This window comes from Muntiacus reevesi, chromosome 14 (genome assembly GCF_963930625.1).
Source record: "Muntiacus reevesi chromosome 14, mMunRee1.1, whole genome shotgun sequence".
Lineage (NCBI taxonomy): Eukaryota > Metazoa > Chordata > Mammalia > Artiodactyla > Cervidae > Muntiacus > Muntiacus reevesi.
In genome coordinates, this window is record NC_089262.1 from 42,479,841 (window position 1) to 43,056,556 (window position 576,716).

The 576,716-nt window shown below is 38.9% G+C and overlaps 4 protein-coding genes, 1 long non-coding RNA gene and 3 other non-coding genes across 8 annotated transcripts; 5 read left to right on the plus strand and 3 right to left on the minus strand.

Moving 5' to 3' along the window:
* Window positions 1–2,940: 2,940 nt before the first annotated feature.
* On the minus strand, window positions 2,941–194,878 carry LOC136146752 (uncharacterized). Its single transcript, XR_010659041.1, has 7 exons — window positions 194,352–194,878; window positions 193,593–193,637; window positions 144,479–144,674; window positions 34,180–34,278; window positions 26,461–26,526; window positions 4,053–6,373; window positions 2,941–3,831 (listed from the first exon to the last, which is right to left on the minus strand). It is a non-coding gene; the product is annotated as an uncharacterized lncRNA (long non-coding RNA).
* On the plus strand, window positions 181,932–343,757 carry ITGA1 (integrin subunit alpha 1). The gene is made up of 29 exons (XM_065905797.1): window positions 181,932–182,647; window positions 243,757–243,868; window positions 254,041–254,153; window positions 256,591–256,679; window positions 256,800–256,911; window positions 257,828–257,955; window positions 272,000–272,148; window positions 276,468–276,618; window positions 283,361–283,526; window positions 286,960–287,033; window positions 287,986–288,130; window positions 294,548–294,690; window positions 297,858–298,001; window positions 299,129–299,386; window positions 301,878–302,008; window positions 311,588–311,754; window positions 313,115–313,251; window positions 315,102–315,212; window positions 317,260–317,469; window positions 319,373–319,453; window positions 319,890–319,966; window positions 322,964–323,053; window positions 324,900–325,002; window positions 326,639–326,752; window positions 326,926–327,030; window positions 327,193–327,297; window positions 328,721–328,813; window positions 331,165–331,281; window positions 337,280–343,757. The coding sequence occupies exons 1-29, from the start codon at window positions 182,587–182,589 to the stop codon at window positions 337,322–337,324; spliced, it is 3,531 nt and encodes a 1,176-aa protein (XP_065761869.1). The 5' UTR covers window positions 181,932–182,586; the 3' UTR covers window positions 337,325–343,757.
* On the plus strand, window positions 194,894–196,967 carry PELO (pelota mRNA surveillance and ribosome rescue factor). The gene is made up of 2 exons (XM_065905798.1): window positions 194,894–196,042; window positions 196,339–196,967. The coding sequence occupies exons 1-2, from the start codon at window positions 195,317–195,319 to the stop codon at window positions 196,771–196,773; spliced, it is 1,161 nt and encodes a 386-aa protein (XP_065761870.1). The 5' UTR covers window positions 194,894–195,316; the 3' UTR covers window positions 196,774–196,967.
* Window positions 304,130–304,236, plus strand: LOC136146767 (U6 spliceosomal RNA). Its single transcript, XR_010659055.1, has one exon. It is a non-coding gene; the product is annotated as a U6 spliceosomal RNA (small nuclear RNA).
* An 18,785-nt stretch (window positions 343,758–362,542) lies between the features above and the next one.
* Window positions 362,543–467,414, plus strand: ITGA2 (integrin subunit alpha 2). The gene is made up of 30 exons (XM_065905628.1): window positions 362,543–362,624; window positions 392,657–392,777; window positions 408,824–408,933; window positions 411,934–412,025; window positions 415,294–415,408; window positions 415,569–415,696; window positions 418,500–418,648; window positions 423,171–423,321; window positions 423,608–423,773; window positions 425,865–425,941; window positions 428,920–429,058; window positions 429,909–430,054; window positions 431,520–431,663; window positions 433,463–433,666; window positions 434,382–434,518; window positions 436,071–436,210; window positions 440,972–441,123; window positions 443,421–443,531; window positions 444,106–444,188; window positions 446,343–446,484; window positions 447,584–447,676; window positions 448,442–448,518; window positions 448,605–448,688; window positions 452,047–452,149; window positions 453,666–453,776; window positions 454,697–454,801; window positions 456,991–457,104; window positions 460,135–460,224; window positions 463,094–463,210; window positions 463,644–467,414. Exons 1-30 carry the CDS (start codon window positions 362,567–362,569, stop codon window positions 463,722–463,724), a joined length of 3,540 nt encoding a protein of 1,179 aa, XP_065761700.1. The 5' UTR covers window positions 362,543–362,566; the 3' UTR covers window positions 463,725–467,414.
* Window positions 368,581–368,653, plus strand: TRNAC-ACA (transfer RNA cysteine (anticodon ACA)). The gene has a single exon. It is a non-coding gene; the product is annotated as a tRNA-Cys (tRNA).
* TRNAS-GGA (transfer RNA serine (anticodon GGA)) lies at window positions 424,567–424,638 on the minus strand. Its single transcript has one exon. It is a non-coding gene; the product is annotated as a tRNA-Ser (tRNA).
* A 6,270-nt stretch (window positions 467,415–473,684) lies between the features above and the next one.
* MOCS2 (molybdenum cofactor synthesis 2) lies at window positions 473,685–481,844 on the minus strand. The gene is made up of 6 exons (XM_065905591.1): window positions 481,723–481,844; window positions 480,387–480,531; window positions 477,952–478,079; window positions 477,198–477,348; window positions 475,737–475,860; window positions 473,685–473,887 (listed from the first exon to the last, which is right to left on the minus strand). The coding sequence occupies exons 2-6, from the start codon at window positions 480,482–480,484 to the stop codon at window positions 473,819–473,821; spliced, it is 570 nt and encodes a 189-aa protein (XP_065761663.1). The 5' UTR covers window positions 480,485–480,531; window positions 481,723–481,844; the 3' UTR covers window positions 473,685–473,818.
* Between the last annotated feature and the right edge of the window lie 94,872 nt (window positions 481,845–576,716).

A 576,716-nucleotide genomic window follows, 5' to 3' on the forward strand; every position in this document is an offset into this window, starting at 1 on the left:
AGAGTCAGACACGACTGAAGCGACTTATCACGCATGCACACATGCTCTGAAGACTTACATGGCTTTCTGTCTGCCAGGGTAGGCCAGTAGTAAGTCTTGCATATTCAGGCAGCACAATTCTCACTTTGGGGACCAAAAATATGGCTCTACAAAAAAAAAAAATACTATCCATTTCTTCTCCCTTGACAGGCATTTCTCAACAACCTGCAGTTAAACAAGGTCACAAGACTAGGTCAAGGCAATAAGTTGTGGGTGGAAGTGACGTGAATTCCAGGCTAAAACACAGAAGACCAGAGTCAAGGCCATCAACTGACTTTTCTGACGCATCAACTAGGGAGGCAATGTATTCAGGGTGGTCCACTACACTTGCAATTATTGGGAAAGGGGGTAGTGGGAGACAGAGAGAGGAGCCCTCAGCATGAGTGAAGAGATTCTCAGAACAGTCACCTGGTTGGATAGTAGACTTCACATGAATAAGAAATCACCTTCCACCATGTTAAGAAATTTAGATTTGGGAGCTTTCCTAAGACTGCAGCACAATCTAGCCCCTAAATATATAGTAGCCTGCTGTATAAAATGATCTGTATGACTGATTTTAATAAATAAGTTTCATTAAGGACTGGGTGAAGGCTATCAAGTCCATTTCCAGTTATGTGAAGTTTATTTAGTCAAACTATGCCACCATTAAAATATTAGTAACTTGACTCCATTAAGATTCTAAAACATAAATTCAAAAACTGGATTTTAGAAAGTTTCAAATATACATTTAATTTTCTTTAATGTATCATCAAAGCTTTTAATGATATTTTATGCCAACATTTAACAGAGGAGTAAATGATCAGTATTTTGAACTTTCTAAGTCATCTCTTACGTGGGAAATATTTTCTGCATAGAGAAGAGAATGCACAATCAGGGTGACATTTGTCACATTGAATAGCATTTTAGGTCTTTTATCTCCCAAGTTAGGACTCGGACTTGTTTGGAATCAGTGGCAAAGTGAAAGCAGAACATCAGCCTGTAACTGTGCGCACAAGGTTTCCGAACCCTCGAGCCTCACCCCAGTGTGTGGGATACCCTCCATTTCTCTCCAGGCTCCCTCGAGGGCTCAAAGGGTCAGATTCACCGCAAGGTGAGAGTCCAAGCCCAGGGTGAGCGAGGTGACCCCTAGCCACCAGCTACTTTACTATCAATCCCAGCTGGCTCAGCAGTAAAGAATCCACTTGCCAATGCACGAGACACAAGAGGTGTGGGTTCGATCCCTGGGGCCGGAAGATCCCCTGGAGGCGGAAATGGCAACCCACTCCAGGATTCTTGCCTGGGAATCTCATGGACAGAGGAGCCTCATGGGCTACAGTCCATGGGGTTGCAAAGAGTTGGACACTACTGAACGACTGAGTGTGCGTGCGTACACACACATATATATACACACACACACACACACACGTTTCCTTAAGGGGCTTAACCGTCACTCTGTTCAAAGGTTTCAGAACTTATAAAAGCCTGGGCAGCAAAAAGTAGCCAATTTTCCACTATAATATTGTAATAGGGCTTGTGAGATACTAAGCTGTGCTCACATGTATTTATGAGTCTCATGGGACATAATTTCCAGTGTGGCAACTTTTCTAGTGTGACGTTCTTAGCCTTACAGAGCTATAACATATGAGTTTTGATGTTTAGAAGTGGTCTTTTCCTCACCCATCACAGTAATGGCCTTATATTTTTGTTTCTTTCCATTTTAAATGAAAGCAGGTAGAATATATGTTGCATTTCTGAAAGTTTTAACACTGCTTAAGAAAAGTGATGAATAATGAAGTTCTATTATCTTCACAATAAGTTACATGTTCTAAGATGCTGTGAAAGTTTATATGTTGTGTAACTTCCTTTCTTTGTTCTAAAGTAATCCATTCTGAATTTTCATTAAAATATAAGAATGTCTTTATGAATTGACTGAATAAAATATACCTATCTAAATATCTGCATTTGTGTTCATGGAGTTTTATTATTGAAATACAAATTATTATATACTTAAAGCTTATAAACAATAGGCATTATTATATAATTAAAGCTTTTAAACAATTAATATAGATGATCATATCTATATTTCCCTGATAAATATGAGGAAAATAGGTATTTCTGGAATTAATTGCAGCTCATCTTAAAACAAAGGTGAAATATAACACCACTTAGGAAAATTTATCTTTCTCCAATAATTGGTATAATCTGCATGAATAAAGAAAGCACTGTGATGTTATAAAATTTTGTCTGATAGTCTATTAAGTATGTATGGTTTATAGTCACAGAAATGTTTGCAAGATGAAACAAGAAAACAAAAAAGCATGTAAGAAATAATGATGTCATTATCAGAAGCTATAGCTTTCAGTTATAAGATGAATAAACTCTGGGATCTAATACACAAAAAGACCCCAATGCTGGGAATGACTGAAGGCAGGAGGAGACGGGGACAACAGAGGGTGAGATGGCTGGACTGCATCACCAGCTCAGTGGACATGAGTTTGAGTAAACTCCGGGAATTTTTGATGGATAGGGATGCCTGGCATGCTGCAGTCTATGGGGTCGCAAAGAGTCGGACACAACTGAGCAACTGAACTGAAAATGATGGTGAATATAGTTAATAATATTGTATTATACACGTGAAATTTGCTGAGAATGAATCTTAAGTATTTTTACCGCACATACATACACAAATAGTAACTATGTGAGGTGATGAATGTGTTAGCTAGCTTATGGTAATTATTTCATGGTGCATGCATATATTAAATTATCACATTGTACACTTTAAAAAAAATCCCATTGTATAATTTAAATATATATGCTGTTTATTCATCAGAAATACCTCAACAAAGCTGAAAAACTATAATACAATAAAAGAAGCTATACATAATAAATATTCATACAGGTTCACGTGTATTTTGAAAAAGCAAATCCAACATATTAAGGAAAATATCAGTTATTTACCCTGATTTGATAATTACTAGAATAAAAATAAAAACATAGTAACTTTTGTCTAACTTTAACCAACATTGCCTTCATTCTAATATACTTTTGTAAGACTATATTAAACAAAAACAAAACTAGTAATCCTAAATATCAGCATTTTATTTAGGTAACAGTGCAAGTCTAAGGAATAGGAAGGTGGGTTTTTTGTCAAAGCTTTTATTTCATAAACTTTTCCAAAATGCTCACCTATATAGATCAGGCTACTTGACTGGACAGTCTCTATACAAGCTTTGTAAAAGAGTTTACTAAAAGTAAGTATATTTGAATAAATATATACAGTGACTGTGCTTACACAATCAAGGATACTGAAAGCAGGACTGAAAGGAAGTGATCTGTGGCTCATAGAAATTACAGAAATAATTAGCACTTAATGAGTTCCCAAACACTAGGCAAAGCACACTATACAAATCATCTCATTTAATCCTTATCCTGATAATAAGATACTATTAATCATATTTTTCAGCTGATATTTACAAAGCATGATACATTTTTATTAACATCTGTTATTTATTTCTCAAAATCATACAACGGAGCAGGTTCAACCACTTCATAAGGGATGAGAGAGCGATTTAGACAGGTTTATTTACCCCCAACGGCTGCTCTCTGAAAGGACATTGCTCCAACATTTCATGTTGTTATTGACAACAAAGGAAAGACGAGCTGAAAACCTGAAATCCTGGTGACCAAACAGGTCCCTGTACTTGCTCATCATATTTTAATTTAGTGGTAATTCAATTTCTGGTTCTAAGTCCCATGAGTGTGTGCTAAGTCGCTTCAGTCGTGTCCGACTCTTTGTGACCCTATGGACTGTAGCTCACGAGGCTCCTCTGTCCATGGGATTTTCCAAGCAAGAATACTGGAGTGGTTTGCCATGCCCTCCTCCAGAGATCTTCCTGGCCCAGGGATAGAACCCACATCTTTTACGTCTCCTGCACTGGCAGGCAGGGTTTTTTTACCACTAGTGTCACCTGGGAAAAGTGAAAGGTGAAAGTCACTCAGTTGTGTCCAACTCTTTGCTACCCCATGGACTATACAGTCCACGGAATTCTCCAGGCCATTCTGCTCTGGAGTGGGTAGCCTTTCCCTTCTCCGGGGATCTTCCCAACCCAAGGATCAAACCCAGGTCTTCCACATTGCAGGTGGATTCTTTACCAGCTGAACCACAAGGGAAGCCCCAAAATACTGGAGTGGGTAGCCTATCCCTTCTCCAGTGGATTTTCCCGACCCAGGAATCAAACCAGGGCCTCCTGCATTGCAGGTGGGTTCTTTACCAACTGAGCTGTCAGGGAAGCCAGCTGGGAAGCCCCTTCTAATTCCTACAAGATTTAGGTTTTATTTTATTTTTTGACTCTGAAGACTATATGATAATATTTAAAATATCAGTAGTAAATGTGTGGAAAATACAACCTTCATTCTCTGATTCTAATGATCTCCAGGGAAAGACTAATAACAGGCTGAGCAGCCTGGGGATCAAGGGCCTGGGCTCCACCTTCAGAATCCCAGTCTTCCTACTTTCTCTTTGTGATCTGGAAGTAACTCCAGTTTTCTTACTGAGCTTCACTTTTAACAGTATCTATTTCATGGGACTCCTGTAAGGAATAAAGGGATTAACCCACTCAAAGAACTTGGAATGATGCTTAAAACAAGTGGGCTGTCAATAATTCTTTGTGAACACCGTCCAAGTAGGTGGACATATTAATACATGTGCCCAGAGTTTGTCCTCAAAACAATATTAGTAGGAAAGATTGACTCACAAAACAAGTTTTTTTTTAATGAGATAAACTTTAACTGTTTCAAACGAACCATGAAGAAAGTAAAAAGATAATACATTGACTGGGGGAAAGTATTTCAAAGTATATATCTGACCAACGATTTATATTTGGAATATATGAAGAACCCTTGCAATTCTATAAGAAGAAGACAAACTCAAGATAAATACTCAAGACAAGTAACTCAAAAAATGAGCTAATGATATAAAAAACCATCTTACCAAGATTGCCTAATAACATTAAAATCATGTTTAACAACACTAGTCATTAGGGAAATGCATATTTAAAACACAATGAAAGATCACTTCACACCCACTAGGATGATTATTCTGAAAAGACAAACGATAGCAAATGTGGAGCATACAACAAAACCTAAAATCCTCCTGCCTTGCTTGTGGGAATGTAAAATGATACATCACTGTGCAAAACAGTTTGACACTTTCTTACAAAGTTGAATACAAATTTACCATACAAATCAACACATCCACTCCTAGGTATCCATTCAGAGATTTTATGTGGATATTCATAGCATCATTTTTACAACAGCCATAAAGTGAAGTCAAATGTCCATCACCTGGTGAATTTATAAACAAAATGTGGTATATTTATAAAATAGGTCATAGTAGAACAATACAACAGAACAGATTACTGGTACATGCTATAGAATGAGTGAACATACAAAAAAGTGCTAAGTGGATGATCTTTAGTCCTGTTTATTTCAGTCATTCAGGCCTGTTCAGTCCTTTAGTCCTGTTTGACTATTTGTGACCCCATGTACTATAACATGCCATGCTCCTCTGTCCTCCACTATCTCCTGGAGTTTGCTCAAATTCATGTCCATTGAGTCAGTGATGTTATCTAACCATCTCATCCTCTGCCATCCCCTTCTCCTTTAGCCTTCAATCTTTCCCAGCATCAGGGTCTTTTCCAACGAGTCAGCTCTTTGCATCAGGTGGGCAAAGTAATGGAGCTTCAGTTTCAGCATCAGTCTTTCCAATGAATATTCAGGGTTGATTCCCTTTAGGATTGACTGGCTTGATCTCCCTGCAGTCCAAGGGAAAAGAGTCTCAAGAGTCTTCTCCAGCACCACAGTTCAAAAGCATCAATTCTTCAGGGCTCAGCCATCTTTATGGTTCAACTCTTACATCTGTGGATGAATACTAGAAAAACCATAGCTTTGACTACATGGACCTTTGTTGGCAAAATGATGTTTCTGCTTTTTAATATGGTGTCTAGCTTTATCATAGCTTTCCTTCCAAGGAGCAAGCATCTTTTAATTTCTGGCTGCAGTCACCATCCACAGTGATTTTGGAGTCCAAGAAAATAAGATCTATCACTGCTTCCACTTTTCCCCATTTATTTGCCATGAAGTGATGGGACCAGATGCAATGATCTTAGTTTTTTAAATGTTGTTTCAATCCAGCTTTTTCACTCTCTTTTGCCCTCATCAAGAGACTTTTTATTTCCTCTTCACTTTCTGTCATCAGAGTGGTATCGTCTGCATATGTGAGGTTGTTGATATTTCTCTGAGCAATCTCTGACTCCAGCTTGTGATTCATCCAATCTGGCATTTCACATGATGTACTCTGCAAAACAGTTCATATCATATGGTTTCATGTATATGAAAGGCAAGGTGGTAAATATCAAATCTATGGGGAAAGAAAGAGATCAATCTAGGCTCAGGGTTGAGGGCAGAAATTAACAGACGAGACAAAGGAACTTATGGGGTGACAGAAAGGTTCTAACCTGGGTGGTGGTAATAGTTGTACAACTCTAAAATCTACTAAGATCATCGAACTATATACTTACAATGGATGAGTATTACAGAATGCAAAAAAAAAAAAAAAAAAAAAACACTGTAAGAAATGTGGTAAGTGCAAAGCGCCATGAAGATCTTATGAAAGCACTGAGGCATATCCCCTCACTGTATCTGGCTCCTGCATGAGATGCTGCTTGAAGTGACTCTTCAGGAGGGGACAAAAATCAGCAGCTCAGTAGGAAGAAGGAAATCTAGGCAAGGAGGCTGTATGAACAATGACACAAGGATAAGAAATGGACACCAAGAGGAGACTGCAGGAATGGCCAAGACAATGTGTGCAACATTGCCTGTTAGGACTTTGCACCAGCTTGTTAGGTAGGAGGGATGAAGAGGAGTTATTTTTCTCTCTTTTATACTTGATTTTGAAAGTAGATATTCTAATAATGGGACCAAAAAAGAGAGAGAGAGAGACTGCTTTGAGCTAGCCCCACATTAGAAAGTTTACTATTACCCAGCTGAGGTACTGAGGACTCATGGGCATGCTGTTTGTAGACATGACACTTGTAGAATTCTAACTACAAATTATTAAAGAGCCAAGGCCCTATTCTTCGCATTTATGACCATTTTCTGTGTTGCAAGAATAACCCAATCAAAATGGCCTTATTTACATACTAAAGAGTGAGAAATGATTATCAATTCATTGACATTATAGGAATTTTGCTTATTTTTTTCATAGGAGTTTGGAATCTCTCAAGGAATACATTCATGATCTTACAAATAATATTTTCTTGGTGCATTGTTGTTGTTGCTTAGTCGCTAAGTCGTGTCCGACTCTTTGTGACCCCTTGGACTGTAGCTGGCCAGGATCCTTTGTCCAAAGATTTTCCAGACAAGAATACTGGAGTGAGTTGACACTTCCCTCTCCAGGGGATCTCCGAACCCAAGTCTTCTGCATTATCAGGCAGATTCTTTACCACGGCGCAGCCAGGGAAGCCCCTTCTTGCTGCATATGTTACTTGAAATAACAATTCAAAATTATTTTGAGATAAGCCAAGAAGAATAATTCAAAATTATTTCAAGATATGCCAACTCTCAAACAGACCTAGAGTATATTTTCCAAGGACCTAAGTTGCCCTGCAATGTTTTTATCTTTATCATTTCACCAAAAATCTCATGAGAACTAGGAGACCACCAAGAATTTTTGAAAATATTTGTTTTTACTTTATTTGCTGTTTGTCTAGTTCACTAGAATATATCTGTCAAAGAAATATAGTCCACTCAACGCAATGGATTTTTATTAGAAACATGTTTAAATTAGAATATGTAGGAAATATCCTGCCTGCTCTTTTAATAAATGTAAGCATGTTAGAAAGGCATAAGTCAACTGAAAAATTTATTTCAATAATACAATAAATAAATCTCAGGCATCTTCTCTGTGTCAATTCTCAAACCTCAGATTAGTTTCCAGTATGGTAAATTGGGTTTCCCAGATGGTGCTAGTGGTAAAGAACCTGCCTGGCAATACAGGAGACCTGGTTTTGATCCCTGGGTCAGGAAGATCCCCTGAAGAGGGGCATGGCAACCCACTCCAGTATTCTTGCATGGAGAATCTCATGGACAGAGGAGCCTGGCAGGCTACAGTCCATGGGGTCACAAAAAGTTGTACACGACTAAGCGAATGAGCATGCATGATAAATTAAAAAGATCTGTAAGACACAGTCAGTCTATTTCCCTACTGGACTTTGGATATAGTAAAGAGAGTCATGGAATTGTAGACTGACATTACACTATGGCAAAATACAACAAGACAGCACTTTAGACGTGGACTTTAGGATATCATGGATTGTTGTTACCGATTTATCAAAACTGTATCTGACTCTTGTGATCCTATCCACTGCAGCCCTCCAGGCTCCTCTGTCCATGGGATTTTCCAGGCAAGAATACACGAGTGGGTTGCCATTTCCTTCTCCAGAGGATCTTCCTGACCCAGGGATTGAACCCAGGTCTCCTTGACAGGCAGATTCTTCACCACTGAACCACCTGGGAAACCCATATCACGGATTACAGAAGGACTAATTTTGCCTGTAGTAGGTCAGAGAAGGCATCCAGGGACAGATGCTACTTGCATTAGGGCTTGAGTATTTAAGTCCCTGGGGGTGGGGAATAAAAACAAACACACATGCCTGGCATGTTTGGCAGAAAAAATCAGGCTCGACAAGTAACAGAGGCATCCTTTCCCTAAAACTCCTTTTGAAGACACCACTTGCTGGAGCAGACTCTGCCAGCCCCAGCCTTCCCCTCGGCACTCAGCACGCACTCAGCTTCTTGGTGCACCCACTGCACTTGAGCGTGAAGACTTCCTCTCGGCTCAGGAGCACAGTAGGCCTGCAAGCAGAACAGTCTGGAACGCTGAGTCTAAGCCCAGCACGCATGTGTGCTCAGTCACTCAGTCGTGTCTGAGTCTGCAACCCCATCAACTGTACGCCCACCAGACTCCACTGTCCATGGGATTTCCCAGGCAAAAATACTGGAGTAGATTGCCATTTCCTACTCCAGGGATCTTCCTGGCCCAGAGATCAAACCCATACCTCCTGTGTCTCAATAGCCCTCAACCCTGAGCTGCATTCCACTTGGGCTCCAGAGATCGCTGAGGGACAGAGGTTGGGTTACCCATAGCACCTGCCCATTAATCGTTCTATTGACTCCATCTTCCTGTCCAACTTCCCCACCCCACCACCAGCACTTCCTTTCATCCCCACCTATGAGTTACCTGTCACTATGTAAAAACTACCCTAAAACACAGCAGCTTTAAATGACACATTTTATTTCACTCACAATTTTGTAAATCAAGAATTCAAGCAGAACCTACTGGGTGATTCTTCTGTTTGTACTGAGTCCAGCTAGCAGTACAGTCAATTGGTAGATCGCCTGCCTTATAAGGGTACAGGGCTGTTCTACTTTCCCAATGATTTGCCAAGAATGGCTAAAAAGCTGGACTCAGATGGGACAGGCAACCAATGGCCTCTCTGGCCTGATGGTCTCAGGACAGTCTGGCTTCTTAGCTGTCACTGTAGGGGCCTGCAGAGGGAGTGCTCTGAAAGCTGGCTACTGGAAACTGTCCTTCTCCTCAGGCCCAGAAACCACAGCTACATCTGCAGTACTGACTTGACACAGAAAACGCCCCGACAAAGAAAACATGATAGACCCCACCTGGGAATGACAGGATCAGCAAAGATGTGAGATCAGCCTCGAGAGAAACTGACGAAAACAGAGGTTTCAGATGAAGCACTGTCATGAAGCCCCACACCTCAGGGGTCACGATTCACATAATAGTCATGCACTAGCTTATCTGAAAGTATGTGGGCAGGCATGGAGACAGAAATGCCAGACCTTCCTGAGGAGTCCAGCTCAGCGATCTTGCTCCTGGATAATCCCACCCAAGCCTGGAGACGTGCATGCACACCTGTTTCCTAGTACACCCAGGTGCACACCTGTGCTTCCCCAACCATGGGCAGGCCAGACCCTGGGGTCACTTTCCCACCAGCCTATTGGGGGCTCTGAGAAACTCAATTCCCACTCCTACCTCAAGTCTAAAGCTGACACTGTCAACTCATTTGGGGGAAGCCCTTTGGTTCTGCTTCTGACTGTTGTTGATGTGGGTGACTTGGGGTGCATGCAAGTGGGCAGTATGCAGGCACAGGCATTCACAGCTCATCCAGAGCTTAGCTGGGCATGGTTGTTGAGGACAGGTAATAATATTTTAACTTAATTTTTCTTCTTTTCTTTTTCTCTAATTCTTGTATTTTACATAAACAAAGAGCGACTTCCCACAACAGGACCTAATGGCTAGCAGAGACTGTCACGTTGCATTATTTTAGGGGTATTGCATATACATAACCTGAGCAAAACCTGTCAGTAGTTTCACACTGGATTCCTGAAGACCTAGGAATTCTGTATTCTGTTTCCAAGTATTTGCTAAATAAGTGATCTTTAAGGAAATAAGCCTATGTGACTTAACTTCTCCCAACTGACATATTGCAATAATAATCCTCCTACACTCTACTTCACAGGATGTGGACACATTAAATGATAGCAAGAGACAAAGAAGTGATGTGAAAACCAGAATAAGCCAAGATGTTGGTTAAATGTCTCAGTTCCTTGAGAGGAAAGATTGTGACTATGCCTGGCTCATTCTAAACATATCATAATTATTGAAATGAATAAAAACATTATCATTAGTTCTGCAAAAATTTAATAGTAATTTGCAAGTTATACAGAAAAGATGCTTTGTTCCCGCAGAACATGAACCAGCAGATAATTAGAACCAGTCAATAATAATCCTCTAGCAAGAAGTGTTACCAATTGTTCCAAACTCACAAGTTCAAGGAAATGGCCACAACTGCAACTTTGAAAAATACAAAGAATCCTGGCCTAGTGCATTTCAAAGAAAAAATTTGGTTGCATTGGAAACAGAAAATAGTGAGGAGACAGAATTTTCCTACTAACCAAATGGATTATTTTTTAGGTCTTAGGAAATATTGTAACCAGCTACCATAAAAGCCTCCGGCTGAGATGTTTAAAGGGGAGCAGTTGCAGCCTTCAGCCAGGCAGTCTGGGGGAGGGGTGAGTGGCTGTGCAAAAGACTAGGTAGTCATGTGGTCCAACTGTAAAATAGAAAAATTGCATGTAATTATTTTACAAGCAGAGTGCGATGATGTGAAAGGAAGAACTAATGATGGTGCTCTCAGCTTGTTAGAGGCTTTTCCTTCTGGGGAGCTCAAGGTTACAAGAAGTACTGCTCACTGGAATTTTTTTTCTTCCTTTTCCCTGGATACATAATGTTACAGTAAACCCTGCATGGAGGGGGTTAATGCTGCAAGGATATTTTTAAATAATTTCTGTGACCAAAGCCGGAGATACAAGCCTGGCAATAATTCTCCCTGACTTCAAGCATCCTGTATTGATTGATTAATTATTCCACCAATGAACTAACAGGTATTGACCTTATCTGGTTGAGTAGCATTTAGCCAAAAGTCAGTAATCTCCATCGATCACTTAATGGAACATCAAAGCTCAGCATTCTGACAGGTTTATGTCATTCAGCAAAAATCTGTCTATGTTTTGCTGATACCTTGACCTTTTGTATCAAGCAGTCTTTACAGAAAACGAAAAGCAATGAGAAAATTAAATCTTGGAAATAATGCTTTGTTATGTAAAAGGAAGTTCTTCTTGGAGTGTTACAAAGGTTTTGCTAAGATCCCATTGAGGGGTTTCTTTGCAAATTGAAAAGCAGTTTTCTGCATGCTTGCAATTCATGATATTCTGCTGAAGCATGAAATTATCAAAACAATGAACCCTGGGCTAATTAACATTGCAGCAGAGCTTCACAGAGGTAACACTGAACAAATTGGATTCTCTAGTCAGGGGTTCATATAAAGAGGACTTGGACCAGTGATTCAGAATGGGCAGGACTAGCTGCTATTTGTCTCTGGCTATCCTAAATTCCCAAATCCTGACTCAAATATTCAGACAAATCCACTGATCCAATCAAATACCTATCTACCTCAAAAACTGGAAGAGTTTTTCACAATACAAGGCTCAGTTGATACTACCTAAGCCCACAATATACAATGATAATTATATTCTTTGATATCAGATTTATAGACAGTGAATATGAAAAATCCAAGTAGATTCTTACTGTCTCTCTCCTCCTCATTAAGGAATTGGTGATGAAACCCTTAACAAATATGGCTCAGGATGGTCTCCAACCAGAGTCATCCCCCAGAATCTTCTTTTGTGGTTCCAATACTACTGTTGTCCCATGAGGTCTGGATGCATAAGGATGCTCACTTCTTCCTTGAGAACTCTTATTTTTACATTTTAATTATTTCTCATGCACTCAGCTTAAGAACAGTTATTGAGGATTAAGGCTTGCCTCCTAGAAAGTTTCTGCCACCTTCCATCACATGAAGATGGTGGTTCTACCCAGTAAGTGCTGTATCACAGGGAAGTATTTTCTCTCTCTGCATCTCTGCTCCAGAAGGCTGCTTCTGGTTTGGAGGATGCACCTTCTAATATGCTATAGTGCTAAGTGGCAGGCCTATTCAGTGTAAAGCTCTAAGTGTGAAGCAGCTACGTCTGCCTGGAGTGATAGTCGCTCGGTCATGTCAGACTCTTTGCGACCCCATGGACTGCAGCCCACCAGGCTCCTCTGTTCATGGAATTCTCCAGGCAAGAATACTGGAATGGGTTGCCATTTCCTTCTCCAGATTTCTGCTTCAAACCTTACTTAAAATGCTTCTGACAATTACCAAGCACCATTTCAATTCATCACCTGCAGTGCATATGTCTTATCTCTCCATTTGAAGATAAGTCATGGGCTGTGTCTCACATACATTTGATAAGCTTTTACATTCCATGTCACTCTAAAATCTGAGTCTATGTCTACGACTTGTTTATTAATTAAAACTAAAATTTCTCTTTACTGATAATGCTTTCCAGTAAATGTTGAATATTTTCCACAACTAACCTAATAATTGCCTCGAATAAAAATGGCAAACAGATTTCAGGCCCGATTCTAATTCTTCTATGTTAATTAATTATTTCTGCAGTTGTTATGGTTCAGTCACTAAGTCTTATCTGACTCTTTGTGACCCCATGGACTGCAGCACACCAGGCTTCCTTATTCTTCACTGTCTGCCAGAGTTTGCTCAAATTCATATCCTTTGAGTCAGTGATACTATCTAATGATCTCATCTTCTGCCACCCCTTATCCTTTTGGCTTCAATCTTTCCCAGCATCAGTGTCTTTTCCAATGAGTCGGCTCATCCCATCAGGTAGCCAAAGTATTGGAGCTTCAGCTTCAGTAAGTCCTTACAATGAAAATTCAGGGATGATTTCCTTTAGGATTGACTGGTTTGATCTCCTTACAGAATAAGGGACTCTCAAGAGTCTTCTACAGCACCACATTTCAAAGGCATCAATTCTTTGGCACTCCGCTTTCTTTATGGTCCAACTCTCACATCTATACATGACTACTGAAAAACCGTGTCTTTGACTATACAGTCCTTTATTGGCAAAGTAATGTCTCTGCTTTTGAATACGCTGTCTAGGTTTGTCATAGTTATTCTTATAGGGAGCAAGCAAGCATCTTTTAACTTCATGGCTGCAGTCAACATCTGCATGATTTTTGGAACCCAAGAAAAGAAAATCTGTCACAGTTTCCACTTTTGCCACATCTATTTGTCATGAAGTTATGGGACCAGATGCAATGATCTTAGTTTTGTGAATGTTGAGTTTCAAGCCAGATTTTTCACTCTCCTCTTTCACCTTCATCAAGAGGCTCTGTAGTTCCTCTTCCCTCTTTGGTATTAGAATGGTATCATCTACATATCTGAGGTAGTTGATATTTCTACCAGAAATCTTGATTCCAGCTTGTAAGTCATCCAGTCCAGCATTTCACATGATGTACTCTGCATAGAAGTTAAATAAGCAGGGTGACAATATACAGCCTTGTCGTACTTCCTTCCCAATTTTGAACTAGTTAGTTGTTCCATGTAAGGTTTTACCTGTTGCTTCTTGACCGGCATACAGATCTCACAGGAGGCAGGTAAGGTGGTCTGGTATTCCCATCTCTTTAGGAATTTTCCTGTTTGTTGTGATCCACACAGTCAAAGGCTTTAGCATAGACTGTGGAGCAGAAGTAGATGTCTTTCTGGAATTCCCTTGATTTCTCAATTATTTCTGTGGCACTGGTTAAGTCATACGCCACCTGCAAAATACAGGTGTTAACCTAGGAGAAACTTAAGGTCCATTCTATCACTTACATTCTACTATACTTTACTGAGTATCAATAAGCTATTTCAGAATATGCCAATAGGAAAACTCACATAAAAAAAAAATATGCTGCAGCAGTTTTTCCTCTAAGTTAATATAAAATCAGAAAAGACATGAAATAGGAAAACTACACTAAACTTCAATAACTACATAGGGTGACTGATTAGCAGATAAAGTGAAAGTCACTCAGTGGTGTCCGACTCTTTGTGACCCCATGGACTACACAGTCCACGTAATTCTTCCAGCCAGAATACTGGAGTGGGCAGCTGTTCCCTTCTCTAGGGGTCCTTCCCAACCCAGGGATTGAACTGAGGTCTTCCACACTGCAAGCAAATTCTTTACCAACTGGGCCACCAGTAGATAAAGTTCAATGCTTTTGAACTGCAAGTTGGTTTCATTAAGAATCTGACCTAACAGGTACAGCTCATGTGGTGTCACAATCACACACATATACCAAAAAAAAAAAAAAAAAAAAAAGCTGCAAAACATTTAAGATCTCTGATGAAGGAAGGAGAACTCAGACTTTCACCTGGGTCTTCTGTGCTCTTGTGGTTCAATAAATAATGATGACACTTGGAGAATTATTGGAGAATTATCTTAAATGAATCGTTTTTATCTCAGAGTCATTTTCTCTTTAACTATGGAGTGATTAAATTAAATCAAGGTGGCTAGAAAAAACATACATCTTTTGTTATGATTTTATAGAATGTATGATGTATTTTGTCTAAAAATAATCCTTACTTTTGGTCACAATATACTTATTAACAGACTGTTGACTGACATATTAGTCACTTGTTTGGATTTTCTGCTCATTTTGTATAAACAGTAGAATTTTGTCTCCTTATATATTGTGCTCCATGATATAAACTAGTCAATTGAATTTACATTAATGCTTATCTATCTTCATAATATGCAAAAGGACCAATATACTAAGTAGAAGATACATCATCTTCCTGGAGAAATAAAAATGAGATTTATTTTTCCAAAAGCCCTAATTTTTGGATTTCATAATTTGAAGAAGGATACACATATCCTGCTACAACAAGTTAACAGAATAAACAGCCATACAATTGGACAGGACTTGTTACAGGCAACTTGGGAAACACGTTTATAAAACATTGGCGAGTATAACTAAATTAGGTAAACTCATACCAACTGTTAAATTTCTAGAAGTCCAAGTCATTGAAAAGAATGAGGAATGAGGAATCTAAATATATGGAGTACAATGATCAAAATACAGATCTCGACTAGCGTAAGAGACATTCCTCTACTGCAATTTAAGGTTCCCAGATGTTTTGGCCTCAGGACACTTTGTTACCCTGAATAAATACTGAGGCCCACAAACAGCTTCAGTTTATGTGGATGCTACCAATTGATACTTACCACATGAAAAATTAAGTTATTTTTAAATGAAAATAACAAATGTTTTACACATAAAAAATAAGATTTTTAAGAAAAACAGCTGCACTTTTCAAAAAATTAATGGAAAGAATAACATTATTTTACTTTTTTTTTCAAATTTAGCACTTCTTAAATGAAGGCAGCTACACTCTTACATCTGCACTCATATGTAATCTGTTGTAATATGTTATTTTGTGTGAAATAATAAAGAAAATCAAAGCTCAAACAGATCTGTAGTTGAAAAGAAAAGAATATTTTAATAATTGCTTCATATAATTGTGGAAAATTTTTGCTACTACAGAGAAAAATCACTAAATGGTAGTTTCCTGAGATGAGCTGCAATGCAGAATCCATAACCATACCTAGGAATTTTTGCACCCTAATTCATTAAAGTTCCTTATTCTATCTTTTGTATGGAAATTTTTGTTATGCATGGCATTGTGTATGGGATTTTTCACCCATAACAGATTTTCAATAGATCTTCTTTTTTAGAAGAGTTTTAAGTTCTCAGAAGAATTGAGTAAAAAGTATAGAAAGTCCCTCTATATCTCTTGCTCCTACATATGCATACAATCCCCCACCATCAACATTCTGAACCAGAATGGTACATTTGTGACAATCGATGAACCTACATTTACATGTCAGTATCACCCCAAATCCATTGTTTACATTACAATTCATTCTCAGTGTTGCACATTGTATGGATTTTGACAAGTGTGTAATGACATGTATCTACTATTATAATATCATATATAAAAGTTTTACTGTCCTAAAATTTCTCTGTGCTTCACCTTTTTATCCATCCCTCCCTCCAACTCCAGACAAACACTGATTTTTTGCTGTCTCCTTAGATTTATCTTTTCCAGAATGTCATATAGGTGGAATTACATAGTATGTAGCCTTTCGGATGGCTTCTTAAATTTAATATTATGCATGTAAGGTTCCTCCATGTCATTTTATGGCTGGATAGGTCACTTCTTTTTAGTGATGAATAACAGTCTATCATCTAGATATACACAGTTTATCCATTCTCCTACTGAAAGGCATCTTGATTGCTTTCATATTTTGGCAACTGAATAAAGCTTATATACACATCCATGTGCAGGTATTTGTGTGGATATAAGTTTTCAACTCCTTTGGATAAATACTAAAAAGTATGAGTACTGGATCATAAGGTAAGAGTATGTTTAGTTTTATAAAAATCTTCCAAGCCTTTTCCAAACTGGCAGCACATTTTGCATTTCCACAGCAGTGAAAGAATGTTCCTATTGCTCCCTATCCTCATCAGTATCTGGTCCTGTCAGTATTTTGGATTTTCATCATTTTCATCATTCTAATAGGCTTTCCTGTTGGCTCAGACAGTAAAGAATCTGCCTGCAATTCAGGAGACCTGTATTCGATCCCTGGGTTGGGAAGATCCCTTGGAGAAGGGAATGGCAACCCACTCCAGTATTCTTGCCTGGAGAATTCCATGGACAGAGAAGCCTGGTGGACTATAGTCCATGGGGTCGCAGAGTCAGACACAACTGAGTAACTAACACTTTCACTTCACTTTCAATAGGTGTGTAGTAGTATCTCATTGTTTAAATTTGCAATTCCCTAATGACATATGATTTTGAGCATCTTTTTATATGCTCAGATTTTATCACTGGCTACATATCTGGAGATTCCCTTGTGGCTCAGATGGTAAAGAATCTGTATGCAATGCAGAAGACCAGGGTTCAATCCCTGGGTTGGGAAGATCCTCTGGAGAAAGATATTTCAACCCAGTCTAGTATTCTTGCCTGGAGAACTCCATGGACAGAGGAGCCTGTTGGGCTATAGTCCATGGGATTACAAAGAGTCAGACATGAATGAGTACACACATAAACACACACACACACACACATACACACATACTTTCAGCTGTTTTCCTTTAACAGGATCATTTCATTCACTTTTCAGAGAATATGTCTCAAATACCATAATCTGAATAACTATAAGTTTGTCATCAATTCTTTAAAGAAAGAATGGTGCTTTGTGGGGGAAAGGCATCTAATCATGCTCCTTTCTATTTTCAAATAACTGTACAAATCTTCTTTGAGACGGCCATCATACTTTCATATCACCACAAATAATGCCCACTTCTCATTTTATTGCACAGAATATTAAGAAGACATATACTCAGAGGTACATGTCAATAAAATTAACTTTATGCTTCATCATTTATAAATTGAAATGGCTTTTTTAAAACTGTGAGTGCATGACAGTGAACAATACCTGGATAATAATAGTATAGTTTCACCTAAGTGGTTTGAGGGACTGAGGGACTATCGCTTTTACCCACCCTCAATTGTGTACCTTGCCAGAGTGAAAGGCAAAAAATGTCTTAGCATTATTACATAAACAGTTTTGAACTCTGAACTCCTTTGGAAAGTCTTAAGGATCTCCAGGGTTTCTTGAAGCAGCCATTAAAATCTGTGGCTGCTGTTTAGTTTTACCTACCAGTTACATAAGTATGTGATAAAAGTCAAAGTCACTCAGTCATGTCAAACTCTTTGTGACCCCATGGACTATATGGAATTCTCCAGGCCAGAATACTGGAGTGGGTAGCCTCTCCCTTCTCCAGGGGATCTTCCCAAGCCAGGGATCGAGCCCAGATCTCCCTCATTGCAGGTAGATTCCTTACCAGCTAAGCCAAAGGGTAGGAAGCAGTTACATAAATCTTGGTGAATTGCCGAAACTTATACACCCTCATTCTAGACAAAGGTACACATGCAAAAAACTTTACATGTGGTTTCAGAGATTCATAGACAATCAAGAGGTCACTTCTGGATAACTAAAGCATAGTTAATGAATGCTACTTAAGAACCACAGGCTTTATTATTTGCCTATATAGAATTTTCTACCACAAAATTCTGAGAAGCCTTAAAGTTCATGTCTATTTTCAAATAAAACAATCTACTGTCCTGAAACCATGTTTGCTACAGAAACCATGTCATAAATAATTAACAATAGAGTCACTTACATAATACTGATGTTTCTACAACAAAGGTTTAGAAATGGGATTGATTTCTCAAAATCCCTGGATCTGTCCCTCTAATTTCTTCCCTATTAAGGAAACTAAAATAAATTATCTATAACAATTGCTTAAATTTTGATGTACTTGACCTTAAATGAACTGGTTAGATGCTTATTTTCTGATTATTTCAGTTTTGTTCTGTTTTCCCCACCATACTCACAGACAAGGCACATAAATAAAGGTTTTCTATATATAAGCCTTTTGTTGCCAATGAACTCAGGAGAGTATCCCATGAAATAGCCAGCCCCAGGTCAGTTTCAAAGGCATTCACAGTAAAGTAGCCATGCTGATGCTATATCTCTGGACCAGTGACACAGTGGACCATTACTGGTATCTGCAATTTTTAAAAACTATCAGACTGGTACTATTTTACTCATACAAATAGTCACACACACACACACTCATGTCTCAATAGAAGCATTTTCTGGGAAAAGGGAAAGTAGCCTTTTAGTACCTCATTGCCCATAAACTGGGCTTTATGTACAGAAGGATACTTTATACAAATAATAAACCTAACATAAAACAGTTACTTCTGGCAGTTAATTTACCTTTATAGTTTATAGAGGTGTCTTCTTCATAATGGTACCTTCTGATTCTACTTTCCCCAAGTTCAGTAATCAGTGTAGATTACTGCTGGTTTCCATAGAAACAAGACAACTAACAGTTTTTAAATCTTCATTCATGGACTAGTTTTACAAAAAATGTAGTTTGGAATGATTGCTTACTAAAGACATCATGAGTGAAACAGATGACAAAAATTTTAACCCTTTGAATGATGTTTAAAGTTTGTGTGTAGCTTCTGCTAATAATAGACCCACATGTTTAAACACAATGATCTACAGATCAAACACTAAGGGGATTAAGTGACCCTCCTCTAAAGGGATTTTGAATGAATTATATAATATGGAAGCAGCTGTTGAGCAGTTGTGAAACCTGAGTTGTTAGTACATACTGGCTATGATCTGTTAGGAGCTTATTATTTTTAATGTTAAGGAATATCCAGATTTTCCTTTAAAAAAAATTGACACTTAGGAAAACTTTCTATACCCCTCCGAAAGGTAAGGAGAAAAAAAGCTAGTAAGGTTAATATTGTTAATTACAAGGCTTTAGAATGCATTCATGCTCTTAAGTAGTGATGTCAATGGTTGGTCCTTAACAAGTAATTGCCTATCATGCTGTCTTAGAACTTTCTGTAACTATAATATAAATTTAACGTGTGGGACTTTTTTAGTAGTTACTTTCTTTATGCATGCTATGGTTGTGCATGGATAATGCATTTGTAATCCATGATAGTACTTATCAATTAATTTGGCAATTAAATACAATCTCTAAAAGCAACACAAATCAGAGCCCCATCAATTAGTGTAGCTCATTAAAGCTGGGATCTTTTTTTCAGCTCTGTAACTCCCCTCAAACTATTTGTCAGGTCCTAATTTTGTTTTGTTAGCATTGTTGAGATTATAGCCATAATGTAAGATTTTCTTATCATCTCTTTCATTAATACAACACAGCAGTAGGGCACTAGTCTCAAATTCTCCAAGCAACCACGGGATAAAGTATTATCTGGTCTTAAGATGCACGAGCAAGGTGAGAATGCTAGTCTTCTGAGTCTTGGAATTCCATATACATTTCAACTTGAGTTAACAACAAAGCTTCATATTCCTCCTCTTAAGCACAGTGCCACCTCGCCCATTTCTGAATCAGATCTGCTGGGGTTAACATGGCAGCACCTCACAATTCATCATGAGCTTCCCAGGTGTGTCAGTGGTAAAGAAACCTGCCTGCCAATGCAAGAGACGCAGGAGACATGGGTTTGATCCCTGGGTTGGGAAAATGTCTTGCAGGAAGAAATGGCAATTCACTCCAGTATTCTTGTCTGGAGAATCCCATGAACATGTAGCCTGGTGGGCTAAGTCCACAGAGTTGTAGAGTCGGACACGACTAGCAACTGAGCATGCATGCTCACTTTGTTCCAGGATATAATTTACAGTCATCATCAAGGGTACTTTATCTGTGACACTAAAGTTAATCCAAACCTCACTTACCCCCAGAGCAGATTATGCTTCCATTTGTAGGTTTGGCCTTAAGTAGAGTGTTTGCACGATGACTGTCATGTGCCTCGATGGGGTTACTTGTCCCACATTGTTAATGTCAGGAGTTTGCCGTTACTGGAGCTCACTGTTATCTAGCATTTCAAAGGCAAATTAAAAAAAAAAAAAAAAAAACCCCAGCAGGGCCCAGCTGAAATATTTTCTTTCAATACAGCCAAGCTGCAGGCAAAAAACACAATAGTAAACATACAGTGGAACAAAGTAAAAGGCCTTTGTAACAGATCTTTGTCATGCCGCTGTGTGTATTTCATAACATCAGCTACTGTTTTTCTCAACTGACATCATATAGGTCTCAGTTAATGAAAAGAGACATGGAGCATATTGCATCAAATAGATGCTGGACAGGAAACAGAAAATGGATCATGTGTCCAGGCCCCCTAGCTGAAGCAGTCAAACATCTGAATAGCGAAAGGACTAATGTGTTTTAGCTGTCCTCCCTTCCAGCCATAAACTCAAGAGCAACGTTGAAAGTATTTTCTTTTCTAGGTTGCTCACCAATCCCCTACCCACCCCACCCCACTGTGAAAGCCAGTCAGCAAGGATCAAAAACATTTCCTTTTAAATGAATCATGGCAATCCAATAAAGATGCAACACGCAGATTATGTTCAAATCAATGACAGAACCATAGCCAGGATCAGCAGGCCTCAAGGAACAAAAATTGCTCACGGTCAGGGGGTGTCTGTCCGATAACGAGCTGTGGGGCTGAACACAGAGCGCACGCTATGCTCTGGGCAAAATCCCTTGAGCTTCTACTGCGCTGGCTTCTTTAAGCAGAGCTGGGCTGTTGGAGTATTGTCCTCTTTCGTGCCTCCCCAGACAGGTCGTGATGGCTTAGCTTAGCTTTGCAAATGGGGCCTTCAGTGATAGTTACAGCCAGCCGGGAAACAGGCGAACAACTGTAATGCTAATATCTAGAAATAAAAGTTCACGTAAACAGGGGACAGGATGGATTTAAGAGAGTCCATGGCTATGCATGATTATTCAAGAACCCCAAAAAAACAAATACAGAGAAGATTCTTAAGACTTCAGTGAACTTGCCAACAACTGCCTGTCAACATCTTTTTAATTGCTGCTCATTGTAAATATTTGAGGGGGAAGGAAATATTTTTCTATTTGAAAAGCAAAGGGAATAAGCACATATAGCTATGTGTCTATTACACTCTTTCCTTTTTTCAAAATACTTTACAGCATTAATCGACTTGCAGACCTCTCAGTTTCCTTATCCCTCTCTTCCCCACAATTGCTGTAGAATGTGAGGAATCGTGTGCCAGTTGCTCAGTCGAATCCGACTCTGCGACTCCGTGGACTTCACTCTGCCAGACTCCTCTGTCCATGGGATTTCCCAGGCAAGAATACTGGAGTGGGTTGCCATTTCCTAATCCAGAGGGATCTTCCTGACCCAGGGTTTAAACTTCCTGCATCTCTGTGTCTCCTGCCTTGGCAGACAGATTCTTTACCACTGCACCACCCGGGAAGCCTCTGGTACTCACTAGTGCTCTTTGCATGTAATACTGAAAGTACATTTTCAAATTGGCATGAGAAAAGCATGATGACAAGGTTCAGGAGGCTAAGATACTAATGCAAAGAGAAAAAGATAATCAAAGGTCAATAAGCAAAAGCACAGAATATATTTCAGAGATGCAGGTTTTCATTTTAAAGTAACACCAATGAGGTGTAAGACTTCAGACAAGACATTCACCCTCCCAGAGCATTAGTTTCTTCATCAGCCACACCTTTTCAGCTCTAAATTTTCATTTTCAGATCTGAGAGTGTGCTTCCAATGAAGAGAAAAGCAACCCAGAGTCTTCCACATTTAATCAAAAAGAAAGTTTACAGCCCAGTCGCTTTCAAGAGCATTCCATGTGCTACATAAAAGATTTGACAAATGTTGATCTACGATGGACTATTTTTCTTCTTTCATATTAAAGAAACTTATTTAATATGAGTCACCTTATTTAATCCATTACCTGCTAATAGCCTCCTCTAGGATTAGTCCAAGGTCTAAACTAATAACTAATAACCATCTGCTCATCAGAAAACTATCTATTTCTGAGGATGCTCCTACTTCTGCTAAATTCAACAGCCCATTGTAGTTCACATATATTCCCAGGGTTTACTGAACTCTGAAAGCAGCCAGAGCATATGGCAGTTATCCTCTCTGGGAGGAGAGAATCAATTTATTCCAAATAGAAAGAACTTATCAGATCTAGACAGATTTCTAAAACACCTGTAAGATAATTTGGAATTACAGCAGTAATAAAATAGCAAACAAATTTCCCCTCTCCTGAAAATGATAAATTACTGTATTTCATTGAGCAGACCTTTCTTTATCTGATTTGTTTTAAAAATGATAAATATGTCTCCATAAATCCAGGCAATCCAGGAGTCACATCTACCTAATTGAATCAGAGCTTATATGATTCAAAGAGATAAGAACACATTAAACAAATGAGGATATTCCACATTGCAAAAGTGAATATAAAATTCACCTTTAAAGAAAATACAGGGTGAAACATAAATACTCAGAACAGATGAAGTGTTAAAGCTGAAGTATAATTAGTGGGAACTGCCTTCATTTATGAACAAAACCCTGCTTGAAATCTCAATTTTACTTTTGCAAATATTCTGACCAGTTTTATTATGATTTCCTTGTACATTTATTGTTGATTATCCGGTTTCTTGCAGTTTATAATGAAATCTTTTGTCAGTAAAATTTCCTTTCTGTTCATGACCTTAGTGTTTCCATTATCAACGATGAAATGTTCTGTGGTTTTGATTTCCATCTTTTCAGGAAAAAAATCCTCTTTCCGATACACATTTCTTTTGCAATTCTTGCGGTCAGCATTTAGCTTGCTTCCTGTCTCATTTTGCTCTTCTCTTGGGCGCTGCCCTCTTCCACCTTCTGGCTGCCCTCTAATTGAGACCTCTGCTACATTTCCTCTTAACTCTTTGTTATTATTTTTTATTTTTTACTTTCCCTTGAATTCTTCTCAAAGTAAGATTCTAGCTCCTTCTCTGATAACTTCTGGGCAAATGTGTGGCTTTGGAACTCTGTTTCAAGTCACAGAGAGACTTTCCTCCACACGGCAGGAGGAAATCTGAAAACTCATAGTGACTTAAAGGAAGAGTTTGGTCTCCCTAAGCAAGTAAAAAATGAGTTTCCCGTTGATTTTTATGAACAATGACACTAATGCCATTTGGAATCAGGAATCCTTGATGAAGTCTCTCAAGATAGAAAAAAGAAAATCTGTCTTTGACATAAGAATGGTAGGTAATTGTTCCATGTCATGACAGGAGAAGTTTCAAAACAAAACCAAATTATTTCTGTTCAGATGGCTTAAGTGAATACTACATATAATCAGTGAATTCTTTTCAGTTTATAAACATATGCATATATCTCTTTAATGAAAGTAAGAGAAAGAAAAAAAAAATAATTGGGTGAAGAAATGTCTGTCTGAATGAACTAAGGCATATGGAATATTGGAAAGGGGAGTTAGCTAGAGAAGGCTTTTGAAAATATAAACAAGATCACAAAACTCCCCGGGTCAAGATCTCCAAGGTTTCCTATCATATTTAAAATAAAATATAAACTTCCTGTTATGATCTACAAGACCCTACATTATCTGGTCTTGGCCTCTAACCTTATATACTTCACTACTTTCTCCACCCTGTAACCCAAATTCTGCCCCTCAGTGATTTACTGGAGCTTCAAATGCATTCTGTCAATTTGTTGAGCAAAACAAGCTCATTTCCTTTTCCATATAGTAGCATTGCTTTTTCCTCTTTCTGGACTACTCTACCTCCACATCTACTCAAGTGTCACTCTATCACTTCTCCTGGTATATGGCCTCCCCAGAGTCACCTTCTCCAATTCTTCTGTTTAAAAAGACCACTTTTCCTTTCCATTATCCCCTAGAATCTTTATGCTGTATTTTTTTTTCCAAAACACTATAGAAAATAGTACCTAGCACAAAATAATTGAAAATAATTTATTAAATAAATGAATGGAACTGCTAAGTTTAAGAGTAAAATGATAGAATATACGAAGATTACTTAGTACAGTGGCCATTACATAACAAGTGTTCAAAACTTATCTTCTATGATTATAACTTGTTATTTCTTCCTTTTCCCACCAGATTATCAAGTTCCTCAGAGCATTGACCATGTCGTTTTGTTTGTTTGTTTGCTTTCAGCTCTATTCTCAGGACCTAAGACAGCTCCTGGCTCATAAGAACTGACCAATGAATTTTCTTCTTTGAATGCATGGAAGAAAGAATACTATGTGCTAGAATATAATATGCTGGAATATAATATAATATCCTTGAAACATAGTTACTAGTCAATCCAAGAGTAATACTCCCAACTCAATAGCTTAAAGTGTCAAATTAAGCAAACACTTAAATTCCTTTTGTTCAGCTGTATTTATTGAGAATCTACTATATACAAAACTTGAGGCTAAATGCAGCAAAGATAAACAGCAATGGATGCTGTCCCCACAAAGCTCAAGATAAGATTAAGAGCAGCTTACTTGGTGTGAAAATGAGGGCATTCACATTTAATCTTATGGTTTAAATAAGACATATCTACAGTTTTTTTTAATTTCTTGATGAGTTAGTATCACATAGCAAGGAAAATATACTCATGCCATTTTCTCTAAGCTATTGTCTCTAAGAGGGCAACACTTTCATTAAAATCTTCTAAATAATTAAGCTTAATAACAAATTTCCAGATTGTAAAAAAATTGAAAAACAAAATATTTTCACTAAAAACATCTAAAGATATAATTCACAATGTAAGAGACACAAATATATGAAAAATAATGGTGATTTTTAGGGCATCAGAGTGAAATCTTTATACATATATTATAACCTACTTAAAGCTAGAGAGAAGAATTTTAAAACATTTTTGTACATTTTTAGAAACTTGCCACATTAGTTTGTAACACAAAAATGAATCCTAGTTTTCAAAATGTATGTGCTCTGAATCCTGATTTTGAAGCAAGCTACAGCTGCAAAATTATTTCAGAGCATGCAAAAATTTTTCCTTCAGCTACAGTGAAAACAAACAATTTTGCCTTAAACTCATCAATCTTTTCTAAATGTGCAAAAACTTGAGGAAGCCTTTTCACAATAATTATCAACTCTGAAAACAAGAATTGTTTTCTCATAAAATCAAGATAAATTAACTTTTTAAACTGCTTTTATTGAATATGCCTCCCAGATAATTACTACAATAATTTCTTTTCAACTAGTTCTCTTTGAATTACCATATTAAATTATGTTCACTTGATAAATATGATATAAATTTTAAATGTATTCACTGGACCAAAATTGAAAAGCTTCTTTAATTAGCTTGGAATTGTTATTTTTCTGTGGATGAGCAGCTAACTTGCAGCACTCCACTCCTTATAGTTTAGAAATGAATTCAACTCATTAATATAAATAGCTCTCTTATTTTTTAAAAAAGGAGAATTTCATGCTTTTGTTTCTATACAGTTCACTTACCTTATGGATGACTCTTGCATCTGATATTATGCTCCTTAATCAAATTCCACTGAAAAGTTCATTAAACTAAAAAGAGAAAAAATATCATTATTCTAGTGTGATCAGGCCCATGTTTCATGCTATCTTTAAAGTATAAAAGTTTGATTCCTTTATCATATTGATCATGACAGTGAAAGAAGCAGAATGCAGGTCACCAGGGCAGCTCAGATGGGGAAGGACTGCCATGTCCTGCCAGGTTCATTCTCAAAGAGAATATCACTTGTTAAAATATACTTGAAATAGATCATTTCTTTTTATTATCTGAACTTTACCAAGAATTCACTGTACTAAAATAAAGAGGAAAGTATCTTGAGGGGAATAATTCATTGTATATGTAAATTCAGTATAGTTGGTTTACAATGTTGTCTTAATTTCTGCTGTATAGTAAAGTGATTCAGTTATATATATTTTTTTCCATTATGGTTTATCACAGGATATCGAAATAGTTCCCTGTGCTATACAGTAGGATCTTGTTGTTTATCAGTTCTCTATATAATAGTTTGCATCTGGATTCATTTTTTGAAATAGAAATAAGACAACTCCTCCAGACTCACTTAAGGAACCAATATGCATATGAATAATAATTAAAGATTTACAAATATGTCATGTGACTGAACTAATTGGAATGTCCTAAATGAGAGAACTATCTTCCAATCTGATATGGCTGATATGTTCAAATACAGGCTAGCCCCTGACGGTGGACCAACCACATCATCATCCTGCAATTTCTCTTTAACAATGGTGCTTCTGGCCTCATAAGTGACACAGAAGAGAAAGAACTTGAGTATAAACGCTGTACACATTAGCATATATTTTATGACTTATTTGGAGATTCATATTGTCAGAGTACTAACACACTTCATTTAATGTTATGTTTTAATGAGATAACTGCATTTTTAATTATGACTGTTTCTCAAAAAAACTTTAATTGAATGCCACAAAAAATTAAAAGAAAATGAAATTACAATGATTCAAATCTCAGAATTCTATCTATAGAAAATATTTCAACAATGAAGTGTATCCAGTATGTTAAGTAAGTATGATGTGGATCTGCGATCAAAATGCATCAATAATTCTCTCTCGTGCATCTCTTTAAACTTTTCTCACTGGAAAATTTGCTCTTCATCTGTCCCTGTAAGAAAACTTATGAAGATCTGTGAATCTTCTACTCACTCTCAGAAAACAGACAATTCTAGAGTTACCATAGATTGCAAATAGCTTCATAGGTTTTTCATTCCCCTACAATTAAAAAAAAAAAAAAATCTAATCTCAGTTTAAACCTTCTCCTGAGATCTGAAACCTGGATGAAAAGAATGCCTGGTTTTCTTCTCTCATCTTCCTGCTCACTATCTACCCATACCTCTAACTGGACTTGCATGCTACCTAGGATGATAGTGAAAGTCGCTCAGTTGTGTCCAACTCTTTATGACCCCATGGACTATACAGTTCATGGAATTCTCCAGGCCAAAATACTGGAGTGGGTAGCCTTTCCCTTCTCCAAGGGATCTTCCCAACCCAGGGATGGAACCCAGGTCTTCTGCATTGAAGGTGGATTCTTTTTTTTTTAATATTTTAAATTTTAATTTATTTATTTTAATTGGAGGCTAATTACTTTACAATATTGTGGTGGTTTTTGCCATACATTGACATGAATTAGTCACGGGTGTACATGTGTTCCCTATCCTGACCCTCTCTCCCACCTCCCTCCCCATCCCATCCTTCAGGGTCATCCCAGTGCACCAGCCCTGAGCACCCTCTCTCATGCATCGAACCTGGACTGGCGATCTGTTTCACATATGGTAATATACATGTTTCAATGCTATTCTCTCAAATCATCCCACCCTCGTGCAGACAGGTTCTTTACCAGCTGAGCCACAAAGGAAGCCCAAGAATACTGGAGTGGTTAGGCTATCCCTTCTCCAACGAATATTCCCAACCCAGGAATCGAACCAGGGTCTCCTGCATTGCAAACAGATTCTTAACCAACTGAGCTATGAGGGAAGAATGGTAGGACAATTTGGAGGGATAAGTCTAGAACAGATTGGGGCTTGATAAGTTCTTCCTTTCTGGTTCTGAAGTTGTTACATCTGAGTGCATTTAAGGGGGAGTTCTTGAGGTTCCTTGGGGTTTCCTCTCTGCATTTCCTTGAACTAAGATAGATACTTTTTCAGTTCCTGGGCATTTGATAAATCCAGTCTCTTTATACCGAGGCTTCCTTGCAATTTGCAGACTTCACAGAAGAGAACTGAAGTTAATCCCTTTCCGACTGTCTCTGTAGTGTGGGCCACAACTACTGGGGAAATACTCATGCATCCTTTGACTCAATAAAGTCTTGGACTGTTCTCAACACTATACCATTGACTGTCCTGGTTGTTAAGGTAGCCAAGTCAAACTTTCCCTTGTTTGGGGGTTTCTCAAGAAGATAGCATCCTCTCTGCCTCCCAGTGTTCCCCAGAGGCCTCTGAAAGCAGTGGGAGTTAGTGTAACTCCACCCTATCCTTTTTCCCAAGCATGGTTCAAGAGCTTCATAAGAGCATGACTACTCTGGCCAAGATTCTCCCTTTTCACAGAATCCTCTCGCTCTCTTTTAAAAGTTTTCTGACCTTGTAAAACATCTAAGAGTTATAGGACAGAATCCCTCTCCTTTTCCATTGCAAACTTTTGCATATTTGGGCCAGCAGTGCGTGAGGGGTAAGTCTTGTCTCATAATGTTTTGGTACCCATCACACCTCAAATGAAACTAAAGCTAGTCTGTACTGTGAGTAATGGTAATAGCTCAGTTACTCCATGTACTCAGTTCAGTTCAATCGCACAGTCGTGTCCAACTCTTTGCGACCCCATGGACTACAGCACACCAGGCTTCCCTGTCCATCACCAACTCCCAGAGCTTGCACAAACTCATGTCCATCAAGTTGGTGATGCCATCCAACCGTCTTACCCTCTGTCATCCCCTTCTCCTCCTGACTTCAATCTTTGCCAGCATTAGGGTCTTTTCCAGTGAGTCAGTTTTTTGCATCAGGTGGTCAAAGTATTGGAGCTTCAGCTTTAGCATCAGTCCTTCCAATGAATACTCTGGACTGATTTCCTTTAGGATTGACTGGTTGGATCTCCATGAAGTCCAAGGGACTCTCAAGAGCCTTCTCCAACACCACAGTTCAAAAGCATCAGTTCTTCAGCGCTCAGCTTTCTTTCCAACTGAACTATCAAGGAAGCCCGACTCCAAGTAGGGCAAATGGAAAAAATAAGCAAGAAAATAAAGAACTTTGATATCTCTATATAAATTGTTTTCACTCTTGAGCTTTCATGCTACCTTAGCTCTTCAACATGAAGTCTCCATTGTATTAACATTTCTGTACAGTCCATATAACATTGAATCAATTTTTTAGCTCTTTCCTTCTTGATTTGCATCAGAAAGGATATTAAGCTTTCTGACATCTAAGCTTTGGGGCTGACACTGAGGTTATCTATTTTCAATTATGTATCAAGTGACAGAAACAATGCTGTGCTGTGAATTAAACAGCTTTGATTATCCATTATTATGAATTCAACCTGAAATATAGACATAACCAGGCACGACAGAGGTGAAATCCAACAGAGGTCCTGCAAAGAACGGGATTTAGTTTAAATAGCTATGTTTTAAACTCTCCTTTCATTCTATTCAGCAAGTAGTCATCATTATAATCAAGAATCAAAATGTACTAATACCAGGGACTATAAGAAAATAAATGGAGATGTCATCAACAATATTTATTACAGTCTGTAATTTTTTATTTAATTTTTTATTTCCTGCCTAGATCATCAAAATATATAAGCAAAGAGGGCAGACACTTTGTCCTTCTTATTCATCATGTATTTCCAAGTAGGTAGAAGAATAATGTCTAGCATAGTGCAAGCATTTGGTAAATATTTGATTGAAATGGGTTGAAGAATGAATGAATTAATAAAAAATAATTTTTGAGTGAATACTGAGGTTAATTTTAGAATAAAGATTTAATTATTTATGTTTTCCAGTTAATGATTAGCTCTAAATCTAGACACTAACTTTTTTTACTATAACCATAGAACTTTAATTTTTAATTCATTCCTAGAGCTCAAAAAATACATTTTACTGTGAATAAAAGAGGAAAGAGAAGTTAAAGGTGATTAAAGCAAATACTTCTTTCACATTAGCTGGAAAACAACATCTGGAGAACAATGTCAGAGGTCAGGCATGGGGTAACTGTATCAGCTTCCTATGTGCATGCTAAGTTGCTTCAGTTGTATCCGATTCTTTGTGATCCTATGGACTGCAGCCCACCAGGCTCCTCTCTCCAGGGGATTATCCAGGCAAGAATACTGGAGTGGGTTGTCGTTTCCTCCTCCAGGGGATCTTCCCAACCCAGGGATGGAACCCATCTCTTTTTTTGTATTTCCTGTATTAGCAGGCAGATTCTTTGGTACTAACGCCACCTGGGAAGCCCTTATTAGTTTCCTAGGGCTATACTCGGAGAAGGCAATGGCATCCCACTCCAGTACTCTTGCCTGGAAAACCCCATGGACGGAGAAGTCTGGTAGGCTGCGGTCCATGGGGTCGCTAAGAGTCGGACACGACTGAGTGACTTCACTTTCACTTTTCACTTTCATGCATTGGAAAAGGAAATGGCAACCCACTCCAGTGTTCTTGCCTGGAGAATCCCAGAGACGGGGGAGCCTGGTGGGCTGCCGTCTGTGGGGTCACACAGAGTCAGACACGACTGAAGTGACTTAGCAGCAGCAGGGCTATATTACAAACCATGTGGCTTAAAACAACAGATATTTATTCTCTCCCACTTCTGGAGACTAGAAATCCAAAATCAAGATGTTGGCAGGGTTAGCTCCCCCTGGAGGCTCTGAATCTGTTCCATGCCCTCTCCTCGGCTCTAGTGTGGAAGTAGCTCTTGGTGTTACTTGACTTGAAAGCTAGTGTCAGTCATTCAGTCATGTCTGACTCTTTGTGATCCAATGGACTGTAGCCCACCAGGCTTCTCTGTCCAAAGCATTCTCCAGGCAAAAATACTGGAGAGGATTGCCATTCCCTCCTCCAGGGTATCTTCCCAACCTAGAGATTGAACCCGGGTTTCCTGCATTGTAGACAGATTCTTTATCATCTGAGCCACTAGGGAAGCTAATTTAATCCCTGCCTCTGTCTTCACATGTCTTTCTTTTCTCTCTGTCTCAGATTCCTTTCCTTTCTCTCAAAAGAATATCAGTCTTTGGATTTAGAGCCCATCTTAAATCCACGATCATCTGTCTTGAGATCCTTAATTTAATCACATCTGCTAAAGCCTTATTTCCAAATAAGGTCATGATCACAGGTTCCTGGGATTTAAGAATATCTCTCTCAAGGAGACACAATTCAGTCCTCTACAGAAACTTTCAGGTATTGGCCGATAGAAGCCGATACTAAACCTGCTCAGAACTATAAATCCAGCTGTGCTGTGTGTGCGTTGCCCAGCTGTGTCTAACTCTTTGTGACCCTACGGACTGTAGCCCCCATGGCTCTTCTATCCTTGGGATTTCCCAAGCAAGAATACCGGAGTGGGTTGCCATTTCCTTTTCCAGGGGCTCCTCCTGCCCCGGGGATGGAATCCAGGTCTCCTACATCTCCTGCATTCGCAGGAGGGATTTTTTTACCACTGCACCACCTGGAGTGCTACATTAAAATAACCTCCATAACTCCAGTTAATTTCACCTTATTTCTCAGACTTGGTCTTTGAATCAAGTGCTCTGATTTCTCCATATGTGGATTCAGGTGCATTCCCAACCCCAGACTAATCTAGGAAAGATCTGGTCCTTCCTGTGAACTTCTGCCACACTGAGATGATGACCACCTGCCTTTTCAGCCCCCAAGTGTCGATTCCTGCTCTCTGGGCATTGTGCCACATCCTGTCTACATCACGGCAAAGGCCTGAACACTGAGCTTTGTGGTTTTATTCCTACTCACCACTCCAGTCTGTGGTTCAACATGAAGGACACATTTCCTATGAGTAGGCAAAACCCATCCGCCCTGTGTTGTCAGGAAAAATCATGATGTCTTGTGTATTCAAATGCCCTTAAAGCAACACACTGCCCTGATGTTTCTTCCTCATTGAGCTGAGAAGTTGCCTGAAATTCAACATTAAGGTGTTTGAACCTCAATGTCTTCTTACAGAATATGTCTGCTAATAGAGAGAGAACTGGATTTACAGTTCTAAGGAACCAACAGAGGAATCAGAGACAAACCAAACCTGGGAACTAACTAGTGGGCTTCAGAGGAGGATCTGTATTTCTCTAATGTTTTCCTATAGCTGGTGTACCTTCAGTCCAGCCATTCTCACCAGCAACTTTTAATGCCTTTCCCCCAGTCATCAGATATCTCATATGGTGAGCATGGAAGAGGGACAACGTCAGTTTTCCCAAAGTGCAATTAGTATAACTTTACTTCATGTATAGCACTGCAAGCCCTATAGAAACTTTAGAATGATAAATTTATCTAACACATGTTTTTTGAGGTTTGCGAAGAATAGCCTAACAGATGTGAAATTCAACTGGATGTGGATAGACACTATGTCCTGGTTAATGTACCAACCTGGGCGAGGAGTTTGGTCACTCTGTCCCAAGTAAGCTACTATTCTGTTTTGTGAGTTCATATTATTGGAAATTCAGCCTCCTCCATCAATATAAACCAGCAAAGAGATTATATAACTCTGAACTCTAAAAGGCATAGCTATAAGTGTGAGACAGGGTTCAGTACAAAAGAAAGATTCACTACAGAAAGAAAAGAGAATGAAGTAGGAATTTGCTGACTCTCTGCAGTAGCAATAATTAACTACAACTCCCTGTATGCTGACACCTGCTGCTGGATGGCACATTCTGCCACCAAATGGAAACTAGAACCTTGTATTTATTAAAGTGAAACCTGAGATCCCGAAGGCTGGAAGCCTCTCAGATCTTAAAAATTAATAATTCCAAACCAAATTCCAGCTGTTCTTGAAAAATTGGGACTCCCCAGTACAGAGTGTGCATTTTCACAAGGCATGAAACAACCAGAGGTGAATGTAGTGGCCCGCATTAGACAGGGCACGTGATTTCTAGTTTGCCACAGTCCTCACCACTCTCTCTTACCTTCTTGAGGCTGTGGCTGAAAATATGTTGCTATGCCTATGCTATTTTTCCCACACAAGGCCTGTTTCAGACATTTACAATACAAACTTGTCCCACAGAAATTTGAAAATTGCAACTGTGGTGTATCATGCCCAGGGCCGCTCTAAGTGATGGTATATCTTTATTGGTTGTCAAGTATTTTCTGTGTAAGGATGGATCCTTTAGAACCTAGACTTCTAGAGGGAAGATGGACCTTGGTTGTAATCCTCTGCTCACAGCCCTAGATACTGAAAGTGAACTTTCATTCAGCAAACACTTGTCCCACCTATGGAGCAATTCCTAGGTGCCAGGAACTATGTGGCTCCAGAATTTGTGTGTCAACAAAATTCCCTCCATGAAGACTTTGACAGTGCTCTGGAAATAACAGTGTGGGACTGAGTAACAGTAGGGACTTAGGCTTACTTCCTCATACATCTTCCTCTTTAACCTGAGCCTCTATACATCTTATGCTCAAGACTTCCTCAAGAGGAGAAAGGCCTTTAAAGCACTTTGGAAGTACACTTTGAAGCATATATTTACCTTTGTCTCAATTTGAGGTCAGATCTCTTCCGTGCCGTAGATGACCAAGTCCATGTCCCTTGGGTAGACTGAGTAACAGGCCACTCAGGCTTCTGCAGACTTTGAAAAATCAGACAGGATGGATCAGTTTACAGTGCAATACTTCAAGCTGACCAGGGATAAAGTTTTTCCTCTGAAACACAAATCAAATCAATTTTTAGATGTTCCTTAGCTAAATCTTGCTATAGCAGGCTTTTCATATTCCTTCAGCTCCCTTAGTTGCTTTTGATAACTTTTGCATGCCCGTGCAGAAGAAAAACACCATAATCATGACTCAAAATGAAGCCCCGTTCTACACCCACAGGAGGGGAGAGAGAGTAATGGGAAGGGGTATTAACTAATACACAACATGTTGGGATAATGGATACCATATAATCAGTTTTTCAAGAATTTACCAAGCTGTTATCCAAGGAATGATGTCCCCCTTCCCCTGTGTGAATATTAACAGCCACTTAAAGTGGTGTACATACTGTGTAATTCTCAAAAAATGACATTTTTGAGATGGGAGCAATAGTTAGAACCATAAGAATTTACACAGACCAATTGTATGATGAAGCAAGACAGTTGTCTAAATGTACTATCCTAATGATTTTATAGCTTGTTCAACCAATGGAGAGAATATTAGCTTCATAACCTGATAGAAGCACTGGTCAAAAATCTGAGAGTTTCCAAACAACAGAAATGGTCTCTGACTTCATCAGTATTCCTTTGACCTTTGCTGGGAAATCTACATGATTCATCACAATCTAGAGAGTTTCCATTAGAATCAGCCTTTACCTTGAGACCTCAGACTCTTGGAATGTATCTGATTTTCTCTCCTATTTATTCCAATTAAACTTTGCTGATAAGTGAGATTATAAAGAGGATCTCAATTTGCTAACATAATCAAAATTTCATCTTAGTCTACATATTCCTAACTCAGATATCAACTATTTACAGCAGTCTTTTATTGGTCAAGCTATCACTGTGTTAATCTTAATTATTCCATGTGTCAAACTCCAAATACAAAATACATATTTAGCCTAGGACTTATTAAAAAAAAACAAGCAGTAAACAAATATCAAACTCTAATGCATGTGCAGAAGTGCTTAAGGGTAAAGTCTGAAACCTACTTTTAAGAACATAAAAAAAAATAAAATGGATTGATGGATGCCTAGAGGAATGATGGATGTATGTATGATAAAGCAGATATAGCAAAAAATGAATTGCAGAATCTAGGTAATAAGAATATGCAATGTACAATTCTTTCAATGCTAAAAAGTTATCATAGCAAAATGTAAAAGGAAAGATTCACTTGAGGGTGATATTAAAATATTTAACAACTAGAGTAATGTGGGCCCTGACCAACCAAAACAAATGCTGACAGTTTAAACTGGCAAGGATAGGCCAGTTATCTGCATTGAATAATCCCTGCTATTTGTTCTGAAATCTACGAACTCTGGGGAATGCAAGAGGTATATTTATAAGATACTAGACCGTGATCTCCAAAAACTGACACTTCTATGGAGGATAAAGATTTATACAATAGCATGGTCAAAATAAAATTTACACGACATGAGTTTATTAGTCAAGGTTCTGGAGAGAAACAGAACCAACAGGATATATACAGATATATTTATAAGAGGAGATTTTATTTTTTACAGGAATTGGTTCACATGATTATGGAGGCTGTGAAATTCCATTATCTGTTGTCTGCAAGCAAGAGAACCAGGAAAGCTATTAGGCTGGTGCAAATGTAATTACAGTTTCGGATCATGAATTTTAAATCATTGTAACTAGACTCAAACACATCTTTATTAATCAACATAGGAACCATTACAATCAACACATTTTTGCCAGTGAGAAATAACTTTGTTTACTCCTGTAGCATAAAAAGTCTGTGCTTCGGTTTCGACAAACTCTTGGAAAGCATTCCCTGCTCCTTCTGGTTGTGGAAGCATTTTCCCTGCAAAAAGTTGTTCAGATGCTTGAAGAAGAGGTAGTTGGTTGGCAAGAGGTCAGGTGAATATGGTGGATGAGTCAAAACTTCATAGCCCTATTTGTTCAACTTTTGAACTCTTGGTTGTACGACATTCAGCTGAGTATTATGTGGAGAAGAACTGGGCCTTTCTGTTGACTAGTGCCAGCTGTAGGTGCTGCAGTTGTCAGTGCATCTCATCAATTTTGCTGAGCATACGTCTCAGATACAATGGTTTTCCTGGGATTCAGAAAGCTGGATAGTAGATCAGATGGGCAACAGACCGCCAAAGAGTGACCATGACCATTTTTTGGTGCACGTTTGTCTTTAGGAAGTGCTTTGAAGATTCGTCTAGGTCCAAATACTGAGCTGGTCATTGCTGGTTGTCCTATTGAATCCACCTTTCATTGCACATCACAATCCAATTGTGAAATGGTTTGTTGTTGTTGTGTAGAGTAAGAGAAGATGACGCTTCAAAACAATGATTTTTTTTTTCAGCCAGCACATGAGGTACCCACTTATCAAGCTTTTCTACCTTTCCAATTTGCTTCAAATGCTGAATGATTGTAGAATGGTTGACATTGACTTCTTTAGGGATTTCTCACATAATTGTAAGAGGATCAGCTTCAATGACCCTCTCAATTGGTCACTGTCAACTTCCGATGGCCAGCCACTGCACTCCTCATCTTCAAGGCTCTTGTCTCCTTTGCAAAACTTCTTTAACCACCACTGCTCTGTGTGTTAACTAGCAGTTATTGGGCCAAATGTGTTGTTGATGTTGCAAATTGTCTTTGCTGCTTTATGACCCATTTTGAACTCAAATAAGAAAATATTTGAACCTCAAACATCAACAACCTCAGATATGCAGATGATACCACTCTAACAGCAGAAAGTGAAGAAGAACTAAAGAGCCTCTTGAGGGTGAAAGAGGAGAGTGAAAAAGCTGGCTTAAAACTCAACATTCAAAAAAATAAGATCATGGCATCTGGTCCCATCACTTCATGGCAAACAGATGGGGAAAAGTAGAAACAGTGACAGACTTTATTTTCTTGGGTTCCAAAATCACTGCAGACAGTGACTGTCGCCATGAAATCAAGACACTTGCTAGTTCCTTGGAAGGAAAGGTATGGTAAACCTAGACAGTTTATTAAAAAGCAGAGACATCACTTTCTCAACAAGGGTCCATATAGGCAAAGCTATGGTTTTTCTAGCAGTCATGGAAAAACTTTCCAGAATTGATGCTTTTGAATCATTGTTCTTTGAGAAGGCTCTGGAGAGTCCCTCAGACAGCAAGGATATCAAACCAGTCAATCCTAAAGGATCAACCCTGAATGTTCACCTGAAGGACTAATTCTAAAGCTGAAACTACAATACTTTGACCACCCGATTTGAAGAGCCGACTAGTTGGAAAAGACCCTGATGCTGGGAACATTGAAGGCAGAGGAGAAGGGGATGACAGAGGATGAGATGTTGGATGGTATCACTGAATCAATCAATGGGGACATGAGTTTGAGCAAACTCAGGGAGATAGTAAAGGACAGGGAAGTCTGGCATGCTACAGTCCATGGGATCACAAGGAATCAGACATGACTTAGTGACTGAAAAACAAGAAAATCACTTGTATTGCTTTTTGTCTAACATCATTTCTGTAATCTAAAATAAATATAAAATAAACAGCAAGCAATACATCATTAGCAAAAAAACATAAAGTGAGAAATGTGCATAAAATGAAGCATTGCAGGCAGATTCTTTACCATCTGAACCACCAGGGAAGCCTGATGTATACATAAACACATTTATTTAAGAATGTATTCCAATAGTAAATGCCAAAGTTAAACAACGCAAAACCACAATTACTTTTGCACTAATTTAATAGTAGCATAATTCATTCCAAGTCCAAAAGTCTGAGAACCGAGAAACTGACAGTGTTAAGTCTGATTTGAGTCCAAAAGACAAGACCTGCTGTTGCAGCTGCTGCTAAGTTGCGTCAGTCGTGTCTGACTCTATGCAACCCCATAGACGGCAACCTACCAGGCTCCTCCGTCCTTGGGATTTTCCAGGCAAGAGTACTGCAGTGGGTTGCCATTGCCTTCTCCAAAGACAAGAACTAGGAGTACTTATGTCCAAGAACAGGAAAAGATGAATATTCCAGTTCAGGTAAAGACAGCAAATTCATCCTTCCTCCACCTTTCTGTTCTATTCAGACCCTCAAATGAATTAGATGATGCCCACCTGTACTGGTAAGGGTACATCTTCATTACTCAGTCTATGTATTCCATTGCTAATCCCTTCCAGAGACATCCTCACAGCCACACCCAGAAATATTTTATCCACTATATGGGCAACTCTTAAACCAGCCAGGTTGACATATATAATTAACCATCATCATGAGAAAATGAAATTCTTTTTTAAAAAAATTAATTTGTCTTTCTTTCTGATCTCCTAATTATTGGTATAGAATAAAACAACTTTCATCCAATTAGTTTAACAGTTCCTTCAGGATGGTAAAGCTCTTTCTTAGAAACATAATATTCCATCCCAGACTTCTTGGTCTTCTACCCATCTCTCTGGCTCCTCTTCAAAATTACATTTGAATGTGTGTGCCAGGAGGAGGAGGTGTGTGTTTCCCATCACCTCACAGTGGAGAGTCTCTCTCTGGGCACTGCCCTCTGGCCCTGTGGTCTCCAAAACAATGCTGTCATGTTATTGCTGCCTGCTTTATTAGCATTTACAACTGAATTCAACAACTATTAGCAGCTCAGAATCTCCACTCTGTTTAAGGCTCCAAAGAGTTCCCTGTGCCAGTGAGCCCCTTCAGCTGCTCCTCAAACCTTGCAACGGAGCCTGCAGTGACTACTTGGTTTCACCTATGCACAAAGGGAAGTTCAACTTCAAGGCTTCCTCTCACTTCAGCAAATGACACTGGCAAGTTGCCTTTACAAAGAGATAACATACTGGCACCCAGGTAGGAATAACATCCTGTGAGGAGATCCTTTAGAGGCCCACCCTTTCTCAGAATGTGTCCCCTTCTGCAGGAGACTGAGGAGCAGGAAGAGCGGGGAGGCCGGGTATTGGAGCCATATGCTTTATTACCTGCTTCAGTCTTTTTTTTTTTTCTCCCAACAATGAGGGTGTATTAGTTTCCTATCACTTCTGTAACAATTTACCACAAATATAGTGGCTTTAAAAACATCCATTAATCATTTCACAGTTCTACAGATGAGAAGTCTAGGCAAAGTATGGCTCAGTGCAGGCTTCTGCTTAGAGTCTCACAAGGACTAAATACAGGTATCACCATACTGTGTTCTGTTCTAGAGTCTTTAGGGAAAAAACACCTTTCAAGCTCTTTCAGGTCACTGGCTAAATGCAGTTCCTTGTTGTTGTAGGACTGAGGTCTTGACTGGCCTTCAGCAGGTTCTTTCTTTCAGCTGCAGCCACTGGCTGCATTCCTTCTCATGGGTTTCAGCAGCCCCAGAGGGAGAGTTGCTCTCGCACTTCAAATCTCTTCCTCTTCTGCTGCATCTCTCTGCCCTCCTCTTTTGCTTCTAGCCACGGAAAGCTCTCTGCTTTTATGGGTCCATGTGATAAAACTGAACCCACCTGGACAATCCTGGATAATCTCATGATTTAAGGTCTATAACATATTCACATTTCCAGGGATTAGTGCTTGAACATCTTTGGAAGGGTGGGAGGGTATTACGCCTAGTGTTCTGGGGGATTATTAGTGATTTCTTCTTCCTGGATGAACCTCTGTTAGGTAAAACACGTTCTTCTAATTACTTAGCCTATTCTTCATATATGACATGAAAGCCAAAAAAAAAAAAAAAAAAAACAGTTGCCTCAACAGCATTGACCTAATGTACATATAGCAAAAGTAAGGCTCATAGAATTTAATTGTCTTGTTCTCATACTCTTGAATATTCAGTGTCAGGGATGAGTCATACAAATATACAGTTTTTTTTTTTTTCACGTTCTCCTTCTTTTGGTGTGTGGAGTCATTTTTTCAGTTCTGATGACATCCTGGAGACAGCCTCTAGGAGCTAATGATGCCTATTTTTAACACTGTGGTACAAGATCATCAATCCAGTTAAGCAACACAGGCCTCTGGCAGTCACTGGCCTCTTAAGTTCCCACTTTACCTGTGGTGCTGAGGTATTTGGGGAACTGGACGATCTCTATGATGAACATAAACATCAAAAAATAAAGAGAAGTAAGAGAAGTCATTTTAACCAAGGCAGGAAAGATTGTCACAAACCCAACTACTTCCTTCCCAAGTTTCATCTTACTTTAATAGAGAGGCAGGTTATCCACAAGAGGTTGAATTTTAGAGTATGAGTGCTGGTTTACATGATATATTTCCTAACCTATTTTATAATATTAGAGGAGTCAGGAAATATACAGAAAAATGTGACCAATTTAGACAACACAGCAAAACATGCCATTTGGCCTCATTTATCATAATAGGAATTTAAAAGGATACTCATGAGCCACTTAGAACCTACGAGTTCATTTAGCAGAACAAGTGGTTTTGCATAAGATTCACCCTTAAATCATTCAGTGCCTGTGGCATCATGAAAAACAAATACATGGGGGAAAACACTCTAAGACTCATAACAATTAACTTCTCAGAAAAACAATTCCACCCCCGCTTGAAGGGCTGAGTCAAGAGGAGCACCCTTATTCTAAGTTCCAATCCCTCTGCAATCCTTATGTGCATTTCTCCCCTGGCTCTGTGACGGGGAACGGAACCCCTTTGGCCACCGTTATCCTCCTGGGTCACAGTCTCCAGCGACAGTGCGTTAACCAACTCTTGTCACTCTGTCCGGCAGAAGAGAGAAGCTGCCCACAGCCAATTCTGAACACTGAACAAGAACACTGAACCCAGAAAAAGAGTAAAAGGAGAGGACTGGGTTTGTGCAGTGGGCAGGTCTATACATTCGGACACATTTAAGCCAGCTCTAACCTCCTCTTCATGGGCATCGAGCCCATTCCATGGAAGAAATCAGCAGAAAAGGAGTCATGCCACCCGCACCTGCCCCTCACAGTAGACATCGGAACTACAGACTGGGATCTCTTAATGGTTTATAAATCATTGCTCTGCTGTGAACACGGGAGACTGAGACCTATAGTGAAGAGACTGTTCTGAACACCAAGGGTAGCCAGCAGAATGTCTCCTAAGAGGAAGAGACTCTACTAATGGAATCTCTCAAAACCAATAAAGGCAATGCCAACATCCTACTTCAGGATCCAGGTACAGAAGATATTGATGGTACACGTGAATTCCCGCTGGACCACATCATCATAGCTACCATAACATCATTTTTTCTGACCACTGTTGCAACTCTTGTCACAATACATCAAAATTATTCATTTAAATAATAATTGTAATAATTTAAACTCTATGGTTTTCCAGTAGCCATGTATGGATGTGATAGTTGGACCATAAAGAAAACTGAGTGCCGAAGAATTGATGCTTTTGAACTGTGGTGTTGGAGAAGACTCTTGAGAATCCCTTGGACTGCAAGGAGATCAACGAGTCAGTCCTAAAGGAAATCAGTCCTGAATATTCATTGGAAGGACTGATGCTGAAGCTGAAGCTCCAATACTTTGGCCACCTGATATGAAGAACTGACTCATTGGAAAAGACCCTGATGCTGGGAAAGATTGAAGGCAGGAGGAGAAGGGGATGACAGAGGATGAGATGGTTGGATGGCATCATTAGCTCAATGGACATGAGTTTGAGCAAGCTTCAGGAGTTGGTGATGGACAGGGAAGCCTGGAGTGCTGCTGCCCATGGGGTCGCAAAGAGTTGGACACGACTGAGTGACTGAACTGAATTGAAACTCTACCTATGTATCTCAGTTGATCCATACAGTATCCTGAAGAAGTAAACACCATAACTGTCCTCTGTTAGGTGAGGAAACTAGGCAGTAGTGAAGTTAAGTCATTTCTTCAGATCACACAGCATCTGCGAACCCAGGTCTGCCCCCAGAGCCCAGCCCTCAACTTCCATGCTCAGAATACCTACAGTGGCCTGCCTTTCCTGCCAAGGCAGCAAGCTCCCTGATGGCATAAGACTCCTTACTACACGTCTGCATCTTCAATGACTAACATATAATAACTACTTAGAAATGATAAACAAATATCACATGAATAGTCTCACATCGGATCCAACACATTCCACTGATCCTTTTGACTACAACATACTCTCTTTAGGGTCATGGACAAAGACTCATGCATAGGAAAAACAGATTGAGGAGCTGGTAAGTGGAATCTGGTCAAATGACCAGTAACATTCCTTGAATTGGCTATATTACTGGTTACATGCCCTTAGAGGCAGGCTGACAAACTCATTTGGCAAAGTTTCCTTGACTCATTATTATTTTATTATATATTACATACATTTTATTATATATAACACACATATGAATTATTAATCAATCTATAATTTATTTACATTTAGATTGAACCAGGTGTGTGTGTGTATATGCATATATGTCTATAATGTATATAATTATATATATAATATAACCAGGTGTATATATGTGTATGTGTGTGTACTCTCTCTCCATATATATAAAATGTATATATATATATTATATATAATGTATATACATATATATAATGTCCTATAAAGTCATTGTCTAACAAGTATTACTGTTCTTTTTGTTAGCCAATTGAGAAATGAATTTTTGGGAAATAATTTCAAATACAGAAGCACACACAGGAAAAGAACACATCCTCTACATTTTCTATGTTTTCCTCCCAGAGGTAGTAACTATAAACAACTGACTGCCAATCTTGCTTTGCATATTTATACAGATTTCTTCCAAATAAACTGTTGCACTGAAACTAATTAAGCCCCATAACAAAGTAAGGAAGAGGATGGAACTGTAACACTGTGGCTCAGCAAAGGCTGCTTATAGACAGATGGGGCTCATACGCCCACCCTCTACTCCCACCTATTCTGAGGGATTCCTCATTTCTCATAGACTTCGGGACCTTCAAACTTCATGTAAATCTCTATTAGGAAATTAGAAGCAGATTTGTTTGCCGCTGCTAAGTCGCTTCAGTCGTGTCCGACTCTGTGCGACCCCATAGACTGCAGTCCACCAGGCTCCCCCGTCCCTGGGATTCTCCAGGCAAGAACACTGGAGTGGGTTGCCATTTCCTTTTCCAATGCATGAAAGTGAAAAGGGAAAGTGAAGTCGCTCAGTCGTGTCCGACTCTTCACGACCCCATGGACTGCAGCCTACCAGGCTCCCCCGTCCACGGGATTTTCCAGGCAAGAGTACTGGAGTGGAGTGCCATTGTTTGCTAATAAGCTCAAAATTGGTGCATCTTTCATACTGCTCAGTTGTTGAGCAGTGAAAGTGACAGTAATTTTAACTGAGTGAGTTCACACTTTCAGATTTCAAACCAAACCTTAAAGCCTGGTCTTGCTTAGGATTACATGATACTTGTTGATTTTTATCTGAAGTAAAGCTTAAATGTCTATCTATTCTTCTTAATACTTGAGAAATATTCTCAAGTATGACTATTCCATAATCAGCTATTTACATTTTGATGAAGGAGATTTAGGCTCCCCCAGTTGTTTGCTACTAGGAAAATATATATTAGTATATATCACTACTCTGATACATTTTCTATAAAAGTAGTAGGACTCACTGATGCAAAATGTGTATTAAAATATCTTAAAAAGGTAACTGTTATGGACTACATGGTTGCATCCCCACAAAATTCATCTGCAGAAACACCTCAGTTGAGACAGTGTATTAGTAAGTAGTGGCTTTAGAGATAATTAGGTTTAGATGGAGTTGGAAGAGTGTATTCCCCACAAAGGAATTCATGTCCTTACAAGAAGAGAAATGGGTTTCCCAGGTGGCTCAGTGGTAAAGAAGCCATCTGCAATGTAGGAGACATGGGTTTGATCCCTGGCTTGGGAAGATCTCCTGGAGTAGGGAATGGCAACCCACTCTAGTATTCTTGCCAGGGAAATCCCATGGACAGAGGAGCCTTGTGGACTGTAGCTTATGAGTCATAAAAGAGTCAGGCACAACTTACGGCCTAAACAACAACAACAAAGAAGAGAAATAGACTAGAGCTCTCATGGTCTCTCTGCCACATGAGGATACAGCAAGAAGGATCATTTGCAAACCCAGAAGAGAGTTTCTACAAGGAAAAGAACAGACTGGCACCTGGATCTTGGCCTTCCCAGCCTCTAGAACCATGAGAAATAAATTTCTGTTGCTTAAGTCACCCAGTCAATGACATTTTTGTTTTAGTAGCCCAAACCAAGATAGAAATCCCATCTGAAAAATACAGTTGCTGATACTATCTTAAAATATTTACTTGTTTTTGAATCATTTTTCTAAGCATGTATTTTTTACTGTGTATACTGTTTTGCATGACACTTATTCTATCATTATCTCTATCTATTATTTATTAAAAACATGATTTGTATGATTGCCTACTGCATCACATTGGAGAAGGGAATGGCAACCCACTCCAGTATTCTTGCCTGGAGAAGTCTGTGGAGAGAGGAGCCTGGTGGGCTGCTGTCCATGGGGTCGCACAGAGTCGGACACAACTGAAGTGACTTAGCATGCATGCATACTGCATCACATGTATGTAGTAAAATTCATTTACCTTTTCTTCTATTTGGCCATTTACACTGCTTTCAATTTTCAGTTATAAACAGTAGTCAAATGAATATTATAGTTAAATCATCCTATACTTTATAGATAGAGACTATGAACCACAGGAAGGCTAAGAAGTTTGCTAAACAGAACAAATAATAATAATATATGGAATAGAAAAAAAGAGGAAAGAATGATAACTGCTGTTTCACACTATTAACCTCTCTCTGCCTCAATTATTTTACTACTTTACAACAGGATTATTAGGATCAAATCAAAAAATGTCAAAAGTACTTTGGAAAAGAATATTAGCATGGAGTACTTAAAATGTCCAGATGTAACAGGGAATAACAAATCTGACTTCATATTAGATCTGCTTCTTTTAACCTCTACTGCTTCTTCTACAAGTTAACCACTAAAGGAGCGTTGCCTATAGCTTCAAGTACACAAGGTGGCTGGTCTCCAACCCCCGTGCCTGAGTGTAAAACTAATATACCTTTGTTCAGCTAAGAGGAAACATCCTGACCCAGTCCACCTGTGAATGGCTGCAGGAAAGGAGAAATTAACAATTCCCTCCCAGAAACTGGCTGAAATCAGGAGATAGTTCCAGCAACTTACAGCCTTTTCACTTTACCTCTCATCTTCCCTTTTCTTTGTTCTATTAAAAAAAAAAAAAAAAAAAAAAAACTAGCATTCAGACCCCAGGAAGGTGATTTCCTTAGGAATTAGTCTGCCATCTTGTTGGACTCCTGGCTTTTTGAATGTCATTATTCCTTGTCCCAACACCTCATCTCCCAATTTATTGGCCTGCCATGTGGCAAGCAGGATGAGCTTGGATTCAGTGACACAGACATTACATTAAAAACGAAGGTGAAAAACAGTCAAATATAATATAACTATTACTTAACCAATTTTCATGTCTTGGGAGTTTGCCTGAAGTGACAAAAATGTGTTACTGTATAAAAATAAACACTCTTGCATTGGATAATTAGAAAGTTAACTGCCCTCTTACATAATTTTATTTGTATTCTTCTGTATCATTTGAATTATATGTATTTATTGTTGGCTGTGCTGGGTCTTCATTGCTGCACACAGGCTTTCTCTACTCTATTTCTCTATTTCTGCACTCTTCATTGCAGTGCACAGGCTTCTCATTGCAGTGACTTCTCTTGTTTTGGATGACAGGCTCCAGGTGCTCAGGCTTCAGTAATTGCAGCACACAGGCTCAGGAGTTGGGGCTCACAGGCCCTAGAATATCTGTGCTTCAGAAGTTGTGGCATGTGGGCTTACTTTCTCCAAGGCATGTAGAATCCTCCAGAAGCAGGTGTCAAACCTGTGTCCCCTGTACTGGCAGGCAAACTCTTATCCACTGCATCACCAAGGAAGTTCAAAATTGACTGTTCTTACTCTTATTTATAAGAGTGCAAATAGTAACAAATTTTCTCTCTTGGGCTCCAAAATCACTGTGCATAGTGACTGCAGCCATGAAATCAGAAGACAATTACTTCTTGGCAGGAAAACAATGACAAACCTAGACAGTGTGTTGAAAAGCAGAGACATTACTCTGCCAACTAAGGTTCGTATAGTCAAGGTTATGGTCCTGTGGTCATGTATGGTTGTGAGAGTTGAACCATAAAGAAGGAAGCTGTGGTACAAATACACAATGGAATATTACCCAACCATAAAAAGGAATGCATTTGAGTCAGTTCTGATGAGGCGGATGAACTTACAACCTATTATACAGAGTGAAGTGAGTCAGAAAGAGAAAGATAAATATTGTATTCTAATGCACATATATGGAATCTAGGAAAATGGTTCTGAAGAATTTATTTACAGGGCAGCAATGGAGAAACAGACAGAGAGAATAGACTTATGGCATGGGAAGAGGGGAGAAGAGGGTGAGATGTATGGGAAGAGTAACATGGAAACTTATATTACCATATGTAAAATAGTTTTACTTTTTAGAGTGGAATTCATATTTCTGTAATTGTGAATAACCTCTGTGGTTTTTAAATCTTTTTGAATCATTCACAAAAGGTAAGTCAAAAGATGCACATGATTTTGGTGGCTTGGGTTCTCCTATTTAGCCAACAGGAATTTGCTGTCTGGCTCAGGAAACTCAAACAGGGGTTCTGTATCAACCTAGAAGGGTGGGGTGGGAAGGGAGATGGGAGGGAGGTTCAAAAGGGAGGGGATATATGTATACCAATGGCTGATTCATGTTGAGGTTTGACAGAAACAGCAAAATTCTATAAAGCAATTATCCTTCAATTAAAAAAAAAAACCACTTTTTAAACAAATAAATAAATTTTTAAAAAAGAAGGCAGAATGCCAAAGAATTGATGCCTTCAAACAGTGATGCTGGACAAGACTCCTGAAAGTACCTTGGACATCAAGGAGATCAAACCAGTCAACCTCAAGGGAGATAAACCCTGAATAGTCACTGGAAGGACTGACGCTAGAGCGTAAGCTCCAGTATTTTGGTCATCTGATGCAAAAAGATGACTCATTGGAAAAGTCCCTGATGCTGGGAAAGACTGAGGGCAGCAGGAGAAGAGGGTGACAGAGGACAGGATGGTTGGACGACATCACCAACTCAACGGACATGAGTTTGAGCAAGCTCTGGGAGATGGTGAGAGACGGGAGGCCAGGCAGGCTGCAGTCCAAAGGGTGGCAAACGGTCAGACACGACTGGGTGACTGATCGACAACAACTCACTAGCAACCCCTACCGTAGCAATTCCTTTTATTAATACGTTTGAGTTGATTCTCTAGGGAGAAAAATGTGTGCTAGAGCTCTTACCTGAGTTGTTAGCAGTTTAGATTTTAGAGAGGAATTCATATTTGTGTAATTGTGAATGACCCCTACAATTTTTAAACCTTTTTGAATAATTCATAAAAGGTAAGTCGAAGGATGCATATGATTTTGGTGGCTTGTGTTCTCCTCTTTAGGTTCAATAAGTTGCTGAACCTCATGAAAACATGTTTCTTGTAAACAAAAAAGAAAATGTGACAGAATTAATATAGAGTAATATTTCTTAACTACTAATACTAGGTAGTAATACTAGGTAATCCTCATGGACTGCTACCCTTGGGCCCTATTGTTTGGTAAATTAAAATAAACGGAACAAAAGGGAAGAAAAAAAATAATATAAATAGAAAAATGAGACTGAACCACGAGGAAGACTAAAGAGGTAGACATGAATGAATCTTAGACATGAAACAACTTCTGGATCTTATGTGCTATCATGATATCATTATACCTTAACCCTTCACTGGCTTCCTTCTTCTAAAACATGTACAGCAGGTATTGTAAGATTATTGTTGCTGTTATTGCCTGATATCTAATCACTCTCAACTCAGTTTTGGTTTGGAATACCAACTATTTCCTAATGCCAAAAAATTATAGCAAGTAACATTTATTGTAGGAAGGGTTACATGTTACCAATGTTTTTCAGTAAGGATATCAAAAAAAATGTAATTATATCTCTTCAACTAGTACGTCATGATTCATAGAAGATCTCACAGGTAAACAATCAATATCTCAGCCCCACCTACCGTGCCATGAAAGATATCTTTTCTCAATTCTAAGGGAATTTAGCAAGAAAATGACTCTGTTTACAAGTCATTACAACTCCTACACATTCTTCAAAATGGTGTGTGAGTCAGTTCTCCTTCTGAGGTTGAACACTCCACCAACCATAACTTGATTCGAACTCAATTTCTCCCCCATCCCAACCACATTCTTCTAATCAAACAAAAAATCATAAGAAATCAAAATATTGCTGATCCCTTTGGAAGTCCTGATTTATCAAGTGGATTTTCCAAGGTATGGAAATTCCCACTTAAACTAGCTTAAAACTGGAAAATGAAATAATTGTTCCAAATTAAAGCTCTAAAGGAAGTTCTGAATCCAGGAGAGGCTTGATCCAGTAGTTCCAAGGAGGTCACAAAAGTTCAGCTCTCTGCACCTTTGTTCTGCTATCAGCAGTACCCACTTCATCCCTGAACACTCCAAAGATGCCCAGCGGTTTCTCTGGGCTCTAGTCTGGTGAAGCCAAGTTTCCAGAGTTCCAAACTGAGCATTGTTAAAAAACATCATGGGAGGACATAACACATTTGTGTTCCAGAAACATCACTAAACATTTCCCTGTATCTCATGAACCCTGACTGGGTCATGGTGAACCTTAGAACTGGCCAGAAGAATGAGATTTGTTGATTGAGCTTAGCCGCTTAGGACTCAAGGCTGTAATTTGGAGTGGTATGAACACTAGTAAAATATGTGACTGTTATTAGGAAATAGTTGGTATTCCAAACCAAAACTCAGCTATTCTTACACAAGAGGGTGATTAGATATCAGGCAATAGCAGCAACAATAATCCTATAAGAGCTGCCGTACATTATGTTTTAGAAGAGGGAAGCCAGTGAAGGGTTAAGGTATGATGATATCATGATTGCACATAAGATCCAGAAGTTGTTCTAAAGTTTATAATCTAGAACAGATCAAGAAAGAGTCATACTACATCATATATCAACAAATACAATCTTACCACTTTCACTCATCTGGGTTGCATGTTGCTCAGTCACTGAGTCATATCTGACTCTTTGTGACCGAATGGACTGCAGCCCATAGGCTCCTTTATCCATAGGATTTTCCAGGCAAGAATACTGGAATGGGTCACCATTTCCTCCTCCAGGGGATCTTCCCAACCCAAGAATCAAACCCAAGTCTCTTTCATCTCCTGCGTTGGCAGGCAAATTCTTTTACCACTGTGCTACCAGGAAAACCCAATCTGGGTTGCACATCAGTTCAGTGCAGTCTTTCAGTATTATCTGACTCTTTGAGACCCCATGGACTGCAGCATACCAGGCTTCCCTGTCTGTCATCAACTCCTGGAGCCTACTCAAACTCATGTCCATCGAGTTGGTGATGCCATCCAACCATCTCATCCTCTGTCGTCCCCTTCTCCTCCTGCCTTCAATCTTTCCCAGCATCAGGGTCTTTTCCAATGAGTCAGTTCTTCATATCAGGTGGCCAAAGTATTGGAGCTTCAGCTTCAGCATCAGTCCTTCCAATGAATATTCAGGATTGATTTCCTTTAGGATTGACTGGTTTGATCTCCTTGTTGTCCAAATAACCCTTAAGAATCTTCTCCAACACGACTGTTCAAAAGCATCAATTCTTCAGCGCTCAGGTTTCTTTATGGTTCAACTCTCACATCCATACATGACCACTGGAAAAACCATAGCTTTGACTAGATGGACATTTGTCATCAAAGTAATGTCTCTGCTTTTTAATATGCTATCTAGGTTGGGCACAGCTTTTCTTCCAAGGAGCAAGTGTCTTTTAATTTCATGGCTTGCAGTCAGCATCTGCAGTGACTTTGGAGCCCAAAAAAATAAAGTCTGTCACTGTTTCCATTGTTTCCCCATCTATTTGCCATGAAGTGATAGGACTGGATGTCATCATCTTCGTTTTATGAATGCTGAGTTTTAAGTCAGTTTTTTCACTCTCATCTTTCATTTTCATCAAGAGGTTCTATAGTTCCTCTTCATTTTCTGCCATAAGGGTGGTGTCATCTGCATATCTGAGGTTATTGCTATTTCTCCTGACAATCTTGATTCCAGCTTGTTCTTCTTCCGGCCCGGCATTTCACAAGATGTACTCTGCACATAAGTTAAATAAATTGGGTAATAATATATAGCCTTGACATACTCCTTTCCCAATTTTTAACCCATTAGATCTGATAGACAGAGTGCCTTAAGACTTACAGAGGAGGTTTGTAACATTGTATAGGAGGCGGTGATCAAAACCATCCCCAAGAAAAAGAAATCCAAAAAGGCAAAAGGGTTGTCTGAAAAGGCCTTACAAATAGCTGAGAAAAGAGGAGCAGTGAAAGGCAAAGGAGAAAAGGAAAGATATATCCATCTGAATGCAGAGTTTCAAAAAATAGCAAGGAGAGATAATAAAGCCTTCCTAAGTGATCACCACAAAGAAATAGAGGAAAACAATAGAATGTGAAAGACTAGAGATCTCTTCAAGAAAATTAGAAATACCAAGGGAACATTTCACTCAAAGACAGGCACAATTATAGACAGAAATGGTATGGACCTAACAGAAGCAGGATATTATGAAGAGGTGGCAAGAATACATAGAAGAACTATACAAAAAAAGATCTTAATGACCCAGATAATCACGATGCTGTGATCACTCACCTAGAGCCAGACATCCTGGAGTGTGCAGTCAAGTGAGTCTTGGGAAGTATTACGAACAAAGCTAGTGGAGGTGATAGAATTCCAGGTAAGCTATTTCAGATCCTAAAAGATGATGCTGTGAATATGCCAGCAAATTTGGAAAACTCAGCAGTGACCACAGGACTGGAAAAGGTCAGTTTTCATTCCAATCCCAAAGAAAGGCAATGCCAAAGAATGTTCAAACTACCACACAATTGCACTCATCTCACACTCTAGCAAAGTAATGCTCAAAATTCTCCAAGCCAGGCTTCAACAGTATGTGAACTGAGAATTTCTAGATGTTTAAGCTGAATTTAGAAAAGGCAGAGGAACCAGAAATCAAATTTCCAACATCCACTGGATCATAGAAAAGGCAAAAAAAAAAAAAATCCAGGAAAACATCTATTTCTGCTTCATTGACTATGCAAAAGCCTTTGACTGTGTGGATCACAACATACTGTGGGAAATTCTTTTTTTTTTTCCCATTTTTATTATTTCTTTCTTTATTTTTTTTCATTTATTTTTGTTAGTTGGAGGCTAACTACTTTACAGTGTTGTAGTGGGTTTTGTCATACATTGACATGAATCAGCCATGGATTTACATGTATTCCCCATCCCGATCCCTCCTCCCATGTCCCTCTCTACCCGCTCCCTCTGGGTCTTCCCAGTGCACTTGTCTCATGCATCCAACCTGGGCTGGTGATCTGTTTCACCCTAGATAATATACATGTTTCGATGCTGTTCTCTCGAAACATCTGTGGGAAATTCTTAAAGAGATGGGGATAGCAGACCACCTTACTTTCTCCTGAGCAATCTGTATGCAGATCAAGATGCAACAGTTAGAACCAGACATGGAACAACACACTGATTAAAAATTGGATTGCATACACCCATAAAATATGTGTAATGTCATTTTCTTCATCATTACTGAAGTTAATCAGTTTTGAAAGTTATAAAAATTGGAAGAAAGATATGCTCTTCAGAAAACATTTCAAATATACACTAGTAATAATGGCAAACTTCCTAAAAACCAGATAGTGATCTGATAGAGACATGCTTAGTCCTTTGAAACATGAGAGGAAAAAAATTCAGACCCACTCTACATGAAATATGAATTTATTTTAGGAGGCAGATTTCACTGCTACTTTGAGAGAGCTTTTATTGTCTATTATGTCAGCTCTCCCACCTCAATAACAATCTTTGTCACTGCACAAACACTCAAAATATGAAAAATCATAGACCTCAAAATGTTTAGAAATATGTAGTTTATTGGCAGTGCACTAGAAGAAAACATATTTAATAAGATCAGAAAATCCAACAAAAGTAGTAATTCTCTGAATCAGAAAGTGGCAACGTTTTCTCTGCAGGTAGTGAGAGAGAAATTGTCATCACACCAAACAACCCTAAGGTTCAGATATCCCCAGGAACTGAGTTACAACAATTCCAACCTATTACACTGCTGTTTCCTTCCTATCTTAGAAACTGGCCATCTAACCCGAGGGCCTGAAGGGTTCATACTACAAGTGGACAGCTCTCATTTAGGCTGCTGCCTCAGGGCACATTCACACAAGAAATTGTGGAGTAAAAAGTATGTGATATTGACTCCAAAAGACATTTTAACTCATTTAATTGTTTAATAGACAATTACTGAGCATATTTTTATGCCAAGTATTATGATTTGCAGTAGAAATATAAACCATGAACAATAAAGTTTGGTGAAGGACAGTGACAAGAGTACTGTATGATATACAGTTTAGGTTTGTCATTGGGAATTGAGACAGGAGCTAGGTTTACGGGATCAGAGAGCAAGAGAAGTTAATCTATTTTGGCCAGGTCTAGTGGCTCAGATGGTAAAGAATCTACCTGCAATGCAGGAGACTCAGGTTCAATCCCTGGGTTGGGAAGATCCCTTGGAGGAGAAACTGGCTATCCACTCCAGTATTCTTGCCTGGAGAGTTCCATGGACAGAGGAGCCTGGCAGGCTACAGACCATGGATTCCCAAGAGTTGGACATGACTGAGAGACTTTCACTTTCTTTCAGGATCAAAGGAAAGAATGGATACAAAGAATGGAGGGGGCTGGAAAAACACATTTTGATGAGCACGAACTTAAACTGAGTACTTAAAGCAAGTGTATTCAAGAGTCTTTCTGGTGAGGGGAAGGAGGAGGGATAAATTAGGAGTTTGAGATTAACAAATACACACTACTATAAATAAAACAGATAATCAACAAGGACCAATTATATAGCACAGGGAACCTACTCAGTATTCTGTCTATATGGGAAAAGAATCAGAAAAAGAATTGCTATATGTAACCATATAACTGATTCACTTTGCTCTACACCAGAAACTGACACAACATTGTAAACCAACTAAACTCCAAAGTAAAATAAAAATTAAATTTAAAAAATGTTTGTAACTAACTAATGAAAACAGTTATTTCCTAGAAGAGCACTTCCAAACTTTTATGCAAATGATTGGAAACTATTAAGAACTATGGACATCCCAGGTGGGCTAGTGGTAAAGAACCCCCCTGCCAGTGCAGGAACATAAAAGACTCTGGTTTGATCCCTGGGTCAGGAAGAGCCCCTGGAGAAGGACATGGCAACTGACTCCTGAACTCCTGCCTGATGAATCCCATGGACAGAGGCGCCTGGTGGGCTACAATCCATAGAATCACAGAGTCGGACACAACTGAAGTGACTTAACATGCATGCACACACACGTGAAGTACTATATTGAGGTCAATCATTTGTCCGAGTTTGCCTGAGGCAGCACTGATACATACCTGCTATTATAATAGTATTTATTAATGGTATTCTCTTTCATCCTCAAAAGCATCATGGTTTGGGTGATAACCTATATAGTTCCCTTATTTTAAACTATCAGCCGGACTTGTGTCACTCCAAGATTTAAGTAAATTTCCCTAGAAGTCTCTTCCTTCCCTTACATTGCCCTGGCCTTTGGAAGCCCAATCGCTCCCTGAGATTTTGACAGATTCCCAGGGTCTTACATTAACCCAGACTTCTGGGCTCCCATGACCCTGCACTCTCCCTCTGGGCTGCCCTCATGGCCCCAGGCAGAAAACTCATCCCTTCACATTCCACAAAAACTAGACTCCCACAATTAGTGCTGAAATTCTTTTTTAGTGACGACAAGTTGAAAACGGAGTAGAGGTGTGCAGCGCTCATCACCCAGAAAACTAATTTTATCTGTAAAGTGCATATCTGTCTTCTCATGGCAATGGGCCAGCGTTTCCTCCTTATCTCTTTCCCCGGGTCACGTCTAGGCTCACATCTTTCCAAATCCTCTCTCTCTGCATTTTCCTTTCTCCACCTTTCTCTCCCTTTCCTTACCTTTTCCCTATTTCCAAAAGTCAAGGTAACCATTTTTCCTTTTATCTGCTATACATTCAACATGATGTCTTAAGGATCTGCTAACATTTTGTTCTAACCCCCCATGAGGGGACAGAGGCAGTTCTCTCTCTAAATATAACTCTAGTGCCAGGAAAAGCAGAATTGGGAGTATGGGGGAAAGGAATGGAGAATTAGAAGTAACATGTCTTGGCAAAGACTGGGACAAGAAAGAACACAGAAATCCAGATAAATACACAGGTGCTTATTCTTATAGGCACTTAAAAAAATTATCTGAAATATCCACCTAAAATTCTCTTGCTCTTGATTTTCCTTTTATGAAAATGTATTATTCTTTGGGAAAAATCCATGACTTCTTGTCAAAATACAAACAATAAGATAAACTACATAGAAGGGAGATATAGAGGAAGGATAAAATGTTTAGTTACTACATTTTCTTTTAAAAATGCATTTCACATGTGCTGGGGACAAGCAAATTTGACTCCATGCTTCCTAGAAATAAAAGCAAAAACTGAAAGAAAGCCAGTGAAAAGATTCTTGGTATCTATAAGAACTTTTTTTTCAAAATAAAAAGCCCTTAGAAACAGATGATTTTTTTTTTTTATTATTAAGACCTGAGAAGAACTTCTTTCATGAGTTTCCTTTCTTAGCAGTGTCTCTTAAGAACTTTAAATAAGTTTCCTTTGCATGGATGCTGCTTCTGGCAAGTTAATAGCTTATGCCCAATGTAATTGATTAAAAACATTTTTAGAAGCTAAAACCACATGGCAAAATTTTTTAACATTCTGATGGCTTAAAACACATTTTTTTGAACCATCTACATACAGCACTTGAGAGTCTGCCTAGCTTTCAGTCAATCCTCCTTGATCATAATTTCTCAAAACCAAGATTCTTGATAGGAATTGAACTAAATTTTCAAAATGGTACTCTTTGGCTAGAACATATGGAGTCAATACTGTGTGCTGCTGATTAAAGGCAAATTCATATTCTTTGACAATCAGCTGATCAGGTTCCCTACAGCAACTGAATAGCTTAAGTAAGACTTGTTGCTGAATAGATGGCTACCCCGTCCACATATGGGGTGGGTCAAGAAATCTCTCTTGGCAGAGGAAAAGAATTCCTTAGGACATAGTTCTGGGCCTGCCACAACCCTCTGACAAATATGCCATGAACACTCAAAAGAGTTCTACGCCATAGAGCATGGGCTTGATACAGCACCAAGAGAAGTTTTACTTTGAGCAATGTGACTCTCTATTGCACTCCAGTTCTAGTTTGCAAAATGCACTATATGATATTTGATCTGCTAAATATAATTTGATGGTCTCAAGCTATTGAATATTGGGTGGCATTTCCTGAAAACAGCAATTTGGCTTTGGAATTAGATTATCTTGAACCATTCTCTGTAACAGTCATTAGCTAACAGAACTTGCTTGAAGCCAGTCATTACTTAGGACAGAAGAATAAGTTCTAAATTTCTCATAATGCCATGAAAGAAAACAAGATGTTTTTCCATAAGCTGAACAATCCCTTGAAGAAATGGGAGAGCCATGCTTGAAACAAAGAGAAGGAGTAGCCTAATCCCACTTAAGACAGTGCAAGGTGTGGCTGGGGAAGCCCAGAACCATACCTGGAGCCCAGGACCTTGATTCTGGTTGGAGTTATCCTTTACATGGCATGCTGCAAGTCCATCACTTACCTTCTTTGGGTCTTTTCCTGTCTTTTATAATAAGGAAAGGGGAAGGCCCAGAACAGATCAGTGGTTCCTAAGTATTTTAAGATATAGAACTTCTTCAAATAATGTGTGTTACTTCATTGTGTACTGTAAGTGACTGCATTGTTGACCTGAAACAAATAGCCAGATATCTCTCTGGCAAAGATGGGTTTACTTGGAAATGGAAGAAAATTGTAATTTGAGATCTGCAATCATGGCAAGCCACCAGTAAGTTCCTGCATAGCAAGGGAAGAAGAATGCTTTTATGGAGGGGAAAAGAAGGTTGGGAGGGCTAGAGTAAGCAGAGTTCATGACTTTCCATTGGCTGAGATCTTGACAGCAAAGGAGAGGAGTCTTTCTTCTTCCTGTTGGGTTCTGGTACCACTGAAGGGCCTAAAAGTGTCTCCTTCTGGACCACCTACACTATTTAACTGAGGTGTCTGTTTATTAGATGTTATTGCAACATCAATATGCCTTCATCAGAGTGCTAAAGCAATTTTTCTTCTCCAAAATTAATCCATCTTCCAATTTAGAATGACTCATATGTATAATAAACCTTCATTTAAAGAGAGCAATGAGGAAATATCAATAAAAAATACAATATTCTCACCTTTATATACAACACTCTGACAAAAGGATATTGTTTTCTTCTCCATAAACTCTATGGAATTTTATGGATTTGAGGAAAGCTACCAAAACGGAGTTTATCAGTTCTCAGTTGGGGAAAATGCCAACCCAGATTTCCTTCATTGGTATATTCCTATTTTAATGAAGACCATTTTCTTTAATTTTGTCTATGAATAAACTTAATTGTAAAACATCTGCAATGTTTTATTTTCATAGAGATCAATTTATATAAATAGCGTTCACAGAAAACAGAAGTTGAGCTCGTCTTTCACCAAAGTGGACATTTGCTAAAGGAAATCAACCCTGAATATTCACTGGAAGGACTAATGCTGAAGTTAAAGCTTCAATACTTTGGCCACCTGATGCAAAGAGCCAACTCATTGGAAAAGACCCTGATGCTGGGAAAGACTGAGGGCAGGAGGAGAAGGGGGTGACAGAGGATGAGATGGTTGAATGGCATCACTGACTCAATGGACATGAGTTTGAGCAAGCTCCAGGAGATGGTGAAGGACAGGGAAGCCAGGCATGCTGCAGTCCATGGGGTCACAAAGAATTGGACACGACTGAGCTACTGAACAAAATGCTGTGCATGCACGTGGCTTTTACATATTTCATTGGCAAGTGATTCCCTCTGAACCAAAGTGGAGCCTTCAAATGCAGAGGAATCCACCATAGATGAAAAGTCTATTTAAATAATGCAGCAATGAACATATGAGTTCCAATTCTTCTTAGTGAGACCAGGCACTCCTGTGTAATCCTCCTTAAACAAAGTATTCATATGTCCAATATTCCAATATACACAATGACAGGAAAACACAATTTCCCCCACTCAATGATCATTTATAGATTCTAAATAGCTTTAGTTTTTTAAGTAGAGTTCCTTTTTCACAATGCTTTGATTTATTTTCCTCTAGTTAGTTTTCAATTCATTAGAAAAAGATGATTATTTAAAAAGCCAATCCAAGTCTTAGATTTGATCATATACAATTCAAATTTGGCTGGCCCAGTCTTTCACCAGCCAAATTTTAAACTATAATTTGTCACTTTTATCCTCACAGATAAATATGGAGACCGAAGTAGCTAAGGCAAAACATCCAATTCCTTCAGCAATGTAATTAGAAAAGAAAAAGAAAAAACTTAACTATAAAGGTAAATACTCCCATCTTGTGGCTGCTGTTGAAATAACATGTTTTAAATGAGGATTGGTTGGTGCAAAAAATTTAATTCAAGAAATCATCACAAACTTCACTGTTATTTGTTGATCCTTCCTAAGTGCCAGGCACCATAGAAAGTATTCTGTGTATACCATCGTATTTAATGCTTACAGCAACTCATGTAACTGTAAATGTGCCATTTACATTTTGCAGTGTCATGTCATTCTATAATATGAAAATCACTCTGTGCTACTATAATTTCACAATTTTATTTAATTGATTGAGGACAGATGAAATCCTAGCTGGACTAATAGTCATTGATTGGTCATTTATTCTAACAGAGCTTGGACTTCTTGGTTCCCAGTCTGGTGCGAAAATATCCCATTCCCTCTTATAGTATATTATTCTCAGTCATATGTTAATGACTCATATTCCAGTCATACAGACCTCGAATTTAAAACTATAGTTATTATGACTGTCAAATGTTTTTTAAATAAAAATAAACAGTATTAAGTTCTTTCTTTCTTTCTTTCTTTTTTTTTTTGGCAATTGAATATACCATTACAATTGATCTCTTACAGGAAAGGGGATTTTACTTCTAATGACCTAACACTGGCTCAGGTCAGAATACTAATTTGGATTGGTCAAAGGCCATTGAAAAACTTCCTGAAGAAATAATAAGTACAATTAGTCTTCAGATGACAGAAGTTCATAAGAGATATAACATGAAATTTCATGTCTAGAAATATATATTAACAAACCAATTTTTATTAAAAAAAAAAAAAAAGAAAAAGAATTCTCTACTCTCCATGCCATGCAGCCTATTTTACTGTATCATTTAATTCCAGAAAAACCAATGAGAGACAAAGACAGAGAGAAACAGAGACCAAGTTTTAGAGAGAGAGATATTCATTACAGTCACATCTCTTTTGAAAAGAAAGTTACGTTTTCTGGAACAGCTCTTTAGTGAATATTTGTTAGGTTTACTCCAAAGACTTCCTGGAAGATGCAGGAGACAGAAAACACATCATTACTGTAAGAAGTTGTCCATCTCAGAGTCTCTAGTTGTTGGTTTCTGGTTTGGAAGCCTCTGCAATTAGATCATGGCAGTGAGCTAAGCCTAAATAAAGATTTCCATTTTTAAAAGTTTGCTTAAGCTTGAAAAAGATAAGATTGGCCAGATAAAAACTATCTATCTTAATCATTGTTTGTTTTTTTTTTCCCAGCCTGTTGACAATGTGTAAATTCTATTTTATGCCAGGAGTGTGAAACAATCGTTACCTTACCCCCTGGTCCCACCCTTCACTCTTTCAGGATACATTATCAGATCTACCCAAACTGAAGAGAATTTCCTTAAGCTTTTATAGGCAAAAAGAATGGAGTCTTCTGGTCTATTTTTATATTAGTTTTGGGAATACATACTTTTCCTTGTTTTAACTAATTTGAATAAGGCAAAATAAACATTTAAGTTAGTTAAGAAACTAGTAGGACTATATGTTTTACTAAAAAAAGAGCAAGATTATACTAATGACAAACGTTAAGTCGTAGGCTATAAGATTTGGTTTTTGACTAAGATTAGCATTAAAAAGTATACCTAAGTAAAATTTTTAAAATTATTTTTAAAAATTAATCTAAACTAAGATCATAGCATCTGGTCCCATCACTTCATGGCATATAGATGAGGAAACAGTGGAAACAGTGACAGACTTTATTTTAGGGAGCTCCAAAGTCACTGCAGATGGTGATTCCAGCCATGAAATTAAAAGGCGCTTGCTCCTTGGAAGAAAAATTATGACCAACCTAGACATTATAATAAAAAGCAGAGACGTTATTTTGCCAACAAAGGTCCATCTAGTGAAAGCTATGGTTTATCCAGTAGTCACGTATGGATGTGAAAGTTGGACAATAAAGAAAGCTGAGTGCCGAAGAATCGATGCTTTTGAACTGCAGTGTTGGAGAAGACTCTTGACAGTCCCTTGGACTGCAAGGAGATCCAACCAGTCCATCCTAAAGGAAATTAGTCCTGAATATTCATTGGAAGGACTGATGTTGAAGCTGAAACTCCAATACTTTGGCCACCTGATGCGAAGAACTGACTCGTTGGGAAAGACCCTAATACTAGGAAAGATTGAAGGCAGGAGAAGGGAACAACAGAGGATGAGATGGCTGAATGGCATCACCAACTCAATGAACATGAGTTTGAGTAAACTCTGGAAGTTGGTGATGGACAAAGAGGTCTGGCGTGCTACAGTCCATGGGGTCACAAAGGTCGGACATGACTGAGCAACTGAACTGACTGACTGACTGAAACATAGTTTAATCTTTTTATATTAAAAACACTTTTTTTTTTTCATTTTTGGCCTCACCTCATGGCATGCAGGATCTTAGTTTCCTAACCAGGGATTGAACCTGGGCCCTAGCAGTTAAAATAGTCCTAATCACTGGACTGCCAAGGAATTCCCTAAGAACACTTTAAATATCACAGCAGAGTTTCTAGCTCAGCAAAACACGGTTCCATTCTCCAAATATATGGAACACTATATACCATACCAAAATAAATAATCGTCTTCATAACTTTAAAATAAGCCCAATTTTTAAAGTGAGGTTTCACTCTTGCATATTCCAAATGTGTGAGTGAATCGCCAATGATTCACACAATATGTAAGTCGTTTTAACCCCATGTCATACCCATGTTATAACTCCCTAAATTGCCATTTTATGACTTCTGAAATAAGTTCTATCCAGAGACTAGCACTGCAAGTTGAAAGCTTCCCTTAGAAATTGTGTGTATGCTGCCCCTCTTGGTCAATAAGCAGAAGATCACCAGTGCTATATGTATCAATCAGCTGCCTACTGGAGGGAGGAGCATATCAATAAGAAAGTACAGAAGGTATAATAGCCTTCACAGCCTGAAGAAGCCCCTGAGGTCATATCTTCAACATGTGTATGCACGACTTAGCACTTGAGCTACTGTTAAAATTGAGATGCCAAGCTGGGATCTGTACAATACCAAATTAGTGCACCACTGCTTTTTTCTACTGTCAAAATTCCATGAGGCTTTCTTTCTCCTGAATTATGTCATTAACTCCTTCCACTAAGGACAGCAATGGAACAAAATGGAAACAAGCAGACAGTATCAAATCCAGAAGTACCCACTTAGAAAAAGTTCTCTAAAAGAACAGGTTGCCTATAGGACAGTTTGAAAACAATATGCAGAGTAATCAGGATTAGACTTGGAAAGGGTAGATTCATTCATTAAACCTGTGGATTCTTGCTCACCTCAGGAGAGACACGGAATTCTCCTAAATTCTCAACTGCCCCTACAGTTTAGAAGAATGACATTAGCGAAGATATAATAGCTCTCTTATGCAACCCTCAGGGCCCTTCCACTGAAAAAAAGAACCTTTCTCCCAGTGGAAGTAGAAACTCTACACATTCAGTCTCTGTAATCCTGACAGTGCTTGGGGCAAGCTAGAGGCAAAGAGAAAAGAGATATCACAGCACTTATAGGACAAGAATGGTCTAGATAAAATATGTGGCCACACGAAAGATCTGATTTGAGGACACCCAAGTGTCCTCAGAAGTATCATCCTCTCTCTTTGAAGACAATGAATTGCCAGCATTCTAGATCCGGTCCTTTCATTTTAAAACCAGAACTTTTGACTCTCAGAGCTCTTAGTCAAAGGCAATCATCCTTGTGAAGGTAAAACTCCTCTGCAGTTAACACAAGTGAGTATTAGCGGACCCTGCCAAAAGCAGTTGAAGCTGAAAAGATAGTTAGTTGATGGCTACGTACCAGCAGAGAGAGAACAAATGAAGAAAGCATGAGTTTTATAAAAATATACTTTGTCTAGCATCTAGTTTTTCCCAAGACTGATACTCTACTCAAAATATCTGCTTTTGGTAGCTCCTCTAGGAGTAAATAGCTATGATTTGTGCCTCTCAAAATAAATACAAAGGCTGTGGAAAATATTTCACATTCTTTCTAATTCAAAGACACAAGATATACTTTGCATTTAGAAAATCTATATTCTGATTTTTATCACTGAGATTTCTACTAGCCCAGTTCTCAAGAATATCACATAGCTGAGATGTTTTATTTTAAATGGGAACTGCATCAAAAATCAAAGAAGTTTCTGATAAGTCTGGATCTCCTTGTTCCTAAATAACACTTCTTGCTTCCATTTTATCAATATATTTCTTAAATATTCATCTTTTCACTCATCAGTAAACCTTTATTCTCTAAGATTAGGTCACAAGACTTTTTTTTTGTCTGCATTCTGATTAACTTGTCTGTCTTCTACAAATGTAGGAAGAGATCATTTGTAGAAGGAATATTAAATATGGAGAAATGCAAATGAAAGGAGGAACTAAGACATCACTGGAAGTTCCCATCTCCAAGGCTCAAGTCTTCTAGATTTGCCCCAGTTTCCAGTGACAACATAGTGCCACTATTCTTAAAGCCTTTCCTTCTAGGAAAAACCTGACATGTACTGAGCAAGTTTCAAGGACATAATCCACCAGATCTATTCAGGGCCCCAGAGTGAGAACAACCAATGGTTTAGCAAGTAATTTTAGTGTAAAGAAGAACTGCTGTCATCTGATCAGAGTATAAATTTCTTCTGTGATTAGTACCTTTGCATCAAATTACCTTTAATATCTTACTATTCTCTTTGGGGAGGAGGTGTCATTGAACATGTTTCTCACTTCTCATAAAGCTCCTAAATGTGGTTTTAACATATCAACTTCCTTCATCTAATCCAAGTTAGGAAAAAAATATGCATAGATAGATAAATAGATAGATTCATATATCTCAAAATTCCTGAAATTCAATTAATATTTCTTTCTTTTCCAATTTAGGTTAAAATATTTCCACTCTGTTTCAGACTGAGCCAGTTTCTTGCTGTGCCTTTTGATGGCAAATAAATCCTGGACTATATTCTACAGGTTAAGAATGAAGGCCAGAAATGAGTGTTGTTGTTGTTTGGTTGTTAGTCATGTCCCACTCTTTTGAGAACCTATAGACTATAGCCTTGGAGAAGGCAATGGCACCCCACTCCAGTATTCTTGCCTGGAAAATCCCATGGATGGAGGAACCTGGTAGGCTGCGGTCCATGGAGTCGCTAAGAGTCGGACACGACTGACGCGACTTAGCAGCAGCAGCAGCAGACTGTAGCCTGCAGGCTCCTCTGTCCATGGGATTTCCCAGGCAAGAATACTGGAGGGGGTTGCCATTTCCTTCTCCAGGGAATCTTCTCCACTCAGGGATCTAACTTGGGTCTTCAGCATTGGCAGGTGGATTTTTTACCACTGAGCCACCAGAGAAGCCCAAGTACGAGTGTACCATATTGCGTTAAACTTACAGAACTTTTTAAGTAGGAGGCTGTTCAGATTAAGGGAAAACACTGGACACTTCAAAGTTTAAAGTGTTATGTTGATTCTTCCGAAAGATACACCAGAAAACAAGAAACAGATATTGAACATTACACTGAGTTGATAAACATTTCTTCAAATAATGTAAAAAGTATTTATCAAATTAATTTCAGCCTAGCTGTGAGATATTAAATGTGTGATGTTTTCAATTGTGTGTTCCTAGTTACAAAAGCACCCTCCTACCTTTGGTGTTCACTTTTGTTTACATTTGGCAAATGGTGTCTTCCTGCTTTTAGGAAAGGAAGGCTTAAAGGGGCTTATGACCACCTACACATCAAATAGTTGCTACAGACATCTTCCTTCTTAAATACAAGTTAGATATGTATGTAATAATTATAAAGTTGAACTAAAATGGTCAGAACAAAGTACAGGAGACCAGTTCAATCAACTCTTATCTATTTGAAAGCTCTCTTGAAGTATTCATGAAATCAGAACTATAACTGAATTCCCACTTCCTTCACATAAAACCGTCTTGGCTATAAAAACTTGGCTTACCTCCAGGAGAGGATATTTAGTGGACCAACCCCAGAAACATACAGTGAACAAGTCCAGAACTTCATTCTCAAGGATTCTTGAAAGCCGAGAGCATAGAAATGAGACTTCCTAAAACTTTTACCATTATTTTAATTGCTAAAAATGTATACACAGATCCGTATAAACATTTAAATTATAATTATATGTATATATGTATAAGTATTTATATGGGAGAAATTTCTTATAAAGCTTGATAACAATTAACTCTATGCCTAAAATACATTAAAACTTTTCATCTTTGGAACTTCCCTGGCAGTCCAGAGGTTAAGATTTTGCCTTCTAACGCAGGGGGTGAGAGTTCAATTACTGGTGGGGGAGCTAAGATCTCATATTCCTCATAGCCAGAAACCAAAAAACATAAAAACAGAAGCAATATTGTAACAAATTCACTAAAGATTTTTTAAATGGTCTACACATAAAAAACAAACTTATAAAAAAAAGAAAACCTTTCGTCTTTAACCCTTTAATCTCTGTCCTCAGTTCAATACACTTTTTAAACATCTCAAGCTTATGTGTGGTTTCTGCAGTAAAAATCTAAGACCTAGCACTTCACTTAGGTCTGCTTGACTTTTCATAGACAAGTGTCCTATAAAAAGGAAAAGCAATGATACTAGACACTATTAAGAACCAATAAACCAACTAAGTCTAAGGAAGAAGACTGCCACCAGATTGTCACCTTCTCTCCAGACAGTAAGACTGCTATCGTTCAGACCTTGCACGAAGATGCATTTAAAACTTAAACCAGGAAATTATGTCTAAGGAAATTGTAAACATTTCCATTCATCCCAACAGAAAAGCAGAGATCTTAGAAAATCTGAATAAGTGAAAAAATCAAATGAGTTCAAGAAGCTTTGAGCACAGTGAGAGAGAAATTAATTCCAGGAAGGTCAACAGCAATATCTAAAATCTCTCTACTCTCAATCAAACAATTTATCCTACATCAATGTAATGACTCTCATACCTACAGTCATTTGGATTCAGCCTTAGGATGAAAAAACTACCATGCTTTCAAAAAGGTGTTTTTCTCATTAATCTCATAGGAGAATATCAAACACAGCAATCTAAAATGGACCAGTTCCAATCCATCTGGAGCAATCAGACTGAGAAAGATTTCCATTCATATAGTAAAATCAGAACTGAAAGCTGTATCAAAAAATACAGTGATCTCATGGGAGGAAGGAAACCTCCCTCCTCTACACCCCTCTCTTCCACCCACTACCTCACCCCATGACTTCACATAATCCCCAAATCTGGGAAACATTAGTAGAGCTGCTCTAGCTGATCCCCACCACTGTCCCTGGCCAGGTGAAGGTGGTCCCCGCAGTAGCAAATGTCAAGGTTTACTGTAAAGTGGAACGTTCATTTCAGTCACAGAGATGCTCTATAGGAAATAAAGAGGCATTGAGAGAGAACAGCATAAATGCTTTACAAGCACAGAACAATATCCTGGGTGAGGAAGTGATAAATAATAAGGCATTCTGACCACACCTGCTACTCGTTAAGAGACAGAAGCCTCTTAGACACCATTAATACTTTCAGCATCTGCCAGAGGAAATAGAGGGCTTTATAAAGGACAAGATGTTTTTAAAAGGTGGTGTTAGGACTGAGCAGATGTGCGTCTATTCGCTGATTACACTACAGTGGGATTTAGTGAATAAAGGTTTAATAATTAAAGCTGAGGCATAAACAACATAGATCAAACACAACTTATCTAAGGAAGTGAAGAGATTCAATTCAACTCAGAAAGACTTGGTTCCAGTACCGATTCTTCAGTTAACATTGTAATTAAAATTTCTTAGCTAGGGGGACATCCTTCAGAATTTCTATAAAATAAGACTTTTTAGAGATAATTTCCAGGTTTGGGGATTAAGAAGGAAAGAAGAATATAAGCAGAAACTAGGAAGTCCAAAAGGGAGGGTATATATATATATATATATATATATATATATATATATATATATATATGTATATGTATGTATAAAGGCTTACAGGTGGCTCAGGCAGTAAATAATCCGTCTTCAATGCAGAACACCCAGATTCAATCCTTGAGTTGGGAAGAGGCCCTGGAGAAGTAAATGGCAACCCACTCCAGTATTCTTACCTGGAAAATCCCATGGACAGAGGAACCGGGTGGGCTACAGTCAATGGGGTCGCAAGAGTCGGACATGATTTAGCGACTAAACCACCGCCACCACATGTGTGTGGCTGACTCACTTTGCTGTACAGTAGAAATGAACACAAAACTGTAAAGCAACTATACTCTAATAAAAATAAATTTAAAAAAAGAATATAAGCAGAAGCCAGTCCTCCCTTCACAAGATGAGAAGCAAGCTGCCTAAGGCTCCATCTTAGGGCCATCTTAGTGACCTAAAGGGGCCTCTGGCACTTTGACAAGGCTCACTAGCCGAGGATGCTGGTAGCGGCACCATCGGAGGGAGGTTGAAGGTGGGATGGTAGTGGGGGGATGAAGGTAGCTGCGTGCAGCCAAGCCCTTGCGTCTTCTCAGCCCAAGCATGGGAGCAACCCCAGGAACAGACTCACAGTGCTTGGGGATGGGGGTAAGGCAACCAGCAGAACCACACCTCTGGAAACACCTAAAACTATACTTTTGTCTCTTCCCACCCTCTCTTCCTGGACCCAAAATAAAGCAAGCTATACTGACAAATCTCCACAAGGCTGGAGTCCTTCCATTCTTTGAGGTCTGTATCCAGAGAGTCCGCCTCTAACCTGGGCTTGAGTGTGGAAAGGAAAAGGAAATTTAGTAGACCTGCAGCAAATTAATTTCTCTATTAGAAAAGCATTTGTTTTCAGTCCTCAGAACTTGAGTTTCTAGGAGGTAATTAGGATTTTTAATTCTTTAGCACCACTAAGGGATAATTTCAACCATGATGCTAAGTAGCTCTCCAGCCCTGAGTCCATTTCTAGAAGCTTCGCAATATGACACTTGCTTCCAGAGTCTGCCTAGGCATTGAGGGAAAGTGATTTGATAACTATTGAAATTTTGATTAAGATCAAGTGTTCTCTCAGGGGACTGAGCCCTTAGCCCTTTCTCAGCAATCTGATTTTTTTTTTCTATCTCAATAGATAAACTTGAAGTCTAACTTTTGAATATAGCTTTTGCTATTTCAAGTTGCAACCACAAGATAGCAGAATAACTTAATTTGAGCTCCACTCGGTAAAGTAATGGATTCTAAAACTGATAAGAGCAACTCAGGAAATGCAAGAAACATGATTATGATGTGGTACAGGATGATAGAAAATTAAGTTAAATAAATGTAAATTTAAAAAATAATTTTAAGAATTTAATGCATAAATACATTTAATAATCATAAGGGAATATTATAGAGAAGTTTACAAGTTGCATAACACACTGAGTACTGACTAATATAATGATGACCATTTATATTAAAACTTCACTTTCAAGTCATTTACAGATTAAAATGATACATATGAATATATGTAAATCTGTGTGTTTCTAAATGATTTCTAGCCTTTATTATTTTGAATGTGTCTCCATAAAATTCATAGATCAATTATAGAAGGAACATAAAAAGGAAAAGAATATCACATTAGTTTTTTTATGAACTACTGCAGTAATAAAATATTCTCTGAAAATATTTAAATAGACTAAAATCCTTCATCTTAATAGTCATGGATGATTCTCTGCAGACCTAAACTATAAACATGTCTCAACAATCCTCACCAGTCCCTGGAGATTTCACAAAGATTCCTTCCCATCTCTCCCCAGAGCAGAGCCTGAGAAAACAGATGGGTCTTCCTCTGTGGCCCTGAGGCCAGCAGTCCCAGCCTCTGGGAATGGTCAAGGGAAAGAATTTCAGCGCCAATGGTACTTCTCAAAAAAAAAAAAAACATTCTACTTCCTTTTCCCCAGAATTTAAAGTGAGACTGTAATTCATCCATCACTGGGTATGTTGTCTCTCAACAAATTGCTAGATGTCACACCAGATTCAGTATAAAAAAAGAAAAGAAGATAAACAGATATGGGAAAATAATCAAACCACTTACAGGATACATTTGTTAGCAGAAAAAGTCAAATACTTCAAAAGATATATCAGTGCTATACACTTTAATTATGGAAAGAAGTAAAATAAGTATAAATCAAGAAACCTGAAAAGCCTTGAACAAGAAACTACTAAACTTTTAAGTATGCTTTAAACTTTTAAGTATGCTTGTAAGAATGAATAGGGGGCACACTGGGGGTACAAATATAAAAAAATACACAACTGGAGGGAAATGATGCAACATATTTTCTCAGTCTAAGTCTAAAGTATTTTTGAGGATGAGTAAATATCAACATTAAAATTTAAAAGAACATAGGAACTTAGGAAATTACAGCTGGAAAGACTGTACCCATCTTAATTTTAATTTCTGTCGCTGAAGACTCGATTTCCTAAAATTAAAACAAGAAGAGTTTGGGGCTACACAACATCTACACAATAGAATTACAGTCAGGAGTAAGATGCCAAAAGATCTTATTCTGTTTTTGTTAAACATGTTCCAAAATTATCATTATTTTTTAATACATTATTCCTCAGATATACACTGACACAGATTGTCCTCAATTTTCAACTCATAATTTAAAAAGATTAGCATTTATTTTGGCTAGTCTAATAAATATTACAGTAGCTATCTTCCTTCAAAACTCTCCCTTCCTGACACTTCCCTGTGATCCAAATGTTGAGGATCCCCCTTCCAATGAACCAGATGAGGGCTTGATCCTTGGTCAGGAAACTAAGATCCCACATGCCCTGGGGCAACCAGGCTCACAGGCAACTACTGAGTTCTCCACTCTAAAGTCTATGCGCCACAACGAGAGAGAGAGCCCTTGGAAAGCAACTAACAGCCAATGCAGTTAAATAAATAAATAAATGTTAAAAACAAACAAACAAACAAAAACCCTACTTATCCTTTCCTTTCCTATTTAGTCTAGATCAGAAGAGATGAAATTAGTTTCCTTAAACATGAATCTTTTTCTTCACAACACAGAAAAAATATGACAAATCACTGAAAAGATATTAGGGTTATTTGTCATTGCATCCTATCCCAAAGCAGAGTTTGGAAAAACGTTTATACTCTCACCTAAAAGCTGATAACTTCAAATTACATCTCCGTATCACACGGTTCTCCAGACACCCATACTTCTGTGTTTAGCTGCCTCATGGACACTTCAGCCTGGATGGTCTGGAAACCCCATAAGTTCAGCAAGTCCAAAACTTTAAGGAATGAATGAGTTCATACCCTTGCTTGCCAAAAGATTTCCTTGGTAGAATACATTCTCTTCATTAATTCCATTACCCTCCATCCACCAATCATTTATTGGATCCTTTATCCTCATCCTCTCTGCCATGACCTTAATTTAGGGCTTTATCTCTCTTGCCTGCAATATCACAACAACTTCTTGGACCACCTTGCTGCTTCTAATACTGAATCCTTCCATTCTCCTCCCAGAGAGAAATTTCTGAAAAGCAAATCTAAAAATGTTATTTCCCCTAGCTAAAACTTCTAATGGCCACCTTCCAGGAGAAAGTTGAAAGTTCTCAGGATAACATACAAGATTCTTCTTGTATGCTAGAAGTTAAAGCTTAAATTTCTACATCTTCCCTTTCTACTCCTCTAACTGCTTTATGTATTTATTACCTTGTGTTCTAGACACTCAGAAACGCTTGTAATTTTCCAATAAATGTCATGCCATTTCATACCTCTAGGTCAATGCTCAAAGTTTTCATGCTCCTTGGGTACTCTGCCATCTTCACACTTTTGGGTAAATTCTTCCTTCAAGGACTTTAACATCTAGATCTCTAAAGATACCCTGGTGTGCTAAAATTTCCTTAAGTCACCCATTCAGATTTGATTACTCTTTCCTTTGTGGCAGACTGTACCTAGAACATATTAACATAAATTTAATGCTATATGCATAACACTTTGTTTTAAAATAATTTTTAGAATGTCTTTCTTCCTATACTTTGAAATACTTATAACAGAGAAGTATGTCCTTTTTCACCTTGTATTCACAAAGATTAAAGAGTGTCTGGTATGAAAGAAGTAAAAAAGAAATCAAATTTTTAAAAAGTTAAGAACTGAATTAAAATTATATAAATTCCATGATTTAGAAGTCCTCATATCATTTTAGGTATCGTGAGGATTACAGATGCAAATAAAACAATATTCTACACTTAAGGAGCTAATGGAAGTTGCAAGATGTGCATGTAAATAAAAATACAGCAAGACAGAAAACAATATTACTATGAGATATGAAGAAAGAAGAGATGCTTTTTCTAACCAAAAAGACTAGAAAGCTTCCATGGGGAAGAGGAAATAGATGTGAAAATTGAGAGAGTAATGGAGCCAAAATCCAGAATGAAATTCATGAGATTTAATTGAACTAAATCAGAAGCCCTCAAAGTTTTACAAACATGAAAATGAATGTTCAGAGCAAGACTTCAAAATGATTAATTTGATAGCAGTAGAGAGGATAAATTGAATCAATGAAGACTGGATGCAGAGAGGCCATTTAGAGAATTATTATAATATTCCAGGGAAATCATTCTGAGAGCCTTTAGAGTTGAATCTCAGAAATGAAACTGCTGCTAGGAAAGAGGTAGGAATAAACTTGGGATGTTTGCAAGACAGAATCAATGAAACTTAGCAAATGATTTCACACAGGGTCAAATAAAAATGATACCTACGAAGAATTAGAAGTTTTAAATCTGAAGGATTTGAATAAAAACAGGGAATATGTTACAAACAAATCTGAAAAGGAAGATTACTCCTGTTTTTGTCACATACTTGGAGACAGTGATACATCCAAGTAGCAATGCTCAGTACAAAACCTGAAAATTGTCTAAAACAATCTAAGAAGGATTGTGACTGAAAGGAAAAATTTTGGTCATTCATCTTATGAAATTATTGAAAGACATGAGAATGAGTGTTAATGCCAAGGGTAAAATGTAGGAAAAGAAGAGGCTTGAGAAACAAACTTGGGAACAACCCACATATAGGAAACTGAAGGATGGAAAGAACCTCCAAAGAGAATAGAAAACAAGAAATAATCATGAGATCATGATCCCTGCAATTGAGGAAAAGCAAAGTGTAAGTAGAAGAAGTTATTGACAAAGTCTAATGACATTGAAGAATTGAAGATGTGCTGTCCAAGAAGGTAGCCACTAGCTACATGTGCCTATTTAAATTTAAATAAAATTTAAAATGTAGTTCCTCAGTTGTACATTTCAAATGGCTTAACACCACATGAGGCAAATGACTTTCATAAGAAAATAGTGCAGATACAGAATTAAGTAATCTATCATGACAGAAAGTTCTTTTAGACAGTGTTGGATTGAGGGACATAAAGAGTAGAAGAAAAGTAAATAAATAAAAGTGGCCTTTTAGGCATTTAAAGACATTGGTATTACAATTATACCAGAGCTAATTCCTCCTTATTCCATTTATTAAATTAATCTCTATACCTAGTTGCTAGCACTGACCCCCTAGAGCTATCTTTTAAGTGATTAAATGGTGAGATATGATATTTAACCACAACTCCTGGACCACTGTTAGTCCTCAATAAAGGGAAAAATAGCAGTAGCACCAATAGTACAATGCAGAGGGATGGAAGTCAGGCTGCTGAAGATTAAGAAGAAAATATTTGGTCAATATGTGGATGCAGCAGGTCTGGACCAGAGCTTCAGGAGACAAAAAATCAGGAGAGCAGATTATGCAAGTAACAGTTTAGAGAGAAGTTCTTTTAAAATAAGTGCCCTAGAGGACACATGAGCATAAGGGGATGACAGAATACATGAAGAAGGAACAGACAGAAACAAAGTTGAAAGAATATGTTGTTTCAATATACATTTGCTAATGGTTTAGAGGATGATTGTGTTTCCTATCAAGGAAAATATTACATATCTGTGCAGAGATGGGCTCAAGGAATTTGTTTTTTCATGATAGTATTTTCACTTTTTTTTTCAGTTTCATCCATATAGAGCCGGACTTTTCTTTTTTTAATTAATTCATTTTTTAATTGAAGGATAATTGCTTTACAGAATTTTTTTTTATTTCTGCCAAACATCAACATGAATCAGCTATAGATATACATATGTCCCCTCCCTCTTGAACGTCCCTCCCATATCCCTCCCCATCCCACCCCTCCAGTTAGTCACAGATCTCCTGTTTGAGGTCCCTGAGTCATATAGCAAATTCCCATTGGCTGTCTATTTTATATATGGCAAGGTAAGTTTCCATGTTACTCTCTCCATACATCTCCTCTCTCCTTCCTACCCTCCTTCCCCCAGGTCCATAGGTCTGTTCTCTATGTCTGCATCTCCATTGCTGGCCTGAAATAATTTCATCAGTACCATCTTTCTAGGTTCCATATATATGTGTTTGCACATGATATTTATCTTTCTCCTTCCGACTTACTTCTCTCTGTACAATAGGCTCTAGGTTCATCTACCTCATTAGAACTGACTCAAATGTGTTCCTTTTTAAGGCTGAGTAATATTCCATTGTAAATATATACCACAGCTTCTTTATCCATTCATGTGTCGATGGACATCTAGGTTGCTTCCATGTTCTAGCTATTGAAAACAGTGCTGCAAAGAACACTGGGGTACATGTTTCTTTTTCAATTTTGGTTTCCTCGGGGTATATGCCTAGGAGTAGGACTGCTGGGTCATACAGTGGTTTTATTCCTAGTTTTTCAAGGAATCTCCATACTGTCTTCCATAGTGGCTGTATCAAATTACATTCCCACCAGCAGTACAAGAGGGTTTCCTTTTCTCCACACCCCCTCCAGCATTTATTATTTGTAGACTTTTTGATAATGGTCATTCTGACTGGTATGAGGTGATATCTCATTGTAGATTTGATTTGCATTTCTCTAATAAGGCGGCTCAGGGAATTTTATTGGGGAAGTACAAGAGAAAATCAAAATAGAATAGGAGCAAGAGGTGTTTTCCATTGCCACTGAAATGATCTATTATTAGGTCAGGGGTTGGTTTTATTTCTAAAATCCAGGCCTGACTTCATTGGTAGTTACTACCTAGAATCCTAGGTTGAAGAAGTTTCTGAGCCTGTGTTTTAATTCATTGGGAAAGCATACATGAATGAAGAGCATGTCCACAGGGACACAAAAGTCAACTCTACATGTGATCCTGGTTCCCATGGTTTCAGGAGATTATATGGTCACAGAAAGAACCACCTTGGGCTTTTCTTCCCAGAAGGTCTCCTGCTTCTGGGTCACATGGACTAGAAGGGCTTAGATTCAGCTCCTGGAGAACTGTGCTCTAGTGTTCTACATCCATGTAATTGCAATCCATGTTCCATTCCTTCCTTCACCAAACACAGGATAAATTCTCCAGCTCCCTCATTCCACACACTTTCTGTGCTCCAGGACTTCCCTATAACCTCAATGCAAAATTCATCCTCACTTGCTCACCAGGATCCCCTGAGGCACCACTGACCCCCACGCCTGGTGAATGTTGACATTCTTTCCACATACCATTCACAGCCACTTGAACCTTGAAAGGCAGAGAGCAGTTACTTGAACTGGGTAAGGACACAGGTCATGAAAAATGAAGGCTGGGATTCAAGAAAACAAAAAGTGGTGATACTGAGAACTTAACCTATGTCCTTTTTTGTTTTGTTTTGTTTCCATGCAGGATTGAAGGTGATGAGCACTGAACTGACAGGAGGAAATGCATCACTAAACACGATGACACAAACTGGTAACCTAGACGGAAACAGTTTAAAGATTCTTTGTTAACAGGCCCCAAACACTATTCAGTCTCATCTGAACTTTTGGTATTTACCAATCATCACTGTGGTTGACATTGACAGTAAAATGATGAACAAGAAGTCACTCCTGACTTCAAGGCAATAAAGGGCTTGCACATAGTAGGCACACAATGATTTCTGTTGCTTTTAAGTGAGTTGAGAAAGGAAATGAGGTTTCTATTTGACTATTTGCAAGGTTATTAATTTCAGTCATTATGTGCTCTTTTACATATACTGGCCCTTAAAATTTCCTAGAATAACAGTGATCATGCTCATCATTAAACATGTCAGAATAGCTTAGAGATGTATAAATAAGTAAATGTTAGTCACTCAGTTGCATCCGACTCTTTACAACCCATGGACTATATATACCCTGTCAGGCTCCTCTGCCCATGGAATTCTCCAGGCAAGAATACTGAGATGGGTTGTCATTTCCTTCTTCAGGAAATCTTCCCAACCCAGGGATCGAACCCAGGTCTCCTCCACTGCAGGAAGTTTCCTGCATTGTAGGCAGATTCTTTCCCAACTGAGCCACCAGGGAAGCCCTTAGAGATGTAATCAACTAGATAAATGAATGAAATTTTCAGATTCCCTTCATAATTTTTAATCATAGTCCAATACCATCCATACTTGAAAAAAATGGAGAATATTGTTCCCATTCTAACTTTCAATCAATTAAAATCCCAGAATGGCTGTTTTTGTCTTATCCCTTCTCACCCTCCCCAACAAAAACACCTAATTTTGGAAGAGAGGCAAATTCCTGGGTTAGATCAAGTTTTGCCAAAAATAGTAGCCAGACATTACCACATGTTTAGTTGTTCTGCTTTAATATATTTTTCTTCCTTAAATTGAATCATTTATGACAGGTTTATGGAGAACTCAGAGAAAAATGGAAGAATCACTTTGAATAATCATGTTCAGTGGTGGGGTAGTAGGGAATAAAATAACTGTAATGAAGCCATTTCCCCCTTTACCTGAAGTATGACTAATCCTTAAGGTTTTATTCTCCATGATCAAATGACTTTGAAAAGTTAAAGAATTGGGGAAGTGAGACAAGGAGTGTTTAAGGTTAAACAGAGACCTCTCAGAAGTTTGTTGAGCCACACCAAAAATAGAAAGCAAAGTGAAACCGAAAGAAGACTTCTCTTAGAGTTTCAGTGCCATTATACAGGAGCTCTGTGGGTACTGGAGCCCAAAAGAGCCTTTCATTTTTCTCTAAGGAAAAATGTTTCTGTGTAGATACAAGAGTTCTGTAAATCAGCCAAGCCTTCCAAAATCAGTGCCTCAACTCTCTCTCTGTTTATATACACTAAGCATATGCTTCCTGTGACCACTTCAAAAGAAATATAACTTTCTTAAATATTATTTAAGTGCAGCTCTATGGCTGTGAAAGAGAGAAAGTATAAGTGACTTTGAATCTTTTACTACACGGGTGGAGAAAGAAGGGAGGAGTGATTGAAATGTTACACTGACCAGTCTAGGAAACGGGTAATAACTTGTGATTAAATGCAGATGTTAACCTGAAAAATTCAGTTAATCACAGATATTAAACATGCCTGGAAACTATAAAAAAGCAGAGAGTAAACCAATGAATAACCTCTCACTGAAGTAGTATACTGACACAATTCACACTGGAAAAAAAATAATGGACTAAATTTAAATTACTTCAACTTTTCCATCTTATATAAATGTTTATGTACAAATGAACAGACCATTACATGGACTAGTAACCAGGGAACACTGGCAAATTGAATAAATCAAAATCAGAGTAAAAGAGCCTTGAATGACAGGTGTGTAAGTAGCACTTGGAAAGGAACAAGCTGAAAAATATTCCATCTGAGCAAGTATAAACCACACTAGAAATATTAAAAATAGATTTTAAAATTCAGAATGCCTGTTGTATCTAAAGATTGTGCAATAATTTAGAGAGCAGATCATAATTTTCCATAAGTGGTGCTTGGAGATCACAACTACGCATTTCAAAGCTAATGCTCCCCAGCCTCGCACTTGGCTTGGCACTTAATTGGCACTCCATAAATGTTGGTTCTGATTTATTGTTAGTAATGCTCCTCAAAATAAAATACCTGATGTTATAGTAATAAGAGGATTTCAAATAGAATTCAAATAGGTAAGTCTAATTGCTGCTATAATATATATATTCATACATTTGACCAGTAGTCACCACTCTTTCCCATGTCCAGTAACCAGTCTAACATTGTTGAAAAGCACCTATATTTCACTTTGAGCTACAATGAGTCTCTCGTTCATCATTTTGAGCTGCTGACTTATCACTTTCAGCAGCTGGTTCTTCAAAGCTCAGTTGTAAATGCAGTCAGGAGTTGGGGGATAGAGGAGGAGAACCACAGGTTACAGGCTGGCTTTTTTGGAAACAAAACTGTTTCTTACCATATTTTCTTTCCAAAGAAGCTTCCAAGATACATTCTCACAAAATGTGGAGATATGCCATATCCATTCATCAAATAAACATAGTCCTGAGAGCAGCAGTCCTTGTCAAATCACATTAGGAAGATTGGAGGAGAATTCCAAAGTTGTGAATGCAGACAAGTGAAATAAAAGAGTTTGGTGTTAAGGAAACCACTGAGACTAAAAACTGTGATTCCTAGTGCCATTGATCCAACCCCTTATATGTCTTTCTCCACCAGATTAAATAATTTTGCAGTGTTTTGGATCTATAGGGAGAGTTTCCTTGAAAGACAAAGGAAATTTTTGATGAAATCAGTTAAAAAAAATTCAAACTGAACGTGCAATACTGTAGGGGAAACAAAGGAAGGAGCCCAATTAAAAGGTCTGTAAAATGGAATAAAATGACAGAGTGGAGGAATGAGTCTTGAGGTCAGAGTCATGGCTATGCACGTTAAAGTGGGTCAACTCTTGACATGAGAAGTATTCAGCATGAACAACTAGTCTATAGTTCCTGTAGAAGTAAGGGAGACACAGAGGATATGAGACTTGAGGAGATATCTCAAATCTCACAGTTCTAAACAGTGATTAAGAAAGAAAATTCTAATGAATGAGACTCGTAGAGTTTCCATCAAATGCCATTTCTTGCCTTTTCTAGCATATGCAAAATCCCATATGTTTGTAAAGTTAGCAATGTTATCATTGTATTTCTACACATTGGTTTTCTTTATCACAGCAAAAATGCTCTACAAAAAAAAATGGAAAACAAATTCCAGCTCATTTCTTGTGATGAAAAGCGAAAATATGAAATAACAAAGAGCAGAATCATTATCACAACTGGAACCATACTATAATTTTTGAAGCTTTAGTTTCTCATTTCATGACACATGCCCACAAACATGGAAATACAAGTAAATTTCTTCAGTTAGAGAAAAGCTATTTTGACATTGTCCTTTCTTTTTATTCTCCCAAGTACACCACTGAGATAAAAACGGAATTAAAACTATTTCCCATGATCCAGTTTAAGTTTAACATATAGTTGAATATATCCAGGGATGAAACAGTGAGAGCATTTAGGGATAGAGTTCACGATCTCTTAAGGATTTAAAGAAATTCTATCTCTTATCAATTGTGGTTTAGCTACATAGCTTTGTTTGAAGACCTCCAGTCCAACTGTGAGGTAAGTCACTTGGTTTATCACAGGCCTTTTCAAATGGAACATTTCTGCTGGTTCATCAATACTGTGGCTCTATCATAAAATAGTTAGCCATGTTCTTTCACTTTCTGAAACCTTGAGGGGTTTCAATACTTATTTTTAAGCTGGAGATTTCTTTACCGAAAAACAATGACTTTAAAAAAAGAAAAGAAAAAACCGTAGTCTACTCACATGTATCATGACAAAAAATAAGAAGATCCCAATGAAGCAGCTTGCAAATATAAGCCAACAGAAATTATAAACTCAGAAACTCTTAGTAAACCATAAATACTCCTCATTCAGGAAAATACATTTCATTAAATCGAAGAAAAATTTCATTGCAAGTTAACTCCAGTGCCTACAAGAGTGCTTGGTTCATAATAGCTGTTTGATAAAGATTTGCTGACTGACAAAATGAATTAATGAACGATTGAAAAATAATGCATATAACATTTAATTTGCTGTACTCAAAACATGTGGGGATATGAGGTGCTAGGTGATTATTTGTGATCTTGTCCTAATTACTTAATAGAAGAAACAAGGTGAAACTCATAATACTCAATCATGTTTCTATATATATGCCTTCTCGAAAAACTTTTTCTTTGAAATAATTATAGGCCATATGCAATTGTAAGGGGGCTTCCCAGGTGGTGCTAGTGGTAAAGAACCCATCTGCCAATGCAGGAGACATACGAGACATAGGATCAATGGCTGGATCAGGAAGATCTCCTGAAGAAGAGCATGGCAACCCACTCTAATAGTCTTGCCTGGGAAATCCCATGGACAGAGGAGCCTGGCAGGCTGCAGTCCATGGATCACAGAGCTGTACATAACTGAAACAACTTAGCAGTCATGCATGCGCATGCAGTTTTAAGAAAAAATACAGAGATTCTGTGGACTTTTACCTAGTGTCCTCCAAAGGTAACTATAGCTACACTAGAGCTGTAGTTGTATAACTAGAGCACAATATCACACCCAGGAAAAGTTACAGTGATATACTCCTCAATCTTATAAACAAATGCACTTGTAAAATATTCACAGATTTGGATATATATGTGTATTTAGTTCTATGCAATTTGATAATATATATAGATTCATATGATCCAATTAGATGTCTCTTATTATTTTTAATTTTACTTCAAGGATTTTCTTCCAGAGAGTAGGTGAAGAGGGCTTAAGAGGAAGAGAAATGACTGATATCAGGGAAGCCAGAACAGAATCTGGGTATGCAAGTAAACATATTCAATAAAACACAAAGCCTTTTACAGTATTATAAATTGAAAAAGGTACAAACAAAAAGAAGATGAGATCTGCTGGACTTACATAATAAATTAGTAAAGGACACTTGAAGGAACCAGGTAAATGGCAGAATGCAATAGCATAATCCTAAAGGAAATTCTAAAGGGTCTTCCCTGTAGCTCATACAGTAAGGAATCTGCCTGCAATGGAGGAGACCAGGCTTCAGTCCCTGGGTCAGAAGGATCTTCTGGAGAAGAGAATGGCAATCCACTCCAATATCCGTGCCTGGAGAATCCCATGGACAGAGGAGCCTGGCGGGCCACAGTCCATGGGGTCAAAGAGTCGGACACGACCAAGAGACTAACACTACTACTACCACTAAAGGAAATCAACCCTGAATATTCATTGGAAGGACTGACGCTGAAGCTCCAATATTTTGGCCACCTGATGTGAGAAGTCAACTCATTCCAAAAGATCTTGATGCTGAGAAGGATTGAGGGCAGGAGGAGAGGGGGCAACAGAGGATAGGATGGTTGGATAGCATCACCGACTCAATGGACATGAGTTTGAGTAAACTCTGGGAGATAGTGGAGGACAGGGAAGCCTGGAGTGTTGCAGTCCATGGGGTCACAAAGAGTCGGACACAACTCAGCAACTGAACGACAACAAGAAGCACTGGAAATCTGCTTACATGAAAAAGGTAGAGCAGATAGGAACAAAACACAGGTGTTGGTCAACATGGGGAAATGTCCAATGAAAGAAAGCTGTGTATTTTTTTCTGTAATACATACATGTAAATTTTAAGTTCTATTTTCCAAGATTATCATCTTCCTTTCACCTAATGGTTCCTACTAATTTCACACCACATTCATTAGTAAAGATCTGGTTAGCAAAACCATTGGATAAATAGTTAAGCATAGCATTTTAGAAACAATGCAAGAGATGAGTTATGTTTTTAAGATTTTTTTTTTTTTTCACACCCACACATCCACAGCTTGGAACAACATCTACTATTTCAGGTAGAAAAATAAACACATTATGTCAATGTCCTATTGACAAGTCTTGCTAATATTTCTTTCCTTTATTTTGACATGCTTGAGAGATAATAAGACAACTGCTATCACCCATAAAAAGGGTGCAAGAACTGGAAAAGTGGTGTATTTACAGAAAAGCACTCTAAAATATACTTGCTTCTCATACTAAGTTTGAAACTAAATAGTACTGAAACCTCTTGAAATCTCAGCAAAAATAAACATTTGTCCTTTTCATTTACATTTTTCTTCTTCATGAAGTTACAGATCTATTTCTAAAGACCTGCTTATATTGTTAATCACTTCAATTAAAGCTCTGAAACCATGCCATTGCTTAGAGTTTTTGCAATGTTCAGGCATTGTAACTTCCTTCTTTAATATTGCTTGCTTGCTGTATAAGAACTTCTGATATCCTTTCCAGGAAATCTACTGAATTTCTGCCTACCTATCATTCTCCATGGTAACTGATGTAAAGAATTTATTAACATTTTATCCGTTTCTTCATTCTTTTCTTTGACTAATATCTTTCCCTTTTTAAATAGCTCTGTCACATCTGTACTTCTGATCTCCAACCATATTTATAATTAACTATTCACATTCCTGAGGGATTAGGCATACAAATTCTTTGGACTCTAGTAAACAGTACTCTCTTTATATTTCTAACTGGGTTATGAATAAAGAATTCTTACAAAAATAAGATTTGGCCCTGGATTTAGAAGAAACTAAGATAGACAAAAGTCATTTCAAGAGTGGTCCCCCCAGAAAACAGCATATTGGTGTCTTCTTGATAATTTTGACTCTCCTGATTCTACACACAAAGGAGTCCCACCTATGCATGCATAATATCATATATAAAACCTATGCATGTTAACAGTTTTCAACAGAAAGGAAAAATGGTGGAAAACTGGCACTAAAAGATGCCATTCAGATAATACAGGAAAATTCAAAGTGAATCACAAACAATTTATTTTACAAGCACATGGGACAAGTAACTAATCTTAGGATTCAAGACAATTGAACATAGGATAAAATGACTTATGGCATAATTATTTCAGTACATTAAACACTAAAATAGTGTGATTGAACATAGGAGGAAGTGACAAAGTTTTATACATCCTTTCCCTCCTTTTATTCAACCCATGAAACAAGATTAGAGAAAAACTTGAAATGCCACCCACTAGCCTGGAAAGGTAGTATGAATGTTTGTTGGAACTCAGAGCAGTAAAGAGGGGGAAAGATTTTAATAAATGGATATCAGGGGCTTCCCTGGTGGCACAGTGGATGAGAATCCACAGGCCAGTGTGGGAGACCCAACGCCCACCCCTGGTCCGGGAAGGTGCCACGTGCCTTGGAGCAGCTGAGTCCGTGCACCACAACTACTGGGCCCGCACTCTGGAGCCTGGGAGCTGCAAGGACTGAAGCGCACACACCTGGAGCCTGTGTCTGCAAAGAGAGAAGCCACTGCAATGAGAATCCCACACGCTGCAATGAAGAGCAGCTCGCCGCAAACAGAGAAAGCCTGCACAGACAGACAATGAACACCCAGCACAGTCAGAAATAAGTATTAAATAATTTTTAAATATTTGAAAAATTAAGAGTAAAAGATATCAGGATCTCAGTCTTATTCTTTATGTGTTTTAATCTAATTTACACTAAAAAGAAAATTTACTATGAAAACTCATCCAAAATCAGGGGAACTCATGGGAATCTAATGTAGGTAAGTTTAAATCTATCCCTTAGAAATGCTTCCACAGACCCAAGTACAGTGCCCATGGAATCAGCTGGAGCTGAGGATGTGGCTGACTGTTACATGACTGCATTCTAGGAAAATGTGGGAGAGCATCAGTAGGCTGGGCAAGAGGGAACTTTTGCACCCAAAGGACAGAAAGTCATTTTTGAAAATCAGAAAGAAGCTTCAAATAAGTAAGTTTAAAATATTTTGCAAAATAAAGGAACAGTAACAATATTTTCTCCATAGAAGAGTGAAAAAAGGCTATTTGAAAATGACTAAAATGGAATATTTGGCAAGAGAAATACAGAGACTGTAGAAGGAGATGGATTTGAACTGTGCAATTCACTTATATGGGGGTTTTTTCAATGATATATGCAGTTGGTTGGATGTGCTATGGACGCAGAACCCTGGATACAGAGGAACTGGGGATAAAGTGGGTTGATTATAAGCTATAATGTGAATTTTCAACTGCTTCAAGGGTCATCCCCCCAGCTCCCAATTTGTTTAAGTGTCAACTGTTTATTTTGTGTGTCAGGACTCCCCAAGACCACTCTTAGGTTTGATGTTTCACTTGGAGAACTCATAGAACTCAGAAAAGCTGCTATATTCCTAGTTACAGGTTTTTTTTTAATTGCAAAAGGATACAGATTAAAATCAGTAAGGCACCAAGGGTGAAGTCCAGGATACACCAGACTCAAGCCTACAGATGTCCTCTTCCAGGACAGTCCCACAGATTCACTTAATTATACCAACAGTGATGTGTGAGGACATACCTGAAGCTCCCCTGAGCCTCGTCTTCAGGATTTTTCTTGGGTATCAATTATGTAGGCAACTGCAGGACTTAGCTTCTCAGACTCCAGTTTCACAGAAGAACAGAGGGAAAAAAAAAATGACTGAGAATATGATTTACCAAAAATTATATTCATTAGCATAAACTATTAGTTGAATTGGTGCTATGTGGCCCAAGACCACAAAAGTGCTCTTATCAGAAAGAATATTCCAAGATTCAAAGAGTTCAACTTCCAGGAGCTGTCCAAGAGCCAGTTCTGAAGTCAGGCCTTTCTTGGGAATGTGAAGGGTTTGAGCAATTCACACCTGAAGAGTTAACCTAAACACACTTATAAAATTGAAACAAAAAAATATCATTGAGTGAGTGGAGCACAAGAATAGACACAAGGAAAACAGAAGTGAAAAAAATTTAAAGACTGATCGAAGGACATTTCTCAGAATTCAATACATATAGAGACATAAAGGATGGAATGGGATGGTACAGGGGCCCAGCAGGCAGAGTTAATGAAGGAGGAAACAGAATTAGAGAAAGGTGCTCATTGTCCAGAGAGATGTAGAAGAATGATTCCCAATTTGAAGACGTTCACCAAGTCATGCGCAGGATAAGAAAAACAAGTACATACCCAGACCTATCAAAATGAAAAAGCAAAACATCAAATAATTTTTAATTTACCAAAGAAGTTCATTATCACAGAAAACAAGATAATTAGATAACATATTTTGCATTAGTGGGTGTCAGCTAAGGATAGAATTTTAGTGAAGCAGCTATTTTCCCTCAATGTATATTGTTCTATTATGCTGGCATTCATTGTTGGTAGCTTTTAAGAATTTTCCAGTCTGAAAAATATATTTATCCAGTCATGGTTCAGTTTCCTCATTTATGAAATTGATTAAAAATTATAATGCTTACTTTGTAAAATAAAATCCAGACATTTTCAAATATACATGGATGAAGAATTTATGATTTGTTAAAAAAAAAAAAAAACATACTTAAACAAGTGATTCAACAAGAAATAAGTTGAAACCAGAAAAAAAGAATGGGAGAAATAAAGACATGCTAAAGCTTGTTGGTACATATAAATAAGTATGGGCCATAAAATATGTTCATGATGAAATGGAGAGGCAATATTTTTTAAAAGTTGGGCGAGGGCAGGATATGGGAGAATGGCATTGAAACATGTAAATTATCATATGTGAAACGAATCGCCAGTCCAGATTTGATGCATGATACAGTATGCTCGGGGCTGGTGCACTGGGATGACCCAGAGGGATGGGATGGGGAGGGAGGTGGGAGGGGGCTTCAGGATGGGGAACACATGTACACCCATGAAGGATTCAAGTCAATGTATGGCAAAACCAATACAATATTGTCAAGTAAAATAAATAAATAAATAAATTTTTTTTAATGTTGGAATTAAAATACCAGACAACAATAACATGAGATAAATCAGAGTTAAATTTTTCTAAGAACCTTGTATTATATAGGTATTCTATAGGAGAGAGGCATAAAGATACTGAACAACAATGGACATCTTTCAGCTACATATGCAAGTTAAAATTTAAGATAAACCATCATTTTAAAAGTTGAGTAAAATAAGTACTCTCTCAGAAGACAAAAGAAAGAAATCTTGTCAAAATGGAAAAGCAACAAAGGAGTAAAGTTGGGGAGGTGGTGGGGGGAGTGGGAAAGGGAGAAGCAATCACTATACAACTGCATACTTCTATAATTATCCCTAAAATACAAATCAAGTTATAATAACTATCCAAATATGGCAATAATTACAAAAAATATGAATGCATTAAATCTTCCCTAAAAGGCAGAATATCATAATTGAGTACAAGTAAAATCCAGTTATATTCTGTTAAAAGTAAGTTCACACATCCCAGTTTGCTCAGAACCATCATGGATTTCACCTAGCTGTCCTAGCTTAATTATTAATAGCATCCTTCCCTTGTGACTCAGCTAGTAAAGAATCCACCTGCAATGCAGGAGACCTGGGTTCGAACCCTGGGTTGGGAAGATCCCTTGGAGAAGGGAAAGGCTACCCACTCCAGTATTCTGGCCTAGAGAATTCCAAGGACTATATAATCCATAGGGTTGCAAGGAGTCGGACACAACTGAGCGACTTTCACTTTCACTTTCACATACTCTCAAAAGGTTCTGGTTTGAATAATAAATAACACACTAAAAGTAACACTATACAAGTAAACTGAAAACAAATGGATGAAAATATAGACTGAACAAATATTTACCAAAAGAATCTTGGTATAGAAATATGAATAACAAATAAAAGGGAATTTAAGATAAAAATCATCAATAATGATAGCGTGGCATCTCATAAAACTAAAAGGAATAATCCACCAAGGAGATTGTGTGTGTGTGTGTGTGTGTGTGTGTGTGTGTACATGCGCACACATACTCAGTTGTGAGTTGCCATTTCCTACTCCACTAAGGAAATTAATCAATCATTAATTGGTAAGCCTTCCACAACATCGTCCTAAAATATATAAAGAAAAACAGTGACATAAATACCCATGTAACACTAGACCAAAAAGTCTGCTCTCCCCAATTTTACTACCTTGAGGCTGTCTCTTTCAAGTTCCACTTGTCTGTGCTAAGAGCTGAAGAAATCAGTACACTGACATTCCTGTAATCTATTCATGGTTGAGATGTTCTATTAGACAAGTCCTGAAGAATTAGTATTGCATTGTTAATGCACCTTGCCCAATATGTAATACATCCTCCTAAAAACTGGATTGAAGAGAAAACCACAATAATGTGAAATATTTAAACTGAATAACAATAGAAATAATGTTTTGAGACTTCAATGATGGAACTAATGTAGTAACTTGAATGTTATTTCCTAGAATGCCTTTCTTGAAAAAGTAAAATTTTAAATAAACGAATTATACATAAAATAGATAAGAAAAAGAAAATAAAGAAAGAAGCCAATAATAAAGATGAGAATAGAAACTAACAGTATTAAAAAACAGTCAAGCAAAAAGAAAAGGTAATGATTACAAAACAAAATCTAGTCTTTGAAATAATAATAGATTACAAAAACATGTAAAAGACTAATCCAGAAGTGGGACATACAGACATATACACATATATTCACATGCATGCATTTTTTCATATGTACTAAGGGGTGTGTGTGTGTGTGTGTGTGTGTGTGTGTGTGTGCATTAAGGATATTTACCTTTTATAAGGTGAAGGTTTGAAAAACTGTAGTAGAGTGGTAGGATTAATTAATACACATAAGTTTGAAAAAATAGACTAAATCTGTAAATATTCTGAGTAAATCTTCATAACATAAGAGAACGGAAAGAGCAAATTGCAGGATGTTACCTCCAGGATGCTATTAGTTAAATAAGTATAAAAATCACATGAAGCTCTCATGTATGGATGTGAGAGTTGGACTATAAAGAAAGCTGAGCACCAAAGAATTGATGCTTTTGAACTGTGGTGTTGGAGAAGACTCTTGAGAGTCCCTTGGACTGCAAGGAGATCCAATCAGTCAATTCTAAAGGATATCAGTCCTGAATATTCATTGGAAGGACTGATGCTGAAGTTGAAACTCCAATACTTTGGCCACCTGATGCAAAGAATTGACTCATTGGAAAAGACCCTGATGTTGGGAAAGATTGAAGGCAGGAGGAGAAGGCGACAACAGAGGATGAGATGGTTGGATGGTATCACCGACTTGATGGACATGAGTTTGAGCAAGCTCTGGGTGTTGGTGATGGACAAGGAAGCCTGGGGAGCTGCAGTCCATGGGGTCACAAAGAGTCAGACATGACTGAGCAACTGAACTGAACTGATATATGTTATAAAAGTATAACCATATATTTTGACTACACATCTAATTTATAATAATACTTTCCCATAGAGAAAGAAGATAAGAGAGAAGAAAAGAGGATTTCAGAGAGAAAAAAACTTATTTGTAATGTTCTGTAACTTTTGTTTTAAAAATCTGAAGCAACTATGAAAATTTTGGGGGTTTTTTTGTTATGACTGATGGCTCAGTTTGTAAAATATGAATATCCCTCCCTAGATTCAAATGTTTCTTCATCAGTTCTTCTGGCCCAAGAGTTATCATCAGAAATTTAGGATTGAGATATATTCTGAGGTCAATTTGGTGATCTAGAGTATTTCCAGTGCTCCCTACACTAACTTTATGGGTTGTCATGAATCTCCTAAAACAGTGGTTCTTAATCCTATTATATCCAATATTCCACCATCTTCTAAACAAATAATTGTATAATATCTATCCTAAAATAAAATAAATAGTATAGTATGACTTCATCCAGTTTTGAAAAATCAATGTATACCTAACTATAAACTGAAGAAGAAATAAAAATAACTTATTTAAAATCAAACAATATATATTTAAATATGCAAATGTCCAGATACTATTACATTTGAGATTATAATGAAATATTCAGTTACTTAAACCTATAAAGTTATCAAGTAGATGGACACAAAAGCAGACCAATATATGTATTTTACATAATACAGCCTAACACCATAAACACTGCAATTTTCTAAGATAATTAGCATCTCTTGATAACAAAGTATTAGACAACCTTCCCTCAACTTATATAGCACTAGCAACAGAAGACTTGATAAAATAAGGACTTCTTGGTCTCACCCCTGAGTTTTTGGCTCAATAGGTCTGGAGTGGGATACAAAAATCTGAATTTAAAACAATTTCTCAGATGATGATGATGGAGGTTGAACTTTTAGAACAATAACTTAGAAAATTTTAAACACTCTTTTCACATACATGAGTGCTTTATAGAACATCTGAAGACCTGTGTAACCACTTTTAGTTTGGCATGACTGCCCCATTATCGCAGGAGTCATAGAATCCCTGGTGGAATCCACTAAAGGTCAAGGTAGTTCACCTTCTTGCCTGGTAACTCAGTTCTAAGCACAAGTGTTTTAAGAGTAGGGCTAAGGTATCAATCTTTTACTTTACAACCTGAGTTAGAAACCGGCACTTCCATTGTACTGTTATTCATGGAGTCAAAGACACTCCTCAGAATCAAAAGAAGAAGATATAGACCCCATCTCACGATGAAAATAGCAAAACATAAATAGTAGACATCCTTAATTTATCATAATATACTTTTTTATTACAAAATTTACATTTCTCCCACATCCAAAATCAATTCCTACTTCTCTCAAAACTCTCACCCCTCAAGACCTAAAGATTTTTTTTTTCCTAAGGTCTAAAGATTTTGTCATCTCCTGCAAGTCCAGGCGCAGATAAGTTTCTCAAGTGCCGTTCTCTGTGAATATCTGCCCCTCAGACATCCCCATACCCTGTTGGGACAGAGATGACTTCAGAGGATACTGCCATTCAAGCAGAAGTGAACGGGAGCACACAGCAGTCCTTGGTGTGTAGAAATTCTGAAATCCAATGGGCACTTGTTGCTACTGAATTGTGCCCTCCCCCCACTCCCCATTCATAGGTTGAAGATCTAGCCCTTAATGCAATGGAATTTGGAGATGGGGCCTTTGGGAGATATCCCAGCTATAAGGCCAGAGCTCTCATGATGGGATTCAATATTATTGAAATTTTCTCTTTCTCTCTTTGTGTGTCATGTGAAATCACAACAATGGCCCTCTGTCAGTCAAAAAGCAGCCTCTCACCAGGAGCTGAATCTGCCCATACTTTGGACTTGACCCTGAAGTCTGAGAAAGTTCTGTTGATTAAGCCACTCAATTTATGATATTCTGTTATGGAAGCTCAAGGAGAGTGAGACACCATTCCTTGACTGGAGTCCAGCCCTGCTTCCAGGTAAAGACTGTCTGCAGCTCTTGGTCCACTTTTTGGGCTCTTTATTCCAGTTACCCTTCCTTTTCCATAAAAAATAACATATGTTTGCAGTCAGGTAACCTATGTTTCCAGCTAGGTTTGGGGTCTAAAGACCTCTGTCCATTTTGCATTGTTCTGTTTCCTCAAGTTGATGGTATTTCTTTTAAAACATTATAGGTTTCCATAACTGAAAAAGACACATATACCTCAATGCTCATCATAGGACTATTTACAATAGCTAGGACATGGAAGCAACCTAGGTGTCCATTGAAAGATGAATGGATAAAGAAGTTGTGATACATAAGGTGGCCCTAGGGATAAAGAATCTGCCTGCCAATGTGGGAGATGCAGGTTCAACCCCTGGACTAGATACCTATGGACACCTTATCTTCAACAAAGGAGACAAGAATATACAATGGATAAAAAGACAACCTCTTTAACAAGTGGTGCTGGGAAAACTGGTCAACCACTTGTAAAAGAAAGAAACTAGAACACTTTCTAACACCATACACAAAAATAAACTCAAAATGGATTAAAGATCTAAATGTACGACCAGAAATTATAAAACTCCTAGAGGAGAACATAGGCAAAACACTCTCCGACATAAATCACAGCAGGATCCTCTATGACCCACCTCCCAGAATATTGGAAATAAAAGCAAAAATAAACAAATGGGACCTAATTATACTTAAAAGCTTTTGCACAACAAAGGAAACTATAAGCAAGGTGAAAAGACAGACCTCAGATTGGGAGAAAGTAATAGCAAACGAAGCAACAAACAAAGGATTAATCTCAAAAATATACAAGCAACTCCTGAAGCTCAATTCCAGAAAAATAAATGACCCAATCAAAAAATGGGCCAAAGAACTAAACAGACATTTCTCCAAAGAAGACATACAGATGGCTAGCAAACACATGAAAAGATGCTCAACATCACTCATTATCAGAGAAATGCAAATCAAAACCACAATGAGGTACCACTACATGCCAGTCAGAATGGCTGCTATCCAACAGTCTACAAGCAATAAATTCTGGAGAGGATGTGGAAAAAAGGGAACCCTCTTAACTGTTGGTGGGAATGCAAACTAGTATAGCCGCTATGGAGAACAGTGTGGAAATTCCTTAAAAAACTGGAAATAGAACTGCCATATGACCCAGCAATCCCACTCCTGGGCATACACACAGAGAAAACCAGATCTGAAACAGACACGTGTACCCCAATGTTCATCACAGCACTGTTAGGACTGGAAACCAGGACACAGAAACAACCTAGATGCCCATTAGCAGACAAATGGATAAGGAAGCTGTGGTACATATACACAATGGAATATTACTCAGCCATTAAAAAGAATACATTTGAATCAGTTCTAATGAGATGGATGAAACTGGAGCCCATTATACAGAGTGAAGTAAGCCAGAAAGAAAAACACCAATACAGTATACTAACGGATATATATATGGAATTTTAAAAGATGGTAACGATAACCCTATATGCAGGACAGAAAAAGAGACACAGATGTATAGAACAGACTTTTGGACTCTGTGGTAGAAGGCGAGGGTGGGATGATCTGAGAGAATAGCATTGAAACATGTATATTATCAAGTGTGAAACAGATCACCAGCCCAGATTGGATACATGAGACAAGCGCTCAGGGCTGGTGCACTGGGAAGACCCAGAGGGATGGGATGGGGGGGGAGGTGGAGGGGGGATCAGGATGGGGAACACATGCAAATCCATGGCTGATTCATGTCAATGTATGGCTAAAACCACTACAATACTGTAAAGTAATTAACCTCCAACTAATAAAAATAAATGAAAAAAAAAAAAAAAAGATTCCCCTGAAGGAGGAAATGGCAACACACTCCAGTATTCTTGTCTGCAAAATTCCATGGACAGAGGAGCCTGGTGGGATACCATGGGACCTCAGAGAGCTGGACCCAACCAAGAAACTAAGCACAGCACATATGATGGAATATTACTCAGCCATAGAAAGGAACACATTTCAGTCAGTTTTAATGAGGTGAATGAACCTATTAAACAGAGTGAAGTAAGTCAGAAAGAGAAAAACAAATATCAGATATGAACACATATATGCAATCTAGGAAGATGATACTGATGAACCTTTTTGCAGGGCAGTAATGTGTCAGACTTTATTTTTGGGGGCTCCAAAATCACTGCAGATGGTGACTGCAGCCATGAAATTAAAAGACGCTTACTCCTTGGAAGGAAAGTTATGACCAACCTAGACAGCATATTAAAAAGCAGAGACATTACTTTGCCAACAAAGGTCTGTCTAGTCAATGATATGGTTTTTCCAGTGGTCATGTATGGATGTGAGAGTTCGACTGTGAAGAAAGCTGATTGCTGAAAAATTAATGCTTTTGAACTGTGGTGTTGGAGAAGACTCTTGAGAGTCCCTTGGACTGCAAGGAGATCCAACCAGTCCATCCTAAAGGAGATCAGTCCTGGGTATTCATTGGAAGGACTGATGCTGAAGCTGAAACTCCAATACTTTGGCCACCTCATGCGAAGAGTTGACTCTCTGGAAAAGACCCTGATGCTGGGAGGGGTTGGAGGCAGGAGGAGAAGGGGACGACAGAGGATGAGATGACTAGACGGCATCGCCAGCTTGATGGACGTGAGTTTGAGTAAACTCCGGGAGTTGGTGATAGACAGGGAGGCCTGGCGTGCTGCGATTCATGGGGTCGCAAAGAGTCAGACACGACTGAGCAACTGAGCTGAACGGAACTGAATGGGGATGCAGACATACAGAACAGACTTGTAGATACAGTAGGGGAGGGGGAGGCGAGATGACCTGAAAAAGTAACAATGAAACATATCCATTACCGTATAAAATAGATAGCCAATGGGAATTTGCTATATGACACAGGGAGCTCAAACCCAGTGCTCTGTTACAGCCTAGAGGGTAGGATGGGGTGGGAAGTGGGAGGGAGGTTCAAGAGAGAGGGGACATATGTATGAGTGATTCATGTTGATGTATGGCAGAAACCAACACAATATTGGAAAGCAATTATCAGTTTATAATCAACTCCATTAAACAAAAGTCACACCCACATTTCTTTCTAAGACTAGTCATTTTTACTTATTTCTATGAAAGCACTGTGGGGAAATGCACTTAATATCCTTAAACTTATTGTCATCTAGTTGAAGAGATATAAGAAGCCACCTACACCCTGATTTAGTCCTTGCCTTGAAGGAATTTCTTTGACTTTTGCTTAAAGGAACTGGAATGAAAAATATCCCCTTAACTCAGCAAATCCTGAATTCTTCATATTTTCTCTAAATTTTGCTTAAAACTTACACACTTCTATGTAGCTTAGCCCATCTCTCTTTCCTATTTTGGCATAAACAGCTAAAGTACTCAAGTTGGTGTTTTTCAGATTCCACTTAAAAACTTTATCTGATACACCCGTTTATTTGATATGTTTTCTATTTTCCACATGAATGCAGGTAACAGCTTCACTTCCTGCCCCTACATAACAGAATCTTTAGCATCTACTAACATTCTTTTTCATTTCTTTCAGACTACCCCTTCAACAGTCTTCTAAAGGCCCTTCCAGCTTTAACTAATTGCTTCCTTGAGGCCCATGCAGCTTCTCGAGGCATGTGAATGAGGCAGGTACTATTTCCCCCACATCTTGCATGACGCCTTAGCAAGGAGAGCTAGAATGCCGAGCTCATCTGGGCACCTCTTCTTCTTATATTCTGTGTCTTCCCACCTAGTCTCTCATGAAGTTGAGGCAGACTTCTTGTATGTTGGATGAGGGCTTCACATTCTGTGAAATTTGTTGAGAAAACTTGCATTTTTCAACTTAACTTCAGGAGAACTGCTATTCCCAAGAACCTGTGTTCTAATGTTCAGTTTCAGTGAAGGAGCCGTTTTCTCTGGGGAAGTGACCACGTTCACAAACAGTTTCTTGATCATGCTAGGAACACCTCAGTGGGCTAGGACTTTACAAGACTACCAAGTGCTCTTTTTCTCGGGATTAACTTCAACTGTTCTTGAGGTGTTGCAAGGAAATCAACAAGGGCCTCTATTTTGGCCCAAAAAATGGATTTCTGGCTTGTCTCCAGGGAATTCCCAAAGTGAGTTTCCTATTTTAAACTGGGGAGTCTAGACTTACAAATATTTTAGATTTCTTCTGGAAGAGACAGGAACAGGCTCCTCTGGGCTCCACGTGGGCTGGTCAGCTACAAACTTCTTTATACAGACTACATTTAAATATCCTTACCACTGTGCTCAGCTGGAGCTGCCTGGGCAGTGTTAGGATAGAAGAAAATAAATAAATGACTCAGGATTCATACAAAAAGGTGCCAAGGACTAAACCTGTGGAGCCAAGCTAATGCTGTGGCCCAGGGCTGGAGATAAGAGGCCAGCTCGACCTGTGCGTGCAAAACATCTGCAGAGGAAGGACTCTGTGGTTTTCTCTCTGTCCAGTCTTTCAAACCTGCTACTAAAACACAGACTTTCTAAACTATATAAAGCATGACCACAGACATTTGTATAAAGCCAGAATCTTCAGAACTGGAGGCTCTCCTTAATGTAGTAACCTTTATAAATTGCCTGTGACTAAACCCTTCCTTCCTTAGCAATAGGCTGGAAGGATTTTCTAAGCCTCTTGCCTTTATGTGAGTTCAGTTCAGTAGCTCAGTCGTGTCCAACTCTTTGCGACCCCATGAACCACAGCACGCCAGGCCTCCCTATCCATCACCAACTCCCAGAATCTACCCAAACCCATGTCCATTGAGTCAGTGATGCCATCTAACCATCTCATCCTCTGTCGTCCCCTTCTCCTCCTGCCCTCAATCTTTCCCAGCATCAGGGTCTTTTCCAATGAGTCAGCTCTTTGCACCAGGTGGCCAAATATTGGAGTTTCAGCTTCAGCAGCAATCCTTCCAATGAACACCCAGGACTGATTTCCTTTAGGAAGGACTGGTTGGATCTCCTTGCAGTCCAAGGGACTCTCAAGAGTCTTCTCCAACACCATAGTTCAAAAGCATCAATTTTTCAGCACTCAACTTTCTTCACAGTTGAACCGTCACATCCACACATGACCACTGGAAAAACCATAGCCTTGACTAGACAGACCTTTGTTGGCTAAGTAATGTCTCTGCTTTTCAATATGCTCTCTAGGTTGGTCATAACTTTCATTTCAAGGGGTAAGCATCTTTTAATTTCATGGCTGCAATCACCATCTGCAGTAATTTTGGAGTCCAGAAAAATAAAGTCTGACACTGTTTCCCCATCTGTTTGCCATGAAGTGATGGGATTGGATGCCATGATCTTAGTTTTCTGAATGTTGAGCTTTAAGCCAACTTTTTCACTCTCCTCTTTCACTTTCATCAAGAGACTCTTTAGTTCTTCTTCACTTTCTGCCATAAGGGTTGTGTCATCTGCATATCTGAGGTTATTGATATTTCTCCCTGCAATCTTGATTCCAGCTTGTGCTTCCTCCAGCCCAGCATTTCTCATGATGTGCTCTGCATATAAGTTAAATAAGCAGGGTGACAATATACAGCCTTGATGTACTCCTTTTCCTAGTTGGAACCAGTCTGTTGTTCCATGTCCGGTTCTAACTGTTGCTTCCTGACCTGCATACAGGTTTCTCAAGAGGCAGGTCAGGTGGTCTGGTATTCCCATCTCTCTCAGAATTTTCCACAGTTTATTGTGATCCATACAGTCAAAGGCTTTGGCATAGTCAATAAAACAGAAATAGATGTTTTTCTGGAACTCTCTTGCTTTTTCGAAGATCCAGCGGATGTTGGCAATTTGACATGATTTATGTGAGTAAGTTCTTTCAATTTGGGGTTTGCACCTCTCCTATGTTTAGAATTTCTTCACTCTATTATTTCCAGTGAGTCATGAGTAAATACTGAGGTCAGCTTCAGGGGCTCAGGTCATGAAGTTAAATGCTGTTGACTTCACAATTTCCACCATATGTCAGTGAACAGTAAGCACTAAATACATGTTTCTGAGTTGCTTATCCATCTAGGATTTTATGCTGCTTTGTAGATTGATTTCTCCTTTTTGAAACTTACTAACTTCACACTGGGCCCCTGGTTAATATATTTCAAACCAGTTCAAACATATGTAGCCTCCCTGTATTCCTGATTTAGGAAAATGAGACACACAGCAATAACCCAAAGTATTAACATGTTGTCCATTTGTGTCAGAGCTTTTTTTACATCTACAAGAATTCAGCTGAATCACTCATGTGGTCTACAAAAACAAACACAGGAAAACTGCTGCTGATTTTAAAGTCGTTAGAGATGGAGAGAAGTTTCTTTTTTCTTTCAACAATGAAAAAACCATTGGTTTCCTTTCATAAATGCTTAATCATCTTCCAAGCAATTCCAAGCATGAGTTTATCACTGATGAATACAAACTACAATGGCTAATTTTATTAGATTTGTTTGGGTCTTATAAACTAGTCAGTAGATTCATCACATGAAAAGTGGAATGTTAACTTATTTCCACTTTTGGGGGGTAAAAGATCACATGAATTTTTTAAGCCAAACCCCAATGAGGCATTTTCCAGAAAGTCACAAACTATAATTGCAATTTTATAACACATGGGAATTTTATCTGTGCCAATTGGAACTTGGAAAGAAACAGTATAGAATTACTTGTCTCTGTGCAGTTCACACTACAATGCTCCTCAAAGACCAAGCCGATGTGCAGTGTGTGTTGTACAGTAACATCTACAGTGAGAACGGGGGAAGAAAAGCTGAGCTGGTCAAATGCAATGTCCTCTTTCGTGAGGTCAGCCAATAGGAATTGTAACAGCTAATATCCTAGACAGTGGGAATGCAGTAAAGGATTTTTTCCCTTCTTTCCCAAGAGAAAAAGTAAATACCAAGGCAGTCATTTTGAAATCCAGAAAAGTCACAGCTGGAAACCCAAAATAAACCATCTTCAACTCTGTTTCTATCATTTGATCTATTATCTTCTTAGAGTCCAGCTAAAGTAGGGATGTTAACTTTAAAGGAGTTTCATCCTAATTTCTATTAGAGGATCTCAATTAGAGGGAACTTGCTATTTGGATTAAGGTTTCTGTACAACTTTAAAGTTTAATACTACTTACCACTATTTAATATAAATGACTCCTATCCTTTTATGTTCTCTGTCAGCAACCTGCCTTTCATCATCTTCTTCATCAAGTCAGATAACCCTTTATGAATCTAACCTTCAGGATGCTTTCCTGAATCACAGATATCACTCCCTTACACATCTTTACATATGTGTCAGTTTCCATCCTTCTGGCTTTAAAAGGTTCCATGCCAACTCTCATCCTCTTGCCTGATGAAGTGAGGATGGGATGTAGGATTCTTTAAAATCATTGCACAACCTACTTGTCTCCACGAGCTGCATCTACTTCCCTTGTTGCCTTATTTCTACTTGGAAGCAAAAAGACAGCAAAACAAAACAAAAATGAGGGGCCAAAGGATGGATATGTCCAGCCTTTCGTATTACTACTGGCTTCAGAATAACTGATTGTGCATTTTATCCATATAGATCTTGGCCATATACTGTGTCCAGTCAGCCTGACCTCAGTGTGAAATAGAGAAACAAAAGAGCAAATGGCATAACCAAACCTTGTCCATTGTTCATCTCACACCTGTTCCCAGCAACATCTGAAAATCTTCTCTAGCATATTCTGTAAATTCTGCTAGGTTAACATTTGTTTAAAATCTTCCTCTTCTAAAGTATGGATGAATGCTTATAAACTCATTTTAATAGAATATTCTCCCCCTAATAATTTGTACACAATTATATGGCACATTCCATGTAACATGACATTGTACTAATATCTCAAACACATTTGAGCCTCAGCAGATCCCTATGTGGCAGATATGATTATATCCTCATATTACAGTACAGAAGGGGAAACTGAGAGACACACAGGCTAAGTAAATTCCCCGAGCTTATAAAAGCAGTCAACAGCAAGCAGGCCATGTGTTTGAACTCAGAAAGTCTTGATATCATGCTCTTAACTACCGTGTGCTGCCTATATGGCCGCCAGAGGTCAGCTTCCCTGAAGGAATCAAGATTGGCCGAGGTGTGGTGTTGTGCCAAGGGCAGCAGGGAAGCGTCCTGGGGATCCCCAAGAGGTTTACAGCAGGGGGCTTCTACACAACAGAACACTGGCGACAGAAGTGAGACCTCAAATACTCTTTGACTCAGAAATTTCCTGAAGCACAGTTCTTCTGAGACCTGTTGAAAGAAACATAAAACATTTCCGGGGGGAAAAAAAGGATTTAAAGGCATTACAGGATACCCAGAGTTTAGAGGACTACAGCTGTACATGTATACTATTTCTCTCCTGCTCAAGTTAATTCCCCAAACATTTATAAAGTATCTATGATTCTTAAGACCCTAGACTAACAGAACAATGCAAAGATGAATTCTGTTTGTTGGCTGGAATGAACGGACCTAACCCTATCTCAGCTTGTAAAGTAATGGTTCTTGAACTTGTCCACATATTAAAATCAGTTGGGGAGCTCCAATTAAAAATCCAATAGGGAAAATTCCCAAGACTCCAGACCAGTAAATTCAGAATCTCTAGGGTGGGACAAAAAGCATGAAGATTTTTTTAAAGCTCTTCAGTTATTCCAGTGTGAAGCCAAGGCGGACAATACCGAGGAACCCCTGCTTTAGGGCATCTTCTAGAGCCTACCTGCCCTTAGACAAAGGATCTCTCTTGTCATTGCATTTTCTTAAAAGAGTGATAAAAGGTTATAGTTTCCTAATCGCATTTTCTTTAACCTATTTAGTGCCTTTATCTGGAGCACTTATTTGCTTCAAATTCAACAGTGGCATCAGGCGGAGTGGTATGCTGTAGGGGTGGCCACCGCTTCTTGCTTTTCCATTTTGGACTATGGAAGATTCTGTGGGCAGTTAGATGGGAGGCAACGCAATATCATGAAAAAGGTCTGAGCTCTAAAGAGCCTGGCTTACATCTCAGTTCTATTCTGTTATGACCTTGAGTGAGTCGCTTAGCTCTTAAGCCTTGGTTTCCCTTGTAAAACAGTGACAGTAACATCTGCTTGTGAAAACTAAACCAAATAACTAATGTAAAGTGCCTGCTATAAAGTATGTGCTCAATGAACAGCATCTTCTCCTCTGCTACAATTATCTTCCTAATTAAAATAAACTCTGTCCTTTTTGAATGCCTTTTTTGCTAGATTCTTTCAGAGCTTCCATGCTGGATGATGAAGCCAAGGGGCTATCCTCTCCTATCCAGACACTTCCTTTAGCAGCAGTTTCCCACACTAGCCTGCTGAAGTCACATCTTGGCTTCGTCCTAACAGTTTTCAATTCTTCAGATTCTTTGTCTCTTTCATTTTTTTTTTTTTCCATATCCTCAGACTTCCACTTTAAAAGTAGTCTTTGCTCTCAAGATCTTCCCATATAGTTCCTTCCTGTTAGCTTTCTCCTCCCTGTGATGAATCCCATTTTACCCTCTCCCCATGCTTTTAGATACATAAAATAGACACTAAAACTCTTTTTATTCCAGCTTTTTACCTTGGCTTTTACTTTTAAGATTAAAGCTATAAACCCAATGAATATTTCTTGTGGTACATTTCTCAGCCTTCATTTGCTGAGGTAGATGTAAAAACCAGCAAAAAAGCTGTAATAAAATAAACTCGATAAAGATTATCAGACAGATTATAGTACGAGACCCAAGTTTATGGCTTTTTGATGAGTCAAATGTTCTAGAAGAAAATTTGCAAGTTCTCTTTTTTATCTCACCTTCTTTTAATCTCTTTTCTCAGTGCTGTTTAGCATTATCCTTTGCAACTCACCTCTACCAATTTCCTTTTTAAATCCATGATGAGCACTTTTTATTCCCTATTGTAAGTACCTTGCTTTCACTTTTATCAATTGTGAAATGGATGGGAAAGCCATGATCTATTGATACTGTTTGCCTGTTGGATATCTCTGAATATCACAACCCTGGTTCCATTTTATGCTCCAAATCTGCTTTTTTCTCATTTCTTGTCTTTCCCACAAGTCTAGTCTAAAGATAGATGGCTCTGTTCTATGCCTGCTTTCAGTACATAGAGCAGAGTCTTCTGCGGAAAATCTGGCTTAATCTGATGCCTTCCTCTTTCCACCAACCCACCCACTGACTAAGGAGATGCCAAACATGGATGTGTGAAGTGCCATGAGTGACAGACAGCTATGAGCTCATATTGACTATTTTAAAGAAAGCAACATCATCAGCCTTCCTAATGCTAGTTGGCTCATGAATCTTCTCATTTCTAATCTAACCATTGTTTCCTACTTTCTGAGCTTTTTAATGTAATTTGCCAACTTCCTCTGACCACATATATATGTCTGTACCTTTTAGCTACTGTTGTTTCTGCTAAATTACCTTTTCATCAGGGCTATGGGGAAATATCTTCAATTCTGTTTGTCATAAATAAAATCTTGAAGGGTTTTATTTGGAAATAATCATCTTTAAAGAATCTTTAACGTCTTATTTATCCATACTCTCACTTAATAACTCAATATCTTCTGAATTTTGCCCGATGCTTTATGAACTTTTCCTCTTCCTTTGGAGATTATATATGACCTAAACACAGACTCTCTTCAAGGTAATGTCTATGGCTCACCGATAGCTGTGAGTCTTTCAAATAGATACCATCTGTCAATATTTTTTAAGCTATTACAGACTATAAATCCTTAAGCTTTTAAAGACTTCAAAATCCAGAGATTAACTTACCCAAGGTTACTTGTTGTCTCCAAAAGACTTTTTTAAATGCACAGTTCCTAAAATACCTAAGACTAAATACATTCTCTATATCTATATGACAACAAAATTGTGGGTTACAGAGAAGAACAATAAAAGGTCGCTGAATAAAAAATGTCAAAATATTCAAGGAAAAAATTCCAGTTGGGGGATTATAGCATCAAGTAATTGAATGTAGAAAAAATGTCACCTTCTTAATTTATCCTGAATACTGTATTATCAGCACAGAGCATATATATAATAGAATCTACAAAAATAAGTAGTAACTTGTTGAATTTAGACAATGATATCTTAGCCTAAATGGGTGTTAGACAAGAAGGCCATAGTCTAATCAGTTAATCTATGGTATTAATATAAACATAGAGTCATAGAATTGCTTACAAGTAATATTTTTTCAAAAAATACATTTCAAATCATCAAACTCAGTCACTAAAAAACTTAAATAAATGAAACAAGAGAGCCCTTTCTCCTAAAGAAATTTTAGGAGATTAAAAAAAAAAAATAGTTTCTAGCTTGAAAAATGTAGTCCCAATTTATAATCCCACTCTAGAGCCCACACCAATCTCCCCATCCCACAAAGCCTTGTTTGAAAATTTCTTATCTAGGTCAATATGGTTATCTATAATTGAGGACACTAAGACTGAGACAGACTAAATATCTTACCAAAGAACACAGACCTCATTAGCAACACAGCATAAACAAGAACTGAAGGCTCCCAATGTTACATTTCAAGGAAACAAGCAGAGAAGGCCCATCATGTCCACATATGTCCTGTGTTTTCTATACTCTTGCATTTATATTGTTGATTTCATCATTAACAAATGGGTTATACAACAGCTTATAACAAGAACTCTGATTTTCACATGGTATGTGAGAACCTGTGACTGCAGCTATGACAACAAGAAGAATTATATAAATACTTGCTATGGTACCATTCAGCTGTGTTTAAATTTAGGCAAGCTTTAATGAGTTTAAGAAATATTTTCATATATGTTCTATACCAATCACTGACCCACAGTTATGACTCAGCCAGGGACATAAATCAGCCAACAAATAAACGAAGTTCTACAAACTGGATTTTTCTTGGGAGTGAGATGTTAACACAAAGGCTCGGGAAGAATTAATTGACAAATCATGTTTATAAAAGACTATGAAAACTTTTATATATTATTTATTCCTAATGATTAAAAGTAATCTAACTAATGAGGCCCACTGAATTCAGAACATAGAATTCTTAGAATTAATATGCATTTTCTCAGTCAGCCTGAGCCATAATAAAACACCATAACAGGGTAGTTTAAACAACAGAAATGTGTTTTCTTACAGTTCTAGAGGCTTATTATTGTTCAGTCACTCAGGCATGTGTGACTCTTTATGACCCCATGCTCTGCAGCATGCCAGGCTTCCCTGTTCATCACCATCTCCCAGAGCTTGCTCAAACTCATGTCCATTAAGTCAGTGATGCCACCCAACCATCTCGTCCACTGTCATTCCCTTCTCCTCCCGCCTTCTATCTTTCCCAGAATCAGGGTCATTTTGAATGAGTTGGCTCTTCACATCAGGTGGCCAAAATATTGGAGCTTCAGCATCAGTTCTTCCAATGAATACTCAGGGTTGCTTTTCTTTAGGATTGATTGGCTTGATCTTCTTGCAGTCCAAGGGACTCTCAAGAGTCTTCTCCAACAACACAGTTCAAAATCATCAGTTCTTCGGCACTCAGCCTTCCTTATGGCCCAACTCTCACATCCATAGATGACTACTGGAAAAACCATAGCTTTGACTATAAGAACCTTTGTTGGCAAAGTAATGTCTCAGCTTTTTAATATGCTATCTAGGTTTGTAATAGCTTTTCTTCCAAGGAGCAAGCATCTTTTAATTTCATGGCTGCAGTGACCATCAGCAGTGATTTTGAGCCCAGGAAAATAAAGTCTCACTGTTTCCATTGTTTCCCCAACTATTTGCCATGAAGTGATGGGACTGGATGCCATGATCTTAGTTTCTTGAATGTTGAGTTTTAAGCCAACTATTTCACTTTCCTCTTTCACTTTCATAAAGAGGCTCTTCAGTTCCTCTTTACTTTCTGCCATAAAGGTGATGTCATCTGCATATCTGAGGTTATTGATATTTCTCCCAGCAATCTTGACTCCAGTTTGTGCTTCATCCAGCCCAGCATTTCTCATGATGTACTCTGTATAAGTTAAATAGACAGGGTGACAATACATAGCCTTGCTGCTGCTGCTGCTGTTGCCGCTGCTAAGTCATGTCAGTCATGTCCAACTCTGTGCAACCCCATAGACGGCAGCGAACCAGGTTCCTCTGTCCCTGGGATTCTCCAGGCAAGAATACTGGAGTGGGTTGCCATTTCCTTCTCCAATGCATGAAAGTGAAAAGTGAAAGTGAGGTCACTCAGTCGTGTCCAACTTTTCTCGACCCCATGGACTGTAACCCACCAGGCTCCTCCATCCACGGGATTCTCCAGGCAAGAGTACTGCAGTGGGTTGCCATTGCCTTCTCCATATAGCCTTATCATACTCCTTTCCCATCTGGAAGCAGTCTGTTGTTCCACATCCAGTTCTAACTGTTGCTTCTTAACCTGCATACAGGTTTCTCAGGAGACCGGTAAGGTGGTCTGTTATTCCTATTTCTTTAAGAACTTTCCACAGTTTGTTGTGATCCACACAGTCGAAGGCTTTAGTGTAATCAATGAAGCAAATGTTTTTCTGGAATTCTTTTGCTTTATCTATGATCCATCAGATGTTAGCAATTTGATCTCTGGTTCCTCTGCCGTTTGTAAATCCAGCTTTTACATGTGGGCGTTCTTAGTTCATATACCGTTGAAGCCTAGCTTGGAGGATTTTGAGCATGACCTTGCTAGCACGTGAAATGAATGCAATTGTGTGGTAGTTTGAACATTCTTTGACATTGCCCTTCTTTGAGATTGAAATTAAAACTGACCTTTTCCAGTCTTGTGGCCACTCCTAAGTTTTCCAAATTTGCTGGAATATTGAGTGAGGCACTTTAACATCATCATCTTTTAGGATCTGAAGTAACTCATCTGGGATTCCATCACCTCCACTAGCTTTGTTCTAGAGGCTGGAGCCTGGAGATCGAAAATCAGTATGCAAGCATAGCTGGGTTTAGGTGAAAATGTTCTTCCTGATTTTGCAGACACTGCTTTTCCACTGTGTCCTCACATGGCTGAGAGAAAACTCTCTGGTGTCTCTTCTTAAAAAGGTGCTCCACTCTTATGACCTCATTTATCCTTAATTCCTTTCACAAAGGAATCACCTCCAAATACAATCACATTGTGTATTGTGGCCTCAACATATAAAGTTGCTGCTGCTGCTAAGTCACTTCAGTCGTGTCCAACTCTGTGTGACCCCATAGACGGCAGCCCACCAGGCTCCCCCATCCCTGGGATTCTCTAGGCAAGAATACTGGAGTGGGTTGCCATTTCCTTCTCCAATGCATTAAAGTGAAAAATGAAAGTGAAGTCGCTCAGTCAAGTCCAACTCTTAGCGACCCCATGGACTGCAGCCTACCAGGCTCCTCTGTCCATGGGATTTTCCAGGCAAGAGTACTGGATTGGGGTGCCATTGCCTTCTCCCATATAAGGTTGAGGGAGACAAAATTCAGCTTATAGTATACGTGTAATTCTTATTTAAAATAAAACTTAGAATACACACCATAACATTGGCCTTTGATATTTATAGCATATAAAATATTTTCTGTATTGCACAATTATATTGAAATCTATATTGCCTCTAGGTTTAGACTACGTATAATACAAAGGGAAAACCACTTTTCAAACATCATGTGGTAATAAAATATTTAGTACATATAAATTTTCCAGATAAGTAAAAATAACCATTATAAGCAATGAATCCTTTATTTTACAATAATTTCATGGAAACATTTGCAACATGTTCACAGGTCTCCCTCTTTAGACAGCATATTTTAAAAACAATTCAGAAATCTTCTCTTGACCATGCAAGGTCATCAGTTAGAGGATCAAGTTTAATACTCTAACAGTGAAGAATACAAGATGTGAAAAAATGTTTCCCTCTACCATGAGACCCCAGATTTAACATCTCCATACATGAAAATAAAACAAAGCCAGATAATCTCAAACATCTAAGGAAACAGACCTTCTATTCGACTGTTTTACACTTCTATTTATTGGATAAACTGGCATATTAAATTGCAAGACTTCTTTTTGCCTTTAATTCTGAATTAATATAGGATGGCCTAACGGCCTAAAATTTTATCCCTGGGTAAATATCAACTCTGTAACTTTTACATTTGTTGTTACAAGTCTCTTATTTATGTGTGCGTGCATGTGTGTGTGTGTTTGTCTTAAGAATCAGAGTTATTAAAAATCCAGTGATATGTGAAGACTCATTGTTTGAAAGAAATCAAGTTACATTTAATTTAAATATCCTATGGTTCAGGCTTTTCACTAAATGTAGTTATAAACATAAATTTGGATTAATTTAGTATTAAAGAAATGAGTGGGAAATATTATACTGGCATGATGACTGCTCCTGAAATATAATCATGTAACTATTTCTCAGCTCCATTGGGAGTAGCCTAAGTACTATTTTTAATGTATGTACTTCCTTTTCTCATACACTCTCCACATTTAAATAATTTAAACTAAATAAAAACAAATGTTTTTGTATAGTCACAAGAAATTAACACAGATTTTTCATTATAGCACCATTTTATATATTTTCAACCTTTATTTCATTTCCACTGAGCTGACTCATAATTTTGCTAATAATTTTTATAGTTATTTTGATAGATTTTTATTATTATTGGTGAAACTAAGCCCTAAATTGTATTTTGTACATACAATTTCATTTCTTTAAGCAGCATTCAAATATATGTTAAACATGTAGCATGTCTCTGCACATTTTAGTGTTTTAAAACATATCTGTTCTCTTTCAAAATTCAAAACATAAAATTCCAGGGAGACACAAAAGTTACTGGTTATTAATATTAATGAAGAGATCACTTCTAGATGAGAATCCATATTTTTTAAGAAGGATTTTGAAACTATTCTACATTGAGATATGACTAAAATTTACGATTTATTTTACTTAAGATTACACTAGTGATTCATTAAATATTACTCTTGTTGAATAGAATCTGGCCTTAGTTTTCTCTCTGCCAACCTAAACCTGGTAGATCAGATGTTTGCAGTTCAAGACAATCACAAAGTAAGCCATCACATAAACTTCATAGATAGTAATTTTTTTTTTCATAGATAGTAATTTAAATAATAAAATAGCTCTTTTAAGAGCCCCTCATTGTCAAAAACAATGTGGTATAGTAAAAAGTTTAAACTTAGTCTCAGATGTTTTGTTGCAAAGGAATTTGAGAATAGGTATCAAGAAACTATTCTTATCTTTTCTTGACTTAGTGATTTTCTCTTGGGGACCTATCATTAAATAGGAAAATGTTAATTGATATTGAAACTATGAACAAAGATAGGCACTGGGGCATTATTTGTTACAAACATCTGCAAAAAATTTATTTATATGACAGAATATTATGTTGTGCTAAAGACGTGATATGGTGTGTAAACTAAGACCCAATATTGTATACTGCATTGACAGCTAGTGAAATCAGGAGGGCCTTGAAAAGCCTAGTTCCCCTCCACATTCTGTTCCCAAATAAGGTATTCTTAGCCAAGCAACCCTCTCTGTCAAGGGGACCAGGTATAGTTCCTGCTCATCACTGAGTCAGGGGTTTCAGTTCACTGACAGTTCACAGAATGAGTCAAATGAGCCAGTCACATCCTCTTGCAGGAACTAGAGGGCACCCCATGCTTTTGATACCACAAAGCCCGCGCCATGCAGTTCCTGGTTGTTCTTTCTGTTCTCCAGTGAAACCCTCACCTGGCCCTGCATGCTGCAGCGCCCTCCTCCCTTGGGTTGTGAGGAGTAATGAATAAGAGGAGCTTGTAAGGAATAAACTGCTATCATCCTCATTTGTCTAGTGCTGGGTGTCCTGTGTTCAGCCATCCCCCTTGCTTAGGGTAGGAATCCCTTCCTTGCCAATAGCGTAAATAGGAAGTGATTAAAACATTACATACATAAAGAATTTGTAATTACATGAGGAAAAGAACAAATTATAATAATATATGGGAATGCAAACTAAATATGCATACAAAAGACAAACTTCATTTAAAAAAATATTTTTAAAGGACTGGAAGGAAACAACCAATATATTTATAGTGATTTCCTTTCCATAGTGGAATTCTGTATTTTTCCTTCTTTCCTACTTGTTGTATATATCCATTATTTAAAGTTTAATATACAAGAACATTTTAAAATAAGAAGCCCTATTTTTCCCTAGCTAAAAAATTTGAACAAACTCTCTCCATTCTTCATTTATCCCCCCAAAGGGTATAACAGTACCTTCAGAGTCATTGCTAGACTTGATCCAGAGTATTTTGAGACTATCTTATAAATTCTAATAGGTTGTACCATGGAAGGTATTTTTGTTGTTAGTTATTACAGTAATAAGCCAAATTCCTTCCATTAACACAGAGTTAACTAACTGCACAGAGACAATTTCCTGCCTTCAGGCTCTGCTAGCTCCACAAAAATTCTCACAGTTAATTGGTAAGCTGACTTAAGCATTTCACTTCTCTCCCCACTCCTCAGTATTATCCTTTGGAGGTCCAGGGCCCCCAGATTGCTCTCAGAAGAATCACGAAGAACCTCATTCCCCTTCTCCGTCCCTCTTCCCTTCTCTGGTCAAAATAGATTGAATTGTATTCAAAATTCTTTAGTCTCTCCTTTCTGCTTTTCATGATATTCAAAAAACCATCTAAAGCATTCCCATAATGGCTTAAAATCTGTCAATGACTTATCTATCTGGGTAAGGTGTATATATTTTAACAACACCTTCTTATAGTCTTAACCCAAAGAAAGAAGTAACTCGAGTGGAAGTCATTTATTTTACTCTAAAATTGTCATTATATCCCTGTTTACACAATGAATGATAGAGATTTATGGCACTAAAGTTGATCAACGGGGCAAGTAATTAAAGGTAGGAGCCACCTAACTAGCTACTGCCCAACATATTACAAAGTCCCTCAAGAAAAAAATCAGGATGAAAGTGTGAAGAAAATGATGTGTCCAGGATTGGCTCCATAACCTGCCCGAGACACTGTGAAGAAAGGAATTAAAGTGGCCAAAGTTCTAAAATTATTACTGTAGTTCCCATTTTCCAAGTAAGTTTAGGAAAACATGCTGGGGAAGCGAGCTTATAAAAAAAGCACTATGTGAATTTAGTCACATACAGAAATATATCCTTAGAAATGAATGTCGTTTGTATTCTCATTTTCATTTTACTTGCTATTCCTTCATCCTGATGGATGTCAATGAAGCTGCAATTGCTTCAGAACTTGAGCATGCACTGTGATTACATACTCCAGGCTCGACAGCCTAAGCCCTAAACAGCTCTCTCTCGTTCCACCAGCCACACTATTTCTCCCTTTGTGCCTGGAATCCAGGTGCTTGTATTCTCCTATAATTATTACTTGACATTTGGAATGGACTGAGGGTTTGAGCTATTTTTTTTAACCACTGATCATCAAAAGGCTGCATCAATGATAATTTCAAACATCTTAGGAGGCCCGTTCCCATCTAAACTGTTTGATCGTGTGTAATTATAGGTTAATACTCTCTCATGAAAGGCAACTACCATTCAAGGCATTCACAGATTTAGCTGATGCATCATACAGGACCGTCAGCATAGCCCTGGAAAAGCCAGGCTAATGATGATCGATGGTGGACTGGGACATGGCTTGAGTGGTAATAAAGTGCCAAGTGCAAGTAAATGAGTCCAGGAAAAAACAAACAAAAAACTTTTGAGATCTGTTCTGAGGTAAACTTCACCAACTGAGCTATCAGGGAAGCCCTCTGATGGACTGGGAAGCCTGACATGCTGCAGTCCATGGGGTCGCAGAGCGTCGGACACGACTGAGTGACTGAAGAGAACTGAATCATTAAATTAACTCTTCATTCATTTGAAAACACAGAAATAAAAAGGCATATCAGAACTGAAGGAAATATAATCTCTTTCCCACAAGAATGCTACCAATTATAACTTATGTAGGCTCAGAGGTCAGTGGCTATTTTTAAGGGTAATTTGACTGAGTTTCTTTCGTAAAAGATTAAGGAATGTATCTTAAAATGCACAGAAGCAGTTCTGGAAGACATACAGATGTTTAACTCTTTGACTTAAGAAGTCTTCTCAGGGCCCACCTTGAGATGTCCTGCACAAACTGGCTAACACGGTACCAGGCAGTCCTCCAAACTCTTCACTGTTTGATTCGAAGCAGAAAACGTACCAGTTAGTCTTCCATGAGAAAGGCTTTCTAGAGTCAAGTATCCCTAATATTAATGACATAAAGCTTCATTTGCAGATGCTTTAGGCATAATTACGATAGGTACCCTTGAGTAGGACTTTCAATTAAAGATAGAAGCTTAGGAGGAAGGAAAGAGTCCCTTGTAAGGAAAAGGACTAGGGGCCAAGGGGGTGAAAGAGATTTACTATATCATTTACTTTGCAGAAGTATCAATATCTTTTGCATAAGTTCAGAAATACACATTAAACCACACATACAAAATATACAAAAGCAACACATACAAAAATATGCAAAAATATTTTTGACATTAATTCAACAGATAGTTACTCATCATTAAGATCATTCACTTCAACATCTAACTATAGACGCATGTTAGAATTCAGCTCTGGGCACAATTTTTTTTTTTTTTTTTGGGCATAATTTTATTAAGGCAGAAGAACAATTATGCTTTCCCAGTCTCGGGAACTGGGACTAACATTAAAATTTCATCACAGCTAAAAAATCAGGCTTCTGACTCATCCATTAAACAAACCAACCAATACATCTGAACAATTCTTTCCTTGTAATTTTCTTAGACTTGCCACAGCAAAGAGATTTGGTTTTGTTTCCATAGCTATATGTAGGTACATTTAGCTAAATATTTCCTGAGCGAACTATCAATAGCATTCTTCAGCTATAACACCATTTTTAAATATTCTTATAAAAATCATCAGTACTGCCATATATTTTTGAGACAGACAAGCCTCAGAGAAACTTTAGGTCTCAGTGTACACGAATTTACTAGTCCCCAATAAGATGAAACTAAAGTCTAAAGGAGGAGTAGCTCTCAGTGGAACTACAAGAAAATTTGAGTATTTATGTGTCTTTGTGGTTTTGGAGAAGACTCTTGAGAGTCCCTTGGACTGCAAGGAGATCCAACCAGTCCATCCTAAAGGAAATCAGTCCTGAATATTCATTGGAAGGACTGATGCTGAAGCTGAAACTCCAATACTTTGGCCACCTGATGGGAAGAACTGACTCATTGGAAAAGACCCTGATGTTGGGAAAGATTGAAGGTGGGAGGAGAAAGGGATGACAGAGGATGAGATGGTTGGATGGCATCACTGACTCGATGGGAATGAATCTGAACAAGCTCCAGGAGTTGGTGATGGACAGGGAAGCCTGGTGTGCTGCAGTCCATGAGGTTGCAAAGAGTTGGACATGACTGAGCAAATGAACTGAACTGACTGAAAATCTAGAGAAGAAGCTCTCAGTGGAACTACATGAAAATTTGAGTATTAATGGAAATCCGCAAAGTTTACACAGATCTCAAATCCTACATTTTTCTCACACCTCTGTACTTCTGTTTGTCTTTCAGACTGAACATGGAAGTGCTCAAATACCAAAGGCATTACTCTTTTATGCTATTTATGGCCTGATCGGGGCAGGAAGCATCACAAATCTCATGAGGATTCCCTCCCTTGTGATATTTTCAGCATCATGTTTCATGTTTTTAAAGATCTGCATAGTTTAGAGGGCTTTCTCAGAAGCAAAAGAACTTGAATCTTTTTCCAATGGAAGTCCATAGTCATCACAGTTGTATTCTCTAATTTTTGTTTAGAGCTAGGAGAAATGTTTCCCAGATAGATATCTTCTGACCTATAAACTGCATGCAAGTGTGCTTATTCACTCAGTCGCATCCGATGCTTTGTGACCCCATGGACTGTAGCCTGCTAGGCTCCTCACCATGGGATTCTCCAGGCAAGAACCCAGGCAAGTGGGTTGCCACGAACTCTTCCAGGGGATCTTCCTGGAATGGAACCTGTATCTCTTTTGTCTCTTGCATTGGCAGGTAGGTTCTTTACCAGTAGTACCACCTAAACTAGAGTCCATAAAAAGCAAGATGTTCCTATACACACACATATATATGCATGTGTATGTATATACATATATATACATATGTGTACATATGTATATGTGTGTATGATGTGTGGTTTAATCTAAATGTTACTCAAAATAATCATGAGCCCAAGGACCCAAGTTGGATATAGAACATACAATATACTTATCGCTATTGCTATTTGACTAGTAGCGAGCTTCTTTGATTCCATCAAAAACACCAAATCATAAAGTTTCCACTAAAAGGAGCCTATGGAAGAGTCAATCAGTTCAGTTTCGTCACTCAGTCATGTCCGACTCTTTGCGACCCCATGGACTGCAGCACGCCAGGCCTCCCTGTCCATCACCAACTCCTGGAGTTTACTCAAACTCATGTCCATTGAGTTGGTGATGCCATCCAACCATCTCATCCTCTGTGATGGATATGGAAGAGTAGAACCATGTTTCACCACCAGAAATCACAACGGCACAACCACCGCCCAGCAAAAGGATAATAAGTTACAGTAACTCTAACCAAGACCACTGCTCCTGTCTATCTCCCCCTCTGGAGAGATGTACCTGAAAAGGCACCTCTACTAGAGAAGACACATTAGAAAGAGGGTGCCTTTCCTAACAGTAAAGGTAGTTGCCTCCCTGGGCACATGACATGGAGGCTGCAGCACAGGTTGCAGAATTCTTCCCCCACCTCCCTCTCTGACACAACCTTTGCACCCAAATGCACACCATGAAGCAGGCTCCATTTTGAATACACAGCCCTGACTACTGTCGTAGTTCACAGGCTCGAAGCCTAAAACAAGTCAGCAGGCGCTGGATGTAAACACTGCTCTCATTTAAGTCTTCCATTTTATGTTCACTGGGAGATCAGGAATGCTAAAGGCATCTCCTATCAGTAAGATCCATATTCTCATTCTTCTGAGGTAGGAAGCAATAGAAAGGAGAAAACAGTAGGAAAGGAACAGAAGAACACTTGTGTTTGGCAGGATGAGTTAAGACTACATGAATTCTGGGGAGCAAATGCTACTTCTTCAGGCACGTTGAATTTTATAAACTATATACAAGGCTTGACAAATGTTCAACACCAAAATCTCTTTCACAAAGTGGCCTAGTGCTTGTCAAAAAATAAGACAAAAATACATTTGTTACACATATTATTGATGACGGAATCACACTGAACTATGGAAGAATTTCACATTGCTGTAGCCCCGCAAGAGTTATCATGTTTGTTCTGTTCTCTGTTCTAAGTCAGGTAGTTGACTGGTAGGTAGACAACTACTGAATACTGAAAGAAAAGTAAATAATTGTTTCAGTTCAGTTCAGTCCGTTAAGTCACTCAGTCGTGTCTGACTCTTTGCGACCCCATGGACTAAAGCACACCAGGCCTCCCTGTCCATCAACAACTCCCAGAGTTTACTCAAACTCATGCAAATTGAGTGGATGATGCCATTCAACCATCTCATCCTCTGTCGTCCCCTTCTCCTCCCACCTTCAATCTTTCCCAGCATCAGGGTCTTTTCAAATGAGTCAGTTCTTCCTATCAGATGGCCAAAGTGCTGGAGTTTCAGCTTCAGTATCTGTCCTTCCAATGAATATTCAGGACTGATTTTCTTTAGGATGAACTGGTTGAATCTCCTTGCAGGCCAAGGGACTCTCAAGAGTTCTCTCCAACACCACAGTTCAAAAGCATCAATTTTTCAGCGCTCAGCTATCTTTATAGAAATAATTGTGTCAAACCTCTCCAAAACAGGTTGAAAGACAACATGGTGCACTGGGTTGGAGAATACATTATTTTGTGACCAGAATGCAAACTTAAAAGATTCAAGGCAACTCCTCTCATAGGATGTTTTTAGTTTGCCCACAGGGCAGGCCACTGCCACTCATGTTTAGAGGGGAAGCACTGCTTAGCCCACGCAAGCTACAAGGCTCACTTGGTTTCAAGACCACCTAATTTCTAAATTCAGTGAATAGAATTACGTTTACACTTCTAGTTCCATTCTTTAGTCAATGTATCTTTGTATTTGGCCTCACTATATCCTAGGTACCAGAGTAAATGCTGCTGAGGAAAATGTAGAAGAGGATACATTCCCTATAGAGTTTACTAGTAACTCTGATGATGATGTAACAAGTGTTACAGGATACTTAAGTGGCACAGGAAATGAATCCCAGTTTTCGGGCATTGGGGGAGCTTCCCCAGAGAATGTGGCATCTAAAGAAAATTTGAAGAAAGCATGCAGATTGACCAGATAAGAGGTGAGAAGTAGGCAAGGTCAGAGTGTTTCAGGAAACTGTAAACATTTCAAAGTGGTTGAAGTATAAAGAGATGAAGCTGACAGATAAGCACAGTCAGATCAAGACTAATATTACATATTTGATGTTTGGACTTTAAGGACAATTGGAACAATTGACAGCATTAATTAAAGAGAAAGAGATAATCTCCCTTTGCACTTTGGCAAGATTATTCTTAAAAAGATAGGAAAAAAATAACAGGGATGCTGGCAAATGAAGAGAAACTTTGTATACCCAAACAGGAAGCAGTGGCATGAAAGCTACTGAACAAAGATTGTGATGTACAGCAAGGTGGTGAAAGAGGGGGATGGAGATAAATAGGAGATTTGGGAGATAAATAGGAGATCTGGGAAAGTCACAAAGAGTCGGACACAACTGAGCGACAAAACTGAACTGAGGGAGATACTTAGGAGGTTAGGACATGAATTGATCATTGACTTTGATACAGTGAGGGCCAGAACTCAAGATAATGATATTTTTTAGGCTTAGGCAAGTGTGTGGAAAGTGGCACAAGGTAATGAGCATAATTTTGGACACATTTTGAAGTCACTGTGAGACAGTAGAGAGCGGCTGTTTGATGGCAGGTTAAATATGGACTTCCCCTACTCCTCTCTGCCCTCAGCCCAAGTCCAAACTGATCCCTCTCCATTAGCGTTTGACTAACTATTTGGCATAAATGAAAAGTGGAAGAAGAGAATGAGCTAATATATGTAACTACAATGCATTGTATTCAGTTTTTCTCTTATCATCTTTCATGCCTCATCTAGGAAGAGGGATTAGCTACAAAGAACCAGGAGAAAAGGGAGTTAAACACTGGCTCAGGAAAAGCACCTGCTCTAACAGGAGCCCTTTAATTATGCAAGGTGAAAAACTATGCAAAGAAACACCTTTATTATTTATATGTGAAAGTGATATTGAAATTGTAGGTGGCATATTATATGGCATTCTAGTCGCTGGTTATGGAGTGCTGTTTCAACGCATGTAATTTTCAAAAGTTCTAAGAATTGTTTCTGGCCATTTCACCCCAGAAAGAGTTAATTCTGAGCCTTGTGGCTCACTACTTGAGAACTTCTTCTGAATGGGTTGACATTAACCCACATGACTTTTTTAAGGAGGGGAGGGGTTAAACAGTTATGAATTCCCTCACAATGAGACCAAGCAGTTCACACTTGTACACAAGGATAGCATGATGCATTTTTAAAATAATTCCTCCAAATCAAGAGAGTAGTAATGTCTTCCTCATCTTTGCCTGTCAATAGTGCCTTATCAAACAAAGGAAGTAACATTTAATTTAGCATAACTTAGCTTCTTCTGATGGAGAAGGAGAAGGCAATGGCACCGCACTCCAGTACTCTTGCCCAGACAGAGGAGCCTGGTGGGCTGCAGTCCATGGGGTCACTAAGAGTTGGACACGACTGAGCGACTTCACTTTCACTTTTCACTTTCATGCACTGAAGAAGGAAATGACAACCCACTCCCGTGTTCTTGCCTGGAGAATCCCAGTGACGGGGGAGCCTGGTGGGCTGCCGTCTATGGGGTCGCACAGAGTCAGACACAACTGAAGCGACTTAGCAGTAGCAGCAGCAGCAGCTTCTTCTGAAACCCTGGGCCTTATCATAATTAACATTTTGTTTTTAGAGTGTGTGTGCAAACCACTGGTTTATTAGTCCTGTCTAGAATTTCATCTTGGACTATCTAGTTATTCCCTGACTTTCAGAAATCTCTGTTTTTACCAAAAGAAGGTGCTGGTAATTCAGCATCCTTTTTTCTCTCAGGTACCTTCAACTGAGTCAGAAGGTTGGAAACCCCAGGAACTATTTCCCAGAACCACTACCAGCAGCTTCCACTCTAGACATGGCAGGTGAAAGTTACAAGGGAAAAAAGGCAAAAGCCTTATTTTCGGTCCTCTGGAGGCTAGGGTAGAAGACCCCAGGACTTCAGTAGACATGAAATTATAGCAGTAGTTGCATATTCCCCTGAAAAGCACCTTTTTTAGTGCCTGAAGAAGCTGTGATTACTGTCAGCCATTCAATTTCCTAATTCCCCAAAAGCAGCAAACCCTAATTCCCAGAGGTAAGCTTTCCTTCTGCTTTTCCAGAAGTCTTATAAGCACCTAATTTCTGTCTCGGGTTCTTTAAAGTCTAAAAAACACAAAGTGGCTTCTGTTTTCCCAACTGATAAATTTCCTTGAAGAAGAGAAAGTATTGCATGGTACCTAACAGCATTGGTTTCTCTTTTTTTAGGTTTTTCCATCAGAAACTCTTTTGCAGTGATTCAAGTCATCTTTATCTACTGTATTCCTACATTAAGCCTAAGACTAGAAATGCATCTGCCATGGAAAAGGCACTGGGTACTGGTCAAGAGTGGATGAGAATAGCTATTTATATAAGAAAGGGGAGGAAATGTCACAAACTAATTTTATTAGCAGTAATGGTGGTGATTTTTTGTCTTTCAAAGGCAAAAAGAAACATGACATTTCATTTTTCTCAAAGCATGGACATTTTTGACGCAGACACAGATGAACTACTATCAGATTCTTCTTAAAATGCCAAATTCACCCAGAGAATTGTTAGCTGGACATTTCTGTGTCAGTTCAAAGAAAGTAACATTCTTCTCTGGAGTGTCAGACTTATGTCTTCATTTAGTACATGAAAAAGTAAAAATAAGAAGTTACCGAGGAAACGAGGCAGACAAAATGACGATTCTCTGCTCTTTAATTTTACTTTCCATTCTCATATTCCTATTTTAAAAAGCAAAACATAAGGGAGATTTTGTGTTAAAGAAAAACTGCAAAATATGAAGACAAATGTCTAACTAAGATAACAGAGCAAAATCACTTATTTAAAAAAGCCCATGGTATGCTATGTGGTTTGGGTTAACTGCTGTTAATTTCCTCCCTAACCATCATTTTCCACTGATTTTCTTGCACATTCTGTAAAGAAAATTTTTGTTAAGAAGAGAAAATGAATACTAAGAATCACAGACACTAAAAAGTGAACTTTAATTCTTGCTACTTGGTTATTTTATTCTACTTCTGACTTAAATGAAAAATAATCTAGTGTTTAGATTTGCTTACTAATTTTAAAATAAAAGCTGCAGTTGTTGAATTTTATGTTTGTTGGGCTAAGAGGCTTGATATCTTTGTGTGTCCATTATTCCTAAAATAGGCATGTGGAAGAATCTCATGTATTCAACTTAGATATTTATTGCCTATCTACAAGATTTAAGTTATGGTGATAGTTTCTGGGTTGGATATAATTATGAATAAGCCATGTTTTTTGCCCTCAAAGAGCTCAGAGTTCATCCGTCTACACAATAGATCTTACTGTCCCATGGCTCCTATGCCTTTTCTTCAGCAGCAAGGAGGGAAAATAAAACTTAAAGGTGAGAAATTTTCTGGCCTAAAGTCACATATATGTAAAGAAAGGGAATAAAAAAAGCATTTATCTCTTCAAAGCTTTAGTTTTCTGTGGGAAACCTTCCAGCAGCAAAAATAACTGATGGAGGTAGTTAGCAAAACACTGGACATCCTGTCAGATCTTCCTTGTTGGCAAAGTTCACTACAAACCTCACAAGAATGCATGTTATTTATTCAAGAGATGTCTGGAGTTTCCCCAAGAGTCACTGATGGACTGATCTGAAATGTCCACTTCCTCCTGCCACAGTAGCCAGAAGCAGATGGCCTATTCTTCCCACACTTAGTTCAGCTGCAAGGACACAGAAGCCAAGGACTCTGGCCTTTAGGATGGATGAGTAATTCCAGGACAGAATGCCACACTTATTTCTATTTTCACATTCTAGTTAATCTATTACCTTCATGTCCATTTAAGCTCTGGGAACTATGGGGTTAAAGTAGCAACTTGTACAGCCTGTAGGGGTTTCTCCAAGGTTCCCAAGCACCTCCATGAAAAGCTGATGGAAAATTCAAATTTATCTAGGTCAAAGGAGGACCCCAACTCCACCTTTCAAACATTGCCTTTCAATGAGAATTCACCTTTGTGTCAATTTAAAGCTGCTTGTCCATCATTTCCTACCCACTTTCCTGCTATGTTTATAGTATTTACTGCTATGTAACTGACTATAAAATGTCCTTCTTGTTTATTAACTGCTTCTCTCCACTGGCATGTAAGTGGCAATTCTGTGCCTATTTTGCTCATTTCTATATCCCCAACCCTAGACTACTGCCTGGACTACGAGAGTGCTCTATCAATATTTGTTCAATGACTTATAAATAATCTTTACCGCCCATCACTGTGGACATATAACATATGGTCCACGAGCCTCGCTTCGTTCTGTCAACACTCAGTCGTGTCCTACTCTTTGCAACACTTTAGACTGTAGCCCACCAGGCTCCTCTGTCCAAGGAACTTTTTAGACAAGTATACTGGAGTGGGTTGCTATTTCCACCTCCAGGGGATCAACCCAGTCAAGGGATCAAACCCACATCTCTACATCTCCTGCAATGCAATATGCATTGTATGCATACATTTTACCGCTGAGCCATCAGAGAAGCCCCATGAACCTGGTAAAGACTAAAAAACACTGTGGACCTGTTTCAGGAACAAATCTGTTTGAAGAAGTGGCGTAATATAAATAATCACATGACCTATAGACTCGGACTATTGAGTTCAAGTTCCAGCTCTACTACTACTTGCTATGTTATCTTCTACACTTGTATTTTCTTTCTGTGAATGAGGATGATGGTGTCATCAGTGACTCTGCTGTAGGGCTGTCATGAAGATTAAATGAAATATACATTGTGTGTGTGGCAGTATTGCTACTATTTCTGCTTATTTCCACTTACTGCAGTCTGAGTGTCTTGCCAGGCTATATTTACATTAGCTCCTTTCACTCTGTAGGGCAACTATTTTACTAGGAAATCTGTCAACTGTCAGTGTGAGTGACAACTGCCAGACTGACACTCACAGTGACCAAGCAGGAGACTTCTTTCATGATGTCTTTAAAACTTCAGAAAAGACTATACTCTCTTTCTACTAATCACCTCTCCTAAGTCATCTCCTCCAGCCCATATGTCTAGACTTATAGAATCTCATAGACAAAACAAATTTATTTTAGATTTCATCAAGGCCTCTGTCTCACCGATCACTGTTCTCACTCCCACCTTCAAAGTGGATCCCTTCCAGAATCTTCCTGGCAAGGTGGTCATGCAGTCTCTTCCTCCTCTCTTGCCTTACACTGCTCTACAAAGGAGTGCATCTCATATTTTCACACTCTCTGTTATTAGAAAGCCCTTCCTCACTCTCAAATTAAATCTAGCTGCTGGCTTAGTTCCAACTTCCAAAGTTACCCAGAGTAAGATAGTCCAGAAGTGTCTCTTCCCTGATGATATAGCGATGAAATACTTCTGGTCTTTGTGATCATTCCTTATATGGCAAAGTTTCCAGATCCTTCTTCATCCTGCCCACTCCCCTTTATTTTTTTTAAACTTCAACAATGATCCATTGAATTATGATCCCCATGACTTGCCTCTAAATTGTAAATATAACATGTCTTATAGTGGGCCCTGGCATTTGATCATTCAAATCAAAAATCAGGATTTGTACATTCAACTTCTTTAAAGTTTACAGGGGCTCATACAGACAATTTTAGAAATTATGTCACACTGTTGGCTCGAAGTGAGGTTGTAGTCAAGTAAAATCCCCAAGTCTGTTCCGTGTGAGTTGCTATCAGGTCAGATTTTCTGGCTTTTTTTTAGAAACTTGGGTCAGTGTTCTGTTTTCTACAGATGCTCCAGAGATGTGTGGACTCACACATGATTTTTTCTCTTAGCAGACTGGGCACTAAGCTCCAGCTATAAGATCGTTCTTAAGAAGCCCAAGCCACAGGTTTGATGTCAGGAAGAGACAAAGAACTCATTAATAAGTTCTAATGACTAATAAGTTCTCATGATCAAAAGGTGATTTGAGAAATCCTATCATATAGAAATATGAAGTTCAAAACTGGTTCTGTCTAGCTAGTCTTATCCTCAAATCCATGTACATACTTTTGGAAATCAAGGACCTTCCTCAAAGGCATACAAAATTTAGTGCAAATATGCATTCATGAATTATTCTAGGGAGAGTATCTATAGATTTTATGAGTCATATATAGGAGCTCATAACCAAAAAAGAGATTAAGAACCTCTGTTAGCCACCTTATTTTAGAAAGGGCATTTTTGAGCCCTGGAGGTATTTAGAAAATTACTCAGGGTCACATAGCTAATAGTTTAGTCTGAACTATAATCAAGGTCCTTCCAATCCCAGCCCAAGCTCCCTCCGCTGCCCCATATAATTGCAAGAAAAAATTATTAAATGGAAGAAAAATATCACATATGTAAATGAATATGTATATTCAATATATACATATCTTACATCATAAAATGTATATTGCTTTATTTTATATTAGCATATTCGAGTTTCTTATTGAGAAAGATCTTGGGCATTGCTAATTGACCACAGATATAGCTAAGAATGTGGCAACTGATATAGAGCAGGAAATGTCTCATGGACATGTTATATAATAGCCTTCTCTGTGCTTTGTGACTGATGCTTTGAACACTGTCAACTTCAAAGTAAAAACTGTACTTCAAAAAAAAAAATCAAAGGAATTAATACCAAAAGAGTGTTTAAAAATAATCAGCTTTGTTTCACTATGTATATGGTATACAAAGCTGAGAACTATGAGACTAGATGTCATATTGTTTTAAGTCAAGGGTAGGTGCCTCTTCTACTAGGGAGGAGTGATTCACAGTTGGGTAGTATTTGCAATTTACTACTTTAACAACTGTTGCTCTACAAGAGGGCAAATTTTGTGTGTCTTAGTTTTATTCTCATGCTGGTTTGAGTTTTTAAGTAATATATTAAGGTCTATTGTTAACCTCATATTTCTATTATCCACTACTGATTCTGAATCAACTCCCCACTTCACTTCTATTCAGAGGCAACCGACTTTCAACAGTCATCTATCTGCTTAGTATGAGAAAAGTACTAATTACAGTTATTCTGATGCCAGGAAAGTCAATACAAGGCTCTTTCATATTATGATTTATCTACACTGAATCTAAAAGCTGGAATTTTATGATCATGCATATAATAGGAGGTTCCTCATAGTACAATTTTCTCAGTGGTCAGAGAGATGTATGTTCAACACACTGCTGACCACCCCTAGTTGACAAAACGAGGGCAGTGGAGGAGCCTATGCATCAGAGATGAGGTGTTATCAGGAGAGAAGCAGCGAGGGGATGAGGACCTGTGGATGGAGCAAATAATCCTCATCAGGTTTAAACCATCCCCCTTTAAATGACACAAATTTGATTGAAACTGACAAAGTTAAAGGATCTACTCCTAAACAAATCGATCTAAAAATCTTCAGGTAAAGTGCTTAAACCCCTAATGAATATTTTTATTCCAATGTTCAATTAAAATACACATATGCCAAAATGTCTTGAGCATACATTGGTAGTACTACTTTCACTGATTCTGGACAAAAACGTGACTAACAACAAAGGACGAGATGGTGGGATGGCATCACCAACTCAATGGACATGAGTTTGAGCAAGCTCCGTGAGATGGTGAAGGAAAGGGAAGCCTGGTGTACTGCAGTCTGATGGGTCCAAAGAGTTGGACACGACTGAGTGACTGAACAACAATCTAACACAGGAATCAAAATATCTGAGATGTTAGAGAGTCATCTTTTTAAAGCATTTCCTCTGATAAAGTTTCTATGGCTAATATGTGAAAGCATGTTACATTTGATGCTCAGTTGAACAGGACTCTTGATTCAAGAGTTTTAATAATAATATGGTGACTACTTTCAGTAAATTATTAACCTTGTTTTATTTCTCTTCATGAGACTTAAGAACAAAGTGCTTTTTTTTTTAAATAAAGAATAATAACTTTAGCCCTCCTGGATACTCATCAACAACTCTCCACGCCTCTATATAATATTTTTATGCTCTCAATGGCAAGGCCCTAGACCCCCTAGACAATAAGTATCTGAAAACATATTTAGAAATGATCAGTGTTTCTTCTTTTCCCATATTTTCTCTAGCAAACAGTTTCATTAAGTTTTGGCAGATGAACTGCGTGAAATCCAGAGATCAATGTAAAGAACAACTAAGATTATGACTTCTTTTTCACTTAAGATAGAAAAGTAAAACACAGAACTGAAATATTTTCTCTTTCATTCATGGAACGAGTCAGGATTCTGAGGGTCCCAGACACAGCAGTACACTGATGGAGACAAGATATAGCTGATTGAAAACATCAAACATTGCAATCCTACCCAATATCAGTCTAGACAGACACATGCATCTTCTGTGTGGGAAAGTCTCTTGTCCCTAAGAAAAATCACTGTAAATCAAAGCCTTAAACTAGGAGGAGAAAGGCTGATAATAAAGTATGCAGCAGTGAGAAAGAAAGGAATAGAATAAAGGTGGGGTGTGTATAACAAATAGATACACACTTTTAGACTTTAATGTAAGTCAGTGGAGCTCATCATCAACCTGCATAATATGAATACCCAAATATTACAAAAGGATAAGTAGAAAGTTTTAAAAATTAGTGCTTCTTCAGGGTAGAAGCATGAATGAAATGTCTCATGGACATGTATGTTTGGGGCAGAGGGGTAGTTTATCAGAAGGAAATGGAATGGAAAGGCTAGAGAAAAAAGTATGTGTAGGCAAGAGCCATTTTTAAAAAAAACATTTCCTTAAGGCTGTGCTGAGTCTTCAACTCCACAAGGGCTTTTGTTTAGCTGCAGAGAGCAGGGGTTACTCTCTCGTTGTGGTGCGCCGGTTTCTCATTGCAGCGGCCTCTTCTGTTGCAGAGCATGGCCTCTGGGGCTCATGGGCTTCATTAGCTGTGACATGTGGGCTCAGTAGTTGCAGCTCCCAGGTTCTAAAGTGCAGGCTCAGTAATTGGGGCTCACGGGCTTAGTTGCTCCACAACATGCGGGATCTTCCCTGATCAAAGATTGAACCTGTGTCTCTTTCATTGGCAAGCGGATTCTTTACCATTGAGTCACCAGGGAAACCCAGCAACTGCCATTTAAAGAGCTGCCTTAAGTGTGACAGTTAATTTTATTTGTCCATCTGTCCACATTGTGTCCAAATATTCAGTTAAGCATTATTCTAGGTGTGTCTGTGAAGCTGTTTCTGGATGAGGTTAGCATCTGAATTGGTAGATTGAGTAAAGAGGTTGCCCTCCCCAAGGTGGATGGGCCCCATCCTATCCTTTTTAGACCTCAATGCAACCAAAAAGGAGTAAGGAAGAATTCACTCTCTGCTTCATTGTCTTTCAGCTGAGATCTCAGTCTTCTGCCCCTGGACTGGAAATTATACCATCAGCTCTTCTGCTTCTCAGCCCTTTGGACTGGGACTGGAATGGTACCATTGGCTCTCTTGGGCCTAGTCTGCTCTTCTCAGCCTCCACAATGGCATGAACCACCAACCCCTTACAATAAATCTATACATCTGTATACAAATAGAAATGCTTTGTATACATATATGTACTTATTATAGTTACATAATATACATAAACATATGTATAATTACAATACACTAAAATGTATTTATTAATATATATATTATGTGTGTGGATATGCATGTTTGTGAATGTATAATATATGTGTGTGTATATATATGTGTGTGTATGTGTATTTATACATGAATATATATATATATGTATATATATCTCCTACTGGTTCTACTTTTCTGGAGAATCCTAAAATGTGAGGGGAGTAAATGGAGAGATAAAGAGGTGATCCAGGATAGATAATCTGAAATATAAGTGATAGGGAACCTGTTAGCATAAAAGCTAATACCCAAGAACTGGATCATAGGCACCTCATCAAACCAATGAGCTGGTACACCTAAACTTACAGGAGTGTAACCCTACTCAAACCAAAATCCATGTGGTCCAGGCCAAAAGAAGTGTCTTTAAAATCATGAGTAAAATGGGAATTCCAATCTTTATTTTCAGCTCTCAAAAACATTTAAAGAGATGCTAGTTCACGGCACATTCACAATAGATATCATTAAATGCCTGGTCCTCACCTTTCTTTAGTCCCCAGAGACTCCTACCTGCTTCACATCCTTCCCAGACAAATTCAATATATCTTACTATCTGATCACCAATCACCTCTGAACAGCATCTTCACCCATAAAATATTCACCCAGTTTGTTCAACACTAGAGGTTGTTTTTCTTAAAAGAATATACTGATTTTTATTTGTTCTTTCTCTCCTCAAGGCCAGTTGTGTATGGAGGAGGGAGAGTGTTATGAATCTCCTAATCCTTATGAATGTCTCCTAGTACTAGCTGTGACAAAGATTGTAGCAGGGGCTTGAAGAAGATAGGACTTATTCCTTCTGAGAAACCCAAGAAACCCTCATCAATCAGGATCCATTTAGCTCTACTGTTTAAAGTATGCATAGCAGGTGATGAATTAACTCATCTCCAGTGCATCTGGAATGGTACCAACTACTTTCATCCTTAGGACAATTGAGAAAATGTCACTCAAATCATTTTCTTTTCTTTTTTTTTTTCAAAATAATTCCCTTCTGGAACTGGTAGAGAAAGACCACTTTAGAAAGCAGATTAAGGTTAAAAGCAATAGCTTTCCTACAATATCCATATCATCAGGAGTTTTGATTACCAGATTCTCAGGGTCCTGAGTGCCCAGCACCGTACACAGGACTCAATGAAGATTTGCTAAACTGAGGAATGAATGACTCAGGACTAGTGGATCTATCCAGATAAACCAAAGCCCCGAAAGTCAGGGTTCTGAAATAAAATAGAACAGCAGAGAACACCTGAAAAGGATTCATTTATACTTTGAGCTTTGAAGTTTATTAGTGACACCTTGCTTGCATTAAACTGTAGCTACGTTGTATTCCATCATTTCCTCTCCCTGTAGAATGGTTTAGCGGCGCACATGGACATTTTGAGCTGGATCACCATATATCATACCAGACAAGGGACACTTCCCAGAGAACAAAAGAAAACCCCAGAGCCAGTGGTTTGCTTTTGACATACACTTGCCTAATTTTTTACCTGAACCCCAACATATTGCAGGGGGGCAAGGCTGATGCTTGATCTTATGAGACTTCTAAACCACTCACTGTTTGCTATATAAACCCCAGCCACCAACTTCTTCTAGCAAAACTTCCTGTTGATTCATTCATCAGATACAGTTTGATAAGAGCAAGGTGGGGAGTCAGGGTGGGCCTTGTTCTGCTCATCACCCCTAATAGATAGGGATCTTCTTCAAACAGCAAACAGCATTGTGAAAAACAAACCACAACAGAACTATGAAAGAAGCAGCTGCCATCTTTTAACCTTTGTATGTTACAAAGTTCTCTCGCCATATTTTTGAGTCAAGGCAACTAATATTTCCTTCCTTCCCCCTTTACTACTCTTTTCCAACTAGACTGTGGATTCCTGAACCTTCAAGACAACGTGGATCTGCAAGAGGTGGCACACCTGGGTTCTTGATCAGATTCAGCATCAGTAGTTACGGAAACAGAACATTAAATACAAGGAAGGGCATAAACAATGGGATTCTGGAAGGCAGCCAGCCCCTCAACCTTGAACTGGGGCTTATCACAGCATCACTCTCACAACTGGACACAGAGGGAGAACAAAAGGCCCCAGCTGTCCAGCAGGGTCCGCAGGCAGCTGCTAGTTTATTAGTTCAAGGAGGGCAATGTGTTCAGACTTTCTGGAAAGTTCAAAAATTCTGTGTGGGAAAAAAATATATATATATATTTTATATATATATATATATCTTATATATATATATATATATATATATATATATATATATATATATCGGTCTTTTCAAAAAGTAGAATAGACTGCAGCAACAAATGAGTCCCAGCTGTTTAAAATTAGACTGCTTCAGGGAATTTTGTATAAAAATGCTCCATAGGACTGCAGTATTTTCACCAAATTAGGACTTAAATGATTCATTCGCTGAAGCTACTGGCCTCTGCATATAGACGCCTAAGATAGTTTTAAAAAGTGTTCATAAGTATGTTGGTTGTAACCATGATATCTCCACCATCCAAAATGCTTACATTACTTAAAAAAAAAAATGGGGGTATAGTGGGTTTACAATGTTACATTAGCCTCTGTTGTGCAATGAAGTGAATCAGCCAAATATACATGTACATGTATCCCCTCCGGCTTGAACTTCCTTCCCCTCACCCCACCCCCGGGGTCACCACAGAGCACCCGGCTGAGTTTCCTGTGCTCTGTAGCAGCTTTCCACTGCTCCACACATGGTAACGTACATATGTCAATCCTAATCTCCAATTCATCCCACCGTCCTCTTCATTCTCCATGTCTACATGTCCGTTCTCTACATCTGCGTCTCTGCTCCTGCCCTAGAAAGAGTTTCATCTGTACCATCTTCTCGATTCCACATATATATTTGCTGATATATGATATTTGCTTTTCTCTTTCCGACTTAACTTCGCTATATATGACAGACTCTAGGTTCATCCACATCTCCACACATGTTTTTTCTTTAAAACAAGATGCTTCAATCACCACCCAGAAGACCTGACCATACAACCTGACTTACAGGAAAGCAAAAGAGTTCAAGCTGAAAGAATTCTGTACCCGCCACAGGAAGCCTGGGTGATCTCGGTTTTACCACTTGTCAACCACATGAACCTGGGGAACTGTCTTCATCTCGCTTGTCCAACTGCAAAATGGAGATGATGTGTATACGGATGGAACGTCATGGCTGCTAGAAGTCCAGCCTAGCTCTCAAATGGATAACTCCATGACTTTTCTGGTATGGATTATAGCTTTAATATATGTCTTTAAATCAAACATGGGCCTGTAAATCAGCAGGGGTTTTCTCCAGGATGTGACTTTTACTTCTTCCCAGACCTTCTCTATGCCGCCTTAACATGATAAAGATCCTAACGTGACCAGATCCTTTCTGGTTTCTCTTTCCCTGATCTTAAGAGTCTCCTCTCATGGCAATACTGGTCCCTTCATTTCATTTCATTATATGAGACAGCAGTTCAGCTTATGATAATTCAGCTTAACTCAGAAGATAATCCAAGCATATTGACTATTTTTGTTGGTTCTAATTATTTGTCAGATATTATACAAAATTATGCAAATTATTTATTAACTACTTGAAGTTAGATATTCAGTTCATAAAATCTCCATAAAAAAATTTATAATGCATTTGGTCCCTGCTAAGCAGAGAGTGAAAGTGAAAGTGAAGGCTGCTCAGTCCTGTCCGACTCTTTGTGACCCCATTGACTACAGTCGGTGGAATTCTCCAGGCCAGGATACTGGAGTAGGTAGGTAGCCTTTCCCTTCTCCAGGGGATCTTCCCAACCCAGGGGTTGAACCAGGTGGATTCTTTACCAGCTAAGTCACAAGGGAAGCCCAAGAATACTAGAGTGGGTAGCCTATCCCTTCTCCAGCAGATCTTCCAGATCCAGGAATCGAACCGGGATCTCCGGCATTGCAGGCGGATTCTTTACCAACTGAGCTATTAGGGAAGCCTGAGAGACTAAAACATATTTCTTCTTCAAAAAAGTCCAGTCAAATGACTTGGGACTGCACAACTTTGACACCCAGTATGAATCTAGGAACCACAAATAAGTTCTTATAGTTCTTTTCACCCTATTTATCCTTTAAAAAAAAAAAAAAAAAGCCCTCCATCATCTAAGCATCTTTCTTAAGGAGGAACAAACAGAAAGCCTATAGGTACACACTGACCAAAAAGGGGGCTGGGTATTTCAAGCCAAACGGCAAGGCTGATACATCTTCCTAGAACATCTATTGTAAGATTTGTTTAAGTATATATAATATTTAAAAAATAAAACAGGAGACACAAAATAATTTTCAAATTTCCTATTTACCACTGGAGAATATGCTCCCCAAATCCAACTTGCCTACAGATTGAAGATATCCATCTTACTCCTCTGCCATGTAGGGATACAGCAGTGGACATTTCAGATGAATAGTCCTAAGATGATATGAAAGGGTTTCTTCTTTGAAATACAAAAAGAAGCTATGGAATAGAAAATATACATATCTATTTTCTTCAACTATATAAAAAACTTACATTCAAGTTTATGTCTGAGTATATACTTTGAGGGCCTTTGAGATTTCTTTGCCATAAACTTTTTGCTGCCTACTCACTTGTACTGTTTTCCACCCTGTGACACCCTTCCCAGTGCACCATCTCAGAGTTTCATACATAAGGGTATCCTGATCCTGGACAGAGGTTAAAAGTTACTCATCCACTCTTTTCCATCTTTCCCAAATCAATCATCTTTATCTTGTAGAAAATGCTACCCAAGTTTTGCTCTGCATGATCAGCAGCATCAATTAACCCTATTTATAAAATGTACCTTTTACTTTAGGTTTAACTTTGTGAAAATGAAATAGGCAGAAATTTCAAACTTTTTTCTAGTTGTAACAATAGAAAAGAAAATATATCTCTTGTTCACACACACACACACACACACACACACACACACACACACACACACACACACACACGAGATAATTCTTAGAACAAACAAAAATAATCCTGAGGTAGAGAAAGCTTCTGAATGTACTGGAGTAAGAAGATAAACATCACACTAGGAATTTGGCCCCTACCTCACTGGCTGAAAGTGAAAAGTGAAAGTTGCTCAGTCCTGTCCAACTCTTTGCGACCCCATGAACTGTAGCCCACCAGGCTCCTCTGTCCATGAGATTCTCCAGGCAAGAACACTGGAGTGGATTGCCATTTCCTTCTCCAGGGGATCTTCCCAACCCAGGGATTGTACCCAGGTCTCCTACATTGCAGGCAGATTCTTTACCATCTGAGCCAGCAGGGAATCCCCACCTTACTGGCTATGTTTCATTATAAAGGAACTAGGTTTCTATTTAAAAAAAAAAAAAAGTTTTGATCATAGAATGCTGGAAAAGTTCTGGTTTCCTTTTCACTCATCTGTCTTCCATATCAATAAAGCGTGGGTCACAGACTTTACATGGCCTGTTTTCTGGAAAACAACTCTGGCACACGAAGCTTGGAGAGGAAAGAGGAGACCAGAGAACAGAGCCAGCTTCAGTGAGTCAGAGGCGGAGGAAGGGACTGTGGGAAAAAGAGCTGGCCCCCAGGGCCTTCGGATGCAGCCACCCTTCCAAGCCCTCTCATTTATCCTGCAGGAAGGAAGGGGCCGAGCCCTGCTGCCACCAGAGAAGATGAATCAGGATCCCCTTGGGCAGGAACAGCCACATTCCCCCTGGCTTGCCAAAGACAAAGGATGGATTTCAAAGGGTTAGATATGGCAAGTCACCAACCAATCAATCTACATGTTGCTTTTTACAGGAAAAATAATTTAATTTTTTTAATAAAAAAATAGCACATTCATCATACAAAACTCTGCCAGTACATAAAAACACAAGGAAGAAAGAATGAGAAAAATCATCTGAAATAGGCATAAAATTTCTTAAGAATCTACTGCGTGCCCAGCATTTTGTACAATCCTGCTAAAGGCAGTGAAGACACAAAAAATGCTCTCAAGGACTTTATAACCTGATGGAACCCTGGTGTTTGAGGCAGTCTCAAGCTGGATGACAAAGGAGACCACTAGATTTCCATACTTAAGCCCTCAGAGTTATTTGTCCAGTCAACAGAGGGTTGGCAGAATGCCGCTGCAGAGAGGGCCCTGGGGCAGCTCCTCTCACTCCTCTCGAGGAGGACAAAGACTTGTAAAGACCACCTTGGGGACAGAGGGCACACGAGGCCTTCTCCCACCTACCTATTTTAAAGGCTTTAAGACACACTGAGGAAGTACAGACACTGAGTTCAAACAATGACTCTGCCATGCATGGTGGTGGTGCTTTAATCAGTCAAGTCGTGTCCAACTCTCGCGACCCCATGAACTGTAGCCCACCAGGCTCCTCTGTCCATGGGATTTCCCAGGCAAGCATACTGGGTTGCTATTTCCTTCTCCAGGACTGCCATGCATAGGAGGTGACTTTAGACAAATCTGTGAAAGTATCTGATTACTTAAAACAAACCTAATGATGTCCACTTCACAGGATTGTGGTAATATATACTAACTCATCCAATCTTCACAAAAACTCTATGAGGTTTATTATCATCATTCTATGTATGAGGAAACCAAGGCACAGAAAAATCTGTGTAACTGACCCAAGGCTACGTACACAGTAAGTGGTGGACCCAGGATCTGGACCCCGGCAGCCAAGCCATAGATCACTCTGTAGAGTAGCTAGTCACTACTGCCTCTGCCTTTTACTGAATTCAGTAAAAAAAAAAAATCCAGTCACTGCCATTTGAATTCAAGTGTGGTGAAGACAGAAGGGATGAAGTTTTACAGCCTAGGGACATAGCATCAAAGAACAGGCTTAAAAAAATTTTAAACAGAGTAATAATAACAATGGGCTTCTCAGGGGGCCCTACTGGTAAAGAACCCACCTGCCAATGCAGGAAATGTTAACAGACTTGTGTTCAATCCCTGGGTCGGAAAGATTCCCTGGAGAAGGGCATGGCAACCCACTCCAGTATTCTTGCCTGGAGAATCGCATGGACAGATGAGCCACATGGGCGAGCTACAGTTCATCCGGTCGCAAAGAGTCAGACATGACTGAACTGACTTAACACATACACAACAGTAACACTAGCAGATGTGCTATCAAGTAAAAGGCAACATAACCAAGGGATTGGGAGGAAGGCACGTGTGTGTGTGTGTGTGTATAAATGATCTCATTTAATCCTCACAATCACTGGTCAGTTATGACATCACTCTACAAATGTGACAACTGGTGCCATGAGGGTTTATGTGACCAGGCTCTCAACTCTTGGCACGAATTTGTTGAGTCAAAATGGTGTCAGGTAATGTGAAAATGAGAATAAATACAGAGAAGAGATGAAAAATCACAGATCATCTCCCCTACAGTGAGCAATAATGACCGATAGCGATATGGGATGCCTGGGCGCTGATCCTAAGTCAGCCGTAACAAACCATGTGATGATGAGCAAATCACTCTGCATCTGTCTTTTGGGTTTTACATCTAGCAAATGAGCAGGGTGTAATAGGTTTCTGGTCCTAATCCTTTGGTGATCATAAACCACCCTCATGAATTCAACAAACTCTCCCTCTGGAAAAATGCATACATGAACCTAAGACACCTACCTCTACATTCAACTCAGTGGTGACATCATGTATTATGTATTAGTTGCCAGGTTTTCCCACTGAAATACAATATCCATGAGGGCAAGGGATTTATTCGTCTCTTTCACATATATATTCCCAGTTAATATAACAGTATTAGGCATATCATAAGCTCCCCAAAACTACCAATTGAATGAATAACTAGATTAGGGCTACTGATCTCCTTAATGTCAACCCACATTAACTCTGGCTTAAGAAAACACGAATTAAATTATATCCAACATCCTCTTTCCTTCTGAAAGACCTAAGATTGACTCATATGAAACTGCGTATACTCCACTACTTCTGATCCAAAAATGGCAATTTCATGTGCTTCCAGCTAATATATTAATTCACAATTTCCCTGACTTGCCTGACTATGATGCTGTACATGTGCCCTTTGATACCTGGTGCTAATCTTCTAGTACTAATTATGTTTATCTGTGACAGCTGTTACTCACCTTGCATTGACCACATGATGAAACCCAGGCAAGCAGATAAATGTATAGTATTTCCTGCTTCTTGTAAATTGCCCATGAATGCAAACAGAGCATATTCCTGCTTAAAGTACAATTCTGTTGTAGTTTCTCCTTAAATTACATAATTTGAAATTTATCAGCACTTATATAACTCCAAATGTATCTTTAGTGAGGTAACAACTAAGTAGGTTAAAACTGGATTTAATATAAATAAGGCAGACTTCTGGAATAATTAAAACAGGAAAATTGTGTTCAACCATAAGCTAAGTTTTTAAAACACATGTCAAGTATAAACTCTGGGTTGGTTAAAATGTAATATAGCTATTCCATTGTGTGACTTCTGTATTTTACCATAAAACACTGTGCTTTGCATTTATTCAGCATTCCAGGTATCCTATAACATCCAGCATCCACCACTGAAGATTATGCACTATGAAATTTTAAGTCTCTAGTGACACTTACTTGTAGAAGGCTTTTGATATGAAAAACTTAAAAGAAGATTGCTTAAACAAATAGAGTACACTTTTATGAGTTAACGCAGTTTACTCTAACAAAGCTTCTGAAACATGCTACAGAATATGCTGCCTCACTAAGTCTTACCAACTATTTACCAATGGTAATCGCATTTTATTTTGATTTGTGAGAAAAACAAAATGACAATATATGGTAGTTCTGTGTGTGCTAAGACCACTCCTGCCTCTTCTTGACCATAAAGATTTAACGAGCAGTGTTTCAATGAAACCTCAACCAGCTTCTAGCTAAACTGCCTTTTTTCTTCTCTAAAGAATGTTTCCATTCAAATGGGTTGAGGTCAGGTCAGGCAAAATTCAGATTAAAAGAATAAACCAAAGAAATTTCCTGCCAAAAGAGTGAAGAAAGCTAAGAGAAGCCGAGTGTGTGGCAATGCCTGCCAAGCAACAGGGGAAGAGAAATGTGGTAGGATATTATGACGTTTAGCATAAGTTCCCCTAAAGAATTCCTACTGTCTGTTATATTCATTAGGAAATCCAAAGTGGGCGGGTGGGGCGGGGGGAGAGTAAAAGGTGTTTTTGTTTTACTTTATTGGCTACATTTTAAAAATATTTGACCTGCCCATTGCTGATTGGAGGTGTCCCAAACAAATGATAGAAATGAATAAAGAAATGAATATCTGAATCTTAATGTAACCCAAATTCCAGAATGGGGTGTGTGTGTGTGTGTGTGTGTGTGTGTGTGTGTGTGTGTGTGTGGAGTGGGCACTAAACTAAAAGCAACAAACACTGTAGGCAGAAAAATAAAAATTAAATATATTTATTCTTCAATTGAAGTAGCAAGTAGCAAATTTATCACTATTATGAAGAGGTACTAATAAAAGGAAACAGAAAAACAGAAAAATTAGATTATCTAAGCCAAAATTACCAAAGTTTGTATTCTCTCCCCAATCATTCAGTCATAGGAAGCAAACTCAAAGTTATTTTCTAGAAAATGGATCTTATCATCATATTACATATCTCTTCAGGTTACTTCTTTCAGAAAGCAATATTATCACCCAATGACTTTAAGCACTCATGCTCCAGAACTTTTAGAGGGAATTACATGTTTGTGGGGGAGATGTAAATCAGATATACTTATAAACTACACTTGTTAAAAAAAAAAATAGTAGAGAAAACTATTGGATAGAATGAAGTTTGAGAATTCTCAGTTAATTTTAATTTACTAAGTCTACATTTACCACCTTTTGTCACTAATAAGGTAATTAGCTAAACCCGATAAGAGGAAATGTAAACATTATGTTCAGAGTTTAAAGCTATATTTCCCCCAAAGAAATGCTTTTCCTAGAAGTAAGTAGAGTTCATATTGTAAAATTATTAACCTACTTTTATGGGTATGTGTTACCAAGTGTTTTGAAAACCAGTGGCCCAGAACTACTTTTTAACCTCTTCTCCTACTTTTCTCTGAACTCCTTAAAGTCATTAAAAATTCTGGAAAAATACAATAAAATTATTTTCTTTCTGAGCATATTGATATTAAAATAGTTTAAAAGTAAAAAGAAGTAAGAGGAAAAAGAGAAAACTAAGAGAGAAAAATGTTTGTTTTTCCTTCATGGACAGGACCACCAGCAACCACGCAAGTTCTGCTTTTGTTAGGTCTTGTGTGAGAAAGGAAAGTGTGAGAGAATCCAGCATTTGCAAAATCAGAAGCCAGAGCCAGGGCCCATTTGGGACAGTGATGTCCCTCCTCATTATCTTATCTTTCAGTCTGAAAGGAAGCAGAAACAAGGCCAGGGTCCCTGCCTAATCGTTAGCCAGAAAACCAGATGTAAAGGAAATAGACACAATTACCCTGAAGGAAGATTTTTTTTTTAAGATGTTACACTGAGAAAAAGGTTACTGATCAGAGCACTTATTTTTTTTTTTAAAAAAAAGGTCTCAAAAATATCAAAGAAAACAAGAGAGAGAAAAGAGGGTACTAAAACATAAAAAATAATCATCATAGGCAAAAAATTAAAAATTAGGTATGCTTATCTCTCAGTTGAACAAATGTATAGTGAAATTACAAATAGGTCCTGAATCAAATGGGAAAGAAAACACAGAAAATTTTTTAAAAGCATATTAAGTCTTTTCCTCACAGTCAGATAGGAAAAGCTATAAAGAAGGAAACTGTAAAGTCTGAAAACAGCACAACAGCAAAATAATCTTCCATTTGAAACTGCAAAACTCCATCAGAGAGACCATCTCAGCTTACACTAGAAGGAGGCCCTCGATAGCTATCTGCAATTGTTCTAGGCTCAGGTTGCCAGGACTCTTGGGATACGGTTGCTTCTTATCCCCAGATCCTGATAGTCAAGGTAAGCAATACCACACTTCTGTATTTGTCCAAAGAGTGAGCAAAAGAACCACTAATGGGAGCTCCCTGATCTAGAATCTCTTATGGAGCTTGTTAGGAATTCTGATTCCCATAATTTCTCAACAGGGTTTGCTCTCTCATTATCTGAGAATGAGGAAAATGGATCCACACTTTTATTAATAACTAGTGTCTGTTCCAAAACACATGGCCCTTGAATCTCACCTTAAGAAGCACTGCATTAGAAACTGCTATTAAAAATCCCTCTGCTCACATGCTATGTAAGTAAGTTCTGTTGGTGAACACAAGACATCTTGGGTGGCTCCCTCAAAAACTGCCACCAGAACAAATCTGCTTGCTCTCATATTTGGGTATAAGATGAAATCCAAAGTGTTTTTCAGCAACCTGTACAATTACAAGCAGGCCTCCTATTAAACCCAGAAATTTTGCTGAATTCATCAGACTGCTACCTTCTTAGATACAAAGGCATGCTGTGCTTTGTAAGCCATTTTCTTAAGATTCTTTAAAAACAATCTATGTACATATTAAAGTACATTTTAGAGGGGAAATATATGCTGCTTGACCAGGTCAACAGATAGGGTTTTAAGTACAATTATTGACTTAATTTGAATGGAAATTTTTACAAATGGGATTCTTTGAAGTTATCACCAAATATTTAAGATCACAAAGAAAAAAACTGGACACACCTATATTTCATTTCTAGTAATGTTCACCTTTCTAAAATTTCTTACTGCTCTATGACCCCAGACTTGATTAGTAAAACTCCCCTGCAGCACAGAGTGTTGCCAACATGTATTTATATTTACAAAATCATTAGTACATTATCGACTGCAGATCAAACAGAAAATCATCTTGATTTACTGACTTAAAAGTGGCTTGGAATAGAATATCCCTTTCCAAAAGGGGCTTCAGGAGTTACTTCGCTTCTCCAACAGGGTTAGGGTATATTACTTTGCGTCAGACTAATCTACATTTTGGGGCTTCCCTGGTGGCTTAGATGGTAAAGAATCCACCTGCAATGTGGGAGACCTGGGTTCGATCCCTGGGTTGGGAAGATTCCCTGGAGGAGGGCACGGCAACCCACTCCAGTGTTCTTTCCCCTATGGACAGAGGAGCCTGGCAGGTTACGGTCTATGGGGTCACAAAGAATGGGACACGACAGAATGACTAAGCACAATCTTCCTTTTTAAGGATCAAAATGACTCTATCATCACGCTTCTATGTTTTCTTCAATTGTGGAATCTTACAGGGTTTTTGTTGTTGTTGAAGTATAGTTGAAGTTGGTTTCAGGTGTATAACATCATGCTTTAACATTTAAATGCATTAGGGAATGGTCACCCCAGTAATTCTAATCACCACCTGTCCTCATACAAAGTTATTACAGTATTATTGACCATATTCCTTTTTACATTTTTTTTAGTACTCTATGATTGAGAAATCAATGATACATATTTTCTTTAAAATAAGATATAAAGCATTAACAGCCTTAAAGTCTTTGTTTTTTATGACCACAGTGACCTAGTCAAGCATTTCAGTCTTAGTCTAATAGAAGATGTGCTACATTTTATTTATGTTGTTGTTGGAGCCATGAACTGAGTTAATCCCTGTTGTGGGAGACTAAGGTTTATATTTTTATGTTATTCTTTATGCTCCATAAAATCACTTTTCCTGTCTTTTTTTTACAGTCCAGATTAACTGCAGCAACTGTTTGGCCTGAATATTTTGAAAGTGTCCTAATATTAAATTTTTTTCCTGTTGTCAGACTCTGTACCATAATGTCAAGCCACCCATGACAAATTTTTCTTTGGAAAATATGATTACAAAATCAACACATACCTTAAAATACTTGAGCATCTCAGAAGGACCCTCTGCACCCCTTAGCCCCTCTCCTACTCTTGACATCTATTAATATGGTGGCTAGCTGAGGATGGCATTGATCTTAACCCTCAAGGCCTTGGGATGCTTTTGGTCCATAAATGATATCATCTGTTTCCTGCTTCAGCAGGAAATAGACTGTGCTTTAGTTTCAAAAGTCTCTTATCTCTTGGACATGTGTCTACTGCCACTCTCCTGGTAATTTTTCTAACTAGGACCTCATCTTGACCTTAAGTTTTCATTTATTCTCTGGCCCTTCTTACTCAGCAACAATCTCCTGCTTTTGATCATCAGTTTCATCTATCCCTAGCACTCTGGCTCTGCTGGTCCAACCTTTTAAGTCTTAAATACCATACAGCATCCTTATCTATGACAGTCCAACTCTACCATCTGCTTTCAAATTCTGCTCCCAAACCTTCTCATGCCTCTCTTCTCAGCTCCACAATATCCATTACCTTCCTCGTGGCTCTTGTTCTAAACTTTAGTTTTCTTTTCCCAGCCACTTTCCTAGTATTTGCCTGATAAACTTCTGACCAGTGAAGCTACTAATAACAGAAGCAAAGATCCACTGTACCAAGAAAAATACATGTAAACCTGGGAAGAATACTGAGATAGAATTTTGAGAGAAGTTAAGAGTTAAGCTTCCAAAAAAAATTAAAGCTATACATATAAACAATTAAATTGAGCTTTTTTGTACACGAACCAGTTTAATTATTCTGATGTATTCTTTAGTAAAAATAAATACCAAGTTAGTTAAAAAAAAGAAGCTAAAGATAAAATTAGCAAATAACTAAAAGTAAAATTAGTTATTCACCAACTTGAGGGATTTTTAAACCAATGTTTTACAGGTAATTTGATCAGAACAGACAAATGTGTTTGTACATTTGTCCTAGTCTCAAAAATACGTAGACAGCATAACCACGAGTCCGATACAAGGGTGTTTTTAAACTATTAAATGTTAGACAATTAATTACTCAGTCAGTAATAATAAACCAGGTACTTTTCAACTTTTCTAGTTACAAATACATTCCTATACACATATCCTGTTTATTTTATTACTGTTTCATTCCCTAACAATATCTAGCCTGACTTTTAATTCATGCTAAAAACACTAATGCCAACACCCATCACTTTGCATACCACCGTGGTTTTCTATAAGCCGTCTGCCCAAACACAGAGTCATTGTGGAAGTGAAGATGCCATTTCCAATGAAATAAACACTCATAACAATGAGGAAGCAAACTGCACTCAGAAAAAAATGAAGAGATGGAATCAATCACCTTGCCTTACTAGCAGTCTGCTGAATACACTGATCTTATATGAAATACATGTTTTTGGACTTGACCTTTCTCTGAAGAGCTAGAAATATTTTAGGGGGAGTTACCATACAAGTGGTAGTTGAAGTCATAGGGTTTGATAGTATTTTAAAAGACACACACACTGTAGGGCATTAATAGACAAATCCAGGTTGGATTAGTAGACCATATACATGTGTGGAACAGGCAGGGTCTTTAATGTTCTTCACAAAATCACAGCCAACTCCTGAAGTCAAAAGGCCTGTCTCTAGTGCACACACACACACACACACACAAATTGAACTACCCTCCTAAATTACAGATACACATAAAAAAAAAAAGTATGGCAGATTTCCTAAAGACTACAAGACTATTGAAGAAAGGGGCAAAGTGAAGCCATCATAAATATGGGTGGAGTTAGGAGTAAGCACTTGAAACCACTGTGGTGAAATTTTTGAACAGCATAAGAACCAAAAGTAAATATTCTCAAATTTTATGGATTTTTTTTATGTGCTGTGTGGGTACCACATATACATACACAACACTATACAACTGTGTTCTTAGCTCTACCTAGATATTTAATGGCCTTAGCCTAAGGTAAAATTGTAATGTGGTTAAAACATGACCCTGGTACTTTAGAAAAATGGAATTTAAACTATTTGGAAGTCGTTTAGTGACTGAATGAACATGAATCTGAACAAACTCCAGGAGATAGTGAAGGGCAGGGAAGCCTGGCATGCTGCAGTCCATGGGGTTGGTCACAAAGACTCAGACATGACTTAGTGACTGAACAACATAATTAATTTTACAGATGAGGACACTAAGAATCAGTAAGAGGAAAAAATATCACATTAACTATACCTCAGTTTAAAACAAAACACACACACAATACCTCAAGTCTCTCACACAGACAACGGCTTCCTCAATTCCTGTGACATTTTCTTTTTGATGACAGAAAGCAGCAGTCTTTTGAGACTCTCACCAGGGTGAAGGCCACATCTGCGTGTGATTTGCATATGCTCCTCTGGCCTGGCGTGCTGGTTAATTTTAAAGTCCAGACTTGGTTTTCTAGTGACAGAATGCCAAAGACTGACATCTTTCTCATAAATGTGGCATCATCTGCCATTTATTGAGGATTAAACGTGCCAGGCATTGTGCTAGGCACTTCATTCGCATCACCTCATTTCATCCTTACAGCAGTCTTGCATTGGATAGTGTTACCCCATTTTACAAGTGAGGACAGTGAAGTTGAGAAAGTAAATAGTATGCCACAGATATTATATTGAGTGATAATAAAATCAAGACTGAAACCCAGGTCTACCTGATTACCATGGCTTTTCTGTGCTTCTTCCATCACTGGGGTCTATTATGGAGCCCAGGGAAAATAGAGGGGAGACAGAAGGCAAAGAAAGTCAGTCACTCACAACCACTGCTCTAAGAGGAAAGTTGTAGGAGTCATCCTGGCACTGCTACAAGGCTTGTTTTCAGTCAGGAGAATGGCAGGCAATGATGTTCCAGCAGCAATAAATGTTCACTTGATGGGAAACAGTGGGAGACATTACAACAAGGGCTCTCACAATAATCACCGAGTTCCATTTTACCAGAGACGACTTCAGGGGCCTCCTTCATCAACTTGATGGGTGGAAAAAGATAGCCTCTAAAAATTCTAGTGATCTTGAAAAGGAGTAAATATCAACTTGGGATATTGCCTTAGCAAAATGATATATCCTAATTTGAGAATTAAATCCAGTCCAACATGGGTTTTTGTAACAAATTCTCTAACCCCACAAGATTAGGAAATGTTATCCGTAAGCCAATGGGGACAGCTGGAAAGAAATACTTTGGGCCTGAGCAACTTCTTTGATATGCCCTGATTTCCAGGAGCATTGAGAAATGGATTCCACCTTAATAAATACCAGGTGTCAATTTAACATGGATTCTGGAAAGTAATTAAGGGTAGGCAGAATCAGATCCAAGGAGTTATTTTAGTTTCAGTAGGAGTTATAAATTTTAATTTGCCAATATTCAAAAATATACCCTGGAATATGGCCAAGGAAAGAGATGATGTTTGCCCTTCAGTCTTTCCACAAAAGTTCAAGTATCCAAATCCCTGTGAAAGAGTCATGCCAGCTGACATGCTAGGTTCTGTCACTCCCTGACTTAAAACCCTTCAATAGTCACCCACGGCATTTAGAATCAAGTCCAAACTCTTGAATGCAGATTTTACAACTCTCCCTTACTGCCTCCTCTTTATTTTTAGACATCCACTCATTCTACTGTCCAGTTATAGTCAATTTCTTTCCAAATTCTGTCTCTTCTCCAAGCCTTGGCTCACGCTCTCTCCTGCTGGAACATTCCTGGCTGCAATGGTCCCCTCTTGCCATTAGCTATTACCCATACAGCCACTGAAGGCTGGCTGAGTCCCACCCATCCTTCACTCCAACATCACTTTCTCCAGGAGCTCTTACTGACTCCCTACTTTCCTCTATACTTATCATAGTTCATCATAATTTCTTGTTATATGGTTTCTTTGCCAGGTAGACTGTAAGTTTCATGATGGAAAAGACATGCTGCCAGCTAGCAGATATTTGTCAAGTGTCCACACTCTGCGAGACATTGGAGATAGTATGGTCCTTTAGACATATAAGATCCTATGTCTGTCTCACCCACTGCTACATCCTAACATGAAGCAAATGCTTTTCCTCTCAGGTAAGATATATTTATGATATAGGTTGCTTGTAGGTATATCATGGATCTTTTCATTGCCTGAATATATATGAGGTAGGACAATTTCTAGATGATAGACTCTTGCTCTCCTAGAGAATGGAATCAGAGTGATCCAGAGGAGAGCCATTAGAGTCTGCTCCTGCCTGAACTAAATCAGGCAGAGTCAATGGTTGAATACTTTGGGGGATCTTTGGAACACTATTTGACAAGCCCTGTTCCATAATCAAGAAAGACGCTGTCTGTCCTCCTAGAATCTGAGCATGAATACTGGTCATCTTGATAGTATTTCTTTTCCATTAATACTGAAATTATTAGCTAGCACTGTCATAAAGTTACTTTGCTGTTGGAGAGCTAATTTATCTATAGAATTCCTGGTATGTGATATATATGACAAAATATCCATAAAATTACAAAAATAAAGCAATCTGGGTATATCATTATTGAAGGCTGCTGCCACTTCTACCCAGAAAGTTTAAATTTTGCCAAAGTCCCAATTTAGATTCCATTTCTCAGTTAGCACCTGAACTGAGGGTAGCATCTCATTTAATTATGCAAATGTATTGCTATGTAAACTCAGGCCATCAGTGAGAATGAACTCAGATAACAAATTAATCCCTCAGCATTCTGGACTGAAAGTTCTTTTTCTCGCTAGTATAATCTGTTCTGCTTTATCAATTCAGAAACTATTTCATTTGTCATAGATGTACTGAGGTGAGGGAAGTTATTAGCATGGAGACTACTGACTCTCTAATTTCCTGTTACAGTAAATGCAGCTCATGCTTGTAAGAATCTTCACCCAATACCAATACCATTTTACATTTGCCCCTGAATCAAAGAACCACTTGTAAAATGGAAGAGGTTGGAAGAGAGGGAGAGAGAGAGAAGTTGAAGAAGGAAAATTGTAAAGTATTATATCACATGCTTGCAATGAGAATGCATGAGCCTACACTGCAGGGTGGGGTGGGGTACTTGGAGAGACTGCCTCTTGGTCTTGAGTCCACCAGAGAGAAATGAATGATTCATTAAGAGAGGAATTGTGGACTTCTGAATATGCATGTTAAGTTTATCTTCTTTTCCAAATCTTTTTTAAAATCACAGTGTAAGAAAAAAGTATTGATGCTTCTAAGTAGATGCAGGCCTGGTTACTGACTGAATAAAGTAGAGGAAATGACAATCTTAGTATATGCATGTGAAAACCCCTCCCCCATCCAAATGAGTCATTTCACTCAGCAGAACCTTGAGGGGTTCAGGGTTAGGGCCACTGAGATCAGGGCAGGCAAAGCTTTGGGGAGATACCATGTTGAAAACAGGGGGATTCTTCAAAGTCTACACACTAAACAGAAGGATCTTTCAAAAAGGCAATTATTAGTCATAGGTAAAGACAAAAGTTGTCTGAGAAAGGAACCCAGAATAGCAAAGATTATTATTTACATAAACATAATAATGTTGACATGCTTATTTAACCAAGATGTACCTTAGAACACTAAGGGAAGGCTGATGAGATGGCATCTTGGAATGTTGGTGATGACACAGGGTGTGCTGGGAAGGACAAAATTTTAACTATGACAACAGGAACTCAGTAAATCATATCTAAAATGGATATCAAGAAATATCAGAAATATCATTTGTAAATACGGAGGAAGCAGCAGAAGGAAAATTTCTAAGAGTTGAACGTTGTTGCCTCTGGGGCATAGATTAGAGAAGGGACAGATTTTCAACAAGAAAGCTTCTATGATTTCACTTATTATGTGCATGTATTATTTGGATAAAATTTTTTTAACAAGAGAAAGGCCTTTGGGTTGCTGGGATAATAGGAATATTAGCCTGAAAGAAACCTTGATTCTATAATTTTACATACACAGGGTATCAGGACCTCCTTGGTATGTATATAGGAGATATACAATCATGACTGAATTGGTGCATCATTAAAACCACTATAATCATTTTACAGTAAAAAGGAGATGGCACAAAAATTTAGGCCACAAAATGTTATACTTTGATTCTTTTATAAACCTCAATATAGTATCGAAGTTTCCTTCCAAGGATCATTTGTGTCTGGTGGACTTCTGTATTTCCAGGACCTAGCTGCGGTCCATGGGGTCACGAAGAGTTGGACACAACTGAGCAACTGAACTGAACTGAGCACAGTGTCTGGTTAACATGGACCCCTTAGATGTAGATGTTGAAGAAAATGTACAGAGGTTGCAGCAGAGGTAGTCAATAATAAATCACTGCTGAATTAACTGAAGGGGGTGGGAGAGAAGAGAGGAAGGAAGTTCTAAGGAAGACTAACTTGCAAAAGGCCAAATACAACTGGGAGTCATGCCAAATTTTCTCCCATTTAAGGAATCAAAATCAGAGTGAAGTCAAGGTCAAACCACTAAGAAAGGGAGATGAGTAATGTAAGTTTAAGGTGGTAAACTTGTGAATTTCATTTGCTCAGTAAGCACTTTGTGTATAAAGCAGGTGGAGCTTATGAACCAAGAGGGCCATTCCATATCCCACACATGCCATATTGGTTGATATTTTTAAATGTAGAAAAACAGTATTCAACATTCAACTTGGATGGTTAAGAAAATGTTAAAAAGTCTATGTCATTTACATGACATAGTCAATCACATTCAAAATATGATTTTGAAAAAAGAGAAGTTATCTAAGTAGAAAAACAACTTTTATATTTAAGATCACGTATTAGTTTGCTAGGGTTGCTATAACAAACTGACAAACTTATGGCTTAAAAAACAAAAATGTATTGTCCCTGCTTTGGAAGCTAGAAGCCTGAGATCAAGGTCTTGGCAGGGCTTGGTTCTTTCCGAGGACAGAGAGGAAGCCTCTTCCAGGCCTCTCCGTTGGCTCCTGGGGGTTCCTTGGTGTGTAGATGCATCATCCTAATCTCTGCATTCACATTCGCATGGCATTGTTTCTAGGTCAGTGTATGTGTCCAAATTTACCCTTTTTATAAGGATACCAGTCATACTCAATTCCCTGGTGACTCAGATGGTAAAGAATTTGACGGCAATGCAGGAGAGCCGGGTTCAACCCCTGGTTCAGGAAGATGCCCTGGAGAAGGGAATGGCAACCCACTCCAGTATTCTTGCCTGGAAAAGCCCATAGACAGAGGAGCCTGGTGGTCTACAGTCCGTGGGGTTGCAAAAAGTTGGACATGACTGAACGAATGACACTTTCACTTTCATACTCCAGGGTGACTTCATATTAATTATATCTGCAACAGCCCTGTTTTCAAATAAGGTCACTTTCTGAGGTACCAGGTTTAGGACTTCAACATACGATTTGGGGGGGCACAATCTATAGTCTTCTCTAGTCTAGGTTCTCCAGAATAATAATCTTTTTTTCTCCCAAGTACTTTAATTCTAAGTACAGCTTTTGTACATTTCACTATGCCTCCCCAAATCTACCTAACAAACAAGCAGACTATACAGAAGTATGGATGTACTTCTGTATGTATGGCTGGCTGGATAAATGGATGTACCTGATTGTGACTGTTAGGCTGAGGTGAGCCCAGAAGATGGTGTGGGTCCTTGAGAACCAAAACTATTAATAATAAACGAAGGGTCTCTTCTTGATGAAAGCACTAAAAAGGGGGGAAAATGAGAAATTTAGAATTGTGGATTGGGAACCAATAGCAGAAGATCCAACTTACACAATCAAAGATCACAAAGCCAAAAAGGAGGGCCAACAACTGGCACTTGGGACAAAATTAAAAATCCTAAGCACTTAAGAGCCAAAGAGAAGAGAACAGAACACAACAGAATGAGCAGTCAAGTTGAAGAAACTATGAGGAAACACCTTAGAGTCAAGCTATTACCTGTGATTGTCCTTTATGTGCCCTCTGACATGAGGGAACTTAGATTTGCAAGGGCAGGACCAAAGGGCACAATACTACTAATAATTTTTCTATCTAACAATGAAATTTATGATTTTCATATCAATTTTATATTTATAAAGCTTAATGTAAAACTGTATCTGAAGTTAGCCTTTGCCTTGAGTGATTAAAACTAAGGAAGAAAGAACCACAATTTGTATATTCTGTGCCCCAGAAAACTCTTGTATGGCTTCAAGTAGCAGGAATCACTTAAGATCAGAGAAGCCAGAGCTAAAGGAATCATGACCGTTACTACCAACATCTTTCAAATCACACCACACACTAAACTACATGTAATCCTGGCCCACATGAACACCAGGCTATTTCAGAATTATGAGACAGAGATGAAAAGTTATATCCATATGAAGGCTGCACTTCAAAGTCACCCCCTGAAGAAACTGTTTTATTTCACAATAGTTTAATATAACTGCAGAGGTCCTACTTTGGAACTTACATCACAACGAGTATTCCAGGGTGACTCTTATTCGACAAAGTACTCAGGCTATGCCAGAAATGTCACTTACTTTATTTTCTTAAATTTAATTAAATCTAACTCAGAATACCTCAGAAGAGGTTTCTTCCTATACCATTCCCTTCTACCCACCACAATCATATGCAGAACTTAGAAACGCTACATAGTACAAATATTTGTAGGCTTTCTCAGGTTTTGGGGACACGCTGGTAACCCTAATATTATCTCTGTCCCAAGTCCTCATTTTTGGTTAAAGCTCTGTGCTTTCACTGGGCGTAGGAATCTTGACCAAGGCTGGAACTGTCAATACCCAAGACCCAGTATCCATATGAAACTATGCCTTCTGTTATCAAGAAGGACTTGGCCAACCATCTGGGTCAGTTTTAGAGGAATAAATCATAGGTCCCAACCCCCAGAAAAATCTGAATATTTTCATCCATTTTGCAGCCTGGTTTCACTTCTTGCTTTGAGTCTCTCTAGTTCCTCCATGTGCCTTTCCATTGCCAGTGAAAGTGAAAGTCACTCAGTCGTGTCCAACTCTTTGTGACCCCAAGGACTACAGAGTCCATGGAATTCTTCAGGCCAGAATACTGGAGTGGGCAGCCTTTCCCTTCTCCAGGGGATCTTCCAGGGATTGAACCCAGGTCTCCTGCATTGCAGGCAGATTCTTTACCAGCTGAGCCACAAGGGAAACCCATTACATTCCATTATTAGTACTCTTCATTACGTAGCCCATGCTCCCAAAATTACAAATATGCCAAACTTAGAGAGTTTGTATATAGGAAACCCTGTTCAGTGAAAAAACAAAAAGCCTCTCTAAGACAAAAGAACAAAAAGAACCCATCTACCCTCTAGGAACTGGGAAGGAAAAAATATCCCTAGAATTAAGCATAAGTTAATATCTCAATACAGTATCACTATAATTTCCAAATTCCATTTAAAAAGTAACATTTTTATATTATAATTACATTCAATTCTTTTAATAAAGTAGTAATGATCATCAGAATGCCACCATGAGAGCATTCCTTGAGTGCAAATCCAAAACAAGAGATTCGATAAATTATCTGAATAATAGCAATATTATCATTGAATTTAATTTTTAAGAATGATTTATCATTGAATATTATCATTGAATTTAATTCTCAACAGTTATTTATCATGGAATATTATCACTGAATTTAATTCTCAAGAGTGATATTTTAAGAGATGCCTGCTGGTTCAATAAAAAGTTAATTTCAAGTAGCTGACGTTGTCATGAATTTATTTATTCATTAACTATTTAAGTCATTTCAATCAAAATCATAAGTAGAATTCCTTTCCCTATCTCTTGGTTTTTATCTGAAATTTCCTTTTCCTTTCAGCATTTCACCACTCAGTCCCTCAATGCCTGCACTTCTATCACTACTTCTAGATGCCAAGACTGATTACTATAAGGAATGAATAATTACTACATTCCCAGAACAAGCAGTAACAGAATCCAAAGCTGGCCATATGAGCAATGATAGAGGGATTATACAAAGAGAAACTATGAAACATTGCTGAAAGTGTTCAACAGCCTATGTCGAAGACTTTATATCGTTAAGATGGCAATACTTCCCAAATTTATCTATAAATTCAATACAATCTGAATCAAAATTCCAACTGATTTTTCTGTATAAGTGAGTAAGCTGATCCTACAATTAATATGAAAATACAAGGGATCCTAAATAGCCAAATCAATCTGGAAAAAACATAAATAGAGAATTTTTTAGAAATTTTCTGATTTCTAAATTATAGCAATCAAGAGGCAGTACAAAGCTACAGTAATCAAGATATGCGGTACTGGCATAAGGAGGGGCATATAGACCAATGGAACAGAATTAAGTGTTCAAAAATAAATCCATATATGTATGTGCAGTTGACTTTCAATAGGAATGTCAGGGCCATTCAAAGGGAGAAAAATCATCTTTCTGAAAATACAGCTAGGAAACCTGGATATTCACATTTGAACAAATGACGTTGGAACCCTATTCACATCATATACAAAAATTAATTCAAAATCGATCATAGGCCTAATCATGAGTTAAAACCACAGAACTCTTAGAATAAAACATAGATGTAAACCTACATGACCTCAGATTAGCAGTTTCTTAAATATAACACCAAAAATGCAACAACCAAATGAAAATAGAAAAATCAGCCTTCATCAAAATTATAAATTTTGTGCTTTAAAAGACACTATCAAGAAAGTAAGAAGACAACTCATAGAATGGGGAAAATAATTGAAAATTATACATAAATGATATGGGTCTAACATATAAAGAATTCTTAGAATTCAATAGTAAAATGACAGCCCAATACAAAAAAGGGCAAAAGATTTAAATAGACATTTCTCAGAAGAAGATATTCAAGTGACCAATAAGCACAAGTTGCTCGCTATCATTAGTCACTTGGAAAATGCGAATCAAAACCACAGCGAGACACTACTTACGCCCACTCAGTCACTCAGTCGTGTCTGACACTTTGCCACCCCATGGACCGCAGCACGCCAGGCTTCCCTGTCCATCACCAACTCCCAGAGCTTGTTCAAACTAATGTCCATGGAGTCAGTGACGCCATCCAACCATCTTATCCTCTGTCGTCCCCTTCTCCTCCTGCCTTCTGCCTCCTCACACCCACTAGGATGGCTATAATCAAAACAGAAAATAAGAGTAATTAACCTCTTTGGGAGTTTATCAAGATCTTAAGGTGTCAAAGTTAACACAGAGTTAGAGAATAACAAATGGTTGCAGGATCCCTGGATCACCTTTAGTCATGAAGAAAATGTTGGGACATCTTGAGGTCAGGACTTCACGCCCAGACATGTAAATGCAGATCATGCATTCTGTTAGCCTGTCTGTGGTTGCTACAGGTCCCAGAAGTGGGTTCTAAAGAAGCATTCAATACCAGATCACTAGGATGAAAGCATGAGTCAAACCCAAAGTACAACTTTTTTTTTCTTAATTTATTGGAGCATAGCTGCTTTACAACTTTATTCATTTCTGCTGTACAATAAAGTGAATCAGCTACAGCTTCTATCTTTAACCTAGTTTTAGAAAAGAGGGCGGGGAGTGGGTTTGGACTGTACAGAAACAGTCTTGGCTCTGTATGGACCATGCTCAACGTACTTAATATCTGGACCGTGCTCAATGTACTTAATGTCAGTGTGAAGAAGTGGATTAATATCAATGTAGAACCCACTCTAGAATCAGTTTTACATGCTACAATATTTTAAAATATATAGGATCAGAAAATCAGAGAAGGCTTATTTAACATTTCCTTATCATTCTCTTGTTTATTCCAGAAATGTCTGATATAGTTGCTTGGCTATATTTGCTCTCCTCATTACAATATTTATTTCATCAAATAGATGTTCATTACTTTCCATTCTCTGAAAGGCACTAGTGTAGCATGTGCTCTTATGCTTTGACCTTTGAAATAATTCATAATTAGACTAGTGAATGCTATTCCCTCATTTTCTAACCTCAAAGCTAGCAAGTAGCTGCGAGAATAGTCTGTGACCTATAAGAAAGAATGCTAAAAAGCTTATAATTATTAGAGAACTGTACTGTTTTCTGCAGAGCAACTAAACACTGGATGTCTTGTTCTTGAGAAAGTAAATAATGGGAATAAAAAATGATTTCTCTATAATTTTCACTATAACTCATACTAAAGTTATTCTTTAATTCAATCAGAAAAATAGTCCATCATTTTTCTTATTTAATATATCCCTACTATCTGTCAGATAATCTGACTAAGACAGATTCAGAAATGAGTAAGCATTTCACATCTTAGGGCTGAAGACAGTTGTTGCTGCTGTTCAGTCATGTCCTACTCTTTGAGACCCCATGGACTGCAGCATGCCAGGCTTCCCAGTCATTCACTATCTCTCTGATTTTGCTCAAACTCATGTCCACTGAGTCAGTGATGTCACGCAACCATCTCATCTTCTGTTGCCCTCTTCTCCTCTTGCCCTCAATCTTCCCCAGCATCTGGGATTTTTTTCCAAAGAAGACAGACATATGAACAAATTGAAATCCACATTGATGATTGTAACAACAGAACCATGCATACAATACCAGAGAGAGGAGTGTTTAATTCTGTAGAAATGTCAAGAAAATCTCTTCCTCAACATCAATTTTCCTTAATTACAGGCTTGAATAGTATCATGACTTTTTGACAGAAATTCTATCACAAATGCAATTTTCCATTTATCCCATGAGCATTTGATTAATGCCTATCTCCTCCATTAATATTTGGGCATGGAGCATGTCTGCTCTTGCCCACTTTAAATTCTCAACATACAGAATAACATCTATAAAAAGCTATCAATTAGTATCTCTTAAAATACTGCTGAATATACATAGGGAAAATAGTCATAAAGAAATACATTAGGATACATTACTTGGCTCTTGAGAGTAGGTCAGGAGTTTGCCAGGGGAACTAGGCAGAAACAGGAGGGTACAGCAGACAAAGGACATAGTACAGTGTGCAAAGAGATGAAGGCACTTGTGCTTGGTACTGGGGCATAAAATCTGAGATGGGTTTGGAAGAGCATGTGATAGAGGACAAAAGAATAAGGAGTGTGCAGAACATGAACATGGCAAGGTAAACAATTTTAGCTTTTGTCTCACAGGTATGGGACCTGGTCATCAAAGCATTTAGGCAAGTGAGAAAGTGAGAAACATGACTGGATTTTCCTTTACATCTTAAAAGGCCAATTTTTACAGGTCTATGTTTATTAGGATTTTTAGGTTGCAAAGTTCCCTTGGGTTACACTGAGTTTATTATAAGAATAAGCAGGAAAGTAGAGGAACTTTCTGCCAACAACTAAACAGATAATATGGAAAAATATTGGATGTCTTCTTTGACTCTGGGAAGAGCAATTTCATCAGTGCTGTGTATGCAGATACCTGATTCCAAGTGGAGGACTTAATTGGTGAGGAAGAAATAGAGATGCTAAAAATGGACTAGTTTTTCAAGAAGTTTGAAAAGAGAAGGAGGCTTCCAGGTTAACATGATGCTGAGAATTTACACTTCAAAAAAACCTTCTTTCCAATAAATAGCAATGAAAGATAAAATGTTAAACAAAAAACACAACTGGGCTCATGTGTAAGACAGCTATCTATGCGGATGAGAAACAGAAGAGAACCATAGAGTGGTGAGTGGAAGCTAAAGTCAATTTTCTGTGTTTTGTAGTTGTGACAAATAATGTAGCAATGCTGGGCCAGAGCTCATTAATTTAAAAGTAGTCCTCTGATCATGGAGGAGGACTTCAGTTTCACTTTCTACTTAGAACCATGGATTTGGTAAACCTCCTCCACTTGCAAAAAGAAGTAGGGGGAATCTAAGATCTATCAGTTTGCTGGTGAAAGGTAAGAATATGTAGACATTGTGGGTTCAAGAAGGCATTGTGGGGAAAAACAAGTTTCATTTTCTAAAACTGAATCAAGCTGCCTTCAAGATTCAGCCTAGATTTGTCATATGTCCAAACAGCTCATAGAGGCCATAACTTCAAAGTGTGTTTGCAAAATCTAGCCCTATATTGAAGATACAAAAAGAACAGAGGGAACTACAAAACCTAGAACAAGAGGGATGACCGTGTGTGTGTGCATGTGTGTGTGTGTGACAAAGATCAGTCAGAGAGACAGAGACAGAGAGAGAAATAAACTAGTATACAAAAATTTCAAAATAAATGAAGAAAATCTGATACTAAAAATGATCAGTAATTAAAACATGATCTTATACTAAAAAAACAAAATCAATAATTCATTAGTAGAGCTCTTCTACATGATATTTATAAAACAGTCTGATAAAGACATTCTTAAAGTATCAAGGATGTGAAATAAATAACTGAAGAAATAATTTCAATTTAAATAGAACAGAAAAATAATTGAACTAAAAAAAACACACAGAAAAATCAGAGGTAGATAGAAAAGATAGATAGTAATACCAATTATAAATCTTGGAAATGTAAAATACAGTAATAAATTTGAAAATGCTATAGATGGGATAATTTCTAGACAAACCAACACAAAAATGAACTAATGAACTAAAACATACAATTGATGAATTCTAGCATGAACAAAGATAAACATGGTTAAAAATCTAGAATGAAAGGCTCCAACATTTACAAAACAGAAGTTCTTAAGAATAAAAGTGAGAATTATGGAGATGCAAAATTTTAAGAAATTTTTAATGGGAAATTTCCAGACTTATAGAAAAAGATCTAAGTTCTCAGGTTTAAGGGATACCAAGAAGCAAGAGGATTAAATAAAAATAAATCTACACTTGGAAACATTATAATTGGGAGAGAGAGATGATCTTAAAAGCCAGCAACAGAAAAAGAGTGATTACTTACAGGTAATGACAATAAATCTAAGAGTAGATTATTTTCAGCATAATAGAGATCAGAAGAAACTAGAGGAAACCTTTAAGTAGGCAAGGGAAAATAAGTACCAATCTATAATTTTATACCCAGCCATGCAAGGCTGAGAGCAAAATAAAGGTATTTTCACATATACAAAGTCTACCCACACACCCACACATGCACACACTTACACACACATAACCCACTGAGTCACACACATACACACTTGAAAACATACTTGTGCTCACACTTACACATTATACATATAATTCTTATTCAAGACATATTTTAGTTGGCAGTCAAGTGAATCTGGAAGAAGGGCAAAAAATATAAAAAGCTGATATAAAATGTTAATCAAGTTAATTCACTATTGTCTTAGAAAAAAGTGTTTAATATTTTTTAAAAAGCATAAAATTCCAAAAAAATAATAATGAGGTGGAGGAATGTTTAATGAGTCATTAAAACTTGTGAGAGAGCTTATCATGATTGAGAGAGGATGGAAATATCACACAGCAATAAAGTTTACAGGTTTTTTTTATATTTAAATAAGCATCCTTAAATTGTAAGTGTAATTACTAAAAGGAAAAAAAAAAATGGATATTCAATCTTGAGCCAGAAGAGATTAGCTGAGATGGACCATTACCACCCATCAGTAAGGTTTCTCAAGGTCAAAGTGGTGGTTGGATCATCTTAAACAAAACACTGGGCTTCCCAGGTGGCACTAGTGATAAAGAACCCACCTGCCAATGCAGGAGACGTAAGAGATGCAGGTTCAGCCCCTCGGTCAGGAAGAGCCCCTGGAGAAGGGCATGGCAACCCAGTCCAGTATTCTTGCCTGCAGAATCCCCTGGACAGAGGAGCCTGGCAAGCCACAGTCCATAAGGTCAAAAAAGTCAGACACGACTGAAGCAACTTAGCACACATGCACACATGGCTTTACCCACAAGGTGATTTGAGTAAATGCTTTTGTCCGAATATAACCAAGCTTCATGGCAGTGAATTTCCATCTTCACCAGGGAATACACCCCTGGAACTTGGCCCTGGTGTGCTGTGATTGATACTGGATTATCTGCAAAGACTTACTATAAGTGCTAGAGTAGAATCTTTTTATAGAGCTTTTTCCAGGAGATAAGGATTCCCCTCCAGCCCCAAGCTTCACAGCTCCTTGGAATGAGCCCTTCGGTTTTCTTTTAAAGACATCTATCAGTGTCCATGACAGCCCTTAGGACACTAGATCAGATGGGACAACATCTGCCACTGCACTAAGAACAACGGTTCCCTCCTATTCACCTGAAAGTCCATTTTCTCAGTGAAGTCAGGTCAAAATGGGTCTTTCCACAACTTTCCTATCCCCAGACCCTCACATACACTGTCCCTTTTTTCCCTTACTGGAATCAACCCCACGATTCCACAGTGACCTTCTGTCCCTGCCTGTGCTGTGGAGGACGGTCATTCTGAGTGCTGCAGAGGAGAGAGGAGCATAGGAGGCCCATAGCCAGGCTCAGGGAACATCTCCCTGATGGCACTGCTGGGCCCCACTGGTCCCAGGCACTGTCAGGAGACTTAGAACATGGTGACAAAGGCATGGGCTCCCTAATGCACAGGGCCCTGTTTCCCAGGTCTAAGGCATGCAGTGAAGACCCTGCTACAAGAATCATATTTAGGATTGAATTTGATACAAGTTCTGGATTCCAGTTGGACTGAAGCCTCAGGTTGCCCAGGGAAATAGTAGATCTGTTCTTCCCTGAACATATCATCTCAGAAGATATGAGATGATAAACAAAGCTGAGGGCTGGTTATCAAAAAAGAAAGAGGACATCTCCATCAAACTCATTGTTCTTATTGTGCATCATCAAGGATGCTAAGCATTTCAGTATTCATGTCCAAGACTCTACTCAATATAAAATAAATATTACCACCTCAATTGCTGCTATTTGGTTAATTTGTCTTCAAGAAATTTACAGGAAGATTTAATTAAGTAAGAAGACTTGACAAGGCAATGTATTTCTGAGAAGTTGTAGTATTCTACAAATGGTGACATGAGGTCAAATGCCAATGGTTTTATCCTCAAATGAACTGTAATAACTTCCCTGAAATGTACTCTTTGGAATTTGCAATCATTATAAAATGGAATTTATAATTAAAGGAAGAAACTAACACAGTGTACTAGACTAGAATGGAAGTCTGGAAACTCCAACTTATTTTTAAGTATAAATAAGCACAAAGAAGGGACTAGAAAAGAACTAACATTATCCTAAAGTCTGCCGAGAACTTTTATAGATCAGATAGTATATTAGACAATTATACTTTCAGGATTTAAGTTAGAACTCACAATGGCATAATGAATATTCATTAAGCAGATAGGAGGTTTCAATATTAAAGGTATAGCAGCACTGTTCACCAGTGAATGGATTTATTAAAAGGGGACATGGGAATAAGTAACAGCTTCCCAGGTGGCTCAGTGGTAAAGAATCTGCCTGCAATGCAGGTGACTTGGGTTTGATCCCTGGGTCAGGAAGATCCCCTGGAGAAGGAAATGGGAACCCATTTCAGTATTCTTGCCTGGGAAATCCCATGGACAGAGGAACCTAGTGGCCTACTGTCCACTGGGTCACAAAGAGCCAGACACAGCTTAGTGACTAAACAACACAACAATAACAGCAACAATTTCTTTCAACAGCCTATGGCCAGACATTGGAAGACACATCCAGGACACTGCTATTTATTTATAATTATGCCCCAGAGACAACTACAGCAAGTCCCCTATATACAAACCTTCAGATTGCGAAATTTCAAAACTGCGAACATGCATTCACATATCCAATCATGTAAGTTAGTTCATGTGTTTGGCATACATTGCACATGCACGCACCCTCTTCAAGTGGTTGTGTTCTTGTGTACTTGACTGTATAGTGCTGTATAGAGTACAGCAGTGCAGTATCTTTAAGCCCAGGATGTCTGGAAGCAAGCTTAAAAGCAGTGGTACAGAGCTGATTGTGTTAATTGGTAGCACAGGCTACCAATTAGGACTTACAAACAAATCGGACTTACAAACACTCTCTCAGAACAGAACTCATTCATATGTAGGGGACTTGTTGCATAACTCTTCCAGATACCCTGTCAGATTGTCCACTTTTGCAGTAGCTTCTATTTGCTCTTCTATTATGATGACTCAAATACACATTGCCCATTTCTATGCCTCCTTTATTATAATCTAAATAACATTTTTATATGGGTTTTAAATTGAAAATCAAGGGAAAAAATTAGAGAAATTATAATGTATTAAAAAAGAAATAGCATCAAAATCAGAAAATTCCATGTGATTCTGCTTCTAGGCATTATTTCTGACAAAACAAGCTTCAGTTTGGGCTCCCCAGGTGGTGCAGTAGTAAAGAATCCAGCTGCCAAGGCAGGAGATGCAAGAGACATGGGTTCAATCCCTGGGTCAGGAAGATCCCCTGCAGTAGGAAATGGCAACCTGCTCTAGTATTCTTGCCTGGAATATTCCAAGGACAGAGACAGTCGGACGTGACTGAGCCACTGAGCACACACACACACGCTTCATTTTACAAAACTAAAAAATGAGTATATTACTATTTACCGTGAAGAGCTGTTATATATGTTAGGCAAAACTTTGTTCAATTTTTGCAGTGTACTTGGTATAAGGCAAGACCACAATGTATGGCACCACTTATTTTGGGGGGATCTGGTATTCTTGGCCAAACATTATCTAATACAAGGGCTAAAAGTACATGCCTCTATTACTTGCCAACTTTTGGGCTTGTGTAGGCCTATCAATGGTAGCCAGAATAGTAGAGTCCTGAGATACACTGCAATAACAATGACTATATAGCTACTACTCAACAAAGTTCCAGAAGGTTTCAGATGTTATCCTAAAGTGAGTTGGCATGAGCTTGTAGTTTTGCCAGTTCACTGCAGTGTCTTCAAAAGGACAACTGGTGGCAGGCTTGGCAGGCTACAGTTATTCCTTTGTAAAGAGTCTCAAAAGTATATATGGTCCATGGTTAGCATAATATAATTCACAATTAAATGTTTTACTGTAAATCTTCCAACACTGTCCTTTCTCTTTTGAAAAGAATTCATTAATGGACTAAGTCCCATGAATGAAGAATACCCCTTGCCAAGTTTGACGCCCACTCCAAACTGGCAAATCTGAGCTTTGAAGGCTAACTAAACATGGGACTTTGTTATCATTTACCCATGACCAAACCTAACTTCCTATTTTGAAGGGGAAATTAATATTAACCCTCATTTGAAAGTCCCCAAAGATTTTTCAGACACCGCAAGTCATCCTTAAATCAAAAGTTGGAAGAACAAACATAAATAAGCCAAAACATGTGGGATTCATTTCCTTTAAAACGCACATTAATTTTTTTAAGTTCAGGAAAAAGTCATTTGAAAAATTCTAACAGTTGTACCAAGCCAAAGACATGTATCCTCATGGGACTGTGATGAGACGGTCTTGATTTCTAGTATACACATACTCACACAATACTGTAATTGCACTTATTGCCTTTAAAAGATGCATTAAGAAATGAAGGTAATTGGAAAGCCCTTAGAAACCTAATGTATACAGTGATCAGGACAAGAAAAAATATTTCCAAGTCTGTTAGGAAGGGGGATTCACCTAGGGTGAAACCTAGGTTACCTGAATGGGATAGTGACCTCCAACTTCTCACTTCCTCTCCTCTATAATCAGTAATAAGATAGAAGATATTTTCTAGAGCTGTAGTCTGCAATAGAACCACCAGCAATAATGTACATGTTCCCCATTCTGTGGTCTTCAATATAGTAGTCACATGTCAGTCAGTTCAGTCACTCAGTCGTGTCTGACTCTTTGCAACCCCAAGGTAGCACGCCAGCCTTCCCTGTCTATCATCAACTTCTGAAGCTTCCTCAAACTCATATCCATCAAGTCAGTGATGCTACCCAACCATCTCATCCTCTGTCACCCCTTCTCCTCCCACCTTCAATCTTTCCCAGCATCAGGGTCTTTTCAAATGAGTCAGTTCTTCCCATCAGGTGGCCACAGTATTGAAGTTTCAGCTTCAGCATCAGTCCTTCCAATGAATATGCAAGACTGATTACCTTTAGGATGGACTGGTTGGATCTCCTTGCAGTCCAAGGGACTCTTAAGAGTCTTCTCCAACACCACAGTTCAAAAGCATCAATTCTTTAGCGCTCAGCTTTCTTTATAGTCCAACTCTCACATCCATACATGACCACTGGAAAAACCATAGCCTTGACTAGATGGACCTTTGTTGACAAAGTGATGTCTCTGCTTTTCAATATGCTACTATTTTTTGTATTTTATTTATTTTATATTTCTCTCATTCATGTAGCTTCACCATGAAGAGAACTTTCTTCTGTTTTGTTCATTTTGTTCATTGTATCCCTGGAACACAGAGATTTCCTAACAGAGTAGCCACTGGAATAAATTAATATAATGAATTAATGAAGCTTTCTGGATGAAGATTTGATTAAACAGAGATTTGATAAACCATTAAAGTTTATTCTGGGGAAAAAATGTTCATGCATTTAAACTGTTTCACTTGTCCTCAAAAGCCTGTTTTTCCAATTTCAATTAACAGAAAGTGACCCACAGCTATATTTCATTTTTAAGAGAATTTCTCTCCAACTGCATGTGCCTGGTTCTTGCTTGGCCACACTTGAAAAGTAGTGATGCATGGAATGTTATACCTGGAAGGGGTCTTAGGGAACCTACTCCAGTGATCCTAAACTATGTTCCCATAATGGGTAGGCCAAGCTTTCCCACCATAAAAATGAATAATATAGTATTTTTTCCAATTTGCAGAAGCATTAGTCATTCAGTTGTGTCCGAGTCTTTGCAATCCCATGGACTGTAATCCATCAGGCTCTTCCGTCTATGGAATTCTCCAGGTAAGAATACTGGAGTAGGTAGTCATTCTCTTCTCCAGGATATCTTCCCAAGCCAAGGATGGAACCTGGGTCTCCCTCATTGCATGCAGATTCTTTACCATCTGAGCCACCAGAGAAGGCCTTAGGGGAACCTAAGCTATGTCCTAAACTATGCTCCCATAATGGGTAGGCCAAGCTTTCCCACCATAAAATTGAATAATGAAATTTTTTTCCAATTTGCAGAAATATAAAATTAATAGAAATATTTTCTCAATTTTTATCTCATAAATTTAAGATATTGGCACTGCAGTCACTTATCAACTAACAAGTATTAAGATACATTAAAAATCAATAATCTAGAAGCAGATGAACACAGAAAAACTCAGATATATTTATTGCAACAACTTGATTTATCATGTACACATGGAAATGGTTTTGATATTTTGCCTCTGTTTAATCATATTTTCTACTAGTACAATTTTTCCTAGTTTGTCTGAAAATTAAAGATCACATAAACATGGTACTCAACTAAAAATGTACATCTGGAAAACGGAATTCCAACTGCAAGTTTTAATGTCAAACAAGTTTGAAAACTTCTGACCTGATCAGTCCCTTAATTCCACAGATTCAGTAACTTACGCCCAAGAAAAATGACTTGTCCAAAGTCACATAAAAGGACTCACTTAATCGTGTCTGACTCTTTGCGACCCCACGAACTATACAGTCCATGGAATTCTCCAGGCCAGAATACTGGAGTACTCTGGGTATACTGGGTAGCCCTTCCCTTCTCCAGGGAATCATCCCAACCCAGGAATCAAGCCCAGGTATCCCACAGTAAGTAGATATTTTACCAGCTGAGCCACAAGGGAAGCTCAAAGTCACATAGTTACCAGCAAAAATAGATACTTGCAAATCTTTTCTATTTTCCTCCTTTTCCCTTATTTCCCTTATTTCAGTTCTCAAAGATTCGGTCCATTCTAAAAGTTCTCAACATTTATTTCATTATGTGGGAAACATTTGCTCAAAAATCTGTCTGTTGAGTAGGGTGGAGGTTTCCTTGCGTTCAACTCCCTTTCCAAACAATCCCATTTTTCTAATCATTACATAATATAAAAAAAAAAAGTTTTAAAAGATAGAAAGCTACAAAACCACTCAAAAAGTATTTTTTAAAAAAGGAAAAATTCAACTTCTCTTCTGCCAGATATAATCACAAACTAGAGACCTGTAGCCTGTCTTGTTGTTAGTCAGTAAGTCGTATCTGACTCTTTTTCGACCCCATAGACTGTAGGCCCCTGGGCTCCTTTGTCCATGGGATTTTCCAGCTAAGAGTACAGGAGTGGGTCAACATTTCCTTTTCCAGGGGACCTTCTGATCCAGGAATCGAACCTTCATCTGCACTGCAGGCAGAGACTTTACTGCTGAGCCACCAGGTATTCCTGATGGCTCAAACAGGTATTCCATGCAGCCCCCAAAAAGCCACCAAATAGGTATTTCTTGAAGGATTTCCATTGAAGAATTCAAAGAGAGGGGGGAAAATGCCAATGTATAAGAATTAGATTCTTTCTAATTGTTAAACTTCCTAAACTTCTGCCCTCTTTTAAAGCTCTAGAAGATATCATTTCATTAAGCCCATATTCTTGAGTGACAACAATTATCAAGATCTAAGTAGTTACTAATCACTTTAAACAAGGCCTAGAGCTCCCTGTTCACCCCAATTCCCTGCACCTTTTTCACCAAGTGTCAGTTGCATATTGTTAAATTTGATCTACATTTTTATTATTTCTCTGTCCTCATGTCACCATCAAAATTGAGGGAAAAAAATAAACTGAGATGGTAATGAAACCAAGAAAAAAATAAGAATCACATTTATTTTGTGGAAATGAAGAACACTCCTATCTGTTTTAATATGCATATGATGTGTCTCTCTATGCAAACAACTAAAGATGGATTTTCTCCATACTCCGTGGCAAGGCTTTATTCGAGTTTTGTGATTTCTGTCTTACAGTCATGACTCCTAACTCACTTGACAGATAGTAATTAAAAGCCACTAGCTTCCTGTTTGCTTTTTCTTCTGAAGAATATTTATTACTATGACTGCTACCCCATAGTAGACATGTGTGTCATGCCTAATGTCTCAAAAACTTCCTTGTTCACCATCCACTCACCTCACAAACACACAAACACCCATAAGCTACATGCTCTATGAAATAGCTCCAAGCTGTCCACTGCAGAAGAGTAATCATTCTTCGTGACATTCCTGGGTACTTAACCAAAGGCACTGCAGCTTAGATTAGCCTGTGAGCCATAAAGTGGCCTGGTTTTCACTAAAGTCAACCAGACTTTCTCCCTTTTGAATTTTTGGTTTTATAAGATTTTCATTTATATATTTACAAAATTTTAATTTTTAGTTTTATGAGATTGGCCGGATAATAAGAACAAAAGAGACAGCCCAGAGAGAAGCAGAGAAGCAGGATGAGACCATGTGGGCTGTAAAAAAATGGGACTAGTGATCCTTAATGCTGCCTCTGTGGCCAAATGATTGTTCCCTTTCAGAAGATATTAGATTATGTTGCTATAATAAAAAAAAAAAAAAAAAGGCTTTTTTACTTATTTTACATTTTAGGAATATCTCAGGGAACTGTCTTATGCTGAGCAGCTCCTTGGGTCAGTGGCCCCTAATTCCATATGTTTTTCTATTGTAGGTTTTTGTTGTTGTTTAGTTACTAAGTCGTGTCCAACTCTTTGCAACCACATGGACTATAGCCTGTCAGGGCCCTCTGTCCATGGGATTTCCCAGGGGAAGAATGCGCCCAGAAATCCCCAAGTGTGCACTGCGTGAATCTTTTATTAATAACATTGGTAAAATATAACCCAATAAATAGGCAAAGATGCCAAAGTAACCCAGATATAGTTTAACCAATTTATTATATTTTTTTAATTGACCAACTGCTACTAACTGATCAATTTTGGTCAAGTAATGAGAATGAAGTGTTGGCATTTAAGAAAACCCCAAAGAACATTTTTCATCCTAATTCTTAATCTGGGTTAACAACATCAACAACATCAATGGCTTTCAGGTATATTTTGGTAGTTTCTGCTAGGTGTTAGTCCAATTTGGTCACAGAGCTGAAGATTTCATTAGTTTTAAGATTTATATACAAATCTCCAGAATTCTAGTGTTCCTGGGTTAACTTGCTGAGAAAAATTGACTTACAGCTTCACTGGTTTATTCGTATATTGAGGAATGCAGGTATATCAGATTTGTGACTATATAGAAAAATCTTGAGGTTTATCTTCCAAGGATTTTGCCAAATCTTAAAGCATGTTTCATATTTCTTGTAACTTGAGAATTTCCTCTGAAATTGGGCCTTCATTTATACCCAACATGTTTGTAAATATGGGCAATCTGACTCTTACAAGCTCAGGGCAGATCAGAAAAAGGAAATGAATCTCCAGTTACTCAATTCACAAGTCTGGTTTGAATCAGAATATTTCACTTCTTTAAAGAAAGAATAGCTGTCCAAATCTAGATCGGCTTTTCCTTAAGTCATATTCAGTCTGTGGTGTTATCTCCTAATATCAGTAAGGAAACAACCATACCATGATCCCTCTGACAAAGTTGATTCTTGTAGATCTCCTTAACCCCAGATACTCCTTGATAGCGACATGCAGTTTTCATTCTCTCCAACATGCTTTCACCTTCCATTCAGCTGACAGCACAAAAATTAGCAAATTTTCCATATTTTGCTGGCAATTTCTGCATATATTAGTAAGGTCTGGTCATGAATATAAAAAGTTTAAAGTGTTGATAATTTTCTTTGTCATCTCACGAAATGAACCCAACTTGGAAAGCTCACAGCAATACTTGCCTGATGAATTTGGATACTGGGCACTCTTAACATTCTTTTGGAACATGAGTAAACTGTTGAAAGCTTTCCTAGTCCTTTTCATCACAGTGCTTCATCCAAAGGAAGTACAAATAATTTTCCAAAATTTGATCAAACTCTCATCCATTTTTTTCTGGCAAAAATTTATTTCATTATCATGTTCTTAAAATATTGAGAAAAATTTTAAGGAGTCTGCACTGGGAGTCGGGTGGTCACAGTTGATCTGCCTGAGAATATTTCTTTCCAACCTATTATCTCTCCTCAGTTCCTGTGGAATAGCTTCTCGCAGGCTGCCATTCTTGTGTACCACAATATAACATCACCAACCTATCTCACCCAAAATAGAAGCAACAGACAAAGTGATACCTGATATGCAAATAATTTCCTATAATCTACACAAAGCCAGTTCCTAAAATTCTAGACAATATAAAATAAACAAATATTAATACAACTTGTCCCATAATCTCTACTTGACTTATGACTGAAGTGAGAGTTGGCAGAAACATTATTTTAAAATCAGCTCAGCTGGTATGTTGCTCTTTGCATTTTCTCTGGATTGTCAATAGGACATGGGGCCTATCCACAACTATATTATAATGTGGAAATTTATTTCCTATGTTGGATCCTAACTTAATCACTCTTTTTTTCTGTCTCTAGCTTAAGTCATAATATTTAATTCTCATTTTGTGAGTTTCTTTACTATTTTATCTTATGGTCTTCACTGTTCTTGGGTTCTCCTAACCACTGGGCTCAAGTCAAGGTGGCATAGTTTGTAATTCCTAGAATCCATGGTCATTTCTAGAGACTCTATAGAGAAGACAATGTTGGAAATGAATCCTAAGGATGGTTAAGATTCTAAAGGCCTAAGATAGAGTGAATGTTGGTTGAATTTTCTGTTTTTTCAAGATCTTCCAAGTCTGAAGTGTTCCTGGGTTGCCAGGAAATGACCTTATTTATCACCTGTAAGGTTTACTTTGTAAACTATAGAACAGATATTTGACCAGTTTCCTGGTAGGGTTTTGTAGGCATCAATGCTACATATGAAGTGTCATCTTTATTCATTAATGATGGGCATATTATACCTGATTAAATGAGACTATGCACTCATTTAGCAATAGCTAAATACAAGCTAATACAAAAAAAGCAATACAAGCAATTTGGTTGTATAATATTTATTCAATTATATCCTAAAAGAAAGGAGAATTATTATACCTATACACTGTTACTGATGTAACAAGCTTCCCTGGTGGCTCAGATGGTAAAGAATATGACTGCAATGTGGGAGACCCAGGTGTGATTCCTGAGTCAGGAAGATTCCCTGGAGAAGGAAATGGCAACTCACTCCAATATTCTTGCCTGGGAAATCCCATGGAAAGGGGAGCCTGGCGGACTACAGACCATGGCTCAAAATGGACAGGACTGAGTGACTAACACTTTCACACATTGTTACTAATATGGCAGAAAAAGAGAGAAAAGAGTAAGTATTTCTGATTCTGAAGGTCAGAGAGAGCAAGAAAGCATTGAAAGAATGTTCTACTAAGTTAATGATTAAAGAAAGATTAAGTATAAAGAAAAAGGATGTTAAACTCTGGTCTTATCTTTCCTCAACATTTACAGATTAGCTTCTCCGGTCTCAGCTTTTATGTCAGCTTAGGGTTGTAAGCTTCTGCGAAACTTCCACTGAGCTGGACTGGTTAAACGTCCACCACATGTGCTTTTATTGGAGTTTACCTCTGATTAGGTCTATTAAAATACTGTTTTTAATAACAAAAATTGGCAACTACTTAAGTGGCCAACAGAAGCAGACATGGTAAATCTATTATATGTAATAAAATGTAATAAAAATGATGATGTCAACGTATAATCAATGGCATAAAATGTATTCATAATAAATATATTCACCATACATTCACATGGTGAAATTACAGAATGCAAAAATTGATTATAAAAACAAAGTATAAAAAAAAAGATAAAAAAACAAAGTATGCATAGTGTGATCACATTTAATAAATATCCTTGTATTCATATATGTATCAAAATAAGTTTTAAAGGCCCTAAATGTTACTAATGAGTTATCACTTGATAGCAAGACTATGTATTTATTTTTTATTTATTGTCTAATTTGTATTTGTATAGATTTCTTTTTTGTGAGGGGAGCAATGAAGATCATTAAAGTAAACATTTCCTGAGCAAAGAATTGGTAATATAAAAAACAAAACATCATTTACTCAACAAAAGCACACAAAGATGCTTTACTATCCATCACTCTAGATGTAGCACAGACAGGGCTACTGTTCATGCGGTGGCAAAGAATCAGACAGGACTGAGCAACTAACACTTTCACTTTCGCAAACTGAACCCACAAGTTCTCAAAATATTAATGAACTCTGAACTCCATTTCTAAAGGCCAGACTTATTTTTCTGAATACTTCACATTAGTGTTCTGGATTCTGTCTGGAGGGGCTAGAGTCAACTTTACTTGCTTGATTTTTCTGTAACCTCAGTTTATGTATCTCAAACAAGAGATCAGAAACCAGTTGACTCATAGATTTTCTTGTGTATGTGTCTGCTCAGTCATTTATTTGGGTCGGACTCTTTGAAACCCCATAGACTGCAGCCTGCCAAGCTCTTGCATCGTCTTATGCATTGGCAGGCAGATTCCTTACCACTGTGCCACCTGGGAAGCCCCACAGATTTTCTTACTTGAGTCTTACGCATTCCATTCAATGACCAAGTTTGTTTATGTGATTTTATTTTGTCTAATTATAAGGAGCCAGTTAGACACAACTCTGAGATGGAAAATGTATCCTAATAAGCCTTGGGGCTCACACTGAAATTTATCCAAAAGATAAAGGTGGAAGAGAAACTGATATTTTTACACCTGTATGCTAACATTCTTCCAAAAAAATCAATTGTGAAAGAAAGGATTCAGAATGTATACAACTAGATCATCACCCATTCCTGTGGTTTAAATATTTAATTTTTAGACACACATACCTATTTTGATTTTTTAAGTTACTTTCTATAATGTAGAATATAGTGCTAAATTCTGAATAAAATGATGCTACTACACCAACAAATAGCCCATGCTACTTGTCCAAACTGGGATTTCCAAGGGGCTCAATGGTAGAGAATCCACCTGCCAATGCAGGATATCCCTGGGTCAGGAAGATCCCTGGAGGAGGAAGTGGCAACCCATTCCAGTATTCTTGCCTGGGACATCCCAACAACAGAGGCGCCCAGTGGGTTACAGTCCCATGGGGTCAAAGAGTCAGACCCAACTGAGCATACACTCACTTGGCCAAAACAACCTTTCGTTAATCATATGCATCTTCATGCCCAGTGAGTGGAGACATGAGAAATAAAGGGCAATTGCTGTTTAATTTTCCTGTTCTTCTCATGTTCTTCTTTCTACAACTTCAGTGTATTCATGTCATGGTTCACTCTTACTTTACACTGACCTCTGCAATAGCTCACCTGCAATGCAACTTACTCCTGGATTTATTTTTCCAGTGTCACTTTCCGTATTTACACACATTCATCAGTCTTCTTGACCAAAAGTGAACATGTTGAATTTAAAGTTTACTTTTGCTTCTTCATACAAATTTAGGTTTACATCATGTGAACTTCACATAGCTGGCTTCTTGACATTCAAAAGACAGATTGTCATTTTGTCAGACAGGTCTTTTCTGACTATCCAAATGAAGTAGTAGTCATCAGTCATTCTAATTATCTGTTTAATATTTATTCCCATGTGACACATTTGCTCATTTATTCACTTACTGTTTATTGTTTATCTCCTCCCAACAAAGGATATGCTTCATGAGGGCAGGGGCCATGTCTACCCTATTTTCTACCTGAGAATGGCTTGGGACTTTGTAGGTGTTCAATGAGTTCTGAAGATTAAATGAATAAACAAATGAGTGAGTATGTGTACAAACCTCCTATCTAAGAGCAACAGTCACTTAACTATAAAGAAAAATAGTCCTCAATGAACATAGCATATAAAATTGAATAATCTTAACTCTGTATACAATCTTGCCCCACAGTTACTGACCCAGTCAAGGTCAACAAGAAAACAGATATGATTAATCACTCTTATTAACTCATGGTTCAAAAAACAAAACTCCATTGTAATACATAATACAGAAGATTAAATTATGAACAGCATTATTTTATTTATCCAAAAATAAAATTCAATAAAATATTGATAACAACATAATGTGACTTGAGGAAGCTATTAGATTAAAATCTATCATTACACTCCCATGAAGTCATCAACATCCTAAAAAAGTTCCTCTGTTAAATGACAACTCATTCTAGCAAAAATTATGTTAGGAGGCAATGAATAAGTAAGGTATCATGGATCTTAATTGTGAATTATAGAAAGCGATTAAATATGCACCTAAACTATGAACACAGACTTATAAGAATAAAGCTATTCTTGTCATGTATAAATATTAATCTCTATGACTGAATAGTTTCACAACAAAACCTTAGATTGCTTTTTTATTTGACATCAATACATTCTATCTAGTGAAGGTCATTTGATTTCCTGTAAATGGAGCTCTGTAGAGTAATCCAAATAATAAGCAGCGCATTTAGTGACTGCCAGTTATTTAGTGTCACACTGCATTTCAACAAAAGCCATTACATCCTGTGCGACAGGAAAATGGGTGGAGGACCTTGTATATCAAACTTCCAGAAACCCTTGTTTACAAGGCTGACTTTTTTTGTGTTGGCTGTCCAAAACTTTTTCAGCAGGTCATGGCTTTTTTTCTAGGAAAGTTATCTTTATAAAACACCTTGGTGATTCGTTCCTTTTGTATACAACAAAATACCTAAAATATACACACACACACACACATACAGGCATGAAGACTCTTATTCAATTAAAAGTTACGAACTAGAGAAAAAACTGATACTAAGTAATACATATTTGTATAGTGGCTTATAACATTTGGCATACAGTAGGCACTTCATGGAGTATTATTAAACCACTGAATCAAGAAATAAAAGCACAGACTTCCCATATACTCTCTGCTGTTTAAATTCTAAAGACTTCTTGTACGTTCTTGAATAACAAGTATCTTTTTAACAGAAGTGGCAGAGCTTACTGATACCCATATTTAAAGGATAGATATATGTGTGTATATATATATATGTGTGTGTGTGTGTGAGAGAGAGGATAAATATTTGAGTAAATAATATATATATATACATATAGATTTCAGCAAAGAAGCCCTTCTACCCCCAGCTATTCTCTGACCCTCTGACCTCTTCTGTGTTCCTCCCCTGGTAGTTCAGCTCTTTATCAACTTCATCCAAATGAAATGACAGCACTAATTTGTCTTCTCAATGCCCACTAGATTTTTCAAAATTGAAACAAAAGCTCCAGACTCCTACCCTTGCATGGGAACATTACATAACCCACCCTGTTCGATTACTTAGAAAACGTACTTACTGTTCCTTCCTTGGGCTCTCACAGCGAGCTGTGGGACATTTAGGCAGCACTGACCTCCATCGACCTCCTTGATCTGTCCTCTCACCAACCAGACCTCCCGTTACTGCAAGTGTCCCCATTCCCACCTCTATTCCAGCACTTAAAAGAGGGCCTCATAGTATGTGATGATAAATGAACCAATAAAAATTTTGATTTAAACAAGAGGGTTTCAGGTGATATTTTGTGATCCTCTCCTATACAAATTTTGACAGGCAAGATAATTAGGGGTACACTGAGACATCAAGTATACCAAAATCTCAAGGGCAGATCACTAAATAGCAGAACAATCTACTATCCTTATTTTATTTATTTGTAGGTTTCAATTTTTCTTTTTAAGCATTCTCTTACTGTATTTTTCTCAACTTTAACACTATATTTTTTGGCCTAAGAGGAAAACCATGGAGGGACACATTATAATAGCAATCACAGTACCAGTCATAATTTTCTCCATATTTTGAAAGTATTTAATTCCTAGAAAAATTGAATCTCATTGGATTAATAGTGTCATTCAGTCAGATGTAGCAGTTACTTCCCATGCATTGGCCATAATTTTCTCCCTGACCTCCCAGAGACATGAATTTAAGTAAACTTTAAACGTGAGCAAATAAGATTCATAAAAAAATAATAATGTTCAATAATATTTAATTATCTTCATATTGGGTTTCCCTTGTAGCTCAGCTGGTAAGGAATCTGCCTGCAGTACAGGAGACCCAGGTTCGATTCCTGGGTCAGGAAGATCCCCTGGAGAAGGAAATGGCAACCCACTCCAGTATTCTTGCCTGGAGAATCCCATGAACAGAGGAGCCTGGCAGGCTATGGTCCATGGAGTTGCAAAGAGTCAGACATGACTGAGCAACTAAACCACCACCACCACCATCTTCATATTAGTCCACATTTACATGATACCAAACAGGTGCATTTTAAGGGTAATTCCAGTGTTTTTTGGCAAGAGTTTTCTTTCCTAAAATGAGAACCAGTTGTTGTTGTTGTTGTTGTTGCTGTTGTTTAGTCACTCAGTCTTGTCCGACTCTTATGACCTCATGGACTGTAGCCAGCCAGTCTCCGCAGGCAGATTCTTTATCATTGAGCTACCAGGGAAGCCCAAAAATGAGAACCAGAGCTGTATGCAAAGGTAACACAGGACACTTATTTCAAATATACTTTTTCACCATACTGAAGATTGTATATGGTCTGAAACTCTAGTGTTAATTAAGGTTGAACAATAAACTTGGTTTCAAAAGATTTACACTTTCTATAGAAACATAGCATTTCAGAGTTTTAGAGAAGGGCCCTCCTGGGCTGGTGAACTTTGTCTGACTGGAATATGCACGCCAGCACGTTGAGCGCAACCAGAGTCCCTGGGGATGGCTATCAGTCTCAAGGTTTGAGCCAATATGATCATCAAAGTCCTGATCTAACTGAGGTCAGCTGACAGAGATGTAGCCAGCCAGAGCACATCAATACGCAGCTCCATACGAGAACCCTCAGGAATTCTCCTCCAAGATTATGACCCAAGTTTGACTCATCCTCATAAATTAACTCTAAAATCAGAAAGACTTGTTAGAAAACTCTCATCACCCCAATTGCCATCACCAATGATATGGAGTCTAGGGGTTGAGAGCAAGGACAGAGCGAGGTCTTGTTTGCTTAAGTCAGGTGGTCCCACTGAAAGAGCAGCATGCTTGCCTCTGGGGAAGGAACATCCAGTTATGTGAGTACTCTCAAAGCAGTGAGAGTTTGAGTCACCCGGCAGTCTGGGCAGTCAGAGTAAGAAAATGAAGCACCGGAGATGAAGACTGGTTATTTACCATCTGCTCCCACCCTTTCCCAGATACATTCTCTGCCGTTTCCTTCTCTGCTCTGTTTTCCTGGGAGACTGATACCTATAGATGGCATCTCCAAGGTCCCCTTGCCCTCTGAGGATTAGACCAATAGGAGCCTTTTGCAGGATACTGGAGGGGAGAAAGGGAGAAGGAAGATGCTTCCGCGTGCCCATCCTGGCTCCTTCTCACCCTAAGTTTTATCTCCATCTCCACCCCACTCCAGGCTGCCTCCTATTGGACACCAACCCCTTTCCAAGACCCCAGTTCTCACTGGTAATGCCATCTCCTTCATTTATACCTAGGAGTGGGAATAATTTGTAATCAGACATGCCTTGCTGGTTTCCTCAGCCCTAACTACATATTTCTGCACACTTTATTGAATTCTGCCTATTTATTGAATTCTATTTGAACTCCTAACTGGTTGTAGCTTCCGTTATCTGATATCTACACACATATGCTAATTTATGTGATCAGAAAGACCTCATTCCCAGGGAAGGATCTTTGATTTCTACAGAAAAGAACCAAAAATTGCAGAAAACTTTAAGGAAGTGAGAAAGGGAAGAAAGGGATAGAAAAGGAAAGAAGGAAATTTCTTCTTTGTCTTAGTAACTATTTTTTTTTTTTTTTTTTACTTCTGCCTTTGACTGTGTGGATCACAATAAACTGTGGAAAATTCTGAAAGAGATGGGAATGCCAGACCACCTGACCTGCCTCTTGAGAAACCTGTATGCAGGTCAGGAAGCAACAGTTAGAACTAGACATGGAACAAAAGACTGGTTGCAAATAGGAAAAGGAGTACATCAAGGCTGTATATTGTCACCCTGTTTGTTTAACTTATATGCAGAGTACATCATGAGAAATACTGGGCTGGAAGAAGCACAAGCTGGAATCAAGATTGCCGGGAGAAATATCAACAACCTCAGATATACAGATGACACCACCCTTATGGCAGAAAGTGAAAAAGAATTAAAGAGCCTCTTGATGAAAGTGAAAGAAGAGAGTGAAAAAATTGGCTTAAAGCTCAACATTCAGAAAACTAAGATCATGGCATCCGGTCCCATCACTTCATGGCAGACAGATGGGGAAACTGTGAAAACAGTGCCTGACTATTTTTCTGGGCTCCAAAATCACTGCAAATGGTGACTGCAGCAATGAAATTAAAAGACGCTCACTCCTTAGAAGCAAAGTTATGACCAACCTAGACAGCATATTAAAAAGCAGAGACATTACTTTGCCAACAAAGGTCTGTCTAATCAAGGCTATGGTTTTTCCAGTAGTCATGTATGGATGTGAGAGTTGGACTGTGAAGAAAGCTGAACACCGAAGAAATGATGCTTTTGAACTGTGGTGTTGGAGAAGACTCTTGAGAGTCCCTTGGATTGCAAGGAGATCCAACCAGTCCATCCTAAAGGAGATCAGTCCTGGGTGTTCATTGGAAGGACTGATGTTGAAGCTGAAACTCCCAACACCTTGGCCACCTGATGTGAAGAGCTGACTCATTAGAAAAGACCCTGATGCTGGGAGGGGTTGGGGGCAGGAGGAGAAGGGGACGACAGAGGATGAGATGGCTGGATGGCATCATCAATTCGATGGACATGGGTTTGGATGAACTCTGGGAGTTGGTGATGGACTGGGAGGCCTGGTGTGCTGCAGTTCATGGGGTCGCAAAGAGTCGGACAAGACTGAGCAACTGAACTGAACTGAACTGAATGTTCAATAAGTAAAAAACAGATTTGATAAGTAACAAATAAGGTAGACATGCTTTTGCATCAAAAGAATTCTAATTCTCAAATTCTTCCTTTAGATTTTTTAAGATAAAACACTTAAATGTTTCTTAATTTAGCAAATTAGTATCAAAGGAAAAACGTCAATAGATTTTCTTTCAAATCAAAAGTTAGTAACCAAATATAAGGTTATTTAAAAGCCGTGCACCTATTTAGGTGAAACATGTGTAAGGTACTTCAACCACCTGTATTACCCAAAAGATGGAGCAATATATGTTGTACATATGCAGGCATCAGTTTTTAACAATATCATAAAATTAAAAAACAACCTGGACAAGTACTTAAGAAATGTCAATATTAAAAAAAAAAAAAAAAATCACCAAGGTGTTTGTTCAAACTCCTATTTATTGCTATTGGAAATCAGATAATGTCAAGATTCATTTCCTAACTGAATATATTCTAAGATTTGCTTTATTTTTAAAAAGTTTTTGAAAAAAATAATCACTTCCCACATTACCAGTGAGAGCTGAAAAACATCATCATTGCTGCTATTGTCATTTCTTGAGGCGTTCAAATGTCACTTTTCATTCCAAAAGTTTATAATCTGATGTGCACAATGAACAGGAAACAGATGTGTACTAGAGATTTACTCTAAATTTTGTGTGTATTTACTACCAACAGAAAAAACTTAAAATACCAAGTTAACATAAATTTTCTAAAAAAAATTCTCTTTAAAATGTTCCCAACTGTGAGTACACAGAATTAAAAACAAGCAAAAAAAAAAAAAAAAAACCACACCAAAGTCAGTGGTGTTAGTTCAGTCTTGGCATGTCCATTTACTGCATGGCTCCAAATTTCCGAAAACTAAAGTAAATTAGATACCCAGCCAGTCTTCCTAATGGGGACATTGTGAAACTCAAGTATAAGGCTAAAAGGGAAAATATATAACAATAAATGGAACAATTCTCACTAATTATAAAACCATACAAATAATAGTTATTAAGATTTCCTTCTGTGAATGTTTATGAAGTGTCATAACTCCTCTTAAATTTCAAAGGAAACTAAATCTTTGCAAACAGTGATGAAAGACAGTATCACTTAGAAGTCTGTGAAGCTGAAATGCAAAGGCAATAAAGAAGCAAAAGCATAAAATAGAGTGAAGAGCCACATATATATTTAAGTAGGTGAGCATTCTTAGCCTCAGCTTGTGTTTGCGCAGTGTCATATTTTGGATGATGTACTGGGATATGCGTTTGTGTGTGTGTATATGTTTACACATATGCGCATGGTTATATGTGTGTTTTATATGTTAGGACACAATCATTCTTACTTAATTTACTGATTATTAGTTCTTGACTGGAGAACAGTCAAGTATTCCTTTTTTTAAATTGTAGGAAAATCTTGAGATCTTCCCCTACATACCGTCATTTCAAGTCTATTTCATTTTGTCCACTTTGAATTCTATTTAATTGCTTTTAAATAAGGGTCGAAAGTTTCTTAAAATAAGCAACTGGAGTCAATTACAGACCACTAGAAGTGAAAGCTGAGTGCCAAAGAATTGATGCTTTTGAACTGTGGTGTTGGAGAAGACTCTTCAGAGTCCCTTGGGCTTCAAGGAGATCCAACCAGTCCATCCTAAAGGAAACCAGTCCTAAATATTCATTAGAAGGACTGATGCTGAAGTTGAAACTCCAAAACTTTGGCCGCCTAATGGGAAGAACTGACTCATTTGAAAAAGACCCTGATGCTGGGAAAGATTGAAGGCAGGAGGAGAAGGGGACAACAGAGGATGAGATGGTTGGATGGTATCACCAACTCTATGGACATGAGTTTGAGTAAGCTCCGGGAGTTGGTGATGGATAGGGAAGCTTGGCATGCTGCAGTCCATGGGCTCACAAAGAGTCAGACATGACTGAGTAAGTTTAGGACAACTTACTTCATTGAAATAGTTATAATCACATATTCAGTGGCAGGGCTGAGAGTAAATGGACAGCATTTCCCTGTAATGTTCACTTTGCCCATGGTTTCATTTGATATCTAGAGTATTTTTCACTGAATACACCCTATACATTTTGTTTTCTAACTCATGCAAGTACCTTAATATTCTGTGGTCAACAGAGATATTCTGGATGAGTTTTATATTGCCTCTCACTTTGTTCTAATTATTACTATTGAATCAGTGACTCACCCAAATAAGAAACCAATCACTATCATTTAAACAAACAGCATTTATTCTGAAGAAATCTAGTGGTTTGCTTTTTCTGTTTTGCAGTCATTGCTAGTATAGTACTTCACATGGCTCTCTAGAATTCTTACATATATCAGGATGAGTACTGAAAAAGAACACATTTTTCACTTGTTCTGCATCTACATGTATAGCAGCCACATCACTGCAGAATATTTTGGATTACACTTTACAATCAAGTTTTCAGTTCTAAAATCTCTACACTTTACCAAAAATTGTAATGGGCAGCAACTGTGAATCACTGATTATTCCTAACACGTCAGTGTAGACATTTGGCCTAATTAGTTTTATCAAAAGTTAAAGAAGAATCCATTTTTCATTAATCCTACCACTGTGAGTGTAGACTAGGCCTCTGGGTATCTACTCACCCACTGTGATAATTAGGAAGGTATTATTTTTTAACAGCTTTATTGAGATAACATAAAATGAACCCTTCTTAAGTGTTCAATTCCAATGGTTCCTAATATATTCAGAGTTGTGCAACCATCCCACTACCTAGTTTTAGAATATTTTTATCAACTTAAACAATGAATTCCCTTAGTTATTAGCAGTCATTGCTGAGGCCTTTTGTCCTCCAGTCCCTGGGAACCACTTTATTTCTTTATGGATTTGTCTACTCTGGACAATTCATATAAATAGAATCACATAGTACATGGCCTTTTGTGTCTGGCTTCTTTCATTTAGCATGTTTTCAAGGTTCTTTCATGTTGAAGCATACACTAGTATTTTATTTATTTTATGACTTAGCAATGTTGCAATACATGGATATATCACATTTTATTTATCCATTTATAAGCTGATAGATATTTGGGTTTTTACCACTGTTTGGTTATTCTTAATACTACTATTATGAACATTTGTGTATAAGTTTTTGTAGGGATATGTTTTCAATTATCTTGGATATTTCTAAACTGACTGTACCATTGTGCAATTTATGAGTGCTAGTTTTTCCACATTTTTGTCAGGCCCATTACTGTCATAGCCATCCTAAATGGGTGTGAAGTACTCTGTCATTGCAGTTTTGATTTGAATTTGCCAATAACAAATGATATTTAGCATCTTTTCATGTACTAATTGGTTATGTTTATCTCTTTATAGAAATTTGTGTTTATAGCTTTTGTCCATTTTTTAATTGGGTTATTTGTTGTTGTTTTATTAATTTTTGAGTTGTAAGAGTTTCTTACATATTCTGGGCGGTGGTGGTGGTTTTAGTTGTTAATTCATGTCCCACTCTTGCAACTATGGACTGTGGCCCGCCAGGCTCCTCTGTCCATACGGTTTCCCAGGCAAGAATACTGGAGTGGGTTACCATTTCTTCCTCCAGGGCATCTTCCCAACCCAGGGATCAAATTCACATCTCCTGCATTGCAGGCAGACTCTTCACCATTGATCCACCAGAGAAGCATGTGTTCCAGGTATTAGACCCTTATCAGATTTCTGATTTTCAAATATTTTCTCTTTTTACATTCTTGATGGTGTCATTTGAAACACTAAAGTTTTACATTTTAATGAAGTCCAATTTATATGTTTTTTCTTTCATTACTTGTACTACTGGTATGGTATCCAAGAAACCGTTGCCTAATTCAAGGTCATTAAGATTTGCTACTACATTTCTATGAAGTATTTTATGGTTTTATCTTTTACATTTAGGTTTCTGACCCATTTGGGGTTAATTTTTGTGTATGGTATAAAGAAACTTCCTTTATTCCCCTATTCATGACTCCTGTTTTGTTAAATAGCTATTTTTATGGTATACCATAGTAATTCCCCTGTCATTTCTCATATATATTTTTAGTTGTTTTCTTCATGCTATTCTGGGGATTAATTTCAATTAGCATCCTAACTTAAAACAATCTAGTTGGGGTTAATTTCAATAGTATACAAAAACTTGGCCCCAATATAGTTCCATTCCCTCCCCTTTTGTACTACTATCATTATACAAATTACATCTTATTGATTGTAAGCTCACCAACACGGTTTTTATAATTATTATTCTACAGAGTTACTTTTAAATATAATAAAAGAAAAGAAACCAAATACATTTGTATTCTCTTTCACAGTTACAAAGATAATCACCTTTACTGGTGTTCTTTATTCCTTCATGTGAATCTGAGTTACTGTCTTCAAGTAAATGAAGGACTCCTTTCGTATTTCTCATCAGGCAGGTCTGCTAGCAATCACTTATCTCAGTATTTTTAAACTGGGGAATATGTAAATTTCTCTATCTTTTCTGAGGATAGTTTTGCTGGATATGGTTAATAGTCTTTCAGAAATTTGAAAATGTCACCCTACTCTATTCTGGCCTTCATGATTTCTGAAGAGAAGTCAGTAATCTTATTAAGAATCCCTTGTACATTATGAGTGGGGCTTCGCTGGTAGTACCGTGGTAAAGAATCCACTTTCCAGAGCTAGAGATGTGGGTTTGACCCCTGGGTCAGGAAGACCCCCTGGAGAAGGAAATGGCAACCCACTCCAGTATTCTTATCTGATGAGTACTTTTATCTTACTGCTTTCATTATTCTCTTTTTCTTTGGCATTGAACAGTTTGACTAATGAATCCAGATGTAGATCTCCTTAGATTTTTTTTCCTTCTTTGACTCATGAAACTCTTTGAATGTAAATATTAATATTTTCCACCAAATATAGAAACTTTTCAGGTATTATTTCTTCAAATACACTTTCTGGCCTCTTCTTGCTCTTCTTCTAAGACTTCTGTCATGAGACATTGGCACACTTGACAGCATCTCACAGGTTTCTGAGACACTATTTGTTTTTCTTTACTTTGTATTCGCTGTTGTTCTGTCCCTCCAACTGGATAATCTCTTTAATGTCACTCATTCTTTCCTCTGCCAGTTCAAATCTGCTATTGAGCACTTTCAGTAACTTCTATTTCAGCTATTATACTTATCACCTTCATAATTCTTAATTTTTAATAATATCTATCCTCTATTGATTACCTATATTTAATGAGAAATCATTCTCATACTTTCATTTAATTCTTTAGATATGGTTTCTTTGATTCTTTGAGTACATTTTATAGCTCATTTGAAATCTTTTTTTTCTAGTAAGTACAACATTTAGAATTCCTAAGTGATGGTTTATATTGCTGGTTTTTAAATGTCCTGTATTTATGTGTTTTTTCTGGTTGAAATCGGACATTTAAAATATTATAATACAGTGATTCTGAAAACTGTGTGACTTTCTAGGGTGTGTTACTGTTGTCTTTGTTACTGTTGCTGCTGCTTCTGTGTGTGTTTGTTGAGTGACTTTCCTAGACTAACTGTAAAGTCTGCTTTTTATGGCTACTGAAGTCTTTGCTTGGTTAGCTTAAAGTCACTTGCTTTAAATTTAATGATTAAGTGGAGATTTCTGTTTAATACCTTGAAATATCAAGTCTCCTACCTTTGCTGAAGGGCTCTCTGTGCATGTTAGGGTGAGTCTTCAGAGCTCTACCAGGCAGTTCACGATTCTGCCTTTTAGCCTTAACTTCCTGACTGCACAGATTCAAAGTCAGCCGGAGGTAGAGAGAGGAGTCTTCTCAGGTCTTTCCAGAGCATGTACATAGCCCTGCACAAGTACATGTCCTATAGTCTCAGAAATATGTAGAACTTTTACAAACTGCCCTATGAACATCTTATTCTCTGGTTTTTTCTTTTGCATTTTCATGAGCCTCTTATTAGCCTAACTGGTGTTGCTGCTTCAGACCTCTGTAGTGTAAAATGATGGCCAATAAACTTTTTTTAAAAAAATGCCCCTGGAATAGGGTTACTTTCACAGATATAGCTCTGAATCAGGCCAAATAAAAGACAAATTTTGAAATGCAACTTCTCAGGAAACTGCCATCCAGGTCAAATAGTAATGATTCTCTTGGGTTAGGAATTCTGGGGAGGTCCAAACCTATTTTGCCACATACAGTGACTCCCAGATTGCCAGTTTTCAGTTACCCTAGTTGTGAGGCCATTTGTTTTCAGGGTACCACAGAGATAGGAGGAAGGGGATGGAAACAGGGAAAACTAATACACCACAGAGTCTGCTGTTTTTTGAAGGTTCTGTTGTTTTTCTCAATTATTTCTTTTTTAATTATAACTCTTTGTTTAACTGCAGAATACTGAATAAGTTGATTTTCACAATTTTTACCAGTGTTCTCACGACCTTTATGGAGGAGCAGAATTTTGGAGATACTCTATAACTCCAGAAATACTTCTCCCCCTTGTTTATTTTAACGTTGCATATATATGCCTATTACTATAGTTCACATGAAATGAATTTTTCATTAAGACATTTTCATGGAATAAAAATACAATTTTTACTCAGAAGAATTAACTTTGATCACCACAAAGTAGAAAATTCTGATTCACTTTCCCTAACTTCTAGTAAAATAAAATATAATAATCTCAAAACTAAGTATTATAGAGATGATAAGGAAAATCTAAATATTGTTACTCTAGGTAGACTGAATTTATATCAAAAGATTTTATTCTTCTGTATTCCTAGCAGAGTGATTATTGTAAAATTAAATTATAAGATCATAAGAGATTAACATTCTTTGTAGTTATTCTAGGCCTAGTTCTCCCACTTCAGGAGTCACCAATTTTCTGCATTCTAACATCCTTTATAACTCTTTTCTCATCCAAGGAGTTGAACAACCTTCTGTAGCTCTTCTGAAAAGGAAGACCCATTCTTTTGGTCATATAGTCTCCTATTTCTCTTTTCCCCTCTACAAGCATTAAATTTTAAAAAATCTTAAAAAGTCATTCCCAGGAAAAAAATAAAAGAAGAAAATATTGAATTACTTCTCTGTATTTGAGGGCTTGAGAGAGAAATTTAGTCTCATAAAAATAATCTCCTTTTTTATACACCTTTTTTTGTGACTATGAAATTCTTTCCTGCAATATACAGATATAATTGTTTTATTAACATTATCATTTCTTTACTAGCTTTACTAATACATTTACCATTACAGTTACTTGTCCTATTACTTTTTATGGCTCAGACATATTTAGCCATAACTCCACAGCAGGTACTTTAAGTTCTTTGCCTGTGCCTTTGTAGTACATTTGGGCACACATGAAAGAAAAACCAGGGCAGATCCTGGTACTTACGGCCTTCATTGTAAATGTTCTCAGTCATCCAGTTCCAAACTTGCTCCACAGTGCCGCTGTCTTCATTGCCTACTCACATGTCTTCATTGCCTACTCACACTTGGCTGTTCCTTCTTGCTTTACCCTGGCAACTCTAGCGGCTTTTAACCCCCATCTCTTGCTCCATCCTCTGGGCTTCCCACAGTTTCCTTTCCTGGAGAGCGATCAGCTCGTCATGGCTATCTTTCAGGAAAAGTCCCACATCTCCTCTTTCAGTGCAGGGCCTTTAAAAGCAGTCCTCATGCATCCAACCTGGACTGGCGGTCTGTTTCACACTTGATAATATACATGTTTCGATGCTATTCTCTCAGATCATCCCACCTCGCCTTCTCCCATAGAGTCCAAAAGTCTGTTCTATACATCTGTGTCTCTTTTTCTGTCTTGCATATAGGGTTATGGTTACCATCTTTCTAAATTCCATATATATGCGTTAATATACTGTATTGGTGTTTATCTTTCTGGCTTACTTCACTCTGTATCGGGGCTGGTGCACTGGGATGACCCAGAGGGATGGGGTGGGGAGGGAGGTGGAAGTGGGGATCAGGATGGGGAACACATGTAAATCCATGGCTGATTCATGTCAATGTATGGCAAAAACCACTACAATATTGTAAAGTAATTAGCCTCCAACTAATAAAAATAATTGGGGAAATAAAATAAAATAAAAGCATTCCTCACCCCACAGAACAAAGTCTTGAATGATTAGGAGTTCATGGCTGCCTTCATTCCATCCATCTACATTGGCACCAAAATAAAACGGCCAATACTGGTAGTCTATCTTTCCTAATGTTTAAATTCCTAGCATATGGTACCCAATTGGAGTGTTTAAAACTTCTTTTAGGCATCATGATGAGTAGCTTCATTTTTCATCAACTTCAAACTTTAAAATAAACACCAAATATTCTTCTTGGCTCTCCATGTTTTGTTCAACCAATGTCCAATCTTCCATCTTTATCCTAGGAGTACATGTAACTGTATTTACTGATAATATATAATAATAAATTTCCTTAAAGAGGACAATGCATAAAAATTCTAGGAAAAAATGTTCCACAGTGTGCTTCATGGCTTTAATATATTTCATCTGCTCTAATATATTTCACAATTAGATCATATCAAGCCACATTAGAAAATGCATAAGAGAAGAAAACAAAACAGTAAAAAACGTGCTTGAATGGTCACTCAGAACTATGAAAATATTCTCTGCTTACAAGAAATCCAAATTCCTTGGCCTCCTTCCAAGATTCTTTCACATCTGGTCACAACTTCACTTGCCTTTCCTAACTTCTATTTCATCGCATTCATCCATTTCATGCTGCCTGTGTCTAGAATGCCCATCTCCTTTTCTCCATCTATGAAACCTCTGCCCACTTCCTGCAAGGCTAAATTCCAGTGCCACCATCTCTTTGAAACTCTTTCTTCCTGTTGCCAATACCTTCCATTCTAGGGTTCATCAGATGCAATAGAAATATCATTCTATGCATATATTTAGATAGCTTGTGAATTTTCTTGAGGACAGGGCCATGCACTTCAACACCTCTGAATCTGCAGCACTTAAAAGACTTGCTTCTGCACAGAAGTAATTTCATAAATGTTTGAATGAAAGATGATGATCTAGTAAAAGATGAAAAATAGCCACATAATTTGTAAAATAATCTACTTGTTATTATTTTAGAGCAAAATAATACTTTCTTTCTCTTGATGTATTTATATAGATACAGACGCATGGGTCTTCCCAGGTGGCACAGTGGTAAAGAATCTGCTCGCCAGTGGAAGAGGTGCAAGAGACACAGGTTTGATCCCTGGGTCAGGAAGATCCCCCGGAGAAGGGAATGGCTACCTACTCCAGTACTTGCCTGGAAAGTTCCATGGACAGAGGAGCCTGGCGGGCTACAGTCCATGGCATATCAAAGAGTTGGACACAACTGAGCACACACACTTCAGCGTAGATATAGATATCTACTGACCAGTCCTATTATAAGAAATACCTATGTTCTTAGCTTGATTACTAACTAATCATTTATTTGCTACAATCCTGGGATTTTAGAGCCCATTTACTTGATTTAACTTTTTAGAAATTGGTTAAAGGAAAATAATTAAATCAAGTTGTTCAAATAATTCTAGAATTGCCTAATACCTTAAAATATAATCAACTCACATTTCAAATTCAGAGATCCAGCAACATAGCTAAAATGTTACTGCTCATGAGTGGTGGTTATACTGAGTCAGAGAGTGCCACAAATTAAATATTCTTGCCAGGGCACCACCCTGGTACTCACTCCCTTCACTGTAGTCTTCCTGTCTCTCTCATGTAGAACTCTGCCAAGTTTTAGGGAAGCTTACTACAGTGTTAAGAACTGTCCCTCACCAGGATCCTAAAGTCAGATATTTTTTCACAAATACCCATTGCCCAAACGTCTTTGGACCAGGTTTCTGGCTCAGACTTATCCAGGAAATAGAGCGGGAGGAACACCTTTTTTATATTTTAAGTGAAAAAACATTCACACAAGAACATTACACAATAACAAGACCGAAAAAGGTTCCTTGGTGGTGAAGTTCAAGTCCCACATCACTGTCGTCATAAACATGGCTTTATTTTGGTCACAGAAGAAGTATCATGGGTTCTTAAGTCAAGGTAACAACAATGAATATGATAATTTCACAAAGCTGCTTAACTTAACAAGTTTAAAATGAAACATACCAATGTTAGAACTGAGGACAAAACTGCTTATTTTCTGTTCCTAGTTACAAGTGAAAAAAGTTAATGGACAGCAGATTTTCAGTAGAAAAACAACTGCTCTACCCATTTTTGCCTCAGCAGAACATAACCCTGGAGTCTGACACATAGAAGGAACTCAATTTATTGAACTAGATTAAGCTGCCCGTATGGGTTAGCCTCGTGAATTAGTATCTCTGTCTTGGACTGCATTATTCTAAACACATACATAGTAAAATTTTAAATGAATCATCATGAAATCTTTATAAAAACAAACACCTACCCCTAAATCCTCAAAGAGGGAGAATGAAAGCACAGTTGAAGCTACTTTAAAATGTATTTGAAACCTCTAACTTTTCAAAACACATCATTTTGTATCTTGCTTATAAAAATGTTACTTTAACATATAATAGGTTAAAAGTTATTTATTATTGAGTAAAGTTGACATTACCCTCATACCCAGAGGGGGAAACCTTTTTTATGTTGTGGCCTTGAGAATCCATGATCTTACTACCAAAGAACCCTGGCATACACCAGAAGCAGAACTCTAGACTCTCTTTTATTCCTAACCCCTTAGTGAAATTTTTCTTCTCTTGTTAAAAAAAAATTTTTTTGACAGCTAGCTAATTTGAAAAGCAAATCTTTGCTAATGCCATAAAGGGCTCTGATGTCTCGATGTATGCCCATTTTACAGGTTTTATAATTTTTATGTCTTCAAGATAACTTCCTCATCCACAAGTAAATATTCTAAAGGTGAAGATATTAGATACAATAATAGGAATTGATGGTAATGTTTTAGCCAAATGCTAAAGCTCCCTTCTGATGCCCATCCAATGACATCACTTCCTGTAGGGCCCACCACACAGAGGCCCTGACCTATGTTTCCAATGTTTAACTACTACTAATTCTTCTACCACTGAGAAGAATGATTCATTTTATTACACATTGACTTTAAAACTAGGCATTGTGCTAAATGCTTTGTAGGCACATCTCATTTAACCTTCACAACAGTCTTCAAGGATAAGTAATATTTTCATCCCCATTTTCCTTCTGAGAAAACTGAGCCTTAGAGAAATCAAATAATTCTTCCTGAGCACACAGCTCCCAGATGGTAGTTCCAGGACTTGAAGCCATGCAGTCTTAACTTCAGAATCTATAGTCATCTTATGCATATGTTAGATAAACTCCAAGGAGAATACTTTGGAATGAAGTATCTTTCTCTTTTTGAGATTATTAGAGAGCAACCCCTATTACTTTTGCATCATTTCACAGACTCTACTTTTCAAATTCTTGATCAGTTCAGCCTCTAACGTCTTAGTGTATTTTTACTTTTCATCAATATTTCCAAACTGTAAGAGATCTGATCAGATTGTCTCACTTAAAATAGAAGCATATATAACATAAAGCCTAGAGTTTAACATTGAGAAAAATGAAAGTGTTAGTCACTCAGTGTGTCTAACTCTTTGTGATCCCATGAATTTGTAGTCTTCCAGGCTCCTCTTTACATGAAATTCTCCAGGCAAGAATACTAGAGTGGGTAGCCATTCCCTTCTCCAGGGAATGTTCCTGACCCAGGGATCAAACCCAGGTCTCCAGCATTGCAGGCAGATTCTTTACCTTCTGAGCCCCCAGAGAAGAGTTTAACATTAGCCATCAAGTAATATAATTATTAGTTTGTGACCACTACTTTTATCTTCTCTAAGCCTCAATTCACTCAGTGGCATGTCTTTCTGTTAGTTAGGATAAACTAGGTAAGAAAGTTGATTTTCTGCCATTGATTTTTGTTTAGAGTATTGAAATTTAGGAAATGAACACTTATTCTAAATTAACTTCTCCAGCAATAGCTATTTTCTCACTCTCTGCATCTGCATTAACCTGACATGAAGAAGACTGATAAACACAGCTACAAGATTCATAACATATATGAAAAATAACTTCAAAAACCACAGCACTGGTAGTGGTGTTTATCACCATTATTCTGTAAATCCTAGAGAAGATTTTAAAAATATTTGCATTCAAAGTATTTATTAACATCCCGCCCCAAAGAAAGGTAAAGTTCTCAGTAACTATAGGCTCAATTATAATCTTAGAATTTCTCTTTTCATTTTTTTCTAATTGAATATATTGCAATTTTCTACAATTTCATATACATACATGCATATGTATATATGTGTGTGTATACCTATATGCACACAGACACACAAATATTTCATTGCTGTTCAGTCACTAAATCATGTCTGACTCTTTGAAACCTCTTTAACTGTAGCATGCTAGGCTCCTCTATCCTCTACTATCTCTCATAATTTGCTCAAATTCACATCCATTGAGTCGGTGATGAAATCTAACTATCCCATCCTCTGTGGCCCCCTTCTCCTTTTACCTTAAATTTTTCCCAGCATCAGGGTCTTTTCCAATGAGTCAGCTCTTTGCATCAGGTGGCCAAAGTATTGGAGCTTCAGCTTCAGCAACGGTCCTTCCAATGAATATTTAGAGTTGATTTCCTTTAGGATTGACTGGTTTGAGCTCCTTACAATCCAGGAGGCTCTCAAGAATATTCTCCAGCACCACAGTTTGAAAGCATCAATTCTATGGAGCTCAGCCTTCTTTACGATCCAACTCTCACATCTGTACATGACTACTGGAAAAACCATAGCTTTGATTATATGGGCCACTTACACTATTATCTGTTCTTGAAAACTGAGCAATTTGGAGAAATATTTTGGAGAAAATATTTATTATGATTTTTTAACATCTAAGTGAAAGTGTCAGTTGCTCAGTCATCTCAGACTGTTTGTGACCCCATGCACTGTAGCCCACCAGGCTCCTCTGTCCATGGAATTCTCCAGGCAAGAATACTGGAGTGGGTTGCCATTCCCTTCTCCAGAGGATCTCCCAACCCAGGGGTCAAGCCTGGGTCTCCAGCATTGCAGGCAGATTCATTACCATCTGAGCCACAGGGAAGCCTTAAAGTCTAAGCAGAAATCAATTAATTAGAATTTACCGATTATACTGCAAAGCCCTTTGGGTCATGGTGAGAAGCATAAGATACAGGTGAAACTACAGAGAAGTGATATATACACAGGAAAGGCATTCTGTGGCAGAACTTTTCCAGAAAGAGGAAGGAAGTAGGTTGAAAATATCAAGTTAACAAAAATGAGAGATTAGAACGTCAAAGTGTGATACTGAGAGCACTGAATGCAGGCAAAGTAGCTTCCCAGGTGGTACTAGTGGTAAGGACCCGTCTGCCAACACAGGAGACTTAAGAGAGTTGGGTTTGATCCATAGGGTTGCAAAGAATCGGACATGACTAAGCGACTTAGCAGGCTTGCATGCAAAGGAGCCCAAGTACTGCCTAGTAGGTTTGACTATGGCCCAATACAATGTAATTTTTTACAGACTTGCAGGATTTTTAAACATACTTACTAAGAAGTGAATCACTTCATATTCATAAATTAGAAGAGGAATTCTTTGGCTGATAAGTCCCTTTCTGAGATGTGATGGACATCAACATCTCACCTCTACCCACCCAATTTTTGATCTTCATTAAACTTCCTAAATTTCATCTTCTCCAACATTTGTCCTTGCGATCTTCTATCTGGCAGTCCATTCCATCATCCTTGTGGCTTTCTCCCCACCCTTCCTTGGATTCTCTGTACTGTGTCACCGATACTGTACTCCAGGCAATGAGTCCTCCTTTGGGTGGCACTCTTGTCTTGCCTAACTCTAGTCCTGCTAGACAGAAATATTCAATTAGTAGTTACACTGAATCCAATCCAGTAGAGTTGCATATAATTGAGTCCCCCTACCACCTGTAAGGGGCTTCCCACGTAGATCAGTGGTAAAGCATCCATCTGCCAGTGCAGGAGATGGGAGTTTGATCCCTGAGTCAAGAAGATCCTCTGGAGGAGGAAATGGCAACCTACTTCAGTATTCTTGCCTGGAAAATTCCATGAACAGAAGAACTTGTCGGGTTACACTCCTTGGGGTCACAGAGTCAGAAATGACTGAGCCTCTGGGAGTGCGCGCACACACGCACACTACACCTGTAAATACAAGTCTACTCACCCATTACTTCCTCTTCTTTGAAATTCTCAAAACCATTAAAACATAAGTGATTTAAATACAGCAAGTATTTGAAGTTACCATGTAGATGTGGCTCTTGACTCAAAGGATGTACAACTCGACGAGAGAAGCACTGCAAACTCCTATGTGGAGTAAATAACATGCACCCAAATTAATTCATTCTTATTTATAAAAGTCTGTAGCAACAAGAAATAAAAGTGCCCTAAATTCTTTCTTTGGTTCAATTTCCAGTGTACAAACATCCTAACTGAGATTAAACAAATAGCCCACACACATTCCATTTCTAACGAGACTGTTTTCCTCCCTTCCTTCCCCTCTAGATTCCCTCTTGCATTTCTCTCTTTCCCTTTTTCTCCCAGTCTTAGCTCTCCTTTCCTCTAGCTATCACAGTTTTCCCAAAGAAAAGCCTCCCTGTGACCACGAATCAGCAGAAAGGAAGCAAACCCTGATTACGGCAAGCCAAGCCCTCAGAGGGGCGTGTCGGGGTGGGCGCCCCCACCCGCTCTGAGTGCAAAAGGGCTGGACAGCGAAGTTCAAGTGCTCGCAGGAGAGACGCGCGGCACCCGAAGTCGCTCACTTTCATAGACGGACTGATCCCTTCTGCGCAATCGGACCCCAGGAAAGCCGCCCCCCTCCCCTTACTGGCCGAGGAGTGCCGGCACTTTGAAAGCGCCTGGGTGCCCAGACCCCGGGAGAAGCGAGGGGTGCGAAGGCGGAGCCACTGGGCTAAGGACACCCCCGCAAGGTCCGGCCCTCGCCCGCGTTCCTACCACCTTAGGGAGTTGGCGCCGGGAGCGGAATCACCCTCTCAATGAAAGGCAGATGTCCCTTTAAGGTTTGCTTCGCAGCTCGTGGACTTTAGCCTAAACAAGGACCCGCGAAGCTGGCTTTATTTGTCCATGTCTCAGACAGAGCCTGGGAGGCTGCCAGTGGGATTTCAGAGCACGAAGAGGGGGGGCGATGTGGCAATTCTGCGAGGCGAGTAGCGTGAACCGAACTTAGAGGCACTGGTGGAAAACACAGGAAATCGCCCCGCTGCTCCCCGGGCGCCGGGCCGACCGGCCAGCGACTGAGACCCCCGGCGGCGAGCAACGCGGCTCCTGCGCGCGGTTCCGCCGAGTCCTCGCCTCCGGTCCCGCGCGTCCCCGGGGCGCTGCGCCCACTCCAGTCATGGACCCCCGGCGCCGCGCCAGCCCAGGGGTCGCTGTCGCCTACTGCTGGCTCCTCTCCGGTGAGTGACCCTGCTTTTCTCCGAGCATCTCCTGAGCGCGGGACTCCGGGAGGGAGGCGCGCAGAGCTTCGGCCCGGAATGGTGAAGGGAGCGCGGATCCACTTTCGGGCGCTCCAGGTAGTCCGGGCAGGTTGGAGCTCTGAGATCAGTTTTCTGCGTTGGTTTCTCGGTGTGAATTACTTTTGAAATTGTTTCAAAACCCTCCGCCTCAATGATGGGGGGAGCGGTGCTGAAAACTTTACAAGGTGGAATTGACTTTTCAAATTAAAGTGGTTTTTGACAATATGCATGGTATTTTAGGACTTTGCTAATGGCTTCTACTTTCCTTTTTCGTGTTTGTGTGTAGAGTTTCTACTTTCAGGTTGCTCAAGAGTGGACATTATTCATTTTCTTGCTGTTATGTACTCAAGATAGTTTCTGCTACAGAGGAGGAAAGAGAAGAATGCAAGGCAAAGTTGTCTCTTGTGCCGAAATGCTGTTTCTGTGTTAGCACCCAGGAAAAGGAACATATTGAAATTGAGGAAGTCGTGAACATTTACTTTGAGAATTAGCAGAATAATTTTTAAAATACAAAATAAAGTATTGTTACTTGTGCATAAATAGGTATCTTTTAGAAGAGGTTTAAGCACAGTGGAGATGCAAGCTTATGCTCAATTTGGGTGGGGGGGGGGGAAGGTTGAATTAAAGCATTTTCTAAGATTTTCCAAATCATTAACTGATGGTTAGCTCTTTTCTACCAGTTACTGACTGAGCAGGAAAAGTTGCAAGGGTGAAAGAAAGAGAAGGCAGATGGCTGAAGCGTTGTGTGAAAAGGGCCAATAATCCAAATAGCATCAACTTCTGAAGAGCTTTACAGTCAGTGAATGGCTGACCGTGTAAGCCACTGTCACTCTCCTTTACACGTGTTTGAGCTATGTGTGCATGCATGTCAAGTCATGTCCAATTCTATACAACGCTATGGACTGTAGCCTGCCAGGCGTCTCTGTCCATGGGATGTTCCAAGAATACTGGAGTGGATTGCCATACTCTCCTCCAGGTGATCTTCCCAACCCAGGGATCCACCCCAAGTGTCTTACTGCCTCCTGCACTGGCAGGCAGGTTCTTTACCACTAGCGCCACCAGGGAAGCCCATTTGACCTATGATTCCTCTCCAATTCAATGTTTTTGGAAGCTGTTTGCGTCTTGTTGTTGTGCAAAATTTGAATGTTTTACTAAGTACTCAAGTTGTACCTTTCTCATGTTACTGAATAAGCAGTCACTAATTTAGAAATAGGTTTCCCTGGTAGCTCATCTGGTAAAGAATCTGCCTGCAATGCAGGAGACCCCTGTTCAATTCCTGGGTCTGGAAGTTCCCCTGGAGAAGCGATAGGCTACCCACTCCAGTATTCTTGGGTTTCTCTGGTAGCTCAGACAATAAAGAATCCGTCTGCAATAGGGGAGACATGGGTTTGATCTGGAGAATTCCATGGACAGAGGACCCTGCCAGGCTACAGGTCCATGGGGTCGCAAAGAGATGGACATGACTGAGCGACTTTCAGTGTAGAAATAATCAAACGAGGTTTGCAAATCCTCTGAAAAGGATGAAACGCAAAAAAATAGAAGTAAATTACAATTTCATATATAATATATATATTCAACTACTTTATTTCCTTATGCCTAAAACAGCCATGTTTGTATACTGTTGGTTTTCTGCAGTTGTTGGGGGTAATGCATGCATACGTGCTAAGTCGCTTCAGTAGCATCCAACTCTTTATGACCCTATGGACTATAAGCCCACCAGACTTCTCTATCAATGGGATTCTCCAGGCAAGAATACTAGAGTGGGTTGCTATGCTCTCTTCTAGGGGATCTTCCCAACCCAGGGATCAAACCTGCATCTCTTCTGTCTCCTGCACTGGCAAGCAGGTTCTTTACCACTAGTGCCACCTGGGAAGCCCATTGTGGGTAATGAACCTTGCTAAATCCAAGAAAGGACTTAAAGGAAAATAATGCATGATGGGCTTCCCTGGTGGCTTAGACAGTAAAGAATCTGCCTACAATGCAGGAGACCCAGGTTCAGTCCCTGAGTGGAGAACATCCCCTGGAGAACCTTGTTAAAACCAGTAAGGGGGTTAAAGGAAAATAATACATATACATTTCTAAATTACATTTAATTCTCTTTTGTGTGTATATATTATATATATTTATATATATATATATATTATTCAACCATATTAAAATTTAAAGTTATTATCTAAGAATCAACAGGTTCCTCATATGTGCTATGTTGTTGTTGTTTAGTCGTTAAGTCATGTCCGATTCCTTTATGATCCCATGAACTGTAACCCACCAGGCTCCTCTGCCCATGGGGTTTCCCAGGCAACAATACTGGAGTAGGTTGCCATTTTCTCCTCCAGGGTATCTTCTGACCCAGTGATAGAACCTGGGTCTCCTGCATTGGCAGGCAGATTGTTTACCATTGAGCCAACTGGGAAGCCTTCTTATGTGCTATATTTATGCCCATTTCACAGCATAACAGAAGGATCTAAAATTTGATGTCTTCTTTTCCTTTGTTGGTTATCCTGTCAGTCATCATGTCGTCAGCTTCCTTACAAACTTCTCACAATCCATAAAGTCCACAGAATCCATAGAATCTGGGGTCTTATCACCATACCCACCCATGCACGGTACTATAGAACTCATCTTCTAGTCTTCAGTCTGAACTTAACCTCTAATTAATCTTCCTAATACATAGTTTTTATCATACCTTAGTCTTTAGCCAAAAACCTTTGGTGGCTCTATGTTATCCATAAGATAAAATCCACAATTCTCAACCAACCTTTCAGGGTCTGCCCTAATCCACTACCCTCCTACTGTGCCTTTTATCAGTTTCCTATTGCTGTCATAACAGATTGCCTCAAATTTACTGGCTTAAAACAATACAAATTTACCACTTATATGGGTCAGAAGTCTCACTGGGCTAAAATCAAGACGTTGGCAGGGCTGCCTTTTTTCTAGAGGTTCTAGGGGAGAATCCATTTCCTTACCTTTTCCAGATTGCAAAGGCAATCTGCATTCCTTGGCTTGTAGCTCCATCCTCAAAGCCAGTAAAGTAGCATCTTCAAATCTTTCCTGTGACTGCTACTTCATCACTTCTCCATCTCTGATGCTAACCCTATTTCCTTCCTCATATAAAAATGCTAATTATGCTGGGCTCCCCTGAATAATCCAGGATAATCTCCCCAGCTCAAGATTCTTAATTTAATCATATATACCAAATTCTTTTTGCCATATATAGTGATACATTTGCAAGTTCCAGGGATTAGGAAATGAAGATATATGAAAGACCATTATTCTACCTACCAAAACCTCTGAACACAAACTGCCAGTCATGACGCCAGTCACATTTCCTTATTTCCCCCATTAGTCCTCATGCTTATTTTGCTACTGTGCATATACTATTTTACGCATCTAGAAAAGCATTCCACCCTTCTTTCTTACTACCCCCTGCCCTCTAAACAAACTCTCTCCAGTCTTCAAAGCTGGGTCTACATCACAACAACCATCTCTCTAATAAACCATCTCAGTAAACTTCCCATTATATTTAGGACTATCTTGTGTTAACTTTTCCCAACATTTAAACATGATGCATCAAGAAAGATGCCCTTCTCTATGTCTAAAGTCTTTATCATTACTTTAAATATCTCAAAGTCCCAGCAAAAGAACTAGTGGCACATATAAAGGATTTAGCTGAAGAAAACAGACTTAAGTCAAGGAACTGTTTGCAGAAACATAGAAAGGAATCGACAAAAGTTGGTGGAGCACGTAGAACGAGCAGGAACTAGTAGGAAGAGAGCACCTGAAGCAACATGAGATGAAAAGCCACTGCTGTTCCCAGGCCTGACGGGGCAGCAATGTCAGCTTGACCGTGACCTCTGGCTATGGGAGGGGGACCACCGGACAGGAGCTGTGGCCACAGCCGCAGAATGCAGCTTGTGCCAAAGCTGAAGCCCAGCAGGGAGAAAGCGGGGGAAATGAACACTCTGCCTTTTCCTCCTACCCCCAGCGCCCTGCCCAGCTCTCCCACTGGTCATGTCCAAATGGCAAAATTCAAACTCCCAGAGGACAAAGATCAAGACAATAGCAGAGAAGAGCTAGCACAACTAATTGCTGAAAGGCACATAGTTTTTGAGAATGTATTAGATATGAGGCCCTGTGCCAAGAATTTTGCACATACTACATTTCAGTCTCAAAACGGGGAAATTCTGGAACTATTATTCATATTTTACAGATGAAGAAACTAAGAGACTAATTTGACTAAAGTCACACAATTAATAAATGGCAAAGTCTATACTTTATTCAGCTCTTCATGTTCTGAAATAATATACCATTTTGGAAAAGACCATGATGCTGGGAAACACTGAAGGCAAAAGAAGGGGGCAACAGAGGATGAGATGGTTAGATAGCATCACCAACTCAGTGCCCATGAATCTGAGCAAACTCGAAGAGATAGTGAAAGACAGGGGAGCCTAGCGTTGCTGCAGTCCATGGAGTCACAGAGTCAGACATGACTTTGGGACTGAATAACAACAACGATTGACTGTCTAATATAAATCCATTTCCCTCTTGCTCAACCCTCTAAATGTTAAATCCAAGTCTAATTGTCTAAAAGACTTTGATAAGGATCTGATTAATGATGAAGTGGGTCTGTTTTCCATGACTTTTAGGTATATAGTGAAATTAGATGATGCCCCTTCCTACATTAATTATAACTCAAATAAGACTCATTATAACTCAAAATTACTCAAATTATAACTCAAAAAATTATAATCTCTGGTTATTAAAAATTCAAATACAGAATTATCCCTAATTGAGTTGTGTATCTTTCCTCCATAGAAACATTTCAGCTAGACTACAAGCAGGTGTCTTCTTTTATGATTTTTTTCACAGGCAAGATTTCCTATTCTAAAAGAAGTCCAGTGAGCTAATGGCTGGATATGGAAGGAAGTCAGCCACTTACTTATAACAAAGAAATGACCTCCAATGACATACAATGGATTGTCAGGAACTGCTGAAAATAGTGAAAATATTTAAGTCATTATCAAGTCTGTAAAGTCAGCAATAAATTCAGAGGACTTTTGTTCATTTGTTTAATAAATGGGCAGTAACGGTAGCAATAAAATATACATGCCAAACTAGCTTGCCTACTTTTCTTCCCTGCTCTCATGATGTTATTTTGATGCATGAGCTCTAGGGCCACAACTGTTGATCTTACTCCCTTAGATGGATGCTCCTCTGCCTGGGTTCAAACACCTCAACCCAACAAACATCCCATTAGATGTAGAACTGGCTGAATTTTAATATGCCCCTTAACTAATTTATAAAATAAAGGAGCTCATGTTTTAAATATATTCAGAAAATTAGGCATCAAAATACTATTCTTTACCTACACCGCTCTTCTGTTGTATGAAATACAATATAGTATATCTGAATTCTTGTTTAAAAAATTGAGATGAAAGATATTTGGAATCATTGTCACAATGCTTAAGTCAGAATATATTGCCAATTCAGAGTGGTCCCTGACTGGAGAATTGTATTCACTCTCAAAGCAAGTACAGTAGAATATCAACAGCTGTAAATGAGCTGAATATATTCCTGTCTTTATGATTATTGAGCTTCTTTCAGCTCCTCCATTGTTCCCGCCCCTCTGAAATCTCCAGGTCTTTGCATAAGCAGTTACGGTGCTACTGATCCTTAAGTCCCCATGTGAACGTTATTTCCATGAAGCCACTGGAGTAGACGGAACCCCTTCCCCCAGATCCTTGTATGCCTCTAGCACCTTGGCTTCTATAGTATACAGCATATTAAAATTAAACATCAAGTTGTCTGTTTTCCCAGATTAGTGTATGCTCTGTTGAGAATAGGGTCTTTGTCTATTATCCCTACCGTCTATGAATAATAGGTAATTGAAAATTTGCTACTGAATGAGTCACAAAGGAACAGACTACAAACCAACTCATAAAATAATAAAGGAGTCAAGTTGTCTCTTTTAGTTATATCAGGAATATTCTATCTATCCATATTTATATCTAGTTGAATGGAAATCACCATCAAGTGACTGAGGCACCAGTATTTTAGGTACTATTAAGAAAGAAAAGTACTGCCAATCTAATTATAATTGCTGAACCTACAGATGCCTCCTAGTTTTAAGAGATGTTAAAATGTTGAAATATATACATCTGAAAATTATAATAAATAACGTGCAGCATATCTACATGCAATTTTCTATCACATTTTTAAAAACTGCATCATAAGATTCCAAACACACTCCTAGATACAAAGATATGAACACTGTCCTCCTTTTAGTTCTCTTCCAGGGCCAAATTTCATTCAAGGAATAATTGCTCCTCTGACACCAGCAACCTCACCAGCTCCCAATAACAGAGCTTCCTGTGAATACTCTACCTTTAAGAGGAAGCTTAGGGAGAAAAGTGACAATAAAATAATTCAAAAATGTTCCAGGTCACAGGATCAGTAACTCTAGTTCTGGCAGGCTTTAATATCTGTAATATTCTTTCATATCAGTGGTTAGTACCAGGACCAAGTATATTTGACGGGACCTAATTTTTTATCAAATGTCTTTTCTAACTTAAAAGGAAAATTAAAAAGTCAACTAAACCTTAAAAGGCAATTAAAATATATGTACTGGTTGGAATTAAGAATTCATTTTATGTGCAAAACATTAGTATTGCTTTATAAAAATGGTAGAGCTCTATAAACAAAATAAGTGAGAAATCTTTGAAAAATCATTATAATTCAGATAGTAAAAGCAGTGAAGACATATTTTTTGGGTATGAACTATCTGAGATCTGCTGAAATAAATGAAAATTCTTATCAATCACATTAGAACCTCAAATGAGTAAGATGAATGGTCTGCATATTTTATTATAAATCCTATACTCCTAATACAACTTACTAATGTGCTTTTCAAAATTTTCTTTTTAACTGTATAGTTTTAGTTTGCCAAGTACTACAGTTTGAAAATTCAAAGGTATTGACCAGTTCCTAAAACTACATATTTTATTGTAATATTTTAATAAAATAATCCTACATTATATAGAGATTCATACAAACAGGAATATACTCTCCCACACATTTTTGTTGTTAAGATTATTTATTTAGTAGGAGGCTTTATATTGTTTTGTGACAATTGCAAGTAAGTATTTTTAATCACAGGAAATTTAGATAGTGAGTATAGCAAGTTCCTTAAAGCAAAACAAAACACTTTCCCCTTTTCGCTTTTACCATTTTATTTGAATTAGCTGAATAATCCTCCCAGTCAACCACTAACTTTGCTTGTGGAGGTCACATAGGCATCTTTGTACAATCTAAGGTTAGCACATTCTCTCTCTCTTTTTTTTTTTTAGCACATTCTCTCTTAAATAACTATTGCAATCATCACTAGAAATTTATATAAGAGTGCTGGCTATTTATTCAGTAAAGATCATTTTCCAAACCAAGTGTAATAACACCAATTGTCATCATAGATTATTTTATAACATTTTAAGACTTTTTTCTCATTAAGATATATTTAAAATTAATCATTTTCTTATCCATGCATAGATAGCTCAAAAAAATAAAATAGGTTTACAAAAACTTATCTTAAGAGAAATCTTCCTTTCAAATTATTAGTAACATTATAAAACAGAATGTGATTTCATACTTTTAAGATGTCAGTGACAGAGAAGTTAAAAACTCTGAATTAAAGTAGAGCTAATAACCACTCATTCTCTCATATAATTATGATAATGTATCAGTTGTGCTGGGTTCCAGGAACACGTGAAAAGAGATACAAAGGAACACAATAAAAGGTAGTGTCTGCCCTTAAGAAGCTCAGAGTCTGAAAGAAGTAATAGACAAGCAAAGAAGCAATAATGGGAAAAGCCCCCAAAGCAGAGAAAGGAAAATATTAGGTTTGTGTTGTTGGAGAGTAACCTTTGCAAAAAATAGAAGATGGATACAAGAAAATGTATATAGACTCTACTATTTAAGGGTCACTGTGCTAAGTACAGAATATTCAAACAAGACAGCCCATTAGCCCTGCTGCTATCACACAAATCATTTCTAACATTATTATAATAGGAAGGAATGTAATCAGTTCATCACAAGGTACATGAGCCATCTCCTGCAGTAGGAGTAACCTAAGGTTTTCCTGGAAAGGAGGTAGTAAGTAGTATACATAAATGGACCCAACAGATCATCCATCATTCAACTCTACTGAACCAGTTATTTTTCAAGGCTGAATAACTGTGCTCATGTTAAAGTGAGTCCTTGCTCTTTGCTTTGTCTGAGCCAAATCTCTATTTTCAAGCCAGGTATTCTTAGAGATTTACAACAATACCTTACATGTCTATAGAGTTTCACAATTTTCAAAGTATCATAATCTCATTAAAACCTTCTCAGGGATAGTGAATGCGAGAGGCAGACAGTCTTATTTATAATTTACAGTGAAAAAGTTTAGGTTTATAGAGGTTGGGAACTTATCTAAAGTTGCTAAAATCTAGCTCGAAAAGATCATAACTCAGGTCCGCTGACTCTTTTGACATGCAAACTTTAAAATTAGTATTGGTCTTTTACCACTAAAATCGACCTTAGAAGAATCAGATTCAAAACTGAAAATAAATGTTTCAGGGTCAGATTATGGGCAGTGTTTTAATTTTTTAAAAATACCATTGCAGAATAGGTTTCACAATTAAAACAATTTTAATTGCTGAATTCAATTTCCTCAGTTCCTAAGTAAAAGAAGTTCAGTTTCAAAGAGAGTAAGTGGTGCCAGAAATTATAGTAAAAACAATTGACAGTGTAAGAATTACAATCCAGGATACTTGACTTCTAGCCTAACTGTCTTTCTGAGACAATGGAAGTATATCAACAACAACAAATTGAAAGCTTTTGGAAGCAACAACACGGACTTCTCTTTTTTCTGGAGAGATTAATATAAATAAAAGTTTATAGGAAAAATAGATATAATTAAAGTTACTGATACAAAGATTTCTATCTTCAAAGAGCCAATAAATAAGTATAAAATTAGTTTTTAAAGAAACCTAGTTAAATTTTGGTTTTTTTCTCACGATTTTGCTTAAAGACTGAAAATACTCTATACTGCTATATGTTACATAACTACTATAATCATAGAAGTATGAAAATAAGGGGAATTATTTTGTAAACCAGGTGAGCTATAGTTAATAATATCAGTGTCTTAAGAAGTATCTGTAATAATATAATATATATAGCATATATAGAGTATATATAGTATATAGTATAGTATAATAATAAATATAGTTGCTACATTTTTTTATCCGACCCCCTCAGCTCGTCATCCATATATGAGTGCCTACTGGGTGCAAGGGGACTTTTCATGGGACAGTGGAGGGATGCAAGGATGAACCCATCCAGAGTTCAGTAAGAAAGAAAAGTTACGTACCCAGCTAATAGAACGCATGGTTTCAACTTGAAAGTAACATTTAAGTTTAATGACAAGTAGGACTTACGGAAGTAAGGGTGAGAGAAAGTGACATTTTATAAAGATAAGAGCTAAGGCAGCAAAGTAGAAAGTTGCCAGGATGTACAGGGAACAAAGACTGCTCCCATTGAGGAATTTAGGGGGCTGAAGTGGGTACAGGGAAATAAAATTTGTAAAGTCATGTCTTGGAAGCCTTGAATTTCAGGGAATTTGGATTTTAACAGAGAATGAGAACCCCCAAATAACTCTGAACTGTAATGACTGACCTAGAAAGACTAAGTTATAACACAAAATCTGGGAGAAAAACATCTGATCATTCAACAACAAGCTCAGATTACTAAAAAAAAAAAAATTCTGTTACGGACATTTCAGATCAAATAACATTTCTATGAAAGTTTTGTAGTATGTTCAGTCACTGAAGCACATTTATATTTTAAAAGACAACCCAAAGCAGTATGTCTCATAATTTAAAAAAAGAAGAAGAATCACAGAATCAACAGTCAACAGAGGTTTACCATTGATTTGCAATGTAGAAATATATATTTATTTTTCTAAGTTGATATTTGATCTTTCTTAAGAATTACAATGGTGACCAAGGCCAGGCAGAAGGAAAATTATGTTGAAAAGAATATAAGGTCCTTTTTGTTTTAGTAATAAAAGAGCAAGGAAGGAACCTTCCTTTCAGTGCCCCAGGTTGACTACTAAGCTGTGAGTCTTATTTTAACTGATAAAGGTGAAAGTTACGGGGAAATGACAGGAGAGGATGAGACAGATAGCATCAGTGACTTAATGAATATAAATTTGAGCAAACTCCAGGAGATAGTGGATAAGAGGGAAGCCTGATGTGCTGCAGTCCATGGGGTCCCAAAGAGTCAGACATGACTGAGCGACTGAACAACTACACATAACCTTCAGGCTTTAGATGATTTCAAGCGTCCGTAAATTTAGATTTGTGTTGGTAGACTGAGTGTGGAATTAAGCAGACCTGGATTTGAATACTGGCTATGTGACCTTGAATACATTCCTTAACCTCTCTAATTCATTTTCTTCATTTATGTATGAGAATAACAAATATTTACCTTATAGGTAAGAACTGGAAAAACCATAGGAATTTACCTGGTGAATATTCAAGAAGTGATAGCTCTTCAATAAAAACCTAACATGTATTAAGGGCCCTGTGTACCTATCACTGTGGTTTTTGATCCTTGACAGATTTTCAAGAGGGGGAATGATTATACTTATAAACGTGACCAAGGAGCATCTCAAAGCATCTCCTCTTGCTTCTTTACCGATCTCTCTCTCCCTCTCTCTCTCTCTCTCTCTCTCTCTCTCACACACACACACACACACACACACACACACACTACCAGTTAAGAATTCTTCAAGCTTAACAAGCACCTTTTAAAAAGATACATGTCTGTGGGAGACAAAAGCCATACTCACACTTTAGTGCAATCATCTCCTTGTTCAATGTAAAGGTGTTGAGTTCTGGAAGAAGAAGGCAGTTTGAGTTAGGAACTTTGGGAGGGCACTCAGTATGATAGAAGGTGGCGAAAGGAGGTACAGAAAGGGCAAGGGAGAGCTGGGTAGGGGGGGTTGCCTCTGGCCGGGCCAAAAAAAAAAATTAAAAAAAAATAAATAAATAAAGGGCAAGGGAGAGGAGATGAAACCAAAAAACTGTTCTAATTTGCACTAGAGTTTTGGAGGGGACCTTTGTGTTTGCCCCTGACAACCTTTGAGGAAGTTAATTGAGATTTGGTATCAAGATTTGTGCCAAAGTCATATTACGTCCTTTCATCCCAGTCTTACAGTTTAGGGTGGTTAAGTTTCCCTTCCAATGCCTTACCCAATAACATAGAAAGGCGAATGGGGAAGATTTGTGCCCTCTGCCCTCCAAGCCATCTTAACTCTCAAAAATTTGGTGGGTTTTTTCGATTCACTGGTCCTTTTAAGAGGCAGTTCCCACCTTTCAAACTCCCCCCGCCTCTCCTTCATCCCCAAATGTTAAGTGACTTAAGGATTTTCTTTCAAATGAATTCTGCAGCTGTTCAGTCAGGGTAAATCAGTCCGTCCTCCACTTCCCCAGTCCTGGGCTCTCAGCTCAGCTTTGACAATGAAGATCCGGTCCTAAACTGTGGAGACCCAAGCCCTACGGTAAACATTTCACAGGCTGCTGAGCAGCGGAAAGCTGAGACTGCCAACCTTGACTTCTGGGGTTCTCAGGACATCAGCTCAAAGCAACTGAGAGGTCCATCCCGGGGTGAATTCCACAGATGGCTTCTTCTCTCTCTGGGACCAGTGTTCTAACATCCGGGTTAATCAGATCGTGCGGACTTGGTCAACTGAGAGCAGAAAACAGCTGGGCACGTTACTCAGTCCAGATGCCCCGTGAGCAGACGTTCTTAAGAAACAGCTTCTGGACTGATCAGCTCCAGAAAGGGCGCACCGTCTGAGTGCGGATGAGGCAGGAGCAAGGCGGGGCGCAGTTTGGCCTTGGTGCCAAGTGTGCACTTTTCAGGGTCCTTTTACTTTTCTGTAAGTTATTACTTCTCCGTAACTAGAATTATCCATAGGGAGAAGGTGTAGCACACGGCTTAAAATATAGATATATATATATTTGCACTCACAACTCCCCAGATTCTTCACAAACAGGGGTGGAAGAAAAAACTTAGGAAGTCCAAGTTCCGAACTAATACCAAAGACTCGCCACCAAAGACTCCGTGTGCTTCCCTTAGGTGGTTTATTCTTCGGGAAACACCTCCGGGCTTAGCGCGCCTGCGCACGCGCAAGCTGCGGCCCCGCCTCCTCCTTAAGGACGTAAGCCGTGCGCCGGGAGGCAGGACGCGGGCTGCGCATGCGCCCTCGTTGCATCAGCCTCGGTCGGTACAGCCGCCGGAACCGCGGAGAGGAAGGTGTTCGCTGCCGTGTCTCTCGAGCCGATTTTGCGCGGCGCGCCTCGAGACTACGAAAAGGAAGGGCTAGAGTAAGTGCCCCACCCCCCGGCCGCAAAAGTCGGATATAACGTGTTTCCTTCTCGCGAGGCAGGTGCCGGTAGGAACTGGGCCCCGCCCCCTTCCCGGCCTAGACTTTCTTTCCCTTCCCGACCCCTTTTCCCGTGGGGACCCCCTCGGTTCCTCTTGTTCTGGCAGCGAGCCCCCGCCAGGGTCATGAAGCTCGTGAGGAAGGACATTGAGAAAGACAATGCGGGCCAGGTGACCCTGGTTCCCGAGGAACCCGAGGACATGTGGCACACCTACAATCTAGTGCAGGTGGGCGACAGCCTGCGCGCTTCCACCATCCGCAAGGTGCAGACCGAGTCCTCCACCGGCAGCGTGGGGAGCAACCGGGTCCGCACGACCCTCACTCTCTGTGTGGAGGCCATCGACTTCGACTCCCAAGCCTGCCAGCTGCGGGTCAAGGGGACCAACATCCAGGAGAATGAGTATGTCAAGATGGGGGCTTATCACACCATCGAGCTGGAGCCCAACCGCCAGTTCACCCTGGCCAAAAAACAGTGGGACAGTGTGGTTCTGGAGCGCATCGAGCAAGCCTGTGACCCAGCCTGGAGCGCCGATGTGGCGGCTGTGGTCATGCAGGAAGGCCTCGCCCATATCTGCTTAGTCACTCCCAGCATGACCCTCACTCGGGCCAAGGTGGAAGTGAACATCCCTCGGAAACGGAAAGGCAACTGCTCGCAGCACGACCGGGCCTTGGAGCGGTTCTATGAACAGGTGGTCCAGGCCATCCAGCGCCACATACACTTCGATGTTGTAAAGTGCGTCCTCGTGGCCAGCCCAGGATTTGTGAGGGAGCAGTTCTGCGACTACATGTTTCAACAGGCAGTGAAGACCGACAACAAATTAATCCTGGAAAACCGGTCCAAATTCCTTCAGGTAAAAGTCTTACCCAGGGATAATTACGCATGGGCAGAGGGGTTTGCTTAAACTACTCCTAAAGTTTTAGAACTCAGAGTAGTACAAGAGGAAAAAAGGGTTAACTTGGCTGGGATTGTGAATTGGATAATGCAGTGAAAAGAAACCTGTTAAGCGGCTAGAGATTTTATATAAACTTGGTTTAAATTCTTAAACATATAAAACCTTAGCAGTGTTTTTGGCTTGAGGTCATTGTGGGCAGTTTAACAGATACCCTAAGAGATTCTTCTGTCTAACTTTTATAATTGTGATTCTAGGTACATGCCTCCTCTGGACACAAGTACTCGCTGAAGGAGGCTCTTTGTGACCCTACAGTAGCTAGCCGCCTTTCAGACACAAAAGCCGCTGGGGAAGTAAAGGCTTTGGATGACTTCTACAAAATGTTGCAACACGAACCTGACCGAGCGTTTTATGGACTCAAGCAGGTAGAGAAGGCCAATGAGGCCATGGCAATTGACACACTGCTCATCAGCGATGAGCTCTTCAGGCACCAGGATGTAGCCACACGCAGCCGGTATGTGCGGCTGGTGGACAGCGTGAAAGAGAACGCAGGCACCGTTAGGATATTCTCTAGTCTTCACGTGTCTGGGGAACAGCTCAGCCAGTTGACCGGAATAGCTGCCATCCTCCGCTTCCCTGTCCCTGAACTCTCTGACCAAGAGAATGATTCCAGTTCTGAAGAAGATGAATGATTGCAATTAATAATTGAGACAACCTGTGTCTCACTAACCTTCACTGTTACATTTTCTCAGCATCCTGTGAAGAAAGCTGCAAAAATAGCACTTTGTGGTTCTTACAGGGATTTTTCATGTATTTGGTCACTAGGTGATTTGCGGTTGGCAGGACATGTTTTCAAACTGAACAATAAAAGGAAATAATCTCCAAATATTATTAATTGGGATAATTTTATTTTGGAATTATGAGTTATTCACAGCTCTTAGAAACATTTTGTATATTTAAAAAGAATGCCTGTATATTCTTTGGGATGGAACATAAAAATCCCATACAGCATGCCTTGACTTAGTTTCCCTTAGGAAAAGCTTTTTAATATCTCATTATCTTCAGTTTACATTCTTTATTTTAATTTGGCACAGTGTATTTTTACACCTTGTTACATGATCCTTTTCCTTGCTGTTTCCCCCAGATTCCAGTTTTTCTTAATTTTTAAATTTATTTACTATTTTAAATGATTGCTTAGTAATTAGGAGACTTTCCTGAGGCTTAACTTAAAATCTGTTTTTCTTAAGAAACTTGTTAAACCAATCTTGTTAAAAGTAATAAGCTGGGTTTTTCTTTGCTAGTTTAGAATAAATTTTAGAGGAGCACCTAATTAGTTACTTTTAGGTTGTAGAGCTTTGATCTGCTAAAGAGTCTCAGGATAGCCTACTCAAGGTGCTTTTATTTTTAAAATGAGGCTAAGTATGGGATTTGCTTATTAAGAGCTAGTTAGTGGCAAACCTACATATCGTGTGCAGTCTGTACTTGAGTTCTTTGCTCTGCCACACTGTTTATGTATTTGGGAGGTTATCATAGTTACAGTTAATGCTACCATGAATTTGTATGTGCATTTACATTCTTAATGGAGGGATGAGAAAGCCTGTTCAGAAAGTTTGTCACATCATTGTGCTTAGTTACTCAGTCATGGACTCTGCAACCTCATGGACTATAGCCCACCAGGCTCCTCTGTCCGTGGGGATTCTCCAGGCCAGAATACTGGAGTGGGTTGCCATGCCCCCCTCCAAGGATCCTCCCAACCCAGGGATCAAACCCAGGTCTCCCACATTGCAGGTGGATTTTTTACTGTTTGAGCCAACAGGGAAGCCCATCACATCATTAGTAAATGGCAGTTGATTTGTACTCCAGCTGTTTATTGTAATTAGGGACTTTATGCAAATACCTGAGAGTTTAAAGTATTTTCCATTATTGTTTGTGTGCAATTTAAGAATTAAGGAGGGGGCATTGAAATATAATCACATCTTAACATTTTTCACATCTCAACTTAGTAAAATAATAGGAAAGGCCTATGAACAAAGAGTGATAATTCAATCAGTCTGTAACTTCAGGATTCGTGGTGCCTGCTTCAAATAAGGACACTGAGTAAAATTTGCTTGTCCTTCCTGTGTCTTCTGAGCCTTTCTGCTGGTGTGCCAAGTTTGTATATTGTTTATAAAAAACTTCCTAACTAACCTGAACCTTTTTATCTGTAGTTAGCGGTGGTGGTTGTTTAGTCGCTAAGTGGTGTCCGACTCTTGTGACCCCATAGACTGTATCCCGCCAGGCTCCTCTGTCCATGGGATTTCCAAGGGAAAAATACTGGAGTGGGTTGCATTTTCTTTTTCCAGGGGATATTCCTGACCCAGGGATCAAACTCAGGTCTCCTGCGTTGGCAGGTGGATTCTTTACCACTGAGCCACCAGGGACGCCTGTGGTTAGGGATAGACACCTCCATATACTTTAAACGCACATTTTAAAACATCTACTTCTTAATCAAAGTGATTTAAATTGTCATTTCATTGTAACTTTATGGATATTTAAGATATAAAATGTCTTATTAACAATTTGGTAGGAGTGTAAATATTAAGTCATTAAGATTCTTAATATCAGAACCTTATTGATAGTGTGTTGTGTTTTCAGTCAGAATTTGGAGATTTGGGGCCTCTTGCTCATTATCTATCGAGTACAGATTAGTCCTAGCTGTTAACCATGGTGATAGAAACCAGAGGAAAGAAAACCTTACGGTAAATCTAACCAGTATGTTTTAGAATGTTAAATTCTCAAATTTAGCTTCATCTTAGCTTGAGGAAGTGAGTGAAGTCGTTCAGTTGTTTCCAATTCTTTCTGACCCTGTAGTCTGCCAGGCTCCTCCGTCTGTGGGGTTCTCCAGGCAAGAATACTGGAGTGGGTTGCCATTTCCTTCTCCAGGGGATCCTCCCGACCAGGGATCTTTGCAGGCAGACTCTTTTAAGATGTGAGCCACCAGGGAAGCCCAGGTGGGCTTGGGAACTCATCTCAGCTTGGAAACTGTAAAAACTCAATACCCAGACTGGACCCCAGACTAAATACCTTTGCAGTCCTAGAAGTGATAGAGTATTTTTTTAATCATTATTAAAGCTCCCAGGTGATTTCCAATAGATAACAAGGCTGAGACCCTGGATTTAGGCTTTGCTGTTCAAAAGTGTGGTTTCCATGAACCAGCAGCATCCCCCGAGAGCTTGTTAGAAACTAGCATCCGGGACTCTACCCTAGATCTGTTGAATTGCTGCCTGTATATTAGCATCTCCAGTTGATTGCCATGTGTAATAAAAACTGATAAAACATTTAGGCAGTGGCTTATTCTCTCTGTGCCAGTTAATCTCTGCCTAGGGTTGCCAGCCATAGAGAAAGAGATTTGAGTTTTAAGATCTTTCAGGAAAACTGCTTACCAGTATTCAATTAAATTATCTATTAAAAATAAATGAAAGCATGTGTCTGTGTCTAAAGTATCTTTAAGAATTTGTATTTTTTAAAGTTACATTTTTTACCAATACCATTATCAAGTATAAATCTTCCTGGATACATAGGTGTAAATATCAAAATAGTGATAGGAACATAATAAATTGGTTCAGATAATTATTTTTTACTCTTCTCTAAAAAAACGAAACGTAGGTCTTTGGAAAGCGTATACAGCAGTTTAATTCCAGTTGCTATTCGTTAGTAAGGAATGACTGGTGACAAATGAAAACAGTCAATAACATACCTCAGATTAATACAGTGTTGTACTGTAAGGCTCTGTTTATTCCCAGGTGCTTGTTGTAAACAGATTGCTACGCTTGCTAGGCTCAGTAAATGAGAAGTTTGCAGTTTGTTTTCTTTTGTTGCAGGTTTGATGCATATATTTTGCTATTCCTGGCCTCCTGTTTATGTTAAGTATTTTGTTAATTTTCTTTCTGTATTTGACTTTCATTACTCCCTTATATTCAAGTTGAATTATTTTCCTCCCAGGTGCCACTAGAATAACTTTGTGAAGCTAATTTTCTGTTACGTCTGCTTATTTTCAGTCACTTATTAATGATGTTTTTTAATCCTTTTAACCAGATTGCTCAGCCTCACATATTCTTTAAGAGAAGTGATTCATAATTTCTGCAATTCCTATATACTGGAACTGAAATTCTCTGTGTTGCTTTAAAAAAAAAAGAAAAGTACACAGATGAAATGGTGTATATGGGAATTCCCCCCAAAAAAGCTGTTCTTTGGGAAAATATTATTTCACTTTCAAATCGAATGGTTTTCCAAGCAAATAATACTGGCTATTTGTGTTCAGTATCAAAATATGTTGAATTACATGTTGGCAACAGCTTTCTAAGGTTTTCTTAGGGTTTGAGGAAAGAGAAATCCTTTTGCTTGTGCCTAGAGCTTAGATATGGGGCAGCCATACTTACACCACTTCTTAAAGGCAGTACATTTAATTTTATCCATTTTTTTAGTGCCTGTTTGTATCAAGTACTGAGCTGAATTTAGGAAAGGAACATAAATCACTTGTAAGAGTAACTTGTAGAATGTTTAAGAGGACACACTGTTGTAAGAGGTGGCTTTTAGGAGGAACTTTTCAGAGCCAGCTTATTTGCTTAAAATAATAAACCTGGAAAGATCTGGAAGAGGAGGCAGGCAGGGCAAATGTGCTAATCCTTTGACACCCCTCTCCCTGTGCCATAATAAAGGGTAGGTTTGACCATTAGAAACCATTGAAAAGTTTAAACAGGATGGCGTGACAAACTTTGCATTTCACAAATAACACTGACATCAAGAATGGGTTGGAGGTGGCAAGATTGGAGACAAGGGGACAGCTTAAGAGAACTTACTAGAAAAATTTAACAGGAAAATGATGGCCTAAACAAGGCAGTACGATGACTAGAAGTCATGAGGAGACACTCAGAGATAGAATCAGTGGGACGTGAAGATTTTTCCGAGTTATGGAAGGAGCCAAGTCTAGGGATAAATCTCAGGTGTGTTTTTTGGGTTTTTTTTTCTTAATGGTGGGAGAGATGATGGCATAATTCAGACATAGAAAAACTAGGAAGAGAAGCTGGCTTGCAAGGAAAAACTAAGTTCAGTTTGGAATCTGGTTTGAAGTGCCTGTGGGACTCTTGGAATGCTTTTCTACCACACCGCTATATGCTTGCTTAACTCCCTTCAGGTTTTTGTTCAAATGTCACCTTAGTGACCAAAAGAAGAAAAAGCAGCGTTTTTTAAAAACTACCTTCTCAAAGTTTCCCTAATCCTTCCTTGCCTTAAGTTTTTTCTGTAATGCTTAAATTCACTTAGTTGTTTTGCTTATCATCTATGTAGGATATAAGCTCTAGGAGGGCAGAGATCATTGTCTGTTAGGTTCATTGCTATATCCCCAATGCTGAGAACAAACCCTGACATAAAGTAGATGCTAAAAAAGAAAAAAATGGAATGACTGAGTCAGTCAACATCCAGAAGAAGGTTTCTTAGGCGATTGTGCGTACAACTCTGAAGTTCAGGATAAAGTATTTGACTGTGGATAATAATACAAAAGATGTCAGCATATAAGCAGACCTGAAATCATGGACCAAAAAAAGAAAACTAACCTAGGAAGTTTTAGTGAAACTAGAAATAAAAAAGGACCAAACATCCAAGCATAAGGAAAGAGCAAAGTTTAATCTCTTCAAATGCTACCTGACTCTGTTATCTGTATTATAATAAAGCACAGGTATTTATAGATTTCAACAATTAATATGCCAAGTTATTATTTTTTCTTTTACACATCTCTCTAGTGTACTAGAGATATACATGTAGAATAGTTAAAAGTGTTGATTTCCTAGAAAACTGAATTTTTAAAAGTTTTTAAGAAAAATTTCTAAGTTGGGGAGCAAAAGCCAAATTAATTTTGTATATGTATTTTTTTATTGGAGTATAATTGCTTTACAATGTTAGTTTTTGCTGTACAAAACACTGAATCAGCCGTATGTATACATATATTCCCTCCTTCTTAGACCTCCCTCCTGCCCCACCCCTGCCCCACCCCCCACCCCCCACCCCCCATCCCACCCATCTGTGTGTGTGTTAGTTGCTCAGTCGTGCCCAAACTCTTTGTGACCCCATGGACTGCAGCCCACCAGGCTCCTCTGTCCATGGCATTTTCCAGGCAAAGATACTGGAGAGGTTTGCCATATCCTTCACAGGATCTTCTTGACCCAGGGATCAAACCTGGGTCTCCTGCACTGCAGGCAGATTCTTCACCAACTGAGCTACCAGGGAAGCCCCACCCATTTGGCTCAGCAAATTAGTGCATGAAAAGTTTGTTTTTAAAAAAGAAATGTTAGAAGGTGATGACTGAATTTATGAAGGGATTTTTTTTTCTGGATTCCCAGAGTACAGGAATTGTTGGCAAGCTCTGTTTCCTTCAGGCCGAAAGGTTACTGCTATAGGGCCCTTGTTTAGTCACTTAGTGGTGTCTGACTCTCTGCAACCCTTTGGACTGCAGCTACCAGGCGTCCCTGTCCTTCACCATCCTTTGGAGTTTGCATATCTTTGATTTCCCTCACCACTTCCTCTTTATTCCCTGAAGAACTCCAAGTGTCAGAATTGTGGCATAAATTTTGCAACGTTTTTTTATATCTGTTTTAAAAGTTGATTTTGATCAGCCCATAATTTTGTTGATACACATTTTTCAATAAATGAGCTCCAAATTAGTGAAAAGAATTTAAAATGGGGATGTAAAAAGTAATTAAAAAAATAAATTTCAGATAAAGTTTTTAAAGCCCTAGTTTTCTTTAAATTAATGTAGCATATTTAAACTTTGTGCTGTAATTCAGTTTATATAATTTAAGAGATTTAGTTGTCTAGAGAAGTGCTATTCAAGATTTTCTTAATGTGTTATATGTTTTACAGATGAATTCTCAATGTAGAAATTCAGTATAAAAGTGTTATGGAAAAGTAAAAATGATTTCGAATGGAGTTGAGATACAAATATATTTTTGTGTATCAAGGATGCCTTACTCAGAAAAAATTCAAAGTCAGCAATGCATCTCATTAAGATATTAGAGAACAAAATCTCTAGTAATGGTCTAGAACAACTTGAATTACTTAACATTATCAAGTAGCAGATAAACTTAACTAGAAATAAAAAAGAAATTGGCTAAGTTCAGGAAGGAGATAGTTAAATTAGAAAGACTGTGAAAAAATATTGGCAAAAGATATTTGTTAAGCTGAAGTGGAAATGATAAAACCTCATTCATCATTATTTTTTTATATGGCAAGAATCCTTTTTAGGGAATATGTGTTCTTTGTAGATTTCCCAAGTATACTAATTGAAAGATAGCCCATTTATTTTGCAGTATTTAATTTCTCTATCGTAAGAAACATGTTAGTATATTCTGTTGTAGTAAATAACACTGGGAATGAAACTGGAATATTGTGAATTCATTCATTTAAATTTAAGAGAAGTGAATGTGTTTCCTCAAGGAAAATCCACTTTTGTGTGCAACTCTTTAGTTGCATACAAATTTGACACTTTTACTTCTGACGGGCTATTTTAATTCTATCACAATTGACGTCAATGTAGGAATTTTCTAGATGCCAGTTGCTTAAGATCATGACATTTATGATAAATTGTAGGGATTTGGATTCCCCGTCTTCTTTCAAGTTTCCTTTCCTTCACCCCTTAACATTTCCTCCATTTTTCAGAATGCCTATTTTTCTATAACATAGGAGATATAGAGGACTAAGAGCTCATTTCAACTTAGGCTGCCACATTTGGTTTGAAAACACCCAATACTGAGGCAAGGCAGTATCTGCCAGACAGCAAAAACAGGAGAACAATGTCTTTGCAGCCACATTGCCTGGCCGTGCGACGGGTTGGTGCCACTGTCGCAACTCCAAGAATGGACAACCTGTTAAAATAAAAGTCACCATGTGCTTATTAAAGCCCAGACCTATGGGAAGTGCTTTAAAAGAAATTATTTAGGTCTTTGAAGATCACTGGGAGAAAGGCTTTGTCATTACTGTTTTCAGATAAGAAAACTGAAGTTGTTATTGTTGAGTCACTAAGTTGTGTCCAAGTCTGCAACCACATGGACCACAGCACGCCAGGCTTCCCTGTCCTTCTGTATCTCCCAGAGTTTACTCAAAGTCATTTACGTTGAGTCGGTGATGCCATCCAACCATCTCATTCTCTGTTGCCCTGAAGTTAAAAGAGGTTAAATAATTTGTCCAAAATCACATAGCCAGTAGCCATGGTAAGGTGCCCAGTAAAGCAACTCCCTAAAAAAATATAACAGTGGTAGTCCATTCCTTAGTTTTCTGTTTGCAGTAGGTCAAATGTATCTAGAAATACAAAGAAAGAAAAAAATGATAGCACTAAATTTTATACTTGGTCAAAGTTTGTACAATCATTTTGTATGTTTTTTATTTACCTACCACTTATTTTTCATCTCATGAAAAGTCAGATCTCAATCCTATGGCATTCTAATCTGGAATATAGTTGAGGATTAGGAAGTATACGGAAACTGCTGTAAGTCTACATGTTAAACCAAGCCTCACAAACTCAGCATCTGGGTATTATTTCACATTTAGTTGTAGCAAGCTTGTTTTTTAAAAAGTGTTATGCATGATATGTTAATATGTATGCATTATTCTAACATAGTAGCACCTTAGGTAGCAGAAATTATGCTACTCTTGCATATGTAAACATGAATTAAGAAATGTGTCCATGCCTTTAGTCAGCAATTAGATATCAAGGAGAAATGACCACAAGTGGCCAAACTGACAGGGAGGTGACTGCGGTGGGAAATGGCAGCTCAGGTAGATCCCGGATTGCCATCTAAAGAAAAATTCCAGGGCTTAGAGACTTTCACAGGGGCCTGAGGACATTACTGTATTATAGTAACTACTGTACATATTGAGGAAAGGATTGAATTCTATTCAGTGCATTACATTCAGAAGTCAAGGAAATACAATGTCTTTCAAAATTGTTGTCCTCCAAAATCATTAAAAGATAGTCAAAGAAATCTTCATCCATCTTCCACACTTAGAATCACATTTCCAGATAGCCAGAGTTTTACCATAATAGTCTTGATGAGAAAACTTAAATAATTGTTGAAAGATGAATACTTGTTAAGGAAAAAAATTCCAGTAGATTTTAGTTGTAAAATTTATTCAGAGGTAGGAAGTTCTCTGAGTTCAAGTCTAAGTTCCAGAAGTTTTATGTCTGGGATTTTTCTTCAAGTCCTAATGTAAACATCAACTAGAACGTTTTGTTTGAAACCAGTGTGAAAAATTGCTCTGTGGATATAAAACATTTTAATCTTGTGTTTCAACTGATTGATCCCATGACCATAATTAAGATTTTTTTCTTCTTCTCCAAGTGTATTGTTGACAATGGTAGAAACCACTTTTTTGGGGGGGGTTGGGGGGTGGGGATGATATAGAGAAGAGGAAGATTGAAAATACATTGCAGTGCATGACTGAATCATTTTAAATCATAAAAAGTTAATCAATGCTGTATGGAAACTTTACTATCATCTGATCTACCTCATTTCATGATAGGGATGTAAACTGAGACAGCTGAGGCCTATAGAGGATTGATAACTTGCTCAAATCCCCACAGACAAGAGTTTTTCATAGAGTCTACATTCCTGTTTGATCTATCCTGTTCCAATCTCTTACTCATTTTCTTGTCATCAAGGTATATTGGGAGGAAGTTGTGCTAAGTGAACAAAGAACAATATGGGATTCTAAAATGCCTTAAACACTCCTTTATCAGAATTCTTCATCTTGAAGCAAGACACTTTCTCAGCAGCATCACTGAGACTCAAACTCAGCTTTGAAGTCAGTTTGTCCATTCTTTGAATGACTGTTCATCGTCTGCTAAAGAAAGACTCAGCCTCATGCCTTGATTATTCTGAGAACCAGTTCATTCAGATTGGATTCTTCTGATTGGTTTGTAAGTTCATTCTTCTGACATTCACTTACTAAATACTAACACCTACTGTGTGCCAGCCCCCAAGGTCATGAGGTGAATAGAGAAGATCATAGTTCCTTCCTTTCTGGGGACAGCCCAGTCTAGGATTGGGACAGACTGAAAGAAACTAGAACTTCTTGTTTGAAACCAATGAGAAAAATTGCTCTATGGATATAAAACATTTTAATCTTGTGTTTGTTTCAACTCATTGATCCTATGAGCATAATCTAGAGGATGTGTTTCGTTGTTGTTGTTTTTCCTAGCACTACAATAGTTACAGGAATCAGAACTGTGCGAGAATCTGGGAACTCAGTGCTCTTAATTCAGCCTGTCTTCACTGAGGAGGTGCTCTTGGAGCTTAAATTGCTAGATTCCAGAAGCGTACACTGATCTTGCATTAGTTTCTAGAGAAATGAGGCAAAGAGAACTGAAAGCATTCCTCTCAGATTTACTTGGTAAAATATTTTTCTTCTCAATAGTGGTCTCCTGTAATCTCTCAGCTCTCTAGATGTTAAATATTTACAGTAAAGAGTCAGCAAACCTGAGAAGAGACTTCATGGAGCGAAAAGGTTCTGTTGCCTGCTACTCTCAAAAAGAAGCGAGAGGCATCGGTAGAATCAGAAACACAGACAGGACCATGACTGAAAAGAACAGAAAGATTCCAGAACCTTTATATTGTCCATATTTTTGTCATCTCCTCTTTCTCTCTCATCACTTAATAGTTAAACCAAAAAGAGAGCTCGCTGCTTTTTGCAGGACAGCAGGGAAGTGGACAGTGAGCGGAGGGAGCAGGACATGATGTCCTACTCCACAACCATTCCTGGAAAAGAGGATGTCCAGGGTAGAGTGGGTGGTGGTGACCACCTCAGGGAAAGGGAAACAGGCTTCTGTGAGTAGGGATAGAGAGCTGACTTGGGCCTGAGGAAAGCCCTGAGGCTGGACAGCACATCCAGCTATCTCATCCTCTGTCGTCCCCTCTGAAGTAGTACATTTTACTAAATGGTCATCGTGGATCGGGTGTGGTGGAAGGAAATTTTCTACAGAAAGGAGAAAAGAACAAAATATATTTTATGAGAAGGAATGAACTCTGGGGAGTAGTTCTCTGACCCTTTGTATCTCAGCGATATTCTCAGCCTGGGTGAGAGGAAATGCAACAAAGTGCGGAATGTGGGGAAGTGGGAAGAGCTGAGACACAATTCATTTTCTGCCTCATTAAATGGAGTCATGTCTCTTTAAGAAATGAGTCTGTTATCACTATAGGAAAGAACTTAATAAGTGTTAGAATTTTTCCTGCCTTTCTGGGAATCATTTTCACCCTTATCTCAGACTCTCTCTGGGTCACAGTAAAATATAGTGAGGAATGGTATGAGTTCACAGGAAATGTGGAGAAAGATCCGGCCTTTTTATAATAGTTTATTGCAGATGTTAAAGCTCTTGGATTTGCATTTAATGCATGGGTTCACATATATCCTTTTAAATGAATTAGAAACTTTAATTGTCAGAATTAAGAAAGTCAGACAACCAGATTTTATACTTGAGAGTATAAAAAGGATTTTGCTCACCAAAAATGACATAATTTACACCCTATTTGCTGTAGTTACCAAAGGTTGTATATCACCATTTGCAAAAACACTGCCTTTCTGAATAACTGTGAATCACAGAAGAAGGCATCTATGCTGTTCTCAGAGGACTCTGGCTGTGGTGGGCAGACATGAGAACTGGCCTATGAATCAGATCGGAATGTGCCCAGGCCCGACCAGTTGGTTGTGTGACTTGAAATCATTTCATCGTTTTGAACCTCCATATCTCCATCAGTAGATTGAGCAAAGATGTGTGGCACTGATTTCCTAGCCCCCTTTGTAGATCCCTGCCTCTACCTGGTGCAGTAGCAATAATTGTTATTTTTAAAAGTAGTATCTTTCCAGCAAAATAAATCTTCAGTGGCTCTCAGGTTTAGAAAGAATCTATTTTGCACCATATTCCACAAGCTGCCAAATTTGGGGTTTGGCCGACTGCTAAAGAGAGCAGCCTGCTAGAAGGAGCAAATTCCAGAGCAGAGGGTCATTTTTTAGAATGCTTTGCCAAATACTCCCATATTTTCAAAGTTGTTGGGGGCCTTAAAACTTGAGCATTAGGGAGAAACAGTTGTTTAAAACACTCGGTGGATAGGTGCACAAAAATGTTGAACTTTACAAATATTTTTGAACAGTTCACTACATTCCAGTGACATGCCAAGCTGCACAGTCCTGCCACTTCCCTCCTTGTTATTTTTCCTCCCCTATCAACTTTGCTTGCTGTCCCAAAGAACTAGGTAATGAGAAAACACAGGCAGGTCTTTATTTTTATTGGAATGTTTTCTCAGTTTGGCAAGCAGTTCTCAAACCAGGCAGCACAATAAAATCAACTAGGGAGTTTTTAAATCACATGATGACTGGGCCCCACCCCCAGGTAATTAAGTCAGAATATTTGAGGAAAGGAATCCACACATCTGTACGTTTCAAAAAAAGCTCCCCAGGTCTTTCTTACCTGCAACCAGGTTGTCTTGGCCCTTTACTAGGCCAGCTGGCCTTAAAGTATTCTATGGCCACAGTACCAGTCAGCATCTGGCTAGAAAAAGAGATGGAGCTTAGAAGAAATTGTGAAATTATAGATCCCCAGTACTGAAAAGACAACTTTAAAAAGTTGCTGCTGCTGCTAAGTCACTTCAGTCGTGTCCAACTCTGTGCGACCCCATAGACGGCAGCCCACCAGGCTCCCCCATCCCTGGAATTCTCCAGGCAAGAACACTGGAGTGGGTTGCTATTTCCTTCTCCAATGCATGAAAGTGAAAAGTGAAAATGAAGTCACTCAGTTGTGTCTCTTAGCGACCCCATAGACTGCAGCCCACCAGGCTCCTCCGTCCATGGGATTTTCCAGGCAAGAATACTGCAGTGCCGTGCCATTGCCTTCTCCAAAAAAGCTGATGAGGGGAGTATATTTCCTTAATGCCTCATTGTGGGATTGACTCATTCCTTTAGGTGTAATATTTTGACTTGCTATCATAAAGTCACCATTAGGACTGATAGTGAATAATTTGTGAATATTAATTGATGTACATATATTGCTTGATATAGTCAAGGGGTTACAAAAAAAAAGCTCCTTGGAGGATGGTGCTTATAAATCTTGGGATTCAAGAATTATGTACGACAGAACAAGACTGCAAAATCATATTGTACAGAGAGTGAAAATGAAAATCATTGGCAATAGGAAGATAGCACAACTGTTTGGAATCACCTGAAAAGATGGTATGTGAATCTGAGTCATCTTCTGAATGCCTTCTTTCACTCAAACAACAGGCAGCAGTGAACATTAGCTCTTAGCTAGAAAATCTTGGCTCTACCATAGATGGACTCTGTGACCTTGGGCAAATCATGTTACCTTTATAATACTCAAATTTGGATTTATGAGCTTTAATCTGTTAAAGTGGAAAAAAATGCTAAAACTTTCCTCATAGAATTGCAAAGAATAAATAACATGATTTAAGCAAAATGCATGGAAATTAATAAGAGCTCTATTTAACTGAATTTTATTCCTCTTTCTTATGGCATCTTCTGGACATATATACCACTAGGGCATCAGATCAGCCATGGGACTATAAGGCAAAAGAAATGCCTGAAGCTTTTTCATACCATAAATCCCTTCCATCTGTCAAAGATGGTGCTATCACCAGAAAAAGTAGACCCACTCTGTTCAATTACTCTCAGCAAGAGACAGGCTAGCCCCATCATTCTCAGTCTTTATAATATATTTATTTATTTTATATTAGGGTATATAATGCATGTCTCACATCACTGCACAGAGGATGGAGGTGGAAACTGTACTTTTGTAACTGATACAATAGAGGAACATAGAAAATACTTTTCAGTGCATGCCAGGAAGAGCAACTCCTTCAAGGACACCACTGTTTGCACACAGGGAACCATAACCACCCATCCAAGGGGTCCTCACTCTGTGTACTGAGCCACAAAAACTCGTGCATCCCTGCAGTGCTGACATTGGATTTATATCAGCCATGACCCACCATTAAACTTCCAATCGAGTAAGTGAAATGAAAGTCACTCAGTCGTATCCGACTCTTTGTGACCCCATGGACTATATAGTCCATGGAATTCTCCAGGCCAGAATCCTGGAGTGGGTAGCCTTTCCCTTCTCCAGGCAATCTTCCCAACCCAGGGATGGAACCCAGGTTTCCTGCATTGCAGGTGAATTCTTTACCAACTGAGCTATCAGGGAAGCCTAGCCAATCAAGTAAAATTAATGTTAATTCCTAGGTTGAACAGTAGGTGTTGTCTTTCCTTCCATTTAGTCACCTTATTCCTGTGGTACCTGTTAATGATTATTTGAATATCATTATTCCACTGCTTAGCTTTCTTTGGCCGACTGTTTTAGCTGAATCTTAAGTCATAAACAAACCACAATTCTCTTGCTATTCCTATGTCATTTGCAAACAACAGAAAGCAACTCTGGTAATATAAGCAACAAAGAAATATTTTAAAAGATGACATCTCAGATAGGAAGAAAAAGAAGAAGACATAGCCAAATCCCTATAGTCAAATACAGAAATATCTGTGTAGGACGAAGCAGTTGATGGAACTGCCACCCCCAGACAGCCACCACCAATCCACTGAATGTAGAACTCAATCAGATATACATATGGCAGATTCATGTTGCTCTACACCAGAAACTAATGCTGCTGCTGCTGCTAAGTCGCTGCAGTCGTATCCGACTCTGTGCAACCCCATAGATGGCAATCCACCAGGCTCTGCCATCCCTGGGATTCTCCAGGCAAGAATACTGGAGTGGGTTACCATTTCCTTCTCCAGCAGAAACTAATACAACATTGTAAATCAATTATACTCCAGTGTTTAGAAAACAACTCAAACAGAGCTTCTGAGAATACTCGTTATGTGCAGGAACATCAGGTTGGCCATCCAGAGCTCATCAGTTCACCTTCTGTGGACGAGCAGACAGGATGAAGTGCTACTCCATACTCCTATCCTCGTCTCTTCTGCATCCTGAAATTCCACACCTTCCCCAGCTAGGAAAAGTGTGTGGATGCTGGAGAGTAAAAACAAAAGAAAATATCCACTAACCATTTTAGAAGAGTAGGAATATGAGAATTAACATTTACTAAGTCCCATGCAAGGCAGCCTCTATACCGTGTTAGGGGTGCAGGCCTGCAGCCAGGCTGTCATTGTTCAGACCCCAACTCAGCCAGCTGCTGGAAGGAGCAGGGGTGGTGCTGAGCCTGGAACCCATGTCAGTCTGGCTGAAGGGCCTGCTGTCCCAACACTAGTTCATCCAATCCGGTAAGTATTGACTCTGACATTCTTCATCACAGCAGAGATGCTAATTAGTTAGGGAAACCTTTAGGAAGCCTGCATCCCTTTCAGGCTTCATATCTTCTTAGGAAAAAATAAATTACCTAACCATAGTTATGGTACATGTATATAATGGACTGTTACACAGTCATGAAAAGGAATGAATGTGAGTCAGTTCTAGTGAGGTAGATGAACCTAGAGTCTGTTATAGTGAGTGAAGTAAGTCAGAAAAAGAAAAATAAATATGGTATATTAACACATATATATGAAATCTAGAAAAATGGTACTGATGAACCTATTTGCAGGGCAGGAATAGAGACACAGTCATAGAGGGAAGACTTGTAGACACAGCGGGGAAGGAGAGGGTGGGACAAATTGAGAGAGTAGCTCTGAAACATGCATTCCATATGTGAGAGGGATAGCTAGTGGGAAGTTGCTAAATAGCACAGGGAGCTCAGGTTGGTGCTCTGTGACCACCTAGAGGGGTGGGATGCGGTGGGGGTGGTAGGAGGGAGGTTCAAGGGTGAGGAGATGTAAGTATACTTATGGATGATTTACGGCATATGGCAGAAACCAACGCTACACTGTAAAGCAACTATCCTCCTATTAACAATAAATTTAAAATTCTTTTTTAAAAACTAGTTGAATACTTGGCACATTTTTTTTTCTTTCGTGTAACTACTTCCATTAAATCTTGACTTCAGTTTTCTCATGGGCTCCTGATTTGGGGATGTATGTCTCATTCACCAGTAAGAACTTAAGAACCAGTTCTATTGTTAGATTTTAAATGGTGGCTTATTGAAGTAGTCCAGGGATCATTAATTTTTAGACTGGGAAATTCTGAGCAGGAGATTCAGTATTAGTCCTGAAGAACAATGGGAGTTCCGGAGACTCAGGGAGCACCTGGCTTCTATAGTCACAATCTTCTTGAGGTTACCTCGGGCCTCTCGAGTCTCTTATCTCTGCTTTTCCCCAGCTGACATTTGGCCATGGAAGGAAATGGAAGGAGAGAGGAAGATGATGCTCTATCTCATTACTCCAAACACACACTTGTCCTTATTTCAACTCTGCTTTCCGATCCAGCTGTCAAACTTCAAGCGTGAAAAAGGAGGAACTAGCAAACATAACCAGATTTCCTCTTGGACACCAAATGTTAGGACTTACCAGGTGGGGCAGTGGTAAAGAATCTGCCTGCCAATGCAGGAGATGCGGGTTCAATCCCTAGGTCAGGAAGATCCCCTGGAAAAGGATATGGTAATCCACTATAGTATTCTTGCCTGGGAAATACCATCGATAGAGGAGCCTTAGAGGGCTGGAGTCCATGGGGTCACAAAGAGTCGGACATGACTGAGCAACTGAGCATGCGCCAAATGCAAAGCAGTGTAGGTTACAAAATTTCTAAAGAACAAAGCTCACTAGGGTTTTTACTCTCCTGTGGTTAAACCTCAGTTTGGAGGTGTGTGTGCATGCCTGCTCGGTTGATAAGTCAAGTCCAATTCTTTTTAACCCCATGGACTGTAGCCTATTAGGCTCCCCTGTCCATGGGATTTTTCAGGCAAGAATACTGGATTGGGTTGCCATTTCCTCATCCAGGGGATCTTCCTGACCCAGGGACTGAACCTGAATCTCCTGCATTGGCAGGAGGATTCTTTACCACTGAGCTACCTGGTGAGCCAACGTTAAAATATAAAACATATAGCAAGTGCTTCTCTTCCTAACGTTGTCAGATTTAGGGGCCGGGAGGAATAGCGAACGTGATAGACTTATTCTAAATGACTATTCATGGCTGACCTGAAATTCAAATTTAACTGACTGTCTAGCAACCCTTTTCTCCTTCTTCCCTCAATCTTTCCCAGCATCAGAGTTTTTTCCCCAATGAGTTGGCTGTTTACATCAGGTGACCAAAATATTATAAGAAGTATCCAAAGGTTCTGACGCAACTGGGTAACTGAAAAGCACCACCACCTAGCAACCCCACACCCCCCATGTTTATCTCTTCAGTACCACTGGCCATGATTGGCTTTGATCAGAGAGATCTTTGCTGAGTAGAGATTGGGAGGAGCATGGGTGGGTGTATTCCTGTCCAGGACTGGGTTTGGCTCTAGTTTTAGAGCCTTTGTTGAAAGAATGGAGAAGGGCTGATCTCTTCTGTGTTTGAAAAACATTGACCTAAACCTTTCAATAATAGCACTGAATATAAATAAATGTCTACTTAACTATCATCTCTTCCAGATGATTCTAATATCCTAAAATAATAAGGTCATCACCTTTCTCAATTCAGTCACCTGACACTGTTACTCCAGGGAGGTACCTAATTACAAGATGTCTTTACAGTAGTGGTAGTTATGTTTATGATGAAATTTGATACTGTGAGGTTTTCTCACAAAATTCAATTGGTCATTACAAGTAGGCTTATACTCTTGATAAATTAAGATTAATTTAAAATGTATCACCAAAATTAAGTCACAAAAACTCCACAAAGGCAGGAACAACATACAACAGGAAGACAGTGTTAGGTGATAGTTGAGGATAAAAGCAATGGAATTATACCTCCTGGGTTTAGTGTCTCCAAAAGGACATTTCAGTGATGACTTCCATCTCCTTACCAATAAACTAAGTGCCAACCCAATAGGGTTTTTTTTTTAATTGAGATTTTTGACACTTTTTATAATTCTTGATCCAGAATAAATGCTCAAGACATTTTACCTGCTTTAGATGCTATTGAAAATTTTTATCCTTGGGACTCAAAAAATATCCATGAACAGTGAACATGTTTTCAGTTCTGCAAAGAAACCCATGTGCCAGCGGAAACAAAACAGATGTCCTTGTTTTCAAATGAAGATGATTTCTTTATAGGAAAGATGATTATTAATGATGCCTTATAGACAGTTGAACATATCTGCTATTCATAGCAGGATCTTAAACCATGAAGTTAGTGTTTGTTTCTATTAATATAAAAGATTCATTCCTAAGTCATGGAATAAAGTTTCATCTCCAGTCCACTCCATAAACACACTGGAAACTGCCATCCTTTGGGAGGGATAGAGAAACTGGGGACTGTTGAAGGCACTGTTTTGTGAATTAGGAAGGGCTCATTTGTAGGCTGAAATAAGAGTTGACCCTTCCCTGGTGGCTCAGATGGTAAAGACTTCACCTGCAATGCAGGAGTTGTTGTTCAGTCACCCAGTCGTGTCTGATTCTTTGCGACCCCATGGACTGCAGCATTCCAGGCTTCCCTGTCCTTCACCATCTCCTGGAGCTTGCTCAAATTCTTGTCCACTGTGCAATGCAGGAGACCTGGGTTCTATCTCTGTGTCTGGAAGATCCCCTGGAGAAGGGAATGGCAACTCACTCCAGTATTCTTGCCTGGGAAATCCTTTGGATGGAGGAGCCTGGCAGGCTATAGTCTATGGGATTGCAAAGAGTTGGACATGACTGAGTGACTAAGCACATTGCATGCCATCACCTGCCCGGCCATCTCTCTGAGACCAGGGTCCTGCTTGCAGAGGAAGGACTCTGAAGCCAGTCCCAGGAGGAGCGGCCTCAGGGCCTAGCCTTGCACATCTCCTCCTAGAGTTTTGGAGGTTTAACCTCCCAAAGAGATGGCAAAGCTTTTTCGAGTCTCCTCTTTTCTGGAAAGTGGTGTGTTTATTCCCTCCCAGACCTTTTCACTTTTATTCTGAATCACAGGAAAAATAACAATAGTAAAAATCTGTCTGTATTATGACTGGCTAAACAGATGGGGATTTTCTTCGAAGTAATATTTTCAAGGAGTGTCACCTAGCAGCTGGATTCCTTTGCCTGGACAGAACTGGCTCCCTAAAAGCAAAAAGAAATGGAAGCACTTGGGGTGGTAAACTTGTGTCAGTTTGGAATCAGTTTGGGACAGTTTAAAACCTCTCAAATCCAGCACATTCTAAAGCTTTAAATGCTATCCACTAAGAAATCATATCTGAGGAATTTTTCCATTAAACATTTAGTCTGGTTCAAACCTAATAAGATGCTAATCTTTTCAGAACTTGTTTTCCCTTATTTGGCTTTCTTACTTTTTGTAAAAAGTCAGTAAGAGTTTAATATACCAGAACTGTTGAATACACAGGTTGGAGTAGAATGTACTTTAGGCTTGGTTTCCAGAGAACTAGGTCCAAACCTGGATTCCATAACTAAGTGATTGTACGACCTTGGGCATCACTAAGCCATTGTGAACCTCTCTATAAAGTGAAGATAATGCCACATGGAAATGTGCTGTCTGCTTAGTCGTTCAGTTGTGTCCAACTCTTTGTGACCCCATGGACTATAGCCTGCCAGGCTCCTCTGTCCATGGGGATTGTACACTAAACTATGGAGCTTTAATGTAAGTACTCAGCTCACATAGTAGGTGTTCAATAAATGTTAACATCTGTGGCCACAGTGGAGATCTGGTCACAAGCTTCATTAGAGCTTCTTATTTAATTAAATGTGAAATGAATTTTACTCATAGAAACTAAAGTAGATTGAGAAGACAGACATCATTCTAGGGTAAGTAACAGAAATGCAGAACTGTATAATTGTGCTTTAATTCACTGAAGATTAAAAATGATGCAAAATCAGAATAACATTTATTTCATCTGCCAGAATCTTACCCTATTTCTTGCCTTTTATTTGTTTAAGCATAGGAGATTAGGATGGTACAGACATTTGAAGAACTAAACTATTTGTAAATATGTGTCTTTGCATATGCACATTATAACATACATATTTTTAAAAGTTGTTCCAATTGTATTTGTGGCAGAGGTCAGCAACTTTTTTTCTGTAAGGAGACAGAGATGGTACAGTTTTATTCTTTGCAGTCTTCACAGTCTCCTGAGTGAGAGACTAATTCTTTTTTTTAATTAATTTATTTTTTAATTGAAGGATAATTGCTTTACAGAATTTTGTTGTTTTCTGTCAGAGTAAGAGACTGATTCTTAATCAGAATTGCTTAATTCTTCCACTTTACTGCACAATTAGCCATAGACAATAGTAAACTAAAGAACATGACTGTGTTCCAATAAAACTTTATTTACAAAAACTGATGATGGGGGAAATGTGGCCTGTAGAACAATTTGCGGATATTTGGCCTGGAGCATGATATAGAGTCCATTTACAAATTAGGCATAATTAAGATAACTTATGCAAGGAGAAAAATGTGTATGACTATATATATATATATACACACATATATATTCATATTCATAAGTTATTAATTCAGCAGTTATATAACATTAATCTTAGTATATTTATTTTGCTGAGTTTATTTCTTTAAAAGATCATCATGGCTTGCTGAGTTTTAAGAAATAGTGTGGTTCTTAAAGTAGATTCAGTTGAGATGCTGGTATGTTATCATGCTGGAAGCTGTTTGCATTTCACCGTTGTTTTTTGAAGTGCTAACCTGGAGCCCTGTGTACTTGCACAATAGGCTTTACTACTTTCCTGTGGTAGACACATTTCGAAGTTGGACTCAAACCCATTACACAAATGTCCAGGACAGGATTTCCTTCTCCTGCCCAAGAATATCTTGTGAATTTCCTGGGTAGTACATTCAAGCATAGCTTACCTGACAGCATCAGAGCCATTGTGTTCTAAGGAATTTCCTGCAGAGATTAAACTGGTTAGGCTTAGATCTGTGTTTTCTAACTATATCCCATATTAACCTTTAACAATACCTTTTAAGAATGTTTATGCGTGATTCCTTTCTCCAAGAAGAGATTGAAAGTAAGGAAATACCTAGACTATCAGAGAACTTTGAGAATTAGAGAAGGCTAACACATTATCCCCTTTGTGTCATAATAATGAGAGGCCGATTCAATCTTCAGGGCTTTAACAATCATCCAGGACTAACATGCACATCAGAAAGGCAGCCAATCTCTCACCATTTAGAGATTCTAATTTTACAAATTCTATTTATTTTGTATTTTGAGACTATCTATGAATCAGAAGCTTTATCTAAAAGTAACAAGGTAAATACAGTTAGCTGTCAAAAGACCCCAAAATATCAGTGTCTTAACACTGACTTTTCTTTCACATTTCTCAGTCCAGTGTGGGTGCAGTGACCCCACTGTACCCTGTAATGTGCCCTGGGGAGTACATCCCTCTAAGATCATAGCATAAAGAAAGAGAAAAGTGTTGGTAGGAAACAGCACACCTGCTCTTCACTGCCTTGGCTGGAGGCAACACATTATCATTTCTTCTCGTCATTCATTGACCAGAACCAGCCCACGTTACTCCCACCTCACTGCAAGGAGCACTAGGAAACAGGGAGATGCACATGGATATTTGGTGATAAATGGTGAAGCTTGACACAGAATAACATTTAAAAAATTTGGTTCTTGTGCTGAGTTAAAAAATCAGTCAGATGAGGACTAATAAAAAACTTATTATCTCAGATTTATTTAGTTGGTTTTGACAAAGGCATAAGCTGATAGAATGTTTGCTACATTCTCTGCTTGCTTTTCTACTTTTAAATAGTCTGTGATGTTTACAATTCTCTACCCCTTAACTTAGTGGACAGATAAAACCCTTGTCTGCTTATGTAATCCTTAATATCTGTGTTATTAAATTGATACTTATCTATTTCTTTATAGTGATAGCCTACCTTTTAAGTGTGTGTGTGTGTGTATCTTACTTCTCCACTTATAGTCAGTACAGGAACACAGTATCAATGTGTACTCAATAAATGTTGGTTTACTAATAGATTAAGGTATTTTTGCATACACCAGTGAATATGGAGACATATTCAGTAAACTTTGGTTATCATCAAGAGCATGAAGATTAAGAGTGACTGCCTGTAGTTTTCATTTCTAGACAGCTTAGGGATTTTTGTTTCTCAAAGTATATCCACTGAACTAGAAAGTCTATTGTGGAGTCCAGGAATCTATAGTAGTTAAAAAATGCCTTTAGGCTGCCTTTCCCCCCATTCTCAGTGAAAATGGTCCTTTTGAAATCCATGAGAAAGACTATTCTATGTGGGTGCTTGTTGCTGTAAACAAATTCGCTTATACATAATTGATAAATGGACCAATGATGTCTTTAAACATGTCACTCTAATGCAGTCTTCCCCAGCACCTTAATGGTTATGCCCCCAAGTACCAGCACCTGGATGCCAGTTACACTAAGAGCTGGACACAGCGCGCATGGACTAACACAATATGGACAGAGTGCTCATTCTCCTCACATGCTTCCTCTTGGCTTAGTTTTACCACACATATGATTTCTTGGAAAAATTTATTACCTGGCTTGCTGCACACTAAGTTCTTTTTCCCTTTGTTGCCATAATCTGCAGCTTCAACGTTTTCTTACTCCCCTCCAGGAAAGACCTATATGTAGTATAGCATTTATTTGTTAGGAATTTAGCATGCCTTTAGGATTTTGTGCTATAATTTTTATTTGGGGTGCTATAATTTTTATTTGGATTGCTATCGGTTTTGTTTGTGCTTTGGCCGGAAAATTGTGTAGGTTTTGAGTAAGCTGTCCAAAATCTGTTTTTACTGCAAGCTCTCTTATTTTTACATTTGACTTTGTAGAACACATGAGGTTGCTGTAGGAATGACTGTGTTACATTATAGTAGACAGGTCTGTGTTCTTACAACTTCAACTGCATATATTTTGTAGAATAAAGGATGTCAGTAACAAAATTGGCACCGCACCTATTTGAGAATTTGCCATGTGGAGGCAGTTTTCTGACCTTTTGTCCTTTTTGTATGAAACTGCTCTAGCACTCCCAAATGGAGTTCATGTAGAGAATCTCACTTCAATCTAAGAGCAAAACCACTGGATCACTGTGAATGTTTCTACCTGAAGTCTTGGAAATTGAGGCTGAGAGGAGAGAGATGTTCTGCCTAAGGGAGATTAGTGACATAGTTCTCATTATAATTAGATGTTCTACTCAAGTAACTATATTTTGAACATCTATTTTATACAAGGCACTGGAGATACAGAGATAAATATGAAACCCAGCCCTCCTCCAGCCCACTTCCTCCCATTGATGTGGGCACCCTTTTCAGCTTGGGCTGGGTGGGGCCCAGAGAACTGCCTGTATCCAAGAGAGGCAACGGCATTGCTACTTTCTTAGAAGAGCTGACAACTGATACCCTGGCTGCTCTGTGCGAGGCGTCGGGCACTTGGTTGGCTCCTGGCCAAGGGGCCTTCGCCTGTTGCCAGCTGGAAGCCTGTCACTTGACTCTATTTGCTCACCAGCCCCTGTTCTAGCCTCTACCCGTGACTTTGACTTATCCAGTGGAAACAACTCCAAGACTGCAGAAGTCCTGTTGCCTCTTATCTTTCTGCCTTGTATGACCTATAATTTCATCCACAGGTGCATAGTGAAGATGGATAATCTTTGTTTCATGTTCCTCATCTGAGGCAGTTGGCAGGGAATTCAAATAAGAGCAAGGAAATTGTTTACTCCTCTGGGCCCCACCAGTAAACTAGCCATGGTACCCTAACCCAGGGATTTCAACTGCTTGGGTCTCAGTGTCTTCATCATTTAAGGATACTTTCTAATGACATAGCCTACGTGAGGCCTTTTCCAATTGTAGCCTTCTGAGATTCCTCAAGGACACACTTGGGTATCTTCAGTGTGTGCTCAAAGGAGGGCTCCAAGGAACCAGGTACACAGAGCTTTATGGAGAGAGAAGACTTGCTGGTGCCCTGACTTTCCTGAGATGGTTCTGCATCTTAGACAAACCTCAGAGCTATTTAGAGCCTGAATGATCACCATGGTGGCACCTGATATGTACGGAATATTTAAACATTGTAAGTTATTTCCCTGGTGACTTAGACAGCAAAGAGTCTGCCTGCAGTGCAGAGGACCAGGGTCCATTCCCTGGGTTGGGAAGATCCCCTGGAGAAGGAAATGGTTACCCACTCCAGTATTCTTGCCTGGAGAATTCCATGGACAGAGGAGCCTGGTGGGCTACAGTCCAAGGGATCACAAAGAATTGGACACGACTGAGCAACTAACACTCTCAAATGATCATGGATTTTTAAAAACCCATTATAAAAAAAATGGAGCTGTTTAAGATACAGCAACAGTAATAAAGAAGATAACTATGTTTGAAGGCAATTCAAATTATTTTTAATGAATAAGATATTGGAGAAGATAATCATTTTCAAAATTAATGAAAAAGGCTCTACAATATTCATATTACTCTCAGTTTCATTACTTGATTTGTCCTCTTGTTTAGTCACTAAGTTTTGTCTGAATTTTTTGCAATCCCACAGACTGTAGCCCACCACTCTGTGCATGGAGTTCTCCAGGCAAGAATACTGGAGTGAGTTGCCATGCCCTCCTCCAGGGGATCTTCCCCACCCAGGGATCAAACTCAGTCTCCTGCATTGGCAGACAGATTCTTTACCGCTGAGCCACCAAGGAAGCTCCTCATTACCTAATTACAGATATATAAATCCTAAATGTATGTGTTTAGAGTGAGTGACATTTCAGGTTATCTTATTCTCTCTGACACCCCAGTCTTTTTTCTGCTTTAGGAAAATGGAAGTCACCTAAGTTCTGAGATCTCTTCTAGTTGTAGTTTTGATTCCACGATCCTACTTAGGCAAAAGCCACAACACATTTAATGTTTATTTACTTGGTCAATGTTTAGCCTGTGGTTGGGCATTTAAATATCCCAATGAAGTCTGAAAAAGCAGAGCAGAGAATGGTGAAACACAGACAAACGAAGAGAAATAATTGGAAACCAAGGGAAAACAAGGGGAAAGACTGAACAGTGCTTTTACCATTTCTTTTTAATTTCTCCCACATGCTTAGAAATAGAATAGGTTTTTGTATGCTAGTAGTAGTCTTATAAATGAATTAAACATATCATCAGCACTTGCCAATTTATTTCACAAGTACGCAATGTCAGGTGAATGTGTTCTACACTTCCCACATAGATGGCATGTCATATGTTTGAGAAGTTGTAGCTTGAAGTAAATGTACCCTACCTTAAGAGTGCTGTATTTGTTTTATATTCTCATACTTAATGATCTGTGACCTACTTTCTTTCAGCCTTAACCATGCTTATTCTATGGGTTTAAAAGAAGAAAGAAAAACTGTGTATATGTACACAATTATACATCACTCATCAGAGAAATTAAATATGGAAATACATTTAAATATGATTTTAGTATCTGTCCTTCATCATGTTTCCTTTTGTCTCCCATTAAAGACAAAATAGCTGGGAAGGTTGTTTCTGTTAATGGGCTGATCAGTAACCAAGTAAAACATATTGTGCTTTTACCCAATGCTGGTGGCAGGAAGCCCGATTTGCAGAATTCCCAATTACACAATCCTATATTAGCCACCAAAGAGAAAGTTTTTTCTTAATGTTTAAATAGGAAAAACAAGGACCTAATATTCTTTAAAAAGCAAATCTGACAAAGGGTACAGGGGCTCAGAGGGTAAAGAATCTGTCCGCAATGCAGGAGACACAGGAGACAAAGGTCTGATCCCTGGAAGGAAATGGCAACCCACTCCAGTATCCTAGACTGAAAACTCCCATGGACAGAGGAGCCTGTCAGGCTACACAGTCCAAAGGGTCACAAAGAGTTGGCCATGACTGAGCGCCTAAACGCACGCACACACATACACACACACACACACACACACACACACACACACACACACACACAGAGGAATGCTATTATTTGTTCTAAGCGCACATGAATCTACAATTACCTCAAAACATAAAACTGAATTTGAAAAAGACATTGTTTATGGTTATGGTGGTGTGGACTAAAAAAAGTCAGCTGCTCTGTCAGTAAACAAAGGATGTTGAGGCCATCAAGCCATCAGCCACTGCCACTGCCCCCAGCAGCATACCTTGAGGGGATCCAGGATGGAAAAAAACAAGATACTGGCCCTAGACCGTGCCTATCAAAGGAGAGATTTCAGTGAGCTCAGACTCTTGTATCTTTCCATACATAAAAAAGCACTAAATTCATTACCTTGAGATGTCTGGTTTGCTTTAATTAGCAGTAATCCTTTGATGTTTGGATTACCTTGTTTTCTTGCAAAAACTCCTGTGTATCCTAGCCCCTCCTTTACCTCTTCAGAGCAGTTCCTCGGAGTTGAGAGGCTGTCTCCTGTGCTTAAGTCCTCAGAAAGCATAATTCTCAACTTTTAGGTTGTGTATTTTGTTTCATTTGACAGTGGCTAATTGAGCTGCTTTGATTTTTTAATTTATGGTGCATGCTTAGTCACTCAGTCTTATCTGACTCTTTGTGACCCTTTGGACCATAGCCCGCCAGGCTCCTCTCTCCATCGGATTTTTCAGGCAAGAATGATGGAATGGGTTGCCTTTTCCTTCTCCAGGGATCTTCCCAACCCAGAGATCAAACCTGAATCTCATGTGTCTCCTGCATTGCAGGCAGATTCTGAACCCCTGTGCCATCAGGGAAACCCTTATTTATGGTAAAATATATATAAAATAAAATTTACCATTTAACCATTTTAAAGTTACAATTCAGTGACATCAAGTACATTTATGATGTTGTGAAACAATAACAATAAAGTTCCAGGACTTTCCACCACCCCAGAGAGAAATTTCATATCCCTGGAGCAATCATTCCCCTACCTCCCTCCCCTCAGGCTCTGGAAACCACAAATCTGCTGTTTCTATGAATAGGCCAATTCTTTATATTCCATGTAAATGGAATCACACAATATGTGACCTTTGGTGTCTAATTTCTTTCATTTAGAATGTTTCCAAGGTTTATTCATGATATAGCATGTATCAGTACTTTCATAGTATTTTTCCCCTTTTTATAGCTGAATAATATTCCACTGTATGGGAAAATCATATTTTATCAGTTCATTAGTTGATGTAATATTAAGGTGGCTTCCATCCTTTGGCTCTCATGAGTAGTGTTTCTCTGAACAACTGCATACAAACATTTGTGTGAACATGTGTTTTCACTTTTTTGAGTATTATACCTGGGATTGGAATTTTGGGGTCATATGGTAGCTCTGTTTAACTTTTTCAAGGAACCACCAAACTTCTTTTCTTTATCAACTATGCCATTTTACATTCCCATCAGCAATATATGAGTGTTCCAATTATTTCAAATGCTTTCCAAAACTCAATTTTCTGGTTTGTTTGCGTTTTTTCAATGACCATGCTATTGGATGAGAAGTGATATCTCATTGTGGTTTTGATTTACTTTTCCTTACTAATTAATGATGTGGAGCATCTTTTCACATGCTTATGGGCAGTTTGTGTAGCTTATTTGGAGAAATGTCTTTTAAAGTCCCTTGTCAATTTTCTGATGAGGTTGTCTTCTTCCTTGTTATTGAGTTGCTTCTTATTTTAAAAAGGAAATGAAGATTTCGGTTGTGCAGGAAATGCTTTTTTCTAGACTTAAGAGGTAGTTACATGGATGAATTCACTTTGTGGTCATTTGTGCCCTTATGTACATTTGTCAAAAATGAGGGTATGTGTCATTTTCTGAATATATCAGTTTCCTAGGGCTGCCGTGACAAATTCCCCCAAACCACAGAAAAGATTTTCTCACAGGTCTGGAGACTCGAAGTCCAAAATCAAGATGGTGGCAGAGCGAGTTTCTCTCTGAAGACTAGGGGAGAGTCCTTCCTAACCTTTTATAGTTTCTGGTGGCTCCTGGAATTCCTTGGAATACCATGGCTTGTAGACACGTATCTGTAGTCCCTATCTCTGTCTTCACACGGTCTTCTCCTTGTTTCTGGTTCTAAGTGTCTCAAATCTCCCTCTCCCTTCTCTTATAAGGATACCAGTCATTAAATTTTCGAGAAAGAAAGTTGTGCAGGCTCTGGAAACCACAAATCTGCTGTTTCTATGAATAGGCCAATTCTTTATATTTTGTATAAGTGGAATCATACAATATGTGTCCTCTGATGTCTAATTCCTTTCATTTAGAATATTTCCAAGGTTTATTCATGATACAGCATGTATCAGTACTTTTATAGTACTTTTCCCCTTTTTATAGCTGAATAATATTCCACTGTATGGGAAAATCCTATTTTATCAGTTCATTAGCTATTGTAATATTAAGATTGTTTCCATACTCTGGCTCTAATAAATAGTGTTGCTCTGAGAAATTGCATACAACCTTTTGTGTGAACATATCTTTTCAGCTCTTTGAGTATTTGAGTCACTCAGTCATATCCTACTCTTTGAGACCCCACGGATTGTAGCCCATCAGGCTCCTCTATCCATGGGCTACTCCAGGCAAGATACTGGAGGGGTAGCTATACCCTTCTCCAGGGGATCTTCCCAAACCAGGGATTAAAGCTGGGTCTCCTGCATTGTAGACTTTACCCTCTGAGCCACCAGAAAAGTCCCATTAAATTTTGTGTCCACTCTAAATACAGGATGTTCTCATCTGGAGACCCTGAATTACATTCATAAAGGTCCCATTTCCAAATAAAGTTGCATTCACAAGTACCAGCTGTTGGGGCTTGGGCATATTTTGGGGGAGATAGTTCAACCCATTTCACCGAATATATGTCACGCTTCAGTTTTTTAAAAACAAAATTTAAAGAAAAGATATGGTAAATAATTGTAGGAAAATGTGGCAATCTGAGTTTCTGTGTCGACCGAGCTGTAGGTTTAGTAAAACAGAAGAATTCATGCAAACTTGCCACCCTATAAAGGAAAACTTCTTAGTCAGTTTTTGAAAATGTTTTTGCTAAATACAATTCTGAAAATAACATTTTCAAATAGTTTTCAAAGGACATTGGTGTGTTTTTTTTCCTTTATTTAAGAGGAAGCTCTTGAAAACAGTAACATCTTCACATATAGAGAGAACATACTTTTCTTTAAATATACTTTTAAGATACTAAAGAGTTTGGGGGGTTTTGTGTTGTCAAATCCAGTCCTCTATTAAAATGTCCAGAAAGAATATTGATGTGTTCACACTGTTACCCAGTATGTACTCATTTTTTTTCTTTTGTCCTTTAACTGTCAGTAATGTTGAGATGTGGGCCTTTTGACCATTGCGATACTCATCTTTGGTCTGGTTTGACAGTTTGGCTAAGAATCATGTCATAAAAGGAAGATGATACCTGCCACTTAACCCCAAGACATTTATATTTTTGTCTGACATGTAGTTGGACATAACCAGCTTTTGTCAAGGCTTCATTTCATGTCCAGTTAAATAAATATGTAAATGAAGCAATCCTTTCTTCTCAAAAATGACATTTGATCCAATATATTAAAAGTTATTTGAGTCCCTAAATATGAAAAGCCAATAGAGTATAATAGTTCTGTGAAAAGCTGCTTTACTCTGAGAACATACAAATGTAACAGTTCAGACAATGGCCTTATTCAGAAGACTAAAAGCTAAGAAGCCCATTTTCTGGACCCCAGTGTATTTTTGTGATCTTTTTTTTTTTTTTTTCTTTTTTCTTTTTGGGTAGTGCTATCTGGTAAGAAATAAATGACAAGGCTTTGATCCACCACATTTGCAAATTGTCCCCTCTGTAAAATATGTCTTCAAAGAGAAATTTTGGAAGCTTTCATATGTAAGATTGCATGAAGGTTTTGAATAAGTCCTAATTACTTCACCAGGGAGTGAAGACTTGTCTTTACTTTACTTGACTGGTGTTTTTTTAACTAACCTAACAGTCATTTTAAGTTGATTGGAGTTCATCCAGAAAATCACCACTTGTTGGTAAAAGGTTAAAACTTAAATTTTAAAAATTGGATTTCTTTTTCACAAAGCTCTTTTTATACTTTTAAAAGTTTAAAAGGCAAGTACTTTATAGAAAGTGTCAACACAAATTATATTACTGATCTTTCATCATAATATGAAATAGTAATTGCACTCAAGACATGAAGGAAAATATGCTTCAGGATTTGGTTGTGAAATAACTGACATACAGCAGAATCACTCACTGATGTAGTTTTTCACTCTAGATGCCAGGCAGGAGTGTCAGTTTCTGGATCAGTCAGCTCTGCCCTCCTAATAAGACCAGCCTGCCACAAAGCGGCAATTATTCTGTGGTGACATCATCACCATTCTGCCCTTTCACTTGTATTTAAATGAATTGTTCTTGGGTTGCCTAATGGAAGATTTCAACTCTAAATCTGACCTAGCAATGGAAGTCAGCGTGAGCTCTGTGTCATGTCTTCATTCTGTTTTATTTCCACCTTCTGGCAGTGCCTCTAACACAGACATAACATTCTGAAAAGCAGTTTCCAACTTGAAATGTAGAGTCCTCTCAGGAGATTTTTGTATATTTAATCACCTGTCTGAATGAGGTGTCATCCTTTTTCATAATACGTAGAGATTACCCCTAATTATGTCTCAATGTATGTTTATTACCAAATCTTTAGATAGCACATAACTTTTGAATGATTAGCTAGGAAAGAAAAAAGCTAAGATTGTTAGGCTTTATAAAACTGGCATTAAAATTACAATAGTCACAATTACAGTAATCACTTAAGGCCCTTGAAGTTTTTTTTTCCCCCTTTTTTAACCTCCTAAATGTCTTATTTGATTATGCCTTATGTCTCACAGGCGACTAAATATCTTTGGAGGCAGGGTAATGTTTATTTTGCCTTTTAATCACTGATAGCTCTTTCACATTACCTTACATAGGGTAGACCTTTATTAATGTTTGCTGAATGAATACCACATATTCATAATGTAGTCACATATACAGATTTATTTACATACTTGTGACAGAGCAGGCCTAACACTTTTTCTCTCTTACTCTCAGTCTTTTTTTTTTTTTTTTTTCTTTAAATAGCTCTAGGAGAGGCTGGAGAAACAAGAGGGAAACATTAGTTGAACCAAGTCATTATAGCCTTTCTTAGCTACCCTGCCCTCTTCTTTTTTAAAATTTTTTGGTTTTTGCTTTTGTTTTGTTTTGGGGGGCCACACCACATGGTATGCGGGATCTTTTTACCCCACCAGGGATCTAACCTGCACCCCCAGCATTGAAAGCACAGTCTTAACCACTGGACTTCCAAGGCAGTCCCCTGCCTCCTTCTTCTTCCCCACCCCTCCCCCAGTCACAGGGCAGCAATAACACTGACAGGAAAACCAATTATTGGACTAGTATGAAGTGTTAGTCGCTCAGTCGTGTCCAACTCTTGTGACTCCATGAACTGTAGCCCACCAGGTTCCTCTGTCCATGGAATTTTCCAGGCAAGAATACTAGAGTGGGTAGCCATTCCTTTATCCAGAGGATCTTCCTGATCCAGGGATCAAACCCATGTCTCCTGCATTGTAGGCAGATTATTTACTATATGAGCCACCGGGGAAGCCCTTATTGGACTAGACAATCTCTCAACTCCCTTCTGTACTTTAGAACTTCCTCCTTCATCTCAATTTCACTGCTTCACACTATGAAACTGCTTCCTGGCAGAAATCAAGCTCGTGTCTGTTCCTGAGCCTCCTGTTCCATGACCTTCTGCATCAGAACTGGAGCATCCATAAGGTGCCAACCTGAGATCAGAGAGTTGAGTACTCCCTGACCCCTGGAATTGATCCACTCGATGGCTCATTTTAGATTTGATGCTCATTCTTGGTACAGCCAGCTGTGGCCTGGGAGGCAGGATCACTTTATAACATGGCAGCACCTTCTGGAACACCTGATGGGAGTAAGATAGGTGCCAAAAGTAGATAGTTGCTGGCCTCTGGTAAAATGGGAAGGCCAAATTAAACAATACCCAAGCATCTCATTCCTTCCAATTACAAAGTTCTACAGTTTATCACTTTAGCAGTCAAACATTAGGAAGGTATAATGCCTAATATTTGATGTTCTCCATGTACCTTCTCTTAAATTCAGTAGATTAACTTGAAGTGAAGTGAAGTGAAGTGAAAGTCACTCAGTTGTATCCAACTCTTTGTGACCCCATGGATTATACAGTCCATGGAATTCTCCAGGCCAGAATACTGGAGTAGTTAGCCATTCCCTTCTCCAGGGCGTCTTCCCAACCCAGGGATTGAACTCAGGTCTCCTGCATTGCAGGTGGATTCTTTACTAGCTGAGCCACAAGAGAAGCCCAAGAATACTGGAGTGGGTAGCCTATCCCTTCTCCAGCAGAGACCCAGGAATCAAACCGGGGTCTCCTGCATTGCAGGTGGATTCTTTACCAGCTGAGCTACCAGACCTAAAATCAGTCACACAAATTTCCCTTGAAGGAATTACAGTGTATAACAACATATTACCAACACTATGTTAGAATAGAGAATAAAATTATCACTAGAAGGAAATGGCAACCACTCCAATATTCTTGCCTAGAGAATCACATGGACAGAGGAGCCTGGTGGGCTGCCGTCTATGGGGTCGCACAGAGTTGGACACAACTAAAGCGACTTAGCAGCAGCAGCAGCAAAAATCTAGAAGTATATTAAATCCTGACAAATATTCTAGGTATTGAGAAGACTATCTTTATTCTAACAGAATATGTATGTATGTTGTTGTTCAGTCGCTAAGTCGTGTCCAACTCTTTGGACTTGAGTGTAGCCTGCCTGGCTCCTCTGTTCACAGGATTTCCCAGGCAAGAAAACTAGAATGGGTTGCCATTTCCCTCTCCAGGGGATCTACCCGACTCAGGGACCAAACTCCTGGTTCCGGAATTAGCAAATGGATTCTTTACTGCTGAGCCACTAGGGAAACCCAATATATATATATACACATATATTTTTTCCCAATGCCATTGCTCAAAAGAGTTTAATTTGGTTGTTTTCTCTTAAAAATTTGTGTTTGGTCTTGGTAAGCTGTCAAAAGCTTTAAAATTGGAGTGTTTGTGTTGTAGCACCAGACAGGAAAGGAAGCCTTTGAAGAGACAGTAAAATGGCCCTTCACTCAGATAAGCTTCTTTATAGAGCCTTCAGGATCCTGACTACTGCCTCATAAAATGGTGCATCCAGTCTAATACCACTTGATTATCCATATATTTTTATAAGATTCACTCTACAAGTCTCTACAAGATGCACTCTACAGACTCTGCAAGTCTTTAAATAAGCCCTTTACAACATTATATATTATGGGCTCCATAATATGGCAGTATTTCTAGGAAAATATTTCCTAGGAAAGGTGTATATCCCAGACATTTTACCTTTCTCTTAAGTTATTCTATCTAACTTTACTACCATGATCTTGGCTACAGTTAAGAGTTTTTGAAAGCTTATTCAGTATAAACTAATACTTCTTTTGGGGGGCTATTGTTGTAGGTACTGAAGTTTCTTTTTTATGTGATCATGAAGTTATAGTTTAGAGCAAGGTATTTAGTTGCAAAAAATTATTTAAGAGTAGTATTTTTAAAGTAAGTTGAAGTTGTTAAGATAAATATATGATAAGATATAACTTTAATCTGTGATCTGATCATTAACAGTTCAGTTGAATTGTATGAATGAAGACCAAAAAATAAATAAATAAAAAGAAAGAAAAACAATGGTTGGGTAAAATGGCATAAAATTGCAGATTTACGTGAGATGATAATTAGACTTCATAAGAAACTTTTTTAAAAGAATATTATTTATATCATCTATTCATTCAGTCAACAGGTTTTATGGACCAATTATTATATACCAGTGTCCTGTAACTAACAGAACTGTGACTTTAAGTAATTTAAGTGACATAGAACAGTGCAGAATAACATATAACATAAAGAAGTCCATATGAGGGCAGTTCAGTGCCAAGTGGGTCGCTGTTCTGTCATCATAATACCACGCTAGTTCTTCATCACGTCATTTCCGTTCAAGTTTAAGTCATAGTCTCACATGGCGGTTGGAGCTTATGTTAGCCTGCTCAGGTTACCATGACAGAATACCTCAGACTGGATGGCTTAAACAACAGAAATTTATTTTCTTATAGTTCTGGAGGCTAGAATCCCAAGATCAAGGTTCCCTCAGGGTTGGTTTCTGATGATGCCTCTCTTCCTGGCTTGTCCTCACATGACCTTTCCTCAGTGCGTGTATAGAGAGAGAATCTCTGGTGTCTCTTTCTCTTCTTATCAGGGCACCAGTCCTATTGGATCAGGGCCTCACCCTTATGACTTCATTTAACCTTAGTCACCTCCTTAAAGTAACTATCTCTGGGAATCCGCCTACCAGTGCGGGGGAAACGGGTTCTACCCATAATCCTGGAAGATGCTCCATGCCCCAGAGCAGCTCAATCCATGTGCCACAACTATTGAGCCTGTGCTGTGGAGCCCGGAGCCACAGCTCCTGAGCCCACAGGCCTCGAGCCCATGCTCCACAGCAAGAGAAGCCACTGCAATGAGCAGCCCTTTCACTGCAACTAAAGAGTAGCCCCGGCTCGCCACAACTAGAGAAAAGCCCATACACCAATGAGGAGCCAGCACAGCCAAAAATAAAGAAGTAATTAAAAAAAAAAAAATTTTTTTTTAAGTCCCTACCTCCAAACAGAGGCACACTAGTGTTAGGGCTACAGCATACAAATTGGGAAGGGGACAATTCAGTCCACGCAGAACTCTACCTGTTATGCAGGAATTTATACTTGAGGAAAGGAGACAGGAGAGGGACAAAAAGAGGAGGAAATAGAAGGGTAAAAAAGGGTAAATCTTTTAGGTTAGTTAGTTCTGCTCAAGGAGCTCCTTAGATGTCTCCTGTGACACTTCCACTTCCTGTTCATTGGCCAGCAGTTGGTCACAGAACTGTACACAGCTACAAGTTGTATTTTAGCCACTGTGGACTGCTATGCTGAGTAAAGATCTGATTACCAAGAAAAAGGAAAAAATGGATGTTAGGATTCAACAAGCCATCCTTGTCATGTCTAGAAATTGTGCTCAGTGTTGAGGATGAGAATGTGAATTCCTAACTTCAAGTAGTTTATAGTTCACCAGGGAAATTGAGCATATAAACTGGTGTACTGTAATATAAATTAATATGCCCTATGGGATGAGTTTGTAAAGGTTCTGTGGGAACATTGAGAAAGAATGAGTATCAGTGGGAGCAATGACCTTGAGATAGACTTTGAAAGATGGATAGAAATGCCCAGGCTAAGAAGTGATTCAGAGGAGAATGCAAGATGTTTCAGGGAACTGCAGGTATTAAGAAGTAACCATAACTCGAAGTGCTTAGCTGAAAGCGGTAATAAGACCAGAAAGGTAGAATGAGGCCTTATTTTAATGGCTCTGTAATGCTACATAGGAAGTGGGACAAAATTTACAGGGCTCTGAGAACCAACCAAGGCTTAGACAGTGTTATAACCAAATATGTACTTTTAAAAATACACTTCCAGCAACAGAAAGGATGATAAACTGATGAGTTTTGAGACAAGCATGTGTGTGTGTATGTCTTATTATCAGAAACTCTTCTGAGGAAATATATCAGATTCCATTGATGTCACAGGGCACAGTCTTTGTTAATGTTACTGATTCAGTTGAACTAATTTCTGCCTCTTTAAAGATCCAAATAATAACTTAAGACCAGAAAGTGGAAAGAATACATATAACGGTAAGGAATGATGAAGTCAGCAAGCTTTCTAATGTTGCAGTACTTGAGGAAAACTATCAAATAAGCATTCACATTCATCTGCCACTAATCTTTCTATATTCTGTTTAACTTTACCGATAATTGGAAAACTCCTTGGCACTTTTTCCTTTAATCTTTATATGCTAATGTTTTCATAAGTAGCTATTCAATCCATCTCTAGCATGCTGAAGAGTTCTCAACTGAGTGATAACCTCTTTCTTTTACATCTTCCCTGATAGACTAGTGTTTGTGAAGTAGATGGGCAGTGGAAAGACAGTATGTGTTTCTTGACTTACTTCCATACTTAGTTAAACTTCTCCCAGACAGAGTAAGGAATTATGAGTTCTTGGAACAGCACATGTGTCTCTTTCTTAATGTAACTCTCAGTTCCGTGGTGAGAACTGTCTGCAGTTCTCCGAAGAGGCACTAATTCATCCATATGAATAACACAGTCCTAGGATAAGAAATATAAGAAACTGGACTGTGAACAATTATTGAGAAAATTCTGGAAAGAAACTAGTGAAAATTCTAGCAGTCAGTACCTTTCCAGGCCAGTACATTTGTTTAAGCAAACAATGAATGTTGGTTAATCCTAGTGTTAATTTCATTTCCCAAAGCTGGCTTCTTTGCCCTTCCAAGTTGACCCTAGTGATGTTCACCAGACTGTGAGTATGATACGGCACTTCTCATGGCAAACATTTGGCCGAATCTTTACCACACTGTTACCTTGTCTGCCTCTGAAGTTATCTTATTTCCCCCTTATCCTAAGCATGCCTCCTGTATCTTCTTCTACTGCCCCTCACCCCTTACTCTGAATGTAAGTCATAAGAATGTATGAAGCAGGAAATGAGTAAATATAATTAAGCCCATGCATTCAAGTTCTTTTGTTTTTGCCTTCTTGTAGCTCCAAGAAACGAGAATGGCTTTGTGTTTGTTTTAATTTCTTTGTTAAGAACTATGAAAATAGGAAAAGAAAATTAATGAAATTACAAAGAATTAGAGTTGTTGTATCTGTTAGAATATCTTCAAATGTATTATTATACAAAGAAAATTATACAGAGAAAATCCATAAGCTCTTTTAAATCATGAAATAGTCCAAGCCAAAAAGGAAATTAGAGGAATAACATAGCAAATAAAAATGTACCCAATACCCAGCATTGTGAAATACAAACATTTTCCCAGTATGTTTATTTTTCTTAAGAAATGAACACCACTGGGATTTTTGAGACATCTCAATGATGGGCAAATCTTTTTATCACTTGAGGTCAGAACCAACTGGGAAATGACAGAGTCAGAATGGCGCACAGCTGGGAAAGGAAATTCCCACCGTTGACCCCTAGATGAAGCCAACTTACCCTTCAGAATCCCTTCAGAAACCAGCTCCAAGCCTGACTCTGGAGGAGCAGGTCAGAGTATTTTGGAGGCTGTTTTATTTGTTCTTCTGTAGGCAGGCTCACTTCTAAGAGATACCCAGATAGTTTCTCCTTCCAAACTTATCAATCGGTTAAGTGTGAAAGGTGGGACAGGTACAGAAATAGAAGATATTGCAGCTTGTGAAGTTCCCTCCACGTGAAAAGAAACATCAAGAATGAGAAGTAAGCATTTTCCTCTAAAACACAGCTAAAGCCACACTTTTACATCTTTTTTTGGATCCTATTCTCTTCCTTACCTTTCCTCCAGTCCAGAAGTAACCTCTACTTAAATTTTAAGATCCTTGTATGTAACAAGTACTTAGTATAAGTACTAGAGTTTTGATTCTAAGTAATAGAATGCTTCCATGTAAGGAAAATACTGGCTGACAGTTCTTGGGAATATTGACTATAACATCTGTATGTACTTTCATTTCAAGATACCCTAATAGTCTAATGGAAAGGATATAAAAGATGATGCTATTGGATAGGAATAGAGTTTGAATCCAAGGATGTTAGTGCTCAACTATTCTAAGTGCTGAAAGATCATCATGGTTCTAGCAACAACTTAGCTAAGAAAACAAAGTTTAGTGCTATCTCAATACAAAAAAGAAAGTATCAAAAAATTATCTCTTTTCACTGCAAAGAAAATGGGCATTCTGCTGACACTTGCCTTCTGAAATATTTCAACATTCCAGGCTAATGAGTTTTTTTTTCAACTCTTATAAACAAGCCCCAATGTCCTTTAAAATATTTTCCGATTTATTTTTATTTTTCAAATTTTTTCAGGTGAATAGCAATTTGTATTTGTTTAGCTTGCATTATTTCCTCTTGATAAACTAGACACATTTTAAATTGAACAGAGGTACCAAGAGGCTATGAATGAAGAGAATGTCTGGTAGTGAATGATATAATGGAAAATTGCTATAATAAGTAGCTAGGAAGGGACGTATTTATACAGAAACATTTTAGTTTAAGTGGTAGCATATTACTAGGGGCAGAGCCGAGCTGTCCAGAAGAATTGGCCTGTTAAACAGAACAGGAGAATCAGTAACGTCTTCTCTTAGTATCTGGAATTTGAAATTGCCTAGGTAACTAGGAAACTCTGGTTTCTTCTCAGTGAAATATATGAGCCAGTAACACTGCTAGTTCCTAAGGTTATTTTTGCTAGTATGCGAAGCAGATAGTTTGATGGGTCAGGAAAGCATAGAGGTAGTATATGCATAAAGTAATACATGAATGATTTTCAAGTGTAGTATAATTGTTTTCTTACAGATTTGGGGTTTGGTTGCAATATACTGTTGAAGTTTGCACAGTATTTTATTATATATATTATATATAATACTTTGTTGGTTAGCTTCATGAACCCCTTAATTTATTAATGTTAATAATTGACCACTTGTGTGTCAAAACCAGAAAGCATTTAGATAATTGTATTCCAAAAAAGAATATTATAAATATTCTTAAGTTCTTAATTCTTTATAAACAAGTATATATGTATACACACACACACACACACACACACACACACTTTTTCTCCTGCTTCTGAGCAATATGACAAGGTTTTTTTTTTTAATAAGAGGTTGAGACAAGCTACATTTAATAGCCATTCATGATCCACAGCAAACTAAAATGTAGTTAGACTTCATTTTATCTGCTGATTGTGTTCTTAAGAACTTGTGTAAAGAACCAGAACATTTAAAAAAAATCTAGGCATTCTTCCTCTTTGAAAGAATATTATAGCTGACTCATAATGCCAGTGATTACTTTCCAATCTAAATAATGACAGCCTAATTTAATTGACTTTTTTCATGTTGGAATTTCACTAAGTGAAGGATGTCTGGTAGATTATAAACAATCATATTTTTAAAAAGCATTAAAAATGCTTTCAGTCTTTACATTTTAATGATCTAAATAAATGATTTCAAGATATATTTGAAATTTTTATGATTATTGTTTTACATTTATTTCTAAGTTATTTTTTGTTACACAGAGGTGTGTTTTAAAATTTTTAGTTCTGAATTCCAAATTGTACCATTAAGAAAAGAGGATGGCTTTTCACTCTTTATGTTATTATTGGTTCAGTTTCAGAATTCAGTCTTACCCAGCTACCATATGCATTCTGTCCATTTGATGCCTTAGAAGAAGGAACCTGAATAAAAGGTTATACTTTTATTAACGGATCCTTTTCAGTGAATTTTGTTAGCTCACATATAATTTCTTCTCAGTGAAATATATGAGCCAGTAAAGCATTGCTAGTCCTAAGGTTATTTTTGCTAGTATGCAGAACAGATAGTTTGATGAGTCAAGAAAGCAAAGAAGTAATATATGCATGAAGTAGTATATGAATGATTTTCAAGTGCCTCATTTTCATTGGAGTTATTAAGCACGCGTGTGTGCATGCTATCACTTCAGTCGTGTTCACCTCTTTGCGATCCTATATACCATAACCCGGCAGGCTTCTCTGTCCATGGGATTCTCCAGGCAAGAATACTGGAGTGGGTTGCTATGCCCTCCTCCAGGGAATCTTTCCAACCCAGGGATTGAACCCAAGTTTCTTGTCTCCTGAATTGGCAGGCCCGGTTCTTTACCACTAGCGCCACTCGAGAAACCCATTATTAAATGCATCAACAACCAAATAAGCATAAAAAAGAAGTGGGATAAACTCACTGTCCCCAGAGAAACAATGGAAGTATCTGAAATAGTAACCATGCTTCACACACTTGGACATGTGTATGGCTTTCAAAAGCCAACAACAAATCCATCCAGAAAAATTGTCCCATTAAATGATACAAAAGAATCAATATGGAATCTCTTAGTGCCTGGAATTGAAAATTGCCAGTTAAAGCTAAAGTTAAACTGAAAACCATTTATTTTATAGTGTATACTACTTCTTTGTTTTTCTGGCCCTGAAAAGTACTTGTTGTACATACTAACAAAAATAACTTTAAAACTGGCAATGACTTACTGTTTCACTGAGAAGAAATTATTTATAAGTTAATAAAATTCATTGAAAGGATTTCATTAACAAAAACACAACATTCCCTCAGATTCTCACATGTCCACAGACTTCATATGTCAAATATCTGGGTGAACATTTAAATAGGGTCCAATCCAACTCTGTTTTGAAGTGCAGTATGCCTTTCCATAGGCAGCCCTCCCGTGCTGTGTAGCCGCAAAAAGTAATGAGCTCAGCTCTCAGGATGCCAGCAGCTGGAAAGCAGAGTTCTGCGCTCACGTTGCTTGCACAAACATACAAGTTGTGTTTCCCACAGCGAGACCCAGGGACCCCTAAGGTTCTGCAGCTTTTTTATCCCGTAAAACACAGAGCCAGAAGATGATGCTGATAGGATGGCAGCATTGAGTTCTGAGACCTCTGAAGATTTTCAGGAGAAGGCAGAGTCTGAGAGGAGCTGGCAAAGCAGGCAATTATTTGTGGTGGGAGGTTATGGGGGGAGAAGCAGATGTCCGTAGATACTACAAAGGAAAATAAACACTGTGGAAGAACAAACTTATGTAGAAAAATTTATAAGAGGGATTTTTAACAAAGGATGTTTGGGAAACACTTCACTGGAGTTTAATATTCTGGGTAGCACTTATGAAAGGGGACAAGTTCTTACAGCCAGAGTGACCTTTATACTAAAAATCTTCATTTCTCTGTTTATTCCATCCTGTTCCATTTAACAAACTTGTATTAAACACCTACTGTGTGCCAAGAATTAGACCTCCTTGCCTCTTTCCTACCAGTCATATACAGATACACACTATACACATAACCACTTTGAAGTTCAAATACCATTTGTAGTCACTGGAGGCCCGCAGGACATTAGTACTGGAAGTCAAAACAATTTGCTCACTATAGCAAGCCGAAGTTAAAAAGCAGCTTCCCAGGATGAAACTTGGAAAATGCCCGAACGTCGAGGTGTTTATTTGGATTGGCTTTTTCTGGACTTGCTGATGGAGGTTGATATCTTGCTGACATATTACATCATTTCTGTTGAAAGGACTTTGAATGGTGAGATTGACTGAGCCAGATTTTCTTTTTACATAATGTATAGGCAAGTTCCACTTCTTTGAAGGAGACTCTGAGTTGGGTACAGTGTTTTTTCCAGAAAAATGTAGATTTTCCGTATTTGAAAATACAATGACATTTCCAAACACTTGTGTTGATCCTATATACTTTCTGCTCAAGGTTTTAATATTGTCTTATTTTCATTCTATTTTTACTTCCCATCTCCTCACCACTGGAGTTCTTTGGCTTCTCCTTCTCAAGATTGCAATGCTATAAAAATAATTATCTCAGATTTCAACTAGAATTATGTAGTGCTATCACTTTTGTGGACAGATTCACTTAAACTCTTGATCAAATTTTACCTTTTAAGGGAACATATATGCAAAACCCACTCCTGGAGTATTCTTGCCTAGAGAAATCCATGGACAGAGGAGCCTGGCTGGCTACAGTCCATAGGGTTGCACAGAGTCAGACACGACTGAAGCGACTTAGCAAAGCAAACATAATGTTTGAGGTCGATTAGAGGGGAGTAGATTGCCATTGGCAGGAGAGAAGCCTCAAGCTGCTGTTGGCTCAGAGCCTGGGTGACATCAGCAATATGCATCACTTTCTGGGAGACTGAGCTGAGAATCCAAGAGATCTAACTGAGAGGACAGGATCACCTGTGCTCCTCCTCCTCAGCTGACCCTTCCATTTGGAAGGCCTGACACCCTCATCTTAGATTTTCTTTACAGATGTCATTGCAGCTGGGTTTAAAAAACAGGAAATTTGCTATTGAAATGAGTCAATGAACCTACTGTCCTGCCCCCATTGATATAACACATCTGTATCACTTTTTGAGATACAAATGGTCATCAGAATGGAGGGAAATCCACTTCTAAAAGAAAACTCAAATGCCAGATGGTAAACTGACTCTTTGGATTCTACCTCTGAAAGCAGTAGAGTATTGAGCATTCTCTCTTGCTACATGAATACCTTGTATACCTCACAGCAGCCAACACATGGAAGATATTTATAACCTTATTTGAAATATGATAAACTGGGGCTCACTTGCCATTTTTTTCCCAGGTAGGTTCTAAGATCTGTGAAAACAGGAGCACTGTCTTTTTATAACTATCTCCAGGGTTTAGCATGTATCCAACCCAAAATAAAGACTTGATTAATATTTTGAAGTAGTTTAATAAATATGAATAATTGAATAAATAATGTGATAAATAAAAGTGAAAGGGCTAAGTATAAGCCCAGGCTCATATATCTCTAAAGATCACTGTCTTTCTATAGTATCAAGGAATTTGCTCTAAAAGTCATTAATTAGCTATAATAACACTAGTATTATTTTCTATCTCAATACTGTATCATTTCACTCTTTAAAAATAATAAAGTAATGTTAATTGCATGACTTCTGTTATTTCTAGATTGGATAAACATGTGTAGGAAGTTGCTGAAAGAAAGCAATAGCATTTGGATACACATTCCTAGTCAGCATTTATTTGATACCCTCTTGCCTTGGGCTTAGAGTTTAAAATATTCAGAATCCCTCTGGCTATTAAATACTCTAATCTAGATATTATTAGATCAAAATTTCTGAATCACCCTGTGAAAGACATACCTTTTTTCATTAGAAGCAAACAATCAAACAGGCTGCAGTGACTTTTTTGGGAACTCAGAGGATGTGTGCAGGAGGGGGACCTTCCTTCCACCAGGGAGTCAATGCCTGCTAGAGATGCCCAGAATCTGCCCCCTTTATTTCCTGCCTGTTATCCTCAAATGTTTCAAAGCTACAAGGTGATTAAGAGCTCTCATGGGCCATATGAGGGTTTTGTTGAGATAGGTTGTTATTTTTTATTTTTATTAACCTGAAAAGAGTCAGACACGACTGAGCAACTGAACTGAACTGAACTGAACTTAATCACACTGCAGTCACAGAGAGTCTGTGATTTGACCTCAGAAGACCAATGTTGATGTCTTATCTCTGCCACTAACACAGCCTGACCGTGGACAAATCACTTAACCCCTCTGAGCTCCAGTTTCCAACACACAAAAAGAGAGTATTGACTGCTCTCCTCCTAATCTTAGTTTACTGCCTAGCTCAATACCTTTATTTATATGGAAATGTTTGTAAGCAGAAAACATTACAAAACTGAAGGTTTCTTCTCCCTCTCTTTCTCTCTTTCTCTCATTTGTTGTCTTTCTCTCATTTGTTGTCATCATACTCCATCCTGGAGTAAAGAAATTGCACAAATTGATCTTTTGTAAGAGCTATCCTTCAATACCAACAGTCTCAGCATCCTCTTCAGTTGTTAGCTCTTAGATGTATAAGTCACATCACCATATTTGAAGGGGAGTGAGCTTTTCCACTTCTTTTCTAGCGAAACCTATATGTATCAGCTGAAGTCCCTTTTGCCGCTTTATCTAGCTCTGTAGCCATGACTTCTCTCCTGTTACAATCTTTCCCTCCCTGCCTCCAAACATGCTCCCAGCCATGGCCAATGTGGAAGAGTCTCCCCCTCAAATTGCCCCTCAGATGATGGAATTACATGGACTCATAGTAGCCTCTCTTCTAAACCCACCTCTATGTCACCTTCTATTAACTCTTCCCAGGTTTAGTGCTAAGATATAAAAATTGATTAATGTAAATGATTTGGGAGTCCTGAAGAAATGTAGGCAAATTTCTCTATCATGCTAATCCTCCTTCTCCTCTTCTGTTCAATAGTAATAATAGTGGTGTTTGATTTGGGGCTTGTTAGCCAATTAAATGAGATGGAGCTTGTGAGGTGCAATACATAATAAGTATACTATATAGTTGTTAATACTATTAAAGGAAAAATTCTCTCTTGTCGGTACATGAGAAATCAGAATTTACTTTTGACCTCTGATTATTATCTGTGTATTTTTCTCATCATTTTCTCCCCATGTTGCTCCTGAAGCCACCCCAGTCTGTTTGCTGTTCTTTTAAAACTTTGGTTAAAAATAAGTGTGATTTTGCTTTACTTCTAGTACATGAAGTTCCAAGACAACTGAATATAGCAATGTGAACATTGTACTAAAAGTTACGAGAAGCTACTTTTACTGTTTATGCACTCCTTTAAATCAAAAGAACAAGATGTAAACTATTTTTTTTTAATGTCATCTCCTGTGCTTCAGGCTCCTTGGTGTCTTAGAAAACATGAAAGAAACTGATTTACAATCACTTTGGGCAAATTGCCTGTGGAATTCTGAGGACAGGAAATGAAAAAAAAAAAGGTCAGCACACACCCCCGGACATTCCACACAACATCTAGAATAAACAAACAGGTCCCCAGAAGGAAACCAAAACTTTTGGTCTTATATTGAGGAGCATTGTGAATAGCCTTTGGGAAGCATATACTGAAGATGGGGCTTCGGAGGTGGCACTGTTGGTAAATAACCCGCCTGCCAATGCAGGAGACATGAGACACAAGTTTGATTCCTGGGTCAGGAAGATCCCCTGGAGAACAGTGTGGCAACCCGCTCCAGTGTTCTTGCCTGGAGATCACGTGGACAGAGGAGCCTACAGTCCACGGGGTCACAAAGAACCAGACCCCACTAAAGTGACTTAGCACGCATGCACACATATACTGAAGATGATGAACTCCAGGGAAAATCTTTCAAGAGGGGTTGACGTCTTAAATTAATTTCTTTAGTTAAGTTGACCTTAATTAAAGAAAATCCTTTTCCCTTTGTATTCCTAAAGGATGATGAGTAGTTTTAATTTAGGTAAATTCTGTTATCTGCATCAACATTATGAAAGAGGGGTACCATGTTACAGACCTGTACTTCTCAGACCTTAACAAGAGTCTGTTTTTCTGGGGAATTTGTTGGGATGCAGATACTGATTCAGGAAGTCTGGGGAGGGCCTGAGATTCTAGATCCCTCACAAGCTCCCAGGTGATGCAGTAGCTGCTGGTCGGTAGACTATAATTGGTTTTCAGGCACCTTCTTCGATAAAATCATTGGTAGTGGTTTTCTTCACCTTATCCATAGTACAGTGGTTTTCAACTCACAGTGATTTTGCACTTGTGTCTGGAGACATTTTTGATCTTCACAACTCAGGGCGGACTACTAACATCGTACGGCCAGGGACCAGGGATGCTGTCAAACACGCTACCCTGCACAGGCAGGCCCTCGTAACAAAGTGTTTTCTGAGCCAGAATGTCAATAGTGTCAAAGCTGAGAAATCCTGCTGTTTAGAGTACTATTTTTTTGTGTCTCTCATATCAAAAATAATTTGTTAAAAGTGTTCAAAAAAAAAAAAAACTGTGAGGAAAGAGTCGGAACAAGTACTATTTAGTTTGGAGTAGAGTGAACAGTGTTTAAAACTGTCTTCAAATACATGAAAAGCCATTATGCAGAAGATGGTAACCAGCTGTTCTCTATCTTCCTTGAAGAATGAACAGGAAATGTACATAAATGGACCTGTGCTACCCATCCATTCTTTTCCTGCATCTTCCACACCAGCCAGGCAAATTTCCCTCTGTGATCTTGTAGCCATATTTGTCCCGTCCTGTACCTTATTTCTTGCAGAGACTCTCCCAGATCCTTGGGACACATTTTCTTCTGCCAAGTTGTCTCTCTCCCTCTCCTTAAAAATCTAACTTGAAAATTTCCATCTCCATAAAATCTTCCTTAACTAAGATGAAATAGTTGCCAGTCCACCTCTATTGACAACTGGCACATTTTCTCCTTCAATGTGTTATCTTTCATTCTATGAATACGTTATGCCAATTTGTGTACAAGGAGCTATGCTAGATTTTGAGAAAGGTTAAGAAAGATGAATAAGAGTCCCCGCCTTTAAGTACTTTTCAAAAAATCTCACTACATTGTAGTTACAATGTAGGTAGTATTTAATAATTATTTCTATGAGGATTTTTTTTTTAAATAAGAGGACTTAATAGTTAAGACCTTAATATATTGAAGTGGGGAGATCTTCCAGGTCAGGAGATCAACAGAAAACTTTATAAGTAAGTATACAGAACATCTTTTTATGAGGAATAACTTTCTCTAAGTTATGTACAATTTTCTGCATCAAATGAGCATTTAATATTGTTACCAAAATTTGAAAGTTATACATTAGAGCCTGGAATGAATTAGAGTCTGAATTTATGTTATGTTTATGGAAGAATATACAGTGAATAAGGAAGAAAATTTTTTCTGTTTACATGTAGCTGTAAAACACAAAAGAGTGAATTCAATCATCTCAATACACCTTATGATGCTGTGTGATTTTATAATAGCATATTCTTTGGGAAGAATTTTTAGTTACATCTAGGAGGGGAATACTTTGGAACTTTACAAGTATGCTTTAAAAACCAGTACCAAAGATGAAATTTGACACCATCCATTTGAGAGAATTTGGCACCACCCAGAAGCCTGGCCTGCTGCAGTCCATGGGGTCGAAAAGAGTCAGGCAGGACTCAGCAACTGAACTGAAGGACCCTTTTAGGGCTTCCCAGGTGGTGCTAGTGGTAAAGAAACTGCCTACCAACGCAGGAGACATAGAGATATGTGTTTGATCCCTGGGTCGAGAAGATCCCCTGGAGGAGGGCACTCCAGTATTCTCGCCTGGAAAATCCCATGGACAGAGTAGCCTGATGGGCTACATTCCATGGAATCTCACAGGGTTGGACATGACTGGAGCGACTTAGCAGTAGCAGCCATAGAACCCTTTTAGAAAAGAATCTCACCAATAAAGGATTTCCATTATCTGAACTACAAACAAACAAACAAACAAAAATTGAAGAGGTTTAACCCTTCATTAAATATGTAGTAAGTACCAGGCATTGGGTAAACTCTTTAGATGAATCATCTAATTTAATCTCAATAAATTTAGCCTCTCCACCTGTGAGGCTATCACCACCAACATAATAAGGAGACCTCAGTGTACAAACTTCCATCCCCTGCTTGATTCAGAGATGGAAGCAGAGCAAACCTCAAGCCTGCATAGGAGGCCATCTCTGGGTGGAAACAATCAGCTTGCCTTCCTTTTTGAAGCAGCAATGAGAAAGCTTCCTCTCTCGAGGCTGTAAATGGTGATGCTTGTATCCTCTGTAGTCAAAACGTGAAAATGAGGCTGTTTACATTTCATTAGTGGCCATGGTTTGATCTAGGGATGACTACTGGAAAACTATCTGTGACTGCATTAGTCATATGAGTTTCAGCCAGCTCCTTCCCACACATTCTGAAATCTTTGGTTCTGGGAATGGTACAGATACTAAATTATTATGGGATTTTGTTTGAATGTTAATACTTACATTCTTTAAAGTCATTAGGTTGATTTCCAGTCAGTAATACAGTTAACATTGCAGACCTTTCTGGTTGTTCCCGTTCTTTGAGCGTCATTGCTCTTTTTAATAAGCACTCAGCTTTGAATGGTAACCTCAAGAATGCCTTAATAATTCAAAACATAATGGAATCTTAGTTAACTCCGTGTAACTGGATGTTTGTTTCCTCTCTTAAACTTGCTCTAGGCTTCTGTGTATCATTCAATGTTGATGTGAAAAACTCAATGACTTTCAGCGGCCCAGTGGAGGACATGTTTGGATATACTGTTCAACAATATGAAAACGAAGAAGGAAAATGGTAAGTCAATGGGTTTTCTTGTTGTTTCATTTTCTTACAAGGTAATGGAAAATATTATTTGGTTACAGTTCATTTTATGAATGAGACTTAGAATGAATCGTTTATGGTAGGAAATGTAGTGTAATCATTTGGTAATAGAAATTAAAAGAGGAAAAAAATCCTTGGCAGTATTAAGAGCTATGGTTAGTGATTCTGTTGAAACCTGGGTTGACCTCAAGGAAGGACCTTATTCAAAATAGTCATTGTTTTGTAATTATGTTATTCTGGCAAGAATTCTTTGTCTGCATTTTAATCTAGCTGAGACTCAGCTTGAGGTATATGGAGGCATGTGAGATGCTGTCTTGAGAGCATTAGTACCACTTCCGTAATATAACATGAGGCTTATATTTTTAGTACTTTACTTATCTATTGAGTTTAGCCTATTATTTATAATGAATCTCACTGAATTTTATATACTTTTAAACCTCTTAATATTGGTTAAGTTCACTTTAGTATGATTTTTTAAAGCATATTTAACTTTTGAAAACTATACAAAATTAATATTAGAGCTCTTTCGCTTTGTAGTTAATATAATTTTTAGTGAGTCTTTTTTTTTAAGTGGAGCTTGTATAAAAGGGCTTCCCTAGTGGTGCTGTTGGTAAAGAATCTGCCTGCAATGCAGGAGACCTGAATTAGATCCCTGGGTTGGGAAGATCCGCTGGAGAAGGGAATGGCAACCCATTTCAGTACTCTTGCCTGAAAAACTCCATGGACAGAGGAGCCTTGTAGGCTATGGTCCATGCGTTCACAAAGAGTCAGACATGACTGAGTGACTTCACTTCTTCACTTCACCCAGCTCTGGGTAAATATTCAAAGGAATGAAAATCAAGATCTTGAAGAGATATCTGCATTCCCATATTTATTGCAGCATTATTCACAAAAAGCACAACTTGAAAACAATCTAAATGTCCATTGACAGGTGAATAGATTTTTTTAAATGTTTTGCATATATAGTAGAGTATTATTCTTCCTTAAATAAGAAGAAAATCTTTCTATTTAAGAAACTATGGATGAACCTGGAGGACGTTTTACTAAGTGAGATAAGCCAGATGAAGGACAAATACGGCATGATCCCACTTATATGAGGAACTTAAAATAATCGAGCTCACAAAAGCAGAGGACAGAATGGTGGTTACCAGGGGTTCAAAGAAGGGCAAAACGGGAAAGCATTAATCAAAGGGTACAAGCTTCAGTTAAGCAAAATGAATAAGTCCTGGAGATTCACTATACAGCATAGCCTCTATCGTTAACAGTCTGTGTTAGTTGCTCAGTCATGTCTGATTCTTTGCAACCTCATCAACTGTAGCCCATCAGGCACCTCACTTCTGTTCATGAGATTTTACAGGCAAGAATACTAGAATGGGTTGCCATTTCCTTCTCCAGATAGTTAACAATACTATATCTTATACTTAAAATTTTGCTTAGAATGTATATTTTTTGTTAGGTGTTCTTATCACAAAATAATAGTAATAATAACTACTACTAGTAAAGAGGGCATTGAGGAAACTTTTGGAAGTAATGGATATGTTTATGGTATAGATTGTGGTGATAGATATAAGGGTATATACTTATCCCCAAACTCATCAATTTGTATACATTAAAGTGGTCATTCATACTTCAATAAAGTTTGTTTTTAAAGTTACTCCCCTAGGGAAACATAGCTACTTGGGGCCAGAGCAAAAAAATAGAACTCAAATCTCCACTCACTATCTAGGGCTGTTACTCTTATTAGAGCTCCATTAAATAAGTAAAGGTTGATAATAACTATCTCTGTAGTTTGAGACTTTACATTTTAATGTGAATGAAAACTCATAAGCATTTGAATGTATATATGGATATCAGATACTTTAATTCCATTCTGACATTCCGTGCTTACAATGATTTTATGGAAAAAGTGTGAAAATCAGGGAAACAAAAACAGTGTTGCCAATTGAATTTAAAATTAAATGAACTAGAAATATCTAAGCTTACTCCTTGGAAGAAAAGTTATGACCAACCTAGACAGCATACTAAAAAGTAGAGACATTACTTTGCCAACAAAGGTCTGTCTAGTCAAAGCTATGGTTTTTCCAGTAGTTGTATATGGATGTGAGAGTTGGACTATAAAGAAAGCTGAGCACCGAAGAATTGATGCTTTTGAACTGTGGTGTTGGAGAAGACTCTTGAGAGTCCCGTGGACTGCAAGGAGATCCAACCAGTCCATCCTAAAGGAAATCAGTCTTGGATATTCATTGGAAGGACTAATGCTGAAGCTGAAACTCCAATACTTTGGCCCCCTGATGCAAAGAACTGACTCATTAGAAAAGACCCTGATGCTGGGAAAGATCAAAGGCGAGAGGAGAAAGGGATGACAGAGGATGAGATGGTTGGATGGCATCACCGACTCAATGGACATGAGTTTGAGTAAACTTCAGGAGTTGGTGATGGATAGGGAGGCCTGGTGTGCTGCAGTCCATAGGGTTGCAAAGAGTTGGACACCACTGAGCAACTGAACTAAACTCAACTCAACAAATATCTAAATATTCAAATCTTTAAGGATGACATAGTAGCAACATACGATTCTAAAAATATCCAGGCACTGGCCATGCAAAATAAATTTTAGTAATATGTTTGGATATTCTTAAGTGTTTATAAATAGGATGCAGACATTTTAAGAAATGAACTATAAAATAACTGATATATTTGGGAGAACATGGATTTTGTTATTTTCTCCAGAGGTGGGCACCAGCATAAATCATATCTACTGGTCATGTTTGGAAACTTTGTAATCTCAGATTTTTTTAAAAAAATCATCCTGATCTATCTCACATCAAGGATGCCTATGTTAGTCGTTGGTCCATAACACATGCAGTCTGTATATTTGAAAAGTATTACTTTATATCTTTGGAAAACATGAAAAGGTAACAGAAAAGGCAGCCTATCTCCCTTTACCTTTCAGAAGTTTCCTGTGGAGTGTAACCTTTATATCTTTGGCTCAGAAACCACATGTTTTCTCAGTAGCAGAACACATTATACCTTCGATTAAATCCAGCCATTGTTTATTATGATTACCATGAGCTGGAGCATCCAAATAGTTGCACTGTGGTTTAGAAAATTTTACAAAAAGTACAACTGGTTTACTAGTTTTGCTTTGAAGAGAAGAAAAGCCAATGTGCTCAGGATTGCAGAGGCCTCCCGAGTTAGTGGTGATCACTCGTATGGAAAGGTCTCAGACAGATGGGAAAAAATGGGATGTTGATGTGTGTTTTCCATTCTCTGTTGCTCTTTGCTTCCTTCCTTCCAGCATGTGCTCCCACTCCTCTGAGTGCTATCTACACCAGGGGTCCCCAGCCTTCTGTTAGGAACCGGGTCGCACAGCAGGAGATTATTGGTGGGTGAGCGGTGAGCCGGCAAAACTTCATCTGTATTTGTAGCCCCCCACGTTTCAATTACTACCTGAGCTCCACCTCCTTATCAGATCAGCGGCATTAGATTATCACAGGAGTGCTATGAACTGTGTATCCAAGGGTTCTAGGTGGCGGCTCCTTATGAAAATCATACTGAAACCATCCCCTTACCACCACCCTGGTCTATGGAAAAATTGTCTTCCTTGAAACTGGTCCCTGGTGCCCAAAAGGTTGAAGACCGCTAATCTAAGCATCCATTCTTAGGGGCTTCAGTGGCTTCAGTTGGCCTGTCTTTTCAAAGTAGATTCTTATGATGAAAATACTTCACTAGCCAATCCCCAACCCAATATATCAAAATGTATTGGATGCCTGCCTTTTCCCTAAAGGACCCTGCTTCATGCCAGGTAAGGTTTATATGGGGGCTCAGGTGACTTTCCAGTGTATATGTGTGTTTTAAATAAAGCCTATTCAAGCTTGGGGTAAAAAGACGAACAATTCTAAAAAATTTTCTTGTATGGATTTTAATATAATATTTATTTTTAAGTGTTAATAATATCTTTTGAAGTTAAAATTTCCTCTTTGCCAAACTTGTCATTTCTTTGGCTCACCTCATTTCTACCCGCTACCTTTCATTACCGAAAACACAGCAGCTCATGGGGCCACTGTATAACTTCATTCTCTAAGATGACCAAACACTTACTCTGTTGTTGATTTCTTTAAAAATGGCTGGCAGTAAGTACTTGGTACTCCGACAAAGACTTTGGCTTGGAGATCAAGAAAGAGTTAGATGAAAAGAAATAATGTAAATGTGAAACAATCTCCAGGAAACTATCTTTTAAAGAAGAAAAGTATATAAATATGAAACAGCAGTCCAAGGACAGCTGCCTTTCAAATAAATGTAACAACAGTCATAATGACAAGAATGACTATTATGAATAGCAAACATTTCTCAGTTTATTAAATTTTTTTATATTTGGAGCTTCTTCATGGAGAAGAGGTGTTTCTCTCACTTTGATGATCTTTTAGTTTATCAGGTGTTTCTCTGGCATGAGATCCATAACATTCTTTAATCCTCTTAATCTTCATACAAATCATTGCCATAATGTCATATAAAAAGCAGAAATTTAATATAAATTAAATTTAATGAGTTAACGCAAACTTGCATTACAATTTAAAGTTACAACGTTCATAGTTCATGAAACTGTGCTTTGGGTCTTCATATTGACCCTGCGTGTTTGAGTGAATATGACTGTTAACATCCTCATTTTCTAGACAGGAAACTGGGACTCAGAGAATGAATTGCCAAAGGTTTAACACAAGTGTGACAGGGCCAGGATGTGGAACCCAGCCTTCTTCCTTAAGCCAGTTCTCTTCTATAACAATACGGATTCTCTGGAACCTTGACTCATGGAAATACTTCCTGTGACACCTAAAGGCCTAGATGGCCTTCTGCTTAAGCAAAATATTCAGCCTCTAGGAAAAAAAAAAAAAAAAACTTCACAATTAGGACCTCTTAGCTGGCCATATGAGTGACCAGGTCTTCCTTATTCATATTCTCACAGCATTTGATGCAGTCATAATTTATGCATTTAGTACATATTTATTGAATGCCTATTTTCTACCTGGCACCGTTTCAGTCACTCAAGATAGATGAGTGAATGAATAGATGAAAATTCCTGCTATTGTTGGAGCTTACATTCTGCTGGGGAGGGATGAACAAAGCATAAATAATAAACTTAATAAACAGGTAGATTGTATGTCAGAATGTGGTAAGTGCTATGGGAAAAAAAATAAAGCAAGATAATGGGGCTTGAGAATGTTGAAGATTCCTGAAATTCCATAAACTCTAGCCTGGTATTTTTCTAGGCTCTTGTCATTTATGTGCAGCCTGGGAAAAGTGAGGCTTTCTTAGGATTAAGTGGTGAGATCTACGTTCTTTCCAGAGTTGCATGCTTGGTGTCAGAACAAATAGCTCCTAGAAAAATACACAAAATTGTTTTATGTCCTGTGTCCTGCTTTTCCGTTCTGTATCACTGATCCCGACTCTCAGATTCCCTGTCTCAGTCCTGACCTATTGCTCCACTCTACCACTTGCTGAGTTCTCACACTCTAGTCTTGCCTTATCCAGAATACACAATAGGCCATGGCTCCATTTGTTATATCAGGTTATTTCCAATTATCATCATCTCTAGGGGCTTTCTACTGCCCTAGAGTTCAAATATAAACTCCAGAACCTTCCCTTCAAAGTCCACTTCTTGCCAGTCCCAAGTTTCCTGCTGCAGGTTATGAGGAAGCTTTGTGCTGTGTCCCAGTCACTCCTACTTCCTCATCACCTTCCATGTCAGGCCTCATGCTCCTGTTTCCACACATTTGCCTGAGCTGTCCATGACCACTCTTCCCTTCTGCCTTTGTTATTAACATGCTGATGGTTTAACTCCCCTATTGGAGTTTTTGCTGTCTGCTCAAGCATCACTTCTCCTCCACGTGGCCTCTCATCCTCCATTAGGCTAGACGAGGCTTCTTCATGGCATGGTGGCCTCAGATTTCAAAAAAATGGTGAAATAGAATCTACACTATCTCCTAAGGCCTATCCTCAGAAGTCACAGTGTAATATCTGCTGCATTCTTTTTATCAAGCAAATCTCAATTTCAACAGGAAGAAAAATAGATTCTGCCTTAATAAAGGACAAGGAGGGACAAAATCACATCCCAAGGTACACAAAATTCCAAACCATATACCGCACTTACAAACCCCTGGATACTATTATTTTACCGTATCCAGGTTTCCTCCAGAATAAATTTAAACTCCCCTCAAACCCTAAATGGTTTGCTTGAAAAAAAGAAGCCCAAGTTTCTTAATATGACCCTTCTCCTTCATTTTTAGCCAAGTTACTTAAAATGAAGTCTGCTCCCATTCTTGATAGTTTTGCCTTCTTTGGTTTCTGTGAAGTCACTGTTTTCTGATTCTCTCTTTCCCTCTCTGATCACTCCTATCAATCTTCTTCCTCCATTTCTCAAAATCCTGTGTTACTTCCCCCATATATTAGCCTTCATCGTCTTCTTACTCTGTCCTCTATTGAGTTGGTAGCATTTACTCTTAGGACCTCAGCCATGCTCCTGGCATGCTCATGTATGTTCCATGTTGTTTCTGAGATGTTCCTCACAAGTTTGGGCCCAGATGCCTACAGAAGTGACCCTTATCAGTACATTTTTATTGGCCTTTCTTCCCTGCCTCTAGCATTTCTCCCACCTTCACATTTGTGCCTACTTGGAATTTCCTCTCCCAAATTTATCTGTAGCAGTCTGCTTTTGGGGAAACCCAAACTAATACAGCTTATATCCTAAATGTCTCCAGAATTGGTTATCCTGTCCCTCTCTACTTCGTTAATTCAGATCTTCATTTCTCATCTGGATTACTTTTGAAACTCTTACCTTCACTCTCTGGGTTTAATTTGCCTCTTTTCCCAATTTATTCATGTGTGTGTGTGTATTCATGTGTGTGTGTGTGTGTGTGTGTATTCATGTGTGTGTGTGTATGCATGTGTGTGTGTGTATTCATGTATGTGTATGCATGTGTGTGTGTGTTCATGTGTGTGTATGCATGTGTGTGTGTTCATGTGTGTGTGTATGCATGTGTGTGTGTGTATTCATGTGTGTGTGTGTGTGTGTGTGTGTGTGTGTATTCATGTGTGTGTGTGTGTGCACTCTGTTGCTCAGTCATGTCTGACTCTCTGTGACCCCATGGACTGTAGCCCACCAGGCTCCGTCCATGGGTTTCTCCAGGCAAGAATACTGGAGTGGGTTGCCATTTCCTACTCCAGGGGATCTTCCCAACCCAGGGATCAAATCCGCATCTCTTGCATTGGCAGGCAGGATTTTTTACTGTTGAGCTACCTGGGAAGCTCAATTATTCCTGACACTACATGTAAAAAAGCTTTATAGATCAGAACTGATCATGTCTCATCCCTCTTTAAAAGCTTCAGCAGTTCCCAACTCTCTCCTCCATACACTAAATCCAAGTTCTTAAAGTAGTCTTATAAGAGCATATGTCATCTAGATCCTACTTACCTAGCCATATTTAAGTTCCTTTCCATCTACACTGAGTTACTTGAACTTATTGAAAGAGCAGTGTGCATCCCTTCATGTTTCTAAGACTTTGCTGACATTGCACCAAAGTCAAACTTATTCAGTATAGTAATAGTACATCTATATATTTGCTCCTCTGCTAAGTTTTAAGCCACCTAAAAAATGGTGTTTTATTATTTTGTATTTCAAGGGCCTGGCATTAATGTTAATGCTGAGCATGTAGGATGTTCTTAATAAACATTAATTAATCTATCTAGTTTCAACTTAAATTCTTTCATAACACATCTACTATTTTTCTCCAAACTATTTTTAACTATAAAACTAGTTTAATCAATCACATTACAGAAGTTTTTGCAAATATTGAGGGGGGGAAACTCCCTAAAATATAATCATAACTTCCTTAATATAATTTGTTTTTTGATGTACTCCCTTTGAATCTGTGTTCTACATAGATACTCTTCCATCATCTGAGAATATATAGAGTGATAATAAAAAAGCCAACACTTAGCACATGCTTTGAGTCACATACTGTTTTAGACATTTTATATATAGTAAATAATTTCATGCTCTTGATGATTGTGTCAGGTAGCTACTCTTACTATTTCCATTTTACAGATGAAGGAACTAAGGCACAGAGAATAAAACTGGCTTGTCCTAAACCATACAGCTAAGTAAAAGGTAAAACCATGATTTGAACTCAGGAAGTCTGGCACCAAAGTTCATGATATATTTTCTGGAGATTAAATTACTTAAGACATAGAGAGCACATAGAAGCTGTAAATTCAACAAATCCAGACTATTATTACCATTGCTTTTATAAGTACATTGAATATAATTTGGTATCTTTTGCTTCAAGTTGTCATAAGTTTTCAATAAATTAGGTAGGTTTTTATTTTAAATTAGGTTATAATTTTTTATCCTACCATGCAGTCATATTAACTATTGTTCTTTTCATGACTGCACAATGTTCTATGGAATGACCCTATAGCAATTAATTAATCTTGCTGTTGATCACATTTCTTTTAATCTTTCATAGTTATATATACCCTATAAGCATTATCTTTATGCTTCAAGCTTATTTCCCCTAATTTAGGTCATTTTTTAGGATAGATTCCCAGAAGTAAGAATTATGTGTTAAAGGATTTGAACATTTTTATGGTTATTTATGTATATCAGAAATGGCTTTGCAAAGGCATTATATCACAACCATGTTTTAGGGATTCTGTTCAACAATTCAATATTTGCAATTGTTGTAAAACTCATTTCCATTAAAAATCGCTTCCCTTTTATATATGGCAAACTTTCAAATTTTGAAAAATTTGAAAAGGTATGCCCAACCCACCTACAGCCCTTCACAACCTTTCAATTCTCCTTCAGACATTTTTTTCCCCACACTAAACCTCCCCAACTTTCCCTTGAGCATCTCTGGTCTGACAAAATTACCAGGCTGTGAACTGTCTGAGTCATAGCCTCCTAAATACATTCCTTTGTGCCTATGTCTCTCTTAATTTGGAGATTCCAGACGTGGCCCGACAGTGCAGACACAGAGGGGCTATCACTTTCCTTGACCAGGGCATCTATTTCTAGCAGTGCAGCCTAAGGTCACATTAGCCTTGTTGGCTCTTAATACACTATTGGCTCCTGTTTTCTTGCTGTCAACTAAATCTTCCATGACTTTTTCACATGAACTTCTATTAAATCAGATTTCTTACATTCTGTTCTAATGTAGATAATAGTACACAGATAAGTGAAGTTATTTACATAGGTTCTTATTAAATTTTACTAGTTTAAATTTCTTGTTCCCGAATGTTAGCACATTTCTGAATGTCCACATCGGTATACTGACTTACTTGAAGAATACTTTTATGCTTTCTGTGTCTTCACTTAAGTCATTAACAAAGATATAGACTAAGTCAACCTCAAGTGCAGTCTTAGGGTACATAATTAGAGTCCTTTGGTTGCTAGTAATCAGTGTCTTGGATGTAGCTGTTTAGCTAGCAATAAATGAGCAGCTATGGATCCCAGCAAGTATCTTAACATTCAGCTACATTCATCCATTGTATTCCTGAAGATATTATAGGGGACCTTGTTAAATGGCTTTCACTAGCACTAAAATAAATCATGATTATATCTTTCCATTACTTATTATTAGAATGTTTTCATATTTCTGTCTAAAAAAATAAGTGGTTTTAACCTGTCTCATAACTATCTCTATTGTCTAAGTACTTACAAACTAAGCATATACTAACATTAAACGTGATGATCTAATGTTTCTTTTCCCTGACTTCTCCATGAAATTATCAGTTCCTCTTGGGAAAAAGTCATTTATACTTCCATGTGTGTTTTGTAAATTAAAACAGCAGCAGGCTTAACCAATAATTATGCTTTCATCCCCCAAATAAAAAATGTATTAAAGTAACATGATACAAGAAAATAGAATATTCTCAAGCCTCTCTCCTATGTATTTTATTAGTTTTTTTTTATTTAAATCAATCTGCAATATGGAGAAGACTCTCTGCTTATTTTAAATAACACTAAATTACTGAGGGTGACTATTCTGTCTATGGAGCTACTGTCAGTCACCTTAGAACTAGTCATACAGTAACAAAAATAAAATGTTTCTCATTATTCAAAAATGTTAATTGACTCTTTTAACTTCCAGGGTGCTTATTGGGTCTCCTTTAGTTGGGCAACCCAAGAACAGAACTGGAGATGTCTATAAGTGTCCAGTTGGGCGAAGTGAATCATTACCTTGCATAAAGTTGGATCTCCCAGGTATGTAAAATCAAAATGTTAAAGTCTGATCCTAAACTATGCCCAGCATTCACACTGAAAGTAAATTTCAACCAACTCAAGAAAATACCAGAAGTCATCTATAAAAATTCTTCAGTTTTTATCATTCACATATTTTTATTCCTTCTGCCTTTCATTTGCTTTAGAAATTCATCATAGAATAGTCATAGACATAGAAGGTCTTACTAGTTCTGTAACTTGTAACTGCCTCCATTGTCCAGAATTCTTTGTAAACTCGGCAGTAACACAGAAGAAATTTTCCAAATAAACCTATTCATCACATTTACTCCACAAAATTTGGCTTACTATTTTTTAAAGAAAGTAGCACACAAGGAAATTGTAATAGAGAAATTTAATTTTTTGAAAAAGAGAATAGCACGAGGTAAATTTATATTGAAATATATGTATTTGATAGAAATACCAAAGTTAGAACATGACTAGAAAATTCCTGCTAGATCTATGTAGGAATTAGAACCCTGTCAGTATTCTGTACAGTATTTAGTGCCTTGGAAATGACTCAGCCTCTGCAGGTTTTCTTAAAATACTGTATTTTTCAGTTGGTTTTTTTTTTTTTTTTTCAAATTCCTGCTTGTTCATTATGAACTTTTCTTTTTATATTCAAAAGCATAGCTTTAATAGCTGCTTTAACATCCTCACTTGATAATTCCAACATCTGGAATATCTCGATGTCACTTTCCATTTATTACCTTTCTCTTGAGGTTAGGTTACATTTTCCTGTTTCTTCTTATGTTTAGTAACTTTGGATTGTATCCTGGATTAAACTTTTGAATTATAAGTGTGGAGATTCTAGATCTTGTTATGTGTCTTTGAAAAGTCTTAATTTTTTTTGCTTTAGCAGGCAATTTACTTGGCTGAAGTCAATCTCCAAAGAGCAGTGAGAAGCCCTTAAAATCTCTGCTCATTTCTTCTAATTTTTTAGCTGGGTTGTGTGAAATTTATTCTGCACATGTACAATTCAGGTCATTTAGATATTTAGAAAGAATATATCTGTGTATATTGAAACTCTCCTTTTGTGGCTTTCCTTTCCAAAATGCTCCCCCACTTGACATGACTGTCATTGGCCCATTCTCTGTCCTCTGTTCCTTCTAGACAGGAAGATTGTGCGTCCTATTTGAGGTTTAGCCACTGGCTCAGGCCTTCCCTTAAGGAAAACAAACAAACACAAAAACAGGAAACTCAACTAGTGTTAATCTCCTCTTACAAGTGTAGACTCCCTTCCAGTTTCTGCCTGGTTTGGATTGTTTTGCAATGCCTTCGGATGATTGTTCCTTTTTTTTTTTTCCCTCTTCCTAAAGTTTATAGTTGTTTACAAGAGGGTTGTTCTGATAGAAGCTACTCCTCCATTATTGGAAACTGGAATAGAGTTTCAAAAGTAGCATGGAGACTGGCTACGTCAAGAGCAATAGGAAAGTTTCTGCTATAGTTCCTAACAACCCAGGAATGCTCAACCCTAGTATTAAAACCTCTAATCCAGATTATTCAAGACCAGTTCCAGGTGCTTTCAAAGCAAACCAAACTGGATTCCGAGACAAGGACAGTGTTCAGATTAGGAGGTCACTGTGACCATTCAGGGATCAATCTCTGTCTCCATTTCCCATGTAAACTTATAGTAAGAAAAAATTATAGGCATGAACAGTAAGACGAGTCTTTCTCGAACTTGAGTTTTGCCACTTTTAAATATTCTAACACTCTGCTAAGCAGGGTTTAGAAGTTTTTGCCTTTCCTGTCTAATCTTTTTTATTTTTTTTTCCTTTTTTAGTGAGACTGGAACTTCTTTTTGCCCAGGTTTGCATGCTTTAGGGCCCAACATTCTTATTTGTAATGTCAAATGTAGTCCCTTCATTGTGTCTTTGTCCAAACATCCTGACCACTGCTCTGATCTTGCTTTGGTTTTCTTTGCAACCCTGTTAATGTCCCTGTGATGATGAATATAATGATTAAAATCTTGTGTTTGAGTTTTCTTTTCTGGTCTTCTACCCATTTTCCTTCTTCCTGCCAGAAATCGTTTTGTCATTGGTCATTTTTAACACGTGGATATAACATACAGGATGAGTGTGTAAATTTACTTTGTATCTACATTCTGAGACTAAACATTTTATTTATTTTAATTAGGAAAAAATGTGTGAAAGGCTGTCCCACGTTCTGATTGCCCTGATAGTTATGCATTCTTTTACAGTTCAGCAAAAGTATTTGAGACAGTGATCCAGACAAAGCTTCTGAGACAAAAGCCAGTTTTCTGCCTTCGCTTGTTTATGATACTCCTTAATAATACTTCAAAGATTATTTAGTTGAACCAAAAGAAGAATGTCCTACGATATGAGCAAACAGAAGGTTTTTATGGGAAGACACTTAATTTTACTTTGTTTTCCACTCTCATAAAAGTTTCTTCTATTTTTAGTTAATACATCAATTCCCAACGTCACAGAAGTAAAGGAGAACATGACATTTGGATCAACTTTAGTCACCAACCCAAAAGGAGGGTTTCTGGTAAGAAAAGGAAGAGTAATGATGGTTAATGAACGAGGAATTCTATGATCATAAATCTTCATAAAAATCTGTTATATAATTTTTAATCTAATGGTTTTAATTTTTAAAATTTTTTTAAAGGCATGTGGGCCCTTGTATGCCTATCGATGTGGACATTTGCATTACACAACTGGAATCTGTTCTGATGTCAGCCCCACATTTCAAGTCGTGAACTCCATTGCCCCTGTACAAGGTACAGATTTTATGCAGTGTTTTTGCAGTGTTTAAAAAGCATAAGCAATGGATGATATATATATATACACAGGAGCATACCAAAAAGCTTGAAGTATTTTCTTGGCTACCAGCATTACCAATTTAGGTAAATGTTTGCTTTGCCAATATATAACCAAACCTCACTGCTATTTGTGGAACTGATATTAGTGCAAGTAATCTTTACAGAGTCATATTTAATCATCATAACTAAAGCTTTCACATTGTTTTTATTTAAAGGGTGAATTTCTTTAAGGAAGATAAACTCATTTGAAATACACAAGGAACAAAAACTGTATACAGAATTAATATTGAAAAAATTTCCAAAGATAACTCATACAATGTTAATTAAAATTAAGTAGAGATGCATTTTACTTGATGTGAATCCCAAACCAATTGTTACTGAATGCAGTGAATATTTATCACCTTTACTTTTTATTTAAAAGACTCTTTTTTTTTCCTGGTTTTAAAAGTAATGTGTCCATTGTGTAGAATATCATCTTTTTAAAAAAAGGTTTATTTAGATGTTTATTTTATTTATTTATTTTTGACTGTGCTGAGTTTTCATTGCTGTATGTGGCCTTTCTCTAGCTGTGCTGAGTGGGAGCTACTCTCTAGTTGTGGTGGGTGGGCTCTAGGCATGCAAGCTTCAGTAGTTGCAGCATGCGAGCTCAGTAGTTTTGGCTCATTGACTTAGCTGCTCCGTAGCATGTGGGATCTTTCTGGACCAGGGATCGAACCCGTCCCCTGCATTGCAAGGCAGATTCTTAACCACTGAACCACCAGGGAAGCCCTGAAGAACATCATCTTTTAAAATGAGCTTCTTTCAACCGTGAAACCATTTCATATTCCTCTAAAGATTGATGCCAAATTTGCATGATTGACTCTTTTTCTTGCAGAATGCAGCACTCAGCTAGACATAGTCATCGTGCTCGATGGTTCTAACAGTATTTACCCCTGGGAAAGTGTTACAGCTTTTTTAAATGACCTTCTTAAAAGAATGGATATTGGCCCTAAACAGACACAGGTATGTGACTTCATGTTTTGATTTCTGTTGTCCTCAAGATACAAATGCATAGATTTTTAATAAGATAATATTCAGAATACAAATTCATCAATAAAGCTAAAATTCAGGATGAACTTTTTATTCCATATAAAATTGCCTGCTTTGACATAGCTGAATTCAAACTGCTGATCACAACTCTCCCCTCTCTTACCACATTCCCAGCAATGAGCTTTCTCCCTGCCACTTGTTCTATCCATCCTGTTTTACCTTCTTATTCGTCCTTTCTTTCCAAAACTAATGACAGTCTTGTAGTATTTTTGTGTTAGTTGCTAAGATGTATACGACTCTTTTGTGATACCATGGACTGTAACCCTCGGGGCTCCTCTGTCTATGGAGTTCTTCTGGCAAGAATATTGGAGTGGGTAGCCATTTCCTTCTCCAGGGAATTTTCCTGACCCAGGGATAGAACCTGGGTCTTTTGCGTCGCAGGCAGATTCTTTACCATCTGAGCCACCAGGGACCCTTGGGGAAAAAATGGAGTATTTTTAAACCCTGTAGTATTTTTGGGTCATCTGAATGTTTGATTTTACTTTTACATTTATCTATTACACTGTAAAAATTTTATTTCTTTGTAGCTATCTGTGGAAATTAGTGCAGCTGTGACACATTTGAAGTTGCTCCACAAGTTTAGGAAGAAAACCTACAAGGCTATTTTAGAGGAATAATCTGAGGATTGGTGCCTGCAACTCAGTTTTGTAAAGAAACAGCTGACAATCAATTGCTTATACGCTCAATGAACTCTGCTGCAGTTCTGATGTTTCCATCTATGAGAGCTATAATTAATTTTACATTTCAGTAGTGAGTCCCAATAGAAGAGCTGTTCTGTCCAGCACCATTTGAATTCCAGCCTGCCAGAGTGAGCTTCGTGGAGTTATATGTCTCTCTGGGAGGGAACAGTGGCTCCATTCAGAGGAATGGGGGTGAACCCTGGGGTCCAGATGCTACCAGTAAATGGAAGGGACACAAACTTGCTGAGAAGAGTCAGGTCATATTTCCTCGGTTCCAGGACCCCATTCCACAAAGAGAAAAGTTTCAGAATGCAGCCCTGTACACTGAGTCATTCGTAGTACCTTCAGATTTCACTCGAGGGAACCTGCTTCCTACTGAGGGAGGAGCTACTTAAGTTTCTGAGTTTTTATGTCATATTTTGCTTGCGTCGTTCATGGTGGAGTTGAGCCAGACTTATTCATTCCTTTATTTGGAGGTTTCTCCTGAGGGTTTACTATGTACCAGGTTCTGTGTGAGGGCTTGGATAATCACGGAAAAATAGACAGACACGGCCACTGCCTTCATGGAGCTTCTGTATAACAATGTTTCTCTAAGTGTGGCTCATGGAAGTCCCGCTTCAGAATCCCAGAGGTACTTGGATTGTACCCCAGACTTTAAGAATCAGAATCTCTGAGAGTGAGGCTACAGAGCCTACATTTTGAATAAGCAACCCACATAATTTTTAACAGGTAAAAGTTGAGAGACCATGGACTAATGAATTATTGTGTTGATATGTGTGGTGTGTGTGTCTGTGCTTATTGCATCCTCCAGATTACAGGGACCTCAAGACTGAAGCCTTAATATCTCTTTTTATCCTTGTCAGTGGTTGGCCCAGTGCTTTGCTGAGCTTTTTAGTGGCCCTTTAATGAGCACCTGTTGAATAAGTGTATGTATCATACTGAATGCATTTTTCTCTGATAGATGAACATTTAATGAGACTTTTTCATTTGCTGGGATTTTAATAGTCTTCTAAGTATATTATTTATATGTTGGGCTTTAGTGTTTATACTTCAGTGATTTCTAATCTTTTTCTATGTTGGCTTAAGCTGTATTAATGACTAGTTTCATAAGTAATTCTCTAAACAAAAGGGTTTGAGAAGGACATTCACTAAGCCATCACTTTTGCCAAACTCTATTTAATAGGGGTTTAAGTACAACAAATTTAAATGCTCTTTAAAGTTTGATCTTCCTTTAGTGCAGTCAGATAAGAAATTCATTCATAGTAATTTAAAAAGATACTTTCATTTCAAAGAAATGTTTACTAAAAAGTATGCTTTTCTTTCATGTGGTCTTATAGTAATTCTCTCTAAAAACATAAACAATTTGCCTTAACAATTATTTTTTCTCCTGGTTGGTTGTTAACATAATTTAAATAGATTTTTTTTTAATCTTTAGTTTTTGTTCCTTTTCATATGAAGCACCCAATCCTGCCCTAAGATTTGCAGAATTAGCTTCTGAAATTTTCCCTCCCCCTTACTTATCCTCCCTATCTCTCCATTCCTGAAAGGGGCAGCTACAAAAATGAATTTTGAGAGGTATTACCCAGAAGAAGTTGCAAAACTGGAAAGTTAAGAGCTAGATACAGGACCCAGACTCCTCACCCATATCAAGGGTATAAAGGCACTAAGAATAGAGTTGGCCAAATTTGTGAAGAGTGTTTCTCTATAGAAAGAGCCTGGTGAGAAAGGCTTTGGTGGGATCATATGTGAGCTTGGGAAAACTGGGACACACAATTGCTGAGTGCCTGACTCCTAAACTAAAGGGCAAGGTAGCTGTCTGGCTGCTGACAAACGAGCCACGATGCTAGGATTGGCCTCACCCCTAAAGTTGTCAGTACAAAGCACGTATGTTTCTCGTAGCTTGTCATGGAGTCATGCTTGCTCCTGTCCATAGAATCGCCTGGAAGTGAGTGGAAGCCTCTGCAGAGAACGGCTGACGCTATCCCCAATTCCTAGGCATCACGGTAGTGAGATGCATTCCCTCAGGCAAGGATGCAGGTGAAGGGAGATCTCCAAAGAGCCCCTAAAAAGGTGATACCTGTCATTAGCACCTGACCCTTCTCAGATCGGCACCAGTAGAATTTCGGTGCCCTTTATTTATTTATCTTCCCTCCCTCTGTCCACGTCAGAAATTATAGTCAGCAATCTAAGGGGCGGGAGCAGAGAAACAAAGAAACAGCCAGTCATGCCCCTTCCTCAACAACATGCATCTCTCCTCCCTTGAAAGGAGGAGGAGAGAAGATTTAATTATAGATCAACTTGATGTTTTGTCTTGTTGGCTTTGTTTTCATGTAGATTGAGCCATATGAAATTATTGCTATTTGATCATGTTTTTAACTTTTTATTTTATATTGGAGTATCAACAATTGGAGGATCAACAATGTTGAGACAGTTCCAGGTACACGGCAAAAGGACCCAGGCACACATATCCATGTATCCATTCTCCTCAAGCCATTTATCATTTTGACTTACAAATACAGCAACTTCATGTTGTACAGCCTAAATTAAAATATAGAGCTTTTTTAAAAAGACAGATATTTTAAAACTAAAAATAAGAAAAGCCATAAGAAAGACATTTATCTTTCCATCCAGTGAGAGTAGAAGAATTTAACCCTAAATAAGTTTTACAGGGATCATGGGCCCCCCAAAATTTACATTCTAATTATACCTTGTGAGTTCCTGTTTGTTATATTAATTACAGTTATTCACTTGATCAAGGTTGAGTATTATGGCCTACTTTCTGCAGTCATAGATTTTTCATGTAGTAATTGCAATTATTGGAAGGTAGTCTCAAAGATATGAACCATTTCTGGAAGTAATTTTCTCCTCCACAAAAAAAAAAGAAGGAAGAAAGGGAGGGAGGAAAATAAATTTTAAAACTTGCATTAAAGTTTCCATACGACAATTAGTATACATTAAGAAAATGCAATGCAAATGACAAAAACATCAACCCTAAATAGTTACTCAGAATTTCTCCCATGTCTCTGTGTGGTCCCATTAAGACTTTTGCAAACATAGTCAAGGAACTTTTGCAAACCAAATTTTTATCCAAGACAGAGTAAAGGCTATAAAATCACCTTTTAAAAAACCACCTATAAAAACAAACCTGAAGCACTCTGGGCTTGCCATAAAAGATATGATGGTATAAACATTATGGAGGTCTTATTGATCCTCAATACCTAAACATAACATTGCTTTTAATAATAAATGAGAATGATATAAATATGCCATATACAAGTGCATTACCCTAAATAAAACCAGTAAATTGTGAGGCTTGATATAAAAGTGAAATATACTAATGGAACAATGTCTAGATTGTTCCCATCAAGAGTGTAGCATAACATTAAACCAGGCAAAATGAAAGGGGGAAATTAATTAAATTTTAGGAATATTATTTATCTTTCTTTTTACTACACATTTTATGGCCGTTTCCTAGGAGCCTTAAATATGAGGGTTGATGCTTTGTCTTGAGGTCTGAGAAGGCTATCTGAGGCGTGCAGCCAAACCCTGGTCTATCAGGTTGTGCTGTGAATGAGGTGAATCTCCTTCTCTAGCCTCCTTGTCTCTACTGTCCCCATCTCCATCCATCACTCATCTGAATTACTTTTCCCATGTAAAGTTTAGATCATGACATTTCCATGGATAAAAATTTCCTATCTCTGTCTGCTGAATAATACCCAAGTTCTCCAGTGAATTATAAGGCATTTGTCACCTACTGCCTGTGCACTGCCTCCTTCTCTTCTTGCCCTGCAGTCGCTCCTGCCTTGGACTCCCCTAAACACATTGCTCTGTGTTCACAGGATTCTCTCTGCCTGGAAAGCCCTTCTCCACCCCAGGCCCCACGTGCTAGGTGAACTTCTGAGACTCAATTCAAATATGACTTTCTCTATGGCTATTCCACCCACCCTTGCTAGGAGAAGTCCCTTCCCCTCCACATCCCCACAGCATTTGCACACCATTAATCAACTGCTCTCATCACTCAGAAGCATCGCTTTTTGTTTCATGATCCCATCTGTCCTGGTGGAATGTGAATTAAACAATAACAGTGTTGTGCATTAATCCTTATATTTATAGAATACAGTTCAGAGTTTGTGTGTTGCCTAGCAAATAGGAAGCAAGTCTTTTATGTTGGAAAAATGTAATTTCTGGAATTTTAAAATTTCTCTTTGTGTTGAAAATCATTATTGTAGTGACCACCATCTCTTACTCTCCCACTCGGCTTCATGAGGTCATCCAGCTAGAAGAGACTTGATTGTGGGGACTCTCCCCTGCCAAGACACTGTTCTACATTGTGCTTTTATTGTTGTTCAGATGCTCAGTCATGTCCAATTTTTGTGACCCCCCATGGACTGCAGCACGCCAGGCTATCCTGTCTTCACCATCTCCCAGAGCTTGCTCAAACTCACGTCCATTGAGTCAGTGATACCATCCAACCATCTCACCCTCTGTCATCCCCTTCTCCTCCTGCCTTCAACCTTGCCCAGCATCAGGGTCTTTTCTAATGAGTTAGCTCTTTGCAATGGGTGGCCAAAGTATTGGAACTTCAGCTTCAGCATCAGTCCTTCCAATGAATATTCAGGACTGATTTCCTTTAGGATTGACTGGTATGATCTCCTTGCTGTCCAAGGAACTCTCAAGAGTCTTGTCCAATACCACAGTTCAAAACCACCAATTCTTTAGCACTCAACTTTCTTTATGGTCCAACTCTCATATTCATACATGACTACTGGAAAAGCCATAGCTTTGACTAGATGGACCTTTGTTGCAAAGTAATGTCTCTACTTTTTTAATATGCTGTCTAGGTTGGTCATAGATTTTCTTCCAAGGAGCGAGTGTCTTTTAATTTCATGGCTGCAGTTGCCATCTGCAGTGATTTTGGAGCCCAAGAAAGTAAAGTTTGTCAGTGTTTCCATTGTTTTCCTGTCTATTTGCCATGAAGTGATGGGACTGGATGCCATGATCTTTTTGGAATGTTTGGTTTTAAGTCAGCTTTTTATCTCTCCTTTTTCACCTTCATCAAGAGGCTCTTTAGTTCCTCCTCACTTTCTGCTATAAGGGTGGTGTTATCTGCATATCTGAGGTTATTGATATTTCTCCCTGCAGTCCTGATTCCAGCTTTGCTTCATCCAGCCCAGCATTTCATATGATGTACTATCCATATAAGTTAAATAAACAGAATGACAATATACAGCCTTGACATACTTATTTCCCAATTTGGAACCAGTCTGTTGTTCCATGTCTGGTTCTAACTGTTGCTTCTTGATCTGCATACAAGTTTCTCAGGAAACAGGTAAGGTGGTCTGGTATTCCCATCTCTTTAAGAATTTTCCACAGTTTGTCATGATCCACACAGTCAAAGGCTTTTGCATAGTCAATGAAGCAAAAGTAGATGTTTTTCTGGAATTCTCTTGCTTTTTCAATGATTCAGCGGATGTTGGCAATTTGATCTCTGTTCCTCTGCTTTTTCTAAATCCAACTTGAATATCTAGGAGTTCTTGCTTCACATACTGTTGAAGCCTGGCTTGGACAATTTTGAGCATTACTTTGCTAGCATGTGAAATGAGTGCAATTGTGTGATAGTTTGAATATTCTTTGAACTTTGTGTTTTAGGCCTTTCTTTTCAGGTGTTCAACACATGTAGCCCCATTCACCTCTGGTCTCAATTTCTCCCATAGTCTTCCCCCTCTTAACATCTTCTAGCCTCATATTTTTTAGTATGAGTCAATTTCATTGCATCACCTTCCATCAAGCAAGAGATTGTGTTTCTGAGAATTCATTTCATTTGCCTGTGAGCCAGTCTTGTTCATATGCCTCTCCGTAGAGACAAAGGTTAAGCCCAGATTCAGTTAACACGGCCTCAGAATGGTTTGTGTTGACACTTAACTTGAATCCATACTCTAATTAATTACGGTAGAAGCATGTTGTAAGGCAGGGCTTTTGCTCTGTAGTTTGGTAAAAGAAAACATAAAATGACTAGACCCAAAGACTGAGGACTTATGTAAAGCTGTTGTACATCCTACAAACACACAGAAAACCTTATGGTGCTTCCCTGCCATTATTCTCCTAACGAGGCCATTGATTGGATAATATTAACTGTTGAATGAAAGCCCAGAAACTAAACTCATGCTGGGCATTACAATTTAGACATGGTGTTATAACTCCACTTAACATTACAAGGTAATGGTAGAATTCTAAAGGAGGAGATAATTCCATTCCTTCATAACTCCTTGATGTAGTATATATAATAGCTACTTTAAGCATTTCTCTTTCTTAAATTCTCTTGTCATTCTTTTGTGACTTTTTTATGAGAAAAAAAATAGTAATTTTTCTGATTTCTAACAGCATCATTCCTTCCATATTCCTCACATTCACTCCCCTCCTTGCTCTACTGTTAAAAGAAAGGAAGCCATTTGGATAATTCATTTAAATTCAGCAGATATTTATGAAGTATCTTATTGATAAAGTATTATGCTAAGTGTATAGCAATATAAATAACAAGCTCTAAAACTTTGTCTCTAATCCTGATAAACTTCCAACTTAGAGTCAAGGCCTATATTTGGAAAACTGCAATGCATGACTGTTTGCTAAGTCGCTTCAGTCGTGTCCAACTCTTTGTGACCCCATGGACTGTAGCCCACCAGGCTCCTCTGTCCATGGAATTTCCCAGGCAAGAATACTGGAGTGGGTTGCCATTTCCTTCTCCAGGGGATCTTCCCAACCCAGGGATTGAACCTGCATCTCTTATGTCTACCTGCATTGGCAGGTGAGTTCTTTACTGCTAGCACCACCTGGGAAGCAATCCATGACAATGTGATATAAATATAACAGGTGTGAATGAAGCAGAACAATGAATTGATCTTTATAAACAGGTAATTCACAATTAGAATAAAATAATATTTTCCAAGCTATGTTGTTTGAGGTGTAGAACATGTTCCACATAAAAAATAAATTCCCTAAACTAAGAATAAAATACATCAGGTCTTCCAATTTGTGATTCACAATGCATGTTTTCATATTAAAGACTCTGAGAGCACTTTCAGAGTAATCTACTTTTGAGTCAGTGCAGAGCAATTCAGGAGTAAGGGAAAGCCTTGCTCTTTTGTATTATTCGAAATTTGTGGCCTTTTTTCCTTACAACAAAAGGAGGCAGACAGACAAGAGACAGAAAAACTGTTAAACTTTGTTTTAATGATTGCTTTCTGAAAGTGTGTGATTATGGACTTTTAAAGAAATTATACCTAGCAACTTAGAAAGTTAGTATTCCCTGGAAAAGGAGGGTAAGGAGACACTCGTTTGGGGTTTATCCGAAACATGAATGTAAATTTTATGTTGAAGTGGGAGGTTCTAAGTGTTCCTGTTACTCTTGTAGCAGGATTCTGCGCCAGCTGTGTGCCTAGTTTATGCTATACTGTGAATCAGCTTGCAATTGTAACTACTTAATCAAGAAGTTCAAACTATATCTCCCCAGGAGCTAAATGTGTCCCTGACAGTTGTCTCTGAAAAGTAACTGTTCCTCTATTGTTACTCACCCCTCACTTTGTGAGAGTTTATTGTTGGGGCTTCCCTGGCAGTCCAGTGGTTAAAACTTCACCTTCCAAGTCAGGGGGTGTGGGTTTGATCCCTTGGTGGGGACCTAAGATCCCACATACCTAGCAGCCAAAAAAGAACCTCATAGAAAACAGAACAATGTTGTAACAAATTCAATAAAGACTTTTAAAATGGTCCATATCAAAAATCTTTTCAAAAAAGAGTCTAATTTTACTGTCTTCATCGACTTGTCTTATACTGATGCCATAAGCTACTCTTCACATTCTCCCTTAAAGAAAGCCCACAGCTAACCTAGTTGTGCCTTTTAGCTGCCGTCTCTGCCTACTTTTTTTCATTTAGTAAGAATGCCTAGAATCGTTCTATCTTTACTACTCCTCTCCAGTTCTCTGTTTAGCTCCACCCTCTGGATCTTTGGACCATTCCAATACAATTGGCTGCTTCAAGTCAAATATGATGATTATTGGTTTTTTATCTTTTTCTCAATCCTGAAATGATTTAAATGTCTTCAGTGATCATTCTTGACAGATCTTCCAGGCTCAAGACTGCTTTTTTTTGCTTTCTCCCATTCTACTTTTATAACTAACTGTCTGTTCTTGACCTGGGCAGCTTGTTTAGGAAGCTGGATCCTCCTTCCTGCCTGAGGGCTGAGCTGTGAGACAATAAATGTGCTTATGATTCTCTCTTCTATTCATTCCCTCACCATGTGTGTTCATCACTTTTTCTCTTAACATAAGAGAGAATTTCTTAAGAAATTCTTAAGAAGTAAGAATTTCTCTTAAAATTTCTGTTAAAATAAATAAGAATTATTTAATTCTCATATTTATTTGACTTGGTTACATATGCACCTATACCCATTATGTTAGTACAGTTCTGTTTCACCTGCATTAAATTTATAAACTAAGCTGGGACTTAAATCACTCCTATTAAAGTGAGTCTCACACAAAGCATTATGTACATTTAGTGATGTGGCTATTTTCCTGTGATGAAAATTAATAAATGGTACCCTTTTCTGAGGAAGACACAGCAGAAACCTTATTCTGATTCCTAAGGAGATAAGAACCCCTGTATCAGCCAGGGACCTACACTGAATGTCATCTTCCTGAGATGTGAGTTTCCACTGCCCTCTTCTAATTTCCCACGCTTCTTCATATCTCTCTTTTTCTGCTTATTATTTCCCTCCTATCTCAGTTTTCTACTTGCCTATGTGAAGTGGTACACTCATCTAGTAAGAATGCACGAGGGTCAACTGTGAGCAAAGCAAAATAGTGGCCCAGGATAAAAGAATACCAACAGCTATGACGCAGTCCTGCTTTTTACCCCTGCCTGCCCCTTCCGAACTTAGAATGTCGTTGAGAGATAAAGCATGTGTACAAAAGCTGAGAAGAATGCCGTGCTCACAGAAGCAGCACAGACAAGTTTGCTTCAGAGTTTGGAGAAAGGGAAGATCACTATGGACTCTATTGGCAACTAGGTGGACGAAGTTGCAAAGAAAGTGAAACTTGAATCTTACCAAATGGGTAGGACTTAGCTTAGTTGCAGGGATAAGGAAGGGCATTTGGTCTGGGTAGAATCCTGAAGAGGAGATAAGAGAGAATGTAGGGCCAGATGGTTGGGTGGCTGAAACTCAGGGTGGGGGAAACTGAATTTTAACCTATAGGCCTAGTGTTTCAAGAAGCAGCTTGAAGTTGTATCTGTTTTCTATTTTAATTAGAATTGCAGTTCTCTTTTAAAGTATATTTCAAAAAAATTTTTAAAAATAAACTATATTTCAATATCATTGATGTAGGTAATGAAGAGTTGTTAGAGTTTTTGAATAACAAAGGCATGTGATAAAAGCAGACTCTTAACACAGTTTATCTACTATCACTATGTAGAAGGATTTGAAGACAGTGGAAATGGAAGGAAGGATATCAGCAGTGTAGAGACCATGATTGTCATGGTCCAGGTTCAATGAAGTCAGTGACGTCTGGCCTGGGCTGAAGAAAGAATGCAGAAGCGTAGATAATAACTGTCTTAGACATGAAAGCAACCTAGATGCCCATCAGCAGAAGAATGGATAAGGAAGCTGTGGTACATATACACCATGGAATATTACTCAGCCATTAAAAAGAATGCATTTGAATCAGTTCTAATGAGATGGACGAAACTGGAGCCCATTATACAGAGTGAAGTAAGCCAGAAAGATAAAGACCAATACAGTATACTAACGCATATATATGGAATTTAGAAAGATGGTAATGCTAACCCTATATGCAAAACAGAAAAAGAGACACAGATGTACAGAACAGACTTTTGGACTCTGTGAGAGAAGGCGAGGGTGGGATGTTTCGAGAGAACAGCATCGAAACATGTATATTATCTAGGGTGAAACAGATCACCAGCCCAGGTTGGATGCATGAGACAAGTGCTTGGGACTGGTGCACTGGGAAGACCCAGAGGGATCAGGTAGAGAGGGAGGTGGGAGGGGGGATCAGAATGGGGAATACATGTAAATCCATGGCGGATTCATGTCAATGTGTGACAGGAACCACTGCAATGTTGTAAAGTAATTAGCCTCCAACTAATAAAAATAAATGAAAATAAATAAATAAATAACTGTCTTAGATCCAGTCCCCCAGATGCAAACTCTGAGAGCAGGAGTCAAGTTATAGCAGTTTACAACGGGAGTGCTTCCAAAAGAAAATAGGAAGGGATTTGGGGGAGCAAAACAGAGCAGCCAGGGAGGGCAAGCAAGCGTGTGGCTTCAGGTGAAGTTGAGGCCTCAGCTGCATCTGGAAGGGGCTCCAGGTTAAGTCAAGGGGCCCATCCTGCCTTGCCTACACTCAGGCCTTGCCTGTGGAGCAGGGCAAGGGATGAGAAGGAAGAAAACTCCAGACACTGCTGGCTCTTGGAACCTTTGGGGCACAGCTCTAGCAGTCCAAGGACAGTCATCTGATGAAAGTCTCGGGTTCAGCTGTGAGAAGCAAAGCGTACACAAAGGGTGAGGGAATGAGCTGTTACGAGTTCTCTTATATCCCAACATTTACAAAAGAATGAGCTTATAAAAGTGAGATATATGTTAAGTAGACAGAGAGATCGATAGTTAGATATGATAGATATGACATAAAACACTGATATCTGACTTACCAAGATGTTATATTTTTCCAATTTCCCCCATTAATCCAATAGTTCATAGTATGTCCTCTAAGATATGAAAAGTGTGTTGTAAATGTAAAATGTTACATCATAAAACAGCCTTATTTAGTTGGCATGACTTCCTTCTCTTCTCACATGAACTCCTCCCCACGTGTAAAGGAGATGCTCTCTTTTTCCTGAGGAGTTAGCACCTATCACCAGAATTTGACTGAAAGGAGCACACTCACTATTAAAAAGTACTAGGATGGTTGGGCAGTGCCGTGTGCAACCTCATTTGAGATTCATGAGCAAAACTTTAAAGAGAAACCAGTCTACGAGGCATGTGGTTTTTGTTTAACAGCGTTCAGTGTCACAGGATCACTCACAGAGAAGGAGATATTTGGACTTAACCACAGTTGGAAGTTAGCCAAATTAGTTAATGCAGGGGCAAAAAGGTTAAAGGAGATAAATGTTTGCAAGTAAATGATTATGGTGATGGATCATGGAATCTAGGTTGGATACAAAAATAAAAAGTAACATATATGAATTAATTGGAAGTTTTAATGTGGTCAAGGAATTGATGAATTAGATATACTAGGTAAATGAGCCAAAGTTAATGGTCAGAGAGAAGAACACTTGACATTGAGATTGAGGTGCTGCAATTTTTCCAGATGACAAGGTCAAGGAGAAGACCTTGGAAGCAGATGACATAGGTGAGCTAGAGGAAAAGATTACTAAAGCCAAGGAAGTCAAAGAAATAAGAGACTAGGGTGTTTGATAGAGTCATCCAAGTAGTAAAATATCTAAGAATAATAACAGGAGTGACAGTTTTCAAAGTTCTTTAGTCTCCTGCTTAATCAATCGAAACAAAGAGAAATAAAAACAAAACCAACTCTGAAAGATGTCCTGAATGGATGAGCAATTAACTTCTGCAGCAACACAGCACTGCCCAGGGGAATCCTAGTACTTTTCAATAACTTCTGTTCACCCTGGGACCATAAACTAGGCACAATGATTATATCTAAATAACAAAATAATTTTACTTTTATTTACACTGAGCATTTATGCACACAAAGACAATGGCAAACCTACATGGTTTCCCTTAATAATTATTCAGTATCTCCCTGGATCCCTGGTTAAAAGCTGTTAGGGTCAGTGGGAAAGTAATTTAAAAGCTACTCAAAGGCTGGTGGCTCAGTGGTGAAGAACCCACCTGCCAATATAGGAGACGTGGGTTCCATCCCTGATCCAGGAAGATTCCACATAGAACAGAGCAACTAGGCCTGTGTTCCACAACTGTTGAGCCTGTGCTCTGGAGCCTGCAGCTACTGAAGCCCACACACCCTAGAGCCTGTGCTCCTCAACAGGAGAAGTCACCACTATGAAAAGCCCACACACCACAATGAAGAGTAACCCCTGCCTATCACAACTAGAGAAAAGCCCTTGCAGCAACGAAGACCCAAGACAGTCAAAAAACATTTTTTTAAAAAAATTATTTAAAGAAAAAAACAGTCCTTTGGGTAAAGAATTCTCTGAGTCCTTAATTTGTTGGTAGGAAGGTTAAACAAAGTAACTTCAGGCACAGTTCTTGATATAGGTTAGTTTATTGGTTCACACCAACCTTCAAAGGAGGGTGCAGAAAAAGGATTAAGAAAATGGGCAAGGGGAAGTGAATCAGTTGCACTTAACCTTCAAAGTCTTTTTACTTCACGGTGGCTTTGCAGTTAGCTGCTTGCATTACCCACCTGTGGGAAAGAAGGAATGAAAGGAGTATGGCAGTAAGAGAGAGAGAAGACAGAACAGGAGAGGGAAGGGCTAATTTAGGAGCCATGAAGCTATAGCTGAGCTACAGGAAGCACACATGTGTCCTTGCCGAAAATATCCCTGATCATTCGTCCAACTTCATCTTGCTCCCCTCTTTCCTCCCAGCTTGGCCCAGACTCCTTGACTGTATTTCTGTTCTTAGAGCACCTACCTCTTTGCCATCTCAGTTTCTTCCCAGGCCCAGTCCTTTAGTGTGGACCCCATCCATCCTCACACTTGCCATGCAGAATGGGCCTCCACCCTCCTAGCATGTATCTTTTAAGTCTCAAATATCTCTTCTGAAAGGGCTTCCCTGAGCCCCCATTTTAATTTATACTTCTAGGTTATACTTGCCAGTAATAGCTTTTCTGTTAGTACAGCCTTTTTCACAGTTTGCAGTTGACCCTGTGTTTGAATAATTCTTGTGTTTAATCTCTCTCTCTCCCTTTAGTTTAGAAGCTCCATGAAGGCAGAGACCATGTCAGTTTCATGTTCTATCCCAAAGCCTACAAGAGTCATTCGGTAAACACTGTTGAAGAGAGAAATCAATCATTTGAGAGATTTAATAAAGCACTCTCATTTGTGTCATTTGGGATATGAATATTCACAAATGGCAAAGATTATTGCTGTCAAAGTAGGATTTGTGTACTGGTACAGTTTTAAACCCTTTGGAAAGACTATCTTGTATTATCACATCTGATCCATGTGTTTAAACTGAAGACAATTAAAGCGGAAGTCTGCTAGATGGATAACACAGTGACTTGGTGTTTCAGGTTGGAATTGTACAGTATGGAGAAAATGTAACTCATGAGTTCAACCTCAACAAGTACTCATCAACAGAAGAGGTGCTTGTTGCAGCAAAAGGAATAGTCCAGAGAGGCGGCCGGCAGACCATGACAGCCCTTGGAATAGACACAGCAAGGTATGTGTGTTCAGACACTCAGTCGTGTCCAACTATTTGCTAACTGTAGCCTGCCAGGCTCCTCTGTCTGTGGGATTCTCCAGGCAAGAATACTGGAGTGGGGTGCCATTTCCTCTTCCAGAGATTCCTCCCAACCAGATTTCAGGGATTGAACCATCGTCTTTTAGGTCTCCTCCATTGCAGGTGGATTCTTTACCACTAGCACCACTTGGAAAGCCCACAGCAAGGTATATAGATTAAAAAATAATAATAATAAGCCAAAGTAAAAAACTGTGCAACAGTAACTGCTTACAGTCTAGTGCTTTGGAGTGTTAACTGAACAGTTATTAATACCTTAGTAATATTTAAAGCCACCTTGTTGAAATCAGATTCAACTGATTAGCTAATAATTATAGGATCAAATTTTCTATATTACAATCTCACCATTCTTATCTTTTCTTTTATTCCAAGATTTTGATTGATGCAGAACCAGTCAAAAAAATGTGGTCTACATTATCATGTTCTTGGGTACTAAGACATAATATTAGATAATATCTTTTCCCTTTATTCTCTGTTTTCAGCTTTTAGTAATCTTGGTATAAAAAATGGATTAAATTAGTCCACTTCTATCCAGTATATGTGTATACCATAATATGTCTATAATTTTACAGCATTTCACAGATTTAAATAACAGATGTAGGGTTGTTGAAGCTCTCAAATAAGAGTTTTTAAGAAGCCAAATTAAGCGTCTTATTTGAAATCATTATCAGTGAAAAGTTTGAAAAGAGGAAAGGATTTCATCTTTGAAACCCTCTCTTTCTCTTCCTTGCTTTCCCCAAATTCCCTCTAATTCACATTCCTCCTTTCCTCCCTTCTGTAGTTACCTCCATGGAGCGCACATAATCCACTCTGGCTGAATTGCACTCTACAAGGATCTACAGAACTATCCTTTCCTTACAGTGTAGGGCATCCTCTTTTCTGTATTTTTCCTGATCCCACTCAGCACTTTTGCTTATTTCTCCCCCTTAATCACCATGAAAGCTTCTGAACAAAAACTGAATAGTACCAAAATCACAGAAAATCTAATGAGCAGTATGACTAATGTTAAGGATCCTTCTCTTAAGAGCCTTCAACTTCTGGACTCTCACCTGACTCTGAAAAGCCCATCCTCTCATTCCAGTTAAGATCCATGTTCTAAGAGGGCTAAAATGGTTAATATGGATACTCCAAAGAATGGACTGGATCTTCAAAAATTTTAAATTTCATGTTCCGCTTCAGACTCATAAATGTTAGAAAAGCATGTGGTTATAGTTAATATGGGGCCCGTGAGAAAAATAACCACAAACAGATGGGGTAATTTTACATTTACCTGCCCATAGGATCACTAGTTTGCATGCACAGAAGTGCACGTGTTTAGGTGTGCTGAGTGCACTTTCTTAAATAATTGACTAAATGTGACTGTACATTCAAAGTAAATCAAAGTGTTCTTTGAAACTCTGAGCCTGGAGGGAGCTGTGTCCTCCAAAGGCAACCACTTAAGAATGAATATTCATCTTTGAAAACTAACTGACAAAATATTGTGACTGCCTTGCTCCTGCATAAATACCACTCTAAATACCATGTCCCTATATGGCTTTTGCCTCTGTGTTTTCACAGAAGGTCTAGCTGTGGGACATAGAGTTTATTGAGTTTTGTATATAAATAAAACTCCATAATGACATTGCTAAGTACTCTTCTTATACATTAGTTTTGCATGTCTAATTGTTCTTTATTCCTTTCAGGCAGGATCAGTTCAAACAGTATTTCTAAATATTTAGAATCCTTACTTCCATTTTCAGTGTTTCCTAGTTAAACATATTTTTATGTCCCCTTATCCCTACCCCTGATGCTGAAGTTGAAACTCCAATACTTTGGCCATCTCATGCGAAGAGTTGACTCATTGGAAAAGACCCTGATGCTGGGAGGGGTTGGGAGCAGGAGGAGAAGGGGACGACAGAGGATGAGATGGCTGGATGGCATCACCGACTCGATGGACATGAGTTTGAGTAAACTCCAGAAGTTGGTGATGGACAGGGAGGCCTGGCGTGCTATGATTCATGGGGTCGCAAAGAGTCACACACAACTGAGAGACTGAACTGAACTGAACTAAACTGATCCCTACCCCAAATTGTCTTTCTTTTCGTTGTTTCACATTATTTACTCGTAAAGCCTGAATTCTCCTGTCCCAAAGAAAGGGATTCTCCTGGGGTGTATTAACATATAAAGCCATGCAGACTGGTCAATGCTTACTTTAAAGAAAGAATAATGGATAGTGGTAAATGGGGGTCAAACATAGTTTGCAGGAGACATTTGAAACATAAAGGGTATACACACGAACTCTGCCAATGCTACCCATAGAAAGTCAGTCCTGATTTCAGAGCTACCAGATTTTCTTCAAGGAACGTCTTTTAATCATTGCCTTCAGCTGATGTTCATTCAGTTATGGCCTTGATCTTCAAGAGAGTCAGGAAATTTTGGCAATCTTCTAAGATACTGGTCCCCAACCTTTTCAAAACCAGGGACTGTTTTTGTGGAAAACAATTTTTCCACAGACTGGGCAGGAGGAGGATGATTTCAGGATCACTCAAGTGCATTACATTTATTGTGCACCTTATTTCTGTTATTATTATATCAGCTCCACCTCATATCATCAGGTATTAGATCCTGGAGGCTGGAGACACCTGCTGAAAGGAATCAGAATTGTAAAAAGGATTGATATCTCATCATATCCATGTCCAGATTTCATTTAAAGGCTAGACTTTAACATCTATTTTTCACCTTTGTACATAGAAATAAGTAAAAAATCTGTTTGTCTGGTACAGAGGGCAGAGATAAACAGTTCCCCAGTGGTCAGTATTTAAAGAAAAAAAAAAAAAGCTTCTTTTTCTCTTTTGAAAATTGTAGGAAAAATTGAAAATTAAAAAAAATAGTACAACAAAATCCTATGTACACATCAAACAAAATCAACAGTTCTTAACATCTTGTCATATTTGCTGTAAGTCCTTTTAAAGGGAAAACAAGCACAGATGATATTGTTTTGCTCACATCACCAGAATCCTCTCTCCCTCCTCACACGATACCCACTATTGTGCATTTACTGTATATCTACAGTAGAACTAACGTTTACCATGGCAAACCATTGGGAGGTTAAAACGAGAGGTATTTCTTTGGTGTATTCCAAACTGCAGCTGTTTGTCCTCATGACCAAAGTAAAGTATTTATCTTTCTGTTGTTTTCTTATTTTCTTTTGACCAAAGTGAAATATTTAAATAGACTATTCAGTACAATGATTGGTACATTTTATACCAAAATCTAAAAAAATATTTTATGAAATCCATTCATTGTTTTAGTCCTAAATAAAGTGTACTCTTGTGCAAGACTCCAGAGGGGAATGCGAAGTGAGGAAAAGAAAGTAATAAAGGGAAAGTGTGCCTCTGTGTGTGTGTATGTGTGTGTGTGTGCACGCAGAAGATACAAAACAAACAAAAATTGTCCGTTTCCCCTATCTTCCATCACTTTCCATAAATACTTGTTGAATTAAATCAAAATTCCTTTTTTGAAGTTAGCTGATAGCATGTTTCCTTTCTCTCCAGACCACCTCCTCCTACCTCATCCCTAGCAGCCTTTGTCCTAAAACTTAATTCCGGCCAAACCTTTCATAGCTAGCCAAACCCTCCTTGCCCCATGAACCCAACTCTGTCACTGACTCAGACCACTGCCATCTGCAGTCTAATTCCTATGTCTAAATTTTACCCCATATCCAAGTGCACTCTCAAGCACTCATAGCTGTGCAGATACTGCATTTTCTCCCACACCCACTCTGTAGCTCAGAAGATGGCCACACTCTTCTGTGAATGTCAGAGTAGGTGTGGGAAGTGAGAGCTAAAGCAAAAGCTTCTGCCAAAAGCAGGCAGAAAGAGGCCTGTCAAGTGAGACAAGGAGTGTTTACAGAGAAAGGTGGGGCTGGGAGAGTATTTAAAATCTGACCTTCTCTAAATCTGCTCTATGCTCCAGTCAACACCTTCCCTTTGAAATTTCCAAAGAATGGAAGACTGCTGCCTTTTGGATAAACAAAATATCCCACAAGGGATAAATGGTGATTAGCAAAATGGTAATCTCTCCATCATCTGGAATAAATCTTAAACTATTACAAACAGTGAGCATCATGGCTCCCGGCTTGAACAATGGGAGTCAATGTTAATGGGCTCCCTGGAGCTGGTAGTGTTTTCATTTTGTTGATCACCTTGCCTAAACTTGGGCTGATGTTTGAATTGCTCCTCTTTTGTCTGTGATTATTTCAGGAAAGAGGCTTTCACTGAAGCCCGGGGTGCCCGAAGAGGGGTTAAAAAAGTCATGGTAATTGTGACGGATGGAGAGTCCCATGACAACCACCGGCTGAGTAAGGTCATCCAGGACTGTGAGGATGAAAGCATTCAGCGGTTTTCCATAGCTGTAAGTACGGAGCTAGAGATGGCTTTCGGGCTCTGCTGTGTGCATATCATGATTATTTTATGAGAGTTACGCAAACAAGGTTGAAAAACAGAAGCGTCTCCATTTGGAAGTGAACTCTGTGGGGGTAGGATTAGGTCTTGCCCCTTTTGTGTCTTCAAAATAGTGTCAGGCAACTGGAGACTCAGGAAACAATCACTACAAGAAAGGAAGGGAGAAAGTGAGGAAAGGCTGAGGAGGAAGAAGGGAGAAAATGCATAAGAAGAAGCGAGGGAGGGAGAGAGAAAGAAAGGGACAGAAATAGGGAAGGGGAAAGAGGAAGAGAAAGGGGGAAAAGATGGAGGGATGGAGGAAGAAGAACATATGCCTTCAACCTCTGGGGAGGGAGGTTTCTTAAATTGATTTTTTTTTTAATAGAGAATGAAAGATTTCAGAACTCTAAAAGTTCAACCAAAATTGCTTTTCAACAAAATCCTTTTTATTTATAGTTCATTCAGTTCAGTGGCTCAGTCATGTCCAACTCTTTGTGACTCCATGGATGGCAGTATGCCAGGCTTTCCTGTCCATCACCAACTCCCAGTGACAGCAGCTATTACCCACAATTTGTTTATCAGCATTTAGTCAGTGATATTTCCCTTTTTCCTTTCAAAAATGTGAACAGTGAAAGACACCCCATCCAGTTGTAGGTAGGGAAGAAAAAGAGATTCATCCTTGATGAAGTCCCAGAACACACAACTGAGTCACTGCTTCCCTGGGGTGAGGTGCCTATTTCTTATTTTATAAACAGGTGATAGGCTATAAATGGTTGCAAAATTTTCTTTTTCATTTGAGGTATAAGATTTTTAAAAAATTAAAACATTTCATTATTTCTCATTCCCCTTGTTGTTACTTCTTTAAGTTATCATTTGCCAATTACTATTCAATCCATCATTATCTCTCCTGCTACTACAGCTATTTTGATCTTTTCCGGGGTTGAGGATAATTCCTGATGGCCCAGCCTTCACTCAGAGATACTGTCCACAAGTAGAGGCTATGCCTGGTCTCTTTAGTATGCAAAGCCAGCACCTGCCCACTTTGTCCCACACAACCGGGTACCAAAGATGCCATCATTTGTTCAGTTTCCTCCCAGAAAATAGCATATAGTCTAGCATTGCAGACACCTTAGATGCAGGTCATGAGCTGAATTAATTACAAGAAGCATTAACAACATTGGGAAAACTTCAGTGGAGTTAAAGTATCTATCATTTCATTGTTTCTTAATTTTAAGTGAATCTTATATCACTCTTACATTGTACCTGGCTGCATATTCAGTATTTATTGCCCATAAATCTGTTTCCCTTTGTTGGATCCTTGGTTGATAATTCACATTTTGCCTCTTATCTGGTCAAAAAGAGGTCTCATGATTGCATTAACCTCCCTGGACAACCATAAAATCATGAGTCCCTTCCCCATTTTAATCGTCAAATTGCTCTTTGAAATGGTATAAACAAAAAGTGTAGGAAATTTTCACTTTAGCAACAATTATTTGTTATTTTCCCAATTCATATATTTTCCAAGTGAACCTAATATGTATTTTTTAATTTATACCAAACTAGGAAATAAGACAGTTATTTTACTTCTTCTCCTTGTGTATTCACATGGAAAGGTTTCAGGAATTTCTCCACACCTATTCATGATAAGATCAAATATTCTAGGGGGTCTAGCCCTGTTATTGACTGGACTGTTCCTCCTTCTCCATCTTTTTTTCCTTCACAATTTGATCCTGAATACCACAGAGATGTGTTTTGGGGGCAGACAACCACTCAAAAAAGATTGATTACTGAAAAGATAAGCACTCTGACAAAACTACAAACACTTCCTGTGAAACACTCAGATCTAGTGAGGGTGCTGAGCTGGTTTGATGACCCTACTGCATGGTCCCTATGCTGTCACTTGAGAATATTAGACATTACTAGCAGGAGCCTGCTTTATATTCAGATTCTAACCTTAAATGATGATGGCAGGGATTATAATGGCTGTAAAATTGTATCACCCGCAGCATTCAAATGAAAATAAGGAAGTTAGAAAATATCTTAGAATTTCTTTCATTGGCACACAAAAGGCACTGCGCTACATGTAAATGAGCTTTATACTTTACATTTGACACATCTGCCTCAAGGGAGCTTCAGTTCTGACTGTCTATTCCAGGTAAATATTAGCAGAACACCAAATGCCTGGGCTTGACATATTAAGTGAACAGGAGTAATTTAGAAGTATTATTTTGTATCTCTTTTGATTCATAGAAAAGAATGTTTTTACCAGCTACCAGATCCTTGGGTAAAGGACCAAAATACATTTCTCTCTGTTTTTGTTTTTGTGCTGTGATACAAAATAGTTCAAACTGACTGCAAGTCACAGTAATTCCTGTGAATTCTGTGAGAATTCTTTTCTCTTATAATTTCTGTGGGAATCTCTTCTCACATTTTCTTCTAAATATATACTGCCATATTGCATTTATACATTTTATTTTTATTCTTTAAGTTTATTACTTGGACATCTTCCCCGTTGAACTTTACCCACTTGTCTCTGTCCTGTGACATAAAGCACTAAATGTCTGATAACATTTACATTGCAACTAAGAGCCTCAATTATGTATAGTTCAAGACAATGTTTTATGTGTATCTTTAACTACATCAGTTTATAAGTGAAATGGAAGCTAGCGTGTCAATTCAATAGTAAATCTAAAATATGTTAAATAGGAACCAAGGAGGTAAGATAATGACTTACAGAAAAGATTAGGTAAGTCAGTGGGGACTTGGAGGGCTTCACACGATACAGAATTTTTATAAATCTAAAAGAAATTCACGCATAGCAAAACTGCTGATAAAAGAGAGGTCTGCCAGTGTGTGCAGAGAAGATTAAGTAGAGAATGAAGTGTTGAGCAAGGCCCAGAGATCCTGAAACCCACACCATGGATATAATAAATACTCTGGACCTCAGAGACTCCGCCTTTTCCATCCTCACTCTGGGGCATGTACGCCCAGCTGTGGTGAGATGCCCACCTGTAGGAAGAGCATTTGACCAACTCTCTAATACCTTTTCCATTTCATTCTCTTACCCGTCAAGCAGCCCAAAGTGGGAAAAGCACTAGCGGTCTCTGTTAAAATGTAGACCACTTCTGATGTTCGGCATTTGCTCTTCAGCCAAATAAACAGGAGCTAAGTTTTTGTGTTCTGGTGTGATTTGAAACCTCCTCCATAAATCTGGACATAGTAGTCAAGAGTAATTTCAAAAGTCAAAAAAGCCGCGCACATGTAGTGTGCCCATTTACCTTAGAGCTAGCTCTGGTTTTCCTAAATAGTGCGCTTTCTTCAAAGCAGCTCAGCTTCAAAGCGCCTCACAGACAGTAAGGCATTTTTGCCTCCAAGGATGATTTACAGGTGTAGGAGCTAGGTAACTGACAAGGGAACTGGAGAAATGCCCTGGGGGTCCTGGAGGGCAGGACGCCCCCGGGGCACAGATGTGTAGAGCTCCCTCTGCGCCCCTCCTGCATGGATAAAGAAGCAGCAATGAAGCCCCCACCCCCTCCTCACTAGGAAGGAAAATTTGAGAACCCATGATGCACTGTCTGCCTGCCTACTTGGTACCCAACTCCCTTCTCACGTTAACATTTAGGTCCATTAGAGCGATTCAGTTGTTGATCTAAACTGTTATGCGTTTTATGATACAAATAAACAAGTATGTCAAAGATCATAAACAACAACACTTAAAACAATCATTCTAGTTACTTTCTTTCTGCGAGTGAAAAGTTATACCCATCTTAATAAAAGTCAGTTTTTAAATCTAACATTCTAAACCTAACAGTAAGGAAATGCATGTGGAAGCTGAGAGCAGGCAGCTGAGGAGAGGTGGGGGAGCCATGTGTTCAGAGGAGGCGAGGCAGGTGCCGGGCAGCCAGTAGGGATGCCTCCACCTATGCCCACCTGCCTACATGTCCAAGATCCACCCAGTCCTCGATGCCGAACTGTAGTTGGAGACTCAACTCTTCTCTGCAACAGGACTTTGGAAGCACCATGGAGGTCTTTGTTGTTAATGATGCCAGACAAATCCATGTCTACCGTTTAAAGATAAACTGAAGCTAGAAAATTCTGGTAATTTCCTGGTCATTAAGGTCATAATTCTTCTTCTCCCCCAAGGAGTTGGATATTCTAAAAAAAAAAAAAATCAAGCAATAGCACGGAGCTCATGAGTGTTATGGCAACCCACTTCAGTATTCTTGCCTGGAGAATCCCATGGATGGAGGAGCCTGGTGGGCTACAGTCCACGGGGTCGCAAAGAGTCGGACACGACTGAGCGACTTCAGTTCAGTTCAGTTCATGAGTGTTACATTGGCATTTTGGATTTCAGGAGCATAGAACTGAATGAATCATGAACTTTGGTTCAGGAGACAGTCTCATCATTGTCAAAGCATGGCCCACTTTGTTTGTTTCTGTGTCTATTATTGTACCTGCATACTTATTTTAATAACATTGTAATAACCATGAATATACTACCCAAACCAAGAGCTAGTTTGGTCCTGTGACAACTTACCACCTGCCTTAGCACTTTCATCACCTGCCTTCCTCCACCTGGTAACCATCAGCCCAAATCCTATACTGACTATTTCTTGATCTTTTTTTTTTTTTTCTAAATAGTCCTTTGGTAACTGTGTATATCTGGAAAAAAAAATTAATTTGAAAAAGATTTTCTTGTTTTTAACTTTATAAAAGCTAAAACATACAATATTTCAAAACTTTTAAACCTGAATATTAAATTGTAAAGATTCATCTATATCATTGCATAGCATTATAGATCATTACATTTTTCAAAACTGATAAAGCATATATAATGCAAAATTTCAGTGTGAATACTGTGCACAGAGTAAATAATCTGATGAGTTCTGACAGTTGTATTCATCCACATATTGTTGTTGTTGAGTTGCTAAGTCCTGTCTAACGCTCTTGGCGACTCCATGGACAGTAGCACTCCAAGTTCCTCTGTCCATGGGATTTGCCAGCCAAGAATACTGGAGTGGGTTGCCATTTCCTTCTCCCGGGGATCTTCCCAACCAAGGGATCTAGCCAGCGTTGCCTGAAGTAGGAGGCAGATTCTTTACTACTGAGCCATCAAGGAAGCCCCTACATACCAGTAGAATTGCTAAAACTGGAAGAAAGGAAAAAACTTGGTAACACCAAGAATTGTCATGGATGCAAAGCAGCCGAGTCTCTCACATATTACTGGTGGGAAAGGTGAAATGGAAAAATGGAACAGTTGTTCTGGTAAATATTTTGGCAGTTTCTTATAAAGTTAAATATACTTTTATTATAGAACACAGCACCTTCATCCCTAGGTCTTTACTAAAGAAAAAAGAAAATAGATTGTATTCCTAAGCACAAATACTTACAGCAGCTTTATTCATAATCACTTGAGACTGAAAACAACCCAGATGTCCTCAACAAATGACTTGTATATCTAGACAGTAGAGTCCTACTCAACAATCAGAAGGACTGAATTATGATACATGTGATTACATGGATGACTCTCGAAAGCTTTATGCAAAGTGAAAGAACCCAGACACAAAAGGCAACATACTATTTGATCCCTTACCGTTAACATTCTGGAAAAACCAAAGCTGTCAGGACAGAAAATAGATCAGTGTTTGCACAGAGTTAGAAGGAAGAGGAGACTGAGTACACAGGGACAAGAGGCAACTCTTTGGAGTGATGGAAATAGTCTAATCTCAGTGTGGTAGGAACACAACTGTGTAGGTTTGTCAAAATTCATAGAACTGTACATCTAAAGAGGGTGATTTTTATTGTATATAAATTATATCTCAATAAACCTTACTTTAAAAAATTTAAAACTAAATGTTTGAGGAAACCTGATAGAAAATCTAAATAATTACAGTTAACTATAGCAGATAATTCCTGCCTCTGTCTCTTCTCTGTTAAAAAGAATGTCCCTGTCTTAAGCATTTTGTTTCAAACAGGAATGTCCCAATTGTTTATTTTCTAGATTGCCAAGTTAGATTGCTACTTAGTCCAACATCTGTTTAAAAAATATACATGTCTGACTTCCCCTTGGTAAAAGTTTCAGGAAGTACTGCCTGTTTGAGATCAAGCAATTCACTGGCTGTTAGCTTTTGCTAGCAAGTGGTGATGTCACTGACTGGAATAATATCAGAGATACTCAGAAACTGTAACATTACTTTTGAACTATCAGGCTTTAAAGATATAGCTGTTAATAAAGAGGGATACAGGAATGGCAGAGAAGAAACCTTGGTAAGCACACAGGATTACTGTTTATATTTTTCTACAGCAATTACAGTATATATTAGAGAATTAATATAAAACAGTTAATATTAAAGAATCTGCAGGTTCTAAAAATTATCCTTCTAAGAATGTGGAAATACATTAAAATTGCATTATGCCACAGTACTATATGAGCTTCCCTGGTGGATCAACAGTAAAGAATCCCTGGGTCAGGAAGATCCCCTGAAGAAGGGAATGGCAACCCACTCCAGTTTTCTTGCCTGGAAAACCCCAAGGACAGAGGAACCTGGAGTGCTACCGTCCATGGGGTCACAAAAGATTTAGTCACAGCTTAGCTACTAAACAACAAGGAGGTATATACTAATATATACTTCCTTGCTTATTGACAAAATGCTTGAGATTCTTGTTTAACATCTAGAATTTAAAAGATATTCTTGCTGTTTTTGATGACTTAGATTCTTGGCAGCTATAACCGAGGAAATTTGAGCACTGAAAAATTTGTGGAGGAAATAAAATCAATAGCAAGTGAACCCACTGAAAAGCATTTCTTCAATGTCTCTGATGAATTGGCACTAGTCACTATTGTTGAAGCTCTGGGAGAAAGAATCTTTGCCCTGGAAGGTATGATTTTTTCTCATAAGCCTGAATGTTCTGTCTGCAATTCAAACTCAATGGGTTTTTGTGTTTGTTTTTACCACATGGCTAATGTGTTTTTACTGTGTACAGTAGCCACCATGGAACAATGCCCTTTTTCTATAAATCTGTCCTACAGCACTGTGTCTGCTGGCAGTACTGATGTGAGGGCCAGATGAAGACAACAGTCTAACAGACACGCAAAAACAAAAATGGGCCCGTGAGTTTTATTTCTTTCCTGTGTACAAGTTTAGAAAATGGAGACAATAGCTCGAGTTTTATTTTTATTTTTCATTTTGGGCTTCTGTAAGACAGTTCTTATACAACATCTCCTTCATTCATTCATTTTCTCAGTTTTGCTCCTTGCCCTTTGGAAAGGTCTTCATGGAGCTCTGCCTCAAGACCCATGGCAGCAAAACATTGGTTCACTATATTTGTCTGAGTCATGCTTCTTCTTTGTACATTTTTTCTTTGATTTTTCAAAGGCAACTGGCTATTGGGAATAACAAGTCATGGCATTCCCTCCTCTGCCTGAGGTAGAGATGTCAAGGAACAAATGACTTTGGAACTAGATCTTCCTGAGGGAAAAAAAAGAAGTCTTCAGAATTGTTATGCCAGGCACACTGAAAAAGTCTCTTGCTCACATTCTCTGATGATCTGGAGAGTCAGAGAATGTGTCTTTGTTTCTCAACCTAGGATAAGAAAGCTCCAGACTGTTCTGCTGTTCTGCTCTGTCCGAATCTTGTGTTGTTTCTCACCTTAAACACAGAAACTTACAAGCACCTTCTCCATCTCCCTGATATGACCTGATAATGGGAAATAGAAAGACAAATTGAGAAAGAGACATCTCTGAAAAATCGTCGACCGTTTTAACTGAGCATTAAGTGGCTGGGGAAAGTGATGGACAAAGAATATTTTAAAGTAGTAAAAGGAAAGAAGACAGTTTAGGGTAATGGCTTTCAAAGTTTTTTTGATAGTGACTCATGAAAATCAATACATTTTGCTTTGTGACCCAGTGCACACATATGTATACATATAAAAAAAAATTCCCCAAAAGCCTTATTATATGTGATGCATTCTGATAGTTTCATCACTTCCATTCTACTCTATTATCTTTCAATTTAAAAAACAATGTGATTATGACTCACCCTGTTGATTTCATGACTGGACTGCAACCATTAAGGAGGAAATTTATTTCAGAGATGATGGGGATCTAGCCCACCCAGACTGAATTTTTCTGGTTTCCTTCTGCCCTGACTTCTTTACCCCATGCCTTTAGAAACAGAACACTCCCCTTATTAATCTAAAATCACAGCTGGTTCTAATGAACTTGGCTCTCCTATGTTTTGTGTACAAGTCATTTTTAAGTGGCCTTGGTGTCACAACAGCTATCCAAGTATCATTTACTAATATGCTGGATTATGACTTTGGCTGGCCTTAAGGAACTATATTAGCTTTTCCAAGTCCTTGTGCATGTGCAGTTTTTAATAATGTGGATCAGGTATGATAAAAACAACCTAAAAAGATCATTTAAAAGAAAAATTACTTAGTTGAGCATAATAGAGTCTAAATACATAATACAGTTATAATACATTTCTAAATCTCATCTTAAGTAAGTAAGTAAATATAACCTAAGATGTGTAGGAATGAAGCCTATATGAGGTATTGGATGGAGGAGGGATTCATCTGCCTTAAATGATATTTCCAGGTACTCTCTAACCTAACCACACCATGAGTTAAAGATTATACATTGGAATAGCTGCATACTCCAAGAAGTATCTCCGCATTTAAAAAAGAAATCATCTTATAAGGAACTCCTTGGGTTAAAAAATGTTTCCCATATCTTTATCATTATACTTCCAGGGCTAACCAAAAGCAGTGTTTTACTAGCTTATTTCTGATTTTTTTCATAATGAGATCCTAAAGGGCTACCTTTCCTTGTTACTTGGGAAATCTCCATTTCCTATCAACATTTATCTTTAGATGGCAAATAGCAGCAAGTGTGAAATCATGCTTGCCAAAGGACAGTGCCTGCTAGTGAAGTGAATACGCCAGCTTTTGCCCCCCAAAATGGGTAAACTAATGTCCCCTTTTCCCATCAAGCCCTTGGGAAAAGTGCATAACCACATCCATGAGCAAGTCCAGGGAGAAGTTGACAGCACGAAGTTCAGGGATATATGATGTGCTTCACCAGGATGAAGACTGAGCAGGCAGAATTTCACAGAGCTTCCTTCTGTCTGTCCTCAGTTGTAAACAGAACAACAGCAGGCGGGGGTGCTGGAAATATGTAGGTCCCCACTACTTCATTCTCTGATCTTGCAGAGATAAATCGTAAAGCACCTTACACCATGTGAAGCCAAAATAAAGTTTCAAATTAAAGTTAAAATGCATTTTAGTCATTTAAATTAGAGGACAATTGGTATGTGAGAGTAAACTGATACAGTTGAATTCTTGATTGATTTCTCCATTTAATCTAGTCCTTTAAAAGGCAATTCCTGATGTATTTGTTAACAACTTTATGCAGGTAAAATAACTAATAAATAAGTTTGAGTTCACAAACTAGATTGCTCTCATACCTCAGTGAAAGAGTAGATTGACTTTTTAAAAATTATGTGCTATTTTTAACTTATCAGCAAGGCCAAATAAATCAGTAATTCCCTCCTGAAAGCAAATAAATCTGCATTCCCTTAATCCCCTTAGGAGGGTGTGGCTTTGGCTTGATGAATATTTTGAGAGCAGCACACTCCCAAAGAATGCTCTGGATTATTTCTGTGTTTCAGTAACAAGCTTCAAAATGGGTACAGGATCTTTAAAAAAAAATGTGTGGTCGAATGGCATGTGACCTGGAGTCCTGTCAGAAAGACCCCGCCTGATTTGTGAGTGACACCCACAGTCAGACTCAGGGCAAATACAAACCCAGAGTCCCCAAATCCCTTATCAAACAGTGGAATTCTGAGAGGATATGCCACAGGAAATACAATGAGGCTGGTAGAATCAAGAAACCTCTTTAAATATGTGAATCAAATGTTATTAGCCTGCTGACATTTTAGTAAGTTTAGCCTAATCTCAGGAGGATACCCAGGGCATGAGGGTGGTGATACAGAGCTTTCAACCATGTTGATCCCAAGCTCCATAGGCCCCCACATAGACAGAATGTAAGAACCGAAGCATGACTAGAGCCTTAGCCCCTCCAACAAGGGAGGGGAAACTAACAGTCGGGAATGTGAGACACAGCCCTTCTGCTAACCCTCTCAGTCCTCTACCCAGCCCTGCCTAGGAATTTTGGGGTTGAGAAATCTTTGCACTGAAAATGTTCTAAAGATGCTAGAAGTTCTGGTTGGTCAAAACCACAGGTAGTACTAGGTCCCTGTCTTCTGCAGATCCATACTGTGCTGAAGGTGACTCTCTTCCTCTGTTACAGCTACAGTTGACCAATCGGCAGCATCCTTTGAGATGGAAATGTCTCAGACCGGCTTCAGTGCTCATTATTCACAGGTACATTGACCACTTGGTAGAAAACATCTTTTTTTTTTTTTTTTTTAGATTTCCTTTCTCAAAGTCAACACTGAGACGTCAGCATTACAGATACGAGTTGCAGTTCATTACATGAGCAGTTATTCAGACCATGTAGCTTATAATCCAAATAGGAAAGAGGGGATTTCCCTGCTGGGTCAATGGTTAAGACTTTGACTTCCAGTGCAGGGACTATGGATTTGATCCCTGGTCAAGAAGATCTCACATGCCTCACATCCAAAAAACAAAACATAAAACAGAAGCAACCTCATAGCAAATTCAATAAAGACTTTAAAAATGGACATGGAAGAGAAAAGTCTTAATAAGAAAAAATAATGTTACTAGTTGTCATAATTTTTTAAAAAAAGGAAACAGCATTTCACAGGCTACTTATTAGGAAAATATGTTATCACACACACAGCTCACTACACTGTACTAATAATCATGAATCAGCTTGAGGTCTGCCTTCTGTAATTATACATCTAATGAAATAAAATATTTAATTTAGTGTATTTGCTAAAGATATGTATCTTTTTCTCAGTGTCAAAGTATTCGAGGGTCTTACTAGAAGTCCATGTTCAAGACCCAGAATTCTGAACAGCCATAAAGCAAAAAGACAAGATTAGAAAATATATTCTTTATAGTAGATGGAAGAAAAGGTGCTAATACCATTGTCCCTGCACAGGAATATCGACATTTCAGGGTGCAATTGTAGTGTATAACCCAGGGAAATTTCCTTATTCTGCCTCAATTTCCTCTTCTGTAGAATGGGGATGATAATAATGGAATCAAGCCCAGTGGGCTTTTGGGATGATTTTATGGTTTAATATATGTAAAGCACTTTGAACAGGACTTATTATACTATTAATGCTATGTACATGTTTACACTTACTATTTTTGTTAAATATCATTGTTTTCTCTAATTGTATATCAGGACTGGGTCATGCTTGGAGCAGTAGGAGCCTATGATTGGAATGGAACAGTTGTCATGCAGAAGGCTGATCAAAGCGTAATTCCCCAGAACACAACCTTTAATGTTGAGTCCACAAAGAAGAATGAACCTCTTGCTTCTTATTTAGGTAAAGTTTGGATGTAATTGATAGAAAGTTGGTTTTTTATAAAAGCTTTGTGGTTTTTTTTTCAATTTTTAGCATTATTTGCTTATACTTATATAGGCGGACTTTGTAAAAGAGATCACTTCTACGAGTTGAGTGTTTTATAGGACCCATGAAAGTTTCCCGGCCTCTGAGTAACCTTAGTCAAAATAATGGAATATGAGGGGACTTTCTTAGAAGGACTGTCTACACAGGGAGGGATTTGGGCTGAAATTCACGCTTTTTGAGGTCTCTCGGTGTCTGGTATTCTCGTTAATGTCACCAAGTGCTTCAGACCCAGTGAATAGGAAGCAAAGGTAGAAAAAGAAACCTTGACTCCCTTGAAGTCCAGACTCCCATATTCTCTTAGATATTTTTTATCATTAGTTTCTCTCTATGGGTCCTCATTTTGGAAGGTGAACTTTTTACTTGTTTTTTCATATGACTTCTTCTTTAATACCTTTGCTGACAATCAGAAACATTGAACTGAAGCCCAGTAATGTAATGATTTTCCAAAGACTTGCCTAGAATGAGGAGGTGTATGTCTGGTGTCACTTTATTCTGAATTTGTGCCAGGCTGGGAGCTGTCTGGGGGATACCAGGGGACTCTTCCATCACTGGTCCATCTCAGTAAGCAGTTGGGAGGGCCTAGGATGGAAGAGCTTCCCTGGCAGCTCAGATGGTACAGAATCTGCCTGCAATGCAGGAGACCCAGATTTGATCCCTGGGTTGGGAAGATCCCTTAGAGAAGGCAATGGCTACCCACTCCAATATTCTTACCTGGAGAATTTATGGACAGAAGAGCATAGTGGGCTACAGTCCATGGGGTCCCAAAGAGTCGGACATGACTGAGTGACTAACACACACACAGGATGGATAGGACCCTCAGGATATGGCTTCCCAGCTCTCTCTATTCACTCAACAAATATTTGGGGAGCATTTATCTTCTCTCTTTACTGGCACATCTGTACATCTTTTTATTCAAGGGCATGTATTAAAGCTGTAGAGGCAACAGAATTTAAGAAGAATAAAGTCTGAGGAGTTTTGGTAATTAAAAATACATAACAGTTAGCAGCAGGTATAATGTGAGTGCTAAATCCCCTTAAGACATTTTATTGAACTGTACTAACAGAAGTCTAGTCTATTTCTCATAAATGGACTATTTCATTCTGCCTTAGTCAGAGAGCAGCTAGAATACGCTAAGTTTTATCCTAAGCATCACACCTTATAAAAGAAAATGCCGAACTAGAATCACCAGTAAAAATTTATCTAAAGGCTATAAATCTGAAAACAATCCCCATCTACCCATCCCTCTCCCCACCAAACCTGAAAAAAATGGTGGTTAGGAAACAGTGTACACTGTATGTCTTTTAAATAGTTGAAGGATTGTGATGTAAAATAAAGGGGCTGCTATTAAAATTCATATTCAGGTTTAGCATTAAAAGAGATCTTAGAAAGCAATTGGTACACATCTAATTTGCCAAGTTAAGAAACTGAGTACTAGAAATATTATATCATGGTTAACTGTGGCAAATCTGAAACTGGAATCTAGGTTTTTTTATTCGTATTTCAGTGTTCATTTCACCATACCAAAATGCTGATTCTGGGCTGATATAGAAAACACATAAATAATAAGTGCCTGCAGTGTGTCAAATATTCAGCTGTAAATTAAAGGTAACAAGGTAAATAAGGGAAATTTATTCCTGCATTGATGAAACTTATCATTTTGGATAAGGGACAATACAGAACCAACCAGTCACCAGTAGTGTAATATGAGCTATGAGACAGAATACCTAAAAAGAGGACAGAAGGTTAAGTTAGATAGTTTCTAAAGATTCTTCATGTCCTATGAGTCTATGAGACTCTTCTATTAATATGTGAAATATCTTGAAATCTAGAACCAGTTTAACATGAGGTTTCTTTCCATCCCAGATAGGAGAATTGGAGAACATTTGTTCTCATAAAAATGTTTACACCATATTGACTTAGAAATTTCACTTTTGAGGATCTAACCTAAAGGGAAAATCAGTTATTTAAGAATGCCAAGGGAATGGTTGTTTTCATTGTTTTGTTACTTATAATATTGAGGAAAATGACATATCCTAAATGTTCAAAAATATGAGAATAATGAAGTAAATGGTAAAGCCACTTGATGCAACATCATGCACATAAAAATAAAAATTATAAAGCTGCTGATCCCATCATACTTGAGGTGACTTGAAGTGATTGTGGCACTAGGCATGCAATCAGACAGTACAGAGGTACTCTGAGGTCATTGGAGTCTTGAGTTTGTTTTCTGACTCTGCTCCTGGTTATCAGGAGCCTAAAGGCAAATTACTTTATTCCTCAAAGCCTTGATTTTCTTATTTATAAAAAATAGTTTATATATACAGGTATATAAAATTTGCATCATTATGAATATGAGAATAAATAATCCCTGTAAGGTGCTTAGTGTTGTGACAGATAGTTGACCCTCAATAGGTGTTGTCTATTGTTGTAATATATAATGTTGTATAGTAATATTGCTCTTGTTAGTGTTATGATAGGCATAATATAGACCCCAAAGATGTCCATGTCCTAATCCCCAGACTTAGATCTTATGTGACAAAAGGGACTTTGCAGATGTGATTAAGTTATGGATCTTGACATGAGAGATTAGCCTGGGATACCTGGTTGGCCCCAATCTTATCACATGAGTTTTTAAAATCAGAGAAGGTTTCCTGGATGTGGACAGGGAGAGATAGAACCATAGAAAAATAGTCAGAGAGATTAATATTATTGGCTTTAAAAATGGAAAATGGGTGCCACAAGCCAAAGAATGTGAGTGGTCTCTAGAAGCCACAATGGGTCAAGAAAATGGATTCTTCTCTGTAGCATATGAAGAAACCCAGCCCTACCAACACCATGATTTTAGCCCAGGGAGACCTAGAGCTGATTTATGACTGTATAAAATAATAAAATCATGACATGTTAAGCCATCAAGTTTGTGGTAATTTGTTACAGCAACAATAGAAAACCAATACAAGTATATTATATAGCTACTAAGAGTAGCTGATATTAATACTGCTACTAATTAATACTGAACATTTACAACATTAAAGATATTGTCCACAAAGATATTGACATCCACAAAGATGTGAATGACATTGTCACTACTCTAAGGAAGTTGACACATTAACACCACATTTAATAATATATTAAATAATAACTTTATTTAATAAATAAAACTATAGTATTTTTCATATTCTGAGTGATTATATGATTAAATTCTCTAAAAACAAAAAACCTTAAAGAACTGTTAATCTATTATTCTCAAAAACCTTGGGTCAATGATTTGCTTAAAGCAGACTTGGGGAATTCAAGATTGAAAGATACTGCTGCAAGCAAAAACATTGAGAGCCTTCACTCCTGACCGCATATTTATAATATATGACTCCTGTCTGCCCAGAAAAGGAAATTTGGGGGTATATTGTTGACAGTGTGATAAGATGATTTTTTGTTTGTTTCGAAGATTTTTTGAAATTTTTTTATTAGCTTAGTCATAGGTTAGTGGTTTGGATATTTTGCCAATATAAAGTCTAATATATGTAAGATTTCTTTCAAAATGGAAAAGAACTCAGAAAAAGATCAAGGGAGAAAAATGGCTTTTCCCCCAAATATTATTCTAAATCTAAAATTAAGTTTTCAAAATGTTTCCTTGTGTGGGTTACACATTAAGAAGCGTCTGAATGTGTTCTTCCAATCTGTGTGGATTGAAAGTTGTTAGACTATGAAAATTCTGAAGGAAGTAAGTAAGAGGTAGACAGTCTATTAAAAAATCTCACAGTAACCAATAATGATCAGAAAGCAGCAGGAACCAGCCGTGGACCCTCCCTCAGGACAGTTATGCAGCCATGTTTCTGTAACCCAGCAACTGCCTTTGCCAATATGCACTGAGCAAGTGGCTCTGATGGTGAGGATACAGGCAGGATCCTGTTCCCTGCCTCCCCCACCCACAGACTGCTGATTTCTAATCACACCAGACTGATTCAGGAGGAAAGGTAAAGAGGTGAGGCAACATATGAAATCAAGACAGATCCTCTGTTTCCCATTACCTCACCTGATTCTAGCACTTTTCCCAAGAAGTGAATCATGAGAGCTGACAGGATTTACTCTTCATAAATCCACACAGAGAGCTATGTGGTCAATTTTCCTTTCTCTTCAGCTCTGTGCCTTTCTTTTTCAGAAAGCACTATAAACTTTAAAATTTTTATGGTGATTTTCCTTGCATTAAAATTAGACTTTACTGAGTCCTCCTTCTTGCTCTCTTGTTATTGTAAAAACGCCCAAGCTTCAGCCAGGAATACCTGCCTGGGTTGTTACTGTCCCTGTGAAGGTTTCAGCTAATAGTTTAGTTATTAAGTGTCCATCATCAAAGTCAACTAGATAATAACAAAACCCCAGCCTCAAACATGATTTTCAACTTATTTTTTAAAGGTTGTTTTACCAGTTTGCATTCATAGTTCTGAAATTGAAAAAAAAAAAAAATCCATGTGTACTAACACTCTTGTCCCACTCCCTTCTTAATATTTCTAATAGAGCTGCATGAAATAAAATAACCTTTGTTTTGTACATTCTCCTTTTCCATTTTCTTTTTACATAAACATTACCCTAAAAATTTTATTTTCTAAGCAATATTGTGGTTAGTAACAAAAATATAACACATGACATGTCTGGAAAAATTTTACAGTCTATTATGTATAGTAATTTTTTTAAAAAAGCTCTAAGATGAAGCAGTGGAATTGTAAGAAAAGTATTTACGAAAGAAAATGTAGCTGAGGAATTATGTTCCACTAGCATTTGTAACGGAGTAGGCAATGGCAACCCACTCCAGTACTCTTGCCTGGAGAATCCCATGGATGGAGGAGCCTGGTAGGCTACAGCCCATGCGGTTGCTAAGAGTCGGACACGACTGAGCGACTTCACTTTCACTTCTCACTTTCATACACTGGAGAAGGACATGGCAACCCACTCCAGTACTCTTGCCTGGAGAATCCCAGGGACAGAGGAGCCTGTTGGGCTGTTGTCTCTGAGGTCACACAGAGTCAGACACGACTGACATGATTTAGGAGCAGCAGCATTTGTAAAAATAAATATATTTGAGTAGAAAACCTCTATTTCTCTCTTAAAGTTTTGGAAGAAAATGAAACTATTATCTTATGGTAAAATACTTGGTGAGTAAATTATCAACATAATCTTTTTCTCAGTAAGAAATGCTATTCTGTGGCATTTGGAAAAATAATCTGCCTTCTACTGCAGTGGTGGCCAGCACTGGTTATTAGAATATTTCTTTCTTCGGTAGAGTTGAAATCTGCACATGGTTATTTTTATCTATTTGTTTAGCTCTGTTCTCTAGACATACAAACAATAAATCTAATTCTTCATTCAAAATTAATAATAATCAGTCTTAAAGACTGAAATTTTAAAGGGCATGAAAGCTCAATTAAAAAGAGGAGTGATTAAACATGAGAGATAGTTATTCAAGCTCACTTTTAATCAAACAAATGAAAATTAAAATCATGGCAAGTTATATTGTTTAACATTTATTAGAGCATCCACAATTTTAAATAATAGTTATATACCTAATGTTTGTGAAATTTTGGTGAAACTACCCTCTCCAATGGCTGTTCATGGAATGAATTTGTACAAATATTCTGGAAACAATTTGTCAGATGTTATAAGAACCATTAAAAATTTGATCTGGTAATCTATTCCTTGAAATTTGTCATCAAAAAAGTCCAAAAGAAAGAAAAAAAAGTAAGTGCTCAAAGATGTCTTTGCAGACTTAAGTGTTATGCCAAAAAAGTAAAAACCACGTAAATTCCACCATTTCATCAGGAAATGATCCTGAGGTATAAACACAAGGCATTTACACTTTAATTCAGATAAATAAGCTTCAGCCACTTAAAATTACAGTTAAAAACCTAGACAATGATACAGAAAAGGTTTACATTTACTATGATTCCAACTGTATAAAATTAATCAGTTTCTATAGCATAAACACATGCATCCAAATGAAATACAGTTGGTTTATTACCAAAGAGTAAATTGAGATTACTAGAGTTGTGTATGTGTGTTTTTCTGTCACTGTTATATCATTTGTGCCTTTTAACAGTGAAAATCTAAGGTTTGGAGGAAAATACATTTCAGAATGAAGCAACAGTGGTAGATAATCAGGGAACAAACTAAAAGCTCTAACCAACACAAATTTACCTGCATTAAAGAAAACATTTATTTTCCAAAAAAGAGACGTCCATATAAACATATAAAAATGATTCTCCCAGTCATTTAAAATAGATCTTAATTTATTCCATGCAGACTCTAAGGGGCCAGCGAGTATATCTGGCATCTCTCTTTTGTTAGGTTACACAGTAAACTCTGCCACTGTTCCTGGAGATGTGCTCTACATTGCTGGACAGCCAAGGTACAATCATACAGGCCAGGTTATCATCTACAGGATGGAGGACAGAGACATCAGGATTCTCCAGACACTCAATGGAGAACAGGTAAGCTTCAAACTTGTCGTTTTAAATTAATCCATTCATATTCTTCCTGTGTAAATTGAATTATCTATTGTCCTAAACTTTTTAAAAAACAGCACACCCATATTCAACATCCACGGTATATAGGATCTCATGTTAGGTTTCTTGGAGGTATGTAAACTTATCTGCATCTTTGGCATCAGGAAAATTTCAGCTAGATGGAGATAGAGGTAAGAAAAATAGATACTGATATAGATACAGACATATAAATAAATGCAAAAGGAACCTCAGACAGTAAGAAGTATGGAAGTACCAGTGCCACAGATAGTAAATTCAGAAGATGGAAAGAGCCATAAGCTAGGATTGGTACAGAAAGTCTTCCTAGGAGATAAAATGTGGGCTAGTCTAGAGGAAAGACAATGTAGATAGGCAGAAAGAGCCAGTTAAAAAAAGTAGGTACCAATTGTGTGAGGTTTTGAGTGGTAGAGTAAAGAATTCAGATTTTCTTCTGGAGGTGATGGGAAGTAATTTGTAACATGTAAAATCAGAGAATTCTCTTTTGATAATATTGAATATTAAAAGTAATTTAAGAAAAACTATATATGCAATATGCGAACATAACTATATATAGATATTTTTTAAATTGAAAGAAACATCTATGCTATTGTTGGTTATTATTAAATTGTGATAATTTAAGTAAGTAATTTTTATTCCTTTTTTCATAGTTTTCTGCATTTTCCAAGTATTCTAGAATGAGATTGTGTTAGTCTTATTCTACATTCCTCATGGGATGGAGGCATTCTTGGGCTTCACTAAATATTCCAACTCTCTAGTTTACCTGCCCCACCCCACCCCCACCCCCCACACACAAAATACTCAGAAGGGCAGGGCAGTGCCAGCCTCCCTCTCCTGCAGAAACCCCGACAGGCACCCAGCAAATGGCTCAGCTGAGGTGCCAAGAGACAGATGCTTCAAGCAGGTGCAGTTGCTGCCCGGGCTTTAAAGCCCTACAGGAGGCAAGATCTTTTCTAGTAGCACCATACACATAGCTTCCCTGGGTCTTGTTAAAGGCATGAAGTTTCAAGAGTCACTGCTTTCTAGGAAGCCCAAAATATATTATTTCCATCAAGTGTTTATCATTCCCCCCAACCTAAATGCAACATCCCAATCAGAGGTTTTGTCACCACATTCAATGTTGCTAAATGTTGTAGTTGAAATCCTTCTCTCATCATATTACACAGTTAGAGTAAGTCAAAGGTCAGATTCTCATTTAGCAGGTGAGAGGGTGTTATTAGCCCTTTGCCCATAATCAGAAAATGCATCAACAATGAAAACAAGGCTCTTGTTGGAGGTCAAGGATGAGGTGAACAGAACCTGAAATGATAGATCAACAATAAAAGTGGAAAAGGAAGGGATGTGGCAGACATAAATAAGGAAGAATTGACAAGATTGTAAAATAAATCATTTGGATGATATCTTAGGTCTGTTGTATACTTGCATGCTCAGTTGCCCAGTCATGTGCAACTCTTTGTGATCCCATGGGACTGTAGGCAGCCACTCTCCTCTGTCCATGGGATTTCCCAGGCAAAAATACTGGAGTGCATTATTTCCTTCTCCAGGGAATATTCCTGACCCAGTGATCAAACCCACATCTCCTGCATCTCCTGCATTGCAGGCAGATTCTTTACCACTAAGCCACCAAGGAAGCCCCTTAGATCTGTTATCACTCTATTAATTGTCTAAAAGACAGGAAATGTAATATTTGTAAAAAAAAAAAAAGAAATACTCATGAGCACTTGAGGAGAGTATCACAAATGATAATAAATCATGAAAAATTTGAATTTCAAGTCTGGGAGAAAGAAGGCACCATGATTAAAATGTCAGCAACTCAAGCAATTTAAATTTTTTTTTTAGTGGTATTTGGTTTTAGACATGTTTTCTATAACAGTGAGCACAAATTCAAATGGTTGCAAGTGGCAGGGAGGTAGAGGCAACGAAAAAGCTGCTGGGCAGAAGGCAACAGGAAGTGGGAGCCAAGGCCTGGGCAGCTTTTGGCTTAGCCCCTGCTCAACTCTGGATGGCTGTTGCCATGGAAGAATGAAGGGCCAATATTGTCAGATCTTAAAAAATTTTAGTTATATTTGTAATTAATTCAATCTAAAAAGCAAAGACTTCTTAAACCCTTTATAAGCCTGTGAGAAAAGGACATTCAAAAAATCAGCGTCTAGCAACTGTCTAAATGTCTAGCAATGTGTAGAAAGGTAGAACTGGGGGTCTTGCAGAGGATGGAGTGAAATTTGCCAGTTAAAATAGTGGGGATTGTTAGGGAAGGATTAATTGTCTAAGGAAATAGAATAGTTGCAGGTCTGAACTTAGGGGAGGTCACAATCTAGGGGATGGAAGGAGAGAAAGGAGTCGTCAAAATGAAAGGGTGATCTATGATATAGTGGTAGAACCAGGTGAGCAAAAGTAACATCATAGAGGCCAAGACAGGAAGTTTCAAAGAGAAAATTATAAGAGTATCAAATTTCAAACACAGGTCAATATTTGGGAAAGTTATTGTACTTAGTGAAGCACAAGTACCCTGAATTTCCCTAAAACTCATCCCTGTCATTAAAGAGAATATATAATCCTGCTAGACCATGGTCCCCCAGCAATCCTTTTATATTCCTCTATCTCCCATGGCTGCTGGGACAAGACTTAGCCATTCTGTCAAGTAGACAGTCTTCTACAATTCTAAGGTAAAATATGCTGCCCCAATGTTCCGAGACAATTCAGTTCCTTGTGGTGTGTTTCAGTTTATGTTTTCATCTTACTGTATTTAAGCATATACTAAAGCCACTGGGAAATGCCCTGTATTGTTCATTTCATTTAAAAAATTGTTGTATTACTACTAGTCTTTTCTGATTCATGCAGAAGAGAAGTTAGGGTAAAAATCCAAAGAAAATCCTTACTCTTATTCTCAAGCTACAGACTCTAATATGACAGCTGCTCATCCTCCTGGATGGAACTGACTAATAGTCATTAATAAAGAGCCCTCAGGTAGCATCAATTTCTATATCTCATTTCCTTGGTCATCTGAATCCCAGATACTCTTCTCGATTAGTGCAAGAAAAACACAGGTTTTTAGTTTCCTTGAGAAGTTCTGATGTTTATCAGACTGTTTTGTTCTGTTTTGTCTTGTGTCCTAGATCGGTTCCTACTTTGGAAGTGTTTTAACGACAATTGACATTGATAAAGATTCTAATACTGACATTCTTCTAGTCGGGGCTCCCATGTTCATGGGAAGAGAGAAGGAAGAACAAGGAAAAGTGTATGTCTATGCTCTGAATCAGGTAACGGTTACTTTGGTAGACATTCAGGAAAATCTCTTTCTTTGTTTCTTAAAATTTCAGTTAGTAATGTTCTCATTTTTCACTCACTTTGGCAAAAGGAACAAAGAAGCTTTCAGGGCCAATCTACCTCACTAACCCCTCAGCCTATCAATGAACATTTAGAATTGTAGCAAAATAAGTCAAACAGTTAGATATTTTCTGCTTATAAATGTGAACTTTATTAAGAGTATATAGAATAAAGATAAATAAATTTCACTAAATTGCTAAATTCTCAGGGCAGCCATTTGTGAGCTCTGGTCTAGGAGTGGGTCACATTAGCAGTTCAAGCTCTGTGTGAGTGTGTATGGGCATACATGTGTGTGTGTAAAGGTAGGAGTGAGGAGAGAATGCAGAGAAGTAGTGAAAGTTAAGGCAGTCACACCAAACATTGAGCAAACTGCTGTGGTCTTTGGAATACTTCAGTCAGCTGCGGTGAGATTTTTGTTTTTCTGATCCTAGCTTCAGACGTTATTTGCTAAGTGAAATAATTCTTGACTTCTTCATTAGAAGAATTTTTGCTGTTCACAGCAGAGTTGGGATGGATCTATTTAGCTTGTTAAATTTTTAGTCTTTCCCATTTAATTATTTTAAATCATAAATTATGTATCTTTCTCCCTATCATCTTTTTGATTCCTCCTGTCAACATTTTTTGGTCTCGTACTGTTTTTCCCTTTTTCCCAAGAAACTGTGTTCCTGTTCATTATTTCTGTCCTTTATAGGGAAGAATATAGAGAGACTTTTCTGAAAAACACAATAATGGATAAAGAAAGGATAGTGACACAAATTGAGAATTTAAAAATTCAGCTCTTCAGCTTTAAAAGGCTGCTGTTGAATTATATCCTCACTCGATTACATTAAAAAGAGACTCCATTAAAATCCTCAGTACATCCTTGCCTACACTCCTAAAATCTGTTCGTGGAAATTTCTAACTTTGCTCTCAGATAGACACACTTCTTAAGAAATTTTGCAAACTTTACCCTTCAGGTACAAATGGTTTTTAATAGCACTGATTTAGTACATACTTTAAAACTTTGCTCTGCTGTAGTTATGACAGAAATCCATAAGGATTCTGTTTATCTTTCTTCCAGACAAGGTTTGAATATCAAATGAGCCTGGAACCCATTAAGCAGACTTGCTGTTCATCTCTAAAGCACAACTCATGCACAAAGGAAAACAAAAATGAGCCATGTGGGGCTCGTTTTGGAACAGCTATCGCTGCTGTGAAAGATCTCAACCTCGACGGATTTAATGACATCGTGATTGGAGCGCCCCTGGAAGATGACCACGGAGGAGCCGTGTACATTTATCACGGAAGTGGCAAGACTATAAGGGAAGAGTATGCACAAGTGAGAAATGAAACCTACAGATTCCTTCATTTATTTATTATTTTAGTGTAACAACCGTGGATGTTACCAAAATACAGTAATGATATATAGTCATACAGTCAGTTGCCATGTATAGGTTTTTTTTAGTTTTATTAGTCATTGAGAAAGCATCAGTTTATTATATTATTCATGTATTTCTAATCCTGTGATTCTTGCCCTTAATTGATAAGTGGGTTCAATACCAGGTATCACCTGTCTTGCTTCATGAACTATTTAATTTTTTCTTTTGAGTCTTGGGAAACTAGATTTCTAAGTTTTCTTCATAGTAGAATTACTTGTATTGAATATTTTATTGTTTTGTCTAGTTTTCTTTTGTGTATATCCCTTCTTTTCATGACTTGATCTTTCTTTTTAATTGAAGGATAATTGCTTTACAGTTGACTTGATCTTTTGAAATGGTAAAAAAGCAGAACAAAAGAGCACTTTTTAACGATGCTATTTACCAACTACAGTGTGTCTGATCCTAAACAGAGGGTACCACTTTTTGAGAAAGAGAATAGTAATTATATGATTTAACTAATAAAGGAGAAGAAATTGTTTTTATATTCAGTACCCATGTTTTTATAATAAAATCACATTAAGTTTATATTTATGAATTAAATTGGTGTATTTTCATAAAAATAAATTTGGACTTCTGAAGGTTTATAATTTTCTACCAAGTAACCCCTCTTGGAAAAAAATTTGAATAATTAAGCTTAACCTGCAGGGGATTTCTATTGTTCTTGATTTAAATTTATTGTCAGCTAATGACTCTATAAATTAGAGCCTAGTATATAAATTAGAACTTTTTCCTACATAAGAAAAATGTCCATTCACAGAAGTGTTTTATGTAGTACAAAAGCAAAAGAATTTAAAGGGATTCCTCTAATGTAATTGTCTGTTTTTAAGTAACCATAGTTAATTGGGCATTGAACAACTACTTATAAATAAAATAGAATTCACTACTTTTCTAACATATGAAAAGAAAACAGAGCATCAATTATTTCTTTTTACTTTGTAAATGTTCTTTGGCTCCACAGTCAACAGAATTCTCAAAATCTATTCATGTCTTATGAAGTTGTCCTTAATTTTCCATTGTCATAATGGCATTAATAGTGAAAAACAAAATAAAGGGCATATTTCAGTAACATATTTTCACTAACAACACTCCTATCTGTTTAATAAGTGATTTGCTTTTGTTAAAAATCTTCACGGTACTTCATAACTGGAAACAGGCAATATTAACTATTGGAGTGTGATGGAATCAGGTACTGGAAGAAGGAGTTTCTTTCTTGTGTTCTTTACATTATTCATTCTGGCTCAATACCTCAAACTTAATGGAGTGGCATTTGTAATATAAAAATAAGGATTTTAAAATCATTAGTAAGTAGACTAGATTCTCTTAAGCAATTATTTCATAAAATGATGATAAATCAAGATGCAGCTTTAAGCAACAAAAACAATAAAAAATATTAGAGTTGAGTTTGTTTAATTATTGGCAGAATGCTTTCCCAAGAATAGGTGAGAGATGTGCTCATTCATTTCTATGGTAATTAGAGGTGCTGCTTGTATATGGAATGATCCAGAATCAAACTGAATCAAGCCCTCCAGAAGCAGTGGGGTCAATAACTCCTGGTTTCTCTGCAGAAAAATATAAGGAAACAATTTCCAGTGAACCACAAACCTTTAGGCTTGAAAAATGTTTTCATCTGATTTACCTTATTTGACTTCTTAAGTTTTATGACATTTAAGTGGAAGATAGGATAAGGAGACTCCAAGTTTAGGGAGAGTTTGTCAGTCAGGACTCCTGCCATCAGGTTCTGTTAAAATGCTATCAGCTTGAACCTGAGCTAAGTTAGGAAGTGCAGATGCCAAACATATTATATATGGTAATGTGCATGAGAACTCCCTATTCATTTGTGCTTCCCAGCACTGTGGATATATGTGAATGAAATAGCATCTATTATGCTCTTGACTTTCAGTACCATTTTTGACAGACAGTAAAGATCACATATTGAAAAATTGACGGAATGTATTATTTATACCCAGCCTCAAAGTTCAGTGAACCCCAAATTGACCCTAGGATCAATTTTCCACTCTCCGTCTTGCTTGTATGATGTGTTTCCAGTACCTTTAAATATCTCTGTGTAATGGAATTGAACAGAAACTAGAAAGCAGAGCCAATTACTCATAATGTTTTCCTTGAGGATGAGACAAGATGACGTTATATAATATTTTTCCCTCTCTCTGGTGTCAATAACCCTGAAATGATTTTGTCTGCACTATAAAAAGAATATCCTTTGGGAACATCTGAGTAATTCCTCTTGTCCCCGCATGAGGGGCCTCTTGGGCAGGTTTCCAAAAGATCTCTCATTTTAATTTTTTGTCAACCAATCCAAGTTCTCAGATTTATCTGAAATGGTTTTTCAAGAGACTCTTCTGACATTGAAACTCTCTGTTGGTATTTTCACAGCGTATTCCATCAGGGGGAGATGGCGAGACACTGAAATTTTTTGGCCAGTCTATTCACGGAGAAATGGACTTAAATGGTGACGGTCTGACTGATGTCACTATTGGAGGCCTTGGTGGTGCTGCCCTCTTCTGGTATGTATTTTAACAACAGCCAATTAATCTGATCCACAACATCCACAAATTAACATGACACATTACTGAGTCCTTGCCTGAGTGTGTGTGTGCTAAATCATGTCTTTGCAACTTCAGTATCTGCGACCCTATGGACCGCAGCCTGCCAGGCTCCTCTGTCCATGGGATTCTCCAGGCAAGAATACTGGAGAGGGTTGCCATACCCTCTTCCAAGGGATATTCCTGACCCAGGGATTGAAACCCAGTCTCTTATGTCCTGCATTGGCAGGCGTGTATTTTAATAACATCCAGTTAATCTGAAAATATTTTACAGATAGGTCAGGAAGATGCCCTGGAGAAGGAAATAGCAACTCCAGTAATCTTGCCTGGAAAATCCCATGGACAGAGGAGACTGGCAGCCTACAGTCCATGGAGTCACAAGAGTGGGATATGACTTAGTAACTAAATAACCAGAGCTCAGAGTATGATCAGAGTTTGTATACAAAATGTCCATTTCTTTTTTTGCTCCAATATTCAGAAAAAAATTATGTAGTTTGGGAATCTGAGAAACTGATAAATCTCAAAAATAAAGCACCTGTATTAAAAGAACAAGTAGAATCAACTCTTAATATGAGTTATCTATTATGTGATTGTCATTCTGCTTAGAGGAGGGGATGGGGAAAAGATGGCCTCATACAGGATGTATATAAACAAGAAAGTTTCCCTAAATTTAAGTTACTTACAAGCTTTTAGGGATAACTGACTCTCATTCATTTACATAGTGCATAGAACTAGACGTTTGTGCATCACTGACTGACTATATTATTGGTGAAGTATAAAGCATCTACAATAGTGTCTTCTCTCAGTCTTTAAAATGCCTGCATCCCCAAATTAATTTCAGTTAATTGTAACATCTTCATCAATAGTCAGATATGTTCACTAATGCCATCTAATTAATTAATTAGCTTATTAATAAAATTAAAAGTTATTAATTAATGGCATTAATAACTAACTAGGTAAAAGACAATTTCAAAAGTGTTCTATTTTTTAAAATGTGATTATTTCAAATAAAAAATGTAAATAAAATATCAATAACTTCATGAGAAATTTGTGTGACAATTTTGAAAAATGTCACAAACTTTGTTAAAACATATAAAAGGATTTAATAAATTAAAAAATATTTTCACCTATGCCTTGATGGAAAGTCCATATGTTGATTCTTTCAAATTAATCATTAGTTTAGTGCAATTCAGATGGTCTTCTTTCAAACTTTATGTAGAAGGATAGTAAAGACAATTATGAAAGAGGTGAAGATAGAGACTTGGAAAATAGGACTTTGTCATAATTTAAGATAATCCTTAAGAACTAATGGTCAAATAAAAGTTGTACACTAAACTACACAGAGAGTAACTATTATGCTTTTTAAAAACTTTTAACTGTGCAGCAGAAGGAAAGGAGAATGCTAGGTAGCATGATCTGTGACTTTTGGGGAAGCCCACTGAAAACCAAGGCTCCAAACCAAAGTCACCAGTTTTGGGAACAACAGATACATTTAGTTTTTCTTTGAACTGCTAATTCTGGGTTAATTCATTAGGATAATCTTTACCCACAAATATTTATTGTATTCACCTCCTTGTATTAAAAAATGTACACATGTTTTAAGGGCAATTTTTATTCTCCAATTTGTGTCAAAGGCTACTTTCAAAGCCCTGAAAACTTGTTTCTGGCGTCTCCTGCCCCCAGTCAAGGCTTTATCATTGATGGGCCAATGACAGAGTTAGGTTCCCGACATCACACAGCAAAATGGACCAAGCCAGCATAATAAAACACGAAGACGGAGATATGCAGCGCTGAAGGGGGAACTCTGAGTGGGTACAGCCGGCAGCGATAGATAGAGGCCCATACAGTAGTCAGGGATGTCCGGGAGAGCTCAATCCTGTGGGCTAGACTGAGCCATAGATGCTGTAACGATCTGTGTGGAGCAGAGAGGAGGTGTGCGGTGGGAAGAGGTCAAGGCAACCTTATGCCTAAAGGACCCAAACTACACACACTCATTCACTCATTCATTGCTGGTGAAAGGGCAAACTGGTTAAAACCCATTATCAGGCCTTTGTCACTAACATGTTAAAAAGCCTTAATATGGTGCTCGCTTTGGCAGCACATATACTAAAATTGGAACGATACAGAGAAGATTAACATGGCCCCTGTGCAACAAAGGCACGCAAATTCATGAAGTGTTCCTTATATTTGAACCAAATCAACAAAATTAGAAATGAAAATGGAGAGATCACAACAGACAATGCTGAAATACAAAGGGTCATAAGACACTACTACCAGCAGCTCTATGCCAATACAATGGACAACTTGGAAGAAATGGACAAATTCTGAGAAAAGTATAACTTTCCAAAACTGAACCAGGAAGAAATAGAAGATCTTAACAGACCCATCACGAGCACGGAAATCGAAACTGTAATCAGAAATCTTCCAGCAAACAAAAGCCCAGGACCAGATGGCTTCAGAGCTGAATTCTACCAAAAATTTAGAGAAGAGCTAACACCTATCCTACTCAAACTCTTCCAGAAAATTGCAGAAGAAGGTAAACTTCCAAACTCATTCTATGAGGCCATCATCACCCTAATTCCAAAACCAGACAAAGATGCCACAATAAAAAAGAAAACTACAGGCCAATATCACTGATGAACATAGATGCAAGAATCCTTAACAAAACTCTAGCAAACAGAATCCAGCAACATATTAAAAAGATCATACATCATCACCAAGTGGGCTTTATCCCAGGAATGCAAGGATTCTTTAATATCCGCAAATCAATCAATGTAATACACCACATTAACAAATTGAAAGATTAAAACCATATGATTATCTCAATAGATGCAGAGAAAGCCTTTGACAAAATTCAACATCCATTTATGATAAAAAAAAAAAAAATCTCCAGAAAGCAGGATTAGAAGGAACATACCTCAACATAATAAAAGCTATATATGACAAACATACAGCAAGCATTACCCTCAATGGTGAAAAATTGAAAGCATTTCCCCTAAAATCAGGAACAAGACAAGGGTACCCAGTCTCACCACTACTATTCAACATAGTTTTGGAAGTGTTGGCCACAGCAATCAGAGCAGAAAAAGAAGTAAAAGGAATCCAGATAGGAAAAGAAGAAGTGAAACTCTCACTGCTTGCAGGTGACATGATCCTCTACATAGAAAACCCTAAAGACTCTACCAGAAAATTACTAGAGCTAATCAACGAATATAGTCAAGTTGCAGGATATAAAATTAACACACAGAAATCCCTTGCATTCCTATACACTAACAATGAGAAAACAGAAAGAGAAATTAAGGAAACAATACCATTCACCATTGCAACAAAAAGAGTAAAATACTTAGGAGTATATCTACCTAAAGAAACAAAAGACCTATACATAGAAAACTATAAAACACTGATGAAAGAAATCAAAGAAGACACAAATAGATGGAGAACTATACCGCGTTCATGGATTGGAAGAATCAATATTGTAAAAATGAGTACACTACCCAAAGTAATCTATAGATTCAATGCAATCCCTATCAAGCTACCAACGGTATTCTTCACAGAACTAGAACAAATAATTTCATAATTTTTATGAAAATACAAAAAACCTCGAATAGCCAAAGTAATCTTGAGAAAGAAGAATGGAACTGGAGGAATCAACCTGCCTGACTTCAGGCTCTACTACAAAGCCACAGTCATCAAGACAGTACGGTAATGGCACAAAGACAGAAATATAGATCAATGGAACAGAATAGAAAGCCCAGAGATAAATCCACGAACCTATGGACACCTTATCTTCGACAAAGGAGGCAAGAATATACAATGGAAAAAAGACAACCTCTTTAACAAGTGGTGCTGGGAAAACTGGTCAACCACTTGTAAAAGGATGAAATTAGAATACTTTCTAACACCATACACAAAAATAAACTCAAAATGGATTAAAGATCTAAATGTAAGACCAGAAACTATAAAACTTCTAGAGGAGAACATAGGCAAAACACTCCCCGGCATAGATCAGAGCAGGATCCTCTATGACCCACCTCCCAGAATATTGGAAATAAAAGCAAAAATAAACAAACAGGACCTAATTAAACTTAAAAGCTTTTGCACAACAAAGGAAACTATAGGCAAGGTGAAAAGACAGCCCTCAGAATGGGAGAAAATAATAGCAAATGAAGAAACAGACAAAGGATTAATCTCAAAAATATACAAGCAACTCCTGAAGCTCAATTCCAGAAAAATAAATGACCCAATCAAAAAATGGGCCAAAGAACTAAACAGACATTTCTCCAAAGAAGACATACAGATGGCTAACAAACACATGAAAAGATGATCAACATCACTCATTATCAGAGAAATGCAAATCAAAACCACAACAAGGTACCATTACATGCCAGTCAGGATGGCTGCTATCCAAAAGTCTACAAGCAATAAATGCTAGAGAGGCTGTGGAGAAAAGGGAACCCTCTTACACTGTTGGTGGGAATGCAAACTAGTACAGCCACTATGGAAAACAGTGTGGAGATTCCTTAAAAAACTGGAAATAGAACTGCCATATGACCCAGCGATCTCACTTCTAGGAATACACACTGAGGAAACCAGATCTGAAAGAGACACGTGCCCCATAATGTTCATCGCAGCACTGTTTATAATAGCCAGGGCATGGAAGCAACCTAGATGCCCATCAGCAGACGAATGGATAAGGAAGCTGTGGTACATATACACCATGGAATATTACTCAGCCATTAAAAAGAATGCATTTGAATCAGTTCTAATGAGATGGATGAAACTGGAGCCCATTATACAGAGTGAAGTAAGCCAGAAAGATAAAGACCAATACAGTATACTAACGCATATATATGGAATTTAAAAAGATGGTAATGCTAACCCTATATGCAAAACAGAAAAAGATATACAGACGTACAGAACAGACTTTTGGACTCTGTGGGAGAAGGCAAGGGTGGGATATTCTGAGAGAATAGAATTGAAACAAGTATACTATCAAGGGTGAAACAGATCACCAGCCCAGGTTGGATGCATGAGACAAATGCTCGGGCCTTGTGCACTGGGAAGACCCAGAGGGATGGGATGGGGAGGGAGGTGGGAGGGGTGATCAGGATGGGGAACACATGTAAATCCATGGCTGATTCATGTCAATGTATGGCAAAAACCACTACAATATTGTAAAGTAATTAGTCTCCAACTAATAAAAATAAAAGAAAATAAATAAATAAATAAAAAGTCTTAATATGTTCTTTTTTAAAAATTTTACCCCCTTATTGCAAAATTCATACTTAAATTGAAGAAAGTAGGGAATACCACTAGACCATTCAGGTATGACCTAAATCAAATCCCTTACAATTATACAGTGGAAGTGACAGGGATTAGATCTGATAGGCAGAGTGCCTGAAAAACTATGGACAGAGAGGTTCCTGACATTGTACAGGAGGCAGTGATGAAGACCATCCCCAAGAAAAGAAATGCAAAAAGGCAAAATGGTTGTCTGAGGAGGGCTTATATGTAGCTGAGAAAAGAAGAGAAGCTAAAGGTAAAGGAGAAAAGGAAAGATATACCCATTTGAATGCAGAGTTCCAAAGAATAGCAAGGAAAAAAAAAAAAAAAGAATAGCAAGGAGAGATAAGATCCTTCCTCGGTCATCAATGCAAAGATATAGAAGAAAAAAATAGAATGGGAAAGACTAGAGATCTCGTCAAGAAAATTAGAGATACCAAGGGAACATTTCATGCAAAGATGGGTTCGATAAAGGGCAGAAATGGTATGGACCTAACAGAAGCAGAAGATGTTAAGAGGTGGCAAGAATACAACAGGAGAACCATACAAAAGATCTTCAGGACCCAGATAACCACGATGGTGTGATCACTCACCTAGAGTCAGACATCCTGGAATGAGAAGTCAAGTGGGCCTTCGGATGCATCACTACAAACAAAGCTAGTGGAGGTGATAGAATTCCAGCTGAGTTATTTCAGTTTCTAAAAGATGATGCTATCAAAGTGCTGCACTCAATATGCCAGCATATTTAGAAAACTCAGCAGTGGCCACAGGACTGGAAAAGGTCAGTTTTCATTCCAATCCCAAAGAAAGGCAATGCTAAAGAATGTTCAAACTACTGCACAATTGCATTCATCTCATAGGCTAGCAAAGTAATGCTCAAAATTCTCTAAGCCAGGCTTCAACAATATGTGAACCGTGAACTTGCAGATGTTCAAGCTGGATTTGGAAAAGGCTGAGGAACCAGAGATCAAATTGCCAACATTCACTGGATCGTTGAAAAAACTAAGAGTTCCAGAAAAACATCTACTGCTTTATTGACTATGCCAAAGCCTTTGACTGTGTGGGTCACAACAAACACAACAAACAGCTGTGTTTCCACATCTGTGTGGAAAATTCTTCAAGAGATGGGAATACCAGACTACCTGACCTGCCTCCTGAGGAATCTGTATACAGGTCAAAAAGCAACAGTTAGAACTGGACATGGAACAATAGACTGGTTCCAAATCAGGAAAGGAGTATGTCAAGGCTCTATAATGTCACCCTGCTTATATAACTTATATGCAGAGTACATCAGGCGAAATGCCAGGCTGGATGAAGCACAAGCTGGAATTAAGATTGCAGGGAGAAATATCAATAACCACAGATATGCAGATGACACCACCCTTATGGCAGAAAGCAAAGAAGAACTAAAGAGCCTCTTGATGAAAGTGAAAGAGGAGAGTGAAAAAGTTGGCTTAAAACTCAACATTCAGAAAACTAAGATCATGGCATCTGGTCCCATCACTTCATGGCAAAATAGATGGGGAAACAGTAGAAACAGTGAGAGACTTTATTTTGGGGTGCTCCAAAATCACTGCAGATGGTGACTGGAGACATGAAATTAAAAGATGCTTGCTCCTTGGAAGAAAAACTATGACCAACCTAGACAGCATATTAAAAAAGCAGAGACTTTACTTTGCCAACGAAAGTCCATCTAGTCAAAGCTATGGTTTTTCCAATAGTCATGTATGGATATGAGAGTTGGAATATAAAGAAAGCTAAGTGCAGAAGAATTGATGCTTTTAAACTGTGATGATAGAGAAGACTCTTGAGAGTCCCTTGGATTGCAAGGAGATCAAACCAATCAATCCTAAAGGAAATCAGTCCTGAATATTCATTGGAAGGACTGATGCCAAAGCTGAAACTCTGATACTTTGGCCACCTGATGCAAAGAACTGACTTATTTGAAAAGACCCTGATGCTGGGAAAGATTGAAGGTGGGAGGAGAAGGGGAAGACAGAGGATGAGATGGCTGGATGACATCACCGACTCAATGGACATGAGTTTGAGCAAGCTCCAGGAGTTGGTAATGGATAGGGAGGCCTGTCATGCTGCAGTCCATGGGGTCACAAAGAGTCGGACATGACTGAGCAACTGAACTGAAAATTTTTTAAAGGTACAGTCTATGATTAGATATATATGATCTTTAGAATAATCATAGTGCTATAGGTTTTAGATTTTTTTAAGGAGTTAAGATACATATCCAATAAGAGAAGTTTGAATAAATAGATTATGGTTCATGCATTTGTTGGACTAGTATGCTGCTGCTGCTGCTAAGTCGCTTCAATCGTGTCCGACTGTGTGCAACCCCATAGATGGCAGCCCACCAGGCTCCTCAGTCCCTGGGACTCTCCTAATGTTCTCAAAAAAACAGAAATATTGGAAAGTTGCTTATAATATTTTTAAGTAGGTATGCTTATGTATATATCTGGGCCAGTGTTTGTATATGCATATGTGTGTTTATCTATCTATCTCTATATATATGTATTTGAATGGTGATTAGTGCTGGGTGATAGAATTACAACTGATTTGTATTTTGTTTCTTTTTTTATGTTTTCCTATTTTCTATGGGTAAATATTTTTACGAGAAAAAAAATATAATTTTTTTACATGCAAAAACATTAACAGAGTCCTATGTATTCACAAGATCGTTGTTGTTTAGTTGCTAAGTCGTGTCTGACTCTTTTGCAACCCATGGACTGTAGCTCACCAGGCTCCTCTGTCCAAAGGGATTCTCCGGGCAAAAATACTGGAGTGGGTTTCCATTCCTTTCTCCAGGGCATCTTACCGACCAGGGATTGATCCCACATTTCCTACATTGGCAGGCAGATTCTAAGAGCCAGTCTGATTGCAAAGCAGAAGCCAGATAAATGTATTTAACAGTTATACTGGCTGCATTCTAAAGCGTTGACCTCAGGCTCCATATACTCTCTTTGCCTAATTTTGGATTACTGCCTTCTCACTTTGGATTAGTGGAAATCACCGGGCATTGGAATTAGAAAGACTGGGTTTAAATCCTAGTTTAAATCCCTGGACAGCTTCTGACAAAATAATCTCTCAAAGTCTTGGTTACATATAAAGCAGAGAAAATAATATGTCTTGTTATGAAAGTTAATTTAAAATGTAAATGAATAATAAATGGCATGTATATAATAATAAATAGCACAGTACTTCTCGTGCTATTCTGCTTCTCTTTCCCGGAAACAGGAGCAGGGCTGACCCTACAAGAAGAACAGACAAGTATTAGAGTGCAACAAAGTTGTCCAGGGGTCCTCTAGGCTCTTCCCAGGTCGGGAACAAACTCAGGGTGCTGAAATATGGTTTTGGTTCTGAGTTTGCACCTGGCCACTTGATTTCATCTCTTTTCTATCATAGCAAATCACAGTTCCTTGGCCTATCAATTGTAGGGAATGAAAATTAATTTTCCTTGTACCTTTCTGATTTCCTGGCTGAGACTTCTATAATCAAAGACAGATTAACAGAAAAAAAAACTAAAACAAACAAAAACCAGAAAATACCCAGAAGTTTATTAGAACACATATACCTCATGTATACATGGGAGATATTGAATAACTCTCTGAGGTAGCTTAGAATTCACACTTAAAATTTATCTTAATAGGGAAAGGAAAGGGAGATGTAGGCCTCTTAGGGAAAATAAATGATTTTTAGGAAAGATGAATAGGCCCTTAAAAGAATAGATGGGAGGTAAAACAGTTTGTAACAAAGTTTGTCTGGGTGTGGTGTCCCCTCCAGCCTCCTCTTCTGTGACAAGTCAGTCTTCTCTGGTTGATGACACTCCTGGGAAAGGATTTATGACAACTGAGTTCTCTTTAGAGGATGCATCTTTAGGTAGTTAATTGGAGTTCTGAGAAAGTCTCTCAGCATTTGTTGCATTTTAAGTGCCTGCAGTTCAAATGATCAGTATACCAAAGTGACATGCTTTGCAATGGTGTGTCCCAAACTCCTATATTTTAGGGTGACATATTCTGTCACCCTTCAGAACCCAATGCCTAACTTGGTTCCAGATTAACCAGGGTGTCTTCAGAACGTCAGATACAATCTCTTCTGTATCAAAGCTTCATGAGAGAAAGGCATCCTGAGAACCTATGCTGCATACAAAGAAGAATCATCTCGGATGACTCACTTTGCACTCCCAAAAGGATGCATGCATTAAATGTAAAAATAAGTAGTGATCCCTCATGGCTTATGCGTTTGCAGGTCTCGAGATGTGGCTGTTGTTAAAGTGACCATGAATTTTGAACCCAATAAAGTGAATATTCAAAAGAAAAACTGCCGTGTGGAGGGAAAGGAAACAGTGTGCATAAATGCCACGGTGTGTTTCAATGTGAAATTGAAGTCCAAAGAAAACATGGTTTATGAAGCTGGTAAGTGTCATACGTACAGAAGTACTTTGGAGCAGGAGGACATTGTTTTCTATTGCCCCCACAGGATGAATCCAGTAAGATAGTGTCTTCCCCTCAGTGATAGGAATCTTGCATCACATTTGCCTCTGTGAACATACTGAACCTTGAAAAAAATTCTAGTGTAGAAGGAATGGGTTATGGAACCTGTAAATTCTGGAGCAGAAACTACATACTTATATTTGGTTGCCTTCCATAGTTGGCTTCCGTATTTCTCCTCTGGCTCTCCTAATTACTCTGAACAATCAAGTACTAGAGAAAGAGAAAGACACCAATTCTAAGGCGGAGTTGAAGACTGGGCTCTCTGCAGTAAGACTGATATTACAAAGGACCTGAATGCCCCCACCTTCCTGAGATCTCTGCTCCAATCAGAAGGCGACCCTTGCTTTTTAGGGTCAAACAGATCCCATGTGTGTTCTCAGGCACATTACATCAGCCTGGGTATCCCTTTTTTGCCTAAATTCTACAATTCCTAAAGCAGTTTTTAATGATACTGAAACATGTTGGAGCCAAAACTGTGAAGATCATTGGCTGCCCAATAGCAGTTTAGTCTGCAAACTAAAGTAAACTAAGTAGAATGAGAAAAATGATTAATCCTTAAAATCTATTTTTCTTAGTTTACACTACATGTGCCTATTTATGATCTGCAGTAGACCTCTGACTGGAAGATAAATGAGGTATAGGAATGTAAAATAATGACTTACATTATCATATGCAACATTATTTGTCTTACTTTTATATAGTAATTAAGCAAGGAAATAAGAAAGATTGTTGCCTTCATATAAAGTATAAGGCCTAACTTGTTTTCCTTATTGTGGTATGCTTATTTTATTAAACTTTTATTTATTTAGCTTATTTTATTATATCCTTTGAATAGTCAAAAATGGCATCTTTTTTAATATAAGTTAAAAATATCATTTATGTATATTTTTGCTTCTGTTGAAATACAACATAGTCAATATTCTAAACAGGGGTCTAACATTTCTAAATAAAAAAAAAAAAAGCTAAGTGAAAACCCAGTAAACATACCCACGGGTCAAGAAATTAGGTGGTATGTAGGTAGGTGTGTGTACACATACATATACATTTTAAAATAAGTGTAATTAAACATTAAAAGCCTTGCAAACTTGGAGAGTTCTTTAGAGTTCCTCAAGATTATCTTCCATCACTGCAAATACCATTATACTACAGTAGTGTGAATATGCTGAATAACTTGTGTTGACTGGTTGCTCTAGAGATTTTTCTATAATATTAATGAGCTGGGTCATATGATAATAACCCCAAATGAACATGTCTGCCAATTATTCTTTGTTTATTTTTATAGATATGCAGTACCGTGTCACATTAGATTCTCTAAGACAGATATCACGGAGTTTTTTCTCTGGAACTCAAGAGAGGAAGATTCAAAGAAACATCACAGTTCGAGAGTCAGAATGCACTAAGCATTCCTTCTACATGTTGGCAAGTAAATCATATATAATAGCTGACTTATTCCGGATCAAAATAAAATAGAGATGCCTTATTTCAAGTCAGTCAATCTTACGTTTACTTCAAAGTGCAAATCATGAATTAAACTTTGTTCACTTTTCTTAGAAAATCACAGATCTGATTTTCTAATTTCCAAATATATTTCATAAAGCTATCTTTCATATTCCTTCTGTATGCTATCAGACATCCATATATTAAGGAACAGTAAAAGGCACGGTGCACCAGTTGATAGAGATCTTGTATTTCATTCATTTATTCATTTCATTCATTCATTCTTTCAACTTGAAAGCATGAATGACCTTTTGTAGGCTTTGTCCGTCAATTGTGGCTAAGTGGTTAAATGCCCTGAGGGGGAGCTGTTGGGCCTTATGCTTTCTGGGGTCTGTTTTTGTCCATTGAACTATATGTTTCACTCTTTGACTCTAGACTGAAGGAAAAATATCTGGCATTTTCCGTCATCTGTAAGCTTTATGCTACCTGTTTCTATTTTAGTGGATGAGGGAGCCTTGGAAAGCAAATTATTAACCTCTAGAGACGGCTGCTAAGCCAGTTTGAACCATTTGAAATGTATTTTATTGCATCACTGTGAACGTGGAGCAAGAGTCTCTTAAAATGTATGTGACACTAAAGAAAAAGGAAAGCAGAACAGATGTACTGAGAAAACCCTGATGTTAGTAATGGAGACTGAAACTTAGAGACTTGAACATGATCTTGGAATTTTAAATGAAATAAGTCTATTTGCCCCCACTTCTGACTTATTTCATTATTCCTGATGTATTCATGTTTCATATTTTGAAAATGTTGTAGTCAGGGACAGGAAAGTGACAGAAGATATGCAAGCTGGTGTGCCATGTTTATTCTTCCTCAGTAATTTTCAAGTTAATATTCCTCATGACATATATCAAGATAAGCATTTTTGGTCAATATTGAATTCAATCTATGGTGAGAAAAATAAAAATGGAGTTAATTTCCTATTTGCTTCATTAGAATTGAAACTTTAGGAGTTAGGACTTGGATAAAATTTGAAAAGGTGTGAAACCAGATTTGGCAGTGTCTCCACCCTACTCACTGTTGTATGTATTTCTCCAAAAATTTAGCATCTAGCTATATCTAGGCACTGGTATTGAAAGGAATGAACTAGTTTCAAAATTTCCAAAATACTTCTGGATTTTGATGGATACTTTAACGTTTGTTATGGAGTCAACTAGGAGGGAATTTCTAGCCCAGCTTCCCTACATTCTGAGTAGTTTTGACAAAGTGGTTTAGTCTCTTAGAGACTCAGTTTTATTTATCTGTAAAATAAAGATTGTAATTACTTTGTGTCTTGGAAGATTGTTGAAATAATTCTCAATAATGTGTATAAAACTCATAATTCTGGCCATGCCATAAATGATGGCTGTCACTGATGGTAATAAAAGCAATATTGATCACATCCATATTATTTTCATATCCTTTTACATTATAAAATTCTTACAACTCAAGGTATATATCATATTAAAGAAATGCAACTCAGTTTAAAGAAGGATTGCTCTCTTGAAGTTGAGAGATGTTCCTAGAAGTATTACATAGTGTTTTTTAGCTCAAAGTCTCAAGAGAAACGATATTGTTATGCAAGTAGCTTGGAGCTGTACATCGTGACATGGCCAAGTACAACCTATCCATCATTCCAGCAGGCCCATCTGAGAAGCTGGACGTTGAGTCAGCTGGTCATAGTCAGAAGCCTCTGTGTTCCAGAAGTGTCCCTTGTCAAGGCAGAAGGAGAAAGCCATCACAGGGCCCAAGAAATATGATGCCAATAACATATTCTGTGTTTTGACCTCTAGGACAAGCATGACTTTCGGGACTCTGTGAGAATAACTTTGGATTTTAATCTTACCGATCCAGAAAATGGGCCTGTTCTTGATGATTCTCTACCAAATTCAGTACATGAATATGTAAGTCAGATTTTTAAAATTTAGAATGCCTATTTATGAATATATTAGGAAAAAAACCTGAAACATATAAACAGATGCACACACATAAGCCTAAAGCAATTAATTTTTTTTAAAAACATTAGATTTTTATAAACTTTTCTCAATTCTTCTTCCTTTTGCTGGAGTTTAAGGGAACTAACAAATGACACCTATTTTTATCTTTTCTGAATTTAGGAGCAATTAAAAGAAAGACATGGGTTGGCCAACTGGAACTCCCCTTTATTACCAATGAACACTGGGTTCCAGGACATGGTTTGAGTATAATGGGGGTCCTCCTACAGAGCCAGGCTTAGGCCACAGGTAACTAAATAGGTCATCAGCAGTACTCACCAATCTCAGGCCTTCCGGAGGACCACTTTGTAAAACTTGTAGAATGGAAATGTGATGTATGCTTCCTGCTGGGCTCACCAATACCCCAACAGTGGAAGACAGAGGAAGAGACTAAACTGTGCTCATCTAGTTTATGCTTCCAAGTTCAGACTACTGTCTGATCGCTGAGATTGTGAGTGTGGCACTGATGGAGTTTGTTAGTCATTCAGGCATATCTGATTCTTTGTGACCCCATGGACCACCAGGGCTCCTCTGCCCGTGGGGTTTTCCAGACAAGAATACTGGAGTGGGTTGCCGTTACCTTCTCCAACTAGTGGAGTTGAGATGGGAAATTCATTTTCCCCTGCACCTATCTTCTGCTTTCCCTTCCTTCCTTACAATTATATTTACTGGTGTCTTTCATGTTTCAGGCATCAGAACTTGCAGTTCTAACCTAGGAAACAAGTATTAGGCAGTCGTTACAGGACATGCCCTGGAGGAGAATTTCAGAGCTCAAAGGGAACTTCTGCTACACTGAAGTATCAAGGATTAGAAAGTGAAAAGTGAAAGTCACTCAGTTGTGTCCGAATCTTTGTGACCCCATGGACTATATAGTCCATGGAATTCTCCAGGCCAGAATACTGGAGTGGGTAGATGTTCCCTTCTCCAGGGGATCTTCCCAACCCTCCCTGGAACTTAGGCCACTGCAGTTGAGACCTGAAGCACAGGAAGATTTTTCCATCTTATTAGAGGAGTGGAGAAGGCAGTGTTCCAGGAAGAGGGATACATGCCAAGTTTCAGAGACATAAAAGAAGCTCAGTAAGCTTACTAGTGCTGCTGAAGCTGAAGAGCAAGGACAGAAGGTGATGTGAGATGAGACAGGAGGCACAGGCAGAAGCCAGATCACCAGGACTTTGTGACACTGCGCAGACTTTAATTGTTCCTGAAGAGCCGAGGAATGCTCTTGATGGCTTTAGTTGGTTTGGTGATAGCACTGGATTTTGGGGGGTTCTTTGAAGAATTACTTCAGCTGCAAGGTGGAAAAGTTTGGAGGGAATCAAGAGTGGGTATGGAAGACCAGTCAGGGAATTGTTACTTTAGTTCAGGGGAGCAAGTAAGAAGAGCTGGCTAGAGATACAGGTGGAAATGCAGAGGCAAGGAGGTGTGGAAGATATTTAGAACAGAGAAGAGTGGATGGTTCTTGGTGATGGGTTGGATAAGGGGGAGGGGCTGAATGAAGAAGAGGAGTCAAGGAAAGTGCCCAGTTAGGTGGCTTGATCTTTTTCTACCTGCTTGACTGAAGCTATTATGATCTTAAGTATTTGATTCTTTTAAACAGAAAATCTCATGATCAGATTTGAGTGTTACAGTGTTCTCTCATAACTTTGGATCCTGGAGTACTTGACATTTCTTTGAAACTGTTCAGTTCTGGCAGATGAAAGCCAGTGAAAAACATCTGTGAAAACTGTGCATTCCTTAAAAGACTGGAAAAATTTATAGCCAAAAGTAAAAATTATTATTTTCCCCTATAAATTATAGGAACAACTATAAAAATTCCTTATGATTTCTGCAGTGAAATCTGTTCTCTTTATGACCTGCTTATTTTGGAAATATGTCATTTCTTTTATGCAAGTTCATAGGTAATTTTCAATAATGCCTAGCTAAATTTTGAAAAATTGCTTTTCTGTGACTATTTCAGATTCCCTTTGCCAAAGACTGTGGAAACAAGGAAAAATGTGTCTCAGACCTTGCCTTGGATGTATCCACCACAGAAAAGGGCCTGCTTATTGTCAAGTCCCACAATGATAAGTTCAACGTTAGCCTCACAGTCAAAAATAAAAAGGACAGTGCCTATAACACCAGAACCATAGTGAATTATTCTCCAAATCTAATTTTTTCAGGAATTGAGGTAAACCTTTACTTTTATATTTATTTATTCTTGTAATAATCATGCATTGAACCTACTTTTCATACTACTGGGGTAACTTTTATTACATTGATTTTAGAAGACTAGAAAGCATTTTGTACAAAACTAGCACTTACTAATGATGAAAGGACCAAACTTTTTTTTTAAAAAAAAGTTTTTGTTTTGATGTATTTCTTTAGAGGTTGTATGACTCTTCTTGGATTCAATATCCAGAAAGGATAGCTGATGTACAAAAACTGTAGGCTTCACAGAAGCCTTACATCACTGAAATTGAGACTAAGATAGACAGAGGTTAACAGAAGGGCAGAGAAGGAGCAGTACATTTGCTGAACAATAACAAAACATTTATGTGCATAAAAATCAAGATACCATTCCCCATTTTCTATGCACGATCCTTACATTGGTGAGGGAGTTGTATTAAATGACTATGTCTCATTGTCATGACAGAAGGGTTTTTTTTATTATTATTATTTTGGCAATAACATACAGCTGCATAAGATGCTCTATCAGGATTAATTAATACTTCCAAATTTGAAGTTTGCTTTTAATTATGATCTCTGAATTAACTCCCCTGAATTAAAATTCCGTGTATATTTATATGAGTTAGTACTATATATGATTCATATTAAAACCAAGTATGTTTAATATATATAATACTAAAACTTTAATTGTCCAGGTTCTGTAAATTCAGATTTTCACTGACATGTGTGTGTGTGTGTGTGTGTGTGTGTGTGTTAGTTGCTCAGTCGTGTCCAACTCTGTGACCCTATGGACTGTAGCCCACCAGGCTCCTCTGTCCAAGGGATTCTCCAGCCAAGAGTACTGGAGTGGGTTGCCATTTCCTTCTCCAATTTATTAGGACATCACTCAGGAACATGATACTAAGATAGACTTATATCCTATATTACTGGCACATAGTTTAGATTCAGTAAAGAATGTTAAATAAAAATCTCAGTGAGCAAAGCAATGCCAGGAAAATAGTACCCCTGAATTTTTCTGAGAAAAGAGGACTGTATTGAAAGTCACTCTCTGTATCTTCTTCAACTGACTTCATGGCCTTGGCAGAGAGACAGAGAAATCAATGAAGCCTCTATCTAAATACTTTTATTTACAATAACAATCCTAATAATGATAGTTTTTTCTTGAATCATGTGTCAGACACTGTTCTACAAGCTTTATTTATTTAATTCTCATTAATTCCTTTGCAAGTAGGGTGTTACTGTACTACAGAGATTCTAAGATAAACCCTTTTTTTTTACACTTAAATGCTTCTGTAATTGCATTTTACAATATATATGCTTATTTTACAGGAGGCATTATTATTTCCTTTTTGTTGTATGTAAAATACTAGTGAGTCTAACATTCAAAGGCATTTTCAACTTGATGAGATAGAGTTTGACTAACCCTGGTAAAAGGAAAATCAGACCCAGAGAAGAAAAGAGTCCTGATGAAGATAAAGCTAACAGTGTGGGCCTCAGAGTTTAAATCCTGGTGGTCCCAGGTCAGAGCTCAAGCTCTTACCCACTTCTTCAGTGACAACCATTCACTGTAGACTTCCACGTGGTCATCCTGTAGGTGTGGATGATTTCCTACAGCCACCTACTCACCCTGAGGCAGATGGTGTTAGTCCTCCTGGTTTTCAGTGGAAGATCCTGTCCTTACTGAGGTGCTGTAAGCACCTCACATTTCCTTGAGCTGTGGAACAGGTGATCTTAGAATGCTGAGACTTTCCCAAAAACTATGCTGCGAAATCTTAGCAAGGCAGCCGCTAAGGCACAGCTGGGAAAATCTGAGCTCAAGTATTTCAATCAATTCAAGTATTTCAGTCAAGTTCAAGTATTTCACCTGCGTATCTGATCTAATTCTGTTTACTTTCTCTTCCTAGGCTATCCAAAAAGACAGTTGTGAATCCAATCATAATATCACATGTAAAGTTGGCTATCCTTTCCTAAGAAAAGGAGAAATGGTAAGCAGATTATAGAAAATACATGTGGTAATTGGATACAAAAAATAATATGCTCAAAACCAAATATATAAGTGTTTCTAATGGATGTGTTTAGATGGTTGCTGGTACTTGAAGTTTCTGTTTTAAAGAGACTTTAATAATGACCATTTCATAATTACAAGGTTTATGATTGTGATCTGGTAGAAAGTGGTAATATGAAAAAATAACAATGGGTGGGATATAATAATGTGATAGTGTTGGATCTGTATGTAACATTTTCTGGTGTGTTAAGATGTTTTCACATATATCTTCTCCTTTGCTCATGAAATTTGCATTATTAATTAATAAACTTAGGCAATTTTATTTTAAAAAGAAAAATATTTATATGATTTAATACTTTAATTAATGCAAAAATTCTACTTCCTTATCTGTTACTAAAGGTATTTTTATTTTATAGGTAACATTCAAAATATTATTTCAGTTTAACACATCTTATCTCATGGAAAATGTGATCATTCATTTAAGTGCAACAAGGTTGGTCCCTGTATGTACATGAGTGTATGTGGATGCCTGCATATAATTTCTTTCATATATTTAAAATGTTCTGTAGACTGACTGGAACTTCTTACAACTTTTATGTAATCAGTGGAAGTAGAAGGCAGTGAACCCCTTTGCTTCACAAAATCATCCTTATGAATAATTAGCAAAATAGAGAAATTTTCATTTAATAGAAATAATAAACCTAATTGGGTTAAACCACTGGTTCTGTGAGCCATAAAACATGTTGTAATCACACATCACTTATATCTGCCAAATTGCATTTAAATACATTAAAAATTTTATAGGCTTTGCTAATTTAAAAACTTTTACAGACTGCCCATCAAAGTCAACTGAATCATTAAAGAGACTTAAAATTTTATGATACCCTTTTGTAGTTTAATAAATTTTATTCAAATCAGTCAAAGCTTCTCAAAGATGGTATAGACAATACACAAACTAAAAATAGCAAAAGTCTAATAATGAAATTGAAATAGTACTTACCTTTTTTCTAAGAGTAACTACACACTGGACCATAAGCAACTTGAGGTAAACTTTTATCATTTGTTGTCTTATTCCCAGTTTAAAAAAAAAATCTAATAATTGAATAATTACTAAATAAATGTAAAGTTAAAGAGTGAGAAAATGAATTAATGGATGAGTTAATTCTGTATACTCAATTCAGTTCAATTTAGCAAATACTTATTTGAGCTCTACTATGGACAAAATAGCCCTTCCCTGGTAGCTCAGCTGGTAAAGAATTCGCCTGAAATGCAGCAGACCACAGTTGGATTCCTGGGTCAGGAAGATCCCCTGAAAGAGGGATAGACGATTTATTCCAATATTCTTGGGCTTCCCTGGTGGCTCAGATGGTAAAGAATCTGCCTGCAGTGTTGGAGACCTGGGTTCAATCCCTAGGTTGGGAAGATACCCTGGAGGAGGGCATGACAACCCACTCCAGTATTCTTGTCCATGGGAGAATCCCATGGACAGAGGAGCCTGGTGGGCTACAGTCCATGGGGTCACAAAGAGTCAGACAGGAAACAGTTGGACTGGACTGAATGACTAAACACAGCACACACACCACGTGGACAAGATACTGACTTTGTCACTTAAATAAGCGCATGAAGCTCCTCATGAAGTGAATGTTACAGTAGGGGACTGAGACTAGTATTTAAATTAATTATCATGCAGAGTAAAACAAGGAAACTTTATTAAAGAAATAGAAGCTGTGTGTGGAGACTTAATGGAGGGTGAAATTATAGCTACTTGGCAATGAAAACCCAAGAAAGCTTCATCAAGAAGGTTATAATTAAGAAGGACCTTCAAGAATGGGTAGCAATTCAGAGAGGTTGGTGGGTAGTTAGATGGAATGTTTCAAGTGAAAATGTACAGCTTGAGCAAAAACACGAAGGGAGACCACTAGATCTATTTGGGGAAATATTGGGCAATCAATTTTAGTGCCAATATAGGAGAATACATAAAGGAATAATGGAAGATAAGCAGGGAATGTACATCTTACCATGGATGGTGAGTATTGAATTTCGAAATGAAGCATCTTTTCTTAGTTGAACAGGCCATGAAATGTTTTTGAGGGGTGAAGTCATATGTACAGAGCTGTTTCTTTCAAAGATTAACTGGGCTGCAGTGTGGAATGGGTTAAAGGCAGGGGCCATTTACAGCAAAAGCCCAGTCACACATATGTCTATAACCCAAGACAGGGAGCTGCCTTCACTGCCCCATCACTCATATCATGCTGGTAATATACTTGGGAATAAGCAATTATTAAATTGCCCATTGCCCATTTTGTGAGACAAAATGCTAGGCGCTTGGTCACTTGGTAGAGGGGTATACATGATAATAATAATAAAAATTAATACTTATTGAATATTCCCTATGTCCTTGGCACAATGTTAAGCATTTTACACTTGTTGCTCACTTATTATTTATTAAGAATTTAGTCATAAAACTCCCATTTTATAGATGAAGAAACTGAGGCCTGAGGCACAGAGAGACTAAACAGCTGTCCCAAAGTAGGTCAATATCCAAGAATAATCTCAGGCCCTCTGGCCCCAGAGCCAGCGTTGGTACCTGTTATAGTGTTTGTCCATGCTTTTTTACTTAATACAGGAGAGTATGAGATATGTGTATGTACATATAAGTGTATACCTATCTAGGCATGCATTTAAATAATATATAATTGAAATGATAACTAAAATCAGGGAGGAAAGTAGGTGTTCAACAAATAAGCACCATGTTCAAGGCATGTGCTGTGCTGTGCAGAGTCACTCAGTCGAGTCTGACTCTTTGTGACCCCATGGGGTGTAGCCCGCCAGGCTCCTCTGTCCAAGGGGATTCTCCAGGCCAGAATACTGGAGTGGGTTGCCATGCTCTTCTCCAGGGGATCTTCCCAACCCAGGGATCGAACCCAGGTCTCCCTCATGGCAAGAGGATTCTTTACTATCTGAGCCACTAGGGAAGCCCAAGTACAAGGCATAAAAGGACTGTTAAGTGAGAAGGCAAAGGTTTTAGATTTATTCTGAGCTGTGGACTCCTGAGCACATCTCTTCACAGGGGCCTCATCTGTGATAAATAAGAATCACCTGTGTGATTTAGATAAAAAAACACAACTTCATGAATCCTACTTTGGGCCTACTATATCCATATTGTTTTGGGAGAAAAGTCCAGTAATCTGTGTATTTAACCTTTGACCCAAGAATACTTACTATTCACATAGAAGTTTGCAAAACCTTGTCATTTTCAAAAATCAGTGTCATTTTCAACCCTCGCTGCACTTGAGAATCACCTTAGGGTCTTTTAACAATATGCATCTCTGATCTTCCTCTCCACACTGAATTTTCTTTTTAAATCAGTAAGTCTATTTTGTGTGTGTGTCTTTATTTAGTTACCAAAATAAACTTCTCATTCAAATGCTTAGAAAAGTCTCTAAATAGCCAACGGTTTAATGATTTGTCTGACTGCTATGTTTTCTAGTGACAGTGAAGAGCCGCCTGAAACCCTTTTTGATAATGAAGTGAACATTTCTATCCCTGTAAAGTATGAAGTTGGACTACAGTTTTCCAGGTAGGAGAACCCCACACTTCAGGTTGATGCCTTGCTGTAACCCAGTGGATCTCAGCTTGTGGTCCCTGAACATGGGTATCAGAATCACCTGGGAGCTTCTTAGGGAGGCAGATTCTCTGACCTCACCCCAGACATACTGAATAAGAAATTCTGGGAGGGGGCCCAGAAATCTGTGTTAAACCCTCTGGATGATTCTCGTGCACTCTAAAAATTAAGAACCAGCATCGTAAATAATCTGAAATGTAAGTTGCTACTGACACCAAATTGCATTAGCTATCCAGTCTTAAGTCCTAAATGCAAGCTGAAGACCCAGAAATCCTTCATGAAAGGCAGTGTCTATAGAGGTCACCAACATATTTCTTGGCTCTTATTCTCATTGTGTGGGATCTGATTCTTCTGCCCATCCTGGAAATTCAAGATTAAATCATCATTTATTGACAAGAGGTATTTATTTCTTCAGGAGCTTTCCTGATGGTTCAGTGATAAAGAATCCTGTGATGCAGGAGATGTGGGTTAAATCCCTGGGTCACACAGATTCCCTGGAGGAGGAAATGGCAACCCATTCCAGTACTCTTGCCTGGGAAATCCCATGGACAGAAGAGCTTGGTGGGCTGTCGTCCATGGGGTTGCAAATGAGTCAGACACAACTTATCGACTTCTTGTTCTTGTTCAGTTGCTCAGTCATATCCGACTCTTTGCGACACCTTGGACTGCAGCACGGCAGGCTTCCCTGTCCTTCACCATCTCCCAGGGTTTACTCAGACTCATGTCCACTGAGTCAGTGATGCCATCCCACCATCTCATCCTCTGTCATCCCCTTCTCCTCCTGCCTTCAGTCTTTCCCACCATCAGGATCTTTTCCAATGAGTCAGCTCTTCGCATCAGATGGCCAAACTTAAAGACTAAACAGCAATAAAATTTATTTCCTCCTTTATTCGTAAACCATCCTTTTTCGTAAGAATTTCTGAGCTATCCAAACACCAATTATGTTAGTAAACTTGCATGAGCAGGACTCCAGACTTTTGCTAAATAAATATGAGCCGTGTACAAAAAGTACAAAACTCTGTGCCATTTATTCTGACTCTTATCATGTTATTAATTTATCTTCTATGGCACCTTTGTTTTACTAATAACAGGCCACAAAAATGAAAGGATTGTAGGATATACATGTAGATTTTGCATATATATCTTAACCTTTAATTCTATTCACTGTTTTCTATTTTTTTACTTTCATTTCTCTGGTACACTCACTTATCCCAAGAATTTTTCACTTATTTAAAATCAAATTTTGGCAAACATGTATTTTTGGTCTTCTCTAAACTGAAGTATTGCTTTTAAATATGTTTATGTTACATGTCCTTCTACCAAGTTCATCCAAAGAACATGGAGTTTTATGAAAAAGATTGAAAGTTTTATGAAACTTTTATGAAAAAGATTTTAACAGTAAATACATGACTTTAAATTGTGAAAAGCTAACAAATTGTTAAAATCTATTTAAATTCATCACTATTAAAAATACCAAGTTTTAGCCTGATTATTCACTAAATGTAGATGATATTAATAAATTCATGAAAACATTTCATGTCTTACCAATCAAACTTTTACTTTAAAAATTATACATGTTTTAGTATTTTAAGCATTGGTAACTATTGAATTAAATTGTAATCTTTCTCATCCTCCTCAAAGATTTAACTTTAGATTTCAGGGTAAAAGAATTTGTGTTTGATTTGAAATCTCTTGAAGTACTTATTGCAGGGTTCCTAGTATATAGAAAGAAAAAGTGAGGTCAAGTGAAAGTTTCACTTTGTTTTATTTTACTTTTCTTCTTCCAATTACTTCTTTTAAGCTCTGCAAGTGAATACCATATTTCAATTGCGGCCAATGAGACTGTCCCTGAAGTTATTAATTCTACTGAGGACCTTGGAAATGAAATTGATATCTTCTACTTGGTAAGAAATTACCTCTAAATTAGTGTTGTGAAAGAGGTATTTGTAAGTTTAGAAGTTAAAGCATTAACAGACACATACAAATATGTTGGTTCAACAGTTAATCTATTCCAGCATATTTTTCTTTATAATTTCTTTAAATTACATGTATATAATTTATTTAAATTAAAATAAATTTATAACTTAAAATAGTTTTAATTTTTTATTTAGGGGCTCCCTGGTGGCTCAGCTGGTAAAGAATCTGCCTGCAATGCAGGAGACCTGGGTTTGATCCATGGGTAGGGAAGATCCCCTGGAGATGGGAATGGCTACCCACTCTAGTACTCTTGCCTGGAGAAGCCCATAGACGGGGAGCCTGGTGGGCTACCGTCCACGGGGTCTTATTTTTGTCTGGGCTGGGTCTTGGTGGCTGCACCGGCTTTCCTCTGGTTGCAGAGAGTGGGGGCTACCCTCCAGTTGCAGTGCAGGGGCTTCTCATTGCCCTGGGTTCTCGCTTGCCATGGAGCACGTGGGCTCTAGAGCACCGGCTCTGTCGTTGTGGCGCACAGGCTTAGCTGCTCCACCGCGTGTGGGATTTTCCCAGGCCAGGGATCAAACCTGTATCTCCTGCAGTGGCAGGCAGATTCTTTACCAGTGAGTCACCAGGGAAGCCTTAAAATAATTTTATCTAAATTGATGATAATTATACTTTCAAGCAACTTAAAAGACCCAGAGCTCTAATTTCCTTATAAGGCACAAATTAGTTAGAATGACTTCCTAGAGAAAATAAGGAACCAAATAGACTCTACCTATAACCACATAGACTTTGTTTGCAGTTTTTAGTATAACTAGAAAAACACTTTTAAAAAAATAACATGACTATTTCAAAAATTGTCTGGGTAATTATTTCCTTTACTCAACAAATAAATTGGTAACTCATTCTGCTCCTTGCTACATTTCATACGTGTTATATATACCACAACTTACAGTGTTCCTACTAATGCCTCCATAAATAATGTTTTATATTACAACCTTTATTTTTATTTTTGAACCCTTCATAACAAACTTTTCCTAACCATTATAGTAAGTAATTATGGAGTTGAGCCAGGCTGTCATTTTAGGTCATTCCTACTTACAGATACAGACTCAAGTTTTTGTTACTCAAGTAAAAAGCATCCAATTCAAATGATGGGTTTAAATCTGTATTCAGAAGAATGAAATCACACAGCATTGTTCGAAGATGGTCTCAGTGTCTCTGGGAATTGGCAATGATGAAAAAGGAAATCCTCTTACAAAGTGGAAATAAATGTATACTATCAAGAATATTTCATTGTTTTTATTTGTGCCCTTTCCTTTGCTGAAATGCCTCAGATACTCTACTTCTGGAATAAATTTTTGAAATATAGGCTACCAGTTTTTTCTAGGCCCATTTACTTTTCCTAGATTAGAGAATTCCACAAACAAGGAAGAAAAGGAAGAAGGAAGGAAGCAGGAAAGGCCAATTCTCTGTGCGGTGCCAAAAAATCCTCTACATTCATTTTGGGGTTCAAAATATTACACAACTTAATTAATCAATTAAGAAGCAAAATCCTATGTAAGACAGAAAACTTGCTGTTGAAAGAAAAAAAGGTTACGTTTCTTTTTCTCTTTTTCCTTATAGATTAGAAAAAGTGGGCATTTTCCAATGCCAGAACTTAGACTGTCAATTTCATTTCCCAATGTGACATCGGATGGTTTTCCTGTACTGTACCCAAGTGGATGGTCGTCTTCCGAGGTAAGTCATGTGTGCGTCAGAGTTATGCTTCTATATTGCACACTTACCAGGAGGGATCATTCATGGTTGGCAATGTCTATCATTCACAGATTCACAGATTCTTCACATTATTGTACCAAGTCATTTTTCCCTCTGATATCTCATCTGATAAAAGACATGTTTTTATTTCTTAGAATGCCAACTGCATACCCAGTAACCTTCAGGATCCTTTTGGTATCCACGCTGGGAAGAAAATGATGATATCCAAATCTGAAGATATCAAACGAGGCACCATTCTGGTAAATTCAAATTAGCAAGACAAGTGCTCGTTTTACCTCATGCTTTCCAAGTGAATAAATTCAATATCAACCTAAAAATAACTATGATGTAGAATATTTTTAATATGCTATCTTTTATCAAATGGCATGAATACTAATTTATATCTCTGGGCATTTAAACAGGATTGCAGTGCATGTAAATTTGCCACCATCACATGTAATCTGATTCCGTCTGACACGAGCCAAGTGAATGTTTCACTTATCTTATGGAAACCAACTTTTATAAAAGTAAGTGATTGTATAGTTCTCTGCAATAATTGAATAATATAAACAAATATTCATCACTTAATAAAACAAAGCAGAGTGCATCTTTAGAAAGAACATAAGACTGAAAGCCTATACAAATGTGATACAAGCCTCAGCTCCACTAAATCAACTATTTGGATGTCATTCTCCTTGTCTCTTGGGCTTCCCTTGTGGCTCAGCTGGTAAAGAATCCGCCTGCAATGCAGGAGACCTGGGTTCAATCCCTGGGTTGGGAAGATTCCCTAGAGAAGGGAAAAGCTACCCACTCCCATATTCTGGCCTGGAGAATTCCATGGACACTATAGTCCATGGGGATGCAAATAAGTCAGACATGACTGAGTGACTTTCACTCACTCACTTCCTTGTCTGTTAGTAACTAAGTTATTTCCAAGATCCCCTTTCATATATATGCTTTTTTAAAATTTCTCTTATTCTTTCCTTTGCACTTTCCTTAATACCTTAGAACTCAGTTAAGATACAAAGAATCGGGGAAGGTGAGGGTGGGATGATTTGAGAGAATAGCATTGAAACATGTATATTACCATATGTGAAATAAATCACCAGTCCAAGTTTGATGCATGAAACAGGGCACTCAGAGCCGGTGCACTGGGGCAGCCCTGAGGGATGGGATGGGCGGGAGGTGGGAGGGTGGGTCAGGATGGGAGACACATGTACACCCATGACTGATTCTTGTCAATGTATGACAAAAACCGGCACAATATTGTAAAGTAATTAGCCTCCAATTAAAACAAATTAGTTAATTTTTTAAAAAAGAAACAAAGAGTCATGGAGAGATAATCCTTGACAGCATTAACAAAGATTAGAGCTAATGTATATTATAAATTTATTGCATTACACTGTCTATCTATTTTGGAGGACATTTTGACACCTAATAAAGTCAAATCCATCTGACAATTGGCTACTTTAAAACTTAATCCATTGCATTTTATATTATTTGTTTCCCTATTAGAAATATTTTGTTAATTACATGAAATTTCTATTTTTAGATTTGATCATATTAAGTTGCTATCTTTAATAAATCATCAATTGTTGAATATTGGTAATTTCAATTTAATTCTAAACACATTATGTAAACCTCATTACCAGAGAGTAGCTATGCCATACCTAATTACATGAAAGGAGGGCAGGATTTGGAGTTCATTTTGCAAAGGAAAAATTTTAATAGAAACTGTGTTATTCAGAAAAATTCTATAATAAGGATCTAAGTGAGAATCTGAGTGCAGAGAGGAAAGGTGGATACACAGTCATTTCCTACCACGAATGCCATCTGGATGTTAAATGTTTCAATCTCAGAAAATTTTTAGTTTGAAAAACTGCTCTAAAACATGGCTAGCTCTCATTGTGACTAGTTCCATATGCTGAAAATAAATTGTTTGCTTTTCAGGCACATTTTTCCAGCTTAAATCTTACTGTAAGGGCAGAACTTCAGAGTGAAAATACATCACTAGTTTTAAGTGCTGGCAATCAAAAAAGAGAGGTAAGTGCGACTCCAAGTTTTGAAAACATTATACATTTCACTCCATTTGTGACATAACGTTTTATATTTGCTTATAGCCCCTAAAGCAGTGACTAGCACTGCTCTCAATAAGTGACAGACACTTTCTGCTTCAAATTACACTTGATTAGCTTCAAGTGTGATTTCAGTCTCCTTTTTTGTGAGAAACTGGGAAAAACCATGATATTTACAATTAACATGCCACGTTTGACTTTATTACTTATAACCTTCACAGTAAATTGATGTTTTTATTCTTACCTTTATAACATATGATGCATTTGTAATTTTCACCCTTAAAAACTACTATTACAAAATGCAGTTGACATTGAAGAGCAGATTTGAAAAACAATTTCTTTCCAGAAAGTGTCTTTACACAGTATAGGAATACTTGTAAATTTATTTTAAAATTTTTTTCATTTAGCCATTGGGAAATATGAAACAAAAATGAAGTAATATTCCCTGACACAAATTCATGCTGGAGTTTTTCTTAAAAATACAATGGTTTGCTTTTTTCTCTTTGTCCTATTGCAAAATAAGGTCAAAACACCTGTTATACATGTGGGCAGTTGAGCATAATTTCCCCATTTATCATGAGAGCTTAAATATTTCATATGGACATCATGAGTCATAAAATTATACTTGAAACTACCAAACGTTGAGAATTTTTCATTTTTCATTTCAAATTAGAGTGTGTTAGTCACTCAGTCATGTTTGACTCTTTCTGACACCATGGAATGTCACCCATCAGGCTCCTCTGTCCATGGAATTCTCCAGGCAAGAATACTGGAGTGGGTTGCCATTTCCTTCTCCATCAAATTAGTATCTATTTAAAATAATTACAATGTCAGTGACTTCTGATAAGTATGTACCTTTAAAGAATATATGCATTGAATATCTGGATATAATATTTTCTTACTTTATAAACAGCACTTAGCTTGATACATGAAAAGTTGTTCCACATGTAGAGAAACTAAAATTTTACCAGTAAGGACCAAAAAAAAAAAGTATATATTATATTGGAAAGGGTTTGGGAAAGAGTATATTTGATTACTAAATATATTTTGTTTAAATTTTATAATTAGCTTTATTTTCCCTATTTAACATTTTCTTTAACATCCCTATTTTCCTTATATTTAACATTTTTAAATATGTTATTTAAATTTTCCCACAGAGCTGTTTTTTCTACATTTTATTCTAAAGAAAAATTATACTTAAACTGTTAAAATTACTAAAAATTATCATTTCATAGTTGTATGATCTTGGGAAAATCACTGATCGCATCCAGATTTCCGTTTCTGTACCTCTAAGTTCAGGGAGTTATTTTAGATGTGCTTAAAGTCTGTCTTCAAAGGTCTGATTCCACGTATGTCTATATTCTTGCCAGCCCTGTCTTCCAGATGCATGAGCAATGACCTACTCAGAGTCAAGTGAGGGATCTGGATCAGTATCCACTCTATGCAAATACCTTCCCTGTTAGTTTTCTTTTTTCCCTCTAATCTTCCCCTCTAGGTTAAGGAATGGAGATGTTCCCCATTAAAGGGAGATACATAACCTTGAGGTGTTATTGGTCATTGACAGCTACCCTAAATTAGTTTTTTTTTCCCCCTCAGAAATATAAGGGATAGGACACAGAGCAGACAAGTTTTCTTGAGCGTTAGGTGCCACGCTGAGAGAGCTTGAGTAACTGTAACATTAAAAGCTATCTCCTTCAAGTTTACTTCAGGTAAGATCTAATTTATAGATGCTAAGAGAATGTCAACTGGAATAGACAGTGTGGTATAAAAAAATGCATTGAGGAAATGCATGCACAAATTTGTTCATCTGTACCCATGAGATTTGTGCATCTGACTGTATGAAAATTATATCTCAATTTGTTAGCAAAAAATAAAGTACATTAGAATTAAAGTTAGAATTAAAAGACCCCTTCAGGTTTATATGTCAGCAACCTGTGACAACCTTCCAGTCCAAACTTAGGCTATTATGATAATTCACTGAAGGCTATGAATAAACCTTTAAAACATACAATACTGCTCCTTCTCCCTGAGTGAAATTTACCTCTACCCTTGAGAATTCTGATTCATAGCTAGTTTACTCTTTATGTATGAATTTCTGGAGGATAAGATTGTAAAATTGTTTTGGTAATAATGAATATGACATGATTAGAGATTTAGAATAGATGAAGGGCCTTTTAAAATGAACTCATTATTTTCTCTGTGGTAGTAATGAGATTGAGTCCACTCTTTGGTAGAAAATTACAGCCTACAAGAACCCAGTGTTCTGGAAGCTCTAAGAGGTGTTTATCAATGCTAACAATCTTGTTTCATCATTTTCAGCTTGCTATCCAAATATCCAAAGATGGGCTGCCAGGCAGAGTGCCACTGTGGGTGATCCTGCTGAGCGCTTTTGCTGGATTATTGCTATTAATGTTGCTCATACTAGCGCTGTGGAAGGTAAGACTCAGAGTTCCTTAGACTTTTCTCCTTCAATTGTCAACAGCATGTTGGTGAAACAAATTGATTCATCCATGCTTTGGAATATAGTATTGTATAGCCATTAAAAACACTGAAATGATAACCAAGACAAAATTAGAAAGAAAAAATATATATCTCAAACGCTGTGCACAACTTGAACCCACTTTTGTACAAGAAAAAAACAGACATATCCAAAAATTATGCAAGATCTCTCTAGAGATTGGGATTATAGGGGACCTTCATTTGTCTATGACACTGGAAATTTTAAATTAAGTATGCATTACTTTTATAAGCAGAGAAGAATGAAAACTCCCTTTTACAGAAAAAAGAAAGGAATGCATTTCTATGTAAGTTTAAGAACATAGAAGCAACAGAATTATGGTTAAGATAAAGCCCTTATCCTAATCACATATCTTTATGTATCTTAAAAATTAAATGCTTCTTTAATATATAAAAATACCACATTTTGTGCAATAGTTGCATGCCTGAGTGAGAAATGAGAGATTTGTTCAATTAGTTGATGACACAGAAATCTTATACTTTCACACACTCCTGTTTCAAATCCTCCTATAAAACTAACCTATTTTTTGTCTAATCAATCTGTATATTTACATATCAACAGATGTTTATTTCCATATTAGTAGATGTTTTACTTAAATTAAGATATGCAAAATCTTTCAATCTTTGTATCTTTTTCAAATTAAGCAGAAATGAAATGATAGCTTTTAGAATAAATTTAATAGAGAATAAAATCTCACAGTAAAGTTGACTTTAATGTTTTTCTAATGAAATATCAAATTGGCATTTATTCTAGCATTTATCACCCTATATTCTATTGTTTTGTTCAAAAGCGAAATTATCAATATGTTAAAAATAGAGATTGTGGCTACAAATTCATTTTTCTGATATCTGAGCAACAGAATTGTCTTTTAATCAAATAGTTTAAATAGCAAATTTCTCCCCCATCAAATTACCAACTGCTCCTATCCATTCTGACTTACAGTAACTATCTTCATCTTTTCGGGAGGCTATTCTCAGAGAAGATGAACACAGTTATGTTAAAGATGTATGTCAGGAGCATTTAGTTTATTAAATAGAATCCATAGCTTTTCTCCAGCAAAGTCTCCAGGACAGAATTCTCCGTCTCAGGCCTGCAGCCCTTCCTCCTACTTCACAGGGCATCCACGCTCTGTCTGTAATACCTGACTTCGCCACACTGTGGTACCCAAGGCCTGGCTTAGTGGTGTCACGGGTGTGCCTGGACCGTAGACAAGGGTTTCTTTGTTTGTAAGCACCTGTGATAGGACATTTTACTGTTGATCTCTTTCAGTATGGTCTTCTAAGCACAGCACTCGCTTATACAGTTTTAGCACACTGCTACCAAGAGAAGGGGGAAGCCAGAGCTGATATTTGAGTAGTCTCTCTAGCTGCATACCTCTCCTGAAAATTAACAAATAATTTTCAGCCCTGTTTTTTGGTCGTCGGTCTGAAAAGAGCTGGAGAAGGAAATGGCAACCCATTCCAGTATTCTTGCCTGGAGAATTCCATAGAGAGAGGAACCTGGTGGGCTATAGTCCATGGGGTCACAAAGAATTGGACACGACTGAGCGGCTAACACTGAAAAAAGCATAAGTGTAAAAGCAAACACATTCTTCCATCCAGGATATGATTTGATGATACATTCTGATGGCTTCTTAGGTCTTCTTTTTAAGCCCAAAGGTTTAGCAACCTTTGGACAGTCCTGACCTGTAGGTTTAGTTAATTCAGTCACAGCAGCGCGAGTGCCAGTCATCAGAATGGTATTTCCACAGTAGAGGGGAGGAAAATTAGCACTTACTGAGTGTTCACTGTGTACCAGGAAACATTTTCAGCTTTTCCACTTCAGACATTAACATCAACCCTATGAGAAAGACACTATTATGGACCTCATTTTGTAAGTAAAGAAGCTGAGGCATAGAAAAGTTAAATATGTTTCCCAAAGTCACATGGTTTGTCAGTTTCAGAACAGAGATCTGAATCTGGGCCACTTCACTTTAGTGTCAGCGCTATTAACCCCCTAACTCTATGGTCTCCCTTGCTTCTATTCACTCTGCTTTCTTTACAATCTTTTCAACTAAGTCTTTTAACTATATTTTATACTTGGGGACACTGAAGCAAACAGAAGTTAATCCCGCTAAGAGTTCTCATCTAGTAAAGGACTGGGCTGAAGCAATGCCTTTATCCAGTATAGTCCTCTGCTGCACTCTATGGGGCAAGCTCTTAGCTCTGGAGTTCCAGGAATTGGTTTTGCTCAAGAAGGTCATGAACTCCCTGAAATATATAAAACAATTTGGTATTGGAGTGATAGTCCCTGGTTGGATTCAACCTTTCAGCAGCTCTGTTATACTGGAAAGATTACTTGCCCTCCTCTTGCCTGAACCTCCCTGAAGCATTTTGTCTGCTGTAAGTTCAGAAAAGCCACCCTTATCCCCAGGCATCTTTTTAGACTAATTTTAGACTAGTGGAGCAGAAACCTCAGGACTAGCCTTTCTTCATTCTTCTTCCAAAGAAGCCTTTCTTCCATTCCTCTTCATTCTTCTACCAGTCTGGGAGTTCATCAAAACTCTCAGTTTGAGACTTTGTACAGGGAGCAGGCCAAAGATTTCTCCTGGAACTAGAATTCCACTTCAAAAGGCACAGTCTCTGTAGCTTTATCTTCATAGCATAGAAGAGATTAAGACTTGACAAAATCTTAGTAGGTGCTTACTATACTTAATCTTGAGGGGAGAAGGCTTTAGAGGACACAGGTTTAAATAGATTGGGAAATATGTCCTGAAATATGGTAACACATGCTAAGGGAAAAGTTCAGTCATCATAACCAAAAGGATAGAATGAGATGGTCCACAAAGGAACCCTGAGAAATCAGATTGTTCCTGTCTTAACTTGATCTTATACTGATGTCTGAAGATTCACTCTTAATGATTTATTTACTAATCCTGTAGCTTTGTTCCTCATCCAATATGCATATTGTGAGGGGAGTGTGAGTCGGGGATAGTACTGCTATCTAGTAGACTTTTATATGTTAATATAAATGTTTTGGTGATGGACAGGGAAGCCTGGCATGCTGCAGTCTCTGGGGTTGCAAAGAGTTGGACAGGACTGAGCGACTGAACTGATAAATGTTTTCATTCAACACATATTCCATATTATAACCGTTGAGCACGTATTTCTGCCAGGGACTGTTTAATCAGACTTTTGCCACAGGGTTTTTAACTGGGGTTGGGGGGGACACAAATAAGATCATTAAGTAAACACAAAAAGAAAAAGAAAGAAAGTGAAAACTATAAAGTAAGTTTGGGTGCTGAAAACAGACTTAACTTGTTGCAAATGTTGACTAGAATTGGCCCTGTCCAATTTGAAGCTGTGAACATATATTTTCCTAGTTTTCACTCTAATCATCCAATTTGCACTGAAAAACCCAATGTTAATAGAATCAGTTGGGTAGAAATCTTTTGATAACAGGAATTGAGTTTTAAAATTAAGCTTTTCATGTGTGAAAGCAAAGGGAGGTTGAAAAGAAGCAAAAAAAAAAAAAAAAAAAAAAAGACACTTGAGAGGGAAGAAGAAAAGATCAGGAACTGGGCAGGGCCGGAAAGAGAAAAGTCATGATTCACCACCGGCTTTTGTGAGAGCTTTGTCTGATTTATTTTTGACTCAGGACACGCAGGTACAAGTTAAAGGGCCTAATGGTTTGTGAATCCAGAATGCATATATTTGGCTCAGAGAAAAAGGCCTGATACATGTAGGAGATTTTGTATTCTAGGGAAGACACGTTTATTGTTTCTTCATGTTCATTTGTTCTCTTGTCCCCTCTTTTGTGATGTCTACCACCAACTAAGTTCTGGAGTGGAGGAAGGCATAAAGCCCTGAGTAAAACTTCTCTAATTTAAAACTGTATATTTTTCCCCATGTATGCCCTTAGAAGTCTCCATTGTTTAATAATAATTTTCTTTAAAACAATATAGGACTCCCTTGCATAATTTACCACAACTTCATGACTTAAAGGGACCTTCTCTGGTAGCTCAGTTGGAAAAGAATCTGCCTGCTGTACACGGGACCTGGGTTTGATCCCTGGGTCAGGAAGATCCCCTGGAGAAGGAAATGGCAACCTATTCCAGTATCCTTGCCTGGGAAATCCCATGGACAGAGGAGCCTGGCAGACTGCAGTCCATGAGGTCGCAGAGAGTCCAGCATGATTGAGTGACTAACACTTTCACTTTCTTTCATGATTAAAATGACATGAAAGCGCCATGTTTCCAAAGAATTAACTCACAACCTTTTCTTGAACTATTATAAGCCACTCTCAAAATTTTTAAAAGAATACAGATTTAAAACAATACTTCTCTAGGACCCTATTTTAAAAAATTTTTTTAATATCCACGTTAGATTAGAACATTGCAAAGGTTCCTTCCAGTTCCTATCCTCTTTTTTAATGTAACAACATAATGTGCACAGTCACGTCCAACGCTTTGCAGCCCCATGGACTGTAGTCTGCCAGGCTCCTCTGTCCATGGGATTTTCTAGGCAAGAATATTGGAGCGGGTTGCCATTTCCTTCTCCAGGGGATCTTCCCAATCTAAGGATCCAACCCTCCCACATCTCTAGCATCTTTTGCAATGGCAGGCAGATTCTTTATCCTTTTTAAAAAATTATTATTATTCTATATAGTTGGAAATAATAAAGCAGTTGTAATTTTTATCACAATACATCATGAAATCACCCACCTTCACCACCATGTGGAATTTTTCATATGTTCAATTACTTCATTTTCATATCCAAATGATACAGGGTGTTTTCAAGAGTCTCTTTATGTCAAGCCTATATAGATGGATGTGCTAATACGTTTAAAGTTAATCCAGGACTTCCTTTATGGCTCAGTGGTAAAAAGTCTGCCTGCCAATGCAGGAGACATGGGTTCGATCCCTGGTCCGGGAAGAACTCACATGCTGTGGAGCAACTTAGTCCATGTGCCACAAATATTAAGCCCGTGCCACCCAGAAACCACAGCTGCTGAGCCCACGTGCAGCAGCTACTGGAGCCCAGTTCGCAACGGGAGAAGGCACCACAATGAGAAGCAGAAGCACCACAACGAAGAGTAGCCCCCGCTCACCGCAACTCGAGAAAAGCCCGCGCAGCAATGAAGACCCAGCACAGCAGAGCCAAAAGTGAAAATATATCTTTTTAAAGTTAATCCAGACAACTCAGAAAGCTCCCCAACCTCCTAGGCATAGTGTACCTACCAGATTCACCATCATCTCTAATGACCTCAATTTATGACCATTGATTGTTTGGTGGAAATTTCTCTGACACATGCTTGAAAAAGAAAGATGATGGCAAAGTAGACAGTGCTGGATAACTAGAGTTCGCATGTCTCCCGAAATATTTTTCCAGAACCCTTTAAGTTAGTTTGCTACATGTATTAGTTTGTTTTTTTTTTTAATCTGTTCTTCTGTATCATCTAATCTACTGGCGGGGGGGGGGGGGCGGTTTTCTTTTTTTTCAATTTTATTTATTTATTTTGGCTGCACTGGGTCTTCGTTGCAGTGCACAGGCTTCTTGTTCTGGTGGCTTCCCTTGTTGCAGAGCACAGGCTCTAGGCATGCAGGCGTCATCAGTTGCAAGAGTCAAGCTCAGTAGTTGTGGCACAGGGGCTTAGTCGCCCTGAGGCACGTGGAATCCTCCCAGACCAGGGATCGAACTCAAGTCCCCTGCACTGGCAGGTAGAGTCGCAACCACTGGACCACCAGGGAAGTCCAGTAACTGTCATTTCTTGACATTCAACATTACCTAATAAGTCAGTTGAAAAGAATACCTCTCGATTATTTTATTTGTATGCCCACAGTTGCCAACATTTTACTAAGCTAAATTTTATCTGAGATTAATATTTATTACCTAAATTCAAATAACTAATTGTGTTATGTTTGGTATTTTCTCTAAGATCGGATTCTTCAAAAGGCCACTAAAGAAGAAAATGGAGAAGTGAAATATTTGGAAGAGAAGAAGTAATTATTCAATAATCTATCCTCAGGTTTGCCTCAAATATGTGACAAGAAATTAATAAATACAATCAAAGACATAGTCACATAACTATATGTAATCCATCAGGGATTAGTCACTTAGAAAATAACAGATCAAGCAAGATCCAAAAACAGTACCATAAAGATATATTTTATAAAATGTTGAAAAATATTTTAAAATAATTACTCATTTTTGTTGAGTAAGCAAAATTACAAAGTGTTTTGAAGATGAAAAATAACCTGTACAAATATGTTTATATATTAAATCACCAAAGTATTTAAGGAATACAGAAAAAGATTTTTATGATCATTGAAGCATTTACTTTCAAAATAATATAAATTAAGCTTTTTCCATTGATTCCTGATGGATATCCACATTCAGCATGATAGTCAACATTTGTGAATGCAAAGAAAGGAATTTTACCTGAAAAAGATCACTTCCCCTCATTTAAATGAGAAAAATTTTCCTATATACAGTATGGACTGAAAATAGAATCAAATCACAGAGAATACAGTCAGCATCTTTGTGTTGGGTTCTGTGCTTGGAAAATTTTCTTTCCAAAGTGTTTGTAAAATAGTACAATTGAGCTGAAATTTTATCTAGGAGAGAAAATCAAGAAAGACTTGTTGAAAAGCAAGTGCACTGAATGGATTAATTTAAGCTTTTATAGAACACACTTAATTTTGATATTGAACTCTGAAACTCAGAACTCTTTTATACTAAAAATAGCAGCAGTTTTATGTGACATGGCACTGATTTGTGATGAAAAATCATGTGTGCAGTATATGCAAAAATGATTTCTGATAATGTTGATGGATGCTGCAGAAATGCTGGTCATCTTTGCTGGGCAGCTTTTAAACATGAAGGGTCCCAGGATGTAACCCGGAGTAAGAGTTGATTCAACTCTTTGGTACATGATTCATTCAAACCCTCAAGCTGTGAGAGTATGTTTATTTTTAATCTTTGTAAAGGTATTTAATTTTCCAAACACAATTCTTTCTATGAAAAGGCAGTATTTCATTTCAGTATTGCATTTTACCAACAAGCCAATCCTTTTTAAATGTGGCATATCAATATTTAAATATATCTCCAGAAATGCATTTTAAAGAATATCAAGTTTGAAACCTCATACCAACAGAAAGACACCACACTTTTGTAAGAGCTTCTTTGTTCTTGAAGTAATCATTATGGTGCATCGGACTCTACTGTAGCGTAAGTTCCTAGGTTGCTCCATTTCTTGGAAAAAACAACAATGAATGAATGTATATGTAAACTGCTGCTGTAAAATGTGCTGCTACTTGTGCAGCAACTCCATCTCTCTACCTGATTGACTGTCACAAGATCAGAATCCATCCTCATCTAGAAAATCCTGGGCTCTACTTTTCTCAAAAAGCAGCAAATCAATGGAAAATAATCAAATGCCATGAATTTCTTTTTAAAAAAACTAATCTCCAGGGAATTGTCTGTGGACTCAGAGGCAGCCTACCTCATGGCTCTCTACATCTGCACCTAATATCCTGATGGTCAAAGACAGGCACCTGGGGAGTGCTGAGGACATCAGTGGCTAAAAGAAAGGCTGTCTTTCCAGAGATTTCGTATCCTATTGCTGGCCTGTCATTTGTTCAGAAACGTCCCATTTTAGAATTTTCTTCATTCCCACCATCTGTCTCCAGGTTCCAAAATCATTCTTTCCACCTGTCCTTTGTCTGCTCAACAAAGAATCTCTCATATTCGGAGTCATCACGGTGCACAGCCCGCTTAGCAGCTCTGCTCCAAGCTCAGCACATTCTTAGAAATAAATCTGATAGATAAAAAAAATTTTTAATTCACACTTGTTCTCTGACTCCTAGATAAAGCATTCACTGAATCAGGAGTATGCAGATTTCAACTAAATATATTGTTAACCCAAAGGGGAAAAATAGAAAAGATGACATTTTGAACATATTAGGAAAGAGGGGAAGAGGTATTTGGCCAGATCAAATAGCTACTTATAAGCTCTACACAGTTTTCAACATAAGTCATTCATGGTTTTTAAGTAGACTGTTAAATGAGCCAGATATCCTGTTTCCCTAATATTGTAATCTTTTGAGGTTTATGTGTGTATGTGTCTATGCATCTGTGCACGTAGGTGTATAAACACACATGCACGCACGCACACACACGCATGCATGCATACCCAGACACAAATTGAAGAAAAAATACCTCAACACCAAGTGACAGTTTACAAGAAATAAACACACAAAAGCTACACCACAGGAGAAGTTTGATTCATCCACTTTGCATATTCTTTTCACTTTCTTTAATATTTAACTTTAGCATATAGTTGTGTAATATCTAGATGTCATAAATGTAGAAGCTTTGGCTAAAATAATGTCAACAGTTGTCCCAAATTAACTTTGTACAGATGTTCTAAAATATAGTCAATGATTAGGAAATATATAAAATGCTATTATTTTAAAACAGTTAATAAGAAAAGTGATACAATTATGAACTTTTATTGGTTAAATTAAATTGCAAAAAAACTTCCTTTTTTAACTTTGGTATTTTTAAAAATTAATTGTTACTTTTGCTATAGACTGAACTATGTAAGAAGTCCCTTTCCTTACCAAACCTATAGTGGTATTCTGGTAGATTATTTAATAGCTGACTTTCCAGGAGGAAAAAAAATCCCTGATTTGTGTCACTAGCCAAAACAATCTAAATTGTTTTGTCATGGCCATTTTCAAGCTACTAACATAACCCTAACCAGCTTGTAGAATTCCTGAAAATATATATGTCAGCTCTCCTGTATCAGTATGAGCTGGCTTCAGCACACCATTGAGATAGACTGTGAGTGTGCTAAGTCACTTAATCATGTCCAACTCTTTGCAACCTTATGGACTGTACCCCGCCAGGCTCCTCTGTCCATGGGCTTCTCCAGGCAAGAATACTGGAGTGGGTTGCCACTTCCTTCTCCAGGGAATCTTCCCGACCCAGATTAGATGACAATGATATAAATAGATGATAGATGGATATGATAGATAAATAAAAATATAGCATGTATATATATACATATACAAACATGCACAATACAATCAAATTTCAGATTATTCTTAAAATGTTACCCTCAAGCCCAGTAGACAAAGTGCTACACAGTTTCCTATTTTTCCATCTTAATTTCTAACATTGTAATCTTCCTTTAACATTATATAAATGATACAAACTTGCTGGAAAAGGAAGGAGTTGAAAGTAAAAATATATATAATTTTGAAGAAATTTAATGAAAATCAGACCTACACAGCTGCAAAGACGCTGTTTCACTTTCTCTAGGAATCCAGAGCCCGGGAGCCATACCGTGAAAAGTCATTCTCTGTAAATATTTGTAATTTCTATGATTCAGTTTGAACTTCAGTGATGCAGTTTATTCAGTTATTTTCTCCAAGCCCTAGATTCTCGGGCAATTTAATCTTTGAATATTTTCTATGTCATAACTGGGTTTGAAATGAGGTTTGTGGGAGGACATACTTTTATAAAATTTGATGTTTATTCAACTATAGTAATTTATAATTTTACCTTTTATAAAACCAATACCTAGGCTTAATTGGGAAAGAAATATTTGCACCAAAGCAAGAGGCGGTTGCAGAATGCTTGAGTTAAGTTGGGTGGGAGGAGAGGCTGAGAGAAGAGCTGGTGCGTTCTCTGCAGGCGGCCCCGGAAGGATCACAGCTAACAGCGTGTACCCGCCGGCGCTTTCCTACCAGATGTCCTCTTGGTCAAACATGTTGTAATCTGCTCCTTGTGAATGAGCTGTCTTTTCTTCGCACAACACTGAGAAAACTAGGGAAGACTCAGGCTCAGAGCACGGTTCCTGTGTCCAGGACAGCCACAGTATTGTTCAAATAGAGAGGCTTCCAGGCAAATCAGTCTTTTAGAACTAGTATCCTATGTATCCTTCGTTGATTTTCAACACTTCTGAAGTCTCCCTCTATTAGTTTTCTCCCCAAGGGACACTTTTGAGAAGACTCCTAGAGAAAAATCTGTTTCAAATGTATGCTCTGTTTGCTGTGAATACCAGCTGCTTTGACTTGATCACTTACACAGGATGTCAGTTCTGCCTTCTTCTGTAGCAATCTAAATGGTTGGTACAGTATAATGGAATAGGAGCAAGATGAAAGGCACTTCAGAGATGGAGCATCTTTAAAGCATTTACAAACCATTATTGGGACACTCTCAGCAGTGTGGGGCTGGCAGGATTTGGCCCTTCGGTGGGTCTCTATCAGCACCCCCTAATCCCCATCCTCATCCATGGAAATTACAATACAATCTAAAATCAAAAAGAGGAGCTTTAAAATCCTCAAAATGATGCTACTACTTTTTAATTAAAATATACAAGTTAACTGTAAACAGCAGGCATTTTAATGCAAATACAACTGTAAGGTGAATCCCCTGGGCTACAGGATTCTAATCAGCTTGCTGTCCCTGATCACTTCCTACCCAGAAATTCTGAAACCACCACTGGAAATGAACTCTGCAGTGCATTACAGAAGGCTGAAGCCTACCATTTCTGAATGGAAGCACTGTTGTGCAACATCTTAAGTACAACAGTAAAAAGAGAGTTAAAATCCAACATTGTAATCTGGTGAAAGAGTCAGTATTTTTGATCCTCGTATTAAAGTTCAACCTTGAGTTTAGCAATTCCAAGCAACAGCCTTTGACCATCAACCTTGAGGGAAAGTAAAGGAGTGTGTGGCGGCTCTTCAGTCTCCAGCCCATTGTCCCCACAACATGTGGTGCCCGGGACATCCAGTTCTTAAACCTGAACTCCCAAATCCACTACATCCCAGGATCAGCCCTCCCACAACAAATATACACATAAGGACATGCTGAAGTTTTACCATTCCAAGAAATATATCAATACAAGGATGAGTTATCACTTCTAATGTTGGGCTCTTTGCTTTGAGATCAGCTTTTTCTTTCCTTTCAAAATACATTAAAGCCTTTCTTCCATAGCTAATAAGTTCAGAACATTACATAGGAATTCCTTGCATTTTCCTTCCATCACAGGGTAGAGAATTTCAATGTCATGATGACTGGGCAGTAGGACCGAGGGGCCATTTCAGGATCTCTCTGCTTTCTGCCCTCCAGGAGGCTTCTTCTCATCTGTACAGTGGGGATGTTTGGTTTTAATCTGGGTCTTCTTGGAAAGGTCATTTGAAGCCTGGTGCCCCTTGCAAGGCCTTGAGGATTGGATGTTCCTTATTGGTGAGTTGAGTCTTGGAAATCCTCTAATTATCTGACACACCATGGAAATCATGGCAATACTGGGCGGATACCAGGAACACTGATAACTATGATTGTGTTTGATGTTACCATATTTCAAATCACATCTTGATGAAAAAAGAGTAAGTCTGGAATTTCAGGAGCTTTTGTGCAAGAGACTGAGACTCAGCATTTAATCTTTTATTTCAGTTTGATCTGTGCAAAGAGACTGGGAACCAAACTTTTAAAAGAAATATTCTAAATGATAGGATGAAAGCCAGAATTCAACAGTCACATACTGACAGTCCCTGTCCCCAACTCTGCTTTTGAGAGATGGAAAGAGGATTGGATGGGGAAGAGTGAGTAGTATAATTGTTTCTTTCTGCTACAGAGTAGCCAAGCAGTAGGGGGTCACCACACAGCACACTAATGGAGACTTTCTGAGAGATCTTAGCATCACTGGTCCAACGATAGGTGACAGTCTTCCTGCCATGTCCCTGAGACATCTTGCATTTTGAGAGACAGAAAAAAAAAATGTGGGGGAGGAGCTAAAGCTATTTATCTTTTATGTACACACCATGACTCCTCAAAATACTGTAAGCATTTTTAGCCCACATCATACCTGGCCACAATACTAACACATGTACTTCACACAAGTAAATTGTTGATTAAATAAGAGTAAAAGTATATTCTTACCTGTCTGTTAACTAGGGCTAACTTCCTGAAGTTTAACACACTTTGGCTCAAATAAAAACATCATTTGAAGCAGCAACAGCTCAGATCTTCTTCATTCTAGAACCATTTCACACAGTACCTCCCAATACTTGGTGTTTATTGAGAGACACCCCTGCCTTTATTCAAGATGTAACAGCCACCCTCTGTGTTCCTTATGAGGGAACACTGGCCTGAAGGGAGAATGGTGTACTGTGTGTTACTAGCGTCAGGTTGTAAAATTGTTAACAGACAGTGTAAAAAAAGAATGTGACCATTTTATTAAAAAGAAAACATTGTATATAATAACTATTGCCCTGAAACATGTATCATACTCACTCTAATAAACTTTTCTGCATGGTCTAACATGAAGTATATTCACTGTTTGTCTATTTGCCTCAAAATAAACTCATTAAAATGAACAGATTAAGGGTGCATGCAAATGACTTTTATTGGACTGACCTGTTAGAAGAAAATATTTTGATTGCATTCAAGAACAAAGAAGCACTAACTCTGTTGATTCTAGTCATTTATTAAGTGCCTGATTTCAATACATGTTAAAAAAGAAATTGGTTATCAGGTAACAGTGATTTAAGATGACATGATTAGAAACAGCTGAGAAAGCAAAAAACTATTGTGAATGTCCTATGTGTGGTGCATCCTGTACACTGATTTGAGGTCAGAAGTTTGGTATTTTTGTATAATTCTATCTTATCTTGTGCATCAGCTGTGTATTTTACGTCAAGGTAAATGAGCATCCTGTCTTATATGTTAATAAAAAAAAATGACTCTTTCAAAGAAAAATGTGACTGCTGTGATCTTAAGTACATGAATTTTGTCCAAGATTAGTATTTCTTCCAAAGCACCATTTTTTTTTTTTTTTAGCTCCTTGGTAGGTTTCCATTTTAATACTTCTAAGCGGAAAAAACAAAAAGCAAATGCAGTCTGTCTGCGGTGCTTCCTCTATACAATATAGCAAGGAGATTAGTCTTTTGCAAACTTGAGACAAAAACCTCAGAATCCATTATTACTACCTATCTTCTCCTAATGAGATGTTTTAATAATAAATTATCTGCTGTATAATAATAGATTGGACCACATAGTATAAAGCAAACCAAAAAACTAAGTGAAAAAAGTTATTTTCTCTATTCAGCCTATAGTTTAAAGAAATAATTTCATATATAAGGGCTAGAAGTAAATGCTAGAAGAAGTTTAATAACATGTGTTCATCTTACAAAAGATTTTATCCTCAAACTATGCGGTAGAGTGAATGAAGGAGATAATTTTATGGAAGAAAAAGACTGACTTATGAAGAGGTTATCTGTAAGGTCCTGGACCAAATTTGTGTCAGTACATGATTCCAATGCACTATCTTTTCTCTTTGACTATGACTTTTCCCACTTCACCCTTCACCCAGGAGGAAAATGCAAGGAGGTAGTAGAGAGAATCTGGCTATATTCTCTGTAAAATAAGTGGCAGACACAGAAACATTATTTTTAACTCTAGAGCATAGACACAACATTTGCTTTTCTTATCCTTTGTGGTGTCCGATAATAAAATTAATGTGATAATCATAAGCAGATTTTAGTAACAATGTTCACCAAATAGAAGTGATCATTAAAGGGATTGCAGATAATTTCTGTTTTCTTCTTTAGAATAGCTATTTGAATTGTTTTTTAAAAATGAGTGACAATAAAAAAAAAATGAGTGACAATTTTTAGATTAGGAAAAAATCTTTTAAGGTAAAAGGAAACATATTCACATTGTAAAACAATTTGAAATTCAGAAAAAATAATTTTAAAACAATCATTTCACCAGCACCAGAAATTACTAACATTAAGTTGTCTTATTTCTGAGCATACATATTTATTTTTTCCATATTTCTATTTTGACATACTTCAAATCACAAGGAAATGGTATGCTGTAGGTGTTTTAATTTTTAAAATTTTTCTTTTATAGTAAAAGGAGGATAGCCATCAAATTCCTTCCCTCATCCTAGAATTGGCAACAGGAAGGAAAATTACTCCCATATTCTCTCAAGTTAATAATCATTATACACATATACACATGCCATACTAGTCCATGTCAAATAATTATTTCTTTAACTACTTCTTGAAGCAGCAGTGGTACAGGGCAAAGAGCAAGGAGTAAACAGGGAAAGATGAGAAAGGTACTCTCACTAAAAATAATAGCAACTGTGGCCTCATTTATCACACAAAACAAATTTGTTTAGTCACTCAGTCATGTCTGACTCATTGTGACCCCATGGACTGCAGCATGCTAGGCTTTCCTGTCCTTCACTGTCTCACAGTTTGCTCAAATTCATGTCCATGGAGTCAATGATGCCATCTAACCATCTCTGTTAGATGCCATCTAATCTCATCCTCTGCCATCCCCTTCTCCTCCTGCCTCTTCAGTCTTTCCCAGCATGAGAGTCTTTTCCAATGAGTCAGCTCTTCACATCAGGTGGTCAAAGTATTGAAGTTTCAATTTCATAAAATGAATGGTAATATGACAAATGTAACTCTGACCATATCAGTAATAATGTTAAAGGTAAATGGTCTGAACAATCAAATCAAAAGTCAGAGATTGCCAAACTGATAAAAGAATAAGGTCCATCTATATGTCCTCTAAAAGAGATTCAAAGGCACAAATAAATTGAACAGAAAATTATGGGGGAAAGATACCATGCAAATAATAACCATAAAAGAGCTGGAGGCGGCCATATTAATGTCAAACAAAATGAACTTAAAGATGAGTGCAATTCCATACTACTCAGCAATAAAAAGGAATGAAATTGGGTTATTTGCAGAGATATGGATGGACCTAGAGTGTCATACAGAATGAAGTAAGTCAGAAAGAGGAAATGTCATATATTAACACACATATGTGGGATGTAGAAAAATGGTGTAGATGATTTCATTTGCAAAACAGAGATAGTGACACAGACATAGAGATCAAACAAATGAATACCGAGGGGGAGAAGTGGGGGGTGAATTGGAAGGCTGGGGTTGAAATATATGTACTAGTAATACTAAAATCACTGCAGATGGTGATTGCAGCCATGAAATTAAAAGACACTTACTCCTTGGAAGGAAAGTTATGACCAACCTAGATAGCATATTAAAAAGCAGAGACATCACTTTGCCAACAAAGGTCCGTCTAGTCAAGGCTATGGTTTTTCCAGTGGTCATGTATGGATGTGAGAGTTGGACTGTGAAGAAAGCTGAGTGCCAAAAAATTGATGCTTTTGAACTGTGGTGTTGGAGAAGACTCTTGAGAGTCCCTTGAACTGCAAGGAGGTCCAACCAGTCCATCCTAAAGGAGATCAGTCCTGGGTGTTCGTTGGAAGGACTGATGCTGAAGCTGAAACTCCAATACTTTGGCCACCTCATGCGAAGAGCTGACTCATTGGAAAAGATCCTGATGCTGGGAGGGATTGGGGGCAGAAGGAGAAGGGGACGACAGAGGATGAGATGGCTGGATGGCATCACCGACTCGATGGACATGAGTTTGGGTAAACTCTGGGAGTTGGTGATGGACAGGGAGGCTTAGCATGCTGCAATTCATGGGGTTGCAAAGAGTTGGACATGACTGAGCGACTGAACTGAACTAAACTGAATACTCTGTATAAAATATATAGCTAATGAGAACCTATTGTATAGCACAGGGAACTCTACTGAATGCTCTGTGATTACCTAAATGGGAAGGAAATCCAAAAAGAGGAGATATACGTATACATATAGCTGATTCATTTTACTGTACAGTGGAAACTAACACAACATTGTAAAGCAACTATATTCCAATAAAAATTAATTTTTAAAAAATGAATGTAATTCTAGACTTGAGAATTCTTGTGAGGGAAACCTGGAATTCCTTAAGTATATAGAAATCCTAGACTTATACTTGAGTTGACTTTGATGTCTTGCAGGTTTTCAAGGACTCACAGGTGCCTAAAATTAAACTTCTGTGTGGAGTAGAGCCAAATCAAGGAGTTATCTCACTCTGAGACTTGACTCTTAAATCAGCGTGTAGCATGCCTGACTTGCACAGAGTTTAGTTACAATGGTTCCTTCCCAATTTCAGGAATAATAAGGCAAGAACCTTTGTCTGTAGGTAGCCAGGCTGCCAGCCACTTCACAGATGAATGCTCTTTGGCCGTGTGCCAGAGTTCTAGTTAGTACATGACTGGCAAGTACTAGGTTAATTCAGTACTTGCATTAATTCAATAAAAGCAGCATTGAAACAGCCACAGGTTTGGTCTTTAGCTGCCATTTCAGTCAGTTATTTTTTGTTGTTGTTGTTTTTATAGTTTCAACCAGCTGTGTGTGGCATGAATTCATTTAGAAACCACAATCTTGAATGGCATTCCAAAGGCAAGAGTGGAAATGCCTAAACCTGGAAAATAAAGAATAGCATCCAGAATTGGCCATCAGACTGTAATTAGTGGAGCTGGAAGTTAGCCATGCCAAGGACTCTAAGCACCCTTGATGAAATGTCCAGGGATCTTTAGTTTTACGTGCTGAGTCTCTCGTTTTTTATTTTCTTCCTTCCTTAACTGTCAGACTTTTCTATTCTATTTGCACCCAAGTGCCATCTGTTACTCCTTTTCACACACTTTTCAAAGCTTTCCCTCACTCCTGCCCATTCTGCATACCTCACCATTATAATGTGGATAATTCTGCAGAGATTCCAATTAGTGTGTTGTTGAGCAGCTCAATACAGCCTCTTTGTTATTGAGGGGCATCTGCATTCTCTTCCTCTAGTTTTTGCTCCCGAGGTGTCCTGCTGCTGGATCCTCAATAAAAGATGCTGTGCTTTTTTACTTCCGAAATGAGGCTGAGCATCCCTTCTTCTCATGTCTATATTACTCTCAGTTACTCTCGAGCTACAACTCCTTAAAAAAGAACATATCAAAACAAAACACTTTCTTCTTTAACCCACCAACAGGAGCCACTTATCTTCAATCCAAGTCATACTCCTTTCAGATGCTGGGCCAATGCTTTATCTAACTCCTCCACCAAGGAAACTTCATTTACGAAACTCCTCAATCCTGAGTGCAAGTTGACTCCCACTGGTCCTCCAGCCTGAGCAGACAACATCCAAGGGAGAGGCCTTGGTTGCACAAGTGCATCCTCCTCCACAAGTGGACTGTGGGGGAAGGACAGGGTGTACTGAACTTCTGGTTTACCCTCTCTGCTTTCTGTTGGTCAGAGAAGTTGGCCACAACAAACTCGTGTTGGACTGAATATGACAGAACCTATTTAACATGAAGGAGGAACTTTCCTCACTACACAGAATTCAGAAATTGGCTGACAGCAAAAATGAGAATAAAAATCAGATATGTTGATTGAATTGCATTTGATGACATTATTAGGGATGGGACCATCAACTGATGGAAATAATAGAGGAAGAGGGACTGCTCAGACATCCCAGGAGCAACCTAGCTCTCCAATAAGGCATTTGCTTTATGTTTAAGTATCATTTCCACAGACTATAAAAGGGAACATCATTCTCTTTAATCAATTTCTAGTCAAGACAGCCATGTGGGCTTAGCTTGACCATACCTTTTAAAAGATGTGATTAAATATGAATAATTAGTCTCTCTTCTTTCCTTTCCTAGACATCATGGCATTAATACTGGCATTTAGTTTCCTTAAATTGCATTCTAAAGTCCACACCCACCACAGTTCCCTCCCCAGATGTCATTTCTGGAGCCTAGAATTTACAAGCCCCACCCCCATCTCCTTTTCTATACACATATTCTCTTTTTAACTTGAATTTTTAACAAATTTAAAGTCATGATTATTTTTTAGTGTTTTTTTTTTTTCATGTTTTCTGGCTTATTAAAGGATATGATAAAGGATACAGATAAACAACCAGATGAAGCGATGCACAGGCTGAGGTCTGAGAGGGTCCTGACACAGGAGGTTTGTCCCTGTGGAGTTGCGAGGCATGACTCTTCCGCCGAGGATGCGTGGGAAGCTCCTCAACCCTGCATAAAGTCAAGATTATTATGGCATAACTTCTGGTTTTCAAATAAAACTCCTTTGAGTTTTGAAAAATGTATGTAATCATGTAACCACCACCACAATCAAGATATAAAATATTTCTATCAAGTAAAAGTTTCCTCATGACCCTTTTAGTCAGTTTCCTCCCCCCCATCCCCATCCTCTATTAATCTGATTTCTGTCCCTTTAGTTTTGTTTTTTCCAGAATGTCATATCAGTAGATTCATTAAATATGTAGCCTTTTGTATCTGTCTTTTCTCATTTGGCACAATGTGTTTGCTATTTATCCATCTTGTTGCATGTGTTGATTGTCCATTGCTTTTTAATGCTGAGTAGAATTACATTGTGTAGATGCATTTTGTGATTACATTTATTAGTTTGCTTTTCTTATCTTTAAAACTTGTGTGTGTGACAGTCAGGAGGCACTGTATTTACATCACAGTTGTGTTTTTTTTGTTTTGTATTTCCTATCAGACATTATGGGAGAGAATCACCTTAGGATGCAATTTTAGGAAGTAAAATGCCAATATTAATGACACAGTGTCTAGGAAAGGAAAGAAAAGAAACTGTTCATATTCATTCATATCTTTAGAAGGAATTTTCAATCTAAGCTCAGGTGGCTGTCTTGACTAGAAGCTGAAAAAAAGGGTATTTCTCTCACATAGTTACTTAAACTGGCCAGGCTGAAATGCTTGGATCCTAAATGCTACTTAAATGACATTATATATATATATATATATATATATATAATTATTTCCCCTATTAAGCAGTTTGGCAGAATGTAAGCTGGGATTTTGTATGTATCTCAAACCATAACATAATTTGGCCTCATAATACAGTGCAGAGAGAATGAATTTTAGAGTCTGGGCGGGACTTGGATCCACATCTCCACTCCTGCTGTTTACTAGCTGTGCATTCTTGGGCCATTTCTTGACCTTGACCCTCTAAGAATAAGTTTGCTAACATCATAACAATAAGCTTCTAGACAACATAACAATAGCTCATAAAGTTGTTATGAGAAGCCAAAAGAAAATAAAATAATAATACATGTGGCATGCCATACATTCTTAGCACAGGGTAGGCAGTCAAATAGTTATCTCACTACCCTCTTTCAGTGGTATATATACATTTTAAATTTCTATAATAACTTAGGGCAACAAAAAGATTGTTTTTCCTTTAGATTCCAAGTAACTTATTTAAACTATTTTAAATGTAACTCCCACTGTAGTTGGCATTAACAAATGTGGGTTTTTTAGTTAAAAATAGGCACATTTTCTTTTTGCCACAGTTTATAGAACATATATCTATTGTTTTAAGTATGTAGAAATAGAAGCAGTTATGGTTTTGCCTCAAATTAAACTGCATGTCAGTGGATACAAAGCGATTTAGCAACCGTTTGATCTAATCTTTTCTAATCAGCATTAAAGCTTGTCACCTATCTTCTCCATCCACATGTTCATCTCTGTAGCCTACAGCCCAAAGATGATAAATACAGAAAGTTCTGATCCTTTGCTGCAATTACTGAGAGACAATAAGAGGAGCATGTAAGGAAACCATACCTTGGGGGGTGGGGTGGAAATAGACTAAAAACAAAAACGAAAGGCAACTTACGTGCAATAGTACATCCAATGGGGGTATTGCAGGCTCAGTTCCAGACAACCACAATAAAGCTATATTGCAACAAAGCAAGTTACACAAACCTGTTGGTTTCCCAGTGCATATACAAGGTATATTTAGACTGCACTATAGTTTATCAAGTGCACAATGCAATTATGTCTTAAAAACCTCCATGTTAAAAAAAAACAACCTCCATGTACATACATTAATTAAAAAATATTTTATTGCTAAATACTGCTGCCCATCATCTGAGCCTTCAGCAAAACTTAGTAGTAACATCAAAATGACTGGTCACAGATCACAACAAATAATAATGAAATTTTGAAATGTGGGAGTTACCAAGATGTGACATGGAGGCATGAAGTGACCAAATGCTGTTAGAAATATAGCACTGTAGACTCACTTGGCACAGGGGTGCCACAAACCTTCGATATGTAAAAAAGCAGTACCTGTGAAGCACACTAAAGAGAAACACAATGAAATGAGATCTGCTTGTAATATACCGAGTAGATGTGTATAACTCTTGGGTTCTCAACATGAGAGCAATTACAGAGGCATATAGTAAATGGACTGGAGTTTTATAATACGATATCTCCGACTCAAGTCTTGTTTAGACATGTGTAAATTTCCAGGCCTAAATCTCTCCTCTAATCTTCTGTGGGTCACTAGAATGTAGATCTCAGATATCAATTAGCAGCAAGACTTCTTCCTGTCCTCCTTTTCCTTTCCTCCTCTTACTACCATGGTGGTCCAGACTGCATAGTATGGTGCTCAGGTCATAGTTGGCTTCTGCTCCTGGTTCAGTTGGACTTAGTGGTGCTAGGGTCTTTCACTTCATGCCTTCAGTGGTAAAGAATCCGCTTGCCAATTCAGGAGTCACAGGAGATGCAGGTTTGAGCTCCAGTTCTGAAAGATTCCCTGGAGGAGGAAACGGCAATCCATTCCAATATTCTTGCCAGGATAATCCATGGACAGAGGAGCCTGTTGGGCTACAGTCCATGGAGTCGCAAAGAGTCAGACATGACTGAGCACGCAAGATTGCGTGGTGCTAGGATGGAGGAGGGTACTTCCCTCCGTACCCTCTTAGGGTTCACAGTCTGGGGCCCTGTGAATTCGACTGACAAAAGAGAAGACAAGGAAAAAAACAAAAACAAGCAGAAGTTATAAATGTGTGCATGGAGCATATATATGGGAAACTGAGTGATGAGTAACTCAAAAATGTTGGTTCACAAACTGGTACCCATTTAGGAGGGCAAGAAGAGACCAAAGAAAGAGGCAAGTCACTTCAGATTAGTATGTGGCAGATTTAAAAAGAAAGGGAACTTCCATTCAAGGCTTGTCTCCAGCCAATACAAGATGAGCCACTCCAAGATCCACACTCCCCTGCCAGAATCTGGAAAGTTTATACAGAGGCCTTAACAAGATGCAGTCACACACACAGTCCAGTTGGTCTCAATGGGGTCTCATTACTCTCTCAAGGTTTGTCCCCAAAGTGACTCCTGGTGTATAAACACTGGGTGGAAGACACATTCCAAGTGGATGGGGTGAGGACCCTCCAGTTGCCTGGCTCCAGCTCAAGGACTAACCTGCTGGACCTGCTGGCTACATCTGCTGGATGACCTTCTTCAGCAGGCAGGGTGGTTAGAACATATACAGCATCTTAACAAAGCACAGTAATTTGTAGAGAGATGACAAGACAAAGGAATACGTAGGTTAGGCGTTCATGGGCTGTAAGCTGTGGAAAGGTAAATATATGGGGAAGCGAATGACAGAAAAGGGCTAGTTACTAAGACTTGTTATTAGATTTCTCTGGTGTCCTCTTTGAGTTGGTAAGTCTAGAGTTGTCTCTGGGGATTAAGAATTGTCCTGCACTTACTGTTAAAGAGCGAGGAAGGCAGCGTCTTTCTTGAGTCTGTTTATTCTCAGTTACTTTGGGCTCAGAATAACAGTTATGTCCAAGTGGCATATTCTGTGTGGCCCACTCTGAACCCCTTCTGTGGCTTCCAACTTGTAGTCAGTCCCTCTTTTTTGTTCATAATCTGGTCATGTATTTGCAGAAATGAAGAAACAATCTACCACACCACTTGTGGAATAACATAGTCAAAATATATCAATGACACTATCTTTTACTCTATCCCTAGGGTGATACTATCATTTGCCATTCTGCTCTATAATCCTTTTACTATGTCTCCCCATCCCCCGCTCAGAGATTTAGAGCTGACACCTTCCTTTACTCAAATTAACATTTTCCCTTGAAAACCTCTTGTTCTTTGGATTAATTTTGCACACCTGACATCTCCTGGGGATAGTTCCCCCCCTGGGATGTTTCACAGCTCAATAGATGTGTGGGGTCTGTAAGACTAGCCCTTCAGACTCTGGGTCCTCAATTTATCTTGCCTCCTACGAATGCCTCCTCCTTGCCCTCCACTTCCACACACAAATACACACATATGGGGATGCAAACACACACGCCCCTACATAACTGTGGGGGTACTCTTTAAAATATTTTAATATTATTTAAAAATTTTTTCATAGTATAAATATGTGAAAGAAAAGAAAGAAGGAAAGTGAAGTCACTCAGTCATGTTCAACTCTTAGGGACTCCATGGACTGTCATTTCCTTCTCCAGGGGATCTTTCTGACCCAAGGATCAAATCCAGGTATCCTGCATTGCAGGCAGACACTTTACGGTCTGAACCACCAATCATATAAGTTAAATATGTACAGTTCATGTATGTCAATTTCACCTCATCCAATTATCAAAGAAAAAACAAATATAATCACTATTATAATTTTCTACTTAAAAATTATATATATAAATATATGGCAGGGGTTTGTGCTAGGGTTGGAGCTGAGAGTTAGTCATATGTGTCTTGTGGAATTAAGTAGTTGGGAAGGAGAAGGTGGAGAATGGAAAAGAACAGAAGCCAAAATTCAAGGAAGTACAGTGGAAAAAACGCTGAGCCAGACTCAGAACCAAAGCCACGGGTCAGGAGGAAACAGTGTTTCTGGATATAATGTGGTAGGTAGTTTGAATGCCTTGAAACTCAGCTGCCCTGGATGCAAGTATGCACCCTGGGAGGGGGAGGAAATATGGCCACAGGTGAACCTCCCTGTTGCAGTAAAAGCCAGCCTTTCAGGGAGTCCATCTAAAACAATGTCAGACTGAGAAGAGGTCGCAGCCTCCTCATTTTAAAGCAGGTTCATAAGTCGATGTGTCTGCATGAAGTCTGAAGTTATCACAAGATCAGAAAGAGAAACGGATCTATCTACACCCACTCGGTGGTTGAGGAGGGAGGGCACCAGTTCAAGCTGTGGGGGCCAGCAGCAATCATGACTGATCTTGGAGCACAGGTGTGCAAATCTCAGCCCAGGGGCTCAAGAAGTGCCCTATATGTACAAGAGAGACTGGTGAGAGGAGAACATCTGGGCATTTGCATGAGTAGGATCTCATTGGTACTCAGAGACAGGCACGCTAAGTTTCAGTTGACAGCCTCTGTGTACATGTTCTGGGCTGCAACTCTAAGAAGAAAAGGAATGGCCTTACCCTCGCATATCCTGTGAAAGTATGTAGTTCTAAGGGCTTGAAAAATGTTCAGTTCAGATCAGGTCTGTCGCTCAGTCGTGTCCAACTCCTTGCAACCCCATGGACTGCAGCATGCCAGGCCCCTCAACTTTAAATCTGGAAACATCTGCATTGATCTTAAGATTCAGAGGTTTCTGATGGTTTAAGCCACCTCCCATACCTTTATAAAGGGCTCTCCTGGTGGCTCAGTGGTAAAGAATCCACCAGCAAATGCAGGAAATGTGGATTCAATCCCTAGGTTGGGAAGATCCCCTGGTGAAGGGAATGGTAACCCAGTCCAGTATTCTTGCTGAGAAATCCCATAGACAGAGCAGTCTGGTGGGCTACACAGTCCATGGGGTTGCAAAGAATCACAACTTAGTGACTAAACAAAACAAACAAAAGAAGGTTCATATTGAATCTAAAGAAAATGTACCCAAATGTTCTTTCATTCTGCTGAGTGGCATCAACCAGAGTGCACTTCCATATCCTCTGCTCATATGCTTCATACAATTTCAGCTAGAGCAAGACTTTAAGGACAATATTTGGGAATGAGATCTCAAGCTCACTGAGGACAAGTAGTCAACATATTGGTGTTCACCAAGTACTGAGCCCATTAGTTTGCACATGGTAGGTGCTAAATAAGTATAAGTGAATGCATAAAAGTGAAGTTATTGCAAGATTCTCCACTTAATTCAGGTGAAGGATAATGCAAGAAATGTATAATGTTAGAATGTATAAGGGAGACAAATTAATTAAGTGGAGATTCTCCACTTAATTCAGGTGAAGGATAATGTTAGAAATGTATAATGTTAGAATGTATAAGGGAGACAAATTCTGGGAGAAAATTAGACAGGGTCTTAGAAGCAAACAGTGACTTCCTTGATAGCTCAGTTGGTAAAGAATCCACCTGCAAGGCAGGAGACCCCAGTTCAATTATTGGGTTGGGAAGATCTGCTGGAGAAGGGATAGGTTACTCACTCCAGTATTCTTGGGCTTCCCTTGTGGCTCAGCTGGTAAAGAATCCATCTGCAATGTGGGAGACCTGGGTTTGATCCCAGGGTTGGGAAGATCCCCTGGAGAAGGGAAAGGCTGCTGCTGCTGCTAAGTCACTTTAGTCGTGTCCAACTCTGTGCGACCCCTTAGATGGCAGCCCACCAGGCTCCTCTGCCCATGGGATTTTCCAGGCAAGAATACTGGAGTGGGTTGCCATTGCCTTCTCCAAGGGAAAGGCTACCCACTCCAGTATTCTGGCCTGGAGAATTCCATGGACTGCATGTCCATGGGTTCACAAAGTCAGATATGACTGAGTGATTTTCACTTAAGTCTTGTAAGGCAGGAATATAGCTGTTGCTTTCTCATATAGCATACTAGAGGATGTAGAGGAAGAAAAGATTTAGATTAAGTGATTAAGACTGAGATTCCTGGCAAAACTTGAGTTCAAAATCTTTTTGAGGCTCTCTCATCTTCACTGATTTCATTCTTTTGATGTGTAAACAAAGTTCACTGGGCTGCCAGTCAGATAAATCCTAATGGCAAAATTGGCTCTGTGTGACTTTTTGATGTTAAACATTTGAAATTTGTTTCCATCTAAAAGGACTGACTCCAATCCAAATGGTACAAACAAAACTACTTCAAATAAAGCAGGAGTTAGTGTCACTCATAGGATGCACTAAGTAAAATTGCCTAATGGTTGGGAAAGCAGAGGTCTTGGCTTCAGAAAGGAATAACAACTACCTAAAGAATCAAAGATTGGCAGAGGACTTTAAGAAAAAAAGAATATCGTGAATGGTCTTATGAGAGTGTCACGCTAAAGAAGACTCTGTATTGAGTAAAACTTAGGTCTAATAGAATGAAGACTAGAGATGGGTCATGGAAAGCTAATGATACTTGCTGGTCTAAGTTATTATTGTTGTTGTTTAGTTGCTTAGTCTTATCAGACTCTTTTGTGACCCCCATGGACTGTGTAGTCCAAGGGCTCCTCTGTTCATGGGCTTTCCCACACAAGAATACTGGAGTGGGTTGCCATTTCCTTTTCCAGGGGATCTTCTCAACCCAGGGATCAAACCTGCATTGGTAGGTGGATTCTTTACCACTGAGCCACCAGGGAAGCCCAGGTTAAGTTATAGGGCGCTGGAAATGATGAATAATTAAAGAGGAAGTCAGTCTACAGAGAGAAGAATGCAGGTACACGCAGGAAGACAAAACCAATGAATTCCCATATAATTCTCATATAACTCCCAAAAAGCTATTAAGTGAAGTGTCTTCTTATCTTCCCAGTCACCACTTTAGTCTCTAAAACCAGGCTGTACTTCTCATCTTTGTGTTCTCTGAAATTTCTTCATATTAGTTCAATTAATTATTCTTTGACTTAGACTACGTAAAATTGATTTTTCCCCCCTCTGAGAAAAAGGCTGATTTCTAACTTAAACATCCAAATTTTTCAGAGAGACCAGAACAGTTAGAGAACCATGCAGCTGACTGGATCCATCACATGACGCCTTTCCTTAAAAGAACCTAAAGTATATATGAATAACATTTCCCCTTCATTGAGCTTTTCCATGTTCGAAGAGATAAACTTAACTTCTTCTTTTCTCTGGTTTACCTTAATGAAGATGTTAGTCATCAGTTGAGAAAATGTACAAGCCTTTATTGTGCGTCAGCTCTATGACGGGCCCCGTTTTAAGGACTGTGAGTAAAATAGGTTAATGAGACAAGTCCTCAAGCATCTCTCATTGGAGAAACGTATACACCTTAAAGATAAGCTAGTGCTATGCATAGAAACCTCCTCAAACTATATAAAAAGAAAAAGACAAAATATTAGGAGAGTTGGACACTGGCAATTTCACAGGATATACATTCTACCCACTGTTCCCTCAAGAAGAGCTGCTCCAAGCCTTGAGAGACTATTGTGTTCCTGAGACCATGTGAACTGTACATGTGACTGAATGATACTAAAGGCCTCTGTATAAACTCTTCACCTTGCAGGAGGGCACAGGGACCCAATTATCTTGCTCAAGAAAAGCTTCATGAGCAAGTTCTCTTGTTTACTAAAATTGCCACCTACCAATCTCTCTGGGCTTCCCAGGCGGTGCAGTGGTAAAGAATCTGCCTGCCAATGCAGGAGAAGAAAGAGAATCAAGGTTTGATCCCTGATTGGGAAGACCTCTCAGAGGAGGAAATGGCAACCCATTCCAGTATTCTTGCCTGGGAAATTCCATGGACAAAGAAGCCTGGTGGGCTACACAGTCCTTGGGATCACAAAAGAGTTGGACACAAGTGAGCACGCATGCACATGCCAATCTGCAGTGTTTGCATCTTTCCATCTTACCATTTCTTCCATCTCTCTTTGCCCTTTGTGTACTATCATGCATGCCCAGTTGAAGGGTTGGTGGTCCTATTCAGTCAACCAGCTCAGTGCAAACTAGAGGCAGCTGACTCCAAGTGAAGTCCTTCTAAATGTAGTGTAAGTATTCCTTAGGAAATCTTCCAGGACCCTCCAGGTCTCATTCAGATGAGCTCCTCTGTGACCCTAAGCTACTCTCTGCCTGTACCTATTGGATGTTAGAGGTTTTCCTGGTGGCTCAGATAGTAGAGTCTGCCTGCAGTGTGGGAGACCCAGGTGGGGTCAGGAAGATCCTTTGGAGAATGAAATGGCAACCCACTCCAGTATTCTTGCCTGGAAAATCCCATGGACGGAGGAGCCTAGCAAGCTACAGTTCATGGGTTTGCAGAGAGTCGGACACGAATGAGCGACTTCACTTCATTGGATGTTATCCTGTCGCTGGTGGCTTACTTGCCTGTCTCCCCCACCACACACTCTGTGAAGGACCAATTTCAAGTTTCATCTGTGTTACAAACCAGCACTAGGGTAGGAAAGTTCACTGATAATGGTTTCAGGTTTCACATTGTGACTGTTACCAAAGTAGGTTCACCTTTCCCAACCCCTGGCAAGTCCAAAGATAGATGACAAGGTTTGCACCACAGCAAGGGTTTATTTGCAAGGGAGCCAAGCAAGGAGATGAAAGAACAAATCTCAAGTCCATCTCCCTGAGGGCAAAAGGCTGGAGGTATTTACTGGATACGAATGAAGAAGCAGGGCATCTGAGGTATGGGGAACATAGGGAAAGGTGATTGGAAAAAGGTGCAGTAATCACGGTTCTGTGCAGCTGTAATGAAGCTACAGACCTCTGCACCTTCAAAGGTCACCCAGGACACTTGGTTCAAGGATTGGTGGTCCTATCCAGTCTCAGCCAACTAAGCTCAAACTAGACACAGCTGACCCAAAAGTTTCTAGAAAACAACTCACTCAGGCAAACATGATTTACTCTACATGGAGCTTGGAGGACATGCAAGTTTTAAAACGACTTTGATGAAGGAAGGCAGGGGAAATGGGATTTAACCCATGGTTTCATAATTAGTCTTTTCAATATACCACTTGTTGAATTTTGGTGTAGTATCAGAAGAATATCCGCAATTATGTTTTATTTTTCCATCCAGGTATCTGTGTGATGATGGGTTAATTCATATAATTTCACAAAAACTACCTCTCTACAACAGACTGAATGCAGAAGCAGATAAGAGAATTCAAGGGTTTATTTTTAAGTCAGATATTAAAAAGACTGGCATAAATGTAAAATAGTATCATTCATCTCATTAATTCTTTTATTTTGGGAAAGTTATTTTTCATAAAATGTATTATTTATGTTAACATGCAAAATTTTACTATTATTTTAAGCTGAATTAACACATGAATATTGAAAATTTATATCTCAATATTTTCCATGGTAAACACTGATAGAAACAATTCATATAAACAGAAGTTCTTTGGGATCCTATTTTTTCCTAGCTCTATTGAGGAATAATTAATTAAAGCATTTATATATTTAAAATAGACAAATGAAGTTTTGATATGCACATACATTATGAGATAACTGCAACAAAACTGATTAGCATATTCATAATCTTATATATTTATTTTTTCTGTGTGTGGGGTAAGAACACCTAAGATCTATTCTCTCAGCAAATTTCAAGTATACAAGACAGTATTATTAGCTATAGGCACCATGATGTACATTAGGTCTCCAGAACTTAATCATGTTATAACTGAAAGTTTGTATCATTTGATCAACATCACCCCCTATTCCCCACACCCTAGTTCCTGGTAATCACCATTCTACTCTCTGTACAATAAGTTAACATTTTTAGGTCTCACATGTAAGTGAGATCATACAGTATTTGCTTTTGTCTGGCTTATTTCACTTACTGTAAAGTCTTCTAGGTTCATCATCCATGTCACTGCAAAAGGCAGAATTTCCTTCCTTTTTATGGCTGAATAATGTTCCATCATGTACCTAATCACATTTTTGTATTCATTTATCCAAGGCATCCTGAAACCAAAGAGTTTCAGAAAACCTGCTTTTGTCTTATTTCCTACTCAGAATGTGATGACCAGCAAAATTACACCTAGACAGGATAGTTCCTAGGATGATTAAGGTGGGAGTTCTCAAACTGCTTTGTGTCAGGAAACCTTTACACTCTTAAAAAACTTAATGTGGGGCAGAAGGTGATTCTTTGTTTCTCGAAATGTGAAATTGTTGCCTGCTCTGGAAAAATATAGCTCCTGATTTATCCTGTACCTCATGCCAGCATGTTAATTTGTCTAGTTCTGAGCACAAAAGCAAAAAAGGTGCATTTTCTCTCCAGCCACTCTGAGACAAAGTACAGACTCCTGTCTCACACGAAGAGAACTCACTGCCTCCCAAACAAGGGTCTGTTCCAAACACTTACTCACATTTCAGTGAGTCAGAAGGAAACAGACAGATATTCATCTCCCTGAAACCTGGCTGACTTCCTGCAAGAAGTCTGGGAGCAGCATCATGACTGGGGGTCAGGGTTAGTGAGCGGCCACCTATGTCTTCTCAGGTGCCACTGGAGTCTTAGTAAGCAGGTGAGTAGCATCCACAGGGCAGAAAAAAACTGCCTTCAAGTGTTTGTAAGGATTAGTAAGTCGAGTTAGTAAGTGACAGATAAGAAAACAGGAAAGAACTAGGGGCTATATATTTTGGATTCAAATGTACTGAGTTTATAGTCATGATTATAAGCAGTAGCACCTGATAAATACCAATTTAATACTTTAACAATTCAAGACTCCAGTCCTAGCTATGGTAAAGGGGAGCATTTGATTTGTACCAGTTAAGTCCTTCCCATCTTGAACCACTTTGCTTCCTCGTGGCAGTATCCCAAGCACACCATCCTTTCCAAAGTTGTTCAGCTGACTCTCTGTGCCCCCATGTACTGCTACACGCCAGGCCTCCCCATCTTAGAGTTTGCTCAACCTCATGCCTGTTGAGTCAGTGATGCTATCCAACCATTTCATCCTCTGCCACCCTCTTCTCCTGCCCTCAGTCTTTCCCAGCATCAGGGTCTTTGCTAATGAGTCGACTCTTCCCATCAAGTGGCCAAAGTACTGGCGTTTCAGCTTTAGCATCAGTCCTTCCAATGAATATACAGGGTTGATTTTCTTCAGGTTTGACTGGTTTGATCTCCTTGGAACTCTCAAAAGTCTTCTCTAGCACCACAATTTCAAAGCATCAACTCTTTGGTGCTCAGCCTTCTTTATGGTCCAGTTCTCACATCCCTACATGACTACCAGAAAAACCATAGCTGTGACCAAGACAGACCTTTGTCGGCAAAGTAATGTCTCTGCTTTTTAATACGCTGTCTCAGTTTGTCATAGCTTTCCTTCCAAGGGGCAAATGTCTTTTTTTGTGTGACCTCATGGGCTGTAGCTGTGAATACTGGAGTGGGTAGCCATTCCCTTCTCCAGGGGATCTTCCCCACCCAGAGATGGAACCTGGGTCTCCTGCATTGCAGGCGGATTCTTTACTGTCTGAGCCACAGTAAAGGCTATGGGAAGCCCCTTCTCATAGTTACCTGCCTCATAAAGGTTTAGAGTGGTGCTAATAAAAATGATTAGACAAGCAACTCCTTACATTTAGTTTATTAAAACATTTGATTACATCATAAAAGTAGTCACTGGAAGGATTCTGGCTTCAGCAATGTGCTGGGAATTTGTGGGCGAACTTTCGGAGGAAAACCCAGATTTAAAGAAAAGTGACTATCCTATTTCTTAGGTTGGGAAGTAAAAAGCTCAGAAGTAGTTATGGAATGTTCTCTTTCCAGAGCTGGGCCTGAAATGATGGAAGAAAATACTCACAATGTAATGCAAACAGGAAGCATCACGAGTTCATACCGGGGCTCACTCGTCTTTGTGTCTTGAAGTAAATCCCTTCAAGTTAACAATGAAATCAGCTGCTTATTATCTTGGAGAGAAAGGAATGAGAATTTTAACACACACACCCCCACCCCCCACCTTGCAGCAGCCCTTGCTTAAATATCACTTCGGGATAATCATAACTTGTGGGCAGATCTTCTTTCCTGTCGGGCTAGTTTCTAACCTGGTCATTCTGCGCTTATTTTTGTCCGTTTCCCCACCCACTTGGGAAAGGCAGAGAAGGCAGGCACCGCGCAGCCCCTGAGAACGGAGGCTGGGGGTCATGGCTCCCTCCAGCCCTCCCACCCCTGCCACCCCTGCCAGGAGCCGGGGCCTGCACGAGGGCCAGGGTCTCTCGGGGACCCGGGGTCTCCCCCGGGCTTACGTCAGACTGTGGGGGGCGGGGTAGTGACTGCCTGCCTTTCGCCGTCTGCTGGGCAGGCAGGAAAGGCCCCCAGGCGCGCAGCCCGCGCCCCCGCGGCTTCCTGGGTCCCGGGGCTGGGATGGTGTGTGTGGGTGGAGGTGGGGCTTCCGGGGGTGTGGAGGGGCCCAGGTGCGGCTCGCTGGGCGGAGACGGCGGGCGGGCGGGGCGGGGCCGGCCGGGGCAGGTCTGCCGAGTGCCGAGGCGAAGGGGCGGGCCTTGGCGCCCCGGGAGCTGCCGGGCAACTTTTCCCGGCTCACGCCCGGCAGCGGGAGAGAAGCCCTCGGGACGGCTTCTGGAGAGTCTCGGTGCCCTTGGATCCCCGCGCAAACCCACAGCAGCTCCAGCGCCAGGGCGACGGGCTCAGGATGCGGCCAGGACGGACAGGCGGCACGCCGCTGCAGCTGGTGTTAGTGCTCAGTCAAGGTAAGCGACGTCTTTGCTCCGCATCGGTTGCAGGAGGAGCCTGCGTGGGTCCCCGGGTGGGCGCAGGAGCCGGGAGTTCTGCGCCCGCGAGGCGCAGGACGCGCGTCTCGGCTCTGATTCCACGTGGACCCAGGCTTCCAGCCATCCCAGCGGGACGGAAAGAGACTCCCCATTCTGGCTCCGGCTCGCCTCCGCCTGGTGTCCCCATAAGGCGTGTCTCACCCTGTCTGTAAAGCACCTTTCGAAGTTAACTGGAAGCGCGCTTCGCTCTCTGGCAGGCACGCAAGCGCGCACAAGCGTGGGGGAGTGGGGATTAGCCGGGCGCCTGCAGTCCGGCTCAGACAGGTGCCCCGCCAGACCCGGACTCCGCGGTTCTGTGCATCCTAGGAACTCGGTCCTGGGCGGCAGCCTGCCCTCAGCGCGGTGTCTGGTGACTTTGCAGGAGCCTGGGAGCCCAATACGCTTATTTTTCAACCCGGAGCGTGTGAATAATGTCCTCATTTCTCCAGCACTGCTGGAGCAGCACTGCTGTGTCTTCCCTTGGGGGACGTAGGAAAACCAAGCGCCTCTTAAATGCTTGGCAGAGAGGAATTCTTCTGTCCTGCCTTCCTCTTATTGTTGTAACGTCGTCTATTCAACGCATGTAAACTTTGGTCCGGAAAAAGTTCTTTCCACTTTCTCGATCTCTGGCGCTACAACAAAAGAATTACCCGCAGCTGTAGCTCCTAGGGCAAGGAGATGAGAGCCGGATCCGCCCCTCTCCTGACCCCTTTTTCGCTAAGTGGGGAAATGAGTCTGGGGGTGCCCAGCTGCGGCGCGACCACAGTCCATCAAGAGTGCGTTGTCCAAACCTTATCCAGAGCCTCGTGTGTGCTTACTTCAAGAACTTTAGTTTACTTTTGGGGTGGAGTGGGGAAGTCACTTTTGTATTTTGTAATTTGAATAGCTAGCAAAAAAAAAGTGGTCTCTTATTTTCAAATGTTTATACCAAGAGGATAAATCTTTGCTAAACTGCCCTCCTTTGAGGCATGTAGCCAGTTGCTGTCCTTGATCCTGAAAGAAATCTAATGCAAAAGATCCTGTAGCCTTTGCTCCAGGTTAGAGAAATAGCAGAAATACAGAAAAATAGCAGAGAAACAGAAATAGTCCTCACCCCCAGCAGAGAATAGGCAACAATTAGTTTTCTTGTCTAATCCTGGGTCTGCTACTTCACAGATATTCTCTCCTGGGACCCCAAAGATGTTATGAGGGGCCATCAACCCTAATCTAGAGGTTTCAGATAAAGTTACTTTCACCTTGAGATTCAGTCCCTGGAGACCACCACCTTCCTAAGAGGACCCTTCAGTCCAAGCTTTTCAGCTCTCTTTAAGTACACTTTATTAACAGAAGCTGTGGAAATACAACATCATTTTCTTATCTTCGAAGTGTTGAGGCTTGTTCTTAACAAAGCAGTGAGAAATAACTTTAGAGGAATGTGGTACTGCAAGGCATGAAGTCAGGTTCAGAGTTTTTCCCCCCCAGAGTTGGTTAACAGGGACAACTCGACACCTTGCTGCAAGCCAGCAGAGGTGATATAAAATGACAGCTGCCCAAACAGTTTGTGTAGTTCCTTCTTCCTCCTGCTCCAGGTGTGTCCATACTCAAGGAACAGGTTTTCTCTTGATTCAGGATGATCGCAATAAAGCTTTCTCATTTGTGATCTGAACCCAAGTTCCCAGGAAAACAGCATCGTTGTTTGATACCATGGATATCCAAGATTAAAGTGAATAATTGAAAGCTCTCAGTTTGTGACAGCTGCAGTTTTTTATGGCATGACCCTATCTGTATAAAATTTTTGAACACTCATCATTATTATACATACATATTTGTAGTTGTTTATAGGCTCTATCCATGTATAATTGTTCAATATAAATACCAAAAATTAAAATGTAAAAGGCTCATGTATGTGTATGTGTATTTATACATCTAGCATATACTCCAGCATATAAGTCAACCACTGTAGAAACTTAAAACCCTCAAATCTCACTTTAACACTTAGATTCAGATTGACTCTCTGTAAACATTCTCACAGGTATTTAAGAAAAAGCGGTGCTCTTAGTTTGGTTTCATATTTATCACCTTTCATTGATCTTCCTGGATTTAAGTGCTTGCAATCATTGAAGTAGCCAGCAGGTTGAGAATGGAAAAGAAAGACCATAAGAGGCCTGGATAATCCATAAACCAAGTAATAGGTCCATAGAGGAAAGGGAAATGTGATTTTTAAATGCATGACGTCACTTACACTCTCTAGTGTGTTGTTTGGCCAAGGATAATCCTTGCCCCTGGATTCTAGGCCTCATCTTTTGCTATCTCTGGTACCCTGCCCAAGTCACCCCTGTCTAAAGATTATTTTCAAATCCCTAATTTCCCCTCGGGCTGTAAATATTCTAATTTCCCTCTTAGTAAGCAAGTCCTCTGTTAGTATGTAATTTGGCCGCTCTTTCCTCCCGAAACACCGTCCATCCCTGGCTTCTGTTCTCCCTGTTTGTCTCCTATTTTCCTGGCTGTTCTTCCTTGGTCTCCTTCACAGGCTCGGCTCTTTGGCCCAGTCCTTGTTGGTATTCACAGAGTTCCATGCTGGATCCTCTTCCTTCTACCAGTTCTCTTTGGGCCTGCCCACCACTCAGGTCAGCATCTCCGGTCAGACTCCTCTACTGAGTTCTGGTTCAGTAACTATCTCCACCTAGGTGACCTCGTGTCCCCAACCAAAGTGGATGCCTCTCCTCTGAAATTTTTTCTTACATCATCTAGTAGTGTTTAATGGCAGCATTATCCTGCAAACATGAAAATCGGGGATCTCTTCCCTTGTTGGCAGCCTCACAGCCCATCTCCAAGTTCTGCCTGTTCTCCCCAACTCATGTGCCTCCTGCCCAGTTCAGGCCCTCACTTCTTTGTTTCTGGACCCCTACTGTTATTAAGCTGGTTTAACCGTTTGTCACTTTGTCACCAGGATTATCTTTTCAAACATTTATCTGTATCCAGTCACCCCCTTGCGTCAAACATTGAGTGGTTGCCCAAATCATGTACTGCAAAGACCCAACTTTGTAGCATGTCATAAAAATCTTTCACCATCTGCCCACAGCCTTCCTCTTCAGCTTCTTCTGTACCATACTTGCCCTGCACACACACATAAGCACACGCACTGCACATAGGCGCACTCACAGTACATACATCCCAGAGCCTCGAGTACACACCTGTGCACACCATTCTGTATTCTGACTGCACTTGATCATACCATATTTGGTATTAGAATATTTTCCAGACTATGTTATTTTTTGCCTTCACTGCCTTGATGCTTTTTCCCTTTTTCTCTCATCCCTTTGCAACTCACCTTTGTCCTAAGTTAAAAGAGACAACCCCAAGTAAAATGATAAAGTAGGGAAGTTTTTATAATAAAAAGGGAAATTTTGAGTAATCTCTTATTTTCAGGACCTATCCTCAATGGCCTCTCTTCACTCAGCCTCAGCCCCTCAGCCACCTTAGGCCACCATCCAATATGGTAACTCCCTTCCTCTATGACTCTCCATCTACATCTGCCCAATGTACACTAAGCTTTAATCTCCTAACTACTGGTTCTGGAGCCACTGTTTTGATTCACATTCATGGAATGGGGCTCAGCATTTAGTTTTTAAGGGACTTCCCTGGTGGTTCAGCATGTAAAGAATCCTGCTGCAATGCAGGAGACACAGGAGATGAGGGTCCAATCCCTGGGTCGAGAAGATCCCCTGAAGGAGGAAATGGTAACCCACTCCAGTATTCTTGCCTGAAAATCCCATGAATAGAGGAGCCTGCCAGGCTACAATCCAAAGGGTTGCAGAGAGTCGTACATGACTATGCTTGCACGCAGGCCACACCATTCAGTATTTAAAAACAATTACTCATACATTTCTGATATACAGCCAGGTTTGGAAGTCATTGCTTAAATACTGCACCTTCTCTTTCCTAACAAGTTAAAATTCCAAATTGCCTGTACCACCTTGTTCTGTGGTGACCAGCAAGTCAGGTGTATTTCAACACTGAGAGAATGCATCAGGTCAAGTGAATTCCCTCTAAAGTAAGTGATGACTGCTTCTGTCTTAGTGTGCTGATAGCCCTGGACACGGAGAAGGCAATGGCACCCCACTCCAGTACTCTTGCCTGGAAAATCCCATGGACAGAGAAGCCTGGTAGGCTGCAGTCCATGGGATCACACAGAGTCAGACACGACTGAAGCGACTTAGCAGCAGCAGCCCTGGACATATAAAAAAGGAAGAAGCCTATTAATGTAAAGAGATGAGCGTCTAATGGTAGAATTTTAGACATTCAGCAAAATAAAGACCATTCAGTCTGTGTATCAAAAATAAAAAATTTCTAGTGTATTACCAGCACCATTTGCATTTCCATTGTGATCACCCTTTCCTGTTCTTCATTAAGCACAAGACCGAGAGCATCGTCTTCTATGGCAGATTGGCTTCCTCTTAGATGACATCAGCCAGCAGCTACTTTCAAGGGGACAGTCAGAGAGTTGTTCCCAAATGTTGATTGCTAGAAGTAACAGGTTCTCTTTGATTCATTTTCCTTTCCAACTTCATAGTCTTCACTAGGAATGTACTGGTTGAAATACCATGTCTGTCAGTCTCTTTCTGAAAACATATGTAAACCTTCTCTACTTCCCCATAGTAACTTCCATTTGGACAAAATGTTCGAGATATGATAAAAAGATATTTCAACACAATGTCTTTGCCTAAATTTGACATAGCATATCTGCTGTTTCAAAAATCACGTCTACTACTCAAACCAACTCAGCTAGACACCCGTATTTATTTGAATTTAAGTGATACGTGGGGCCCTTACGTGCCAAAAATGTTTGCTCTTATACATTATCAATAAGACAGCACTTATTCAAAAGAAAATATAAAAAATTTCAGCAAGAATAGGGAAAATATGTGGGACCAAAAGTATCATCCTGACATCATGTAATGCTGCCACCAAAGTCACAATCAGCCTTGCTTAGCTTCGGACATTATGGAAAGACTCAACATAGCATAAGAGGGAAAGAACCATGAAAAGCAGTTACCCTAATCAGTAACTCCGAGCTGTGGAGTGTGTTTATGCTTTTGTTATAGTAACTAATGATTTACCAGGAGGAGCACACAGAATAATGACTCTCTAAAAAGAAGAATCTTGATACCACAGATCCTGAGACAACAATAGGTCTTGTGTATGAAAGTGATCCCTATGATCCCCCTTCTGATCAGATGTAGGTGCTTTGCTGCTCTGGCTACAGTGAATTCCATAAAACTAGTTTTTGATCGTATCTTTATATAACATTTGCTTTATGTAAGGCAGTGTGCTGGGTCCAATGTAGAACTGTAGGGAACATGAAACGTGGTCCAGAGAGGTTGTGATTTACTTGGAACACATCTCACATGAGGGAAAGAAATTGTCTCAGTCCTTGGGAGGGGGCTGCCTAACCAATTTCATACCCTGCCATCCTCCTTTCTGACAGAAGCCCAATTACTGGGTTAATCTCCCCTCTGCACAACTAGGAGGTAATTGAAGGGTAATTGATCTGAACCAGTGATGGTGGCCCTAGATCTCTTGCTACTCTCTGATTTGGACATGGGCATATAATGGAATTTTAGCCAAAGAGATGTGGAGAAAGCTTTCTGTGTAATTTAAAACTTGTTATATTGTTTTTGTTGTATTGTCTATGCCTATAACAAAGATATAGTGTAAGTTTTTATAACATAATAGATGTCATGTGGTTTCATGTAATTAATTGGTGAATGCGTACAGATACATTAATTGCTGAACGAGTGGTACAGATCTGCTCAGGGATTTTGGGAAAGAATTTTTTATTCCTAAGAGAGATACTAGTTAATAAGCTATTGTCAGGTCTAGATGGGAATCTTGGAATAGCTATAGCCATCTTGCTTCCCTGGTGGCTCAGACGGTAAAGCGTCTGTCTACAAAACAGGAGACCTAGGTTCAATCCCTGGGTCAGGAAGATTCCCTGGAGAAGGAAATGGCAACCCACTCCAGTACTCTTGCCTAGAAAATCCCATGAACGGAGGAGCCTGGTGTCCATGGGGTCTCAAAGAGTCAGACATGACTGAGCAACTTCACTCACTCACTGTCTTGCAACCATGATGTCAGCTAGCCTGGGGATAAAGCCAACACACTGGTCTAGTGGAAAGAGAGAAAGAAAGCAGGTCCTTGATACTGACTTTGGGTTTCTGAGTTACTGAAATTTAAGTCTTCATACCTCTTGGTGTTTTTAAAAATTTCCGTATAATTTGAAACTTTGTTATTTCTATTGTTTTATTGTCTATGCCTATAACATAAACATGTAACATAAGTTCTGATAACATAATAGATGTCATATGGTCTCATGTAATTAATTGCTGAATGAGTGGTATACAACTAGATGTTGAATTCAGAAGATGGAGAAATATCACTGAGACATGTTTGAGCATCAAGCTCTGGAGAGGCCATCCTAGGGGCAGGAAATAATCATTACTGTTCAGCTCTGCTGTGAAGAGCCTTGGAGTCCAGTTCTTTTTAAATGACTGTAAGCGATAATTTATTGTGATCAGGAGTAGGCTCCATCTCCTAGTTCCTGAGCCAGATGTCTCAGATGCTTGAATAGGAAAGGAGAAGGCCATTATGCCAGGAGCACATTGCTCCAAGTATTCATAGAAAGTGAGAGCTGGGAGGTGAGCAGTCACCCTACCATGAAAGGCCTTTATAAGTCCTGGCAAGGAGCCTGGAGTTTATCCTGAGGACAGTTGGCGGGCTCTGAAGGGCCTTGAGCAGGGCAGTGATATACTCAGGTTGGCTCCTTGGCAGATCACCCAGGCAGCAGGAGGGGACAGCGGAGTGAATGGTCTCATTTCGGCGTTAAAGATGGCAGTGGTCCAAACCCAGATAGCAGCAGTAGGGAAAGATAGCTGGGGACAGATGTGAAAGGAATTAAGGAAGAATGGATGGGATGTGGTGATTGATCGACAAGAGTGGGAGACTGTAAGACTGATACCTGGGTTTCTGATGTAAATAACTCAATGAGGGGGCCATTCACTGCAACAGGGAAGCCTGAAGGAAGGTAAGATCAGAGGAAAAAGAGAGCTGTTTGGGTTGACAGGTTGAGTTTGAGACAGCCAAGTGTACACATGCAGTTATTAGATGGTTGTGTGCAGCGGTGTTAGGAACAGGCACGAGAGTAAGGTGGGGATGGAGAGCGAGCAGTCGTGGGCATCTGGAGAGGGATTGAAGACATAATGTTGATGAGTCAGATGGAGACAGACTAGCAGGTGACTCTGGCTACAAACTAAGGAGCCACCTTAGAGGGTCAGAGGAGGAAGTGGAGACACCAAGAGAGAGAGACAGCACAGCTGGAGGAGGGAGAAAAGGACTGTGGGGACTGGGGCGCCGCAGAGGTGTTTCGAGAGCTTGATCCACAGGATCAGCTCCTTCACCTAAGTCGGGCAGGGCTGATGCCTTGGTGAGGGCAGTCTTCACTGAGGGACAAAGCTCAACCAGAGTGTTGTAGGCTGAGGAGTCAACCAGAGATGAAGGTTGGGGATGGTGTCCGGAAGTTTGACAGGAAGAGAGGAGAAAGGAGCTAGAGGACTGAAGTGGGAACGTCTGCTTAAAAACAAACACTGGAGAAACTTGTGTAAACATCATTACTGTGAGTTTGTCTGTCTGTTTGCTTTTTTACTTCCATCACTTGCAGCGCTGCACGGTACTCTTGCAGTTTTGAAATTTACATTGAAGCATCCATATTTGGCAGGAGCCCATGACATGAGAGGAGAAGAGGGGAACTGATGTCCGTGGGAAGGATGCTGTCAGGGATAAAGGAGACAGAGAGGGAAACTGGTTGCCCTGCAGCCCCCCTGAACAGATTAGAAACCACAGATGATCACGTGAAGGAAGGCAAAGCAGATTCTGGGCTATGAAATGGAGAGGATGTTAATTGATGAGAGAAAGGAGAAGCTGACCAAGGCCAACAGAGAGAAGACAGCAGAGCTACGGGAATCAGTGCCTCCCACCCTCCCAAGTGGCTGCTCAGATTAGAGGGAGCTGATGTATATACACTTTTGTTTGCTTCAGAACATATTTACCGCATTAAAGCAGTTGTAATTAACAAGCTTAGAGCTGTTTTTAGGGTGCATAATATATAAAAATATTCCAGTTCTATTAGTAGAATTAAGCTCAGTGCTTCAGTCAGATTTTCTTAAAAAAAACAAAGAAATTCTTTTGTAGCTATAGATTTATGTGTCTCCAGTTAAGCTTTTAATGGTTTATTTCTATCTAGTATAATAAAGATCCTCAAAACAATCTTTTGAGAATCTGAGTCCCATATAGCACAGAGAATTAGTGCTATCTTCAAAAGGTTCTGTTCTTAAAATAGTAAAGCCTTTTATCCTGCGTATAACTCAGTGGTTTTTTTCAAGGCATTTTAAACATTTCCATTAATATAAATTAGAAAAGAAAGCCTACTCTTAATTTTGTTAAAGTTATTAGTTCAAGGTACTTGTAGTCAAATATTTTTATCCAGTCTATGCCTGCCTACTCTTGTACATGTAAATTGCATTTACTAACCAGTATAAACTTGAACTGCATATTTTTGCAATGTTTTCAGGTTCATTGAATATTGGAACTGTTCGTAATTTTCAAATAGATTTTTCTTCCTTTGAGAGAATGGTCTGTTCTATTGATCAAACAGTTCCTAGAAGATTCCTGCAGTATTATTCTGTGTCTGAAAGAGTACCTGCGATTCCTCCTGTTATTAATTTAAAGAGACTAGAGACAGTTTGTACCATAGAAGCTGTACATAACTCCTGATCATTGAAAGGCTTTCTGTATAAAAATGAGGTTAATGTTTAAACAGAGCAATGAAAAAAAAAAGTGATGGACACTGTATTGTCAGTGTAAGAGATTATTCCATTGTGTTCTGAAGAGCGTGTGCAAAGCTATTGTGTCCATGGATGGCTTGAACATTGGCAGTTGTCATTCTCCTGATTCATTCAAAGGTGGCCTTTGTTGGTCTTTGTGCGGGCCTGATCTCATTTCCATGGATACCATGTAGAAATGCAGGCTGAATGCAAGCTGGCTTCTGGTCAATTCAGTCAGATAACTCTATCCCAAATTGTTTACCAGCTTCTTTCAGGTCCTTTAACTAAACAGCCTCTTGGACACTTATTAAAATATGGACACTAAACCTGATTTATAAAACCTGAATTTTATTCTGAATGTTAGTATATAACATAGATATTTCAGAGTAATTGACTTAGTTTTCTGTGTACTTATTAACATTGTTTTGGAGGGGAGGGGGAACATAGCTTTGAAAATTGAGGTACTTTATGTGCTCTTTATTTTCCTTTATATAAATTGTAATAGCCCAGATTAAAAAAGTCTTAATGTAAAATTGAAAGATGGTTAGATAATTTATGTAAATGTCATAGTGTCTTAGTTCTTTCAGATTGCTATAACAAAACACCACAGACTGGGTAGCTTATAGACAATACAAATGTACTTCTCATAGTTCTGTAGTCTAAGATCAGGGTGCCAGCAAGGTCACATTTTGGTGAGTGCTCTTTTCCTGGATCCTAGCTGGTGCCTTTTGCCATGTCCTCGTGTGGTGAAAGGGGCTAGGGGCCTCTGTGGAGCCTCTCTTATGAAGTACTAATCCCCTTCATGAGGGCAAAGCCTGAGCGCCTCCCAAAGGCACCCACCCACCTCCTGGTACTGTCATCTTTGAGAGTTAGAATTTCAATACAGGAAGTTTGACAGGACACAGACATTCAGACCATAGCATGTAGTAACTATGAAGTACCTTTTATTATTGCAGTATTTAATTTTTACCCCTAAATAATCATATTTTAACAGATTAGTATCATTTTCTTTATTTATTTTTGGCTATGGTTCAAGTGGGATGAAAACTTGAAAGTGTTAGTCACTCAGTCGTGTCCCACTGTGACCCCATGGACCGTAGGCTGCCAGGCTTCTCTGTCCATGGAATTCTCCAGGGAAGCATGCTAGAGTGGGTAGCCATTCCCTTCTCCAGGGCATCTTCCTGACCCAGGGATTAAACCTGGGTCTCCTGCATTGCAGATGGGTTCTTAGCCCTCTGAGCCACCAGGGAAGCCCCAAGATGTGACCTTAGCCCTTTTTAATAATACAGTTCCATAGTTTCTTATCTTTATCTGTGTTCTCTTTCTAAGATACAATTTAGTCCCTAACTCATATTCTATAAATCCTTTAAGTCTCAGTTTCACTGAGGCTCATGTACCCCAAATCCTAATCCAATTTAGTTGTCCTTCTCATATGGACCTTTCATAGCAGTTGTCACTTTCTATCTCAATGATCTGTTTACTTGAATTTACATCCTATAAATCACAAAATCTGAGACGATGGGAGCCATGTCTTGTTTTATCGAATGAATGAAGCATGTATGACAGCTACTGTAGCATGAATTAAAGGCACACTTTCTGAATGAATGCCAAGCTGAAAACTTTCTAGCACTTTCCAATTTGTATATGCACAGATCCTTTTATTTACAGGTTTATCCAAACATGCTAAAATATCCCTTTAGTTGATTTTTTTTTCACTTTGAGAAAGTTTGTCTGCTTTTGGAATGTTTCTCCTTTGTCTCAAAATGTCAAACTAAGATGGTGCTGTTTACAAATAACAAGGTAAATAAAAGTATTAGGACAGTGCAGACATCTTTTATTTCCCCCTGAAAAATCCCTTCCTGTTCCCCTTTTCTGTTTGCATAACGCAGCACTATAATTTATCTTAACTTGACTATCTCTCCCACTGAATACACGTTTAAGATTACCTTTCATTCTATTTATCATTGTATTCCCAGGACCTGGCATGCTGTAAGCACCCAGAAAATGATTGGTAAAAAATTTTAAAAATAAAGACAGAATTTCAATAATATGAGGTAAATATGTCCATCAAATTGCTAAACTTAATACTTTAAGTTTATAGCTTTTCTTTATAAAGCAGGATATTTCAATATCCTTATAGAAAACGATGTACTGATACTCATGTTAACAGAAAAAAAATATATTTCTTTCTTTTGATATTCATGTGAAAGTAAATTTTCATAGATATAATCACTGTTTATATGAAAATGACTTGTTTACTCTTTTCACTTATCTTTTGTATATGCCTTGCCATGTGGTCGTTATATTTATAACTTTACATTAATACATCCTGCCATGTCATGGTTAACTATTGTCCCATTGTTGGATATTTAAGTTGTTTCCTGTGGGTTTTTTCCCCCTATTGCAAGTAATGTGGCTATAAATATCATTGTATGAGAAGTTTTTTCTTTCTTTTTCCTTTTGGACAATTTCCAAAAGCAACATTACTGGATCAAAACTTATCTTTATTTTTTAGCTCTTCTTGCATACTGAACACTGTGGTCATCAGTAGTGTATGATTTTTACCACTTTTACCAACATTAGGCTTTAATTTATTTTCTGTAGGTTTTTTTAAACTTCTTATAGTTTGGTGAATGTAAACTGGGTGCTTCATATTTATTTTAATTCTCATTCTTTATATTCATTAGAGTACATTTTAAGTTACAATTTTAAAATGTCTATCTTTTGAAAAATATATTAGAGTAGGATATTCTAGTTAGTCCTAGAAGAAGCCTCAAGAGATCATCTAATATTGCTAATAAATACCTCATTTTTACAATAACTAGCTTTTGAAAATGACTGAAGTCCAGGACTCCAACCTGCAGTCTATCATTTCAAGATAGCCTTCACAATTTCTTCTGAAAATTTCTTTGATAAGCTTCTCCTTGTCCCCTACTTCCAAAATGGATTATAATTCATTTTCACTTGATGAGTTGTAGTCATGTAGTTAAGATTTCCATACTTCTGTGCGTCAGAATACTTTAGAGAGAAATAAGACATTCTGGTTTTCCAGAGCACTTGACTTTGAGTCTCTGAAGATTGGTCTGGTTAACTGTTGCCATGTAACCAATCATCCTAAAATTTAGTGGCTTAAAATGATGACCATCATTTGTTACCTCTCGTGGTTTCCTGCACAGGACTTTGAGGAGAGCTTGGCCGAGCCATTCTGACTTGAGGTCCCTTATATGGTTACTGTCAGGGGAGGCAGCTCTCTCATCACGTGGTTCCGTCAAGTGGTTTCTCTAGCATGGCAGTCTCTGGGCGGCCTGATTTCTCATCGGGCAACTCGGGAATCCCAAGGCAAGTGTCCCTCTCAAAAGTGACAGAAATTTCATGATCTTTTCTAACCTAGACTTAGAAATCAGGCAACTGCATCTCTTCATCAAAGAAATTTACCAAACCACACCTAGATTGTAGGGGAGGAGACTTACTCAGCATCTTGATGGGAAGAGCCTCAAGTCAGTCCCAGACATGTTTTAAAACCACCACAGTGACTTAATCAACTTAATGGTGTTTATAAGACTGTGGATTGTTTAGATCCATCACTTAGCATTATTGACATTTGAGACTCGGTAACTGGGGGCATGGAGCAGTAGGGGTGGCAGGAGGGGCTGTCCTCTGTACTTTGGGATGCTGAGTGACATCCCTGGTGTCTACCCAGTGAATGCCAGTAGGCACACCCTTTCCCCACAACAGTAAGACAACCAAAATGTGCCTGGATGTCACCAAAGGACCTTGGGGGCAAAATTGCTCCCAGTCGAGAACCCTTAATATATTAAACAGACATGTTCATGGCATCATGGGAAGAACTCCAGCTCTGAAGAGTAGATTTTAATTTTATTGCCATTTTTCTGGATGAATTTGAATAAGTCACAGGCAAACTGTTCCCAACCTTGCTGGGTCACTGGGAGGATCAAATGGAATTGTGAACAGAAAGGTACTTCGCACACTGTAAAAGCAGATATAATGTTACTTTTCAAAATTCATATCCTTGGTGTTCATCCTTTTCATCATCATTCGTTATTTTAAGGGTCCTCAGTGGAGTGCCTATCATTTGGCGGTAGAGTGTCAGACACGGGAGGAATTGGAGGATTCAAAGTAGCTCCCCAGGCCCTCTGCTTCCCACTTCTAATGTCACCTGTGGAAGAGAATCTAAATCCTTACTAAATATAAAATTTAACACTTAAAGACTTTTAAGAAAAAACTACACTTTTCTTTCTTAATGGAAGCAGGAGAATGTTACACTGCTGTATTTCAGAAGCAGTTTTAAGGGTCATTTTATGCCTTTGGCTTTGCACTGCTTTTTTTTCTTTTAAGCACTATAGCTATAAGCCAAACATTGTAGAGCTTAAATCTCTCTATGGAATAAATGTGTGGTTCTTTTCAAAGGGCCTATAATTTCTAAGTTTAGCTGCTTTATTATTTTTTTTGAGAGGACGGGCGAAGGATTTTCTAAATTCTTTCCACAGTATTGTCCTTTCAGCATGAAGACAATACTATTGAGAATGATTTCCTATAATTTTGTACATGTTCAAGGATCTAATGCAACCTATGCCCATTTTCTGTTGTCGTACATATTCTAGGTAATGATTAACTACACTTGAGAGTTTGAAGTCTGTTTTCTTAGTTTCAAAGTCAGGTCTGAGTAACCCATTTCCTGCGTCCGTGGCTTCCTGGAGGGTCCATGGGCTGATAATGTTTTCTTGGCTCTCATGGTGAGTGTGTGTCAGCAAATTGCAGACACGCTATCCTCCTACCCATTACACAGCAGTTCTCAGAAACTTAAATGGAAACTTATTCAGGATATGCTTTTTATGTCATAGGTGAAAGTGGGATCACAAATTGACATGCCTTTTAAAATTTCTCAGAAAAAGTGTTGTTGTTAGTAACATATAATGAATGATATTAATAGTTAAAATAATCACAAAAGCAAGCTGTCTTTACTAAGTGTGCATCATGTGCTGGACACTGGGCTGAGAATTTTATTATACTCTCTCTGATCATGGTAAATAGGCATATAGATTGGGTCTATTTCAAAGAAGAAGCTGTGGCTTATAGAAGATGAATAGCTTGTCCAAGGTCACAGAGCTATTCCAATATCAGAGGCCAAGCTTTTGGACTCTACAAAGTATTGTTGGTCTTGTCCAGTATGTGGATTTTTCAGTTAAAAAGAAAAATTCTTGAATTTCCAGCACTGACATAGTTCTGCCACTTCGTCACCCCCAAAATATAGCCGGTCTTCTTTTTAGGATTCTCCTAAAGCCAGGTAAAAAGTAAAGTTAAATGTTCTCTAAAATTATAAATAGAAAATAAAATGTGTGTGTATATTTTTATATACAATCCACTCCAGTATTCTTGCCTGGGAAATCCCACAGATGGAGAAGCTTGGCGGGCTGTAGTCTATGGGATCGCAGAGAGTCAGGGACGACTTAGAGACTAAACATCAACAAACGTATGCCCATATCTGTATACATATGTATTAGTCTATCTTTTAATCCTTCTCAGAAAGAGGACTGTATCTCAAAATGTATCTTTTCAGTAATGTGAATTCAACCATCTTTCTTTGAATTACTCTGGGACTTATATTTGTTAATGAACCAGGTCTTTACTTATCTCCCATTGTATGTATAACTTTTTCCTATTTGGAACCAGTGTGTTGTTCCATGTCCAGTTTTAACTGGTTCCGAATAGGAAAAGGAGTACATCAAGGCTGTAATTTGTCACCCTGCTTATTTAACTTATATGCAGAGTACATCATGAGAAATGCTGGGCTGGATGAAGCACAAGCTGGAATCAAGATTGCTGGAAGAAATATCAATGACCTCAGATACGCAGATGACACCACCCTTATGGCAGAAAGTGAAGAGGAACTAAAGAGCCTCTTCATGAAAGTGAAAGAGAAGAGTGAAAAAGTTGGCTTAAAGCTCAACATTCAGAAAACTAAGATCATGGCATCTGGTCCCATCACTTCATGGTAAATAGATGGGGAAACAGTGGGAACAGTGGCTGACTTTATTTTTTTTTTTTGGCTCCAAAATCACTGTAGATGATGACTGAAGCCGTGAAATTAAAAGACAGGTGCTCCTTGAAAGAAGAGTTATGACGAACCTAGACAGCATATTATAAAGCACAGACATTACTTTACCAACAAAGGTCCATCTAGTCAAGGCTATGGTTTTTCCAGTGGTCTTGTATGGATGTGAGAGTTGGACTATAAAGAAAGCTGAGCACTGAAGAATTGATGCTTTTGAACTGTCGTGTTGTAGAAAACTCTTGAGAGTCCCTTGGATTGCAAGGAGATCCAACCAGTCCATCCTAAAGGAGATCAGTCCTGGGTGTTCATTGGAAGGACTGATGCTGAAGCTAAAACTCCAATACTTTGGCCACCTCATGAGAAGAGTTGACTCATTGAAAAATACCCTGATGCTGGGAAAGATTGAAGGCAGGAGAAGAAGGGGACAACAGAAGATGAGATGGTTGGATGGCATCACCGACTCAATGGACATGAGTTTGAATAAACTCCAGTAGCTGGTGATGGACAAGGAGGCCTGGGATGCTGCAGTCCGTGGGGTCACAAAGAGTCAGACACAACTGAGCAACTGAACTGAACTGATGCATAACTTGTTAGGTGGAGAGGTGAAACAATCAGCAGTCCTTCTGTTAGTTCAACTGATTTTTATTGATCTACAATCATGTAGATACTCCTCATACTGGCAAATATAACAGTGAATAGAACAGGTAAAGCACCTACTTTTAGGGACAAAGGCAGATTTACCATAGAACAAGTGAAGCTTAAGCATCAAGACCCTCACTTCAGGCCTTTTTCCATGTATTCACATGTCTGATATTTTTATTACATATGTGAAAGTTCAGATCATTATCTCTTTCATACCCTAACATATTTCAACAAACACATCAACAACAAACTGGTTGATAAATGTCATCAGTTCAGAAAATTTCTGGATTAATCCCTGTAAAAGAAAATTTGAAGTGCCTTGAAATATTATAGCTCCTGTGTGATACTGGGGGCCTTCCCTGCTGGCTCAGATGGTAAAGAATCTGCCCGCAGTGCAGGTGACCCAGGTTTGATCCATGGGTTGGGAAGATCCCCTAGAGGAAGAAATGACAACTCACTGCAGTATTCTTGCCTGGAGAATCCCATGGACTGAGGAGCCTGACAGGCTACAGTCCATGGGGTCACAAAGAGTCGGACATGACTGAGTGACTAGTGTGTGCATGCACATACATGCACACATACACACAAGATACTGGATAACAATCCTGAATATTTACTTGACATTACAAATAAGGTATTATGGAAATGAAAGAAACTTTTTTTAACTGAAATAAGAATAATAATTTTAAACCTCCAATTTACCATGCCAAAAAAATGAAATACTTTTTAGAGAATACACTTTTATAAAGCTATCAAGTGAAGAGATGATCAAAAGATGTAGAGCCAAGGCAAAATGTATTACAGAAATATTGTCAGGCAATCAGTAAAATGTACGCTTTTTTGAATATTTTTCAGTTTTTAAAACTATCTAGCATGCTAGGATTACTTTTCTTACTCTAAATAGGTATTTAATTTTATATCTGAATTTTTCTACAATTTTAGAATTTTTTCCTTTGGAGACATTCTGCCCCAAATTGTTGAAGCGTCAATCCCTATAAAACTTAATTCTTCAAATACAGATTCTAATAAGGTTGGCAGACAAATGAAAAAGATAAATATTTATATATAACATATGAGATAAAGCTCTATTAAAAAATTATTTAAAAAAATAGCACAGTAAGGGGATCTGAAAATGCTGTGCAGGTAGTGGGAAATGGAAAGTTATTTTTAACTTGGGGTTATAGTATGTCTCTTGCTATAAAACAAATTACCACACCTTGGGCAGCTTAATATACATTTATTGCCTTATCATTTGGGTGAGTCAGGAATTTGGGCATGACTTCCCTGGGATCATCTGCTTCAGAATGTCTCATAAGACTGCAGTCAAAGGTGCTGACTCAAGGGGCAGGGGTCTCATCTGAATGCTTAACTGAGGAAGGATCCACTTCTGCTCCTTTTTAATTGTTGGCAGAACTAATCTTGTCTGGGGCTGTTGGACCGAGTGCCTCAGTTCCCCATTGGTTCTCAGCTGAAGGCTGCCTTCTATTCCTTGCCCTCTGGGCCTCTCTGCTTTGTCAACAAATGATAACATCTGCTAGCAAGATAGAAGTTGTAATTCTATGTAACGTAAATACAAAAGTAATACTCTATGATATTTGATTCTACATTTCGAATCTTCATTTCAATTGGTTTGAAGTCACAGATCCTGCCCTTAAGGGAAGAGGATCACACAAAAGCACGGATAGCAGGAGATGGGGACCACTGGGAACCTGCTTACCCCCACAGGTGGTGAGGAAAGGCAGCTCTGATAGATTGATGTTTGATGCAGAAACAGAAAGCTTTCTGGGACAGGGTTCCATGCAGAAGGAACAAAAAAAACAAAAGGACAAATGTCAGGGTGAGTTTAAGGAAGAGCCAGGTGAGTGAGCTAAAAAGATAGGGTAGGAGGTGAGGTCATACAGGATGGGGAGGCAATGATTATATAACTATTGAGACAAAACACACACAGGAGAACAATATAACATTTCAAGATAGTACATCACAGTAAGAGATGCAAATGGTAAGTTAGAAGAAGAGTATGCAGGCTAGAATGATAGGGGAAAACCAAAAGTCTATAAAGAAATGCCTGTGAACAGAGATAAAACAAAAGAAAAACTAACGTCAGTTGTGTCTATTGTCTGCATACATGGCCTTGAGATGTGTCAGGCATATCGTGTTAGTGAGCAAGCTATTCTACAGGCTCCGACTTGCTAAATGGACACAAATGCTGTTCTGAGGAGGGAAAGGAAGATACAGGAGTTTCTCCTTTCACATAAAAGGAGTTTAATGTTAAAATAGAAAGTGAATTGATGAGCTGGTATCCCAGTACTTCACCCCATCCTCTCGGCCACTGGGAGCCAGTGAGTCTGCCAGATAGCAGCTCATTCTCCAACATCATTGTGGAAAAAAAGAGAATTTATTGAGTTGTTAGGAAGCGCTAAGTCATAATAAATAGACTTAAGAAGCAATTGCTAAGAATTTAACTGCATATGTAAAAATTAAGAAAAAAATAAAAATATTCAAGTATGCATAAAAGTGTTTTAAGATGGAAATTAAAGTAAAAATTAAAATTAAAAAAAGCAATTGCTATAGACTTTTGAAGATGTTAATTGCCTACAAGATCAAGAATTGTAAAAGGACATCAAAATCACCTAACAAATAGTGTGCCACAATACTCTGATACTTGATATGCTTGCTTTGTCACAAAATATGACTTGTATTTTTTTGTACAAAATATGAACTTTAAAACTTGAATTAGTATATATCTCTCTTGTATATGTGCATCTGTATATTGACAGGCTTGTCTTTGAAACACAGCATTGTAAGTTGAAAATGTCTGATATCAATATAATCCTATTTCCCCCTGTCTTGGTCTCCTATAGTTGCTACCATAACAAGATACACCTGAATGGGTGGCTTTAACAACAGGAATTTATTTTCTCATGGTTCTGGAGATCATATTAATATTCCAAGATCAAGGGACCCTTAGGGTTGGTTTCTGGTGATGCCGCTCTTCCTGGCTTGTAGACTTCTGGCTGCATCCTCATGTGACCTTTCCTCTGTATATACGTGGAGAGTGAGAGATCTAGTGTCTCTTCCTCTTTTTATATGAACACCAGTCCTATAAAATTAGGTTCCCACCTTTATGATCTCTTTTAACCCAATTATTGACTGGGATGGATGGTGTAGTGCCTGCCATAGCAAACTCTGCTAAGTCACTTCAGTCATGTCCAATTCCTTGTGACCCCATGGACTGTAGCCCCACCAGGCTCATCTGTCCATGGGCTTTTCCAAGAATACTGGAGTGGGTTGCCATTTCTTACTCCAGGGGATCTTCCCAACCCAGGGGTTGAACCTGCGTCTCCTGTGGCTCCTGTATTGCAGGCAGATTCTTTACCACTGAGCCACCCAGGAAGTCCAACCCAATTGTTAATGCCTCCTAAAAGGTCCTACCTTCATATATAGTCACATTAGGAATTAGGGTTTCAATGTGGGAACTTGAGGAAGATACAACTCATCCATAACACCCCATAAAACTTATTTGCATAGTGATACATTAATTTCTGCAGGGAAATGATACACATATTTTTTTAAACATGAATGCAGAGTAATTATCAAAGAAATGATACGTGCACACACCATTAAAGAAAAAGTGGCCATAAAATTACAAAGCAGAACAAATTTTGAAATCATTGCCCAGACATCAACTGGAGCCCATTTGCTTCTTAAAATTGAAAGATACTTCTTTTGACTCCCTATTCCACCCTTGTAGGAAAATACGGTGCCCCCCTAAGATTTGTCTGAACCCCCAGGAGATATCCATTTTCATTGTCATTCAGTCCTCAGTATCCAGACGGGGGAGTGTTTCTTCTCTACTCTGACAGGCCTGCTCTTTGATTTTATCCTATGTACAAGCTAATACATTAGCCCATTGTCATTTCATGGACGCTCAGATGACATGAGATTCCTGAGTTAGAGACCAAGGTCTTTATTACTCACAGCACGGCAGGCAGCGCCAGCATGTTTACACCATTTCCCCTTGTGCTTGCCCATGAAGGTTCACGAGGGCCACGGGAAGGGGTCCAAAAGGAAGCCTCCACACTCAGGAGGCTGCATTATGAGAGAGGAGAAGTGAGTTTGGTGACCTGCTGTTTCACAGCAAGAAGTCAGCACACCCGTTTTTTGTCCTGAAGAGTGAGATCACCTCACCCTCAAGGCTTCTCACTACAAACACAGCCCAGGCAGACCTCAGTCTGGACTTGGCGTTACTCGCAGACCCACTGTATTAAGTTGAATGGTAGTACCCCCAAAGATATTTCTACATCCCAATCTCCCAAATCTGTGAATATTACCTTATTTAGACAGAGAGGCTTTGAACCTGAGGCTTTGAAGATTGCTGGGTGGAAGTTGCTGGTAGAAACATGAACATCAAAGCCACTTGCATCGAGGGCTCCGAAGGAAATGAGGAATATGTTGGAAACTAGAGGAAAGGTGACCCCGGGTTTATAGTGGCAGAAAGTTTGGTCTGATTGTGTCCTACTGTTGTGTGAGAAATTTTCAAGCAATGAACTTAGACGCTTAGCTGAGGAGATTTCTGAGCAAAATGTTGAAGGGGCAGCCTGCCTTTTCCCCTTGTTGAATGTAGTGAAGTGCAAGAGAAAAGATAAATTAAGGAAGAAAGTATTAAACAAAAAGGAACAGTACTGGATTTCCCTGGTGGTCCAGTGGTTAAGAATCTACCAGCCAATGCTGGAGACACGGGTTCGATCCCTGCTCAGGGAGATTCCACATGCAGCAGGGCAACTAAGCCTGTGAGCCACAATTACTGAGACTGCGTGCCTCCTCTGTGGAAGCCTGTGCACCCTAGGGCCTGTGCTCCGCAAGAGAAGGCACCACCCTGAGAAGGCCACACACCACAACTAGAGAAACCTGCTCGTTGCAACTAGAGAAAGCCCGCACACAGCAATGAGGACCCAGCACAGCCAAAAATTAATTAATTAATTAATTAATTTTATAAAAGAACAGTTCTTAATGATTTAAGGAATTCTCAACCTATCCATAGTTGCTTTAAAAAGCACACATTAGGAGACTGATTGTTAGGAGAGTGTGCTCTGAAGAGAAGGCCAAGGGTGTGGTTGGAAAACATTTTGCTGAATGGATTCAGCGTGGGATTCCTGGATTCTCTCAACCATCTCACAGAGGAAGTGAGAGAGAGGTATCCAGGAAGGATCTGTGGAGAGCCCTCTCGTCTAATGGCACAGATCCCCATGACATGCACAAGAGGCCTGCAAGGTTTACAGAAATGTTGTCTCAGCAGAAATGCTACTCCTGGACTGAAGGGGAAAGAGAAGCAGAGGCTAGTAGAGCTATTTCAGGCCCAGAGGATGGAGCCTTGAGCAATAGAGGGTTATTCAGACCTTAAAACCTAATAGAATTTGACCTGCTATGTTAAGCTTTCTTGGTACCATTGACTCCTTTATTTTTTCAAACCTCTCCCTTTAAATGGAAAGGTCTTATCACAGATTACACCATCCTTTTTTGGAAGCAGAGAACTTGTTTTTGAGGTTAGTAGACCCCCAGATCAGGAGAATTCTACCCTAAGATAGATCATGCCTGAAGTTTCACCCATCCCTGATCTAGATGAAAGAGCTTCTCCTGGACTCTTCAGCCCGGTGTTCCTGGGAACCTTTGCTGTCCCCTAAGAGAGGTCCTCTGTATCTTGGTGACAGCTGCACCTTCCTGCTGTCCTTGCAATGCTCAGCTCACTGCCTTGTGCCCCTGCTTCCGCCGATACCTCTGCAGCTTCTGAGGACCAGTCCTCACCAGGCATAGGCTAGAAGTGTGCTCCATGTCCTTAGAGCAGCGACACCCTGTGCTGGCTCTTTAACAGAGATGCAGGCCTTGGAGTTCATGTATATGAGTAATGTGGATTTTATTTTTTATTGAGTTATAATTGACATATAATATTAGCTTCAAGTGTAGAGTGCAATGGTTTTTTAAAATTTTTTATTGGAGTGTACTTGACTTACAGTGTTGTGTTTCTTTGTTAGAGCAAAGTAAATCAGTTATGCAAATATGTATATATTTTTTCAGGTTCTTTTTCATAGAGGTTATTAGAATATTGAGTAGAGTTCCTTGTGCTATATGGTGAGTCCTTATTAGGTATCTGTTTTATATATAGTAGTATGTATATGTTGGTGCTTCCCAGGTAGCACTGGTGGTAAAGAACCTGCCTGCCAGTGTAGGAGATGCAGGTTCGATTCCTTGGTCGGGAAGATCCCCTGGAGGTAGGGCACGGCAACCCACTCCAGCACCCTTGCCTGGAAATCCCATGTTCAGAGAAGCCTGGCAGGCTATAGTCCTTAGGGTTGCAAAAGGTCAGACACAACTGAAGCAGCTTAGCACAGCATAGCCAGCACAGAGTGTATAAATTAATCCCAACCTCCTAATTTATCACCCCCCCCCCATTTTCTCTTTGGTAACTGTAAGTTTGATTTTGAGATCTGTGAGTTTTTATAAATCAGTTTATTTGTATCATTTTTATTAAATTCCATATGTAAGCAATAGCATATGATATTCGCCTTTCTCTGTCAGACTTACTTCACTTAGTATGATAATCTCTAGGTCCATCCATATTGCTACAAATGGCAGTTATTTTATTCTTTTTATGGCTGAGTAATATTCCAGTGTATATAAGTATCACATTTTCTTTATTCATTCATCTGTCAGTGGATGTTTAGATTGTTTCCATGTCTGAAAATTGTAAATAGTACTACAGTGAACATTGGAGTGTGTGTATCATTTTGAGTTATGATTTTCTCGGGGACATATGCCAAGAAATGGGATCATTGGATTATATGATCGTTATGGTAGTTCTAATATTAGTTTTCTAAGGAACCTCCATGAAGGAAATGGCATCCTACTCCAGTGTTCTTGCCTGGAGAATCCCAGGGATGGGGGAGCCTGGTGGGCTGCTGTCTATGGGGTCACACAGAGTCGGACACGACTGAAGTGACTTAGCAGCAGCAGCAAGGAACCTCCATACTGTTCTCTATAGTGGTTGTACCAATTTACGTTCCCACCAACAGTCTAGGAGGGTTTCCTTTCCTCCACATCCTCTCCGGATTATTGCTTGTAGATTTTTTGATGATGGCCGTTCTGATTGGTATGAGGCAATACCTCATTGTAATTTTGATTTTCATTTCTCTAATAATTAGTGATGTTTAGCATATTTTCATATGTTTTTTGACTATCTTCTTTGGACAATATGTCTTCTTTGGAGAAATGTCTATTTAGATCTTCCCATTTTTTGACTGAGTTGTTTTCAACACAGTGATTTAATACATGTATATTTGCCAAATGGTTGCCACAATAAGTCTAGTTAACATCTATTGTTGTTGTTTAGTCACTAAATCATGTCCGACTCTTTTTTTTTTTTTCATTTATTTTTATTAGTTGGAGGCTAATTACTTTACAGTATTGTAGTGGTTTTTGTCATACATTGACATGAATCAGCCATGGATTTACATGTATTCCCCATCCCGATCCCCCCTCCCACCTCCCTCTCTACCCGATCCCTCTGGGTCTTCCCAGTGCACCAGGCCTGAGCACTTGTCTCATGCATCCAACCTGGGCTGGTGATCTGTTTCACTATAGATAATATACATGTTTCAATGCTGTTCTCTTGAAACATCCCACCTTCGCCTTCTCCCACAGAGTCCAACTCTTTGCAACTCCATGCAGAGGAGCCCACCAGGCTCCTCTGTCCATGGAATTTCCCAGGCAAGAGTACTGGAGTGGGTTGCCATTTCCTCCTCCAGGAGATCTTGCCAACCCAGGGATTGAGCCTACATCTCCTGAATTGCAGGTGGATTCGTATCTGCTGAGCCACCAGGGAAGTTCTCTTACCACATGTAATTATATATTTTTTTTCTTGTGATGATAACTTTTAAGGTCTATTCCCTTCTAAGTTTTCAAATACACAATACAGTATTATTAACTATAGTCACCAAGCTGTACCTTATATCCCCTTGACTTATTTTATACCTAAAAGAGTTCTTATATTTTTGTTAACTATTTAACAGAGGTATATCCTCCCCTCAAATACCAGCATACATCTGTGGAATGGGCCAGAATGCCTTCAGAGAGTCCTAATTTAAAATACTCCTCTCTGTCCAATTCTACCTCTTGCTTTTGATCTTAATTCTGTTAATTTGAATTTTTCCCTTTATCTCTCTGGATCTTTTTGCAAATGATACCTTTCATGAAAAGCCAGCACCACCTGCCCTTCAACATATATTCTTATGTTTCACAATAAGTACATAAATTACTCTCCTTCTTCTACTACAAATGTTTGTCATTAAACTCTGACAATGATATGGACCTCAAGACACTTCCACCCCAAATTTTGTTGCTAAATATAGAAAGGCATGTTTTGTTTAATACATTTATTTGTACCCTTGTTTTCAAAAGATTTTGTTCTTTCTTAGCCTCACTACATTTTGAGAACAAAACTGGGTTAACTATATCTCATCCACAGTCCTATAATTTAAAATCAGTTTTCATAATAAAGTGGGAGAATGAACTCCATATTTGCTGAAACTAATTCTTAAATTATTAAAGTTTCCCAGAAATCTATTTCAGAGATGAGCAGGAACTCTCTAGACAGGAGGTGCTATAAAATTTTTAAATGAGTGGAAGAAAAAAGAAGTTTGCATTAATCAATGTGTGCTTAACTATCTGGTTTGCCTGTGGATATTAAAATGACAACAAGCTAGGTTATAATCAGGAATGAAAAACCCCCTTTAATTGTGAACAGAGAGGAAATTAGTTAACCATCCAGGACCATACATTGCTTATTTTTGCAATAAGGTTGGGTGAGATTCACTGAATACTTGGGCTTGATTACTGTCAACAAATACATAGCAAGGTCACCTTGGATAAGTACTTTCTGCATTCACAAGCATACACATGAGGACAGGAGGGAAGAGTTACACTCTGGGTAATGACATGACCTTGAAACTCACTACATCTAATATAGACCTGGAATGTATAAATTAATAATCTGTGACTTGCTGGGCCACTTTTTCACTGGCCCAATTCTCTTCTCTTTCATGTCCCCATAGTACTCAGCAGGAAGTTCCCTAGGCCTGGAATGACCTTGGTCTTCCTCTTTGTGTAGGAATTCCAGCTCATCCTCTAAGGTCCATATATATTGCCACCTCTTCTATGAATGAAGCCTTCAAACTTAGATTTATCCTCTTCTTAACTCTTGGGTCAAGGTTCTTTGTAGCTTTCTGAAATTTAATACTTATCCAATGATAATATAATTTTTTATTTCTTATTCCAATTACAAGAATGGAAGCTCAATGACAGCAGAGATCTTGTCTGTTTGGTCCATTGCTTCTGTCACTAGATCAGTTCAGTCATTCAGTTGTGTCCAACTCTTTACCACCCCATGGACTACAGCACACCAGGTCTCCCTATCCATCACCAACTCCTGGAGTTTACTCAAACTCATGTCCATCAAGTCGGTGATGCCATCCAACCATCTCATCCTCTGTTGTCCCCTTCTCCTCCTGCTTTCAATCTTTCCCAGCATTAGGGTCTTTTCAAATGAGTCAGTTCTTCACATCAGGTGGCCAAAGTACTGGAGTTTCAGCTTCAACATCAGTCCTTCCAATGAACACCCAGGACTGACATCCTTTAAGATGGTCTGGTTGGCTCTCCTTGCAGTCTGAGAGACTCTCAAGAGTCTTCTCCAACACCACAGTTCAGAAGCATCAATTCTTCAGTGCTAAACTTTCTTTAGAGTCCAACTCTCACATCCATACACGACTAATGGAGAAACCATAGCCTTGACTAGACGGACCTTTGTTGACAAAGTGATGTCACTGCTTTTTAATATGCTGTCTAGGTTGGTCATAACTTTTCTTCCAAGGAGCAAGTGTCTTTTAATTGCATGGCTGCAGTCACTATCTGCAGTGATTTTGAAGCCCAAGAAAATAAGGTCTGTCATTGTTTCCATTGTTTCTCCATCTATTTGCCATGAAGTGATGGGGCCAGATGCCATGATCTTAGTTTTTTGAATGTTGAGTTTTAAGCCAACTTTTTCACTCTTCTCTTTCACTTTCATCAAGAGGCTCTTAAGTTCTTCTTCAGTTTCTGCTGTAAAGGTGGTGTTACCTGCATATCTGAGGTTATTTATATTTCTCCCAGCAATCTTGATTCTAGCTTGTGCTTCATCCAGCCCAGAATTTTGCATGATGTACTCTGCACATAAGTTAAACAGCTTCTGTTCCCAGGACTTAGGAAAATGCCTAGCACAAAGGAATTGGATAAATATTTTTTGAATGATTCATTTCTTAGTATATGGGCATGTTTAGGGTGTAAGGAAACAGGATGAACCAAGTAGGTTGTCATTTTCCATATGATTCAGTTATAACAGACATAGGAATACATTACTATAAGCAGTGGGATTGTAAAGAGGAAATAGACATTGAATTAGAATACTTACATAAATTTGTAAATACTAATTGGCTATCATAGGCTAAGTGTGAAATGGTGGCATAGTGAGTTGTAAATATGTATTTGAAAAAATAAGTATAGAGAACAGAGAGACTTAATCAAAAGGGGCAGGTTTTTAAGGAGGGATTGATGTATCAGGTAAGAAGAGATTTAGGATCAGTGGGATGAAGGCATTGTGATGGAGAAGATCATGTTTTGTGAGAAAAATGAGCAGATTATTTATGAATAGAAATTCTGGACTATAAGGTTGACATGATGAGCCAGACCAAGACTCAGATCTCAGCCACCAATTGAGTGACATTGAGCAAGAAAGACATCTAACCTCTAATAATCCCTAGTTTTGCTGTTTCACAGTGTTGTTGTGGGGATCAAATGAATCAAGATGATTCTGATATAGGCAGGCCAACATAAGTGTTAAGAAATAGTAGGCTACAAATTCGAATATACATTATGGTTTAAATATTGAAAAAAATACTAGAAGGAAATAGTATATCCAAATTATCTGTACTTGCATTAGAATAATATGAGTATGAATTCTCTTTCATCTCTTACTTTTGCCTATATTCCATATCATCATCAAATAACATATATTCATTAAATATTTACTTCATACCACAAATATTATCCTAGGTGCTAAGAAAATAAGAGTGAATAAAAGAAATAAGGTCTGGACTCTGAAGTTGCTTAGCTTTTAGTAGGCAAACAGAGACAAAACAATGCAGATACACAAGATCATTTTGGATGATAAGTGCTGTGATAGTAGCATAATGATTGAGGAGGATGTAAACTGGTAGATGAGTCAGGGGCAGTCTCTACAAGGATAGCAGAGACCTATTTGAGCAAAGATCTAAGTGATGGATAGATGGCAGGACATAAATACTGAATTGAGAAGAGTGTTGTAGGCAGTGGGTCTGGATGCTGCAAACGCCATTAGCAGAGTGAATAGGATGTGTTCAAGGGACAGAAGGAGAGCCATTGTGGCTGGAATCCAGTGAGTGGAGAGGGTGGTGGAAAGTGAAAGTCACTGGATACATAGGGGCCAGATCATGAAGGACTTTTGAAACTCTGGTAAGGAAATTAGATTTTATTCTCAGACATTGGGGTATTTTAAGCAGAAAGATGATATGATTTACATTTTTAACTAATATTTCATATATGTGTATAAGATAATCATGATGGTGTGATCACTCACCTAGAGCCAGACATCCTGGAATGTGAAGTCAAGTGGGCCTTAGGAAGCATCACTACAAACAAAGCTAGTGGAGGTGATGGAGTTCCAGTTGAGCTATTTCAAATCCTGAAAGATGATGCTGTGAAAGTGCTGCACTCAATATGCCAGCACATTTGGAAAACTCAGCAGTGGCCACAGGACTGGAAAAGGTCTGTTTTCATTCCAGTCCCTAAGAAAGGCAATCCCAAAGAGTGCTCAAACTACTGCACAATTGCACTCATCTCACACTATAGCAAAGTAATGCTCAAAATTCTCCAAGCCAGGCTTCAGCAATACATGAACCCTCAACTTCCAGATGTTCAAGTTGGTTTTAGAAAAGGCAGAGGAACCAGAGATCAAATTGCCAACATCCACTGGATCATCGAAAAAGCAAGAGTTCCAGAAAAACATCTATTTCTTCTTTATTGACTATGCCAAAGCCTTTGACTGTGTGGATCACAATAAACTGTGGGAAATTCTGAAAGAGATGGGAATACCAGACCACCTAACCTGCCTCTTGGGAAACCTGTATGCAGGTCAGGAAGCAACAGTTACAACTGGACATGGAACAACAGACTGGTTCCAAATAGGAAAAGGAGTATGTCAAGGCCATATGCACACATATATGTAATAAAATTTAACTGCTAGGTGATAAAATGGAGCCTATCATGATTTCATGTCATGACATGATATCTATATCTATTTCTATATATATATATATACACATACACACACACACACACACACACACACACACACACACACACACACACACACACACACACACACATATATATGCACACATATATAGCCATATGTGGCCTTTCCAGCATTAGGTATTTTAAAAGAGGGGACAGTTTGGCCTTACCTCCCGAAGCTTTTACTGATTCATTAGATAATTGGTAACATATTTAAATAAGATTTACCGAGTTCTGTACAATGGGGCAAAGTTAAATTCTTGATTGGAAACACCAGTATTCTGAAAGTCAGTTCTGGTTCTCTGCTTCCAACACTGTTATTTTCACTTGCATTTAATTTCCTGAAAAGGATAAAGGAGTGGTGCATTTGAAAAAATGATATTAAGGAGAAAATCCGCAAATGTAAAGCTGTGTAGTGTTTGCTATAGAATATTTGAAAATTGTTTGTCCTTCTCTTCCTGGCAGCACATTATTTCTAAAAAAAAAAAGCCAATAATGAGCTGAGCACTCGAGTGAAAACATCTATGGTGGAATGATTTTGGCATGTGAAGAGGGACGTCAACTACTTTCAGTCCCCAAAGCTTCATCACTGACCTCGTTATTCCTTTTGGAGCACATTTCAGAATCTGCTCCCAAAGTACAAGGGCATAACAGGAGAGCCAGCCCTTTTCCTCCATCCTTTCAATGCCTGAAACAATAATGCCCTTTCAGTGTTGCCCAGAAAGTAGGGTATTCCTTTGTGAAGATGCATAGTTATGGAACTTCGATGTCAGTTTTGAAGAACTCACATTGCCTTCAGTGTCTGCAAAGATAACTACTGATCTCAAACAGCTTGAAGCCTGTTCCCATGTCTATGCCCTAAGTCGCTTCAGTCATGTCTGACTCTTTGCGACCCCATGGACTGTAGCCCGCCAGGCTCCTCTCTCCATGGGGATTCTCCAGGCAAGAATACTGGAGTGGGTTGCCATTTCCTTCTCCAGAGATCTTTCCAACCCAGGAATCAAACCCGCCTCTCTTATGTTTCCTGTATTGGCAGGCAGGTTCTTTACCACTAGCATCACCTGGGAAACCCCATCCCATTTCTATAGAGAATATAAATGTCCACACTACCTTCTTTCTCCAGAATGCAGTACAGCCAGTGTCAATGCCATCAGGGTCAGAGAGAGTGGTCTTCATCAACCCGACTCTTTCCCCTCTTTTCTTTCCATCAAAAACAAGGTTTTTCAAAAAGATCCATCCAGGTTTTATCCTATCAGGGCCTTTGTTGTTTTTGAAAATGAATATTGTTTCTCGAGTATTCAGAAAGACACATCAAAAAGCAAAACCCCTTCTGCAGTTCCTGCTGGAATAAAACATCTGACCCCTTTCCCTACATTTTCATCCTCAAAAGTGATCCCTTCTGAAAGAAAGGAAACAATTTTCAAGCAGCTGTGGTTTTTTTTTTAACTCCTTTGATGTAGTCAGCAATGCTTTACCAACGGACATTTCATATAGATAGAGTTCATGTCAAGATTTTCAGGAGAAATAGAAGATAACCCTCTGACTCTGCCTTGGGGCGGCTTAGAGCCTTCTTGCATTAGGAAGGGCAAATAGAACCGGAGTTACTTAAGAATCCCTAAAGGTAATATGTGGTTTACGAGTTTAAGCTCTTCAGTCAGACAGCCTTATCCTGGCCTTCCCTTATCCCTTTCTACCTGAGACACACATATTTCCAACAGCTTCAGAAATTTCTGCAAAGCAAGTATAATAATAGCAATCATATTCTAGAGTTGCTATGAGGCCAAATGAAATAGTGAGTCATGCAAATAAAGTAGTTAGCTTGCTGCCAGGGCCTCAAATTAATACTTAAAACTCTTGGTAAGCATTAATGGAGAATAATTATTATTTCAATTGGTTTTTTTTTTTTTAAGTGGCCTTTGAGAATTATATTACAACCTTATATTCACAAAATGTAAATATGGACTGTTTTCATTTTTCTTTAATAGGCATTTTAAACTGTTGTGTGGCATACAACGTTGGTCTCCCAAAAGCGAAGATATTTTCTGGTCCTTCAAGTGAACAGTTTGGCTATGCAGTGCAGCAGTTTATAAATCCAGAAGGCAACTGGTAAGAACATTCTTTATGTTTTCAGTAAAATCATTAAATAAATTTAATATTTGACTACAATTTCTTGTTCAGATTGATGCATGAAAATGTTATTAATTGGTAGCCCTCAAATATCCTTAAATGAAGAATTTTTCTTTCAGACTTGGTAAATATCAGATTGATAATTAGTGGGATGACTTAAAAGTACTTTTTTTTAAAAAAAAAAACCTAGGTAGAAAGTTTTCTCTAAATATTCCATTGTGAATTCATAATACCAGATTTTGACCATTTGATGATAGATAAACAGATAGACAGGTAGGTAGAAGGATAGATTTGTCTTCCTTTCTTACTCTGTAAACTGGTATCCATTAGGTTTTGTAAGTGTTCAACTAGCTAAGGCTACCTCTGGACCATTTCTAGATGGCAGAATTTTTCCTTACATTTTCTCTTCAGCAAAGCTTTGTCTACTGGCTTCATTTTAAGTCAGAATTCCCTGCTCCAGGTGACCAGGGGTCCTTACAAGCATTCATGCTCCCTATTGCAGCAGAAAACTCCAGGCAGACCCTGGCTCATTTAGAGCTTGTTCTGATGATTAAATGGGCAGTTATTAGTTTATCAAATAAGGGCTATAATTTATACCTCTTTTCCTTCATGAACTTACATCTGGTGCTCTAAAAAAATGGAATTCAAATATTCAGGATCCCTATGATTCACATTTTGGTGTGTGCCTTTCTCTATGACGGGGAAACAAAATGGATGCTCAAGAGGGTAGTGTGTCTCAGAAGGCATCATAGAAGAGGTGAATCATGAGCTGGGTCTTAAGAGTGGAGGTAAACAAGCAGGAGAAGAGTATTAACTCGTTCCTGCTTCAGGGCTTTGGTGTACTGCTTTTCTCCTGGAAGGGACTGTCTTCCCAAGATTTTCACTCTTATCTCTCAGTTTCAGCTCAAATGCCTCCTTCTCAAAGAGACCTTTCAGAACCAACCTGTCTGAATTAGCACTTCACAACCGCTCCCAGTTGTCTCTAGCCTTTTATTTTCTGAGTAGCCGTTGTTACTATCTGAAATTATCTTTATGTGTTTATACGCCCATGACCCATCTTCTGCTCTGTCTCTGAATGTAGGCACTGGTGTGTGCTCAGAACCCAGAGTGGCAGCTGATGTTGAGTAGAGGGTCAGTAATTATTTTCTTGATTACTGAATGAAAGTCCTAGTTCAGTTGGTTCACTTGAGGTACTCTACAAAGTGATCTCTTATAGACCGACTGACATAGAAGCTGAAAAAGACCTTCAGACGAGTTCTGATGGTCCACTTCGTAGGCATGGCCTTGCTGAGGACAACTTGGCATTAAAACTTGAGGTGATTCTTTTTAAGCAACAGTTTTTCTGGTAGAGAGAAAGAGCCACCATCAGCAATATTTGGCATTAGAGATGTCAAGGATTGTTGGCAGCTCAGTCACTGGCCACTTTGTGGATTGGAAGTTACCCAAAGGGACAAAGTTGACAGGAATCTAGCAGGCAGAGTGCTGGCCAAGTGAGCCCTGTTTCTTCTCTCTCCAAGATTCGCTTTAAGTACAGAAAGCATTGCTAGAAGATAAACGCATTACAGGGAGCTCTGCTCAATACTATGTAATAACCTAAATGGGAAAAGAATTTGAAAAAGAATAGATGTATACATATATATATATGAATCACTTTGCTGTACATCTGAAGTTAACACAACATTGCTAACCAGCTGTGCTCCAATATAAAATAAAAATGTTTTAAAAGACAAATGTATTAATTTGTGGTGAGAATCTGGTGCTGACAGGGTTATTTCAAGACCAAGGACCCCAGACATTTCTAAATCCTGCCTTGACCTTCTCGTGACATTACTGAAAGATACATAAACACAGAGCTTTCTGTTAAGATGTATGGTGAGGCTTGTCAAGGACTTCTTTCCTCAAGCCTAGTACAACCACCAGCTGGTATGTGCAAACCCCACACCCAGGAAGCAGAGAAGGGATGTCTTACCTGAGGGCTACACCCTGTGGGGGTGTGAAGCAGGAAGGAAAGAGAACATAAGCTGGCCTGACATGCTAGCCTAGGTCACTCCCTGATCTGGCCCCGTAAAATCCAAGCCATGGACGTGATCTTCTAACACACCACAGGCTGGATGCTTATGAGGTGCAGAAAGTACAAAGCATAGACCTTGACTTTAAGGCATGTGGAATAGTCAGTGAGGAAGATGGATGTGCAGATCAGGCAGCCATGAATAATGCCAGAGGCATAAGTGCCACCCCCGAAGTTAACGGCATTTGTGTTCCTCTAGTGTCACTTGCTATATTAACTTACTGTCGAGAGCTCATTTTCTCTTCCCAAGACCCGAGACACTAGAGGAACAGGGTTCCCTCCTGACTTCTCTCACTAGTTGACGCCGCCCAGGTTCCTCGCTCAGGGGGCAGGGCTGGGGCAGGATCCAGGTGTGAGTGGGTTTTCCCGCTCCAGTGCTGGGGTGGCCGAGGTTAGCACCAGCAGCTTTCATGACTCCCGGGATCAAGGAAAATACTATGAAACTTGGAATCCAGAATGGCCTATTTGTTTTGACAGTTGGCACTGTGCCCCTCCCCACTCCTAATTTATGACAATCGCACAGACATTATGGGAGTAGCAGATGTGGGAAAGACTGTTTTAACATTAACTTTCCTTCTGATATTAATCAAGTTAACTTTGGGCACAGAAAGTGATATTACTATGAATTCCTTTAATAAACTATGAGTCTTTTTCCCTTAGACTTTATATATGTAATACACACACACACTCACACACCTCTTTCTCTTATTTTTTCACTCCCTTACTGTAAAAAGGGAATAAAAATGGAAAGCTGCTGTTCTGGTAGTTTTCTCCTCAGCTCACTTTGACTTTCTTTACAGTCTGTCTTGTTGAACCCCCGACCTCCTCTCTCAGCCCTTTCCTGCCTTCTGAAAACTCTCTTAAAGCTCTAGCCTGAGTTTTCTTAAGTCACACTCTGCTATTTTCAAAGTACAGACTTTATCTGTTCCATGTGCCCCATGTTTCTAAGAACGTATTGGCATATTTTGCACAGGGATCTATAAAATTTTAACAAAATGATCTTGAGTCCTTTGCTGGTTTCATTTATTATACTTTTATTACACTGTGGACTTTTACTTTAAGAAGAGTGTTGATATGCTTTGCAAGTTCTTGAAATTTTATCATGGTCTCTTATGAGCTGGATGATTTTAAAAGCAAGATTACCTCCCAAGTAGAGCTCCACAGTGCTCCTCTTCCTGTAAGTAAGGCTGGGGTCTGTTCTCCCTCCAGTGTAGGCTAAGGGTCACCCTACTCTGGAGCCCTCCGTTTATATACAGGATGTTCAGATGTAGGTGATGCAACCAATCCTTATCACAGTTTTACAAAGGATTGTGATACATTTAACGTCATTTCCTGGAAGCCTGTGGTGATATGTACTGTTTCTGTTTGTCTAATCTGAGGGCCTGTCTCAAGAATCATCTGAACTCATTATATGACTCAAAAATCTTAGAACACTGCAATCTCTTGTGTGACAGGGACTGGGAATTGAGGGTATTTCCAGTTGTAGAAATGTATTTCCTTGTTGTAGTGAGGACCAGTGCATGCTTGCTCTTTAGAAGGAGAAATACAATGAATATGTGTCATGAGTGCTTACCTCTATGTCCACCTCTGTGACCCTTTGGACTATAGCCCACTAGGCTTCTCTATCCATGGAATTTTTTTGGCAAGAGTACTAGTGTGGATTGCCATTTCCTCCGTCAGGGATCTTCCCAATCCAGGGAAGAGTTTTCTTAAGTCACACTCTGCTATTTTCAAAGTACAAACTTTATCTGTTCATGTGCCCCATGTTTCTAAGAATGTATAGGCAGGGATCTATAAGATTTCAGCAAAATGATCTTGAGTCCTTTGCTGGGTTTTATTTATTATACTTTTGCATCTCCTGTGTCTCCTGCATTACAGGTGGATTCTTTACCACTGAGCCATCAGGGAAGCCCTAAATATGTTTCATAGCCAAAAATAAAAACCCTTCCATCTATATATATTATAGATTCTAATTTTTAATTAAGAAAAAAATGTAATAAAGCATTATGTATATTATAAATATAACAGGGTGTATGAGATACCCCTTGTAAGGGAATTTTAGGCAAACAATAAAAAAGTAACATTCAATTCTGCACAAACAGCAGTGATTATGTCATATAGTATATTGGCAATATCAATGCTAGTAAATTCTTAGCCAACACATAATACTTATGATGACTCTAAGAGTTTTGTCAAATTATTAGCCATTTTATAAGTGATAAAGGGGTGAGACTTAGAAAGCTTTGTTAGTTGTCTAAGTTTACAGAGCTAAGAAGTAATAAGCATAGGGTAGATTAATACAAACAGCTTCCCCAGTGGCTCAGAGGTAAAGAATACACCTGCAATGCAGGAGCCACAAGAGACACATGTTCAGTCCCTGAGTTGGGAAGATCCCCTGGAGGAGGGCATAGCAACCCCCTCCAATACTTTTGCCTAGAGAATCCCACAGACAGAGGAGTCTGGTGGGCTACAATCCATAAAGTCTCAGAGAGTCGGACATGCACACACACAGATTAATACAGGAATAAGGTGTTCCAAGTGGGAATATTTTTTTAAGTGTCCAGGGAAGAACATGGGAGAATGTAATTGGCATTTATAAATAATATTTAAATATAATTTTCATGTAAAGTTTTTAAAGAAAGATGAACTTCACTCAGCATTTTTAATTAAAAATTGTTACAAAAAGTATTATCTGGAATGACAGTTCCCATCTGTCTTTTCATTCTCTGATAGACAGAGATTTGTCAGATTAGCCAAGAGCTAGAACAAAAGGGTTTTACCCTCAGTTTCCCCACCACCAGCTGGGTGACTTTGGGAGAGTCACAGAACCTCTCTGGATCACAAAGAAAATGGCATCCTGACCAAACCAGAAGTTTTTACCGCCTTGTGAGAGAATAAAAGTAAAGCACTTCAAAAACTAAACTACTGTGCATATATGAGATATTCTCACCAGCTCTGTGTAAAAATGTATAGAAGCAAACTCAGGATTTTTAATGACTTGTTCCTCCCCACCTGTCTCTACCCACCACTTCTTCCTCAGCCATCTCTCATCTGTCACAGTTTAGCTCCCATGCAATATTAGATTAATTTTGGTCCATTTCTTCTTCTTCTTGGCCAAGAATGCTATTCTGATCCCTTTTCCAAAATAATCATGTCTTTGTCTTTCATTATATTTGTCTTTATTTTTTTTTCATTTATTTTTATTAGTTGGAGGCTAATTACTTTACAGTATTGAAGTGGGTTTTGTCATACATTGACATGAATCAGCCATGGAGTTACATGTATTCCCCATCCCAATCCCCCCTCCCACTTTAAATATCAGCCAACATCATCCTTTATGTCTCTTCCCAAAGATAAAATTCTCTTGCCATTAGGTTTTTCTGGCAGTGCCATTTAACATGCTTACTTTGTTTATTCATAAGGTTTGCTTTTATTTTAAACCATGACGTATATATTTCTTTTTGTTCTTCTATTGCATTTTAGTTATTTTCACCAACTTCTAACTTAGTCATATTTTTGATCCTACAAAGGCTTAGAAGTCTGACTGTAATATATTCTTGTATTTTTAAGTTTAAGAAACTTACCATTAATATTTTTATGACTATTATGCTAGCCATATACTTAAACTAACACTATTAATGTAGGTCTGTAAAGTAGTGTGTTTCCTATTAATAATGACTTTCCCATGGCTGGCAGTAGGGCCAGGGTAAATAGGCAACCAAGTTCCTTTTAGAGCTCCATAGACCACTCCAGTGTTGATTTACCTACCTTTGCAACACCATAGTTGCTAATTTTTTTCTGCTAAGTTAAAATCATCTTTATAGGTACATTTTTTCAGTGATTCGCGTAACAGCAGAAAGGGCACTTTAAATATTCCCTGCTCCAACTAACTTCTTCCTTCCCCAGCTCTGGACACAAATTTGTGTGTGTATCCACAGATAGGGTCACACATACATGCCCAGCTTTTGTGACTTGCCTGTGGAATAGATCTGCTGAGCCAGAGACTCTGGAGACCTGTGATTTGTAAAAATCCTCCGTGCCTCACCACCTCAGTCAGTTCAGTTCAGTCGTTCAGTCATGTCTGATTCTTTGTGACCCCATGGACCGCAGCACACCAGGCCTCCCTGTCCATCACCAACTCCTGGGGTTTACTCAAACTCATGTCCATTGAGTCGGTGATGCCATCCAACCATCTCATCCTCTGTTGTCCCCTTCTCCTCCCACCTTCAATCTTCCCCAGCATCAGGGTTTTTTCAAAAGAATCAATTCTTCACATCTAGCCTCACCACCTCGTCTTATCATTTCAAGCTTCCCTCTGTGTTAATGCCTGAAGGTCTGTTTTTAAAACAAGTTCATTCATGACGGTGCTGGGACACACACACGCTCCCACACACACATACTCCCCCACACACTCACACACACTTTCCCACGCACCCACCCACCCCTTCCTGGTGATTACTTGTCTGAAACTTTTCCATCCATTGACTCTGTCTTAAGAAGGATCTGGTAAATGCTAAGTGGCATAGGTAGAGCCTATTTGTTAATTTGGTTAGGACCCAGATGATAGAACCACAGTGAGTAGCTCTCCTGGAAGAGTTCTAAGCCAGTTTAGTATGACAGAAAGAACTGGAGGTTTGGAGTGAAAGAACATAAGTGCAGATCTAGGTTTTGTTGCCAATCAGACTCTTAGAGTTGGATTTCTTTATATGGAAACAGGAATATTTATAATATCTGACCTCACAGGATGTTTATAAGGATGAAAGTAGATAATACATGTTAAAATGTGCCTTATAAACTGTAGTTTACAAATATTGTTTCTTTTCCAGTTCTTTCCATTGATAGCTATCTGCTGAAGCACCTAGTTAAAAGGTACTGTCTCATGGACTTTGAGACATAAAAATGTGTGACCTTAAAAGCATTCGTTTCCTCCCCACCAGGGCACAAGAATGTGGAATTTTTATCGTCACAAGGCATTAAATTGAGTGTTTTGGCTTTTGATTTTAACTTCAGGAAAACTGCATGTTGGATGAGTCAGTGTAACAGAATCAGTTTTTATTGATTCATTTGCTTCCGGTGCAAAAGCTGATTTCCAGGGTTTTGTGAGATAAAACAATAGGCTTAAGATATTCTAGCAATAATGAGGTCAGTGGACTTTGCATTGGGGAACTGAAAGATCTTGAGGATGTAGCCATCCCACTATTTGAGGAAGCAACCTGGAAACCAGAGAAGTCTGGAAGCATAATGAGGCCAGGAGGCTAAAATTGCCTTGAAACATATGCTAGCTAGAGTTTAGCTAGTAAATTATAATAGCAGTGCTTCCCAACCAAGAGCTAAAAATGAGCTCTTACCTGCCTTCTTCCTTCCTAGAGATGGGAAGTCGTTACAGGTGAATTCTTCCCATGACAAACTCCTTTTATGTTGCAAGCAAGTAGCCATATGGAACTCACTGGACTCCTTGTGTTGTCAGTGGCCTGGAACTAAACAATATAAGGAATAATATTTATATTTATAAGCTATAGACTTTGACATGTCTCATCTTAATGTGGGTATTACATACAGTAGACTTCTAATGCCAGACAAAACAACTCTGGATGGCTGATAGACATTTCCAACTGAAAATACCTCCCTCTGAACTTCTGAGCTTCCTTTACTGAAGAATCTTGCTCTACTGACCATATCCTCCTTATCTGATAATGGCCACTTGGTTACTTTTAATTCTTGCTGACAACCTTGGGGTCACCCTTTGCTTTGTTTTTATTCCAAAACTAACTTCTCAAGAAATACTACTGGTCCTACCTTCAAAATATATTTAAAATATATTGTCACCACCTTGTCACCACCTTCCCTTCTGCCAGCCCCACAAGAGCCTGGCATCACCTCTTTCCTGCATCATGCCATGTGCCTTGTGAGTGCCTCACCTGCTCCACCTGTACTCCCATGCAATCATTCTCAACAGAGGAACCTTCAAAATCCTTCTAAAATACGTCAGATTGTGTCAATACTGTGCTCAAAACCCTCCTGTGGCTTTCTCGTATTTCACTCAGAGGAAAAAACAAGTCCTTACAGTTTCATACAAGGCTCTATATGATCAAGGCCCATTACTAACATGACCTCATCTCCTACCATTTCCCCCTCGTGCATTCTGCGCCAGCCACAGGGCTTTTGCACTTGCTGTTCTCGTAGTCAGGACTTCTCTTCCACCAGAGTCTTATGATGTTACTCCTTTCCCTCCTTCAACTCTTTACGTAAATGTCACCTTCTCAGTGACCTTTCCTGGCCCTCCTAATAAAGATTGCAATACCCTCCACCCCACACTCTTGACTGTGCCATCCTCACTTGTCCCACAAAGGACTGATTACCATTGCCATATGTTTTACTTACTCATTACATTTATTGTCTGTTTTTCCCACTAGAAGGTAACTTCTGTGAGGCCATGATTTTTTAAAATGTTATGTATTTATAAATCTGTTTATTTATTTTTAGTTGTACGGGGCATGGGCTTTCTAGCAGAGCCAAATGGGGCCTCCTCTTTGTTGCAGCTTCTCCTTTTGATAACTTCTCTTGTCGTGAAACATAGGCTTTAGGTGCATGAGCTTCAGTACTTGTAGCACAAGGGCTCAGTAGTTGCAGCCCTCCAGCTCTAGAATGCAGGGTCCATGGTTGTGCAGCATGGGTGTAGCTGCTCCATGCATGTGGAATCTTCCCAGACCAGGGATAGAACCCAAGTCCCCTGCCTTGGCAGGCAGACTCATCCACTGTCCCATCAGAGAAGTCTGAGGCCATAAATGTTTGACTAATTTAGTCACTAATGTATCCCCCATGCCTAGAATTGAGTCTGGCACATAGTTTGCCTGGCCACCATGTACAGCTTCACAGGTTGTACACTGCACAAGGCCAAGGCACACCATTCATATGGGAATGGAGCTCCCTAGATTTGTACAACATGTCAGCCTCCCAGGACCTCAAGACATATGTATTGAATCAAATAAAACATGCTTTGCCCTAGTATTTTAAGTGCACCTCTGTCAGTAATCTCTGGGAAAATCTCTAGTATCAAAGAAATGCTTGGAGAGTTTAGAGACTCACAGACCAAAGGAAGATATTTATAACAGCCCCTGGATTGTGGGTTTAAAACTACCTACACCAACATAAATACTATTTACTAACTAAACAAAGTATCTTGAATTCCACTGGAGGTGGGCAAATTGGCTATGTTTTGGAACTCTATATAATCACTATTTTCCCACAAGATAATTGAACAGTAAGTGTTATTTTAAGTAGTCTTGGAAGAATTCCCAGTTTCACTGTAGGAAAAGAAAAGTTTATATCTTGGGATTTTCTTCTGTTTTGAGAATCAGCGCACACAACTCTTCATGCAGCTCTTTGCCTGGTTGTGATTAAGTTAAATCTGTTACTTCAGAGAGGCTTCATCACACTAAGTTTACCCGCTGAGGTGTCTTATCCCCGACCTTTATAACATTCTCTCCTGGCATGTTTCTTCCTGCTATAGGTGATTACATAAAATTTTGTAGATAAATATACCTGCCTCCCTCATCTTCCTGTCTGATTAATTTGAGAATGTCACAGTTCCCTCAGGGTAGCCATGGGTGATGTCATAACCTTTCCTCTTAAGGGAGAATTGTCAGGAATGAGGATTTCACTGGGTGCAATCTGCTGGAAACACTGCCAAAAAAGGAGGTGGGCAAAGGATTTTCAAGCCTTCTCGATAATCACTAGTATGACCTATGACTATCTACTTACTAATGTGGTTCTCAGTATTTAAAGAATGAGTCATAGACAGTGAAAACACCATTGCTCTTCTTCAGCAGACATAATGGTCTGGCTTGCCACCGTCCTCTGTTGTTTTGTGTTAAGAGTTTCATATGGTGTGATGCCACCGGAGATTTCTATGTGTTCTGTGTGAGAATGTTGGAGAAGACTCTTGAGAGTCCCTTGGACTGCAAGGAGATCCAACCAGTCCATCCTAAAGGAGATCAGTCCTGGGTGTACATTGGAAGGAGTGATGCTGAAGCTGAAACTCCAGTACCTTGGCTACCAGGTGTGGAGAGCTGACTCATTTGAAAAGACCCTAATGCTGGGAAAGATTGAGGGCAGGAGGAGAAGGGGACAACATAAGATGAAATGGTTGGATGGCATTGCTGACACAATGGACATGGGTTTGGGTGGACCCCAGGAGTTAGTGATGGACAGGGAGGCCTGGCATGCTGCGGTTCATGGGGTCGCAAAGAGCTGGACACAACTGAGTGACTGAACTGAACTGAACTGTGTGAGAATCTCAAGCCCTTTCATGAGTTTCTTATTAAATGGCATGTAGCTGCACAGAGGCTTCGTTTCTTCTTGTCTGATGCATGGGGGCGGGGGCAGGGGCATGGGCCCTAATTCTCATGGTGGTGGTAGGGATGTCATAACCCCCCAGTACCATGAGGTTATCCAACCCTGAATTCTGGGATGAGGTGGAAGGAGGCCAAGAGAGAGTGTCCAGGGTCACTTAGTCACTAGGAAACAGCAGGTGGCCTTTTGAGCTTTCTCACTGAAAAAACGGGTAGCTAGTGATGTAACTTTATGGCTGGAGGCCCAGAAGAACAAAATGATTACATTTTAGGTGAGAAACACTCAACTTTTGTTTCTCGGTGTGTTTCTCTGGAATAAGCTGAGAATAGATGGGAAAGGTGTGCAGTGGAAGCCACCGAATGACTACACTTGGTGCTATCTGAACATATGCTGTCCTTCCCCGACTGTATACAGCCCAGCCAGGGCCTACAACCCACTGCTCAGTAGGTGTGGTCTGACCCTCAGGTTCCAGTTTTTACTCCTTCATGATTCTGGAAGCCAACTCATATGTTCAGTTTTCCCAATCCGGGCCCTTTGCCAGGCCTTCTTGCCACTTTTTAGGAAAGAGAATAAATAGCCTAAGGGTTAAGAGCTTGGACGTCAGAATCAGTTATGCTTGGCTTTCACGACCCATGTGAATATGAGTAAGTTGCTCATCTGTCTCAGTGATCCCATCTGTAAAATGGAGATAAAATAATCTCAGACCCATTTGACACAGGGACTTAATAATATTCGGAAAGTCTCCTATACAGCATCAGTTGTAAGATTTGCTGTCATTAATATAATATAAATCCCCAGAGTTTAAAGGGGCAAAGCCACACTTTTTGTTATAGTTTCTTGCTATAAGGCACTATGATGTTCCCTACAGACTCCTCAGTCAGCCTTTGTTTAAAAAATAAAGACATGAGTTTGACACATGGTAGCTAGGTGGAGACTGAATCAGGAACAATTGACAGAAGAGTACCCATATACTGCTTTCTTTTCCACTTGGTGGAGTTTTTTCACCTCTTTTTTTTTTTTTTTGCTTATTTTATTTTTAATTCAGACAAAAAGAAATAGAAATTTTCTATTCAACTTTTCCTTAAGAGAATTCTCGTGTGTGTGTGTGTGTGTGTGTGTGTGTGTATGTGAAATTTGCTCAGTTGTGTCTGACTCTTTGTGACCCCATGGACTATACAGTCCATGGAATTCTCCAGGCCAGAATACTGGAGTGGGTAGCCTTTTCCTTCTCCGGGGGAATCTTCCCAACCCAGGGATCGAACCTAGGTCTCTTACATTGCAGGCGGATTCTTTACCAGTTGAGCCACAAGGGAAGTGCCAGGTAATAATGTAGAATCAACACAACATTGTAAATCAACTATACTCTAATAGAAATTTTTAAAAATAATGTAGAATCATCCATTTGTTTGTTCAGTTGTTTTTTCATTCATTCATTCGACACATAGTCACTCAGTGCTATAGGCAGGATTCCTAGTCCCCATGGACTTTTCCTTCCTGGGGGGGCGGATGGTGTTTAGTCAGGGGGCAGGCCCTTACAGGGTAATGTGATGAAAACCAGGACAGGGAAAGTTCAGAGGCTAAGAAATTACTTACGAAATCTACCTTGCTCAAACGTGGAAGAACCAGGTGACTTCTTGGAGGAAGTGGTTGTCTAATGGGAGACCTAAGTAATGAGCAGAATTTTTCCAGGCAGAGAATAGCACGTGTGAAGGTTTAGAAGCAAGAAGAACCCAGCTTCTCCACCAGATCAGAGTCTAATGACTCAAATACAGAATTTCAGGAAAGTATGTGAAGAAAATAGGGCTGGAAAAGCAAACAAAGGCCAAATTGTCTCTTTCTTTCTTTTTTTTATTAAAAAAAATTTTTTTATCATAGTTGATTTATGATGTTGTTAGTTTCAAGTGTATAGCAAATTGATTCCATTTTATACATATATATATATATATATTCTTTTTCATTTTTCAGTCTCTTTCTTTCTTACATTTTAAGATGTATCCTGCACACAAAGATTAAAGGTAATTCTGTATAGTCCCACTATGGAATGAAGACCAGAGACTTGTAGAAATGGAGAAATCAAGCTGCTGGAAGATAGTTTTTACAATGCAAAATCCTCATAAGTTTCCCAATTTCCTCTGAGTTGTCATGAATTTGAAGAACATCAGATATGCTCAAACATGCACTTCAAATCCTGCTCCTTGCTTCTCTTCCTTCACTAAAGCAAATATTGGGACTTACAGCCAACATATCAGTTTCTATCTTTTTCAGAAATCTTAACCTATCTGCCTGGTATTTTTGCATTCCTCTTTATAGACAATATTTTTGATGTATTACTTTTTAATTGAGGTATAGTTAATGTACAATGTTATTAATGTAAAAGTTTCAGGTGTACAACATAGTGGTTCACAATTTTTTAGTTATATTCCATTTAGAGTTATGATAAAGTATTGACTTTATTTCCTGTCTGGGACTATATATCCTTACAGCTTGTTTGTTTTATACATAATAGTTTGTTCCTCTTAATCCCCTACCCCTATATTGCTCCTCCTCCGCCCCTCCCCACTGGTAGTCACTAGTTTGTTCTCTGTATCCGTGAGTCTGTTTCTTTTCTGTTATATTCACTAGTTTGTTTTATTTTTTAGAGTCCACATATAAGTGATATCACACAGTATTTGTCTTTCTCTGTTTGACTTATTTCACTTGGCATAATACCCCCAAGTCCATTCATGTTGTTTCAAATGGCAAAATATCATTTTTTTCTTTTTTTAGCAAAAAAACTGTATTTGTGACTAAAGTAAAAATTACAGATGCATGTTTATAAAACCTTGTTATAATGTTACCATAAGAAATTATTAGCTGAAAACTAATAAAAAATTCAGATTGAAAAGGATTTACATTTTAAAATAGCTCATGTGGAATTCTTAATACTTAAGTAGCATCTGTTCCCACCCACTACCTCTGGGTTTTCTTTCCCCAGAGTGCAAGGAAGTGGTGATTGAGGACATTTAGCAACATTCTTATGTGTTTTACTCCAAATTCAAGGTTTAAGTTGAACTTGTGATGTAAGCTGCATTATCCTACAGGGGACCAACTATATTCTATAGTTAAAAATTCTTTCAATCAAAATAGATGGAAACTTGCATGCTAAAATTTTAAAATAAAGTTTGATAATAAAAATGTTATCCTTTTTATGACTAAGTAGTATTCCATTGTATGTGTTTGTGAAAGTCACTCAGTCATGTCCAACTCTTTGTGACTGTCTGTAGCCCTTCAGGCTCCTCTGTCCACTGAATTCTCCAGGGAAGAATACTGGAGTAGGTTGCCATTCCCTTCTCTGGAGATCTTCTGGACCCAGGGATTGAACCAACTCTTTTGTACTTCAGGCAGACTCTTTACCTACTTATATATGTATACATATTTGTGTATGTGTGTGTGTGTGTGTGTATGCCGTATTTCTTTATCCATTCATCTATTGATGGACACTTAGGTTGCTTTTATATCTTGACAATTGTAAATAATGTTGCTATGAACATTGATGTGCACATATCTTTCCAAATTAGCATTTTCATTCTCTTTTCCAGATATATACCCAGGAACAGAATTGCTGGGTCATAAGATAGTTGTATTTTTGGTTTTTGAGCAACCTCCACAGTTTTTCACAGTGACTGCCAATTTACATTCCCACCAGCAGTGTCCTAGGATTCCCTTTTTCCCGTATCCTCACTAACATCCATTATTTGTGTCTTTTTGATGACAGCTATTCTGACAGGTGTGAAGTGATATTTCACTGTGGTTTTAATTTGCATTTCTGTGGTTATTGATGATCTTAAGGGTTTTTTTATATGCCTGTTGGCCATCTGTATGTCTTCTTTGGAAAACTGTATATTCAGGTTTTCTGCCTTTTTTTAAAGTTTTTTTTTTTTCCTTTGATGTTGAGTTCTAGGAGCTGTTTCTATACTTTGTACATTAATCCCTTATTGGTCTTAGCATTTGCAAATATTTTCTTCCATTCATTAGGCTGTCTTTTTGTCTTGTAGATGGTTTCTATAGACAATATTTTAACAGATAAATTAGGTAAAGTATCTACTCATAAGAAGACAAAAACTTTCAACTCTAACCTTAATCAAAGTTAACTGGTTTAAAGTATTCTAGAATCCTCTACAAAATACTTGCTTGAGAATATTTGTATAAGATAAGGGGAGAAGATTATTACTGAATTATTAACTCTTTCAAAATAATTTGTATTTCCCTCTTTCCATGATTGTTATGCTGCTCCCTCTGATAAGAATGCCAGCTACCAGCCTCATCCTTCTATGTCCATGTTAGCTTCCTTTGACCATTTAAATTTTTTTCAAGAGCAATTTACTGATATCTTTCCATTTGTTATGATTATTATTTTTTTACTTGTCATTTTTTAAATAGTTTTACTACATTTAGTAGACATAAGCGTGCCTTAGGTTTTTCTTAATTCACTATAGCACTTAATTGAGCACATGCTGTTTAATCAATAATGACAAAATATTTAGAAGTATCATAAAGAATTTAAGTTTCATAGATCAATAATCTAATCTTTCCCAACTTTGACAAGGAAAAAACATTGAGTCAAATATGCTTCCTTAGTCACTGGTTGCTGCTGAGTAGTTAGCCTACAGGAGTTTCTAAAGATCAGACTGTTATGTGGACGCTTTCTGTCCATTCTTGGCCAGAAATGTCCAGTGATTCTATAGGGAAATGCATAGTATCTTTTTGGAAAGCTCTGTAGGAAGTGAAACTAGCCAAAACGAAAATGTTATCACCTATATCTGACCTCTGCTTCTGTATTCCAGCTTCTGTATTCCAACACGATGCGCATAAGGAGAGACCCACAGTAATTGCTGTGGGTAAATATTGCTCTGTATTTTTGCTGAGCATTCCCTTATATAGACAGTAAAACATAAAGGCACTTAGATAACTTATGTGCTCCCTAAATCACATATGAAAGTGCTTAGGGCATGGAAGACACTCAACAGATGTTAGTTCTTGCTTTAGGTTTTAATATTATTTCATTCTTAAGAGCTATACTGAGCAGTATGATACCCACTAGCACCTGTGGCTACTGAGCACTTGACATGTTACTTGATTGTGCTCAAAATATAAAATACACAGTGAATTTTAAGCACTAAGTATGGGAAAAGAATGTTAAATAGCTCAGTAATTTTAATATTGATTGCAAGTTAGTATGGATATACTGAGTTAAATAAAATATATTATCTAAATGAGTTAATTTCATCTGTTGCTTTTTTTTGTTTTATTGATGCAGCGACTAGAAAACTTAAAATTACATATGTGCCTCACATTTGTGACTTGCATTATATTTCCACTGGACAGAAATGCTTTAGAGAGACCTCCCAGGTATTATGGCAAGACTGCTGTACTGCAGATGTTCATCAATTTCTTCATCAGCTAAGAAGAAAAGAAAAACAACAAATTATAGCTGAGCAAATAGAAGCTGTTCACTTATTAAATTGAAATTAAATGTGGATTTTTTACTGTTTTGTGGTCAGCTTTACGTTTAAGAAACTATAGCTAACATTTAATGTCTAATGGAAAATAAAATCCCTATTTCTAGGTTACTGGTTGGTTCACCATGGAGTGGCTTTCCTAAGGACCGAATGGGAGATGTATATAAATGTCCTGTTGATCTATCCACCACTACATGTGAAAAATTGAATTTGCAAAGTAAGTTATAATTAGCAATGTGTTTTTTTTATACTTAGCAAAATCTTGTTGTATACTCAGTTGAAAAAAAGACAACAAAACCAGAGTTTTGTCTTTAAGAAATATAGACTGCTTTTGTTGCCTTTGTCTCTGTAGTCATATGGGGTCCAACTGTATCCAAACTTCCAACACAGTTTGATGGCCTCATTAAGTAAGATGTGTGGGAAACGTGCTGCCTCCTAGACCATCTGGCCCAGTCTGTGGACCAGTTTCCACCAATATTTAGGATGATTTTGGTGATTACTAACAGAAATCTGAGACTATTCATACTTCTGTCCCTCCCCAAAACAAACTATACAGTGTAGAAACATCAGTCCTAGGGATAATTTGGAGGGTACTGAGGAACACTGTGTGTTTCTGGTCATGTGAAAATGATCTTGTTCTACTAAAAAAAGAAAAATCACTATTTGGAATTTTTTTTTTTTGGTAGAATTGTTTGTAACTCTTTGGAATTGCTGGGTTTTAATTATCTACAAAAGCAGACCTCTATTTCCAGAAGTTAAGTAGTGAAGGAGAATTGGCAAAATAGTTTGATAAGATAGCAGGGTTAAGAAACGATTTTTCTAATAAAAAGGAAATGATCCTATAAGTAAAAACATCTACTTCTGCTTTACTCACTACACCAAAGCCTTTGTGGGGATCACAACAAACTGGAAAATTCTTCAAGAGACCAGACCACCTTACCTACCTCCTGAGAAACCTGTGTGCAGGTCAAGAAGCAGCAGTTAGAACCAGACATGGAACAATGGACTGGCTCCAAATCAGGAAAGGAGTATGTCAAGGCTGTATGTTGTCACCCTGCTTATTTAACTTATATTCAGAGTATATTATGCAAAATGCTGGGCTTGAAGCACAGGCTGGAATCAAGATTGCCAGGAGAAATATCGATAACCTCAGATAGGCAGATGATACCACCCTTATGGCAGAAAGTGAAGAGGAACTAAGAGCCTCTTGATGAAAGTGAAAGAGGAGAGTGAAAAAGTTGGCTTAAAATTCAACATTCAAAAAACTAAGATCATGGCATCCAGTTCCATCTCTTCATGGCAAATAGGTGGGGAAACAATGGAAACAATGACAGACTTTATTTTTTGAGCTCCAAAATCACTGCAGTTGGTGATTGCAGCCATGAAATTAAAAGATGCTTGCTCCTTGGAAGAAAAACTATGACTAACCTAGACAGCATATTAAAAAACAGAGACATTCCTTTGCCAGCAAAGTCCATCTAGTCAAAGCTATGGTTTTTCCAATAGTCATGTATGGATGTGAGAGTTGGACTATAAAGAAAGCTGAGCACTGAAGAATTGATGCTTTTGAACTGTGGTGTTGGAGAAGACTCTTGAGAGTCCCTTGGACTGCAAGAAGATAAAACCAGTCCATCCTAAAGGAAATCAGTCCTGAATATTCATTGGAAGGACTGATGCTGAAGCTGAAACTCCAATACTTTGGCCACCTGATGTGAAGAACTGACTCATTGGAAAAGACCCTGATGCTGAGAAAGGTTGAAGGCAGGAGGAGAAGAGGACGACAGAGGATGATATGGTTGGATGGCATCACCGACTCTATGGATATGAGTTTGAGTAAGCTTCAGGAGTTGGTGATGGACAGGGAAACCTGGGGTGCTGCAGTCCTTTGGGTTGGAAAGAGTTGGACACAACTGAGCAACTGAACTGACTGATCCTATTTGTAAGGAGAGAGGAAGGAGGCAATAAAAGGGAGTGACGACCAGTCAAGAATGAAGTTAACTGGGTGAAATTAATGTCTCTGGTACCTGGGAAAATGAGTCTTACGAAGCATGCTCCCTTTTCTGAGACACAAAGGAAAGAGACAAGTCAGAGTTCTAGAAGGACTTTTAGGTAAAGATGAGAAAAGTTGAGATTACCCTTTGAGTGTGATTATCTTCTTTGCACTAGAGAGTGATGGAATCTGGGTTGAGTTTGGAGGCTTGAGAAGAAGGATGAAGTTTTTAAATGGGCATCCTGGGAAATAGGGGATAAACTGTATAATAAAACTTTTGAGCTCTCACCCGTAAATATATATATATATATTTATTTTTAGAAACTTTATGCATATGTATATAAATGAGTAGATAACTTAGGATTAGGGCTTCCCAGGTGGTGCAGCGGTGAAGAATGTTCAGTCCCTGAATGGGGAAGATTCCCTGGAGTAGGAGATGGCAACCCACTCCAGTATTCTTGCCTGGAATTTCACCATCAGAGTAGCCTGGCAGGCTACTGTCCATGGGGTCACAAAGAGTTGGACACAACTAAGTGACTGAGCACACACAACTTAAGATAAATGATGTATATACACATTTACAGAAATAGTGTAATTTTATGTACATGTACATGTGTTTGTCTATATATACACACATACCCTGGTAGAGATTAGAGGATAATAAAAAACTAATATGTATAGCTGTACAGGTATGTGTCTGTGCATGTATGTTTATATATACACACATATACACCTTGGCAGAGATTAGAGGATAATGAAAAAAATGATATTATTGAAAAGAATTTCAATGTTCAGTAGGTCAAGAATGGATACAGCAAATGATGCCTTAGCTGAATGGGAGAGAGAAGGTTGGAGAGATTTATCTGTTATTCTACATGCTAGTGTCATGATGGCCTTCTAAAGTTCACTTACTGTTGTTTTGGGCCAGATTCTACCATATGGCATTCTTTGATAACACTTTAAGAATGGTTTTTTCTGATCCAGAATAAAGCATTAGATGGAGTCATCATGACCTTTGCAGACCCCACCCCCCGAGGATCACATTCTGCAGCCTCTCTCATTTAAGTAAGCAGCCAGATCAATGTAACATCTCATTTCCATACACTTGATTACACACCATGAGCACTAAACTCAATGCTACATATAAACCTGAGTGTACATTGAAAAAACAAGTCTTTAAATAAATGATAATTTAACCACTTTTAAAAATCTTCTCCCCTTTGAAAGCTTCCACGAGCATTTCCAATGTTACTGAGATGAAAACCAACATGAGCCTTGGCTTGACACTGACAAGGAACGTGGGAACAGGAGGATTTCTTGTGAGTGTTTACTTTTCAGATCCTCTCTCCTCTCAAGTATGAAGTCAGTGTCTTCTGACCATCCCTCCTAGCAAACCAAATCTTGACATTTAAACGTTCGAACTTGAATTTTGGATAAGTCATGCTAGAGGAGAGCCAACATGAAAGAACAATGTGTTGATATGTAAGCATCTTAAGATATTTAGCAAAAATGTTGCCACAGAATGTTTTGGGGAAAGGGGGCAGAAGGAACAGTGGTTCTTTGCCCTTGAAAACTGTGTTTTGTATTTGTTGATGACAACAGAATTCTAGTTCTCTTTCCCCCTTCCTGTAGGAATATTCTGGATAGGTACAGCTAGTTCAGAAAGTAGGTTTCAAAGCTACAAAGTACTTTTGTTTTTAATCATTTCTGATAATCATTGACTACTCTGATATTATTTAAAGCAATGATCTGGACTCATTTCATGTTAGCATTTACTCTCATTTAGTTTATAGAATACTGTGTAAAGACCACCACAAATCAGTAAAAGAGAATGCTTTATTTAACAAGTGGTCTGGGGACAATTAATTGGTGAATATCTTGCATATCCAAATATGCTTCCAAGTGAACTAAAGAGTTAATCTAAAAAACTAGAAGAAAATGGAAGTTTTCTGAGAGAATTTCTGACCTTGGAATTAACAGACAAAATAATATAGAAAATTGTTAAAAAGACACGACTATGTTAAAAAAAGAAAAAAAAGAAAAAAAAAATCATCACACACCAAAAGATAAAAGAAAGAAAAAAAGAGCTTAAAAGCAAACAAAAACCCAACCTCATTTGACATTTCTACCAGCCCATGTAGGTGTAAGCTAGTTGTATATCTCTGTTAAAATCGTCTTAGAAAGCTTGATTATGACATGTTGCATTGACATGCTAACTTAAAAGCCTAGGTATATAAACAGACATCTCGAAAAGTATAATCAATATTGAACAATATGATTCTGTTTTTATTGAGAGATATTAGACTTTGGTACCAACTAGTGAATTAGGTGTTGCTTATGATATATGTTAGATCAATGCATATGTGAGTATTTCAGTGAATCTTCCTGGTTTATAGTCTTCTGAAGTCTTTATTATAGGGTTGTTTTGTCTTTCTTGTTTCCTTTTTTAAAGTTGAATACATTAAGAAAGAAAATATATTGAGGTAATAGGGATTACAGAATATGCTTCAAAGATTTTATTCTGTAACTTCAGATTTTTAATCTATAACTATCAATTTTTATGTAAGTGTAAAACCTTTTATAAACCTAATATATAAAATGAAGTTGAAGAGAATTTGAGGTTCATTTAATAGTCAATGTTGCAAGTAGAAGGAAAGAGGGAAAGAGAAAAAAAGAAAGGAAAAAGAAAAAAAAGCTAAGATTTCCTTTCCATACCTAAAAGGTCAAAATCTTAAGATACTCTTAAGAATACTGTGGAAAAGACTGACAATCATCACATTTTTTGAACCTTCTTAAGTTCTGGGCTTAAAGTAGGAATGTTGTTCTGGCATTAACAATTGGCATATTCTAATTTCAACTCCTTAATGTTGTTTTCCATTGCTTTTAAAACCAAAAAATATTTTCGAATACTTCATGAATTAGTGTTTTTCAGGGTGATTAAGCTGAACCAACTTGGGGGTGCAGATGTAGGAAACCAGTAATTGGTATCTCATTTGGTAAACATACCCAAGGCATCAATTGTGATTCTCCCCTAATTGGCAAAATGAACCAGTTTTATAAGGGAAAAACTATGCCTTGCTCATTGAGTATGAAATATGACCACAGCTGCTTCTCTTTTGAGCTACCAACAATTAAACTGGGTCAAATAAGTTCCTTTTCATTCTTCCAATCACATTTTGCAAGTCCACACTTTTCAGTTAAGTTTTAATAGTTGTTCCACAGCTTTATATAAGGCTAAACTTTGTAGGTCTTTTTAAGATCATGACTAGACTTCTCTTCCCCATTTTTTTCTCCTTTCACATCTAATGATTTGTATTTAACCTAATATTTCCTGCCTGCAATGGAGGACACCTGGGTTCAATCCCTTGGTTGGGAAGATCCCCTGGAGAAGGGCATGGCAACCCACTCCCGTGTTCTTGCCTGGAGAACTCCATGGACAGAGGAGCCTGGTGGGTTATAGTCCTTCGAGTCACAAAGAGTCAGACATGACTGAGCAACTAACACACACACACTTGATATTTCCCACATGACTTAATCAGGAGTTCTTGCCTTTCAAGGGCTACTGACAGGGAGAGCTTTGGCACTGGGTTAATGGCGATGTTAATAACTGGAGTATGATGTGCACAAGAAGACAAGTGCCAGCTTGGACGACTGAAGCTTCTAGGGAGGGACACAGGCAGCTCTGAAGTCCTCAAAGAAATGCTTTGATAACTGCAGAGTTAAAAACTGGCAGTTCGTGAGCCTGCTGGTTCCTTTGTTTGTTTAGCATGTAGAGTATTGCAAGGGTTGTTTTTTTTTTTTTAATTATAAATTTTCACACAAAATTTTTGCTTTGATTCTCCTTGAGAATTTGAGACGTTCAGCCACAGAGGGCATGTTTCACAGCAGCCGTGGGCAGGAGCCACAGTGGTCTGCTCTGCACGGAAGGTGTAGGCTCTTCACTCACCACGGTGTCCACACTGGGCCCAAGCTCTCTGCCAAGCTGCCCGCCTGGCCCATGGGGACGTGGGGTTTATGGTTTCTGCTGAAGGGTGAAAATGGAAGGGACAGGAGGAGATGTATGTTCAAGGAACAATAATGCTAATGAGGCTGGCTAACAATTACATATCGTTTGCTATTTACCCAGTACTGTTCTAAGTGTTTCATAGACGTAGACTCATTTTGTCTTCACAACAGCCTTAAGTTAGGAGGTCTGATCATCCTCATTTTATAGATGAGGCAGGTGAGACCCAGGTAGCTGAGAGACAAAAAATGAACTTGGCCCCTTTTTTCTCCAGGTTGTTCTCAGGAAGGACAGCACCCCTCTTCTCTCATTTGGTGGGTGACCTGATGGGCTCCTCCCTGCACTGACAGTCCCAGTGTCCCTGTCCCCAAGACACGTGCCACCGGGGACAGCACATCTGCCACCCTCTCCTCCCCCTCTGTGGGCTCCAGTGCACTTTCCCTCAAAGGCATTGTTCACCTGTTAGTTTCAAGAGCTGATGATTCCTAGTGTCTTAGAAGAGAAATGATTCCTGAGCGTCACAAATGGCGAGGTGGAAGGTTAACATTTCCCATGTGTTTTGTCATTGTTCTCATTTTTTGAAGACCTGTGGTCCCCTGTGGGCACAGCAGTGCGGAAGTCAGTATTACACAACTGGGGTGTGCTCTGATGTCAGTCCCGATTTTCAGTTGCGGACCAGCTTTGCGCCTGCAGTTCAGAGTAAGTGATGAATGTGCCAAGGGTCTGAGCAATGCCTTACTTTAAAAGAGGGGAAATTGTATCAGCAAGTGCCATTCTCTTTTACTCTGTCTCATTTTCACGTGGATGTGACTTTTGTCTTACCTATGGAAATATGTTTCTTTTATCATTTCCTATGTAGCCTGCCCTTCCTTCATAGATGTTGTGGTTGTATGTGATGAATCAAACAGTATTTATCCCTGGGATGCAGTAAAGAACTTTTTGGAAAAATTTGTACAAGGCCTAGATATAGGCCCCACAAAGACACAGGTATGGACATCCTTTATATAGACCCTAACCCACAGCTTTCTTTCTGAGAAAATATTACTAGAGATGAAATCTTCATCTTTGCATTTGTTCAATCCCCATATTAAAGGCATTTCATGGTAATCTTGAAAGTTAATTGAAATTTGTGCCATGTTGAGTTATTCTATCGTAACTTTGCCTAATGCTGGTCTTTAAGCATGGGTTCCTATTTCTGACACAGGCATCGGATATGTGATATAGCTTCTTAATTTATCTTTCGTTGCTGATTTTTTCTTCCACTAACTCATGCACTAATCAATACATTTAAAAATCCATAATGTATTTTTTTTACACACACTTTGACTAATAGTGATAACTTTCTCTTTTTACTGGTGAAAAAATTATCTTTGAATTCTAGGATTTTTATAAATAAGTTCAGACAGCATATTTCTGTCATAGCTCAGTTGGCAAAGAATCTGCCTGCAATGCAGGAGACCCCCGTTCAATTCCTGGGATGGGAAGTTCCTCTGGAGAAGGGATCGGCTACCCACTCCAGTATTCTTGGGCTTCCCTTGTGGCTCAGCTGGCAAAGAGTCTGCCTGCAACGTGGGAAACCTGGGTTCAGTCCCTGGGTTGGGAAGATCCCCTGGAGAAAGGAAAGACTACCCATTCCAGTATTCTGGCCTAGAGAATTCCATGGACTGTATAGTCCATGGGGTCGCAATGACTGAGCGACTTTCACTTCAGTATCATAGTCGAGGCTAAACTTCCATTTTTTACAAAAGTCCTTTCAATAGTTTTGTGTAGCTTTATGTTTTAAAGAGTCTTTGGTTTTCTTTCTTCCTGTGGTGAAAGAAAGTGAAGTCGCTCAGTCATGTCCGACTCTTTGCGACCCCATGGACTGTAGCCTCCCAGGCTCCTCCATCCATGGCATTTTCCAGGCAAGAATACTGGAGTGGGTTGCCATTTCCTTCTCCAGGGGATCTTCCCAACCCAGGGATCAAACCTGGGTCTCCCGCATTGTAGGCAGACGGTTTACCATCTGAGCCACCAGGGAAGTCCTTTGGTTGCCTTCCTGTGGTAGGCAACCAAAATTAAGGAGCAGAAAGGTCCTGCTTTTATAATACTGAATAGTATTTTTAAAGTTTTGGGTTATTTCTTTCTTTCTTGTTGGATCTGCCATTTTCTGGGCCATCCTGGTTGTAGGAAAACATTGAACCAATATCAACAGGAACCAGTTCACAGAGTTACCAGTTCCTATGTTGCATCTGATGCTCCAGGGCCCAACAGTTATTGGAACACTTTTCCCTAAATGCTTTGCAGTTCTCTATATTAAAATTTGCCTTCTGTATCTCTGTACAGTATTGTAAAATACCATTGCATGTTTTCCCCATTGACATTGCTTTTCAATACCAAGAGGATATTAATATCTGTCAAAACTTTGAAGGTTTCACTGTGGGCTTTCACTGAAAATTCTGTTAAATAAGACTAAGTATCATACTGGTTTCTAGAGAACATCACTGTTAAAGCCCCTCATAAGAGAAATTTTTGTCTATATCTGTTTATTTTCTGTCTCTAAATGAACTACCCCTGTAACGTGACTTACTGTGTTTACTAGTTTCCATGGGGAATTCCTGACCTTCCTCTTCTATCTTGCAACCCCAATGCATCTTCTTCATCTCTAAAGGTGGTTTTACTCAGCATCTTTTCTTCGAACCTAAATGTGACCTTTCTGTAAGCCCTAATCTACCACATCTTCTCTTCCACCTTCCTTCCTCTCACACAGAAGTTGTGGGGCTGTGTCAGGAGTCACCACTCTCTTCCTCTCGGCTTAGATTTTGAGATTCTTAGAGTTATTTTTGATCCTTTCCTCTCTCTCAAGTCTTACATATTACCTTGAAGAGAGGAGTTCAACAATATCATATTTTTTTGGTCATTTTCCCAGGAAGGCTGGTTAACTGCCTTCCTGGCAAAAGTAGCTGATTGATCTCAGAAATCCAGGCCTTGGCCTATCCACCTTCCTTACACACTGGCCTCTATTTTCAGCAACTCTTTTACCACTGATTCCCTTATAACCACTTCCTATTCTGGAAGTCCCAGATCCTAGGCATAGAGAGTGATCTCAGTGCTGAGTACAAGGACATTAACCAAAGTGATTGACCTCCTTGATCTAAAGGATTCTGGTATGTGCTCAAACGTCTTGTTCCTACTTCTTGGTTCTTCCAAATAAGACTCTCCAGTGGCATTCTCCCTGAAGATCAGAAATGTCCTGTCCCAAACACACATATAGCAGCTTCCTTTCTAACATCTGTGATGAAGGAAATCCAGCACAGTGAAAACATTTATACTGATGACATTGATTAGCAGTCACTTTTCTTAGTATTCAACTATACTTCTTTGTTTATTAGATAATTATCCTCAATTGGTGAGATGTTATGTTCCATCCATGATTGCTTGTAATGGTTAACATGTATATATCCTTTTGTAACTAGAAAATCTATTTAAATCTTCCTGTTATGAACTTTATTCTACTATTCATCCATATGGCAGTGCTTTAAAAGCTGCAGCTATTATTCTTGAGAACCATATGGCACATAAATGGCACATTATCATGCTTGTCAATATGTCCCACTGCTGTACACTGATGACCTCTGACAGGGAAGTTATCCTATTGAAGAAAAATAATTATTCTTAAGAAAAAAGTTGGAAATGATTCCCTTAAGCTATCAGCCCGTGTATAAATGCACTTCTGATTTTTATGATATTGGTTACATAGGAATGACTTATAACAATGACAAACCTGTAATAAACTTCTTTTCTCTTAAAGATGGGGTTAATTCAATATGCCAATAATCCAAGAGTTGTGTTTAACCTGAATACTTTTAAATCCAAAGATGAAATGATTAAAGCAACATCGCAGACATTCCAATATGGTGGAGACCTTACAAATACCTTCAAAGCAATTCAGTATGCACGGTAAGTTATGATGCTAATAGGTCAATATGTTGATAAAATAGAAGTGCTCATAAGTAAGAAAAGACAAAGAAAAATATAAAATATATGGTGCGTGCATACTCAGTTGTGTCCAACTCTTTGCAACCCCGTGGACTGTAGCCTACCAGGCTCCTCTGTCCATGGGATTCTCCAGGCAAGAATACTGGAGTGGGTTGCCATTTCCTCCTCCAGGGTATCTTCCAAACCCAGGGATTGAACCCATGTCTCTTGCATCTCCTGTATTGGCAGGCAGATTCTTTACTAATGCAACTCGTGGGAAACCCAAATATGCAATACCTACACTTAAATCAGAACTAGTAGAGTAGACAAGTTTGAACATTCTTTTACTTGAACACTTTGAGAAGGCAGAAGGGAATAAAATTTTTAAATCTTTGATTTCTGTGACTTTTATAAGATTTTTTTAATATTTTATATGAAATAAATAAAATGAAATTAAAAGACCTTGGGTTAAGTTGGAAAGGAGAAATCTGCAATTGTTTGTTACTATTTATTAAGACCAAAAACAACTTGAGCTATGGGACACTTCAACCAAATTAAGAAGGGCCATAGAATCTTAAGTGTTAATGACATAGAAGTCTGAATTGAAGGACTCATTCTGCTAACTACTATCTGGGGTAATTTCATAACTATATAACCCTCCTAATTCTTAACTCAGTGTCTCTATTTTCTTAGCACTGCTGACCTTCATCTTCACTCTGATTTGATCAGATACCTTTACCAAAAAGGTGCTAAACATTCTCATACTGTTTAAAAAATATAAATGAGAACAGTAAGTTCATCTTCCTTTAAACCTACTTTTTGCCCTTTGCCATCTGGTTGTGCCTTCCTTCCACTGCCATAATCCCTTAAAAGAAGAATCTATGTTCCTTCCTTCATATCCTTGAAACATATGACTCTGCCACCCTGTACATGTGGTTTTGCCTCAAGCCTCATCCTCTTTAGCCTCCCTTATCATTTGACAATAATGAGCATGCAGTGCTATTTCTACCCCAGATGCCTTGACACCACACACTTCCAGAAAACCTGCTAACTTTTGTCAACAAGTTTGCCTCTTCACTGGCTTCTTTTCTAGTTTTTCTTCACTAAATAGAGTTCTTCTTTCATAACCCCTTTTTTCTTAGGTGTTGTATCCACTCTCAGGTTACATGAGCCATCAGCTCTGCCTGGCTTACCCCACAGCTATGTCGTCAGCCCTGACCTCTCTCAGAATTCACACGGGTGTCCAGCTGATGCTTATCTGAAGCGTTGGCTCACTTGTCAAACTGAGTACATCCTAAACTGGCCCTGTGCTTTTCCCTTCCCCTCCTGGTGACTCTGCCATTTTGATTTGCCTTTTCCCCTCGTTATTCAGACTGTAAACTTAATGGGTTTTTTAATTCTTTCTACTCCTCTTTAGGTCACATATCTGGCCAGTCACCACATCTTGTCCTTTCTATTTCTGAATTTCCTGTAATATCTGTCCTTTCTTTTTTCAGTACATTCTGTGTTCTAGTTGCTGCTTCTGTCAACTGCTGACTCTCCCCATATGTCTCAAGAGTAGATTCCCTACAAGAGAAGATATGATTGGTTTGGCTCATTTTTTTTGTGTCCCCATTAAGCTGTGCTTTGGAGTCCAGCTACCTCATCGGCTGCTGGCCGACAGCTATCTTGCAAAGTACCCTTCTTGGTTCAGTAAAGCAGGCTGAGGGGAGGACTAAGATGACGTAGAAAAATGGCCTCCTAGGAGTTAGAAACAGTAAAAAGCCTTTATTTTTAGAAGGGAATGTGGGTGTGGCATTTTTCCCTGGAAAGAGCCTAGGGGCCTGGCAAGCTTCTTTCTTAGGGAGAATAGGCACTTTCTGAGAAAATGGGACTCATGTGGCTTTTATGATCTTTTCAAAACTTTTTCTCCTTGTCATCCCTCTCTCACCATTATTTTCCAAGCTAACAGGAGTCTTTCCATTGTGAGGAGAACCACCTAACTTTATACTCATTCATTCCAGAATTTAATTACATCTAATTCTTTTTCTCTTTCTTGATCTGTTTCTTTACAACACCAAATAGAATTCTGATACTCCTTCAGTGAATGTTTCCATTTTCTATTGATCTAATTTGATTTGGTGCCTGAAGTTACAATTTATTGTTCCAAGCCCTGCAGATAATCATGAGGTTCCCAGGTGACGCTAGTGGTATAGAACCCACCTGCCCATGCAGGAGATATAAGAGACTTGGGTTCAATCCCTGGGTCGGGAAGATCCTCTGGAGAAGGGAATGGCAACCCACTCCAGTTTTCTTGCCTAGAGAATCCCATGGACAGAGGAGCCCATGGAGAGGCAACATTCCATAGGGTTGCAAAGAGTCGGACTTGGCCAAAGCAACTTAACACACACAGGTCATCAAAACTAAATGAGGCATAGTTTCTACCCTCGGCCAACTTATAATCAGACATGAGCTCTACTATATGTCATAAAGAGTATAATTCACTTAAAAAATTATTTGATGTGAGTATAAGAATTCAAATTTGGTTGAGAAATAGGAACTATTTTTCAATATTTCTATATTCTGCTATATAGAATACAGAAAAGCTTTAGGAAATAAACTGATATTCTCAGTTTTAAACAAGTTGAATTAAAGAACTCCATACACTTTCAGGTGAAAATATTCAGTGCATTGAATACACAAACTTGAAGATGGGAGGGATGAATGGAAGCAAATATAGACCTTAAATTCTCATCATGTAAATGGTGGTGGTAAACCTATATGATGACACCAGAAAAAATGTGCAACAAGACAATCCAATAGACAAGAAAAAAAATTATTGGACACCTGGCTAACCAAAAGCTGAATCCCTGCTCGTTGAATCAAAACAAATTTCAGCTGATGACCAGTTTAAGTCTAAGAAAATGAAACAACCAAAGGACTATGAGAAAACTTGGCTGATGAAAGATAAAAGTCTTATAGATAAGGCCCTTTTAAAATGACCTGTCAAATATAAAAGACACAGACACAAAAAGTAACGGATTTGATTATGCAAAAATGTAAAATTTCTGCACAGTATTAATATCACTAAAATTTTAAAAATGATTAATGAGCTGAAAAAGTTATTTACAACATATATGACAAAGGGTAATTTTCTTTATAAACAAATTTTACTGATCTGGAAAATGATGAAAAACAAAAATGAGCAAATGTAAAGAAAAATCAAGAGTTCGTGATAAAAGAAATATAAATGGCTAATAAACATAAAATACTCATCATTCTTCATAGTTAAAAAGTACATAATAAAACAGCAATAATATATTTCTCACTTATAAAAGTATCCCAGATTAAAAGTTAATTGTCCTCATTGTTAGAGAAAGGAGATGGGGAAAATTGCATTCTTGTACACTCATGGCAGTATAAATTGGAAGAAGTTTGAAGAACAATTTAGTACTATATTTATCAAAATTTGGAATGTGTAAATCCTTTGTCCAAATAATTTCAGTGCCAATGTTTTATGCTACTGATGCATTTGAAAAAGTATGCCAAGATATATACACAAGGACATTCATTATAGCATTATTTGTATAACCAAAAATGGCCTAAATGCATAATAATGGGGAGTTGATTAAATAAACTATGGTTCCTCAAAGCAATGAAATATTACATAGCCATTAAAAAAGGAGAGTTCTAAACTAGTGATTACCAGTGGAGTGGTGGGGGTGCAATATAAAGGTGGGGGAGTGGGAGGCACAAATTATTGGGTATAAGACAGGTTCAGGGATGTAATACAACAAGGAGAATATAGTCAATATTTTATAATAACTGTAAATGGAAACTTACCTCTAAAATTGTATAAAATGAGCATTTTTAAATGAAAATTTAGAAATCAATTAAACACAAAAAGGAGAGTTCTATATGTGCTGATCTCCATCAAAATGAAAAACCACTGTATAGATTATGTCCCCATATAAAAGTTTAAGGAGTAAATTTTGCATATATGCTCTATATGCAACATTTTCTAGAAGGAAACAAACTGATAATAGTGACCTTTGAAACAGTGGCTTGATGTAAAATTTTTGTTTTATAGCTTTCCAAATGCTTTAGATTTCTTTTACCACATGTATTTATTACTTTTAAAAATGCAACTTGTTATTGGAAAAATGCAGAGCCAATGAGTAAAATTTATGACAAAAATGAATTATCTTTGCTCTGTTGGTTAGTATTAATAAGTTTAATTTTCTTAGCGGAGGATAATTCTAAGGATTCCTGATGTGAATACACATACCCACACACTCTGAAAACCATGGGAGCTATTTTTAATGCCAAGTGAGATTTACATTCTTGTATGTGTTTCTACAAACTGCAAATATAATATAGTTAAAATGTCACCAGAACTGATAGATCAATTCTAAGTCGCAATAGGTTATATTCAAAGAAGTCAGTTTCATAGTTACTTTTCTAACCAGAGGTCCATGTATTAACTTTATCCATCGATAGTGAGTTTTTATTTTATCTGCCTCAGAGATACCGCTTATTCAACGGCTGCTGGTGGACGACCAGGCGCTACCAAAGTTATGGTGGTTGTAACTGATGGTGAATCCCATGATGGTTCAAAGTTGAAAGCTGTGATTGATCAGTGTAACAAAGACAATATACTGAGGTTTGGCATAGCAGTAAGTGGCTTTTCTTTTTACTGGTCTTACAGTTCATAGGGAAATATTCCTTTAAGACTATACTTTCTAATTGCCTGCTCATAGCTTCATATAAAAGAATATTTTTACTCTACCTCAGCATCTTGCTGACTTTGAGTCCTGCCAACCAAGAGGATATGGAAGTATTGCTTGTTTTACTTCTCCAAAAGGCCTATTGTGTTAAAAAAAAAAAATAGTCTAGAAAATATTAACAGGAAAAGTGAAGAACAGCACTGATGGCCGTCTCCTCTCTTCCTCTGTTTTCAAGGTTCTTGGGTACTTAAACAGAAATGCTCTGGATACTAAAAATTTAATAAAAGAAATTAAAGCAATTGCCAGTATTCCAACAGAAAGACACTTTTTCAATGTCTCTGATGAAGCTGATCTACTAGAAAAGGCTGGGACAATAGGAGAACAAATTTTCAGCATTGAAGGTAAAAGAACTTCTCAGAATTTTCTTTCAAAAACTTTTTTCAAGGATACAAACTTATGGTTACCAGCATATAAGGGGAACAGAAGGGATAAATTGGGGGATCGGGACTAACATATACACACTACTGTCTATAAAATAGACAATAAAGACCTACTGTATAGCACAGGGAACTCTACTCAATACTCTATAATAGCCTATATGGGAAAAGAATCTAAAAAAGAGTACATATCTATATAATTAAATCACTTCATTGTATAGCAGAAACTAACATGACATTATAATCAACTATACTCCAATAAAAATTTAAAAAATAAAAAATAAAGTAAAATGTTCTTTAAAAACCTTAAAAAATTCTTTATTACCACATGCTCTTTTAATTAATTGGCTTCCCTTGTGGCTCAGCTGGTAAAGAATCCGCCTGCAATAGGGGAGACCTGGGTTCGATCCCTTGGTTGGGAAGATCCCCTGGAGAAGGGAAAGGCTACTCACTCCAGTATTCTGGCCTGGAGAATTCCATGGACTGTATAGTCCATGGGGTCGCAAAGAGTCGGATACAACCGAGCAACTTTCACTTCACATATACCTTATACAAAGAGAACTCATAAATAGCATCAATAAGAAAAATAAAGAATGATGAATACATAGCTTATAAAGTAAAGTAAGTAAAGCAAAGTTGCTCAGTCATGTCCGACTCTTTGCGACTCCATGGACTGTAGCCTACCAGGCTCCTCAGTCCATGGAATTTTCCAGGCAAGAGTACTGGAGTGGGTTGCCATTTCCTTCTCCAGGGGATCTTCCCAACCCAGGGGTCGAACCTGGGTCTCCCGCATTCCAGGCAGATGCTTTACCATCTGAGCCACCAGGGAAGCCCCATACAAATGGTCAATAAACAAAGGAAAATGTTCCCAATTTTTAGTTATTTTAAAATTTAAATTAAATCAATGTTTCTTTGTGCCTAAAAGACAACAAAGATTAGTAAATGTTTAATCTTAGGGAAATTATGGATAAGCACAGAAGCTCATACACTATTGATAAGATTATAAATTGTATAATCTTTGGGAGCAGCAATGTACTACCATCTTTTATAATCATAAATAGTTTTACCTTTTTATACTGCTTCCATAATTTACACTGAAATTCTTAAATTTGTTTGTAGTAAGTGTATACTTTCTAGGTTAGAAAAATACAGTGAAGATTTATAATAGTTCAGATTTTGAGGAAACATTTACCAGATATATAATAATTTACTTCTGTGGCTGGGGAGGTCTAGTCACTGTAGAAATATCATGTTTAAGACCTCACTGTAAGGAGGACTAGAAAACAATTCCCAGTTGGTAAAAAGTCCCACCTGACCCAAATCCTAGTTCCTGATGGCTAACCCAAATAACTCTCAGCAATGGAGTGAATATTTTATTGAGCATCTGCTCTGATCAAAGGGATTGCATAGATTAAGTATTAATCCTTAGTCAAATCTTTATCTCCTGATAGATTAAGTATTAATCCCTATAGTCAAATCTTTATCTCCTGATTATCCATGGGAAGCATCTATCCAAACATTTTTATTCTTCTCTACATTAATGTGACAGTCCACAAACTTTCCTTTTTGCTAAGATTAGTGAAATGTAACCACTTTGGCTGCCCTATATGGAAAAAGAGTTCTAAATGAGTCTTAGGGTGCTAGTGTCAGAGGTAAGCACATATGCAGAACTTGGACCAACCTCCAAATTGGTAACATTCCTACTCAATCTTGAATTCTGGTTCCTGAAGCCAAATCCAAATATCTGTCAACACAGTCCTCACCACAGATCAATTGCCTGGCTCCTCTAACTATATCTGAGATATATGTGCATTTATTAGCACCAGTATTTAAAAACTAAAAATTCACTTAGGTCTTTAGCAAGTAACAATCATTTTAAAAAAGAAAAGATAATCATGTCAGTTTTCATCTTACCTCATCCCCTATGTTGAGTGTTTCTTGATGTCAGGAATTTCATAGTATCCCAATAAATACATTAATGCACAGTCAAGATTAATGCCAACTTCAGATACTATCGGTAACAGTGATATAATTTTTGAAACTGCTATTTCCCAGGTACAGTTCAAGGAGGAGACAACTTCCAAATGGAAATGTCACAAGTGGGATTCAGCGCGGAATACTCCCCTCAAAATGTGTGTATATCAGATAACTTCCAGGCATGCTGTCATTTGCCTTGACACTTCTGGACCCAGTAGCCTTGTCCTGAAATGGGAAAAACAGCCATCTAGTGATCAGCAGTTCTCACTCCTAGTCACGGTCATTTAGATTCTTTGTGCTGCTGGCTTATCATCTAAAGAACAGAGGTTAATAATGCCTTCCCTACCCTATTTTACAGGGATTTTTTTAATGGAAAAAAATGATAATATACAAGAAAGCCTTTGAGTGCTCCAGGGGACAGGCAGTATATTAACTCAAGGTATTATTACTGTAGGAATTTTCTCTATATCATTCAACTGCTGGAAAAGTTTGTTTAAAACACAAACTCTTATTATTACTGTCATGGTTGAATTCTGAGTTATTTGAATATCTGTTTTTTAACAGCAAAGACAGAAAAATAATTGAAAAAGTAAGGAGTTAGGGAAAGAGTGAGATGGGACATCTTAGCTGAGGGAAGTCCATTCTTTCTCGGAGACATCCATCTCACAGGTCTCTGATTCTAATCCTACTCAGGATATGAGTGCAACAGTAGCAAAAGAAAAAGAGGCAAAGGTAACCCTGGGAAATACTCATGGAACAGGATTTGACTGGCTGAATAAAGGGCCAGGGTCAGTTTTTTTGTTTGTTTGTTGGTTTGTAGAATAAAAGGTGCTATCATTTTCTGGATCGCCAATCGTTAAGAGATGCTCCTAAAAGTTATGGTCTCTCCCTCAGAAAAAATGTCAGTGAACCCACACAAAGAATTTTTCACACAATTTCCTGAAATTTTGTATAGTCCCTGAAGTCCCTTCCTGCACCCAGATTTCAGAGTCCAGGATTTATGACAATCATTCACATAATTTCATGGTCTCTTGTCTTCAGAATGGGACACATTTATTTCCCTATTTTTTTTTAATGGCTTCATATTTTCCATTCCAAAATCATACCTTGAAAACCATAATGGAGAAGAATATGGAAAATAATGTCTATATAATGGGATCACTTTGCTGTACAGCAGAAATTAATATTTGTAATAGTTGTAAGTCAACTATACTTCAAAAAAATACATTTTAAACAATAACAGCAAAACCCCAAAGTTGTATCTCTGATATTTTCTAAGATCAAAAACTTGTAAATAAGGACTTCCCTGATGGTCCGGTGGTTAAGAATACTCCTTGCAATGCAGAGGACATGAGTTCAATCCCTGATCAGGGAACTAAGATCTCACTTGTCCTGGAGCAACTAAGCCCACCCACCACAACTAGAGAGCCCGAATGCCACAGCTAGAGAGTCTGCGTGCAGCAGCCAAAGATCTAGTCACAACTCAACCTAACACAGCCAAATAAATAAAATAATTAACTAATTAGTTAATCAGTTGATTAATTAATTTTTTAAAAAATTTAAAAACAAGTCCCATCCTGACCATCTGCTTCCTGCGATGACTTATAGCTTTGAATATTCAGATTGGGTTTTGAGCCAATCCCGAGTGGCCTGTCCTCTTTGGGCCTCCCCACTGGTGCTGACCAATGGCTGTTTTTCTTCCCATAGATGAAATATCATATCTTCAATTGCTTTCTGTAGCTGTGCCATTCACAAATAGATGGGATAGGAGAGAGAGGAACGTTTGAGAAGGAGTTAAGAAGAAAGAGGGAAGGGACTTCTCTGGTGGTCCAGTGGTTAAGAATTTGCCTTCCAGTGCAGGGGATGTGGGTTCAATCCCTGGTTGAGGAACTTAGACCACACATGCCACAGGGCAGCTAAGCCTGTGCAACACAACTAGCGAGAACCACACACTACAATGAAGACCCAGCACCGCCAAAAAATAAATAAAGTGTTTAAAAGGAGAAAGAGGAAGGAAGTTGAAGATAAATCAGGTCAGAAGAGGGCCACCACATGGGTCTGGGGGAATAGTGCCCACCTCTCTTCCTCTGGCAGCAGCACTTCCTGTTTCTTGAGCGTGTCTCATAGCCCGAGCTCTTCTTAGGAACACGTTAGGCCAGAGGCTCCCTTCTTGACTCCTTTCTAAAGGCTTACAACTGTTTAGCATTTGCAGATGTGCACCTTTGCATGGAAATTGGAAGATGGCTATGTGCCCCTTCTGTACTGTAGTACAGATTTATCTTTAAAATGTGTTGTACTAAACAAAGCCCAAAGTAATATAGCCCATGGGAAGGCTTCTTTTCCAGCACAAAATGTATCAAAACAATTTGGAGATATATCAACATACAATCTGTTAAAAGACCAAAATTCAGCTGAGTGAATCTGAAGATCTAATTGGCTTTATTCAGTGATTCATGGGATTCTCTCATAACTCAGTTGGTAAAGAATCTGCCTGCAATGCTGGAGACCTAGGTTTGATACCTAGGTCGGGAAGATCCCCTGGAGAAGGAAATGGCAACCCACTCCAGTATTCTTGCCTAGAGAATCCCATGGACAAAGGAGCCTGGCAGTCTACAGTCCATGGGGTTGTAAGAGACGTACATGACTTAGCAGCTAAACCACCACCATGATTCATGAATTGGGCAGCATTTCATTAAGCAAACAGAAAGATGCTCTAAGGGGCTGTAGAAAATGGAAGACTTTTATGGGCAGAAGGGGAAATGGTCAGATTGTTTCAGGCACAGTCACTTTCACATAGGGGACAGAAGGGGTCTCTCAGGTGATTACCTCACTAGTGCTGACCAGGGAATTCCAAAGTGACATTTAAGATGACCTTCCTGGGAGAGGTTGAAGTTGCAGTTAGGTTAGGTGTGATCTGCAGTTAGGTTAGGTGATGATGTAGACTTGGCAGATGTGATTCCATTTTTGACCTGTTGCCTCTCTTTTGTAAGCAATTCATGTATATTTTGCTTCATCATGCTTAGTTTTTTTTTTTTCTTCTTTGAATTTAGACCATTTGTTTTGATGTTTTGCCCACCCGGCACTCTTCTGCCTTATAGGTGATTTAAGGCTTCTCGTTTTTCAATTATTGTAGAATATTCTGATGCTGGGTGCAGTGGGAGCTTACGACTGGAGTGGGACTGTGGTCCAGAAGACACCTCATGGACATCTGATCTTTTCTAAACAAGCATTTGAACAAATTCTGCAAGACAGAAATCACAGTTCATATTTAGGTAAGACCTGCCAGCACTTGACTCAGCACATTTAAGTTGCTTCCTTTAAACTAGTCTCTTGTTGAATTTCAGGATCAGTTCAGCAAAGCACTTGAGCTGTCATCTAATTACACATATTTCAGCTGCCTCTTTGCCAGTCAGGCCTTAGCCCATAACTACTTAATGAAACACTGCATGTTTGACTCGTTAATCTCTTCTGGTTGTTCCAGCAGTTGTTAATCCTGGGACATGACTGTGTTTCTCCAAAATAGAAATAGTATGTAAAAGTCAAAACCATAAGTGGTAGTCTTACCAATGTTTTTGTTCATGTAATAGGTAGTCACCAATTTTGAGCACCTACTATGGGGCAGTCCCTGAGTTGGCTATTCTATCTACATAATATTTAAATACTTCCAACTATCCTCATTTTACCTTTCCAAAGAGGTTAATTACTTGCTCAAAGATAAAAAACTTAACAAGTGGCAAGTCCAAACTTTGAACCGGAGACTGACTCCAAAGCCTATATGTTCTTCCCACTGTGCAAATTTCCACCTTTTAAATTCATTTAGTTATTCATTCTCAAATATTTGTTGAGTGTCAGGTTCATAAGGAGCTGGTGAGATCAATGCAGAATCTAGGGTCAGCTTTATGGGGACAATTTCCACCTCCACAGGGCAGAGTTCCCGGCCAAAGCGCACAAGCAGTTCATCTTAGAAAAAGAAAGAGGATGTGACCTTCATGTTATACTCAGGAGCACGAGCAGCCATGTGTCACACTAACAAAAGGAACCTCTGATCATCTCTGCTAGCTTCACAGGCTTATCTGGCCAAGATATTCAACAGTACCTCCTCTGTAACCCCTTCTCTCCTAGGTTACTCTGTGGCTTCAATTTCTACTGGGAACAGTGTCCACTTTGTTGCTGGTGCTCCTCGAGCAAATTATACTGGCCAGATAGTGCTATACAGTGTTAATGAGAATGGCAATGTCACAGTTATTCAATCTCACAGAGGTGACCAGGTAAATTTCGTTGTTTAAGCAGGTGAAATTAATTTCATGGACAGCCGGGACTTGTGGGAAGGGAGGAGTTAGTAGAAATGGAAACTAACATTTATTGAGTGCCCACCCTGTAGCTGCCTCTGTGGTTTGTGTTTACTTGAATATTCCTCAAATATTCACAACAATACTGAGATCTACCATCCCCTGTTGACTAACTGCTGAGAGTTTAACTACCTAAGGCTACATAGCTTTCATGGGGTTGAGTTGTCATTAAAGCCCAATGATGACAGACACCTAACCACTGCTTTGTAGGCAAGCTCCAACAGGAACCGACGATCTGGAGAAGGAACGAGTAGACAAAGGAAGCAGTATCGCATTAGACTGAGCTACATCTGGGCCTGTAAAGGTGTCCCGTGGCTCTGACACTTCTAAATGTCAAAAAGGTGGACATTTCTAAAAGTAAAGCAGCTCTCTTCTCTGTCGCTTTCTTCTGATGTGTGGAAGTTTGGTAGTGAGGACAGGTGATGCCTCCCAGTCATGGTCCACGGGAACAAAAGCCAGCCTATAGAGTCCTCTTTTCTTGCTATGTAGTTTTGACTCCTGATCTTAGCACATATTTTAAATGCACATCACTGTACTCCAATGACCAACAGAAAATTTTCTTCCTTAAATCAGAGAAACTGATTATCTACAGATTTCCCTTCTCTGGGATTAAATCTGATTCACTGTCTATATGGATTTTCCTGGAGGAAGAAGATCTGAGTCTTTGACTTTCTTGACCACAAATCCACTGTGGTCATACAATTTCCTCCTCTTTAGTATTTTAAAGTTTATGTCTTCCCTGGTGGCTCAGACGGTAAAGAATCCTCCTGCGATGTGGGAGACCTGAGTTCTATCTTTGGGTCAGGAAAATCCCCTGGAGAAGGGGATGGCAACCCACTCCAGTATTTTTGCCTGGAGAATCCCATGGACAGGGGAGTCTGATGGGCTACAGTCCATGGGGTTGGACATGACTGAGTGACTAACACTTTCACTTTCACTTTCTATTATGTTTTATCACAGAAGTCCTGTTATTTGTTCAACCTCCCTCTTCCCTGCCAGCCTTTGTCTATAACATCTCATAAAGCTTCTAAGTGTCCCCTAAGTGTGGTCTTTTACCCACCAGCATAAGAAATACCTGGAGTGCTTACTTAAAATACTGTTTTCTTGATTGCCCAATAGACATTGCATCAGAATCTATGCAAATGGCTCTTGGGAATCTGTATTTTACAGGTGCTTTTTTGGTGATTTTTGTGCACCCTAAGTGCTAAGAAGCAAGTGTTAGATTGTGACACAAACAGAGAGAAGGGGTGATGTTATCTATCTTTATGTTCCTAGCACCTTACAGGCAACAGATACTCAATTTTTGCTTGTTGAATGAGTAAATAAGTTTAGTGTAATACTAAGAGTAGAAGAATCCTAGTGTTGATATGCTTTATTCCTCCAGATTGGCTCCTATTTCGGTAGTGTGCTGTGTGCAGTTGATGTGAATAAGGACACCATTACAGATGTGCTCTTGGTAGGTGCGCCAATGTACATGAATGACCTAAAGAAAGAAGAAGGAAGAGTCTACCTGTTTACTATCACAAAGGTAAAAAAAGAATTATTAAACTGATTTCCTTTGATTTGCTTTAGTATTGATAAATAAAAGTGAATCTTCATTTTTACAGATTAAAGAATGTTTATTATTGAATAAAAGTATGGCTTGTATTTCATTTTAAGGATGTCACGATTAAGTTACAGTTTTAAAAATCACATTGAAAAGCATAACCTAGACCTTAATGTATAATGTCCTGCCATCTTCCACAGGTCTTTGAATACATATTTTCTTTACAAATAAAGCTGTTTTTTTAAATACATACACACATGCATATACATCTGTGTATTTCCCAAATATCTCATTCAATTATTCTTCTTTGCTATAAAGATATAACAATAACAAGGCAAAGCTTCTTTGTTGACATTTTACAATGGTAAGGACAAATTGTACCAGGCACTTTAGAAATAGCCATATAATCCTGTACGATTTCTACAGTAGTTTGTCAGAAAATTCCATTGCTTGGTGTAACATTTATGTATATATCCAAATCTTGAGAATTCCAGTTCTTGCACATAGAACTGAGCATACTCTAACATGGAAAAGCCTAGTTTTTCCAACTTATAGACTTAAATGTCTAAATCCATGCACACAATTATAGTTAGCTTAGTGAAACCTGAAAAGAAAACTAAAATTAAAGGCACAGATTGACACAGAAGATTAGATGGCTAGATAAGGAAAGGATGGAAAAAGAGAAGCTGATATTAATGTAGTAAATGTTATATTTAACTGTTGCAATATTTTGTCCTACCTTATTTATTTAAATTAATATAACAACAACAAAATATAACAAACAACAACAAAAATAACAGTTAGCCCTTAAACAGAAGCAATTAAAACAATTTTAAAGCATATAAAGAAAGTGTAATTAAGTATTTAATAAGGGAAGAGCATATCTACTAGTTTGAAAATTTAACAAATCCCCAACTTCTTAAATGTTTCTTGCTAGTCAGATATTCTGAACATTATTAATTGCTAAAGGTGAAATGATCTTCCAGTATTTTACCAGACTCAGTAATAAATTAATTTCTGTAAGATTATTATAGAGGAGAAAGAATCAAAACAGACTCAGTTTCATGGTTGAAGAGCATTGCTTTCTTATGAAGTCATGAAATAGTTCCATTCTTGATTTCAAAATCTGCAAAAAAAAAAAAAAAAAAAAAAAAAAGAGCCCACAATTGTATCTTTTACAGGAAAATGTCTTTTCTTTGGCAGAAATATTCAGTGTTTTATATAATGGAATATTAACAGTCTTATCTTTCACTTTCTATAGCATTATAATTATGCCACTGTTGTTCAATAGCTTTTAAGTAAAAGACTACATTAAGATATTGTGTTTTATTTGTTTCTACCTTAATTTTATTATAGAGTTTAGTAGATTTTTACCAGAAATTTTTTAACTCAAAAAATTTTGGAAACAGATGAGTGAAGATCCTAATATTAAGGGGAAAAAAGACAAAGAAATGGACACTCTTATGTAGGTTGTGCAGCCAGCCTACATAAAAGAATTGCTTCTTTTCACCTTGGTTTACGAGCAGATAGCCTATGACCTTATTTTCAGTATGGCACAGTGATTCGTTTGTACATAGGTAGGTATGTAGATAGATAGATTCTTTTTCATATTCTTTTCCTTTTTAGGTAACTAAAACTATTGAATATAATTCCTTGTGCCATACAATACGTTCTTGGTTATTTATTTTATACCTATATTTATCCTACTATAAATATATAGTAGTATATATTTATTAATGTAAGGTTGGCTTTAATTGTCCCCCTTTTTCCCTCTTTGCAAGGGCATTTTGAATTGGCACCAATTTCTGGAAGGCCCCAAGGGTCTTGAAAATGCTCGATTTGGTTCAGCAATTGCAGCTGTTTCAGACATCAACATGGATGGCTTTAATGACGTGATTGTTGGTTCACCTTTGGAAAATCAGAACTCTGGAGCTGTGTACATCTACAACGGTCATGAGGGCATGATTCGCTTGAGGTATTCTCAGGTAATCCATAGTTTTATGGTAGTTTGTTTACATGTGAGAGAGTTACACTGTGTTAGAGCTAAAGAGTATTATGTGGACCATCCAGTGCATCCCTCTTGCTTTATAACCTAATTCACTTATTCATCAGATGCTTAGTGAACCTCTGATGTGTGTCAAGCCCTGTCTAGACTCTGGGAATATTGTAAAGAACAGGACGGTCAAAACTGTGCTTTGTATGGATCTTTCATTCTTGTGAAGGAGACAGAGGGAAAGAAGATAAGTAAGAAAAGTATTCCAGAGAATAGTAAATGATAAGGAATTTTTAAAAAACTAAAATACGGAATAAACTTTCAGGGCTAGGAGGTATCAAGTATTTGAGTGAGTGACCAAGAAAGCCTCACTCAGAAGCAGCTTTCGAGTAAAGATCTGAAGGAAATGAGCTAGGAGAGGCATCAGGACCCAAACCTGCATCAGTTCCTTCTCCGGTTTGCTGATCTCTCACTGCTTTGTGCTGGCTTGTTATTTTATGTGAGAGATTCATGCTGTTTGCTTTGATGAAAATGTGGTTGCAAGAATAATAATCAGATCAGATGAGCTATGAAAAATCAATGGAGTTCTGTGGAGAATAAAACAATCTGAGAAATGGCCATGGAAAGAATATACCAGGGCAATGTAGATGCTTTTTTCTGTTTCAGTTGTCACGAGTTATAATTTCATCTCAAACTTGCTCTTTTAGAAAATCTTGGGGTCCGACAGAGCCTTTAGTAGTCACCTCCAGTACTTTGGGAGATCCCTGGATGGCTATGGAGATTTAAATGGGGATTCCATCACTGATGTGTCCGTGGGGGCCTTTGGACAGGTCGTTCAGCTCTGGTGAGTCATTGAGAGCCAGACACAAACTAGTTAACGAACACATGGCCTGCTAAGTAGAGCAGATTGCTTTGCTAGTATTGTGAAAATGTCACAGGCATTATATAACACTCTAAGACATTTGTATGTCATAGTTTGCATAGAGGAAGGAGTATGTTTTTCCTGGTAGGAAAAAAAAAATACTTGCTTAACATTAGAACCAAGTCTCTCTCCTCTTTAAAATGAACAGAAAAAGTGTATTGAAAAGATAAAGCTCTTGAAATGGTATTAAGGATATTTCTGATTATTATCTTCTTATTACCTCAACTTATAGAAAAGAATTCTCATGAGAATGCTCTAAAAATACTGAATACCAAGGCCACACAAGTGAAGTACAACTTCTCATGTGGTTAAAAGGTATCTTTTACAATTATTAGTCATAAACAAGAAGCCATTATGTAGGTTTAGCTGACCTCTCATTGACCTCAGGAGGAGTTGAAGAGCAGGGGGAAACAATAAGGGATTCAAGAGCCAAGTGAGTAAGGGTAAAAATAAATATATTGGGCTGGTGAAGGAAAGGAACCAGAAAGAAACTGAGAATTCTGTCAGGAGTCTCCAAGAAAATATAGTTCAGCTATCCATTCATGTCTGTTGAAAAATATGCTTTAAATGTCCAAGTATGTGAAGAACAGAAAGAAATTGGGTATTGAGTAAATCACACTCTGAATTCAATGAAACTGTTTACAATATCTCACTTGTGCTTTTAAAGGATGAAATGCATTGTTTTTTGTGCATCATTTTTCTTTCAGCGCACAACAGGCAGGTTGTTAGTTTCTCCACCAGAGATTGAACCTGTGCCCCTTGAAGTGGAAGCACGGAGCCTTAACCACTGGACCACCAGAGAAGTTCCTTAGTGCGGAGGTCCCCAACCACTAGTCCATGTTAGAAAGCAGGCCACACAGCAGGAGGTGAGCAGATGAGGCTTCATCTGCCGCTCCGTTACTGGTGTGAACCATCTCCCTCCCCTCTGCAGTCCATGAAAAAATTGTTTTCCACGAAACCAGTTCCTGCTGCCAAAAAAGTTGGGGACCACTGCCTTAGTGCATCATTTTAATGAAATCTTCATGTGGAAGAAATAAAACTCAAATGTAATATTTAAGGCTTTGAAAAAAAAGAAAATATATTTACTGAATAAAATCAGTTAAGAGTAGCATTAGAAAAATACAAGGTGTGATGACATAATTATATGGCTGCTTTGGAAACAGTTTTGTAAGAAATCATACCTTTCAGTGAACTTCCCCCTGTGGCCACCTTGATAGGCCTCATGCGTGGTAGGCCATATACTTCCTATACTGTGACATTCCCTTTTAAGATAGCCATGATGGCCAAACTTTTTTCTTTGAAGGTGAGTTTGATTCATCTAAAAGGTCAAGATACAAGGAGTCAAATCCATTTTTTGAGGGGAGCAGTTAAGCTAGGTTAATGCTGTTTTGTGGTCACATTCCTACAAGGTGCTAAGACTAGTTTTTCTGGGTAGCTTCCTGAGAATAATTTTTTTTAAACATTGGTCTTTCAGGTCACAGAGCATTGCTGATGTATCTGTAGATGCTTCATTCACACCAAAAAAAATCACTTTGCTCAACAAAAATGCTGAAATAAAACTTAAACTCTGCTTCAGTGCTAAGTTTAGACCTACTAATCAAAACAATCAAGTGGGTGAGTAAACATGAAATTATCTGCACAAGAGATAGGTTTGCTTATAGAGTTTCAATCCTGATTTAAACTATGCTTGGGATGTGGAAACCAAACGAAACAAGGGTCTTGCAGACACTTGAATTGCCATATATTTGAGGTGCCTAAGAATGGTTAATTAGGTGTGGAAGGTGTTTTAGACCTTCCTCTGTCATCCTTAGAAGGTCACATTCTGCTGCAGAAAGTCATGAAATCAGTGACATAGCTGTGGCCTCTTCCAGTCTATCCTTTAAGTTTCTCTTACCCATACCTTCCTAACAGAAAACCATGGGCACATGCAAATTACACTGAACTTGAGTCCATATTAGATGAGTCCACTGTGAGTTGGCTATGCCATAATAGAGTGTGTTCAGTATGAGGATAAAATATTTCTATTCTTGAAAATTTAAGAAGCATGAAATAATGAGAAAGAAAGTATAAAACAATGTATAATCTGTGCCCAGTGTTTTACATTTTCTAAATAATCCATTATGTGAACCGAGAACTTTCAGATGTATCAACTGGATTTAGAAAAGGCAGAGGAACTAGAGGTCAAATTGCCAACATCTGTTGGATCATAGAGAAAGCAAGGGAATTCCAGAAAAGCATCTACTTCTGCTTCATTGACTACACTGAAGCCTTTGACTGTGTGGATTACAACAAACTGGAAAATTCTTAAAGAGATGGGAATACCAGACCACCTTACCTGCCTCCTGTAAAACCTGTATGCAGGTCAAGAAGCAACGGTTAGAATCTTACATGGAACAACTCACTGGTTCAAAATTGGGAAAGGAGTATGTCAAGGCTGTATATTGTCACCCTGCTTATTTAACTTCTATGCAGAGTACATCATGTGGAAGGCCAAGTTGGAAGAATCACAAGCTGGAATCAAGATTGTAGGGAGAAATATCAACAACTTCAAATATGCAAATAATACCACTTTAATGGCAAAAAACAAAGAGGAACCTAAAGAGCCTCTTGATGAAGGTGAAAGAGGAGAGTGAAAAAGCTAGCTTGAAACTCAACATTCAAACAATGAAGATCATGGCATCTGGTCCCATCACTTCATGGCAAATAGATGGGGAAACAGTGGAAGATTTTATTTTCTTGGGCTCCAAAATCACTGCAGATGGTGACTACAGCCATGAAATTAAAAGATGCCTGCTCCTTGGAAGAAAAGCTATGACCAACCTAGACAGCATATTAAAAAGCAGACATGTCACTTTGCCAACAAAGATCCATATAGTCAAAGCTGTGGCTTTCCCAGTAGTCATGTACAGATGTGAGAGTTGGACCATAATGAAGACTGAGCACCAAAGAATTGATGCTTTTGAACTGTGATGCTGAGGAAGACTCAATGGACATGAGTTTGAGCAATCTCAGGGAGATAGCAAAGGATAGAGAAACCTGGTGTGCAACAGTCATGAGGTTGCAAAGAGTTGGACATGACTTAGTGACTGAACAATAACAACAAATAATCCAGTGAAGTGAGGGAAAGTTTGAGAGTAAGGAAGACTGTGGGCAATCTCTGGATTGGTCCAGTTGTCTTTGGCAGCCTGGCTGAGGTCCTACATGTCCCTGAAGTCTTTCTAACCACTGCATCTCACCTCCATCTCTCCTGCTCCAATTATCTCAGTTCCTTCGATATGTAACCATTGATTTTTAGCACTTAATCCAATACTACTTTCTTTCATTTGCTGCTGTTTCGTGGGTCCTCATCCTTTTCATCAGATTTTTTAAAATTGAAGTGTAGTTGAATTACAGTGTTGTGTTATTTACTGTTGTATAGCAAAGTGACTCAGTTATGCATACATACCCTCTCCGTCAGATTTTGGCTCTAATTTTCAGAAACCTGTAGTTCCTTGTTATTCAGTCATTCAGTCATGTCTGAGTGTTTGCAACCTGATGGACTGCAACACGCCAGGCCTCCCTGTCTTTCACCAACTCCCGGAGCTTGCTCAAACTCATGTCCATTGAGTCAATGATACCATCCAACCATCTCGCCCTCTGTTGTCCCCTTCTCCTCCTGCTTTCAATCTTTCCCAGCATCAAAGTCTTCCCTAATAAGTCGACTCTTTGCTTCAGGTGGCTAAAGTATTGGAGTTTCAGCTTCAGCATCAGTCCTTTTAGTGAATATTCGGGGTTGATTTCTGTTAGGATTGACTACAGCTATTTTATTAGGTGGTGAACAAATTAACTTAAAGGGTAAAAATATAGAGGCAAGTTGTCACGATTTATAGAAGAAATAAGAAGGCTAGGAACACAAAGTTATATTAATGTCTTGACATGCCTTCCATGGTTCCTATTTTTCATATTCATCTGGCATTTTTCCTCTCAAGTGTTCAAACACTGACCCAGCTCTGAGGAGCACTTTTCACACACCTGCCTTTTAGCACATTCATCTGAGTAGCCATGAAAGTTGAGTTGGAAACCATTACTGTCTAAACATGAAATGCCAGATGGAATGTACAGCATGGTGATTTTTGTTAATAATACTGTATTGTATACAGTTATAAGAGACTAGATTTTAAAAGTTCTCACCACATACAAGAAATTGTAACTTTGTGAAGTGATGGGTATGTTAACTCACCTTTTTGTGGTAATTGTTTTGCAATGTATAAAATCACTATGTTGTATGCTTTAAACTTACACAATGTTATATGTCGATGATATCTTAATGAAGCTGGGGGAATAAAACATTAAATATAAAAAGTTAATTTGGAAAATCTATTCGTTGGCAGAAATGACAGGTAGGTAACCTCTGCTGTCCTGGAAGCATGGGTTTGTCTCAAGCTTCTTCTCCCAATTTTTGATTGTACTCCACCTCTTCTGTTACCACACACTTGAAAGGCGTTTTCTGCTTTCAGAGAATTTTATTCCCTCCCACCTGTTGTCTAGGGTCTCTCACCATTGAATACCTTTCCCTTTGAATCCTCTTCTTGATGCCTTAGGTCCACATGGTCATGATCATTCGTCACTTACTTGCCTGGCAATAATAGTGTGTAAGACAGAAATCCCATCTCTGTGACTTTGAAAAGTCAATTTACAAAGCATATGACTTCTATTATTTATTGCTTCAGATTCACACTCCAGTTGGAAATTAATAACATAAAAAGGATTATCATATTGCCTATATAACTATGTATTATTTTGGAAAAAATGAAATATTGTCATTCCACATGTACTAACTTTGTCCTAGCTACCACCTCTTCCCTGCCATTACTTTTCCTTTGTGTTATTTTCACTACTTATTTGTAGTTCTTGATTCCTTTGTATTTTATCTTTGTTAACCTCATGACGTATTCAGAGCAAGAAAAATTATACATCACTTCTAGTAGGTATTTGAAAGGTCACATATAGAATGCTTTTGGAAGGATAGTTAACCTTTAAACTCTTGGTTGAGTTCAGTTGCTCAGTCGTGTCTGATTCTTTGCGACCCCATGGACTGCAGCATGACAGGCCTCCCTATTCATCACCAACTCCCGGAGTTTACTCAAACTCATGTCCATTGAGTTGGTGATGGCATCCAACCATCTCTGTCGTTCCCTTCCCCTCCTGCCTTCAATCTTTCCCAGCATCAAGGTCTTTTCCACTGAGTCAATTCTTCACATCAGGTGGCCAAAGTATTGGAGTTTCATCTTCAGCATCAGTCCTTCCAATGAATATTCAGGACTCAATTCCTTTAGGATGGACTGGTTGGATCTCTTTGCAGTCAAAGGGACTCACAAGAGTCTTCTCCAATACCACAGTTCAAAAACATCAACTCTTTGAAATAATAAGACAGAATAATCCCAAGTAATGCAGTTGATGCTACTAATAGTATCAGATCTTCTCAGTGTTGGATGGGTAGCCAACAGATTTTATTGAAAATTCTGATAGTTGGACATTAGCTACTGACATCAGTTTTTATCACATATGTTTCTCATTTCCATTTCCCTAAGTTAGTATTATTATCTCTGTTTTATAGATGAAGAAATGGAGGTTCTAGGAGATTAAGAAAATTGCCTAAAGCTTGTCAATGATGAGATTAAGATTCAAAACAAGTCTGTCCAATTCAACACTTGTTATTGCAGTGTAACATGACTTCCCCCAAGTAAGCTTTTGGAGTATGCAAGGCACTGTACATTTCGTCTTAGAGTATCTGATTTAATCCTCAAATAACAGTGAATCCTCTAAACTGCATAGAAATAGTAGGAACATGGGGTCTGGTTTCAAATTTACTCAAACTTTACTTGTGACCATGCCCTAGCTGTGTGAGCTGAGGTGAATTATTTTGAAAAACAGAATAATGTTTTGTTAATTATCTGAAAAATAGGATAATATCCATGTTCCAGGTTTATTGTAAAACTTACATAACATATAAGAATGTGTTCAATTGTAGGCCCTCAATAATAATTCCTTTCCTTTTCATGTCACCATGTTATGGACGATGAAATTGTTATTTGGGGAAATAATTTGACCAACTTCATTCAGTAGATTTCCTTGTGGCAAGTCTACTTTTCCTTCCACTGCGTCAAATCACATTTCTTTGAATCGCATTTCTTTGTATCCACAGTCAACGTACATCATATCAGAGCTCCACTTATAAATATCACAGGCTAGCCATGGTTCACAGTCCATCAAAAGGAAGACTGGCTTTTGTTTTCTTGTAGTCAGAGATTTAACCCAGTAAGACACGATAAAACAGGAATGCTTTTTCCTTAAAAATGTACTTGTAATGACACTTCTTTATGATTTTTATTATAGCCATTGTGTATAACATCACAATTGATGAAGACCAGTTTTCATCCAGAGTGATGTCCAGGGGGTTATTTAAGGAAAATAATGAAAGGTGCTTGCAGAAGACCATGATAGTAAGTCAAGCGCAGCGCTGTTCTGAGTACATCATCCACATACAGGTGAGCCTCAGAGTCATCTCTTTCGCATCCTTTTTAAAGACTAATGAATGGTGAAAGCCTGAATTGGAGGCTTATGAGCGAGAAGAACCCTTGCTCTTCTAATTAGTGCTTTTTTTTGGTCTATGAATAGGAGTATATTTCCTTTACAGTAATCTATATGGTTAGTTGCATTAAGTTTTACTTGGGATGGCAAGTAAAAGGGCTAAAAATAAGATTCTTCAAGAAATCAAAGACAGTGCTTTCTTAAATGTTTAATAGGAAGAACTTTTAGTTGACAATAAATTTTATATTGACATTTTCATATCAGGAGAATATTTATTTATTTTTAAATTATTGAAAAGAATAACTCTAATTTCCCTTTTCATTTCTGGATTTAAATCGATATAGGTGAAGGATGGTAGATTATGAGGTAAAAATTCTTTGCTCTAATCTTATGCCCTAATTACTACAGTTCACATGGATTTTGAAATTCTCCAAAGTAGAAAAAGTGCTTCTCAGAAGAAAATTTCTAAAAAAGCTTATCTTATAAATTATATGAGTATTTCCCCCCAAAAGCCAGGTTATGGTATTTAAAGTATAATTTATTCAGGAAACTATTTTTATAAGAGCTATTTAAGAACTTTTCCTAGAATGTGGTTCTCAAAGTTTAAGATACATAAGAATTGCCAAAGAAACTTTTATAAGATCTGTATGCTGGAAGCACCCCCCCACCACCAGAAATTCCCTTCTGATCCAGTGACTATGTCTAAGGGGCATCCCCAGACATTTCTCAAGTAGATGGATGATACAGAAATCACATCTCAAGAAGTGCTAAGAGTTGAAGAACAAAGAGTTGGATGAACTAAAATCAGTTGAGTAATTTATTGTTCGAGTTGAAGATTCCTTCTTTGTGAAGGCCTGGACTTTTTTGTTGATAATGTGCCAGTTATACAGCTTCTTTAAAGGAATAAAAGCCAGCTTCCATTCTCTCTTATCCTTGTGCTAAGTGGTGGGTCAAATTAAACATGTAATCCATTGTGGGGGAAGTAAGACAGCCAGGATGTGATGTATGTATGTATATATATAAACTGGAGAAAGAAATGGCAACCCACCCCAGTATTCTCGCCTGGAGAATTCCATGAACAGCAGAGCCTGGCAGGCTACAGTTCATGAAGTCACGGAGTCAGACATGTCTGAGTGACCAAACTACTACATGTGTATAAACACATCTCCTATTCTCCCCCATGTGTACTTGTGAAGTTTTTACAAGGTGTATATTATTGTGGTCAGCTGGGAGGTATTGTTCCAGGTAACACCGTATTTGCTATCAACACCAAAGTCCATCCTATGTGCCAGCCCTGCAGCTGAGGACACATTTCCTTGTAGTCAGGAAGTCACTGCCCCCATCCCCCACCCCCTGTCCAAAGGGCTCAAGACAGAAGTCCTGTTGAGATAAAGATATCACTCCTAAAAAAAGGAAAATTTGATTTTTAGTGCTTACCAATGTACAGGCATTCTTCTTTCTTGAAGAAGAATGCTAGATGGTGTCTGCAGCCCTGATTTGGCATTATTTTCATTGTTCAATAGACGGGAAAACCTCAAAAACTAGAAGCAGCCCAGGCCTCTTGGAGCGTTGCAAATCCTCCACCATCTTTTCTAGAGACAAAGAGGAACTCTCCTACTTACAGCTGGACAGAGTTGGTTTTAACGCCTGCTGAGTGATACGTGCATCATCTTCTACATGCGAAAGAGCCCTAACAGACAGCTAGGCTGGAAATTGGGGAGCTTAGTTTCGAGTATGGGAAGCACTTTCATCTGGTTTTGTAGACTGGAGACTAGGCAGGGGGGTGCCCTTGTCCATTCCTGACAGTGAACCCTGGGCACTTTCCCTTCCGGGTCATAATACTCTCTTCCGGAGATCTGGGCAGGACACCTGTAGATGCCAGAAGTCTTGGCAGTAGGAATGGGAAGAACATGGCCAGCAACCCAAGAGCTGGGTACTGACAGAGGGATCTTCTGAGCATTGGAAACTGGATATCTTATCTAAATATTGATCATTATATAAATAATGAAATGACTGATGAGTTTACCTAAGAATCACTGCTTCAGATTTTTACTGAGCCCAAGTTAGAAGTCTCTTAGAAGCAGAGAGGCTGACAGCAGACTTAGGATAGAAGTGAAGGAGCAAGAGCCTTGAAAGTTCAAAACAGAGCTATTCTGCATGACCGAGAGTGGCCTGTGTGTTTAATTGTGAGCACGTGTGGTCATTTTCTTGTTTGAAGCTGCCACGCCCTAATCCACTAACTCTGTGTGTTTAGGAGCCCTCTGATACTATCAGCCCTCTGAATCTGTGTATGAACATCAGTCTGGAAAACCCTGGCACTAACCCTGCCCTTGAAGCCTACTCTGAGACGGTCAAGGTCTTCAGTGTAAGTGCGGCTTGCCTTTCTTGGAATTCCCGACCAGCCGGCAAAGTTTCAGTCACTGCCTTAGTGTTTGAGAGATACTTAGGACATAGCCTATGTTGGCAATTTTCTAATTGAAGTACAGTTACTTATGGAAAGTTCGCCAGCAGGTAAGTTCCGTGAAGATGGGGATTTTTGTTTTCCTTGTTCCCTGCTCTATTTCCAGCACTGTGAGTATAGGTGCTCAGTAAATGCTTATGGAAGAAATAAATAACAATAAAGGGAACGCCTTGTGTTCACAACCCATTTAAAAAAAATAAAATGGTACCAGTACCTCTGAAATTCTCTGTATCACTCCATGCTCTATCATATCCACTTTTGTCCTGCACCCCCAGGGAGCACCACCATCCTAAATTTTACATTTATCAATGTTTTTCTTCCTGATGTTGCTAAACATGTATATATTCCTAAAATATGGTTTAGTTTCACAAGGTTTTGAACTTTATATAAATGGAATAATACTATTATGTGTTCTTCTACAATTTGCTTGTTTAACTCAATAGCAAATTTCTGGGATTGTTTTTCTCTTATTTTGTAGATCCCTTTCCATAAAGACTGTGGTGATGATGGAGTTTGCATTTCTGATCTAGTTCTAAATGTTCAGCAGCTGCCAGCTCCTCAGTAAGTTTTACTTTAAAGCACAGTGAAAATTGTAGAAATAAAAGACATGTTAGATTACTTTATTCAAGTGATTGTTTATGGAAATTTTTTTCTACAATAGAAATGTCATAACTCCTAAAAATCCTTAAAATCTAAATTTCAAAGTATCTAGAAATAAACTTAACCAAGGAGGTGAAAGACTTATACTCTGTAAACTATAAAATATTAATAACAGAATTTGAAAATAATCCAGAGAAATGGAAAGATATCCTGTGTTCTTGGATTAGAAGAATTAATATTGTTAAAATGTCCATACCAAACTACAGATTTAATGCAATCCCACTCAAAATATCCATGATGTTTTTTATAGAACCAGAACAAATAATTCTAAAATTTATATGGAGCCACAAAGGACTCCACAATTTCAAAGCAATTTTGATAAAAAAAAAAACAAAGTTTGAAGTATCTTCAGGTTATGCCTTAAAGCTACAGTAATCAACAGAGCATGGTTCAGGCACAAGAGCAGACATATAGATCGATGGAACAGAATAGAGAGCCCTGAAATAAACCCATCTACTTATGGTCAATTAACCTACAACAAAGGCAAGAATATATAATGGAGGAAAGACTGTCCCTTAAATAAGTGGTTCTGGGAAGACTGGACAGCTACATGTAAAAAAGATAAAATTAGAACATTTTCTTGTACCAAACACAGAAATAAATGCAAAATGGATTAAAGACCTAAATATAAGACCTGAAACCTCAAAACTCCTAGAAGAAAACAGAGGGAGAACACTCTTTGCCATAAATTGTAGCAGTAGTTCTTCTGTCTCTGTCTCTGAAAGCAAAAGAAATAAAAGCAAAAATAAACAAGTGAGACCTAATTAAACTTAAGAGCTTTTGCACAGCAAAAAAAACCATTAACAAAACAAAAAGATAACCCACTGAATGGGAGAAAATATTTGTAGATGATATGACCACTAAGGGTTAATATCCAAAATATATAAACAACTTGTACAACTCAATGTCAAAAAACCAAAAACCTGATTTAAAAAATAGGAATAAAAAATAAAATAGGAAGACCTGAATAGACATTTTTCCAAAGAAGACATACAAGTGGCCAACAGGCACATAAAAAATGCTCATCAGAGAAATGCAAATCAAAACCATGATGAGGTATCATGCCATTTCCTACCTGGCAGGATGGCTGTCATCAAAAGAACATAAATAACAAATGTTAGTGAGGATGTGGAGAAAATGGAACCCTTTTACACTGTTGGTGGGAATGTAAACTGGTGCAGTCAACTATGAGAAACAGTATGGAGGTTTCTCAAAAAACTAAAAATAGAACTGTCATATGCTCTAGCAGTTGTACTCCTGGACATGCATCCAAAGAAAACAAAAACACTAATTTGAAAAGATAGACGTACCCCAATGTTTATAGCAAATTATGTACAATAGTCAAGGCATGGAAGCAACCTAAGTGTCCATCAATAGATGAATGGATAAAGGAAGATGTAACACACACATGTATATACATATTTATGTACACACATTTATATATCTAATAGAATATTACTCAGCCATAAAAAGGATAAAATTCTGCCATTTGCAATAATGTAGATGGACCTAGAGGATATTTTGCTTCATGAAATAAGTCAGAGAAAGACAAATATTCTGTTTCACTCATATAGAGAATCTAAAAAACAAAACAAATGTATATAACAGAACAGAAATAGAAAAATAATAAACTAGTAGTGGACAGAGGGAAGGAGGAAGGGGCAAGATCAGTTCAGTTCAGTCGCTCAGTCGTGTCCGACTCTTTGCAACCCCATGAATCGCAGCACGATAGAGGTATGTAATTAGGTGATACAAGCTATTAATATTATGTAAATGTAAAATAGATAAGTAACAAAGATATATTGTACAACACAGCAAAATTTAGTCATTATTTTGTAATAACTTTCAATGGAATATAATCTATATTCAATCACTGTATTGTACACATGAAACTAATATTATAAATCAACTATACTTCAATATAAAAAGTATGAATTTCAATTTCTCTCATCCATAAAAGATTATTTTTTAAATGAGTAAAGTATTTGAATGCTGACTTAGAAAAAGAAAACTAAACTGTAATGACTCTTTTTTTCTCCTTTTTACTGTTAACAGACAACAGCCCTTCATTGTCAGCAACCAGAACAAAAGGTTAACATTTTCAGTCAAACTGGAAAACAAGAAGGAAAGTGCCTACAACACTGAGATTGTTGTTGATTTTTCAGAAAACCTGTTTTTTGCTTCCTGGTCCATGCCGGTATGTGAAGGCACTCTGGTGTGAACTGCTATTTTTGTTGTCAATTACTGTCTTCCTTCTACTCAAATCTCCAGGTCCTCTTGTGTTTTCTGAAGAAACTCCTCGTGGCTCCCAGCTAGTTAAACTACTTGAGAATACAGCCTGGTTGTGTATCTAGACCAGTTCAGCTTCATGGCTTGGATCAGATTTTTCCTTTGACCTGACACTTGGCAGTTGTAGCCAGACTCTACCGTAAACTCTCCTCAAGCCATCTGTGCGATGAGGCTGCCGTGGAGCTGCACAGATGCTGGGAGTTGCACTTGCTCTCAGAAATTAGAGTCCCACAGCTCAGCCCAAACTTTGTAACCACAGGTCTTGCTGCTGCCAAGATAATGCATTCCAGTGAGGTCACTTAATCATGTTGACTTGATCGTTATACCAGGAACACCCTTGACCATGAATGCCCCCCGGTCCCTCTGCCACCAAGCAGGGAAAAGGGGAGAAGGGAAAAGCTGAGGTTTTCCAAATTCACTACTTGATGAAAGGATTTTAAAAATGGTTTCATCCAGTTTCAAGTCATTGTGAACTTAATAGATTTAGTGTTCTACACCAATTCTGACTTTAGTGTTTAAATTTCTTGTGCCAAATGACAGCTTCTTATTTTAAAGAGAAGAATCCTGAGGAAATCTAAAGATGATTCTTTTAAGTTATTTAAAATATAAACAAAAGCTATATTTTATTTGCTTTTCTCTTGAAACTACAACTTTCAAATATATTGAGAGAAAGATATGTATTAAAGACAGCATTTCTAAATGGTGGATTAAATTTACTTTGTGCTTCTGAAATAGGACATATGATTTATTTCTGGGGGAAATTTCAGTATCTGACTTATTTGTTTTGTTGGGTGACCTGTCTAGCAATAAAAATAGATGTTAGCCATCTGGACAATACATAGATTTTCAAGTCTTGGTGTGAACACAACCTTACTGCTAAATTGTCTAGGTGGTTTATATTTCTTTTTTTTTTTTTTTTTGGTTTATATTTCTTTTGGCACATATGTGCATGAGCGCACATACAGACATTGAAAAAAATTGATCCTTGCTTCTCTGGTCTCATTCAGGTTGATGGGACAGAAGTGACCTGCCAGATTGCTTCATCTCAGAAGTCTGTTACCTGCAACGTGGGCTACCCTGCTTTAAAGAGCAAACAACAGGTACAACTTCCATTTCATTCCCAAACCCATGCTGGCCCCTTCTCATCACTGGTGTTAATTCACCAGTGAACCATCTTTCTTTATTAAGTGTCATCATTTGAGAGGCACCACAAAATAATTGGCTGCATATTTAAAGGAAGTTTTTAAATATCTGCATGCTTTCAGTTATTAATAAAAGTGGGATTTCCCCCTGTGCAATTCATTTCCAAAGACACATACAACATAGAAAGTTTTTTCTGAATACATTGACCAACACCAATCAAAGTGCTTTACACATAGTCATGGATATCATTTGTTAACCCCTGATGGTAAGCAAATTTTACATCAGCACAAAGCCTTCAAATTCAGACACGTATTAGTGCTTGTGATATGCATGGTGGTTTAGTCGCTAAGTCGCATCCAACTCCTTTGTGACCCCATGGACTCTAGTCCTCCAGGCTCCTCTGTCCATGGGATTTCCCAAGCAAGAACACTGGAGTAGGTTGCCATTTCCTTCTCCAGGGGATCTTCTTAACCCAGGGATCAAAGCCGGGTCTCCTCTGAGTCATTAGGAAGACCTGCTGTATGTATTTAAGTAAATTCAGTTCTTTTCTGAAGGTGAGGCAAAGTGGAAAAATACATAGATATTCTACAAATTAGAAAACTTAAGTTTCATAAAATTCATAATCACATGGGAGTGAGTTTACTTTTATGGGACACTTTTTTTTCATGTTGGTCCCTGAGTACAAAGCATCATAGATTGATGAGTTTTCATTTTGTGTATAGGTGACTTTCACTATTAACTTCGACTTCAATCTTCAAAACCTTCAGAATCAGGCATCTATCAGTTTCCGAGCCTTAAGGTAAAACATGATGAAGTCATGAATTGATGAAAAGTGGCTTTTCTAGTATTTCTCTTTCAGTAATTTGCTAATATTCCTTTCAATAGCGAAAGCCAGGAAGAAAACATGGCAGATAATTCAGTCAACTTAAAACTCTCTCTGCTGTATGATGCTGAAATTCACATAACAAGGTAGGTGAAACAGTGGGGAGCCTATGATCGCAGCTCACAACACATTTGGTTCATGACTAAAGAAGTCCTCTATATGCTCATTCTTTACTGGAGAATTTGAATGAAAATATTTCCTCCTTGTCAACTAAAACAGAAATCCAGGGGAAAACTGGTCCCCAGGGGACTCTTGAGGGACTCTTTAGGTTTACTGACTAAGCAATACCAGAAAGACAAAGGGATAATCGTCTGTCACATGCCAAGGAGAACCCCCTTGCAGGCCCTTGGACGAGCTGTCAAAGCAGAGTTGGCAAGGCCCCGAGGAGTTGCCACCACTTCCTTCCCCACACCGGTGCTCTGCTGCCCACATGAGATCTCAAGTGGTAGCCCCACTCCTGGATATCAAAGCCCTGGGCACAAATATTGAATCTAGTCACAGAAAATTCCTGGCATAGTGGATTAGGGGTTTCTTCCAACCAGGATGAAATAAGGCATTTTTCAAAAGAGGTCATCCAGAAAGAAATGAGTTATTCCACTTTCTTGTCTGTCCAAAGCAAGTAGACCTGAGTGCACCGGCCAGAACAGTGCCACTTGATACCTATTATCTTGAGTTGTTCAGAGAGACTGGTGTCTTGCGAGGTGAGTCACTTGTAGACACCACAGGTGCTGATGTCATCACCGTCATTCCCACTTAGTGAGGCAGGTTCATGGGCACAGACGTATTGCGGCACAGCCATGCAGGTACAGAAGTCCCAGGTGCGGCCCACCTCCCAGCCTGGGAACCAGAGTTCTCTAGCTGCTGAGACACCATGGCAGCTTCGCAGCACAGATCAATGACCCCTGGAAAACACACAGCAGCGTATCCCCGGGGAGCCAGGCTACCAAGTGTCCAGTGACCGCAGCTTTCTCTAACATCACTCCAGCCCCCAAAAGCATGGAAAATGTGGATCATCCAACAGATCCCTGAGCAAAAACAAAAAGGAAAATATGTCATTATGTCTAGAGCTCAAGACACATGAGCAAAGATGAAAAGAATGCTTCTGTATCAAGTGAGTTGCAAACGGCAAAAGCAGAAACTGTATCTCAAGTCATCCATCCCTGAAAAATTATTCAGTAACTGCAGATTTCAAAGGGCCCTCAGCTGTTAAAATAAGTAACTGAAAACAGCTGCAGCCTAAGAGATTGCTAGCACCACATTACCCAAATGTTTTCCTTCCTACCTATGCTACTTTCTCATCCTAAATGCTTTTTGTTAATAGAGCCTTTTCGTCATTCCATTCTCCCACCATGGCCAATGTTTTCAGTTATTTTAAGATGAAATAAATGTAATATTAAGTAGGACCTCATATTTACTAAATCTTAGCTATGTATTTTTGTGATGGTAAATTGGATTCTCAGACATTCTGATGTTTAAAGTATATCATGCAGTTAAAAAAATACGGAGAATTATCGAGAATAAAGCTAAAGTGGCTCGTAAACCTACCATCCAAATAATTTGTCTTAATATCTCTTTAAAAAGAAAGATGTTAAATGTGCACGGATAGAAAACCCAAACATCATGGAAAAATGCACAATGAAGAGAAATCATCCCTCCGATCTCCTTTGGTCATTTTATAATGATTAATTTGGCTGTTCCAGAATATTTTCCAGATACAGGGTCTGTCTATCTACTAGGATATATGTCGCACACACACACACACACACACACACACACACAGAGTTTACTTACTTTTTGAAGGAAAAAAAAAGTCCTACCCAATCCCAATTATTGAGTATATCCCTTAGGAACCATTTTGATACTATATAAGTGTGCAATTATATTATGCAAACATGATGGGTGGAAATAGATGACAGTAGAATTTATTTCTAAAACAGGATCTGCCCCACTATAGTTAACTGCTAATATAAATATATTGATCAATATTTAAGTAACTGGTGGAACCCTTAAGGAACAAATGAAAAAATGTTGGGATCTCTTTAAAATGCAGAAACAGAGCATATTAATCAATTTAAAAACTGGCCATATATAGGGGCTCACACAAAGATCTGAAAGGCACATACAGCCAGCCTTTCTACTTTATTTTTTTAATTAATTTTTATTGGAGTCAGGCTTTCTGTTTTAAATCCCAGTCAGTTTTCCCATTTTCCATGTAAGGCTGACAAATCATTATTTCCTCTCATAGACATAACCTTGACAAATACTACATTTATTTAAGTCCCTTTGACATATTTTCCTTTTGAGAATTTGGGGGAAAATTCTAAGACATAAAAAAGAAAAAGGCAAGATTTTCAGTAAAGAAACCAAAGGACTCTATCCTGAAAATATCCAGTCCAATTTTTTTTTAGGAAATAGAATCAACATATTATAATTAGGATAAACTGTCTGATGGCAATAAATATTGCTTCTAAGACTCCTGCCTCTGCTATCTGCCCTCTCTCCCCCAAGGAAGCTGCCCTGGTTTGAATTCAGCCTCAGATTCCCAGAAATGAGTGAAGAGAGGGAATGGTATTCAGTTACATTTCAGTCTGGGTGGTCCTGTGCGGGTTCCCTCAGGCCTGGTCATTCTTTCACTTGCAAACCCTACTCAGCAGCCCCAAGGAGTTAGGCCATTACCTCTAGGTCTAATCTAATAACAAAACTCCTGAGTCAGCCATCTTAGAGGTGGTTTCTGTGGTCGGTGGTGGAAACAGATGGACCTACCCCAAGTCAGACCAAAGCATCAAAGTTGGCTTGGAACTAAGGATCATTGTCATTGTTTAGTCATTAAGTTGTGTCCGACTGTTTGCAACCCCATGGACTGTAGCCTGCCAGGCTCCTCTGTCCATGGGATTTGCCAGGCAAGAATACTGAAGGAATAATAAACAAAAGGTATACCCTGTTTCACAGGCATCCAGTGATGAGTAATGCAGGAGCTAATGCCTGATATCTTAATACTGTATAATATTTCAGCCATCATACCAAGCGCAAAATCCTCTGCCTTATAAATCTGTTCATCCAATCAATAAAGACCAGGTGTCCACTGTATTAACTCAGCAGTCAATATAATAGCAATCTTGCAAAGAGTTTCACTACAAGTTCTAGAGTAATACATTTGTACTTATTTTAGAAACTTACAACTGATACATATATCTATATATACAACTGACATTACACTAAGAATCTTAGCAGATCATGAAGGGATATGTTTTGAAAGGAACTTGTTTTAGCCTTAGAAATGTATACTAGACCTTAAGTCCATAACAAATATTTCTTTTCCTTGTACCTAAATGTGAATTCTTTCACTTGTAATATAAACTAGAAGATAAATAAGTAAAAGAAATATTAAACTTCAAGAGCAATAGCATAACTAAAATATTCAGCTTTACAAATATCGTCCAACAGATCTACCAACATAAATTTTTATGAAGTCTCCTTGGATGGGAATGTTTCTTCTATTGTGCACAGTCTTGAAGATATTGGTCCAAAATTCATCTTCTCCATTAAGGTTGGTACACCTGTTATAAGAATGGGAAATCAAGAGAAAGGGGGGCAAAATGAGGGCAGGAAGAGAAGAAGAAAGTAAAACAAAGTGAAATATGCCAGTGGTTCTCAAATTTGAGCACACATTAGGCTCACCCGAATCTTGTCTAACACCTACCACTGGGCTCCATCTCCAGAAGTTCTAATTGAAAAGGTCTGAGGTGGACCTAACACTATGAAGGTGTAACAAGTTCCCAGGTGATGTGATGCTTCTGGGCCAGATGCCACCACAAAGATGGGCCATCCATAAGTAAACAGCCGGGTTTTGTATTGATACATAGTTTTGTATCCAGGGTAGAGATAATTGGTGTATTTTGAAAGCAAATGTTGAATATTAATCAACAGAGTATTAACATAAAGCTACTACTATGGACAGCAATCTCTGGAATATGATGCCAATTTATGCTGGGAAACCACTTCTGTTTGGTTTAAACAGGTTCAAACTTCTGTTTGAGTAACTTAAAGCTCACCATTCGTATACAAATATTTACTTTGTACAGTCATGCTAAGCAGTATACAAAAAAAATATTTTTAAATCAATTTCTATTGGCTATTAGTTGGTAATTATTAAAGTTTGTTTCCAGTTATATAAAGAGAAATGAATTTGTGAGAGAATATTTTATAATGACATTACATAAACTTTGTTAAATAAAAAGGAAAGAATCCATCCACCAGCCTGTCATTTTATTTTTGTACATATTCTACTAATCTGTCAAGTAGTTACAACTCTATAATTTGGTGATAATTTGTATTCTTTAAAAAGTCCTTAAAGGAATCTTGATTTGTGATAATCTTGATTTGTGATAATTTATGGAATTTATAAAATGTGCATGGTTTTGGCAGTTACTTCTTTAATGAAACATTTAGTCAATTAGTAGTAACAATAAAATAATATTCAAAAACATATAATAAGTATCAGCCTTTGTATGAAATGCTTTATATATGTTAACCCATTTAATTTATATATGTTAACTGGCATATTAGATTGGTAGGATTATTATTCCTATGAGCGTCCTTTAAAATGTGTAACCCCAATAGGGCATGAGCCGTGAACAAATAGGACAGACTTCCCACCAGTGAGAACAGAGGCTATGCCTGTGCATGACTTCCGAGTTGCTGACTATCTTTATTTTACAAATGAGGAAACTGAAGCGTGAAGAGGTCAAGTATCTTGCCTAAACCCCACTGCTATCCGGGGCAGAGTGGGACTTCATGCCCTGACAGGCCAAACCCACAGATGGCAAGTGTTTTTAACCATCTCCTAAGTCACAAATTGTGTACCAGTAGAAATCATAGATGTTGAGATTTTAATGAAAGATAAAACACAAGGACTCCAAGAGTCCATAAAGTAGTGACTCACTTCCATAGGGACTCAATCTAACTACTTGATAGCTGCCCGTCATCAACCCCGAGGTTACTGGTCCCTTTCCTTGCGATGTGTGTCTGATGGAGCAGCAGTCAGAAGTGTTCTTACCACACAGGTGACGACAGGAAGTGTTCCAGTAAGCATGGCGTCTGTAATCATCCGCGTCCCTCAGTACACCAAAGGCGAGAACCCGCTGATGTACGTGACCGGGGTGCACGCAGACCGGGTAAGGGCGGCCACACTGCCTATAAAATGCACGCCCTCCATGCGGAAGCGCGCCCTGAGGTGGGGGTCATCATGGCTGCCATCTTGTAGATGAGGAGCCGAAAAGACAATCCCTCTGCACCCTGGGTGCCAGTTAACTAGCCGTTAATTTCATATGAGAAGCAGGATATTGTCATCAGAAATGTCTGAGTATAGCGATTTACAGATAGCAGAAGTGTTCTGATCAGGTGAAGATCTGACTTTGTCAGAGCCCTGTTTATAGAGAAGTTAGCTGTCCGGGAAGTGAGAGGTTGAACCCATGATGGGAGAGTAATTGGGCCACACAGCTGCAGTCAGTTCCTTGGTTTCAAGCTCTCAGCCTGGGCTTTTGTCCAGGAGTTGTCCACCCCAGGTGCTCATTTAATCACCTGGGTCGTTTCTCAAATCTGTGTGATGCCGAGGCCTACCCCAGGCAATTATATCAGAATCTCCAGGGCCAAGGCTCTAGCACTGGTGTTTTCCTTTAAAAGCCGTCCAGGTAGTTCCGATATCCTCTAGCCAAGCCCCGTGGTTGGCACTTAGCTAATGCTACAGCAGCATTACTTCTGTGGTGTTCATAGGTGACTACAGGGAAGCAAAAGCCTAAACTGTTCCACAGCAAAGAACCCAAGTGAAATCACTCACAGTCAGTTGTCATTGCACATTTCTGTCATCACACGTGGACTGTTAAGAACCGGTACCATGCCGTCCAGTCACATCAGAAGGATTTGAATCCTTCAGAGTTACAGTAGTGATGTTCAGAATTGTGGCCAGGTCAGCACAGTGAAGGGGATCCTGGGAGCCCTCCCCTGCCCCAACATGGGACAACAGGATTTCCTGACAAGTTGAAAACATCATAAACCATCTTGCTTCCGCAGACCAATTTGGTGTCCTTCTTTGTAGGCTGGTGACATCAGCTGCAAAGCCGAAATAAATCCACTGAAAATAGGACAGACGTCGTCTTCTGCATCTTTCAAGAGTGAAAATTTCCGGCACATAAAAGAATTGGTAACGACAGGTTAATGGGGTGAAGATCCCCTTGGGTGATTCACTGCTTGTTTTCCCTGGAAATTGAGGCACTGCTTTTTTCCTGCCACCACACACGTGGGAGAACTTTCCTGTTTTGCCTTTGATGGTCTGTGTGAATCAAGAAAATATACACTCAAAACCAGGTTACTGGCATTATCACTTATGCCATTATTATAATTTCATGAAATCAAAAGGACCCCATGTCAAACGAGTTTTGTGTTGTGCATGTTGGAAACCCTGCAAAGAGCTGGGTGGGAGCTGGGCATGTATGCGAGGTAAAGCCTCTCTCACCTTCTCCACAGAATCACTCATGTCTTTATTGAGCTGTTAAATTTGACTCTGGCAACCCTTCTCTGCTTTCCATATTTTATCACATCCTGCTGCGCAGCTATATGCCACTTTCTTTGGGAAAGAGGCTTGTCTAGTGTCTAGCATGGTGCTTGGCACATTATTAAGTATTCAAATACATAAACATTTAGCAAACAGTAAGATCAAGGCTTCCCAGGGGGTTCAAGGGTAAAGAATCTGCCTGTCAAACAGCAGATGTGGGTTTGATCCCTGGATTGGGAAGATCCTCTGGAGAGGGAAATGACAGCCCACTCCAATATTCTTACCTGGAGAATCCTATGGACAGAGGAGCCCGTGGGCTGCAGCCCATAGAATCACACAGAGTTGAACATGACTTAAGTGACTTAGCAGACATGTACAAGATTAACGTCAGTTCTCCTCTATGAACAACGTGGAAATTCTGTTTTCCTGTCATTGCAATTGTTTTATTTCATAAAGGATGGGAAAACAGGAAACTAGGAAAATGAAACAGTTTCTTAAGTAACTATAGTGTAATTACAGTGTAAATGTGGTCTAAATTTGAACAGAGGTATGTAAAATGCCCAAGAGGAACCCACCTCAGAGTATGCCAAAATATGATACCTCTTAGAAGTTTCCATATCTTTGTGAAAATGTTTGATTTTGTAAAAATGACAATTTCCAATATAAAGCAAACGGAACACAAAAAACTACAAAGAAACTGAAGTTCTCTAGAAATCTAACAGCTGACCACGTAACATTTACTGAACATTCTTCTTTCTAATCATTAATCTACAAATAGGCGCATGTATACTGTTACATAAATGGACCAAGCTACCTTTTTTCATTGGCCAATATATCATCTTTTAACAGGCTTAATTTTTACAGTAGTTTTAGGTTCACAGCAAAATGAGTTTAAATTACAGAAATTTCCCATATACCCTTGCCCCCATACACCCACAGCCTCCCACACTATCAAATCCCCTCTGTTGACACATCATAATTACCCAAAGTCCATGGTTTACATTAGGTTTAGTCTTGATGTATAGTCTATGAGTCTGGACAAATGTATAATGACATGGATGCACAATTATGGCATAGAGTAGTTCACTGCCCAGAAACTCCTTTGAACTACACCTGTCATCCCTCTCTCCCCACTAACCCTTCCTTGGTAACCACTGACTCTTTTAATGACGACTTTTTTAAAACTCAAGGAATGCATCTTTATCATGAGGTTACTAACGAAACTGTACTGAATTTTGTGTATATACACGAAAAAGTGAAAGTGTTAGTCACTCAGTAGTTGTCTGAGTGTTTGCGACCCCATGGCCTGTAGCACACCCGGCTCTTCTATCCATAGGGATTCTCCAGGCAAGAATTCTGGAGTGGGCTGCCATTTTCTCCTCTAGGGGATCTTCCTGACCCAGGGATCAAACCCAGGCCTCCCACATTGCAGGCAGATTCTTTACCATCTAAGCCACCAGGGAAGCCCTTTGTGTATATATATTCAGTAATAAACTAGTACACTGTCGATAAACATGAATTATTTCTTTTGTTTTTTTCTCTCTCAGCAATAGTAGTGCAGTAAATAGGCTTGCTGTATTTTTCTGCACTCATTTATGATTATTTCCTGAGGCCCTCCATACAGATGGGAAATGGCGGGGCAAAGGATATGTACTTCTTACATTTTGAGGCAAAGTGCCAGAATCTCTAGAAGGGTTATATAATAATTACTCATAGTTCACGAGACTGCCAGTTTCCCTAGATCCTTCCCTGGGTTTTATCTTTGTAAAATTTTAGCATTTCTTTTTTTTAAGCTCATACTAACTTCTCTTCTTTTATCATTGACTCCAACCTGAAAGAACTGTAGAACTGCTTCATGTAGTAACATCACATGCTGGCTGAGAGACCTTCAGGTGAAAGGGGAATACTTCCTTAATGTGTCCACCAGGATTTGGAATGGGACTTTTGCAGCAGTAAGTATCAGCTTTATTTATTGGGTTTATGGATAGCAAGGAAACGTAAAGCTTCATTGTAAGTTCACACCTCTTTACAAAATTAGCATTCTGGTTAATGTCAGCTGTGCCCGGTGGCCCAAAGCAACCTTACCTTGGAAGGCAATATGCTTCCATCCCTTTCCAAGGCCTGCCCAACCTGGCTGTGCCTCTGAATCCCCTGAGGTGCTTGTAAAGCGTCTGCTTCTTAGACAGGCCAGCCTACCACAGCGGAATCCCTAGAGTGGTGTCAGGATCCCCTCTGCTGGCTGGGGTGCGAGGGGCCACCTTCTCTATCTGCCTCCTCATGCTCTTCCCTGACCGTCTAGTCTCCTCTGCCACACCCAACTCAAAGCCTGCACATCCCAGCCTCATTCCTGACACCCCTAGGTGGCTGCTCATTGATCTCAGACCACCTGGAGGGTGACTCCGACCTAAGGATCTGTCTTCCTCGAGCCAGATAAACACTCTGCTCTCCTGTTCTTACCCCTTGTCTCATGAAATCTCCAGTGTGCTTACAATTTTCTTTAAGTCATTTCAATCTCATGAGAAGTTCAAAGAAAGTGCCAGAACAATGTCAGGGTGTTATTCCATCAGCAAGTGTGACTTGGCAGTAGTGATATCTGCTTCCAATAGAGATTTCAGAAGCCAGAATTTCAATCTGGCTTGGAAACTGGGAGGATGGACCAAGCTCTTTAAATCTGACTACATAAGCAGCAAGTTGTTCATTTTACTAACACTGGCTCTAAGGCAAAATAAAAGTTAGTCTAAAATCTCCAGGGAGTCTTGTAGCTCTAGGTGATTTTAAAATGAATAAATCAGTCCTTAAGGTGCTTACCAACTGTATCCTATTCCCTATTTTCTAACCACTTCGTGATCTCTCCAACAGACCCCATTCCCTGCTGAGGAGTTTTATGTAACATTGGAGAATTAGCTCCCTCCAAACTTGTCCCTGGAACAAAAATATAAGCAATATTCTTGGATAAAAAAATAACAGAAGAGCTGTGAAAGGCAGGGGAAATTTTGCTAGAGAAGTGGAGGAGTGAGGAGTTGGGTTTTCTGCTTGTTTGCTTGCTTTTGGTTGGTTTTCTCATTAGCTGCTTTCAAGCCTTCAGGACGCTTCTAAACACTGTAAGAAGCAAAGCAGGCAGTTATGCCACCATCCCAGCTGCTGCAGATTGCTGCTGAGTTTTACCCATTGGATCTTGGCTCCTTGGATTTGAGGAACAAATGTTTTCATAGTAATCTTTGCCAGCTGGGAAGGAAAACCGTTGCAAATCAAAAGGCAATCACTCCAACTCTGTAAAATGCATTTGGTTTTTCTCAAGTTTGTTTAAAGCTACATCATTTTAACTGTAAGACTTTTTAAAGTACCTTCCCAAGGTTTTCAGAAGCAACAGTTTCATTTCTAGGAGCAAAATTTTGAAGCAGTGTTATTATTTATCCTGAAAAACACTCATAGGAATTACTGTATATCAAGGCTTATACATCTTCCTCCTCCATGAAGGGTCAAATGTTTCTCCCCACCTTGTTTTCAGCTATTTCAACAGCCAAGTGGATGTTCAGACTACCTAGGAGACCCAGTCTGAAATAGGAATCCTATTTCCTGTATTAGAGCCCATTAATATACCACTTTTTGCCCTTTTTCTGAGGCAGTGTAAGTCAACATTTCAAAGTAATTTCATCACAAAGCGATTGCTCAGACCTCCAAATCAATGGCATGCTGGCTGCTCTTTCTAAGGAAAAGGCTGAATGTTAGCAGGTGTGACTTCCCGCTCCTGGATATGCGTGGCTGGCCCACCTCCACTTGTCAGCCGTGCAGGGGACCGTGCGCTTGTGCAAACGGCCAGACTTGCAGGGCAGATATATCTGTCGGTGCTGTAAGGAAATGCTTTCACCGGTACTCTGCAGGGACTAGGAAGTGAGCATTCACTGAACTGTTACTCCTTTTCTAATTTAAACCATTGTCAGTACTCTTAATGTTCCCCAAATAATGTATGTTTGAGGGACCAGTGATTAGGGTTAACTTCTGCTGCAGTCTTCCATCTTGAGAAAATTAAGAAGAATAATCAGAGACTGAGCCAGTGGAAAAGAAATAAATTGCTCACTTTTTGGATATGCATTCTCTTCTTCTGGCTCCCAGATATAGTTTAGCAAATTACCTCATGGAGTATATTGAATCATGTGCCCTGGTAACCAGAAAAACTCAATCCTAGTAGCCAGAGCATGGGAAGGCAGTTCTCAAATCCAGGCATTCTATTTTGTCTCAAAATAAGCATCAGTCCCAATATTTGATTATAGAGAAAACAATTCAGCAGTAGTGCATAGCTTTTTCTATAAGTGCATTCAGGAACACATGTAAAACTATTTCATTTTTGGAGGTTAGTAATAACATCAGCATAAAATATAGGTCCTTCCAAATGCCTGCCCCAAATCCAATATTTTTGTAGAAATACTTAAGAAATCTGAAGTTATCGCTGTTACATAGCACTGACATAAGGTTTAAGGTGTTGGCCACTGACATGTGTGGTCCTCAAACAGTGTTATTTTATACATGTGTACCCAGAGGAAAAACTCTCTTCTTTTTGAATCTGATTTTCTATTTCATTTTGTGACTTAGGCAAGTATAAAGTTTTCAATTTTCTCTCATGTCACAAACTTTTAAAAGCCTAAACTATGATCTTTCCCAGTTAAAAACTTCAGTTCTAAACCTTTGTTTTTCATCCCTGTTTTCAAGTTAAGAGTCGTCTGGAGAGTTTTAACAAGCTGATATCTAGACCCCACCCGCCAAGACTCAGTTTAATTTGCCACTGCAGGGCCCAGCCACCCACAGGGCTGAAGTTCCCGTGTGGGGTCCTGTCGTATCAGTGATTTAAGCACACAAGGATGTTTGAGTCTTCAGAGTTGGCATTTGCTCTAGTCACTTTCCACAAGGAAATAAATAATGGACATGTTGTTTTATGCATTAACTTCTGCTCGGATAAAAATATACTCTTTCTTCTTATGTTCCAGTCGGCTTTCCAGACAGTACAGTTGACAGCAGCTGCAGAAATTGACACGTACAACCCTCAGATATACGTGATCGAAGAAAACACGGTCACGGTGAGTGCTCACGTCCCTCCCTGTGGGTCGTGGAGTCTGACAGGCATTCCATTTCTGACAGTTCATGGAACAGTCATTCTTCTCACCTACCTGTATATAGAACTACCTTAGTGAAACTCTCAAAGTCTAATGTTTGTCATGTTGAGTTTTTTTTTTTCTTTTTTCAGGCAAGGATTTATTAGGGCCCCTGCTGTCTGCTGTAGCAGATGGGGAGCAAGAATGAGTTAACAGATCCCCTTGCTCACTTGCACCCTGAGAGGGGAGCTGTTTTTTCTTATATGGGGTGAGGGTAGCGGGGTGTATCCAGGGGTCGGACTGGAGGGGTGGCTCAGATGGTTTGCCCACCCCTCTGCCAGTGCTGTGCGCAGGGGGCATGTTGAGCTTTTGACAAGGGTGTTTGCTCCTCAAAAAAGCCCAGTTATGTACTTGCCCTACTCCATGTCCCCACGTTGGCAAAGTTGGATCAGACATGGTGATCCCACAGAAAGCAGGATGCAAGGGGTTCCATCTGGCTGTGGCTCCCTTCTCGCTGCTTCAGCCCGTCTCCTTTCTGCTCATGCTTACACTAAGTAATCTACATCCTAGGCCATGAAGTCTAAGTCATGCTCATTTGAATCATACATAGTATTTCAGAGTATTTAAGTGCTGAAGTATGCTTAATAAATAAGGCATTTATTAGAAGGCTGTTTTTTTTAAAGTAGTACTCCTTACAAATGATACTGACACTATATGACACATCCATTCATTAGATCTTCAGTCTAGAAAACTATAAATGCTTCTCTTGATTTAAAAAAAAAAAAGGCTTGGCAAAGAAACATATGTTCACAGAAAACAAAGGCTCACTGTTCCAAGAGTGAGTTGGCATGGGACAGCCTTCCTTTGCACTGGAACTCTGCTCAGAATACGCTGTGTTTAGATACAGCAGGATTTCCATGCTCAGTTAATCTGCTGGCAGAGACCTGGGCATTTTCCTCCCAATGCTTTTGTTAGGAATTGGAAGCCAGTTCAAGACTCTGCCCCCAAGGCCAGCTGGGCAGCTGGCCTCAAGTCCACTGCTGCAGCCTATGGACTTGGCTAAAATGCCAGTGACCTTGCGAACCCTGGACTCTCAGTGCCTGCGTGTAGTGCTCACAGCACTGCTGTTCCACTGCTGTCCCAACAAAAATGATTCCGCACAGCATGCTTTTCTGCTTCTGGTTTAGGGCTGTCAGCGAAGGCCCACACCCTATCTTCAGAGGCTGGAGTGTGGAAAGCCAGAAATGGAGCCAAAGGAAATGTGGGATTCAAAATCAGAGTGCTATGAACTTAGCCTGCGGGGTTGGGAGAAGGAAATACTCTACATATGTTAAAAGTTCATTTCAGAAAACTGCAGTATTCAGACAATACCAGAACCTCTGCTGAAATCTTTAAGAAAGCTGCACTAAATAAATGTGTTAATGAAAAATTCAAATTAACATTAATGAACCTTTTGGGAGATTTTTCTTTTCATGGTTTTCTCTGCTCAATACTGATAATAGAGGCTGACTACTTCTTGTGTCTATAAAAAAATTTTTTTTTATTCAAATACTATTTTAAATAATTTTTAAATAGTTTTTGGAATCCAAAGAATAAACTGACCTATCCCTATAGATAGATGAATGATTCTTAGATTTATTTGAATTCTAAGCCTGCTTAAAAATCTGATACAAAAATCTTGTACTCATGGTTCCCTAAAGATCCATGGAGCCTGGATTAGGACGTTCTAAAATAGACAGAAGTAGGGATATGATGGCCACTACACAGTGAACTATATGAATTTAGTTATTTTATTCCTAAATTTATGAAGCTTTATATTAGCTCTTCAAAATCCAAATTAGAAGAACTATAGTCACCAAAAGACCAGACTAAAATTTAGCCCAACTCATAAATTCTTTGGTGAAACACAGCTCTTCTCTCATTGTAATTCAGTGTTAAACTCAAGTAAGTAAGTTAGGTTTTCTCCTCTCATTTGGTTCCAAAATGTAACTCTTTTAAGAATATTCTTTGTGGAGGAAATAGTTGTGATCTTTCTTCAATTAAAAAAAAAGAATACAGCATTACTGTTAGAACTTACAGCAGCTATGCTGATGTTGTGGTTTAGTGGCTAAGTCACGTCCGACTCTTTGCAACTCCATGGACTGTAGCCCACCAGGTTTCTCTGTTCATGGAATTCTCCAGGCAAGAAATACTAAAGTGGGTTGCCATTTTCTTCTCCAGGGGATCTTCCCAACCCAGGGATTGGCAGGTGGATTCTTTACCCCTGAGCCACCAGGGAAGCCCAAAATCACAAAGACTGACAGAAAATGGACATTAAGAATCACGTGTAGCCTCAAGGGCAATTTGTCATTGAAAATGTCAGCTTGAGTCTTGAGATATTACTTCTACTTGTTAACAACTCATTATCAAGTAATCTTGAGTTAGAGTAAGTGAAATCAACATTTTAGGAACCCAATACAAAATTGTTGTTTAATCACAAGGGATTTGGGTGGTTAATTTGTTGACTCTCCTCCCCAAGACTGGGCTCCAAATGCTTTCACTTGAATGGATGTCAGAAACTGAAGTTCCCATTTCATAAATGATTAAAGCATCTGAGATTGTCAGAGATGGCTTACCTGCTAAGTACTGATGCAATTAAAGGAAGAAAAGGGGAAGACTTGCGTGCTTTGCCTGTATTTGCAGGCTCACTTTCTCTGGAGATTCTACTTCACAATGTTTAACTGAGGATTGCGATCATGAGGAAATCACATCCCCTTTCTAGACCATCACTTTTAAGATTAGAGGATTTGACTAGACCATCTCACTTTTTTCCCAATCTAAAATTAACACAATTGTTTCATATATACACTTACAGATTCCCCTTATGATAATGAAACCCCATGAGAAAGTTGAAGTACCAATTGGAGTGATAGTAGGAAGTGTAATCGCTGGAATCCTTTTGCTATTGGCTCTGGTTGCAATTTTATGGAAGGTAAGAACTGTTTCGTATTTTAAAATATGAGGGTCCTAAAGACCTCTGTCTTCCAATTTTCTTATCACAGAGCTGCCCTAAGTTTTATGTTGTAAGAAAAAAGGAAATGCAAGTTTGTTTGCATATTATCACTCAAGTTTTTGAAAACAATCAGTAAGGATTTTATCTCCAGTGGTCTTGATCCCTTTACCCCAACCTTCTTTTGTGCTGACCCTGAATGTTTTGTTCAGCTGCAAATAAGCAGACCCTGAAAATTTTAACTTTATGCAATTCATTCAACTCTGGGTATCAATCTCTTCCTTGAAGGGCTGATGCCAGGTCAATATTCTGCACAGCCACCTCTCCAGAGCACCTCGCCTCCGGGGGCAGGGGGTGGGTCTGGGTCTCATACAAAATAAGCCACAAGTGGTAACATTTTCATATCATCTTACAGCTTGGATTCTTCAAAAGAAAATATGAAAAAATGACCAAAAATCCAGATGAAACTGATGAGACCACAGAACTCAACAGCTGAATCACCCAGCAGCTCCCACCGTAGTGGGAAAGGGCAGAAGTACAGCCAGGGGTTACTATTTGCATGAATGGATTTTTTTTTTTTTAATCCCAGGGTAACTTAAATAATGTAATAATGAGAACTGCAGGTCAGTTTGGAAAGAAGTTGTGAGGGGATTGGGAGGGCAGGGGTACAAAGGGTAAAAGACTTATTTTATATGGAGGAAAACATGATCTTTATGCTGGCTGGTCCAGAGTTTACATTATCATGTACGTTGTATCTGAAGCATGACATGTTTCCAAACTGGAGAAGTCTTAGAGAAAAATATAACCTTTGGGGGTGGGGGAACCCAATTATTTAAAACAACTGTTTTTAAACAAGTGGAAGTAGTAGGGGTAGATACATCACTAGCTTGGATTTTGATACTGTTGGGGGAAAAAACAGATCTTCAACTTTTGCTGCTTGTCCAAAGTTGCCATAGAGGACATTTTCAGTTATAACTTTGTTTATAAACGAGGTAAAACTTGCTGTTGTCAGCCCACAGCTGTTTTCCAGAGTCCTGTTTCTTCTGATGATGTGCTTATCAAAACATGTTTGATGACTGGTAGAGCCTCCTGCAGAGGAAATCTCTTAAGTGGCAGAGAGTTAGGGGCCTAAAGGGTTTAGAGGCCACAGCACTAACTTTTGTTTAGCATCTATAACATTTATAGTAAAATCTTGTCTGCTGGAGCCCCTGCTGGGAAGGAGGAAGACATTTCCTTTCTCCTTTAGGACGAAAACTGGCTGACCTGGCTGGTACCTTGTTGAGTTCTTGAAATTTGAGTAATTGCTTTGGAATCCTTTCTGCTTCCACAATGAACCTCTCCCACGTCCTGGTGCCCCCATATTCTGCAACCCATAGCTGCCCACCTTGCTCTCCAGGAGTCCGGAGTTTTCCACCCTCCTGGGACCTCTTGTCCAAACCTCCACTCCCAGGGCAGGGGCTCTTCCCCAAGTGTCAGGAGGAAGTCATCCATTCCACTTCCTGCACTTGCGTGAATTACTGTATAATCCCCTTAACTTCAGGGAGCTGTTTGCAGTTGTTGCTAAACATGTAAGAAAAATTAAGCCCAAGTGAACTTCTAATTGTTGATATTTCAGGCAGGGTAAACAAGGTAAAATATAAACAATCTCAGGAATTTGCAGGAAATTACAAGGAGACCTTAGAAGCCACCTAGTAAAGCACCTGCTGTACTTGTTTCTGGAGAGCTTACATTTCTAGAAGAATGACTTCAACCTGGGAGTGTGCTCACCAGAGAGTCTCAGGCCCCAATTCCTGATGATCTTATTTAGTCTTCGGATTGGGATGAAGCCTGATGACCTGTATTTTAACAAGTGTCCAGGTCCTTATGATGTCAACGCGCCACCATGCGGCCCACCACCCGTTCCTCCTGCTGTAACTTCTTTTCTCTGTCGGCTTCTAGGTTCATTCTCTAGGAGGGCCTGGGAGAAAAAGCGCAGAGGCAAAGGCTGTGGGGATGGTTTTGTGTCAGAAAATACATACTTAAAGCTTCAGACAAGTCACTCAGCCTCTGAAACTTCAGCGTCCTCATTATAAAATGGGGGAGACTGGGGTGGAGCTCAGCAGTGACACTTTCAACTTTTAAAAACCCATTGTCTGGGTTTCTTATAACACAAATAGACAATCCTCCCAGAATGTGACACTGAGGTCAGGAAAACGGGCATGAGCCCGCGTGTGCCTGTGATGGTAGCGCAGGGCTGTCTGCACAGTGCCGGGATTCAGTTTGCGTCTGACGAAACAAAGGGAAAAGAAACACTTGGCAATGAAATGTCAGGGGCTTGTAGCAAAAACAACATGGCATTCTCCACATGTGGTAGAGCCCAATTCTTGTAACAGCTGTGTGGACTCACTGTTTCATTCCAAGGATTGTTTTAAAAAAAGAATGGAGGGGAAACTGGTCATTACGTTGATAAAGACTATTTAATAAACTGGGTAACTGCTGTATATATATGTACGCTAGTTCTTCAAAATAATATGCTAAGAATTCCAGCATGCCATCCTCCTTTACCCTGCCTCTAAGCTTCCTCAATAACACCAGATGGAGGTCACGTGCCCACAGTAGGCTGGCGAGCTCTGGCGGGCCTCGCCTTAGATGAGTCGCTTTGATGGCACCGTTTCCATGAAGGAGCTGGATTACTGCAAACTTAAGTCAGCCACGCCTCTGCACCATTTATCTCGCTGGGCTAGGGTCTCTCAGCCCCGGCACTACTGACACCGGGGCCGGGTAACTCCTCCCGGTGGGGGCCTGCCCCGTGCGTTGTAGGATGTCTAGCAGCATCCCTGCCCTGGGCCTACAGCTCTACCTACCAACATCTACCTACCAACACCTACCAACCAACACCAACCAAAAAATATCTCAGACACTGGCTGACGCTTCCTGGAAGGTAGTCGCTCCAGCTGAGAACCACTGCCCGAGAGCACGTGGCCTAAATATACAACTTCTGTTACCAGACCACAGGTCTAAGGCAGAGGCACCACCGAGGAGTGTTCCCTGAGCACTTTTCAGCAAAGGTTGAATAGTCATCCAAGATATTTTAAAATTGTATTAAAAAAAAAAAAAAAAAACAGCTCTGTATTCCTCTTTAGCCATACTTTTGTTTTAAAAGTAAGTAGAATATAGGGCTTAAAAGATGTCCTCTTAAAGTTTCCATTTCATAAATGGTATATAGACAATGTGTATAGAATGTGGTAAGAATTGAGTTGCTTCATGCATGGCTGCCATACAAGCTTTATAAAAATAATAAAGTAAAACAGTCTAAAGAAACTGCATTGAAATTTGAATTTGTGCATTGTTCACTTCAGCAGCAAACTGAGAAACTCGACAGATTCCTAACTGGATGAGTTTTTATAAAATAGTGAACATTAACTGTGAAAAAAAAAGTGGAAAACAATTTATCATAATCACACAAGTGATTATACTGATGGTTGTTACACAAGTAGTTATTATAAAAGGTGTAATTTTATAGTCTGTCTATTCTGATATACAGTTCTAACTTAATATATGACAATCTCATAAATTAAGATATCATAAGCATTAAACAGGATTCCTCAAACTTTGCTCCCTGGTCCATCTTTAATACAGTTTGCACATAGAAAATAATCATATACACAACTTTTAGGAGTATGCCCTCATTAATGCACACTCATTCTAATCAATTAGGCTAAACATCTAGAGGTAAAAAGTATTTGAAACAAAATGTTAACTGTTTGAACCTTAAAGAATGAAAATGTAGCCATTATGTAAATATTAAAAAATGATTTCATACCTGGTTTATTTTGGCAGATAAAGTAAAAATGTAAATGTATATGTTGCACAACTATGTTAAATTGTATATTTTTTTAAAGAAAATTTGTCTTGGATAGTTTCCTTCATACATAATGTATAAATCTTTAAGAATATTTGCTGTTTTGATTAACTGGTTTTTGTCTTTCTTTCCACCAAAAATATAAAAATGAATGTATGCATGGTTGTACATGAAGTGTCACAGTTCACTTGATTTCTAAGAAACAAATTGGAGCAATAATCAACATAAATTAGTTAAGAGCTTTTCTCCTATTAAAGTATGAGAATCAAACAGAAGAGTATCATTCAATTGTAAACTACTCTTTATGTAGCACATTACTGAATATCATTAAAATCATTTTGAAAATAAAGCTATTCACTTTGGAATTTGAACTTTGACTTATGGATCTCACTGTATTTATCTTGTGCACTCACTGTACTTGAGAACAGTCAGTCAAGACTCAGAAGAGTGAGGATGTATCTCACCACTTACAACGGCAGTGGCCACATGGATGTTCTGCAGACAACAAATCGCCTTCACAGTTTAGAGACGAGGTGTAAAGTCTTGCTCCTCACAGTGTGGTTGACAGGCGGGCAGCATTTGCATCACCTGGAGCCTGTTACAAAATGGAGCTCTCAGGTGCCACGCAGAACTGAATTCCAACTGGAAGTTTAGTAAGATCACCAGATGATTTACAGTATGCTAAAGTTTGAGAAGCACCACTCTAAAGCACAACTTTTTCTGGAAAGAAATTTCTCTAGAAAGAACTATGTGCCTGAAACAGAAAAAAAGTCAAACTGCTGCAGCCTACATGAGCAGTCATCTCATAGTTTAAAAAAAAAAAATGGTAAACAAGAATGTTTACATACTCATAAGAATTAAATACTCTGAAATGAATGTGCTCAAATTGTCAAACTAGATACATATCAGGCCCAGAGACTGGCTGTCACTGCATAGATGGTGCGCTGGTGCAAAGGCTGAGGGGTAGGGGTAGGTAGGGCTGCCTTTCACACCTGTGCACAAACAGCTCCGATTCCCACCAAGTGAACACCGACCCCCATGCCCCCCTCAATTAGGGCCATCTCAATTCTGGTGAAGCACATGACAAAAACAGATTGCAGAACCATCACCAATAAGTGTATCTTATATGCTTCTTACATTAAAATACAACTGTGGAGAAAAAGAACATTCATTTTTCTTTGTTTTGTCACAGTGGGTTAGGAAATGCTGCTAAAGACCTGTATGAAAGCTAGCATTCTGTACCAAATCAGAACATACTTTTATATTTCAGTATTTTAAAAAATAATTCCTTTTATTTATTATCACCTTTGAAAAACTACACAGAGCATAAAAAGAATCCTCATTCTACCTTGTGTTTATTTGCTCAGTTGTATCTGACTCTTTACAACTCCATGGACTGTAGCCTGCCAGGCTCCTCTGTCCATGGAATTTCCCAGGCAAGAATACTGGAGTGGGTTGCCATTTCCTCCTCCAGGAGATCTTTCCAACCTAGGTTTCAAACCCTCGTCTCCTCCACTGGCCGGCAGATTCTTTACCATTGCACCAGCTAGGGGTTCATCCTAGCATAACCCTTTAGTATTTTAAAGATAACCAATTAAAGACTGGAAACTCTCATTCAAAAAGAAGGGCTGATTTTCATCTGAGGACCACTCCCACCTAACTAAAAGAAAAAGCCTACTAATTAAATCTGAAATTTTTGATTCTGTGCAAATAGAGCAAAAAGCTAATTCACTCAAGTTGCTCTTGCTATAGCCCTGGCTCTACCGCCCTCTGCTGGGTGAGCTGCCTAACTACACCACACAAATCATTTAATGTAGATCCTCAGGAACTGTAGAGACGTTACAGGAGGGGAGTGAGGAAAGGAGTGGAGAAGCAAAGCTCGCTGCACCTATGCACTTCATTCGTCACGTCAGGGACTTGGACACATCTCTAAGCACTACAACTACACACCCTGTCAGGTGTGTTTAATATGAGCTTCAGTGCTTAATGGGCTTCCCTGATAGCTCAGCTGGTAAAGAATCCGCCTGCAATGCTGGACACCTGGGTGGATCCCTGGGTTGGGAAGATCCCCTGGAGAAGGGACAGGCTACCCACTCCGGTATTCTGGCCTGGAGAATTCCATGGACTGTATAGTCCATAGGGTTGCAAAGAGTCGGACACGACTGAGCGACTTTCACTTCACTTCAGTGCTTGACACCAGCAAAACTTCTGAGCACTCCTGTGTGCTTGCTAAGGTTAGACACTGATGATAGAGACAAGCCCCTAGTCTCAGGAAATTGATGGTCTAGTGATGGAGACAGACTAACAGATGTAGCTCATGAGACAGTGGGTAAGTGCCACTGTGAGATATAAAGTAGAACGAGGAATCCAGTTTTAGAGAGTGTAGTTGGAGCAGGCTCTCTGCAGAGGTGACATTTCATCAAGGAGCAGTGAGGAAATAAAGTTGAGGAAGCAACTGAGGGAATACCTGGAGGAAGGGCATCCTAGCAAAGGGGCTGGTGAGGACCCTTGGGGAGAGTAAGCCTGCCACAAATCACCACAGCAAAGCGGGGAGCCTGGAACGAGAGAGGAGTGAGGCGGGAGCCGGGTCATGCAGTTGGTCGGTCATGGTGAGGACAGAGGTTCTGGGATGTGATTACCTATCAGAAGGGTCAAGTAGGATGATGAAGTGACCAAACTGGGAGAAGGAGGGGGGCTGTCACCAGGCCACAGCAACAGTCCAAGAGAAATGGAGTGGTGGCTTGGATGACAGATGCAGCAGAAGAAAGAAATGAGTGGATTCAAGAGACATCCAGGAATCGCTTTCCAATTGTCCAATAGGTTCATTCAAGATCTAAGATCAAGACTCAAACTTTTAACTTCTTAATCACTGCTTCTCAAAACATACTGAAAGTATAATGACTCAGCAGCATATATAAAGAACAAGCATAGCCACAAAACAACAGTTCACTAGAACACCTGCTGCTACTTTCACTCAAAGATAAAACTCTTTCACTTTTGCTACCTGTTAAAACACTTGAAACACAAGAAATCAGTTTCCTACTTCTTAAATGAACTTCCTAAGCTGTCATATAAAGCCATAGTCCCCAAGTGACTTTAAACGTAACAATCTATTTAAAGGTCAATTTTTTCAGGTTACTCTTCCACTTAGCCAGTTAAGTCACAGACATAGAAAGGCTATGTCAGAGTGATGCCAGTTCCTTAATATTTCACCAATTAACTTTGCCACTCCTAAGAGAAGTGGGGATCAACGACAACCCTATTCAAGTCCAGTGCGATGCACTGAAAACTGTCAGACGCTCCGTCCCAATTTTAGCATGCCCCAGGTTAACTCCTTAACCCATCTGCACTGGAGACTTAAAAGCTTAATAGTAAAGATTAATAGTCTGAGTTCCTGATTTAAACAAAACCTACTTAAAATGAAGATACGATTTAAAAAAAAAAAAAAGATGCTTAGAGAATGTTTCATGTACTTTGTATCAGTTCAGTTTAGCCGCTCAGTCATGTCTGACTTTTTGCAACCCCACGGATTGCAGCACACCAGCCTTCCCTGTCCATCAGACCATCACCAACTCCCGGAGCTTGCTCAAACTCATGTCCATCGAGTCGGTGATGCCACCCAACTATCTCATCCTCTGTCATCCCCTTCTCCTCCTGACTTCAATCTTTCCCAGCATTAGGGTCTTTTCCAATGAGTCAGTTCTTTTTATAATTACTATCAGTGATGATCCTCTAAAGAAATTGAGTAGAAAAATTCCAAAATCCACATAGACCGAATATGAACATATACTCTAAGTCCCCTCCAAAGGAACCTTCAAGTTTCGGGCTTTTGAGGATGCAAAAGTGAGGTCTTCAGTGACTGAGTGACCCTCAGTGAGAAGCTAGAGATGTATCTGCAGGAGGACGACTTCACGGAACTCCAGGGTGTACCACAGGAGGTCAGTAATGAAGACCTGCTGGAACTGGAGGGAGGACAAAGAGAGACAAAGAGGAAGCAGCAGTAACTGAAGGACCGAGGAAATTCACGATGCAGGAAAAGGCAAGGGCTCTTCTTTATCTGAGGAGGCACTGTCAGCTTTTGAGGCACAAGACCTGAACACAGAACGGTACATGAAGGCTGCAGTAGCCGTTCAGAATGCAATCCAGTGCTACCATGTCATCTACGATGAGAAAGAGAGAGCTACAACTCAGGCATCACTGGATCCTTTTTTCAAGAAGGTAGATAATTCTACCTGCAGCCAGCAAGGAACCAGAACCTGTGCCGTCAACGTCAGGTGTGAGTGAAACTGCAGCCTGGCCTCCGTCTCCTGTTGCTGACGATCCTTCAGCTCTGCCATCTCCCACTTCCTCTCCTTCCTCCAGTCAGTAACTCTTCTTACCTGTTCACTGGATGCCAGCTCCTGTTGACCAGCTCTTATACTGTACTACTGTACTTTTTGGGCTTCCGTGGTATCTCAGACAGTAAAGAATCTGCCTGTAATGTAAGAGACCTGGATTCGATCCCAGGTTGGGAAGATCCCCTGGAGAAGGGAATAGCAACCCACTCCAGTATTCTTGTCTGGAGAATCCCATGGACAGAGGAGCCTGGCAGGCTACAGTCCATGGGGTCACAGGGAGTCAGACAGGACTGAGTGACTAAGCACACATATATCATAAAAAAAAAAATAAATAAATAAATAAATGGACGAGACCCCCATACAGACATTTTTCCAAAGACGACATACAGGTAGGTAAAAGGCACATGAAAAGATGCTCACCACCACTAATTATTAGAGAAATGCAAATGAAGACCACAATGAAGTACCACCTTACACTGGTCAAAATGGTTATCAATCAGCCTACAAATAAATACTGAAGAGAATGTGGAGAAAAAGAAATCCTCACACATTGTTGGTGGCAATGTAAAGTGGTGAAACCACTATGGAAAACAGTTTGGAGGTTCCTTAAAAAACTAAAAATAAAACCACCTTATGATCAAGTAATTCTACTGCTGGGGATATATCTGGAAAACATGAAAACTCTAAATTTGAAAAGATGCATGCACCCCAATGTTCATAGCAGCACGATTTATAACAGCCAAGACACGAAAGCAACTCAACAGATGACTCGCTTAAGATGAGACACACACACACTGGCATATTACTCACCACACAGAAACTATCCTTTTCGACAACATGAATGGAGTATTATGCTTAGCGAAAAACGTCAGAGAAAGACAAATGCTGTATGATATCACTTACATATGGAATCCAAAAAATAATACAAATGAATCCAAATATAAACAGAAACACCAAGAAAATCAACTTATGGTTATCAAAAGGGAGAGGATGAGGGGGGAAGGACAAGTTAGGAATGTGGACTTAACAGATACAAACTACTATACATAAAACAGATAAGCAACAAAGATTTACTGTGCAGCATAGGAAATTATGCCAAAATCTTGCAATAACTTATAATGGAATATAATCTGCAAAATAACCCCAAATCATTATGCTGTACACCTAAAACTAACCAAATATTGCAAATCACACTTCAGTTAAAAAAAAAAAAACTATGTGGAAATTATATCCTAAGATCTATCAAGGTAATATATGGGTCGACCAAACAAAAATTGGACCATTATTTAGAATAAGATTTGCAGAAAACATAACTTTATTAATGACTTCACTAACAACACTGCTTAAGCTAAAAAGATATCTGAAAATGCTTTACTAAACAATCACATAATTTTCCTTCTTAATAGGTTGTGAGTACAATCTTATAACTAACATTAAAACACAAACCACCCTTGCTAGTTTGTCTTGTTTGACAATTTTATGCTCATTTATATACTGATACAATACAAATAACAAAATACAATAAGCATTATGGTAAGATTATACTAGATTCTGAAATAGAAGAAATCCTCATATTATGAAATATCTTAGGTATCATCAGGTTACCCCAGTGGCTCAGTGGTAAAGAACCTGCCTCCCAATGCAGGAGATGTGGGTTCAATCCCTAGGACGGGAAGAGTCCCTGGAGAAGGAAATGGCAACCCACTCCAGTGTACTTATCTGGGAAATCCCATGGACAGAGAGGCCTGGTGGGCTACAGCTGATAGGGTCTCAAAGAGTTGGACACAAATGAAGTGACTGAGCATGCATGCGTCATCACTGAGTTTTTAAAAACAAGAAAATACTGCTTTAAACCTTTAAAATCATGTTTATTTACTTATTTTTAAAATACATAAATTCTAAAAATATATTAAGAGTATCTGATAAGGACTTTTTATAACTTTCAGTTCTGCCAACATTCCCAAAATGCATCCCTGACAACAATATCGCTGGGCATAGGGGCAGCGGGGGGCCGGGGGGGGGGGGGGGCGGGGACAGGGTGTCGGGGGCAGGAGGGGGACAGAGGGGGCATCCTGAGCTAGTCACTGATGAGGGGCGACTCCTCAGTGTGAGTCAAATTACAACTGGGACTCAGTCACAGAACTGTTTGTCCACACAGGCATCATTCCTCGCATTCAAATTATTCTTCCATTTCCCTCCTAAAGTCTTTCTTTCCTCTGTCTCTAGTTCCCATATAAGCCCTCGTCCTAAACACTCATTTATTGTGCTTTCTTTTCTCCTCTCTTTTGTTCCACTGGTATAACATAAGAGATCGGCTTCATTAAACTATCTTCTAGAGAAGAAGAATGGAAATATGATCAAAGATAAGAATTTACCAAGTTTAAATTTTAGGGCTCTAAAAACCTAAGTGGTTTAATCACTGGTTGCCCAAAAGCATTCTTTGTTTCTTTTCCAAGATGATGATGATTCTTCATAGATTTCCTAAAAAACAGAACCATAACCAGAATTCAAAAGAGAGCATTTTAATAAATGCAAATACACTGGAATGAATCAGGCAAATGATTATCACAACTATTTAAATATGCTCTTCTTTTAACAATCCAATGGACATTTGCATAAGGCATTGAGAGCAAAAACATAAACAAACATGCTTCCTACACTCAAAGATTCAGTCCAGTAGGAGAAACAACAGACAAGAAGCCTTAACAAGGCAAGGTGCCAACATCGAAAGGAATAAACTACTAATTCTACTTGGGACCACGATGGGCAATAGCCTGGGCAAGGTTTTGTAGGGAAGATGGAAGGTCTTTAAACATTTTGTTCTATCAGGCACACCTACTACCTTCCACATTTCTAAACATGCTTTTCCAAAGGCAGAAGGGGTGTTTCCATTAGCTTTGAAATTAAAGAGACCACCACAGAGGTACCTAAACAGGTCTGAGTTACAGGTAGGTGACCACGGCTCTGTTACGTGCCTGCCCTACCCACCCGCCCACCACTTGCCTACATCACAGATAATCTCAAAGCACAGGCTGGAACCAGAACCAGACTAGAATTTAGACAATTTGGGGACAGAAGAGGAATAATAATATATCACTTTCTCTTCTCTAATTGGATTCTATGGGGTTGGCCACAGAGTTCAGGTTTTTCCATTTTATGGACACTCTCTCACCTTCTACAGAGAAGCAAACAGAAAGCCCAGCTAGTCCTCAATATCCCATCTCCTGCTCTCTCATCTACTGTGTCAGCTGGCTGGCTATTCTTTCCTCCTAGGTAAAGAAAGTTCTTTCAACCAGGCTCACAATTCATTCTGGAATGCTCTTTCTACCTTGCTCTCTCCAGGGGCCTGTCTCATGGTCTATCAAAATGGTGGCAGCCTTGCTCACAGCCAAGCAACCAGATACCTGAGCTTCACTACGACAAGATTCCTTTCATACATGCTATCTTCTAGTTCTTAAGTATCCCCTTATAACAATGGGTTTCAGTTTTGATTCAGAAAATATGGGTCACTAAATTTCATAAGCGCTGGTTCAGAGTCCAATTAGCTCATCTCAGCACTGACAGAAGCAGGAGGCTCCTAGGAAGGACTCGCCCTCCGGTCCTTCACCCTGAGCCCTGATCTACTGGGCAGTGAATGCATTCCTCAGCTTTGCGATCAGCCACAATGCCATGGGCAATTCGAGACTCTCAAGTGTAAGTACACGTGTCTAAGAGTTCTGAATGGTCCCACTGTTGAGGTAACTAAACCAGGGGAGAAATCAGGGAGCTGGGCCTTTTCATCTCTTCAGGATGCTCTAAGATGGGTTTGATATATGGACCAAAAACAAGCTAGACTTTCAAACTTAGGTTTTTAAATCCACTCTGCATTTTCTCCACAGAGGCAATATCCTTTTTATCCCCCTCTGAAATGAAGGTGTTCTAGGAGAAGGTTCTTTTGCCTTGAGAAATCTCTATTTTAGCCATTGCCTAAATAGCCATGCATGATTCCTGCTCTCCAAAGGAAAGACCCTCTAACTCAAGGGAATTCAATTCCAAGGGATACTACTGCATATATGAGCCACTGGAACATTCCAGACTAGGAATTCTAACTGTTACCACTTGCTGAGGTCTTCTCCCAGTCATGCATTATTTGAGGCATGTATTTTTCATGCTTGGAAAGAAGATTACATAAACACCCTATGTCATAGATAAAAGAAAACAAGATTCTATAAAGTCAGGGAAGGCCCATAAATATAAATACTCTATGTATTCTTTTCCTTTGTTCTTTAATTTAAAAATTTCTAAGAAAAAATTATGTCCAGAGAGCAAGGTAGGTATTTTCCTAACTTACCTTTTTCCATATGGGCACCCTGGCTTTTAAAGCATCAATGGCATAGCTCACAGCTTCAAGGGATGCAGCCCTATGGGCTGAGGACACAGCAATGATAACACTTGCTTCTGTCACTGGAACCAAGCTTTAACAAGATGAAGAAAAAAATTCATCATCTCCTCTGAAGCTGCATGTTAAAGAATCAACACGTAAAAAAAAAAAAAAAAAAAAAATTCCACTGAAATCCAGCAAAATTCCTAGAACTAAATATCTGAGCATCAGTGGTAAAGAACAGTAAAGGCTCAGTGGTAAAGAAACTGCCTGCCAAAGTAGGAGACACAGGAGAAGAGGGGTTCAATCCCTGGGTGGGGAACATCCCCTGGAACAGGAAACAGCAACCCACTCCAGTATTCTTGCCTGGAGAATCCCCATGGACAGAGGAGCCTGGTGGGCTACAGTCCACAGGGTCGCACAGAGTCAGATCCAAATGAAGCCACTTAGCACGGCACACAGAACTAAATATTCAGAATTTTACCCAAACACCCCATTTAGTTAGAAAACAGGAATTCATCTCAGTTGCATTTAGCAGAAGCCAAAGCTGTGACCAGTTTGTTAGCATGTATCCACTCGATTTATTTGATGGGCACCAAGAAAGGGACCTCACTGATTCAACAAGTATCTGATTCAAACCAACAAGGCACAGTGTCAGGTAATGTCTAGAAATACAAAGTAATCGCATGATCAATATAACATAGAATTTAAAATATTAAATAGCAATAAACAGTAAATAAAAGAATTGATAACATTATTAAAAAAACATAGCTGTCAATGACAAAATAATAACTAATAGATGATAGATTTAGTCCCATTGCTGGGTTCTTTACAAAGCCTGGAATTCCAAAAAGATAAATTTCGTGACCTCACTCTTGAGGTCTTTCACATCACATTCACTCTTTCACATCAAAAAATCTCAGACTGTCATATAAACAAAGTCCAGACTACAAAACCGTTCTTTAAGTGTCTCCTGGCCTTTAGCACCCGTCAGCACAGGCTGCTGGGCACAGAGCCTACGAGTCTTACACATTTGGACTTTGTTACAGCATCAGCTACTCTCCAAATGCTGGGAGGGACTGGGGGCAGGAGAAGGGGACGACAGAGGACGAGATGGTTGGATGGCATCACCGACTCGATGGACATGGGTTTGAGTAAACTCTGGGAGTTGGCGATGGACAGGGAGGCCTGGCGTGCTGCGATTCATGGGGTCACAAAGAGTCAGACACCACTGAGGGACTCAACTGAACTGAACTCTCCAAATGTTAACAATATAACAAGCAGCCCTTAAAGGCACAGTCCGCCAGAATGATACACGAACCTCCCTCTCAAGGTAATACAGGATGCCAGTGAAAGATCTCAGAATCAGAATTAGTACAAAGGTGGAAAACAACTAAACTTAAACTTTTAAATTGATGAAGGAAATCATACCCAAGTCGATGAAACACTGCTATGTGTTTGACTGGCCATTTCTGTCTAATGTCACTACAAATTTTTCTGATCTCATTTTCTGCCATTGGTAGATATGCTTCATACTCTAAGCTAATGACTTTTTTTCCTTCGAAATTATTCCTTGTAGTCCCTAAAAAAAACACAAAAATTACAAAATAAGGCTTCTCCTTACAACTGAAATAGCCACACTAATTTAAAAAAAGCAGGGGGAGGGGGTTATTTTTGAATAGCACACCAGTTTGTGTAAAAATTACTTTGAAATTTTCTAAACATAAAGACTTGATTAGAAAATCAAAAGATAATTATCACAAAGATGAGGAAATAAAATGACACTGATTAGCCAAGTTTACTGAAAACACTAATAAGACAAACCAGTATATATCCCCTTTTGAAGAATTAAGATTTGACACTTAAAAGGAAAACATCATGTTCCCAGGATTATCATTAAGTTAATATCATCACCATTTTTTCCCTTCAATATCTGGAAACACAGAATTCTCTATTAATAATGACTTTTATTCTACTTTTTTTTTTTTTTGCCTTTAAACATAGGTTAATTTAAAGATTACTAAAGCAAACAAGAACTAAAAATTTCTAGTTACCACCATGGGTAATCTCAGCTTACTGCTCAGGATCTTAAAATCCTCTGACTATTAACACTTGAATAGGAGAAACACTTGCAAACTTCAACCATCTTGTATAGTCAATAGACGCTATGAAAATTAAAACTCACCTACAAATAGGGATATTGCGCCACAGAGTGGAGAAATCACCAGCTGTGAGGCTTCATCTACTGAAAGTTTCTCAGGTGTGAATTTTATTATATCTTTAGATTTCTCTTCAACTTCATTCGTATCTTTTCTAGAAATAAGATATTACTAAACCTTAATATGGAGAAGGAAATGGCAACCCACTCCAGTATTCTTGCCTAGAGAATCCCGTGGACAGAGGAGCCTGGTGGGCTGCTGTCCAGAGGGTCGCATAGAGTCAGACATGACTGAAGCAACTCAGTATGCACAGCAAACCTTAATATAGGTACTAAAGTCAAAACACCCAATTTATCGGCTGTATTTCAATTTATATTTTTTTCTATATTAGATATGTTCAGTCACTCAGTCATGTCCAACTCTGTGTGACTCTTAGATATGTTAGGAGACATGATTTGAAATCTGATGATAAAAATAAGTATAAAATTTTAGCTGAACTCAGTAATTTACAAAAGGCCCTAATGAATCAAGCATGTTATAAGAAGTTTACCATTAACATCATCACTTAAAAGGTAATCTATCTCATAGGCTGAAATATTCCCCATTCTAGAACTGCTACTCTTACCTCCTTCATCCACAGGCACATCACCTCTAAACCACTAGGTTACCAAGCAGTACACTCAGTACTGGCTTTTTCTTTATCCAAAAAGGAGAGCAAGCAGAAATGATGGCGACTCCACAGGAACTGGGTTCATTTCATAATCAGGCACAACCCAGTTAAGTAACTGAGGAAACAAGGGAATGAACTGAAGGCCTATTCATCAGATGCTATAAGTTCTTTGCCATATATTTCATTTCATCCATCAAGGATCTATTACATACTCACTAAACGCCTGAGATTGGATATAGGCCAAGGGACAAAAGACCTGGCTCCTGCACTCAGGGCACTTATGCTGGAGGAGGAACAAAGCAATAAATAGGAATTACAAACAGGGATAACTTATGGAAACAAACAGGGTTCTGAGACATAGCGTGGGGGGCTGGGGAAGGGGTATTTATGATCACACTACTGAAGAGGGAAAAAAAACAAACTACTGGATTATTCTGATGCTACCAGATTTCAGGAAGTTTCAACCTCCTACACATGCCACCTGAGTTTTTTCCACTTTTTCTTGCATTATGATACAGGTAACCTAAACATCTATGAACTTCAGACCACACTGAGTTCCTGTAACTTGATTCTGTTAAGAATACAGATTTTAAAACTGCATTTAAGAAATCTTGCCAAACACACTCAAATAATACACACTGCTGCTCAGTATCTTCCTACTCTTCTCAAAGGACAGCTCTAATCATCACACACACACACACACACCCCCCTTCAATGGCAGACCATTGTTTTCTGAATAAATTCCAAACTCAAAAAGTAGCATTCTTCTATAACCATGGTGGTGATATGGTGGCCACAGTTTTCAAATAAAACTGAGATACATATCTAACAAAGAATTGTATTTTTTCTAAATAGAAGATCTTGCCAGGTGACTTGCTTCGCAATATATATTCTTCACTTTTTAGGGGACTGCCCTCCAGGAGAGTGGAGAGAAAAAATGAGTGAAAAGAAACAGACATCCATGGCTTTTTCTTTTCTTTAATGCAACCAAAGTTTTGCCGTCTAGGATGATACTTACTCTTGACTTTGAAATAAAACCACTATCAAATTAAGAAAGCTTTCTTTCATTCCTAACTTACAATTATGGATGACTATTAATTTCTACATTATTTATTTCTCAGTTCACAAATTAAGCCTCATTCTGTTTGCCTCTCCACATTATACTAAGCAAGGTTCTTACACATCATCATACTGAGACATGGACTACATTTTTATGTAGTGGAAAGATGACATGGGTCCTAGAGCCACTTGCAATGCAATTGTAACAATAAAGTTGTCTTTTTATACCTGGAAAATGGCAAGCTTTTTTCTTCCCTTAGGAAGAGAAATATTCTTACTTCTCAGCTACACAATTTTTCTACATTTCTCTGTACTGAGGAAAGCTATTATCCAGTATTAATAAGCATTATTTGTGGAAAAGTACCCAGAAAGTCCAATAATCTGACTTCAAATGTTGGCTCTGCCACTTATTAGCTATGTGATCATGACAAGCTTTTTTAACTTCTTGGAATTTCAGTTTTCCCTTCTACAAAATAGGAATATTAAAACACCAGTGTCTGGCACTGTGCCCAACACAAAATAAAAGCTCAACTGAATCATGTTAAATCAGTAGAGTGAACATATCAAAATGACATTCAACTGCAAAGATGATAGGCATTTGTAAGTCCACCTGCACCAATAAAGAGCTAGTGCAGGCAGTCTTACAAAGAGTATAAAGTACACAATATACAGGTTATTATCTGTATGATCCTGCTCCACAACACTGGTTAAGAAAGAAACTCTCTCACATACCCAGGTGGCTCAAAAGTACTACCCTCCACTAATGGGAGGGATAACGGCAATTTCGTCTCCTGATTGAAGCAGGAGGAGCTGATCTCCAAGCTCGACATATTCTTGACGAACAGCAAATATCACCTGATTTCTGACATCAGCCAATCTGAAGGGCAAAAAGTATAATTAGACCTATCAATGCTGTTAGATCCTAAATCTCCTCAGCTGCAATTAAAATTACATAAATACTATTTTATGAAGCATCCTCTACAAAATGACTAATTAAACTCACTCATATTTTGCAAAGAAAGTATATAGCCACTAAAGAACATACTTATTTATCACAAAGAATGCAGTAAATTGCTAACAACTCATTACTGGATGTTGGGTGTCTTAGTCAATTAAAGAAACAAAACAAACAAAAAAACCCACACTAAACTGGAGACAACATTCAGACCAAGTAAAAAAAAAAAAAAAAAAGAAACATTTATCAGTGCATGCCCTCCCCAGGAGCTTTCCATCTAAGGAAACAAGTATGCTAAGTATACCCTGTAAGGTTCCAAAATACCAAGTGCCTCTCTGCCAAGGTATTGATACAAGGTTAAAGGTAAAGTAGGACAGAGGCCCAACCACTTCCATTGATTATCAGCAGCACTTTAAGAATTTAAAAAGATATGAAATCAGGAAGGAACAGTTTTCTTTTGGAACATACATTGTGGACTGTCTGCTACACAGCACTAAAGCTTCAAAGTTAAACATCTACAAGGATTTAAGTGACACTTAGTATTCCCGGAACACATTCAGGTAAGCCAGTTTTATATTTTGTTCCAAAGAAGACTCATCTGAGGTAGGAACAAGAGCAGTAAAATTAGACAAGTTTCAAGAACCAGAAAAAAATAAATCAAATATTGCAAAACTGCAAATTCAGCAGCAGCTAACATTTCTTAGCTTTCATTTTTCTTTCAATCTTAAAAATTTCTATCTTGAGCTCTCTAAAGAAGGGGTGGGACATAAAAATTTAAAGCACACACTTTAACAGAATTTGTAACAATTTCATTTAATGCTATAAAAATACAAAATCTAAATTTTCAGTATTTTGTAAATTATAAAAGCTAATATAGTCACGTCTCTTTGGGAGTATCCCAGCTCACTGTGTTTTTTAAGTAAAATATCAAACCCTTCTTAAGGAACTGTTTATTTTTAAATACTATAATCTAAGATTTCAGAAAATACAGCTAATGATACTTTTGACATTAAACGTAGAAATCAACATTAACCTCTTACTTTTATCATTTACTCATGCATTTTTAAATATTAAAAAGTGCTTATCATATACATTCTACAAATTTTTAAGTACCCTGGGTGGCGTGTTTCTATCTCATTCCACAGCTGCAATGCTTTTATTTCTTGCGGCACAGAAATGGTCTCTGAGCGAATTCCTGCTATTTCAGCACTTTTTGCAAAATACAACACTTCCACCTGAAAAGAAAGAAAATGTATTTAACAGTAACAATTCATAGCCCTTTCCTGACTTTCAACCCGGGGTTTTGTTTTCCAAATGCATTAATCAAAGACACTTTTCATAAGTTAGAGAAAATTAAAGTGCCCATAAAAATTTCAGTATATCCACAAACTCAAATTTTGAAAAAAATTTAGGCTTTAAGTACAATTTAGACTAACTTCCAGATGCTTTTTAGTTTTATAAATACACGCATGGCACGACTAAAGCTCTTAACATCTTCTTAGAAACCATAAAGTTGGCCTTTAATTTACATAAAATTATAGCACCTTTTATAAACACTTAGGCAGTGAACAAATGTCTGAGTCAAGAGATGACTTACACAAATAAATGACCAAATAGGTGAAAGACACGTCTTTCACCGTTGTCATATGACCTTCGATTCCAGTTTACATTACATTGAACCCAGCTGTCCGGGATTATGTTACGAAACATACAAACCCTGATAGTTACAAACGCAGGTGGGTCTGAAACACATGATAAACTGGTATTCCCCAGGACAAACCTATGTAAGACAGCCTGGTATCCAAGGGATCCGACCAAGTAAAATAACCCACCTGTCACTCCGAGCAAATCATTCTCTACAAAACAAGCGTTCGTGAGTGCTAAGTCACTTCAGTCGTATCCGACTCTGCGACCCTATGGACTGCAGCCCGCCAGGCTCCTCTGTCCATGGGATTCTCCAGACAAGAATACTGGAGTGGGTTGCCGTGCCCTTCTCCAGGGGATCTTTCCGACTCAGGGGTCGAACCCGCATCTCTTGAGGCTCCTGCATTGCAGGTGGATTTTTTTTTTTTTTTTTTTTAAACCGCTGAGTCACTAGGGAAATCACGAAACAAGCAGAGGTCTGCAAATAATCAACGGTTGGCCAATACACAGATGCAGCACTTTCACCTAGGAATTCTTAGTTAACTGCATTTCTTTTTAAATTGAAAACTTGTTTTCTTAGAAAAGAATAGTCTGAGAAGCGTTTAGGAACCAGCTGGTCTTCTGAGCCGTCACCCGCATAACTATAGAGTTCGCAGAAATCGACTTGACTTTCTTTGGGGAGGCCATAGCAAAGCCTCCGAAACCGGGAGGGGCCACCACCGCGGTGGCAGTCTCCGGGGTCTGACTGAGCAGGGCCGCGTCTGTGGAGGAACGGGCGGACACACTCGGGCGGACTCCCCACCCTTACCTGGCACCGGGGGACCATCCCGCCAGGGAAGTCTCGCCCGGTATCCCGGCCGCGGAAGCGGAGGCGCCAAGTGGACGCAGCGCGCAGGCGCAACCTGCCGGCCCCTTCCGCCCCCATGGAGCATGCGCGGAGCTGGCTCCGCGCCGCTGTTTTCCTCACTGAGTTTGCGCCGCGGACCCCTGAAGTTTGGTGTTCGCTCGCGGTTGGGTTGCGTTGGTGGGCGAGAGTTATGACTGTCATTCAACCGGTAAAAGGCTGACCAGGCGTGCCTTCATCCTCAGACAAAGGGCCGAGATACAGGAGAGCCGACCCTGGACCCTCCTGGACACCTGCCTCCTCCGTTACGGAAACTCTGCTTTTCCGCTCACTCACCTGCAGGCTTCTCTTTCACAGTTTTTACCTACCCCGCCTTCTGGTTTGTGAATACTGTTCATTAGCGACTTAAGGCGGAGAAGGCAATGGCACCCCACTCCAGTACTCTTGCCTAGAAAATCCCATAGACGGAGGAACCTGGTAGGCTACAGTCCATGGGGTCGCGAAGAGTCAGACACGACTGAGCGACTTCACTCTCACTTTTCACTTTCATGCACTGGAGAAGGAAATGGCAGCCCACTCCAGTGTTCTTGCCTGGAGAATCCCAGGGACGGGAGCCTGGTGGGCTGCCGTCTGTGGGGTCACACAGAGTTGGACACGACTGATGTGACTTAGCAGCAGCAGAGGCTTAAGGCATTTGACCTGTATATATTTATACTTTGTCTAGGTAGTTAACTAGCTATTTAGTGATTTGTCCGCACACTCCTCTACCATCTCCAACTTTTTACCACCAAGAATTCTTAAAATTGGGTAGTTACGTAGTTACGTGGGTATAAACGAGGCGGCCCTCCCCTTGGAGCTCACAGTCCTGGATGTGAAACGGTCATGAACCGGTGATGGTAGCTCAGTGCACCGAATAGAATATACTAGGGTTACATGTTACATTTCGTGGGAGTGGAGGGGGATAGAGGCTGGTTACCTGAGTGTGGTCTAGGAAGCCCTCTTGGAGGAGAGAGAAGGTTGAGCTAAATCTGCTGGAAAGATCGGCAGCAAAGGACAGGGTGGGCGTAGAGATGAAATTTTACTGGCCTGTGCCAAGCCAGAGGGATATAAAGCAGCATAATGAGGTCACAGAAGGGCAAAAAGTTGGCAAAGTAGGTGTAGCCCCTGCAAGGAAGTAGTGGGAAATGAGACTGGATTTATCAAATAGTAGCCCACGGCCAGAGAAATTGACATGGACTAACGCTAAGGTGGCATATTCCCAGTGGCACAATGGTAAAGAGTAGGTCTGCCAATGCTCAGGAGACGCAGGAGACGTAGGTACCATCCCTGGTGGTAGTCTAGGCGCTAAGTCGTGTCCAACTCTTGTGAACCCATGGACTGTAGCCTGCCAGGCTTCTCTGTTCATGGGATTCTCCAGGCACGAATACTGGAGTGGGTTGCCATTTCCTTCTCCGGAAGATCTTCCCAACCCAGTGATTGAACCCGAGTCTCCTGCATTGCAGGCAGATTCTTTACCGACTTAGCTACAAGGGAAGCCCAGGTACCATCCGTGGGCTGGGAAAATCCCCTGGAGAAGGAAATGGCAACCCACTCCAGTACTTTTGCCTGGAAAATCCCATGGACAGAGAAGCCTGGCAGGCTACCGTCCATGGGATTGCAAAAGAGTCAAACATGACTGAGCGACTAAACAGCAACAACACCAAGGTATATTCTGGCAAAGTTGCTGAACATCAAGGATAAAGAATTATATTCACATCCAGGTAGAAAAATAAGAGAGGGATGACAGTGACCTTACAACTGTCTGAAACATCTGATGCCAGAGGATGGTGGTGTGCAATATCTAAAAAAACCTGAGAGCAAAGTATGACCCAAAATATTACATACAGTCAACCTGGTGTTGATAAAATGCAAATTGACATTCCTAAACCCACAAAAGCTCAAAAAGCACAATAGCTCAGATACCAACAGCTCTTTAAAAATCTTCTTGAAAAAAAAAAAAATCTTCTTGGGCAGAAGTCCAGTCAATCAAGAGGGTAATCAAACTTTAAAACTCAGTGTTAAGGAAGTTAATGGTAAAAAAATATATTGGAGGTGAGATTTTAATCCACTTAAATATAAACCCAAAAAACTGTGGGATTATGATTATGGAATTAAATGTAAGTGCCATCAGAATATTTTTTTAAAAAATACAAACTGCCCCCAAATTGGAACAGGTTGTCAACAAAACGTTGATTCAAGTCACTTAATAGCTCTCATAATCTCGTCAAGTTTAGAAGGATATGTTAGGGGTGACTATGTCTTGTAAGTAAATATTCTGATGATTTTTAATTCCTTCAGTTTCACTTCAGTTATTTTGTTGTAAATAAAGTACAAATGAAAATCTAAGAAGAAAATTGATATATAGTATCATATATATTTGATATATATATCTTTAATGCCCAAAGAAAAGGGATGGAATAACATTCACCAGATAACAGTTACTGTATCTGGGTAGTAGAATTGTGGATAATATAAAAAATACTTTTGCTTTCTCTTGTAAATTTCTGTGTTGCTTGATTTTTAACAGTAATAAATTTATTGAGTGCTCTTTGTTATTTTGTGCTCTTGTTGTTATTTAGGCTCTGGGCATACATCTGTGAGCTATAAGAATAAGGTCCTTGCATCATGGAGTTTGCTTTCTCATTAGGAAGATAGGCTATATGTAAGAAAACAAATAAGGACAGTCTGATGAGTGACATGTAGGGGAGGAACAGGTTGCCCATTCCTTAGGGTCAGAAGCGAATGAACACTGAGCTGAGCTGAGACCTGAAGGAGGAGAGGAGCCAGCCTGTGCAGTGCTGGGGAAACAGTTTCTGGACAACAGTAAAGTGGTTTCCGGGTAAGAGAGGACTCTGCACATTTGAAGAACAGAAGAGAAGCTAGTGTGCCTGAAATATAAGGAAGAGAGCCTGGTGGGATGATTTTGAAGAGATTAAAGGGAATCTGAACATTGAAGATCCTGGGAGGTCCTGGAAGCCAGCTAGGATTTTATTTCACTTTCATTGGGAAGACACACACACACACATGTTTTCAGATTTGACCTTGCATCAGCTTGGAGTCCGGAGAAGGCAATGACAACCCACTCCAGTTCTCTTGCCTGGAAAATTCCATGGACGGAAGAGCCTGGTAGGCTATAGTCCATGGGATCGCTAAGAGTCAGATACGACTGAGTGACTTCACTTTCACTTTTCACTTTCATGCATTGGAGAAGGAAATGGCAACCCACTCCAGTGTTCTTGCCTGGAGAATCCCAGGGACTGGGAAGCCTGGTGGGCTGCCGTCTATGGGGTCGCACAGAGTTGGACACAACTGAAGCGACTTAGCAGCAGCAGCAGCTTGGAGTCATTTTGAGCAGTCAGAGCACAAACAGTTCTGAAGAGAAAGCCGACAAAGCCTCATCCTTGGACATTTCACTTAAGCAAGATAATAAATTCCTTACTTTGCCCTAATATTTTCTGCTATCATTTTGAGCTGTTAAACACTATCTAGTCCCAGACACCATGTTATACATTTTGGCCCATTATCAGGAACTCTCCGTGAAATGCTATTTAGCGTCAGTGACTTTATGCAAGTTGAAGCCTGTGTGCTATGTTAAAAAATAAGAGGAAATAGATTTTCAAATCTCACTCAACATGTACCTTTTTATTAGGTGTAATATAATTTGTAGAAAGTGAAAATATCTCTGAGGAAGTCAAGTGTGGTGGGAGATCTGTAGTCATTAGTCATTTAAGTGATATCTTTAAGATATTTTTGGAAGTGGAAGTGTTATTCTCTCAGTTGTGTCTGACTTTTTGCGACCCAAGGGACTATAGCCTGCCAGACTCCTCTGTCCATGGGGATTCTCCTGCCAAGAATATTAGAGTGGATTGACATTTCCTTCTCCAGGGGATCTTCCCGACTCAGGGATTGAACCCGGGGTCTCCTGCATTGCAGGTAGATTCTTTACCATCTGATTGAGCCACCAGGGAAACCCCAAGATATTTTTGGTGGTATGTAAATTTCTCAGTAAAAAATAGATGATGCCATAGTTATTCTTTAAATTATTAGTTCAACATAAACTCATCTAGAACTACTCATTTTAACAAGTCAGAATTCCAAGCTTTTTTATGTACAACTGGCTTGTAAAGACATATTGTAACATCTACTAATAAACAGCCTAGCAGAGAGCCTTGAGCCTTGTGAGTATACAAAAAAGTTGTTGATTCAGCTTTGTATTTGGATAGAATTATTTACAAAAACATCATACTCTACTTGTATAATTTTATTCATTGGTCACAAACATAAAACCCAGCATAAGTTTTTTTTTCTTTTTTTTTAAGGAAATGAAAATCAAAAGAAACACTCCCCCCTTGTGGTTAAAATTCCAATTACAAATCCTTCATCTTACAAGTGGGAAGAAATTAGATACCAAAGAGCTTTTTACAAATATTATATGTACTTTACTGACCATATTCTAAAACCAATAGGGAATCTCCCACTTTCAGATAGCAGAATAAAGCCAGACCTCAAAATTTCACTACTGTGAAATCTAAAATATACACAACAAATTGGTTAAAAGAGAGAGCGAGAGAGAAATGTCCCACACAAGGGTTGTTAACCAATGGAAAGCAGAGCTATGTAAAGGAACACAGTGTGGGCGCTAGGAAGGCTCCTAATAGCTTTCTGGAATCATTAAGAGGAAGGGCTGAAGTAAACAAAAAGCTGAAAACCATGGCCAAAGTGGAGTTGGTGAGTCAGCAATCTGCAGGACTGGAAAACCCACAGGCTTCGGAACTAAAAAAGAAATCTGAGGCAGCTGCAGAAGCATGAAGAGGCTGAGTCCAGAGTCCTTGGTGGACAGGCCAGGAAAAGTCCTCGTCATCTTAAAGGTGCCCAAGAAGAGAGCCAGATTTACTTTCCACACACCTGTCAGCAATATGGGAGCAGAACTGACTGACACCTGAATACAGGGCAAGAGCACAAGCAGGGCTGCCTTTCCATAAAGGTAACAAAGATTCCAGAAGCCCAGATCCAACCAGCCGTTGAGAATGATCTGAAGCTCAAGTTTATCCCTGGATGTAAAGAGGACAGCGCCGCATTATGAAGTAAACCTGGCTGAAGACCTTGAATAAAGGGCCAGAAGAGAGAACAAAGTCTGGTTTGGCCAATGAGGCTGCAGGCAGGCCTAGCTGAGAAAAATCTCTTCTAACCCTAATTGTCACCCTGCCCCATGCCCTCAGGCTACACATCATTTTTCCTTCTCTGTACCTCAGAGGTCAACAAACATTTTCTGTAAAGAGCCAGACAGTAAATATTTAGACATCCCAACATCCGATCTCCGTCACAGCTGCTCAAGTCTGTTGTTGCGCCATGGAAGCAGCCGGTGACAATATGAAGTGAATGAGGAGAGCTTTGCTTCAGTAAAAATGAGTTATAAAAATTGGAGATGGGCCACTTTGTCCCTCAGGCCGTATTTGCTGACCCTTGCAGTATCACTTATATAGTAAGGAAAAAACAGTGGTGGAGTGAAAGAGAATTCAGCCGCACTAAACAGCTCTCTGAATCTGGCCCTAAAGGAAGGAAAGCACGTGTGGTGAGCCTCACTGTCATTCCAGGTTTCTGTTTGAGGATATTTTCCAAACCCTGGCACAAGGAACTAGTACTCGAGAAGAGAGCAAGAAGAACAAAAGGAAAAGAATGGAAAGATACAATGTGCAAACACTAACTGAAAAAAACCTGGTGTGACTATATTCACATAGAACTATATATATATATTTTTTTAACTTTTTATCCTATATTGGAGTATAGCCGATTAACAATGTTGCAATAGTTTCAGGTGGACAGCAAAGGGACTCAGCCACATATATACATGTATTCATTCTCCCCCATCCTCCCCTCCCATCCAAGCTGCCACATAACCTTGAGCAGAGTTCCCTGTGCTATTCAGTAGGACCATTTTTGTTATCCATTGTAAATATAGCAGAGTGTACATGTCGATCCCAAGCTCCCTAACTAACTCTCCCCCTTATTCTTCCCCGCTGGCAATCATTAGTTCGAGAACAAAATATATTATAAGGCAAGAAGTGTAAGAGTTGAAGGATATTATGTCATAATAAAACGGTCAATTTAAGAGGAAGGTACAATTCTAAATTAGTATGTATCATATAACATTACTTCAAAATACATAAAGCAAATATTTACAGAATTAAAACAAAGGTAGATAAATTCACAATCATAGTTGTGGATTTTAACACATGTTGAAATAGACATATAGGAAGAAAAAAGTTAGTAGGTATATAGAAGATTTGGATACAACAGTTAATCAATTTGATCTCATTAACATATAGAACACTAACCTAATTCTAGGTTGGTAGATTTTTTTTCTTTAGGTGCTTTAAAGATATTTCTCTACAGCATTTTGTTTTTATTTTCTCTTATGTTACTTTATCTTTGTTCCTCTACCTAATGTATTTATTTTTTTTACCTCTGTCTGCCTTTCAGGTCTTCTCAGAGTCTTAAGATTTCGTATGTTTTGTATGTTTTGCTCTGTTTTTTAGCTGTTTCAATTGGAAGGATAAATCTAGCCCATGTCACTCTATCTTAACCAGAAGAAGAAGCTTTTTCCATAGCATTTGGTACGGAAGCCAGAGAGGTACAGTCTAGCTTGTTTCATGGGGCATGAGAGGCTAGCTGCCTGGAGCTCTGTGAATACAGAGAGGCTGGTGGCTAGGAATTCAGGGCTCAGCTTTCTAAGTGTGTGCTCAGTCACTAAGTAGTGTCAGACTCTTTGCAACCCCGTGGATGTAGCCCGTCAGGCTCCTCTGTCCATGGACTTTCTCAGGCAAGAACACTGTAGCGGGGTGCCATTTCCTGCTCCTGACCCACAGATCAAACCCCAGTCTCCTAAGTCTGCAGCACTGTGTGCAGATTCTTTACCGCTGAGCCACTGGGAAAGTCTTTCTAAGTATATATTTTAATTTAAAACCCTTATTTTGCTCTGTGTTCTCATTCCCATATACCATTGTGCTTTTTTTCTCCAGCTCTAGGTTTCTGAAGCCTAATCTAAACCTCTTGTACTGTATCTTTCTCACTTTTTTTTTTACATGTACATGCACTCAGCCTGCCATATTGACCACAAAACATTGCTTTTATATTTTTAATGCTGGTAATTCTCTTAGCAGTTCTATAGTTTTTTTTTCAACAAAGAATCCACAATAATTTTAATATTTATGTGAATATAGATATATGTAGCTATTTTTCTTTTTTTCCCATTTATTTTTATTGGAGGCTAATTACTTTACAATATTGTAGTGGTTTTTGTCATACAGTGACATGAATCAGCCATGGATTTACATGTATTCCCCATCCCGATTCCCCCTCCCTATGTATTTATTTTTACTCAGGGAATCAAATTATTTAGTATAGTTCTAAAAAAGAGTAAAGCAATCTAATGCTTAGTTAACATTATCCAGACTTCCTCACATTTCACTTAGCTTTGGGAGTCCATTTAATTATTGTACATATCTTATGCACTTTTATTCACATTTTATGCACATTTTAATTACATGCATTTGAAGTCATCCCACTAAGAAACAGTAACAAAATTTCATTTTGTAAAATATTTGAAATAACAATAATTAAAATTAATTAATGACAATCAATTAATCCAGTTATCAAAAGCAATTAATTAAAAACAGTCCAAAATTGCTATTCTCCGAATTAGCTCTGAGTGCATGCTATTCTTGTTTTTGCCACATGATGGCATCACTTTAGCTAATAATTATGAATATCATTTTCCAAAAGAATTCTGTCTTAAGTTATGTATCTTCTGAATCTGCTAAGTCTTCATAAATTATTCTTTTGTGTACATAAACTGTGACCACCCAGTTTGTAGGCCTGACTAATTCAATAGTTTGAACTATGGAATAATCAGGTTTAATCTATCAAGATTCTCCACAGATCCTTCACTATGGGTACCTGAAGCTGTTGTTTACTAAAAGTTTTTGCTGTCAAGTTCAGAGATGTCCTTATGAAAAGCCAAGGGAGTCATACAAATTCCAGTGCTCTGCTCTTATTGATATATAATTGAGTCAGTTAAGAGTGCTTACTGTGTGAATATAAATGCTGAGGGATTAAAACATACCCTGATCAATAATCAAAGATAAAATATTAGGGGAAGATGGAGATAGTTCCCTGATTCATAAGGTAAGCTTCTCAGGTATAATCAATGAACACAGTGTAATTATATATAGGAAACACTTTTCTTTCTCAATGCTTATAAAGCCTTAAACATCAAGGAGCCTTTCTGGCCATGGCTCCACTTTTGTATTGTTTCTTTCCCTTAAGTGAGAATACCTAGCATTTTTAGAGCCTTCTACATAGCATACTCTGTGCATATTTTCTTATACCATTGAATTCTTACTGCAACCCTCTGAGGTAAGTATAATCCTTCTCATCTCACAGATGAAAGAAGCTCAGACATTTACCTGGGGTCATTCATCTAGCAAATAACAGAATCAGGGTTGAATCTGGCTCCTTTGTGCCCCGCAAACCCACACATTACTCCCCCCGGGATGCTTCGTGTCTCCCTTGAATATGTGACCCTAGGCTTCTACAATTTCTGATGTGAATTGGCATCCACCTGTAATTACGCTTAACAATTTTCTGCTAAAGATAATTTGTGTATTCCACAATTATTTATAACTGTTTAAAAATATGGTGAAAGAGCATCATATGTCTATTACACTCCAGTGTCCCCATTAATGTGCACTTTAAATGGCCCTGTGAAGGTTCTGGGAGTGTACTTGATGGAGTAATTCCAGAGGGACATACAGACTTGCGCTGAGTGGGTTCAAATTTGCACAGCCATCATGGGGCTGAAGACCACTTCATTCAGCAGGACTGGATTACATAGAGGAGCTTTAGAATCTGGAGTTGGAAGGGATGATGACGATCACTGAGTCCAAATAACTGACCTTGAATGCACTCTGCTGTAGGCCTACCAAGCAGTTGGCCACCCACTCCTTGAATACCTTGAATGCCAGAGAATTCTGGAGCCCAAGAATCACTTTCAGTCTTGGACTAGTGCGACTGTTCTTTATATTCTGACATACAGCAGGGACAGCCAGCTGCTAAGGAGATGGAGGTGGTCATAGTGGTTAAAATTGGTGGAGGACTTCCCACTTGATCGAAGCTGGTTCAGGAGCTGGGTCAAAACCTATCCCTGGAGGAGGGCCATCAAGAGAAGTTTTGGGAGGGAAAATGCTGCACAGACATTTAAAGTTTGTGAAAAGTATTTTTATTTGTATTTAAACACACCTGTTTGGTTCAATTTTTTGAGGTGAAATATAAATGTACCTAAACAAGGCCTGATTAGTTTTTAAGTTTTTAGAAGAGCCAAATCAGATAACAGGTCAAAATCTACTTAAGAAAAAAAAGCCATAATGTAAATAAATCTGTGAGGATCATCACTGTGCTACATATTAAAATCTCCTCCTGGACTTCATGTTTAAACAAAATCATATGATTAATTTAAAGTCATCAAAAGTGTCTGGCAAAAATGTATCTATGATAGTATGCTTTAATACTGTAGATTATCCTTTCCAACTAAATAGCTAAAATAATCATTTCCACAAGAGGGCACCAGTTGCTACCTTATTTTCAGAACAAATAGGAGCCGAGTTTTGGAATGCAAAACAGGCTGTTGTTAACATTTTACATTTATACAGTCACAACATATATATTTCAATATAATCCACATATTTTACTTGGGAAAATCACCTCCACTGTTACTGTCTCTCAAAACGTGAGATTTTACGTTTCAAAAAGCTGCAGTTCCTAATTGATATAAAAAATATTCTCTCACATTTAATTCCAGTATTATTTAATTTTTAAAAATAAAGACAAAATGCATTTTAGAAATGAATTAATTCTATTCGTATGTTTACGATTTCCTTAAAATATGAAATTTGGGCAAGATTGCCTTGCTTTAGATGACAAAACAAAATTGTTTCCACTTTTCCCGCTTTATAGACAAATCTAAGAGCAGAAGGCCTCAACAATGCCTGAGGGTGTTGCTAAATTCATAAGTTACTCAAAATTTGGCAGATTCTCCAAAGCACCTGATGTTGCTCTTTGAAAATGATTCATGAATCTCTGGTGGTTACTGCTAGCATGAGCTTCCTAGCTCACATACATACACATCCTGATGCTTACAACATTTCATACACTTAGATTTCCTCCATCCTCCATCTTTCACACTGAGTCTTCCACTTGCTCCGTGCAAAGAATAACAGGAGAATTGGCAGGAAAATCTGCTTACTCCCTGGGACAACAGTGTCAAATTAGTCTCTTCTAGGAAATGCAAGGAGAACCTTCTTACTTTAGTATGTTTTTCCATAGCATTGGTGTCTATGCACAAAAAAGGAAGTTCTTAGCAATAAAAATAGTATTTATTGAACACCTAATTGTGTCAGGCATTATACAATGATAACTGAAATAGGCACAATTTATTTTATCCTCTTAACAACCCAATGACTTGGGTATTAACATTCCCATTTTGCAGCTGGGAAAACTCAGAAACTAAGTCTCAGAGAATTTAGGTGTACCTGATCACGTTCCTCTGCTCTGACAGAGCCAGGACTTGGATCCAGTTCTGTACTATTCCAAGCTCCTAAACTTTAAAACAATAGTCTTCATGCCCGCACTGAAACCTAGCAGCAACTTCATTATATAGCCAGACTCATACTTCAGCCTCAGGTCCTAAAGTGTACCTACCCTCAGGTTGTTTGAGCAAGGGTGGATCTGGGAACTCTATGACCTCCTTTGAAGGATGTCCTGGGAGGTGGGAGAGATGGAGGAAAGCCATTTCTAATCTTCACCTGGCTCTGAAAGTGGCATCAGTCACCTCCAAACACTCTGACTGGGTCAGGAATGGGCATATGACCTAAGTCATATTCCAGGACTTCTGTTTGAGCAGCTGGGAAAGTGGACTCTCCTCTGCTGGTGTCTGATGAGGTGATCCTTGAGTGAGTTTCCATAAGAGCCCCAAGACTCCCCCACCTACCACTTCTCAACCAGAGAAAACACGATGAAGCTGGGGACCCAAGAACACCATTTGAACCAGTAATCGATACAATCTGAAGTTAAGTAACACAGTATATCTCTTTTTGAAGTTAAGTGACATAACATACCTCCTCGCTGGCAGATCTATTTGGGGTCAAGTTTTCTGTCCCTCACAACTGGATGTGCTCAAGCTGACGCAACTAGCGCAAGTACAACAGTGTCGCAGATACTGAGCAGATTTTCCCAAGCTTGGCACCGACAACAGAGAACACCACTTGTGAAATCATGAAGTGCCTGTATTCTGACAACAGTGGCCGGCAGTGGACCAGACAATTCGCTCGGGGCTTACAAAGAGTCTGCAGAACTGACCCAGCCACAAGTGACTGTCCCCCGTCCTCTAGTCTGGAGGGCAGAGGACTAGCGAGAGGAAAGGGTGAGAGTCGATGGATTCTTTGTCCTCAGGGAAACTGTCAGTGTAAATGAAAGATGATTCTCCCCCTTCCCCGGGGAGAAGAGAAGGGCATTCCTGTCACCAAGACGAGTGAGACTTCAGCAGAACGGCTCAGCCTGGGGTTGCACTGGGATGGATGTCCTGGTGAGATATTTGCCTGGCAGTGAACTGGCTGATCTGTCCCTGTGACCATCTGGGTGGGGGACCTAAGGAGAGACACCAGAAGGGAGATGGGGGGCAGTCTCCTCTTCCACTGTTTGGTGGCAAAGATGATTAAATTGACTGTGGGTCATGTGGGTGTCACCACAGAAAGTAGCCAGGTTTGGGGCATCTTGCTCAGCCCATGGTGGTGACCTCCTGGCAACAGGGGTCCAGTAACGAGAAGTTTCGGGTGGGGGCACCAGCCAATGGGAGGTGGAGGAATTGGACTGACAGATGGCTCTCCTGGTCTGGGAACTGTGGAAGGGACAGGTCCTACAAGGCCCTCTGAAAGATTCCTACATGAACCATGCAAGAAAGATTACAAAGGAAGGATGGGATTAAGTCAAATTGGAGGTTGATGCTTTAAAATAAATGAGTTTTAATGACTCAAATGACTGGAAATTTATGGGATCGATCCCAGATGGTATTAAGTGACAAGAAATGGAGAATGAATGAGGCACAGTTGAAGGCGGTGACTGGAAGAAATAAACTCTTTATAACTTTCTACCCCACGGAGTTGAGACTGCTTAGAAACTCTAACGAGAGATTGGAGAATTCTTCTGTCACCATACAGACATCTGAAAATGTACCAGGAGGCAAGAGAAACTTTGGCATTAGGTCAGAAGTAGCCATGACAAATGTGGCACCAATATTTCTGTTCAAAGTTACACTGTACTGTTGGTCTTTCTATAAACCCTATTTCAGAAGACTTTGCTAGAACACACTTGGGCTGCAGAAGGTTAGGGTAGGCGAAAGGTCAAGGTGCATGTCCAATGGATACCTTGGTTGCATTAAACTGGATAACCAACCAAAATCTATTTAGACTCTCATTTTGAGAAGCCATAAGACATCAGTTGCTCTTTCCTCTGTGAAAGTCATGTCTCTTACTGTCTATGTGTTGGGAGGTGTTGTTGCTGCTTTTGTGTAACTTTAAAAAATAGCTCTGACACTTAAAATGTTTGCATTGGCAATGGGGACTTCTAGGCTAATCTTAAAGGCCAGTGAGATATGGAAGGATGAGGGTAGTGACCAAGGTTTGCACTCAGATATCTAGAGAAACCAGCAAGCAGGAGATGTGGCAGTGAAAGGGGCGGGGAGCAAGTCCTGCACTGAACATGCCTCATCCCATGCCGTGGCTGCTGCTGACCTGCAGTGTGCTATTGCCATGTGAGCATGTGGACCCAGTTTGGCCAAGACTAACAATTTTTCAAGAGAAATGAAAAATTCAGGTTATTATATAAATCTCATAATTTTTAAGTACTGGCAATTATTCAAAAACTTTTAAACGGCACTGTAGGGGCCAAATGAAACATATCTCCGATCTGACATGGCTGGTGGGTTGCCAGCAACCTCTGCCATAGGTAATGTGAGAAGGTGGTCCAGATTGAAAATGGAATGAAGGCTCAGGACCTGTCAATCATTATTGCTCTAGAATTAGAGCAGAGGCATCTCTGGACCAGAGGCATCTCTCAGATTGGAAATAGGGATTTTGTAGGAGGTCTGAGGGGTAGAGGAAGCAGAATAAATTCTGCTAATGCTAAGAAGGAGGCACTAGTGCCCCTAGGATAATGTCACACACTGCAAATCAGCTACGGGCTAGTTTCTAGCACCACTCAGAACAGGTGAGCAGACTGAGATCCAACTAAAGCTAGGACCTGCTTTGGTAACACAAAACTGAGTGGGCTGTAGATAAGACCAAGAAGATTTTTTAAAAATGGACCAAGGGATGGCAGAGAATTCCTCAAACATAGAGGTATCAGAGACATCTTGGATGTTATAAATGAACTTATTTATAAAACAGAAATAGAGTCACAGATGTGGGAAAGAAACTTATGGTTACCAGGGACAAAGGGGAGCGGGATAAACAGGGGGATTGGGACTGACATGCACACACGACTATATATAAACTAGACAGCTAACAAGAACCTGCTATACAGCACAGGAATCTCTACTCAACCCTCTGCAATGACTTATATAAGACAATAATCAAAAAAAGAATGGATATATGTATACATTTTACCAATTGGGCTTCCCAGGTGGCTCAGTGGTAAATAATCTACCTGCTACTGCAGGAGATGTGGGTTCGATCCCTGGGTCAGGAAGATCCCCGGGAGCAGGAGATGGCAACCCACTCCAGTATTCTTGCCTGGGAAACCCCGTGGACTGTAGCTCATGGAGTCGCAAAGAATCAGACAAGACTGAGTGAGCACACACGTCACTGATTCACTTTGCTGTATACCTGAAACGCATGTGACATTGTAAATTAACCATACTCAATGAAAAAAAATTTAATATTACCCATTAAAAAAAAAGAGAGAGACACCTTGGAAGAGGAGAAAGATACAAATGCAAAGTTTCTGCAAAAATGCTTGAAACCCAGAGGAAGACTCTATTAGAGCCAAAAGGCCAAATGTCTTCCTCCCCCAAGAATAGTGTCACAGAAGCTGAGTGGGGTGTAGGAGAATTAGGAGAATTGCTGTCCATGTACAGCAATGAGATCACAGCAGGCTACATACTGCTCTGAGAAAATGCTAGGCCTAGAAGTTGGCTGTGAGACGAGCATCTTGGTTAACCATCCAATCTAAACAAGACTGGATTTATAAATTTCTAAGACAAGACTTTGGAAAACTCAGCAGTGGCCATAGGACTGGAAAAGGTCAATTTTCATTCCAATCCCAAAGAAAGGAAATGCCAAAGAATGCTCAAACTACTGCACAATTGCACTCATCTCACATGCTAGTAAAGTAATGCTCAAAATTCTCCAAGCCAGGCTTCAGCAATATGTGAACCATGAACTTCCAGATGTTCAAGTTGGTTTCAGGAAAGGCAGAGGAATCAGAGACCAAATTGCCAACATTTGCTAGATCATCGAAAAAGCAAGAGAGTTCCAGAAAAACATCTATTTCTGCTTTATTGACTATGCCAAAGCCTTTGTGTGGATCACAATAAACTGTGGAAAATTTTGAAAGAGATGGGAATACCAGACCACCTGACCTGCCTCTTGGGAAATCTGTATGCATGTTAGGAAGCAACAGTTAGAACTGGACAAGGAACAACAGACTAGTTCCAAACAGGAAAAGGAGTATGTCAAGGCTGTATATTGTCACCCTGATTATTTAACTTATATGCAGAGTACATCATGAGAAATGCCAGGCTGGAGGAAGCACAGTCTAGAATCAAGATTCCCGGGAGAAATATCAATAACTTCAGATATGCATATAACACCACCCTATGGCAGAAAGTGAAGAAGAACTAAAGAGCCTCTTGCTGAAAGTAAAAGAGGAGAGTGAAAAAGTTGGCTTAAAGCTCAACATTCAAAAAACTAAGATCATGGCATCCAGTCCCATTACTGCATGGCAAATAGATGGGGAAACAGTGAAAAGAGTGGCTGACTTTATTTTTTTGGGCTCCAAAACACTGCAGATGGTGATTGCAGCCATGAAATTAAAAGATGCTTACTCCTTGGAAGGAAAGTTATGACCAACCTAGACAGCATATTAAAAAGCAGAGACATTACTTTGCCAACAAAGGTCTGTCTAGTCAAGGCTATGGTTTTTCCAGTGGTCATGTATGAATGTGAGAGTTGGACTGTGAAGAAAGCTGAGCACCAAAGAATTGATGCTTTTGAACTGTGGTGTTGGAGAAGACTCTTGAGAGTCCCTTGGACTGCAAGGAGATCCAACCAATCCATCCTAAAGGAGATCAGTCCTGGGTGTTCATTGGAAGGAATGATGTTGAAGTTGAAACTCCAACACTTTGGCCACCTGAGGTGAAGAGCTGACTCATTGGAAAAGACCGTGATGCTGAGAAACATTGAGGGCAGGAGGAGAAGGGGACGACAGAGGATGAGGTGGTTGGATGGCATCACTGACTCGATGGACATTGAGTTTGGGTAGGTTCCAGGACTTGGTGATGGACAGGGAGACCTGGCGTGCTGCAGTTCATGGGGTCACAAAGAGTTGGATGCGACTGAGCAACTGAACTGAACTGAAGACAAGAACTCATCTAGCATTTGAATTATTGTAATAGCCTACTAACTGGTCTCCCTGCTTAGGAACTTGATCCCTACAGTCTGTTCTCAACATTGTAAGCCAAAGTGATCTTTTTAAGACTTAAATCTGATCATATCACTCTTCAAAAACATCTTCCATTGCTTCCCATTTACTTGGAGTAAATGCCAGAAGCCTTGAAATGGACAACAAGGCCTTGATCTGGCCTCAGCTCTCTATTATCTAATGTCATTTCCCCCAACCCCACACACCTTTGCCCATTCTGCTTCAGTCACACAGGCTGAAGACATTCCCTGAACACATCAACACACTCAGGACATTTGCACTGCCTGTATCCTCTGTCTAACGGGCTCTTTTCCCAGACGTCTGCATACTGCACACCTTCACTTCCTGCTTAGTGATCAGAGCAGCCTTCATTGACCACCCAATGCAAAGCAGCCCTCCCACCCAGCATTCTCTTTCCCCATAAATCTGCTTATTTTTCTTGTATCATTTATCACTATCTGACATATTATTTTTCATTTATTTGTTTATAATCATCTCTTCCCACTAGAATGCAAACTCCATTAGCATTTTGTCCACTGATATACCCTCAGAGTCAAGACCAGTGCCTGGCACATAGTGGGTGCTTGACAAAAATTTGTGGAATGAACAATGAATGAGTGAATGAACAGAGTAAGGAAACTTCCAATAACATCTGAAAAGACTGACAGTCACAGATGAGGAGATTAGTTTCAAATAATTTTGAAAGAAATTTGGAACTTTTGGACTGTTTCCAAAATTGAAAAAAAAAAAAAGATTACCCGTGTCTCTTCCTCCACTGTGATGAGTAATGTTAGTGACATGAAGTTGAAAGAATGGGTGGTTGCTTTCTGGAAAGAAGGAAGGCTGACTCCTTGCAAACTGTTGAAAGATCTGAAAGGAGCAGATAAAGTTCCAGGCTTGTATGAAGAAATTGGCTCTGAACTTGGCCAGCAAAGGACCCATATGTGGGTTTACAACTGAGAGGACATTATGTCTAAAAATTGTTACCGAGCTTGTGCCAGAATCAGTAATCAAGACCTGTGACTTTTCTGGATTTCTTAACTTTAAAGAAAAGTCTACGATTTAAATATATTTCTTCAGAATGCTGGCTGTCATCAAGACCTAGTAGTGACAGCGGTCTTTAGGGAGTCATAGTGGGCTTTCCTTATTTGCTAAGCATGTCCTCCTCTGTAATACATATTTATAAAACATGAGGGAGAGAGAGAGGAAAATATGTGAAATATATTCTCCCAAAGCTTTTCCCCCACCTTCCTTCTCTCTTTTTCTAAGGCCATAGATATGTCTATCTGTACATATGTGTAAGTTTATTTATTTCCCCTCATGGACTTGTTTATCCTCATCCACCCTTTGCTTCTACAAGTGGGTGGGAAGGGATTAGGCACAGGATGAGTAACTTAATTCATTACCTAATATTAGGCATTTAACATCACATTAATCAAATGGCCTCAGCTGGAAAAGACCAAGCGACAGAAATGACTCCCATGTTGCAGTAATAAATGTCTATATTTGATTTGGGCAAGACCTTACCATTTTTAAGATTTATATTTGCTTAATGTTTTGAATTTTAACTTTATTTAGTTTCAAAAGTTTTTCAATTTCCAGTGTAGAAAACAGATCTTTGTTTTTAGAATAATTTTTTAATTCAAGTTTAATAAACTCAAGATGGGGAAATGACTCAAAAACAATGAAATGTGTTTTTATAAGAAGCATATTAGGTTATAACAAGAAGAAAACATGTGAATAAAACCTCAAAGAATATAATTTTTATTAGAATATTTTATTGGCCCAGAGTTCTTACTAGAATATATAGAATTATGTACCCAGTTTTCATTACATGGAACAAAAGCAATGTAAAAATGCACAACTACCCAGCAGTCAAAATGTGCCCTGAGATACAAGAATTGCTTCATTCCTTGAAATCGACAAAAAGGTTAGGCTGTCCTGAAATTGATGGAACTTTTCATAACCTCTTCACAGTGAGTGAATACTCTCTGACGCTATTTATGGAGTCCTCCCTATTTCACCCCTTCTCAGTTTCTGCTGCTCCCAACCTACTTGACACTTTTGAAAGTTAGAATTCATTTGCTTTATTCATTCATCTACTCATTTAGAAAAATAGATAAACACCTAGGTTCAATCCCTCCCCAATAAGAAATAATGACATATGAGTCAGATTCTAGTCAAGGATTACAATTTAGAACATAAATAATTGTATTCTGGGACTTGGTGTGATTTTGTTGCATGAAGCCAAGTTTCACAGGAATTCAAGAAGGAAGCTATCACTTCCAGTAAGAGCAGAAAAATTTTCATGAAGGACGTGACATGTAAGCTGGACATCCAAGACTACACAGCAAGACTAGAGATAACAAAAGGAAGGCAGTGTTGGCAGGAGAATACAAAAAAATAAAAATAAAAAAGGAATTCCACACAGAAGAAATAACAGGAGCTAAATCACTGATGCAGGAAAGGCCAGGGCATGTTCTAGAAATGGAAATAGTGAAGATTTTTCTGAAACATAGTGATCAGGTAGCCAAGAAAACACAGATAAGTATGGAAGGACAACTTCAAATCAGACAGTGTAGGTGTTTGAATGTAAAGCTGAATTAGGAATAATATATGCAAGAAACAGGAAACCTGATTAAAACATAAAGACAATTTATTGTTTTCTTAACAATACATCCAAAAGTAGGCAGTCTCGGGGTTGTGTCACCAGTTCTACAGAGTCCTCAAGGACCAAAGTCTTTCTACTATTCTGCCATCTTTAGGGACTTTTTATCCTTATATCTGTCTCCATGTGGTGACAAAATGGATGCCTAATCTACAGTCACTATGATCATATTCAACGTAGGAAACAGGAAGAAAGAACAGCAACAACCACATATGTTCTTTTTATCAGAAAATCAATCTTCCCAAGAATCTCCAGTGGTCTTTTATCTCATTGTTTAAAAATGAGTCAGTGGCCACTTGCAAGTGAAAGAGAGGCTGAGACAAGGAGCATGTGCTTTCCAGCTTTTGTAGTTGGGTGGCAAAGAATAAATGACTGTTGTTTTAGCAAGTCAACCTGCCCAAGCAAGCATGGATTCCATGGATCTTATTGGCATTTATTTTCAGAAGACTTTCAGAAGGAAAACAACAGATGAACTTTAATATAATTGTTCTGGTGGTGATATGAAGAATGGATAGAGAGCTGAGAGACTAGAGGCAAATAGAAAAATTCAGAACACGTCCTATTTTAAACATGCTTAATTTGAGGTCTTTTTGCACACGTATATATACATACACGGGCTTCCCAGGTGGCGAAGTGGTAAAGAATCCGCCTGCCAACGCAGGAGACCCAAGAGACATGGGTCCGATCCCTGGGTCAGGAAGATCTCCTGGAGAATGGAATGGCAACCCACTCCAGTACTCTTGCCTGGAGAATTCCATGAACAGAGGAGCCTGGCAGGCTACAGTCCGCAGAGTCGCAAAGAGTCAGGATTGAAGCGACAGAGTGTGCGTATGAACACGCACGCACACATACACACACACACGTATATTCATTCCCAATTGGAGTAGCTTGATGACGGGAGTGGATTTGTGTTAGTTTGTGTCTCCTGTCTTTGACTGGCTTTGCAATCACACTTTGCCCACAACACTTTGCTGTAAGTGGTACCACGGGGCCTACGTCACAGATGCTCACTTGCTTGCCTGCAGGCATCTCCACTTGAACTTCTCACAACCTTCTCCAATTTATCACTTGAAACAATGAATTTAAATAGCCACCACGACTAAAATAATTTGTGGCCAAAGGTGTATTTTGGCACTGTGTTGAAGCATTCTATATTATTAGAAAAAATAGGAGGTTTGTCTGTATTATTTTAGAGAAATATGAAATAGACAAAAATGACTCTAAGGCTAAATTTGAATTAGAATATACTATTCTTTGGCTGTGCTATCCGCAATTATAATGTGTTTATAATTCAGATAATATTTTGATTATGTATAATGCAAAAAGTTCAACATGCTATTTATACTTAAATGTCAAAGAAAATTTACCATTCATGTTTTTAAAACGTGAACAATTATGTAGAGTTTGTCAAAATTTGCATATTACCTTCTGAATCTGGTTGGCAAGCAAATTTTGAAGCAATAAACGTTATAATTTTCCTACCACAAGTATGCCAGATATTAGAATGGCTGATGGAAGCAAGGTGTCTACCACACTACATCATTTATTATTTGTTTATGCTATATAAGTTGTATAAGCTGCTTCAAATTGGTTTTAGATTGAAATGGAAATAATTCAGTAAATAAATAAGAACAAGATATGCTAGAAAAATGGTTACAGAATCAGGAGCCTAGCTTTCATAATAAAGGATGATGGAACCTGATGCCTGAAGTGTAATCTGTTGAATCACAGCACTATGATGACCCTTGTTCCTGCTCCCTGAGTGTTGGTATAGCAGAGTGGTTAATAGAAAGGCCATGGAATCAGAAGGGCAGGGTTTGAGTTCCGGACCCATAACATGGCTTCCCCACTGGCTCAGCTGTAAAGAATCCACCTGAAATGCAGCAGACTCGAGTTCGGTCTCTGGGTCAGAAAGATCCCCTGGAGGAGGAAATGGCACCCCCTCCAACTCCAGTATTCTTGCCTGGAGAAATCCCATGGACAGAGGAGCCTGGTGGGCTGCAATCCATGGGGTCACAAGAGTCGGGCACAGCTTAGTGACTACACCACCCCCACCCATAACATTATGGCCTTGTGACTCTGGGGAAGGTAGTTCACTTTCCCGCGACACAGTTTCCTCAGCCATAAAGAGAAGGACGACTGTGAGGACGCAGTGAGATTATCTACATGGAGCCTGAGAGGCAGAGCCTGGAGCATGCTGCTGCTGCTAGTACAGGGCTGCTCAACCCCCCGGATGCCACCACCACTGCTGCTAACACACCGGGCCTACTACTGACAGGCCACTACTACACCACCACCACTGCTGCTAACACACCGGGCCTACTACTGACAGGCCACTACTACACCACCACCACTGCTGCTAACACACCGGTCCTACTACTGACAGGCCACCACTACACCACCACCACTGCTGCTAACACACCGGGCCTACTACTGACAGGCCACTACTACACCACCACCACTGCTGCTAACACACTGGGCCTACTACTGACAGGCCACCACTACACCACCACCACTGCTGCTAACACACCGGGCCTACTACTGACAGGCCACCACTACACCACCACCACTGCTGCTAACACACCGGGCCTACTACAGACAGGCCACCACTACACCACCACCACTGCTGCTAACACACCGGTCCTACCTACTACTGACAGGCCACCACTACACCACCACCACTGCTACTAACACACTGGTCCTACTACTGACAGGCCACTACTACACCACCACCACTGCTACTAACACACCGGTCCTACCTACTACTGACAGGCCACCACTACACCACCACCACTGCTACTAACACACCGGTCCTACTACTGACAGGCCACCACTACACCACCACCACTGCTGCTAACACACCGGGCCTACTACTGACAGGCCACCACTACACCACCACCACTGCTACTAACACACCGGTCCTACTATTGACAGGCCACTACTACACCACCACCACTGCTGCTAACACACCGGGCCTACTACTGACAGGTCACCACTACACCACCACCACTGCCGCTAACACACCGGGCCTACTACTGACAGGTCACCACTACACCACCACCACTGCTGCTAACACACCGGGCCTACTACTGACAGGCCACCACTACACCACCACCACTGCTGCTAACACACCGGACCTACTACTGACAGGCCACCACTACACCACCACCACTGCTGCTAACACACCGGGCCTACTACTGACAGGCCACCACTACACCACCACCACTGCTACTAACACACCGGGCCTACTACTGACAGGCCACTACTACACCACCACCACTGCTGCTAACACACCGGGCCTACTACTGACAGGCCACTACTACACCACCACCACTGCTGCTAACACACCGGGCCTACTACTGACAGGCCACCACTACACCACCACCACTGCTACTAACACACCGGGCCTACTACTGACAGGCCACCACTACACCACCACCACTGCCGCTAACACACCGGACCTACTACTGACAGGCCACCACTACACCACCACCACTGCTGCTAACACACCGGGCCTACTACTGACAGGCCACCACTACACCACCACCACTGCTACTAACACACCGGGCCTACTACTGACAGGCCACTACTACACCACCACCACTGCTGCTAACACACCGGGCCTACTACTGACAGGCCACAACTACACCACCACCACTGTTACTAACACACCGGTCCTACCTACTACTGACAGGCCACCACTACACCACCACCACTGCTGCTAACACACCGGGCCTACTACTGACAGGCCACCACTACACCACCACCACTGCTACTAACACACCGGGGCTCCTACTGACAGGCCACTACTACACCACCACCACTGCTATTAACACACCAGTCCTACTACTGACAGGCCACTACTACACCACCACCACTGCTACTAACACACCGGGCCTACTACTGACAGGCCACTACTACACCCCCACCACTGGTACCACTGAACCACCGCCACACTACTAGTGCTCCAACACTACTACACCAAACCACCCCGGCCAGCACTGCTACTACCATGACAGTTACCACTGTCACCACACTGCTACTGCTATTCCATTACGATCGCTAACACCACCGCTATTGCTACTCCTATTACACCACCACCACGACCACCACTACTACGACTGCTGGTCCCATTGCTGCTGCTCCTACTACTGCCAGCACTGCAACCTCTGCTAGCTGACCACCGTTACTACCACTGCCACTCCTTAGACAGCCAAGGTGGAAACATTTCTTGATAGAAAAAATAACAAGAGAATCCCAAAGTTTTTTTTTTTTTTAAAGATCCTCAAATGATCTGGCTGGCAATGACCTCAGGTGACCTGTCAGCAGCATCTGGTGTAGTCCTTTCATACTCCTCAAATCGCTGCCTTTTCTTGGTATCCAAGACGCTGCACTCTTTTAACCTGTTTTTTCCCTGTATCACTGGCTATTCCTTCTCCGCCTCCATTATTGGTTTGTATTCTTTTTCCTGAACTTCTAATGCACTACAGTACTAGAATTTGTTTTAGTGTATTAGTTCTGAGCCTCAATATTTGATTCTTTCCTTTTATCTTTAGTCATTCCTAAAGAAATATTATTCAGTCCCATGGTTGTAAATATCAGCTATTTGCTGAGGACTCCAGCCCAAACATCTCTCTCAGATGTTAGTCTTCAAAAAACTTTTTTTTAGTTAAGTACAGTTAATTTACAATGTTCTGTTAGTTTCTGGTATACAGCAAAGTGATTCAGTTACACATATGTATATATTCTTTTTCATTATAGTTTACTATAAATATTGAATATAGTTCCCTATGCTATACAGTAGGACCTTGTCATTTATACATTTTACATTTATAGTAGTTTGTATATGCTAATCCAAAACTTCTAATTTATCCCTCCCCCTTTTTCTCCTTTGGTAACCACTTGTTTTCTAAGTCTGTGAGTCTGTTTCTGCTTTGTAAATAAGTTCATTTCTATCATATTTTAGATTCCAAATATAAGTGATATATGATATTTGTCTTTGTCTGACTTACTTCAGTTAGTATGATAAACTCTAGGTACATCCATCTTGTTGCAAATGGCATTATTTGATTCTTTTATACATCTGAGTAATATACATATATGTGTGTGTGTGTGTGCGCGAGTGCGTGCGCATCACATCTTCTTTATCCATTCATCAGTTAGTAGACATATAGGTCGCTTCTATGTCTTGGCTACAGTAAGTAGTGCTGCTCTCAACACTGGGGTGAATGTGTCCTTTCAAATTAGAGTCTTCTCTAATCCCATGAGTGGGATTGCAGGGTCAGATGGTAGGTCTATTTTTGATTTTTTAAGGAAGCTCCATACTGTTCTCCATAATGACTGCACCACTTTACATTCCCACCAACAGTGGAGGGGGGTTCCCTTTTCTCCACAGCCTCTCCAGCATTTATTGCTTGTAGATTTTTTGATGATGGCCATTCTGATTGGTATGAGGCGGTACCTCATTGCAGTTCTGATTTGCATTTCTCTAGCAATTAGCGATGCTGAGCATCTTTTCATGTGCTTTTTTGCCATCTGTAAGTCTTCTTTGGAGAAAAGTCTATTTAGATCTTCAGCCCACTTTTTTATTGAGTTTGTTGTTGTTGTTATTGTTGTGTGAGCTGTCAAACATTAGTCTTGATATAAAACTGCTTATTTCACGTTTCAGCTTTGAAGTTTAACAGAAATTTGAAATGACTAAAATTAAATTCTTGCTTTCAAGAAAACGTCTCCACACGCAATCTTCCCTATTTCTTTGTATAGCAACTCTATCATTCCAGCCATTCAGGCCAAAAACCTCAGACTGGCCCTTGACTCCTCTCCTTTCCTCTTCTGCACCCTATACCTGTTCATCAAGAAATCATGTTTCAGCCCCAACACTGAAGGTAAATGTGGGCTCTGAACAATTCACACCACCTCCACTCTACTACCTTGGTCCCGGCAACCCCTGTCTCTCACCTGGACTTCCAAAATAGCCTCTACTGCAAGCTGTTTGCCAAAATGGAGGCAATAATTTCCTTCACTATATCGTACTCCTTTGTAATGTGTCTTTGTTGCTCTTCCTATCAAGATGTATATTCTGTTGTTCCCAATCTGTCAATCTGTGAAAACTCCATGACTTGTTTCAACTAACATAATATGCCCCAAGTGATGGCATACCAGTTCAGAGCCTAGGCCTCAAGAGATCTTGAACTCGTCTTGGTAGATCAGACAGAAATAACTTAAAAAAAAATTTAGCCGCCCTAGGTGTTCATTGTAGTGTGCAGGCTCTTTGTTGCAGGGCTCAGGTTTCTCTAGTTGTGGCACCCAGGCTTAGTTGCCCCGCAGCATGTGGGGTCTTAATTACCAAACAGGGATCAAACCTGCATCCCCTGCATTGGAAGGTGGATTCTTAACCACTGGGCCACCAGAGAAGTTCCCAGAAATAATTTTTTAAAAAATCATAAAGTAGAATCATATCCCACTTAGGCTCAACACTCTACAATGAGCCTCTAAAGCTCTACTTCATCTGGCTTCCTGTTACATGCTCACATATCCTAGTACTCAACACTTTATGCTCTCCATTCCGGTCACACTGGCTTCCTTGCTAATCCGTCAACACACCAGATACACACCTGCATTAAGATCTTTACTCCAGTTGGTTGATCTGCCTGAAATGCTCTTTCTCCAGGAGTCCCTTGGCTAACTTTCCTAGTATCTTCTGGTAGTCTCAAATCTCACCTTCTCAGAGAGGCGTCCTCTATTTAATACAACAGCCTATTCCCATCCCCAACATCCCCAGTACCCCTTATCCTGCTCTACACCCCCCCACTTTTTCTTTCACACTTATTATCTATACTATATAAATTATATATGCACATATTTACATACACATATATATGAAAGTGAAGTGAAAGTGTTAGTCACTCAGTCATGCCTGACTCTCTGCGACTCCACAGACTGTAGCCCGCCAGGTTCCTCTGTCCATGAAATTCTCCAGGTAAAAATACTGGAGTGGGTAGCCATTCCCTTCTCCAGGGGATCTTCCCAACCCAGGCATTAAACCCAGGTCTCCTGCATTGCAGGCAGATTCTTTACCATCTGAGCCACCAGGGAAGCCAAAAAGGGATGTTGCCTCCCCATCAGGGAATTGAACCCCACGTGACAGGAGGTAATACTTACCACTATGTATACACACACACACACACACACACACACACACACACACACACACCCCACGTGACAGGAGGTAATACTTACCACTATGTATACACACACACACACACACCCCACGTGACAGGAGGTAATACTTACCACTATGTATACACACACACACACACACACACACACACACACACACACACACACACGGAGAAGGCAATGACAACCCTCACCCGTATTCTTGCCTGGTAAATCCCACGGAAAGAGAAGCCTGGCAGGCTACAGTCCACAGTGTCACAGAAGAGTTGGCCACAACTTAGCAACTAAACAACAACAACTATTTATAAATATATATAGTTTCCCAGGTGACGCTAGCAGTAAAGAACCTGTCTGCCAATGCAGGAAACATAAGTGACCAGAGTTCAATCCCTGGGTTGGGAAGATCCCCTGGAGGAGGGCATGGCAACCCACTCCAGTACTCTTCCCTGAGAAATCCAATGGACAGAGGAGACTGGTGGGCTACAGTCCATAGGGTCGCAAAGAGTTGGAAACGGCTGAAGTGACTTAGCACACACCCATATACAGAGAGATAGAGAAGATTTACTTTAGGAAATTGGTTCATGGAATTGTAGGGGCTGGCAAGTTTGAATTCTGCAAGGTAGGTTGGCCAACTGGAGACCCAGTGAATGATTGATGTTCCAACTCAAATCCAAAGGCAACCTGGAGACAAAAATGCCTTCTTCCTTACTTACTCTTTCTTAAGGCCTCAGTTATTGGATGGGGCCACTCAAATTATGGAGGGTAATCTACTTTACTCAAAGTCTGTTCATCTCATCTCATCTTAAAAATACCTTCATAGCAATGTCTGTACTGGTATTGGCCAAATATCTCGATGCCATGACCCACCCAAGGAAACAAAAATAACCATCACACCCTCTTTACTGAAATATAACTTCTAGAGGAAAGAAATTTTTTTTCACAAATATATCTCCAGCATCTAAACAAGGCCTAGTATAGAGTTGCTGCACATGTTAGATGATTCAGTGAATGAATGTCTGAGTCTTAAAATATAAAATTAAAGCCCAACAGGAATATTGTAAGAGTGACTGGAGCTTGGTGGGGTTAGTCCAGAAAGCTCCCCGAAGGATGTGTGTTTTCCGCATAGTTTTGAAAGCAGACTGGGATGTAATTTGGCAAAAGGAGGAGTGAAGAAACTCCAGGAAATCAGAGTGATGTGTATGTTGGCTCTAAGTAAGAAGAAAGCAAACAAAGTGGGCCTCTAAGATAACCACATCTGATGTAAAGGAGAGGGACGTTTTTCAATTATCCCTGAAAAACTAAACACTTCCTTATTCTCTCTTAAAGTTCCAGAGCATCATTTGTCCATCTACAATCATCAAAAAATGTGGTCTCTTGAACAGATGAACTTTTTCCAAGTGAAATAGAGCATTTATACAAAGCAGATGCATGCAACATAACCTTCAATCATGATTCTCCTGTAGCCACAATAAGATCATTACAAACGAGAGAAGCCATGACTGAGATCAAACCAACACTTAAAACTCAAGTCCAATTTTATGACAGTATTACAGGTACCAGCCACACCTGGGCAGTTATCTGTGGAGACAAGCAAAATTCCTGATGCAAAACTGCTGCCAAATTCATTGAGGTGCAAAAGTCTCCTAACATCTGATACTAGTGAAGGCATGGGAAAGTCCCAGGCACCTATTATTTCCACTAAATACCAGAAACTACAGATTGGCTAGAGAAGGTGTACTTAAAAATAATTATTTCTCCTTATGATGAATTTAATCAACATCACAAAAATAATTATGATGACCTCTGTCCATTTAGGAGTCTCTCTACCTACCTATCCACCCATCTTTCTCTATTAACTCTATCATGTTTGATGTTTTGCACACTCAACTGATCCAAGGGCATCCAAATTCTAATGTAAATGCAAATCACCCTTCTGCTCTTTGAGTCAAGGTCAGATGGGCTGCCTGCAGGATTTAGGGTATGGGAGCCTACTAATCAATGGCACATTAATTCAAACTACCTTCAGACTTGAGTAGTTGCAAATTTCTCTGTGACCAGTTTAGAAAGTAGTCTTTGTTTTTGAGAGACTGCAAAGGCCTTTACCTTAGCATGCAATAAACTTCCAGAATTGTATATAACGTTTGAGAACAAAAATCTCCAAAAGTCAAGCTGTCCAGAGAAGGCAAGGGCATCTCCAAATATTTGCTGTTCTCTTTTCATAGCAGCACAAAATGCTGGAGCAAATTATAAGACTACAACATATCTTTCTTTTTTTTTTTTTTCTAGTGTTCAAAATGCTTTATTTCAATGCACTGTTTGTATGAAGTGATTAAATGCTGTATTATTTTAGCTGCAGCCAATATGTATTACAAACTTTATTTATAAACTAGAACACATTACACAAAATAATTTTTAAAATAGTACTGATTTCCAACACATCTTTTTTTTTTTTTTTTTTTTTCCAACACATCTTTTTAAAATAAGATATAAACAGCCATTCATTCAGGAACTCGAGATGTTTTTATTCAAATTATTTATAGATTTTTCTTTTAAAATCTAAAGATTAATCCATAAGCATATACTCAAACATTAATTCCAAACGTAGGTATTTTTTTGCATGTGTGCAAGTGTACTCAGTCACTGAGTCGTGTCCAACTGTTTGAGACCCTTTGGACTAAGGCCTATCAGGCGCCCCTGTCCGTGGGATTTCCCAGGAAAGAACCCTGGAGTGAGCTGCAGTTCCTCCTCCAGGGGATTTTCCTGACCCAGGGACTGAGTCTGTGTGTTCTGCCTTGGCAGGCAGATTCTCTACCAATGAGCAACTGGGAAGCCCATACATTTTACATGGAAGGGAGCAACTCAGGACATATTGATTTCAACATGACACTCAAATGGATTCAAAACACATTTTGCACATTTGACTAGAATCATCTACGAGTGATTAGTAACGATTATATTGCTAACTGTAGACAGCAACAATAAGTGTGCTAGAGCAAACAGTTACCTAAGGCACTAAGGGAGATTTTTCTGTAACTCAGTAAAGATGTCAGCATATTGTAGTTGTGTATGCAGAATGTTACTTACCTACAGCTAGCAACATAATCCAAGTTCTTTTTTCCAGAATCCCTAGAAACCCAGGGTATATTTTCTGATCCTCTGGGTAGTCTAAGCTTTTAAAATAAATTCCTGTCTGACTTCTGCAATTCATCTCCATCTTTGGAGCATATTACATTGTTGATCACATATGACCAGAGTCAGAAAAATGCTACCCAGGGACAAAAAAAAAGTCAAAGAAATCACGTTTAAATTATCCATCTTAAAAAGAAGGGGGAAATAGTGATTTTTTTTATTGGCATTTATAAAAAGTTTCCATTTCTCCTTTTCTTGTTCCTTGATATCAGATATCAACCCTGGTAATTCTCTTGCTGGAAATTTTTTCTGTATAACAGAAGAATATCACCAACAATCCTTTAGAAATGATTTACAGGCCCACAAACTCTTACAGTGTAATTTGTAGCTAGGTGGCCTTCCCACCCAACACCCTTCTGAAAAACAGCAAGCACTTTCACAGATGTTAGGAGTTCACTATGACAGGGTTTAATTTCATTCCAAGTTAACTTGTGTTTGGATTAGTTCATGATTTCATCTAAAGTCAGGTTCATGCCAGGTGTTTCTTAACCTTATTGGGCAGTTTTAGCAGGCTAAAAAAATTTTTTTATAGTTAGGATAGCTTGAATATCAGTGAGAGTAGTGCTATTTCTGAAAGCCTTTACCCCACTAGTGAACCGATATGCCAGAAAGAATCCATGCTTCCAGCCTTAGGCCTACCCTAAATGGATGAAGAAGGAATATTTATGACACTACAAAAAAATTTGACCTTTTCTCTGAAAAGCAGAAAAGATAAAGATAGATTTTAAACTCATCTATCCCATAAAAATACATATAATTTGACTCTCCTAGTGGAAAATCAGAGGTAATGATACTAACCCATTCTCTGCAGTTGATCAGAGGATGCTAAAAAGTTTCAGTGGTTCTTATATATTGTTTGCTCTATTCTCTTTATTTTTCAGATGCCAAAACTGAAACTTGGAGGCATGATATAACTTGTCCAAAGTCAACAGTGAGTTGCAGAACTAAGGTTTCTGCATAACTAGAGGATAGTTATGATGATCGCTCTCTTAATCCAGAGTTATTTATTATTTACTATGTGCCTTGCACTGTCACAGATAATATAACTTTAAATATATATAATGTAACATTGTATTTTAATTTCCAATTTAACATAGCATTCATATTGTGAAAGCAAAAAAATAATACAAGAATAAGGTAAGATCAAAGTCTCTGAAGTGCCCTTTTTATTTTCTGAAAATACAAATAAATCTGCCAACAAATGAAAAGTAAAACAAGCAGAAGGCAATCATTAACACTCACAAACTTGTAGATAGATATAAGCAAAACCTAAGGCAAAATACAGCCCATGTGCTTTCAGGTCCCTTGCCTCTTTTGTCCCCTTATAAAAGTGAAAGTGAAAATCGCTCATTCGTGTTCGACTCTTTGTGACCTCAAGGACTATACAGTCCATGGAATTCTCCAGGCCAGAATACTGGAGTGGGTAGCTGTTCCCTTCTTCAGGGGACCTTCCCAACCCAGGGATCAAACCCAGGTCTCCAGCACTGTGGGCAGATTCTTTACCAGCTGAGCCACAAGAGAAGCCCAAGAATACTGGAGTGGGTAGCCTATCCCTTTTCTAGATCTTCCTGACCCAGGAATCAAACCAGGGTCTCCTGCATTGCAGGCGGATTCTTTACCAACTGAGCTATCAGGGAAGCCCTAAAAAGACATTATTGGAAGCCCAATAATGTCTATTACAATGTAAGGGTGTAATGATGACAGTTGCTGGCCCAGAAAGTATTTACAAAGTGATAGATTTTAAACATAGAAATGTTTTTAATTCAACATGTTATCGATATTAAAAGACTTAAAAGGGTCATCTACTAACCCATAAAGAGTATTGATTTCTGAACTTGAATCATCCATCTAACCTCAATTCCTGAGCTCATGGTCAGTCGCTCAGTCATGTCTGACTGCAACCCTTTGCACTGTAGCCTGCCAGGCTCCTCAGTCCATGGAATTTTTCAGGCAAGAATACTGGAGTGGATTGCAATTTCCTCCTCCAAGCGATTGTCCCAATCCAGGAACTGAACTTATGTCTCCTGCACTGCAGGTGAATTCTTTATCACTGAGCCATCAGGGAAGCCCAGCCTTGATCCTAAAATATCCTATTTCACTTGGTAAACAATCAGAACAATTCTTTCCTATAGAAGTCCTTCTTTGTACACTCCATCTGTCAGGTCACATCAGCAGGAATGAGTTCAACAAATGTTGGTGACTTACCACACCAAGAACTACTGGGCAGCGTCCCCGGTAGTACAGTGGATAAGAATTCACTTGCCAATGCAGAGGAAATGGTTCAATCCCTGGTCCAGGAAGATTCCACATGCTGGAATCTTCGTCTAAGCAACTAAGCCCATGTGCCACTATTGAGCCCGTCCTCTGGAGCCCACGAGCTGCAACTACTGAGCCCGTGTGCTGAAGCCTGTGCACCCTAGAGCCTGTGATCTGCAACTAGAGAAATCACCACAATGAGAAGCACGGGCACCGCGCTGTTCAGCCCCTGCTTGCTACAGTTAGAGAAAGCCCAGGTACAGCTACGAAGACCCAGCACAACCATAAGTAAATAAATAAATTATTATTTTTTATAAATGAACTACTGGGTACTGCTGGAGAAACAAAGATGGCTAGAACTGTCTCTGGCCCCAAGAATTCGACAAACTAGTTTGGACAGATGAAGGAATATAGAAACATTTAGCTAACTATAATTCATGGCACCTGAAATACTTTCTAGAACAGGATGAGTTATAAATTATTTTTAACTCTGTAAGTCAATTTCATATCTTTAACTCTGTAAGTAAAATTTAAAGTAAAATAAAAGCACAAATAACATACCACGAGATCGTCTAAACAACGCTAAACAGACATCACAGCCTTTGTTTTCTAACCCTATGTCTGTCTTCTATATCATTTTGCTGTCCTCCAAGTCCTAAACGAATTTAGAAAATAATATCCTATGGAATAAAAAGCACATTAAAAAGGTGACATTTTCATATAATAAATCTTACTTTAAAAAAGATAAATCTTTAAAAATTAAATACCAATACAGTGAGTTCAGTTTGTGGTCAAGGTAGTTGGTTCTCTGGAGTGGGTAGTGTAAGGTGGTTAGGCCTTGAAGCCAGACCCAAGTTCAAGCCCACCTCTCCTCTTGTTATATGTATGACTTGAGCAAATCTCTTAATATATTGACTTTCCAGAGGTTTAACTTCCTATCTATGTGCATGTGTGTGCTCACTCGGTCGTGTCTGACTCTTTGCAACCTCATGGACTGCAGCCATCAGGCTTCTCTGTCCATGAAATTTTCCAGGTAAGAGGGTTGCCATTTCCTCCTCCAGGACCCTTATCAGTAAAATTCAGATAAAACCCCTTATGACGTTGCTGTAAAAGGGAGTATATATTAGATATTCAATAAATGTAACCACAAAGAGTCAGACAAGATGGAGCAACTGAGCACATATGCAAATATAACCTATTCCATTCAATTTACTCCCATAAAACTCTCAAATCAATACCCAGTGTCAAAAAGTTTCCTGCGCAGAAAGAAAAAAACTGCATATATATGTCATATATAAATATATAAATTATATCATTATAAATCATACATATAAATTATATATATAATAAAATTGACCAACATTATGTTGGTCAATTATTGGAGCAGGTTTTGTCATTTATTCTAATTTATTTCTGATCCCCTTGGTCTTTGGTTACTGTTTCCAGGCCAGAATATATATAAATGTAGTTTTTTTTACTCTGAGATACACACACACACACATACACATATATATACATATTTATCACATTTTCTTTATCTATTATCTATAGATGGACACTTAGCTTGTTTCCATGTCTTGGTTATTGTAAATTGTGCTGTAATCAATATAGAAGTACAGATATCTCTTGGAAATACTAACTTAATTTCCTCTAAATATATACCCAGAAGTAGGATTATTAGATCATATGGTAGATCTACTTTTAATTTTTTGAGAGGCCTACATACTGTTTTCCATAATAGCTGTATCAATTCATTTTCCCACTAACAGCGTGTAAGGATTCCTTTATCACCGCATACTCACCAATACTTGTTATCTTTTGATTTTTTGATAATAGCCATCCTAATAAAGTATGAGGTGATGTCTCATTGTGGTTTTGATTTGCATTTTTCTGATGATTACTGATGTTGAGCATCTTTATCTATATCTGTTGGCCATTTGAATGTTTTCTTTGGAAACATATCTATTCAGATACTTGGCCCAGTTTTAAATAAGTTCATGTGAATGTTTTGGTTGGTTTTGTTTGTTTGTTTGGGGGGTGTGCTATTGAGTTGTATGAGTGTCTTATATATGTTGAATATTAATCCCTTATCAGATATATGGTTTGCAAATATTTTCTCCTATTTCATAGGTTGCCTTTTTATTTTGCTGATTGTCTCCTCCCATTATGATTATTACTATTATTATTATCATTAAATGGCTCCACACTCCTGTTTTTTATCCTGCCACCTGTATTTATCTTCTTCCTTCTCTCCTGTTCCCTCTTCCTATAGCCCTTTCAATAACACATACTGGTACTCATGAATATTTTCCCAGTTAATCACTTGGGATTAAAACATTTCCTGACCTTGGGAGAAATCTCAAGACTCCTCTTTCTAAGTCCACAGTAAATACCCTTGGACATTATGTTGATCAACAATTGGAGCAGGACTGTCATTTATTCTGATTTATTTCTGATCCTCTTTGGCCTTTAGTTACTGTTCCTGGGTCTTTAGAGGCCAACCCATCTCAGCTAGCCCTGCAGCTTTGCCGAGTGTATGCTTAATAAGACACATTGCAGTAGGACAGCTTCACAGACAGTGTATTTTGGCTTCCTTTAGTCATAGTTCAATTGAAATAAAGTCCTGTTGAATATAACTCCCCAGGATCCATAAGATATTGAAAGGTGATTTGTACCCCAGCCCTCATATTTCAGAACTGGAAAGAGATGAGCTGATTTCCTGTTTTCTCACATAGCATGTGCTACAAAACTTTGGCACATATGCCCAAGATCCACTTGAAGCAAGAAGCATTAGTCTATAATTTGTCTCTAAACTGGCTTTTCATGACACTTTAATGTCATCTTTGTGTTTTGATATGTATTAATATTTATAAACACAAAGGCTTATTTATGCAGCCCTTTGTTTTCCTATCAGCTGAAGAGAGGATCTGAAGGAGAGGTTTGTTTAGCTGGAATAAGAAGGGAAGTGGTCAAAGATGAAATTGTTTAATTCTTTCTCACAGAGTAACTGCAGAATTACAGATGTCTCTTGAATGCAATAAATTAATTTCAGTCATGCTTGTTTATTTGTACACATGTTGCCAGAGTAGAGACCTAATCCAAAATCTAATGATTTGAGAATCCACTGGGTATTCTCTTGGACCCAGTTCCATTATTTTTCACGTGAACACACAGCCGAACTCTTCTGCAGCACAACATGTAGCCTACTGATTGACTGATTAGGCAGCTAATGCATAGCAAGGCACAGTTAAGCTCACATCTTCAAGCTAAGGCAAAGTTCATCTACTTAAGTCATCTTCAAATGTAGTTAAGCTTACTGGGCTCCAGTTACGTGGAAGCAGAAACTAGAAAAGCTGGGTTATTCAGTGGAAAGAACAACTGGTTATAATCTAAAGACAAAAGTAATGAAAGCATTCAAGGGAAGAAAATTTTTATTAAAAAGAATCAGATGCTGTGTTATTAACTTTTTAAAAAGTGTAACAAGCTGTTTTATAATTTGCCAAATAATACTCATCTATGTAAGGTAATAAAAGTACTACTGGTTAGTTTGGGGGAATATGATTAGGGAAAGAGTTTAAAGTAACATGCACTTGGTAACAGCCATAACATTTCTCTTCATCACGCCATCTCTTATATGGCTTTCTATTCTGATACATAGGAGAAAACACCACCATTTTCTAAGCACAGTTTGCTGCATTGTAAACTGTGCCAAGATCATTCCTGTTACAGAAAAGAAAGAATCAAGTTGTGACAACTCATCTGCCGCTTGCCAATTCCTCTAAGGATAACAGCTTTAATGACTTTTATAGTGAAGCTCTTGTGCCCCTGTAGGAATTTTTTATTATGCCCACACACAGCATCCTCAGTTTCCCCCTCTCCTGTTTCCTTAGGCTAGACAGGAGGACCACCAAAGAGACAGGTTGGTAAATTGTCCTCTTAGTGACAAAAGGATATATATGTGTGTGTTGTGTGTGTATGTTTTCAATCGACTAGCACAAAATTCTTACAGAGAAGGAAGTTCCCATTTGCATTAGCAAGTGAGTAAAAACAGTTAAACCTAAATGTAATACCACAAACTGCAAAACTCCTAGAGGAAAACATAGGCAGAACACTTTTTGACATAATCATAGAAAAAATTTTTTGGATCTGTTCCCTAAAGCAAGAGAAATAAAAGCAAAAATAAACAAATTAAACCTAATTAAACTAGGTTTAACTAGGACTTCATTAAACTTAAAAACTTTTGCACAGTAAAGGAAACCATTACAAAATGAAAAGAAGACAACCCACTGAATGGGAGAAAATATTTGCAAATAATATGACTTGCAAATGATGTTTGGGGTTAACATCCAAAACATATAAATAGCTCATATGACTCAATATAAAAAAAAAACAAGCAGCCTGATTTAAAAATGGGCTGAAGACTTGAAATTCGACATTTTTCCAAAGAGGGCATGCAGATGGTCAAGAGGTACATGAAAAGATGCTCGACATCACTCATCATCAGGAAAATATAAATTAAAACCACAATGAGATATCACTTTACACTGGCTGGTATGGTTATAATCAAAAAAGAACACAAAAACAAATGTAGCAAGGATATGGAAAAAAGAGAACCCTCCTACACTGCTGGTGGGAATGTAAATTGGTGCAGCCGCAGTGGAAACAGTATAGAGGTTTCTCAAAAAAACTAAAAATAGAACTACTGAATGACCCAGCAATTCCACTCCTGGGTACATATCTGAAAAAAAACCCCACTAATTTGAAAAAACATATGCATCCTAATGTTCATAGCATTATTTACAATTGCCAAGATATGAAAGCAACAAAAGTTTTTAAGTTTAATTAGGTCCCATTTGTTTATTTTTATTTCCCTTGCTTCAGGAAACAGATCCAAAAAATTTTTCTATGATTATGTCAAGAAATAAAGTGTCCATCAGCAGCTGAATGGATAAAGACTCTATGTACTATCTATTGGTTTTCCATCCATTATCAGACTTAAGATATAAATTTTGACTCCTAAGCAAGAATGATTAATTTGAGTAATTTCTTTGTGGTCTTCTTAATAGCAAAAACTGCAGAAAGGACCGGATTTAATTTTGGAGTCATTATGGTGGAGGACAAAGGTGGTGAGTGAAAAAGTGAAGAGTTAAGGGAGGTTTAGGAAATGGAAATCCTAAATGTCCATCCTAAAAATCCTGATGTCCACCTGTGCATCAGCAGACACTTCTGGGAAGGCTTTGAATTCCTGCAGATCATGGAATTTGGAAGGTTCAAGAAGTCCAGAGGCTCTTGGTGACATCTGAGGCACATGACTGACATTTCATCTACACACCTATACTGTTGTCTTTTGGGGATTTACAGAAAAATGACAATTTTACACTTTGAATAGTTAGAAGCCTGTTACAGAACTCAGGAGCTGCCCCCAGAACAAATTTCATGAGCTTCATCTAAGTCATAGTGAAAGTTATCCATCCATTACATTCTTTGTAGAATTCAGCATCTCTTCAGACCAATATGATGCTTTTTAAAATAAGATAAGAGCTAAATAACCTGATGAATCCTCCATTGTGCCTTAGCTGCTGGGAAGCTCAAAGCTGAATTACTGGGTATTATCAGCATCTGTGTGCTCAGTCGCTTCAGTTGGGTCCGACTCTTTGCGACCTCATGGACTGTAGCCCACGAGGTTGCCCTGTTCATGGGGATTCTCCAGGCAAGAATATTGGAGTGGGTTGCCATGCCCTCCTTCAGGGGATCTTCCCGACCCAGGGACTGAACCTGCATCTCCTGCATTGCATTTGGATTCTTTACTCACTGAGCCACCTGGGAAGCCAGTCAGCATCTATACTGAACAATTATTCAACTCCTACTGCCTTCCTCACTTCAATAGTTTTTGAATTTGTTGCACTTTGGTCACTGACTTTCTGGGGCTGGCGATCCATAAAAGGCTCTTCTTCACTCTATACTGGTGCTTCAGGTAGGCATTACCAGCTGTTGGAAGTGAATGACCAAAGTATAAATTCTGGTACATCAGTATCGGCCCATAACCTCTCACCTCTCCATCTCTTTCACTCGTTGCCTTTCAAAACTCTGGGTCTTAAATACCTGGGCCCTCCCTCTTCTTCTGAGACCCTCCCCTCCTCATGGTTTCCTCTCCTTCCCACCACAGTGTGTTAGTCACTCAGTCGTGTCTGACTCTTTGTGACCCCATGGACTGTAGCCTGCCAGGCTTCTCTCTCCATGGAATTTCCCAGGCAAGAATACTAGAGTGGGTTGCCATTTCCTACAGGAAATATTCCCAACTGAGGGATTGAACCCAGGTCTCCGGCACTGCAGGCAGATTCTTTACTATCTAAGCCACCAGAGAAGACTCACAACCACAGTGAGTCACACTATAATCTCACTTGCCAGAACCCTAAACATTTTGGTCCCATTTTTTTCAACTACACTCACAGTGAAAACCTTTACCTTTATATCAATTATTAGGCAAGTTTAATCACATGCATTCCAGACTTCCACCCCTGGAAGCCAGTCACCCCTAGTGGAAAATGTACATAAACCATATTGATTGATGCCAGTGTAGATTTGTGGACTTCAACTTTGGCTTGGCTTTGGCACTACTTGATGATCTTTACACGTGCACAGAGTTGGTTACCTTCCTTATTTTTCCACAGCAGATCTTTTAAACCTTTACTACTTTCCCCTTTATGTACCACCTTTTCTGTTCTTCCCCCCATACTAGTATCATGCTTTAAAATTCAACAAACACTCATTGAATTCATTTCTTCAGTTCCCAATCACATCACAACTTCCCTCTGCCCTAGTTTGCTTTGAAATTGCTCTAGCCAAAATTTTCAATGTCCTCTTTGTTGCTAAAACCTGTAGATATTTTCTAACCCCAATTTTACCTAATTCATCTATATACTTTTCCTTATAAAGCTCTTGGCTCTCAATTTCTATCTAAATTCTCCTTCTCAGCCTCCATCTAAGATTTATCTCCCTTTGCCTGTCCTTTAACTGCTGTTACTCCCTAGACTGTACCATCTTCTCTCCCCTTGCTTCTCTCCTCACAACATAGTAATCCTATCCCATAAGTACTGAAAGTGTACCACCAACACACCCTTCTTTTCTAGGTTCCAGATCCATACATCTATCAAGCCATTGGGGATTCAGCATTAGCCTTTGTTTCTAGCAGGAGTAGTTAGGTCAGCCTTGAGAGCTCATGTTATCGGGCCCATGAATAGCCTTCATCCTTACTGACATGCCTATTTGATTCACATGTCAATTATGACAATACTGGGCTGGCCAATGACAGAGTCTAGCTGGTGTCTACTGCCAAGTCCTTTTGATTAGCTAACAGTTTAGTGTCTCTTCAGTGAGAAATGCTCTCTGGTGGACAGTAACGTGAAATACAAAGATATTCCCCCTTTATGTCCATTCCCATAGGTCTACTTGTCTCTAGCTTGAAACTCTTTCATCTCCAGTTTCCTAGAGACTGAACCAAATCTTTTGGCACCGTCAGTAAGTGCACGTATACTGTGTTTAATCTAACGTCAGGTTGCTTCTCTATCTACAAAAGGTGGATGACCAGGCCTGCGGCCTAAATTTCTGTCCATTATGAAGATTTCCCTTCATATTTGACTTTCAAAGCCAGGCCTGAGTGGGCTATAGTGCAGCCACCTTCCTTTTTTGGCTTATACAACATTCCTAACCTGATTTATCCATGAACCAAGTTTGGGCCTTTATTCTCCTTCACTTCCTGGTCCTAAGGAATCCTCCCATATGTGCAAACCAAGGAAGGCACAAGTACAACAGTGGTGGAAGACACGGGAGTCTGGGCTACCTGCTCACAGAGCTTGCATTTCCTGTATTGGTCCTACTTGGGCTTTATCTTAGAGGTACCACACTTCCATCTTAAGGCAGGTTAATATTGTACTCACTTGACTTTCAGATTTGGTAGGCTTGATAATACTCAGGAGAGTAGTTCTGGTGACATGGTTATTTGATGTCTCCTGGTCATGTGCTCTATCTGTATCAGGGCTCAACAGCATAGCTTGTTACTTTTTGATAGGCATACAATTTTATACTGCAGATGGCATGACTTTGCCCCAGAACTGAAGAGATCTGCATTATAAATCCCCCACTGACACTTGTCATGAACTCGAAACAGTATCTTATCCCACATTAGGCATATGTCTAATAACACAGTGTCTTGCAGATTATATGGTTAGAGCAGTAAATCTCCTTACTCTGCAACCTGGAATGGATGCAGAGTCTTTTCCTATTCTGGACGTCTCTCAAAGCTGGCAGCCTTTGTGTTACCCACTATGTTAGTTGGAGCAGTATTAATAGGCATGGAATTGCTACTGGGTGGGAGGTACAATAATCAATAATGTGGCTTTCACTTTGAAAGGGATGTCTCAGCACACCCCAGACCACTAGCCACCTAAAATTGTGGTAGGCCCCTAAATTCTTGTTAAGCTTCAAAACTTATTTCCCCCCCCCCCCCAACCTGGAGTACATGTATCTTACCAAAGACATCAATGTACTTCCACTATGTACTCATATGGTCTGATTAATATGATGCCCTTGAAGTGATGTTCCACTGTTGTGGTCCAAACGTGGGTTGGAAAAGAATTTCCAGACATGAGACATAATGAGAGGGAAATAAAGTTTATTAGAATGGGAGACACTGTTAGAAGAGTGGGCAGCTCAAGGGAGAACCGTCATTGAACAGGGGTCCTTAGTCCACTTTCATACCCAGGATACAAGGAGTGGGATTGGGGTCTTGCAGGTCATTTGTTGATTGGATGAGGCATGTATCCTGGGTGGGGGAAGAGTAGAGCAAATACCTTCTTCCTATGGGGTAGGAGGGGAGACAGGTTATACCATTCCATTAATAGTTACAACAAGGGGAAAGGGAGGATGATAAGGGTCTGCTTTTTCCATTCCTGCATTCCAAGCACTCCTTGGTTTTATCTGCTCTTTTGTCCATGGGTCACCACATTCTTCCCTCTCTTTATTTTTAGGGCCAATTCTTTGGCCCCTTTTGATACCTTGCTCATGTCTAACTATCTACATATTTCTCTTCTCAGGCATTTGGGAACCCAGACCCAAAGGAAAAGGAGTGATGACTGCTTTGGCTTCTTCAGGCTGTAGAGGGGTGTCATGGGGCTCTGGGTTCCCTTTGCCTGGTCTCTGTCAGGGTGATGAGAGAGGGAGATGAGAGTCCATGGAATGATATGGTGGCTTGTTTTGGCATTGTCTCGGTGTTGGCCAGGGAATATTTTTGTCAAACTATCACTTGGAGATTTGTTGTATTCTAGAAGAAACAAACTTAAAAAGAAATTTAGATACATGGCCCAAAGATTAATAGAAATAGGAAAACTTCTGAGGAGCTAGCCAGGAGAACCAGGACTAGACATTGGTTTGTGACATTAGTGTTTCTCTAGGTATAAGAAGATGCAAGAATTTGGGCTCATAAAAATCTTTAGCTGAAAACATCTGACTCTCTGAAGGCCAGTTCTTCTGGGTTTTTCCCAGAGCACAGAGTGTCTTATTTCTGATCTCCACTGTGAACTCCTTTCAAGGGGTGTTAAAAGTCAGGAGCTTGCAGTGGTCATGATGTAGTCTTTGTAGAGATAGCTGGCAAGTGCCAACTTCCAGTCAGCAGGGTCCCTGCATAGCCATATATTTGACCATGCTTTGGGGGCATTTCATGGCAGTTGCGTCCCATGGTGCTGGGAAGGTCTAATGAAGATTTCACTGACAGGTCACTCAGTGTGCTGTTACTAGCCAGATCTTGCAAGTACCAAAATCTCTGGACCATACCTCTCTTACTAGCCTCTTGATTCTGAAAAATATTCCCTCTTGTTGCTTCTTCCCACATCTAGAATTACATTATTACAACCATTGATCTCATATGGAACTACATATCAGCATTTTATCACATGCTCAGTCATACATTTGGTAATGTAAGAAACAATCTTCTGAAACAAGCAATATAGAAAATAATATAGCTAGCAGTTGTTAGTAAGATCATAAGTAAGAATTAGAAGTCAAGAACTTTCATAGCCCAGTATACCCCAGGTCATCTAACTTAGTTAAATGATTGTAGCCAGGTGTTAATCTCCTGGTTGTACATCATGGAGCATCTGATCTTTATCCAAAGACTGGTTACTGAGATAAGCTTTATAACACTTAGAGTGTTCTTTTTAATAACTTAATTAAATCTCTTAGCAATATAACAAGGAACTATCTCAGAAGTGAGTCTTAGTAAACACTAGACCTTAATTAACAAAACTAGAAACTTAGTTTAACAATTAACAAAACGATATTCAGTGAAACATGATTTTTTTCATTATGAGGGCATTAACCCTGTAGCCAGGGAAGGCTTTAATCCATCAAATAAAAATGACGTTTGTCAGGGAGCCGGGAAAAGCCAAGTGGCCATCTTGGATTTCCATAGCCCTAACTCTCTGATTTACAGCTATTGTTCACCCATTTTTAATTCCCCAATTTAGAAGTAGACTGTTGCCATGTTTTAAAGGACATCAGGATAGCAAAGGTCTAACCATGAGGGCTTATTTTTGTAGAAGCAGAATGAGCTTGTTTACATGTACCATAATCTAAAATAATGCTTCTTTACCAAAGTAACAAAAGATTTTAAAAGCAAATATAAATAACTTAAAGGCAAAGGAATTCATAATCTGTTATCAAAAGCTGCATTCTAAGAAACCTTTGTTCTTTCAACATAGAGAGTAGACTAAATTACAGTCTGTTACCAATTTACCAGATAACAAACAAGCAAAATTTGTTTATTGGTTAATCTTAGGAAAGTCTTCTCCATAAATCTTGAAGCAGCAGTATTCTTGCAAAGGCATCAGAGTGAAACCATATAAGGCACGTTTAAAATCTGATTAAGTTGCAATTGACAAAGTAGCCTGGTCATTGCTGTGATATGCAACACTTTGATATGATAACTAGAATTATAACTGACCACATTTTATCATGGCATATCAGATCTATATGAATTCCACATAATTTTAGGATATCTATATTAGTAACATCAACCATATGGTATAACCTGAGAAGATTTATCACCCATTCAAACATGTAACTTAACATGTCCAATGAAGCCAGGTAGTTTAATATCTCTTTGGGATGTCATGGGGCCCTCTGAAGCACCCCAAAGTCAGCTAGAAGTCAATTTATATAGGAAGTTTTGTCAATAAATATCAAAAGGGTTAATAACACTCAGTCAGATAGAATCATATAGATCACTGTGAAACTATATATTCACTTAGCTGAAGTAACACAGAAGATTTCAAAGGTAAACACAGAACAGATCACTTCAGAGGTAAAGAAACTTAAAATCCATTATCAAAGGCAGTTCAACATCTCAAGAAAACTTGCATTTGTTAGGTAGTTAGAATAGGAAAAAGGAGTCCAAAATGGCGGTGACTAAAAGACAAAGAAGAGAAAAGCCCAGGAAAGTATAATAAAGGAAGGTCTGAGGACTGGAGTGAGGACCTCGGGTAAAACAAACAACCCTCCTGGCTAGTCCAATTTACATAGGCAGGCTCAGGGGGAGGAGAAAAAGCACATAAAAAGAGGAGCCAAAATTGAGCTTAGGGTTTCTCTTCTCTTTGCATCTTTTGGGTCAGCCTGCCCTCACCCCTCGAGGATGTATTTTCCTTTGCTTGCCAATAAAACTGAGCTATAACACCAATTTGTCCGTCCCTTCAAATTTTTGCTGCAGCAAGACAGAACCGAGGAAATTACACACTCCCCCAACATATATGGTGCCCCGACTCGGATTTAACCTGGCTAAAACAACCTCGGCTCCGCCCCAACAAGGCAGAGGTCAAGCACAGCAGAAGCCCAACTCAGCGAAAGCTACTGAGATGGAAGCTGAACACACAAAAAAACCCCAGTGGAGTGGAAGTGACAAGAAGCCTACCGTGCTGGAAACCGGGACAGCAAAAACAAACTTGGCAGAAAGATCACGAGGCTCAGTCTCAGACTCCAGAAGACCTCCGGTTAAGGTAGGAAGTCCTCGCTCCTATGGCTGGAAAGACATATGGCTAACAAAATCTTAATTCCTTTACAATCTCTTGTTTCTTGTTTCCTCGAACCATTTGCGAACAGCAGCAGTGGGTGCCCCAGGGTGTCCCGAAGGCTCCACTATCTGCATTGCCCTAGTAGCTGTTGCCCAAGTGGATGGGGGTTCTTCAGTCCTTAATCTTCTTTGTGCCAAGGATCAGGCCAATGAAAACTGTGAGCATAAGTCAGGTATTAAGCAGATCTTCCAGCAGGTTATGAAGGGCACGTTTTTCCCACTGCTCTTTCCTCCCGTCCTTCAGCTCCTCTCTCCTGGGAGTTGAGCCTGGCCAAAACCCACGGTGACTGGCTTCAGGACCTAATGAAGCTCAGGCTCTGATGCCTCATTACAAGAATTCAGTGAGAGACACAGTGATAGGTAAGACGTGGATTTGTCGGATTCAGAGAGAAGCACACTCTCTGTGCCCACAGGGTGTGGGCCATCACAGAGGAGAGTGCAGCAGCCATGGAATGTGGTGTGGTTAGTTTTCAAGAGCTGGGTGATTTCATATGCTAATGAGTGGGAGGATCATTCCAACAATTGGGGAACCACTCACTCAGTCTTTTGACAGTGACTTGGAACTGTCCTGGCACCTCTGGGTGTGTCATTTAGCTTGCAGATTGAGGATGAAGGTTTAGTTGAATGTGACTTGTCATCCTGAACCCATTTGATTTTAATCAGTTTATGTTACGCCTTGGGCTATGTCATACTTTTAATAAGTTGTCCCTTGCCCGCCTTGCTCCTGTTTTACGCTCTTCTCCTGAGCCCCGTCCAGGCCCACAGTGTTGCCTCTACAATCTTCTGGCATGACAATCGGAAAATGGCTGGCCCCTGGGAGGGAAATACTGTGTAATATCCATCCCTGTAGAGGTTCAGGCCTTCATCTTCCATGTTTCCCACATGTGCGACAACAGCACCTCTCAGGGGACACACTGGGGGGGGGTGGGGGTGGTGACAGGTACACAATGCCTGCCAGAAGTTCATCTGTTGGTGGCATCCCTTCAAGGGCAACTGGGCTTCCAGGGACAATGTTTGCCACTTTGGGAGTTAGCCCTGTAGGCCATTTGGGCCCAAACCCTTACTACCCTTCTCCTAAATTTACAACCATACCCCTGGATCAAATCTTCACTCTGCCTTTACAGAACAACTGGTCTGTTGCCTCTTATCAATTTGTTCTTAAGCCACTTACTAACTCCTACAATCAGGACCCTGCCCCCTTGTAGGCAACATTGCTCCACCCCGCTTATTATTAATAATACTCTTAATGCCCCTATCAGGACCAGAAAACCCACTCCTTTGTCATTACTGCTGCTATTACCTAGAGTGGGTCTATGACAATGAAATGTTTACCATTTGAAACTGTGGTAAACATAAGAACCCCAAACTGTTCTTATGAAGGGCTAGGGGAAAAAAATCAGTGACTTACATTCCCTCAGAGCAATAAGAGGATAAAGCTTATGGCTATTTCCCAGGTTCCCAGTCTCAGGGCACAGACTTGGATTACTTTAATTCATGGCATCTATTCCCGTCTGCAGTGGACAAACTGGCAATAAGTTAAGATTACAACCCCTTAATCCTACCCATCACTGGTCACGCTGGAGACCTTGGGGACACCCAACTCCAGTCTGGGGGTCCTAGGAGGTCAACCTGCCTCGACCTGCCTAGGGATCTGGTCCTTGAAAGGTTGTCATGCCTCAGGCTTCTCAGGGATCCACCAATCCAGGGGTCCCAGGAGGTCGACATGCCTCGACTTGCCCAGGGATCCAATTCTCAGGAGGCCAACCTGCCTTGATCTGCCCAGGGATTTGATCTCCAGGAGACTGTCACCCCTCAGCCTGCCTGGGGATCTGCACCCTGACCCGGGGAGCCCAGCTCTCAGGATACAACAGTACTGGGTAGGATAAGCTTCAGAAAGAGTCACCCTTAAGGAAGTCCACCCATGGAAATAGAAGGAAGCCTATTAGCTGTGGGACTATGCCTGGTCTCATCAATAATTCAGGAGTCCAATGAGAACCACTGCCTTTCTGAGAAGGCTAAAAGAGGCCCTCCAAAAGCTTACCAATCTGGACTTAGACTCTTACGAGGGACAGGCAGCTACAGCAGCAGGACCCTGCTGCCTCTTTAGATGAGATGGTCCAGACAGCCGCCAGTACCTTTTATAACAGAGAAAAGGAGAGGGAGGCCAAGGCCCAGGAAAGGGATAAAAGGAAAGAGATAAGGCATGCCCAGATGCTGGCTGCCCTCCAGGGAAGCCCTATGGCAAACCCCGAGTCCTTGAAGGACAAGGCATGAGGCAAATGCCTAATCTGTAGAGAGCCAGGACAATCGGCCAAAGAGTGTCCAAACCTTGACAAGTCTCCTAAAATGGCTTGCTACAAATGCCATCAATTTGGACATTGGGTGGCACTGTGCCCTGGGGACCCAAGAGCCTCAAGGTCAAGTGCCAAGCCTTCCCTCATGATGGTTCAACAGGACTGAAGCAGCCTGCTCCAGCCAGCCCACCTGTCACAGATAGCCAACACGGGGCTGGAGTCAAGGGTACAACTGGATGTGTCAGGTAGGTTGAGACTTTCTTGGTTGACATAGGGGCTACCTACTCTGTCCTAACCTCCTACTCCAGAGCCTACTCCTTCCAAAATTGTACCATTTTGGGTGATACAGGAAAAACAATTACAAAAGACTCCCCTGAGCACTTCTTTGTTGCTGGGATGGGCAAATATTTTCCCACCAGTTTCCGGTGGCCCCTGAGTATCCTATTCCCTTATTGAGAAGAGATCTTTCCCTGCCTTCGAAATCTTGCAGCGATTGCAGTCCTAATCGAAGATGCTTTCAAACTGTCTTGGGGGCAAACTATTTTTACCAGCCACCAAGTGAAACAACTCCTGAATGGGAGAGGCCATTTATGTATGTGTGATCAAAGAATCCTCAGATATCAAGTAGTGCTGATGGAAAATTCAGGCTTGACTATATCCCCTTGTGAAGTTCTTAACCCTGCCACTCTCCTGAGTACTCCCGAGGGCTCGCTCCCCTTTCACTTTTGCCTAGAAACTTTGGACCGTTGGACAAAACCTCGAGATGGAGTGTCAGAAGACCCTCTAACCAATCCTGAGGAAATCTGGTACACTGATGGAAGCAGATTTGTTTTGGATGGAAAAAGAAAAACTGGATATGCAGTAGTTTCCAATTTTGAGACCATAGAGGCTAGACCATAGAGGCTAAACCTTTGCCACTTCAGCCCAATTAGTTGAGCTGAAGCCCTGACTAGAGCTTTAGAGCTGTGAAAAGGAAAAAGAGTAGCCATTTACACGGACTCAAAATATGCCTTCCTGGTGCTACATGAACATGCTGCTATTTGGAAAGAAAGAGGCCACTTGACCACCCAAGGGTCCCCAATCAAATATGGTGACCAAATCCTTAGACTCTTGGAGGCAGTCCATCTGCCCACCGAGGTTTCAGTCTCCCATTGCAAAGGACACCAAAAGGGAGCACAGCAGAGGCATGAGGGAACCAAACAGCCAATCAGGCAGCTAAGAGGGCAGCATTACAGGACAATGACCTAATAGGCATTGCCACCTTAGTTCCACAGACTAATTTGCCAGAAACCCCTTCATATACTGAAGGTGAGATTCTTAAAGCTAAGAGTGAGGGCTTTCAAGAAGATCATAAGGGGTGGTTCCAAAAGGAGGGACTCCTTTTTCTGCCTGGGAACCTCCAGTGGAAGTTGGTTAACTCCTTACATGCCACCACTCATTTAGAAGAAGGCCCTCCAAAGATTACTAAAATGGTTCTTCAGAGGAACAGGCCTCCAAATGACTATAAGGAAAGTGGTCTCCTCTTGTCCCACTTGCCAATTAAACAACCCCCAAGGAGCTTGAAGACCTCAGCTGGCCCAGCCCATCCAATAATGTGGGACCTATCCAGGAGAGGACTGGCAGATGGACTTCACCCAGATGCCAGTTTCTCAAGGGTATAAATATCTATTAGTCATGATAGATAAATTTCACAAGATGGATTGAAGGCTTTCCCACCCAGACTGAGAAGGCTGAGGAGGTGGTAAAAAAAAAAAAAAAAACTGCTCCATTAAATCATTCCAAGATTTGGTCTGCCCAAGTCATTACAAAGCTACAATGGGACATCATTTACTTCTAAGGTCGCCCAAGGGGTCTCTAAAGCATTGGGCATTTTTAATTATCTACATTGTGCTTAGAAGCCTCAGTCTTCAGGAAAAATAGAAACAGCCAATCAATTCTTAAAATCAGCAATAAAAAGATTACCCAGGAGATCTCTCTGGGATAGAAGGAAGTTTTACCAATAGCTCTCCTCCATACCCATATTGCCCCTAAGGAACAGGTTGGTCTTAGTCCTTATGAAATGCTATATGGGAGACTTTTTGTTTATGTCAATGACCTCTTTCTTGATCCAGAGGCTCAGTCCCTCCACTCTAAGTATTAGAGGGTAGGGGCCTTTCCATGTGGGCTGCATTTGAGCTTTTGGAGACCCATCTTTCCAGACTTTAATTAGGACTTGAGTCCCTGTAACCTATAGTGGTGGCTCTTTAGGTCTTTTGGGTCCTGGTTGACATCACACAAGAGTATATCCTTTGTCAACCAGGACCCAAAAGACCTAAAGAGCCACCACTATAGGTTACAGGGACTCAAGTCCTAATTAAAGTCTGGAAAGATGGGTCTCCAAAAGCTCAAATGCAGCCCACATGGAAAGGCCCCTACCCTCTAATACTTTCTACCCCCACAGCAATCAAGTTTCCAGGACATGACTCCTGGATTCACTATTCATGAGTCAAGCCATGGAAGAAAACAGAAGAGGACACTCAATCCACCTGTGAGACCCTGGGAGATCTCAGATACTTATTCAGTACCACAAATGAGTGTCATTCTAGTGAACACTCCCAAAATTAAGTTTCTGGAAATAAGATTTCTCAGGACAGCTCTAAAGAGCCAACACAGCTTGGCAGGGGTTGTATTCCAAAAGAGACAGGAGATAGATCTTCTGATCCCTGAACAAGGAGGGACTTGAGCCATCTTGAATGAGACATGTTGTTTCTGGGGAAATACCTCCACCTAAGTTTTTAAAAAAAAAGTCTCACAGTCCTCAAGAAAACCATTCTAGATCCTACAGGACTTCAAAGAATGAGCTGGAGAGTTCTTGAGGTGGCTACACTCTCTTTTGGGGGGATCCTTCTCCTGGCAATGGGTAATTTGGAGTTGGCTGACACCCTTGATAATCCTTGTTATCACCATATTGATGCTGCTTATGATTGCTCCATGTATTATCAACTGTCTAACCCATTTTGTCTCTGCCCAGGTCAACAGGCTACAACATGCAGTGCCAGTTTAACAAAGATATATAAAACTACAGCCGACCATGGAAAATATCACTCACCCTTAGATGGACACCACTATAAGGACTCCGAGGCCTGAGACTAGCAAGAGGGGGAGGCTCAATGCCCTTCACTATCCCAGTTCTGCAAGAAGTAGCCAGAGAGACCTCAATGTTCCTATTCCCAAAGAATTGGGCCTACCATCTCTTGAGGGGGGAATGTTAGGAAGTTAGAATAGGAAAAAGGAGTCCCAAATGGTGGTGGCTAAAAGACAAAGAAGGGAAAAGCCTGCAAAAATAGGACAAAGGAAGGTCCCAGGACCAGAGTAAGGACCTCAAGTAAAACAAATAGCCCTCCTGGCTAGCCCAATTTACATGGGGCAGGTTCGGGGATGGAGAAAAAACACATAAAAAGAGATGCCAAAATTGAGCCGGGGGCTTCTTTCTTTGCGTCTTTTGGGTTGGTCTGCTCTCACGCCTATTTTCCTTTGCTTGCCAATAAAACTGAGCTATAACACTGATTCATCCGTTGCTTCAAATTTTTGCTGCAGTGAGACAGAACCGAGGAAATTACACATTCCCCTGACATATTTACGCACCAAACTCTTCCCTTGGGGTCCACTTTCCATAAAACCTTCTTATCACTTTCTGTACCCATTACTTTGTTCTCCCTTCCTGAAACAGCCATCTATAAGTCAGACCTACTTCCTTTTCCCTTCATAAAATGTAATTTCATTCCTCACCTTTTTTACTGAAAACACACATCCTACTTTTCTAAGACAGCCAAGAACTGACCTTTATATTAGCATTCTATACATTGGTGAACAATTTCTAAAAAAAAATATTCTAGGGAACATCTCAGAATGGCATCAAACATTATTCATTAACAGTCCAAAATCTCTAGTTTCTCTGTAAGAGGAAGTCAGTGTTCAGTAATGAATGTTTCAGAATCTTATTTTATTTGGAAACTACCTAGCTATTCAAAAAACTTCCATCACTTAGTTTAGCGCAACCCTAGAAATTCAGGTTTGCTGATTCTTTAAAATGTCAATGTTCACTCTTGCCATCTCCTATTTGATCATTTGCAATTTGCCTTGATTCATGGACTTAACATCCCAGATTCTTATGCAATATTGCTCTTTACAGCATCGGACTTTACTTCCATCACCAGTCACATCCACAACTGGGTGTTGTTTTTGCTTTGGCTCTGTCTCTTCATTCTTTCTGGAGTTAGTTCTCCATTGATCTCCAGTAGCATACTGGGCACCTACCAACCTGCAGAGTTCGTTTTTCAGTGTCGTATCTTTTTGCCTTTTCATCAGTGTCGTATCTTTTTGCCTTTTCATACTGTTCATGGGGTTCTCAAGGCAATAATACTGAAGTGGTTTGCCATTCCCTTCGACAGTGGACCGAATTTTGTCAGAACTCTCCACCATGACCTGTTTGTCTTGAGTGGCCCTACACAGCATGGCTCATAGCTTCATTGAGTTAGTCAAGGCTGTGGTCCATGTGATCAAATTGGTTAGTTTTCTGTGATTGTGGTTTTCAGTCTGTCTGCCCTCTGATGGAGAAGGACAAGAAGCTTATGGAAGCTTCCTGATGGGAGAGACTGAGGGGGAAACTGGCTCTTGTTTTGATGGGTGGGGCTGTGCTCAGTAAATTTTTAATTCAATTTCCTCTTGATGGGTGGGGCTGTGTTCCCTCCCTGTTAATTGGCCTGAGGCCAAAGAATGGTGGAGGTAATGAAGATAATGGCTTAAAACTAATGGCTTAATGAAGTTGGCTTAAAACTCAATATTCAAAAAACTAAGATCATGGCATCTGGTCCCATCACTTCATGGCAAATAGATGGGGAAACAGTGAAAGCAGTGACAGACTTTATTTTGGAGGGTTCCAAAATAACTGCAGATGGTGACTGCACCCATGAAATTAAAAGATGCTTACTCTTTGGAAGAAAATGTATGACCAATCTTGACAGCTTATTAAAAAGCAGAGATATTACTTTACCAACAAAGGTTCATTTAGTCAAAGCTATGATTTTTCCAGTAGTCATGTATGGATGTGAGAGTTGGACTATAAAGAAAGCTGAATACTGAAGAACTGATGCTTTTGAACTGTGGTGTTGGAGAAGACCCTTGAGAGTCCCTTGGACTGCAAGGAGATCCAACCAGTCCATCCTAAAGGAAATCAGTCTTGAATATTCATTGGCAGGACTGATTCTGAAGCTGAAACTCCAATACTTTGGCCATCTGATGCAAAGAACTGACTCATTTGAGAAGACCCTGATGCTGGGAAAGATTGAAGATGGGAGGAGAAGGGGATGACAGAGGATGAGTTGGTTGGATGGCATCACCAACTCAATGGACATAAGTTTGAGTAAACTCCAGGAGTTGGTGATAGACAGGGAGGCCTGGCGTGCTGCAGTCCATGGGGTCAGAAAGAATCAGATACAGCTGAGTAACTGAAGTGAACTGAGAAATTAAGGTTACCAAAATCTAGAGAGACTGTTTTAGACAGTCATTTCTAAAGTATAATTATTCTTAAAATTATTCTAAAAGCTCGCTTCATTTACATTTTTCTTTTTTAATAGTTTCTTCATTCGAGTTACTTTCCTTGTTGACAAATTTGTAACAGATATAACAATATTTAACTTATAATAAACCTATGCACAATGAAAATATTATGCTTAATGTTTAAGACTTTTAGACATGTCTATATTAGATTTCTTTGCATTGATCCCTGAGGAAGGCTTTCTTATCTCTCCTGGCTATTCTTTGGAACTCTGCATTCAAATGGGAATATCTTTTCTTTTCTCCTTTGCTTTTCGCTTCTCTTCTTTTCCCAGCTATTTGTAAGGCCTCCTCAACCATTTTGCCTTTTGGCATTTCTTTTCCATGGGGATGGTCTTGATCCCTGTCTCCTGTACAATGTCATGAACCTCCGTCCATAGTTCATCAGGCTGTCTGTCTATCAGATCTAGTCCCTTAAATCTATTTCTCACTTCCACTGTATAGTCATAAGGGATATGATATAGGTCATACCTGAATGGTCTAGTGGTTTTCTCTACTTTCTTCAGTTTAAGTTGAATTTGGCAATAAGGAGTTCATGATCTGAGCCACAGTCAGCTCCCAGTCTTGTTTTTGCTGACTGTATAGAACTTCTCCATCTTTGGCTGCAAAGAATATAATCAATCTGATTTTGGTGTTGACCATCTGGTGATGTCCATGTGTAGAGTCTTCTCTTGTGTTGTTGGAAGAGGGTGTTTGCTATGACCAATGCGTTCTCTTGGCAAAACTTTATTAGCCTTTGCCCTGTTTCATTCCGTACTCCAAGGCCAAATTTTCCTGTTACTCCAGGTGTTTCTTGACTTCCTACTTTTGCATTCCAGTCCCCTATAATGAAAAGGACATCTTTTTTGGGTGTTAGTTCTAAAAGGTCTTGTAGGTCTTCATAGAACCATTCGACTTCAGCTTCTTCAGCATTACTGGTTGGGGCATAGGCTTGGATTACCATGATATTGAATGGTTTGCCTTGGAAATGAACAGAGATCATTCTGTCATTTTTGAGATTGCATCCAAGTACTGCATTTCAGACTCTTTTGTTGACTATGATGGCTAATCCATTTCTTCTAATGAATTCCTGCCCACAGTAGTAGATATAATGGTCATCTGAGTTAAATTCAACCATTTCAGTCCATTTTAGTTCGCTGATTCCTAGAATGTCGGCATTCACTCTTGCCATCTCCTGTTTGACCACTTCCAATTTGCCTTGACTCAGGTTCCTATGAAATATTGCTCTTTACAGCATTGGACCTTGCTTCTGTCACCAGTCACATCCACAGCTGGGTATTGTTTTTGCTTTGGCTCCATCCCTTCATTCTTTCTGGAGTTATTTCTCCGCTGATCTCCAGTAGCATATTGGGCACCTACCGACCTGGGGAGTTCCTTTTTCAGTATCCTATCATTTTGCCTTTTCATAATCTTCATGGGGTTCCCAAGGCAAGAATACTGAAGTGGTTTGCCAGTCCCTTCTCCAGTGGACCACATTCTGTCAGACCTCTCCACTATGACTCATCCGTCTTGGGTGGCCCCACAAGGCATGGGTTAGTTTCATTGAGTTAGACAAGACTGTGGTCCTGTGATCAGGTTGGCTAGTTTTCTGTGATTATGGTTTTAATGTGTCTGCCCTCTGATGCCCTCTCGCAACACCTACCATCTTACTTGGGTATCTCTTACCTTGGACATGGGATATCTCTTCACGGCTGCTCCAGCAAGGCACAGCTGCTGATCCTTACCTTGGAGGAGGGGTATCTTCTCCCGGCCGCCCCTCCTGACCTCGAACGTGGAGTAGCTCCTCTCGGCCCTCCTGCGCCCGCGCAACCGCCGCTCCTTGGAGGCGGGGTTGCTCCCCTGGCCTCCGCCCCTGACCTTGGGCATGTGGTAGCTCCTCTCTGCTGCCGCTCCTGACCTTGGACGTGGGATAAAGACTAGAGATCTCTTCAAGAAAATTAGAGATATCAAAGGAACATTTCACGCAAAGATGGGTTCAATAAAGGACAGAAATTGTATGGACCTAACAGAAGCAGAAGATATTAAGAAGAGGTGGCAAGAATACACAGAAGAACTGTACAAAAAAGATCTTCATGAGCCAGATAATCACTGTGGTGTGACCACTCACCTAGAGCCAGACATCCTGGAATGTGAAGTCAAGTGGACCTTAGAAAGCATCACTAAAAACAAAGCTAGTGGAGGTGATGGAATTCCAGGTGAGCTATTTCAAATCCTGAAAGATGATGCTGTGAAAGTGCCACACGCAATATGCCAGCAAATTTGGAAAACTGAGCAGTGGCCCCAGGACTGGAAAAGGTCAGTTTTCATTCCAATCCCTAAGAAAGGCAATGCCAAAGAATGCTCAAACTACTGCACAATTGCACTCATCTCACACGCTAGCAAAGTAATGCTCAAAATCCTCCAAGTCAGGCTTCAGCAATATGTGAACCGTGAACTTCCAGATGTTCAAGATGGATTTAGAAAAGGCAAAGGAACCAGAGATCAAATTACCAACATCTGCTGGATCATCGAAAAAGCAAGAAAGGTCCAGAAGAACATCTATTTCTGCTTTATTGACTATGCCAAAGCCTTTGACTGTGTGGATCACAATAAACTGTGGGAAATTCTTCAAGAGATGGGAATACCAGACCACCTGACCTACCTCTTGGGAAACCTGTATGCAGGTCAGGAAGCAACAGCTCAAACGGGACATGGAACAACAGACTGGTTCCAAATAGAAAAAGGAGTACCTCAAGGCAGTATATTGTCACCCTGCTTATTTAACTTATATGCAGAGTACATCATGAGAAACACTGGGCTGGAAGAAGCACAAGCTGGAATCAAGATTGCCAGGAGAAATATCAATAACCTCAGATATGCAGATGACATCACCCTTATGGCAGAAAGGGAAGAAGAACTAAAAAGCCACTTGCTGAAAGTGAAAGAGGAGAGTGAAAAAGTTGGCTTAAAGCTCAGCATTCAGAAAACTAAGATCATGGCATCTGGTCCCATCACTTCATGGGAAATAGATGGGGAGACAGTGGAAACAGTGTCAGACTTTATTTTGGGGGACTCTAAAATCACTACAGATGGTGATTGCAGCCATGAAATTAAGATGCTTACTCCTTGGAAGGAAAGTTATGACCAACCTAGATAGCATATTAAAAAGCAGAGACATTACTTTGCCAACAAAGGTCTGTCTAGTCAAGGCTATGGTTTTTCCAGTGGTCATGTATGGATGTAAGAGTTGGACTGTGAAGAAAGCTGAGTGCCAAAAAATTGATGCTTTTGAACTGTGGTGTTGGAGAAGACTCTTGAGAGCCCCTTGGACTGCAAGGAGATCAGACCAGTCCATCCTAAAGGAGATCAGTCCTGGGTGTCCATTGGAAGGACTGATGCTGAAGCTGAAACTCCGGTACTTTGGCCACCTCATGCGAAAAGTTGACTTACTGGAAAAGACCCTGATGCTGGGAGGGATTGGGGCAGGAGGAGAAGGGGACGACAGAGGATGAAATGGTTGGATGGCATCACCAACTTGATGGACATGGGTTTGAGTGGATTCTGGAAGTTGGTGATGGACAGGGAGGTTTGGCGTGCTGTGATTCATGGGGTCACAAAGAGTCGGACACGACTGAGTGACTGAACTGAACTGAACTGATATTAGATTAGGAAACAAACAGTAATACTAGATATTTAATATTGCATATTTCCCAGTTCACATGAATCTGAAATTCATTTAGATTAATTTCTCTTGTATTTAGGATTGTCTGATTTGTAAGCACTTACTTTTCTTAGACCAATTAAATTACAACTCATTTACAACTTCAGCAATATTATAAAAACAAACAAACAAAAAACCTCAAAGACAGACACTGAGACATATATAAATCCAGACAGACAGAGATGACATAGTTTTCCACTTGAGATTTAAAATGTCTCTTTGATTCACCCCCTTCCCCCTTTCCCCCCTCCCCCTTTTTTTTAAGTTCTAATTTGCCCAAGGCTGAGGTCTCAGGCAAAGGTGGGCTGTGCATTTCAGGGACATGGAATGGGTTAACTTCAAGCTTTTCCCTAGGCAGGATTTTTAATAAGCTAGTTGTTTCTAACTGCATATGCAAAAAGAACCAGTTTTGCAGTTTCCAAGAAAAAAATTCATTTTAACCAATTTTGTCTGGAGCCTAAAGAATATCATGGCCATTCTGTGTCAAAAAGTCAGCTTTCCTTTCTGTAGTCCTAGTTTTATAGCTAAAATATAGACAAACAGTGCTCAAATTGACTGATATCAGGGGCAGATCAGCTGATAAAAATCTTGGATTGTCCCTCTGGTGGGAAGTGAGGTCTTCTTCCCCTCAGAAGAATCTGAAGGGTTAAGGGAATTTGCAGGACTGGGGGAAGCTTGGTCCTTTTCCACCCTGAGAAACAGGAGTAGTTAAAAGGGAATTCTTTAGAATATTAGGAGAGTTTTTGATCCCTCAGGATTTTGAAAATAGGAGAAAGACCTGGACCAAATGGGAACCTCAGAATTCTTTCCTAGAGGTCATGTGGATATGAAAGGTCAAGTAGGGGTTGTCTGGGAAATCTGATAGAAAGAAACAGAGGGGAACAGGAGATAGGGAGGAACAGAAAGACACGTGCAGCATGAGTCCCTGAAATCCGGATTCTGAATGAGGGCCATGAAGGACTGAACACAAGGATATTCTGAGTCCCTTGCCTGCTTTTGGCAAAAGCTAGTGTGCCATTCAGAGGGCAAGTTTTTTTTTGGTCCCCCTGTTTGTATTGGGATCAGGCCTTGTGCAGGGTCAAAATTTTCCAGTTTCTGAGAATGTAGCCAAGGAGTGAGTCTGAGAGAGGCTCCCGAGATGTATCAGAATCTATCCTTAGCCTATATGCCGTAGAATGGGGGTACTGACCATCGACTGGCAAAAAGGCATCCTTTTTTGTCTCAGTGATGTCTCCATGCAACTAATGGCACAAAAATGGCCAACCACTCCAACAGCTGCGTCCAACAGTGAGAGGTGACCTCTGAGAACCATGCGGCTAAGGCACAACGACTCGGGCAGAGAAAACAGAGATTCCCGGGAGCAACCGGGTGACTCACCGTTTGGCAATTCCCTGAAACACGGAAGGCACTCTTGGGATGGCTCAGAGGCAACACCTAGGCTCCTGTAAATCAACCTGGACTGAAAGGGAAAGAAATGAAAGTGACAGGGAGGAAGGCTGAGGAATCCGCCTTACAATCCTGTCAGGGAGGCAGTGGCCAAGGGACAATGGTCTCTGTTTTGCTTCAGTCACTGACACGGTGCACAGAAGTTGTCTTGCTGGGGGCGGATGCCCTTGTGGTATGATCTGTTCCATGTCCCCCCATCCTCACATGGGAGTCTTCATGTGGCAGCTACTGGGGTTCAGTGAGCATTGGGGCCTTTGGAACACACTAGAGGGTAACCCTGGCCTGGTAACAGAGTTCCTCAGTTGTTTCCACAGCACTCGCCTCTTCGCAGAGGGTTCCTATGAAAAAGGACAAGCAAGGAGGTGGGGGAAGAGACCCCAAGATCTCCTTATGGGCCACCAAAAATGTCGTGGTCTGGGCACGGGTTGGAAAAGAATTTCCAGACATGAGACAGAATGAAAGGGAAACAAAGTTTATTAGAATGGGAGACACTGTTAGAACAGCAGGCCAGCTCAAGGGAGAATCGACACTGAACAGCGGTCCTTAGTCCACTTTTATACCCAGGGTACAAGGAGTGGGATGGGGTTCTTGTGAGTCATTTGCTGATTGGATGAGGCATGTATACTGGGTGGGGGAAGAGTAGGGTAAATACCTAAAATCACTGCAGATGGTGATTGCAGCAATGAAATTAAAAGACGCTTACTCCTTGGAAGAAAAGTTATGACCAACCTAGACAGCACATTAAAAAGCAGAGACATTACTTTGCCAACAAAAGTCCATCTAGTCAAGGCTATGGTTTTTTCCAGTGGTCATGTATGGATGTGAGAGTTGGACTATAAAGAAAGCTGAGCACCGAAGAATTGATGCTTTTGAACTGTGGTGTTGGAGAAGACTCTTGAGAGTCCCTTGGACTTCAAGGAGATCCAACCAGTCCATCCTAAAAGAAATCAGTCCCCAGTGTTCATTGGAAGGACTGATGTGGAAGCTGAAACTCCAATATTTTGGCCACCTGATGCGAAGAGCTGACTCATTGGAAAAGACCCTGATGCTGGGAAAGATTGAGGGCAGAAGGAGAAGGCGATGACAGAGGATGAGATGTTTGGATGGCATCATCGACTCAATGGACATGAGTTTGGGTGGACTCTGGGAGTTGGTGATGGACAGAGAGGCCTGGCAAGCTGCGGTTCATGGGGTCGCAAAGCATCGGAAACAACTGAGTGACTGAACTGAACTGAACTGATGGGGTAGGAGGGGAGACAGGTTATACTGTTCCATTAATAGTTACAACATGGGGGACGGAAGGATGCTAAGAGTCTGGTTTTTCCATTCCTGCATTCCAAGACGTTCCTTGGTTTTATCTGCTCTTTTGTCCTTGGGTCACCACACAGTATGTCTGATAAGCCCAGGTCTCTTTAGACTATATTATGACGAAGACCAGGAGAGTTGATGTAGCCCTGAGGCAAGACTAAAGATGTATATTGCTGTTTTTTCCAAATAAACACAAAATGATTCTGAACTTCTTTTCTGATAGGGATGAAAAAATAATGCATTCACAAAATCAATGGCAAATTATCATGTTCCTGGATTTGTGTTGACCTGTTCCAGGAAAGATAATCAGCACAGTAGCTTCATTGGGGCTAATTTGGAAGTTTTCACTGTACTCTACTCTTGTCCTCTAGGATCTGTCTGATTTTTGCAGGAGCAAAACCCCTGAATTAAACAGAGATATGATGGGAACCACTACTCTTGCACCCTGTTAAAATATTTTTGTTTCATATTGGAGAACAGTTGATTAACATTGTTATATTAGTTTTGGGTGTACAGCAAAGTGATTCAGTTATTACACATGCATGTTTCTTTTTCAAATTTTTTCCCTATTTAGGTTATTACAGAATATTAATTAGAGCTCCCTGTGCTATACAGTATGTCCCTGTCGGCTATCTACTTTAAATATAACAGTATTTATACTTTTAAGGGTGGCATTGGTTTTTGTTATAACCCCCAGATATATTATTTTTTATTTACTCTCTTGGCTTAAGCCAAAGTAGTTTCAGAGGCTCCACTGAGCTTTTCCTACTACGTCTGCTTTTATCCAAGAAGCCCAGGAACCAATATGGGTTTGGAAGGGTAACAAGGAGGAAGGCCAGGGGTCTCCAGACAGAGGAGATAGGCTGCAAGTGACAGACATTTTTTTATCTCTCTGTTAAGCTTCAGGAGGAAACAAACTACAAGTGTTAGATTTTTTTCACCCTTCTCTATACAAATTTTAAAAAGAGCTTTCTTTTGAAATGCTGTGTTGCCATGACCACACCTGGTTCCACCTGATTTTAACTTTTCTCAAACCTTGAGCTCAGTTCAGTTCAGTCACTCAGTCATGTCCGACTCTTTGCAACCCCATAGCCTGCAGCACACCAGGCTTCCCAGTCCATAACCAACACTCAGAGTATACTCAAACTCATGTCCATTGAGTCGGTGATGCCATCCAACCATCTCATCCTCTGTCGTCCCCTTCTCCTCCCATCTTCAATCTGCCCCAGCATCAGGGTCTTTTCAAATGAGTCAGTTCTTTGCATCAGGTGGCCAAAGTATTAAGAGTTTCAGCTAAGCATCTATCCTTCCAAAGAATATTCAGGACTGATTTCCTTTAGGATGAACTGGTTGGATCTCCTTGAAGTCCAGGGGACTCTCAAGAGTCTTCTCCAACACCACAGTTCAAAAGCACCAATTCTTTGGCACTCAGCTTTCTTTATAGTCCAACTCTCACATCCATACATGATTACTGGAAGTACCATACCTTTGACTAGATGGACCTTTGTTGGTAAAGTAATGTCTCTGCTTTTTAATAAGCTGTCATCTGCATATCTGAGGTTATTGATATTTCTTCCACCAATCTTGATTTCCGCTTGTGTTTCATCCAGCCTGGCATTTCTCATGATATACTCTGCATATAAGTTAAATAAGCAGGTGACAATAGAGTGACAATATACAGCCTTGAGGTACTCCTTTCCAAATTTGGAACCAGTGTATTGTTCCATGTCCAGTTCTAACTTTTGCTTCTTGACCTGCATACAGATTTTTCAGGAGGCAGGTCAGGTTGTCTGGTATTCCCATCTCTTTCAGAATTTTCCACAGTTTATTGTGATCCACATAGTCAAAGGCTTTGGTATAGTCAAGAAAGCAGAAATAGATGTTTTTCTGGAACTCTCTTGCTTTTTTGTTGATCCAACAGATTTGGCAATTTGATCTCTGGTTCCTCTGCCTTTTCTAAATCCAGCTTGAACATCTGGAAGTTCACAGTTCACATACTGTTGAAGCCTGGCTTGGAGAATTTTGAGCATTACTTTGCTAGCGTGTGAGATGAGTGCAATTGTACAGTAGTTTGAGCATTCTTTGGGACTTTCTTAGGGATTGGAATGAAAACTGACCTTTTCCAGTCCTGTGGTCACTGATGAGTTTTCCAAATTTGCATATGGAGTACAGAACCTTGAGCTAACCAATGGATTTTTCTTATGGAAATGTTTGACTTAAGCTATGTTAATGAACTATGTATTTACCCTAGACTCTGTCTTCAAGTCAGTTAGCCTAAGACTCAGAACCAACTTGACAAACCAGTATGTTTTACTCATGCAAATGTTCTCTTAAGTTATGTTAATGAGACTGTATTTGCTTGGAAATCTGCCTTTCTTCAAGATTCATGTCAATCATTTTATGGCCCAGGACAACTCACCTTGTGCCAATGTTATCTCAAAATGCATGTTGTGGGTGAGGGGCCTGGTGCCAGTCTCTGAGTTTTGAAACATTTCTTTTCTCTAATTAGCCGACTGCTAGTCTATTTCTGCTTTATTGACTATGCCAAAGCCTTTGATTGTGTGGCTCACAATAAAGTCTGGAAAATTCTTCAAGAGATGGGAATACAAGACCACCAGACCTGCCTCTTGAGAAATCTATATGCGGGTCAGGAAGCAACAGTTAGAACTGGACATGGAACAACAGATTCGTTCCAAATCAGAAAAGGAGTACATCAAGGCTGTATATTGTCACCCTGCTTATTTAGCTTATATGAAGAGTACATCATGAGAAACACTGGGCTGGATGAAGCACAAGCTGGAATCAAGATTGGTGGGAGAAATATCAATAACCTCAGATATGCAGATAACACCACCCTTATGGCAGAAAGTGAAGAACTAAAGAGCCTCTTGATGAAAGTGAAAGAGGAGAGTGAAAAAGTTGGCTTAAAGCTTAACATTGAGAAAACTAAGATCATGGCATCTGGTCCCATCACTTTATGGCAGATAGATGAGGAAACAGTGGAAACAGTGGCAGACTTTATTTTTTAGGGGCTCTAAAGTCACTGAGATGGTGATTGCAGCCATGAAATTAAAAGACGCTTACTCCTTGGAAGAAAAGTGATGACCAATCTAGACAGTATATCAAACAGCAGAGACATTACTTTGCCAACAAAGGTCCATTTAGTTAAGGCTAAAGTTATTCCAATAGTCATGTATGGATGTAAGAGTTGGACTATAAAGAAAGCTGAGCACTGAAGAATTGATGCTTTTGAACTGTGGTGTTGGAGAAGACTCTTGAGAGTCTCTTGGACTTCAAGGAGATCCAACCAGTCCATCCTAAAGGATTGAATTCTTCTTCTCTGGAGGCCAAGAATCCCGGTGTCTTTCATGGCTCATCAACAGCCTTTCAATTTCTTGTTGTTGTTGTTCAGTTGTTCAGTCATGTCTGATTCTTTGCGATCCCATGGACTGTAGCACGCCAAGCTTCCCTGTCCTTCAGTATCACCCAGAGCTTGCTCAAACTCATGTTCATTGAATTGGTGATGCCATCCAACTATCTCATCCTCTGTCACCCCCCTTCTCCTCTTGCCTTCAATCTTTCCCAGCATCAGGGTCTTTTCAAATGAGTCAGTACTTTGCATTAGAGGGCCAAAGTATTGAAACTTCAGCTTTAGCATCAGTCCTTCCAATGAATATTTAGGGTTGATTTCCTTTAGGATTGACTGGTTTGATCTCCTTGCTGTCCCAGGGACTTTCTCCAGCACCACAGTTCAAATGTTGTGTCAACTATCAATTTGTTTATTTCAGTTATGCGCTTCGGACCAGGTAAGTGACCACAGGATAGTCCAGGATCCAGTAGACCCACTGGGAAGCAGATGTGGACCAGGTCTCCATTTATCATCTGCCCCTTACATACCCTCACTTTAACCAGGGCCCATAAAGTCACTTCAGATTACTAGATATCAATGTCAGTTCATTCAATATATTAAAAGTCCTCAAAATATATGTATATTATTCTTTCCCCAGAATATATTTTCTTCAATAAATGGTTGTAGGTCCCTTTGGGAAGGACTAGGGAATTATTATTGTTTACAACTTAGCAACTAAACACAAGAACACAACATTGTAAAAATTCTGGTTTCCCCGGTGGCTCAGACGGTAAAGCATCTGCCTGCAATGCAGGAGACCAGGGTTTAATCCCTGGGTAAGGAAGACCCCCTGGAACAATCCACTCCAGTATTCTTGCCTGGACAATCCCATGGAGAGAGAAGCCTGACAGTTATTGTCCTTGGGGTCGCAAAGAGTAGGACACAACTGAGCGACTAAGCAAGCACACACATTTGTTTGCAAATCCTTCCTCCTGGATACCTGATCTCTTCTCCAGTCAATAGATTCTAGTTCTGAGAACTGCCCTATATGGGAAAACTGGGAAACTGCTTGGTTTCTTTCCTTTCTTTTAATTTATTTTTTTATTGAAGGCTAATTGCTTTATAGGATTTTGTTGTTTTCTGTCAAACCTCAACATGAATCAGCCATAGGTATACATATATTCTCTCCCTTTTGAATCTCCCTCTCATCTCCTGCCCCATCTCACCCATCTAGACCGATACAGACCCCTGTTTTGAGTTTCCTGAGCCATACAGCAAATTCCCGTTGGCTATCTATTTGACATATGGTAATGTAAGTTTCCATGTTACTCTTTCCATATATCTTGCCCTCTCCTTCCCTCTCCCCATGTCCATAAGTCTGTTCTCTATGTCTGTTTCTCCACTGCTGTCCTGTAAATAAATTCTTCAGTACCATCTTTCTAGATTCCATATATATGTATTAGAATATGATATTTATCTTTCTTTTTCTGACTCACTTCTAATTCTATATAATAGGTTCTAGGTTCATCCACCTCATCAGAACTGACTCAAATGCATTCCTTTTTAAAGCTGAGTAATATTCCTTTGTGCATATGTACCAAAACTGCTTAGTTTTTTGATCACCCATTCTTGATTTTATTTATCATTAGGGAATCCCATGTTCCTTTAACCATATCCATAACTCTCTGTTGGTTAGAACCCTTCTTCACCCTCAAAACATCACTTCATCTACTAGGATTCTGTTGGTAAAGTGAGCCACCTGGTCTATATTGTTTCAGAGTTCCATTATCCACATTACTATTTTGGGTCTAATTCTGTAATGGCATTACCCACCACCCCCAGGGCTACAGAGGGGTTCTGTTGATGGAGCTTTTGAGTGACCTTTGTGCTTCTTTAACCAGCACATGCTTTACTGCTCGAATAAATGGTGTATTCTCTGAACCTTCCAGGGCAACATGGTCTTGATGGGTTTTCAGGCTTAAGGTACACCCACTCCAGCATGCCCACTTCTCTGAGCCTTTCATTCTGTTTCTCCTCCCAAGTCACAGCATTTTGGCACTTCTGCCTCACTTAGAACGGACCACCATTTTCCCCCAAACTCTTAAGGATCATCCTAGTAACTAGTGTGCACCATCTCCAGGATGTTTAAATGCTGTATCTGAGAAACATGATCCCAATTGATAACCTCTCCCTTTTCCAAACCTATGCTCCTCTTCCCTTCCCTTAGAAATCAGTCCAATGCATACAATCCTGGTTCAGCACCATGGTAGGGAACCCAGCACCAAAATCACATCTCAGCATCTGCTTCTCAGAGCACTCCTAGCACCAGCTACTGAATTTGTGTTCTCTGGGGCTAAGAATAGCAAATAGGATGTTATTAGGTAGTGCTCTTGGGATCAAGGCCTGTGAAAAGGAGCAAGATGGGTCAGACAGAGAAGCTCATCTGTGATACAGTCTTAACAGAAGCCTCAGTGGATCTACTAGGTTACTCTGAAGATAGGATCCTCCCTTAGTCATACCACATTGGTTAGAAAGGGCAACACCTTTATTGCTTCACATTGAATGCTGACCATGCTAGGAATGGAATATGGCACCAAGCAATGGTGATTTCTTCAACTGAGGCAAACCTGAAGGAGACTAACAGCCATAGAGTATTTTTGATAGCACACCCAACAGCTAAGGTAATAAATCCTTCATTCCTGAAAGGGAACTTGTTTGGGGGTGGGGGTGGGTGAAGGCACCACAACCTCCACCCATAGTGTTAGGATATACTCACACTAGACAAGGCATGTCTGCAAGACCTTCTATTTATCACCTTTCCAAAATTAGATGAGGTTGAAACATCTCTGGAGGGCATCCCAGGAGCAGATCCAGGAGCTCAGGAATCAGGGAAATTGACACCAGTTAAAACACATGTTTAGGCCATCATCTATTTCCGGAAGCAGAGCTACACAAACTTGATCTTCACACAGAATACTATGTTTCTCTCCAAAGTGGTTGAAAGCCCAATAAAACTCTTATTAAATCTGTGTCAATGCACTTGTGAATCCTAAAAGAGCTTGTCTATCTTCTTGCCTTGAAGATGAACTCTAAGTCAATCACATAGTTTTATCTGTGATGCCAATAAGGGCAAGGAAATCAGCACTGGGAAATATTCTCCCTTATAAGTGGCATGGTTCTTCACTACCAATGGCACAGAGGTGGCATGGAGCTTTGTGGGAGAACCTAGTTTATGCTAGCTGAAGTCTGAAAAGAAGAAAAGGGGTAGCTCATTTACAAGAAGGTCAAGTCATGGACCTCTAGCCAGGCAGGTGAAGACTGAAGTATGGTGTAGGAAGCAGGTGACCAATGGTCCTAGCATCTCAAGATTTTCCTCACACCTCTCTTAATGGATGTGGTCTCCTAGGTCACTAACCCAACCATGAGCGAAGCATATCTGAAATGCTAGAGCACTGATGGAGACAATCAGCCTGGTCTAGCAATCAAAGCTCAGCCCACGCCAATGAATCCATTGTCATAACCTGGAGCAAACCCCCATCTCCTGGAAATCCACTGGAGTTGTAACTCCTCCTTCAAGGAGTTGAGGCCTAGTCTGCAACACAGGTGGCTCCAGGTGTAGCACTGATGAAAGGGGAGGGAGTGGTGGGCCAGGATCCCCAGCATCGAGGCATCTTCTTCCTCTTGGTGCAGATAAGAGAGGCCTGTGATCCTCCTGCCAGTCTCATATGTGACATCAAGGCAAAGTTCATCAGCCTGTAGAAATGGAGTTTTCAGAACCTTACCATGTAAGTAAGGCTAGAGCAGCAGTCACAGAGCTAGCTTTGGGCAAAGAAGCTGGCTTGGGTGTGACTGGGAGTACTGGTAACCCTCAGGCAGTATTGGTAACCAACTCACAGAGCTATTGCTGTGTGGCTTAGTGTGGCTTAAGACACCTTGATCACTTTGTTATCCTTGCCAAACACAAAACCAGCATGGCCACATACGCTCCTGGCTCCCATGAGCCCAGGACTTCATTCATCCTGAAATAAGTACAACCTCAGGAAAAGGGACAGAAGGTTCTTCAGGTTAACACAATTCTTGAGACTGACAGTAGCGGGGAGCGGGGTTTTGATGGGGCTGGCTAACACAGTATTGAAATGGGTGGTTCCCTCTCCTTAGGTTCATTCTATGCCCCTACAGTCAAGCCCAAGGCCTTAATTCTATGACTTTCAAAGAGGGAGCTTGGACAGATTTCCCATGGCAACAGCACCCTCCGGTGAGAGGGAGGTAGGAAGAAGGACTTTTATGTCCTACCCACCTCTATACCCTTGGGAAGAGAGGGAAAAGTTAAGGGCTCTGAAGAGGTTAAGATACATCAGAAAAAAAAAAATACATCATTGTGTTAAAATTCTCCACAAGGTCCCAGTCTTCCATAGCAGTAGTTCTTAATCCTCCTATTTTGATAACAATGTCCTTTTCATTATCCTAAAATAAAATCTATAGAGAAGTAGAACCTTCCTGTAAATATTTACTACAAAACAATGCAAAAAAACTAGAATTCTTTCTAATTGTATTATAAAAGAAAAACATAAAGTACTTATCTTTCAATAGTCAATGCCCAGACACAAAATACTAAAAGGCACGATAAAGGAGATAGATGTTTACATCTATATGTTGAACCACCACATGTGACAATAATCTGTACCAACTGATACTGGTATACATGTTCAAAACACGAACACCAAGAGTCACTTTAATTGTAGCAACACGATTTTCTGAAATTCTGAATAATGTTAAAACATTTTTAAATACTTTTTCCTCTATTTACAGATAGTGACATTCCTGAAAAAGTTCACTGTATGTTAAATTATATTGAAATATTTGGTATTTTTGTGTAAAGTGAAGATTGGTGCTGGACCCAGAAAGGATAAACATGTTTTTCACCTACATAAATATCTGGTAGGTGTCGGATATTTCTTCACTGCATGAGAATGCTCCATGAAGCGGAAAACATCTAAACCCTTGGCCTTCACCCAGTAAATGCCAATAGCACCTGGCAATCACTGTGCAGTCACAAAAAAAACCACCAAAAACCTCTCTCTCAAATTTCCAAAATACCCCTGGCAGCAGTACTTCCCTGTGAAGAATCCCTGGTCTGCAGGATGAAGTCCAGACTCCGTCACTGCCTTAGTCAGCTCAGGCTGCCATAACAAAATACCAGACTAGTTGGCTTAAACACAGTTCTAGGGGCTAGAAGCCTAAGGTTAGGGTGTCGGCAGTTCTACAAGCACACTCTCCCTGGCTTACAAAAGGCTGCCTTCTCACTGTGCCCTCCCATGGTGGAAACAGAATGAGGGAAAGCCCTTTGCATGGCTCTCTTATAAGGGCACTAGTCTTGTTGGATCAGGACCCTGCCCTTACGGTTTCATTTAACCTTAATTACTTCCGTAAAGAGCTTCCCTGGTGACTCAGACTTCCATACAGACCCTATCCCCCAATACAGTCACATTATGGGTTAGGGCTTCAATATATGAATTTGGGGGAGACACAAGGCGGTCCATAGCACTAGCATATCACACAAAGCACTCTGTTATCTGCCTTCTGTGGGCATCCCTGTCTTGCAGGCTCATCGACAACAGGCCGCTGATAGCTCCCACTATCTGCCTTCTCATGCCTTTGTGCCTTTGTCTGCACTGTGCTCTATTTCTGAAATGACTGATCATTTCTTTAATGAAGCCTTTCCTCGCTTTCCAGACTGGGTTAGGATTCCTTCCTTGCATTTCTTAGTGTGATTCTACCTTTCAATGTAGCAAGCTGAATAACCTAACATTGTCCATTTTTGTAAGCTCCTTAAAGACAATGTGTCTTCTTGGGGATTGGATCCTCACCACCTGGCGAAATGCCTGGCACCCAGGGCTCTCACTTTCTGTGTGGTAGAATCCTAAGTAGTTAGAATCATGCAACTGGATGGGTGTTCAAAAGAAGTGAGTGATGAGAAGGGATGCAGGGGGAACCCAGCTCATTTCAGTGGTAGCATGGAGAAGGAATGCTCACAAAGGATGAAGGAGGAAGAGGAAATTTCAGTGTCATTGAAAATTATGGGAAGAGATATTCAAGGAATACATAGCCACTTGGTTTCTGGACTATAGAAAACCGAGAAAATTAAGAAAAGTAGCATCAAGCCTTTTAAAAGGACACATTATTAGTAAGATTCAAAAGAGCATTCCACCAGAGTGAGGTTGAAGAGGAACAGATAATGGAAGTTTAAGAAGAGATTGAATAGATGACACATGGAAGTACATATCACAAACAGTAAGCTCAAGAGTTCTGGAGATAATCAAAAGCTAGCTCTATACTTTTGTAAATACAACAAGTTTTGGTTTTTTAGAGTACAAAAGAATTTTTTACTTAGACTGTTTAAGCCATACATGAAAAGTTTAAAAAGTTTAAAAAGAAAGGGAAAATTATCCTAAATCTTACAACCTTGAGGTAAATATTCTATGTTTTGGTGGGCATTCTTCTAGCCACCCGTCTATGCAATTACACATTTTTTATGAAAATAAGAGATTATTTCTCTTTTTCCAGTTTGCACATTTGATAGTTTATGAAACTGTTTTCAGAATCCGGTGATTGCAAAGTATTTGTATAATTTTTGAAACATTCAGCATTTCATTACTTCATGTGTTGCAGATCACTTAATTAAAGGACAGAGATATTTCACTGGTAATAGAAATGGACATAATTTACTTTAGGAAACTTGGCTTTCAAATGACATGCATCTGATTAAAGTACAGACTTCTTTGTTTTACTGCTTTTGTGAATAAACAACTTTGCAACTCTCTTATGCTTTGGGGGAGGGGGGGTGCGACATGTCCCCTCAGTGTCTGCCTCACCTGCACTTTCACTCTAAGCTCTGAGAGGTAAACCAGGGTGGAAGGTCATGGCCACTTGTCTTACATTTAAATTGTGAATTAAAACCTGATGAAAATCCAGGGACAAAGTCTCCTCCTCTGGCTTTGGAAGCAGGTTGGTTGGCCTTGCCTCCCCTACCCACTCCCTAGAAGCATGGATGGTGCCTGACACATTTCTTTGTGCCTCTTGCTTACTCATTTGTGGCAGGCAGGTCTTGGTTCTTGCTGCAAGCGGAATTTAAAGGCAGGACCACGCTTTTACTATGAAATTTTGACTCTCTCTGTTTTGCATACAGAAGAAAGTTAAGGGCAGTTAGGTCTTCTAAAATGAGGGACTGAATGGTTGACCTTCATACATCTTCCCAGATCTAAAATTCTGCACATCTCTAAAGCAGAAGCTCTACAGAGGCAAGGAAGTTTCCATTTTATTGTTAGAAACCCTCAAAAACAAACTTAAGGGTAAATCTTCCAGTCCAGGGTATGTGATATAGCTCCTGTTCTGCAAATAACAGTACTGGCAAATTCTCTACTTCCTCCCTAAAGCTTGGTTCCAAAATCAAATATTTTCTGCTTAGGTACCAAAAAAGCCTGAATCCTCTAATATAATACTCAAAAAAGAGTCATATAACATACAAGTTTACTCAGGCTATCTTAAAGGAATATTGCTTGTTCTGATTTAAAAACTGAATATTAAAAGGAAAAAAGAAAAAAATATATTTATATGCCACATTGGGTATTAGAAGTAATTTTGATGTAGACATTTTACTTCTGAAGAAACTGAGACTTTATAAGATCAGTTGTTTAAACTGGGTCAAACAGTGTCAGAGCCTGGAGTAGACGAGAGATCTTGTGATAACCTATTCAGTGCTTTCTCTCTTTTGTGGTTCTGCTTCACCCACCACCATATGATCTCTCATACAAGCACATCTATGAGTACACACATAGAGATTCATATGTGTGTGTGTGTGTGTGTGTGTGATCAATCATTTCCAGCATTTATGCACACAATGGGGTACCTGGAAATATTTTTCTTTTTTCCTCTGAAGTGCCCATAGCTGCTTATTCTGAACATCTGGAATAATGGAAGTCTAAACAAAATACAGTGTGCATAATGCCAGGCACACTTAATCCCTCTTTTGAATGAATTACCAAAATTAGTGTAAAGGAAAGAATTCAGTAGACCTAATAGAACTGATCTTTAATATCACACCTAATATATTACAAGACAAAAATCTCCCTTGAAGTAGATTTATTTGTATGGAAGCCCTGTCTCATGGGCTGAAGATAAGCCAGAGCATGTATCCAAAAACAGTGATAAATGGCCATCCCCAGACAAGGGGAAGGTGTCCAGTAAAGCCTCTATAGTACTGGAGTGAAATCAGGTTAATTTAATATCTTTATTAGTTGTTTGGTAGAGGATGGGGTTATAGTGTATCCTCTGCTAGCTTGATAAATGTGTCAAGTTGGCAGTTGTTTGAAATTGTTATAATAGACGATATAGCATGGAAAAAAAGAGGCTGGAAATATGGCAGAAAGTCGTGAAATGAGATTCAACTTGGAAATATGAATGCCGATACAACTGGGAATTATAATATGAAACAGAGAAACTGTCCAAAATCTGGTCTGAAGGGAGAAAAAAAAAGAGCAAGTAACGAAAATCACAGTACTATTCACTCCCAAATAGGGTCTGCTACTTCCAAGAATAAAGATTAAAACTTTACATATTTGCAAATATTATATGAGCCAGGCTATGTAGCTGAGAGGGTTGTAACAAGACCACAGAGGGACACCTCAGGTCAACGACCATGTGAGCCAACTCTAATAGCAACACAGAATGAGCTGGTAGCACTTCCAGAAAAGCCAGGAGAACTGCGTTAGCAGATCTATTTGATAGCCTCAGGTGACTGCAAACCACACACAGTAGAAGGTTTTTGGACTCCAGGAACATGAAATAGGTGGCAAATGACAGCGGTTTTAATGGTCTGCCCATGGTAGTCAACCTGTGTGCAATTCAGAGTCAAAGGATTAACGACCCAGTGATCAAACCCAGGTATTCCACATTGCAGCCAGATTCTTTACCATCTGAGCCACCAGGGAAGCCCCAGATAGACAACAGTGGTGGTGGTGGTTTAGTCGCTAAGTCGTGTCCAACTCTTGTGACCCCATGGACGGTAGCCTACCAGGCTCCTCTGTCCATGGGATTTCCCAGGCGAGCACACAAAAAAATAGATAATATAACCCTTTAATTAGAAGGTAAAAATAACATGATAATGCTGCAACTGTATAACTATGACCAAGAGGCAGAATTCAGTCCAATAAGTGCTGTTTTCTATGATACACATGATGCTGCTCAAGGGCAAAATTGACGTGGAGGCCTCAGGTGAAACCTGAGATACAAAAACCTGCAAGAAAATGGGAAGAGTTCTTTTGAGGCCTCCTCTTCAGAAATGTTATTTGGAGGGCATTATTTATTTTTCAGATTATTTCCCATAAGCATCAACTCTGAATGAGTCAGGTTTAGGTTCACATCCTAGTTCTACTACTTTCTATCAAGGCATCACTGAAATTCTCTTTTCCTTGATTTTTTCAGCTGTAAGAGTTGGATTATAGTGTTACCCTTTTGGGATAATTTGAGGAATCAATACATTATGAGTAAACGACTCTTTGCCTAATACCTACTCATAGCAAGCACTTACAATGGAAGCCATAAAATCCTATCAGAAGGGATAAAATAGAGTAAAGAAGAAATACCTAGTTCAACGCTCAGTTCTTCCCAGACCTCTGATTTGGAGCAAGTTATTTAAGCATGCTGTGCATCTGTTTTCAATTATTTTAAGTGCAAAGAACAATAGTGCCTACAACCAGGGTCAGGGGATAGTGACTGGGAGAGAGAATAAGGAGTTCTCCTTGGATGGCAGTAATGTTCATTTTTTTGACCTGCACTGTTCTTTCAATTTGTAAAAGTTTATTGAATTTATTGAATCTATAATTCTGTACATTTTTCCATACGTGTTACTTCAGTAAAATGTTTATTAAAAAAATATTAGTGCCTGTCTTTCTACATTGTAATTGTCAGATTTAAATGAGAAAATATATGTAAAGTTCTAGGGTCCAGCACATATCTGCTCAAAACTATTAGCTACCATAAATTCATATATTAATTCAAGAGGTTCTAAAGTCCAAATATATCAAACAAAACATAACCAATTAGGTCATGTCTATTACATTTCATCTGTTTTAGCTGGTAAATGCAAATGGCATAGGCGCTGTTTGCATAGTATGGTATCTGACCTGTAATAATTAACAGCATGATCCCTAGTGTCAGGCTCAAATCCTGGCTCTGATTCTTACTAGCTATGCCAGTGCAGACCTGTGATTGAACCTCCCGAAATCTGTTTCTTTGTCTATAAAAGGATTATCAACTTTCTGGGGTTGTTGAGAAGATTCAAGGGACTAATGCCCATAATGAGAATGGAAGGGCGTTGCTGGAAACTGACAGCCACCCACCAGCTACCACCACAGCTCCACGGATCCAGAGTTGGAGAGAGCTGAGAAAATCTCTCTTTTATTCCTCTTGTAGGTCAGCTTCTTCTGGCTAGTTTCTAAGACCGGGACTAGTTCCAGGGACAAGCAGCAGCTGAGAACAGAGAACAGAACTGAGAACAGAAATCAGGGACAATCAGGAGACATAGCTGTGGGCAAACTCAGATCCTTGTGGATAGAAGTTGGCTGGACCTGGTGTCATTGGGCAATGACCATGGGAAGGAACAGACAAACAAAAAACATTGCGTGGTCTTAAAGATACAGAAAAAGCCTCAGAATTCAAAGAAAGGACAAGGTGATTTCTGCAAGTGGGATGATGAGGGTGGCTCTGGAGAAATCACAAATACTCAAAACGTTGTTTTCCTTTTGTCACTAAAGGCCTATATGAAGTACAACATGGCTTCTGAACTGCTTATTATATTCCTTAATTAACTAGTTGAGGGGTTTGCCCATTCATAAAGCATCAATCTATTATCGATGAAATCAATCCAAAGACATTGCTTTTATCTTCCAAAATAATCAAGTTTTATTGTATACTGTCTAAATTAGAAAGTCCAGATGAGGTTGTAGAATAGAAATCTTTTCACATTAAACATAACTCCCCCACAGAACAGTCTGTTTTCCTCAGTCCACTGGAAGGGAGAAGAACAGATATAAATTCTATCAAAAGAAAACAAAATATCTCCCTTAAAAGGAGTTAGAAAACTAGAAGGATAACAGAGGGTTCTACAAACAGTGAATGTGCAGTTGATGTTATTAATGATGGATGATAAAGTTAAATATAATGGAATAAAGTCAGGCAAATTAAAGTAACTCTAATCATGAAAATCAAGATTCAAACATGAACAGCCTATGAAGATACATATTAGTCCACTCGCCTTCTGATGTATACAGTAAGCCAACACACAGATCAAAACCAGTCACTTTCCGTTCATAAGTTATTCCCTGGGACTCAGGTGGGCAATTTTAGAAAGTTGTCAACTTTAAGGTCATTTCAGAGCTATTAGTGAAAGAGTGAATTTGCTAACTGGTACCCTGAGAAGCCTGTCAGAATTAAGACTGAAGTCACTTCCGTACCTGGAGAATTTGGTCACGATTAAGACAACAGCAGGGTCGCAATTTACATGTAGCTCTCTAGTGATTCCCAGTCCCAATGAATTACAAGTGAGACAGAAGACACTTTCTCTTGACAAGGCCTGTAGTTTCTCCCCTGTAGCCCTCTAGCAACTTCCTTCAGGACAAACTTATTCATGAGGACCCAGCAGAGCAATGGTATTCTCAGGTGTTTAACTTGTCGTTAGAGTATCACAATGTATCTTACATACATACAACATTTATAACTTTTTTAGTAGAGAACTTTTTATCAAAGTAATCTGGTTTGATTACAGAAACTTTCTTCTGACTAAAAGATGCTATCTTTGGTACAATTTTTGTTAAAAATTTCATAGGTATTTTTTTAATGGAACAGAGTAGCTTCTAATTATAGCAACATGTATAAATTAACATGATGATCAATTAATGTAAATGTCCCAACACTCCTGCATTCAGTAGATGGGATTCACATTTTGAATTAACTTAGACCATCAGTCAGCACATTCTGGTTAAATCACAGTAGTATCCCTCCTTGACTAGGCAAAGATTCTGTCTTGTTACTTATCTTGATATCCACATGTACAGCAAGGTATCCACAACAGAGCGCATAATAAGTATGCAACCGATGTTTGTTGAATGACTAAATGATGTTTATCACTTCTGACACTTCATTAAGCAGAAAAACTCTGCAGAGCCTCCATGAAGCCTGGCTTTAATCACCTAGTCAGAAAATCTATACTAGAAATTTACCATAACATTCTTCATTAAACCAACTTAATCTCTCTTGTCACATTTCATAATATAACATAAATAGTCACATGATACATTGTTAGGTAATTAATCCCTTTGGAGACTGGGGTGTTAAGGTAGTCAAATGATAAATTTAGTAAGGCAACTGCTGCCCTGGAAAAATTTTTAGCATGCCCAGCAGGATATTATGATGCTCACACCTTCTTAATAACTAAATTTAAAAAGGGAGCTCTGGTTCCTATGCACTGGGGTCCCATTCAGTTTCCTTTTGTTAACTTTCTAGGGGAAAAGGAGAAGTGGCATTCTGGGGCACAAAGAGCCTTCACAGCAACATTTTCACTGTACTGGAAATAACCTTAACTCTTTCAGAATGATAAATTCCCTTCCTAACGCAAGTCTTTGACACCAAACTATCTTTTCATTTAAAAACATGCCAAGGGACAATATACTGCTTATCTCAATTTCTTTGTCAATAAAAATGTGAATATGCCTATTTAATATCTTTTTAAAAGCACCTAACATAACAAATGATTTTAAGAATTCTTGAGGTGGTTACAAATTCCCTCCCTTTAAATACTTTTTGTTAGAGGTTTAAACAGTGACATCAATAAAGTGATCATGAGGGTGGAAGGGATACTGAGGAACATTCTAATCCATTCCTCCTGAGTTTGTCGGGACCCCTAACAAATTACCCTTAATATGTAAGAAACAGGCTGATTCTACAAAATTAAAACAAAATTAAGGCTGAGAATTTGAGTCCTGCAAACCATAAAAAACTGTGGCCTATTCCATTGTTTACTTCCAGCCTCATTTCTTCCCTGTGCACCTTATACATATGATGGAAATGTTACCTGAAGCATGTTGGTAGTGTTTCTATGAAATGGCAACTGTTACGTGATATCACTCAAGATATTTATAGACAGTTTCACTATTTCACTATGGTAACCTCAGATCAGATCTTGAAACAGGATTTTTTTTTTTTTGCTGGGAGAGAGAGGAAAATATTTTTAGTTAAAGTTCCACACCCCGCCCCTCTCTCCCAGGACAATCAGCTCATTCTGGGCAAAACATCTACCACACTGAATGGTTTGCACAATAGTGTTACTTCTCCTGCAGAAGGAAATGGTAACCCATTCTGGTATTCTTGCCTGTGAAATCCCAGGAACAGAGGAGCCTGGTGGGCTACAGTCTATGGGGTCGCAAGAGTCAGGCACGACTGAGGACTGAGCAATTAAACCACCACCGTTACTTCTCCTGAAGGATGTACGGTCTCCAGACCTACAGACCAGTGCCATTGGGGCGCATTTCCATTGGGTGGCAGTACATGTTCAGAACAACCTAACACTGCTCGCTTTAACATGTTACTTTTGAGATGGAACTTGCATTTCATTTTCTTACATTCTAACAACAAACTCTTTATAAAGGCCATTGATTGGCGATGTAACTGATAAAAGATGATAGGGAACACAACTATCTTTCAGATGTTTATAATTATTTAATTAATGATGGCTGAGACCACATATATTTTTGTTGATGGATATATAGCTCAGTGTCTGGCAAGTAGTAGGCATTCAGATGTTCTTTTAAAAACATAACTTCCTGCCAGGTTAAAAATCTAAAGATAAATTCAGAGGTCAGAAAAGTTCAGAAAAGTTAATATTCCTGTCTATTCAACCAACTGTCCAGGGTTTCAGCCCAAACCATCTAAATGGTACTAAACTCAGTGACTGTTCTTATCTGGCACAGTTTAGAGAGATGTACAAGATCCTGCTTTGAAAACAGTACATGTGCCACTGCTCAAGTGACTGTGTCCTATTAACTCACGTATATAGTCACGCGATCGATTTTCTGTGTCTTACATGTTTGTATTCTAGATTAAAAAAAAAAAACAGGACTAGTGAGGTGAAAGGGGCTATTTATGATGCGCTAAAGAGTTTTGATTCTTGTTAATCTCTCTCTTGACTGTTTATTTTTATTAAAGATGCTTTTTAAACTAGTTTATTGAGCTAGGGTGCATTTTGGAAACTGTTTTTGGCCATAGACAAATACCATCTGTAATAAAGTAAACTTGGAATTATTTGTAAGAAGAAAAGATTATTAGTACAAACCAAAAACAGAAAAAGGTCCTCAAATTGGTCCTTTAAGAAAAGCAAGACTATACAGGTTTTGTTGACAATCTTTACAGCAATTAGATTTTTCAACTAAATAATTGTCATTTAAAGTCGTTCAATCTAGAGTAGTAGTTTCAAGGTAATGTATCTCACTAAATAATTGCTTAACTGATTTTAATAGAAAGAAAAATTATAGTTCATTAAAAAGAAGCTGGATTTAAATAAATGTATATATTATAACATACATACTCAAATTTTAAAGGTTTGTGTTCATGTACAAGTAGATATTTTAATATATGTCATGATGGACAACATAAGATTCTGTTTGATTGTAACAGTTACAGTTAGATTTTCAGAAGTACTTTTAAAAGTTTCTTCCAATTCTGCCCATTTAAGATCAAATTAAACCACAGAAAACTAGATAAGCAACTATTCTATTTATCATTTATATAACTACAAAATGCAATGTAAAAAAAGCTAAATTTTAATTTTCCTTGGCCATTACTTAAAGAAATCAACTAGTTTCCTGGATATCAAAGGAGTATGACTTACAGAATCTGTCGAACAAGAATACACTACTTACCCATTGATAACAAAACATATAGTGTGTATTTTATTGTTTGTTGTTGTTGTTTAGTCACTAAGTCCTATCCGACTCTTTTGTGACCCCCATGGACTGTAGTCTGCCAGGATCCTCTGTCCATGGATTTCCCCAGTAAGAATACTGGAGTGGGTTCTCATTTCCTTATCAGGGAATCTTTCAGATCCAGTAGTAGAACCTGGGTCTCCTGGTTGGCAGGCACATTCTTTACCACTGAGCCACCTGGGAAGCCCTTGGCATTATATTTGTATATTTCTCTTTTTTCTATTATAATTGATTTACAATATTATGTTAGTTTCAGTGTACAGCAAAGCGATAGTTTTATATATATAAACACATATTTTAGGTTAGTTTCCATGATAGGTTATTATAAATATTGAATATAGTTTCTTGTGCTATACTGTGTATTTCTTTTTAACAAACAACAGAATCTTATGCACTGTAAAGATAGCTAATTCTTTAAAAATACAAAGTTACATGAAGAGTCTGAGTGGATTAAGCTAAGACTTCAAGTCTTTAAAGGCCTCTCTTCAAAGGAACGCCTTCCCTGGCCTGAACCCGGCAAGACGGATGCTTGTTCATAGCGCGGGATGCTGCTGCTGATAATTACGCCATCAGAGGGAGGAAACAGTGAATCAAGCATAAACCATGCCCATTGTTGTCTTTAGTAGTTCTCTCTGTTCACCTCCCTGTGTGGAGATAATAAAAATGGGGTGTGGCTGAATAGATGTGGAAGGATTTCTGTGTTTCACATGCCCCGTTCCTGCCTGGAGCACGTCTCAACCATAATCTGCCGGGCACTGCTTGGTAAACAGCGGAAAACTACAGCCGCAGACTTCAACCAGCGCCCATGAGGAGTCTCTGCTGACATGTGATGTCAAATATTTTTCAGTTGACTTAGAAAGACTGAGATTAAGAATCTCTGTAAACATTAGCCAATCAGACCTTTAGAACTTTCTGAGGCATCTTCCTTCCCACTAGAATTGGGCAGTGCTTTAAAATCACCATCAATGGAGCAGGCATATAGTCACTGAAGGCTTAATGAGACACCCCAAGAAGTCACCCTTCACGAGGTGGCTTTTACGTTAACCGGATTCAGTGAGTAGTGTTGGCTGGAGCTGGAAATCAAGCCGCAGTTCCCATCTGCCCATCATTAGTCTCCTCTCTTTGTCTGCTTTCTGACCTTGTTCCACTGCCAGTTTCAAATGCTGGCGCAGTGACTCTTGAATAGAAATTTGAAGAGGAGAGGTTTGATTGTAAAGGTTCACTTCTGATTGAACTGGAAATAGCTGGATTTATTTTTTTCTCTTGATAACCTCAAACTCTAACACTTGAAGGTGTCCTATGTCCACGGTTCTCCCCACCCATGATGCTCTTTTCCTCCTTCTTCATGGTTGGCTCCACCTCAACCCTCAGATCTTGAGAGGCCACCTCTGCAGAGTGCCCGTCCCAATCCCTGATGTGGACTGAATTATGCCCCCTCCCCAATTTCATGTGGTGAAACCCTAACTTTAAATGTTTAGTTAAATCCACAAAATGAAAGAGTTTTAAAAATATGAATCAAATTTATTTAATAGGTACAGCTCTATTCAGATTATATATGTTTTTGTTGAAAGAGCTATGAGAATTTGTGCCTTTAAGTGATTTATATTTTTCATCTAAGGTGTCAGATTTACGTACACGAAGTAGTAGAAATGGAGAAGGTAAAAGATGGTCCCTTATTGCCCTTTTAATGTCTGTGAGGCCTATACCAATGACCTCTTTCATTATTAATATTCATAATATCGATAATGTAAGTCCTTGACACTAACTCTTCTAATATTTCTTCTACCCCATTCTCTCTCTCTTTTCTCCTTCTGAGCCTCCAGTTACAAAACAGTTACATTTGTTGGTGGGCACTGTCCTACCTTCCTTCCTGTTTTTTTTCCTCTTTGTATTTCAATTTGGATAATTTCTGTTGACTATCTCCCCCTGATCTTTTGCAGCTATATCTGGTCTGCTACTTAACCTGTCAAAGAAATTATTCAACTCTAATATTCTAACTATTCCTAGGATTTCCATTTAACTTTTAAAAACAGTTTCCATCTCTCTGCTGTAATATACTATACATTCATGCATTTTGTCTATCTTTTCCACCAGACCTTTGACATGTGAATTTTATTTATTTTATAGCCTTTGTTTGATAATTCTAACATGTAAGTCATCTCTTCATCTGGTTCTCTTGACATTTTCTGTTGACAGTAGGTCAGGTTTTCTTTTCCTTGCTTTTTATATGTCTGATAGTTGTTTTCGTTTTTTTTTTTTTTTGTAGTATGTTGGTTATTTGGGGGTGGGGTGGGGGCGGGGGAACAGTAGAAACTGAGGTCAATAGTATTTCTGCCTGGAAAAGGAAACATTGCTTCTTCTGAAAGCTGTTAGTGTAGAGAGCTGAGTCAGTCTACTCAATACTTGAGCTGAGTTTGGGTTTGCTCTTGATTTAGTTCCTCTCAAGGTACACACACTTCTGTCTCTTCCTCAGCAGGGAGACTAAGGATGTAGAATTTCCTGCCTCTCCAAACCGTCCTGTGGGTTTCACTCCTACCCTTCCCCTCAGATGTTGGGTCTTTTCCTGGCCGAGGAAAGGAAAAGTGTGTATCAGGATTTCCTTGCACTCCTGCAGTGGTATGCAGCTCTTGCTTTGTTGAGAGAAAGTTCTGGGGGAGAGGAAGTAGCTTTATGTCAGTGTACTGCTTAGGTGTTGGAGAAGACTCCTGAGAGTCCCTTGGACTGTAAGGATCCTAGAGGAAATTAGTCCTGAATATTCATGGGAAGGACTGATGCTGAAGCTGAGACTCCAGTACTTTGGCCACCTGATGCAAAGAGCTGACTCATTAGAAAAGACCCTGATGCTGGGAAAGAGTGAAGGCAGGAGGAGAAGGGGACGACAGAGGATGAGATGGTTGGATGGCATCACCGACTCGATGGATATGAGTTTGAGCAAGCTCCGGGAGTTGGTGAACCACAGGGAAGCCTGGCGTGCTGCAGTCCATGGGGTCACAAAGAGTTGGACATGACTGAGTGACTGAACAACAACTGCCAAGGAATTCAGCGCTCCTCTCCTGCCCCCAGCCTTTCTCATGAGAACATGGTAGAGATTTGGCATGACAACTGCCAAGTAAGTGCAACTTCCCTACGTCTAGGTATCACAAGGCTCTAAACCAGGGGACAAAAACTTTTTGTAAAGGGCCAGATAGTAAATACTTTAGGCTCTGCAGGCCATATGCCTATCGCAACTATTCAATTCCATCACTGTAGTGCAAAAACAGATACAGACAAAGCATAAACAATGATTATGACTGTGTCCCCAAAAACTTTATTTAGAGATGCTGCAATCTGAATGTCATATAATTTCCATGTGTCATGATTTACTGTTTTTTGAATTTTCCCCAATAATACAAAATATTTTAAAAGGCAGAAAGCTGGATTTAGCTCATGAGTTAAAGTTTGTTAACCCCTGTGATTGTTCATTGGAAGGACTGATGCCAAAGCTGAAACTCCAATACTTTGGCCACCTGATGTGAAGAACTGACTCATTGGTAAAGACCCTGATGCTGGGAAAGATTGAAGGCAGGAGAAGGGGACAACGGAGGATGAGATGGTTGGATGGCATCACCAACTCGATGGACACGAGTTTGAGCAAGCTTCAGGAGTTGGTGATGGACAGGGAAGCCTGGCATGCTGCAGTCCATGGGGTCACAAGGAGTCAGACACGACTGAGCAACTGAACTGAGCAACTGAACTGAACTGAACTGAACCCCTGTGCTTCAGTATACTGTCATGTTAGTCTGGACTCTACCATTCAGAATTTCTTTAGTTTTCAGCTATTTCCTTCTTATCCTTTTTTACAGTGCCTGACTTTTCCTCCAATGCTCTATCAAAGGTGAAATATTCTTGTGTCTGTATTTTATAAGAGGACCTTATCACTCTTTGGAATTCAGTCCATCTGATTGGCTTCCAGTTTCACTCTCTGATACGCTCAAGAAAAGTTGTGAGTATTTCAATTATATAGATTTCACCTGCTGCTAGGTTGAGATCAATGTTCTCCTGCATCCTCTTACATCCCAGTGAAAGCAAAACCTTGACTCATGTATTTTTGTAAAATTTGCAGCATTAAGACATTTTAATCAAAATCAGATAAGACCCACTGACTCTTGTCACCTTACTTTCCCCACTGTATTACTTAATTTGCTAGGGCTGCTATGATAAAATATTACTAACTGAGTGGCTTAAACAACAGAAAGTTATTCTCTCACAGTCTGGAAGCTGGAAATCCACAATCAAGCTGTTGACAGGTTTTGTTTCTCCTGAGTCCTCACTTCCTGACTTGCTGAGCAAGTCTTTCCTCAGCATGCACACAAGAATCCCTGTTCTCTCTACTCTTCTTATAAGGGCATTAGTTCTATCAGATTAGAGCCCTACCATTAGGACCTATTTAACCTTAACTACTTCTTTACAGGCCTTATTTTCAAATACAGTCATGCTGGATTTGGGGCTTCAACATATGAATTTGGGAGGGACACAATTCAGTCCATTAAACCTTCTGTCACATGTACCCTTGTGTTACATGGAGCAAGAGGAGTCCTAGGCATTCTTGAGATCTAGCTGAAGTGAGTCCAACAGGGAGATATGTTTAGTTAGGGTTTCAGTTCAGTTCAGTTCAGTCACTCAGTCGTGTCCGACTCTTTGCGATCCCATGAGTCGCAGCACTTTAGTTAGAGTTTAGTAGTATAAACTTATGAAGTTCACAGTCACTCCGTGTGTACTAGTCACAGGAAGGTCAATTTCACATACTTCTAATGGCAGTTAGAAGTATCTGGACAATATAAGAGAACCCAGAAGCTAGTCTGTGGAAAATTCATCTAATCATCATACATGGAAGTGTGGAAGGAAAAGATCTGGTTCTCACTGATGCTTCATCAGAAGGGAAGTTCTTTCCTTTAGGAATATATTAAATAATACAGTTAATACAATGATAAATGCACCATACTTTAAAATCATATAAAAAAAATCAGAATTCCTGTGTCTGTAGGATGCACCAGTAGTAATACTTCATATGTGAAAGAAACTTGATAGATACTTTCCCAGATTGGACCATGGTCTTAAACTCTTGCATCATATAACCAAAAGCAATTTGGTTTTGAAGTTTTGAAGCTAGAAGTGTTCTAAACTCTCAATAATAAAAAATAATCTCAATCTATCAAAGTTCTAAAAAGTTTCTGCTAGAAACAAGCATAGAGTCACAGAATATTTGAGCAACCAGGGAGTTTAGAAATCACTTCCTAGTCTTATTTAAGAGATAAAGAAACTCAGAGGTTAAGTAATTTTCCATAGGTCATCCTGCTAGTTAATGAGGTCAGCTTATCTTGATGGTTTTTTAAAAATTTTTATTTATGTTTAATTTTTGGCTGTGCTGGGTCTTCGTTGATGTGTGGTCTTTTCTAGTTGCGGCATGCGGGCTTCTCATTGCAGTGGCTTCTCTTGCTGGGGAGCAGTGGCTCTAGCGCGTGTGGGCTTCAGTAGTTGTAGCTCTCGGGCTCTGGAGCACAGATTCAGTAGTTGTGGTACATGGGCTTAGTTGTTCCTCGGCATATGGGATCTTGCTGGACCAGGGATTGAACCTGTGTCTCCTGCATTGGCAGGCAGATTGTCTACCACTGTGCCACTAGGGAAGCCCCTGTATTGGTGTTTTAAGGCATCAATATTACTACCCTTCTCTTATCCACTTGTTTACCATCAAGTGAGAGAGAAATCTATGAGTCATGCAGATACAGTGCTAACTTTATTAATGATGAGAATGTTTGGGGAAAACTAATCTTAAGCAGAAGACTAAGTGGACAGGTTAATACTTTGTTGCTGAAATTGGGAATCTCACCTAGTCAATGGTGGGCAACTTCAGGCCTCCTCCTCTAGGTGAAAGTCCCTATTATCTCATGACAAAAGACAGACCATAGAACTTGCTCTCTGCCAGCAGACGATCCCAGATGGAAGAAGACATTGAGCTAGAAATGTCTGACTTTTTCTTCTAAATTTATAAATCAGAGTACAACCTAACCACCTGGGGTAGGCATTTCTTCTTCCTCATCCCCTTCATTTAGTGCTCTATATCCACCACTTAACATATTGCCTGGCACATAATAGGTGCTAAATAAAAAACACATTGAATATACGAATGGACTGTAAATCCTTAACTAGTAATCTGCACTCTAAATGGTGAGTCAACATGGTACCAACCCTTAAGAAATTCACACATTTTTGAGAAACCAATATAGAAATAGAAAAGTAAAATTGGTCAATCATCTAACAAACTTCAATTCCTGAATTTACTCTTAAATATATTTACTACATATGCAGCATATTATTTCTAATTTGGAAGCATTATGTTGAAAAAATATACTTCTGTCTATTCCATGTCCCACATAAATAAATGTGTTTACGAAGACTGGTGTGTGACCAATGTCTGTGCTTCTTGTCACAGCTCTCATTTGACTCCTATTTCTATGTGCTGCCCATGAGTCTGTGGTGATTTGCAGACCTGTCTTCCTCATAAGCAGAAAGAACAAATCTGGCTCAAACTGGGTCACTGGCTGTAATACACTATTAATCACTGTGTATCCACTGCTGCTCTGCAAGTAAAGTATAAAAAGTAAAGTTATATAGTCATGCTTTGGTATTATTTCTCAAAAGCTAACTTTTAAAACTAGGAAAAGTTAGCAAAGAAGAGAAAATTTGTGCCAAGTCTTACAAGGAAAAGGCCTAATCTTATTTTTAGCTATCATAAAGAAAAACACACTAAACCAACTACTCATTTGATGATAAGAATAGGATTCTATATCTATTATTATTCAAATACTTCTATATCCTTTCTCTATAAAACATGCTGAGATTATGTGAGGCACTATCTCACACTGACTTTTTTTTAACTCCAAAAACTCCTCTTTATAAATTTTTTTCTTTAAATCTATGTGTGGATGTCAAGGATTGGTGGGGGAAAAAGTAAATATACCTTTCTACATTTTGAAGAAAGAAATACTTTTAATTCTAACCAGTAAATTTTAACTCTGTGCCAAAGTAGCTTCATTTGCTAGAAATATAAGCTTTCTTATTTCAGTCAGCTTAAAACAGGCCTCCTTGCAATCTGAAAATCAAATGTACTGCAATATTTGTTTTTCCTACTGTCATGAAGGCAAAGCTTCAGGGGTAAGAACTTGGATGGGTGTTGTTTTGCTGATGTACAAAGGTGAGTAGGTAGAATCCAGGTGACTTCTGCATGAACCTCACGGCTAACAGTAGAACAACTCGTGTTTGGGGTCAACATGCACTGTCAGAACATGCACGCTACTCTCATTGATGTTGCGTGTAAGTGAATGAGGACATCGGCTGGCCCACTGTCAGTAAACAGATGTGATCCAGAGACACATGGGGAGCTGCAGATATGGTTCAGTAGGAAGGTGACATCTTCTACAGAGTCGCTTTTCTAACTCTAATCATGCTCGCAGGTTAATGTGGCCAAACATGGGACTGAGAAGTTTAACAAAATCAAGCTTGTCTCAGATGTAGTGAAGTCTCCCATCAGAAGGGATTAAAGTCATTCAGTGAGTGATTTTAAATACCCAAATCATGTTCAAAATGATTCCCATGTTAACATGCACATGGTATTTCTGAGACCCTAAATCAAGCCAAAATAAACCCAAATATTTTTGTTTAACCAAGTTACCTCCTCATTAGTTCAGGGCAATGATTCTTTGCTCTCTAAGAGGGAAGCATGCTATTTGATTTTGTGACCTTCTTCTACTTTTATCCTAAATATTGCATGATATTCCTTTTTAAAAAATGAAATTTTACTCTGATTTGGAAATCATTTTTAGGTCTTTCTTGCTTCATATTGGAATAATTGGAGATATATCAGATGACACTCTTATCAGGTTTGAGTACTGACAATATTACCTCTAAAACAGCTTTCTAAATCTAATTTTAGGACAAAACAGAAACAAAATGTTGTGTGTTACAAGAGACACATAGATGGAATGGAATGGACTAGAGAACCTAAAAATAAACCCAAACACTAAGGGGTCAAACAATCTATGACAAAGGAGGCAAGAATACACAATAGAGAAAAAAATACAGTCTCTTCAATAAGTGGTGCTGGGAAAATTAGACAGCTACATGTAAAAGAATAAAATTAGAACATTCCCTCACACCATATACAAAAACAAATCAAAGCAGATTAACTTAAATGTAAGACCAGAAACCAAAAACTCCTAGAGGAAAACATGAACAGAACACTCTTTGACATAGATCCTAGCAATTTTTTTGGATCTGTCTCCTAAAGCAAATGAAATAAAAGTGTAAGTAAACAAATGAGACCTAATTAAACTTAAAAGCATTTGCATAGCAAACAAAACCATAAACAAAACAAAAGACAACCTATAAAATGGGAATAAGATATTTGCTAAAAATATGATCACATGCTAAGTCACTTCAGTCGTGTCTGACTCTTTTCATCCCTATGGACTGTAGTCCACCAGGCTCCTCTGTGCAGGGGATTCTCCAGGCAAGGATACTGAAGTGGGTTGCCATGCCTTCCTCCAGGGGATCCTCCTGACCCAGGGACTGAACCCACACCTCTTACCTTTCCTGCATTAGCAGGCAGGTTCTTTACCACTAGCACCACTTGGGGTTAATATCCAAAATATATAAACAGTTCATACAATTCAATACCAAAAAAAAAAAAAAAAATCCTGATTAAAAAATGAACAGAAGACCTGAATAGACACTTTTCCAAAGAAGACATGCAGATGGCCAACAGGCACATGAAAAAATGCTGAAAGTAGCTAATCATCAGGAAAATGCAAATTTAAATCACAACGAGAATACAAAACAATGCAAATTAAAACCACTGGTCTGAATGGCTATCATCAAAAAGAGATCACAAGTAAAAAAGGTTAGCAAAGATGTGGAGAAAAGGTAACCCTCCTGCACTCTTGGGAATATAAACTGGTTCAGCCATTGTGGAAAAGAGTATGGAGGTTTCCCAAAACTAAAAATAAAACTGTCATTGTTGTTGCTATTGTTCAGTCACTAATTCGTATCCAACTTTTTGCAACTCCATGAAATGCAGCATGCAAGGCTTCCCTGTCTTCACTATTTTCCAGAGTTTGCTCAGATTCATGTCCATTAAATCTGTGATGCTAACTAACCATCTCATCCCGTTGCCTCTTTTTCCTCTGCCTTCTATCTTGCCCAGTATCAGGGTCTTTTCTATTGAATCAGCTCTTTACATCATGTGGCCAAAATATTGGTCTTTCAGCATCAGTCCTTCCAATGAATATTCAGGGTTCATTTCCTTTAGGATTGACTGATTTGATCTCCCTGCTGTCCAAGAGACTCTCAAGAGTCTTCTCCAGCACCACAGTTTGAAAGCATCAGTTCTTCAGCACTCATCCTTCTTTACAGCCCAACTCTCACAACCATACATGACTACTGGAAAAAACATAACTTTGCTATACAGACCATTATCAGCAAAGCGTTACCTTTGATTTTTAAAATGCTGTCTAGGTTTGTCATAGCTTTCCTTTCAAGGAGCAAGCGTCTTTTAATTTCATGGCTGCAGTTCCTGTCCACAGTGACTCTGGAGCCCAAGAAAATAAAATGTGTCATTGCTTCCACTTTTTCCCCTTCTACTGCCATGAAGTAATGTGACTGGATGCCATGATCTTAGTTTTTTGAATGTTCAATATTAAGCCAGCTTTTCACTCTTGTCTTTCACTTTCATCAAGACGGATGGGGTCGGAACGAAGATGGGGGGTGTTCAGGATGGGGAGACACATATACACCCACGGGTAATTCATGTCGATGTTTGGCAAAAACCACCACAGTATTGTAAAGAAATTATCCTCCAATTAAAATAAATTAATTTTTAAAAAGAGGCTCTTTAGTTTCTCTTCACTTTCTGCCATTAGTGCGGTATCATATGCATATCTGAGGTTGTTGATATTTCTCCCAACAATTTTGATTCCAGCTTGTGATTCATCTATCCAACTTGGCATTTTGCATGATGCACTCTGTATAGAAGTTAAATAAACAGTGTGACAATATACAGCCTGTCATACTCCTTTCCTAATTTAGAACCAGTGAGTTGTTCCATATAAGGTTCTAACTGTTGCTTCTTGACCTGTATACAGGTTTCTCAGAAGACAGGTAAGGTGGTCTGGTATTTCCATCTATTTAAGGATTTCCTATAGTTTGCTGTGATTCACACAGTCAAAGGCTTTAGTGTAGTCAATGAAGCAGAAAGTGAAAGTCACTTAGTCATGTCTGACTCTTTGCAACCCCCAAGACTGTAGCCCACGCGGCCTCTGTCCATGGAATTCTCCAGGTCAGAATACTGGAGTGGGTCACCATTCCCTTTCTCCAGGGGAATCTTCCCAACCCAGGGATGAAACCCAGGTCTTCTGCATTGCAGGCAGATTCTTTATCATCTAAGCCACTTGGGAAGCCCTTCCCAGCTGGCTCAGTTGGTAAAGAATCCACCTGCTAATGGAGGAGATGCAGGAGATGAGGGTTCAATTCCTGTGTCAGGAAGATCTCCTGGAGGAAGAAATGGCAACCCACTCTAGAATTCTTGTTGGGATAATCCCATGGGCAGATAAGCCTGGTGGCTACAGTCCATGGGGTCTCAAAGAGTTAGACATGAGTGAGCGACTGAGCACACACATACACAATGAAGCAGAAGTAGATGTCTTTCTGGAATTCCCTCGCATTCTCTATGATCCACCAAATGTTGGCAATTTGTTATCTGGTTCCTCTTCCTTTTCTAAACCCAATTTGTACATCTGGAAGCTCTCAGCTCACGTACTGCTGAAGTCTAGCCTGAAGGATTTTGAGTGTAACCTTACTAGCATGTGAAATGAGTGCAATTATCCAACAGTTTGAACATTCTTTGGCACTGTCCTTCTTTGGGATTGGAATGAAAAATGACCTTTTCCAGTCCTGTGGCCACTGTTGAGTTTTCCAAATTTGCTGACATGTTAAGTGCAGCACTGTAATAGCATCACCTTCTAGGATTTGAAATAGCTCAGCTGGAATTCCATCACCTCCACTAGCTTTGTTTGTAGTAATGCTTCTTACCATATACTCAAGGCTATGGTCTTCCCAGTGGTCATATATGGTTGTAAGAGCTGGACCATAAAGAAGGCAGAGGGCCAAAGAGTTGATGCCTTCGAACTGCGGTACTGGAGAAGACTCCAGAGAGTTCTTGGATACAAGGAGATCAAACCAGTCAATCTTAAAGGAAATCAACCCTGAATACTTATTGGAAGAACTGATGCTGAAACTGAAGCTTCAGTATTTTGGTGACCTGATTGGAAAAGACCCTGAAGCCAAGAAAGACTGACGGCAGAAGGAGAAGAGGGCATCAGAGGATGAGATGGCTGGATGGTATCACCCATACCATGGTCATGAAATTGGGCAAACTTTGGGAGATGGTAAGGGACAGGGAGGTCTCGCATGCTGCAGTCCATGGGGTTGCAAAGAGTCAGATATGACTGGGTGACTGAACAACAATGCTTCTTATGGCCCACTTGACCTCACACTCCAGGATGTCTGGCTCTAGGTGAGTGATCAAACCATCATGGTTATCCCAGTAATTAAGACCTTCTTTGTATAATTCTGTGTATTCTTGCCACCTCTTCTTAAACTCTTCTGCCTCTGTTAGGTCCTTACTGTTTCTGTCCTTTACTATGCCCATTCTTGCATGAAATGTTCCCTTGAAATCTCCAATTTTCTTTAAGGAATCTCTAGTCTTTCCCATTTTATTGTTTTCCTCTATTTTCTGCATTGCTCATTGAGAAAGGTCTTCTTATCTCTCCCTGCTATTATTTGGAAGTCTGCACTCAGTTGGTAAATCTTTCCCTTTCTCCCTTTTTGCTTCTCTTCTTTCCTCAACTATTTGCAACACCTCCTCAGACAACCACTTTGCCTTCTTGCATTTCTTTTTCTTGGGGATGGTTTTGGTTCCTGCTTCTTATACAGTGTTGTGAATCTCTGTCCACAGTTCTTCAGGCACTCTGTCTATCAGATCTAATCCTCTGAATCTATTCATCACCTCCACTGTATAATCATAGGAATCTGATTTAGGTCACACCTGAATGGCCTAGTGGTTCCCTATTTTCTTCAATTTAAGCCTGAATTTTGCAATTACGGAACTCATGATCTGAGCCACAGTCAGCTCCCGGTCTTGTTTTTGCTGACTGTGTAGAGATTTTCTATCTTTGGCTGCAAATAATACAATCAATCTGATTTTGGTATTGACCATTTGGTGATGTCAATGTGTACAGTCATCTCTTATGTTGTTGAAAGAAGGTGTTTGCTAGGACCAGTGTGCTCTCTTGACAAACCTCTGTTAGCCTTTGCCCTGTTTCATTTTGTACTCCAAGGCCAATCTTGCCTGCTCTTCCTGGCATCTCTTGACTTTCTACTTTTGCATTCCAGTTCTCTATGATGAAAAGACATCTTTTTTGGTGTTAGTTCTAGTAGGTCTTGTAGGTCTTCATAGAACTGGTCAACTTTAGTTTCTTTGGCATCAGTGATTGGGGCATAGACTTGAATTGTTGTGATGTTGAATGGTTTGCCTTGGAAATAAACCAAGATCATTCTGTTGTTTTTGAGATTGCACCCAAGTACTGCGTTTTGAACTCTTTCACTGACAATGAGGACTACACCATGTCTTCTAAGGGATTCTTGCCCACAGTAGTGGATATATTGGTAATCTGAATTAAATTCTCCCATTCCCATCCATTTTAGTTCACAGATTCCTAAGATGTCAGTGTTTACTCTTACCATCTCCTGCTTGACCACTTCCAATTTACCTTGATTCATGGACCTAACATTCCAGGTTCCTATGCAATATTGTTCTTTACAGCATCAGACTTTACTTTTACCACCAGCCATATCCACAACTGAGCATCATTTCCACTTTGGCCCAGCTGCTTCATTCTTTATGGAGCCATCCCCAGCAGCATGGTAGACACCTTCCAACCTGGGAGAGCTCAACCTCTGGTGTCATATCTTTTTGCCTTTTCAAACTGTTCATGGGGTTCTTAAGGCAAGAATACTAGAGTGGTTTGCCATTCCCTCCTCCAGTGGACCACATTTTGTCAGAACTCTCTACTATGCCCCATCCATCTTGGATGGCCCTGCAGAGCATGGTTCATAGCTTCACTGAGTTATGCAAACCACTTTGTCATGACAAGGCTGTGATCCATGAAGGAGAAAACTACCATATGACCCAGCAATTCTACTCCTGGCAATATATACCAAAACAAAACCAAACAAAAATACTAATTTGAAAAAACACATTCATCTTGGTGTTCAAGGCATCATTATTTACAACTGTCAAGATATGGAAGTAACCTAAGTGTCCATCAACAGATGAATAAAGAAGATGTGTTGTGTATATATATATATATATATATATGTATGTATGTATGTATATACAATGGAATGTTACTTAGCTGTAAAAAAGAATGAAATTTTACTATTTAAACAACATGGGTGGATTTAAGAGTATATTATGTTAAATGAAATAAGTAGAGAAGACAAATAGTGTGTGATATCACTTATATGTGGAATAAATCTAAAAAATACAACAAAATAGTGTGCATATAACAAAAAATACACAGACTCACAGATACAGAGAACAAACTAGTGGCTATCAGTGGGGAGAGGGAAGGGGGCGGGGCAATTTAAGGGTAGAGGATAAACAGGCACAACCTATTAGGTAAAAAAAAACTACAAGGATATATTGTACAATACTGGGAATATAGCCAATATTTTATAAAGACTATAAATGGAGCATAACCTTTAAAATTGTGAATCACCATATTGTACACCTGTTACTTATATAATATTGTAGCTTAACTATACTTCAACAAAAAACAATGCTGTGTTATTCAAGTTTTGAACACAATATCAATTTCAACTACTAAAAAAAGTTCACCTTTCATATCATTAATTTACTTAAGAAATTGAGCGCTAAGTATGTGCAAAGATTTGATGCATAAAGAAAAGATGGGTAGAGATTAATTTGGACAGTTTAAATTTGGTTTAAGTTTGGACACTGGAGACTGTGGATCCAAGATAATAGCCCCAATCTTCTAATTTAACTTTTACTCTGTAGACATTTGCATGGTATATTCCTGCTTAAAATATGACTTTGGGCAAAAAGAACGACCTGACCATCCAATATATGTTTTCTGTAAGACAAAGGCTATAAATGTGATCAGCACAAGTGGCTGTTCATGTGGTTTTCAATCATTTATATTAAGAGCAAACTCCGCTACGGAGGCCAAAGGACAGGATTATGTAGACTGGTTATGGCCTATAAAGTGTTTGGACAACTCTGATGAGAAAATAATGTCTGAATACAAAAGTAGCTGCATTTGCAGTTCATGTTAAAAATCTGAAATTACAGCAAAGGTGAGGCTGACCAAGCTACCTTCCACTTAGCATCCTAAATCAGCATCGTCACTGCCAGTTTCCTTCCTGAGGCCTTTGGTTCTGCTTGGCTTTATTTGAAATGCTGCAGGGACCCACTCAGCCTGATGCCACCATGGAAATGCAAGAGTTTGTTTACATCTTGAATTTACCTTTGAGATGTACTATAGACTATGAGCTATAACGTCTGACATAGACATTCAACCTTTTAGATTTTTGATACACAATTGTGCCTACGAGTTATTAAGTGATAGGCAAGTCCAGTAAATATGATAAATAAGTAATAACCATCTCATTGTCTAGAAGATCTCCTGGCATCCAGGCTAAATTTTCTTTTCTGCAAATTTATCTTCACTTTCCTTGTGTCCTACCTGGAACTGTAGGTCCTTCAGAGACGGTCTGGTTTTAACTTTTGGTTCATACTGTAACCAGTTTTCATACTGATACAGTTTTCATATAAAGCCAACAACAAATTTATAAGGGCAATGCGTATGGAGCAAGGTAGTCTTATATGACAAAGCTACAAAACACTGTACAAGTGTGACACAGACACAGACCTATCTACCATATTCAAACTGTCAAACTTCCAAGTCACACATTACTGCCCCTACCCTGTTTTGTTTCTTTGTATTTACAGTCATTCTCCTTGCTTTACTCACTCTCCAGTGAAAAAGTTAGGAAAGAAAATACTGGCATCATTATAAGTAAAGCAAGAAAAATTGAATAAATTATAGAGAAGACAAAATTGCCTAAAAACTACCTAAGTTATAAGATCTGTTGCTGTTTTTGTTGTTGGAGGCAACTGAAAACCTGGCTTAAACATTAAAGAGAAATTCATAGACTTGAAAAGTCCAGAGGAACTTCTGGCTTCAAATAGTGCTTGATGCCAGTGTTCAAACATCATCTCTATGTCTTGGTTTCTCTGTTTCCATTTCTCAACTCCACCTCCTCTGGCAGCCTCACACCTTAAAGGGACAGGATAACTAACAAGTCTACACTTTGCATCATTTCTGCTTTCAATTCAGCAAATGAGAGCAAGTCTCTTGTCCAGTAATTTCGGCAAAAGTCTCATTTCAAAAGTCACAAGCCAATCCCAGTGGCCAGGAAGCACCCTGCTCCAGTTTGCAGAGGCTCAGGTCACATGCTCCACCCCTGGGCAAGGGGAAGCTGAAGCACCTGGGCTGAGGGGAGAGAAGTCATTTTTGAGAGAAATTTTGATCGAATTACCAGAAAAGGGCAGATGGAAGCAGAGTGGCAAACACAACTGATGTTCACTACATGACCCTTACTTCAAGACCTGGATCAAAACTCATCCTTTCTAGTTAAACTATTCTGAACATGCTTAAGTCCCAAAGGCTTCTGCAGTGAACTCCCAAATATACTTAGTGTTTCTAGCACTCCTTTGGCCATAACACTCTTTCAGCCTGTAACATCCTATCTGTCATAAATTATCGTTTACACCCCGTACTCTCAGCTTTGCATGTAGGTTTTGGGTATTGTGCCCAGCTTCATGTTCTCATGTCTATCTTTTAGACCAAGAACTGGTGCAGCCATCAGCTATGACCAGTATGACCTGGCAGGACCTCATCCATCTCAGCTAAATAGACTAACTCACTTTCCGCCTCATGGCCCCTCAGGCATGGTCACTCTGGATCCTTGCTGCTGGGACCCACTCAGCCGTCTTGACGTCACCCTGGAATTGCAAGGGTTCCTTGACCAACAGGGGGCAGCAGTCAACAGATAAATACTCCCCTTTACTGTCTCCTGAACCAAAAATCCCACTGCACCTTCTACATAAATTCTCAGCTGATTTTAAAGAGGATTGAGCCCCAGTTGCCCACAGTAGTAACCAACTAAGTTGGTTAATCAACCAATTAAGTTGATCACAACTCTTGGACTGTCTTTCCCTCAGTTCCTGTTTTAACTTCTCAATGCCCCATTCCTGTTCCCTGAGATCAACTGCCCAAATAAACCACTTGTCCTCAAGTCTATGCCTCAGTTTCTACTTTCAGGGGAAATCGGGTTAGACAAACTGTTCTTCAGAGGCAAACTCAACATCTCTAGTACATGAGAGTACCCAAGATATATCTATCTTTATAATCTAAGTGAAAGAACAAAAGGAGCAGGATGACCATCAAAGTGGGACAAGTACACCGGCAGATGAATGGCAGAGTTCTAAGTAAACAGACGACATTAAGGTGCTAATGTGGGAAGTTAGGCCCAGTAGCCAAAGTAAAAGAATATCAAGTCTACCAACCACTGGAACATAGAATGGCTCACATCCTTGACATTCTATATCCTGTGAGTCATTATTCATTCCAGATAACCAATTGCTTGTTAGTCCATTAACAGTAATTTTGTAAGTGGATTCAAATTTTTACTTTTTCAGGGCAATGAATACTTTATCTTAAATCCTTAAGATTTTCCCTCTTGACTTAGGATTAGTGAGTTATGAAAATATTTGTCTCTTTGTCAAAATGAACATAAGTGCTGATGAGTCTATAAAGTTGAGCAATATTCCAAAGTTCATAGCCAAGGGCTATGACTCTTAAATTGTTCCTAAGTGCTACTTGACCTCTGCAGTGATTATTCTTTCCCTACATTGATGGGCGAAGGAGAATGAGTAATGCGCAGAGGAAAAAAGGTCATCATATAACTAAATTTTTACACAAAGCCCATGGCCATACCTGGCAAAATGAAACATGGAAGGGAAGCCCTCTCTGAAATGTACCATTGGATCCTCAACACAATAATCTTACGGGTTTAACCTACATTAATAAAATAAACAAAATTATTTCCTAACACAAATTATTTCCTTTAACACAAAGTTATTCATCTTTGTTTCGTTTTGTTTTGTTTTTACTTGTATAGTGACCAGGTTTGTCTAGACTAAGCTAACTAACCCTTACTTAGAAATAAAAAGGCCAGCAGGTGCAACGTCTGACCACTGAGATTAAGGCCTGTCCATGGTCTAGGAGACACATAATTGTGGGAGGGTAGGAATACATTCACATGTATGGAGGAGCTCTGATTTACCAATATCCTTTACATATTGGGAGTAAGGTGAATAATAGCTCCCTAAAGATATCACATCCTAATCCCTGGAACCTGTATTACCTTCTATGGAAAAGGAATCTCTGTCAATGGAACTAGATTAAGGATTCTGAGATGGGAAGATTATCCTGGATTAATCCAGGTGGGCCCTAAAT

What these genes read in the sequence shown, in the direction of transcription:
- ITGA1 (XM_065905797.1), top strand. Translation starts at nt 182,587, where the DNA reads ATGGACCCCCGGCGCCGCGCCAGCCCAGGGGTCGCTGTCGCCTACTGC. An exon ending in CTACTGCTGGCTCCTCTCCG is followed by an intron (nt 182,648 to 243,756) that starts GTGAGTGACCCT and finishes AACTTGCTCTAG; the next exon opens with GCTTCTGTGTATCATTCAAT. An exon ending in TTCAGCGGTTTTCCATAGCT is followed by an intron (nt 276,619 to 283,360) that starts GTAAGTACGGAG and finishes TTGATGACTTAG; the next exon opens with ATTCTTGGCAGCTATAACCG.
- PELO (XM_065905798.1), top strand. Translation starts at nt 195,317, where the DNA reads ATGAAGCTCGTGAGGAAGGACATTGAGAAAGACAATGCGGGCCAGGTG. An exon ending in ACCGGTCCAAATTCCTTCAG is followed by an intron (nt 196,043 to 196,338) that starts GTAAAAGTCTTA and finishes TTGTGATTCTAG; the next exon opens with GTACATGCCTCCTCTGGACA.
- ITGA2 (XM_065905628.1), top strand. Translation starts at nt 362,567, where the DNA reads ATGCGGCCAGGACGGACAGGCGGCACGCCGCTGCAGCTGGTGTTAGTG. An exon ending in ATCAGTTTCCGAGCCTTAAG is followed by an intron (nt 448,519 to 448,604) that starts GTAAAACATGAT and finishes TCCTTTCAATAG; the next exon opens with CGAAAGCCAGGAAGAAAACA. An exon ending in TCCGGCACATAAAAGAATTG is followed by an intron (nt 454,802 to 456,990) that starts GTAACGACAGGT and finishes CCAACCTGAAAG; the next exon opens with AACTGTAGAACTGCTTCATG.
- MOCS2 (XM_065905591.1), bottom strand. Translation starts at nt 480,484, where the DNA reads ATGTCGAGCTTGGAGATCAGCTCCTCCTGCTTCAATCAGGAGACGAAA. An exon ending in CGCAATATCCCTATTTGTAG is followed by an intron (nt 477,349 to 477,951) that starts GTGAGTTTTAAT and finishes TGTTTTTTTTAG; the next exon opens with GGACTACAAGGAATAATTTC. An exon ending in GCAGTGTTTCATCGACTTGG is followed by an intron (nt 475,861 to 477,197) that starts GTATGATTTCCT and finishes ATCTTGTTAAAG; the next exon opens with CTTGGTTCCAGTGACAGAAG.